We start from the raw sequence: 487000 nt of genomic DNA, 5'->3' as shown, positions 1-487000 counted from the left end.
AATGGCTATTTTGAGGTTGCCAGAGCATGGAGAGGGTATGAGGTTGGAGAGTGATTACTGATGTGCTGAAGATGTTTGGACCAGAATGAGGGTCTGGCAGGAGGAGCTAGGCCTCTCTTTTGTCAATGGATGTCTTGGGGGGGGGGGGTGTTTACGGGGGTTCTGGCAGGAGGGACTGGGGATCCTTCCTGCCGGTAGTCTCGGGTTCTCTGCTGTGGCAGGGAGATTCCCTTTCCGCGATCAGGACAGCGGCAACCTGATTGTCTAACTGGTGCCTGTGACATGGACGCCAATTAGAGATTCGTGGCATTAGGCGGGCTTAGGCATCTATCCATGAGGACAGATGCGATTCTATATAGGATGCCCATGTGTGATTCTCAAAAGCCGCTTAGGCAGCTTCTAAGACCAGGCATCCTATACAGAATCTGGCTCTATATGCCTCCCAAATGATTACAATTTTACTTCTACCGTAGGCAAGATAAAAATGCTTTCTTGGGGAGGGGGGGGGTTTAGTTTAGAAGATAAGTACCTTAATAACATAGCAATAATCACCTTGATGTTTGTGAATGAATGCTTACCAGTGGCAAGGAAGCACAACGGAATGAGCCTCCATAAGACCAGTGTTTATCACACTTTGTTGATCATACCTCTCTTCTTCTTTGTAATAATATTGTAATGTTCCACTCACATCCCCCCCCCCCCATCACTAAGGGGGTCTGGCTGACAACTTTCCTCACTAAAACTCTGAATCTTAGTACGTTTGCACACAGTAAGCGCAGTGCATTAATTTGCCAGACCCTTTCCACTCCCACATTCCACTCATGCCACACCGTGACACAAAAAGAACATAATATGCAGTTTATTGCATAGTAACTGCTAAATTCTAGCAGTTACTATATGGTAAACTGCATTTAAATGCTTAACATGGTTTAGTAAAAGGGTCATTTCATGTTATAGCAAATGAAATATCTTGTACATGCACCATCCATCCCAAACTCTGTGCCTTCCACCCTGTTTCAGATCATTCACCATTATAAGCAGTTGGCTAGCGCCGGCGCTTCTCCTCCTCGCTGGCATCTTGGGGCACATCTGGAATCTGCCAGGGCACACAGATTGCGTTACACTGGTATAGTGGATGAACAGGAAAATAAGTATCTACTAAATGTTGGAAATGTTCTTTGATGCCAGCAATGATGGATGAATCAGTTGTAGTAACAGTAAAGATGCCTTAGCAGCTGGCACATGATGGAAAGATCTTGCAGATGGTAGGAGTCTGATCAGAAGACAAAATTCTTGTTGCCACATCAAAGGCAGATAAGACATAAATTATGTAATTTAAACAGTAATTCATTTAAATCCAAAAGCAGCTTCTACAATTTTTTTGGGTTTTGTTTTTGTTTTTTTAAATCATTGAATTCAGTTGCCAATTGTCTAAGATGTAAGTTTTTACATATTGGCACTAGTCTCAAGTTTAGAGAACATTTGTCCCTGAACCCCACTGGCTCTGGCTCTGTCCCCCTACCTGCCCCCAGGCCCATCCCCACCCTGTGGGCTCTGTCACTGATCCCACCCTGTGGTTAATCGCAGATACCCGTAACCATGTCATTCTCTTATTTCCTGATCTCCCAGAAGTAAAGAACTGTGTTCACAAGCCCAGTTGAAGTACAGAAGAGATATGTAAGCTGGAGACTGGTTCAGTGTCTCTTTTATATACTGTATTGTATGACCACACTTGGTCCTTGGTCCATACACTTGATCCTTAAGGAATGCAAGCCTTTCAGGTTTTCAGATCTTCCACAATGAATGATCTTCCACAATGAATGATCTTCCACAATGAATATGTATGAGATCTACAGTCTTTGCAGGAGAGGCAGTGAATGCAAATAGATCTCTTACATATTCATTGTGGAAATCCTGAAAACTAGACTGGGTGGTGGGCCCCAAGCCTTGGGGATTCCTGTTCTAGGCTGCTGATAGTTTATGCATTATTATGTGTATGACTATCATGTTTCTGTAATATAAATTAAGTTAATAAAATTATTTTGTCTATAAAATGTAATTCTTTGGAATGATTTATTCTTGCTTGGCAATACTCCACTGCTTTTTTTTTTTTTTACTTTAAATATTCTCCGTTTAAATAGTTAAAACAGAGCCTCAAGATAAATAGAGGGAAATCTCTGGATAGACTCTGCTATGGTGATTAACCTTTCTAACAGAAAGTTATCAATGAATGTTTGCTTCCGCTTTGCCCTCCCCCGCTCTCCTGTTTTTGTGCACAGAACTGCAGCTTTCCAGTGAACTGTTAAACATTAAAGTGTTCTGTTTGGAAAGAAGGTGGGCAGAAGAGGTCAAGTATTCAGACATACAAATTCAGGCACAAAAGTTAATTAAGGGGGACTTAAGATTTGCTATAATAAATTATTTCATCACTGAATGGGTGTTTTTCTGAAAGATTAGGGGGTCTTAAAACAGCAATATATTTCTGAATCCTGGAGGCACTTTAGTCGAGAGTCCTTGTTTCCAGAGAGGAAATTTTTGTTCATACTGGTGGAAAACTGACAATTGAATGCAGAGCTTAGGAAAGTGCATGAATTGGTATACACTGCAGTCTGCAGGGTATAGCATAAACAATAACGTCTTTCAGTTCATTCACTGTTTCATCAATCATATTTAACAAAATGGCAAAGAGAATAATGTTTTTTGTAATTAAAATGTTTAATTATGTAACCTACAAAATTAATGTTCTCTAGATTGGAGGAGCTAACCAAGACAGGTTCATTTGTAATAATTCTATGCTTTATTGTTTAATTTTATGTCACATAAATTTTGTTTTAACATCTAAAGTTATTTTTTTCATTTTATTTCTGCAATTTTAGCAAGTTTCAAACAAAGAAAAACCACTCCTTTTCCAGGAATATGAATTAGTTATTAGTTATATGAATTAATTAATATGAAAGAAAAACATCCCTTCCCCCCTCCCCCCCCCCCCCCCCCAATGAATCAGGAGGAACAACTGGGTAGATCTGACTGGTATATTCTGCAGGCACTAGACTGGGCACCTGGATCACTGGTGATATCAAAGAGAGACCCCCTTTTTACCATCTATTTGAGGGTGCCCCTACCATGGAAACCTCTGAAGAACAGCTGGGAGGAGATGACTGGTTGGTGCCTCTTTATTTTTATAGACATGTTGAAATTACACTTCTCCCCCTTCCTTATTTGCAGTTTCAGTGATCGTGGTTTCGACTACAGTATCAATCCATGTATCCATATGTACAGGAAAATTAAAGTATACAAAGAAGAAAAAACAAAGACCAGAAGGTCTAATTAAAACAGAAAGAAAAAAATATACAATACTCTAGTCCTCAATAAGCGGGAGGTTCTTACATGTTCCTCCATTACCCCTTTGGTAGTTATAAAGGAAGACAATTGTGTAACATAAAAAAATACACATTTAAATGATCAATATTTATACTTTACTACACATTTACATGGAAACTTTAAGAATAGAGTCCTCATCTGCAAAACAGCAGGCGCAAAAGGAACTGTTTCCTCTTCTTTTGAGTCTCTCAGGGCTCCTTTTACTAAGCAGCGGTAGCGTTTTTATAGCGCGCTAACCCCTGCGCTACACCAAAAAACTAACGCCAGCTCAATGGAGGTGTTAGCGTCTAGCGCGCGTGGCAATTTAGTGCATGCTAAGCGGGCGCTAAAACCGCTAGCGCAGCTTAGTAAAAGGAGCCCTTAGAGACATCCAGATAAATACATATTTTCATATTCAAAAAGAGTTTATCTCAATAGTTAAAGTAAAGATGCAATAACCATTCTTTATCGTAAGACAAGGCAAATGTAACCAACAAAGTAGCAGATTGAGCTACTTCTGATTCAGATGTATTCAACAAATTAGGCACATCTAAATGTGCCATTTCTCGAGTAGTACAGCATCTAATTGCTGATCCATAGCAATTCTTCTTGAAGAAGTCAGGTAGTAAATCCTCACCAAGGGTAGGATTGAGTCCTGTGGCACATTCAAAATTTCTTTTAACAGTGAAAAAAAAGTTATTTAGCAGAGATAGCTGTTAATTACAGAAAATTTAAAATTCATAAATTGCAACTTCTATAACGATTCCAACTTTAACTTTAAGCAGATATTGTAAAGATAAGGTAAAGGTCTTTAATTAAAGCACTTGTCATTGTTTTTGCCGCAGTAACCTTTTCATGAAACTTCTCCAACTGACTAAAAAGTTGAATAATATCAGTTTGATTTTTATCTACTTTCTTCTCAAGCTCTTGAGTAGTACTAATATAATATTAGTATATTGAGCAGTCACAGTCTTACCCAGATCCAAAATAGCTTTCCAAAGTGATTCCAAAGTACCTCAGGGCAAGAGAGTTCAGAAGTTTGAGGCATAATAGTAGAAAATAATTTCTGTGAAGCAGGAGGGCCTTGCTCCATATTCAAACCATAGATAACAGAGAGTGTACCTCAGAACCTGATACCATTGTTTGTGGGCTCACCCCAATAGCAAACAAACTTTGCTTCGATGTTCCTTGCAGAGACACTGGCCCTTCCAATGGACCAATGCTCAAACCCCTTCAGGATGCATCAGATGCTTCCCCTCCAAGAGATGTTGATATGTCCTGTAGGCATAGTACCTCAGGGCACAGATACTGTGGAGGATCCCTCTGTTCATACTGAGAGAGTGTTCTACCCCAGAGTTTCAAGCTGGTCCAGCTATCTCTCATGTAAACCTGCACCAGAATTCTCTCCTGGACCAAGACATTGAAAAACCCAGTAAACAGGCTGTTCTTGGCCTGCCCACTAGGGCTTTCCTCTGCCGCGTCATCAGTGACGCAGCAGAGGGAAGGCCCTGGCAGGCAGGCCAGGAGCAGCCTGTTCACCACTGCTGCTGCTTTAGGAGAGGAGATTCAGGACACACTGAATTGGTGAGTCAGATTTTTGTAAGGAAATGAATGGGGAGTCCCCTTCCCATCGCCTATGAGCTGCTTCTCCATGGGCAACCAACCCGAGCCTTCCAGCCCATTGTTATACTCACCTATCGAGACCAGCTCTCGGATTCTTTTTTTTAGTGGTCTCAAATTGCAGCCTGCTATACTTGTGCCACTGCAATTCAGAATGCACAATATTCACAGCTGCGGTGATGGAAAAATAATTTACCATAAGATTCACTAATGTGAGGCAGATTAGTAAATCTTGTGGTAAATCTTCCCAAGATAAAATAATATACAAATACACTATTTTACCATACGTAAGTAAATACATGCCTTTAAATCTATATTTTATGCATGCTAATTTTATAGAAAGGAAATTGAATCTTTGAAGCTGAAAATAAAAGCTGGGCAAACAGGAAATGGAGGCATTACAGTATCCATGTGTGTATCCATTCAGTGGCTAAGCAGATTGAAGTATTTGACTCCAAGTGCCATATTTAGAAAGAAATGGATCATATCACCTGAATTAAACTTTGACATTCAGCTGCAGGGTTGTGGGGTTTTTTTTTGGTTTTTTTTAAATAAATGTTGCTTGATATGAAACACACAGCCTTAAAGCTGATACCTTGGATCTAGAAGATGAGCTGTGAACCATGCACACAGTCTCAGTCCTGCTGACTAGATACATTTTGACAGCTTTTATTTTTTTAATTAGCTGGAAGACTCTCATATCTAAAAATATCTGTACTCTTCAAAGGAGCCTGAACCTTTTGACTTCTTCTATTTTAAACTCATTAGAAAAGATGTACTGAATGATTTGGATAGCGTTTAAATAACCAGCAAGTCAAGGAATGCAGGCCTAGGATTAAACACGAATATCTTTTATTATAATAGAACTGTTATTATTTATGTAAATAATTGAAAACATCAAATTAATTCCATTAATTATTTTACCTGAAGGAATGGGAGTTAGGCTCTAAAGCTTCCCTGGGGCTGTTCAGAGCCTGGCTTTGACACCAGCTTGAGGAGAGCAGCAGCAGTCTCGACGCAAGAGGCTGCCACAGAGACGTTTGAAGCCATGCTGCTGCACACATAACTATTCCCTCCCTTTTATAAAACCATAGCGCAGACTTTATCACCGGCCGCAGCGGTAACAGCTGAAACGCTCATAGAATTCCAAAAATGGCGTCAAAAAGTGAAACTCCACGCCGCACTATAGCGTCAGTGAGGCTTCAATACTTATGATTTTCATGCAGTTCGAGAGAATATGACGAGTGGTTGTTCTGTACGTTTTTGCTTTGAATGTGTTTTGGTGTTTTGTTTTTAAATTCTTTATTGATTTTCTTTTCAAAACTACAAATGTGCCATACATGAATCACATATATGTACATTGTATAATAAGCACAGCAAACTTTCAAATATTACTGCAACAAAGAAATTTTCCCCTCCCTCCCAGCTAATAAACAAACAAATAAATCAAACCTTCATGAAACCATTCATAAAATCATAAAATTCCCCTTCCCTACCCCACCCTCCCAGGATGTGTACATTTACTTGCTTATAAAATAAATAAATTATTCCTCTTTACAGTATTTAGTCAATGGCTCCCACACCTCTATAAAATTCTTCAATCTTCCCTGTTGTATAGCCATACAACACTCCATTTTATTTGTATAACACAGGGATTCCCACCAGAATGTATAGTTCATCCTATCCCAGTTTTCCAATTTCTTAAAATAAGCTGCATGGCAACCCTTGTCATCACTAATAGAAGCTTGTTATTATTCATTGATAGTTGACTTTTGGCTCTCATAAGAGTACCAAATAAAATGGTATCATAAGATAAAGCCACTGGATTCTCTAACATGTTATTTACTTGATCCCAAATAGACCTCTAAAACTGCAGAATTGTTTTTTTTGGAGGTTCAAAAAGATAGATGCACTGAGGACAAGCACTTCCAAGAAATGGCCATTTTTGAAACAAAAAGCAAAACATTTTTCTGTTTCAAAAATGGTCATGCTTGCTACTGGATTTTTGTGTGTCTTCCGCAAAACGTCAAAACTCGGATTTGGACGTCATATTGAAAATGCCCCTCCATACCTTCGAAAATATATAAATTAGAGCGAGTCAGGCCAGGACAACTACTGAAATGCATGTAATGCATATACCCTGAAGGAGAGGCTGGAAAGGAGAAGCATGATAGACTTTCAAATACAGTATCTTCTTTTTTTTTTTTTTTTTTTAATCTTTATTTTCATTTTATAGTATTGACATAATATTAGTCAAAACAAGAAAATAATACAAGTCAGTTCAAAGATTAAAATGAGACAATAGGTAATAATGAACATTTACAATTGAAATAGAGGAATCAAGGCAAAATTTTCCCTTTCTCATACGGCATAACATTAAACACAAAATAAATTTTTTACTGGTTTGTATCGTTAGACCTCAATCCATGGGGGAGAGAGCTTTAAAATTGCTGAAATCTTAATCAAATAGTACAAAGAAAAATGAAAATGGTAGCGGGAGAGAACATAACCAAAAACCTTATACTTGAGCAGGTTCAGACTGAACTTCTCTCAAGAATTTAAGTTTGCTCTTTAGCAGAAATAAATTTTATCAACTGCTGAGGTTCAAAGAAAATAAATCTATTCCCTTGATAGGTCATTACACATTTACAGAGGAATCTGAGTACAAACGTCGCACCTAGCTGCAGAACCCTTGGTCTCAAAATAAGAAATTGTTTTCTTCTCTTTTGGGTCATTCGTGACACGTCTGGATACATTCTCACTATTTTAGTCATAAATGGAACATCTTTAAACTTAAAAAACAATTTAAGTATCCATTCCCTGTCAGCATCTATAGCAAATTGTACAAGTAGCGTAGCAGTTGCCGGTATCTCTTCACCTGACCTCTCCAGGAAATTTGTCAAATCCAAACTATCAGCAGACAAATTCTGCTGGTTTGGTTTTTGAACAGATGCTCTGGTTGGTAAATAATAAATTTTAGTGAGAGGCGGATAGGAGGTTTCGGAAACTTTCAAAACTTCTTTCAAATATTTTTTAAATGTATCCTGCGCTGAAATAAGTGGTAATTTTGGGAAGTTAATAATCCGAAGATTACTTCTTCTAGTCATATTTTCCAACATTTCCACCTTAAAGTTAAGGTTTCCACTGTCTTTTACCCAGACCGAAGCCTGGGACTCCACTGTTTTTAATCTAGTTTCATGTCCATCCACTTTATTTTCAACGCTGGATATCCTATTTTTCATTTCCAAATTTTCAGACACAACAGAGGTATAACGTGTAGTAAGTTGCTGCATTTGAGTTCCCAAAGAGATTTGCAAACTAGATATTGCTTCCCAAATTGTCTCCATATTGAAAACCTTGGGCCTCTGCATTGGTGTCAGTTCAGCACCCAGAACCTCTGGTGAAAAAGTACCTGGAACTTCAGCAGGTGATGAAGTTAGTGTCAGGAAATCCTGAGGAAGTTTCTGTCCCAGCTCCTCCGAATGCACAGATAATAGTTTTGGCTTCACTCCTCCTCCTACTGAGCCGACTTCCGAACTCAGCATGTCTGGAGAGCAAACACCCTGGTGCATTTCCTCCACCGTCGACTGGCCAAACGCCCCCGAGCAACTCGGAGGACTTTGCTCTTCCGTCGATCGGACAAACGCCCCCGGGCGACTCGGAGGACTCCGCTCTTCCGGGGTCAGAGATGTTGCCTCGAAGGAGAGCTGCGACGATTCAGCCAGCATGTCTCTCCCAGCCAAGAAAGCCTCCGGCTGTGTTGGCGTCCCTCGCTGAAGGAAGGCGTCCATCGGGCCCGTTACTGTTGGTAAGGATTCGTCGTGAAAAATCCGAAGCTTGGATTTTCGTTTCACCATTTCTCCAATTTAGAAAAAAACAACAGTCAGGGAACATCCGTGGCGTCTAGCTCCAGACTCCCGCAGCCATCTTCCTTAGGCCACTCCCCAGGCCAAATATAGTATCTTCAATGTATAAATTCAGGGGCGATTAAACCTCTTTCACTGGAAAGCAGACTAAGGAATGAGGGGTGAAAGGGAGTAGACTCAGGAATAATCTAAGCAAACATTTCATTACAGAAAGGGTGGTGGATGCATGGAATAGAGGTGAAGGTGGTAGAGACGAGGATGGAATCTGAATTGAAGAAAACATGACAAGCACTGAGGGTCTCTGAAAGAGAGGTAGGGATTATAGAAAGTAGACTGTTGGTTTGGATGTGCAAACTGGATAAACCATATGGTCCCACATGCAAGGCTTATGAAGAAATTACTAAGCCACGGAATAGGGGGAGAAGTGCATAGATGGATCGGTAAATGGTTAGAGAACAGAATGCAGAGGGTTAACATAAAAGGGAAATTCTCGGACTGGGTGAAAGTGACTAGTGGAGTGCCCCAGGGCTCAGTTCTTGGGCCTATTTTGTTCAATATTTTTATAAACGATCTTGAGGAGGAAACAACAAGTAATATAATAAAGTTCGCCAATGATACAAAATTATGTCGGGCAGTTGGCTCTCAAAGGGACTGCGAGGAGCTTCAGAAGGATCTGAGACAGCTGGAAACATGGGCGACAAAATGGCAGATGAATTTTAACATTAATAAATGCAAGGTGATGCATCTAGGAAAAAAAAATAAAGAACACGAGTACAGAATGTTTGGGGTAACATTAGCAAAATGCGAACACAAAAGGGATTTGGGGGTACTGATTGACAGAACCTTGAAGCCATCGGCACAATGTGCGGCGGCAGCAAAGAGAGCAAACAGGATGTTGGGCATAATTAGGAACGGGATCACGAGTAGATCGGAAGAAGTCATAATGCCGCATTATAGAGCAATGGTCAGACCACACTTGGAATACTGTGTCCAACACTGGTCTCCTTATCTTAAGAAGGACATAACTCTGTTGGAGAAGGTGCAAAGGCGAGCCACGAAACTAGTCAAAGGAATGAAAAATTTGAGCTATGAAGAACGCCTCAGGAAACTGGGACTGTTCACACTCGAGAGGAGAAGACTGAGAGGCGATTTGATAGAGACTTTTAAAATATTAAAAGGATTTAATGAAATAGACCAAGAAGCAGAATTACTAAGATTTTCAGATGTGACACGGACAAGAGGTCATAGCCTGAAACTGGGTGGCAGCAGGTTCAGGACGAATGCCAGGAAGTTCTGTTTCTCACAACGAGTGTTGGGCGCTTGGAATTCTCTTTCTGAGGGTGTTGTGGCAGAGACTACTCTTCGGGGTTTCAAGCACAAGTTGGATATACACCTTCTTGCAAATCATATTGAGGGATACGGTAATTTCAGGTTTTCATAATAGAGAACCTAAATGGGCCGCCGCGTGAGCGGATTGCCGGACTTGATGGACCTCGGTCTGATCCGGTGAAGGCATTTCTTATGTTCTTATGTTTTGTTCTGCTCTCCCAAGAACAGGCATACTAGGACAGACCAATGGTTCATCTAGCTCAGTTTCCTGTTTCCAACAGTAGCCAATCCAGGTTATCAGTACTTGGCAGAATCCCAAATAGTAGCAACAATCCATGCTACTGATCCAGGGCAAGCAGCAACTTCCCCCATGTTTGTCTCAATAGCAGACTCTGGATTTTTCCTCCAAGAACTTGTCCAAACCTTTCTTAAATCCAGCTACACTAACCATTGTAACTTCATCCTCTAGCAACAAGTTCCAGAGCTTAACTATTCTTTGAGTTAAAAAAAAAAGTTCTCCCATTTATTTGTAAAGTATTCCCATTTAATTTCCTTGAGTGTCCCCTGATTTTGTACTCTTTGATTCACTCTTATCTGTTCTACATTACTAAGGATTTTGTGGACCTTAATCATATCTCCTCTCAACCATCTCTTTTCCACGCTCTTTTGTTTTTGCCGCATTGAGCTTCATTTGAACAGATGTAGCAAATGCTTGTGATCTGTAAATACAAGAGTTAATATTTGATTCAAAGTTGATCAGCATTGGGTTTACTTCTAATAAGATGAAGATGTCCTAGAAATAGGGCATATATCAAAATATTCACAACATTTACTGTCACACTTATAAGGAACTCAGAGAACCATTACAAGGTAAAAACACCTTGTCAGTGAACTAGAAAGCCCACCTTTGAAAATGGCTCAAGTTCTCAATCATTGCACAACAGTGAGTGTATAAAGTACTTTTTATCAAATTATTTTATACTAGTTTTTTAGCCCATTACATTAACGGGTGCTAGCAGCCCTTCTCCCTTCCTTTTACCTCCCCCGTCCATCAGCACCCCTTCCCTGCTCCCTCTATCCAGCAGTAGGCCTTCTCCTTTCCTTTTACCTCCCCCCTGTCCAGTAGCACCCCTTCCCTGCTCCCTCTATCCAGCAGTAGGCCTTCTCCTTTCATTTTACCTCCCCCCTGTCCAGTAGCACCCCTTCCCTGTTCCCCCTGTCCAGCAGTAGCCCTTCTCCCATACTTTTACCCCCCCCCCATCTAGCAGCACCACTTCCCTGCTTCTCCTGTCCAGCAGTAACCCTTCTCCCTTACTTTTATCTCCCCCCTGTCCAGTAGTACCCCTTCTCCCTTACCTGCTCCCTCTGTGTAGCATCCATTAGACCGGGCAACCTCGAGGCTTTTGCTAGGCCGGCCCGCCTTGCATTATCAAAGTAGGCTGGCCTAGCAAATGCCCCGCGGCTGCTTGATGAAACCATGGTTGCTGCCGTTGCTGGTTACACTTCGGGCTAGGGAAACCCCGCTAGTCCCTGTCTGTGCTCCTGGCAATGGTGCCTTGACCCCCAGAGGCCTGGGCATTTTCTGTTCGTCGAGGCACAGGCTGGCAGGGGTGTGGGAGGGGGGAAGTGATTGCCATGTATGCGCATGAGAATGGAGGTCGATAGAGAAACCGCCGCAGGGTCCTACTGCGCATGCGGGAGCATGGCACCACAGAGGAACAGAACACGGAGGTTGAAGTTCACATGCACACTAAGGGTTTTATTATAGCGGATATTTAAATGGAAAGACAAAAAGTCAATTCACCAAATCTAAAAGTAAAAAATTCCAAACTTAGCTGCATATAAACATGTGAGTAAGTACAAATGGGTCTCAGGTCCTGACACGTTTCGCAATCAGCTGCTTCAGAAGACCCTGATTAATGCAGAAAGAGAAGTGGGAGAACAGAAACAGAAAGAAACATGAGCTATTTTGCCTGCATTAATCAGGGTCTTCTGAAGCAGCTGATTGCAAAACGCGTCAGGACCTGAGACCCATTTGAGGTGATTACTAAGACAAAAAATGTAGAAGATAAAAAGTGAGGTACAAAGGAAAACTCCACAAGGTATAGTGCCCTCACTCTTCAGGATTAGGTCACCAGTTCAACATAAATTCTAGTCTGTGAATGACTATCTTCCTACTTTAGAAGCAATAAAGGCAACAAACAATAATTATATAATTTTTTACTTATCCTTTATTGTAAAGTGCTTGCCCCAGTGTTTGAATGCCCGACGGGACCTAATCCTGAAGAGTGAGGGCACTATACCTTGTGGAGTTTACCCATTTGAGGTGCCCACTCACCCCACCCGAAGAAAAAGGAAGGAGGATGCCCACTCCCTCCTGCCAAGTAGGTGCCCACTCCCTCCTGCCATGAAGGTGCCTACTCCCCCCTCCAGCACCCCCTGCCCCATATTTTAAAGTTGGGAGCAGGAGGTACTGAAAACATCTCCTGCTCCTCCTCCTTCAACGACAACACTGGGCTTCCAGCCCCTCCCCGGTGCATTATGTGATACACGGGGAGAGGCCTAAGGCCCTGATTGGCTCAGACTCCTCAGGCCCGTCCCTTATGAAGGAGTCTACGGAAGTCCCTGATTTTCTCAGGGGCCTGAGGCATCTGAGTCAATCAGGGCCTTAGGCCCCTCCCCGTGCATTACATGTCACCATGAGTATATTCAAAGTATATTCAAAAGTTCCAGTTAGCACTAACTCAATGCCTTTCTCCTCTCTGCTTTTCAGTGAGTATATTCTTTTTTTTATTATCACAGGTTTGTTACTCCTTAAATAAAAGAAACCCCTCTTCCCTTCTATGACTGTTTCTCAGTCAACTCCTTTAGAAAGGGTTAACTGCTCCCTACAGGAAGATAGAGCTTTACTTTCCAACTGCACAGTAGTAACCATCAAAATAAGACCTGGCTTAAGTCCATTTGTTCAGACAGATTCTCCTCTTCTGGGCCTTGCTGGGGACCTTGCTGCTAGTCCATGCTTCATCTGAAGTAGTCATTCCATTGGGGATGTGACAATATCATATGTGGTCCCAGAAAACCTCAGTTTTCCTCCCTTTTTTCAGGCTCAGGCAAAAGCTAATGGTCTTTCCTTAGCTTCTATTAGGGATAAGCTTCTCCCCTCCTTCAACCTGGGAAAGAATGTTTGACTTTAAAACTTGTTTCATGGACTTCTGCTTTGCACTGACAGGGTCTCTGAGTATTTCTCCTGGGCAGATCTGGAATGGCAGAGGGAGCCTAATGTGTGTGCTTCTTTTCCTGTTAAAATATGTATGTATAATTTTTCCTTGGTTCTGTTTTTCCTTACTTGTTGGCAATACATTCAAAGCTTTTCTTTTTCTCTTAGTATTTGTAATAATAAAAAAATCATGCTATTTTTAGAGTTTTATGACATCATTTCACTTACACTATCCATGTTGTTCACGTAATGAAAGAACATGCTGGGGATAGTGAATAGCTGCCTGAATGTAGAATGAATGTTGTCTTGTTCATTTCCATTATTTCAAATTTGTTTGAACCTGTCTAATGAGATGCACTCCTGCAAATGGAATGTATGAAACTTCCTTTACTCTGACTTGTGGTCTTTCTTTCTTTGAAATGAAATAGAGGCTACACAGCTCAGAGCCAGATCTAGGATACATAAAAACTCATTGAACTAGAGTTACTGAGAACCTTTACTTTTGATGCACAATAGGAAGTATAGTTGTTGGGTTTTTTTGAGGGGGGTGTCATTTATTTTCATTTACCCTCCCCCTCCTTTTATGAAGCCGCATTAGGGTTTTTAACACAGACCATGGCGGTAAAAGCTCTGATGCTCTTAGGAATTCTAGGACTATTGGAGCTTTTACTGCTGTGGCCTGCAATAAAAAAAATTCTAACGTGGCTTCATAAAAGGGTGGGGGTGGGGTTAATTTGTTTCATTTCTTTTAAAATAACAATTGAACCCACTCCTAAAAACTATGATAGAAAAAAAAAAGATCTGGACTCTTATCACCAAGCACTGTTCCCTCTCAGCACTCTGAGGTTGTGGGTTCAAATCCTAAGCTGTTCCTTGTGGAAGTTACTTAATCCTCCACTGCCCCAAATAACATAGTAGATGACGGCAGATAAAGACCCAAATGGTCCATCCAGTCTGCCCAACCTAATTCAATTTAATTTATTTTTTTTTTTCTAAGCTATTTCTGGGCAAGAATCCAAAGCTCTGCCCGGTACTGTGCTTAGGTTCCAACTACTGAAGTCTCCATCAAAGCTCACTCCAGCCCATCTACACCCTTCCAGCCATTGAAGCCCTCCCCAGCCCATCCTCAACCAAATGGCCATATACAGACCCTGCAAGTCTGCCCGGTACTGGTTTTAGTGCTTCAATATTTACTATTATTTTCTGATTCTAGATCCTCTGTGTTCATCCCATGCTTTTTTGAACTCATCACCGTTTTCCTCTCTACCATTCCAAGCATCCACCACCCTCTCCGTAAAGAAGAATTTCCATACATTGCTCTTGAGTCTCCTACTCCTCAGCCTCAAATTATGCCCTCTGGTTTTACCATTTTCCTTTCTCTTGAAAAGATTTTGTTCTACGTTAACACCTTTCAAGTACTTAAATGTCTGAATCATACATTACATTAGATATACTGTGGAGACCGCCAGAACAGACAGGGAAAAATGCTTGAGTATCTGATTGTAAACCGCTTAATACATGTTGACCAAGTGGTATATAAAAATACTGACCCTCCCTCAATAAAAGAGAATAGGAGATTGTGTTATTATGGCATATAAAAACCCCATTCCATTCCTTTCCCTAAGCTGGATAGGAGTACTCCATTTACCTACAGTCCCACCAGTGGGGGTGGTGTTTTACTATCACATTTTCAATAGCAAGAGATGGCCAGGTTCTGCAAGATTCATCACCATTTTCGTCTCCACGGATAACCATGGGAAACAATACCTTGTCATTCTGTAGTGTCTATCTCAACCTCAGTCCTTCTACACCAGCATTCTTCAATGCAAGGTTTGAGGGTCAGTGGTTGTGTCCATTCATACTCTGATTCTTCCCTTTCTCCTACAATACAATACATATTCATGAGTTAGATTTGCATACAATGGAAGCAGCGCATGCAAGTATAAGTCATGAATATTCATTGGAGATATCCTGAAAACTAGACTGGCTGGGGTTCCCCTAGAACAGGTCTAAGATATGACTTATGTTGACTCAAGGGGGCCTGAGGGAAGGGGAGAGGAAGGGGTACCACTAGACACTAGAGCCAGATTCTATAAGCTCCAACACCATGGTAAAAAATAAATAAATAAAAATGCTTTGGTGGGAGCAATTTTTGTTTTACTGGAAATTTTTGTTTTACTGCCAATCAAAGTCTTAGGCCCCTCCCTCCTAATGCATCCCAGGGTGCACTGGGAAGGGGCCTAAGGCCCTGACTGACCCAGGCCTAGGCCAATCAGATCCTTAGGCCCCTCCCCAGTGCATCCAAGGATGCTTAGGGAAGGGGAAGGCCTGCCATTTTGAAGAGGCGGACCTGCCAGCAGGAGAGAGTGTGCATCCCTCCTGTCGGTATTCTACAAAAGATACGAGGAGGGGGTTGGAGGGGGAATGGCCCACTAGACCACCAGGCTTATGTGGTGGTGGCTATCAGGGGGGTAAGCTTGCTGTTGGGGTGTGGGGGCTTATTTTTAATAGGTGCAGCTTTTGTGAGTGTGCTGTGCACACACAACAGCTGCACCCATTAAAAATAGCCTGCAGCAGGAGGGAGTGGGCATCCCTCCTGATGATGTTTCACAAGGAGTGGGGGGTGGCAATGGAAGTGGTGGGGGGCACTAGACCTCCAGGCTTTTTTTTGGGCTACATTTATAAGGAATTGGGGCAGGTGGTGGGTCTGAGAACTGCTTTATTTTCCTGTGTCAATTGGAAAATACCATGATGAGCCATTTTAATAATTGGGCAGTAAAATACATGCATTTAATGATGGTTTAGTGCCATCATTAAATGCATGGTGACTTTAGAATCCGGCTTTTAATCTTTCCCCATAATACGAGAGGATGCTCATCCAAGAAGAGAATGATGTGGATATGGTTCAATCAATGATCTGAAACAATGGGAGAATTCTGTTTCTGCAAATTGGCACTTAATGAAAAAAGATAACACTCTTCAGCTACAGTGGCAAAATAACACACAGAATTTAGGAGGTTGGTTGGTTGGGCTGAGAACTTTTCAGCATCCCCTCGTATGACATTCATGTATCTGTTCTTGAAGATATTCAGAGTTTGCCATCAGTTGAAAAATTATTAGAACAACAACAGACAATGATTCCAACTTTGTGAAAAAGTCTTCTATATAATTGAACAGCATGATGATGATAACGAAGATGCAAGTGATTAATTAGACCGCACTACTTTTAATGCAGATGATAATGACAATAATGATGGTAAAGTACTCTTTGCTATATGGAAGTTAAACGTTTCAGAGATTCCCTTGATTATAAACTGCAGACCTAGACAGAAGACATCAATAACATTGTAACCTAGCCTTTTTTTTTTTTTTAATCAGACTGAACAATCCACTTTTTTCTAGTGCAGGTATTTGAACCTTTTTAGCTGGATTAACGACTCACAATCAAGTGACATTCAAGTTTCAAGTTTATTTAAAAATTTTATATACCGCCCAATCGGCCTGCTAGGCAGTGAGCATTGTCATTTTCAAAAATTTATGTTTAAATCTTTTTTATTAAAAATAAAGAACCATCAAAAATTTAGTTTAAATGCAAATTGGATTGAATTGTAGAGCAATAAAGTTGTTGGGCTAAAAACATTAATAACACAAGCCAACACTCATTTTGGTGCCTCAAATGTTAGACCTGTTTCTGGGTATATTTGACCTACTGATTGCAAAAATGGCACCAGTTTTCTCCTATCAGCTCTAGTTTTTGAGATACAGAACATGTGCCATATACCACTCTACACTCTGCTTGCTCATTAAAAAATCAGGATATTTTAATGTAGTGTTTAAATGAATATCTTTTAAGCATGAAGGAAACATATTAAAAATTAAAAGAAAAGTGTATAACAGGCCTGCACAACTCAAAAATGATCCAGGGCCACAATGAAAGTCGAAAAGGTAGTGTGGGCCGCAGGTCGCATTAAATTTACAAAATAAAATGAAGGTGGCAAACCTCAATATTTTCAAGAGAGTACCAATTAAAAATGTTAAGAAAGTATTAGATAACTAAATTTAATAATGTTAACTTACCAAAAGCATGACAAACTTTTATTTTTCAAAGAGGTCAAAGCAGATGACTTTAAAATATGCAATGTCACCTCAGTAACAACCAGGGTCTTCCTTCTTCTGTTTAGTGAATCGTGACCATGCCTACTTTGCATGCATTTCCCCTAATTTGCATACAGGGATTGGAAGCGGATCACAGGAGAGGTTAGTGAATCAGGCTGGAGGGAAATATGGTTGTAAAGGGGTCGCAAACCGATCGGTTTGCTTTGTGAATCTAGCCCTAAGTGACTGTGCAGATAATGGACTTTAACACTCATGTTACAGCCAAGCCTGTTGAAACAAAAGAGCATATCCTCTACTAATTGTGTATAGTTATCTGCCTTCTTGTTGCCAAGAAAGTTTTTCACAACAAGAACAAATGAAGACCAGGCACATGATTCGCTTTCATTCATTGATACTATTCATGAGTCATTTATAAGTTGTCTGATCTGTGGACCATCGAAAATTCCTGTCTTCGTTTTTTTCCATGGTAAGTCCATGTAACATATGTGCAGTGGCATAGCGAGGGTGAGAGGCGCCTGGGGCGGTAGCACCCCTCCCCTGCCCTCTTCTACGCCCCCCACCTCCACACGCTCATTCCCCACCCACCCCCGCCACGCATGTGCGCGCCACTTCCTTTCACTCCTCCTGTACCTCTGTAATGTTCCTGGCAAGAGCAGCAATCCCAACCTACTGTGGCGCCAGCGTCAGCTCTTCCTCTGACATCACTTCCTAGATGCAGGTCCAGGAAGTGACTCAAAATTGAATTGGTTAATGTTGCCCCTGTTGCAGGCGTCATGGTGCCAAAACATGTTGGGCAGTTTATGAATTCAGTCTGGACAAACGTACCTGGGAAAATTTTTGTTTGACCCTTTTATCAAGCTGTGTAAGGGATTTTTTATCACAGACTCCTGTGGTAAAAGCTCCAATGCTCATAGAGTTCCTATGAACACTGGAGCATTTACTGCAGAGGTCTGCGATAAAACACCCATATGCAGCTTGATAAAAGGGGGGAGGGGATTGTTTGGAGCCTATATATTTTCTGTTACTTTTGTTCTGCATCTCTGTGTTCCATCGTCCTGCAAATTGCCATAATCCCCTAAATCTACCCCACACAACTGCCCTACCATCCCACAAAGTGCCCCAACTACGAAAACTACCTCCCCAACAATTGTTCCTACTCCTAGAAACTATTTCCCTGCAACTGTCCTATCACCCTGTAAACTGCTCCTCAAAACTAACCCCTCCCATACACACATTGCGCGCATACACACACAATTATTCAGAAATACATTTCCTTTGTTATGTCTACTGGGAAGCCTACCGATTAAGGGCTCCTTTTACGAAGGTGCACTAGCATTTTTAGCACATGCACTGGATTAGCAAGCGCTATAGCGCACGCTAGCCAAAAAACTACCACCTGCTCAAGAGGAGGCAGTAGCGGCTAGCGTGCGCAGCATTTTAGCGCACGCTATTCCGCGCGTTAAGGCCCTAAAGCGCCTTCATAAAAGGAGCCATACATTTTACAGCTTTCTTATTTGCTGATATATGTACTGCCAACTAATATCTATTGCCACTGGCAGGGTCAGATTAAGGCATTTGTAAAGTAGGTACATATTTGGGGCTCAAATGTTTGGGGAGACCCTCTCAGATATGCTCAGGACTCAAGAAGTTAAGCTCGATAACTATGTGGTATTTTTTATCAGGATTCAACAGATTTTTGCTTCAGTGTCCAGAAGCTAGAAAGGTAGCTAATGTGTCTGGTCATTAAAGCTTTCCATCTGCATATCTCTAATTATTCCTCCCTCCATCAGTGAAAAACAGAAATTTAAAGTTTACTTTATATTAATGGTGCATTTTCAATTGTAAGCTTCTCTGCATAATTTAAAAGGGTGGGTGCCCAGATAGAACAAAAGGTCAATTTTAAGTAGGAAAGAAAGATGTTCCATCTCTACAATGCATTTTAATTTGGAATGCCACATCCTTGGATAAAAAGGCTGATGCATTTCAATTTGGAAACTTTTATGAATACAGCAGCTGAAATTTGAAATTAAAAAACTATGTTTATTTAATACCTTAGGCCTGAAACAACAGCCCAGAACAGGGAATAGTGATACTGTAATCCATTGAAAGGGTAAAATCCAGTGTGATACAGCACCTCTTTTTTTTTTTTTTTAATTCTTTATTCATTTTCAAATTTACAATAAGTGTAACAATATATCCAAACAAATTAACAATAAATATAACACTTAATAATCATCAATGGTACAAATAATACGCTCTTATCTCCCACCCTTCCCACCCTTTCTTATCATATAATCAATACCTTATACAATATGTAACAATAAATTTACCCTCCCCCTCCCCCCTCACAATCAAACTTGTAAATTTAAGGGGGAAAAAAAATGTCATCTAATCGGTACAATACTTTGTAAATGGCTCCCACACATCCTGAAATTTCCTGAAAAAACCACGCTGTATTGCACCTCTTTACTTTCTCTGTAATCTCTTAGATTCCCACAGTGTTAAGTTGCTCAGACAAGCTCAGTCTGTGTTTTTCCTGGAAAGATCCAGAACAATAATCTCTCCTGGGCCCTATTACTACCAAAAACCGAATATTCCATCTTATCTAATGCACATGAAGTCCTCAGTTTTACTACGGTACTGTTGCAATCAATTTGGCTGGCTGATGACAGAGATGTTACAAAGGTAATGGGCCCTCTACGTGAACCTTCAGCTTTACTCTCCCATTAACTTTCACCACCACCCTCCCAAAAAGATTTTGATAATTAAACTTAACCATCATGATCATCACACTAAAATCCTATACAGTTGTCGTTATTCATGGTAGTATTGTTCCCGAAAATGTTTGTGAACCATGAAATCATGAATAACGAAATACTGAGGGCTCCTTTTACTAAGCCACTTTAGGGCATGAATGCGCGGAATAGCGTGCGCTAAATTGCTACACACGCTAGATGCTAACGCCAGCATTGAGCTGGCATTAATAAAAGGAGCCCTTAGTCTATGGGAAAATAGAAGTTAGGTTCCAGTAGTACATATTATGCCTCAAAACCATGGAAAGTGAACAATGGATCTTATTGGGAAAACAGGGTTAGTTTCCTGCATGGGACGGCACATGGAATACCTGTAATTCACTCTCCAGACACTTGGGAGCCATATCTGAAAGCAAACGCCTGACTGCAAGGTGAAAGTGAAAGCAAAGAAAGCTGTTTTTTTTTTAAAGAGCCTGTCCACGAATATGTAAACACAGCAGTGCAAATGGGGAATATTGATACCAATTGATGCAACCGCAGATACACTAAATCATGCATCAGAAATGCGTGAATGAGAACGGACTGTATAATTTTTGATGGAGTGAAACATCGATCCACTTGTACCCATTCTACTCCACTCAGGATTTTGTAGACTTCAATCATATCTCCCCTCAGTTGTCTCTTTTCCAAGTTGTACGGCAACTCCTCCAGCCCCTTAACCATATTAGTCGCTCTTCTCTGGACCCTTTAGAGTAGTACCGTGTCATTCTTCATGTACAGCGACCAGTGCTGGATGCAGTATTCCAGGTGAGGGCGTACAGCAGCATGATAACCTTCTCTGATCTGTTCGTGATCCCCTTCTTAATCATTCCTAGCATTCTGTTTGCCCTTTTTGCCGCCGCCGCCACCATGCATTGCGTGGGCAGCTTCATCGACTGTTCCTTGTATTCAAATGATTAAGCTGGAAAGATATCATTCAATTATTTTTTATGCTTCTGGACTAAAATTATGGAATGCACACCCTTTAGAATTGCAGAAAATGCAGTCTGTGAAAATTTTAAAAAGGGTTTGGAAACTTATTTGTTTCAACAATATTTTGGAGTTGGCAAACCTCCATGGCATAAATTCACAGGAGGAGAGCCTCCTTTAATTGAAAGGAAGCTCTGAAATAAGGAGGGCATAGGATAAAGGTGTTAGGGGACAGAATCAGAAGTAACCAGAGAAAATACTTATTTATTTATTTCAAATATTTCTATTCCACTATATCATAAAATTAAAAGCGGAGTATAAACACACATTCATAATTACACAATGGGTAACTATACACTTACAAACATTACAAAAACACAAACTATAAGACCAATTTTCAATTCCAAAACAAAAACAAAACCCTATGTGGCAGAGTCCAGTCTGGGTTTTCCTGGATTTTGTGCCCACTCACACAAACAGCCTGGACACTCTAATATTTTTTTTTTTAAATTAAGTACAGACCTGAGCCCGTTACCTCACAGGCTCTGGTAAGGCAAAACCCTTTCTCAGCTTAAGGTTAAACAGTTTTTCTTAAGCAAGGTTCAAGGGCTGGTCCCATCCAGACCCACACATAGTCCATAATCCTCAGTATAACAAGGTTGACTTACCTTAGCCAGATATGTACCAGATATGTACTGTAAGCTTTTCTAACAGTCCTTGCCAGATTTCTTGACTTCCCAGGGATTTTCCTCAGACCATGGCTAGGGAAGGGTTCTCTCTCTCTCTTTCTCTCTCAGTCTCATAAGAATCCGTTTGCTTCCCAGGGCTCTCTTTAACCTGCAGCTAGGGAAGGGTTCTCTAGTAGAAGTCTCTTTCTCAGGAGCCTCTCTGAATGATTTCATTTGGGGCACATATACTCCTCCCTGCCTGAGTCCCACTGCTCTGACTCAGCAGGGTTGTATTCTTCAATGTTTCTCAGCACTGAGCTGCAAAAGCTCAATGTATTTTGGGACTGGTAGTTTCCCCACATTCTTCTAGTGCCTCCTGATGCCCAGTGGCACAACTGTAGCATTGGTGAGGGAAAATACCTTAATACTTCACACCCTGTTAACATTAAAACTCTCCATATAAAATTAGTTATTGCTAGCTCCAAACTATTAGTGAAACAAATAAGTCTTCAAACCCTTTTAAAAACATTTCACAGATTGAATTTTCTACAATTCTAAAGGTAGTGCATTCCATAATTTTGGTCCAGCAGCATACAAAAAAAAGAAGTAATTGAACAATATCTTTCCAGTCTAATCATTGAATGGAAGGAACAGTCAACAAATAATCCTGGGCAAATCTCAAAGCTAAAGTTAGTTGATAAATCTTCATATTTGTGGCTAGTGTTCCTGAGACTTCACCTAACAGGATTTTAAAAATCAACAGCAAAATTTTTAAACTTATCCTGCTCTCAACAGGCAACTGATGCAGCATCATAATAACTGGGATTACATGAGAATAGTGTGACTTTCCAGTAATTACCCTGCCCTGAAAGGATGGTGAATTCATAGAATGGCCTACCAATGGAGGTGGTGGAAATGAAAGCTGTAACTGAATTCAAGAAAACTTGGGACATATACATAGGATCTCTAAGAGACAGGAAGGAATAGTAGATGGATAGATTGGATATTTCTCTGCATATTATCTTTATCTGCCTTCAATTTTCTATTCCTATATTTCTACAATGGAAGTTGGTATCCCAGTGAATATTGTTTTGTAAGGCTGGTGTTCCTGTCAGATCTTTCACTGGAGAAGCTTCACACTGATGAAATGTACCTAAAAAGCAATTACATTTTCTAAATTACTCAGACAACAATAAATGGAAAATTGTACCGCTAGACACGTTTAAAAATAGAATGGGCTAATTTTCTTTTAAAATAAAGCTTGCTGAGAGTGCTTGGAACAGGTGTTCTGTACTAACGGCTGCTTCTGTGTATGATGAAATAAATCAGTGTTAAAGCAGCACACGGGTTAGACTCATAGAAGCAGAAGATGCTGCAAGAATGTGGAATGACCACTGAGGAAACAGGATACTGGGCTAGAAGGACCATTGGTCTCGCCCAATATGGCTATTCTTATGTGGAATATGTTAGCTTTGGGAAATGTGCAAAGCAGTTATCTTTGTACTGTGCTTAGTAGAAAATAAAATTAATTTCTGTTGTCCTGTCTCTGGTGTTTTAGCACATGCCAAGTTTAACTTCTTGGGGTTCCCAGTTCTAGAGACAGGTATGTACCATTTCATTCATATTTTAGGGGGTTGGGAAGTGGTTAGTGCCACTGGGAGAGTGTGAGGGATCACTTAAACCCTCCAGTGGTCATCTGGTCAGTTTGGGTACCTTTTTGGCACTTAGATGCTTTTAAAACTGATCTAGCTTAGAACGTCTAAGTTCCGTCCAGGACATCTTGGGGAAAGGTTCAATTTTAGGTGCAGGATATCCAAGTCTAAGCAAGCCCAAAACCCGCCCACAACATTCCCCCCTAGATCTTTGGATGCTCAGCGGCTAGAACACCTCACAAGACATCCAGAAAGATGATTTTAAAAATCGGCACTTGGACGTCGCGGCAATTAGAACATCCAAGTAATAATAATAATAATAATAACTTTATTTTTATATACCGCCAGTAATCTTGCGACTTCTAGGCGGTTTACAATAAAGGGTAACTGTAAATACAATAAAGAGAGGCTGTACATACGACGAATTAAAGAGTATAGCAGTGTACATCTGAGAATACCGGCATTAATAATAGTAACAACAGTTTGTATGCTGCAAGACCAAGAAGTGCCGTGCTGCTTACAAAGAATTAGAAATGTTCCATGAATTGAATGGAGTATTCATAGTTAGTGATTAGGAGTTAGGTTAACAGTTTACAAGTTCGGGTATGTGATGGAGTTACAGGAGGGGCTGATGTCCTGGTTCGTTTCCTAGGTATTTCGAGAACAGGTAAGTTTTTAGGTGTTTCCTAAATTCTTCATAATTGTTTGTGTGTGCAATTAGTTTTTCTAAGTCTTTACCCCATAAGGCTGCTTGATTCGATAGCAGTTGTTGGTGGTATCTCTTGTATTTGCACCCTCTAGTCGGTGGGGAGACAAATTTCAGGTGTGTTTTTCTTTCATGTCTGTTGGTTGGGAATGAGAAGAGGTCTGTAATGTATTTAGGGGCTAGACCATTTAATACCTTGAAGCAGAGACATCCTAGCTTGAATTTTGTGCGCGCCCCCATCGGCAGCCAGTGTAGGAGTCGGTAGGAAGGGGTTATGTGGTCGGACTTCTTCAGCCCGAAGATCATCCTGACTGCTGCGTTTTGTATCAGTTGTAGTCTTTGCATTTGCTTCTGGGGGATTGTCAGGTGGGCGATGTTGCAATAAGTACCGACGTATGATGGTTTTTGGATATCTTAATTTTTTTATTATGAGCCCCCTTAGATTAAAAAAAACTAAAACCTTTATTTTTAAGTGAACCCTCTTTACACCTGTCTTAATATTAAACCACAAAAGCAATAATGAAAAATTCCACAATCAAAAATAATAACATTCGATACAAAAATGGAATTCAAACTTCAGTTCAAATATAAAATGTATCCTCGATCTTTAGCATGTTCAAAAGTGATATTCAAAAATAATACTGAATCAAAAAATCAATAAAGGATTGAGTCATCTGTGGAGAGGAGGCAAGACCTCAGACCATGTCTTCGTATCACATACCAGCCAATGGTCGTTCAGCCGATAAAGACGGTGGTTTTAATCATTGGTTCTCCTCCACCACTTCCACTATGGGCTCCTTTTACTAAGCTGAGATAGCATTTTTAGTGCGCGCAGAATTGCCACGCATGCTAAACCCACGCTATGTGGCTAGAAGTAACGCCAGCTCAATGCTGGCATTAGCGTCTAGCACGTGCTAAAACCGCTATCGCAGCTTAGTAAAAGGAGCCCTATGTGTGCAAATCAGCAATACATTTAAATATTATACAAAAATCACAATCTATCAATAATTTAATTGTTTAAATTATGTGCAAAAACCACTTATGTTAGTGGTTGCCAGATCATTGCAGGAACTATTTATATTTTAATTTTTAATGTACAACGCTTTGTATTCCAGGAGAAGCGTTTTACCAAATTTTAATAAACTATGAACTATGAAACTATGAACTGATTCTAGATCATTGCAGGAACTGATTCTGATGGGCCCGTTTCGTCATGTCTTCTTCAAAGAATCAGATCAAAGTGCTTAGTACCTACAATAATGCACATATATCACAATATTATCATCATAATCATGCCCCGACCCTATCCTTCATTAATTCTCATGATTATATTTAGGACAACCTCATACATAACAGTTTATATTTATTTTGTTGTATGCTGAGAAGCTGGAGCCTTTTTAGTGTTATGTCCCGAACAGTTGAATGGCAGGAGCCTGCTTTCAGAGCTTTCCTCTGCCTCTCAGCTGTTTGGGTATCACATGTCGGCTCTGCGTATGTGTGAGTCGCTCTCACAGTGATTATTATCAGACAGCAGAGTCAGGGATTACGACGAACATCCGCATGAATCATTTGCATGCAAACATTTTAGTGCATCAATAGCTCTTTCTGAATCTGCCCAAAAATTGGATCGGTGCAGACCCATACGGTTTTACTGATCCTCTTAGTGCATCTAGGCCTAGCTGTCTTATATTTGTTTTCCTGCTATCATCAGAACTTGTAAAGGCTTGAACAGTAAAATCAGTAGTAATTAGTAGCATACAGTTTTTGAATGAATCAAATACCTTAAGGCCAAACCAATGTTTGTATTTTACTCACTGAATAATTACCTTGCTAATAGGAATGTGTATGGGAAAATTTTTGTTTGCTTTGTTTTCAGATCAGTTGGCCTTGTGGCTCATTTTCATTTCATTTGGGCCCATTAAAGTGAATCTCACACTTTAACGGTGGGGTTTTATATCCATTTTTAATGAGACTTGCTTAAACTTTGCTATTGGGCAAGATATTAAGAGAGACACAAAGATCTGATGGCATATCACGAAAGACTCTGAGCTGCCAGAAAAAAAGCAAAGCAACACCAATGATGTATGGTAAGGTAGCTAGCCTTCAAAAGTAGGATACTATAGAGCCCACCTTCTTACAGTAGGGTAGGGTGGCCTGGCAGTACTTAAACCCTTCTTATGCCAGAGGCTCTACTTCTGTGGAGATGATGCGGTATACAAACTTAAGGTTTAGTTTAGTTTAGGCTTCCAAGGAAAGAGCTCAGAAACACATACACTGTTAGTTTGAGTCGGCAGTAATCTTAATTCTCAGTACACTTCAAGCTTGGGGTGCGTTCCCATGAATACTCGTTCTCCTGACTCGGTTTTCAGCTACATTATAACTGCAGGTCTCAACTTAACATAAATACAAAGCATGGGTACGCATCTCCGTAGATACGCTAGAGAGGCCTTCAATGTAGGCGTCCTGCCTCGGACACTTTTTTTAAAATCATGTATCCCGATTGGCTGCCAGATGGCGGTAGAATGCCTACAGGTGGTGGTGGAAAGGCTCACATGTTAGTTTTTGTTAATGGCTGTGCACTAATGGCATCATTAGCACATGACCATTAATTAAAAAAAAAAAAAAATGGAAAACTGCTAATTTCCTAGCAGTGCTAGAAATAGCCTTAGCGTTAGGGAAAGACCTGTGTAAGGATGCACTAAGGCCATTTTCTATTGCATCTTTGTAAAAGGACTCAAAGAGAATCAGTGGGAAAGGCAAGATTTGAAACCTAGTTTCCCCATGTTATATCCCATTTCTCTAACCATCACACTACTTCTCCACTCTGATTCTGATTTCATGTATTCTAATGGGAGCAATAACATTTATAAAATGTCAACAAATGAACAATTTCTCTGAGTTGGAAAAGTAGATGTCATGAGTATTTACAATATAGTGAAAATAAAGTGTTCTTTTTCATCTGTGAACTCATTAAAAAAAAAAAAAGATCTGGCTCTGAACTGTTTTGATTTGGCAGGCATAATGTAGTAGCAATTAATTAAAAATGGCAAATATTTTTAAGCCCTTACACTGTTTTGCTTTCCCTTCAGAAAACATCTTGAAAACCTTTCTGGTTTGGGTGGATCCACCAAACCAGATTAAGCAATACAGTTAATATCATTTCAGACAATATGAGTTCTTAAAATTTAGAACCATTTTGAAACAAATGAGCCTATAACAGGGTGCTCATTGCTCACACAATTTCAAAAGTGGGTATACAAGAAAGAAAAGTGGAACACAGCTGGTCCCTTCAATGGATACTTGTTCTAATTACCCAATATTGGTGAATTAATATTAAGGCTTTTGGATGCTAAATATTTTTCATCACAATCTGATGATTTAAAAAATTAACCTTTTGTTAACTGCATCTTATGCTGTACATTCTATTTTCCCCCTATTCCTTCCTCTTCCCCCTCCAGTTGTCTGATATCTCTCTCTCTCTTTCTCTCCCTCCCTCCTTCTTTGCTAGCCATTTTCAAAATTTGACTGGGTCATGGGCCACATTGGCAAAGCAAGTAGGTTTTAGCCCTAAGAGACTCCCTGCAGCTGCATACTGCCCTCACTGAAACAGAAAATTACATCAGAGGAGGTGGGACGTGGCTGCAGGAAGGCTCTCATAGCAAGTTTAGAAAAGTCGGAGGGGGGAAAGGAAAATAAGATTAACTGTGATTACAATTTTTAATCACACAAAATTAATGCATTAATTGCATTAGTTAACACGATTAATCCACAGCTTGATTAATATTGCTTTAATAATAAATGTGGATTTTCTTTACCCTAGATGCTATTTTTTAAAAATGTAACTCTAGAAACACATGTGCAAAAACTCTGTATAAGTCACTCCCTAATTGGAAAATTGCCTGGGAATAGATTTGTGTAGATTATATATGTGTGCTACCATTCCCAAAGGCAATTTACAGTTCTGAAAATTACTTAATACATATTTGTTTCAACAGGCCTTTTAAATTGCTGCTGTTATAATTTTGGTTTACAGGCTGATTTTTGATTTTTATTTCCTTTTATTATTTTTATTGACTTTGTTTTATTTTATGTTTATGTGATGTCTCTATATTAAGGATGTTAATATGCAACTTGCCTATTACTGCAGATACTGTAGTATAGAAACTGTGTAATTACTAATTAAAGAAAAAAAAGAGAATCTTGCATAAGGAAAGTACTGTAATCAGTCATTTTGCAACCTTAAAAGAAGTCTGATTAGATCCCATTCTGCAATACTGTTTCAGACCTTAAATGTTATCTTAAGACATCTTGAATAAGAGCCTTGGGGAGGCTAAATCTCCCCAATCCCAACTGCTTCTCCTTCTTGCCCAAATCCACAACAAATAAGAACCGCCAGCTTTATTCCCCTGCCGCCACTGTCTGCCTGACTCGGTGAGCACAAATGAAATGAAATTATCTGTGGTGCCAGAACCCTGTGCACACTGCTGCTAGTCTTCCCACTTTCCTGTGGCACCAATCTGCAGCTTGAGCACTCTAGCAAAGTTCTGGGAATCATCATTGACTCTACACTGTCCTTTAACGACCACATCAACTCCCTAGTAAAAAAATGCTTTTTCAATCTCCATATGCTAAGAAAAGTTAGATCCTGCTTCCACCAACAACATTTCGCCGTCCTTGTCCAATCCATCATTCTATCCCGACTCGATTACTGCAACTCCATCTTTCTAAGCCTAACAAAGAAAAATCTTCTCAGACTTCAGCGGATTCAGAACACCGCAGCTAAATTAATCTTCGCAAAAGGCAAATTTGACCACGTCTCCCCGCTTCTGTCTAAGCTTCACTGGCTCCCAGTCTTCCTCAGGGTTCGCTACAAATGCGCTTGTCTTACCTTCAAATCTCTTCACGGCATCCTCCCTCCCCTCTTCCCACTATCTTGGCTCTCAAGCACTCACTCCTCCAGATCCACTCAGAAATTCAAACTATCCTTCCCTTCTCTAATTGGCATCTCCCATACAGGAAAACACGGTACATCCCTCCTCTTCAGGATCACTGAGCTGTGGAACAGCTTTACGGCCCATCTTCGGAGTTCGACCTCCCTCCAACATTTCAGAAAACATCTGAAAACCTGGCTTTTCACCAAAATGTAACCACTCCCTCCCTCTCCACTATTCTATGTACCTCCTCCGTCCTTGTTCACTTTACCTCTCCCTCCTTCCATTGTAGTTCCTCTTCTTTATTTTTAATCCCTGTAAACCGTGTCGAGCTCCACTTCCGTGGAGATGACGCGGTATATAAACTTAAGGTTTAGTTTAGTTTAGTTAGTTTAGTTCCTTCTCCTTCTCCCTCCCTGTAATGTAACTTCCTGTTTCAAGAAGAGAAAAGGAGAAGGAAGAATGGTACTTATTTGTTGCGCCCTCCCATGGACTTGGGCAGGCAGCAACCTGGAGGAGGTGTTAATGTGTGAACAGTGAGAGAGAGAGGGAGAGAAAAGACCCAATTCACTAACCTGCCCGATCGTGACCAATCTGTGTCCAATCCGGGCAGGGACGATCAATTCTGCAAACAAGAATATTCTAATGGGGGCGATCGGAGGCACGCCCCCACCAACCGCACAGATCACTGGAGAGCAATCCTTGAGCATGTGCAGACCATCTTCCTTGACTGTAGATGGTCTGCGCATGTGCTGGTGCTCTGTGCCTGTCAGTGTTTATTTTATTTTTTATTTTTTTACTTTTAACTTTACTGTTTTTTTAACTTGGCGAGCCCGTAGTTTTAACCCGCTGTAAACCCGCGGGTTAAAACCACAGGCTCGCACTGCAGGGAAGGGCAGGCGAGTTGGGGCTGAGCAGGGAAAAGGGTGGCCAGAGCAGGAGAATCGGGGCAGAGAAGAGAGCAGGGCGGCTAGAGTAGGAGAATATGGGGAAGAGAAGAGAGCAGAGAGTAGGGTGGCCAGAGCAGGAGAATCGGGGCAAAGAGCAGGGTTTTAGCACAAGCAACTGGTCCTTACCAGTCGCTAGTTTTTTGATCGGTCAGCCAGTTGGTATGCCAGAAGAAGTTTAGTGAATTGCATCCTTCCTGCTTTGCATGCCAATTCCCCTCATTTGCATGCACGGATCGGTACACAGGTTAGTGAATCGGGTTGGAGGGAAATCAGGTCGCAAAGGGCTCGCAAACCAATCGATACACATTTGGTTTGCTTAGTGAATCTGGCCCAAAGAGATGCAGTGATTGTGAGGTCAATGCTGCATGGTGGGGATAGGAGGAAAGAGAGAGACAGGACTATTGGGAGGGGACAGACAGGCAATACTGGATGGAGGGGGCAGAAAGAGAGATGGGACCATGGTGAATGCTGGGTGATGAAAGACAGAAGGGTGATGTTATATGGGAAGAAAGAGAGAGAAGTATGGGGGTTAAGAGAGACGGGCAATTTTGAATGGGAAGAAGAAAGAGAGCTCCCTGAGTCGCAGCTGAAATTTACATAAGTTGATACTGATTTTTGCTCTAATGGATTATGAAAGAAGATTGTGAATATATGTATGAAAAAGTAAATAGCAAATAAATCAAAGGGCATTTTTGAGGAGGTTTTTCTGATTGGAGTTGGGGTTCTAAAATTCCCATGGAGAGTTACATAGATAACCCGTGTGGGTACCCTCTGAAATCTTTTCCTCCGTTATGGATAGTAAATCTGACACTGTTGACCATATCTTATTCCAATATGATGCAACATATGGACATTTTAAATAACATATGTTCTAAAGTTCCAGTTCCTACTTTAGAAGACCAACAAATATTTCCTTTAGGTTTATCTAATTTAGCTAGTTTAACTGGAGTCCAAAATGCCTTGTGCAATAAAAAGAAGGAAGATTACATACGATTTGCTGAATGTAATGATGATATAGCTGATTGCCAAACTACTTTCCACTGATTTTCATCCAATTTACTATTTAATTCAGACTCCCATAAACCTCTGAATCCCTCTAGGCACTCCACATATATTTAACTTAAACCATTTGTACCACTTAGCCACTGCACCTTTACAGTTCACGAAAAAGGAGCTAATTGATATAAGCTCTGATTGCGCATCTTGAACTTTATTTTGCAGATGAGCAGCTTTAATACAATGCAACAGCTGAATCCATCTATAATGCTGTTGGATAGGTAGTTTATATTCCTTAACCCCACCTGGACCCCCCTCTAACCTGGCCAGACAGACAGCTCCTGCCTGCATCCTAAGAGCCTGATTGACCTGATTAATCTGTTTAAGGGGATCTGGCCAATCAGAATCTTAGGCTACTCCCAGTGCATCCCAGAATGCACTGGGAGATGGGCCTAACATTCCAGATGGCCCAGGTGCCTAAGGCCCTTCCTACAGGAGGGGCCTTAAGCACCTGGGTCAATCAGGCCCTTAGGCCCTTCCCCGGTGCATCCAAAGATGCACCGGGAAGGGGCAGGCCCGCCATTCCTTTGAAGGTAGGCCTGCTGGCTGGATGCAAGCAGGAGCCGTCTGTCTGGCCGATGAAACCAGGTTAGAGGGAGGTCCAAGTGGGGTCCTGGTGGGGGTGTGTGGAGGGGTCCAGTTGGGTTAAGGAGGATCCTGTTGGGGTAGGGTGAACTTTTGGGGAGTGGGGGTGTCAGCAGGAAGGAATGGGCATCCCTCCTGCTGCAGATCATTGGGGAGGGGGGGGGGTTCGCAGGATTATGGCAGGAGGGATTGGGCATTCCTTCTGTCAGGGAACATTGCAGGAGGGTTAGGTGAGACGCGGCAGGAGAGACTGGGCATCTCTCCTGCTGGCGATCATTCAGGGGGGGGAAGTCATGGTGGCTTCGAGCAGGAGGGACTGGGCATCCTTCCAGCCGCGATCATTATGGGGGCAGGGGGATGGGTTACCTGTGTCACTGAGCTGATCGCTGCAGCCGCAATCAGCTCAGTGGCCCGATCCTGAACTTATATGTATTTTGACTTGGTCTAAGTCAAAACATAACATAACATAAGTTCTGTCCAGGCAACCTGTCAAACTTTTCAATTATGGCTGTCGGACGACTAAGTGTAGGTTGGCCCACCCACCACCCGCCTTATCCACTCCTCCAAAAATGCCTATTTTCGCTCTGGGCGCACAGAGGCAGGGAAAAGCCCTAAGCTGGTTTTATATACGTCTAAAACCCTGTTCGATTGGTACTTGGATGACCTGTCTTTATGATTGTCCAAGTACTGATTTAAGCGGGGTTTTTAATGTATTTATTTTTTGATTGTGAACCCCTTAACATTCAATAGATGGTCCCTGCTCAAAAGAATGAATTTATGGTAGAATGAATTTATTTATGTAAGTATTTATATACCACTTATAGCCTGCCCTAAGTGGTCTTACATTCAGGTACTCAAGCATTTTTCTCTATCTGTCCCAGTGGGCTTACACTCTTTTGAATGTACCTGGGATAATGGGAGATTAAGGGCTCCTTTTACAAAGGCGCGCTAGCAGTTTTAGCGTGTGCTTAGCATGCGCTAAAATGCCCCGTGCGTTAGCTGCTACCGCCTCCTTTTAAGCAGGCGGTAATTTTTCAGCTAGCACGCACTATAACGCAAGCTAATCTTGTGCGTGCGCTAAAAACGCTAACGCATCTTAGTAAAAGGAGCCCTAATTGACTTGCTCAAATCTATATGCAGGTATGAGTGAACAAAATCCAAATCCACAAAATATCTCTCTCTCTTGCTTGTTCTATAGCTAAAAAAAAATTTTAATCATTATTTCCTGTCTTTATAAATGTCTTGCATCAGTTCTCTTAAATGATTTTCTTTATAACAAGGTTTAATAGAATTACTAAGGGGCCCTTTTATCAAGCTGCGGTAGGGGTTTAACGCGTGGAATACCGCACATTAAACCGCCTGCCGCGCTAGCTGCCAACGCCTGCATTGAGCAGGTGTTAGTTTTTTTAGCAGGCTGCGGGGGTTAGCGCGTGATGAAATGTCCGACACGCTAACCCCACTAGCGTGGCTTGATAAAAGGAGCCCCAAATGTTTAATTTGATGGATATTGATTGTTTCTATAATTTGTTTCAATTGTAATTCTATTTCTTTGTCAAGAATATGTTCGTAAACATTGAAAATTTTGAATAAATAAATAAAAAATTTTAAAAAAATGTTTAAATCACATCCGGTGTGTTTGGCAATGCTTAACTCTGTTCTGTTATTAATTTTTATATTATTTTCTTAAAACTCACTTTATCAAAGACCACAATTCAAGGAAGAAAAAGCCTCAGATCCCCATATGCTGCTAGTACGACTGAAGGAAGCATACTAGAAAGGGAAGGAACCTCATCGGCTTAAAAACCTCCTGTTTAAGCAGATATTTTTCTCAACAGCTATTATAGACAGTAATGCTTTTAGCGTCTTTGGAAAAATCAATAAATCCAGACCAATCAGAAGACCCGGTGCTGATTTAAGCAGAGATAGGTGGTTGTTTTGAATCAAATTTTCACAGCACTGATTTATTGATTTTTCCAGAGACGCTAAAAGCATTACTGTCTATAATAGCTGTTGAAAAAAATATCTGCTTAAACAGGAGCTTTTTAAGCCGATGAGGTTCCTTCCCTTTCTAGTATGCTTCCTTCAGTCATGTACTAGCAGCATACGGGGATCTGAGGCTTTTTCCTCCTTGAATTGTGGTCTTTGATAAAGTTACTTTTAAGAAAATAATATAAAAATTAATAACAGAACAACAGAGTTGAGCATTGCCAAACACATCTGGATGTGATTAAAAAATTTTTTGAGCTATAGAACAAACAAGAGAGAGAGAGATTTTTGTGGATTAAGTGACTTGCCCAGTGCCACAAGGAGCAATGTGGGATTTGAACCCACAGCCTCAAGGTGCTGAGGCTGTAGCTCTAACCACCGCATCACACACTGATACAATGGACTTAGGTATCTGACAGTGAGTGGGAGTTAAGAGTTGAAAGCAGTTTAAAAAAAGTGGACTTTTAGCTTGGATCTGAATACTGATGGAGACGGTGCATGACGTATTGATTCAGGCAGCCTATTCCAGGCATATGGCGTAGCGAGAGAGAAGGGATAGAGTCTGGAGCTGGCAGTGGAGAAGAAAGGTACAGATAAGAGAGACTTATCCGATGAATGGAGTTCATGGGGGTGGGGGGAGCATAGTGGGAGATAAGGGAGGAGAGATATTGAGGAGGTACAGAGTTGTATTATTATTTTGATATATACTCCCTGGAGTATATTTAGTTTGTATAGTACCATCAGTAACAAAGCCACTAGATAGGGGGAGGTAGCTATGTTCAAGAGTGCCCTGACTCTCCCTTTACTGCTAATGCAGGACTGAATGTGTTGCCACCCCAAGGATTTTAATTTAGCCTACATTAGCCTCCCCAAATACCTGAGTCACTGACTGCCTTTTAATGTTATTTAAATTAATCCACCAATTTGGAATTTTGCAGAATAAGATTAAATATGATAAATTGCACATGTGCACTATGTTAAAATCCTAAGGTAATAAAACACAGCTATCGTTCTATATATGTCACAACCTCCCAAAAATAAAATAATTGAAATTAAAAGTGCTAATTATTTGAATGGGTTAGCAGTCCTGTACACATCTATGGTATCTAACCCCAGTGTATGATTGTGTACTTTTAAATATTTTTGTACACTTATTTATTTCTAGTATAAAATGGAAAATTTGGCTAAACATAACTGAAAAATAACTGCATTGTCCTGAATTTCAAAATTTAAGTACTTGCCAATCAAAACAAAGAGAAGAACCTATTGGCTTAAAAACAAACAGAATGGGGCTCTCAAAATTTAAATACATCTAAAAACCAGCCCAAGTCAGCACTTGGATGATCTAAAAGACAGGTCGTCCAAGTGCCAATAATCAAAATGGCTTTATGGACAAATCCAGGGACATTTTAGGCCGCTGAAGCCTGCTGTACGCCCAGAGCAGAAAGGGGCGTTTCTGGAGGAGTGGTTAGGGTGGGAAGTGGGCTGTCCTAGACTTAGTCATCCTGCAGGGATAATCAAATGTTTTACTAGACATCCTGGACAAAACTTACACGCTGTGAGTTAGACTAGTGTTTCCCAACCCTGTCCTGCAGGACCACCAGCCAGTCGAGTTTTTGGGATAACCCTAATGAATATGCATGACAGAGATTTCAATATAATGGAGGTGGCAGGCATGCAAATCTGCCCCATGCATATTCATTAGGGCTATCCTGAAAACCTGACTGGTTGGTGGTCCTCCAGGACAGGGTTGGGAACCACTGAGTTAGATGATGTAAAAACAAGTTTAAGTGCCAAAAAGGTATCCAAAGTGAGCAGATAACCACTTCAGAGACAAAGTAAAGACCCTCACACACTCCCCCAGTGCTCACTGACCCCCATCACATCCCCACAAAGATCAGAATAAAAAAGTACATACCTGTCTCCAGAACATCAGCACCTGGTATAGGAAAGTCTAGTAGAGCTGCACACAGGTGTCTTAAATAGCCTGAGGAGTGGGCTAGTGCACCACAGAGAGAAGGACTGAGGCCCATAAGCCACTCTAAACACGACATTTATGGTAGAACATGTGCACCCCCCAAACCCCCCCCCAACCCTACTCTACTGCCATATAGGTGCTACCTGCAGCCATAAGGGCTATTTGGGGTATAGACAGGTGGGTATGGTGGGTTTTGGGGGCTCACCATAACCTATAAGGGAGTTATGGTGAGAGATATATGTGGCACCCTTTTTGTGAAGTTCACAGCAGTGCCCTGTAAGGTGCCCCACTGCTCTGTTGCCATGTCTGGGTGGCCAGTCCATTACAAGATTGGCCCCTCCCATGTCCAAATGGCCTTGTTCAGGGCATTTGGAACTTGGACAAAATTTTGGTCAAAAATGTGGTATAAAGAGAGATGTCTTTGTGATCTGGATGAACAATAGCCTGGACGTATTTTTCAAAAATGTGTCTAGCACCATATGCCCGACTCAGACATATGTGTTGATTATGCCCCTCCACATGTAGCTTATCTGTGGTTCACAATATAAAGGAGCCTGGTAGATTCTCTGTTTGTTTGAATATTTGTAGTAGTGCCAATTCATATGCAGGATTTTTACTGTTTGAATAAGAATTAGTGCTACTGTTATATGGCAGGTTTGTGGGTGTATATTGAGTTAGGATTTTTTTTTCTGGTTTTATTTTATTTGATATTAGTGGATAAATTTATATTCCTATTGCTCAGATGACATGAGAATCAGATTTATGTTTTGTTTTGTATGGTAACTTACATAAGGAAATGACCTAATTCTTAACTGCAGCTGTTGGGGTAAAGTAGGGTTTTGTGGCTGCAGAGCATGTTTACATTTAACTCATAAAAAATGCTTTACTGTGTCATTCCAAAGGTCTGTGAGAATCATGTATGCAGAATGCAGAGTGCCCACATACAAAGGGGTGCTGAAAAGTTCTCAGCCCAACCAAGAAGAGAATGAGGTAGACATGGTTCAATCAATGATGTGAAACAATGTTAAAAAAACATAGAATTTTATTTCTGCAAATTAACGAAATAAGATAACACTCATTTTAGTTACAGTGGCAAAATAACCCTCAGAATTTAGGAAGTTGTTTAGTTGGGTTGAAAACTTTTCAACACCCCCTCTATGAAAGCATCATCCTTCAGGTGTGGAACCCCCCAGCCTCAGAGAATGATCGGATTCTAGCTGATGCAAGTCGAATTTCGGGGCAAGAAATCAAGAGACCCACCCATCAAACTACTGGCCCAGCCAGCCCCCAGGACGATTATTAGGACGTTGTGGGTTCCCCAGTTCCGCCCACCGCACATCAGCTACATCGGCCGGGAGAGCCCCAGAGCAGCCGCAAAGCCCGTGACGTCAGAGGCCAGCGTTCCAAGCCATATACAGTATGGGTTGACAGCTGGATCACGTGGCTCTGGATCCCTAGAGGGAGAGCGTGGACGCAAGAAGGGAGAGTGGAAAGGGGAGGGGGAAGCGAGAAACACTGTGGAGGAGGAGCGAAGAAAGCTCTCGCTCGAGCCGGCGAGTTGTCAAACCCGTGAGAGCGCGGGAGCCGCGGCGGCACAGCCCTGTGACCAGCGCAAGCAGCATCGCTTAAGGCTTGCGGAGCAGAGCGAGCTCCGGGGATGATGGACCATGTGTACCCCTCGTACAGCGCCCGAAGCCCGGTCTGGGAGGAACTGGTGGGTGCCACTTCGCGGCCAGCTCTCTGATTGCGCTGTCCGCTCCTGGTTCAGTGTTGCTTGAACGAGTGAATGCTTGACTGTGAGTTTTGTCTCCCTAAAAAAAAAAGTCACATCCTTCTTCCTACCTTTACACTCTTCGCACAAATCCACATCTTATGAAGGAGACTTCTCTCCGATTTTCCTGTTTGTAGACAGTCCTTAACTCTCATAACCACAACTAGGTATTGTAGTTTGTGGTGACAGATTGCATGCTCTGCCTACTTTCTTACAATAAAATCAAATAATCGGGTCGATGCTTTAGTGGGAAAGACTAGAGCGTTAAAAGAGGAATGAATGAGAGGAAAGTCCGAATCTTGCATGTAGGTTTTTGGGAGGGGGGTAAACATGGCTCAGGTAATTGTTAAAAAGAGCTCGGTTTCAGAAAGACCCTCAGCCCTTTTTTTTCCTGTTTGAACTTTACACCGGGTGGAAGCTATAGCGATAGTATCAAGGGGAGGAAAAATAAACGTACATTTTTTGTGAAAGAGGAAAGCAGTTCCTTTTCTGAAATGAACCAAAGTTTGGGACTGTGGGACAGGTCGGATTTTGCGCAGATGAACTGGTCACATTTGTTTACTGTTGGACCTTCTCTCTGTGCGTCAGCGTCGCCTGTTTGGGGGTAGAGGAATTAATTATCTGCAAATAGTCAAATCTTCTTGGGCCAACGGATCCGGGTAAAAGTCGGATCCTGTGGATTTGCGATTCGCAGGATCCTTTTCTAAACTTCTCCCCGGCCCGAGCCGAGAAATAACCAGCATCATTCTCGTCTGGTTGAGGTTGGGGGGGGGGGTCGGCGGGGGAGGGGAGGAGTTTTCATGATCACGGATCAACATTTTGTCATTTTTGGCATATCTTCCCGATACTATTTTTGCCAAGGTGATTATTTCTCTAGGAGTGGGTGCCTGCAGGCCTTGGTTGCTTGCCCGGTATTTTTCCAGTCCGTGCATGCAGTTTGGAAGATTTGTCCGACCTAGACGGTTCGTTTTATCACCTGGGGGGGCGGGAGGGACGCTCCCACGTGCTTCCACTTGCATGATAGATGTAACATATTTTACAGCGGAAGATAAAATAATTTTGGGTTGGTGGCGAAGAGGGAGGAATAGAAATTAATGGCGCGCTTGTGTCTGGAGTTTACTTTTCCAACTGACAAACAGAAATGAAATTAGATATACTATTAAATGTTACGGGAAGGCTTGTCAGTTTTAAGCTCATCAGCCAAAACCCCTGAGGGAAGCAGAATGAACAATGAAGTCAAATCAAAGCCGTCCAAAAAGCTCTGTCTGATGCGTGTGTAGAAAAGGCGCCTTTCTTTTGATGTGTGCGAAGTCGATCAGATGGATTTCACGTTTCCGGATAAAATAATAAAAACCACAATATACGTCATCATAACAGGCCTTTCAGCTAACGCTTGCAAATATGTAAGGGGCAGATTCATATTTGCCTGATCATATACTGTAGCTTTTGTCTGGTGAGAAAAAAAAGATCCCCCCCCCCCACCTGAAAAAACCCCTTCTGAATTCTACCAGCTGCTAATACTAAAGTTATGGCCAAGTATTGTTTTATTTTCCTACTAACATAAATCTAGCAATGCCATTTCAAGCAGTGGCTGAGGCGGGAGAACAGCCAGATGCCTCAGGCTCTGCAAGGTGTATTTTCCCTATGGGCAAGGGAATTCTAAATGTCCATATCCTGTCAACATTAATCAGATATGTCGAAAAAGAAAAAAAAGGATACCAATTTTCCATCTCCCCAATGCACCAAAAAAGTCTCGTAAGCTGTTCTCACTTTTTTTTTTTTTTTTTTTGCTGTAAGTCAAGACTATGGGCTCCTTTTACAAAGCCATGCTAGCGGGTTTAATGTGCATGACTTTTCATCACGGGCTAACCCCTGTGCTGGCTGAAAACTACCGCCTGCTCAAGAGGAGGCGGTAGCGGCTAGTGCGTCTGGCGGTTTAGCGCACTCTATTATGCGTAAAAGGAGCCCTATGTGAAAAGTTCAGTACTTACTGGCAATATTGCAATGCCACAACGTCGTTCCTCCTTAGTGACAGATAAATTTGAACGTACAGAAAACATTCACTACTACTAAAAATGTCAAAAAAAAATTCCAATAAATACATGCAAACGTAAGAAAGAAAGTAGCTGGGTAGGCAAACTGGGTACTCCAAGATCACATCCTAATTGGATTTTCAGTTTCCCCAACGAATATGAATGAGATCTATGTATGTATGTATGTATACAGATCTTATGCATAGAGCATTCATATTGGAAATCCTGAAAACTGAACAGGGTGGTGGCTGTTGAGGACCAAACTTAGGGTAATTTTCATAATGGACCTCCTAACTTGTATGGTTGGTATGATCACACATCTCTATACATATGTACAGTATATACTGTACTTGCTATTTAGCATTTCACAGTTTATTTTATGCACATAAGTCATTTTATGAAGAATGCATAAAAATAACTCCTTTGAATCCCATTCCAGAGGATGCCTCTGCTTGAGTCATGCAAATTTTATGTGCATAGAGCAGGGGTAGATAACCACCGTCCTCAAGGACCACAACCTAGTTTTCAAGATTTCCACAATGAATATGAATGAGATGGACTTGCATGTCCTGCTTCCATTGTGTGCATGTGCATTCATTATGAAAATCTTGAAAACTCAACTGGGCTGTGGCTCTCAAAGACAACAGTTGCCGATCCTTGGCACAGAGATTATATATGCATAAGTTTGCATACTGCACATATTAGTAGTCATGGTTTTAGAAAGCTTGGCCTGCTAAATTTAAAAATAGAAAAGAGGTACACAGTGTAGTTTTTTATAGATAGAAAATAAAAGAACTGCACCAAGGGGCTAATAGTTACAAAATCTAATAGGTGTAAGACTCAACATAGGCCCTTTTATTTTCTATTTAAGAAAAACTACACTGCGTACCTCTTTTGTGTTTTTAAATTTAGAAGGCCAAAGGTCCACCCCTACTTTGGTTCCCCCCTTCTTTTTTATGTCTTAGAAGGTTTATATGGGATTTGCACATGTAAGTAGCATATTCACATATGTAAAATAATCCCATGTGTGTAAGTAAAGCACACAGTCTTAAAGGAAGACATGTTCTAGAAATGGTTTGGGCAGGTCTGTAAGGTATGCATATATTTACTATTTTGAAATGGCAATGCATATATACAGTGGTGCCTCACACAACGAACTTAATTGGTTCCAGGAGCAAGTTTGTTATGTGAAACGTTCGTTATGTGAAACGCGTTTTCCCATAGGAATACATGTAAAAAAAAATAATTCGTTCTGCAGCATAAAATATGCTAAGATGACATAAAAAAGATAAATTTTTTGTTATTATTTTTATTTAGATACATCTAAAAACATACATCTCCCTGTCCTTTTACTTCCACTATCTTCCTATCCCATCTCTATTCCCTTTTGTCCCTCTCCCCATGATCAATCATCTCACCACCTCTCTCTGCCCTCACCCTCAGGGTTCAAGATTGCTTCCACTCTTTTTCCTGTTGTTCTCTCTGCCTGTCACCCTATGATTTAGCATCCCTTCTGCCCTTGTCCAATATTTCCCCTTCTCTCCCTCCCTCTCATCCCCTGCTCCAACATGTGCTTTCAGCGGCCTTCTCCCCCCTTAAGCGTCTTTTCTTCTCCACTCCACCTTTCCTCCCTCCCTGCCTCCACCTTTGTGGCGCTTTTGCACCCGACCGACAACAGAACAGGCCCAGTCGGACAAATCTCCCTGTCCTGTAGCCGCGAATCTAAATTACCTTCTTACAGCAGCTGGATTATTGAAGCTGCTGTAAGAGGTAATTTAGATTCGCGGCTACAGGGCAGGGAGGTTTGTCGGCCGGGCCTGTTGTCGGTCGATCGGGGGACCTGACCAGCTGTGCACATTCTTCGGGGCGGACCGCCCCCTCCCCCTTCTTTCGTTCGCCATTGCCTTCTTCCTACCTGCCCTGCCGCAGCCGCACACAGCCGAACGGAAGTCTTCCTGATGTCAGCGCTGACGTCGGAGGAAGGGAGGGCTTTGCTTAAGCCCTCCCTCCGACGTCAGCGCTGACATCGGGAAGATTTCCGTTCGGCTGTGTGCTGCGACAGGGCAGGTAAGGAGAAGGAGACTACCCTCGCGGCTCGACCAACCCCGCTGCGATCCAACCCCGCAGGAACCCCGGACTTCGTTGTGTGAAACGAAGTCCGTTGTACGAATCAAGACATAAAGTTCGTTGTGCGCAGCGTTCGCTGTGCGAGGCACCACTGTACTTCAAAAAAATTTGCCTGTAGGCATTTACACATTCTCCAGGTCACATGTGAGTATCAGCTAACTGTTCATTTAGGGCAAGGGTAGGGAACTGCGGTCCTCGAGAGCCGTATTCCAGTCGGGTTTTCAGGATTTCCCCAATGAATGTGCATGAGATCTATTTGCATGCACTGCTTTCAATGCATATTCATTGGGGAAATCCTGAAAACACAACTGGAATACGGCTTTTGAAGACCGGAGTTCCCTACCCCTGATTTAGGGCTCCTTTTACTAAGCTGCGATAGCGTTTTTAGCGCACGCAGGATTTTAGCATGTGGCTAGAACTAACGCCAGCTCAATGCTGGCGTTAAGGTCTAGCACGTGCTAAAACCTCTATCACAGCTTAGTAAAAGGAGCCCTTACACTTAGGCTTTGGAGAAGTGATTGAGAAAGTGATGTTGGTTACTTCTCTGGTGTTTAAACCATCTCCAAAAGCCAAAAACTAAAGTTTTGGAACTTGGCTCTTTAATTGGTTCACATTGGACATTCAGGAGCTGTGTCTAAATGCCACTATTACACATTCAAAGCCCTTGGTGATGCTACTGTTCTTTGAAATGTGTGAATTTCTAAAATAGCTATTCCTGCTATGTTTGCTGTCAGAATATATCTTTTTGCAGGAATATAGGTGGAAATCAAGTATTTTAGAATCCAGGCAAATGGTTGCAAACAGGTATTACAAAAATCTGCTGGCAGTATGTGTGAGGGGGCCGCTGAAAAGTTCTCAGCCCAACCCAGAAAAAAATGATGTAGAGCCATAAAATCTACAAGTTATTCCACACTTTTCATTTCATATCATTGAAATGAAAAGTGTCAAGAAAAGTGTGGAATAACCTGTAGATTTCATGGCTCCACATCATTTTCTTCTTGGTTGGGCTGAGAACTTTTCAGCAGCCCTTTGTATACTGCTGTTATGATATCCTGTTCTGACCTCAGAAAGGAGGTTTTAATGTTTGAAAGTTAGTGAAAAAGATACTAAAATTAGTCCAATAAAAAAATAACACATAATTCCCATTTTCTATTTTTATTAACATTTATTAACACAGCTACTTTAGCTTAAACGGAAAGTACAATTCTTTTTTCTACCTTTGCTTTTTTTCATTTGTGTTGGTCCCAGTCTCTGGTTTCTGCTTTCCTCATTTTCTCTTAACTCTCTTGCAAGGATTTCTTGTCCATTTGTTGCTTTTCTGTCCTCCTTTTCAGGTTTCTTCAATTTATTTTCTGCTTCCTTCTAGATTAAATTCTCTCTTACCATCCAGTCCTCAATTTCCCTCGTTGCACTGTGTCCACCTACAGCATGCCACCTCTTTCATTCACCCCAGCTGTTTTATTTCTCTGCCTCTTATCCCCCTATATCTTACTATCTTCTTTCCTCCATCCTGTCATTTTTCTCTCTCCTCCCCACTTCCATCAGCACCGGCCCCCCTCTTGACCCCCACACCACTTCCATCAGCACTGCCCCTCTCTTGACCCCTACCCCATTTCCATCAACATCTACCCCCTGGCATTCTCACTACTGCTGCTGCTTTTCTGAACCAGCAGCAGCAGTGGCAAACCAAAATAGAATGATTGCGTGACCTCCTTGTACACACCCCAGATATCAGCTCTGCCCCAGAACAAGAAGTGACATCAGAAAGGGCAGGCTGGCGGCCCCAGGTATTTATAAGAAAGTCTAGCGAGCATTGTATTCAGTCTGCTGCTTCTGGTTCAGAAAGCAGAAGCAGTGATGGAGGGTGGCAGAATGATGTGGGAGGTAGGTGGTGGTCCTGGTGTTCCAGCTGCAGGGTGGACTGAACAGCTGTACCGCCTCCTACCAAAAGGTGCGTGGTCATGCAGTCACGTAGCTTAGAGGGAAAAGTGCACATCACTTAGGAATTTGTGCTGGTATAAATATCTTTTATGTAAGAGAGAAAGCTGCTCTATATAGATGCCTCATTTGCTAAAAAAAAAAAATAAAAAATATATATATATATATTGAGCAGAAGATTAAGGCATTACATTGGCTAGGATGGTCCATTCAAACTTGAATGGCGTAATCATATGTAATTTCAGCTAGTAATATTTAAGGTAATCATTTTGCATTATTAAGTAAACCTAATAAATCAATTTGAATTACTAATCTGTGGGGGTAATTTTTACATTCATTCTGAAATATTTATAGTTGTGAGCTGGCTCTGTGATTTGTCTACAAGACTTTATGGTGGGAAGCAGCATTCAAAGCTCCTCTCCAGAGCATGCTGAACTCATGCTAGTTCTAGAAACGTGGTTGGGGGGGGGGGGGGGGCAAAGGGGTGGCTTAGTAGTGCTGTACATTGCCTTGTAGGGGGGACCTGGGCTCAGTTCCTGGGCCTGGCAAAAAACAAGGGAAAACGGGCAGGTCGCAAAGAAAATATTTGGGAGGATGATGGTGGTGAGCCCTTCTGCTTCAAGAAACACATTGGTGGAGACTTGCTTGGGCTGTCTTGAAAAAAGGCAAGGAAAGTAAAGAGTTGAGAGAGACCAAAAAAAAGTTGCTGGGTATAGGTGCAAGAACAAAGTGTGTATTTTTGTGCTATGCCTATTTCATTTGATTTATAGCATATGAAATGCCACGTTTACAGCAACAAATGCATTAAAGTGATTTACATAGAAAATTGAGATAAAAATAAAATTCAAGATGAAGCTTATAGGAAAATTCAGTTTTGTCTAAAAAAAAAAAAAAAAAAATCTACCCACAAATGAATCCCAAAACAACTTTTAAACCCATACAAACATTTCAAACATTTGCTAAAATGAAGTTACTTCATCTATTTCTACAGTTCAGAAGATGAATTATTCCATAGTTTTGGGCCTTTTTTTTGAGGGGAGAAGAGAGGGAAAGCAGTATGCTACTGTAGGGCTTTTAGGTCTATTGGAATTTGAGCTGATAGTATATCCCCTTCTACCTCACCTAACACAGGCATTGTGGTAACAGACCTTGACTGGATTCTAAACACCTAGAAGTCCTGAATCCAGCCCATGGGTCTTGCTCTTGTATTATGACTATCTCTGCTGCATCTGTATCATCCACAGATCTGGCCAACCTAAGGAGCAGAAGACCTGACCTGGGAATTGAACCCTGGTCCCTTTGCATGATAGTGCCACTGTGCCAATTATATCTTTAAAATGGAACTGGGCAATATAGTTCCTGCTGAGCAATCTTACCTTTGAAATCATTTATGATAGCGAGAGCTGAATGAGTGCTGGTCTTTCAACTGCTTGAGGAACCTGGTATAACTGCAACTATCTAATAAACAGTGTAAAGAGAGCACACAACACTCTACAGAGGGGCACAGTCTCCATCAAATAACAATCTGAGAAATGTCTTGAGTACATGCTTCCATTTGGCCAGTGGCGTACCTAGCATATGTGACACTCGGGGCCCATCATTTTTTGATACCCCCCCCCCCATCTATATGAAAAATATGATTTTTAGTAACAATTTACATATCGCACAACAAGAGTGTACCTAGGAAAAGGCAGCATCTTAAACACTGCAGTGAGCACTAGAACACCAACACATACATTGTAAAACTAAACAAACCAGATCCTGCACAGTCAATTGATCCTGTACAGTCGATGCTATCAGAAAGCCATGTCCCTTTCATACACACAGACAGATACACCCTCGCCCAATATGGAATAATCACAAACTAAAAATAGAAATATGTAGACAAAAGTTAAACTGAACTGCCAAGAAACCAGACTCTGCATACAATGCGACACCACAACACCACAAAAACAGTAATACATGTGCAAAATATAAAGATAGTAGATGTAAATTTGAAAAAACTGATACATAACAATCACCACTTTACAAATTAACAAATAAAAATAAAACAAATAATGAGAAATAAGAAAATACCATTTTATTGGACTAATCCCCGTAAGCTCGGTCCTCATCCCCACAAAACACCTGATTCCATCCACACAAGCCTTGAATTGTTTTATATTGAACTTATTATATTAAAGTATAAAAAAGAAACAATATTCTGAACAATTGTCAATTTATAAATAATAATAATAATAATAACTTTATTCTTCTATACCGCCATAGTTGTGAGACTTCTAGGTGGTTTACATTGAAGAGGGCTGGACAGTCAGCGAATTACAATATGCAGAGATAAAAGAAATGCAGTATCTTAAAAATGAGGCAATAAATACAATAGTTTACAATGAAGAGAGCTGGACAATCAGCGAGTAACAATATGCAGAGATAAGGGACAGACAGCATGCAGAATAAATTATTGTCTTATACGCAGGAGTGGACATGTTTGAAATATTAGGAATTAATTTAGGGATTGTGTAGATACTTTTTAGGTAATATTTTTGTCGAATAAGGCAGTTTTTATGGCTTTTCTAAAGGCATCATAGGTCAAGCTTGCTCCATTGATGTAGTTGTCAAACCAGAGTTGTTTGTTTGCCTGGTACATAAAAGTTCTATCCAGAAAGGTTTTGTATTTGCAGCTGGTAATGCTTGGGTATGCAAATAGATTGCTGTTTCTGGTTTGTCTTGTAGGGCTGTATAAATCAGCGTCTTCTCCCCACTCTCTCTTCCCCATTTCCCTTCAGAGTCCTCAGCCCACTCTCTCTCCACTTTCCTTCAGCGCACGCACATAAAAACAAGCAAGTAATTTTATAGCATTTTCATTCTATTCATTCATAGAAATTAAAGTCTAAATAATGCCAGTCACATAACAAAACATGATTTTACAAAAATAATTCCCTGCACAGTCAAGCCTGCAAGGATTACTAGATGTCTTTCAGCAGCTCCCCTCCCTCCCTCCCCCTTACCTTCGTGGCCAAGTCAAAATGATCTACCAACAATAAAATTTTAAAAACACAAAGCACACTGTACACAGAGAAAATGTTAATTATCATTTATGTTCCACGGGTTTTCAAAGAGGTCAAGGCAGATGACTTTATGCAATGTCATCTCAGTAACAACTATAAAAAATAGACAAATATACCCCTTCCCTTTTTACTAAACCGCGATAGCGTTTTTTTAGCGCAGGGAGCTGCGCTGAATGCCCCACGCTGCTCTCGACGCTCAGAGGCTCCCTGCATTAAAAATTGCTATTGCGGTTTAGTAAAAAGGGCCCATAGTGCAAAATATAGACAGCATTTATAAATTCTCAAAACGGACACATTTTGATCACTAAATTGAAAATAAAATCATTTTTCCTACCTTTGTTTGGTAATTTCATCAGTCTCTGGTTGCACTTTATTCTTCTGACTGTGCATCCAATATTTCTTCCCTTCTTTCAGCCTCCTGTATGCTTCCTCTCCTCCAGACCTCATTCCCTCCCCCAACTTTTTCTTTCTTTCACCCTACCCCCTTCTTTCTCTCTCCATGCCCCCTTTCTTTCTGTATGTCTGTCTTTCTCTCTCTCTCCGTGCCCCATTTCTTTCTTTCTTTCACTGTGCCCCCTTCTTTCTTTCTCTCTCCCCATGCCCCCTTTCTTTCTCTGTTTGTCTTTCTCTCTCTCTCTCCGTGCCCCATTTCTTTCTTTCTTTCACCCTGCCCCCTTGTTTCTCTCTCCATGCCCCATTTCTTTATTTCTTTCACCATGCCCCCTTCTTTCTCTCTCCATGCCCCCTTTCTTTCTCTATGTCTGTCTTTCTCTCTCTCTCCCCCATGCCCCATTTTTTTCTTTCTTTCACTCTGCCCCCTTTATTTTTTTCTGGCTCCCTGTCCCCCCCTTTCTTTCTTTCTCCCTGCCCTCCCCCATGCCACCGCCATTGGGAAACATACTGCTGCCACTACCGCCGAGGAAAGGCTGCCACTGGCCATCGCAAACAGGCCGGCGCCAAGTTCACCCTGCTTCTTTTCCCACGGGCCGACCAACTCTTGCTGCCCGACGTCAATTCTAACGTCAGAGAGGACGTTCCGGGCCAGTAAGGCAGCGATTGGCTGGCCCAGAACGTCCTCTCCGACGTCAGAATTGACATCGGACAGCTAGAGTTGGTCGGCTCGCGGGGAAGAGAAGCAGGGAGGGAGAATTCAGCGCCGGCTTCTTTCTGATGAAGGCAATGGCAGCCTTTCCCCGGCGGCAACCTATTCCCCGGTGAGTGGCCAGTTGTGCACCCCCTTGGGCCATGCACCCGGGGCAGACCGCCCTCCCCTTGGTACACCACTGCAATTGGCTATGATGGATCCATATGACTGATGACCCAAGTAATGTGTTGTGTTCTTTTATTTTATTGATTTTGCAGATTTTTAGCCCACACTATTAACTAGACTAGAGCCTGACATTTAACCTGCGGTGCTCAGTGTTTTGCTGACCACTGCAGATATTAAATTTGGAAATTCATTGTCAAGGCTGTCTAGGCTCCGGCAGTAAATTTCTGGATTTGCAGAGCTGGCTAACATATAGCCAGTTAAGGACCCCTTTTATCAAGCTGCACTAGAGGTTGTTAGCACAAGCACTTATCTATTAGCGTTGGAGCACTTACCTCTCTGGCCCATGCTAAACATCTCTAGCACAGCTTGATAAAAGGGGTGGTAAGTGTCATATTCTGTGATTCTCTATAGGACGCCCGTGTGCGATTCTCAAAAGCCACTTAGGCAGCTTCTGAAACTGGGTGTCCTATTCAGAATCCAGGCTTAAATGTATAGATAGGTGTCTGAATATTGTCACAACTCAGATATGTTTTGTGCTTTGCATCCACTGTACCTTTGCTCTACCCACTGATTGTATATCAGGCTGGTTTTTGGCATTTTTGGTCCAGATCTTTCACATAGTGAAGCTATATGTTTACCAACAGCTAGTGAAAGTATGACTTCCTTCAAATTGCAGCTTAAATGTGTTTATAAGTGTCAGGCCCTTCTTGAGGGCTGAGCTAACAATGTAACCACAAAGGACACAAGGGAGGGGGGGAGGGTGCAAAATCGTTCCTTGTCCATTGTCTCCTCTGCTTGGCCATGGTTCACTGGGTAGGGTGGGGCTGTTGCACAAGGTGCAATTCCAGCTCAGGATGTTCCAACCACCTAACATCGTTAACTAGAAGGATATCAGGAGGATGAGGGATTCCATTGGATTTTTATTTTGTTTTTGACTGTGGATACATTGTACATTAAAACACTTAGGGCTCCTTTTACGAAGGTGCGCTAGTGTTTTTAACGCACGCACCAGATTAGCACACACTAGCTGAAAAACTAGCGCCTGCTCAAGAGGAGACGGTAGCGGCTAGCACGTGTGGCATTTTAGCGCATGCTATTTTGCGCATTAAGACCCTAACGCGCCTTCGTAAAAGGAGCCCTTAAAGACTGTTTCACTTTGTTACATTTATATGGTGGGATGGAAGTGACTAAAAATAGTGCTAAAGCCAAATACAGAACCTAATGAGGTCTACAGCAGTGTTTCTCAACTTCTTCAAGCCAAGTACCCCCTACGTCTAACAAATATCAACCAAGTACCCCAACTCAAACTCCGCCTGTGACCCGATAATAATAGTATTAATTGTAATGCAATTTCTTCCATTCATTTTTCATATAAACATAATATAATCTTATTAATACATAATGGTAACCACAAAATTTTTTTTAAAAAAACCCACAAAGTACACTGTACACAGAGAAAATGTTAATTATCATTTATATTTGGGGGGGGGGGGGTCAATGAGGTCAAGGCAGATGATTTTAAAATATGTAACAACTACAGAAAAATAGACAAATATAGTGCAAAATAAAGAAAGCAGATATAAATTTTCAAAACTGACACATTTTGATCACTACATTGAAAATAAAATCATTTTTCCTACCTTTGTTATCTGGTGATTTCATGAGTCTCTGGTTGCACTTCCTTCTGACTGTGCATCCAATCATTTTTTTCTTTCCGTCTCCTGCATGCTTCCTCTCCTCTGAACCACATTCCCTTCCCCAACCAACATTTCTCTTTGTCCCTCCATGAGTCCAACTTTTCTTCCTCTCTCCTCCACCCCTATTGGCAACATGTCTCTCTCTCTCACTGTTCAACTTTTTCTCTCATTTTCTCCCTTGCTGCAAAGGGAATGGAGAAAGAGAGAGATTGATGCATGGTGCATCTCTTCCACCCCCTCTACTACCACATCCAACATTTCTCCCTCTCTTATCCCCTGGATCATGTGCAGCATTTTTCACCACTGCTCACCAGCCCCATGCCCATTTCTCCTTCTATCACCCCTCTCCACACCATGTCACATCTCTCCCTCCATCACTATGTCCAACATTCTTCCCCTTTGCATCCCCTTCAATCTGTCCCTCTGTTCTCTGTCCACCACCATATCCAACATTTCTCCCTCTCATCCTTCTCTTCCCCATGCATCTATACCTCCCTCCCTCCCTGCCCAATTTTCCTCTTTCTTTCTTTCCCCATGTGCACCATCTCTTTCCCTCTCACTCATACACTCAAGCCCAATTTTCCCTTTCTATTCCCTCCATCCTATGTCCCAAGTTAGTGCCCTGTTCCTCCCTCCCTTCTGTGTCCCATGTTCATGCCTCCTCCCTTCCTTCTGTGTCCTGAATTTGTGCCCCCTCCTTGCCTTCTAGCCTTTGTCCCAAAATCGTGCCCCTCCCATGTCCAATGCACTCCTCCCCCTCTTTTCTCCCTTTGTCTCAGATCATGTCCCCTATCTCCCTTACTTGCTTGCTCCAGGGCCAAACTCACTTCCTTCAGAGCTGTCCAGCTGGGCTGCTGCTTCTGCCTTCAGCAGCACTTATTGCAGGGATGCAAGGGCAATGGCTCTTACATGCAGCATGTGGCTGACCTGCAAGCCTTCCCTCTGATGACAGCTCTGATGTCGGAGAGAAGGATTCTGGGTCAGCCACATGCAGTGTGAAAGAGTCGCTGACATATTCCCATAGCAAGTGCCACTGAAGGCAGGAAGGAACAACCCACCTGGAAGGAGGTAACTGGAATCCCCCCTTGAGCCAGAAGGCTTCCCTCTGACGTCAGCTCTGAGATCGGAGGGAAACCTCCTGGGTTGGCTTCAGTGGAGGAAGATGGGCAGAAAGGAGGGCATGGGATTCCCCAGAGGCAGCAGCGGCTTTGGTGGAGGGGGATGGGATCATCTGCAGTGGTGGCGACCATTAAGGAGGAAGGGTATGTGTACCATGTGTTGTAAAACACTGGTCTACAGGAACAAACTGGATTGTACAGAAAATTGATAAAGCACTGAATGAAATTCATCTTCCATGAGAGAGTTTGTACACACTGATCCTATGTAATAAATAAATAAATGAAAGGAAATAGGTGCTAGACAACTGTTCAATGGTCAGCTTAATATCAGTTCCAGGGAAATACTAGAGACAAATAGGAAAGAAGAGCTGGTTGCTCAAATGTCAGGGAAAGGAATGATTAGAAGTTATTTGAATTCAGGTATAAGAAGTCTTTCCATACCAACCTGGTTGAATTTTTCAGGACTGTTAGTAACAAACTTCTTATGGAACACAAAATTGTCATGGCTCATCTAGATTTTGCTAAAACTGTAGATATGGTATCCCATGAAAGGCTGATTTTCAAATGATGGAAAATAGGATTGGGAGATATTGTTTGTAAGTGGTGAAGGGGAAGGAGATGCTCTAAAAATCAGCAATGGTGCAATTTGTGCAACTGACACTAACCCCCCCTCCCCACCTTTGACAAAACTGTTTTTTAGTGCAGGACGGTATGCTGAATTCTCTGCGTTGCTCCCGGCATTCATAGGAACTCTGAGGGGGGTGGAGGAGAGGAAGAAATGGGTTGGGGAGTGGGAAGGAAGGATGTCACTCAAGGGAAGAGGCAAGGAGAGAGAAAGTGTGGAAGAGGCAGAAAGGATTGAACTCATGGAGAGGGCGAGATGGATGGGGAGGACAGAAAGGAGGGAAGAAGAAATGTCACACTCTGGGGGAAAGAGGGAGAGGGCATAGAGTGAAAAGTTGGACTTATGGAGGGAGAGAGAGATATTGGTTAGGGGAGGGAAGGAGGACCAGAGGAGAAGCATGCAGGAGGAATAGAGAAAAAAAAAGTTAGACTGGTGGAAAGGAGGGAGAAATGTTGGACTGTGAGGGAGGGGGGGCAGAAAGGAGGAAGGGAAGGGAGATGTACTGCAGGGGGCAGAAAGAAGGAAGGGAAATAGAAATGTTACACTGGGGGGGAAAGGGGGAGAGAAAGATGAATAAAGGAAGGGAGAGATATCAGACCAGGGAATGAAAGGGAAGGAGGGGAGTCTGGTAGTGCTATTGAAATAATAATATTAGTAGTAGTAGAGAGAGATGCCAGATTATGGGAAGGACAGGAGAGAGATGCCAGACTGGGAAGGGGGGAAAGGAAGGAGAGAGATGACGGACCACTGGGGGGGGGGAAGGAGAGAGATGTCAGACCATGGAAATAGGGAGGGAAGGAGAGAGAGATAATAAAGGAAGGGAAAACATGGAAAAGTAGATTTTGAGAAGAAAGCAGACAAATTGAATGTTAACTTAATGCCAAAGATGGATGCAAGGCAGAAAGTGAAAATGGAGAGAAAAACAGTCAGTAGATAAGAAGGCACTGGAAACATAGTTAAAAGCACAGAAAAATAAAGTCACCAGCCAACAACGATAGGGAAAATGATTTTATTTTCAATTGAAATGTATCAGTTTTGAGAATTTATATCTGCTGTGTATATTGTGTGTGTATATGTAAAATGAAAGGAAAAATTTTCATTACAATTAGTAAAGGTGGGGGATCTGGGGAAGAGCTTGGGAGGTCTGTGGTTGGGGGCACTCTTCAGTTTGCTGTCAGTTTCTGCGTGTAGATCACACTAAAGGACATGGTTCTGGTCTGTGTACTCCCTGCGCTCACCGGAAACTCGCACGTGTACCTCACCGATGTCATCACGCAGCCTGCTCAGACATCAAAATCTAAAGGGGGGCAACTCTACTTCCTCTCCCCTGCCATTTCCCACTAGTGGAAATGGGTGCTATTTTTGACTCAGTCTCTTTCCGCCTGAATTCTGGACTACTGGTACTCACAGTTTTAGGCGGGAGTTCTCACCTCAGAGGCAAGTCACCATCTCATATACCTTCTCTTCCTCGGTCTCTAGTTCTTGGTGTCTCCGGAATTTGCAGTCCTTATACCCCGTGTTGGGCACCATTTTTGTAGCTCTGGCTCCACCTGCATACGGCTCATGGGCTCTGGCCAGCTCTTCAGAGTTGAGCGCCCTGCAATCAGGGCTCAAAAAAAGATGAAGTCAGGCCGTACAGTTCACGAACTTACAGTCTCTCGAGTTTGGACTGGATCAATCTGGTAGGCTGGAGGATTTCAAATTCTGGGGTCTCAGTTACAGCACTCAGCCTTGCCCAAAACCATTTTGAAACAAAGCAAGCAGGGATCAATGTGTAACTGAAACAAACTGGAACGTTTTATTTAACTTTATTGCAGATGTCCAATTCAACTATTTACAATTCCCTTTAGTGTTGGCAGTCATCAGGTTCAAAAGAGAGAACAGTCATTCCTTCTCTCTTGCCCTATTATTCAAATCCTATACTTCTCTGTCCTCTCTCCATAACCTGGAAGCAGTGGTGTAGCGAGGGAGGTTGGCGCCTGGGGCAGTGGCCCCACTCTTCCCTGCTGCTTGAATGCCCTCGCCCATGCATACCTCTTGACATGTTCCCTGGCGCAAGCAGCATTTTCCACTTGCTGCCTGCTGGACCCACAACCAGGAAGTGATGCCAGAAGAGGCCGGCACAAGCTGCAACTGGAAGATGCTGCTTGCGCCGGAGAACATTTAAAGAGGTACACGGGGGAACGGAGATGATAAGAGGCACTGGTGCCCCCTGCAAAGACGGCGCCCAGGACGGTCTCCTCCCCTTACTTAGGGTTGCCAGATTTTACTATTGTAAAATCCAGACAACCTAGACCCACCCCAGGCCTGCCCATCTCCACCTTAGTCCCACTCTAGCTCTGCCCCCCGCTGCCTGCTTTGGTCAGGCAGGAGGTAATCCATGAACATAAGAATTGCCGCTGCTGGGTCAGACCAGTGATCCATCATGCCCAGCAGTCTGCTCACGTGGCGGCCCTCTGGTCAAAGACCAGCACCCTAACCGAGACTAGCCCTACCAGCGCACATTCTTGTTCAGCAGGAACTTGTGTAACTTTGTCTTGAATACCCCCTTTCTTTGTGCCTCCCTGCCCTCCCCCAAGCCATCGCCGCCACCAAACCACCGCTGCCAAATTCTTAGCTTTCCATACTTCCCGACGCCGTAAAGAGGACGCAGAAGCGCCGGGCCTCCCAGCCTCCCCCCCCCTCCCCCAGATCAACACTAATGTCAGAGAGGAAGTCCTGGGCCATCCGGGCAGCAATTGGCTGGCCCAGAACTTCCTCTCCAACGTCAGAACCGACGATGGGTGGGGAAGGCCGGTTGGCCCGGCGCCTCTGCACCCTCCCTATAGCGTCGGGAAGGGCTCCATGATCGATTCGCGTTGCCTTCGCAATCTACTGGTCGATCGCGATAGACCTTTTGAGCACCCCTGATGTAATGTAATGTAAGTATTTAAAATGGACTGTTGTGATTTTAGTGCTGAGTACAGGAGCAGGCTCTAGGCTAGTCCCAAAATCAGCTCTATAGTCAAAAGGGCCCATGTAATCTTCTTAGCACTCTATACCCCACCCTCCAAGAGCTCAAACATCACTCTTTGCTTGATGATAAAGACACTGCAGAACTTGCAGAGTCCACTTCACATTTGTGCCAGTACTCTGTGGGATCTATTTCTCGTGTGCATCTAGTGTAAACAGGACTGGGGGTTTGCAGCACAAGCAAGGGGCAGGAGCTTGAATCTGCTCCACTTCGGAACATACCCTCAATCAACCACTGGGTTGTCTTTTTTTTTTTAAGTGGCAGTACAATTTAGATAACTCTGGTGGTATTTTCATCTCATTACTCTATATATGTTCAGATTGCCTCCTGCCCAACGCGATTGAGAGGAGGCCTTTCAAAACTCAAAGTGCCAGGTTTTGAAAAGCTGTCAAGGGAAATCCGGACATCTTGTAACCCTACTCTTAGTACACCACTGCCAGTAAGGAGTCTCCCATGGTGCTACAGCTTTGGCGGGGAGAAACAGAATAAACCAAAACCTGTATTTTCTGTCAAACTCTCTTGATTTTTTTATTCTCTGTCCTCTCCCAGGAACCATTTAGGAGTCTTTCTCTGTGTTAGGGCCTCGGTGAGAGAAACAGGACAGCCAAAAGCCTAGAGTTTAGCTCACACTTTCCTTGGGAAAAGGGACCTCCTTCTCCTCCCACTATTTCTCTTCTAACCACACACAGAACTCTCAGTAGCCTCCTGGAAAATCCAACATCACTGCCTTTATGACAGAGGCATTTTTAAGGGTAGGGTGGGGCACACATCTATAGCAAGACCATTAGCTCAGATCATAGGTGATGTAATTCAGTCAATATGTATCAGAGTGGGCATCAGCCAATGTATGTGGAGGGGTCTGAATCCTGCCCTGGCCAACCATTTCTCAGATTCTGCTGCTTCTCTCACTCTCTTTCTGTGTTTCCTCTTGCTTTGTCAGCATTGAGCTTATAAATGCTAATCTTTCATTTTAGGGTTGAGAAGAATGGTTGGGCTGGAGAGGAGGTGCTACTTTTTCATAATTCATGTGCAGTTGGAGGGGTTGGGCCTTAATTTCTATGGAAACCCAAGCCAATTTCTGAGATGGGGAACAATGGAAGGGAGAGGCAGGGAATGTAATGTTCTTTAAAGGGTGCCCTTAGGGAGGAGACCCTGTGCCTATGAGGAGAGAATAGGCCAAGGATTTGATTAGAAAATGAGTCTTGACAGGTTAATGATGGTATGATTAGTATAATAATAATTGTTATACAATGAGATGTTATTAAGTTTGAAACTCGTTATAATGAGCAGTTTTTAGAATTGTAAACCACTATAGCACTGTGGCTTTTAGCGGTATAGCAAATATTAAAATCAAATCAACCTTGGGTATGTATTGCACTAATATTTTGCACAGGAGTGTCCAACCTCAGTCCTTGAGAGCCTCAGTCCAGTTGGATTTTTAAATTTCTCCAATGAATATACATTAGATTATTTGCATGCACTGCCTCCATTGTATGCAAATAGATTTCATGCATATTCATTGTGGAAATACTGTGCAAACCTGACTTGGCGAGGGCTGAGGTTGGTCCCTCTGGTTTAGCTCATTTACTGAATCCCTTGCTATAAATGTCACTGCACACCACTGTTTGTTTTCCCCGAGATAGGGACTGCATTCTGGGCCCAATTCCTGCAGTCAGGAAAGCTGGTTTCAGTAGGATGCCTGTTGGAGAGAAATAATGGGGTAAGGAAAACTTGCTTCTTAGGGAAGGAGCTTGGCCTTAAAGGGATAATCACCTGCTTCCTGTCGAGCTTACGTGTGCCCCTAGCACAGGATGCAACTCTATAAAGAGTGCTAAAATTTAAGCACCACAAACCTGAGTGCTAAGCTAGTATCCTACGTATAATGGCAAATTTGCACACAAATCCATTGCAGAATACTAGCGTAAGTTGGCAGTTTTTCACCACCATTTAGATAAACACACTTAATGCCAAATTAATAGCAGGTGTAAATGTGTACATCTAAATGTAGTATCCTGCATGCGCAGCTGACCAAATTATAGAAGTTGCATGCATTAAATGGCAACACATCCATGGCCCACTTGTGCTCCTTCCACAGGAACCCTTACCCCTGCACTAGAACATTTAGGCACCAAGTTGCAGAATAACACCTAAGGGCACTTATGCACGTACTTCTTATTTCATCCCCATTAAAGTGTATAAATGTCAAAGTAGTGTGGAATTCTTGGCACACTATATAGAATGAGAGGGATTCTGTATTCTGAAAGGGTAGAGGAAGGGCAAAGGGGGAATAATAGCCAATATGTATATTCATTGCCAAATATACATATTAAAATTAAGCTGCTCATTGCTACCACTGTAAATACTAAGCATTAAGACCTGGGTCTCCTCTGAAGCTGCTTAGGGGTGCTAAAGCAGTGGTTCTCAACCCAGCAGCCTATGGCCTGGCTACCTGCTCTTACTATCAGAAGCTAAGCAGGGTCAGGCCTCGCTAGCACCTGCATGGGAAACCACCTGGGAATACCAGGTGCTGTAGGCTGAGGGACCCCATGTTGGGCAGCAGCAACAGTGGAAGCCACCACATTGTGCAGGAGAAAACAATGGCCAACCACTGTTGTACTCTGCTGTGAAACATCACAGGTTGGATCCCTCACTGTGCATGTTGCCATGAGTTGGACAACTCAGTGGTATAATCCATCCCTTTCAACCCAGTCCTTGGAGCAAACCCAAGGATATCCAGCCAGTTGGGTTTGCAGAATATCCACCTAACTATGCATGAGCTAAATTTGCATTGCAGATCTTTCTCATGCATATTCTTTGTAGATATCCTGAAAATCCAACTGACTGGGTTGAGAACCAGTGCTTTAAACAATTGCTTAGCCCATTTATGTCTAGTGCTGGCTCTGTCAAAAAGGACCCAAAGGCTGGAAAAAGGGCTAACATGGGTAGGGAACACAGACACTTATTTCTATGGTTATTCCATCTCCCTGTAAAAATTAACTTGCTGCCTGTCTAAAGAGAGCAGAGGGGAAAAATGCCCAGGACTTTCTAAGATCACCACATAAATTATCTGATTAGCTCCTAGCAGTTTTTAAAAGAGGACCCAAACTAATCTATGTACCGGTGGGTCTGCTTACCCAGTTGTTTCTCCAATTCAGTGAAAGGATGTCTGGAAAGCTGCCGCTCAGCTTTGCCAAGTTCTGTTTTCACTATTTTCCCCGTATGCTCATTTCAGCTCCTACTGGCTGCAAATGCAATTTTTGCCATGAGTAGGTGGCCCTGCTGCTTTTAACATATGTTGGAGAATTGTACAGAGATGGGGCAGTGTTCCATAGGAAAGAGATGATTAGTGGGGCAGGTTTATCAGAGTGGACAGCTATGCTAGCTCACCCTTCAGCGATCCTATATTTACTGATCTTCTTACCTCCAAAACAACAAAATGTGAGTATTCCCTCAAGCAAAAGGAAATTAGATTGCAACACCCTGAAAGAAAGAAAGAAACTGGTCCCTCAGCTTTCTGAAAAGATAGAATCTTTTGCCAAGCCAACACAACTCGAATATGCTCAAAGCGAGATTAACTTCTTCTTGGAAAAAAATAAGAAATTCACATAATTTATTTTTAATTAACATACATGTTTTGTTTGACCATCAACTCAAGGTAAACTACAATCTGTTATACATCATAAAATCACTTGGGGAAGAGCTGGAATGGGTCTCAGCGACGAAGGTGGGAATTCAAAGGGAGGAGTCGTGAGGCATAAGATGTCAATCACTCAGCATGGGTTAATCCAAAACAAGCTTTAGTGAGGAACAGCATGAGTCCATTTGATGATATCGTGCTGTTCCTCACTAAAGCTTGCTATGGATTAACCCATCGCTGAGTGATTGACATCTTATGGATACATCATACAATACCAGTTCTCTCTATACAACATAAAATTAACCAGTTAAAAAACTTTTTAAACAGCCAGTTTTTTGGCACCCAAACAAACTAATGTCATTTACCTCTAGGAGGGAAAGACTGCTTGTCGTGATTTCCATCTATGGGGCAAGGAAGTATAATGTCTCACTGCTCTGTTGAGTTGGCTATAGATGCACAATAACTTTTCAGCTTCTTTTTGACTACAAAATCCTGAGCTGTGTAGAACAGGTTACAAGTAAATCAACTTTTACTCCATCAAAAATTGCAAATACTAAGGAACACTCAATGAAGTTACGAGGAAATACTTTTTTCACTCAAAGAATAGTTCAGCTCTGTAACTCATTGCCAGAAGATGTAGAGTTACCATATGGCTCCAGAAAAAAGAGGTTGTATTGAGATATTCAGGTTTTACTTCCATTTGGGGTTTACATCCTCCTTTTTCTGGAGCCATAGCATACATATGGTAACCCTAAGACAGGGGTGTCCAATGTCGGTCCTCGAGGGCCACAATCCAGTCGGGTTTTCAGGATTTCCCCAATGAATATGCATGAGATCTATGTGCATGCACTGCTTTCAATGCATATTTATTGGGGAAATCCTGAAAACCCGACTGGATTGCGGCCCTCGAGGACCGACATTGGACACCCCTGCCCTAAGAGGATGTGGTAACAGCAGTTAATGTACTGTAGAAGGGTTTGAAAAAGGTTTGGATAAGTTCCTGGAAGAAATGTCCATAGTTTGCTATTGAGACAGACATGAGGGAAGCCAGTGCTTGCCTGGGGTCAGCAGCATGGAATGTTGTTACAATCTGGGTCTCTGCCAGGTACTTGTGACTTGGATTGGCCACTGTTGAAACAGGATACTGGGCTAGATGGACCATTGGTCTGACCCAGTATGGCTATTCTTATGTTTTTCTAGGTTTCCACATAATGATCCTATGTACTGACTAGCTCCTCAGAGATATAAAGGGGCAATTTGTAGTGCACCAAAGGTTAGGCAACAAAGTGCTGGGTTCTAAGCATGAATTCTATAATGGGGGGTCTGTGTGCTCAGATTCCATTATAGAATACTAGTGTAAGGTGGTCAACGTTTAGGTGCATCCATATAAGCAAGTGTAAGTGAATGCCTAAATTCGGCACTTTGGCACATAATGCACAAAAATCAAAGGTAATGAGAACCTGCAGTCCAGAAATGTAGAAACAACAGCAGATCACCAGGAGAGGTTAAGAATGTCACTTTGTAAAAATCACATGAAAGACCCGACATGGCCGCATTTCATCTTATGTTTATATATGTACAGTATATTCAGTGGCGCACCAGGGGCAGTGGGAGTGGTCTGCCCTAGGTGCAGGCAGCAAGGGGGTGCAGCAAGCACAACCGTATGCCTTTATACTGTGACTCCACAACTTCTTGCTGCACTCCAGTACTGCTTATGGGTGGGATGATATGCCTGGAGGAGGGGGGCTAGGTATACCACTGTGTACATTATATTTTAGTTGACCCCTGATGTAGCCCATCAGTAGGACGAAACATGATCACATTGATTATTTTTATGTGATTATAAGAAAGCTACATTCTTATCCACTCCTGATGATCTGCTATTTTTTTCCCACATTTTGGCATGTAATGATACTATTGTGGGAGATATACCACCCATGTGAATGTCCCCTTGTGATTACACATGGCGCAGGTTGGGCACCAAGATATAGAATACTGCTTAGCACAAATCAATAACATTCATGTGAATACAAGTAAGTGCTAGTATTCTATAATCTGAATGTGCAAATGGTGCATACATTTAGGTGCTTAAGTTATAGAATGAGGAGGAAAATGGCTGCAGATTTTTGCTACATCAGATCAGGGAGAGCTGCAAGGCAACTGGAAAAGAGAATGGACTTCCCTTTGATGGACACCTGAGTCCTCTCCCCACTTATTGGACTTTTGATGTTAGAGGATGTTAAGTTTGACATGCTCAGAGCTGACTAGAAATGGCTGGTTATAGGGCAGGATTAAGGCTTAGGCAAACTAGGCACTTGCCTAGGGCCTAATTGTTTAGGAGAGGCCCTTTCTGAAATTAGTCACTGGCAGAAAAAAAAAGTGTGTGTGGTAGAGAGGGGAAAGAAGAAGGGAGAAGTGGAGAAAGCCACACAGCCTCTGTCTGTTCTTCCCACCCTTATGCATTGTTCTCCAGTCAACAGGAAGTTGGCAAGCAGTTTTCCTCTGTAGTCAGATTCTGAAAGACTGGAAAGTGGCGAATGTAATGCCAATCTTTAAGGGAGATCTGGGAAACTACAGACCAGTGAGTCTGTCTTTGGTACCGGGAAAGATGGTAGAGGCGCTGATAAAGGACTGCATCATCGATCACCTTGACGGACACAAACTGATGAGGACCAGCCAGCATGGCTTCAGCAAAAGAAGATCTTGCTTGATAAACTTACTGCACTTCTTTGAAGGAGTAAATGAGTGGACAGACAAGGGTGATACAGTCAACATCGTATATCTAGATTTCTAGAAGGCGTTCGACAAGGTTCCGCAAAAACATCTACTTTGAAAAATTGTGAGCCATGGAATCGAGGGTGATATACTCACGTGGATTAAAAACTGGTTGGCGGATAGGAAACAAAGAATGGGGGTGAATGGACAATACTTGGACTGGAAAGGCATCACGAGTGGAGTGCCGCAGGGTTCGGTGCTCTTCAACATATTTATAAATGACCAAGAAATTGGCATGACAAGTGAAATGATTAAATTTGCGGATGATGCAAAGTTACTCAGAGTAGTGAGGACACAGGATTGTGAAGACCTTCAAAGAGACATAAATACGCTTGAGGAATGGGCCACGAAATGGCAAATGAGGTTCAACGTGGATAAATGCAAGGTGATGCATGTTGGTAACAAAAATCATATGCACGAATACAGGATGTCCGATGCTATACTCGGCGAGAGCCCCCAGGAAAGAGACTTGGGTACTTATAGACAAGTCAATGAAACCATCCGTGCAATGCGCGGCAGTGGTGAAAAGGGCAAACAGAATGCTAGGAATGATTAAGAAGGGGATCACAAACAGATCTGAAAAGGTTATCATGCTGTTATACCGAGCCATGGTACGCCCCCACCTGGAATACTGCGTCCAACACTGGTCGCTGTCCATGAAAAAGGACATAGTACTACTCAAAAGGATCCAGAGAAGAGCAACAAAAATGGTTAAAGGACTGGAGGAGTTGCTGTACAATGAGAGGCTAGAGAAACTGGGCCTCTTCTCCCTTGAAAAAAAGGAGACAGAGGGGATATGATCGAAACATTCAAGATATTGAAGGGAATAGACTTAATAAAGAGAGATTATTCACCCTCTCCGAGGTGGAGGGAACGAGAGGGCACTCTCTAAAGTTAAAAGGGGATAGATTCCGTACAAACGTAAGGAAGTTCTTCTTCACCCAGAGAGTGGTAGAAGTCTCTGGAGCGCTTCCAGAGGCTGTTATAGGGGAAAGCACCCTTCAGGGATTCAAGACAAAAGTTTCTACTGGAACAGAACATACACAAGTATGGCTAGACTTAAGTAGGGCACTGGTCTTTGACCTAAGAGCTGCCACGTGAACAGACTGCTGGGCATGATGGACCACTGATCTGACCCAGCAGCAGCAAATCTTATGTTCGTTTATGAAAGTTTTGACACACAAAGACTCATTACATATAATTTTTCAAGAAACTCCTTTACTTTTACACCTTGTTTAGAGAAAAAATCAGAGCTGAAGACTTTAGGAATTTGCCCCCCCCCCCCCCCCCTTTTGTATGAAACTGCATTAGGGATTTTTTTTGTTGCTGGCTGTGGCAGTAAAAGCTCCAGTGCTCATAGAATTCCTTTGAGTGTCAGAGCTTTTACCACATCAGCTGTCGATAAAAAAATACCCTAATGCGGCTTCATAAAAGGGGGTGGGGGTGTTAGATAAGGATTTAACATTTTCTAAACAGATTTCATGAGTGGTTCAATCCACTGTTGCATTGAGTATGTCCATTTCTTGCTGAAAAATATATTTCTATCTTAATATGTGAATATTTATTTATTTATTTTTACAGCCTGTCCTCCCCAGGAGCCCAGAACGGGTTACAAGGATGCATATTTATATAAGGGCCTGGGATCTCTTGGAGAGAGAAAGAGATAATGGTTATTGCAGATGGGCAGACTAGATGGGCCATTTGGCCTTTATCTGCCATCATGTTCCTATGTTTCTAAGTTTTCAGGAACAGAGATATACATTACAGCGTCAATAACATGCTACAGGATCAAAACACAAAGCTATAGAATCAATAAGTTACAACTTATAGAGAATGTGACTAAGAACACATGCTTTGCAGAATCTAAGAAAATAAATCATAGAGTCAAGAATGGGTATTAACATATCTGCAGTGAACGGTAGAACTGGTTAGTAGGCACACGCGTTCTGAGGTAAGGTATGTTGAAGCAAGGTCTGTCAAAGTTCGAAACCAGAATTGATCCGGTCCATGAAAAAAGTGTCTTTACTGCTTTCCGGCAGGTCAGTAGGTTATCAATTGCCCTAATGGCAGGAGGGAATTGATTCCATGATTTAGGTATGCTATAGGAATATGATCGCTTTCGGGTTGTCTCCTGGTAGAGGCTGTTTGCTGGAGGGTTGGAAAATCTAAGTTCCCATTGCGAACGGAGGGACCGCTGAGAGTGGTATATTGGGAGTTTCTTCATTACATAGTCAGGTGTCATGTCGTGGAAGAGTTTAAATGCTACTACTAGTTGTTTGAACCTCAAGGGTTATATGTGACCTCAGGGATTGATTATTGTAATTTATACTGTGGTCTGCCAAAATATCAACTAAGAAGACTTCAATTGGTACAAAACATGGCAGCTCACCTATTGAAATGTAGAAATAAATCTACTCTTGGCAGAATTGCGCTGGCTATAGTGCCGTGTATTTTTTTTGATACTATGCTTGACTTTTAAAAGATTTTTAAAGTTGTAGCTTTTAAAGAAATTTTTTATTGATCTGGATAATGATTTACATGTGATATTATTTTACTTGGTACTTCGCTTCAAGCTCTAGTTGAAGCAAAACATCAAATGTTTTAAAGATGAATCTTATGATTGGTGAAAACTGCTTACACTCCCTGCTGGCAAAAATACATTCTGTTTCACAAAGTCTGTGTGTGGTTATCAGGGAATAATGTCTCACATTACTGCAGGTGCTCTTTGATGTCCCCTCCCCCCCAAAAAAAACTACTACCTTAGGCCAGGGGTAGGTAATTCCGGTCCTCGAGAGCTGGAGCCAGGTCAGGTTTTCAGGATATCCACAATGGATATGTATGAGATGGATTTGCATGCACTGCCTCCTTGAGATGCAAATCTATCTAATGCATATTTATTGTGGATATCCTAAAAACCTGACCTGGCTCCGGCTCTCAAGGACCGGAATTGCCTACCCCAGTCTTAGGCAATTTGCCTAATGATTAGGCTAACCCAGGGGTGTCAAAGTCCCTCCTCGAGAGCCACAATCCGGTCAGGTTTTCAGGATTTCCCTAATGAATATGCATGAGATCTATTTGCATGCACTGCTTTCATTGTATGCTAATAGATCTCATGCATATTCATTGGGGAAATCCTGAAAACCCGACTGGATTGCGGCCCTCGAGGAGGGACTTTGACACCCCTGGGCTAACCCATCAAATTCCTTCTCTCCTATGCAGTTACTGAAATAAAGATTTCCTAAACCTCAAAGCCCAAAGTGAGTATGTTGGATTAGGAGGGAGAGTAGTTGGAAAAGGGGGAGGAGGAATATGGACTGTGGGACAGGAAAAGAGAATGTTTATTGGGGGAAGAAAAGACAGTATAGCGGAGTAAACATTTATTTATTTGGATTTATATCCCGTCCTGAGCTCAGAATGGATAACAAGTTTACATACATATTAAAGGTTTTTTTATTCAAGGTTTTGGCAAACATGGCAAAACAGTCAACAAAGCATAGCAAACCACAACATAACATAACATGATATAGTGAGAAATAGCATGATGAGCATTGTATGACAAAACAGCATGGCAAACATTGTATTACAAGTATGGTTAACATAGCTTGGCAAACCTAGTATTATATATACAAGCATAGCATGGCATATATGGCATGGCATTATATATACAAAACATGGCATGGTAGATATAATATACAAGTGTGGCTAATCTAGTATGACGACAAGGTAAAATCTAGCATGGTAGACATGGGATGGGAAGCATTGTGTAGGCATAGCATGAGAATGTGGCACAGGAGACATAGTGTGGTAATCATAGCACGAAAGATACAATGTATAGTAGAGTGAGAGAGAAAAGTGTCAGTATGACAAAATGTGGCAAAGCATGGTGTGGTTGGACATAATATACAATAGATAATTTTCCCAATTTTTATAGGTATCATTAAGCCTATATAATGCATCAAGGTATGTATTGGGTCCTCCCTGAGCTTTTAGAACATTACCCAGACTGGCTATATCTTGAGTGGAAAATCATGTCCCCGATGAGATTGTCTCATATATTAAACATTAAAATACCCAGTTATGCTAAGGACAATGTGATTTTATTGGACACATGGAAAACAATTAAATTTATTGATAAATTAACAGATGTTCCCATAATGAAGTCTACTTTGCAGTCCTTATGGTTAAACTCCAAGATTCAAATAGGCAGTGCTGGGATCGCTTAGATGAACTGGATGCAGGCAGATATTCGGACATTAGATGACGTTATGCCTAATGGAAATCTGCTTGATTTTTCACAACTTAAATTTGCTGTAAGATTCAGGGATAATAATTACAGACCTGAGGTCAGAAATAGGCTATGATATCAAATCATTCAACTGACCCACATTGGTAACAAAATTCATGGAGAGTGATCAAAATAAAGTTTATAAAAATACTCAGAGATATGGAACTCTATAAGGAAGGCTTGAATACCTCCCTTGGGTGAAGAGTTCACCTTCCAGTCATTGTTTTTTTTATAAAAACTTTGATCACTAACTCCACAGAATATTGCTTGGTTCAGTCTCAAAATACTTTCATAATAAATATTTTTAACGTATTTGAGAGTCACTGTGAGTTGTAATATGTGCTGAAATAACACTTAGCTTAAGCAGGACTTGGGGGTCCCAATGTGGCCCCGTTTCGTTCCCTGCGTCAGGGGACCCGAGTAGTATAATTCAGACAGGTTCCTGATGAGATGCTGTTGAAAAATTGCTCTCGTGACTATCAAAATGATTCTCTGCTGGAAAACAGTTGTTTAATTCAAAAACCGCTTAAGCTAAGTGTTATTTCAGCACATATTACAACACACAGTGACTCTCAAATATGTTAAAAATCTTTATTATGAAAGTTTTTTGAGACTGAACCAAGCAATATTCTGTGGAGTTAGTGATCAAAGTTTTTATAAAACAACAATGACTGGAAGGTGAACTCTTCACTAGAGAATGACACGGTGGCGGTTTACCCGCGGCCACCACATTTTAGCCGCGGGTCACCCGCCGAAAACGGGGAAGAAAACTAGCAGTCGCTGCGGCGATGGGGACAAGGCCATTCACCGCCCGCGGGGCGGTGAATGGTTTTGTCCCCGCAGTGAGGCATGAAGGATTGCGCGGTCCCCGCAGCTCACACCCGCCTGCCCAATCGATTCTAGTGTTTAGCCAGCTCTCTCCCTTCTCCTCACCTTAGTTTGTAGATTTTCTTTTTCGGCGACCCGCACGCTATCAGAGAGCCGCGCACCCGCTGCTGCTCAGTTTCATCTTCTGCTCTGACGCAACCGGAAACAGGAAGTTGCAGCAGAGCAGAAGATTGAACACTGAGCAGCCGCGCGTGCGCGGCTCTTTGGGAAAGCATGCAGGTCGCCGAAAAAGAAAACCTATAAACTAAGGTGAGGAGAAAGGAGAGAGCTGGCTAAACACTAGGATCGATTGGGCAGGCAGGTAGTGGCTGCGGGGACCATGCGATCGCTAGTGTTCCCGGCTCAAATTGGAAGGAGGGAGTGAAAGGGAAAAGGATTCTGGGCCAAGGGATGAAGTCGGAAAGAAAAACCCACAGCAGGAAAGAAAGGGAAGGACTGGCAGGTGAGCCAGATGCTAGAAGCAGGGGGGGGAAGAAAGAGGGAAAAAAGCTAGATGGGGTTGAAAAGAAGAGACACACTGGTATGGAAGAGGAAGATAGGGGAAATCTGGACACAGGAAGGTAACAGAAAGAGGGGAAATTATGTGCATGGGGCATAGGGACAGAGACATAAAGGGGACATGCCATGGGGATGGTATATGGACACAGGGGGGGCAATGACAGATACATAGGGGAGATATTAGAAATGGAGAAAATAGGAGCACAGAAGCGAGATGGTTTGTGGGGATGGGACAGGGACCGAGCTTGCAGGCTCCAGTGGCTTGCACAAATTACATTGTAACGTGCCATGAAAATAAGAGGAAGGAAGGTAGATAGGCCACGCGAGAGGAGCTGAAGGGTATTAGAAAGGAACAGATGGTAAAGGAGGGAGGGAAGGGTGGTGGTGGAAAGGAATAGAACAGACATTGAAGGAGGGTGGAGAGGAACAGACCCCCAAGGGAAATGTGGAAGACAGAGTGGGAAGAAGACAGATGCCAGACTATGCGGGAGCGGAGGGAAGAAGATGGGTGCTAGACCAATTGGGGGGGGGGGGGGTTAAGGGAGAGGCACAGTAACAGCAAATGGAAGACGCAGAGAGAAGACACACAGTGGATGGAAGGAATTCAATGAGAAGATGTGGAAAGCAGAAACCAGACAACAAAGGTAGAAAAAAAAATTATATTTATTTATTTATTTTTTGCTTTAGGATAAAATAGTATATTAGTTGTGTTGATAAAAATTTATAAACAAAGCCCTGCCAGCTGAACATCTCTTTCTCTAGTTCAGCAGCAGGAACTTTGATTTATAAGAAAGGAATAAGCTAAATATTACAGTACTAAGGCTTATATGGATGCAGCGGGGACGGTGACGGGGCGGTGAATGGGATGGCAGTGGCGGTGACGGGGCGGTGAAAGGGATGGTGGTGACGGTGATGGGGCGGTGAAGGGAACGGCGGTGACGGGGCGGTGCAGAGGATGGTGGGCCGGTGACGGGGACAGATTTTTTCCCCGTGTCATTCTCTACTCTTCACCCAAGGAGGTATTCAAGCCTTCCTTATAGAGTTCCATATCTCTGAGTATTTTTATAAACTTTATTTTGATCACTCTCCGTGAATTTTGTTACCAATGTGGATCAGTTGAATGATTTGATTTTTCACAACTGCAACAGTCATTTGGAATTTTAAAATCTCAACAATATAGGTGGTTGCAGATGAAGCAGGCTATTCAGAGTGGGTTCCCTGAATGGCAAAATGTAAAAACATATTTTAGCCTGCAAATCCTTTGCTACCAAACTGATTTAGTAGGACATCAGACTGCTCAATGGTACAAATTGATTTCTGGATTTTTGAATAAAAAGCCAAAAAATAGTCTTGGAGACATTTGGAGCATCGAGATAAAACAGATTTCTGTGTCTCGTTGGCCACGAATTTGGACTTGGAGATTGAAATGTATAGCGTCAGCATCTATGAGACAAACATGGTTATTTTTGTTACATAGGATTTTCTGGACCCCAGTTCGATTAAATAAAATAGATAGTTCTAAGTCTAATAGATGCTGGCATTGTCATATTGGTATAGGGCAGGGGTCTGCAACCTTTAAGACATAAAGAGCCACTTGGACCCGTTTTCGAAAAGAAAAAAAAACTTGGAGCCGCAAAACCATTATAAAACAAATCTAACACTGCATATATTGTTTCTTATCTTAATGCTATATACAGGATCACTAAATTGAAAATAAAATCATTTTTCCTACCTTTGCTGTTTGGTGATTTCATGAGTCTCTGGTTGCACTTTCTTCTTCTGACTGTGCATCCAATCTTTCTTCCTTTCTTTCAGCCTCCTGTATGTTTCCTCTCCTCCAGACCTCATTCTCTCCCCCAACTTTTTCTTTCTGTCTCCCTGTTCCCCCTTCTTTCTGTCTCTGTCTGCCCCCTTTCTTTCTTTCTTTCTCCGTGCCCTCCCCCAAGCCACTTGGTTTGCTGCCACCGCCATCGGGGAATAGCCCCCAAGCCACCGCCATCCCAAGCTTTCCCTGCAGAAGCGTCGCGCTGACCAGCATTCCGCTCCCTGACGTCAATTCTGACGTAGGAGAGGAAGTTCTGGGCCAACAAGGCATTTCTCCTCATTCCATCCAGCCTGAGCCCCATCTCTCCTTGATCCAGCATTTCCCTTCTGTGTTTGTCAGAATTACCATTCCACCTATTTTCCAGCATCACCCTTCTTTGTGTCCATCTCACTATATCTTCCTTTCTTTCAGCCTCCTGTATGTTTCCTCTCCTCCAGACCTCATTCTCTCCCCCAACTTTTTCTTTCTGTCTCCCTGTTCCCCCTGGCCCACGGGACTCCCACGGGGATGCCCCCCTGACCCACGGGACTCCCACGGGGACGCCCCCTGGCCAACAGGACTCCCACGGGGATGAAAACAGCCTACCTAAATTCTGGCGATGCAGGCATGCAGCTTACAAGTCCGGCATCGCGGCGGGAAATAGCCATGCTGAGCAGTGAGCTCAGCACGTACACAGATGAAAGCCTTGCTTGCTGATTGGTCCGGCGGCACGGAGTAAATATTGATAGTGATATTTGGGTAACTTTATTTTTCATTTGTATTATATATTAGGTTATATTGTGCTATTATTATATGCAAGAAAATGAAATTATTGAATGATATTTATGTTACCTGTACAGATATTAGTGTAATGTTTGTAATACCTACTGTTCTTTCATTAGTATGACACTGTTTTTGATTAAAAATCAATAAAGAATGAAAAAAAAAAATATATATATATATACAGTAGATAAAACAGTGGTGTCTTGCACAATGGAAGCTGCATATTATACCGCAGGAGGTGACTTGGTAGGGTAGAGCATTACATGATGGGTAAAATAAAGTACAACAGTTCACGGTGTGTTGGACGAAGCGCATCAACATTTGAGACTGGTGACAGGGAAGGGCTGCTCTTCTTTGTAAGGTTTGGGAATCTACATAGGTGTATTCTCAAGGGAAGAGGTGGGATTTTATTGCCTTCCTGAAGTTCAGTAGACCTAATGATCTAATTTGGGTAGGAAGCTTGTTCCAGAGGCGCGGTAGGTAGTGCATGTAAGATCTTCTGGGGGGCAGTCTCAAGATGAAGGGCGCATCCCGAGGGTGTGCGTAATCATTTTTCTTCTTGTGATTGGAGTGGTTGATTCGGAGTCTAGGGTAGTAGTTTGTTTGCCAAATAGGCTGGTACCATGTCATGGAAGAGTTTGAGGCCGTTACTAGGCCTTTGAATATACATAGTTTGTTGATTGGTAGCCAGGGGGCAGCGTGCAGCTGACAATAAAAAAAACAAAAACCAAACCTATATACATCTGAGCAGCTGGGCTGACTGTGTCAAGTTCAAGTTCAATTTATTTTGATATGCCAGTATCTCAAATCAAAACAAAATGTCTAAGTGGTTTACAAAGTCAAGATAATTTAAGGGGAGGTTCAGACAAAACAAACAAATTAAAGACGAAACAACAAATACAAGAAAAACAAAGAAACATAGAACAGTTGCAATTTTATGGCAAATAAATGGGCAAGGGAGGAGATTAAAAAACACAAAGGTATCGTTCTGTTGCCAAGAAGGGAGTGCAAGAGTGGCAGATTAAACTTGAGGAAAGGCCAGCGTAAAGAAATAGGTTCCAAAGGTGATTTTCAATTTCTTAGAGACAAGTTCAGCCCTGATGGAAAGTGGGAGACTGTTCCAAAGTGTTGGGTAAGTGACAAGAAACAAGAGTGTTGAGCAAGATATGGTGATAGGAAGCAGGGCCATCCCAAGGGTATGTAATGCTCTAGGCCAGGGATATCCACAATAAATATGCATGAGATAGATTTGCATCTCAAGGAAGCAGTGCATGCAAATCCATCTCATACATATTCATTGTGGATATCCTGAAAACCTGACCTGGCTCCAGCTCTCGCGGACCGGAATTGTCTACCCCTGCGAGTCTAGGCAAACTTTCAACCATTTGCTTACCTACTCATTCTCCCCACCCACCAAAACATCCCCTTCAAACCTCACTAGCAGAAAAAAAAAGTGTGTGTGGTAGAGAGGGGAAAGAAGAAGGGAGAGGTGGAGAAAGACCAAAGCCACACAGCCTCTGTCTGTTCTTCCCACCCTTATGCATTGTCCTCCAGTCAATGGAGAGGGTGGGAGTTCAAGGCCCCACTCTGGCCATTATACATTTTCTATAGCTACTGAGTACTATGTCCCAACCCTGGAGGAAGGGAGACAAGGCCTGAACACCTTGGGTGGAGGGAGGGAAGGAAGGAAGGAGAGAGAAGCTGGTATACTGTGGGGCATGCTGAGGCATCCTGTGGTAATTTTAGGATGGGCGTGCAATGCCCACATGCTACAAAATAATTTCAATTTTTTCACTACATTGCTGCACACTAACCCATTAGAGGATCACAGACTAATCCAGTGGTCTGAAACACGCGGCCCGGGGGCCACATGCGGCCCGCCAGGTCCTATTTTGAGGCCCTCGGTATGTTTATCATCATCACAAAAGTAAAGTAAAACCGTTTCTTGATCATTTTTCTCTTTAGCTATAAATGACAATATTATTATTAAGACTTAGCCAAAAGGAAAGATTTAGAAACTATAAAGAGTTTTACCTCATGCAAAATTGTCATTTCTTTAATAAGACATTAACTATTTATTTCTGAGGCCCTCCAAGTACCTACAAATCCAAAATGTGGCCCTGCAAAGGGTTTGAGTTTGAGACCACTGGACTAATCTATTTTAATGCCATGCACTAATGACAAAATTAGCACATGACTGTTAATGCAAAAAATAAAAAAATTCTGCCATTTTACTCAGATGGTAAAAATGGCTTTGGTGCATGAAAAAGAACCATGTAAGGGTGCACTAAGGCCACTTTTCAGTGACATACCAAGGGCAGGGCAGGCGGGGGAAGGCCCAGATGGTTTTACAGGAGAAAGGGAAAAACAAAACAAAGCAGATACAGGCAGTGGAAGCTAAACCAAGAAGGTATGAAAGATTCTGAAGAGCCCCCTCTGAAGATCAATGAGCAATAAAAGGGGGTCCACATTCATCTCTAAAAGATCAGAAGATGAGAGGATCCCCCACCAACAAGCTCACACACAACTGGATGCCTCAACGCATACTTAATTTTGTGGTGCATTTTGACTGGACCCCAGAAGGTTATTCATAACTGAAACACGGACTGTGTCAGGTCCACTCTACTATTTTTTTTCCTGTGAATCATATGGATTGACTTTATATTGATTGCATCACTTTTATTTGTGAAAAACATTTGCCATTAAATATTTTTAAATCAAGAACATCACTCCCACAGTTCTTTTTGGAAAATATTGAGCTGATAATGGAACACTGATGGCCACTGTTTCAAGTGTATTAGGTTTTTATATACTGCCTATCAAGGTTTATCTAAGTGGTTTTACAATCAGATACTCAAGAATTCTCCCTATCTATCCCGGTGGGCTCATAATCTATCTAATGCACCTGGGGCTATGGAGGACTGAGTGACTTGCCCAGGGTCACAAGGAGCAGTGTGGGGTTTGAACCAGGGCTGTGGAGTCGGTAGATAAATGTTCCGACTCCGACTCCTCAGTTTTTTGTACTTCAGACTCCAACTCCAGGTACCCGAAATTTCCTCCGACTCCGACTCCACAGCACTGGTTAATTTTCAGATCGTTAAAATGGAATGTCAAGTTGAGAGAAATGAGCATTTTCGACACCACCTTCTTTTTGCTTTTAATCAAGGTTCTAAGGCCGCAGAAGCTGCTCGCAACATTTGTGCTGTGTATATAGTGGGTGCTATAGCTGAAAGAATCGCTCGTGATTGGTATGCCAAGTTCAAAAATGGAGTCGGTAGATAAATGTTCCGACTCCTCAGTTTTTTGTACTTCTGACTCCGACTCCAGGTACCCGAAATTTCCTCCGACTCCTCGACTCCGACTTCACAGCCCTGGTTTGAACCCATGACCCCAGGGTGCTGAGGCTGTAGATACAACCACTGTGCCACACACTCCTCCCCATAATTATGCCCAGCTATTCAATGCCGGGTCATGTCCAGGTACCGGCATTAAATATTTGAGTATGTGTGAACAGTCTGCATTTAACCAGTTAGGAGCCAATATTCTGCCCTTTCCCAGTTAAGTTAAAGTGGTCAAAGATAAGACTGGTATTTAGTTGCTTATTTTGTTTGATGCTTAATATGTTTTCCATAACGTCTCATACAAACACCATGAGAAGAGCCAAATAACCACAGCAACAAAACCCTTACCTCCCACCCCTTTACAAGAAATATCAACCAATTCAGCATCTGGCTCACAGCTTATGAACCAGGGCATAGTCAGATACCCAGTTTTGGGTGGGCCTGAGTCCACAATGGGTGGGATGAGATTGTGGACTGGGATGGGAGGGGGGAAGATTGTGAACTGTACTTGTAGCGGTGGAAGACGCCACAGAGAAGTGAAAGTTTTTATCTTTTTGGACTTGCTTTTGGATGCGGTCTTATTTATTTAAGCTGGCTATTCGATCTGTTACTTTCTGTGAAATTGCCTCCCGCTAAATGTGGATTTCTCACAGCTTTTTGTGACTACCTGCTTGGGTTGAGTCTGGTGGGTCACATTGGTTTGTGGAAATTTTTTTTCTGACTGATGACGACAGTGGGTTTACTTTGACACAGCTTTATGCCGTTTGTATGTCCCCTGTACTATTTTTAGGTCTTTTTCTCCACTTAAGATTGTAAAGGTGTCTCACCAGCCTCTTCCCTGAGTAGAAGAGAGTTGCTTTTTGAACAGGGACCGCCTATTGAATGTTAAATGTACAGCGCTACGTATACCTCTCAGTGATAAATAGTAGTACTAGTGCAGTCTAGGTCTGACTATCAGAAAGAAATTGAGAAACAGCTATCTAATCCTGGTGATTATATGGATAAGGATCCCTCTGAAGATTGCAACAGTTGATTACCATTCCAGAATTTAAGTTTTTGCATTCTAATTCTCCACATAGTCCTATTATCTTGGGCAAGGGATCATAACTGGAGTCTTTATCTAAATTTGTGGACCAATTTTTATGATTTTTGAGAACTTTGGGCACCATAACATTTACCCTTCATCAGGAGATCTGATTGGTCACGCTTGATGTGAAATCTTTGTAATCCTTAGTAAGAGGCTCTAGATATTCCTTATTATCTGAACCAAAGGGGTGATTCACCTAGGATTCCTTACTCTTTTTTTTAGAACATAAGAATTGCCGCTGCTGGGTCAGACCAGTGGTCCATTGTGCCTAGCAGTCCGCTCATGCGGTGGCCCCCGGGTCAAAGACCAGTGCTCTAAAATGAGTCCAGCCTCACCTGTGCACGTCCCAGTTTAGCAGGAACTTGTCCAGCTTAGTCTTGAAACCCTGGAGGGTGTTTTCCCCTACAACAGACTCCAGAAGAGCGTTCCAGCTCTCCACCACTCTCTGTGTGAAGAAGAACTTCCTTACATTTCCTTAAGTTAGCTGATATAGCAATTAGCAGCAAACATCTGGAGTTGCCATGGAGGCCACTATGGCCCAGTCAGTGGCAAATTTATTCATGTCATACTTTGAAGATTGATAGATTAGTTCTCCATTTTCCCAGCAGATGCTAGATTGGTTACTATACATTGGTGATGTTTTCTTTTTTTTGGATGAATGTGTTGAGTGGCTAAATGGATGCTATTCTAAAGTAATATTTGAAATGACTTCCAGTAAAACAGCTGTTTATCTGTTTTGGATGTAGAGGTGTTACGTGTTGGTAATGGGCTGGAAACTACAGTATTCAAGAAAGAGGCTGACAGGACTACATTTCTTCATTATAGCAGTTTTCATCTCACGCATTTAAAAAGTTTACCTGTTTCTCAGTTCCTACGTTATCGGAGGATTTGCTCATCAGTAGTGGTGTTCATGGGGGTAGGATAGGGGCAGATAAGTGAGGAGAGATATTGAGGGGCTACAGAATGAATTCACTTGAAGCCAGTAAGAGGGGTTTGAACTGTATTCGGAAATGGATGGGGAGCCAATGAAGTGACTTGAGAGGGGTAATGTGAGCATAGCAGCTTTTATGAAAGATGAGTCATGCAGCAGCATTTTGAATGGATTGAAGGGGAGAGAGATGGATGAGCGGAAGATCTGAGAGAAGTACATTGCAGTAGTCTTGATGAGAGCATGGATAAAGGTTTTTGTTAGGGTGCTCAGAGAGGAGAGGTTGGATTTTGGCAATATTATAGAGGAGGAAGAGTCAGGTTTTAGCAGTATATTGGATCTGAGTGGAGAAGGAGAGAGAGGAGTCACAGATGACCCCCCCCCCCCCCCGGTTGTGAACTGACAAGACAGTCACAAGGAGCAGCATGGGATTTGACCCCATAACCTCAAGGTGTTGAAATTGTAGCTCTAACCACTGTGCCACACGAATAGATGGCCACCATTGGGAGGATTTTTTGATTATTCAAACAAGCAAAAAATAGGTACTAATGTTATTTTTCATTTATTTTCTTCACTATTGTGCTGCTTATAACAAATTATTTTTTATAAAGGAAGGCTTTTTTTTTTTTTGCCTGTGAGGGATGGTTTGGAGAAGAGCAGAAGTTATTTTAGTTTCTACGAGGGGGTGCTGAAAAGTTCTCAGCCTAACCAACCAATCAAAATCCTAAATTCTGACCATTAGCCGAAAAGAGTGTTACCTTATTTTGTTAAGTGCCAATTTGCAGAAAAGAAAATCCAAGTTTTGACACTGTTTCAGATCATTGATTGAATCATATCCACGCCATTCTCTTCTTGGATGGCCTGATAACTTTACAGGGTTCATAGACAACCCCGCGAAAGACAAAGGCGCGCGCCGACAACTGAGCGCAAGACGGAGGCGCGCGCCGAAGAAAATTACAGTTTTTAGGGGCTCCGATGGGGTTTTTTGTTGGGGAGCCCCCCCAGTTTACTTAATAGAGATCGCGCCGGCGTTATGGGGGGTTGTAACCCTCCACATTTCACTGTAAACTTAACTTTTTCCCTAAAAACAGGGAAAAAGTGAAGTTTTCAGTAAAATGTGGGGGGTTAGAATCCCCCAAACCCCCCACAACGCGGCGCAATCTCTATTAAGTAAAGTGGAGGGGTTCCCCCCACACACACCCCCCCCGTCGGAGCCCTAAAAACAGTAATTTTCTGCGGCGCGCGCCTCCGTGCTGCGCTCAATTGTCTGCGCGCGCCTTTGTCCCGGCACGCTTTTGACCTGACACCCTTTACAGTGCCCCCTTGTATTATGCACTTGGATTTGTTCCATGGGCCCAGTCCTTCGTGGTTTTGCAATTTTGATAGTCACTGTTACAAATTCTTTATAGAATGGTCACTTTTAGTCCAGGATTTGAAAGATTGATTAACTGCTTATTTAAAGATGAAAGATATGCTTTAATTTAAGACAACTTCATTCAGACAGTTGCCATCTTTATTGATGATATACAGTATCATAGACCATAGTAAATTATTAGAGAGAAATAATAAACATGCCTGGAAGTTTGGGAGTTTTGCCCAAGAATTGTGGTTACTGTGTTAGTCCTCTGGGATATGTGGAAATAAGGGATCAAGTTGAAGGTGGTACTTTTTATTGGACTAACTTAATACATCTGAGACAACAAACTTTCATAGCTGCAGCAGAAACAATGCGGTTACAATGAGATTAAATAGTGCAGATTTATCTAGGTTTTGAGCTGTCTATATATATACTAGTCATTAAGCCCGTTACATTAACGGGTGCTAGAATACTGTTCACCCTCTATGTTGCCCCTTCCATTCACTGCCCTCTCTTCTCTTTCCATCCAGTGTCCGCCCCTTCTCTCTCTGTCCCATATGGCCTCTCTCCATCTCCTCTTTCCTTTTCCCTTGGTCTGGCATACCTTCCTCCTTCCCTCCATGCCCTGCCATCTGTTCTTCCCTCCAAGCCATTCTCTCCCCCTCTGCTCACTTTCCTCCTTCAACTACTTCATCGGGCAACAGCAGCATTCACAATTCATTGCTGTTGCTGGCTTCAGGTATTTTTCTCTGGCGGGTCCTGTGTTCATGAAAACTGGAAGTAGGCAGGACCGGCCAGAGAGGAAGGCCTGAAGCCGCAACAGCAGCGAATTGTAAATGCTGCTGCTGCTGCTGCCTGAAGCACCCGAGGCAGACGCTTCTCTCCCCTCCCAGCCCAACCCCCGCTGACTCTGCGACCCTCCCGGTGAGATGACTTTAATAACAAACCTCCCTCCAGCGTTGGCAGCCGCAGCACGCTAAACAGGCTGGTTCGCGGCTTTCTTCTGCCGTTGAGTCTCTCTGTCGCGTCATTGATGACATCATTAGTAACGCGGCAGAGGGACTCAACTGCAGGAGAAAGTCGCGAAGCAGCCTGTTTAATGTGCTGCGGCTGCCAACGCTGGAGGGAAGTTTGTACCGGTATGTGCAGAAGCAATATGTCTCTCCCCCTTCAGTACCTGTGCAGCACTTTGCTGCGGCGCATCCTCCCATCCTGAGGCGGCCAAAGCGCTCGAGTCTGTTTCTCCTGCTTTGTCTAGCCGCCGCATACGCACTCTGGCCACGGACCTACAGATCAGGGATTACAGATCACGCAGGTCTGAGTGCGCATGCGCGGCTAGAGTTTTATTATATAAGATTATTAAATGAAAAGGACTGGGTGGGGGGGTGTTTCACAGAGATGATGAGCCAGTAACACTTTAATGTAGACAGTCTATATCTGATAACGGGTGTGAAAGCAAATGTCCCTATTAACTCCTTTTCCATTTATTTCAGAGTATTTATGTTTTCCATTTCTTTAGTCCTCTTTGCACGTACGAGGTCCTTAGGGGAGTAGTCTTGCTTTGAGAAGTGCTTATCTCCTGAGACGTCCCCCTGCATTTTTGCTGTGATATATTATGTTTATGAAGACTGATTCTCACCCTTGAGTTTTTGGCTTATTTCTCAGATCCTTTTTTATCCTTGTCTGCGCTGGATCAGGCACATTACATTCATAAGAGAAGCATGAATGTGAACCTTTTACAGTATTTGGAATGCCTTTCCCACGTGGGCAGCTGCGATATACATTGGCACAACTTGCAGGGTTTTGTGCCAGAAACTGTAACAAAGCAATTTAGTGCCAGAGCAAGCAAGCAGCTTTACACATCCCTCTGTGCTCACCCTGATCCTTGCTCCCCTCTTCTACTCCTTCCATGCTGATCTCCCCTCTTCCTCCTCATCTGGATGGATGGCAGAGGACACCATAGTTCAAACTCCTCTTATTGACTTACACCTGCATTCACTCTGCAGCTCATTATCTCTCCTTACACTCCTCCCCAGGAACTCCATTCATCAGGTAAGTCTGAACCCTTCTTATCTACTGCCAACTCCACCTTGGGTGAATCTCTTCATAAAGGTGGTTAATAAATCCCAATAAATACAGTTCATTCTCATTATTCACTGTAGTATGGTTCCCGGGAAAATCCACAAAACGCAAAATTGCAAATAACAAAATGCTGCATCTATGGGAAAATAGAAAGTAGGTTTTGTGCCTCAAAACTGCATAAAGTGAATAATGGATCCTACAGGAAAAATAGGGTTAGGTAACTGCATGGGACAGCATTCAACAAAGACCATAGTAGAACATTTAGAATGTTGCAAACCTATTTTTTTATTTGCAGTATTAATTATAGAAGTACTGTAACATTCTTAAACAAAATAATTGCACAGAACAGTGCTAGAAAATAAATATATGCACAGTATTGCACAACCATAATAAGCAATTAATCTGCTCATTAACTAATGCAATGCTTTAGCTGCACTGGGACATGCTATTGGGCTTTCTAAAAGGGGCCCTTAGGGCTAGATTCACTAAGCAAACTGATCGTGTACCAATCGGTTTGCGACCCGATTTTACTCCGGCCCAATTCACTTAGCTCTCTGCCGATCTGCGCATGCAAATGAGGGGAATGGCATGCAAAGTAGGCAGGGACGCAATTCATAAAACAAATTTCCCGATCCGACTGGGCTGGCCGATCAACCCAAGAAGCGACTGCTGGGGACCAGTCGCAAACGTCTTTCCGACTCTCCAGCTCCACTGAAGCCCTGCTCTCTGCTGCCCCGAATCTCTCCTGCCTGCCACCCCAATGCTCTTCCCCGATTTCTCCTACCTGCTCTGCCCCGAATTGCCGCCCTGCTTTCTCCCGAATCACCGCCCTGCTCATCCCCAGATCTCTCCTGCTTGTCGCCCCAAATCTCTCCTGCCCTTCCCCGCACTGTGAGCCCGTGGTTTTAACCTGTGGGTTAAAACCAAGGGCTCGCTGGGCTAAAAAGTAAAAAAAGTCGTGGCTCATACGGGTCTTAGATGCATGCACAGACTATCTATAGATGGTCTGAACATGCGTCGGGATCGTACACCAGCGATCCTTGCTGGCAGATGGGGACGTTCCTCCGATCGCCTCATTTGCATATTAGAGGTTGAAGAATTCATCGGACCTGCCCAGATTGGTCCCGATCGGGCAGGTTAGTGAATCTAGCCCTTAGTGTGCTCACCATTAGGACAAAATGGTTCAAAGGTACTGTAGAATGTTACAGCGCAGACTCTTATGCTTCTAACTCACTCTCTTGATGCTTGGTGGCCATTTCTGGAAGCAAAGCCAAAACTGGAAGTGAATGTAGAAGGAAATAAAGCTTTTTTTTTTCTAAGGTTGGAAGTCTGCGAATATGTAAACACACGGCACGAATAGCAGTCACAATGCATGCAACCGCAGATAAGCAATATCGTGACTCAGGAACATGTGAATAATGAGAATGGACTGTAAATAAATAATAAATTGTAAAAGTGTGATTAAGTTTAAAGAAGTGAAAATTAATTTTTTGAGTCTTCTTCCTTTCCGATATGTTTCTACTCCATGCTAGCTGTTACCTTGAACCTGTGAGTTTCTCTGCCCTGTGTGAAGAATAGTCAGGTGAATAAATACCTTAAATCAGGGGTCTCCAAAGTCCCTCCTCGAGAGCCGAATCCAGTCAGGTTTTCCCCAATGAATATGCATGAAATCTCTGTGCATGTACTGCTTTCAATGCATATTCATTGGGGAAATCCCGAAAAACTGACTGGATTCGGCCCTCGAGGAGGGACTTTGGAGACCCCTGCCTTAAATAGTCTATTCATAGACCTCAGCAGTGTTACTGTGTGTATAGTAATCTCCACACACAGGTTAACAACACCAACCTCTTCATCGGTCTAATATTCTTTTTTTAAGTATTTCAAACTATTTCATTCTTCTTTTAAAGTGCTTAATAGTGCATTAAGAGTTTTAATAAATACTCATCTTATAAACACAGCTAGGGGTACATATTCCGACATAGGACTATGTTTCGCCACAGGCTGTTTCAAGGAAATCCCCCTAAAGATCAAGAAATATACAATCAATACCTTAAGAACCTTATTTTCTATTTATATTCCTCTAAGCATTTCAATTAGAGAGCATCTTAAAAGCACACAGAAAAAGTATTATACCTCTAGATTGCCGGTTCCGTTACCCATATCGTTATAGTCTATCTGGACACATGGTCGTGGCTTTTTTTCTTTATATATTTAATTCAAGAAAATCGACGTCATAGTGTCATTCAGTGTGTAAATAAATATATAAAGAAAAAAAAGCCGCGGCCATGTTTTTATTTTTTAATTGCTCTTAAGTGATGCGATCAATTATCGTGTCAGTTAAAGGCAATTAAACCAATTTTAAAAATTGCTGTTAGGGCACTTAATGGTGCCTAACTAGCGGTACCGTTTATAGAATTTGGACCAAAGTGTTTTCATTGGTTTTAAGTAGCGTGATAATTGGTTGTGTCATTAAAAACTAATTTAAAAATCATTAAAAAAAAAATTAGGCACTGGTGCCATAGTACCTAGTGGTGCCTAGTGATGCTGACATCTGGAAGTGGGCGTTTTTAGGGGGCAGCACTGGACTTTGGCGTCACTAGGCGCCACTGGCTGTGATTCTGCAAAGACCCTAGGCGCTGGCAATGTAGGCCTGACTTAAATTTCTGGAGCCTAGGGTCCTTGCAAGCCACAATTCTGTAAATGGTGCCTGCTTGTGATTGACATGTGGCAGTGGCCGACAATGGTATAGTAGGGGTGGCTGGTGCCCCTCCCCCGCCCTCTTCCCCACCCCCCCTGCTGCATGCACATCCCCCTTCCCTTTTTAAGTTCTCTGGCATTAGCAGCATGCCCACGATGGTGTCGGCTTGCCCTTTGACGTCACTTCCTAGATGTGGGTCCCGGAAGTGACATCAGAGAGAGCGCCGATGCCGACAACAACCTCGCGCCAGGGAAAAAAAGGTATGGGGAAGGCGAGGGGCGCACGTGTGCGGCAATGAGAGGAGCAGAGGGAGGGGAAAAAAGGAAGGATGCAGCGCCTGGGGCAGACCGCCCCTCCTTACTATGCCATGGTGCGCCGCTTACAGAATCAATCCCAAAGGGCCCGATTCTATAAACTGCACCTAACTATGCCTAACTTGTAGGTGATCAACAGCTAGGTGCCACTTATAGAATCACGCATAGCGGTGCCTAGGCGTAATTGGGCGTTGCTAGGCATCTTTGTGATAGGCATCGGTATATTAGGCCAGGGTTTTCAATTACCCAGTCTTGATGTTATCAAGTTATCATAAATCAGGACATGGGCTTATTCATATGCTGAACCTATTTTATGGAATTCTTGGTTGGAAAGTTTTCATGGTTTCTTCTTATGCTTTTTGGAATCTTAAGACATCACTGTTTCACAGTAAGGGGGGGAAGGGGGCAGATCATTCCAGGTGCCATCTTGGTGGGGGCACCAGCAACTCTCCGCCCCCCTCCATTCCCCTGTACCTCTTTAAATCTTCACCAGCTGTTTGTACCGGCCTGGCTCCCCTCTGAAATCACTTCCTGGTTACAGTGCCAGGAAGTGACCTTAGAAAAAAAGCAAATGCCGGTGTGAGCAGCAGGCTGGGGAAGCTGCTTGCGCCGGCAAAGATTTAATGAGGTACCGGGGAAGGGCGGGCACGAGTGTGACTTGGGGAGCGGGGAAGGAGTGGGAGGGCAGAGAGGAGGGTGCTACTGCTCCGGGTTCTTCCTACCCTTACTATGCGACTGCTGTTTCAGCAATATTATAAGGAATGAAGGGATTATATGATGGATGAATTATATACTGTATAAGAAAAAGAAATGCATTGCATACTGTTTTATCATTGTAAACCACTTAGTCAACTGATGTAAATCACAGTATATCAAATTAATAAATCCAATCCAATCGAAGAAATCCTTTTCCATGAATCATCACCAGTTCATTCTCTGTCCACCTACCTTGAAGAAGTCTTTGTGATAGGTTCTGATGTACAATCACAGAACAGCAACCTCATGTCCTCAGAGGTCTAGGAGTTATAGGTTTTCTCCCATTTGGGGGACGATTCTATAAGAAGGGTGCCAAGAGTGTGCATAAATGACCAGAATACTGCCTCGTATGTGTTATTCTATAAAACAGCACCAAAATGCAAAGGCACCTAGTTTGAAGGTGGGTGTACACGTGGGTGGAGTTTGGGCGGAGCCTGGTGGGGTGCACAATTACACACATAAAAGATAAGAGTACAGTACGAGTCCAGAAATCTGGACTGCTCAGGGATTGGGTCAATGCAGATTTTCCAGATTCTCAGGCGTACTTTTCAAATTCAGATTTAAGGAAAAAGAGATGAATTTTGTTGACGTATTCACTAGCAAATGAAGACTACTTCATTGATCAAAATGGATATATTTATAGGCCGACACACAAAGAAACAAATATTCCCCTCCTTTACCAAAACCGCGCAAGAGATTTTTAGCACCGGCTGGTGCACTGTTCTGTGCTGCTCCGAAGCTCAAAGGAACTCTATGACCGTCGGAGCAGTGCATTCGGTGCGCCAGCCGGTACTAAAAACCTCTTGCGCGGTTTTGTATAAGGGGAGGATTATGTCTTATTAGGAATTAGGATAATCCAAGCAAAATGTGGAAAATAACAATTTGTTCAAAACAACAAAGATCCAAATGAACAGAGAACAAACTCATAAACTAAATGGCTGGGTAGCCGTTGGGCTTAAGTTAAGTGCTCTTTAATGTTTTTTTAATATACAATACACCAACTGTTGATCTTGATATTGTGTATAAATAACTTCAGCCTAGATAAGACCGATGATGAACACATCACCCCGGTAAGGACACGAATGAAATCTTAGTAGTGTCTTGGATGTTTGAGGTTTCGCAGAGAATACATGCTGTATCAGTTTGTTCTCTGTTCATTTGGATCTTTATTAGGAACTAGTTTTTTAGCCCGTTACATTAACGGGTGCTAGAATAGATGTGTAGACTTAGGCATTTCTTTCTTACTCTCTCCCTGCCCGCTGTCTTTCTTTCTTTCTGTCTCTCCCCCCTGTCCAGAAGCACCCCCTTTACCTCCCCCTGTCCAGCAGCACCCCTTTTCTGCTCCCCCCTATCCAGCAGTAGCCCTTCTCCCTTCCTTTTATCTCCCCCCTATCCAGTAGCACCCCTTCTCTGCTCCCTCTGTCCAGCAGTAGCCCTTCTCCCTTCCTTTTACCTCCCCCCTGTCCAGCAGCATCCCTTCCATGCTCTTATCTGGTAAGTCTTCTGTGTTTTCTGAAGCAGCTCTGCCAGGACCTTCTGCAGGCTCCTTATTCAGGTGGCTCCTTTTTTAGCTGGGGAAACCGCTGCATGCGTCGCAAACCACCACCGCCGCTGGGTAAACCGCCGCATGCATTGCAAATTGCCACAGGCTCCTTCTACTGTGCATGTGGCGGCATGGCCCCATGGATCATGGATATTGAAGTGCGCACGTGCGCTAAGGGTTTTATTATAGCGGATTAGACCATATTAGGAGAGTCATATAAAACAGGTATTTTTACTGTAAAATTTGGTTTTGAATGTTAATTTTTTCTTCTTTGTAACATTTACTGTAATAGTGCCGGCATCACCGTCAATCTCTCTCTCTATTTCCCCAATTTTAAAGGGTCTGGATTTCTTGGCAATCTAATTTTCAGCATTTACACCAGCTCAATGGCTGAAGAAAATAGGTGTGCCTAAAATATATGCAGATATTTGCTCTGCTAAACTAGTGTTCTATAAGGGCATATGAGGAGCCTACTATTTGTTATAGAGTAGGTTCCAAATAGGAATCTAAAGGCAGAGGCTTCTCTATAGAATTACTCTTTATGGCAGTGGTGTGCAGTCATGGGCTCAGGTCCACCCAAAATTTCAGCAACCTTGCTAGGCTGGCAGAGATCCCCAAGCTCTGCCTGCTGAAGAGGCTGGTAGCCAGAACACTCCACTGCACATGCTGTTTTCACCCATGTGCAAAAACCTGAGAGGGTGGGAGATGGCAGTGGCCCATGGATAGACCGCTGACTGCTGAGTACAAGTGTTCTGGCCACCAGAAGAGGACCGTGGAACCTGGGGCTCCTTGCTAGCTCAGGTATTTATATTTTGAGTTGAGGGTTGCTGGGGGCAGGGGGGTGAGGGTGGAGGGCAGGGGTGGGGCCAAAGGAAAGGTTTTCTGGGCTCTGGCCCACCCAAAACTACATATCTGGCTATGCCACTACTTTTTATATATGGCACAATGCTTGGCAAAGTACTCACATGAGGACTGTGAAAGCAAGCATTCACAGCTCTCAAGTCTAAGATGTCATCTGAATGAATTAAAGATGGGAATTAAAGGGGAGGTGAAAGTTAAAATTGCCATAATTTCTAAGACTTGTTTCCTTTCAATACTATGACTGTAATTTTTTCCCCCCCTAAAGCTAAATGCCCATAAAAGGTTGGCACCAACTATATGAAATAATTGAGAATAATTGAAATGGGGTGGTCTATTTTGAAACAGTGCATAGCTCCTTTATTTGTTGATATTTCCACATGTAGATTTAGAGAGTGTCCTTAAAGACCAGCTGCTGTGTAGTCTAAAAAGCTACCTGAATGCTGACAAATTATATCAGCAAGTGCATCCTCGTCCCACTTTCACCGTTGCCTTTCTCCAGTACTGTCAGGGCAACGTTTTCTGTCGAAAAAAAAAACCCATTAAAAAAAGAGAGACACAAGTAAACAACAGGATATTTCGCAAAACCAAGAAAAATTAAAGACTGTTCATAGGGCTTCGAATGCAAAAGTCTGGGAGTGAGTCTCGCCCGTCCCCGGTTGATCCGGGTCCCGATATCACCTCCCGAGGGTTTGGGAAGAGGCTGAATCTACCCCCCACCCGCCTCCCAGATCCTCCCCACCCCCCCGATTTCCCGGAGCCGCCACCAACGGGGAAAGGGAGGGGGCGGGGAGGGGCGGAAGATGGCGGCCAGGAGAGCCGCCCCGGGCTCCGCTGCTTTGCCGCCGCCCGCCCGGAAGGGGCCGGCAGCGGCTACCCCGGCTGACCCAAGCTGCTGTGCTTTCTCTCGGCAGGAGGCGCAGAAGATGTCAGGAGCGGAGGCGGCGATCCAGCACCACCCGGCTGCGGTGGGGGCGACGGCGGCCGGAGGAGGAGCGGCGGCGGGAGACGAGTCTTCGGATAGCGAAGGGGAGCACGAGGGACCCCAGAAACTCATCCGGAAAGTGTCCACCTCCGGACAGATCCGGAGCAAGGTAAGATCTCCACTGAGGGAAGGGAGGGGGGGAGGCGGGCTGGGATCCACCTTCATTTGGGGGAGGGGATTTGTTCCCACTTGCTTGTCGGCACCAGTTTTTGAAATGTGCCCAGAGGAGGGCGTAAAACTCTTCTTCCGGGCGGCGGGAGCCTCAGATGTCGCCGGGCCCCGGCTCTTTGTCCCGAGCTGAACAAGGTCCTTTCCCGCCCACTCAGTTGTTGCATCCTCTCTTCAGTTTTGTAGGCAGAAACCAAACGAATGGCAGATTCGATTCGAAATTGGTCGATTGGGCAATCTGTGTGGGAGTGATTTGCAGGGAAGCAGCTGGTGACAGCGGGGAGGGCGCACATGCTATTTTGGTTTCTGCTTTTTAAAAGCGCGCGTAGATTTTAGGAACTTAACAGCAGAGATGTTATTTCCCCTTTTAAGCGCGCTTTTGTTTTCCCTCAGTCTGACCACATCAGGTTACTAATTAGGGAAAACAGTGTGTGAACTGCCAAGTGAGTTTTACTTGCAAGCTTCTTCAGCTTGTGAAAGGCTTCTGGTTGTAAAAACAGGGGAGGAGGAGGGGGGGGGGGATAATACAGAACGAGCAGATGGTGTTTCAGTCTAGCTCTAACCGGCGAAGTAAAAAAAAAAAAGTGTTACCTTACAATAGATTTGTTACAGCAATGCTTCTTAACCCGTTCCATGCCAGCCCCCCCCCCCCCCCAAGAAAGAGGACGCACAGCTTTCGTGCACATGGTAAAATGTAACATTTTCCTAATACCTTTGCGATTGCTCATTCTTGCTTTTCTATATATCGTTTTTGCTAATGTTATTACAAAAAAGGATTTCGGCTATGTAGTTTGCTGTTTTCAGGAAGATCAGCTTTGCATCTTTGCAGTTGGGACTGTGGTGTGTATGGGTAGAATTGAAATTGAAAATTATTACTACACCCAGATATTTACTGGGATTTTACCACATTTCTGTGCTTCTGGTAAAACTGTTTGAGTCAGATTTAAAAAGTCTTGTTCCAAATACACAGCTGAAAATATACTTTCCTAAAAAAGGGCCCCTTCTGGTTATTCATTAATCATATGAAAGGGATTATTTTTATTACTCGTCATTGATTTATTTTCCACCTTGACATAAATCAATCACTCAATCAATTGCTTTTAAATTTTGTTTATATATGTTGGTTCAGATTTAAACTAACTAAACTAAACTAAACCTTAGGTTTGTATACCGCGCCATCTCCGCAAGCGCAGAGCTCGGCACGGTTTACAGAGTTAAGAGGAAAGGAACTACAATAAGGGATAAAGGAGAGGGACTAAGAGGAAAGAGAGGGACAGAATACTGGAGAATGGGAGGAGATTAGATTTACCATATGTTTTGGCATTGTTACTTTTTCACCTGTGTGCTCACAATTTGCCCAAGGTAAATGCCTTCCCCCCTCCCCCACCATGATGTGGAGACCATTTGTGACCTATGTGGAAACTTGGCTTCCCTCTTTATGCTGATAATTTCACAAATATGGTAATTCAGGTTGGACTGCTAAAAGTGAATCTTGGATGAGGTAGTTAAATGTAAAGCCTAAGTGCACATGTATGGTACATATATGTATGTGAGTGTATATGTATACATACAGTAAAACCTTGGTTTACAAGCATAATTCATTCCAGAAGCATGCTTGTAATCCAAAGCACTCGTATATCAAAGCGAATTTCTCCACAGGAAATAATGAAAACTCAGATGATTCATTCCACAACCCAAAAACTTTAATACAAAATACTATACGTACTTATATTGCAAGAGCTCGCTCATTTAGAACAGTCACTACACTCCTGCAGCGTCAGAGAGAGAAGAACCATCGGCTCAGTTGTGATGTGTGTATACTTTATGTACTTGTATTGCAAGCCATGGCTTGTATATCAAGTTAAAATTTAATAAAATATTTTGCTTGTCTTGCAAAAGGCTTGCAAACCAAGTTACTTGCAATCCAAGGTTTTACTGTATATATTGAAACTTTCCTACTATGAACTCCAAATAAAATATAGTACTGTACACCTGTCTATATATCTATCTACTGTATCTATCGGTCCTTTACTCAGCCTGTATATCATTCACATAGCTCTCAACTAGTGGGTGCATCTCTCTAGCTGCAAATGATATCCCTTGGTTTGAGGTAACCACTATGATAAATAATTTACTAACACTTTATAACTCCTCAGTACTTTATTGAAAAGTAGCTATATTTAGACAGCCAGTTCCCATTTAAGGGTGTTGTATATATATGTTGGCTTTTGTACTGTGCTCAGTTGATACATGAAACCGCTAGAGCAAAGAGCATCCAAAGAACTGCTTGTCCCTTTCATTCAAATTGGATTTGTCAGGCTTCGCTTACTCACTGAATATGTTTGTAGACTGAGGTTTAATTAAATAGATTACATTTGCTTGATGGCTAAGGGTAGTATTCATGTGATCTTTTTCAAATAGTCTACCGTAGACTATTTGAAAAAGATCATAACATGAATACTAGCCATGGAATCCTGCTGTACAATACTCTTTTCCCTACCTTTGTTTCTGTTGGAGCTTTCAGCATTTGTGCATTTTGTTCTAATTTCTTACCTTAGAATGAAATGAACTCGCACATGCCAATGGTTTCCAGGAACTTGGTTCATCAAGGTCTGATTTGAGGCAACATGCTTTCCTGTGTTGGTTGTGTAGAACGTGGGGAATTGAAATCTGTGCAGATAATTGATGCACTGGGCAATAGCATAAAGCAGGGCTGGTGGCCTTTTGATATCTTATCCACCTTAACCTTTTCCTATCGTAATAAATTTTACGTTACGCTGGTTCCAATCGCAATTATTTTAGCAAAGTTTTATATTATTCGCCGTCATCATTTACGGCTATTGTAAACATAATGTAAATAAGTCATAAGTTTGTAAATTCAAATATTTTGTGTTCCTGGCTCTTTATTAGTCCATACAGACTGTTTATCCACTGTCTATGTCATTTTTGGAATGTCCCGTCATCCGGAACACAAGATAGGAAAAGGTTAAAGATATTTTCTCTCAATTATTCAGAAGCCAGGATGGATCATAATATCTTACCTGTAAGCAATGTGAGGCTGGTTTTCAAAAGGGTTTTGCTTCTAACTTTGAGTGTTTGGGTTCTATGTTCAAACAATTTTTATTGATGACCATCAACAGGTACAAAGGAATAAACAACAGAACAGGAAACAGAGCTACAGTCTCAGCTCGTCAATAGGACCCACAGTCCAGAAACCAATGTCATCAAATACATTGAAAGAACACAGAAATGAAAAACCACCACCCCTGGTACCCTCACCTCAACCCCCCCTAAAGGATCCCCCCATAATAATACCACCCCCCACCCCCCAAAGAAACTGTCTGTGGCCAAAGCCTATAAAGTCCATCAGTTCAGAGAGGGCAGAGGAAGAGGATGAAGTGGGGAGAGAGTACCTGCCGACCAAATACTCATCCCCCATATACATACACCTCAAGTACCAAGATATGTACAAGAACTTGTCCCTACAGGAGGTAAACCACTCTTACTAACCCCCCTACCACTACGTACTGAGGCTATTGAATAACCTACCCACCCCCCTGCCCTTCCTACAACCCCCCCCCCCCGATTTGGAGCTCCCCCTAAAATACTCCCAGCTGTGGTGAATCAAGGACAGCCCACCCGCTACAGGTTCTAAATTGACCTCTTTGAAAATTTCCTAGGGCTGAGGCCCTGATGCTGAAAAGTTTTTTTGTTTTTTTTTTTTGCTGGTAAGACTTGTTAAACCAGCGTTACATGGCACGGAAGCTCTGCCCCGATGCTCAAAAGGGTTCTTTGGGGCTGTTGCTGATCCCCATAGCAACCACTGAGAAACCCCCATGCAAATGCATTATAAGGAGCTTATTAGTATTTAAATGAACTGTTGTCCCTTTTTACGGGACAAAATTTTCTGGCAGGTCTGAACCTGCTGGTAGCTGTTATGCGGGTGTTGTGTGAATGTACTGTGCCTATGCGCGGGACACACATGCACAACAGCTGTACCCATTTTTTAGCTTTTTTTTTTAACCTCCCAAACTGCTTTGTCCCTGCCCATGATCAGTTGAGCCGGCACCAGAGCTGCGATCAGCTAAGTAGGCAAGGGAGAAGAGAAGAGCTGTGATCAGCTGATTGCAGCTCCAGTGCCGGCTCAGCTGATCATGGGCAGGGGAGAAGAGGTTGTTTTTATTTTTTGCAATGGGCTTGACAGGAGGGGAAAGAACTGTGCCTACCAATTTGCTCTTCTGAGCAGGCGCTAGGCACAGTTCCTTCCCCTTTTACTGGGGCTACTCTGCACAAGTAGCATGCATATAATTAGCATGTATTTATTACCATATTATTGGAGCTTTGTACACCCTGCGCTGAATGACTAACTTGGTGTTCAAAATTTCACTAAACTCACAAATCCCCTCTTTTACGAATGCATAGCTGGGGTTTTAGCGCCTGCAGCAGCGGTAACTGCTTTGATGCTCTTAGGAATTCTATGAGCATCGGAGCAGTTACTGCTGATGCTGGCGCTAAAACCCATGCTATGCATTTGTAAAAGAGGGGGAAATTTAGGAGCCTAAAAGTAAATGGCAATAGGGGCAATTCTAGGTCTGAAAAAAAAGTTGGGAGATTAGCACTAAGCACTTATTTGGAGCCTGTTCTATACAGAAAAGTATGAGCCCACTTTTTTTTTATAAATAGAATACTGGACTAATAGATCAAAAAAGTGCCTATATTTTAGACATGATTACTTCATGCAGCATTAGAGCGTATGTAACTACATGCTCTTATGAGTAGATTGTTAATGAATGTAATGTAATGTAATGTAATTTATTTCTTATATACCGCTACATCCGTTAGGTACATGTAAAGGCCCTTTTACTAAAGCTTAATATGTGCTAACAGAATTAGTGCACCCTAATTCTAATAAGCCTATAGGTATATGATGGGTTTCTTAGCACTTAGGCTCTGATTCTATAAATAGCGCCTAAAACATAGGCAAAGTGGATTGCAGCGCATAGCATGTCTGTCTTAAGCTAGGTGATATTTATAGAATCATGCCTACATTGAACTTAGGCGCTCCCTATCTAGGCCAGGGTTTTCTTGGCCTAAATACCAGTGCCCAAGTCCAGCTAAGGTGCCTACAATGCCAAACACACCTATGATCCGCCCCAACCATGCCCACTTTCTGGTAGGCACCTACCGAGTTAGGTGCCTACCATCCAATTAATTTTAATTTAAGCCAATTATGAGGTTCTAATTGCTCATTATTGGCATCGATTAAGCTTTATAAATAATTAAGTTAGGCACCTAGATTGGCTAACTGTAGGTATCCATTGGCTTGCATTAAGCTTTCATATAAAGGCCCCGAAGTAATTTATAATGTCCATTTGTAAATGTGTGCTTCAGTCATGCTTTACCCAAACTCTGCCCATGTGCATGCTTACCCACAAAATATGCACCATCAGATATTGGCACATATTTACAGCATCACATGTAGCTGGAAAATGTTTATTTTCCCCTGTATATGTCTACATATGGTGGCAGATTAGATTAGATTTATTATTTCTAACCCGCCATTATTCAGGGAGGAGAACAATAAAACATATAATAAATATAACTTGAATATCAGCATGTATGTGCATTCTTGCCATCTAAATTTACACAGCTCCTTATAGAATTACTCTCTAACCCCCAGATTCTATACACGGCACCTATATTTGTGCACCAAAATTTGGGCATGCTCCTGAGTTGCACACACAATTTAACTGGCTAACAAGCCAATTCACATAAGTAATTGGGTATAACAACCAATTATTGATGTTAATTGGTACTCATTAACATTTGCGCACACATCTGGCTGCATGCTATTCTATAAGGCAATATCCCGCAAACTTTTTGACGACGCAGCACATTAAACCCGGTGCCACGGCTGGAAGGCATCCAGAAGTGTGCGGACGTCGATGCGATAACATCACGTGCATGTGTGACATCATCACATCGACGTCCGTGCATGCGTGGAGGGCTTCCGGCCAGGACCCTGAACCTGTCACTTCACCTGTGGGGGATCCTGGATGAGGGGAAGTATAGAGAGAGGAGGAGAGAGGCCAGCAAGGAGGAGAGTCATCGACGCTGGCTGACTGCCTACAGGACGTGCCTTTTGCCGCAAGAGGCATGACCTATAAGCAGTAAGCCGATGTCAGCACCTCTCCTTCTTGCTGGTGTCTTGCTTCGACACAGTTTGCAGTACACTGCTATAAGGCATGGTGCTTAACTCTAATAGCATGAAACTCAATGGGGCCTGGCCATGCATAGTTACAGAATACTGCCTCAATGCACCTAACTTGGGTGCCAGCGTTTGCATCAGGTTTCAGCAGGTGTACATGTGGTGCCCAGACTTGGGTGCGGGATTCAGTGTATGCCTTTCATAAACTGGCAGTAAGCACGATTACTTAAATTAGAAGCCAGGATTTAGATGCTCAGCTTTTTATGATATTGTATTATGAAGGAGGAGGATGAAATTACAGACAATCCCTCCCCCTAAGGAAGAACTATATTACAAACAGCCCCCCACCCCCCAAAACAAACCAACCAACCAAAGTAAATGTAAAATTTAAGAACCTCTGAGGAAGGGACTCGAGTAGATCTGAAAATAGAAAAAAAAATATTTTTTTTTGTTTGACAGTTTGCTTTTGTATCTTTTGGCTTTAGCTGAATTGGAATCGGCTTCTAGTTGGCTATAGCGCCATGAATCCTCTTCACAGGTACCCAGGGTTTCTTTTCCTGTTTTATAACTGCTGGCCCAAGCCAGACCTTGCAGTGATGTTCTTGGCCTAGACTCTAGGCCCTAGAGCACAGACTGCAGCTCCATCTACAGCTCAGTACATGCATATTCTAAGTCCAACTTATAGGTGTTGCCATTGAGTGTGGCTGAGATGCCCATTTCCTCCTCTTCCCCTGGAATTTCTGAATGCCACCTACAGCATCCCCAACTCCATTCAATCTGGGGAACATAAGTTGGGCCTGGGAATTAAACCAGGCCCCTCTGCATGGCAGTGCAATGTTGCCACTGGGCCTACTTTTTTCTTACTGGCAAAAAGAATAAAACTACCCTTAATTTGTTTTCTTCCTCCACAACATCATCCCAGTGTTGTGTTTGGGTTTGATTAGTGTTGTATTTGAGCTTTAATATCTTCTGTTCAGGAGATAGCAAGTCACAGCGAGTCTATATTTTGGTTGCCCTTCCAACAAAACTGTGTTGTGAAAATCCAGTGATTGCTCTTGTAGGCTATGAAGTGCTGATGTGCCTGTGCATGGCTGCAGGGCGCAAAGGATGCCACACCTGCAGCCATCATTTCGCTGTTCAGTGACTTTCTCCGTCTCCCTGGTTACAAAGGGCTGACACTTCATTTTACTATGAAGTTGCTCAGAGAGACTCTGAAGGGGCAAAGACATCTCTGATAATTGGTTGTTCAGGTACATTTATAGCTATTACTAAGGAAATGGGTAAACAAATCTCATCTTTTTCTTTTACTGCCTCAGTCTTCCAGATGATAATGCTTTTCCCCTGTCGCGTGATGAGTTGAGTGACTCTGTTGTGTTGTACATAGGGTACCCCTCTCCTTGAGTACTTCTTGCTGTAAATAATGGGAAGTAAGTACACAGGCATAAATAGAAAAGCTGTTCTTTCAAGCAGGGATAAAATGAACAGAGAAGTTGTAACTCAGAAAAGAGACATTTAGAGTTTTGGAAGTCATATTGGATACAAATTTTATCTATGACATTTCAAATTGAGGGCTAGGGACTTGTATAACACCTTTTTGTAGTTACACAACCACAATCAAAGTGGTTTACATACAGGTACTTAAGCATTAAGGGGCCCTTTTATGAAGGTATGCTAACGTTTTTAGTGCACGCACCGGATTAGCACGTGCTATAGCGTGCGCTAGCCGAAAAACTACCGCCTGCTCAAGAGGAAGCGGTAGCGGCTAGCGCGCAGGGCATTTTAGCGCGCGTTAAGGCCCTAACCCCCCTTCGTAAAAGGAGCCCTAAGTGTCTATAAGAACTAATGCATTCTTACTGCCATAAAAAAAAGCGCTAGTGGCATGTGCTCAGGAATCAGGCGCTAACATGTTTAGGACACATGTTTAGGATGGAGAGTAGGCGTGTCCATTGGTTAGCGTATGGGCATTAGTGTTTGCTGATTGATTTGCACAGGAGCCCTTAATGTCTTATAAATAGGTGGCATTGAGGGCTTACGTGCCAATGGCCACTCGCTAATTATGCAGTTTGCATGTGGCCATTAATAAAATGGCACCGTTGGTCACCCTGGTTCCACGCTAAAAAGAGGCCTTAGCATTGTAATCTGGCTTAGTACAAGGATCCCTAAATATTTAGCACTAAATTGGTTTAAAAAATATGACAATATCGACGTATTAGAAAATGTTTTATGCAGGGCATATGCAACCTGTTATTCAGGCTGGAATATCGTCATGATTGGACTATTGTAATCTGCTTTATTTAGGTTGTAAGGATACTTCAACAAAGTGGTTGCGATTGTTGCAAAATGGGGCATCTAAGATGATTTTTGGGCTGTGTAGGTATGACAGTTACTGCTTTGTTGGTTAGAATACACTGGCTTCCTGTTCAAGCACTGTAGTATTTAAAATGTTTACTATGGGGCTCAATCAAAACTTTAAAACGTCTAAAATCCTACCTAAGTCAGCACTTGGACGTCCTAATAGACAGGACGTCCAAGTGCCGATAATCGAAATTGATTTTCTGGTCGTCTAGCAGGACTTCTAACTTACTGTGCATCCAAAGTAGAAATGGGTGTGTTGGGAGGCGGAGAATTGGCTGGATTTGGGCGGGCTTTGACTTTGACATCCAGCAGCTATAATTAAACCTTTCCCTGACTAACTTTAGACGTTTTCACCTAGACCTGTTTGAGAAGCGTCTAAGTACCAAAAGGGTACCCAAACTGACCAGATGACCACTAGAGGGATTAAGTAATGACCCCCCATGTACTCCCCCAGTGGTCATTGACCCCCCTCCCACACGAAAAAGGTTTGAATAAAACAGTACATTCTTGGCTCTAGAACAGCAGCACTTGGTATGGGAAAGCCTAGTAGAGTATCTTAAGTAGTCAAGTGGGTGGGCTAGGAGCTAGACCTACAATCCACTCTAGCTAGTACATTTATGATGGACGGTGTGAGCCCACCAAAAGTCTACAATACTGCTATACAGGTGCTTACCTACAGCCATAAGGGCTATTGGGATGGTGGACAGGTGGGTATAGTAGGTTTTAGGGGAGTTTTGCAAGACTCACCAAACATTAGAAGTGGGTTATGGTGAAATGTACTTCTGGCACTATTTACGTGAAGTTCACAGTAGTGCCTTCTAGTGTGGCCCAATGTTCTGTTGGTATGTCTGTGTGGCCAGTCCATTAGAAGGCTGGCCCCTCCCACATCCAAATGGGCTTCATTTGGACGTTTTCAACTTAGACGGTTTTGTGGTCGAAAATGGGGTATAAGATGTCCTGGTGGACAAGGAGTCCAACTAGATGATTTTCCCCACAAAAATAATTTGGACATCCAGCATTTTTGGAAATGGACACTTCTGGAAGTCCAATTTTGGATGTCTAGTGGGAAACGTACAGTCAGACTTAGGCACACTATTGAAAATGTCCCTCTATGGTTTTTAGAACCTTACAGAGACAAGCACCAGGGTATTTAACTCAGTTGAGTTGCCCTCATTAACCCCTTCTTTTACAAAGCTGCGCTAGCGGCTGCCATGCAGCAAAAGGTCTGAAGCCCTTTATATCCCAACTAGTCTTTAAGCCCGTTACATTAACGGGTGTTAGAATATGTATGTGTGTGTGTATTTCTTTCTTTCTCTCTCTCTCTCCTTAGCCTGTTTCTGTATTTCTTTCTTTCTGTCTTTCTTTTTCCTCGGCGGTCCACCACCACCCCTTGCCTGCTCCCCCTGTCCATTCTCCCTTCCTTTTTCTTCCCCTGTGTCCACCACTACCCCTTCACTGGTCCCCTTATCCAGCAGCAGCCCTTCTCCCTTTGATTTAACTCCCCCCCTGTCCAGCAACACCTCTTTCTTGCTCCCCCTGTCCAGCAGTAGGCCTCCCTTCCTTTTTTTGCCCCCCCCGTCCATCAGCACCTCTTCCCCTGTCCAGCAGTACCTCTTTTCTGTTCCCCCTGTCCAGCAGTAGGCCTCCCTTCCTTTCCCCCCGTCCATCAGCACCTCTTCCCATGTCCAGCAGCAACCCTTACCTCCACCGACATCTGCCTAAAGCCGCTGCGGCCTGAAGACACCGACAGCCTCTGCAGCCTGCTCCCACTCCTTCCTTCGTCTGTCCGTTCCCCCCCCCCCCCAGGAAGCTTCGTTTCTGGCTTCGGCAGCCTCCTGTCTGTGGGCCGGCCGCCCGCACCGCAGCTCCTCTCTCGATCCCCGCCTGGTGCGGTTCGAGAGAGGAGCCGCGGCGGGTGGGTGAGGAGGGTGAGAAGATCCTGGCAGGTGCGCCTGTGCCCCCCCTTCCCCTCCGAATCAGCGGCAGACTGCAAACCGCCAAATGCTCCACAGTCGCGCGCGCCTTCAGCCCCCGCATGCGCCCTGAGGTTTAGAACGTTGCCACAGAAGCACACCTCAGGGTGCCAGCACTCACGAATTTTCAAGAGCGCATGCGCCTCTAGCATTTTATTATTATTGATGGGCTTCAGGGCAGTTACTGCAGAGGCAACTGTTAACGTGACTTGGCAAAAGGGGGGTAAATAAATCTTTCATTTGAAGTATTTTTTGAGTCTTTATTACTCATTAGTTAAGATGATAAAATTTAAGAGATTTTATACTGTCACATTTTTTTTATCAAGCAGCAAAGTGCTGGAATGCCCTTTCTGTATATACATGCTATCTGATCATCCGGCATTGCCCGGATATCCCAATCTCAGCAGCAAGAATGGCCCTCTCTATGTCTCAGCGAGCCTGAAAACTTTGGATTAGACACTTATCTTTCATATCCTGTAGTCGGGCCTCACGCTGTTGTTCTATATATGAAGTTCTAGATGTAGCAGCTCTCTTTTTCATATCCTGTAGTCAGGCCTTATGATGCTGGAGTGTCTCTGAAGCTCTAGATATAGCTTTGAAAACTTGACCAATTACATTACGTTTCCTTGGAGGCATTGTTACAGCATTGACAACACAGCACATTGTGACATCATTCCTCAAGCTTCACACAATTGGTTGATGATTCTTTACATGACACCCCCTTCCCACCCCCACAGTGTTTGTTCCCAGATAGTAATTGATATGTATACCAAGTTTGGTTGAAATCTGTCCAGGCGTTTCAGAGTTATGCTGGAACATACATACATACATCCAATTTTATATATAGATATATAGATATATATCTCTGAAGTTTGTATTTAAAGGTTAGGAAAATTAGTGAAATCTTTCTTGTTTCAGAAGTTTTTAATGTAATTTTCTGATGTTATTAATTGTGGAATCCTTTTACTAAAGCTTAGTGCACTAAGGTTTAGTAAAAAGGCTTTTTTATTTGTTCTATAATTCACTAGAGATAGCCTTTTGTTTTGTCATCTGCGCCAAGCTATTTTGGTTTACAATATAACTATTTTATATATATATTTTTTTTTTTTTTGTGTGTGTGTGTGTGTGTCTGTGTGTGTATTGAGATAAGCCCAAAAGTTTATTGTGGCGTCCTTCTGTCTCTCTTTTTGAGTGAGGGTTTTGTCTCATTTTAACTTGCTATAACTAGCTTTCACTGACTGTAACCACAGGTGTGACTTCTTTCCATGGTGAAGAGGTTTGGAGAATTCTGTGTGGGTAGACATTTGACTTAAATTGATTTGTTATTTCTGCAGATGTTATGGCTAAAGCAAGCTCTCTCAACTTTCCCTACTTTTTTCTGAAGGGATGGACCCAAGGCCAGCTCAGAGGGTTGTGGTTTCCTAAGTCAACTTTTGCTTTGATAGCTCTCCACCTTTCCATCCGCATGTATCCAGCCCCTTATCATATCCTTTAAACAGCGGTGAGAGTGTGTTGCTTTGTCTTACTGCTGCCTGCAGGTTAAAACATGAGAAGAGATACTTCTCATTTCTCTTGAAAACAGTAAGTACCTGTAATTGTGCTGGCGGCAGCAAAGTGAAGGAAGGAGTGGCCTGGTGGTTAAAGCCCACTACAAAAAGTCAAGTATAAAATTTCACAAACACGAAATCTAAGATTGAAGACAGAGGTGGAATTAAAAAACTACTGATTATTACTTCATATCTTGGTTAATATCCCCAGACAAAACACAGATAAATTTTGTAGTTGTGGTATCGTGCTTGTATAAATCTTCACCACAAAGCCATACCTGGAGTGTTAGGTCAAGAGGGAAGAAGACCTTAGAGGTGTTGCTGCCCTTTTTGAAGGAATTTTATTTTTCATTGAATATTTTGTGAGATTTAGGGGCCCTTTTTACTAAGGCGTTCTAGCCGTTTTAGCACACGCTAAACGCTAACGCATCCATTATAGTCTATGGACATGTTATCGTTTAACACGCGCTAATATTTAACGCAATCTGAAATGGCTAGAGCACCTTAGTAAAAGGACCCCTTAATTAGTAAGTTGTAAAGCTGGTGGCCTTTTGGCTTAATGCCTTTAGAACGAGAGCGTTCAATCAGCCCAGAATGTAGTGTGGATAAGCAAAATTTTTTGATATTTCATGTGAATGTGTTTGTATAGATGAGAATTGGGATATGCATGGTTACTGTTAAAGGTGTTTTTCCATATATTAATTGTAGGAACTTATGGTTTGGGTTGCAGTACACGATCGGTTTGCTTAGTGAATCTAGCCTTATGTGTTTCCAGTCCGCTACCTCTCTCACTTTGTTATTGTGAAGACTGTCTGGGGAGTGAAGTGGGGAGTAGAGAGTTGTGAGGGGACAGAAATCCCACCCATCCCCGCCCGTCCCCGCAAGGATCCTCTCCGTTCCCACCCGTCCCCATCAGAATCCTTTCCATCCCCGCAAGGAATTACCTTCATCCCCGCCCGTCCCTATAAAAAGCAGCAATTACTTCTGACAGGATCATCAATTCCACAATTTCTTTTGTGTTTGTGCTGCTATTTTCCTAGTGGAATCTCTTTGGTGGAACCCTTTTTTTGTTTTCTGTTCATGTAATTAACTTATAAACCCCCTCTTTTACTAAGGATGACGTGTCCATTATATTATATGGACGAACCCTGCTTCCAAAGCCTTCCATCCCCGTGGGAGTCCCGTTGGCTAGAGGGGGGTCCCAATGGGAGTCCCGTGGGTTAGGGGGGATTCCCACGGGACCCCCGTGGGACCTGCGGGATTCCCGCGATGCCCGTTCCCGTGCAGACCTCTAGTGGGGAGGTGAGAATGCTACCACTGGTATCTGTTGCTGGATGGAGAACTTTCCAAGACTGATGGAAAGTTTCCCTACTGTAGATATCGTTCAATCAGAAAACCAAATATGTTGGAAAAAAAATGTTCAAAAAAGATTATTTTACAAATAAGTAAAAATCAGCAATGAAACTGTCCCTTTAAAATGCCTTTGTGATACTTTTATTTTAAAACTGTATATATCGCCTTCTTGGATTAACTGCTCAGAGTGGTTTACAGAAAAATTTTAATCCACATAACATAAAAACACTAAAACAAGCTAAAATAAAAAAAAAGAAAGGAGACAGAGAACATAACCCTCCCAAACAAACAGAAAATCTAAAATTATGGAATATAGAAAATAATACTAAATAAACGGGGAGAGGATATTTGTTGATGTGGTTTAGTTCAGAAAATTTTGCTTGGGCATACTTCTTACAGCATAAATTACTTTATTGTACTAAAATACAAGAAATAATCCATTTGTGCTTCCAAAGGTGAAAATGGTTCTGGTTTGAAGCTTCGACTTTTTGAATTATACTACTTTGCTGTATTTATCTAACTTTAGACTTGCTGGACATTCTGACTTTCGGCCTCTTTTACAAAGCCGCGCTAGTGGCTGCCGCGCGGCAACAGCCCTGAAGCCCTTTAAGTCTCTATGGGCTTCGGGGCCATTAGCGCAACGCAGCTGCTAGTGTGGCTTTGTAAAAGAGGCCGTTTGTAGCCTTATGTGAGCTGCACCTAAAGGAATATCATTCAGTACCTTATGTCTTAATTAGTATATTATTAAATTTGTATTTTGTATTCTGCTTGTTTGGCACAAATGTCTTCTAAGACTGGTCGAAACTGTTGCCGGAATCTTTCTAGAATCTTCCATTCAGACAGTTTTGGCATGACATCACTCTTAAGTTTTCTTTTAACAACAAAGAACTTTGTGTGGGGAGGATCTATCTACAGTACAACAGTGTGGCTACACTTATTTAAAATTATTTGTAAACGTTTCTTGCTCAAGTAACATTTTCTTAGTGAATTTGTATTTGTTTTGATTTGTGTTTGAGCATGATATCAGATATTGTTTTCCTTATTATATTAACAGACTTGACGGGTATTGACAAAACAGCAAATAACATTTAAAAGAGTTTAGCATCCTTTATTGAATTGTTTATTCAAGAGAAAAATGTTAATGGTCATTTTTGAAATGCTTTTTAAAAATTTATATTGGTATAAAATACTATTTACAGGGCAGTTTTCAGAACTGTGTATTTTGATTCATGGTCATAGGTACGCAATTTTAAGCGTCACTTATAGAATTTGACAGTTTATTTGCTCAGGTGACACAAATGTAGGAATCTTATTATAGAACTGCTCTTACTGTGTGTGTTTTTAAAACTCAAAGCTACATGTTGTTTCTTGTCCCAGCCTCTGAGCCTGCCTCCATTTCCCTGAAGTGAAAGCACGCGTGCTGTTGATCGTCACATATAATTACACTCGTGCACAGGTTGAGCAGTGTTCCTGAGCAAATGTCTTTTGAAAATTACCTTCTGAACTCTTTCACTAGGGATGCAGAGCCTTGATTCTTGAGTGCTGCTTAACTGTTTGTTTTCTTTTGATGTCTAAAATACGAGGGCAAATCAAAAAAGAAAGGCAATTGTTAAATTATTCGATAACTGGAACAGAGCTAGCGAAATACCACATATATACTCTAATGTTGCCTGTTGGATAGTTCATCCATGCACCTTGTAACACTCGGTCTTTAGTTGTGTGGCAGCCATGAGGTCAGAAACATGGACGCTCCATTGCAAGATCGCGCCATTGAAGAACAATGTGCAGTAGTGAGCTTGCTTTGAACAAATGGAGTGAAACCTGTGGAAATTCACCGTTGGGTATTGACTCACTATGAACATAGCACCATTACATTACATTAGTGATTTCTATTCCGCCATTACCTTGCGGTTCAAGGCGGATTACATAAGATTTATCAGGAGTTACAAGAATTATAACTTTTCATAAGAATTGTCATAGGAATTACATAGGAGTTATATAAGAATTGTCGGGAACTTGAGGTGATACATGTTGGGTAATTTGAAACATTTTAGATTTGAAAGGGGTAGTGAGTGTGGTGGGTGGAGATTGGGAAGGAACTGGTTGTGTTAAATAGGTTTTATGTATTTTTTGAAGAGAAGGGTTTTAGTTTCTTTTTTGAAGGTTTTGTAGTCTGTGGTTGAAGACAGCAGATTGGTGATTTGTCTGTCTAATTTTGCTGCTTTGGAGGCCATTAGATTGTCATATAGGTTTATGAGTGGGTAAAAAGGTTTAAAGTGGGAAGAACAGGTGTAACTGATGAAGGTCGTTCTGGTGGTCCATTAACATTGCATACACAAGAGCACATTGACAGGGTGGTTACCTTGATTAGAGAAGACTGACGTATAATGGTGTCTCAATTGGCTGCAGATTTGGATATTAGCCATGGATCTGCATTTGCCATAATGCAAGATGACTTGGGATACAGGAAAGTCTGTGCATGATGGGTTTCTAAACAGTTTACTGTTCTGCACAAGCAACAGCATGTGGAGGTTGCGACCCAGTTCCTGAGACAGTATGAAGAAGATCCAAGTATCCTGTAGAGCAGTGGTTCCCAACCCTGTCCTGGAGGACACCCAGGCCAGTCGGGTTTTCAGGATAGCCCTAATGAATGCCTGGCACCTCCATTATATGCAGATCTCTCTCATGCATATTCATTAGGGCTATCCTGAAAACCCGACTGGCTTGGGGGTTCTCCAGGACAGGGTTGGGAACCACTGCTTTAGAGAATTATCACCGGTGCCAAGACATGGGTGCATCACTGTGACCCGGAGAGCAAAAGACAAAGCATGATGTGAAGTAAAGGAAGCGGTGCCCACCTGGCTTCGGGAGAAGCCAAAAAACTTCTTCTCTGCAGGAATACAGAAGCTAGTTGAACAATGCAACAAATGCATCATCTTGCATGGGGACTATTTGGAAAAGTGATATGCTCAATTGCTCACAGTTACTTCTATTAAAGCCGTTAAATGTATTTTGCCTTTACTTTTTGATTTGTACCAGAAACTTAGATACTGTAGTAGCTGCAAAGACTTTGTTACCTGTTCTCCATGTAATATGCTTATACCTATAACGTCTATAAATGGCACCCATATTTAGGCGCACAACTGGGCACGCAGTTTGGATAAGATGTGCATGTAAACTTATTGGCTGAGTTGGTGATCAGTAATTGATTTTAACAAGTTCTAATTGGCACAAATTAACAGTTGTGCGCAAAACTCATCTATTCCCTGTTCCTTAAACTGGCCCCCAAATTCCACAAAGTCCACCTAAAGTTAGGCACCTATATCAGCACACCTAGCTGCTGTAGGCGCCTAACTTAATTGATTAATAGGCTTATTTAATGCCAAAAATTGGCACTTAACAACTCATAATAAGAAAGTACAATATGAATAAATATATGATATATTTTATATAGGTATGTACAAGTAGGTATGTATAAGCAGGTAGACTGATTATATATTATAGGAGAAAATAAGAAAAAGGATTGATTATGGTTTAAGAGGGCTGTATTGAGAACCAACTCAGAAAACACTAACTCTGTATTGTAACGCCTTTACAAAAGCTCATTTAAACTGCTCTAACTCCCCCAGTCATTAGCAGCGGTATAGAAGCTTTCAAAAAGTAATGAACAATAATTGCCATTAATTGGACATAATTTATTAAAATTAGATTAGACGCTTAACATAAAATTCAAAGCGTTGTACAATAAAATTGTTTAAAATGTTAATTAGGGAACAAACTGCAAACAATATACATAATCATACATGACAGCCAAGTTTGGAGGGGAAGAGGACAAGGAAACAAAAGGGAAAAAAGGGAAGAACTACAATTTATGAGAAAAGATAACATAAATGGATAGAAACAGTAGGATATGACAAGGTAGGGATTGCAAAAAATAAAAATAAAATAAAATGAAAATAAAATAAAATAAAGATAAAGTTAATTTAAAAAGGATAAATCAGTTGTAGGCATCTTTAAAAAGAAAGGGTGGATGGATGGGAGGTTGGGGGGGGTTGAGGTGGTAGGGCATTGTTGGGGAAGGGGGGGGGGGTTGGCACTGGGACCTGTATTTCCGGTGCGTGGGAATTCTAAGAGTCCAGATTTCCTGTTTCTTGAGTTTTGTAGGTCATGTGGGTCCGGGGCTCCCCTTTCCTGATTGTTGTTGTGGGGAGATGGGTTGGGGGGGGATTTGGGGATAATGTTAGTGTTGTTCCTTTCTTCTGTATTGGTTTGTGCTTAGTGATTTTTAATAAAAATTGTTTCAACACTAAAAAGAAAGGGTGGTTTGGGGAGTGGTTCAGGGGAGGCCGGGGGGCATCCAGTGGCAGGAGGGAGTGACGCCCTAACTTGAAAAATGAAATTCTGTAAAAAGTACACTTTCCCCTCCCCATTCGCGGTGTCCGCACTCGCGATTTCACATAATCATGATTTTTTTGGGGGGGAGGGGATAAAAAATAACCCATATTTTTGCCTTCCCCCCGGCATCCCCGGCCTTACCTGGTGGTCTAGGCGGGTTTTCGGGGCAGGAGCGATCTTCCTATGCTCCTGCCCCGTGCAGATCGCCAATAGGAAATGGCTGTGGGTAGTTCCCGTCGTAATCTCGAGAGACTATGGGAACTCCCCACAGCCATTTCCTATTGGCGATCTGCACGGGGCAAGAGCGTAGGAAGATCGCTCCTGTCTCGAAAACCCGCTAGACTACCAGGTAAGGCCAGGATGCCGGGGGGAGGCGGGGATGGGTCAGTGCCGGATATTCACGGTTTTTCGCCATTTGCGGTCCGGCTCTGCCCCTATCCCCCGCGAATAACGAGGGAGAAGTGTTGGTGCTAAGTCCAAAGTGCCTTCCTAAAAGTGGTCATGGTTAGGGGCGGATTGCAGATGTGCTTTCAAGTTAGGCGCCTGTTTTTGACTTAGGCGCACGCTTTTAGGCCAAGAAAGCTCTGGTATAAATATGGTGCGCCAAAAGTTAGGACACCTAGCGATGCCTAACACCACCACTTAGCCAGCTCCGTGATTCTGGGTTTATGCTTTAAATTTTAAGTTTGTATATATGTTTACTTTCAGTACCATTGCCTGTGACATGGCCATATTTTGCCATTATCTGGCTGCATCGGGAGAACCTCTGTAATCCCAAAGTCAGTACATTGTACCAAATGTGTTTTGCATTGGTTTAGGAAAACCACTTACATGCTTAGCTGGTGTTTGCTTAATTCACCTGAAATCAGGACTCAAGAAAAATTTCCAAACACTAGATAGCTGTCAAATTTGATAAATACAAACAATAACTGCCTAGGCTAACTGTCCTCTGAAAAGCCAGAAGGCACATGACGCAGCGGTCCTGCATATCATGGAGAGAAAAAAAAGACAAATGTTCTTTTATCCCAGGACAAGCAGGCATGATATTCTCACATGTGGGTGATGTCATCTACGGAGCCCCAGCGCGGACAGCTTTTCAAGCAAACTTGATTGAAGTTTCAAGTTTGCTACGCTGCACCACGCATGTGCATGCCTTCTTGCCCACTAGAGGGCGCATCCCCACCTCGTGGTCCTCAGTTCAGTTTTTTCCGCGGAGCCAGAAGCCCTGTGGAAATTGTGCTCTCTCTTTTTTTGCCTTCTGACACCGCGTTTGAGTCGTTTTTCTCGGTCGCTGTGCTTGCTTTCTTTTTTTATTCGTTCATGTGTTTGTTAATCGTCGAAAAAAAAAAAAAAAGATTTTTCGTTCGGCTCCGGGGGCTCCTGGTAGCCGCGGCCGCGGGACCTCGTTCCGTTCCCGGCCGTTTTCGATTTCATGTCCCGTCCTTTGACGGGCTTTAAAAAGTGCACCCGGTGCGATCGGCTACTTTCTCTCACCGATCCCCACCGGTGGTGCTTACTTTGCCTGGGTCTCGAGCACCCCACCGATTCCTGTCCTAGGTGCTTGACTTTTCAGCCAAGAGCTCTCCGCCGCCGTCGTGCCAGAATGGCGGAGCTCTTTGCTGTTGACCCCGCGGAGCAGGCCTCGACGTCGGCCCCGGTTTCGGCCCCGGCCTTGACCTCGGCCTCGACTCCCTCGGCCTCGCCGAGACATCCTGCTTCCTCGAAGCCGACCTCGACTTCGAAGTCGACGGGGGGTAAGTCCTCTCTTCCTTCCTCAGCTCCAACTTCGAAGAAGCCATCCTCGGGATCCTCGACGGGGGCGGGTGGGTCGTCCTTGGCCCTGCCCCGAGCGTCGAAGTCGGGTGCCCCGCGGGAATACTCGAGACCGAGGTCACCCTCGAGGGAGCACCCGCCGGCCCCGGATTTACCAGCCATGATGGCGGTGCCGGCTTTTCAGGACTTGCTCCGTGCCCTCATTACCTTGGAGCTGTCCGGCGCCTTAGCGCACCTGCAGCCGGCTTCGGCCCCGAGTGCCCCGGCTTCGGCGGCCTCGGTCTCGGTGCCCTCGACTTCGGCCCCCGGGGTGGTTCCGACCTCGACCCCGACCTTGCCCTCGACCTCAGTCGACCAGCCAGAACGGAGTGTGCGGCCTCGGGACAAGGTGCGGAGAGTTCGGAGGATCTCTTTCACTTCTTCCTCGTCGAGGTCCTCCTGGGGCTCCTCGCCCTCGGGTCGGCCTCGGGTGAAGCGCCGGCCGAGGAAGCCCAAGCGTTTTCACCGGTCTGCTCGGAGGTGCAATCGCTCTTCGCCGACCGGGGCTGAGACGCTACATGTCTCGGAGCTCCGCCTCGATAATCCGAGGTTGTTCCGTTCCTCCGAGGGAGGGTTGTCGAGAGACTCCTCGCCGAAACGGAAGGGGCAGACCTCGGTGCCTCGTACCCCGGGGACTTCACACAGGGGTTCCTCGGGGCATAGGCGGTCCCCGACCCCGTCGAGATCGCTCCGGCGGCCTCTTGGGGCTCGGGGTCTGGTAGGGAACCTCATTATTCCCGTGAGGCTTCCCCTTCCTTTTTGGAACCGCGGACCTCTCGATCGCCCTCCCCTCCGTCCAAACCCTCCTCTTTTTCCAGATTTGTGCTTGATATGGGGAGGGCCTTGGACCTGGATCTGGTGTCTGGTTCACAATACACCAAGGAGTTTTTGGAGGAGCAGGATTTACCTTCTCCCCCGAGGGAGACCCCTCGTCTGCCTCTTAATAAAGTCCTCCATCAGACCTTCCTGAGGAACTTGGACTCCCCTCTTACAGTCACAGCGGTTCCATCTAAAATGGAGTCGAAGTACCGTACCATCCCATGTAAGGGCTTCGAGAAGGCGCAACTGTCTCACCAGTCGTTGCTGGTGGAGTCGGCGTTAAAGAAGTCCCAGCCTTCTAGGGTCTCTGCTGCGGTCCCTCCCGGTCGGGAAGGGCGGACTTTGGACAAGTTTGGTCGCCGCCTCTATTCCAATTCCATGATGGCGGCCAGGGTCCTTAATTATGCTTTCACTTTTTCATCTTATCTGAGGCAGATGGTGAAGGCATTACCCCGTTATCATGGGGTCATGCCGGATTCCCATAAGGGGGACTTTGGTAAATTTATGGCCAACTTGTCACAGCTGCGCCTCTACCTTTTTCATGCGGTTTACGACGCATTTGAGTTGGCCTCCAGAGTCTCCGCCTTTGCAGTAGCGATGCGCCGTCTCGCATGGCTCCGAACGGTTGATATGGACCCGAACTTGCAGGAGCGCCTAGCCAATCTGCCATGTGTCGGATCGGAATTGTTCGATGAGTCCTTGGAGGCGGCGACCAAACGCCTGTCCGAACACGAGCGCTCCATCGCCTCCTTGGTCCGTCCTAAACCACGGGTAACGCCGCAGAAGCCATTTAGACCTCCGCCGCGGCGATACCCTCAAAAGTCTACACCAGCATTCTCGAGGCCTCCGCCCAGGCGCCCATCGCAGCAGGACAGAGGGGCCCAGCCGAAACCTCAGACGCAAGGGGCGTCTAAGCCGGCGCCGTCTTTTTGACGTGATGGGCGGATGGGGGCGGGCCCCCTCCGCACTCTCTCCGGACCCCCTGCCCATCGGGGGCCGGCTGCGGGCCTTTCATTCGGCCTGGACTATGATCACGTCAGACGCGTGCTCCGTCTCGTCTCCGAGGGTTACTCGCTAAACTTCTCGGCCACGCCGCCGGAACAACCGCCGGGGGCATCTCTTTGCAACTGAACCCAGCTTCCTCTTCTACTCTCGGAAGCCAGGGCCTTGTTGAGCCTTCGGGCGGTGGAGCCGGTCCCCCAAACCAACGGGGGCGGGGGTTCTACTCCCGTTACTTTTTGGTCCCAAAGAAGACCGGGGACTTACGCCCCATTTTGGACCTCCGGAAGCTCAACAAGTTCCTGGTCCTGGAGAAGTTCCGTATGTTGTCGCTTCCAGTTCTGTACCCTCTGTTGGAGGAGGGGCACTGGATGTGCTCCCTAGACTTGAATGAAGCGTATACTCATGTTCTGGTGCATCCCGCCTTCCGCAAGTTCTTACGGTTCCAGGTGGGGGAGTTGCACCTTCAGTATCGTGTCCTCCCCTTCGGGCTGGCCTCGTCTCCTCGAGTCTTCACGAAGTGTATGGTGGTAGTCGCGGCTGCCCTGAGATCTCAGGGGTTACAGGTCTTCCCCTACCTGGACGATTGGCTGATCAAGGCATCATCCCGGGAGGGGGTTATCTCAGCGACCCGATAGACTATCATCTTCCTTCAACGTCTGGGGTTCGAGGTGAATTTTCCCAAATCGCAGCTGTGCCCTGCTCAATCCCTTCAGTTTATCGGGGCATTGCTGGATACGGTTCGCCTTCGTGCGTTCCTTCCCTCTTCGAGGCTGGAGGCTCTGCTTCGACTGTGCCGTCAGATTTCGCTGCAGCGCTCCGTCTCAGCACACCGGCTGATGATTCTACTCGGCCACATGGCATCGACGGTTCATGTCACACCGTTTGCCCGATTGCATCTGAGACTCCCTCAGTGGACCTTGGCCTCCCAGTGGTGTCAGGATCGAGACCCGCTCTCCCTTCCTGTAACAGTGACTCCTTCCTTGAGACGCTCGCTCCGTTGGTGGACCAACTCTTCCAATCTTTCCGGGGGTTTGCTCTTTCTCGTCCCTCCACATCGCAAGGTCCTGACCACGGACTCTTCGGAGTACGCGTGGGGGGCTCACCTCGACGGTCTGCGAACTCAAGGTCTATGGTCTGCGGAGGACCGTCTTTGTCACATCAATGTGTTGGAGCTTCGTGCCATTTTTCTGGCAGCTCGAGCGTTCTGCCATCTGCTGTGCAATCAGGTAGTCCTGGTATGGACAGACAACCAAGTGGCAATGTATTATGTAAACAAGCAAGGGGGGACGGGCTCTTGGTCCCTGTGCCGGGAAGCCTTGCGCCTTTGGGAATGGGCGGTCTCCCAGAACATCTTCCTGCGGGCGGTTTACATTCAGGGAGAGAAGAATTGTCTGGCCGACAAACTCAGTCGTCTTCTCCAGCCGCACGAGTGGTCGCTCAACTCCCGAGTTCTGCGAGAGGTCTTCGACCGCTGGGGGACTCCTCAGGTGGATCTGTTCGCCTCCCCGGAGACTCACAAACTGCCCCTCTATTGTTCTCGGATTTACTCCCAGGACCGTCTCGAGGCCGATGCCTTCCTTCTCGACTGGGGAGGGAGGTTCCTTAATGCGTTTCCTCCTTTTCCTCTGATCTTGAGGACGTTGGTTCATCTCAAGTCATCCAGAGCCACTATGATTCTCATTGCTTTAAATTTTAAGTTTGTATATATGTTTACTTTCAGTACCATTGCCTGTGACATGGCCATATTTTGCCATTATTTGGCTGCATCGGGAGAACCTCTGTAATCCCAAAGTCAGTACATTGTACCAAATGTGTTTTGCATTGGTTTAGGAAAACCACTTACATGCTTAGCTGGTGTTTGCTTAATTCACCTGAAATCAGGACTCAAGAAAAATTTCCAAACACTAGATAGCTGTCAAATTTGATAAATACAAACAATAACTGCCTAGGCTAACTGTCCTCTGAAAAGCCAGAAGGCACATGACGCAGCGGTCCTGCATATCATGGAGAGAAAAAAAAGACAAATGTTCTTTTATGTGAGTTATTTTGACTGGCTCCTACTTGTAATTGTAGATTCCTTATTATCTATTTTTCCATTATACAGAGTTGCTCCTCTGATGTCACCAACATCTGGAACTGGGCAGAGGAAACAAAATGAACATACACTAACTGATGTCAACTGTGTGTGTGTGGGGGGGAGGGGGAGTTATGATATGTTTTTGGCTTGCCTTAACCCATTTGGAGCTGGCCTTGCTTGGATAACCCTCCATTGCCCTAGATACAAACTTAGATTGTGAGCCCTCCAGGGACAGGGGAATACCTAGTGTACCTGAATGTAAATCAGCTTAAGGTATAACTGAAAAAAAATGGGAGCTGAATACAAAATAATAAATAAATAAACCAATAACTGTGCTATTAGCCTTCATGTACAATTGCTCGGGGGTTCTTCTTGTATTCCATTTGGTGCCAGTAGTTTGTTCTCGGTCCTTGGGTTAGGAGCTGGTGCTAATATCTGTCTTATGCAAATACTTGGGAATTATTTTCTCCTTTTTTTTGTATGTCTTCAATTTAATAGACTTCAAGTGTTAAAGATAAGTGGATGTAAAATTTGCAAGAAACTAAAAATAACTAACCCCTCCCTCGTTTATGAAGCCGCATTAGCATTTTTTTATCGCCTGCCACGGCGGTAGAAGCTCCAATGCTCATAGAATTCCTATGAGCGTTGGAACTTTTACCGCTGTGGCTGGCAATAAAAAATGCTAATGCGGCTCCATAAAAGGGGAGAGTAAAATAATTATTTGAATTACAATGAAGATAAGATTAAGTAAAATCTGACCTAATGTAGAAGTTGGAAAAGCCCTTCTTGTTTAGTGATATCTATAAAATCATTAAGGCTCAGAAGATCATTCTCCTATATTTTTCAAAAAAATCTTTCTAAAGGTATAAATGTATATGGCATTATATCATTTTATACCCAAGGGGCTTGGTTTCTCACCATGATACCTGGTTGATTTTATATATGAGCACTTTCTTGCGTTTTGCTCTTTGGCTGCCGAATCACCGAACAAAGGGCCTCCTATCTACAATTTCAGATAAGTTACTATTCTACGTTGTTACAGATGGTTGACGAATGGTAACCAAGGGAGGAAGGGACTGTAAAGATTGCGATGATGGTCCCTCCGGCAACCATAGTTTAGTGATTACACTGAATAAAATTGGTTGTAAGGTTTGAGCACTTTACACAGCTATAAATGATTATTTATTTATTCATCTGTTTATCTCTTTATTGAGTAATTCAAAGTATTCAGAACTGTGATAGTGGATTGTGATTATATCATTTTAAAACATTTACACATGTACCACCAGGGTGCTAGCAATTGGGCACTAATTTGTAGTTACATGTGTAAATGACTCACACGCCTATTCCGTAAGTTTATCATAGTGGGGCATAGGTAGGTCAAGGGTGTTTCAAGCAGCTAGATTCTAAACTATAAAATACTGTCAGCTGCACGCATAAATGCCGGTATTTGGTTGTGAACCTTTACAACAGCTCCTTGACATGGTGTAGGTCAGGGGTCCCCAAAGTCCCTCCTTGAGGGCTGAATCCAGTCGGGTTTTCAGGATTTCCCCAATGAATATGCATGAGATCTATGTGCATGCACTGCTTTCAATGCATATTCATTGGGGAAATCCTGAAAACCTGACTGGATTCGGCCCTCAAGGAGGGACTTTGGGGACTCCTGGTGTAGGTGCTTGCGCCTAGAGTTAAGCACCTAAATGTGGACTTCCAGTAGCATTCTGTGATAGTAACTATGCAAAATATTACTGATGTATAATTGGCACTTAACTCCCAAATTTCTGGTGCCTAAGTTTTCACATCCTTTACTGAACTGGGCCTCTAATGGGTGCAGTACAGGAAAACAGTGGAGATGCCCAACCAACTGGTACTCTTTATTAAGTCAATGACTCAACTTGGATGTGTTTCGGCCAATTCAGCCTGCTTCAGGGTTCTTACAAAATCCCTCACCAGATCACAGAGTATGCAACATCTCTGGATGCAAATACAGTATATATAGAAAAATGTGCTCAATTTGTCACCAGTTCTTATAATATACAGAGTCTTTGGATAATATCGCAGTAAGTATAAACAAACTGTAATATATCCTGAGTAAAAAAGTGAATACAAACACTCACAGAAGCATGCTGTTTTGGTGACTGACCCCCGTCTAATGGGTGTGTCAGTGAGAGCACCTCTGTTTTCCTGAATGGAATAGAATGGGTACAAGTGGATCGATTTTTCACTCCGTCAAAAATTACAAAGACTAAGGGACACTCGATGAAGTTACAGGAAAATACTTTTAAAACCAATAGGAGGAAATTTTTTTTCACTCAGAGAATAGTTAAGCTCTAGAATGCGTTGCCAGAGGTTGTGGTAAGAGCAGATAGTGTAGCTGGTTTTAAGAAAGGCTTGGACAATTTCCTGGAGGAATAGTCCATAGTCTGTTATTGAGAAAGACATGGGGGAAGCCACTGCTTGCCCTGTATCGGTAGCATGGAATAATGCTACTCCTTGGGTTTTGGCCAGATATTGCTGACCTGGATTTTATTTTTTTACTAGTGACCTGGATTGGCCACCGTGAGAACGGGCTACTGGGCTTGATAGACCTTTGGTCTGACCCAGTAAGGCTATTCTTATGTTCTTAGAATTGCCCCCATATCACTCATTTGTTACAGTTCTTGGGACCTCTCATGATCTGCTTAATGGGGCTCAGCTAGTAGTGCTCTGTTTGTCTTGGCTTTGCAGAGAAGTTAGAAGTTTGTTTGGATTTTGCAGAGAAGTGCTTTGTGATAAGTATGGCTAGTGGGATTACATTCAAGATTCTTGCCTTGGTTTAAGGATACACAGATTTTTCTCGGGCACACTTGCAGGGGATCAGCTCTGAGGCACAGATAGCGTTATGCCTTACTAACTGCCTCTTCCAAACGAGTTGGCACCCAGATTTATCTGCAGGGAAGCAGTGACTTTTTTCTCTCTCCATGGCAACAGCTTGAAGTTGGGGAAAATGCAAATTGTTAGAACTGATAATGTATGGAAGAATGCTTCCTGCAGATTTATTTTTTAAATTAGGACACACTGTAATGTACTGTATATGTTCTACTACTGCCTTGGGTCATGTTGAACGAACCTTCTACTTATGACACGATTTAGATCAGTGATGTGCTGGAAGAGGCCCCTCCCTTTAGAATGCACAAATATAAGTCTTTGGCAAATATAGTAACATTCGGTGCTTCTTCTATTTTAAGCCTTTCTTATACGGCTACACAGGACAACAATCAAAATTATTGCATCCTGGCACTTACTCAGTTTGTAGTAGGGATGGGCAGTTGTTTAAAACAAGTACTGTTAATGTGCACTATAAGCCCGTAGACCCAGATTCTATCAGTGATATCTTAAATTAGGGTCCTACATCAGCACGCCTTGCCGATCTAGGTATCAAACTTAAAAGGCTTAATTGGCACCAATAATTAACTATTAGTACCTTGTAATTAGTGTAAATTGCACTTAATTGGATGGTAGGTGCCTAATTTGGTAGGCATGGTTCTACAATAGGCGCCTAGTTAAAAGTATTTATTTATTCAATTTTTATACTGTTCTCCCAAGGGAGCTCAGAATGGTTTACATGAATTTATTCAGGTGCTCAACATTTTTCCCTAACTGTCCTGTGGATTCACAGTCTATTTAATGTACCTGGTGCAATGGGGAGGGGGGGATTAAGTGACTTGCCCAGGGTCACAAGGAGCACAATGGGTTTGAACCCACAACCTCAGGGTGCTGAGGCTGTAGCTTTAACCACTGTGCCACACACTGTGATTAGGGCTGGATCATGGGCATGTTTTTAAGTTAGGCACTTGTTTTTGAGTTAGGAGCCATTGGATGCCTAACTTAGGCTCAGGCATTTAGGCCAAGAAAAACCTGGCTTAAATAGGGTGCACTTAAATGGTAGAATGCTTTGCACCACCTAAGGGAACGGGAATGGGGGCTTGTATACTGCCTTTTTGTGACTTTGGCATTTCAAAGCTGACATTCAAAGCGGTGGGCACTGGAGGATTAAGTGACTTGCCTAGGGTCACATGATGCAGCACTAGGATTTGATCTCACAACCTCTGGGTGCAGGGTAGCAAATCTACCAGTGAGCCACACCTTCCCCTAAGCATGATTCTATAATGGGCACCTAACTTTTATAGAATCTCACTTAGGGCGACGATTTTTTTATGCAACATATATAAAATCAGACCCATAGGGCTAGTTTCACTAAGCAAACCGATCATGTACTGATCAGTTTGCGCTCACTTTCCGACTCGGGGTTGATTTACTAACCTTCCTCCAGACCCCATCCGCACCCGATTCATTCTGCGCATGCAAATGAGTAAAAAGGCATGTAAATTTCTTAACGCATCGATTCATGAAACCATTTCGTCCAAACCGACTGGCCTTTCCGTTCCAAAAAGTTACGACTGCTGATGACCAGTCATCTACATCCTCACCGACTATTTCTGCCTAGCAACTGACGCGTTCATGTTAAGAACCCCATTAAAAATAGATATCTATCCCTCAAAAAATCCAAAATATATCTAAACTTTTAAATATATGTAAACTTTCTTGTACATAAGCGTTAGAAATATATTTTTTATTTTTTTGGAATGCGCTTAACGAGCGTGGGAGTAAATCTCAGATTTGTAATGCGCATGGCAAGAAAATCGCAGATTAACCCCGTGCACTCCTTGCACATTGTACATTTCAAATATCAATGCCAAATAACAAAAAAAAAATCAAAAATAACTTTTAAGGGCCAGCTATCCCTCCCCCCTTCCTTCCAGCTAGATTGTCACGTGCATGTGACGTCATGGTGTCGCTAGTGGTTGCTTCGTGCTTCACGGCAGATAGAGCTGCACAGCCTCCTGGGATTCGTAGGCTTTATATAACAGCGCGTGATCCCAGCGCATTCAACAGCTGTTAACTGTTGTGCCTTCTAGCAACTTAACAGTACTTTTCCAGAGAGAAATGGACGGCGCTCGTTGGCTACACTATCTGCTTCTTTTGGAACACGAGTATGCCGAGGAAGATGAGGCTACACCTAGAGACAACAATGCTTTGCGGTAGGTGCATTTAGAGCCCGCTAATGATGTCTGCATTAAACCACGCCCCATTTCTACGCAGTGAAGCCCAAAGAGCTAGTGCATACATTATGTGCTTCAAAACCAACAAGGATACAGTGCGCACATGCGTCGATCGATGTTTCAACGCTAATAGTGGCGTGTTTACGATTGGATCATTTGCATGGACAAGCTTTACTGAATCGATTGGCTACAATGACTCGGAAACGGATAGGACACGAATCGGATAGATTTCGGGACTTTAGTGAATCCTGCCCTTAGGGCCTGATTCTATATAGGTCACGTACATTAGGCACCCTAATTGTGGCCGCATAATGACACCTAAGTTCAGGATCTGCGCAGAACCCAAAAAAACCCAAAACAATTAAACAATATGATGCCGAACTCATAGGATGCCTAGTGATACCTAAGAGGAGGCTCCCTCCCATGTCTAAGGACACCTACTGATGCCATGAAAAAGTAAGTATGGTTAGGGGACAGAATAGGTGTGGTTGAGTTAGGTGTCATTAGGCATCCAATGTAGGCACTGGTAAATTAAGCCAGTGAAAACCTAGGCACCTACCTTTAGGATGCATAGTGATACCCAGATCCATTTAGGTGCTACTAGGCATGATTCTATAAATTGCATCCAGCGGTTGATTCTATCAGTGTGGTTGTCAATTAGGCCCATAGTGCACATCTTTCTTAAAGAGAGTAAACTATTTGCACATAGTGTACACCAGGGGTGCCCACACTTTTTTGGCTTGCGAGCTACTTTTAAAATTACCAAGTCAATGATCTACCAACAATAAAATTTTAAAAAACACAAAGCACACTGTACGCAGAGAAAATGTTAATTATCATTTGTTTTCAATTTATTTTTTTTCAGAGGTCAGGGCAGAAGATGACTTTAAAATATGCAATGTCACCTCAGTAACAACTATAGAAAAATAGACAAATTTGGTGCAGGTATTTAGACCTGGTTTTCCTTGGCTTAAATGGATGTTCCTAAAAGTTATGCCGCGTAATGGCACTTCTATAAGGTGCGTAATGGCAATTCTATAAGGCGCACGTGTCTTTTATAGAATGGCACAGATTTTTGGGGATGCCTGTGGCAGACTAAGGGATTTTTCCTCACCCATGTGAATATTAGAGAATGACATGGGGAAAAAAATTTGTCCCCGTCCCTGCGACCACCGTCTTCCCCGTGACCACTGTCCCCACCCCTTCCCCATCCTCGCAGCCACTGTCCTTGCCCCGTCCCCGCGACTATTGTCCCTACCCCTTCCCCACGACTACTATCCCTGCAGCATCCATACAATCCTCAGTACTGCAATATTTAGCTTATTCCTTCCTTATAAATCAAAGTTCTGGTTGCTGAACTAGAGAAAGAGATATTCAGCTGGCAGGGCTTTGTTTATAAATTTTTATCAACAGAACTAATATACTACTTTATCCTAATGCAAAAGAAACAATAACAAGAAAAAAAGGAAATAAATAAATAGAATTTTTTTTCTACCTTTGTTGTCTGGTTTCTGCTTTCCTCATCTTCTCATTCAATTCCTTCCATCTACTGTCTGTCTTCTCTCAGTGTCTTCCATTTGCTCTGTTACTGTGCCTCTCCCTTCACCCCCCCCAGTTGGTCTGGCACCTATCTTCTTCACTCCGCTCCCCCCATAGTCTGGCATCTCTGTCTTCTTCCCTTCCAGCGTCTTCTCCCCACTCTCTGTTCCCCATTTCCCTTCAGTGTCTTCTCCCCACTCTGTCTTCTCCATTTCCCTTCAGCGTCTTCTCCCCACTCTGTCTTCCCCAATCCCCATTTCCCTTCAGCGTCTTCTCCTTACTCTGTCTTCCCCATTTCCCTTCAGCGTCTTCTGCCCACTCTGCCTTCCCCATTTTTTCCCTTCACCTCTTCAAAATGTGCCTTCCCCTCCCCTGTGCATCCTGATTGGCCCAGGTTGTTTAAGGCCCCTTCTATGGGGCGTCCTATAAGAGAAGCCTTAAATAACCTGGGCCTTGGAAGGGAAGGTCCATTTTGAAGAGGCGGGCCAGCTGGCTGGAGGGAGTAGGCATCCCTCTGGTCAGCCATCTAATTTAAGGTATGGGGGAGAGGGGTCAGAGGCAGGGGGTGTGTTGTGTGGCATCAGGAGAGAATGGGCATCTCTCCTGCTGCTGGGGGGTGTCGCTTGGCAGCGGGAGAGAGTGGGCATCTATCACACTGAGTGGGGGGGTTGTTTATGTGGTAGCAGGAGAGAATGAGCATCTCTCATGCTGATGGGGGGGGGGTAGTCACTTGGCAGCAAGAGAGAGTGGGCATCTCTCATGCTGCAGGAGGGGTGGAGTGTTGTATGGCAGTGGGATAGAGTAGGCTTCTCTCCTGCTGTTGAGGTTTAAAACAGTGCTGCCGGGGTTTTAAACAGTGCTGTCACTGTACCGGCAGCCCTGGACCAGTCCCTGATTTTTGTCACCAAAAGCTGACGCTGCTCTTAGAAAATGTTTCGACAATTTTAAAGAATCCACCAGAGTGGTCATTTTAATGTTGAAGAGCCCATTTGCATGGTAGTGTTGGAGACTGCTAGAAAGCTCACTAAAGAAAGAGATAAGCTGTTTTGATAATCCACCGCAAAAATGCGTGCAGGCTTTTAAACTGTTGGAAACCAGTTTAGTGACCACGTTAAAGTTTTGAGAATCTGGGCCTCTGTTGGGCTCTTCTACCCTTATCTTCTCTTGTAGTTAATTATAATCCCATTTTATTTTTTGACAAGCATGCCACTAATTTGTTTGCTAAAGCAATATGTCTTGGTTAAAATTCAAATAAAAGGCAAGAAAATCAATTAAAAACATCTTTCTTTCCCTCACAACTCTTGCCCCCACTCAAAATAAAGAGCCCAGATAATGTGTTAAATATCTCAAGGAGGGTAATTGGCAAACAATGAGGAAAAAGGTGTTGCCATAAAAATAGGAAAATTGTTACCTTAAAACTGAGAGCAAATGTTTGACTTTAGCAGTTAGGATATCATTCATTGGTACGCCTTCTGCATATCTGAGGTTTGTTTTCCTTTAATGTGGGGATCTTAATTTATGTTTAACTAATTCGAACTTAATGAGCATGGAAGAAATTATCTCACCTGACTGTAAGTGTGCAGCTTTTGCATATTTTCTTTGTAATTTTTCACACAAAATGCCTTCCTGCTGTCAGTTGATCATCTGTGTGATTGTCTCCTTTAAAAAGAGATTCTCTTATCCCACTCATTTCCTCTTCAGCTTCCCCTCCTCCCCCAAACTCCTAGTTATTTATTTTATATACTTAAATGCCTATCTTGGAAATTCAAGAGCTCAGCCAGAGGGCAGGAAAAACCTCAGATTTTTCACGGATATCAGAGAGCTTTCTGGGTCAGATAGGTGCAGCATGTGAACGCTGCCTGTGCGTCCCTGCAACGATAGCCGCTGAAGGCAGATGGAGTGAGTGCGGCTTGAACAAGGAGGTAACTGAGAACACCCCCTTCCCTGCTGACCCGGAAGGCTTTCCTCTGACGTCAGCTCTGACATCGGAGGGAAACCCTGTGGGTTGGCCTCGGGGTGGGGGGGCAGGGATCCCCAACAGCGGCTTCAGTGGGAGGGAGGTGGGTAGGAAGGAGGGAGGTAGGCAGGATGGAGGGATCCCCAGTGGTGGCTTTGAAGGATGAGCGGGCAGGAAATATCCTCTGCTGGCGGCCAGGCCGTGTACCCCCAACAAGCGGCCTGTGTACCCCTAAGGGTACATGTACCGCGTGTTGAGAAACACTGCTCTAGCCCCAAGTAAATGAAACTTCAACTACTTACTGTTGACATCTTCCACCTATAAATATTCTGTCTCCATTCATAGGCTTCACCTCCTCGAACCTTTTTGTTCAAAGATCCATTTGATACTTAATTGCCCTTAAATGAGCTACACAGACGCCGACAGCAGAAGGCATCATCTTTCTCTTCCCAGTCGTTCCCTCCCTAATTTTCTCTTTTCTTAAAATATTGTAGTTCATACCCTTCTTTCCATTTGTTCCCGTTTGTCTTTTTCTGAGTATGTTATGTATATTTTAACTGCAAACCCTATTTTTATTGTACACTGCTCAGAAGTCTGATTGAGCGGTATAATTTTTTAAATAAATTTGAAACTTGGACTGCCCATCTTGATGTCATCATTAAGTCACTTCGCCCTCCGTTACTTCGGGTACAGCTTATGCAATCAGCACTCTTTCTCAGGAAGTAATACTACAAATGTAGCTCTCCTTGAGCTCAGATTTAGAATGCTGACTAGTTAAGAATAAAAATTAAGTTCATGAACTGTATGTTTAAAAATAAAAACCCATTTTATTGAGCTCACATCTGCAATAAAGCCTGCACCTTTTTGGTTTATTGTGTGGTGGTGTGATTACATGATTTTTTTAAAAAATTTATATTACGGTAAGAGGTGTTTTAAGCCCGAAGGAGCTGAAATATGTGTCTAGTTACCAGTCATTTTATCATCAGTTAGGGCTCTTTTCATTAAGATGTGGTTAGCATTAGCAAGTGCTTCTTCAGCTTAAAAGGGCTTACTGCGAGATATACTGAGGCGAACCACAGTAAGTTCCGAATGTGCACAAGCAAACCATGTGCTAAACAAAACATTTAAATTTTGGGGGGAGATGACATGTCTGAGGGCAGAGAGAGCCGAATTCTGTAAATGGCGTCATTTATAGAATCCCGTCTGGAGTCCTGGAGGTAGGTGCCGGTATATTAGTCTAGGTTTTACCTGGCCTAATTTACTGGCACCTGAGTCAACCACGCCTATTCTCTGTCCTTAACCACACCTACAGATAGGTGTCGTTAGGCATTGGAGGGTGCCTCAAGTTAGGCGCTGCTCAGTGTCCTAAGAGTTTGGTATCGTACTCTTTAATTGTTAATTTAAATCCCCTTTTACAGAACCATAGCGCAGTTTTTAGCACCAGCCACGGCGGTAACAGCTGTGATGCTCATAGGAATTCTATGAGCGTCGGAGCTCTTACCGCCGTGGCTGGCGCTAAAAACCTCACTATGGTTTTGTAAAAAAAAGGAGAGGGTGGTAATTTTTTTTGTTTGACATTTAGATTACTTGTTCAGTCATTGATACTTAGTACTTTGGATGGCTGCAATTCAGTTCACATTGCTGGACACCATACAAATACACTTAAATTACAAAGAATGCAGAATATCGCAGTGTGTTTGATTTTTGATCTGAAAAAGTCGGATCATGTCACGTTTTATTACAGGGAGCTTCATTGGCTCCCATTTGAGGCCCGTGTGAAGTTCAAACTGGGAACACTGTTATAAAACCTTACATGGTCAAGCGTCTGAGTACCTGTTAGAGTTTACTTTATTTACATCAAACCATCCACTGCGTAATACTGCTTTATTTGTTTTCCCTCCGTTCGAGGTTGTGTGTACAAGCAACGTCTAATTGCTTTACAGGCAGCCAGCTGGGATAGGGAGTTACGTTCTTTATTTGTCAGGTGCTGTTCTTATGTACACTGCAGAAAGTTATTGAAATCAGTCTTGTTTGTAAAATATTTAGAGAATTGAATTGATAACATAACATATAACATAACTTTATTCTTCTGTACCGCCACAATCAGATGATTTCAGGGCGGTTTACACTGAAGAGAGCTGCTGGACAATCAGTGAAGTACAAAATACAAATAGCAAGAATACAACAATTTCCTAAGAGTAGTTGGAGTAGAATTATTGTTATTAATATAACTTCTATTTAGGAAATGAATTTATCAAACAGTACAGTTTTAATTTCTTTCCGAAATGTGCTGTAAGACAGCCTGGCTCCACTGATGTAATTACCTAACCAGGACTGCTGCTTACTTGCTTGAAACGAAAAAGTCCTATCCAAAAAAGATCTGGATCTACAACCAATAATTTTTGGATAGGCAAATAAATTACGATTTCTGGTTATCCTCGTAGGGTTGTATTGCACGAAATGAGACAAAAGATAGGTAGGGGCCAATCCCCAAACCAGCTTAAAGCAAATACAAGAGAACTTAAATATTACTCATGCCTCCACCGGCAACCAGTGCAACAGTCTATAGTAGGGACTAACATGATCACTTTTCTTCAGCCCAAATATCAGATTGATGTCCACTTTGTAGTTCACTGGGAATGTCCAGTTGTCTATCTTTGTGAACTGCATTGATCTCCGAGTTTTTGCGGTCTTGAAATGAGGAGGAGTGTGTGGTGCAGTGGTTGGATCTACAGCCTCAGCACCCTGGGGTTGTGGGTTCAAACCCCGCACTGCTCCTTGTGATCCCAGGCAAGTCACTCAGTCCTCCATAGCCCCAGGTACGTTAGATAGATTGTGAGCCCACCAGGACAGATAGAGAAAATGCTTGAGTACCTGATTGTAAAAACCGCTTAGATAACCTTGATAGGCGGTGTATAAAATCTTAATAAACTTGAAACTTGATGTAAAACTGGAGTGATCAATTACCACTCCAATTTAAACAAAGTTTGTGGGCGGATTCCGAAGTTAGGCTTCGCTAGGCATCCTTGATTAGGACTCTTAGCGATGCCTAAAGTAGATGTCCTATACAGAATCTGGCCCAGAGTAGGCATTTATGAGTTAATCAGGTAGCACATCTACATTGTTATGCATTAACTGATCAACGCAGGATTAGTGTGTGAGCCCTTACCACCTACAAAATAGGTGACGTTCTTGCACAATAAATTTTGGTAATGACCTCATGCTAATGGCAACATTAACATGTGACCATTAATTTTGAAAATAGAAAATTGCCTTTTTTCTGAAAGCAGTAAAATAGTCTCAGGGTGTGAGAAAGAACCATATAAGGGTGCGTTAAGGTCATTTCCTACTGCAGCTTTGAAAATAGGACCCTTTAAAACATTTAAGTCCTCGGACAGTTCACGGGAGGTTCGATTTGGAGCTATGCTGGGATTCTAAGAAAGCTACTTCTCATGTTTTTGAGTTTGTTTATTGAGTTTTGTTTATATCCTATCTGTTATATGTGTTAATTTGTTTTTGTTTTATTTAATAATTGTGGAATAATTAGGTATTTATGAAATGTTTATTTTCCACAATCCACCCTGTCTGTTGTAGTGGAAAAGAAAGGGTGAAACAGAAATGATTAAAATTACCGTAAATTGATCAAATATCCCTCAAGTAGTTCCCTCACCTAGCTCATGCAAATTTTGTGATATTTGTATTATAGTGCTAGAGTTTTATCTTCATTATTCAACTCTCCCTAACCAGACAGAATATTCTCACTGACGTGAAAAGCTGGAAGAGTGTCTGCTTTAAAACTATTCCCCTCTTCTACTAAACTGCGCTAGCGGTTTTAGCGCGGGGAGCCATGCTGAATGGCCCGCGCTGCTCCCGACGCTCATAGAGTTCTTATGAGCGTCGGGAGCAGCGCGGGTCATTTAGTTCGGCTCCCGGCGCTAAAACCACTAGCGCGGTTTAGTAGAAGAGGCCTTATGCCTTGGGCCTACACTATGGTTGAGGGCCATCTTTCTTTCCCGGGCCCGAGAACATCTAGCGTGGCTGATCTTGTTTGTGGCTCAAGGGGAGCACAACAGTACAGCAAGGTTGTCCTTTTGATATCGGAATTTGACCCTGAACTGACCTTTATACAGAACACCAGAGAAAAGGAGAGTTCTATGAAATAAGCAATGAGAACACTAATTGGGGGATTGAGATGATATTGGGTATTTGTGTTATAGTATCTCATGGTTAAGAAATGCAGCAAAAACGTTCAGTGACATGGTATTAGCATCTCTAGTTGTTTATCCCACAGATGGAAAAGTAAAAATTGTAAAACAAATATTTCTGGTTATATTGGTATTGATTACCCTTACAAAATACTTGGAAGACGATCATAGATTTGGTATTCTGTGGCACTCATGGGAATAAAAAAAAGTTTAGAGTGCTGTTGAAGTTTCAGTTGACGCAATTAAACTCTGTAAAGCTTTTTGCTATTTTTGCAATGAAGAGTGGCCACTTAGATATTATCCAGGCTTGCGTCAATAGCCAGATGCAGACTTTTAAAAAAAAAAAGTTTAAAAATAATCTACAGGAAATGGCAGTTTATTTATTGGTCTGAAACAAATGACCAACAAAGCTGCGTTTGCTTTTTCCTGTTTCTTTTTCATTCATTGCCTGGTTGTTAAGCTGTTTTATTTATTTATTTTGAGGTACTCTTCCATAATGGCCCATTTACTTTACCTAGCTATAATTTTCCTTAATTATGGGTCTGCAGGAGGGATATGAGCAAATTTTCCTGAAGATGGGTGTGTAGCTATCATATCACTCTTTGTCCTAACTAAATCATTCTCTCTTTCTGCCATTTGTGATCTGTTTGAATAAGAGTTGGTTTGTTTATCAGTTAAAACAGACCATCTCGATAGATGCATCTAAAAGGGGCTAATTAACTCCATGACTGAGTCTGTCTTTCTGTCTTTTGTCTGTCATTGACACTGAACACACTGTAATGAAATTGGTACAACTGTGCTTGGGCTATTACCCTTCATGGCCCCTCCTAGGTTTTGTTACATAATCTGTGCAGTATATTCAACATCAAAAGCTGTGCTTCATTTCCAGAGCTGCTAATTGTTAATATGTAATTCCAATTACCTGTCTCCTAATGACAGTTTGCAAGTTTAGTACTGAGTTTGGGCAGGTGCGAGGGCAGCCTGGTATTTGAAATGCACGGGGCTGCTGTTTCTCTGTTTTTATGATAGCTTCTACAAGGAAGCATGCCCAGCTGTTGCTATTAAGACAAGTGTTTTATTTTATTTTTTTCTTTTCAGAGCCCAAATCTATTTTCTAATATCCCTTATCACATTACTGTAAATCAGCCAGCTAATTGTTACACCAGTGTAACATTTCTAGAAGGTCTGGTGCTTAATTGGTGTGATGAATATTTTATTTCCAGGGATTAAAGCCTAGAGGTAACCGGATTAGTCACTTAGACTGGTTATTAGTAAATTCCGTGCTCCTGCTGAGTGATTTTAGAAAAACTGAATTGATTAAGTGATGGACTGAAATGATTATAAAAGTGTCTTTGGAAGTTGGTGATGGGCACATCCAGCTTCAACCTTTCCAAGAGGCTTCATAGAGGACAGCAAGATGAGATGCTGAATTGAATGGGGGAGATTCAGCTTAACACTGATGTTGCCTTATGTGCTCTGTGTGATCTATAGGCTTTTTCACTGAGAGTCCAGTGAAGACAGGAAAGCCTGAAAAGCATTTATTTGATCATCTGCTGGTGAAAACTGGTAGCCAGGTCAGTTGTTGTGAATATTGTTGGCCAAATGGCCACTTGATGTCTGTCAGACCGATGGGGAAGGAGGGGGGGGAGTAATTTTATCAGGACTATATTTAAGATTTTGGGAAAGGCAGAGATTTGCCATTGAACCCCCAGAGACTTGAAAACAGGGGTGAAGGTGTGGGTTCAAGTTCCTTGGTGGAGCTTCTTTGAAGTGGCATCAGAGGATACCCCTAAGGCAGGGGTAGGGAACTCCGGTCCTCGAGAGCCGTATTCCAATCGGGTTTTCAGGATTTCCCCAATGAATATGCATTGAAAGCAGTGCATGCAAATAGATCTCATGCATATTCATTGGGGAAATCCTGAAAACCTGACTGGAATACGGCTCTCGAGGACCGGAGTTCCCTACCCCTGCCCTAAGGTATGTGAAAGAAGCCTTCTTTTTGGCCTGGTTACATTGTCCTTTCAACATTGGGCACCCAAAGTAGTTGCCTGTGTGGTCTATTCTTTAATCTGTGGCTGAATTTTATAAAGTGTTTTTTCAAGTTTGAAGTGTGTTTTACCTGCTGAACCATAATTCCACGAGTGACCATATGCTTATATTTAATTCATCCTCATATAGATTCTTGGAACAGGTCTGGTGCAGAGTTGTGACATATGTGTGCACTTTATGAATTATGTGTATGCGGGGATAATTCTGGGTACCTGCTCTGTCAAGGTACAGAGGCACCTGTGGTGCCTTTATAAGACATCAACACATTGTTCTCATACCACCATGAGATAAGGAAATTTTCTTATATATACAGTATGTCAGACCATTAGAAGTACAGCTTACAGCTATACAGCAAGGAAATTATAATACAGTAATTTTAAAAAGATTTGGGGGCCATTGATTACATAGTCTAATGATCAGACACCTTAACCACCCCTTTTTTAAAAATTATGTATGATTATAAGTAGGGTGGGATTGGGATATATGATATTTGTTTTAACTGGTTTATTATTAATGGGTGGGATGGGTGGGGAGGGATTCTTTTATGCTTTGATGATTATAAGTAAGAATGTCAAATGATTTGTAAAATTTATTTTTGATTGAATATTACACACTTGTTGTAAGATATGAAAACGAGTAAAGATTTAAAAAAAAAAAAAAGAAGTACAGCTTAACTTTTTCAACTGAGCTTTCAGCACTATTGTTGTCGTCAGTCCAAGTTATTTTTACAGAAATCATTTTATAACTCTAAATCCTTTACTATGAAATTTAACAGTTACACTCATCTTCAAATTATAAGAGATCAGGACAGTCTCAATGCTTGCTCTGAATGAGATTGATCTTTTATAATTTGCAGATGAGTATTACTGTTTAAATTTCATATTAAAGTATTAGACAAGTTACAAAATGATTTTTGTAGAAAGCTTGGACTGATGACATTTAAAATATTGAAAAAGTTTCTTTATCTTGAGCTATACTTCTGATGGTCCAGCATTTTATATTTATATATGCAATTTCATCGTCTCCTGGTGGATGAGAACATTGTGTTGATATATATATATGAGTTCTCCCAGCTTTTACTGAATATTTTGGTGTCAACTTGAGACCTATATAAAATAGGAATGTTGTGGCGAATTTTCACAGACACTTGTTATATAATTACCTACATTTTGTCTGTCATTGAATAACTGTTTTGTTGAAATAGCTGTAGAAGAGGCTACTGATGGCAGAACCTGAAGACCTGACTGGGGTGTTTTATCATCAACGCTGTTTGCCATTTTGGTAACAGTGTTTGCTCTCTGTCACAAAGAAAGATTAACCCCCTCCTTTACTAATGCATAGTGCGGGTTTTAGCGCTGGCAGCGGCGGTAACTGCTCCGACGCTCATAGAATTCCTATGAGCGTCGGAGCAGTTACCTCCGCTGCCGGCGCTAAAACCCGTGCTATGCTTTAGTAAAGGGGGTGGGGGCTTAGTTTGCCGGAGCCACAATGGTAAAACAGAAGTTCAGATGAGCTAGACTTTCCCTGATTTCGGCAGCTCTTCATTCCAGTCAGGGGGTGTCTTGAATGTCCACGGTGACAGTCAGCGTTGGAAACCACACCACATGGCAGCATGTGAGGAGATGTTAATGCTTTAGATACACATAACAATTGATATTTGGAAGAATCTAGATCACATTACTGCTATAATGTATCCTACATCTATTTATTTGTTCGGATTTATTAACATTTATGAAGAAGTTCACTTAAGGTGGTGTATAACAGTGTAACATGGCATAAATAATTTCTAGATAGATATTGATATAAATAGGTATAGTGGTTGGATAGTGGTTGTCATCTGTCTTGTTTAACAGTGTAATTTAAGCAAATGTGGCTAATTTGTACCAAAATAAGCATCAAACAACAATTTTTAATAAACTTGAAACTTGGACTGCCCATCCTGATGTCATCATTAAGGGCTACTTTAACAAAGCTGCGTGACTTTTAATCACGCGCTAACCCCCGCGCTGGCCGAAAAACTACTGCCTGCTCAAGAGGAGACGGTAGCGGCTAGCGCGGCCGGCGGTTTAGCGTGCGTTAAACTGCTAGTGCGGCTTTGTAAAAGGAGCCCTAAGTCACTTTCGCCCTCCGTTACGTCGGGTACAGCTTATCCAATCATCTCTCTTTCTCAGGAAGTAATACTACAAATCAAGTTTCAAGTTTATTATAAAATTTGATTAATCGGTTATTCAAAATTCTAAGCGATGAACAAATCAATAAAATTACAAAATAGGATAAACAAAAGTAACAAAAAAACTGAACCTTACAAAACATGTTGAAGACTAACTTAATAAACATAATAAAACGTGAGGGAAGGATGGGGACAGAAATACAATTTGGTTGATAGAAGAAAAGACACTTATGGTTGAAAACAATAGGAAGGGAAAGAATCTCAAAGATGTTATGAAAATCAAATGAAGCTCCTAGACAGTCCTTTTAGTCATTAAATACGTCTATAAAAAGGCTCTTCGCTATAATTTTACTAGCGGCAAAAAAGGATTGATGGGCCATGTTTCTCTTTCTGTACATTTTCTTTCCCTTTTCCCTTTCCCTTATAATTTGCTTGTTCTTGATCTTCGGATGTAATGGAGTACAATAAGTATCTACAACTGTATTATGCATCCCTTGATCTTGTTGTATGCTTTTTATTTTCTTAAAAAAACCAATAAAGCTTTTGAACTAAAAAAAAAAAAAAAAAAAGAAAGCGTTTAAGTTTGCTCTTAAATTTATCCAAATTTTTTTCCTCTCTTAAGTAAATAGGGAGGGAATTCCATGTTTGAGGAGCTGTAACGGAAAAGATAAAGTGCCGTTGTGTATTAATAATTTTAAGTGAGGGGATGACTAATAAGTATTGGTCATTGGACCTCAGTAATCTGGATGAGGTATAAGGAATCAATAATTTGTAAATGAAAGCCGGAGTTTTGTATAGCAGGGTTTTCAATGTAGCTCTCCTTGAGTTCAGATTTAGAATGCTGACTAGGTAAGAATAAAAATTAAGTTCACGAACTGTATGTTTAAAAATGAAAACCCATTTTATTGAACTCACATCTGCAATAAAGCCTGCGCGTTTTTGGTTTATTTTGTGGTGGTATGATTAGATGATTTTTAAAAAATTTTATATTACGGTAAGAGGTGTTTTAAGCTGAACAAAGGGAAAAAGAACCCGTTGTTCAGCTACAAATTAGGGGGGGTATTGTTGGGAGACAGCAGACTCGAGAGAGACTTGGGTGTGCTGGTGGATGCATCACTGAAGCCATCTGCACAATGCGCAGCAGCCTCGAAAAAAGCCAACAGGATGCTGGGCATCATAAAGAAGGGCATAGCAACCAGAACACGGGAAGTCATCATGCCATTGTATCGAGCGATGGTGCGTCCACATCTGGAATACTGCGTTCAGTATTGGTCGCCGCACCTCAAGAAGGACATGGCGGTACTTGAGAGAGTCCAAAGGAGAGCAACGAAATTGGTAAGAGGGCTGGAACACTGCTCATACGCCGAGAGGCTGGATAGGCTGGGGCTCTTCTCTCTGGAGAAAAGGAGGCTCAGGGGAGATATGATAGAGACCTTCAAGATCATGAGGGGCATAGAGAAGGTGGATAGGGACAGATTCTTTAGACTGAAGGGGACAGCAAATACGAGGGGACATTCTGAGAAACTGAAGGGAGACAGGTTCAAAACAAATGCAAGGAAGTTTTTTTTCACCCAAAGGGTCGTGGACACTTGGAATGCGCTACCGGAGGAAGTGATCAGGCAGAATACGGTACAAGGATTCAAACAGGGATTGGATGGATTCCTGAGGGATAAAGGGATCGTGGGATACTGAGGGAGGAGCTGGGAGGTAACACAAGTATAGGAAGTAAATCAGGTAATGAGTATAAACTAACCTGGTCGTGCATGTTCAAGACCGGAGGGCTAGGACTTCGATAGGAAGGCAGGACTTAAATGGGAAACCAAGGTGGCAAGGGAGCCCCTTCTGATGATTCAGACAGGTCTTGACCTGTTTTGGGCCGCCGCGGGAGCGGACTGCTGGGCGGGATGGACCTGTGGTCTGACCCGGCGGAGGCACTGCTTATGTTCTTATGTTCTTAAGCCCGAAGGAGCTGAAATATGTGTCTAGTTACCAGTCATTTTATCATCAGTTAAGGGCTCTTTTCGTTAAGATGTGGTTAGCATCCAAAACCCACGGCTTACAAAAGTGACATTCAGCCTTGCAAAAGTGACATCAGTTTGATGTCACTATTTACACTATTTGTAAAAATGATATTTACTGAGGAAGAGAGTTTTCAAGTGTTGCAACAAACTAAACATTGCAGTGCAAAATGACTTATTGCTGAGTTTACAACAAGCTTCTGAGAAAGATTGATGAAACTGGTACAACAAAACGTTGGAAGGGTACGTGACTACATGGGAAGAATTTGATCAGGATATGATAGATGCTACAATAACACAGTGGCGTACATGCCACTATGCTTGTATGTCTGCTCAGGGAGGACATTTTGAACAAACTCGGCGACTGAAATTAACCTTATCATTTACTTTGCAGGAGTAGCTTCATGTTTGTTGCTATTTAAAAAGGTTACATAAGGATTTGCTAAATGTACATTGGACGACTGTTTTTGTTCAAATTTTGGAGTCTTCTGTTTTATAATGTATGTGATAGCAGCATTAGGGTGTGGGATGCGCATTGTCATTGCCTTGTTTTCAATACATTTCTGTAGTTTTACTGAAAATTTGATTTAACTAGGTGCACAGTAACTTATTCTATAAGGTAAAATGTATGGGTTCTATTTTTGCTCACTGTGTATGTATACAGTATGGGCCGGATTCTGTATAGGACACCTGGTCTCGGCAGCCGCCTAAGTGACTTTTGAGAATCGCACATGGGCGTCCTATAGAGAATCGTGTCTGTCCTAATGGACAGATGCCTAACCCTGCCCAGTTCTCTAAGTGATGTCCATGTCACAGGTGCCGGTTAGAGAATCATGTTGCTGCTGAGCTGAAAACTGCAAGGGTATCTCCCTGTGGTGATCAGTTTAGTGGCTACAGCAGGGAACCCATTCCCCCCTACCTGCCTCAGAGTATTAAAAAAAAAAAAAAAAGGTGTATCCCGATTGGCTGGTTAGATAGCAGTAGGACACCTACAATCGGGACGCTGTTTATAGAATTTGTCCTTATATGTCTGTATCTGGGTTTTGGGGAGATATATTTTGAAATGGGTTGATATTTTCATTATGAAAAAGAAATCACAAACTCAAATGAAGATGCAAAATCTATTTATCTGAAAATTGAATGAACTGATTTTAAAAAAGTGTGCATTAACTTAAGAGAACTGCACATTTTTATAAAGGCTGCATATCCTATATATATATTTTTTTTTTTAGTTTACCCTTTATTTTTATGGTTTTCCCCTTATTTCATGTGTTAAACTTCAAAACAGATTTTCAGTTCATCTCAAAATACTATAAAAAGTATGCTCTTCCACAGTGAAAATTCTTTGCACTGAAAATCACATATGGTTTGAATGGTTTGACTTGTGGCATGACACCATTGGGCTTTCAGAGCTCTACAAAGTCTGACTGCAAGAAGTAAAAGCACCTAGAATTAAATTCTTCTCTGCTAGTAGCTGAGGAAGTGAACAAATGTCCTTTCTTGTTCCTAGCTCTAGTCTCTCTGTATGTCCTCCTAGAAATGGAATCAGGATGTTATTCTAGAAACAGGAAATAGTTCTCCGAAGCTGTAGTGCGTCTCATTCTCTTTTTCTTTATTTGTCTTAGACTTCATTTTATAATCAAAACTTTTGGGACTTCTCACAAGAAGCAGTACTTCATGGACATTATGCTATTCTGGGGGTTAGAACATAAGCAATACAAAAATAATATAGAAAATATCAACCAGCAGTACACATCTCCCTCGTTATTCGCAGAGGATAGGGGCAGAGCGGGACCGTGAATAGGGAAATACTGCGAATATCCGGCTCTGACTCACCCTTGCCTCCCTCCCGCCTTCCCTCGGCATCCTGGCCTTATCTGGTGGTCTAGCGGGCTTTCGGGGCAGGAGCGATCTTCCTACGCTCCTGCCCCGTGCAGATCGCCAATAGGAAATGGCTGCTGTGAGTTCCCGTAGTTTCTCGAGACTATGACGGGAACTCCCCAAAGCCATTTCCTATTGGCGATCTACACAGGGCAGGAGTGTAGGAAGATCACTCCTGCCCCGAAAGCCCGCTAGACCACCAGGTAAGGCCGGGATGCCGGGGGGAAGGCAAAAATATGGGTTTGTTTTTTTCCCCCCTCCCCTCCCAAAAAATCACAATGATGTGAAATCGCGAGTGCAGAAACCGCGAATGGGGAGGGGGAAGTTTAAAGAAAGGCCAGCCGCTCCTGAAATCTCACATTTTCAAAGAAAAAAAGTGGAGGAAACGAGACCTTGGAGTACTTTGGGCTCCTTTTACTAAGCTGCGGTAGCGTTTTAGCGCGCGCTAACCCCAGCGCTATGTGGAAATGCTGATGCCAGCGTCTAGCACGCGTGGAATTGTAGCGCGTGCTAAGCTCGCACTAAAACCGCTAGCGCAGCTTAGTAAAAGGAGCTCTTTGTCCCAACAATCAGTCCAACAGTCCTGCATTAACACACGCCGGATTTGCAGAACAAGGACACTACTAGCCACGCTCTGTAAATGCAAATTAAGGGCCGATGTGCGGTGTGATGAAGAACTCTTGTGAATGAAGTGTCACGGCCCCTGAGGAAACTAATGTGAAACGGTTGAATAACCGTCGGGCTTAAATTAAGTGCTTCTTCATATTTCCACTTTTTAAATGCACATGTTTATGTCAATGCACAGCAGGCCAATGATGAATGTATCACCCCGGTAATGGGCATGAAAGTGATGCGAAGTTAAAAAGGGATCAATTCCATACAAACGTAAGGAAGTTCTTCATCACCCAGAGAGTGGTGGAAAACTGGAATGCTCTTCGGATGCTGTTATAGGGGAAAATACCCTCCAGGGATTCAAGACAAAGTTAGACAAGTTCCTAGACAAAGTTCCACCAATGCCTCATTCCACCAATAAGAGCCAACCTCATCAGTGATGTCACAATGGCTGGATTGTCCTATACTTGGCCCACTTTTACTACATTTTGATTTCTAGAGTGGTGCAGTGGTTAAAGCTACAGCCTCAGCACCCTGAGGTTGTAGGTTCAAACCCACGCTGCTCCTTGTGACCCTGGGCAAGTCACTTAATCCCCAAAGTTCCAAGACAAAGTTAGACAAGGTAAAGCTAGTCTCAGTTAGGACACTGGTCTTTGACCAAAGGGCCGCTGCGTGAGCGGACTGCTGGGCATGATGGACCACTGGTCTGACCCAGCAGAGGCAATTCTTATGTTCTTATGTCTAGGATGTATGAGGCCTGAGCAATTAGCATATGGTATATTGTAACAGTTTGCTTACAATATAGTTGTGACATTTATGATTTTTTGAGTAAGTGTGATATTTTCACCTTGAATCCTTTAGATTATCCTAGAAATGTATTATGTCACTTATTGTATGTTCAAATACATGCCCCTTCTCCAGCGACCCAATGTTGTCACTTTAAAGGACTTGATTGCGCAGCGTGCAGTGTAAGGGGTATGGAGTTCCACAGCGAGGGTGCTGCAAAAAAGAACGCGCTATGCTGAGCCCTCTCTAACTGTGCCTTCCGCAAACCCAGATGCAGCAAAGTGAGGAGCTTATTCTATAATGGCATCTGGGTGCCCAGATTCCATTATAAAATGCTAGCATAACCCAGTATCAGTGCACCTTGCATTTTTTTCACCTATAATTTCATCAGCCAAAGACCTGGCACATAACTTGTGTTAGTACAATCTGTGCTCTGAAAATGGCAAGGACAAATCAAGATCAAGTATGACTTTGTAGTGTCTAATCCAGGGGTGGGCAGCTCCAGTCCTCGAGAGCTGGAATCCAGTCGGGTTTTCAGGATTTCCCCAATGAATATGCATTGAAAGCAGTGCATGCAAATAGATCTCATGCATATTCATTGGGGAAATCCTGAAAACCTGACTGGATTCCGGCCCTCGAGGACCAGAGTTGCCCACCCCTGGTCTAATCGTATCTTATGCTATGGGTTTATCTTTTTGGGCAGACTGGATGGACCATGCAGGTCTTTATCTGCCGTCATTTATGATGTTACTATGTTAATGGGAGCCCCATCTATATCAATAAAGTAATAAAAGCATCGTTCGTGACCATGAGAAATCTAAGACAAATCTGAAAATTCTTCGACAGGAAATAATTCCTACTTTTGGTACAATCTCTTATCCTTGGACTAATAGACTACTGCAACATACTATACTTCCCATGCCCAGCGACCATGATAAAACAATTACAAACAATACAAAATACAGCCCTGAGACTCGTACTCTCTAAAAAAATATGACCATATTACAGAGGCTTACCATGACTCACACTGGCTTCCAATACAAGCAAGGGTACACTTTAAATTCTACTGCCTACTTTTCAAGGCTATTAACAGAGAAAGTAAAACCTACTGGAATAACTGACTAATTCAATCCTCAGCAACCAGGCACAGGAGAACCCACTCACTATTCATACACCCATCATCCAAAAATGTCAAACGAAAAAAAAACTATGTGACAACCTAATAGCCTCCAAAGCAGCTAAACTGGACAGACAAATCACCATTCTGCTATCATCAACCACAGACTACAAAACCTTCAAGAAATATATTAAAACCATACTCTTCAAAAAATACATAAAACCCATCTAGCACGACCAATCCCTACCCAATCCCCTCCAACCCTCTCTATACCCTTAATACACCCCAATGCACTTCTAACGACCCAACAAAGTCTAAAATGTTTCTAATTTACCCAACACTTAACAGCTTAAGATCTCAACTTCTCTTTGGTAATTCTTATTACCCAACATCTATCACCTAAGATCTCGACAACTCCTTGATACTTCTTAAGTAAATATTATGACATCGCTTATGCTATTCCTATTAGGTACTTCTTAATGTAAATATCTGACTTCACTTATGCTATTCCTTCAAACTTTTAATGTAATTCTTGGTAACTTTGATGTAATCCGCCTTGAATCGCAAGGCATTGGCGGAATAGAAATCACTAATGTAATGTAATCCTACCCACACTGCATCCCAGTGTGTGCCCCTATAATTTACAGTACAGTACACTTAATTGCACCATTACTTAATAGCGTTTAGGCTCCTTGCTGGCACTTCGCAAGCAATTGTGTAAATTTACATGCAAGGGATGAATAAATGTGAGCATCCAGTTATAGAATTGCCCTTCACCTGAACAGCTTGGAAAGTCATGTCCCTCAATAAGGGCAGTACTTGATGGTAGGATGTAGAACCTATCCCATAAGAAGCCCTGGCGAATGGCTTCTGTTGCTTCAGTGCTGCTGCTGCAGTGGCTAGTCTAGAAACATTAGGGGGAGGGAAGTTTTTATTAAAAGAGGACAATTCCCCGTTAATTGCAGACAAACAAAGTTTCTGGCACCAGTTTCGTTTGGGCACTGTAGTGGAAAGGAGAGGGTGAAACTACTGGCCCTTCCTCCATCCAAATAATGACAATGCAAAGTGAAGAGCCAGTCAGTTCATAGTAATCATATAATTAGGGTTTTATATGTAAAACGAAGCAGGAGAGTGGTTTGGAGGTAGCTTGGCATGTACAGTGCATTTCAGGGGGAAGTAAGTACACATGTGAGCCTATGGTTTGGCTGCCCTGGGTAGGCTTGCTCTTACCATCAGAAGTCAAGCAGCATCAGGCCTGGCTAGTACCTGGATGGGGGACTACATGGGAATACCAGGTGCTGTAGGTTGTGGGGCCCCATGTTGGGCAGCAGTAACAGTGGAGGCACACACTGTGCAAGAGAGGGCAATGGCAAACCACACTTATACTCTGCTGTGAAACATCAAAGGGTGAATTTCTCACTGTGCATGTGGCCAACTCAGTGGCATAATCCATCCATCCAAATTATGACTTTTTTTGCTTTCCCACCTCAGAACTACTGTAGAACAGGGGATGTGGTGCCATGAGTTTATTGGGAACTTATTCCCCTATGTTATATCCCCTTCTCACTGAGTCCTTGCAGTAATAATGCTCCTTGACAGAGTACCGAGCCCTGGTTCTTCTTTTGGAACCCTACAATTATGGGTCCTAAATTTGGTCACCAGGTGTCACCATTGTGCAATGACTAGAGCTCCTTTCTCCATGGAGTTGAGAGTGCTGCTTCCAGAGCATCTCCATTCTCAATCGACTTGGATACCAGGCACAGGAATGAAAACTGGGTTTTCTGCATAGCACCGCCAGTCCAGTCCTTAACTCATATAACCTTGAGTTCCTCATCTGCTCTTTGTTTTTTTATTCCTCCTTTCCATCCTCCAATTCATTCAGCTGGTCATCAGCCAGATCTTTAATTATTTATTTTTGAAGTCATTGTTTTGTTTCCTTTGCTCTATTATTGACCTTTCCTCTTTCTGACCATTCTTCCTGTTTGTCAGATTTTTTTTTTCTGTTTACACCTGTGTCATGCTTTCTGCAACCTGGATAAGTCCAAATTTATGCATGCTGTTCTTTGTTGCCTCCCTCCATTTTCTGAATTTTAGTTTGTAGCATGGTGAGCCGCGCTAAATGGCCTGCGCTGCTCCCGACGTTCATAGAAACTCTAAGAGCGCCGGGAGCAGCACGGGCCATTCGGCACAGCTCTCTACGCTAAAAACTACTAGCAGTTTTATAGAAGAGGCCCTTAGTCTCTTTGCAGGTTTGCTGTAGTTTCACAGTTACCGTATTTTTCGCTCTATAAGACACACTTTTTCCCCCCAAAAGTGGGTGGAAATAAGGGTGCATCGTAAGGAGTGAAACCCGTACCTTTTTTTTCATCCTGACGGTCCAGTGTGCTTTCCGCGCTCCTGCCTCGCTGGAAGGCTGCCTCCTGATTGGTTCTCCTGCTCTCTTCCGGAAGCGGCAGAGCGATACACGAGGCAGGTGCACACTTTTTGCATGTGTGCCTGCCTGGTCCGGCTCCGTATTCCAAATGGCTGCCGCCAGTTCTCGCAGGTGGGTGCATCTTATGGTCAAGTGCGTCTTATAGAGCGAACAATGTGGTAATTAATGGAATTTGATTCTTTTACCTTGCTGTGTCCCATCATCTCACCTTGATCCCATATTTCCTTCCTTCAACTTTGGCTCTCAAATTAATTTCACATAAAATATTGCTGCCTTTGCAAAGCCGCATCCTGCTGGAGGAAGTTAAGGGACCTTCTGAATTTGTTTGTGCTTTGACACTAACTGAATATTGTTACTGTTGTATTTTTATCTCATGCTTGTTTGGTTTTCAGAGAAACACAGAACGTCATGATGAAGTCCATATGGCTTGTCCAATCTGTCCATCTGCTCAGCTCTATAATCTTTTCCCTTTTTTTTTTTTTTTTGAGATCTTCTGTGCTTGTTCTGTGCTTTGTTGAATTCAGATACGGAGCTGGATTCTCAAAACTTACCATGACTTTAACGATGGATGCAAAACCGGTTCCAGCTGGTTTAGCGTGCCAGTATTTTACCACCCAGTTATCAGAACGGCTTACTGTGGTCTTTTCTGAGCTTCCTAGCAGCCTACGAGTCTGCCATGCAAATGTAGTACAATGAAGTCATTACTATTAAAATGATAGTAAAATGGGCTTATTTAAATGAGCACTCTGGGCGATTCTCTATCATCGCTGGTTGACTCTCCAAACAAAGTGCTGGCTTTTAGTGCCCCAAAATTACTGGCCGGTTCGGGGGTGCTGGTACTGTGATAAGCACTTCTCAGGCACGTGTTTCTGGCTGTGGCTCATGATAAAAATGTAAAAAAAAACACCCCACACTCTTCATTTAAATTTTAGTAATATAATGATGGGAAAAAATATCAAAAGCTTGCGCCTCGAGAGTGTGTTTTAAAGGTGTATATTAAAGGTGTGTCTTATACATGCTTGTTGAAAGCTGACATTTGCATCTCCCTTCCCTTCCCCTCCATCTACTAGCGCTGGCATGCCTATGATTGACACAATGACGTAGCGTTTGTTGGTAGTTCTCTGTCCCTCCTATCCACCCATGCCTCTTTCCATTCTTTCCATATTCTGCGCATATGCCGATCGCTAACACTGGTGACTGATCTTATATAAATTTAGCAACCCTCTGTGAAACTCATTTGCATGCACAGTTCTATGAGAATGGCTCGTCTTTTTTGAATCATTAGATTTATGGCTGCTACAGCGACCCATCAGATTTTACTGGCGATAATAGAGAATCTGGCCCCCAATCCTGGTGTCTACCATTTCCATTGAGATACTGTTTTCTGAATCCACTGCCCTTTCTGTAAAGCAGGGATTCTCAACCTAGTTCTTGAGAAACACCCAGCAAGTCTAGTTTAGGCTACCCACAATGAGTAAACACGCGATACATTTACTACCTCTACTGTATGTAAATTTACCTCATGCATATTCATTGTGGGTATCCTGAAAACCTGACTGGCTGGATGTACTGTATACTGAGAACTTATTTGAGAGCCAATGTTGTAAAGAGATATTTCCTTAGATTACTCCTGAATCTATCTCCTTTCACCTTTTTTCTATGTCTTCTCATTCTAGAACCTTCTTTCTATTGAAAGAGGGCTATCTCTTGTTCATATATGGTATATTGCGACAGGTACAGGTAGTGCTCTGTCATGGAGTTGCCAAAAGAGGGAGCACTTACTCCCTGGTTTTGTATCTGTTGGGAATAGAAATCATTGCCCCTTTAAGAAAGCAAAGGGAATGAGAACTACAACTCCCAAGAAGCCTTGCTAGAACAAAAGCTTCCAGAGCCAAGAAAGGAGGAGGGCAGTTTAGAAAGTTCTGGCCCATGCTAGAAGAGAGCTAGAAGGAGGGTCTTAGAAGTGTGGAGGAAGGAGACTATCTCACTGATAGGTGGGGGCGGTAAAAAGATAAGGAGGGGTTTTGAGACTGGAGCCCCATAAAAGAGCCTTTCGGACAGAATGCAGGTAGAAGAAGAATGAGAGAAGAAGCATTTTTTCCCTCCATCACTATGTCCAATATTCCCCCAATATTCTCCCTCCATCAGTATGTCCAGTATTCCCCATAAAAGGGTTCCATCCTCTTTATCATCTTGGCCAGTCTTCTTTGAACCTTTTCTAGTGCTACTATATTTTTCTTGAGATAAGGAGACCAGAATTGAATGCAATATTCCAGATGAGGTCACACCATGGAGCGATACAGAGGCATTATAACATCCTTAGTCTTGTTAACCATCCCTTTTAAAATAATTCTTAGCATCCTGTTTGCTTTTTTGGCTGCCGCCACACATTGGGCAGAAAGTTTCATCGTATTGTCTACAATGACACCCAAATCTTTTTCTTGGGCGCTAACCCCCAAGGTGGACCCTAGCATCTGGTAACTGTGATTTGTGTTATTCTTCTTAACGTGTATCACTTTGCATTTCTCAACATTAAATTTCATGAACTCATGGAATAAGCTTTCACCAGGCATACAGGATGTTCGATTTCTGTCAGTTTTAAAATTAAACTAAGCGCTCCTTTTACTAAGCGATAGCGGTTTTAGCGCACGCTAAATTGCCGTGCGTGCTAGATGCTAATGCCAGTATTGAGTTGGCGTTAGTTCTAGCCGCGTAGCGTGAGTTTAGCGCGTGCTAAAATTTTGCACATGCTAAAAACATGATTGCAGCTTAGTAAAAGGAGCCCTAAGTCTTATTTGTTCAGCATAGCTTTTTAGAAAGTCCTTTTACAGCTATCTTCACTTTTGTGTGTATTGTACCCTACAGCTGTCTATCATTCTTTAAAGCGTGATGGTTAAAGATGTCAAACACCCCCCTCCTTCCTCCTTCGTACCTGATTGTGGCTAGAGAATCTGATTCCATTGTTTTCCATTCTCATCCACTTCCCTTCCCACATACATATATATGTAAGTCGAGCCCTATAGTGATCCTTTGTGGTCAAGAGAGCAGCTTGCAACTTGTTTGCCAAATGCTCCCTTCCTGCATTGGGCTTAGGTGTGCCCTTAATGAAAGCACAGTAAACCTTCTTTCTTTAGGGTTGTTAGTGGTAATTTAATGTAGACCCTGATATTTCCAAAAGAGCTGAGCGCCTCATTAGAGACTTCTAAATCAGGCACTAAGTTAAGTTGTCTGTATTAAGAAAGTAAAGGTTCCTAAAAGACTTCTAAAAGAACGATTCAATTCAACCTACTGAATTGATTTTTCGATTTGATTTGATTTTCCTGCCCAATTGGGTATTTTTTTTTTTTTTCAAACATCCTGGTGGGTTTATTTTATAGCCTCTTCACCCCCTTTGCCCTCTCCTACCCACACTGGCGCTGTGGTGTAAACGAAGCAAACAAAAAAGACTTTTCCTCTCTGTTAAATCCTAGCTCATGTTCGCGGTCTAACACTAGCTCTGGCAGGATACACATTTCAAATCTGACATATTGTAATCACAAAACAGAAAATAAAATTATTTTTCTACCTTTTGTTGTCTGGTCATTATTCAAATTATGTTGGTCCCAGGCTCTGGTTGTCTTCTGATAACTCGCTTGCCAGGGTTTCCTTTCTCCGTGCTAACCATCCATCTTCCATCTCTGTCCTCCCCTTCCGTTTCCATTCCCTCCCCCGGAGGTCTGGCATCTTTCCTTTTTTTCATCTCTATCCCCGCAGTGGACCCCACCATCCCCAGATCCACCATCTCTCCTTTTCTCTCCAGCCCCCCTCCCAGATTCTCAGCTTCCCCAGGCCTAGAGCATCCCCAAAGAAAGAAGCCCAATATTCCCCCTCCCAAACCCTCCCCAATTCTCAGCTTCCCCCTCCCCCCAATTCCTATATGGCCTCAGGAAAAGAAGAGAGCAGCACTGCAGCAGAGATCCTTTACTTACACTGACAGATGCGGGGAGGAGAGGAAAAATGCTTCCGGGAACAAGCCAGCCAAACCAACAAATATGAAAATCAACGTACTTGCTGCCGCCACCACCACCGATCAGCACACTTGCACAGGCGCTCACAGAGGTCCGCTCGGCGTTCCCTTTGCCACAGTCCTTTCTTCTGATGTAACTTCCGGTTTTGCAAAACCAGAAGTTACTTTAGATGAAGGACTCCGGCGGCAGAGGGAAAGCCTGAACAGGTCTCTGAATCGGTGAGTTAGGTTTTTTCTTCAAACAAATCGATTCACCCGAAGTGAATTGGTGAATCGATTCGAATTGTGAATCGGGCAGCACTAATGTGCAGTATTTTTGTCATGGGCATGGAAGCATTAGCTAGCTAGCATATTATACTTGCTACGTGCATACTGGCTAACGTTGAGTTAATGTGGGAGCATTTACCTAAATGAGAAAGAGAAGATAAGTGGCTCTGTGTTAAGTGTCCTGCAGGTACTCCGTGCTAATGGTTACATTAGGGCATGACTTGCAATAATAAATAGTATCCAGGGAGGGATAATTTCCTTTGGGTTTAACACCCTGAAACATTTTGAAAAGTTGACTTCTAGGATCTGGAACGAATATGCATGAGAGAAATTTTGCATTCAGAGAAGGCAGTGCAGGCAAATAGATCTCCTGAATATTCATTGTGAATATCTCGAAAGCCTGACTGGTAAGGGATCTTCCGGGGCAGGTTTAGGAACCCCTCATTAAACGACCATATTGTGTGACTGACAACTGGGATGAATCCTTGGCAGTCTTGGTTTCGCACAAATGTCAAAGCAACGCTCCGAAATAAAAGTCAATCTTACCTATGTAGATTACCATATTTTCACGCATATAACGCGCACATGTGTATAACGTGCACACGGGTATAGCGCGTGGGAACAAGGAATTTATGTAAGAAAATTTTGGTATAGCGCGTCCACGCGTATACCGCGCATGCTCCTCATTGAACTTTCATAATCCATGCCAGCGTTTAAGTCCTATTTATCTAACTGTTGCTTCGTATGCAAAATGACTTCACAAGAAATATTAGCTGAGCTATTTTAACTATCAGCAAATGCCGCCAGCAGGGAAATTACCAATGAAATAATTTTATTTTCCAGGTTTTCTATTGTAATGTCTATTCTATTGTGATACGGTGTTTTCTGTCTTGCTGGCGCCCTCCTCCATCTTCTTGCATCGTTCGCTGAAAGCCGCGGGCAGCGGGTCCTATGTGCCTCTAGCGGCTGACCCAGAAGTGTTCCTCTGACGTCACGACGTCAGAGGGAATGCTTCCCAGCCGCAGGAGGCGCATGGAAGCCGCTGCCGCGGCTTTCAGCAAACGCTGCAGGAAGATGGAGGCGGGCGCCAGCAAGACAGAAAACAATTGTATAACATGCATGGTTATGCTCGGTTTGTAAAATTGTGTATAACGCGCGCGTTATATGCGTGAAAATACGGTAGTAAGAGGAACTAGATACACAGGCACTGACCTTTTAAAGATGGGATATTGAAATAACAGTTTGATTGTAGAGGGATGAGAGTAAAGTTTTAGGTAAGTACCCTTTTTTTGCTTAATGTAATTCTCCCCTATTTATTTATTTATTCATCTCTCTCCTTCCTCTTCCTCCGAGTGAGAGTTAAATAAGGGCTGGGCTGTTTATACGATTATTTTCCACTTTTGGTGCCTCTTTTAATAACAGCAGCAGTATTTGCAAGCATGGATGAAACTTTTCAAAGGTTAAAATCTCGTACTTGTATCGATGGATTATTTTAGTCATATTAGGTTCAGGAGGTGACAGGAACAGCAATTATAAGCTGCATGCCAGGCGCTCCTCCCCCAACCCTCAAAATTTCATGCGCTTCTGTTAACATGTTTGGCTAGGAATTTACTGCACAGACAGTTCCAGGTGATTTGATATCCACTGTAATCCTGGGTTTTTTTTAAAGCAGCTGTTGCACGTAATCCCATGTGACTCATTTTGTGCAGGGATCCTAATTAGTAAAATAAGCAGATTGCCTTTTCCTGTAGATTTGCCTTCCCTGTAGTACCAGCAATAGATTCCACTGAAGTCTAAGAAGCAGACCCTCTACCCTAAAAAAAAAAATAAATAAACCAACAACCCACCCCAAACAATGTGCAGCCATTTGTGTTTAGGTTCAAACTGGTATCCCAAGCAAACTGCAGGGTGTGCTACGGTTGTTCTATCTGTGACCATCTCAGATTTTTAGCTGGGGCAGATAAGCATCCCAATTTCTATTTAAGGAAGTAACTGGTAAAGTAATGGAAAACAACTAAAAATAGGAATGAGAAGCGGTTAATACGTATTCATCTACATGATGTCGAAGCAGGAAACTTCCTTCTGCATGCACTGAAGTCTTCAGTCTTGCTGCATGCGAAGGTATTGTTTCAGCGACTTAATTGCAGAATAAGTGCATCCTCTCTGCAGAGTTTGGAAAAATTAGTGTTTTGTAATGCGTCGCTTATCTTGTGGCCTGCTGGCATTTCAGGGCAAGAAGAATACCTGCTTTTTTTTTTTTTTAAAGGCATCCCAAACAAGAAAGAATTAGAACTTTATTGTTCTAGTTCAATCTTTTTATTGAAAGTTTTCAGAAAACATAATAAAAACAGAACATAAACAACTTGTACAACAGCAGCAAAGGTACAATCTACATCCATCGGAGTAAAAGCTAGCAGTTACCATGAAAAGAGGAACTAAGGCATATATATAAAAATACCTAGCAGGTGCAGTAGGTCAAAATTGAAATAAGTGTGTTAAAGGTTATATATATCTCAAGCTTTAGTGTAAAAGGATAGATAGACATATAATTAATATAAACAATAGTCCATTACAGGAGACCATACTTTCAGAAAGGTCGAAAGAGAGTTAGTTTTCTCTGCCGCTATTTTCTCAAACTTAGAGTATAAGCAAACTGAGTTCCACCAGTGGCTATGAGAAAGAACCGAGAAATCTTTCCATGAGGACAGAATTGACTTAAAAGCAATTAAAATTAAACATGCAAGTAGTCTAGACTCAAATTTATCCAAATTTGTTTTAAGCGCAGAAGCCCCATAAATAATGGTCGAATAAGAAATGGGTTCATCAAGGTGAAGTATCTTACAAATGGTAACCCAAATCTCATTCCAGAAATGTTGTAAAAAGGAACAGTGGTATATCATATGGTTAAAAGTACCAACTTGTATTGAGCAGGACCAGCATTTATCTGATATGGAAGAGTCAATTTTATGTAATTTGCCTGGAGTATTGTTTATTTTTGAGAGCTTCTATGCTGCTACTAATGACTGGGGAGTTAATTCAGAGTGGTCTACCTAAGCCTCTACAAAGGCGCTACAATACATGAGTTTCTGTAAAGATGTTACCATAAGGCAGGGGTGCCCACACTTTTTTAACTCGCGAGCTACTTTTAAAATGACCACATCAAAATGATCTACCAACAATAAAATTTTAAAAAAACACAACGCACACTGTACGCACACTTTACGGAGAGGGTAGTGGATCCCTGGAATACGCTCTCGAGAGAGGTGGTGGAGAGTAAAACTGTGACTGAGTTCAAAGAAGCGTGGGATGAACACAGAAGATTTAGAATCAGAAAATAATATTAAATATTGAACTAGGCCAGTTACTGGGCAGACTTGCATGGTCTGTGTCAGTGTATGGCCGTTTGGTGAAGGATGGGCAGGGGAGGGCTTCAATGGCTGGGAGGGTGTAGATGGGCTGGAGTAAGTCTTAACAGAGATTTTGGCAGTTGGAACCCAAGCACAGTACCGGGTAAAGCTTTGGATTCTTGCCCAGAAATAGCTAAGAAGAAAAATTAAAAAAAATAAAATAAAATAAAAATTTTAAATTGAATCAGGTTGGGCAGACTGGATGGACCATTCGGGTCTTTATCTGCCGTCATCTACTATGTTACTATGTTACGCATAGAAAATGTTAATTATCATTCCTATTCCGGGTTTTTTTCAAAGAGGTCAAAGCAGATGACTCTATGCACTGTCACCTCAGTAACAACCATACAAAAATAGACAAATACCCACCCCCCTTCCTTTTTACTAAACCACAATAGCAGTTTTTAGCGCAGGGAGCTGCGCTGAATGCTCAGCGCTGCTCTCGACGCTCATAGACTCCCTGCGCTAAAAAACACTATTGCGGTTTAGTAAAAGAGGACCATATTGTAAAATATAGACAGCAGATATAAATTCAGACACAATTTGATCACTAAATTTAAAATAAAATCATTTTTCCTACCTTGTCTGGTGATTTCATGAGTCTCTGGTTGCACTTTCTTCTTCTGACTGTGCATCCAATCTTTCTTCCCTTCTTTCAGCCTGTATGCTTCCTCTCCTCCACATCTCATTCCCTCCCCCAACTTTTTCTTCCTCTCTCCCTGACCTTTCTTTCTTTCTCTCTTCATGCCCCCTTTCTTTTTTTCTGTTTCTCTTCTTTCCTTCTGTCTCCCTGCCTGCCCCCTTTCTTTCTCCCTGCCCTTCCCCAAGCCACTGCTAGTGCCGCTGCCATCGGGGAACAGGACCCAAACCGCCACCAATGGATAACAGACCCCAAAGCCGACGCGACGAGGATGCTGCCCCAAGCTCTCCCTGCTTCGGGCCGACCAGCATTCCTCTCCCCGACGTCAATTCTGCCGTCGGAGAGGAAATTCTGCCCAGCCAGGCAGCGATTAGCTGGCCAGAACTTCCTCTCTGACGGCAGAATTGACGTCGGGGAGAGGAAGACTGATCGGCCCGATAGATCGCCAAGGCAAAGTGAGTCCTGGGTGATCGACTCACTTTTCCTTGGCGAGCTACCGGTCGATCGCGATTGACCTATTGGGCACCCCTGCCATAAGGAGTTGTGAGGAGTTCCAATACATGAACTCTATACTGAAAAACACGGAGCTCTGTGGTGGTGTTACAGAGTTATAAGCACATGTTTATACCAAATCAATTGTCCTATGTATACACTTCCCCCTCCGCATTTGCAGAGATAGGGGATCAGCATGGCTGCGAATACAGAAAAAACGTGAATAACTTTACATATGTTATTCGCGGTTTTTCTGTAAAAAGACCTAAAAAACACAAAACCGTGAATAACCTTACTTGTTCCTTTGAAGAAAATGCCGTGATTTTCTCTACAACGCTGAGAGGATCGATTCTCTCTGTGCATCGCTGGGAGCAGCGACTTCCTGTGATGTAAATTTGGGGGCGGAGCCTGCACACAAAAACCGCAGACAACAAAACTGCGAATACGGAGGGGGGAAGTGTATACACATTCAATGCTAGATTTACTTTTGCAGCTACATACTCTAATATATACACTATTTTTTTTTTTTTACATACCTCTTAAGGAAGTTGGCCATTTCAACTAAATATAATCTAGTTCCAGTTTCCTCTCTCTGTCAACTTCATAATTTCTGTTGAAGTAGTTTAAGAAAAGGATAGTCTTTATCCCTTGAATTTTCTGGTGTTCTTTTCTAGCTTTAATTCCTTTGGTAGGACATTCCATCATGTTGGGGCCATTACCATAAGAGCATAACATAAGAATTGCTGCTGCTGGGTCAGACCAGTGGTTCATCGTGCCCAGCAGTCCGCTCATGTGGCGGCCCCCAGGTCAAAGACCACTGCTCTAAAATGAGTCCAACTTCACCTGTGTACGTTCCAGTTTAGCAGGAATTTGTCCAACTTTGTCTTGAAACCCTGGAGGGTGTTTTCCCCTACAACAGACTCTGGAAGAGCGTTCCAGCTCTCCACCACTCTCTGGGTGAAGAAGAACTTTCTTATGTTTGTACGGAATCTATCCCCTTTCAATTTTAGAGAGTGCCCTCTCGTTCTCCCTACCTTGGAGAGTATGAACAGTCTGTCTTTATCTACTAAGTCTATTCCCTTCAGTATTTTGAATGTTTCGATCATGTCCCCTCTCAATCTCCTTTTTTCAAGGATGAAGAGGCCCAGTTTCTCCAATCTCTCACTGTACGGCAACTCCTCCAGCCCCTTAACCATTTTAGTCGCTCTTCTCTGGACTCTTTTGAGTATTAACGAGAACATTCTTGCCCTGGTGCTTTTGTATTTGATGTCTTTGAAGGAAGGTATTTGTTGTAAGGACTCTTGGCTCCAGCGCAGAGCATGCGGGCCGTTAGGTATTCCTTTGATTCCTTATTATTTATTCACATTCTTAGATTGCAAAATCGCATCGTAGTCAGTGCCATGAACAGCATACAGTAAACTCATTTTGAACACTGACAATTGGATATTCTATTAAGTGTGACACTGTATATTTTCCCTTTCAAGAGCGATCCATAGTAAAAGAAACAGTGATGCTAATTCTTAAGTAAGTGAGTTTTTTCATTTCATCTTTTTAAAAAATTTTGTCTTTCAAATACTATAGGCTTTTACTAAGCTGCGCTAAAGGTTTTAGCGCGCGCTGCCCCCCACGCTACGCGCCAAGAATTAATGCCAGCTCAATGTTGGCGTCTAGCGCACGCTAAAATCGCTAGCGCAGCTTAGTAAAAGGAGCCCTATGCAGTTCAGTTACAAGAAAAGGATTTTTATTTATTTATTTATTAAATTCTAGAACAGTGTTTCTCAAACTTTTTTTTTAGCTCTGGCGCACTAAAAGGAAGAAATGTATTTTGTGGCACATTACAATTGAAATTATAAAATTGCAAAACCAACAAAAAATTTAATTTGAGAGTTATTTATTTAAAGCTATGTACGGGTAATTGTAACAATGGTAAAACTACTAAAGTAGATAGAATAGAATTGCTAATCAATGCGATGGATGAGCTTATTTTTGAGTGCAAATTAACTCAAAACACAGCACGATAGTCAACAAGCAAACTCACATTTCATCATCCACCATCTGCAGTTGTTCTTTTTTTTTTTTTTTTTCAATTTAATTTCTGTCGGAACTGAAAATCCAAGTTTGCGAAGATAAGAAAATCCAAACGGTAACAAAAACCTTGATTGCTTTGTTGCTCAAGTTAGGATAACTATTAAAACTAAAATTACTTGCCATTAGTTTTCAAAGACTAATCCTGTCAAAGAATGATGCTCGTCTGAGCGGTTGTATCCTTATGCACGCAGACGCTTATAACATTGACAGACTCTTGTGTACGCGATGTACATGTCTTCTATTTTAGTGTACAGGAAAACAAGCAAAAGATTGACCCTTAATCCCACAGAAAATGCAAATCCAGCGAAAATGAAAACTCTGTGGAGATGGTGATGTTCAAGATGCAGGCTTTATTTAAAAATATACAGATTTTTCCGCTTTTGAGGATTTCTCATCTGCGCAGAGTTCCGACTCACTATTGTTTTCAGTTTTTAATCCACATGTTTTTATATCAGGACTTTTAGGGACCCCTGAGGAAGACAGCATTGTCGAAACACGGACGTTGGGTCCATAGTTCCCAACGGTTTGGGTCCTAGATATATTTTATGTGGATTATGAATTTGTATATTTTTAAATAAAGCCTGCATCTTGAACATCACCATCTCCACAGAGTTTTCGTTTTCGTTCTATTTTAGTGTATACTTACGAAGGGAATTTTTACAAATAAAGTAAACTTCTGGAATCTCTTGTGGCACACCCGGAATCCCTTCAGGACACACCACTGTGCTGCGGCACACAGTTTGAGCGACACTGTTCTCGAACCATGCCTGCAAGTTTGTTTCTTTCTGCTTCCCCCTTTTTGACCTTGTCTGGCTGCGATTTGGTATCTGCAATGATGCTCTATGGACAACATGCTTTTAGGCTGTCGTACGAGTAACATGCCTCCTAAAACCCTCTGCACCAAACTGTTCCTTGAGGTGGCTGTCGTGGTTAAAGTAGTTAGTTAATAGTGCAATAAAAGAGAAACTTTTGTTTTCAAAGCCACAGTTTCATAATAGCTGATGTGTTGTTTCATGGCTAGAGCAGTGGTTTCTGATGATTGTGTCTGGCTTTTCCTGACCAAGATGTACTGTCTTTGCATTGTGTTTTGCCTGAGCTGGATAAGTTGTGCTTGTAAAATATTTGAAGGCCCTTTTACTAAACAGTGGAAAGCATGTCTTTGGGCAGGTCATTCCCACGTGCTAAAGCCATTTTCACTCAAGGGTAAAGTAGCTCATGTTTCTGTTTCCAGCATTGCTAGTACTATCATATACAGTAAACTCTTGCAAATTTGCATTTCCGAATTCGCGGACGCAGTAATTCGTGGTTTGGGTTTTTTTTCTCCCATCCTTCATGGTCCCCGCATTTAGATTCCGGGGTTTGCTTTTGCAGCTGTTTCCCTGCTCGTGCACGGCACCGCCGACTAAGGCAACCGCGACCAGGTAAGAAGTGGAGCTCGGGCCGGGGCGAAGGCAGGGGGTGAGAGATCAATGTTGCACTTGTCCTTCCTCCTCTGGAGGACCTTGCCTGGCTCGGCTCTTGTGGCATCATTGAGACGGGCTCTTGTTGCTAACCAACACTTTCACAGCAACTACAGTAAACCCTCGCGGTTCCGGCTACAGTGCAGCTCCTGGACTCTGTAGTAACAGCTGTCTCCCTGCTCGTGTGCGGTGCTGTCGACTAAGGCAACCGCGACCAGGTAAGTGGCGTAGCTTGGGCCAGGGGCGAAGGCAGGGGGTGCTGAGCTCCAGAAACCCCCCAACAAAGTGGGTGGGGCCAGAGCAAGAGAGGAGGAGGAGGAGGAGGAGGAGGAGGGAGAGTGCCGATTACAGTACTCTTCTGATATTTGCAGTTTTTCAACATTCATGGTCACCCCGAGAACATAACCCCCGTGAATATCGGGGGCATACTGTATACTTGAATATAAACCGAGATGGGGGGTCTCAATTTATATTTGAGCTACTACCAGACTACATGGCACGGCTGTCCTTCATTCAACTCCCAATGACCACCAGGGCTGTAATCTTCAATAGGACAATGCCCCCCCCACACTGAACGCTGGTATGGTTATCCTCCATACATGGCTCCCCCCTTGATGAACCTTGGCGCCGCTATTCTCCGTGCACACAAACTCCACTGCTACCACCCTCCTATATGCATGCCCCCCTCCCCAACATTGCACTTACCATTAATACTCGAAACCTGCTGCCGCATTCAATGCTATATTCTGATCTGGTGCAGGGCCTTGGGGCTGTATTCTTGGAACTGTATTCTGATCCGGTGCAGGGCCTTGGTGCATGCTCAAGGCCTACCTGCTCCCACCTTCTCTGAGAATCTCAGAGGGGGCAGAAGCTGACAGGCTTTGAGCATACACAGATGCTCAAGGCCCTGCACCAGATCAGAATACAGCATTGACGGCAGCAGCAGGTTTCCAGTATTAATGGTAAGCTTGATGTCTGAGAGGGACATGCATGGAGGAGGGTGGCATGAGGGTTTGTGTGTACGGAGGATAGTGGCATCGAGGTTCATCATGGGGGTGTGTGCATGGAGGTTAGTGGTGCCGATGTATTTCACGGGTGGGGGGAGGGGAGGCTTATTGATAGGGAAAAGATGAGGCAGGTCTGTAAGGGAGGGTTTGGAAAGGAGAAATGCAGAGCTGTGGAGGAGAGGAAAGATGCAGGGTTGTGGGGAAGAAGGAGGCAAGAGTATCTGCAGGTCTGTGGGGGAGGGGGTGTAAAAGAGAGATGTTGGACTGTGGGAGAAGGGAGGGAAGAACAGATGCTGGACGATTGGGGAGGGTGGTAGAAAAGGGGCAGATGGTAAGGGGGAGGTGTATGGCTGAAAGCTTACCTAAGGCAGCAGATACCCTTGGTATCCTCTGTACGGATAATAGCGCTGACCCTTCTGGCAACAGGGAAATACCAAATATACCTGATTGTAACTCATCCAGAGCTCAGATTTGGAAATGTGAATAATTAAAGCAAATCTAGCCAAATGCACATAAGTATCTTTGAAAAGAAATTCACTAGCTTCAGAAGTAATGTGCTAAAATAACTTTTCTTTATATAGCACTTTGCTTTTTTTTATATATATCAAAAGCACTAGATAAATGTAAAGTACAGGCTGCTTGTTGAACAGGTTAAAAGCTGGACTTCCCTGGAGAATGGTTAACATTTAGCAGCATTGATTCTTTTCATCCAGCCTGCTATCTGTTGCTAAGCGATGCAGTTTCTCCCCCTAAAGCAGTGGCAGCAGCCAGAAAGCAAGAACTGAAGGGAGTGGAGTCAGATTAGTTCACTTGTACTCCACTAAATTAATCAGAAAGCATTATATATTGGAGCAAAAAACATCAGCACACTTGATGGAGCCAGGCTCCGTACAGTAATCCTTTGGTGACACTTCAGCTCACAAATAGCAGATCTCCAGGGATAAAGAAACCCTAGTGCCAAGCAAATATATATATTTTTTCATGGAAGTTGTGCATTTTCCATTCTTTTTTTAGACACCACATGGCCAAGCTGTGCAGGCAAGATTTTGCAATTGCCAGTTGAACAGAGTTCATCATGGCTTCATCAGGTAGGCAGATCTGGTTTTATTGGTGATTGCAAATGGCTGTCCCCTTTTCTGCAGAAAAGTTTATTAATAAGATACTCCTGGCAGAATTCTGTGCAACTGCGCAATACAGAATTTCTGCAGAATTCCCCATTCCTACAGAATTTACCTTTATTGTGCAAAATCTCCTTCCTCCATGATATTCAGCATTCAGAGCCAGACAATCTCCCTTCCTAAGGCATTGCTTCAGTGAGTCCTGGCAGTGGCAGCGATTCCCACATGCTGCCTGCCACTAACCTGGAAGCCTCTCCTCTGTCAGAGAGTTTCCTTCCAAACCTATTTTTATGTTATTTTAGGACAGTGGAAACACCTTTCAAAATTGTCTTCTCTGGGAGAGCTGTGGAGCTAGAGGTAGTAAAAATGTATTGACTTCGACTCCAGCTTCAAAATAAAACTTATAAAATTATAATATACGGTAACTTTATTATTTCATACTTATACAGTATATATATCACTAATAATAAAATCCTAAGCGCACAGGTGCACTTCAAACTTGGTGTTCCCTGCACCCGTGATCTGTAACTCCGCTACAGCATGTGGAGTTCGGCGACCACAGACGCGGAGAACACGTGGGCGACTCCCCCCTCTCGCCCTCACTCACTCACTCACGCCCGCGAGACAACAAACCTTTGCCGCTGCTGCTGCTCTTTGTTGCGTCTGCCCTCCTCTTCAAAGCAGCCTGCTGAGGATCGCTGGCCGGCTATAGCGAACCTCGCAGGCTGCTCTCCACCTCGGTAGCACGTTCCCTCTGACACGATCCCATACGTCAGAGGAGGGGCGGGATCGCTTCAGAGGGAACGTGCTACCAAGGTGGAGAGCGACCTGCGAGGTTCGCTACAGCTGGCAGGCGATCCCCAGCAGGCTGCTTTGAAGAGGAGGGCAGACGCAATGAAGAGCAGCGGCAGTGGTTCGTGCCAGTGGGCCAGAAGAGACCAGGAAGCCGGGATGGAGGGTGGGTAAGAATGGTGGTTTGGGAGCAGTACAGGCAGACAGGGGGCCAGGGGAAGAGGGAAAGGGGGCTGCTTTGGGGGGAGGGGTGTGCTGGGAGCAGACAGCAATCATGCTTTGCTCTGGGAGGGGGGGAACAGAAGGGGCCATGGAGCAGGCAGGCATGGCACAACAGAGAAATACAGGCAGGCAGGAGGCCAAGGAGAGACACAGACAGAAAGAATGACAGAGAGACAGACAGAGAGACAGCCAGCGTCCAAGGAGAGAGAGACAAAGAAAAAAAGACAGACAGACAGACAATGGCCAAGGAGAGAGAGAGAGAAAGAAAGACAGACAGACACACACATCTATTCTAACACCCGTTAATGTAACGGGCTTAAAGACTAGTATATATACAGTATATTTGTCCTGGATCTAAAGTACTGGCAAATATAACTTATATTTACCAGTACTTTAGATCTAGAACAAAAAATTTAAAGTCTAATATCAGTAAGAGTTGGAGTCAAGACATTAGAAAAATAGAGGAGCTGGAGTTGAAGGTTTGCTGTACTGACTCCACAACCTTGCTCCCTGGGTCTTCTGGTTTATAATCTGGTTTTCTGTGCTAGATTAACTATAATCTTCTGTGACCTTTATAGAGCATTTTCCCTGCTCATCCTTTTTCCACGTCCTGGGCATTGGTTTCACGAGACACTGTGCTCTTTCTGGGGCTGTCTTCTCTTATTTGTCACAGAGTGGTGGTTGTATGACTTTAAACAGAAAAGCTCTCCCGACTAGGAGCTAAATAGTATCAAATAAGAGAATTGGAACTTGTAAAGAGAGGGGGAGAAAATGGTGGTATGAACACTTCAGATGGAAAAGTAGTTTTGCAAAACAAGTCAAATCGTATTGAAAGGTAGGGGGACTCCTTAAAGGTCAACCGCAAGTATGCTTCCAAATGAAAACAACCCACTTTAAGGCCATCGTTACTCAAGATTTTTTCTGAAGCTTACTGTCTGAGATTGCTGGAAAACATCTGCAATAATAATTATGTGTTTCCTTAAAAGGATGTTGGCTTTAGGCTGTGGGAGGAAACACCCTTCGAAAGGAAGAACCACACTGGTTACTGTATGTATAGATTCTACAGAAGGCATCTGAAAGACACAGGCTTCAGAAAGACAGGGTCCACAGAAGTCGCTTCATCTTCTTGCAAATTTGATTTTATCCTGCTGCAGCCAAATACCTAGTGACTTGTGGCAGGCATTGGAAATGCCAAGTACTATTTTAGATTGTAGGATGTGTTTCTTTTTTGGTGTGTCTGAGTTCTTGTACAGGCAGTCCCCGGTTTAAGAACACCCGACTTGTGTCAAACTCGTACTTACGAATTGGGGTCCTGCCTCTCCTTTCCTGTGACAATGTGCCCATTTTTCAACCTTTCCTGTCCAAACGCGATTGTCCTCCTCCCTTCCATGTCCCAGTGTGCCCCTTGTTGTCTTTCCCTTGATCTGCGTCCCAAATTCATTCTTTCCACGGGTGTTTACCTCCTATGGCCGGCTGAGGCTCCTTCCACCCAGTCGCACTTCTCTTTGCATAACTGCGAGCAGCGGCTCCTGTATGCGACCCACTGACCTGGAAGCCTTCCCTCTAACGTCAGAGGGAAGGCTTCTGGGTCAGCCGCAAGCCACATGCAGGAGCCATGGCTTGCGGCTTTGCAAAGAGAAGTGCGATTAGGAGGAGGGAGCCTCAGCCGGCCAGAGGACGTAAACACACGCAGGAGGGAGGCATGAATTTGGGATGCAGAGTGGAGGGAAAGACAACGCATTTGGACATAGGGTCCGAGTTACATACAAATTCAACTTAAGAACGGTTTATAAAATGGAACTCGTTCTTAACCTGAGGACTGCCTGTATAGGTGTATTATGTTGTTTCATTTTGTGCAAGATATATTTTATTGTTTTATCCTAGATTTGTGTATGTGAATATTGTAAGCTGCTTAGGTTATAAGCGGTATAGAAAATTAAATAAATAAATAAATAATCCTCCCCAATCTTCCAGTTTTTCTCTTTATCACTCATCAGTTGTGTGTGGAAAATAAACTCCCATGTTGGATGGCTACTTAGAGAGGCGGGTATGGTGGACTTTGACCCTGGAGTACCAGCAGCAGGTCTGGTTTTCCCAACAACGATAAATTAGCAGGAATCAGAGCTAAATTCTCTTGCACAAATTTATATCTGTTTTCAAGAAGGTGTAAAAGTGTGTGTGTACACTAACAAGGAATTCTCTAAAGAACATTCTATGTAATTACCTGTTCGGTTACATTAGATCAGAATTTTTTTTTTCAAAATTAGAATCACTTTAGAAAACATTGAGCTTTTTTTACGAAGGTGCGTAGGGTTTTTAGCGCACGCACAAAATTACCATGCACGGTAGCCGAAAATCTACCGCCTCCTAAAAAGGAAGCGGTAGTGGCTAGCGCGCTCGGGAATTTAACACTACTGCGCGCGTTAAGGCCCTAGCGCACTTTTGTAAAAGGAGCCCATTATTTTGAACTGGTTTACGGACCTATGAATCCCTGACATTTTATTAATGCAATTAAAATATATACGGGCGTTTGAACCTATGACCTCTGGAAGATGGGAACAGGGCTTTTACCCATTGAGCCACAGCAACTTCCTCTAATGTCTTTCTTCCTCACATCTGATATAAGGACATAAGAATTGCGTGAGGTTACAGCAGTGAGGCGGGCAATGTTCCAGAACGTAAGGTAACCATTGGAGGCAGTGCAGCTTGTGCATGTGTCTGGTGCTGGAGGAAGTGAGAGCTGAAGGCGGTTGCGGATGTAGCCACTGAACACTGAAGGCACAAGTTTTCCATAAAGAATCATCAATAATAATAAAATGCTAGAGGCGCATGCGCTCTTGAAAATTCGTGAGCGGTGGCGCCGTGAAGTGTGCTTCTGTGCCAGTCCTCACGGCGCCTGTGTGTGACTGTGCAGAAGACACCAGCGATTCCTCCCTCCCGCTCCTCTTCAAAGCGGCCTGCTGAGGTTCGCCAGCCGCTGTAGCGAACCTCACAAGCCTCTCTCCACCTCCGTGCAGAAGAAGGAGTCGCCGTGTCACCTCCCGCCCTCACTCGCCGCTGATCCTCCTCTTCAGAGCAGCCTGCGATCATGGCCAGCTTTAAAGAACCTCGCAGGCCGCTCTCCAGCTTCAGTAGCACGCTCCCTCTCCCTCAGAGGGAACGTGCTACCAAGTTGGAGAGCAGCCTGCGAGGTTCGCTAAAGCCGGCCACCACGATCGCAGGCTGCTTTGGTGAAGAGGAGCAGGCCAGAAGATGCCTGGATGTTGGGAGGGTAAGAAGGGAATCAATACCGGGAGCCAAGGGAAAGGGAAAGGGGGCTGCTTTGGGGGGAGGGGTGTGCTGGGGGGAGACAGAAGAGGCCATGGATAGGGAGAGGGAAAGGGGGCTGCTTTGGGGGGAGGTATGCTGGGGACAGACAGCTTTGCTCGGGGGGTTGGGGGGGAGACAGAAGAGGGCCATGGAGAGACAGTTAGGGAGAGGGAAAGGGCCTGCTTTGGGGGGGAGATGTGTCCTGGGGGCAGACATCTTTGCTCAGGGGGGGGAGACAGAAGGCTACAGACAGCGGCCAAGGAGAGAGAGAGAGAAAGAAACACAGACAGACAGACACATCTATTCTAGCACCCGTTAATGTAACGGGCTTAAAGACTAGTTCTTTATAATACCGAGGGCCTTAAAATAGTTGGTCCAAAATCTTGTCTCTTGCAGTTGATACTTTGATAGTTTTTCACCTTCTGCATGTTGCACTGCTTTCAGCTGTGTATAGCTGAAATGATCAGAAGCAATTAAGAAACGATTTATAAACTATAGTTAATTGCTTCTGATAATTTCAGATTTCAGATAATCCACATTTTGGATTTGTAGGTACTTACTTCATGCAAAGTTGTCATTTCTTTAATATGACATGAACTATTTTTTCTGCGGCCCTCCGAGTGCTTACAAATCCAAAATGTGGTCCTGCAAAGGGTTTGAGTTTGAGAACACTGGTCTACAATGTAGGCATGAGATGGATGCCCTAGGTCACTCAGTGTTATTCAAATGAATCGAAAGATGCCCATATTGAAGCCTCGCTCAGACCATGTCCATTCCACGCCCACGCCTATTCTGTTAGGCGTGAGTTTTCCCAGAGAGTGTCCATGAAATTGGACACGCCTACAAAGTGACATCCACAGCCTTTGGACGTCTGTGTGCCAATTATCACTTGTTAATACCCTTAAATGGCTCATTAACCACTTAGTTTGGACGCCTAAGTCCCGCTCAGTGTTAAGTGGGATTTAGACGCCCTTTATAGAATTGTGGCCTTTATGTGCATGTTTCTTTGCTACACTAATAGGAAATGAACTGTTTTGCATAAATATGCATCTCATTACTTAAATAGCACAGATTTTGTATTAACATAAGCTAGAGCACATACATTAACAGTACTGTTACTAAGAATACACTTCAGTACATCGGTCCCCTGTGTTTCCAGCCTCCTTTTTAGCTTTGTGCAGTAATAATAAATTGCCATTTTTCAATTGTGGTTTGTGGAAGTGGGGGACTTTGGCAGTCTTGCTAAGGAAATGAATGTATAATGGAAAGGAAGTAGATTGCTGAGGTTTACTTCGGTTAGACCGGGATTTCTGGGGAAGTAATTTCACCCGGGTCCGTATGTGGTGTTCAGTTTGCAGTAGTATACATGATCAAATAATCACCATCCGCCCGTGTTGAAATCTCTTTTATTGAAACCAGGTACAGCACACTCAGTAAACCTGCAAATTAGCACTGCATCATCTCTATGTCTTACAGCATTGACATAAACTGAGATTTTTTTGTCATTTTCTCCCTTCCCACTTCCCCACAGAGTAAGGCTGGGCTAACAATTACAGGAAGGTCTGGCCTTGGGTTCTAAGACCCCCACCATCCAGCCTCACCTAGTCATCTAGTATGTTCATATCTCCTTATTAACAACAAAATAACACTGCCTGATGCCTAACTATGAGCCACAACTATAATTTTCCTTAATTTTTTTCCCCTGTTCCCTCCTCCCACTCTGATGAGATCACCAACCCCATACCCCAAGAGAAGAGTCTCATACCCCACTCTCAGATCCCTATCGGAGGGAATGTGTGGCACAATGGTTAGAACTATAGTCTCGGCACCCTGAGGTTATGGGTTCAAATCCTATGCTGCTCCTTGTGACCCTGGGCAAGTCACTCAATCCCCATTTGTCCCAGGTACATTAGATAGAGTATGAGCCCACTGGAACAGATAGGGAAAAATACTTGAGTACCTGAATGTAAATCACTTAGGCCAGGGGTGCCCACACTTTTTGGGCTTGCGAGCTACTTTTAAAATGACCAAGTCAAAATGATCTACCAACAATAAAATTTTAAAAAAACACAACGCACACTGTATGCATAGAAAATGTTAATTATCATTCCTATTCCAGGGTTTTTCAAAGAGGTCAAAGCAGATGACTCTATGCACTATCACCTCAGTAACAACCATACAAAAATAGACAAATATACCCCCCTCCCTTTTTACTAAACCATGATAGCAGTTTTTAGAGCGCAGGGAGCTGCGCTGAATGCCCAACGCTGCTCTCGACGCTCATAGGCTCCCTGCGCTAAAAAACTCTATTGCGGTTTAGTAAAAGGGGACCTTAGTGTAAAATATAGACAGCAGATATAAATTCAGACACATTTTGATCGCTAAATTTAAAATAAAATCATTTTTCCTACCTTGTCTGGTGATTTCATGAGTCTCTGGTTGCACTTTCTTCTTCTGACTGTGCATCCAATCTTTCTTCCCTTCTTTTAGCCTGTATGCTTCCTCTCCTCCAGACCTCGTTCCCTCCCCCAACTTTTCCTTCCTCTCTCCCTGCCCTTTCTTTCTCTCTGCCTCCCTTTCTTTTTTTTCTGTTTCTCTTCTTTCCTTCTGTCTCCCTGCCTGCCCTTTTCTTTCTTTCTCCCTGCCCTCCCCCAAGCCACTGCCATCGGGAATCAGGACCCAAACCGCCACCAATAACAGGCCCCAAACCGTCACCAATAACAGGCCCGAAAGCCGACGACGCCCCAAGCTCTCCCTGCTTCGGCCGACCAGCATTCCTCTCCCCGACGGCAATTCTGCCGTCGGGGAGAGGAAGGCTGATCGGCCCAAGATCGCGATCGACCTATTGGGGGAAATGCTGCCGGGTCCTGCCTTCGCGGAAACAGAAAGTAGGCAGGACCCGGCAGCAAGAAGAGCAAATGCTTCACTAACCTGTCTCCCGCCTTAGCCCATAGCGAACGCTTGCTTCAGGGCTCTCAACATGTGCGTGCCGGCTTCCCTTCTCCCCCCCCCCCGGACATAACTTCCGGTTTCGGAGGGAAGAGAAGGGAAGCCGGCACGCACACGTTAGAGCCACGGAGCATAAGTTCGCTACGGGCTGAAATCTCCAAGCCGGTTTTTTTTTAATGTTCAGCAGCGGCGTCAGCAGCAGATGACAGCTGGGCGGACCGCCCAGCTAAAAGGCCCTAGAGAGAACACTGGAGAGGAAGGCTGATCGGCCCGGTAGATCAGGACGGCAACACGAGTCTATCACGGAGCCCGGGATGGGCTCCGCGATCGACTCGCGTTGCCTTCCTGAGCTACTGGTCGATCGCGATCGACGTGTTGGGCACCCCTGACTTAGGCTATAAGTGGTATATAAATACTTAAATAAATAAATACACACCCTAGAGACATATTTCTCTCATCTTAGTAAAAGATCTAGCATTATTCCCAATATTCTTGGAGTTTTCTAAAAGAGATAACTGCATAGAACTTCACGGTCCTCTGGTATATAAACTGTTATTATTATTATTATTACTTTTCTTTGCAGAATAGGCTTAGAAATGGGCACCTGTGAACCCTCTTATCATAGGTACCTGTTAGAGAATTGCTCTTAATAATGCTTGAGTAATTTTATAAAAGCCATTTTATACGCTTAAAAAGGCTATCACATATGAACAATTCATATTAAATTCCCTCCTAAATGTGAGCATGCTGCTTTTAATTAAACTTTGACAAGGATGGAGTTTCTGCTAGGGGTCTGTGAGTCTGATGAAGTTTCTAGTTACCGATACATCCCACAATGAGGGGTTGTGTATAATTGTGTTAGCTTTTCATTTCTGCTCGATAAGATCTTAAGGAGTTGTAAGAATGGGCAATACCACTTCTACCCTTGCCACAGCAGACCTATGGTATGAAAAAATCTAGGGTGCTTTAAATAAGCGATAGTACACTTCTCCCTCTGTATTCGCAGTTTCAGCATTCGCAGTTTCAATTATTCACGGTTTTTAGCTTTTGGGCTCCTCCCCCCACAATTACATCAGCTTGCATAGAGAAATCGCTGATTCCAAGCGTTTACAGAGAAAATCGCTGATTCCCAGCATTTTCTTCACCGTGTTTTGCCTTTCTTTCAGGAACAGACCAGGTCTCCCACCATGTTATTTGCGGTTTCACTATATTCACAATGGTTTTTAATAGAAAACAGTGAATAACGTGAAAAAGTTATTTGCGATTTTTCTGTATTTGCAGTTCTGTTAATCCCCTATTGTAGCGAATATGGAGGGAGAAGTGTATATGCAATATGAATAATATAGAAAATGTTTGTTTAATGTACATTTGAGATGGCAGAAAGTAATGTCTTTTTATTTTCCTTTAAAGCCACGTCTAATGAAGAAATTATAGGTTTTTATTGTTGACTATCTTAGTAGACCTGTCATTTGGATAAAGATGCATGCAGTAACTCCCAGTTGTTAAACTGTGACATGCTTACTTTACATATGGTGATTATTTATTGCAGTAAGCATATTCAACAAAGTTGGTTAATCTTGGCACTGGATCATTTTGGACTTTGATTGTTGGCTACATCTGTCACTTTCTGTGTTCATTGACTCTAAACCTTTATAGTGAATTTTCTATATTTGTAACTGTAGCCTTCTATGTTATAACATGCTAAAGGCCATTGTTTTAATTTCTTTTCTTTAAAGGTTTTTTTTTTTAAATTTAATATTAGCAGTACAACGCTGCACAAATTTAGGGCTCACTGAATTATACTTCTGAATTTTATGATGCCATAGTAGCCCCAGACTTTTGTGACATTACAGTATTCACAGGTTAGCGTAGATGGGTTTAAAAAGGTTTGGACAAGTTCCTGGAGGAAAAATCTGTAGTCTTTTATTGAGACAGACACTGGAGAAGACAATGCTTACCCTGGATTGGTATCATTGAATGTTGCTACTATTTGGGTTTTTGTCAGGTATTGTGACCTTGATTGACCACTGTGGAAACAGGATACTGGGATGTATGGACCATTGACCTGTCCCAGTATGGCTATTATTATGTTTGCTATTCAGTGCAAAGCTTAATTTTATTTATTTATTCATTCAGTTTCTATACTGTTCTCCCAGGGGAGTTCAGAATGGTTTACATGAATTTATTTAGGTACTCAAGCATTTTTCCTTCCCTGTCCCAGTGGGCTCACAATCTATCTAATGTACCTGGGGCAATGGGGGGATTAGGTGACTTGCCCAGGGTCACAGGGAACAGCATGGGTTTGAACCCACAACCTTAGGGGGCTGAGCCTGTAGCTTTAACCATTGTGCCACACTCTCCCCACATGGAGTTCCCTAGGGCTCTGTGAAAGTATTTGCTATTTGTATATATGCTTCAATAATTATCTTTCTAGACATGGGCATATTTTAACTTAGTCACACAGCTGCCTCTAGCATTAGTTTAGACTTGGTTTCATCGGGTAGCCTTGTGGCTTTTGCTAGGCCGGCCTGCTTTGCATCATCGAAGTGGGCCAGCCTAGCAAAGGTCCTGCGGCTGCCTGAAGAAACCGAGTCTGAACTAATGTTAGTGGCAACTGTGTGACTAAGTTAAAATCACACTGAGCTGCCGCTGCTGGTCAGGGGTGGGAAGAGAAGCTGCCAGGACTCCTGTTTCCTCTTCGTCTCCTGATTTTGAGTGTGCTGCGGCATACAGTGGCAGGAAGAGAGGCGCCGGCATCAGCTAATTTGAATCTTCCTGCCTTCTGCTGCCGATACTTCTGCTTTCCTCTTCATATCGGAAGCAGAAGACAGGAAGTTGCAAGTTAGCTGACTCCGGCACCTCTCTTCCTGCTTAGTGTACCGCGGCACACTTAAAATCTCAGAAGGCACAGTTGTGTGGCGCGGCACACAGTTTGCGATACACTGCTCTAGACACAGCCCCAAGCTTGGGGGTCTTCCAAAACACAGACAAACTGCTGACAAAATATCTTCCTACTTGGAGCCATAACACCAATAACGCATCACGACTTTCATTCCTACCGGAACACTTGACTTTAGTCACATGTGCAGAACACATGGCACCGAAGCATTTGATGGATTGCATTCTGTCATATGAACCACAACGCATGTTGCGCTCGGTGTCTCACGATGACCTACATATTCCGACAGTGAAATAGCTGCAGCTGGAGCTAGCATGTTTTCGTGTGTGGGTCCTCTGGAGTGGAATAAGCTTCCTCGATATTTATGACAGCAAACAAGCTTGAGTAGTTTTATGAAAATGTTGAAGAAACATCTCTTCAGTAAGATGAAATATGGGACTTGATCTATGGTTTTTTTGATGCGAGGCACTGGTAGCCTCTTTGCAATTTTAGGAGGCTTTACATTATTATTATTATGTTATATTGATGTTTGATTTCTTGTATTGTATGTGTTTCTGTTTGTGAATGTACTCTATTGTGACCCGCCATGGGAAAGACGGGGATATAAATAAATAAATACAAATACAAACACAGATAAACCATATGGGGTTCATAATAAAAAAAAAACAACGTCTAAAAAGTGTCCTAAATGGCTACTTGGACGATCAAAAAGCCTGATCGTCCAAGTACCCATAACCAAAGCTGGTTTTTAGATGTATCTAAAAACAACTTAGGCCTTTCTCCTGCCTCTAAACGCACAGAGAGAAAAGAGGCGTGTTTAGAGGAGGTGAAAGGGCGGGCAGTGGGTGGGAGGTGGGCCGACCTACACTTAGGCGTACAACAGGTATAACCAAAACCGTAGGCAGGTTGCCTAGTCAGCACTTAGACCTTTTTGACTTAGATGAAGTCAAACCAGGACTAAGTGCCGAAAAAGGGGCTGCTGAGCTGATTGTGGCTGCTGCGATCAGCTCAGCGGCCCCAGCAACCTGCATACCCCTCCACCGCAAACATCGCGGCAGGAAAGATGCCTCATCTCCCCTACCACAATGCCATCACTCCTCTACCCAAACTGCCACGACCCGTGGCAGGAGAGATGCCCTATCTCTCCTGCCGCGGGTCGTGGGTCTCGGCAGTTCCCCCCTACCCCGTACTTTTTAGTTGGCCAAATGGACGGGTGCCAAGCCCGCCCGTCTGGCAGGCCAGCCAGGTCCAGAATGGGGCCGATTGGCCCAAGCGACAGAAACCCCGCCCACAGGTGGGGCCTAAGGCTCCCGGGCCTATTCTGATTGGCCCAGGCGCCTCAGATCCCACCTGTGGGCGGGGTTTCTGCCGCCTGGGCCAATCAGGCCCCATTCTGAACCCAGGTGGCCTGCCGGATGGGCGAGCTTGGCACCCGTTCGTCTGGCCAACTAAAAGGTACGGGGAAGAGGGCGAGGGGTTGCGGGTCAGCGGGGGTGGGCCGATTGGGGGTTCTGGGGGGGCAGTCGTTGGGGGGAGGGGGGTTGTGCTGAGGGCAGGAGGGCCTGGGATCCCTCCTGCCCATATTGTAGTGGGGAATGGGGGGTAGGGGGTCACCGGGGCCAGGAGGGCTTGGACTCCCTCCTGGCCCAATCCAGTCGGGGGGGTCGCCGGGGCCAGGAGGACTTGGGCTCCCTCCTGGCCCAATCCAGTCGGGGGGGGGGTCGCCAGGGACAGGAGAGCTTGGGCTCTCTCCTGGCCCGTTGTGTCGGGAGGGGGGTCGCCGGGGCCAGGAGAGCTTGGGCTCTCTCCTGGCCCATTGTGTCGGGGGGGGGGGGGGTCGCCGGGGCATTGGGCTTGGGCTCCCTCCTGGCAATATCGAGTCGGGGGGGGGCATGATCGCCGGGCAAGAGGGCTTGAGCTCCCTCTTGCCCAGATATCGTTGGGGGTGCCGCGGCTCGACGGGGCAAGAGGGCTTGGGCTCCCTTTTGCCCTGATGCCATCGGGGGGGCGTCGTGGTTCGACGGGGCAAGAGGCCTTGGGCTCCCTCTTGCCCCGATGTTGTCGGGGGGGGGTCACAGTTCGACATAGCAGGAGGGCTTGGGCACCCTCCTACCTGGATCGTTGGGGGGGGGGATTCTGTAACCGGTGTTGTTTTTGACAGACATCGGTTACAGAATCCAGCTTTTAGGCGAAGATCTGGCTCCTCCTTCGCCTAAAAGCCCTTCTGTTGGACGTTTGGGGCTTAGGCGTTTTTTTGGTTCATTATGGCCAAAAAGTGTAGACGTCGTGGGGGTGTACTTGTAGACGTAGTGGTGATCTGGGCGTTTAGTAGAGGCAGGCCATAATCAAAACAAGGACGTTTGTTTTGGTTATGGACACTTTCCCTGCTTCTGCTTTGAACGTTTAAGGACTTAGGCCAAAAAGGGACTTAGACGGTTTTTTTGATTATGCCCCTCCACGCAAATACAGGTCCACAAACTAACAGTCCTAATATACACAAATGAAACCATAAGATGCCAGACTCTGCATGTGGTACAACACCAGAGAAATAGGAAGAAATGCATTTCTTCCTGAACAGTGAAAATAAAATCACTTTTCGTAACTTTGTTGTTTGGTGATTTTATTTTCTACTCATCTTTTCCCAGTCTCTGTCTATGCTCTTAACTCTGTTTCGAGGGCCTTCTTAATCATTTGTTGTTTTTCTTTCCTTCACTTTCTGTCCATTAACTTTTAACATTCAGCTTTTTCTCAAATCTATCTACTTTTCCATGTCTTCCCATCTCTCCTCCCTCTCTCTGCCCTTCCCCTCCATGTGTGCCATATCCTCCCTCTTTCTTCTCCCCTGCTCCCATCTATTCATAAACAGCATATCTTCCATCTTTCTTCCCTTCACTTCCCCATCCCTCCCATCCCTATGCACCATGTTCTCCCTCTCTCTCTTCCCTTCCCCTCCATCCCTGTGTACCATCTCCTCCCTCTCCTATGGTCTGACATCTTGTCTTTCCCCTCCTATGATCTGAGATCTTTATCCTCTCCTTCTCACCCCACAGTCTGGCATCTCTCTCGCCTCCTTATTTTCTCTCCTCCCCATTTTGTGGTCTTCCATCTCTCTGTCTTTCTTTTTCCCTGCCTTAGTCTGAAATCCATCCCTTCACCTTCCTTTCCCTGGTCTAGCATTTCTCTTTTTTCCCCTCCTTTCCCATCCCTGGTCTACCATCTCTTTCCTTCCCTCCCCCCTCCCATGGTCTGGCATGTCTACCTGCCTTTCCCTTTCTTCCTCTGAATGTCTGGCATCTTCCCTTCCCTTTTCTCCCCATTCCCGTGGTCCAGCATGTCTCTTACCCTTCCCATGCTATTCCCCCCCCCGAGATCTGGTGCTTGCTCACTGTTCTTTCCAGTGTGTCGCTATAACTCTTCAGGCCAATGGCAGCCTCTGCTACTGTTTCCTGTCCCGCATAGGTGGGAAGCAGTAGTAGAGGAAAAGCTTCCGGATCGCCGAAGGCAGCGCGTTTATTTCATACATACTTCTGTCAGCTTGAAGAGTTACAGTGACACCACTGGAAAGAATGACGAGCAAGCACTGGATCTCACGGAGGGAGGGGGAGGGGAAGGAGAGGGGATAGTTGCTGATGCTGTAGGGTTATTAGATGTCAGGTTTCCCCAGATAAAAGTAGCAAAACAAAAAAGCCGCTTGGACTCCCGACAGAGTCCTCCAAAAGAGGAAATCCGGATATCTGGTAACCCTATCTATGAGCCCTCTAGGAAGTGGAGGGTGCACCTGGCTAGAATACGTTACTTTCTGTTGATGTTGTGAGTTATAATAAATCAAGTAGCTGAAACTGTTTATCTAGCTGAGAGTGTCAGTATCAATTACAGTTACTTCTCATTAGTGGTAGGGATTTCTTCCTTTGGATGCCCCCCTATTTCTGTTCTTGCTGTCAAGCAGGCTGTAGCTCAGCTTTGTCTCCAGAGAAGCTTCTGTCTGTAGTGCAGGGAAATACCCCTTTTATTCCCCTTTCTACTGAAATTCTGTAGCAGTCACAACTCCTGTTTCCTTTTTAAAAAGCCTTCTGTCCAAATGTTGCCATGTAATTTCTGCAGGATTATGATGGCGTCCCATAGCAAGCACTACTTAGTCTGCTTTTGGTTTCACTACACCCAAGAGAACAAAACTCAAGAACCTGGAAAGATTAAGGCTCAGTTCTTTATAAGCTTCTTTTAGTGAGGCCCTCACAGCGACGGCGTAGTCATAATGTTGACCTGGACTGGTCTGAGCCCCCTCTACTTTTGCCTCAGATGCACTAAGTAGCTGGTGTATCATTTACAGGAGCAGACAGGGATCCCCCAGACCCTACCAGGTGAAGATATGTGGAATCTGCCATCCACATTCTGCAAAGTATAGCACTAGTCAGCATCAGTACCACTGATGTTGATGCTGTGGGTATGCTCAATTCTTGCGCATTCTCAGTTTAGGCATGGGATCTGAGCATGCCCATGGCGCTGTCATCGGTGGCATAAAGTGCTGCCGCTGACTGACCTGCTTTGTTGAGTGGGCAGCTGATTCTGGATATCTGCAGCTGGGAGGGTGGGGGGCAGCTAGGGGATTCCTGCTGGCTAAAGTAGGTTCATTAAGTTTGGTGGGGAGGGAAGAGGAAATGGGTCCCCACCCAAAATGTCTTTTTGGCTATGCAACTGTTTCACAATTGATAATTATCACAGCCACAAAAACAACTTTAAAGTCGTGTTTTTAATTCATTCAGGCTGAGCATTTCTAATTGTCATAAACATATTTGAAGTACTGCAGAGTAAACACATCTTTTTCTTGCTGCAGTATTATCATTTGTTTCCAATACACAAAAGATATAGAACAAAAATAGGTCTTTATTGTACTCTTTTATGACAGTGCACTTCAAGTTTCCTGTAAACTTAAATCTTAAAGACAGAAAGTTTAAACAAGTTCCTTTGCTTGGTACATTGAGAAGGAAGAGAAAGGAATGTACCTTATACAGGATACAGGGAGATAAATTATTGTGAAAAGATCAGAAATCAATTTCCAGAGGAGGAAGTACTTAAGCTACTTGTACAAATGAGAATAGATAAGGCGATTAGTGTTAATGGGATAGGGAGGGTTTTAGAAAGTGTTGACTGTAACCTTCTGCTCAGCTTGTCTTCAGAGAGGATCAAGGTGAGCAAATGCATTCCTAGGCCAACAGAAGTGGGCAAGCAGTCTAATCTTGGCAGTAGATCAAGTTATGGAAACTCTACAAAAGGAAAAATATAGTACAGGTGCAACTATTATTACTGGAGATTTTATTTGGTAATTTGGATTTTGTTCACACCTTTTTTTTTTTTTTTTTTAGTAGTAGCTCAAGATAAGTTAATTTAAGGGAACACTGGCTCCCAATCTAATTTTATACCTGAGGTAATGGAGGGTTAGATCATAAGGAATAGCAGTGGAATTTGAATCAGGCACCCCTGGATGTTGAGCCTGGTGCTCTAACAACTAGGCTACTCTTCCAATTGATAGAGTGTTGATATAAGTAGTAGATCATTTTGCTGTGAACGTGACCTACCTGGACTTTGATAAGACCTTTTGCACTGTTCTACATAAAAGACTAATAAATATACTAGCCAGTAGGGGTAAGGACAGAAGCAGCAGAACTGAGAGTGTCAATCCATGGGATTTTCTTTGTTTAAAGTAGAGAAACCAGCGGGGGTGCATCAAAGTACGCTCAAAAGACTGATAATATTACTTTGGTGCAAACCAGTTGTAAAATCATACATCTGGAATATAAAATGGAATAAGAAAACAAACAGCCTAGTGCAATATGGTGAAAGTCATTTTATTCCAGAAGAGCCCGATGCATCCATATTTCAGCTTGCGTCTTCATTAGGGGAAAACGCAGACATCCTGTAGTCTTATCCATGTAATCTATAAGAGGCAAAATTATCTGGGTCACAAAACTGCATTAGCTACTCATCAATTAGGAAAGCAATTATTGGCAATTACCAAACAGGAAAGGAACCTGGAAGGACCATCTTAGATGAATGTAAGGCTGTTAGCAAGCATAATAAATCAGCTGGGAAAACGAAAGTGTGCTCGATTGTGAAGACGTAGGTCTACTGTATTCAATTCAATGGAGTAACTACCACTAAGTAAGCCCTTGAAAGAGCCAGGGATTGCCCACTAGTGAGGGCAGCCTGGTATCAGTCTGACTTAGAAATAAAGTTAGGGGGTAATGATAGAAGTAACGGTGGTGCTTGGCGGAGTTGAGCACGGCAAATACTGCATTTATCTCCAGCAGTGGTGCTGCATTGCCTCCTGTTCTTTAATGCTCCATCTGACCAGGCAGCAGGATGAGCTTAAGAACTTCATCTTCTGTTGCATGAGTCCAAGTCTCATGGACAAGCTGTGAGATCTTCAGTTCTGGAAGGACATTGAAAACAGAAGCAGCTCATAGAAAGTCTACCAACATGGTGTAGGGTCTGGAACCCAAACTATACACAGATAGGATTAAGCAACCTGAAATGTATTCCTTGGAGGAAAGAAGGGAAAGGGGCTATATGCTAGAAACAGTCAAATATCTTCAATAAAGAACAACAAAGCAGCATTTTTATGGAATAAGAAATTCAAAGATGGGTTTCATGATGTGAAGTAGGAAGAGGCAAGCTGAGAGGAAGTATGAAAAGCTATTTTTCAAGGGATAATATAGAATGTGATGATGGTAGAAAAAGACCAATTAGTCCATCCAGTTTGCCCTTTATATACAGTATTTCAGTTGCTCATACCTTCCATTGATTTGATCCTATGTATAGGATATCACTCCTTATCTAACTAAAAATGACAGTCAATGTCCATCTGCTCCAATTAAGTTATTTGACTCTCTGAGTTTAAGTGACTGTACTGGTTTTATTAAATGATTTTTAGACCTGTAATTTTGTATCAAGGTCAGGCTCACTTCTGAGGAAAGGGATGTTACCAATGGTGTGCCTCAAAGTTCAGTTTGTGGGTCTGTTATTTTTAACATTTTTGTAAGCAATATTGCTGAAGGGCTCTTGCCTTGCATAGAGTAGACACCCCTGATGGTGTGAAAAACATGAGAAAGGATCTAGTGAAGCTTGAGGAATGGTCTGAAATTTGGCAGCTAAGATTTAATGCCAAGAAATGCAAGGTCGTGCATCTGGGCTGCAGAAACCTGAGAGACCAATATAGTTTAGGGGTGAAGATCTTTTGGGCACAAAAGAGGAGCGGGTTGAAAAGGTGATGGTGAAAGTTAGAAGGATGCTTGGGTACATAAGGAGAGGAATGGCCAGTAGGAAAAAGGAGGTATTGATGCCCCTGTATAAGATACTGGTGAGACCTCATTTAGAATATTGTGTACAATTCTGGAGACTGCACTTTCAAATAGATTTAAACAGGATGGAGTTGGTCCAGATAAAGGCAACTAAGGGACCGTGAAGCACAATATTTGAGATGTTAACTTTTACATTTTTGGTTTGAACATCACTTTATTCATTGGAACTTCACGTATTAATATATGCGATGATTGGCAGGTGAGACACATTTTGGGACTACGTCTCATTTGGTCTCCAGCTCTCTGAGCATATATGGTTTGATTAATCATTTGACATAATAGAAGTCAGGAATTACGAATTCTGCAGAAGGGTTGTTTGATATAACTTGTGTCACATATTCTTTTCTGTATCTTGGCAAATTAGGGTTTCCCTTTTGTTTAATTTTTGATCCATAGCTAAAAAGGTTGGCAGATTCATATTATATTTAGCTCTTAGGATATTTGGTGAGTAGTACTTTTGACTGAATATCCTTTAGCATACAATTTTTAGTTTTTGTTATTTTTCATTTATTATTTCATTATTTTTTTATATTCTTTATAGTTGTAGTGTATAAACTAGGGTAGGTACTTGTATTTTATGTCTTTGTTACATTTCTTGATGTTCCTGGCCATGTCCAAAGTGTCTAGATTGCTGGATACTTTTTGGACTCAAAATTAGACATTTGTCTTGGCCTACCTTTCCCAGACACCAAGTTTAAAATGAAATGATTACTAAAACCCACTGCTAAACCTTTCCATTTGCAATGTAGGTATTGTCTTGGGAGTCCCCTTTTAATAAAGAGCAATAAGTTGGAACCCAAGCACAGTACAGGGTAAAGCTTTGGATTCTTGCCCAGAAATAGCTAAGAAGAAAAATTTAAAAATTTAAATTGAATCAGGTTGGGCAGACTGGATGGACCATTCGGGTCTTTATCTGCTGTCATCTGCTATGTTATTATGTAAGTAGTCAGCATATGAATTAGAACATGCTGTTAGCACATGTCCACGGTAATAGTTAAACAAAACCAAAGAGAAACTGCAGAAAGAAATGTACAAGGTACAGGAACTTTTATTAAAAATCACTAAAGAGTTGTATTCCAAGGAATGGCTCTCATATACACGGAGATCGGACCCAACACGGTAATAGTTAATACAGCAGCTTGACTCTTAGGGCTAGATTCACTAAGCCCACCAATTGTGTCCAACTAGTTTGCGACCAGTTTGCGATCCCGACCCGATTCACTAACCTTCCTCCTGATCTGCACCCGATCCGCTCATGCAGAAGAGGGGAAACGGCATGCAAAGTAGGAAGGGCCTCGATTCACTAAACAAATTCAGGAACACCGACTGGGCTGGCCGATCAAAAAAGAAGCAACTGCTGAGGACCAGTAGCTCACATCCTTTCCTGCTCTCTGCCGCCCTGAAATCCTAGCCCCAAAACCCTGCTCTCTGCCGCCCTGCCTCTTTGCTCTCTGTCCCGACTCTCCTACTCTTGCTGCCCCGATTCTCTTGCTCTTGCCGCCTCGATTCTCCTGCTCTGCCGCCCTTCCCTGCAGTGCGAACCCATGGGTTTAAAGCGGGGCTGCACTACGGCGTGTTCTGTTCTGTTCCAGTTCAGCCCCGCTTTAAACCTACATGTTAAAACCACGGGCTCGCAAAAAAAGTCAAAAAGCAAAAGTCAAAAAGTTCTGGATAATAAATCTTTTTAGGATGTTGAATTTATCTTGCTGAGTGACAGTGAGAACTGGGCATTTCCAGGCCAGCCTCATGTAGCAGTTACGCTTTAAAAATAAAATAAAAAGGAAGAAGAAATCAGACATACTCAAACAAGGCCATGTTTTGTCTCAAAATTATGTACACGACTTTACAAAAGTTCTTCAATAAAGGATAAATGGAGGACCTTTGTGCTCCCAGCTGGATGGGAATCGCATTTCAGAGAGGGAAGGCGGCGGCAGGCTCCGGGAAACTGTGGGATGGGGCTTGGTCCCTGGAGCTGGCGAGAGGGAAGTCAGGAGAGCAAGCACATGCGTAGACCCATCTAGAGGCAAAGAAGATGGTCTGCGCATGTGTCTGGATCGCTCTACAGCAATCCGTGCAGTCACTGTGGGGCATGTCTCTGATCACCCCCTTTTGTATGAGGATTGGATCGGATCACCCATGGATTTGTAAGGTTAGTGAATCTAGACCTTAATGCACACCTATTCCCGTGTTAACGAACAAACACAGAATGGGGCAGGGAATAGATGAGGGCAAGGCAGAGAAGACACACCTTCAGTAGTTAAAAAAGAGACTTTTTAGTTACTATGTGTTAATTTTGATATAGATTTAGCTTTAATTTTTGGACCCCACAGTTCGTTTACAAAAGTTGGATAACTCAAAGTCTAATAGATGCTTGGCACTGTCATCTTGATGTAAGGACACTGCTCTTCTATTGTCCGTTGATACTCAACTTTTGGAAATCTATTTGGGGGTAAAATTAACGGGATATTGGAAGCTTCGATTCCATTATCTTATGATGTAGTGTTATTTGGGACTTTATTAAAACCTAGGAGTCCAATTGATGTGAATAAGAACAGACTTCTGCTTATTATGACAGGGATAGCTATGCAGTTAATAACAAAAATTTGGAAGAGCTGGGATAGCTTGAACTTTACCTTTTGGTGGGAAACTTTGGTGAGTGTCAATGTTATAGATATGAAAAAATGAACTCTGAACAATTGGGATATAATAAAAATTTTAAAACAACATGGGGTCCATTGACCAAATTTGTTAAAAATGATTAATTGCATAAGCTTTTATTCATAATTGATTTTCACACACATCCAGGGAGGGTGGGAGGGAGAGGGGGGAAATTTACTTTGTATTATTATTTGTGGAATATAAGTGCTGTTTAATGTATTCATTGCTTGTATTTTTGTTGTACTTTGTATTGATTTGAAAATTAATAAAGAATAAAAAAAAAAAATCCTACAGCTGGTAATGATCCAGAGGTTACACACTTACCGTTTTTCCATGACTTGAAGCCCTTTGGTTCTAGTGACCAAATTAGTGAAATAATTCCATGTAGTAAAAAGCATGTCAGATGACGTCAAGATGATTTTTAGTCATTTGCTAAGGCAATCTTCCTTAGAGAAAATTGATCAAAACTAAAAACATCTCTCTGACTCATGACTGTGAGATAAAGGAACTTGAAGAGGAAGATGTACAGTATATAAATATCTAAGACTGGAGTGACGATCAAGCATAAATCAGTTAGAGAAAACGTAAGTAAAGAATATTACAGGAAACTAAAATTGATATTGAAGCGTGCATTAGCATAACAGAATAAGATAGAAGCCATTAACTCAAGTGACGATTCCTGCACTTCATACAGCCAAGGAATTGTAGATTGGTCTCTTACACCCCCCCTCCCTTTTACAAAACCATAGCACGGTTTTTAGCGCCAACTACAGCGGTAACAGCTTCAACGCCCATAGGAATCCTATGAGCATTGGAGCTGTTACCACTGCAGCTGATGCTAAAAACCGCACTACAGTTGTATAAAAGGGGGATGGGGGTTAAAGATGTTGAAAAGCTGAAGATGTGAACAAGAAAACTCCTCCATGCCCACAAAGTCGTTTATAAGAACCAGTTTATGCCAAGATTGTACATTCTATGAGCTGAAGAAGGAATGCGCCTCATAGAAATAGATTATACCTATAGAGCTACTATTATAGGCCTACTTAGCAGCATCCTCAGATCTAAATACGCAAAAGGAATTGAAATAAGAAAGTAAATGTCCAGAATCCATCTCCATCATGAAACTTGGACAAGTGTTTCCTGTCCTTGGAGGGGTTACACTCAATGCCAGCTTATGTTGATATTCTTCTGTAACAGAATCTTGGTGCCAAGTTCCTGTTGTCGAATTGGCACTCAGTATGCAGCATTGAGGCACCTAACCTGAAGCAAAACAAAGAAAATCACCAAGTTGTTTCAGAGAGAAAAGGGAAAAAACAAACAAAACCCCCAAACTGTGGAACCGATGGTCTTGATGTAAAAGTTATGAGTATACAGCGTCTTGGTGCATGAGATACTGGTAATGCTTTGATTCCCAACTCACAGTTTGTTTGGACGCTTTTTAGCATATCTACATCTTGTGGTATAATCGGATCGGACTCCTCATAACCGAAACACAGACCGTGTTAGGTCCATACCACAAAAGTTTCTTACTGTGTGTTACATGGATTTACCAATTGATCTGCACCACTTTTTGTTGCGAAGACTTTTATTAAAACTTTTACATCAAGATCATCAGTACCTAACTTGAGGCATTATGCTATAGAAATTCCCCCATTGTCTCCAAGAGCAGTATGTGCATGGGGAAAGGCTAGAAACATGATTCAGGCAGACAAATAATTTGGAGGTGGAAATAATATATAGGAAAAATGCCCTAGAAAGAAAGTTCTTGAATAGACAGAAGTGTGAGTAAAAGAGGTTAGACTGGTTTTATGTGACACGTTGATTACTTTATAGCCACAGTGTTTGATGATTTTGTCTGTTTTCAGCAACAGCTTGTGATACCAAACAGTATTATAGACAGCAGAGAGAAGGTCAATCTTTGCCAAACCGGTTTTTTATTTACACTGAAAATCATCTTTTCTGAAGGTGCTTAGGCCAATAATTTGCACAAGCTGCAGTAAATTTGAAATCCAGCTTGCGTGGGAGGCAATTGAGAGGCAATGATAGGAGGGAGTCTGACAAATACAGTTCATTCCATCAGTTTGAAAGACAAGAGGATTATTGGCCTGTAACTGAAGGGTAAATTTTATTTACTGTTCACAAGCACAGTCTCAACTTCGTCACTTCTTCCACTTCTCCAAGGTCCTTAGAACCCACAAGGGAGTTCAGGCGGGAATTCCCAATATTTTTCTGTACTTCCCTAGTTCACTGAGCCACTTTGGGATTGATGGGGAACAGACTCCAAAAGCACCCAGGTGCCTTTCCCTCTTCTGTCTATCATCTGTCTTGGCCCTCAGAACTTGCTCCTGTGAGGATAAATGGTATCTTTGTAGCACTCAAATACCAATGCCATCAGATACTGAGCCAATAAGGCCATAATCTGAGGAAGTTAGGCATTAGTAGGAGATTTGCTTTACTCTCCCTTAAAATTCAGTCACTGGTTCCTTTGTTTACCTTGCTGGTGGCTTCTAGGAACCCATTAGAAACTGAATTTCTTCAGGGAACTCTGACCAATACCATGGACTCTTATCATTTTGATCACTCCTAGGTTCCATGCCTATCAACCAGTATTTGACCAGCCTGGCTGATTTTCTTAAAGGGAGGCTGGTAGCTGACAAAACCCAGAAAACTAGCTAGTGTAAGTGCCAGTTTCTCAAGGGCCACTAGTTTCCAGACTTTTATGAATTCCCCACTTCATCTCCCAGTCATTACAAAGAGCACATGTATAAAAGTAAGCTAACTTTTACTGGAACAGTTTTCAAAGCAAAAGTGTGCATGTATTTTCACTCTTAAAATTTTGCAAAGTGTGCACAGAGGAAAGTATGTGTGTTCTTTGTGTATATGTGTGCTCTGTCTGTATAGGCTAAGTAAAAAAAAAAAAAAAAAAAGCCAAAAACCCCAACCCTTATTTGTAACGGGTTCTTTCCCCTAATGGATTTCTTTATAGACACAAGAAAGAGACAAAGAGTCAGATTCTGAGAAAAGTCACTAAAAGGTAACTTCAGATGCCTAGATCGCCCTTACTGGCATCTAACTTAAATGTTTTAATTGGTTTTAAGTGACGTGATAATTGGTCATGCTATTAAAAACCAGAAAAATTAATTTTAAAAAATAAATAAATTGGGGGCCGTTAGGTGGCCTCTGGGACTGGTGCCTGGGTCCATGGCGCCTAGTGACGCCGAAGCCTGGAAGCGGGCTTGTTCAGGAGTAGTGCCGGACTTCGGCTTCACTTAGCATTGCTGGCTGCGATTCTGCAAGGACCCTAGATGCCAGAAATATAGGTCTGTAAAACCCTGGCCTATATTTCTGGCGCCTAGGTTCCTTTGCTAGCCGTGATTCTGTAAGTGGCACCTGTATATGATTGACATGTGGCAGACGTCCATTTTGGAGGCTGGTGCGGCAAGTGTCGCTTACAGAATCAGCCCCAAAATGTCTAACTAATCATTTCAAATTTTTTTGAATTAAAGGATGCAGTATATGTCTTTTCATTATATCTCATTGAATTTTTCAACTGGAAATAACGTGCATAGAATACTTTGGTACTCAAAACTTTTATGCAGTCTTGCCACGGAAGCTCATATCAGCGGCAGAGCAAGGGAAGGAGGCTCCCAGCATCGCTATGCCATGCACCCCCTGCGCTCCCTCCACCCCCTGCATATCTCTTCAAATCTTCGCCGGCAGTGAGCAGCATCTCCTACCTGCTGCTTGTGCCGACCTTTGCTATCCTTATGACGTCACTTCCTGTCGATTTCTGTGTCTATTAGGGAAACAGATATGAAACTAGCTAAATGTCAAAGGTAAAGTCTTAGGGCCCTTTTTACTAAAATGCAGTATATGAAGAGTCTGTATGGTAACTGCTGGGGGTGTTCCTTCAGCTTTCCATACTGTTGCTGCACAGAAAGATGCATTGCAGCACAGTAAGTATACTGTCACTTACCATGTCCTAAATAGGTGTGCACCCATGTTATCTGCAATGGTGACAAGAGGATAATTTTATGTGAGGAGGGGGATTCCCATGTTCATTGCATCTTTCAAACTGCAGTGAGGAGGGGGATTCCTGTGTTCCCTGGCCTAAATCTGTCTCTGTGCTTACTGAATCTGTCTTAAGTGCAGAAATTCAGCAAACAGGCCTCTGATGTCATAGCAACAGGGAGGCTATCATGCACACAGTGTGGACTCCTTTTACCTGATAGTATCCTTCTGGCTTGTCTCTGCATATAACCAGCCAGAGGCTACATAATCAGGTAAAAGGAGAGTAAATAGGACAAATAGAAATTCAGTATATTCAGGGTTCTGGGACACTGATCCTCAGAGCTAATGTATAGAACAAGGCTGCCCAAGTCCGGTCCTCGAGATCTACTGGCAGGCCAGGTTTTCAGGATATCCACAATGAACATGCATGAGAGAGATTCGCAGACCAAGAAGGCAGTACAGGCAAATCTCTCTCATGCCTATTCATTGTGGATATCCTGAAAACCCGGCCTGCCAGTAGATCTCGAGGACCGGACTTGGGCAGCTCTGGTATAGAAGTACCAGCTGCTTAGAGAAATTCTCTGCCAGCTCCTAAAAAACTAGAGACAAGCTGCCTCGCTCTCTACTCCAAAACTGCTTCCTTCCCCTCCTCCCGCCAACTGCTTTCTGTACTTCTCTCTACACTGTTTATCAGGTTAAAAAAAACTCTTGACTCTTTCATAGGGTTATCAGATTTTCTGTAATGAAAATTTGGACCCATGGTCCCCACCCCAGTCCCTCCTAGTTCCGCCCGGCCCCATTCTGCCCCCTCAACCTGTTTGCTTATTGGGAGGGTATCTGTGCATATGCTGGTGTGATGCAATGACATCACACGCATGCATGCATGTGCGTGACATCAACGCATTGCATCTGCGCATGCACAGAAGCCATCTCGGCTTCGCTGCTAGCTGGAAGCTTTTCAAAACTCTGACAAAGTGCTGTGTTTTGAAAAGTCATCCAAACCCCTGGACATGTCCTCGAAAAGGAGGACATGTTCAGGGAAATCCGGATGTCTAGTAACCCTATTCTTTCAAAAGAGCCAATATTAGCTCTCTCTGCTCTTGACACTGGGAGGACTCCACACTACATGATAGCCTCCCTGTTGCTATGACATCAGAGGCCTGTTTGCTGAATTTCTGCACTTAGATTCAGTGAACACAGAGACAGATTTAGGGAACACAGGATTCCCCCTCCTCACTGCACTTTGAAAGATGCAATGGACATGGGAATCCCCCTCCTCACACTTATAACAGACCACCTATTTCTCTTTATAAAATAGTAGCAGATTTCTGCAGAGATAATGCCTAGATTATAAGCTCTGATATTTATGATTGCTTGGAAGCAGATCTAAATATAAGTTACCATGTATTTTATAAACTATGCATGTAAATCATGGTGTCGCTCATGTCCATGCAAACTCCTCCCTTACCTATGTGCTGGCGTATATTTTATAAAGTATGCATGCAAATCACAGTGTCACCTGTGTCCATGCAAACCCCTTCCCTACTTATGTGCTGGTATGTATTTTATAAACTATGCATGTAAATCATGATTCCACCCATTCCCATGCAAACTATAGAAAGTGATGGCAGCTAAAGACATCCAGGCTTCCTTGGTTCTTAGCTCATTGCTCTAACCATTAAGGAAGACCCCTGGCTTCTGGATATGAAGGCCTTGAAGTGCGAAGGGAGACACCCCTGCCACAAGAGTAATAAAACAGGCCCAACCTTTGTGAATCTGCATAATTCAGTGGGGTCTGCTGTGGAAAAAGGACCCAGATGTTCTTTTATTGCTATATAACATCTTGACAACTGATCCACTTATCTCTTTCCTCTCAATAGCTACCTACTGTCCTTTTGATCACTTTTCTCCTCAACAATGAATTTCCTGTCTAATTACTTCTCTTTCTTCTTCCCCTCTTGAAGTCAGTCAATTTGTACCTTTGCTTAATCTTTTGTAAACCGCATAGAACTTCACGGTATTGCGGTATATAAGCTGTTATTATTATTATTATTATTATCATTATAGTATAAAAGATACATTATTCTGCCTGCTATATCCCTGAAAAATATTTTAAACATTTTTAGAAGTAGTTCTGTTTGGGATATATTGGAGGAAGAGGAAGAGGGAGATAGATGGATGTTGCTGGGCCCATATTACCCCTCTCCTCAAGTCACCTCATTGGCTCCATATCAGTTTCCGCATACAGTTCAAACTCCTCTTAATGACCTACAAGTGTATTTGCTTTGCAGCTTCTCAGTATCTCCCCTGAAACATCCCCAGGCTCTGCTCATTGGGTAAGTCTCTCTATACCCTTCTCTACGGCCAACTCAAGACTCTGTCCCTTCTCCTTTGCTGCCTGGAACAAACTGCCTGACTCAGTACATCAAGCTCCGTCTCTGGTAGAATTCAAATCTAGACTCAAAGCCTACTTCTTTGAAGTTGCTTTCAATTCCAAACTCCAACCCACCCGCTAAGCACCAATATCTGTCTTATCTGGTTTATGTTTATGTTCCCATCAGTAAAAATAATAATAATAATAATAATAACTTTATTTTTGTATACCGCAATACCACAAAACAGTTCAGAGCGGTTTACAGGTTAAGAGACTGTACATTTACAGCGAAGTTACAGTATATCAGAAAACAGTTCAGATCAAATTATGCAATGCAGGTGCAGAGAATAATTAACAATTATATGGTATAAACCAGTGAACAATTACAAAATGATCCAATAATTGTTGCATGGGGGGTGCAACCGGGGAGGGGAAGGGTGGGGAGGGAGGCGAGGTTGGGATTATTAGTTTGGTAGGGGGGCGGGGGTTAGAGGAATTTATCAAAGAGGTATGTTTTGAGAGATTTCCTGAAGGATTGATAAGTTGAGGCAAGAGAGATGAGAGTGGACAAGCAGTCATTCCATTTGCCAGCTTGGAAAGAGAGGGTCTTGTCGAAGAATCTTTTGTAGATGCATCCTTTTGGGGAGGGGTAGGCAAACAGGTGGGTATTGCGTGTGCGATTAGAGCCTGGGAAGGCGAAGTGGCGTGACAGATATATCGGGGCTGAGCCAGTTAGGGTTTTGAAGCAGAGGCAGGCGAATTTGAAGATGATCCTTGCTTCGAACGGTAGCCAGTGAAGTTTTCTATAGAAAGGGCTGATATGGTCTGACTTTTTGAGCCCGTAGATGAGGCGGACGGCGGTGTTCTGGATAAGTCGTAGTCGTTTAATGGTTTTCTTGTAGGAGCCCAGATATATGATGTTGCAGTAATCCAGGGAGTTTAGGATTAGGGATTGGACCAGCAAACTGAAGGTGGGGAAATCAAAGTAATGTTTGATGGAACGGAGTTTCCAAAGGGTGGAAAAGCATTTTTTGACCTGGGTATTAGTGTGATCTTCTAAAGTGAGGCATCGGTCCAAGATGACTCCGAGGATTTTTATAGTGGAGTTGATTGGATACGTTAAACCAGTTGCAGGGTGGTGGACGATAGTTTGTGGTTGGGACTTGCAAGGAAGAACTTAGTTTTTTCTGGGTTAAGTTTCAGTTTGAAGCGTGTGGTCCAGTTTTCTACCATGGTGAGGACAGTTGAGATGTATTGTTCTGTCTCATGTGACAGTGAGGTGATGGGTATGATGATTGTAATGTCATCTGCGTAAATATAGGATTTCAGGTTACGGTTCGATAACATGTGTCCCAGTGATGCCATGTAGATATTGAATAGTGACGGAGATAGGGGGGAGCCTTGGGGGACTCCGCAGGGGTTGCTCCATGTATGGGAGAAGGTTCCGTCATTATGGACTTGGTAGGTTCGGTTTTTTAGGAAGCCTGTGAGCCAGGTTAGTACTTGTCCGGAAATGCCAATGGAGTCGAGGCAACTAATCAGAATGTCATGGTCTACTAGGTCAAAGGCACTGCTGAGGTCAAACTGGAGTAACAGTGCGCTGTTTCCCAGTGAGAATAGTTGGAGGAGGTGATTGGTTATTGAGGCTAGAACGGTTTCCGTACTGTAATTAGTGCGGAATCCAGACTGGGAGTCGTGCAGGATGTTAAATTTCTCTAGGTATGACGTGAGATTGTAATTGACAAGTCCTTCCATGATTTTTAGGAAGAGAGGAATATTGGCGATGGGTCTGTAGTTGGAGGTTACAGAGGGAGATTCTTTGGGGTTTTTGATTATTGGAGATACGAGGATGTGTCCAAGTTCCAGTGGGAAGTGGCCGGTTGACATGCACAGGGTGATCCAATTGAAGAGTTCCGCTTTGAAGGGGAGGGGGGCAGTTTTCATGATGGATGGAGGGCAGTTATCTAGTAGACAGTTATCTAGTAGACAGTTGGATTTGTCATAATAAAGAAATTCTTAGGAAAAAACCTTGGCATTTCAGGCTAGTGTAATGAATTCATGTTGGAATGTTCTTATTCCCCAAACTAAATCTTATTATCCATTCCAAAATACTTAAGACTTATTTATTAGAGAAATATTTGACTTAATTGCAATTTGTATTTTTTAAAGAAACATCTTATATTTATGATTGCTATTTATTGTTTGTCCAGCCTTTTCTTACTGTGAATCGCATTTGAGAAATATTTGCAATTTGTATTTTTCTGAGAAACATTTGATATTTGTATTGTAATTTGCTGTTTGTCCAGCCTTTTCTTATTGTAAACCGCCTTGAATTGATGGTTTGACGGTATATAAGAATAAATTTTTATTATTATTATCATTTCCTCTAATTCCCCCACCTGAGCACTGTGTATAAATGCACCCTTTTGTCCAGTATGTCTGTCTTGACTAGATTGTAAGCTTTTTTGAGCGGTGACTGTCTACTCTGTATTTTAATCTACAGCGCTACGTATGTGTAGTAGCGCTAAAGAAATGATAAGTAGTAGTAATAGAAATAAAACGTACACGTTTTTCATCCACTAGCCTGTGCCATGCAGAGTCCTGTTTTCATTTTTAGATAGGCCAGCGAACTTAGCGCGGGTGGAGGTGAAATGGTCAGGTTTGATTGCACTGTAAATATGTTCTACAGTTTTATTAACCCATATAAAGAGTACAATTCTAGTTTTATTGTCTTCTGAAATAGACTTGGTTAATGTGAACTGTTTTAAGTTCATTGTGCTGCTGGAGTGATAATAAATGGAGGCCTGTGGTCGCTATTTTCCTTCGCAGTTTCCAGCGGCATTGTCTGTGGGATGAAGGAAATTGTAAAACAGCTTCAGGGCCAAAGTTCAGGGGCATAATCTACCTGCAGTTTTTGCACCAGTTCTTGAATGGGAGGTACACACATACCATCACTTTGAAATCTGTGCAAAGTACACAGCATCCACGGACATTTGCTTCTGTAGTTTGTGCAGGTACTTTATTCAAATATATTTATTGAGCTCAACAATAGTAAGTAACAAGCAAAACAAGCAAGCTCAGTATTTTAAATAACAAAATCTATACCTATGAATAACCCAACACAACCCACTCCCCAAAATAAATAACCCCCCTCCCTCCCAGAGTCCTCCTTCCAAGTACACTTCAACCCAGAAAAATTTAACCAGGTAACCACATGAAATAAAGGAAAACAAAATAAAGAAATTCAACAGTTTAGCAAGCGGCTTCGGTCCAGCGGAGTCATTGTTGTCCAGAAGGGTTCCCAAGTCCGTTGAAAAATCCGGCCTGGAAGAGAAGAAAAATCCAACACATCTCTCCTTTCCCACATCAAAAGGGTAATCATCCGACATCACCAAAAAGAATAATCAGGAGCTGTATCTTCAAGCCAATGAATCAAAATACATTTCAGGGCCACCAAGACAGTCCATTTCAGAAAAGCAGTAGCGCCCCTCAGTCGAGGAAAAAAATGAGGAACAGTCCCAAATAATAGCAAAGGAGAACGACGAATGGATATTTTCCAAATGCGCTCCACAAAGACAAAAACAGCATTCCAAAAAACTTGAATAGCAGGGCAAGTCCAAAACATATGTCCCAAACTCGCTTCAGAAGCCTGGCATCTCAAACAGGCTGCATTTTCACGAAGGCGAGATAGATATGCCCTCTTCGGAGAAATATACAAGCGGAAAACTAACTTATAGTGTTGTTCCCAAAAAGTATTATATTTCCGAAAGGCTGACAATCGACGAACAGCTTGTGAGAGTACATCTTCCAGCAAATTTACAGCAAGATCACAAACCCAGGCTTCCCGTAAATGGGAATGGTCAAACAAGGGGGACTCATCCCTCAAATGGCGATGATGAAATTTAAGGGGAACTGGAAGTTGAGAACCAATGATAAAAGCTGTAGAAAGCAGTTCTTGACAGGAGGCAGTCAAAGAACTAGAGGGCAAAGAAAAAACATAGTGACGAATTTGCATCTCTCAGGCTGTGTTCCATGGCACAGTGGTGTGCCCTGAAGAGATTCCAGGTGTGCCAGAGATTCCAGAAATTTACTTTGCTTAAAAACTCCCTTCATAAGTATACAGCAGAAGAGATGACATGTATGTCACGTAAGCAAGAGTCTGTCAATATTATGAGCATCTGTGTGCGTAAGGATACAACTGCTCAGACAAGCATCATCCTTTGATGTGATTGGTCCTTGAAAGCTAACGGCAAGTCATTTTGTTTTTATTTTTTACTCAGTAGTTATCCTAACTTGAGCAGCAAAGCAGTCAGGGCTTTGCTACCGTCTGGATCTTCTTATCTTTGCAAACTTGGATTTTCAGCTCGGACAGAGAACAACTGCAAATGGTCGACGATGAAATGCGCATTTGATTGTTGAGTTAATTTGCAAAAAACAAGCACATCCATCGCATTGATTAGCAATTCTATTCTATCTACGTTGGTGCTCCTTTTACAAAGGTGTGCAAGCGTTTTTAGCGCACGCACCGGATTACAGTAGCGGCTAGCGTGCAGGGCATTTTAGCGCACACTATTCCACGAGCTAAGGCCCTAACGCATCTTTTTAAAAGGAGCCCTTAGTTTCAGCGTTGTTACAGTTACCCATGCATAGCTTAAAGAACTTTAAATAAATAACTCTCAAATTTAAATTTTTTGTTGGTTTTGCAATTTTAGAATTTCAATTATAGTGTGCTGTGGAAGAACATTTGCTCTGTTTAGTGTGCCAGAGCTAAAAAAGTTTGAGGGACACTGATATAAAATATCATGCATGGAGGGAACATCTATAAAGGGCTGCCAAAATTAGGCGTAGTTGGGGGGGGAGGGGGGTGCCATCTGCCCCGGTTGCTGTTTTGCTGAGGATGCGGCACCTCCTCTCTGCCCATTCCCCCCCCCGTTTCTCTCCTTGCCGTGTGTGTGCGCCCCTTGCCTTCTGTTGTACCTTTTTTCCTTCTCTAGCACGAGGTTGCTGCCCGCGTCAGCATCTGCGCTTTCCGATGTCACTTCTGAGACCCGCGACTAGGAAGTGACGTCAAAGGGTGAACCAACACCGACGTGGGCGTGCTGTTCATGCCAGAGAAGTTAAAAATGGAAGGGGGCGTGCACGTGGCGGGGAGGGGCGCTGCTCACCCATACTATATCACTGGGGACGTGGTCAGAATACTGGTATATGTGCACCTAAATGCCAATATTCATGGGCATAGCTGGGATCCGAGCCAGGGGGTGCAAATGATTTTAGACTGAGAGAACTACACTCGAGCTTGAATACAGTATATGGGTGTAAGCTAAGTAAACAGGCTTTTGTTCACCTCTGCTTTTTTTTCTTTTCTTCCTCTTCATCGCTGAATTATGAGGGATCTTCAGAAAGTTTCCACATTTTTATAAACTACTAAATATCTCAAAAGCAAAATTACATCACTACCTGTGAGGTGAGCCAGCTTGCCTGACTGACTAGTCACATGACATTCTACAACATACCCTCTTATCACCTCCCACCCCAATCATTTCCCGTGAAGATATGAACATGTGGAAACTTTTTGAAGAACCCTCATATAAAATAACAAAATTAATTTTCCATTTGAGTCCAGTCAACTGACAGAAACTCACTTCATTTCAATTAGGCCTAAACAAAATCTGTTTCAAAGCTATCTAAAAATGATGTTACAGTCACAAGTTTAAAAACTTACCTCCAAAAAGTTTCCTTATATCCATCATTTCACTTATAACACCAAAAACCAAGTAATTACACTAAACTGCTGTGTCAGTTCACAAAGTTGGTTTTAGACCAGTGGTCTCAAACTCAAACCCTTTGCAGGGCCACATTTTAAATTTGTAGGTATTTGGAGGGCCTCAGAAAAAAAAATAGTTAATGTCTTATTAAAGAAATTACAATTTTTCATGAGGTAAAACTCTTCATAGTTTATAAATCTTTCCTTTTTATTAAGTCTTAATAATAATATTGTAATTTATAGCTAAAGAGACATATGATCAAGAAACTGTTTTATTTTACTTTTGTGATTATGATAAACATACCGAGGGCCTCAAAATAGTACCTGGCGGGCCGCGAGTTTGAGACTGCTATTTTAGACCGACTGACTGAAATTGAATAACAGAAGCAGAGAGCACTAATTTTATATGTTTCCAGAATGTAGAAGCATCCTTGTCCTGTCACCCCACCCTATCACCTCTCTCATGCCCCCTTCTGCCCTCTCTCTCTGACAAACCCCCTGTGATATTTTCTTGCCGTTCTACTCCTGACCCGATAACCCTCTCCCTCCCCCGTGTGGGTCTGGCTTCCAAATGACACCCTTCCCATGTAGAGCCAGTATTTCTTATCCGTGGGCCCTCCCAAAGCAGCAGCGGTGGCCGGCTAGCAGAGGAAATGCTGTAACAGGCTGCTTGTGGCCAGCCCTGCCAAGGCCTTTCCTCTACCACGTTGGAAGTGGCACAGCAGAGGAAAGGCCCCGGCGGGGCTGCTTGCAAGTTTTTAGCATTGCATTCAGTTTCAGTTGGTTAGGGGTGGGTGCAGCTCTATCTCATTGGCTATGCCTTTGCCAGCATTCCAGTTATACGCTATTCTGTATCACGGTACCTAAATATGATGGTGCAAAGTTTTAGGGTGGACACACACCTGGATGGAATCTGGGCAGAGCGTGGGCAAGGTGCACAATTGTTTGTGTAAATTTACACTCATATTTGGTATAAATGGTTGTGCCTAAGAACAGTTTATGATTTACCAGTTACACTAGTATCCTTTAAAGGAGAGTAGATATTTGCTTTTATAAGTGCTCTCTCGTATGGCCTGGATTCAGTATATGGTGCTAAAAATTTGGCTCCGAAAAAATTGGTGCTGAATAGTTTATAGTTTATAATCTGCCTTTAACAAGCCAGATTACAGCATCACATACATAATAAATATAACAAAACAGTATTTCTTTTTCTATACTGTTCTCTCCATGGAGCTCAGAACGTTTTACATTAATTTACTCACATGATTAAAAGATGCTGGCCAGCGGCTTATTTCTGCCCCCTGCTTCTCTGCCCCCCTGGTCTATCATCTCTCCTTCTCTTCTCCCCACTTCCCTCTTTGAGCACCCTCCTTCCTTTATTCCATCTCCTATAAAAAAAAGTCTCGTATACATGCAATGTGCAACAGTATCTGCCCTCCCGTTCTCTGTCCTTTAAAAATGTCTTCCTTTCTCTCCCATCGCGCATCCTTCGCCATCCCTTTATTGTCTTCTTCCCCCCATGACTCTCCCCATCCCCCATGACTCCCCCATCACCACTGCTCCTATCCCTCCTTCCTTCTTGAAGGGGGGTTAATGCGTTAATCGAGTTATTTATGAATTAAATGTGTGGCCCTAATTTTTTGTCCATATGGCCATTATATTCATCATTGTTCCAGTTTTACTATCCATTTTTATAACATAATTTTCTTCCTTAATTTTTTCTTTGTTTTGATATTCAGTTCCAAAAGGCAGTCACTTAATATTGTATTATCTGAAGCAACTGGACCATTACAAGTGCATATTCTTTTGGAAAGGGTGTGCCATATTGGAAAATAGTGTGCATTCTGTTGGACGAGGGCACCATATTTATGATGTAGAAAAAAAAAATCTGAAAGTTTAGATATTTTCCTGTCATTTTGGGCAAAAACAACACAAAATGACTTGGGAAATGATACATTTCCCAAGCTATTTCTAACAAATGCACGTCTTTAGTATTTCCTGTTTTTGAATTGGCAGTATATATATCCTTCAGATAATTTGCTGGTCAGCATTTACACATACTCCTATTTGCACATTTAAGCTAACTGCTTGTTCGAATCTAGGGTTTGGAGAAGTTATTGAGAGAGCACTTGTGCTTAGATTCTAAGTCTTCCAGGGATATAGCAATAACCTAGTGTACCTGAATGCAACTACTGAAAAAGGTATGATCTAAAACCAGATAAATAAATTCAGTTTATCATTTAAAGCCACCTTAAAAATACATAAAATTGAGTTTTGTAGCATGGTCCTCAGTTAGCGCCCCTTGAACACGCATTTTGTAAAAGTCACCACTTACACATTTAAGCAAATTGTAAATAGGAATGACAAACATTGTTTGAAATGTCTGTATGCAAATGCAAGAAGCCTAAGAAACAAGATGGGAGAATTAGAATATTTTCAAAAGTTGGCTCCTATTAATCTTGCTATAAGCACCACATGAATTACCAAGCTTCTGAGGGTCAGAGAAAAAGCACACGGAGGTCGGGATAAGCATGCCCTATGCCTCCCGTATGTAAATGCCAGAAGCCTAAGAAAACTAGATGGAAGCACTAAATGAAAAGATAGATATAGGCATCTCTGTGGCCTTGTAGCCAATGGGACACTTATACCAGGGTACAAATTGTATTGCAGTGATACAGTGAATCAAATTGGTGGAGGCATTAATATTATTAAGAAGGGTCTTGAATCAAATGGACTGAAAATTCTACAAGAGCCAAAACATACCTTGGAATCCCTAAGGGTAGAAATTCCATGTATAAAGGGGAAAAGGCTAGTGATTAGAGTGTACTACCATATGCCTGACTAGGATGAACAGACATTATAAAATGTTATCAGAAATTAGGGAGGCTAGCAAACTGGGTAACACAATAATAATGGGTGATTTCAACTACCCCGATATTGACTGGATAAATGTAAACTCAGGGCAAGCTAGGGAGATAAAGTCCCTTGATGAAACCAAGGACTGCTTTATGGAGTAGCTGGTTCAGGAACCAACAAGAGGTGAAGCAATTCTAGACCTAGTTTTTAGTGGAGTGTATGAATTGGTGCGGGAGGTATTGGTGCTGGGGCCACTTGATAACAGTAATCATAACATGATCAGATTTGATATAAGTTCACTCAGGAAATCTAATGCAATAAAGGAGACTATGATAACATGAGGAGAATGCTAAAAAAAAACCTTAAAGGAGCAGCTGCAAAAGCATAAAAAATTTACATTAGATGTGTGAATGTTATTCAAAAATACCATCCTTGAAGCCCAAGCTAGATATATTCCATGTATTAAAAAAGAAGGAAGAAAGACCAAACAGCAGCTGGCGTGGTTGACAAGTGTGGTGAAAGAAACTATTAGAACTAGAAGAGAATTCTTCAGAAAGTGGAAGAAGGATCTGACTGAAAATAATAAGAAACCGTACAAGGAATGGAAAATCAAGTGCAAGACACTGTTGAGGGAGATCTTGAAAAAAAGATTGTGCTGGAAACAAAACCACATAATAAAAATTTTTTTTAGGTATATTAAAATCAAGAAGCCAGGAAAGGAATCAGTTGGACTGCTAGATGAATGAGGAGTAAAAGAGGTACTCATGAAAGACAAGGTCATAGCAGAGAGATTATGAATTCTTTGCATTGATCTTCACCGAGGAAGATGTGGGGGGACATACCTGTGCCAGAAATGGTATTTAATTCAATGCTGATGAGCAAGAAAAGCTGAAACATTTGACAAATTGAAGTGTAGCAAATCTCCTGGATCTGATGGTATACATTCCAGAGTACTGATAGAATTGAAAAATAAACTTGCAGAATTATTGTTAGTGATATGAAATTTATCTTTAAAATCCAACATAGTACCAGAAGACTGGAGGGTGGCCAACGTAATGCTAATTTTTTAAAAGGGTACCAGAGGTGATATGGGAAATTATAGACCAGTGAGTTTGACATTGGTGCCGGGCAAAATGGTAGAGACTATTATAAAGAAGAAAATGACAGAGCATATACTGGGTTAATGGGTTAATGAGCAGAGCCAACATGGATTTAATCAAGGGAAATCTTGCCTCACCAATCTACTACATTTCATCTGCATATTTAAGTTTGCAGAAGCCAAAACAACTGCCACTGCTGATCCATCAACACGTTCTGCAACTTGAATTCCCAAACTTTTAAGTACTCAGACAGACCTTTCTGATTTTGGAATGTGACAGTGGATTTTGCAACTGTGGGTAGAAATGATTATCAGGAACTCCTGATTCTGCCTCCCCCTGCCCCCAGGAAGGTTTTAAAATAATAATAATAAACAACTTTATTTTTGTATACTGCCATACCATGAGTTCTAGGTGGTTTACATCAAGAAAAGCTGGGCAATCAGCGAATCACATTATACATCACATAAAAGATTTCATAAATGCAATGTTAAAATAATTAAGGCATAAATTTATTAAACAGATAGGTTTTTAATGCTTTTCTAAAAAGAAGATAAGATTGAGCTTGAGGAATTAGGGTACTCCACCAGGTGTTCATTTTACTAGCCTGGAATGCTAAAGACTGATCAAAAAATCTTTTGTAGCGGCAAGCTTTAGGTGATGGAAATGCAAACCAAAGTCTTATATTTCCCATCCTGCACCAGCTGCCATACAAACCACATCTGTCTCTTATTTATATATTTATTTAAGATTTCTTTACTGCCCTTCTGAAGTGTTATTCAGCAAGTGATATTGGACATAGGTAATTTAGGATCAGAGTGACGGCCTGACCACCATAAAATAATAAAGAATCATCAGCATAATATGCAATTAGAACAACAAGGAAAAGGCAAATTAAATAATACTAATAACAATAATAAGATATACTGTCAACATTATAACACACTGAATCAATACAGTATAGTAAAACGTTCAAATGACAACATAAAACTGTAAAATGTTCATATAATTAGGAGCCTGATACCATGTCAACACAATACAGAGGAAAATATCTTAATAGATAGCAATAAAGGATACGTGGAGGTGCTATATATAGAGATGATAAAGTATAATAAAGGAGTTGGGGAAAATGAAAGTCGATAATTAACTTGAAGGAACAATTGTGTTGCATGCTTGCAGGGCATCCTGTAGTTTACCTGTGTATTTGAAGTATAGGTGTAGCCTAGTGAACCAGTAAAGTCAGGGTTCAAATTCTAGTGCAGTTCCTTATGACCTTGGGCAGATCAGTTACCTCTCCTTTGCTTCAGGTACAAAGTTAGTTTGTGAGCCTTATTCAGATCCAGATGTGCCTTTGTGCTGGATCTTACAGCTTGTGATTGTCTGTGGGAAGCAGCCTGTTTAGAGTACTGCCGGCCCAACACTGCTCTCGAGGGAGGTATATAGGGCTTGCGATCAGTGGGGTTCAGATGGTTGGCAGGCTGGATTAAAAAACTAAACAGGCCAGATATGGCCCATGGGCCATAGTTTGCCCATGTCTGGGTTAGCATTTTAAACTCCCCCCCCACACACACACACTGACTATCTATCGCCAGCTGAATATTGGGAGGGTAAGTTATTTATTTCTGCAATTTCTGTACTGTAGTATCCAGAGTACTGGGGCTTCAGATATTAACATACATAAATATATTTTTTTGAACTTTATTTAGTTTTTAATGCCAACAAAAAGTGCAATACAATTTATATACAAATAATGATAATCAACCAAGCACTTATAATCAATCAGTAACGATACAAAAGACAAAAATTCCCCTCCCCCATCCATCCTTACCATCAGGAATAATACCAAAACAAAAGATATACACCCCTCCTGCTCCCACCCCCCCTGGATGTGTGGGTGAAAAAAACAACATATTTAAAACTTATTTAAAATCTGCAAGGTGCAATCCATGCCCATCCTGTGCTATCCAGTTAATGCCAGAATTAGCACATGCTTAATTGTCAAGCCAGCATTATCGTGGCAAAGTGCTAACCGCACATGCCGATCCCTGCATTAAAAGGCCCCCTGAATTTCACAAAAGCTTAGATCTCACTGCAATTTAGATTTTTTTTTTTTTTGAGGGGGGGGGGAATTCTTTGTTTTAGGGTTTTCATGAAAGTGAGTTTAAAAATTGCTATCAATATACCATATTAGTATAATTTTTGACATGCCTATGATGGTGGGATAGGCACATGAGATCTCTTAGGAAGAAGAGATAGTGGATGCTGCGAATGGGCAGACTGGATGGGTCATTTGGCCTTTTAACTGCCAATCCAGGTCACTAATACCTGGCCAAAACCCAAAGAGTAGCAATATTCCATGCTACCAATCCAGGGCAAACAGTGACTTCCCCCAAGTCTTTCTCAGTAACAAACTATGGACTTTTCCTCCAGGAAATTGTCCAAACCTTTCTTAAAACCAGCTACACTACTCATATACATTTGTGGATGCATGGGAACACAGGGTTTAGCCTATAAAATGCTGGGAAAGTAAAAGATGAGTAAAAGAGGCCACATTTCTGCATAAAAATATGTGCCTGCACATCTTAATGGAGACTGGCACAGATACCTGTCTGTATTAAAAATACATTTGGGAGCAAATTTGGGGTCTTGATCAATAAAAATAAGTTTAGGGTAGTGAATGATGGTGGCTGATGGTGGTTTATTTGTGTAAATGGTGGAAAAATGTTTGTGATCAGTTTGGGGAAAATTTGGACTCTTAAAATTTGGAGTTATATTGTACATAATTCAGCTGAGGACCTCCTCATGACATGATGTGAGGAACTTTGATTGAAAACGAGGATTGTTTTATGTGAATTGTGCAGAAGTTCCTGCATGCAAACTACAGTCGTAAAATTCCAGTGCATAAATCTGATTATCCCAGGACAAGCAGGCAGCATATTCTTGACTGATGGGTGACGGCACCGACGGAGCCCCGGTACGGACAATTTTAGAGTGATTGCACTCTAAGAACTTTAGAAAGTTCTAGCTCGGCCGCACCGCGCACGCGCGAGTGCCTTCCCGCCCGACAGAGGCGCGCGGTCCCTCAGTTTCTTAGTTTCCGCGGAGCTAAGAAGACGCGTTTTCAACGACTGTTGAAACTTTTTTCTCTTTGCCTTCCCGCTCGCGTAAACTTTTGATTATTTAATCTTATTTCTTTTCTTTTTCTATTTTGTAAAAAAAAAAAAAAAACAAAAACCCTTCATTTTTTCTTTAATTTAATCTTTCCCCGGCGGGGCCTTCTGCCACCATCGAAGCCTCGGCCTTCGATTTGGCTGAAGCCGTTTTTCCTTTCATGCCCCCTCAACCGGGTTTTAAAAAGTGCCAGCGGTGTGCTCGGCCTATATCTCTCACGGACCCACACAACTGGTGTTTACAGTGTTTGGGTCCTGAGCATCAGGCCTCTACTTGCACCCGCTGTGCCACTCTAAAAAAACGGACATTAAAAAATCGCCAAATCCAGCAGCGATTATTGTTCGGTGCCGAGATGTCCGACCCCGTTCCATCGACTCCAGCTTCGGCACCGATTCAGTCGGCACCCTCTTCTTCGACGCCGCGTGATTCCGCACCGGCGTCTCACCAGTCAGGTAAGCCGGCTAAGAAGCCTTCCCCGCTGGAGCGTCCTCCGGTCTCGAGTGCAGTGAGTCCAATCCTGCCGACTGGGAGACGCCAGCGGAAGCGTTCCGCCCCTATAGAGGTGAGTCCCTCGACATCGGGCTCCTCATCTCCGGGGCGTCGAACGGCACCGCAGGTACCGCAGCAGAAAAAGGCGGTACCGGTGCCATCCCTTGATGACCGCATCACGGCCATCCTTCAAGTGCAGCTTAAGGACCAATTGAAACAGCTCCTTCCTGCTATCCTGGCTCCGAACCTTCCGGTGCCGGTCCGCACCGAGCTACCGGTACCGATTGTGGAACAACCTGTGTTACCTGCTTCCACTACTTCGGTACCGCTTCAACTAACCTCATCGGTATCGATGCCAGTTCTTGCACCGGAGCCGAGAGCTCACCATCAATCGGTGCAGACTTCGGCACCGGTGCGACCGATAACATCTCCTGACTCGATATCGATGAGGTCGGGTAAGTCGTTACACAAAACCCGACACTTACAATCATCGACACCTGAGTCTCGGGACCATACTCCCCATGTCAGGGATCCTGATCTGTGGGGAGACTCAGAGGAACCCTTTCTTTCTGAAGGCGAATGTTCCTCAGAGGAAGAGGATTCAACTGTCCCTGACCCATCCTCCAAACAAGTCACTTCCTCTTTCTCCTGCTTTTTAAAAGAGATGTGTGACTCCTTATCCATTCCTTTGGAGGCTGAATCCAAAAAGTCCAAAGCTTTTTTGGATGCCCTTGATTTTGACCAGCCTCCAAAGGAATTTTTGAAACTCCCTCTTCATGACATCTTGAGGGAGACTTTCTATAAGAATTTAGAGACTCCTTTAACTGTTCCAGGGGCCCCACGTAAACTGGATTCTCTATATAAGGTAATTCCCATTCCTGGGTTCGACAAACCTCAACTTCCACACGAATCCTTAACTGTCGAATCCACCCTTAAAAAATCTTCAGGAGCCAGTGTATATGCATCGGTACCTCCTGGCAGAGAAGGTAGAGCCATGGATAAATTTGGTAAGAGGCTCTACCAAAATGCTATGTTAGCAAATAGAGCTAGCAATTATGCTTTTCATTTTTCTTTTTATTTGAAGCATCTCCTTACCACCATGGCTTCCTTCGAAAAGTACCTTCCTTCACGAAAACATCACTCCTTTCATACCTGCTTGTCATCTCTTTTTCAATTACGTAAGTTCATGGTTTGATCCATATATGACACCTTTGAACTTACATCCAGAGCGACAGCAATGTCGGTAGCTATGCGTCGCCTGGCCTGGCTTCGGGTATCCGACCTTGATGTTAATCATCAGGATCGGTTAGCCAACACCCCTTGCCTAGGGGATGAGCTCTTTGGGGAATCCATGGACTCAACCACACAAAAGCTCTCTGCTCATGAGACACGCTGGGATACCCTGCTTAAAAATAAAAAGAAGCCTCCTCCGCCAAAACCATATAGGCAGCAGTCGGCCTATCAACGCCGCTTCACAGCTCGGCCATTACCTACCACTGCTCAGCAACCCAGGCGTCAAAGGCAGCAACAACGTCAGCCTCCCAGACAGCAGCCACAGCAGCAACCTGTGAAACCACCTCCTCAGCAGAAGTCACAGCCCTTTTGACTTCATTCTCCACAGTATAGCCAGTATTCCTATTCCTGCTCTCCTGCCTCAACCTATAGGAGGTCGACTTTCTCTGTTCCTCAGCCGATGGGAAGTTATCACTTCGGACCAATGGGTCCTCAACATCATCCACCACGGCTACTCTCTCAACTTTCAGACTCTTCCATCCCAAAACCTGCCAAAAGAGTCTGCTTTGAACAGTCCTCAATCTGCCCTCCTCATTCAGGAAGTTCAATCCCTCCTTCTTCTAAACGCTATAGAAGAAGTTCCTCAAGATCAAAAAGGGCAGGGATTCTACTCCCGTTATTTTCTAGTCCCCCAAAAAACAGGAGATCTCAGACCGATTTTGGATCTTCGCGATCTCAACAAACACCTGGTAAAAGAAAAATTCAAGATGCTTTCTTTAGCCATCCTTTATCCTCTTCTCAATCAAAACGACTGGCTATGCTCCCTCGATCTCAAAGAGGCATACACTCACATACCGATCCATGTAACCTCAAGACAGTATCTCCGTTTCATGATCAATCATTGTCATTACCAATACAAGGTGCTGCCCTTCGGCCTTGCCTCCTCTCCAAGGGTCTTCACCAAGTGTCTCATTGTGGTAGCGGCATTTCTACGCTCTCACCACCTCCAGGTCTTCCCTTACCTGGACGACTGGTTAATCAAGGCCACATCCGCTCAAGCAGTTCTACTGGCCACCAACCAAACCATCTTGTTTCTACGAATTCTGGGGTTCGAGATCAATCTACCCAAATCTCATCTCATCCCCACTCAGAGACTTCAATTCATTGGAGCGATCCTGGACACACTCCTCATGAGAGCTTTCCTACCATCCAATCGTCTTCAGACCCTTCAGTCTCTATGTCAGCAGGTGCTTTCACTACCTTCCATCTCAGCCAGGCAAATGATGGTACTCTTGGGGCACATGGCATCTACAGTTCATGTCACGCCCCTCGCACGTCTTCACCTGCGCACTCCTCAATGGACCCTTGCTACTCAGTGGTCCCAAGCGACGGATCCTTGCTCACGACACATATCTGTGACATCATCTCTTCGTCAGTCTCTTCAATGGTGGTTGGTATCCTCGAATCTATCCAGAGGTCTTCTGTTCCATCAGCCTCCTCATCAACTAGTCATCACCACCGACGCCTCTCTTTATGCATGGGGAGCTCACTTGAACGAGTTCCAGACTCAAGGTCTTTGGACAGCCCAGGAAAAGAAGCATCAAATCAATTTCCTGGAACTCAGAGCGATGTTTTATGCCCTCAAGGCCTTCCAACATCTTCTCTTTCCTCAGGTCCTTCTGTTGTGCACAGACAATCAGGTTGCGATGTACTACATCAACAAACAGGGTGGGACAGGCTCTCGCCTTTTATGCCAAGAAGCCCAAAAGATCTGGAATTGGGCCATAGATCACCATCTCTTCCTGAAAGCTATCTACATTCAGGGAGCACAGAATTCTTTAGCGGACAAACTCAGCAGAATTCTCCAGCCTCACGAGTGGACACTCGATCCTGTAACTCTGCAGTCTATCTTCACTCAATGGGGCACTCCTCAGATAGACCTCTTTGCAGCTCCTCACAATCACCAGCTGCCCCTATTCTGCTCCAGACTTTACTCTCCTCACCGTCTGGCAGCGGATGCTTTTCTCCTAGACTGGTCGAATCTGTTCCTGTACGCCTTCCCTCCTCTGCCTCTAATGTTGAGAACCTTATTCAAGCTCAAGAGGGAACGAGCCGCAATGATTCTGATTGCTCCGAGGTGGCCCAGGCAACATTGGTTCTCCCTTCTACTTCAACTCAGTTCCAGGGAACCTTTTCTTCTTCCTCTGTTTCCTTCTCTGCTTACGCAACAGCAGGAAACCCTTCTACATCCCAACCTCCAGTCTCTGCACCTGACAGCTTGGTATCTCTCGGGCTGACATCTCATGATACTCTTTTATCTCAGCCTGTTCGTTCCATTCTGAATGCCTCCAGGAAACCAACCACTCTGCAATGTTACCATCAGAAGTGGACGAGATTTTCCTCCTGGTGTCTTCTTTATCATCTTGATCCAACTTCTCTGGCAGTGGAGACATTGTTGGATTATTTGCTTTCTTTGTCTGACTCTGGCCTTAAGTCCTCTTCCATCAGAGTCCACCTCAGTGCCATTGCAGCTTTTCATGAGCCAGTCCATGGAAAACTTCTCTCAGCTCATCCCCTGGTATCCAGGTTCATGCGAGGGCTTTTCAATGTGAAACCACCTCTTAAAGCCCCTCCTGTTATCTGGGATCTCAATGTGGTTCTTTCCGCCTTAATGAAGCCTCCATTTGAACCTTTGGCTACCTCTCCTTTCAAGTTTCTCACTTGGAAAGTGCTTTTCCTTATTGCTCTTACCTCTGCCAGGAGGGTCAGTGAGCTTCATGCACTGGTCGCAGATCCACCTTTTACGGTTTTTCACCATGACAAGGTGGTTTTGCGTACACATCCAAAGTTTCTCCCTAAGGTTGTCTCTGAATTCCATCTCAACCAATCCATTGTTCTACCTGTTTTCTTTCCAAAACCTCATTCTCATTCTGGAGAACAAGCTTTACATACTTTGGATTGTAAAAGGGCTCTGGCTTACTATCTAGAGCGTACGAAACCCCACAGATCAGTTCCCCAACTTTTTCTGTCCTTTGATCCAAATAAATTGGGACGTCCCGTTTCTAAACGTACGTTGTCTAATTGGCTGGCAGCGTGCATTTCATTCTGTTATGCTCAGACCGGACTGACACTGGAAGGTTCTGTCACGGCCCATAGAGTCAGAGCAATGGCAGCTTCTGTAGCTTTCCTCCGTTCCACTCCTATTGAGGAAATCTGCAAGGCTGCTACTTGGTCCTCAGTTCACACTTTTACATCTCATTATTGTCTGGATGCTTTCTCCAGACGGGATGGACACTTCGGCCAAGCTGTTTTGCAAAATTTGTTTTCCTAATGGCCAACCTTCCCTCCATCCCTCTTTTTGTTAGCTTGGAGGTCACCCATCAGTCAAGAATATGCTGCCTGCTTGTCCTGGGATAAAGCACAGTTACTTACCGTAACAGGTGTTATCCAGGGACAGCAGGCAGATATTCTTGCGTCCCACCCACCTCCCCGGGTTGGCTTCTTAGCTGGCTTATACTAACTGAGGGACCGCGCGCCTCTGTCGGGCGGGAAGGCACTCGCGCGTGCGCGGTGCGGCCGAGCTAGAACTTTCTAAAGTTCTTAGAGTGCAATCACTCTAAAATTGTCCGTACCGGGGCTCCGTTGGTGCCGTCACCCATCAGTCAAGAATATCTGCCTGCTGTCCCTGGATAACACCTGTTACGGTAAGTAACTGTGCTTTTGCTGCACAACTGTTTCTGGCGACCATTGGGAAGATGACGGTTGGGCTGTAAAAAAGTAGGATCTGAGTGATTGGTGTCTCTGAGAGTTTACAACTAAGGAGTGTGGGAAAAAAATATGTGAAAAACAATCATGGTAAAAAAAATGAGAGAAAAACAGTGGCTATATTTTAAGAAATCTGGTCACTTGTCATTGATTGGTGTATTAAAAAAATTACTATTTAAATACTTTTGTAAAGAGTTTTGTGAAGATAATTTTAAATTTATTCAGTTAAACTGAAATTTACCTCTCCTTTACAAATCTGCGCTAGCGTTTTTAGCGCTGGCTGCCGGGGTAACAACTCAGATACTCATAGGAATTCTATATGCGTCAGAGCTGTTACTACTGAAACCAGGGCTAAAAACACTAGAGCAGCTTTGTAAAAGATTGGGTTAGTCAAAGATAATTCATTTAAGAATAGTCATAATTTTTGAGAGGATTTTAGTAGCTAAAACAAAAGTTAGGAACTGTAGAAGTGGAAAATAAAATTTATTTCAAGATTGTGAGTTTGTTAAAAAGCATCTAATGCAGGGATGCCCACATTTTTTGGGCTTGTGAGCTATTTTTAAAATGACCAAGTCAAAATGATTTACCAACAATAAAATTTTAAAAACCCTCAAAGCACACTGAAAGGCAGCGAAAATGTTAATTATCATTCATATTCCGGGATTTTTTTCAGAGGTCAAGGCAGATGACTCTATGCAACGTCACCTCAGTAACAACTATACAAAAATAGACAAATATACCCCCTCCCTTTTTACTAAACCGCGATAGCAGTTTTTAGCACAAGGAGCTGCGCTGAATGCCCCACGCTGCTTTTGACGCTCATAGGCTCCCTGCGCTAAAAACCGCTATTGCGGTTTAGTAAAAGGGAGCCATAGTGCAAAATATAGACAGCAGATATAAATTCTTGAAACGGACCCATTTTGATCACTAAATTGAAAATAAAATCATTTTCCTACCTTTGTTGTCTGGTAATTTCATCAGTCTCTGGTTGCATTTTATTCTTCTGACTGTGCATCCAATGTTTCTTCCCTTCTTTCAGCCTCCTGTATGCTTCCTCTCCTCCAGTCCTCATTCCCTCCCCCAACTTTTTCTTTCTTTCTCCCTGCTTCTTTCTTTCTGTCTTCCTGCCTCCCTTTCTTTCTTTCTCTCTCTCTCTCCATGCCCCCTTTCTTTCTGTCTCCCTGTTCCCCCTTTCTTTCTGTTTCCCTTCTTTCTTTGTCTCCCTGCCTGCCCCCATTCTTTCTTTCTCCCTACCCTCCTCCAGGCCACTAAGTTTGCTGCTGCCATCGGGGAACATGCCCCCAAGCCACTGCTGCCCCAAGCTCTCCCTGCAGAGGCATCACGCTGACCAGCATTCCGATCCCTGACGTTAATTCTGACGTCGGAGAGGAAGTTCCAGGCCAGCCAGGCAGCGATTGGCTGGCCCAGAACTTCCTCTCCGATGTCAGAATTGACTTCGGGGAGGGGAATGCTGGTTGGTCCGATGCTTCTGCAGAGAGAGCTTGGGGCGGCGGTGGGGGACATCGGGGAGAGGAAGGCTGATTGGCTCGGTCGATTGGGCCGGCAAGACGAGTCTATCACTGAGTCCGGGAAGGGCTCCGTCATCGATTTGTGTTGCCTTCCCGATCTACTGGTCGATTGCGATCTAATGATAATGGAATTTAAAATTTGCAGAATCTGATTCTAACAGAAGTTTATATTCAGATGATTCATAATTTTATTTGGATCATTTAAGTTATACTGATCAGTTAGCTTACAGTATTAAAAATTGTAACAACTATCTGAAATAAAGGAATAAGTTTTGACACTCATATGAAAGGGGAAATATATCTAAACCCTCTGTTGTTGCCATATTCTGGATTTGAAGGGCTGTTATAGAGTCAAGATTCTGTAAGGAATTTTGTGATAGTCTGTGAGGAAGCTTGAATTTTTCATAAGTTTTAATAGTCTAAAAGTGTCTCTCTCTAAAGCAGTGTCCAGCAAACTTTCTTGAACCACAGCACACTAATGGCTCCTTTTACTAAGCTGCGATAGCGCTTTTAGTGTGCGCTGAATTGCCGCGTACGCTAAACCCACGCTACATGGCTAGAACTAACGCCAGCTTAATGCTGGCGTTAGTATCTAGCGCGCGGGGCAATTCAATGCGTGCTAAGCCTGCTATCGCAGCTTAGTAAAGGAGCCCTAAATGTACCGGCCACAGATTGAGGCATCTGGAAGTGCATGGACATCGCTATGATGACATCACATGCATGAGTGATGTCATAACGTTGACACCCCCGCATGTGCGAAGACCCTCCAGATGGGCCTGAAATGCCAGTGGGGGGGGGGGGGGCAGCAGGGAAGAGGGCCGGCGCAAAGGAGAGGCACTGGTGCCAGCTGATTGCCTAAAGGACATGCCTTTTGCTGCGAGAGGCACTTCCTGTAGCAGTCAGCTGGTGCTTCTCCTCCTCCCCAGTATGGCGCAGCATACCTGAAATCTGAGGAGGCGCACTAGTGTGCCACGGCACACAGTTTGCGATACATTGCTCTAAAGGATAAACACTGGAGCATAAAGAAATTACAAAAAGAAAAACAAATTAATTTACCAAAACCTGACCATACGTCCAAAAACCTAATCCTTTGATATTAGAAATACCAAGCCTCTTAGATTCCAAAAAGAACTGTAGTTGCAATGGTTCATAAAACATCTAAATCTTGTTCTCAAAAAGATTACATATTTACAGCGAAAGTGCAGTTTGTGATTTAGTTTTATTCTTTCTTTAGAGCTTCTCTAGTAGCATATGTTAACCTCACCTTGAGTATTACATTCATCCGACTCAAATCCCAAAATGGTTGCTGCGGCCTCCAGTGGCAATAAAGTGAAATTACTTCTGGAAGTTGCAGCAGCCATTTTAACTGTGGAGACGATATGGGCAGGAGCAACTGGGGAATCATTTCTGCCCCTACAAGCCACTAGACCTCCAGAGTGATGTAGTAGGCTCAGGGATAGCTATGGGTAGCTCCAGGAGGGGGTGGGAGAGAGAGGAAGATGAGCTTCTTTATTTCAGGGGGGAGGTGGTAAAGGAAGGAGGGAGAAGATGGTTTGGTTTTGACCGAAACCAAGCAGCAAATTTTGGCTAAAGGTTAGTTTTATGTTCCCTAATACTCTTTTCTTAGTAATTCATATTTTCCTCCCCTCCCTCCACACCCACCTTGTCCAGAGGTATTCTTGTTGGCACTGTCTCCAGAACAAATGCCCCATTTTCCTTATGGAATGTGCAGCTCTCAGTGGATTTGAGCTGTACAGCATACAGACTCCCATGCTATTATTGGAAGACTGTGTGACCAGAGAAGAATTTAGGACACCATGTGGATCAAGCTTACCAAGAACCCACATGATGCTGGAAGAAAAAGGAAAAACTATCCCAGAGGCAGTGTCTGCAGCAAGACTCTGGGAAAGGTCAGGGGAGCATTAACCAACCAGGGAGCGATATAGCTCGGAGGGATTGGGGACAGTGGCTGCCCAAGAGAAGATCAAAACTAATAACATACTAGCAGGACAAGTTTGCACACAATCTTTAATAAATATATATGAGGATCATCAGTCAACTTCAGTAATGGAAAGGCAGTCAATTACATGACCATTTATCCAACTTCCAGCCCTCTGGGGACATCATTGATATGAGAGTGTGGGAATTTGGCATCTGAAGATCATTGTAGTAGTGTTAAGCAATCAGCGCTGCAGTCAAGCCATTGCGTACAATTTTGAAGAAGATAAGTACTTTGTTTATTATAAGACTTTAGTATATGGCATTAGAGATTATTGGTAACACCATACTTTTTAATTTTTGCACTTTTAGGGGAATGATGGATCAAATGATATACTCGGTGAATTCGAGGTTGGATAAACAGAAGTATAATTGACTGTCTTTCTATTATTGAAATTAACTAATGAACTTCATGTATATTTATGAAAGACTGTGTGTAAGATTTTCTTGCCAGCACTTTATTTTTGATTTGATCATATGCTACTGGATTGGACTAATCCGTTATTGTTACTGACTAGGACAGTGTCTCTCCAGCACACTAAACGGAGCAAATGTTTTTCATGACACGTTATTACTGAAATTATAAAATTGCAGAACCAACAAAAAATTAAATTATCTATTTAAAATTCTTTAAGCTATGTATGGTCAATTGTAGCTGAATAATAGAAAAACCCCAAAAGAGGAGTACTGAAAGTATGTCAAAAGACTGAGACTGAGGGCTTCCCACTCACATTTAATAATTTGTGGTAGGTTGTTTTGGTTGGACTGCCTCTGCCCTTCACCGTGTTTTCGGGTCAGGGGAGACTTGTTCTTTTGGTCAATTGTAGCAACAGTGAAACTAAAGCAGATAGAATAGAATTGCTAATCAATGCGATGGATGCGCTTGTTTTTGAGTGCAAATTAACTCAAAGTACAGTTCGATTGTCAACAAGCAAACACATTTCATCATCCATCATCTTCAGTCGTTCTCTTTTTTTCAATTTAATTTCTGTCAGAGCTGAAAATCCAAGTTTGCATAGATAAGAAGATCCAAACAGTAACAAAGCCTTGATTGCTTTGTTATTCAAGTTAGGATAACTACTGCATAAAAAATAAAAATACTTGTCGTTAGTTTTCAAGGAACAATCACATAAAAAAATTATGCTTGTCTGGGCGGTCGTATCCTTACCCACACAGACACTCATAACATTGACAGATTCTTGCGTATGTGACATACATGTCATCATAAGTATATACTGTACTAGAATAGATGAATTTTTGAAAGTAAAGTAAAATTCTGGAAACTCGTAGCACACTCAGAATCTCTTTGGGGCCGTGGTGCACAGTTTGAGAGACACTGGACTAGGAGGAGAGGCAGGGATGGATTTAGTGTTGCTGGCACCTCCCCCTTCTCCCCTCCCAGGCTGGCTGCCGACACCACCATTACTGCTTCTGCTGTCACCTTCCTCCCCTTTCCCCATTCCCCACATGGTCCAGCCACTGCCAGCACCCCGATGAAAAGCCTTTCTCTACAGACCTGCACTAAAACCCGCTGTGTCCTGTCCCCCCTCTGATAACTTGCCATTGGAAGGGGCAGGGTGCATAACACTGGATTACAGGCTTGACATTGCAGCAAACTAGCTAAGTATTGTTACTCCCTCTATTGTCAGCAACCTGCTGCAACTCAACTTCAATGCCAAAAAATGCAAAGTTATGCACCTGGGCAGCCAGAATCCATGCAAGTCTTATACCCTTAATGGCGAGATCCTAGCAAAAACGGTAGCAGAACGAGACTTGGGGGTAATCGTCAGTGAGGACATGAAGTCTGCCAATCAAGTGGAGCAGGCTTCGTCCAAGGCAAGACAAATCATGGGCTGCATACGAAGGGGTTTCGTCAGTCGTAAGGCGGAAGTTATTATGCCATTGTATAGATCCATGGTGAGGCCCCACCTGGAATACTGTGTGCAATTCTGGAGGCCGCATTATCGCAAGGATGTGCTGAGACTGGAGTCGGTGCAAAGAATGGCCACCCGGATGGTCTCGGGACTCAAGGATCTACCATACGAAAAACGGCTTGACAAATTACAGCTATACTCGCTCGAGGAGCGCAGAGAGAGGGGGGACATGATCGAGACGTTCAAGTATCTTACGGGCCGCATCGAGGCGGAGGAAGATATCTTCTTTTTCAAGGGTCCCACGACAACAAGAGGGCATCCGTTGAAAATCAGGGGCGGGAAACTACGAGGTGACACCAGGAAATTCTTTTTCACCGAAAGAGTGGTTGATCGCTGGAATAGTCTTCCACTACAGGTGATTGAGGCCAGCAGCGTGCCTGATTTTAAGGCCAAATGGGATCGGCACATGGGATCTATTCACAGGGCAAAGGTAGGGGAGGGACATTAAGGTGGGCAGACTAGATGGGCCGTGGGCCCTTATCTGCCGTCTATTTCTATGTTTCTATGTTTCTATGTACCTGGTTTACCATGGTTCACTGGCCATGAAGCTGGTGGGAGTTGAGACTGATTGCTACAGGACTGAGAGGAGACATTGCTGGGGAAGTCTAAGTTTGGAGAGACAACATGGGCTTGAGGGATGGAGAGAGTCTGGAGAATAAAAGTTAATTATATTTACTTGCATGCCTCCTCATTCTGTAATAGGTCGGATTGGATAATATCCTCAGCACCATAATATTCAATAGGGATATTGTGAAAGCCACAGGGTCCATATAATGTCAGGGTGCCATGTGAATGCAGCTGGGTATGGAAATGCCAAGAGTGCGGATGCCTGTGTAAGGGTTGCCCCTGACCTTAAGCTTGTTCCCACCAATAAGAGGCTCCTGCTTCAAACCCATGGAAATCCGGAGCCTGGGAAGATGGGTTAAGGGGTTGATAATTGTTCTTGCATGTGTAGTGCAATTTTACAGCAGAACGTCTAGGCTAACAGCACATATGTTGTACCTATTTTACAAGGTTACGTATGCACCTCTGTGCCAGCGTCATATTATCCCAGGGAAAGCAGGTGCACATAAGGATCAAAAATGCCCCTGCAGCTAGGGTTACCAGATGCCCTAGAAAACCTGGACATGTCCTCTTCTTAGAGGACTATCCGGGTGCCCAAATGGACTTTCCAAAACTCAGCAGTTTGTCCGAGTTTTGGAGAGCTCTGGCCACGTTTGGAGGGCCTTTGAGGATGTGCGGATGATGTCACACACGTCTGCACATGCTCGGAGGCCTCAGATGCAGCGCAGAGGTCAGGAAGAGAAAGATGAAGCTTTTGGGGGCGGATCTGGGGCAGAATGGGCGGGGCCAGAGAGGGAATGGCTGGAGGCAGAACAAGATGGGGCTTGGGGGCAGAACGGGGCATGGCCATGGGTCTAAGAGTTTTCGATGCAAAATATGGTAACCCCACCTGCAACAAAAATTCTGCATCCTTGGAAATGCCTATATGTTGCATAATAGTTAATGCTTTAGGGTTATTCTGTAACTCTGTACCTATATTTAGGGGCTACTTTTCTGTATGAACTTGGAGTACTAGCCTAACAGGTAACATGCATGCCTATAATCTAGGCACAATCACTCACATCGGCCATAAAGCGTGTGGTGCAGTGGTTAAAGCTACAGCCTCACCACCCTCAGGTTGTGAGTTCAAACTCACGCTGCTCCTTGCGACCCTGGGCAACTCAATGCCCCCCCCACTTCCCCAGGTACATTAGATAGATTGTGAGCCCTCCAAGACAGCCAGGGAAAAATGCTTGAGTACCTGAATAAATTCATGTTCTGAGCTCCCCTGGGAGAACGGTATAGAAAATTGAATGAGTGAATGAATAAATAAAGTTAGGCGCCAGTTGTGCACATATTTATAGAATGCTAGCGCTTACACATGTGACTGTTAGGCGCATTAACGCTAGCTGCACGCTGAGCAGTGCTCTATAACTTCAATGCACAACTGCCTTAGTGTGTGTTTAAAAGGGGACATTCACAGGGGGGAGGAACATGGGCACAGAAGTGTCCAATATTTGCACATGTAATTTATAGAATTTTCCTGTAAATTACTTACTAAAGTGTTGCATTAAGTGCACCCATTTAAGCCTGTTATTGACATGGCATAAATGGGCGCACCTAAAAGCTTGGATGCTGGCCTAGGCTAGTATTAAGTGAGGAGAGTGTGGCACAGTGGTTAGAGCCACAGCCTCAGCACCCTGAAGTTGTGGGTTCAAACCCCATGCTGCTCCCTGTGACCCTGGGCAAGTCACTTAATCCTCCACTGCCCCAGGTATGTCGGATAGATTGTGAGTCCATCAGGACAAAGAGGGAAAAATGCTTGAAGTACCTGAATGTAAACCATTTTGACTGTGGTTGTAAAACTACAAACCCCCCCAAAATTCACAGGGGTTCCTTTCCAGGATACCCCCCCCCCCCGTGAATTTTGAAAAACAGTGAATGCGGGTTTTAGGCAGGGGAGGCAGGAGAGGGCAGCTGGAACACCGGCAGGTAAAGAAAATCACTTGCGGTCTGCTCCGACCGCCTTTTCCTGTACTAAAATCGGGCTACACCAATCAGGAGCTGCTTTGACACGCAGCCCCTGATTGGTGTAGCCCGCCTTTACTACAGGAAGAGGCAGTCGGTGCAGACCACGAATGACCGGCTCCGCGATTCGCGAACCGCAAATTTGCGGGGGAACACTGCATACAAGTCCCATTCCCCTATTTTATAAGAACAATTATGTGCATAATTTGGAAGCCTAACATGCAGAGAAAGTTATAGAATTGCCCGAGTGGCTGGTCTAGCTATATGATTGGAGAAAGACCTTATCGGCCTGGCCTCTGGGTACTATCCACTTCATCCTGCACCGGTCCTTGCTCTCACATTAAAGGTCTTTTTGCCGGTGTCTTCCTTGCTTTAAAAATAGTGAAGATCACTGGCTTGAGAAGTTGTTACATTTCAACATAAAGAGGAAAATTCTACAATACTGTGCTTATATATAGGTGCTCAAAGGGCACCTGATAGTCACATTTATAACCTACATGCATACTCTGTGGGCAATTTTATAACTTGATGCCTATAATTACATGTGACAGAGGTGCCAAAACTGACAACATGTGTAGGTGCACTAGGGTGCTACTCATATATAACATTGCATCTAAGTGCTGTAGTGTGTAAAGAGGTGTATGATTGGGCGGAACCTAGGCGTGTCTCCAGCTTAATGCTTGTAACTTATTGCGTACTATAAGTTGCGTGCTTTGCATGGCCATTTGGTGCACAGTTGCCATTGTAGAATTGGCACTCAGAATGTTGAATTGGTGCCAAGTTATAGAATGGCCTCCTTTGTGATTCCATCTACACTCCGCCTCTGCCCAGACTACATTCTGAAATATACCTACACCCAGATCATGTAAAACAATGTATTGTAAACTGTGTGCCTTGGCACAGTAGTGACTAGCTGGAAAGTGCAAGGAAGGAGGGGAGAGACATTAAAGCACCTTGATCACCCTTTGCCAACAGAGTGTGATCAAGAAAATGAGGATTTTTTGAATAAGAAACCTAAAACTAGTCTAAAAGACATTTGGAGCATTGAGATAAAGCAGCAGATTTCTGTTACTCAGTGGCCACGGATTTGGACTTGGAGGATGAGCGTCAGCAACTATGAGACAAACCTGTTTTTTTTTGTTACACAGAACTTTCTGGACCCCAGTTCGTTTGCAGAAGTTAGATAGTTCTAAATCTAATAGATGTTGGCACTGTCATCTTGAAATAGGGACACTGGATCATCTGTTGTTCTATTGTCCTTTGATACTCAATTTTTGGAGGTCAATATGGGGACATATTAATAACATACTGGAATCATCGAATCCATTAACTTATGATGTAGTCATCTGTGGGACAATATTGCATATTAAACCACCATTACACTGGTATAAATGCCAACTTTTCCTTATTATGACCGGGATTGTCATGCAAATGGTTACCCACAATTGGAAAAATTGGGATCGGCTTAGTTTTACCTTTTGATGGGCGAATTTATGTTTGTGTTATAAGTATGAGAAAATGAATGCTGACCTGGGGCATAATAATTTATTCAGATTAGTTTGGGGCCCATTAACGACTTTTGTTACTTCGGTATAGTTGTCTTTTACCTTTAATTTCCTTTAGATTTATACACGCATCCTTGATTGAATGTACTGGAAGGGGGGGGGGGGGGTAATTCATTTTGTATTGTTACTGATGGATTGTAAGTGCTGATTATGATTATTAATGTATGTATAATTTTATGCACTTTGTATTAGCTTTGAAAATTTAATAAAGATTAAAAAAAAAAAGAAAGAAAATGAGGATGAAAAGGGAGGGCAAAAGTGGAATTTAAGTGAAACAACGAGAGGAACAAGGGAAAATAAGGGGGTGGAGATCTGAGGTAGAGAATGACACGGGGACAAATTTGTTCCCGTCCCGTCCCCATGAGTTTTGGCGCTGCCCCTGTCCCTGCCCCATTCCTGTAAGCTCTGCCTTAACCATATAAGCTTCAAACACTTATGATTTTAAAGTGTTTCAGGCTTGTGCAGATGAGGACAGAGCTTGCAGGAATGGGGCAAGGATGGGAAAATGAGTTCCCACGGGGACGTGAAAAAATTTGACTCCTGTGTCATTCTCTAATCTGAGGTCTCAGTTCTGTATCAACTTCTTGTGTATTTCTTGGGTTGAATTATGAGTTGGCAAAGTAAATTGCCTGCCCGTATCACACTAACTACAGGGGAAGAACAGTACACTGGGCTGGTTTATGTTTAGTTTTGGTTATGATCCAAACTTGCTATATACTGTTTTATCTGGCACGCGGATCAAGGTGGGTCGCAAACAAATAATATGGCAGAAGAGAATGTCATTGAAAAAATAGGACAGAAAACCAATCAAACAGAGAGAGGAGAACAGGATTAAACGTACTGTGTGCAGGTGTTGCAAGTAAACACTGAAAGCCGACAGCAGGTGCCCAAAAAGCCAATTTAAAGGAATACGTTTTGAGAGGGTTCTTGAATGTAGAGAACGATTGTTCAGAGCAAAAGTGGGGTGGCAGATCATTTCACAATTTAGGGACTAAGAAAAAAAAAAGTAGAATGGCTAGTAGATTCATAACATGCTCCCACAAAGGGTGGAAGATCAAGGCAGTGAGTATCCAGAGGTCTGAGGGAACAAATAGAAGTATAGGGAACTGCAAAAGAAGAAAAAAGCGAGTTATCTGTGTTGTAAGCTTTTTGAACTAAACATAAAGGGCTCCTTTTACGAAGCCACGTTAGCGGTTTAACACGCGTAATAGCGTGTGCTAAACTGCTAGCCGCTACTGCCTCCTCTTGAGCAGGCGGTAGTTTTTCGGCTAGCGCGGGGATTAGCGCGTGATAGAAAGTCGCAGTGTGATAAAGCCGCTAACGCAGCTTTGTAAAAGGAGCCCAAAGTCTTAAAAGCAAATTCAATAATTGACAGGTAGCCAGTACAACTTAAACAGGAGAAGAACAATCATGTCTATGAGCACCATACAAAAACCATACTGCCAAATTCTATAATATTTGATGACATCTAAATTATGCTGATGATATAACTATGGTAATTCCTATTCCAACTACGCTGTCACAAATATCTCGGTTAATATCTGCAGTATTGATGGTAATAGAACGTTGGATGCAGGAATTCAAATTAAAATTCAATAAGGATAAGACAAAATTTTTCTATGCAACCCCTTGTACGAAGACCTCTATTCAGAATGTATTAGTAGACGGAATTTCCTATCCATTCAACTTGACGATCAAGATTTTAGGAATTAGATAAAGATTTATCTACGAAAGAACACACTAACCAGCTAGTTCGGAAATGTTTTTATATACTTTGGAAGTTACGTTCCATACGTTCGCTCCTACTTTGACCATACTGCTTTCAGACTATTGGTACAATCTTTGCTCCTTAGTTCCCTTGACTATTGTAACATCGTCTATTACGCTGCTCTTAAGAGTAACCTTTGTAGATTGCGATTGATTCAGAATACAGCTGTCAGGTTAATTTTTAACCTGAAAAAATCGGATCATGTTACTGCACTGGCTTCCGATAGAAGCCAGGGTTGCTTTCAAATTTGGATCATTATGTTACAAGGTGGTGTTTGGTTTTACAGCAACTTATCTGAAGGATAACTTTGAACTGGCTATATCAAGACGGTCTCGATGCCTTTTATCATATTTTACTTTCTTTTCTGTTAAAGTATGTTGTTACAAAAAATACTTTGATAGGTTATTTTCGTTTCAGGCAGCAATCGGAGCCAAGGAGCTTAGTTGGTTAATAGTTACCGCAGTATTGTATAAACATTTCAGAAAACTTTTGAAAACTTATATTTGACAAATTTTTGTAATATAAGATATGTTACTTTGTGTAATTCCTGAGATTGTCTCAGATTCTTAGCTGTAAACCGCATGGAACTAAATAAGGTTATGTGGTATATAAATGATAATGTAATGTAAGATAATTATTTGGCAATGTCAGTACAGATGGGATTGTAATAGTTGAGCTGAGAGATCAAAATGCATGAACTAGAGTGTGTAAAGTGGAAGTCTCGAGAAGATTATGGAATAAGCGGAGAATGTATGCTAGCATTCTACAATTTACACATACAATTGGGCCCGGATTCTGTATAGGATGTCCAGTCTCAGAAGCCGCCTAAGTGGCTTTTAAGAATCACACATGGGCATCCTATAGAGAATCATGCCTAAGCCTGCCTAAGAACCCAATTCTCTAACCAATATCCATGTTACAGGCGCCGGTTAGAGAATCGGGTTGCTGCTGAGCTTATCGCGGCAAAGGATCTCCCTGCCACAATATGTTTCGCGGCAAACCACCCCCACCCCCCGTGAAGACTCCCAGCAGGAGGGATGCCCAATGTTCCCCGGTAGGAGAGATGCCCAATCTCTCCTGCCGGACCCCCCCCCACACCCCCTCAAATGATCACACCAGGAGGGATGCCCAGTCCTTCCTGCCCAGCACTCCTGAACCCACCCCAATGTTTCCCGGCAGAAGAGATGCCCAATCTCTCCTGCTGACACCCTGCGAACCACCCCCCAATGATTGGAGGCAGGAGGGATGCCCCGTCCCTCCTGCCGACCCCTCCCCTGAAAGTTTGCCCCATCCCCGGATCTCCCTCCCAAAAGGTTGCCCTCACTTGAACCCCCCACCCCCACCAGGACCCCCAACAGGAACTCCCCCTTAATCTGTTTTCGTTGGCTGGCTGGATGCTCCTGCCTGCGTTTGGCTGACAGGCCCGCCTTTAAAGGAATGACGGGCCTGCCCCTTCCCAGTGCATCTTGGGATGCACCAGGGAGGGGCCTAATGGCCTGATTGACCCAGACGCTTAAGGCCCCTCCAGTAGTAATGTGGCAGAGGGAAGGCCCCAGCAGGGAAGGCTGCAAAGTAGCCTGTTCAGAGTGCTTCCACTGCTGCTGTTTTTGGAGGCCTCGGAGTGAAGGTATGGCAGTCATGATGGGAGGGTTGATGGGGTTCTGCTACACAGTGGGATAGGAGGGAGGGATAGAATGATGCTGCACAAGATCTCAATCTGTATACTTTGGAGAAAAGGTGGGAGAGAGGAGATATGATAGAGGCGTTTAAATACCTACATAATATAAATGTGCATGAGTCGAGTGTCTTTCATTTGAAAGGAAACTCTGCAATGAGATGGCATAGGATGAGGTTAAGAGGTGATAGGCTCCGGAGTAATCTGAGGAAATACTTTTTTACGGAAAGGGTGGTAAATGCATGGAACAGTCTCCCAGAAGAGGTGGTGAAGACAGACACTGTGTCTGGATTCAAGAGGGTCTGGGATAGGCACGTGGGATCTCTTAGAGAGAGAAAAAGATAATAGTTACTGTGGATGGGCAGACTACATGGGCCATTTGGCCTTTATCTGCTGTCATGCTTCTATGTTTCTAAGGGGATGGGTAAGAAGGGAGGAAAGATGCTGCACATGGGGGGGAAGGGAGAGAAAAAGAAGAGGAAGAATTGAGGTGGAGGAGAGAAAGGGAGAGATGATTGCTGTACATGAAAAAAATAAAACATCACCAAAAATAAGCCCTAGTGCGTTTTTTGGACCCAAAATTAATATAAGACACTTTCTTATTTTCGGGGAAACACAAACACAGTACTACAATCTACTCTCCACCTCCCAGTAACATCTCCTCCTTTGTATAAATAAAAATAATTTTTTAGTGCATAGTGTGATAGCGCTAACCTGGAACTTACCACAGGATGCCTGAGCCTGCGCCACAGCAAGCTCTACATAGAGACACCCATACCAATGGTCTATTTAGCCCAGTTTCCTGTCTCCAACAGTGGCCAGTCCAAGACAAAGTACTTGACAGAAACCCAAATAGTAGCAACATTCAGTGCTACTTATCCATGGAAAGCAGCAGCTTCCCCATGTCTGTCTCAATAGCATGCTATGGACTTATCTTCCAGGAACATGTCCAAACTTTTCTTGAGCCCTGCTATGCTAACTGCTGTAACCACATCCTCTAGCAACAAGTTCCAGAGCTTAACTATTCTTACTCATAATTGGCGTCCGGTGTACTATTTTGTGAGGTTTAAAATCTTAATGATGGTATATAAATTGATTTATACAGATACCCCTGCCTTTTTATGTGCACTTACAACATCTTATGTCCTGGAATGCACTCTGTGGTCCATTTCTAGTTTATATCTTTAGGTGCCAGTAATTAGATGTGTGTAGATAGAGACAATGTGTAGGATGGCGCTTTCTTATTATCCAATATATATATAATACCACTTCTTTTAAACAGTACACATCAGTGTTACCAGCCCTAATAGTTACAGGCTTTATATTACCAGCCTCAGAATTGGAGCCTACGCACAGTTGTTAGATCACAAACAAGAATGATCAGCGTAGTATTCAAGCTCCTGCTCCAATCATCGGCCAAATTATTTATCTACTAGTCTTTAAGCCCGTTACATTAACGGGTGCTAGAATAGATGTGTCTGTCTGTCTGTGTTTCTTTATCTCTCTCTCCTTGGCCGCTGTCTGTATCCTTCTGTCTATCTGGCCCCAGCACCCACCTCCCCCCCAAATGTCTCTCCATGGCCCTCTTCTGTCTTCCCCCCCAGAGCAAAGCTGTCTGTCCCCAGCACACCTCCCCCCAAAGCAGCCCCCTTTCCCTATCTCTCCATGGCCCCTTCTGTCTCCCTCCAGCACACCCCTCACCCCCAAAGCAGTTCCCTTTCCCTCTCCCTGTCTCTCCATGGCCCCTTCTGTCTTCCCCCCAGAGCAAAGCTGTTTGCCCCAAGCACACCCCTCCCCCCAAAGCAGCCCCCTTTCCCTCTCCCGCTGACTCTCTCTCTGGCACCCTTTCTCTGTCTGTCTTTCTGTCCCTCTCCCTACCCCTGTGTCTTTCTTTCTTTCTGTCTCCCTCCCTCCCGCTGTCTGTCTGTCATTTTTCTCCATTTCCCTGTGCAGCAGCATTTCCATCCCACTTCCCTATGCAGCAGCAACAGCATTTCCCTCCTATCCCCCCTTTCCTGTGTAGAAGCAGTAGCAGCATTTTCCCCCACTTCCCCTTTCCCTTCTCTTCCCTGCTCCGTTCGGCCCCTCCCCCTTCTTTTACTGCCATTGTCGATCCGGCCTGCTCTCGCGGCCTTCTACTGGCGATTTCCTCTGCCGCGTCTGTCCCCGATGATGTCATCAGAGACGCGGCAGAGGAAATCGGCAGAGAAGGGCGCGAAGCAGTGTGTTTATAGTGCTGCCTATGCCGCTGGAGCCGGGAGGCGACGGAGAGGGCAGGGGGTGCTAGCGGCCGGCAGCTGCTGCTCCTCAGGTGGAGAGCAGGGAAGGGCGCGCATGCGCACTTGTTTTGCCTCGCGTGAGGCCAGACCGTAAGCCACGCATGCGCACTTCCTATGGGTCGCTACAGCTCACGGAAAACCGGCGCACGCATAGGATGTGCGTATGTGCGGCTTACCGTTTTATTATATTAGATTTACTTTTTTTGAAATTGTTTTTTTTTAACCTTCACCAAATAATTTAAATATACATTTAGAAATATGTCTTTTCAACTGTATATACTCAAGTTTCCAGCGTGCACTTGTTCATTAAATTTGAAAAAATTGACCAAAGATTTGTAACTTATCTCTAGCAGTCTTCACTGTTGAAATACTGATTTGGACAATAAATGTCACATCAAATGCCTGTCTGCCAACGCGGCCAGCATTTCGCGGGAACTATATTCATCCGCTACGTCAGGGCCACCAAGGCATCATCACTCCATAGCTTCTGCTGGTGTAAACTGCTAGAGATAAGTTACAAATCTTTGGTCAATTTTTTCAAATTTAATGAACAAGTGCACGCTGGAAACTTGAGTATTTACAGTTGAAAAGACATATATGTATATTTAAATTATTTGGTGAAGGTTAAAAAAGCAATTTCAAAAAAAGTAAATAGATAAATAATTTGGCCGATGATTGGAGCAGGAGCTTGAATACTACGCTGATCATTCTCGTTTGTGATCTAACAACTGTGCGTAGGCTCCAATTCTGAGGCTGGTAATATCTTTGCTTCTCTATCCTCTCTATTTCTTTTCTTAGCAGTTTCAAATACTCTGAATTCTTCTCACTAATCTATTATATGCAAATGACTGCAATTATGATTTCTTTTGTTCTACATCACTATTTCTTATTCAATTTTTATGTATTTGAACTGCTTTCTGTATATTACTTATAATATTCAATAAAATTATTGAACTCAAAAAAATAAAAATAAAAATTTAAAGCCTGTAACCATTAGGTCTGGTAACACTGATGTGTACTGTTTAAAAGAAGTGGTATTATATATATATATTGTATGATTTGGCATATCTAAACCACTTGGGTTAGCTTTCTTATTATTACCAACTTTATGAATGCCCTCCCTCATGAATTGTGCAAGGAGAATATTTAAGAGGCTGCTGAAGGCATTATTTTCAACAGCCCTTCTCGGTCTCTTTCCTGGATGTCTAGTGTTGAGTATATATTGAAGTGATAGAAACCCATTAAAAATAGGATGGCTCCCCCCCCCCAAAAAAAAGTAAATAACACACAGCTTAATAACAATAAACAAATTAACAAGGGAAGAAAACATATATGCAATCTGTTTCTCCTTGGTATTGGATGAGAATGTGGTGCAGTGGTTAGAGCTACGGCTTCAGCAACCAGAGGTTGTGGATTCAAACCCTGCACTGCTCCCTATGACCCTGAGCAAGTCACTTAATCCTCCTCTGCCCCAGGTAAATTAGATCAGTAGTCTCAAACCCAAACCCTATGCTGGGCTACATTTTGGATTTGGAGGTACTTGGAGGGCCTCAGAAAAAATAATTAATGTCTTATTAAAGAAATGACAATTCTGCATGAGGTAAAACTCTTTATACTTTTTGGCTAAGTCTTAATAATAATATTGTCATTTATAGCTAAAGAGACATATGATCAAGAAACTGTTTTATTTTACTTTTGTGATTATGATAAACATACCGAGGGCCTCAAAATAGTACCTGGCGGGCCGCATGTGGTCCCTGGGCCGCGAGTTTGAGACCACTACATTTGATAGATTGTCACCACACTGGGACAGATAGGGAAAATGCTTAAAGTACCTGCATGTAAACCGCTTTTGTGTGTGGTTGTATAACTACAAAAAGGCGGTTTGCAAGTCTCAATCCTTTTCCCTTTTTATTTGATTTTATTGTACACCGTTTGGTTACTATGGTAGTTACCAGTATATTAAATAATAATAATAAAAATTCTTTATTCATAGACTGATAAAGCCGTGAAGTTCTAAGCAGTTTACAATAAGAGAACCAGTACATTAACTGGGATATTTGTTTCTGCAAAAAAGTTTCCGCACTTCCATATTTTCCAGGGAAATGGCTGGGACGGAAGAAGTGGTAAGAGGGCGTGTCTTAGAATGTCATGTGACTAGTTAGTCAAAACAGGATGATTATGTGGAAAAGTGATGTAATTTGCTTTTGAGATAATTAGGCCCGCTTTTATCAAGCTGCGTAATGTTTAATTTTACCGCAGACTGCTGCGGTAAAAGCTATGATGCTTATAGAATTCCTATGAACGTCAAGAGCTTTTACCACAGCAGTTTTTGATTAAAAAAAAAAAAAACCCCTTATGCAGCTTGATAAAAGGGGGCCTTAATAAATAGTGTTTAAAAAAATAAAAGTGCGGAAACTTTTTGAAGACCTCTCGTAAATAAAAATAAACTGTATTCTTTGGAAAAAAAAAAAATTCCCATGTACCTAATTTCATTGAGGGCTCCTTTTATCAAGGCGCGCTACGGGGGTTAGCGCGTCGGACATTTCATCATGCGCTAACCTCCGCGGCAGCCTAAAATCCTAACGCCTCATCAATGGAGGCGTTAGGCGGTTTAACACGCAGTATTCCGCACGTTAAACCGCTACCGCGCCTTTGTAAAAGGACCCCTGAGTGTCCCCTGGTTTCTCTGCTTTTAGAATGGGTGAAAAATCAATTTACTTTTACCCGTTCTATACCACAGCTTAGTGGAGAGACATTTTGACCCAATGGGAGACAGAATATGTAGTTGTACCCAATTAGTCGCCTTGTTTTGCCAGTGTTTTTCTTAACTGTAGTCATTTCTCAATAAGCTGTGTTGTTTGAGCTGAAAAAGACAGCTAAGGGGGGGGATTCATCAAGGCGCTAACGGATTTAGCACATGCTAGCAATTAGCACACACTAAACGCTGACATCCATTATATTCCTATGGGCATCTTAGCATTTAGCATGTGCTAATCGTTAGCGTGTGCTAAATCTGTTAATGCTTACTAAAGGAGCTAGCACCTCTTCCCTACCCCAAGTGATTTGTTTCTGCTCTTAATAACTGTATTATTGTTAGCTTAAATTTATTGTATACTGATTTTTTCAGAATTCAGTCAAGTTTCAACAGTCCTCTGCTTTCCCTGATGCAGCGGTGTTTAGTACATTGAAACGCTGGCCAAATAAAAATGGGGCTGTTATGACTAATAAGATTTTTTTTTTTTTTTTTTTTATACAGAAAGAGGCTGATTCTCGTCAGGCAGTCGAATTTTGGCGGCGGTAGCTGTCCTACTGCCACCTAACTTAATCATTATTGGTGATAAACAATGTGGTACATGACTGTGTTGTTTAAAACCAATTAAAAGGTGATTTATTACAAAAAATTAGCCACCATTAAGCAACCTCCCTGACTGGCGCCCATCTCCCTGGCGGCTAGTGATACATAGTGAAGTCGAAGCCTGGAAGGGGACATGGTTAGGGGCAGTGGCGGACTTCGGCATCACTATGTGTCGCCGGCCGCAATTCTGACGTGACCCTAGACGCCGAAAATGTAGGCCTGTGAAACCCTGGCCTATATTTTCAGCGACCAGGGTCCCGTCAAGCTGCAATTCTGGAAGTGACGCCTGTCGGTGACTGATATATGGCATGCGCCCGTTTTGAAAGTGCCTGCTATGGCAGGCACTGCTTCCAGAATCAGCCCCAAAATGAATTTAAAAAACATTGAATATAAAATGAAATAAAAAGTAATGTTCAGCAATATTAAAGTTTGTTAAAATAAAGGGAGGTTTTTTTTAAGCTGGCGATTGAACAAATGACATCCCGATAAGACAGGAGTTGTCTATTGCGCTGATGTTTTTTTCCTACCCCCAGTTTTTTTTCTTCGCTTAAATTCAGCAGCCACCTATTTTGGGCACAATCACAGTAGATCTAATGTTTTGGAGATGGTTTTAATTCCACTGATCTCTTAATTCTGTAGTGTTGCAAAGATTTGACATAACTAATCCTACTGCAATAATTTCTACATCTTTTTCAAGTGGGTCAATTAGAAGCCACGCTCACACCAAAAATAGACTGTTGTGTAAGCTATAGATTGCTTTTTTTTTTTTTTTGCATTATATTCCACTAAAATATGACGTCTTATAATAGTTACTGCACATTTCAGAAGAATTTGTTCCAGTGCAAGCAGAAGGTTAACTATCTCATCCCACAATAGGTCACAGTTTAACCTTGGCCCCTGGTTTCCTGTGTCCATGTTGCTTTGAGACATTACGTTGGGACATTCTATCATTCTGTCATAGTCGTGCCTAGTTGGCTGTTCACCAGGAATTTTTAAGAAGCAGAACTTTTTTCTAAAAATAACCAGCTTTTGAAGTAGTTTTCCATAGCGAAGTGCATACAGCCCAGGTTGAATCAAGCTGTCAGCCTGCTGAAATACAATGAATTCATATTGCCTTAATTACAATAATACAGTGGAAATTACAAGTGCAACACTACAGGCTAATGACAGTGTGCCATCGTGTGTCTTTATAAAGTTCTCATATGAATTTCATACTAGCAGTCCTGTGCTGATATTCAAGCTTTTCATGCCTGTAAAAATACATGGTTATTTTTAATCAGGAACAGAAAATGATTGTTAACTATTTTGAACATAATACTCTCAGCAGCCTTTGGAAACAATAGATCCTGAAGGTCCGTGATTTCTTGTGGCTTGACCTTGCTGGCTTAACATAGTTTCTCTCTTGTTGTAAGTCATAGACTCTGGAGTCTGCCCTTTCAAAATCTTCTGGGGAAAACACTGGGATCGAGATGGGCTTGCTTTTTTTGTAAGCATACAGGGACTCGTTCTAAAAATAAATGTGATTCAAAACATCTGTTTTCCCGTTGTGGTTCGTGCTGCCATTTCATACGGTTTCATTAATTTCTGGTGTAGAGTATTGTAAACCTACAATTTTAGACATGCCTTCTCGATTAGGAACTTCTATGAGAATGTGGAAACCTCATATGAGAATTCTATTGCATTTAATTTTGCTGGTGGACGATTTCCTAGTTTGAAATTTGAGAGAGAATTAAATTTCATACTCAAGGAATAGTGAAGGAATATTTGGTGGAGCCATAAAATATAATGGCAGAGAGCTGACTCCAAAGAGACCTAGGCTCAATTTTTATTTCATGCCTTCTGCTCCTCCTTCCTGGAAATGCTCACAGCCCATAGGGGTGTAAATGATATTTGTCTGCAACAAGACACACCTCCTCTAATTCTATAAACTTGTGTGCACATTTGACACTTAGCAAGCAAAGTTGTTCTCTCAGGTTATAGAATAGTGGGTTAACATACATACCCCTGACCCACTCATGCCCTTCCTAGGTTCACACCCTCTTGCAGTTGTGCATTTCAGATCTTGTGTACTTAATTTGTAGAATACCAGTAAAGAATGACACGGGGACAAATTTTTCCCCATCCCCGCAGGAACTCAATTTCCCCATCCCATCTCCGTAGGTTTTGTCGCTGTCCCTGTCCCATTCCTGTGAGCTCAGCCTTTACTGCACAAGCTTTGAACACTTATGATTTTAAAGTGTTTGAGGCTTGTGCGGATGAGGACAGAGCTTGCAGGAATAAGGCAGGGACAGGAAAAGAACTTGCCGGGATGGGATGAGAAAATGAGTTCCCGTGGGAACGGGGAAAAATTTGTCCCTGTATCATTCTCTACTGGTATTCTACAAATTAAGTACACAAGATCTGTAATGCACAACTGCAAGAGGGTGTGAACCTAGGAAGGGCATGAGTGGGTCAGGGGTATGTATAGCACTTATGTACATAGGTCATAGAATACTGTCAGTTACAAACCTAGCTGATAGCTGTTAGGCGCAAGTATGTATATCAGCCATTGAGCTAACTGTAGACTTATGCTTTAAAAAATACTAGCATAGGTTAACTTCAGTGCACCTGCATTTAGGCATGTCCACTTCCTCCAGGTCTATAACTGTAAATGCATGTACCTAAATTTGGAACTTTAGCATTCTTAGTATTCTGTAAGTTATGTGTGTAAATGGGAGCCCTGTCCATGCTCTTCCCTGTGCATTTATGTGCTAAGAAATTTGTGTACATCCTTTTGAGAATAGCACTGAATGCTGTGTTAGAATGTACATACATAAGAGTACATTTACACTTGTGTTAGTATTCTATAAGTTTAAGTTTGTATATCGGTCTGGATTCTATAAATGGTGCTCAAAAACGGGTGCTGGAAGAGATCAGTTCTAAGCGTGATTCTATAAAAGGCACATGATCTTTCTAGAGTCACACTTAGTGTCAATTCCTATGCCCTAACTTTCAGCACTAGACTCTTGTTTGCTGAAACCTGGTGTATATGTTGGCACCCAAATTGGTCACATTGATCTATTGTTCTGTAACATGTGCAAACCTTTTGGAACATCCTTGATATGCCCATGCCTCTCCCATGGCCACACCCCTGTATGGACTCATCAATATGGGATTTGGGCACCAAGCATTATAGCACATGGCTAGATGTGCACGCGAAATCTAATTGATGTCAATTAAAATTAATAATTTCTTGTTAGTGGTCATCTATTGCTCATTAATAGCTCGTTAGCCATTAAGTTGGATCTGAAGTTGGGCCCAAATTTAGGCCCCTAAATCTGGTCACCATATATAGATTCTGGTGGAAGATGCTTAAATTTAGGCACCCTGATACAGAATGAGAAAACAATGTCTCCAATTAAGCGTTTGGACGGTATGTAGTAGGAGCCTATTCTATAATGGAAGCTAGGTACCTAAGTTCCATGATAGCTGCTTATGATAATATTCTATTGATGGCAATAATAGTATTAATAGGATATAAAGGGGGAGGGATGCCATTACCCAATATGTCTGGGAAAACTGAAGACACCAAAATATAGATAATAAAAGATGAAATTGAAGGATATAGAAATGTTTCAGAGCTACAGTAAAAAGAATATTGCATGGTTAGATGTTTGACCCAGCTACATTCTGTTCCATTAATAGAAAAGAGGAAGTGCCTAAGGATCAGGTCAGTGTGCCCTAAATGAATGTTGTTATAAGATGTGCAATACACTGAAATAGAATACCCCCTCTATTGCTGACAGGGACAAAATTGAGTAACATGTCATATCTAGGTCATTATTACTGCTAGAGAAAATTACTAGTGAAAAAAAATCATTTGATCAAAACTAACCAAAAGAACATTTCTAGAGTATGCAGTTTATCATTGGATCTTAATGAAGCAATTATAATTCAATTGGAAGATGTACCAACTACATATGTTTAATTATTTCCTTAAGTGATGTCATAAACCCAATAAAATGGCAAGTCACTTGTAATTCAGGGAGATTCTTGGTTGGTATTCTACCAGTTAGTAGAACCTCAAGAACTCCCAAGGCCTTAAATGTTTAAACTACAAATTGTGTCCAGTTTTTTCCTTGGTCTCCTTTAGAAATGGAAGAAAGAGCTGAAGGTTATGAAACTTGCTCATGTAGCAACTAGTCAAGGAACCGACGCGAGGGGATGCTACTCTTGACCTCATCCTTAACGGATTAGGGGGGCCTGCAAGAGGGGTAGAAGTGGGAGGAACACTAGGCAACAGTGATCACAACGTGATCAGATTCACATTAGAAAGGGGGTCACCCATAGTGGGGAGGACCGCAACGACTGCGCTCAACTTCAGGAAAGGGAACTATGTTGCTATGAGGAAAATGGTGGGGAGGAAGCTCAGGAACGGCTTTAGGATGGAGACTGTAGGGAGCGCCTGGACCCTTCTCAGGGACACACTGCAGGAAGCGCAAAAACTGTACATCCCCAGTTTCAGGAAAGGCCGCAAGAACAAGCGGTCAAAAGTCCCGGTTTGGATGACACATGAAGTAAAGAAGGTAATCAGTGACAAGAAAGTGTCCTTCCGGAAATGGAAAAGGGATCCAACGGAGGAAAATCACCAGGAGCACAGGAAATGCCAAAAGGAATGCCACCGAGAGATTAGAAAAGCAAAAGGGAAATATGAGGAGGGGCTGGCCAGGGAGGCGAAAAACTTCAAGGCATTCTTCAGTTACATAAAGGGGAAGCAACCAGTGAGAGAGGAGGTGGGGCCATTGGACGATGGGGATAGGAAGGGAGTGATTAAGGAGAATAAAGAGGTAGCTGAGAGGTTGAACACATTCTTCTCGTCTGTCTTCACGAGCGAGGACACGTCCAATATACCGGACTCAGAGGAGCTCATGAGTGGGGAGCAGGCCAAAAGATTGGGGCATATAGAGGTAAGTCGGGAGGATGTCCTCAAGCAGATTGACAGACTGAAAAGCGGCAAATCACCGGGACCGGACGGGATCCACCCAAGGGTTCTAAAGGAACTAAGTCAGGAAATAGCGGGCGCAATCCAGCATGTTTGCAACCTATCCTTGAAAACTGGAGAGGTACCAGAGGACTGGAAACTGGCGAATGTCACACCTATCTTTAAGAAGGGATCGAGAGGTGACCCCGGGAACTACAGGCCGGTGAGCCTGACTTCAGTTATAGGGAAGATGGTGGAAGCAATGATCAAGGACAGCATTTGCGAGCACATCGAGAAAAATGGCCTACTGCGGACAAGCCAGCACGGATTCTGTAAGGGAAGGTTGTGCCTGACAAACCTTCTGTACTTCTTTGAGGGAATAAGCATCAGGTAGACAAAGGGGAACCCATAGACATCATTTACCTCGATTTTCAAAAGGCCTTTGACAAGGTGCCACATGAAAGGCTGCTTAGGAAGCTGTGGAACCACGGGGTGGGCGGGGATGTACACAGATGGATCAAGCACTGGCTGTCAGGTAGACTACAGAGGGTCGGAGTAAAGGGCCAATATTCTGACTGGCGGGGAGTCACGAGCGGTGTGCCGCAGGGATCGGTGCTGGGGCCGCTACTCTTCAACATATTTATCAATGACCTGGAAACGGAGGCAAAGTGTGAGGTTATAAAATTTGCAGACGATACCAAGCTCTGCGCCAGAGTTAGGACCAGGGAGGAGTGTGAGGAACTGCAAAGGGACCTCGATAAGCTGGAGGACTGGGCAAACAAATGGCAAATGCGCTTTAACGTAGATAAATGCAAGGTCATGCACATAGGGAAAAAGAACCTGTTGTTCGAGTATAAAATGGGGGGGGGGGAGATTGCTGGAAGACACCGGACTTGAGAGAGACTTGGGTGTGCTAGTGAATCCATCCATGAAACCATCCGCACAGTGTGCAGCAGCCTCGAAGAAAGCCAACAGGATGCTGGGCATCATCAAGAGGGGCATATCAACCAGGACGCGGGAAGTCATCATGCTGCTGTATCGAGCGATGGTGCGCCCACATCTGGAATACTGCATTCAATATTGGTCGCCGCACCTCAAGAAGGACATGGCAGTTCTTGAGAGAGTCCAAAGGAGGGCAACGAAACTGGTAAGAGGGCTGGAAAACTGCCCATATGCTGAGAGGCTGGATAAACTGGGGCTCTTCTCTCTGGAAAAGAGGAGGCTCAGGGGGCATATGATAGAGACCTTCAAAATACTTAGGGGCATAGAGAGGGTGGACAGGGACAGGTTCTTCAGACTAAAAGGGACGACAGGTACGAGGGGGCACTCAGAGAAACTGAAGGGAGATAGGTTCAAATCAAATGCAAGGAAGTTTTTCTTCACCCAAAGGGTCGTGGACAAATGGAATGCGCTCCCGGAGGAAGTGATCCGGCAGAGTACAGTACAGGGATTCAAACAGGGATTGGACAGATTCCTGAGGGAAAAGGGGATCGTGGGGTACTGAGGGAGGTGCTGGGGTGTTGCATAAGTATAGACAGCTCACCAGGTCATGCAGGTGCAAGGCCGGAGGGTTAGGACATTGATGGGAAGATAGGACTTCGATGAGAAACCTAGGGGGCAAGGGGGCCCCTTCTGGTGATTAAGGCAGGTCATGACCTGTTGGGCCGCCGCGGGGGCGGACTGCTGGGCGGGATGGACCTCTGGTCTGACCCGGCAGAGGCACTGCTTATGTTCTTATGTTCTTATGTAGTTATTCAGAGCAAATACTATTAGTAGGCTTAAAGCGACATTCTGTAATTGAGTGCCTAAAAAGATAGGTGCCTACAGTTAGGCATCTATGAAGTGCTACCCAAAAGTTCAGGGAATTCAATTGTAAAAAAAAAATTGCTTACCGAAACTCCTAGTTTCCACCATCTCCTTCGAAGTAGTTTCCTTGAGAATGTATACAGCGATCCCAGCGTTTTTCCCATGAGTCCATGCATCTATGGAAATCATCTTGGGTGAGTGCCTTGAGGACCTCCTGTGAGTCTGCCTGGATCTTTCAATCATGTTAAAATGGTGCCCTTTCAGTCATAATTTCATTTTGGGGAATAGGAAAAAATCACAGGGGACAAGGGAGGTTGCGTAATCACTGTAATGTTTCTGGAAGTCAGGAATTATTGAACAATGAGTGATGTGTGAGTGGGAACGTTGTCATGGTCAAGCAACCAATTTTTGTTTTTCCACTTATCTGGGCATTTGTGCCGAATGCTCTCGCTCAACCACTTCAAAGCCTCACAGTATGACTGTCCTACTATCTCACAAACATCGTGGATAGTTTGCCTACGATCTGCAAGGATAGTCTCATGAACTTTAGCTATGGTTTCCAGTGTTGTGCTTGTTGATGGTCATCATTGTGGACAGATGTTCATCCTTCCTTGAAGCATTTGTACCAAAGAAAGGTTTTGCTTTGCCACATGGCATTATCTCCAAAGGCTTCCTGGAGCATACGATGGATTTCTGTAGCAGTTTTTTAAAGTTTGAAACAATTTGGATCTTGGAGTTAACCCATATAGACTGTTTTGTAGATTTATGAATTGGAATAGATGTTAAATTGCTTACATATTGCAATGTTTTCCATGTGTCTACTAGTATGATATTATCTTTACTGTAACTAGGCATTTTGATACTGAGTACCTGGCATAAACGCAACGGAGACATGAGTTGCCATTCTACCCATAACCAATCAGGGAGTGTTTCCATGAGTTCTGGGAGGACCCAATACATACCATGGCGCAAAATATAGGCTTGATGATACCTATAAAAATTTGGAAAATTTACCCCTCCCTCTGAAATTGGTCTTTGTAAGGATACCAGAGCCACTCTAGGAGTTTTACCCAGCCAAATACATTTTAAAAGAATACTATTTAATTTTTTATAAAAGGACCCTTGAAAATAAACCGGCAACATTCCCATCTGATAGCAAATCACAGGTAAAATCATCATTTTAATAGTTTGGATTCTCCCCCACCATGAAAGATGTAAAGGATTCCATTGCTCACACATCTCCGTAACCTTCTGTAATAAAGATTTTTCATTTATTTTCATTGTTTCATCTAATGTATTTTTAATCCAAATTGGCGGGGAGAGACTAGTCTGGAAGCATTGGATGATAGCAGGAATACGAATATTGGATGACGTTATTTCTAATGGTACCATGCTTGAATTTTCACAGTTGCAAAACAAATTTGGTCTTAATAAATCAGAAAATTTTAGATGGATGCAACTGAAGCATGCCATTCAGGCAGGGATCCCTGATTGGAAAAACCTTAATAAACATCACAGTTTGGAATTTCTGTGTTTTCAGACAGACTTCTTGGGTCACCAGGCCGCCTAGTGGTATAAAGTGTTAGGCGGATTTAATAAAAAGAAATAAAAAAATGGTTTAAGAGATATTTGGAGCATTGAGATTAAGCATGAAATTACTGCATCTCAATAGCCATGAATTTGGTCTTGGAGGATGAAATGTATGGTGTCAGCATCTATGAGACTAACTTGGTTCTTTCTGTTACATTGAGCGTTATGGACCCCCGTTAGGTTACAAAAATTAGATAGTTTGTTTAATAGATGTTGGCATTGTAATTTGGAAGCAGGAACTTTAGATCATTTATTGTTTCATTGCCCATTTATGAATTTTTGGAAATCAATTTGGGACCAAATTAATGATTTATTAGATAACCCAGTGGCATTATCCTATGATACTGTGATATTTGGTATGGAAATGAGAGCAAAAAGTCAAATTTCTGCAAATAATAATAAATTACTGCTAATAATGACTGGTGTTGCCATTCAGCAAATTACATACAATTGGAAGGATTGGAGGAGATTGAATTACACCTTTTGGTGGAATTCTTTATGTCACATTTATAAAATGGAAAGATTCATTGCATTGCAAAGAGGATATTTTAAGAAGTTTCCCTTAAATATATCAGTTTAAAAGAGTAGGGTGGGGATTGTGGTATTGATGTGTATTTATATGATTATTAGTTATGTGGTAGGGAGGGATGGGAGGGGGTGGGGTAAGAAGTTATGTAATTAACCAAAGATAGAATGTAAGTGAAATTTGCATTATCTGATTGAATATGTACTTACACTTTATGTAATTTTGAAAATGAATAAAAATTTGGAAAAAAAAAAAAAGTTTGAAACAAAATTTGATGCAGATTCTTTGCTCAGTAAGATCCATCATATCAAAATCCGCCAAGTCACTAAAACACTACCTTACAAAATTGCACAGAACAAAACAATGTGACCACTCAGCTGCATGCCCATTGGCACACTGATTCACAAAGCATACTGCTAGACACCTTTAGCGGCAGAAGGCATACTATATCCAGTTTGCGCGCACTGTTCACATTCTCCAAATTTTTGGGTAGCACCTCATATTTCACTTAGGTGCTCAATACAGAATTATACCTAAGTAAAACAGGCACCAGTTAGGCCCCCACAATGTTCGCCAGGGTTTTAAAAGCCTACATTATAGAAGCCTAAGTACTGTAGAGAATCATGACTAATGGCACCTAAGTCCTTCTCTGCTCCTAAATATGCCTACTTTATAGTTAGATGCCATCAGGCGCCATAAGATAGGGGCCTATCTTATATAGAATTGTGTCTAAGACGATAAGTGCCTATCACCCAATTAATTTTTATGTTTTTCAATTATGAGCTTATTAAACTAATTAAGTTAGGTGCCTAACATAGGCATCTATTTGGCACCTATTTTTAGGCGCCTTTTATAGAATTTCCTTCAAAATGTTGGTGCTTGCACTTATGCCAGCCATAGAGCTGGTGTGAGTGTGCGCACCTAAGTGTGTCAGAATGTGCAAAACAGTATTCTATGAGTTACGCAAGTAATGAGATCCACGCCTATGTTCAGCCCACGCTGAGCCCTTGTATATGATCTCTTGCAAATATACCCTATGTAAGTTAAGCAATTATGTGCAGAATGGCGCTTAGGTGCCCTGCTCATGAGTGTTATTCTAAACATTGCATGCGTAATGTGCATGTAAATGGGAGCATCTAGGTCAGGGGTGCCCAAAAGGTCGATCGCAATTGACCAGTAGATCGCAACGGCAACATGAGCCGTGATAGACTCACGTTGCCTTCGCTTTCTGTTCTTCTTGCTTCCCTGACGCCAGGCCAGGCATGTACAAGCACCGGGCCCACAAGCCTTCCCCCCCAACGCCAATTCTGACATCAGAGAGGAAGTTCCAGGCCAGCCAATCACTGCCTGGCTGGCCCAGAACTTCCTCTCTGACGTCAGAATTGATGTCGGGGGGGGGGGGGGGGGAAGGCTTGTGGGCCCGGCACTAGTATGCGCCTGGCCTGGCGTCAGTGTGCTTTGTGGTTTTTTTTAATTTTATTGTTGGTATATCATTTTGACTTGATCAATTTAAAAGTAGCTCGCAAGCCAAAAAAGTGTGGGCACCCCTGATCTAGGTAAACGAATTGCTCTTATGTGGGTAATTCTAAAAGGAACTACCTAGATTTAGGCAGCAAGAACATGTATAAATGCCACTATTCTAGTCCACTGCGCAAGATTCTACCTTTCTGTCTACTATATACTATGTCCAACCACACCATGCTATGTCAGATAATGCTTTGCCACATTTTGTCAGTCACCTTTCTCTCTCACTCTACTCTACTATACATCATATCTTTCATGCTATAATTACCACACTATGTCTACTGTGCTACATTCTCATGCTATGCCCACTACATAATGTTTGCCATCCCATATCTACCATGCTAGGTTCTGCCTTGTAACATACCATACTGTCATGTCATACTAGGTTAGCCATACTTGTATATTATATCTACCATGCTATATTTCCCATTCTATGTTTTATATTTATAATGCCATGCCATGTATGCCATGCTATGCATGTATATTTAATACTAGGTTTGCCAAGCTATGTTTGCCATGCTGTTTTGTCATATAATGCTCATCATGCTTTGTCTCATCATACCATGTTATGTTAAGTTGTATTTTGCCATGCTTTGTTGACTGTTTTGCCATCCTAGTCATCCTGCCATGCCATGTTTGCCAACACCTTGTATAAAAACACTTTAATATGTATGTAAACTTGTAACCCATTTTGAGCTCCCCTGGGAGGGTGGGATATAAAACCAAATAAATTAATTAATTTGACATGTACATCTGGATTCTCACTATTCTGTAAACACAAACCACTGTTCGATGGCTCATACATTGCCGGTGGGTAGACACATGGGAGGGGGCCTTAGGCTCCTCCTTCTGTATCCCATGTGATGCACAGGGAGGGGCCTAAGGTGTGACATCTGAGCAAATCAGGACCTTAGGCCCCTTCCCATGCATCACATGGGATACAGAGGAAGGAGCCTAATGAGCCAATAAAGGCCTTAGGCTCCTCCCTGTGCATCACATGGTGCACCAGGGAGGGGAAGGCCTGCCATTTCTTACGGGTGAGCCTCAGACCTGGAGGGACCATGCTTTCTTCCAGCTCCCATTTGCCTACCAAAGGTATGGAGGGGGGGGTTCGGGATGGGTAGGAGGGAATGGGCATCCCTCCTGCCTTTTTTTTTCAGGAGGAAGGGGGAGGGTAGGAGATGGTTGGGGGGGGGGTCAGTGGCATGGGGGGTTCAGGACTGGGTGGGTGGGGGCATAGTACGAGGGCATTCAGCCAGGCAGGAAGGAGTAGCCATCCTTCCTGCCATTTTTGCTGCCATGGTGGAGGGTCATGATGCCTGTTCATGGGGGATCATTGGGGAGGGTCATCAGCATATTGGGCTTTTTTCTTTTTTTTTAATGGGGCAGATTGTGCATGTATAACACATGTACATCTGTGCCATTAAAAAAAAGAAGCCCTAACAGCAGTGACAGGAGGCTGCTTCCCCTGTCTCTGTCGTTAGGGCTCTGCACATGTATCAATTGTTCACTGAGAGATTGATCCGTTGGGTTTACATGCAAATGATTTGCACCTCACCAACACAGTGGTTAAATATTGTATTTATTGTTGCAAATTAAAAAAAAAACAATAACAATTGAGAGTAAAAGAAAACTAAATATGTCCAACAACTGTTGCTATCAGATATTTAAACAAGGTAAATTAAATTTAAATTTAAATGAATAGCAAAGTTAATTTAACATTTATGTGTAATCAAGTTTACATTGATGACACCATTATAGTTAGTGATAATATTCAAACCTCAAACAAGCATGTCATGCTTTTCAACTTAATACCAATTGTGTTCCAGGATATCCAGAACCTTAGGTAAGTATTTGACTAGGTGACTCTTTTAAAACCAGAGAGTGTTTCTCAGTCCCAAAGTTCAATAAAATGCGAAAAGTATATATATGTGTGTGTGTGTGCAATCAAAAATAAAGAATTAAACCCCCTACGTGTTCACTGGTATTGCCACTTATTTGTATTGGGTACCATTGAGTTGTTATCCTGAAACCTGTCTGGAACCAGCAGCTCCTCTGAATGTCCGGAATCAGATATTTGCTTCTATCACATCTGTAAACAAATGAAAGGAAGCAAAACCCTAACCTCCCTGGATGAATGCAGGCTAAAGTCAGTGTTTTTTTAGGCTAAGGCCATGTATTTCTAACAAAATTTGCAAAAGATTCTTTAATCCCTGAGTTGGCTCTGCCATGAAAACAACCCCCCCTATGTTTCTGATATGAAATCAACTCACAGAGTTTCATCACACACATTCACACAATATCTGAGCAATCTCAGCTTTATCTGTATATCTAAGTATCTTTGATTCAGAAATAATGAAACTCTTCAATTATTATCTCACAGTCACACTGAGCCTGCCATTATATCAGGAATACTAACTGGAAACAGCTCTGCACCACAGAGCCTCTCAGAATTCCAAGACAAGAGACCACTCTTAAAGTTTCAGACCTTCAGTCCTCAGAACATTTAGCTTTCAAAAAAATTAGTTTCAGTTTCTTCAAACTTCACACAATGGTGCATATTGATTAAGGCAGGGGTGTCAAAGTCCCTCCTCGAGGGCCAGAATCCAGTCGGGTTTTCTGGATTTCCCCAATGAATATGCATTGAAAGCAGTGCATGCAAATAGATCTCATGCAGATTCATTGGGGAAATCCTGAAAACCCGACTGGATTCTGGCCCTCGAGGACCGACTTTGACACCTGTGGGTTAAGGGCTCAACAGATTAGTAATCAGTAAAGACTGCAGGAATGCACTCCAGCAGAAAACTAGCTGAATACAAAATTGCATACAAAATATTTGCTTTAAACACCAATAATATTAGGCAATCTGAGTTGAATCACTGGTTTTACATAGTGAAGGATTAAAATTCTCTATTTCCCAGAACTTAACACTTGTTTTTAGCAATAGGAGTCACAAAAATCCAGTTTAAATTCTGAAACACACTTTAAAAGTTATCCTTTGAAATATAACTGCTTACAAAATTTAGAAATTTCAATAAATCATGAAAACCTGCAAGTATCAGATAAGTTCTTGACCCACATCTCACACAAACTCAGCTGTATCCTGCTTTACAGCCTTCTCAGTACACACCTTAGCTCAACAGTCTAGTCCAGGAGTAAATGTTGAACTATGAGATTGGGAGACCAAGATTTGCATATTTCTTCCACCATTTCTTGGGTTATCCTCAACAGATGGTTTAACCCACAACTCACACAAACTCAGCTGTATCCTGCTTTACAACCTCAGTACACACCTTAGCTCAACAGTCTAGTCCAAGAGTAAATGCTGAACTATGAGATTGGGAGACCAAGATTTGCATATTTCTTCCACCATTTCTTGGGTTATCCTCAACAGATGGTTTAACCCTATTGTGTTGAACAGAGGACTGTTCTAACCATTACTTCCCAAGTTATAGAATAAGGGGAGTTGTGCATTTAATTAGCTAACAATCTGCTAATTGCTATTAGTGACTAACTATTGGCTATAATTAGTGTAAGTTTGAGCTAATTGGCAGTAATTAACAGTTACGTGTACAATTGCCCCTAGGTGTTAATAAATTGTGTACAAATTCCAGGGTGCGCAACTGCATCGGGGGTGCAAACCTGGGAAGAGTATGGGCAAGTTAGGGGTGTATTTGGCTGTTGTACTTGTGGTTGTAGACTACCTGCAGTTATGCATCTGTCTACAGTTAGGTGTGAGCATTTAAACCAGACATTTGGTTGGGATATGAGTTCACACCTAAAGTTGGGCACATAAATATGAACTTACGACAGAATTGAATAATAGCAATTGTGCATGCAGATACCATTATAGAGTCCATGCTTAACATACATCAACCTGGTGCCTAACTTTAGGCAATCTGTAGAGAAATACTCCATATGTGCATTATTATAACTTCTTTCCTCTGAACAGAATTTCATTACACTTGCATAGTTCAGACAAGTAGCATAGTTCAAAACCTATAATCTGCTTTCAGGATGAAAAGTCTTGCATGTAGATTTGTTGCTTGGTTTGTATAACAGAGTGTAGAAGGAACAATATTTATTATCATCATCAATGACTGTTAAAATAATTACCATTGAGTAGGTTGAGGCATAAGAATATGGTCATTTGTCTATGTGAGCATGATTTAAACTAGTAATTCATGGATATTCCTTCATAGTTTAGGTATTCTTGTCGGTCAAAATTTAGATGCTCTTTTCTCCCAAAATTAATTTGCTCTCCTCGTTCAAAGTTCAAGCATTCTCCTCGCTTGAACGTCAGGGGTTCTCCTCTGTCAAAGTGACGCTGCTCTTGCTCATAGTGACGCTGCTCTTGCTCATACTTCTGGTACATATCATGCTCATAGTGCTGGTGCTTTTTTCGCTCATATTTTTGTTGTGCTCCTAGATCAAGTGTTTTCCTTGATCGGTAGTCACATGTTTTCCTTGTCTCTAGATCAGGCGTTCTTCTAAATTGTAGTTCATGTGCTGCCTTCACCCTTTGCTCAAGTGCTTTCCTCACACATTGCTCAAGTGCTTTCTTCACACTTATCTCAAATGCTGTTCTCACACTTTGTTCAAACGCTGTCCTCAAGCTTTGCTCCCATTGGGCCCTTAGTCTTTGCTCAAGTACTTTTCTGTGGAATTGCTCAAATGTGTTTCTGTGGAATTGCTCAAACTCTTTTCTCGGGACCTGCTCAAACTCTTTTCTCGGGACCTGCTGAAGCGCTTTTCTCGGGACTTGCTCAAGTGCTTTTTTCGGGACTTGCTCAAGCGCTTTTCTTGGATATTGCTCAAGTGCTTTTCTTGGAAATTGCTCAAGTGCTTTCTTGTGGTCTTTTTCTTCTGTCTCTGATGCACTTTTCACTCTTGGTTTGAGGATTTTTCTAGGTTCTAGGGCTTTTCTTCCTCCTGATTCTAGCAATTTTCTTATTTCTAATTCAGGTGTCTTTCTTGTTTCTGGCTTGTGTGCCTTCTTTGCTCCTGGCTCTGAAACTCTCTTCACTCCTAGCTCAAGTGTCTTCCTCACTCCTTGCTTAGGCACTCCCTGCACTCCTAGTTCCACCGCTTTGTCCAGTAGCCCATAAATATGACCTATGATGTAGAGATTCAGTAAATGATCATTTAGAGCCCACTTTACACTTACAATTCTATATACAGTATCTACAGTCATGCAGCTTCTTTTCTTTTTTTGCTGTTATTTGTTTGGACACACTCATAGCACTCTATGAGTTTTGCTCTAATACAAGGCAACTCTATGCTATAATCCCAAGAAATGGGAAAAAAGGGCATCGTTTGGATACTACCTATCATATAGGAAATTTAAATTTCATTTCTAGAGGCAGTAATGGTAGAGGTTGACTTGGATATAGTGGTGGTCATGGAGGTATGATGGAAATATAGTTATATTGGGCTATAATCTATTCAGCAATGATAGGGAAGGAATGCATTGTATGTAGAAATGAACATTAAAGCCACAGAACTGCATGACTTACAAGATGAGGAGGCATTGTAGGGAATGTAATGTGATGTGCAGCCTCCTTTACAGGAAGAAGAAAGGGAGATGCATTTGAAGACAGTCACAATAGGGATATAAAAGGGAAAGTGTCATTGACGAGTAATTTCATCTTTCCAGATGTTGATTGGGACATCCCAACTATGGTATCTCTAAGTAGGGTGATCCTGGATTCTCTATATGGAGAACTATTCTGGCTACTGGTAATAGAACCCACCTGGGAGTAGGCAATAGTGGATCTCTGCGTATGAATGGGGAGAGTGTTTCTGATGTTATAGTTGGTGATCATCTGACATCTGGTGATCACTGAATGGTGTGAGTCATTATTAGGTCACAGATGGTTATACTTTATTCAAACATTAGACTCCTAGATTTCAGGAAAACTAGGGTTATCATATTTCTGCCCACAAAAACCTGGACACATGACCCTACCCTGTTCTGCCTCCAGCCCTGCCCCCTTCCTTCTCTGCAAAGCCTCCTCTTCTTCCCCAGTGAGCTCTAGCCATGTCTGGAGGGCCTGGAGCATGTGCGTGACATAATCCGCGCATATTCAGAAGCCTTCCAGATGCGGCCGGAGCTCATCGGAGCTTTCCAAAATCCGGACAATATGCTGGGTTTTGGAAAGTCCGTTCGGGATCCCGGAAAGTCCTCTAAAAAGAGGACATGTCCGGGTTTTCCCAGACATCTGGTAACCCTAAGGAAAACTAAAAATCAAGACGGGAGAATGCCTCAAGGAGGTAGTTTGCAGAAAATCATATTTGTGAAGAGCTGACTAAACCAAAAGTAGAATAAATGATGATCTACACCAGGGGTCTCAAAGTCACTCCTTGAGGGCCACAATCCAGTCGGGTTTTCAGGATTTCCCCAATGAATATACATGAGATCTATATGCATGCACTGCTTTCAATGCATATTCATTGGGGAAATCCTGAAAACCCAACTGGATTCCGGCCCTTAAGGAGGGACTTTGAGATCCCTGATATACACCAAGGGTATTTGAAGGAACAAGGAATGATATTCAAAATGATTAAAGTGGGCAGAAGAGGCCCTGCCACTTAAATTGTATTCAGCAGGCAAGTTGCCAATATTCAGTGGCACTTCACTGACACTCCTCCAAGCATGTCCAGGTTTCCACAGACATGTCCTCCTTTTAAGGACATGTCCAGGGATCTGGATGGCTTTTCAAAACCCGGCAATTTGTCCCGGTTTTGAAAAGCTTCTGGCAACGAGTGATGTCGGGATGGCATTTGTGCATGCGTGGGTGCAGTGCAGTGACATCATGCACATACGCATGATGTCATTGCATCACACCAGCGCATGCACAAATGCCATCCAACGTCGCTCATTGCTTGTGCAGGTCGATGGCCAACCGGATTGGGGTGGGCCTGAGGGCGGGGCCATGGGTCTGGATTTTCTATTTGGAAAATCTGGTAACCCTATCCAAGCATTCTCTGAACCCCCCTCTTGTACCCCCCCAAGCATTTTCTCAACTAGAGCTGGATTAAGGCATAGGCAAACTTGGCACATGCCTTGGGCCCAAAATTTTAGGGAACCCTGCTAGATGTGCTCAGTATTCAGGAGGCTAGGATTGCCAATTGTCTGGATTTTTTTCAGGATTCTAGACATTTGAAAAGTATCTATCTCCAAGCCAGAAGGATGGCTAAGTGTGTGGATATATTTTAGAGATTAGCCCATTACAGCTCCCCATGCGTCCCCCTTATACTGCAGAGGCTGTGGTAGGCTCCAGCTAATGGGAAGGCTGCTCTAGTCACAGCATGGAGGTGCTGAGCTGTAAGTGCTAGGTGGGTGGTGATGGTGGGAATCTATACAGGGGCTTTGGAGAGAATAAGTGGATCTAGTGCAGGGGTGGGCAACTCTGGTCCTCGAGGACCATAATCCAGTCAGGTTTTCAGGATTTCCCCAATGAATGTACATGAGTTCTGTTTGCATGCACTGCTTTCAAGTTTATTGGTTTTTAATATACCGAGCATCAGCAAGTATCTGGCCGGTGTACAATAAAAATAATATGGAAAAATTGAATAAATAGGTAATTTAAGAACATTCTGAGTGCACATTGAGGACATTAACTAGACAAACTTGAAAGTGAGGCAAAATGGGGAGGATGGGGGGAAAGTTACATGTTAAAAGAAGAAGGGAGAAAGAGGGAAGAGGGAAAAACAAATGGGATGGGATCGCTTTATGAAAGCGGTTGGTGAGATATAAAAGAAGAAAAAAAAAAAGGTAAAGAGAGAAGGAAAAGAAAAATTATATGTGTTTAAGGTAAAATCTAAAAACAAGAATAAGCATCACTAAATAGGAAGGTCTTCAAGTTTATTTTAAATTTGTCAAGTTGATTTTCAAATCGGAGTAGCTGTGGTAGAGCATTCCACAAAGTGGGAGCTATGACTGCAAAGTTTGTTTTCCTGGTGTAGAAGCAATCTTTTAAAGAAGGGATTGATAAGAGTTTCTGATCTGCTGACCGAAGGAGGCGTACTGAGCGTTGTGGAATGAGGAGATTGTCTAGGTATGAGGGCAGGTGAGAAAGTCTGATTTTGAATGTGAGCGGAATAGTTTTATAAGTGATTCGGTGTGTAATTGGGAGCCAGTGTGCTTCTTTCAGTAGAGGGGTAACGTGATCAAATTTTCTGGCTTTGTAGATGAGTTTTATTGCAGTGTTTTGAATTAGTTGTAGACGTCGAATTTCTTTTTGAGGAAGTCCGTTATAAAGAGATGCTTTCAATGCATATTCATTGGGGAAATCCTGAAAACCTGACTAGATTCCGGCCCTTGAAGACTTTGGAGAGAATAAGTGAATCTAGTGCAGGGGTGGCAACTCTGGTCCTCGAAGACCATAATCCATTCGGGTTTTCAGGATTTCCCCAATGAATATACATGAGTTCTGTTTGCATGCACTGCTTTCAATGCATATTCATTGGGGAAATCCTGAAAACCTGACTGGATTCCGGCCCTTGAGGACTTTGGAGAGAATAAGTGGATCTAGTGCAGGGGTGGCAACTCTGGTCCTCGAAGACCATAATCCAGTCGGGTTTTCAGGATTTCCCCAATGAATATACATGAGTTCTGTTTGCATGCACTGCTTTCAATGCATATTCATTGGGGAAATCCTGAAAACCTGACTGGATTCCGGCCCTTGAGGACTTTGGAGAGAATAAGTGGATCTAGTGCAGGGGTGGCAACTCTGGTCCTCGAAGACCATAATCCAGTCGGGTTTTCAGGATTTCCCCAATGAATATACATGAGTTTTGTTTGCATGCACTGCTTTCAATGCATATTCATTGGGGAAATCCTGAAAACCTGACTGGATTCCGGCCCTTGAGGACTTTGGAGAGAATAAGTGGATCTAGTGCAGGGGTAGGCAACTCTGGTCCTCGAGGACCATAACCAGTCGGGTTTTCAGGATTTCCCCAATGAATATACATGAGTTCTGTTTGCATGCACTGCTTTCAATGCATATTCATTGGGGAAATCCTGAAAACCTGACTGGATTCCGGCCCTCGAGGACTTTGGAGAGAATAAGTGGATCTAGTGCAGGGGTAGGCAACTCTGGTCCTCGAGGACCATAATCCAGTCGGGTTTTCAGGATTTCCCCAATGAATATACATGAGTTCTGTTTGCATGCACTGCTTTCAATGCATATTCATTGGGGAAATCCTGAAAACCTGACTGGATTCCGGCCCTCGAGGACCGGAGTTACCCACCCCTGATCTAGTGAGTGGTCTGGGAGCGGTTGTTGAAAAGAATTAGGACTGAAAAATAAGAGAAAATGTGAACAGTTTGCTGTTAGCTGAGGAAAAGAATTTGCAGCAATTACTTGATGGCGTGGGGGGTGGGAGCACTGCCTGACTAAGCATATGAGCAAGGAACCATATTAGAAAAGAGAGCTAGAGAGTGCATGCGCTTGTTTAAGTTAAGTCTCATATAAAGCTTCCCTTTGAAAATCTGGGCTGGAATGGAGAGGTTCATTGGTACCTGTGCACATATAAAGTGGAAGGACGTTTTCAGTCTAAGGAATTTACCCTGGTAACTATTAAATTCCTTGAACAAATTCCTTGAACATTGCCTCCACTCTGTCTCTATCCTTTCAGAAGCATGAAAACTAAATACTACAAATTTTATTTTGCTTTTCCCATTTGTAAAACTTTGTAAATTTATATCTACCCTTAGAATCACTGGTCCAGAGGCAATGGAGAGTGAAAATGACTTGTCCAGCTTATCCGATTCTCAGTACACTATTGCAGAGCAGTCAAGCTCCCTAGCTCCAGAAGGGAGACTTTTTGGCCAGTTCTGTTTCTGGCACTTAGACACGGACAGGATTAGAGGGTTTTGGTGAGGGGAGGGGGTGGTGCGGCCTCTTCGGGGCTCATAAGAGTCCAGGGCCTTGGAGTGCCTTTCCGCTATCCTCATTCTCGCTTGCCCTAAGTAGTGTATGCTGGGGGAGGAGGGGGGGAGTTTGGTTGATATTACTCTTCTTTTGTCCATGCTTGTTGTCATATTATATATGATGCATCTTTGTTTGTACTGAGCACCTTTGGGGTGCCTTGGCATTATATTTGTTGTTGTTTGCATCAATAAAAATTGTTTGAACCTAAACTTATTTCTCAAGTCAGTGTTCTATTTGTAGTCTCCGACACCACTAATTGAAATCAGCACATTGCATCAGAAGGGGCAGGTTGGGTCAGATGGTACAGGCCGCAGACAATGAATGAATATCCCTTCTGGGGATGGCTTGATTTAAGGTACACCTGGAGGGAAGGGAGAGAACCAGGAGAGGAAAGCGAGAGAGATAATGGACCTGGGATGAAGGGGGAGGAAATTGAGAGAGGTCTGTGAACCACAGGCATGGTGGGAAGGGAGAAACACTGGACTGTGTATGAGGGGCAGGAGAAAAACACTGTGCAGCACAGTTGTTAGCTGTGAATAATATATATATATTTTTTTAACGCGACAAATATTGCCTAAAGAACATTTTTGTATTTATTTTCTGTCCCTCACCTGTGAATGGAAGAGGACCCCTACCTGATACTTAAATTGTATTTTCCTTTACCTGCACCCCTGTGACTTCAGTTTGTCCTGACTCCAGGCCCACCTTTGCTCATTTTACTATAAGTATTAGGATGAGAATGGAAAGTGTGATGAAAACCTGTTCAGATCAGCTGGTTAGTAACAAACCAGAGCTTTATTTATTTATTTAATTAAGGGTATAGCAACTTCAGTGTGCATGGGGATCAGTATTATACATATCTGTACTCTGGTTGCAGGTAAGCAATCTCAGGAAATGTATTTAGGTGAGTGTAGGCAATTATTATGCATAGATTATTAGGTTTCTATTTAAATGGACTTTTGTGCCTGGCAGTGAGTATTAACAGCCTAAATCTTTTAAATTGAATTTTCCTGTACTATAGTGTAAGATAATATACTCTTCCTCCTAAATGGGGTAGGATTAGAGGTGCTCTAGGGATGAGGCTTAGTTCCATGGAGAGTGGTAACATTTAGCCACTCTCAGGGCAGGATTAACCAATAGGCCAAGCAGGCATGTGCCTAGGGCCCAAAATGGTCAGGGGGGCCCGATGAAGGAGGGCATCAACATTGTTTTTTCCAAATGGCAATAGGCCCCTCCAGCATTGATCGGCAACGCGGCCCTCCCCCATCAACGGAAAGTAAAAAAGGCAACGGGAATTTTAATTGTGCAAGCGGTGCTGCTTGCCCAAAGCTTCCCTCTGATGCAGCTTCCTGTTTCCGCCTGGGCACATGGTGGGGTGGGGCGGGGCAGGGGGCCCAGTGTACTTGTGTGCCTAGGGGCCCTCGATGAATTAATCCTGCCCTGGCCACTCTCCATATGCAAATCTGCACATATAAGTTAAAAGGGTAGAGAGCAAGTATAATTCTGTATAGGTAAGTGACCTGTTTAAAGCTTTCCTGTGCATTAAGACCACTTGTGTCATGACTGGAAAAGGGCTCCTCTGCTACTCCATGTTAAACAATGCCCCCTAAGTGTGCAGTGTGTGCATGCAAAAAAGCTAATTTACTGTGAGATGCTAGAACATGACCCGTGGTAAGTGTGCACTAGTGCATACCACAGTATAGTAAAAGGACCCTTAGTTTTGAAAACTACCTTCCCCTAAATTTTACCAAAACTGAAAATTTTCTTTGAAATCACCGTGCTTATTTGTATTGGTTGGTTTTCCCTTTGAAAGTCCCTCAAACAGCTCTGTTTTTTTACTGTGAGGCATTTGTGGCCAGTCCTTCTCCTGATATACTCCTTATCTTTAGGAGAAATAAAGCATAAATTATATAAAATGCCTTCTTTGAGACTCTTATTTTAAAGTACCTTTTACAAAACTGCACAAGGTTTTTAGCGCCAAACAACGCGCTGAATGCTCTGTGCTGCTCAGACATAAGAACATAAGAATTGCCAACTCCGGATCAGACTTAGGTCCATCAAGTCCAGCGATCCGCACACGCGGAGGCCCCGCCAGGTGTACCCTGGCATAGATTTAGTCCTCATATCACTCTAAGCCACTCATAAGGAGATGTGCATCTAGTTTACCCTTAAATCCTAGAATGGTGGATTCCGCAATTACCTCCTCCGGGAGAGCATTCCAGGCGTCCACCACTTGTAGCGTGAAACAGAATTTTCTGATATTTGCCCTGGACTTGTCAGACGGTCATAGAGTTCCTATGAGCGTTGAAGCAGTGCAGAGCTGGCGCTAAAAATCTCTTGTGCAGTTTTGTGCGGTGTGATATTACCTTTTTTCTTCTCTAAATTGGGTCAAGCCTTCTAATAAGTTAATTACCTCTTGAGTTGTTAGAGTAGAACATTAGTTGATTCACTTCTAACTAGACTTATTAGAAGTACTTCTGTAGTATAGCTGTAAATCAGTCTTGGTAGTCCTTAACTAAGACGTGTTGTTTAGATATACTTATTCTGTAAATCTGTGAAATTAGACTTGATTGTAGTTCTTCTGCTGAACAGTTAAAAAGGGTCTTTAAGAAGAGGGATTTTCATGCTGAAAGTCTGCTTAACATTTCAGTTCCTCTTTAAATGACAAGGCCAAGTCAGCCTGATCCATTGTGAGAAAACAGAATGTTTGGCTCATCCAATCAGATTCAACCTCCAGCAAACAAAAGTTTTGCATAGGAGATGACCAGAAATTAGCAGTTTTGGGAGAGGTAGAGTCATAAATGTATGTGATCTACTGGGGTTGTGTGTTTGAGGGGAGCAGGCGTGAATGGGAGTACTGAAAAATGAGTCACAAATCATTTTTTTTTTCTGGAGCAATGAGGCAGGAAGGGAAATGTAGTAACAGCTCTGTCTCACTTCTCTAGTGTATTACCAATAGTACCCTTGCTTAGGGGTTTTATCCTGATATGATCATACTTTTCCTGTTGTTAAATGCTCTTGCTTTCCAACTGGGAGCATCTTACTATCAACTTGGTCAATTGTACTGAAGCTTGCTACAGTGGTCATTATATCTTCTGCAATTTATAGACTTGGATATTATTTGCATGATGGGGCCATTGTTCAGTCTAGAAAATGAGGCCCAATAAATTGTGATATTTGAAAAGCACATCAAACTATTAATTTTTGAACTCAGTTGATATAGTTGGTTTATATTGGATCATACGTGAAAGTTTTGATTAGCATTAATAGAAGAGTGCTTTCTGCAAGTCTATTTTTTCATTTTCACTTGCTGTTCAATTTAGATTGGTATATGATAATGCAGTTATATTTAACAATACTTGGACCATAAATTGATGGATGGCATGAAAATGTGATGAATCAGAGCTCAGTTATTGGGTTCAGCTGGAAGAGGATAATGTCTATCTCTATTCTTATTTATAACATAATGTGACATAACATAAAATAACATGACATAACATAGCTATCTTATATTCTGCATTTACCTTGTACTTTTATACAGGTGGAGGGGCATAACCCTTGATGATGTATTAGCAAATAGGACTGAAAATGAGGTGTAAACTTACATAAGAACATAAGAATAGCCTTACTGGGTCAGACCAATGCTCCATCAAGCCCAGTAGCCCATTCTCACGGTGGCTAATCCAGGTCACTAGTACCTGGCCAAAACTCAAGGTGTAGCAATATTCCATGCTACCAATACAGGGCAAGCAGTGGCTTCCCCCTTGTCTTTCTCAATAACAGACTATGGACTTTTCCTCCAGGAACTTGTCCAAACCTTTCTTAAAACCAGCTACGCTATCCGGTCTTACCACATCCTCCGGCAACGCGTGCCAGAGCTTAACTATTCTCTCCGTGAAAAAAAATTTCCTGGTGGTACTATCATAACTATTACAATCTTCATATTTACCTAGTCTTCGTAAAGAATTAAGGGGGCCCTTTTACTAAGGTGTGCTAGCTGTTTTAGCGTGCTAAACGCTAACGCGTCCATAGGATATAATGGGCGTGCTAGTGTTTAGCGTGTGCTAAAACGGCTAAGTGATAAATGGACTAAAGTTGTTTTCTTGATCAGTTTAGTGAACCAGGCCCTAGATCGTTTAGGTTTTGAATGTTTACAAATAATTATTCTAAAAAAAAAAAAAAAAAGCCATTTACTCTCTCTTACTGACTAAAGAACAGTTAGTTTCTGTTAAATGAAAAACTTTAAACTTTGTTTTTGGTGGGCTCCTAATAAATGTAATCTAACAAACAATATACCCTACTGTAGTAACCTTAAGAACCTGTGTGAGGTTAATTATCCAGAAATGATAGTGGATGTTGCCTGAGAGAGAAGGTGTCCATTTCAGAGAATGGCAGATAGGGTTGCCTGTTTCTGAAATGTCTGATCTCAACCATCGTTGAGTTTTAATAGCCTCGGTGAAACTCATGGCTTGTGTGCACTCGCTGTTAATTTTGTTCTTAGAAACATAGAAACAGACGACAGATAAGGGCCACGGCCCATCTAGTCTGCCCACCTCAATGACCCACCCTCTACCTTTCTCTGTGAATAGATCCCACGTGTCTATCCCATTTGGCCTTAAAATCAGGCACGCTGCTGGCCTCAATAACCTCTAGTGGAAGACTATTCCAGCGATCAACCACCCTTTCAGTGAAAAAGAACTTCCTGATGTCCCCGTGCAGTTTCACGCCCCTGATTTTCCACAGATGCCCCCTTGTTGCCACGGGACCCTTGAAAAAGAAGATTTCTTCTTCCACCTCGATGCGGCCCGTGAGATACTTGAATGTCTCGATCATGTCACCCCTCTCTCTGCATTCCTCGAGTGAGTACAGCTGCAATTTATCCAGCCGTTCCTCGTACGGGAGTTCCTTGAGTCCCAAGACCATCCGGGTGGCCATTCTCTGGACCGACTCAAGTCTCAGCACATCCTTACGGTAATGCGGCCTCCAGAATTGCACACAGTACTCCAGGTGGAGTCTCACCATGGATCTATACAATGGCATAATGACTTCAGGCTTACGGCTGACGAAACTCCTGCGTATGCAACCTATGATTTGCCTTGCCTTGGATGAAGCTTGCTCCACTTGATTGGCAGTCTTCATGTTGGAAAACTCAGAGTTGATTGTGGATATTAAAAATAGTTTAGAGCGCTTGGTTATCACTTCTCAGGGATGAGCAGGATAGCAAACTAAAAGACGAACCTTTTGTCTGGGTTTTTGCTATTTCTTCTTAGCCTTTGCCTCTTCTATTTAAAATTTTTCAACAGTCTGTCAGTTTCCAAAGGCCCATATTTTCCAATCCAACCCCCCCTACCCCAGTCCGAACAAAAATATCTCCGATCAGGGTAGACTGGCAGTACCAGATTGATTGATGGCATACTTGGCAATATTTCTAAGAGCAGTCAGTGATTGGCATGAACTGATTAAACAGAAGTTAGAAATGTAATATGTATTCCTTAGTGATATGGATTACTGTATTTGACTGTCAAGGGCAATAATGGGCTGAGAAGGATTAAGCCCCTCAAGAGCCACAAAAGAGTGGACATTCCTTCAAGAGTAAAAGAAAACTTAAAAGAGTGATTGAGTGCCTGGAAGTTAAGATTCAGTGCAAATAAAGTAGAGAGAATCATACATTTGGGGCACAGAAATCTGGGGGAGATGTATTTGGGTTTCTGCCAGGTACTGGTGACCTGGATTGGCCACTGTTGGAAACCAGATACTGGCTAGATGGACTATTGGTCTGACCCAGTATGGCTATTCTTATGTTCTTATGGCGGGATGATTGTAAATAGAGAATGACATGGAGATAAATTTTTCCTTGTCCCCGCAGAAACTCAATTGCCCTGTTCTGTCCCCGTGAGTTTTGTTGCAGTCCCTGTCCCATTCCTGTAAGTTCTGTTTTAACTGCACAAGCCTCAAACACTTATGATTTTAAAGTTTTTGAGGCTTATGCAGATGAGGACAGAGTTTGCAGGGATAGGGCAGGGACAGGAAAAGAACTCGCCGGGACGGGAAAATGAGTTCCCACGGGGACAGGGAAAAATTTGTTCCCGTGTCATTCTCTAATTCTAAACCTGGTATGAAACCTGACGTTGTTGAACAGAGTCAGCAGGGCTCAGGCTTTTCCTTTCTTAGCATAACGTAGTAACTGACAACAGATAAAGACCAGCATGGTCCATTCAAGCTGCCCTAGAGTGTTGGGGTAACAACAGAAAATAGGTGGTATCAAAGATTGCTCCCAGAAAATGCATAATTGTAGTAGCAGTGGAGAAGGTCAGGCTAACACTGTCAACAAAGGGAAGGTGGAGAGTAGGCAAAACACTATACAGAGGATACCAGTAAAACGTTACTGGAAAGAAATAAGTACAAATGCTCGTAGTTCAGCTAATAAAGTTCAAGATCCGCAAGCCCTGATGTTAGAAGTTGACTTGGATATTGTTGCTATCACATTCATGGTTCAGTGATTCCTTTGGGTGGGATGTAACCATACTGGGCTATAACCTTTTCAGAAAGGATAGAGATGGCTGAAAAGGTGGAGGTATGGCACTATATGTGAAAAGTGATATTAAAGCAGCAGAAATACAGGGGTCTTGGGGAATGGAGGAAGCGTTATGAATCCGCTTGAAGAAAGAGGATGAAACCCCTGTACACACAGGAGTCATCTGTAGGCCTCCGGTGCAAACGGAGAAGCTGGACAAAGAGCTGGTGGTAGATTTCCCAAAAACTGAGTCTGAAAGGGGAGGTGCTCCTACTTGGAGATTTCGACCTTCCTGATGCGGACTGGAACAATCCAACTGCAGAATCAGAAAGAAGCAAAGAGATTGTGGATGCCCTTCAGAGCGCTCTGCTCAGACAGCTAGTGATGGAACCCACAAGGGAAGGGACGGCGCTGGATCTGGTGCTCATGAATGAAGAAAGTGTGTCTAATGGCTAAGTGGGTGCCTACCTTTGTAAATGTGATCATGATACGATATGGCTTGATATAACAGCGAAAGTGGATCGTGGACACAAAACTCAACGTCCTGGATTTTCTGTTATCAAACAGATGTGGTTCATGCGTGGTGGTGATGTTTCTTGCCACTTAATAAATCAAGAACAAAAGTTTAAATAAGGAAATTGAATGGCCATTGCTATAAAGTTGGAAATGCATTCAATTAAAGAACTGTGGTTTTTCTTAAGCATAAGTTATCACGCACAATGTTCCTAATGTAATATACCACTGAAAACATTTCTCTCTAGGGTTTGGATTGTTCTGCACTTTATTCTGCCCAGTAGGGAACCACTTCAACTATGTAAATTTATCATGTGAAAGATTGCTATTAAGATGTACGTTTACTTGGAATAAGGGGTTATGATGTCTTTATATCTCCTCTTCAGAATTGATTCTTCCTCCTGATGAAGCGACTGGTGAAACATGAACTCGTATTGAGGAAGACGTCTTGCTGTATTCACTTTGATGTGATATGGGTTATATGACTTGAGTTATATTTTTTGGGAACTTTGGAATATATTTTTTTCGATTTTTGAATTTTTGTGGAGCGACACTATTACACATATCTTTTCACATTTGGGGATTTAAACATAGTAACAGATCTTCTTTTTAGTATATAACGTTATATAATGGCCATATGCCAATGGAAAAATTAGCACATGGCCATTAATTTGGAAAATGGAAAGATGTGCTATTTTAAAGCTGGGGCACAGGTGGCTTTAGCACGTGGGAAAGACATGCATAAGCGGCATGCTAAGGACACTTTTGCTGTGGCTTTTGTAAAAGGCTAACTAAGAGAAGAGATTTTGGATTTAGCTCATGTCTGTCTTCACCTATAGCTTTAGGTGAGTTACATTCAGATATACTAGGAGTTTCCCTGTCCCTGGAGGGCTCATAATCTAACCCCCTCTTCTACAAAGCCACGCTAGCGGCTGCCGCGTGGCAACAGCCCCAAAGCCCTTAAAATCTCTATGTAGAAAAGGCAATGAAGGGTTAAGTGATATGCCAGAGATCATGAGGAATGGGATTTGAATCTGACTTCCTTGGTTTTTAGCCTGCTGCTTTAATCATTAGGCTACTTCTCCATTCTATATTGATCTTTATTTACATAGTAAGGGTAAATGGTATGTCATTTTGATACATTGTGTGAGTCCTTTGGTTTTCCAATAAAATAATAAATTAGAAATGATATACAGCTGCTTTCAAAACACAAACTATCCTAGGTGAAGGCTGCTTTTGTTCATCAACCTCTGAATCTCATGTTCTTAAGAATGGTGTTTGGTAAAATATGAGCTAATTGATTTTGCATTTATTAACTTGACATAAAATAAATGACTCCTGGGGAATGATGTACATGATTGACGCTTTAAATATTTATTTTCGCGTACTGTGCTCATAAATTAGATTAGCAAAAAATGGAAGAACATGGAATGAGCAAGAATACATGGATTATTTACTAGCAGTTAACATAGAAATATGCTGTTGATGTGTATTATTTTCTGCAGGGCCCGATTTTATACATTGGATTCTGTGCTAAATAACACATTTTAAAGCTTTTTTTTTAAAAGAAGCGTCCCCATGTTTAAATGGCAGCATTTAAGAGTTTTGAGAGTCCCATAAATTTAAATGCCATTTAAAACCAGGGGCCATTCACGTATGAGGAAGCTGAGTATGTTTAGATATTAAGGGGGCGTGGGTAGGGTAGAGAGAGGGAGTGGTGTGTGTGGGTCAAAAATAGAGATGTGGCTTTCTCATTTCACATGGTAATCCAAGTCTCTATAGAAAATAATTCAAATTTACAGTGGCCCCAGTATTCAGGGTGTGGCTGCACCATAAAACGATATAAAGGCATGATAACATTTTCATCTTTCCACTCCTTGTCTGATAATTCCTAACTTTCTATTTGCTTTCTTAGATGCCGCTGCACTGAGCAGAGGTTTTCAGTCTTATCATCAATAATGACACCTAGATCTTTTTCTTGGGCAGTGGCTCCTAATGTGGAACCTTGCATCAAGTAGTTATAGTTCGGGCTCTTCTTTCCCACATTCATCACTTTGCACGTGCTCACATTAAACGCCATCTGCCATTTTGATGCCCAATCTCCCAGGCTGGCAAGGTCCTCTTGCAATTTTTCACAATCCTCTTGCAATTTAACAACTCTGGCATCAGTAAAATTGGCAATAACTATCAATAATTGGCCTTAAGTGCTAATAAGCTCAGTTTGCAGGGCGGGGACGGGGACGGGGACTGACACTTGCAGGGCAGGGATGGGGACTGAGCTCGCGGGGACGGGGCAGGGATGGGGACTGAGCTCACGGGGACGGGTTGGGAATGGTTATAAATTTTTCCCCCGTGTCATTCTCTAGCTAGGCTGATGGCAGCAGGCTCACCTCATTGCTGCCTCTGGCTTCCCAAAGATTGAATTACAACAGATGGGGATGACTAATGACATGTATGAACTTCATCAAGCTATATTCTTTGTTAAAGTTATAGCAGTGAATTGTGTCTTGTGTCCTTTTAGTTATAAAACTCTTACATTCAAAACAACAGTTTTTCATCCTTTATTTCAGAGTTATTGAAAGTTCGTTCAACATAAAAGTGCTCAACCTAGTATCAGGGTTGCAATCTGCATGACACGTTGCATTTCTACTCTAGCAGGAAACCTCAAAAGTAAACAGGTTGCTTTTCTTCTTCGTACAATGTTTATCATTCTCTAAGTTTAGCAAGAAGTAATAAAACACAAATAGAAAGAGCCTTTTAACGTACAGTAGGGTTAAGGGATCAGCCACTTTGCTAATCTCCTTATCGATAACAGAAGCCTCTGTCCAGGCCTAGAGAAATAAAAATGCCTTCTACTTGGAGGGCAAATTGGGTCATGGATATGATACAGGCAGTCCCCGAGTTACAGACGCCTGACTCGCACTTAAGAACGCGGTTGTGGCTTCATGTGATTTGATTGAGCAGTATTTTCAGAGGCATAGACTCTCTTACATTTCTCCTGCAGCAGATTCAGGAATGATGCATGGCCACATTAAGAACAGCGTGCGATTGTACATGCTGTACCTTAGAGGGAACACTGTAAAGGACAGTTGGTTCTTTTGTCAGCTAGGAGCAGAGGTAAGCAGCAAGAATCTTAAAATCTACAAGTTCTGAGTTACATACAAATTCAGCTTAAGAAGAGCTTTAAAACTGTAACTCGTTCTTAAATCAGGGACTGTCTGTAGTGCCTTTCTGTGGTACAAAGTGGTTTGCACATTCTTTTAAATAGTTTCTCTGGCCCTAGTGGGCTCATAATCTGTCTTTGGGAGATGGGACTTGTATACCACTTTTTCTGTGTGTGTGGTTACAGTATCAAATCAGTTTACGTATTTTAGATAGGTATTTATTTTGTACCCGGTGCAATGAAGTATTAAGTGGCTTACCCAGAGTCACAGGGTGCTTCAGTGGCAATCGAGTTCACAGCCTCAAGGTACTGAGGCAGCTGCTCTAACCACTAGGGCACGCTCCTCCACTTCACTAACCCCCATTTTACTAAACTGCGACAGCGGTTATTAGCATAGGGGGCAGCACCGGCCTGTGCTAAAAACCGCTTCCACGGTTTGTAAAAGGCGGGGCTAGTCCCTTAATTAGGAATTGAGGACAGCTAAGGCATTATAACGAGGAGGTATAGATTGCCCTTTTTTCATTTTGATGAAATAATTGATCTTCTAGTCCATTGATAGAACACCAAGCTGCCTTTCCCAGGAACTGATTTTCATGTGAATAATAATATACACCTCCCTGAGGCTACTTAGAGTTTATGGCTGTATCACTGCAGTAGCACCATCAATTCTAAGTCTCCTCCTGCGGGGTATATTCACTCTGTCATAATCTGTGGAACACCACCACATAGAAATAATGTAAAGTCTGCTAGGGTAAATTGGTTGGCACCTGCAAACCCTTATTTAATTTATTTCAAAGTGTAATCAGAGGAAGAAACATAACATTTAGAGCCATTAAAAGAGAGTATGTTTTGGCATTATCACAGGTTTTATTGTGACTTTTTGGCAGACTTGGTTTGAGATAAAAACACTGTGCTTATTGCATAGTTCATTAATACTGTGATAGACAGACTCAATTGCTTTTTCTTGTCTAATAAATTTTCTTTAGGCTCCGTATTTTGCTTTGAATATCTTCTTTGACCTGACTGAGTTTATTTTATTAATGTGCAGTTATGGAATTAGACTAGATTATTAGAGAGGGTCAACGTGATTAACACAATCCAAAAGCAAACTCTAAATGACAAAGAAACAAGTCAATATTTAGGGCTCCTTTTACAAAGGAGCGCTAAGGCCCTGACATGCGGAATAGCTCTCGCGCTAGCCGCTACTGCCTCCTTTTAAGCAGGCGGTAATTTTTCCACTAGCGCGCGCTAATCCGGTGCGTGCGCTAAAAACGCTAGCGCACCTTTGTAAAAGGAGCCCTTAGTCATATTAAAATTGTCGTTATATACATATGGGGGATGGGGGGTGGATTGTATTAGAGAGTCAATTATCCATCAACAAACTGGGTGTTTCAATAACTGAACACAAAAGACAACACTGAATGATTGACAGTACACCAACATGGGTGTTCTGCAAGGTAGCCATTAGGGCCAATTAGTTCAGGTTAATTGTATGGACACTGACCGGAAGTCAGGGAGGAATCAATGGTCAGCCCACGTACCCCCAATAGGTGGCCCGTATACCCCCTAGGGTACGTGTACCGCAGGTTGAGAAACACTGCTATAAAGTGGCATGCTATAAAGAACAGTCAGTAGCACTAACTATTCCCATAATACACCTACATGAGTGTGTAATTCTAAAACAAGAGCGGTGCAATTAATCTAAACTAAACTAAACTAAACTAAACCTTAGGTTTATATACCGCGCCATCTCCGCAAGCGTAGAGCTCGGCAGGGTTTACAGAGTTAGGAAGAAAGGAACTCCAATGAAGGGTTATAGGAAAGGAACAAGAAGAAAGAGAGGGACAATGGTCCCAGAAAGCAGGAGGTGTTAGATTTTTGAAAAGAGCCAAGTTTTCAGGTGTTTGCGGAAGAATTGGAGGGAGTTTGAATTTCTGAGTGGGGATGTGAGGTTGTTCCAGAGTTCTGTGGTTCTAAAGGAGAGGGATGTTCCTAGTTTTCCTGCGCGGGATATACCTTTTGTAGAAGGGAATGATAGTTTCAGTTTTTGGGAAGATCTGGTGGAGTTAGTTAATCTATATAGTCACTCTGAAACCTATCCAACAGATCAAAGCATATTTTATGATGCAATATTACATACAGCTTCTGCGCGCGTAAGTGTACAATTACCTATGTATGTGTTCAAGTTATTGGACGCAGAATGGTACAGAGGGCTTGAGCACGTGAGTTAACTCATGTGGAAGACATGGACACCCACTCTGTTAAAATGCATGGTATTGAACTTTCTGTGCAAGGCAGAGAGTATTCTCAGTGTTCAGATCATTTGACGTGTGTACAGCGACAGAATTTTCCTGCCGAGTTTGGGGCAGTTTGGAAGGTTTTGAGGAGAAGATGTCTTGTTAATGTTTAACTGCTGCTTTTGTCTTTTTTAACAAGCAGAAGTAAGCATCTGAGAGTTTTAAAGGCAGACAGGAAGAAACAAACGTGTGCGTGTCCAAACAAAACTGATATTAAAAACACACATGTTTGCCTGTTCTTCTGTGCCTAATATGAGCCTTGCACAAATTCCATATGCAAGAAATTTTTGTGAGGCTCATAATTTAGGCATAGAAGAACAAACACTGATGCATGTTGATTCTTCAGATTTTTTCTGGGCATGCATACAAGAGCCAGGCTTGCTGCAAAACCTGTGTGCGTATGTTTTGGTCATGTTCCTTCCCCCCCATTAGCTACAAGTTTACTGCACATATAATCTGCATATAATTTGCTTTGTGCCTTGCAGGGTATTACATTAGCAGTAGAAGTAATGCACTCAGGCATCTGCGCATGGCTCTACCTTGAGCCTTTGCTCATTGGACTTGCAGTGAGTACATGTTGCTGATCTCCACAATTATCTCTCTTTTGGGAGGAAGAAGAATAACTGTATCTATGCCACTTCAAACTTGTTTACGGGGAAACAAATAATACTCCTTCAATTTGATATTTCAGCCATATTTGATGTGATAGATCAGTGTTCTTCAACCACCGGTCCATGGACCAGTGCCGGTCCACAGAAATTTCCTGCCGGTACACAGGGCCAGCACATGCATCAGGCCCAAAACAGTGTTCTTCAACTGCCGGTCCACGGTGCGATCGATGCGGTGTTATCTTCGAGCCAGCTCCCTCTTCCTAACTGATTCAGTGCACAAAGCCACGGGCAGTGGCTCCGACGGGCATCCTGCGCCTGAACCGGAAGCCTTCTCTCTGACGTTGCAACGTCAGAGGGAAGGCTTCCAGATGAGGCATGGGACGTGCAATTAGTACTATTATGGGGGTGGGGTCTGGGGTGGTGATTGGGTAGAGATGGGCGGGGTCTGGCCCATGACTTAGCCCAGTGTTCTTCAACTGCCGGTTCACGGACCGATGCCGGTCCACAGCATAATTCTTTTATTTCTGCCGGCCATAGGTGTAAAAAAGTTGAAAACCACTGTGATAGATCATTCCATGTTGTTATTTACCCCCTCTTCTATTAAACTGCACTAGCAGTTTCTAGTGCGGGGAGCCGTGCTCACTGGCCCGCGCTGCTCCCAACGCTCATAGGAACTCTATGAGCGTTGGAGCAGCGCGGGTCATTCAGCACGACTCCCCATGCTAGAAACTGCTAGCGCAGTTTAATAGACGAAGGGGTTAGTGAATTAGGAATTACTGGCATAAGTTTTTAAATGGTTTGGGGGCTTTTAAGGAAAAGATCTGATAAATCTGCAAAAAAAAAAAAATGGTCTTAGTTCATCTTCCTGGCACACTTTATGTGATTCCTCAAGATTTGCCATTATCCTTTTTACTATTTAACATTTATATGAAATTTCTAGGTGATGCTTTGACTAACCCCCTCCTTTACAATGCTGCGCTAGAGTTTTTAGCACTGGCTGTGGCGGTAACAACTCAGGCGCTCATAGGAATTCTATGAGCATTGGCGCTGTTACCACGGTGGCCAGTGCCAAAAATGCTAGCGCAGCTTTGTAAAGGAGGGGGTAAACTAGAAATATTTATACTGACATATGCAGGTAATATCTTTCTTTTATCTCCTGCACAAGAAGGTTTTGATAGAATCTGAACACTATTAAATGATAATTTTTTGGGATTGCCTCTGTGTAAGCAATTTTTATTTTTCAATTGAATAAATAGAAGACCAAAGTTGTTTATTTTAGTGACTATAATTCAATTACACATGAGTTTTAAACTGTCTACATTTGAGACCTTGCAAATTGAAAATAAATCGAATGTTTTGGGAATGATACTTGGGATTAACATATGAGACTCAAATTAATTCTTTAATTTAAAAAAATGATTTTTCAGGTTACGGCAATTAAGAGCAATATGATCCTCTTTAACCCCCCTCTTTTACAAAACCATGGAAGTGGTTTTTAGCGCAGGCCGGCACGCTGAATGCTCTGCGCTGCTCCTGATGCTCATAGGAACTTTATGAGTGTCAGGAGCAGCACAGAGAATTCAGCGCGCCAGCCTGCACTAAAAACCGTTTTCACGGAAGTAAATTCTTTAAGTTTTCGAATTATTGCTCAAGTGATTTTATTACTTTATCTAGACCAGTGGTTCCCAACCCTGTCCTGGAGGAACACCAGGCCAATTGGGTTTTCAGGCTAGCCCTAATGAATATGCATGAAGCAAATTTGCATGCCTATCACTTCCATCATATGCAAATCTCTCTCATGCATATTCATTAGGGCTAGCCTGAAAACCCGATTGGCCTGGTGTTCCTCCAGGACAGGGTTGGGAATCACTGATCTAGACTATGGGGCTCATTTTCAAAAAAGATAGACGTCCAGAAGACAGCATAAACTGGCACGTGGATGTCTTACTAGTCAAAACGTCCAAGCGGGCATTTTCAAAACTGACTTTCTAGATGTCTTTCTGGTCATTTTGTTCCAGTGCATTTGAATCTTAAAGGGGCATGTTAGAATCATATTTTGGACGGGATTAGGGCGGGCTTAGCACTTGGACATTTTACAGCGATAAACATTTTACCATATGTCCAGGACATAATTTGGATGCTTTGGGCTAGACCTGTTTTGACCACTGGAAAAATGAAAATATGGCCACAGCAACTAAAATCCTCACTGTTTGGATTCAACAATAGGATGGCAATAGGGCTTTCAAAGTCATCAATGTCAATACATCAAGCAAATGTATATCTGACTTTGGCTCATCTCATTGCCTCCTTATGTAATGTAGCTCATCTATTTACTTTTGTATCATTCATGCAGAAATAACAACTAGTTGACAGCATATGTTCTTTTTACTTATGGATTTAATGCAGTGTCTCTAGCATGCCCTGACGGGACCCGTTTCGCCTAAAAGGCTTTCTCAAGGTTCATGGAGGAGCTGCAGTCTTACTCTAGCCCTAAACGAGAAAGGATGCCGCATTCGAGCACCTCCATGAACCCTTGAGAAAGCCTTTTAGGCGAAATGGGTCCCGTCGGGGCATGCTAGAGACACTGCATTAAAACCATAAGTAAAAAGAGCATATGCTGTCAACTAGTTGTTATTTCTGCATGAATGATACAGAAGTAAATAGACGAGCTACATTACATAAGGAGGCAACGAGATGAGCTGAAGTCAGATATATGTTTGCTTGATGAAAATATGCCCTCCACACATTCCCCCAGTGGTCATTGACCCCCCTCTCAACTCCAGATATCTGCACAAAACAGAACATATCTGTCTCTCCCTGACAGCTGCAGATACTATGACCAGTCCTAGTAGAGCTGCAAGCAGGTCTCTGGAGTAGCCTGGTGGGCAGTGCAGTGGACTGCAGTGAAGGGGTCCCAGGTCCATATGCCACCCTAACTAGTACACTTCTGGTGGAAAGTGTGAGCCCACCAAAAACCCACTGTACTTCCATAAAAATGCCACCTGCAGGCATAAGGGCTATTAGGGTGGTGGACAAGTGGGTACAGGAGGTTTTGGGGGCGTTTTAGAGGGTTCACCATATAATGTACGGGGGTAATGGTGACACCCTTAATGTGAAGTTCACAGCAGTGCGCCCTAGGGTGCCCCACTGCTATTTTGGCTTGCGTGTGCGGCCAGTCCATTAAAAATGCTGGCCCCTCCTACATGCAAATAGCTTGTTTTGGATGTTTTCATTTGGATGGCTTTTTAATTTTTTTTTTGATCATGGCAAAAAAAAAAAAAATTCCTCACAGGGATGTCATCCCATCCCCTTTACCATTTTCTGTATCTTTTTCTAATTTCACTATATAATTTTTGGGAATGCGGTGCCCAGAACTATATACAGTATTCAAAGTTCACTTGCATCATGGAATGATACAAAGTCATTATAATAATATCAGTACTAGTTGTACCAAGATGAGGCAAAGACATTGGTTATATTATGATATCTACATCCTCATCTATTTTCTCTTTAAATAAGTAGTCGCTAAAGCATGGGGCATCTCTGAGTTTGGTGGGAACGTGCTCACAGGCATAAGGTACATAGCTGCGGAAGAAGCTAAGACTCTGGAAAATGAATGTATACCGTTCATATATGATGAGTTCTACACTCATGAGCTTCTGCTAAGTTGCTAGCAAGTAGAGAATGACAAGGGGATACATTTTTCCCCGTCCCCGCGGGAACTAATTTTTCCATCCCCATGAGTTCTTTCCCTGTTCCTTCCCCATTCCTGCAAGCTCCATTCTCATCTGCATAAGCCTCAAACACTTTAAAATCATAAGTGAGGCCTGTGCGGTTAAGGCAGAGCTTACAAGAATGGGGCAGGGATTGGGACAGCAACAAAACTCATGGGGACGGGATGGAGAAATTGAGTTCCTGTGGGGACGGGGACAAATTTGTCCCCATGTCATTCTCTAATAGCAAGTTGTAGTTGTGCTTCAGGTGATAAATTAGAGGAGAAGGCTGGCACCTTTTAGCAGCTAGTGTGCATATTGTAATGTATACTATACCAGTGTTCTTCAACTTTTTGACACCTATGGACTGGCGGAAATAAAATAATTATTTTGTGGACTGGCACCGGTCCGCAGATAGGCAGTTGAAGAACACTGGGCTCAGTTGTGCCCATCTCCACCCAATCTCTGCCCCATACCCCAACCCCATAATAGTACTAATTGTAACACCATTTTTTCCATCCATTTTTCATATATACACACATACAATATAATCGTATTAACACATAATGGTTAACCACAAAATTAGAATACACAAAGCACACTGTATGCTTTTCAACATTCATTCCTACCAGAAAACAGATAACCCCATGCAAATGCAGGCCCAAAAACTAAAAGTACTAATATTCACAAACAAACCCTAAGATACAAGACTCTGCAAGCAGTACAACCCTCAGAGAAAAATATACAAATGCATTTCTTCCTGAACAGACAGTTAGGACAGACAATTAGGGCAGATGCAAAATCACTAAATAAAAAAAAATAAAAGCATTTCCCCTACCGTTGTTGTTTCTCTCACTCCATGTGCCTTGCCTTCTGGCCTGCCCCCCGGTGTTAGCTTCAGGCCGGTCCATGGTGCGATCAACGCAGGGTCTTCAGGCTGGCTCCCTGAGTGCTGCATTGCACAAAGCTGTGGGAAGCGGCTCCTCGTGCGCGTCCTGTACCTCATCTGGAAGCCTTTCCTCTGACGTTGTGACGTCAGAGAGAAGGCTTCCAGGTCAGGCACAGGCCGCGGGTAGGAGCCACTTCCCACGGCTTTGTGCACTGCAGTACTAAGGGAGCCAGCCTGAAGACGCCACATTGATCGTACCGAGGACCGGCGGCTACAGAACAATCTATTGGGCCCGATGGAGGTTAAAGAACACTGTACTATACTACATAAAGCTGATGAGAAGCAGTACAGTTTGGAAAAACCACTTCATGGAAGATGTTCTTTTCCAAATGGTCCAAGATTTGTGGCTATTTATCAGGAGGATAAAGAGAACTTTCTCATGGAAGAGAGAGAGAAAATTGGACCTTATATTTGGCATCTGTCTCTTTAGAAGCTAGTTACGTGATAGGTGAAGTTTGCTACATCTAAAAGTGGTTAATCTTGGAGAAGGCCATGGATAGGGAATGCAAACATGTTCTTTTAGGCCTCTATAAACTATACTGGTTGAGATTGGAATATCGAATTTGCTATAAATTGTTGGTGATGGTGTACCTTTGCATACTCAATCAGGCACCGAAGTACCTAGTCTATAGCATTTTGCCATATGTGCCACAGCGCATTCTGTGATTCAGGCTGATCTATGCATCCCGACAGTGAAGCAGCTGAGATTGAAAGTGCCCAGACTTGGTATGTTTCATGTGTAGGTCCCCAAGAGTGGAATAATCTTACTCGATATATACGTCAACAGACAAAATTAAGTAGTATTTTTAAAAATTGTAAGATGAAATATGGGAGCTGAATAATATTTATTGTGTAAGCGCTGGACTCCATCTGAAATTTTTATGATTATTGGTTCTGTTATTATGTACCGTATGTGTTTTGATTGCTGATACTGTTGTGATGTATGCATCACTGTGTATGTTTTTTGACTGTGTATGTTTTTTGTTGTGACCTGCTTTGGGAAATATGGGATACAAATAAATGAAACAGACAAAACAAGAGCTTAGTTCTGTTTCTTGTTGTAAGCAAAATGGGACTTTTTAGCTATGCACGGCATAAATCCTGCTTAGGAAATTGCTCATATGGCAACTCATTCCTTGCAGGGTGAAGAAGAGATAAAATACCTATAGGTGACTAGACGCTGTACAATGAACACAAAGTTAAAACGACATCTAGGCATCAAGTTTTTGTTAGTAGTTGGCATCTACTGTTTGAGGAAAGACTAAAGAGGTTATAGGTCTCTTCAGCTTGGAATAGAGGTGTGTGGGGGGGGGGGGGGAGGGGGGAGAGATACAATTGACGTCTACAAAATCCTGAGTGGTATAGAACAGATACAAATGGATCGATTTTTTTTTTTTTACTGCATCAAGATTTACAAACACTGGGGCACACTTGATGAAGTTACAGAGTAATATTTTGAAAACCAATAAGAGGGAATATTTTTTCACCCAGAGAGTAGTTAAGCTCTGGAACGCATTGCTAGAGGGTGTGGTAAGAGCGGTTAATGTAACTAGTTTTTAAAAAGGTTTGGACAAGTTTCTAGAGGAAAAGTCCATAGTCTGCTTACCCTGAATCGGTGGCATGGAATGCTGCTACTATTTTGGTTTTTGCCTGGTACTTGTGACTTGGATTGGCCTCTGTGGAGACGAGATACTGGGCTAGATGGACGAATAGTCTGACCCAGTAAGGTGTGCCCACTTAACACCGGTTGCAGGCATAAATGTGCAAGCCTAAATGTAGCACTACAGCATGTAATTTACAGTAGATGCATACAGTAAGGGCTCCTTTTACAAAGGTGCGCTAGTGTTTTGAGCACACGCACCGGATTAGTGCGTGCTAGCCGAACAATTACCGCCTGCTTAAAAGGAGGCGGTAGCGGCTAGTGCGCGTGGCAATTTAGCGCGCGCTATTCTGTGCGTTAAGGCACTAACGCACCTTTGTAAAAGGAGCCCTAAATGTTGGTCTAAGCTAAGGGATCCTTTTACTATGGACGTGGTTTTTTTTTAGTTCAAACATTTTTATTGATTTTATCAATAAGTGCAAAAGTACCCAAATGTTAACAAGACACTATGGATGTGTTAGCATTTAGCACGCACTAATATTTAGCGTGCATTAAATTGGCTAGTGCGCCATAGTAAAAGAGGGGGTAAGTGCATTGCATATGTCATTTATTGAATAACGCTGAGTGCACACATCACACTTACATACCTACCTGTAAAAGTGCTAATATTCTAATATTTTAGCATGCAAGTAGCACTTCATTGTAGGTGGTTAGAGGTGGTTAAAGTTTGTATTGGAAAAATAAATAGTACCTTAATAAATGACCAGAAAACTGCATCTTTTATTCAAAATTTTTTAAAAAAAGAAATCAATAAATCCCACCATCTTCAGTTAAATGTTGGACACTTGTTCAATGTTCTCATAAAACATAAATGCTGGCTGATAAGAATGCAAGCTACCAATAAGTTATCCAGACATTATTTGACAAATAAATACATTTTCACATTAAATCACCAGATTCCGTGCGTAATTCTTTTTTTTAACTAAAAGGGTTCACTGATAACCAGGCATTATCTAATAAACATCTATTAAATCAGGATGATTTAGTAATGAATATCTGTAGAACTGTGCTAGGCTGCCGAGGAAAATGAATCCATTTCTTCTTTGTTATTTCTTCCTGGGCCTCTTCATAATACCACCACCACCACCTTGTGGTAATTCTTGTAGTTCAAAATAGAAGAAAAAGGCACCCCCCAACCAAACCCTTTCCCTCCAGTTTATATATGTTTCTGTTATATAGACTGATATAAAGAGATAATATATGTGCAAGGGGTTTATTTCTTACATGTCACGATTGCCAGTTGCTAATGTGCAGTGAAACTAGTGCTTGTGTTTGTTTTTAGCATATGTTCACTAAGGCAGAATAAAAAAGATGTAGAAAATGAAGGCAATGGAAATACAGGTTTATATAGATTACTACTACTACTACTACTACTGTATATTATTTCTGTAGCGCTACCAGATGCATGCAGCACTGCTCAAAAGATCTTACAATCTACTTTTGACAGTCAAAAAGGGAAATCACACCTCTTTCAGGATTTACAGTCTATCCAGCCAAGTAATTAAGAAGGAAAAAAAAAGGCCTGGAAGCATATGGATTTTACCTTTTCTTGATTTTAGAAATGTATAGGGGTTTCATTTACTGGTTGCCAATCGAAGCAAGAATACTTTTCAAATTTGCTTGTATCTGCTATAAATTGTTATTTGGATTAGCTCCATCCTATTTTTTCTCTCACTTTGAATTGTATAGGCCTACTAACCCCCTCTTTTACTAAAGTACGCTAACCGATTAGTGCACGCTAATCGAATTAGTGCACGTGAAACACTAACGCATCTATAGACTAACATGCACGCGTTAGCATTTAGCGTGTGCTAAATCGATTAGCATGCTCTAATCGGTTACTGCACCTTAGTAAAAGAGGGCCTATGTCTACTTGGCGTACTAGTTTATTCACTTTCCCTAATCCCAAAAATTGTTGTTATAAAAAATTTTTTGACCGATTTTTAGCCCATCAAGCAGGTGAAGTTCAAGTATGGTTAGATGATCTGATTCGACAGACTGCACCTTATTGCACTTTTAGAAAATCAGTTAAGACCCATTTGTTCAAAAAATTTGTTACTTGATTGAAGACTATGGGCTCCTTTTACGAAGCCGCGTTAGCGGTTTAACGCACGTAATAGCGCGCACTAATTTGCCGGCTGCGCTAGCTGCTACCGCCTCCTCATGAGCAGGCGGTAGTTTTTCGGCTAGCACGGGGGTTAGCGCGCGCTAAAAATGTTCGTGCGATAAAGCCGCTAACGCGGCTTCGTAAAAGGAGCCCTATGTCATAGTTTTTATATTGTAGTTTTATAAATGGAATATTGTATTGTGCCTTCTTGAATGTTTTGTATTATCACTGAAATGTTCAGTCCTCTTACTGTGTGAACTGCCTAGAACTTTTTGGGTGTTGGCGGTATCGAAAAGTAAATTTATTATTTTCTCACATGCACTGTAGCACCTAAAAAAGATAATGCACAAAATACCACTGGATAGAGAGACTTATTGAGGGAGGCTTATAAGAATATGAAAGGCTTATCAATTTGCTGTTTTGGGAATTAAATTATACATTTTTGCTACATCTTTACATTTCGCCATATCGAGCAAAGAAGATATTGCTACAAACGCCTGATGCTCACCTAAAATGTAAAAATGTAGTAGCTGGATTGAGCTACATGTTTTAGTTCTGTAGAAAAGTGATGCTATTCTGGACAGAGTTACTTAGGGCTTACGAAGGTGCGCTAGCGTTTTTAGCATGCGCTTAGCGAGCGCTACAATGCCGCGCACACTAGACACTAACACCTCCATAGAGCTGGCGTAAAAGGAGCCCTTAATTTTGGTTTACTATTAGAAAAAGTGGAGGCTCAGCCTTCCCATCTGTTTGGCATTTATAAAATTCTATATCCTGTTCCATAAGGATTTTTTGGATTTTGGAACAGACTTGATGGCAAAAAAAAATTAAAAAGGCAATTTTGCTGCAATGTCTCAGTACTGAGGCCCCAATGCGGCAACTATGGCATGTACAAATGATTCATTTGCTAACAATGGAAGGTTTTGGTAGGAGGTATTAGGAATATCACATATGTGCAGAGAGAAAAGATTCACTTGACAAGGGTGACTTTTCGGAGTGGGATTCTTAATTTCCCGTAAAATGGTGGTGCACTACATAACTCAGTGTTGGGGACATTATTAGATGGTCTCAGTAATGGGGTGGGTGTTGAGGTTTTGATTAGGTGGGTTTGAAAATTGTGTTAAGAACAATGGGAAATTGTTTCAGCTGTATGACAGTTTTATGACTGGTCTGCCATATTTCTGAAGTGTTTGTACTATTCTGTATTGAGTTTCCTTATAAACAGATTTAAACATAAGTCATCTAGTTGTGTATTCATGGATCTTAGAATTAAGGGAGATTTGAGTAGACAAATAGATATCTTTAGTCAATTATGAGGGAGTTCACAAAAATGTCTGCTTAGCTTATTTTAATTATCATCTCGCCCTTCTGTGGAATTAAACATTTATTTGCAAATAGCACTTTTTTAAAACTACGCCAATTCCTCAGCCCCTTCTCCTCAATATCCACACAGTCCAACTTGCAGTGCTAGTGCCAAATGAACAAAGACATCTCTTCCTCCCTTTTCTCCATCCTTGGGTCTACCATTTCTTTCTCTTTCTTCCCTCCCCTAGGCCTACCATTTCTCCTTCTTTCCTCCCTCCCTTCCATTCGCTCTTCTTCCCTACCTTCTACCCACGAGATCAATCATTCCTCTCTTTCATCCCTCCCCTCTACTCCCAGGGGGCTATCTTTCTTCTTCCCTCATCTCCCTAGTCTATTATTTTACTTTCATGTCTCCCTCTTCACTCCCTGCATAAAACCTCTCTCTTTCTTTTTTTTTCCCCAATAAGTTTTTATTAACATTTTAGAACAAAGAATACACAATCGGTAAACACTCCAAAATATAACAGAAAATATATCACCAAAATTTAAAAAAAAACCCTCTTTTTAATACACATAATACCCTCACTAAACCATGGTGTACAAAAATGTAACAAACCCCTAATATGTTAATCTTACCGCTATATAAATACCTTAGAACCCATAAAACCTCTCGCTTTCTTAACCCCCATCATCTTTCCCTCTTTCTGTTCCTCCACCCTCTGCCCCCAGTCTAACTGAAATGGTGTTTTTTATGGGGTTCCTATCAGCAGCAGAATTCAGAGATGCTGCCAATGGCTGCTTGGTGCCTCTCTTCTGATGCAAACCACAACTTTGACACAACTTCTGGTTTACATGAGGGCAATTTGCATCAGAAGAGAGGTTCCAAGCAGGCCTCCAGCAGCATTTCTGATTTGCTGCTGCATGGGACTTCATGGAAAGACAACTTTAAGGGAGATTTTAAGTCCTGGATGCTGGATTGTGGAAAAGGGCAGTAGAGAGTGGGAAGCACTGGGTCCCCTGCTTCAGTCCACCCCTGAAAGCGGCTGTACTATAAAGTAAAAAACCTGGCTTTTCAATTGCTGGTTTGAGGTGTCTGCCAGCAGCCAGCCTAGGCTTTCATAAACTGGTCAGGCCAGCTGAATACCAGCCAGTTGGTATTCCCAGTTGGCACATGGTTTCCACTCGATGCTGATAATTGTGGAATTTTGCAATAATGACATCTTTGCAGTGGCCCAGGCGGTGTTCATGTTCTAGGTGTGCTGGGCTCAGGACATCCCACAATGGCAATAGTCTTCAGTCACTACTCCAGTGTGTACAGTATCTGAAACTCCAGTACTGTCTCAGGATCCCCCAAAACCAGAGGCTTTTACATCTTGAACAATTTTCTAACTCTTCGATCCTGTTGTGATGTTGTTGAGCCTGAATCTTCAAGGCCAAAGCATCAGTCTTCAGGGCCTGTGCTTCATCTTCTGTCTCAACAATCAAGATTCCATTTCTGTTGTATGGCAGGCTGTGTCAGAAAGAAGTGATTCAAGATGAGTCATCTGAAATGAAATTTGATCTAGCTGGGGCTCTAATGCTTTCGCCCCTGTGGCTGAAATTTTTCTTAATGCTGATGCTGTAAACTGAGACACCGCCATACTGGAGGTCTCCGCCATCATGTCTTCAGGTGCTTTCACATGATTCTTCTCTTTTCTAGTCAATTTGCCAGCCACAGCCTCTCCAGGTTTACTTAAAAATTTGTCCATATGACTACGACCAATAATGTCAGAAAATGTGCATAAAATCCAGACTTTAATTTTAAAGGATGAATGTGGAGAGAGCGGGGACCCCTGCAGTAGGCATGGAAAGCACCTCACCCACTCACTGCATCACATGCTCTCCTGACTACATGATTATAAAAATGATTGAAAAAGATTTTCCAACCAATTTCTCTAAATTTAGAACTGATATTTAAGGAAACATGTTTTAAAAGCATTTGTAGCTTGTTCTTGAAAATTGGTACCTTGGAACTGATAATTAAACTATTCTCCTGGCAGATTTTCTCTCTCCAAGCAATCCCTGCAGGATTCTCCACTTTGACTTGTTTCAGGTTAAATTGATTTCTACCGCAACTAATTTCATAACTGCAATTTGGATGAGAGCAAAACTGCATTATGAGCAAAACTAGTTATGACATCACACTTTTATTGATAAAGCTCTCATCTATTAGAGAGCCTGAGAGAATGAAACATTTATCTCCTTATCTAATCTCTCTCTTTCTGCTACAGCTATTACAGTTACACTATGCAATGCTATATACTGTAAATGCTTATGCAGCACTTTATAAGACACTTCTCAGTGGAGTTTACAGTCTGGTTAATAAATGGGCGCTTAAGATAGATGGGGACTGGAAATGAGTTGTAAGTGGAACCAGAAGAAAACAATGGAATATAAATATTTAAAATGAAAAAAATTAATTATATGTGTGCTTACTTTGCTTTATAGAATACTAGAGCATGAGCCCTTAACACCAGCCATAGAGCTGGTGCAAATGTTTTGGCCTAAATTGAAAAAGACTGCATGTAAATGATAGGATTTTTCAGTCTATGCACCCTGCACACACAGGCCCTGATTCTGCAAAACACATCTAAAGTTAGGCGCCGTATAGGTGTCTAAGTTAGGTGCCTTTTGTAGAATCACGCTCAGCGGCGTTCAGCACTGTTTAGACGTCTAATGTTTTAGGCGTCCTTTAAAGAATAAGGTTTTAGGTGAGATTTAGACGTCCAAACAATATCCTTAATGTTATAATATTTTATTATTATGTTATTAGAATGGTGTTTTTATGCTATTTTTCATTATAATTGTAATTATAGTTGGATCTGTTTATTGCTTTTATTTATTTCTCTTCCATAGAACTCAGATCTATTTGAAGCCCAAACTAAGCTCAAAAGTAAACCTGGTTTTCATTCACCTACAATATAGGCATGATATGGACACCCTAGGTCGCTCAGTGTTATGTAAATGAATTGAAGGACGCCCAAATTGAATCATTGCCCAAACCACGCCCATTCCACGCCCACGCCTATTGAGATAGACGCGAGTTTTAAACATGGGCAGCCATGAAATTGTGGCTGCATCTACAAAATGACATCTATGTCCTTTGGACACCTAAGTACCAATTATTGCTTGTTAAGACCCTTAATTGACTCATTAGCCACTTAGATTAGATGCCTAAAGCACACCTAACTGTAAGCATGACTTAGGCGCCCTTTAAAGAATCAGGGCCACAGTGCTTAAACTTCATTTATGTGATAACCCATTTGTGAAGTATGTGGTAGTGTATCTAGGCACATGCTTACAGAATACCATTTGGCCAAAAATAACTCATTTATTTGTATGTGACTATGTTGTTTTATACTCGTGAAAATGGCTAGAATACCAGCTCCTTATAGAATTACCTGCTAAGTGGGGCATATTTTGGACCATTTTTGGGTATCAAAGGATTTGGAAATGGTAGATGTGAGTAAGATGGAGGAATTCTTATGAACTGATCTCTAGTGTACCATGGGTGGGGTGGGCCGCCCCAGGTGCAGGCAGTGGAAAGGTGTATGGAGCAGTTGTGGTGTGCATGCATGCGGCCATCATCTCCACCAGTCTCTGCCCTCTCTCATGTCAATTTCCTGATGTGGGGCAGGGAATTGGGCGGAGCTGACGTCCATGCACATGCAAACTGTGGCCCTGCAACCACTCCACTCACCACCCAAATTGCTTGCAGAAGGGGGTACTCTGTCTTGGGTTCCCGCCAAGCCAGATACACCACTGGAACTGATAACTTTCTGATGAGGTGGAAAGTAGGTACGATTGGGAGAGGGAAAAGGGACCATAAAATGGAAGTGTTTATTTGCAGGAAGAACTGGCTTCTGTATCTAAAGAAATCTGTTAGTCGATGGAATGAAATGGTGTGATCTTTAATTAATTGCATAGGGTCAGAGAAAACTATGGTATCAGTGTAGATCAGACATGGGAAACTCCGGTCCTCGAGATCCGGAATCCAATCAGTTTTTCAGGATTTCCCCAGTGAATATGCATGAGATCTATTTGCATGCACTGCTTTCAATGTATATTCAGTGGGGAAATCCTGAAAACCCAATTGCATTGTGGCCCTCGAGGACCAGAGTTGCCCATGTCTGGTCCTCGAGGGCCACAATGCAATCCTAAATTTAGGCACCAAATTTCTGTGGACTGCAAGTTTATTCTATAAAAACACTTACATTCATAACTGTTCTTATAGAATACTAGCATAAACTGGTATTGGTGTGCCTAAATGTTGATGCAAAACTTATGCCAGACCTGGCTGATGTAAATGGATGAATTATAATATTCTGTAAGTTAAGCATGTAAACGTAGACCATTCCAATGGCACACCTCAGAGGGAAGGCTTCCAGGTCAGTGGACTATGTGCAAGAGCCACTGCGGGTTCGCAAGGACCAGGCCAGGGGAGGTAAACACCCGTGGGAGGCACAGATTTGGAATGTGGAACAGAGGGGGATGACGAGGGGTGCGGTGTGACATGGAAAGGAGGAGGAGGGTCGCGTTGGGGCAGGAAGGGAGGAAGAGGGACTGCGTTGGCATAGGAAGGGAGAAGCAGGGCCGTGTTGTGACACAGAAGGAAAGGAGGGAGCGCAAACTTTGGTCAAAGGATGGAAGGGAGGAAGATGGGAGGGAGCATGAACATGGGACACAGAATGGAGTGAGGGAGGGGAGCATGAACTTGGGACATAGGATGGAAGAATAGAGGAAGTGAGGGAAAGAGATACTGAGGTAGGGAGGCAATAGAAAGGAAAAATTGAGTGTCTGAGAGGGAAAGAGAGATGGTGCACATAGGGAAATGAAGAAAGCAGTTGAATTGTTGGGCAAGGGAGGGAGAAAGAAATATTGGACATGGTGGTGGGAGAGGCATAAGGGACAGATGCATGGGGAATTGAGAGATGAGAGGGAGAAATGTTGGATGTGGTGGTGGAGAGGGAACAATGGGACTGATGAAAAACAAAAATAAGTGTAAACCTCCTATCTTATCTTTCTATTTAAACTGGAGTACTTTATTTTGAGGACTGTTTCTGTAATGTTTAATATTTTTATAGACTGTGTATTGTACAGGATCCGAGTTAACATACAAATTCAACTTAAGAACGGTTTGAAAAACAGAACCTGTTCTTAACCTGGGGACTGCCTGTACATATAAGGAAGTAAAAGCAAACATGGATAAAGAAGAAGTGACATAGGTGCTCTCAGGAAGCACACAAAGGAGTACAGCATGCCTCTGTTGCATGCCTTTGGCATGTGCCCTACAGAATAAAAAAAAACTTTTAAAAGCAAAACCAGTGATGTCACCTCCAGAGTGGTTTGAAGGCAGAGCTTGCCACAGAGTTTTCAGTTCTTTTGCGCAACAGAGAGGATCTGGAGGAATAGAGGAGTCTGGGCACCAGAGAGCACATAAAGACACAGCCGTGAATATATTAAATCAATATTGCTTGGATTTATTTTTCTTTCAAGTTGGTTACAAGTCTATAGAAGTGGAAATTTCTAAACTGAATGATGGTGCCAAGCTCAGTCAAACATTGATTTGTTGTAATTTTGCATTTATCCTTTAGAGAGTGTTTTGCCTTTGACCTACAGTAACATTAAGACACTTCCATTATATGGTATTTTTTGTCACATTATTCAGTAATGGATGATAAAATGTTATTTTGCATTTTTAATGTGCTAGAGCATTAGCCTATCACCACAGGAACTTTGTACCATTCTCTGTGGAAACTTAATGGAGCCTCTGATCATAGCTGGTGGAAAGCTTTTCTTCTCATGATTTTAATCTACTATCACTGCATTTGGAGAACATCAAATGTGTTGCATAGCTTTATGGGATTAATGACTCTAATCCTTTCCCTTATGTTATTAAAGATTGGCCAGCCAGCTGGTGCCCAAATTCTCAGTATGTTTCTGACAGCATAAATGTTGAGCCGTTGGAGAAACAAGGGTAAAGCTTGAATGTATAATGACACTGTTGCAAGACTGCTGAAAAATTGGCATCAAACCTTTTTCTGCAACCAAGAGGAGAAGTAAGGCAAAGCCGATATGTTTGAGTGACTACGATTGTGATCTGCTTACAGTAACTCAAAGGCAATGATGTTATGAAATTTGAATTCCTGAATGGAAATCCTCTTGCAGCTCTCTTTGTGGAAGAAGCCATAACTTGCTCAACCAACCTTGCTCAGAAAGCATTTTTGTAAACGGAAATTGTCCTACTATGGTTAAGAGTTTTGCCCACATCGTTGAACGTGCCTTTCCAATCATATTGTTGCTGTAATTAAATCCCAACACATATTTTTTATTTTTCATGTTATGTATAGAAATTGTCTCTCTACTATATGTGCCACATCATTAAAGTGCCTTACCGATTGTCTTATTGCTGTAATAAGTCCCAACACATATACAGTAAAACCTTGGATTGCAAATAACTTGGTTTGCAAGTGTTTGCAAGACAAGCAAAACATTTTATTAAATTTTAACTTGATATACAAGCAAAGTCTTGCAATATGAGTACATACAGTATATATGCATCACATCCATCACAACTGAGCCGATGGTTCTTCTCTCTCAGACGCTGCAGGAGTGTAGTGACTGTTCTAAATGAGCGAGGTCTTCCAATACAAGTACATATAGACTATAGTATTTTGCATTAATGTTTTTGGGTTGTGGAACGAATCGTCTGAGTTTCCATTATTTCCTATGGGGAAATCCGCTTTAATATACAAGTGCTTTGGATTATGAGCATGCTTCCGGAACGAATTATGCTTGCAAACCAAGGTTTTACTGTATTTGATTTTTCATGCCATGTATAGAAATTCTCACTATTAGATAAAGAATGTACCCATCTAATCGCTAACCTGGCAGGTTTACTGCTTACCTAGCACCTAACCACTACCAAAGCCTATCTTGTCACTAACTTTGATTATGTATGTAAACTTGTAACCCGTTCTGGGTTCTTTGGGGAGGACAGGCTAGAAAATTGAATAAATAAATAACAGATATGCTAGAACAGATATCAGAAATCAAGTGTTTCAAAATTCAGTCAAACTGGTTGTTTGCTGATTTAGGCAAAACAAGTACTATTGACCTTTTCCAACTTATCCCATACAGTGGTATAATAAAGTTTTTTGTCTCTTCAACTGATTTCCCTTATTGAATCTTTGTCACACTACTTGAGTTCAGATCTGTAAATAAAATCTAATATTACATAAAAGGAACCTGAGCAAACACAGTTTTTACATTATTACTTCATTTATTTAAGGAGCAAAGTTATATAACAACCGTATCACCCATATGAAAAAGTAACTTTCCTCTGAAGTTAATAACAGGTTGCTTTACCTTTAGCTGCAATAATTACATCCAAATACTTTCTTTAATTTGATATCAGTCTTTCACATCATACTGAGCAATCTTAGTCCACTCTTCTATGCAGAACTGTTTTAATTCAGACATATTACCTGGGAGTAAATCCTTAACAGGGAGTAAAAACCTGGAACGACCTTCCAGAAGCAATCAGAAAGGAGTCACACCACACCTTATTCAGAAAAAACCTGAAGACTCACCTCTTTGACAACTTAGTTGTATCAGCTTCTGCCTGTCACCACCCTCTTCCTCTTAGGCCCCTCTCCTTGTCTCTCTTCTCCCCCCCCCTTTCCTCCCCTCTTCTTCTCCCTCCTGATCTCTGTTCAGTCGCTTTGAGCTTGTTGAGGTTTGTGCGACTCACAAATGGAAGATTAGATTAGATTAGATATTTCTGGGTTTTTGTGCCTGAACTGCTCATTTCAAGTGCTACCACAGCATCTCTGTTGGTTTCAGGTCAGGACTTTGATGACAGCAGTTCAAAACTTCAATTTTGTTTCTCTTCAGCCACTCAAATATATTTACTTTTGTATTTTAGATCACTGTCTTCCTGCATAACCCAGTTATGCTTTATCGTCAACTCCTTAGGAATTTTCGGATACTTGTGCAGAATTAATTGTTTCTTTAATAATAATTATTCAGTAATGGATTATAAAATGTTATTTAGCATTTTTAATGTGCTGGAGCATTAGCCTATCACCCCAAGAACTTTGTACCATTCTCTGTGGTTCATAAGGCAGCAATGCATCCCTATGTTTTCACACTACTACCGCAACCAAAAACCCAACAAGATGAAAACCCACAGGTACCAAGAAGCAAAGAAGACAGTGGGAACGGACAATGAGCACTCCTCAAGAGCCAGCAATGTTTTATTTATTGCAATCTGGGACATACAGTAACATGGACCTGACACAGTACTGTGTTTCGGCGAACATATAACATAACCTACATTTTTAAAATATATCGCAGAAGCCTTTCGCTTCTATGCGGTTTACAAAAGAGGTTAAAAACTGGCCATTTATTATGCCTGCATCAGGGATAACTGTAATATGGGACCCGCAGATCAAAACAATTCCTTTGTTAATACATGAATCTGAGCCAACATAGTACAATGTTGAGTACGTCGGGAAACAGCTTTTGTTATGGTATGCTTATTGTCGAATGCTGTATTTGCTATGTACCAGCACACTGCCAGACGTACGCAGTGCTGTACAGTTCCTGCTCAGATGAGCTCACAATCTAATCAATCAAGGACAGATAAACATAATGCCAGACTACAGGTTACAATTAGCGGGGATGGTTAAACTAATGGCCAGGGTGGTGAGCAGAGGGCAGTTGGGAGTAGGGTTATGAAAGGTTGGTTTTGAGTGAAATGATGTGGTGGCCATGTTAATCCACTATTCAAGGTAATATATAGAAATGAGACAAAAATCAAAGGAAATAAGGTACTGTAATACCTTTTCTATTGGACTAACTCATTGCATTTTATGGAAACAGGATACTGAGCTTGATAGACCGTCAGTCTATTCCAATATGGCAATTCTTATGTTCTTAACCCTTCTTCAGATCAGCCGACTTTTGAACAAGGTATGGGACAAAGTCTGGACCTGACAGTGGAGGAGAAGGGTACAGATAAAAGCAACTTATCTGAGGAACAAAGTTCTCGGGGAGGCATAGAAGGAGAGACAAGAAAGAAGAGATACTGAGGGGCTGCAGCATGAACACACTTGTAGGCTAGTAATAGAAGTTTGAACTGTTTGTGAAGGCAGATAGGGAGCCAGTGAAGTGATTTGAGGAGAGAGGTAAGGTGAGTATAGTGAAGTTGGCAGAAGATAAGTTGTGCAGTAGAGTTTTGCACAGATTGAAGGGGGAAGAGGCAGCTCAGTGGGAGACCTATTAGAAGTATATTGCAGTAGTCTAAGCATGAAGTTATGAGGGCATGGACAAAGGTCCGGATAGTGTATTCAGAGAGGAAGGGGCGAATTGTGGTGATGTAGAAGTGACAGGCTTTAGCAGTCTGTTGAATGTGCATGGAACATGAGAGGTCGAAGTTGAGGACGACTCCAAGGTTATGAGCAGAGGATATAGGAACGATAACAGTATTATTTACAGTGAAGGACATCGGAGGGAGCAGAACTGAGGGTTTAGGAGGAAATAGGAGCAGCTCTGTCTTGGACATATTTAGTTTAAGGTGGCAGTGGGACATCCAGGCAGCAATGTCTGCCAAACAGGCTCAGATTTTTTCTGTGTTGAAAGAGCACTGATATTATTCTTGGATAGCAACAGTTTCCACCATGCTACTCTCCCATGAAACCCATTTATGCCCTCTCTTTTTATTGTGGAATCATGAAAGCTAGAAAGTCTTGCAGTTCTTGACCCTTTTGTATTTATTATACCCAAACCCCCAATTTCTTGTGACAAATTAGAGGTAGATTCCATGGCAGTCTCATCTTCTCAGTTTTTGCCGATGGACATGAAAATAAAGGCCTCCTGATTGCTCACCATTTGCTCCACATTGCATTTTGTCTTTTCTTTAATACTTTATTTCTTAAAAATCTTTTTAACTTGTACTCAAGTGGTAGAATGTATTCAGTACTCCCCCAAACTTCACGGGGGTTCCTTTCCAGGAATCCCCGTGAATCTTGAAAAACTGCGAATACAGTTTCTTGTAGGGGAGACTGGAGAGGGCAGCGGGAGAGGCAGGAGAGAGCAGCCAGAGTGCCGGCGAGTGAAAGAAATCACTCGCTGTATGATCTGACTGCCTCTTCCTGCATTAAAGTCGGGCCTTACCAATCAGGAGTTGCGTGTCAAAACAACTCCTGATTGGTAAGGCCTGACTTTAGTGCAGGAAGAGGCGGTTGGAGTATACAGCGAGTGATTTCCTTCACTCGCCGGCACTCCAGCTGCTCTCTTCTGCCTCTCCAGCTGTCCTCTCCTGATCGGCGGTCGCAGTTGGAAAATACTGTGAATGACTGGGACCGCGAACTGCCAACCGCGAATGACCGGGGGAACACTGTATTTGTATATGCCAGAAGGGACAGCGTCAGCCATCTTTAAAGTCATAATTATGTAGAGAAGTGACTTCTTTTATTGAAAAGTAAGGATAAGAGATCCTTTTCCAAACAGAGATCTGTTGATTTTGCACACTGTATGAGATTTTTAGCAGAACTATGAAACACCTTCCAGCCACGATGCCTGGAAAGACACTAAAGACAACTGACAGGTATCTCTTAAATTGGCTTCTAAATGTTTGCACAGACCTGACGTATGCAGTTGTTTCAATCGCTCCTCATTTTTCCATATCCTCTGGGCAGTTAAACTTTATTGCTGATCTTTGTGTTCTGCATAAAGAACATAGATTTACTTCTCATCCCACTGCAATGTACTGTAGCTCAGAAAGATATTGAACAGACTCAGGATCCAGAGATGATGACTATGGCAGTCCACTTATCACCATTTTCTGTTTGGGAAATTTCTTCTACCACCTTTTATTAACTATCATTCAGTTGGCTTCAAACCCTAGAATCCAGGTCTTTGCTGCCTAGATTTTTAAAAATGAATTTCTGGCATGGAGTGCTATCAAAGCCATGGAATACTTGTGTTCTTCCTTGATGCCAACTGACCCCGTTCGCTCAGTGTTTCTCAACCCAGTCCTTAAGGAGCATCAAGCTAGTCAAATTTTCAGGATAACCACAATGTATATGGAAGCGAGAGATTTGTATACTGGAGAGATGGTACATGCAAATCTATATTGTGAATATTAATTGTGGATATCCTGAAAACCAACTGGATTGAGAAGCACTGCTGGTAACAATTCACTACTCCACTTTCCAACTCATAAACACCTTATCAGAAGGATATCTCCTGTATATTTTATATGTAAAATTATGGAATTTGTGGGCTTGGATAATCTTGATCTCTTTTGTAAATTACTATTATAAAACTGTATAGATGTAACTCCCCCACTAATAATGAATTTACCGCCAAAACTTAACATTTCTCCTTCAGTGAACTGGACTGTGTTCACTTTAGACCAGACTTGTCCAAGTTCAGTCGTTGAGGTCTGCAAAGAAGCTAGGTTTTCTGGATATCCCTAATTAATAATGAATTAAAGAGATTTGCATGCCCAGAATACCCATTGTATGCAGATCTCTCCCATGCATATTCAGTAGGGATATCTTGAAAACCCAGTCTGCTTGTATCATCAAGGAAGAACTTGACCCTTAAACAAGTAAGCATGGGGATAATGGAAATCTGATCCAGGAGGGTCATTTATAACTCATTATCTTGAATTGCTTTCTCCATCTTTCTGTGTGCATTCCATAGAAACATCAATAAATAAAATAGATTTGAGTTTATGTTGCATTTCAGGTGTTCTGTTATCTGTTTCTCTTTCAGAAAAGTATCAAGGAAGGATTATTACTGAAACAAACCAGCTCATTTCAAAGATGGAGAAAACGTTATTTCAAACTCCGAGGACGCACACTTTACTATGCCAAGGATTCTAAAGTAAGAATGCTAATTGTCTTCTGTTAATTTCTGGATCGGTGATACTAAAGAAAATAAAACCAGCATATTGACTGTGAGCCACTGAAAAGTGAAATACTATTAATAGGATTATTTTTTAAAAAGGTCAGTTTTAAATTGTTACTACCGTATTTCCCCAACGATAGTAACATAGTAGATGACGGCAGATAAAGACACGAATGGTCCATCCAGTCTGCCCAACCTGATTCAATTTACATTTTTTTAATTGTTTCTTCTTAGCTATTTCTGGGCAAGAATCCAGAGCTCTACCTGGTACTGTGCTTGGGTTCCAACTGCCGAAATCTCTGTCAAAACCTACTCCAGCCCATCTACACCCTCCCAGCCATTTTACAAACATGAGTATTGGGTGCGGATTGCTTAAATGGGGTGGCCTATCTAAAGACATGAAAACTCATTCACTTTTTAAATCATCCCCCCCCCTGTACCTTTTTAAATTATCCTCATTGGACGGCTGCCAACTGCCTCCTCCAATCTCACGGCCAGGGATGCAGGGCAAGAGCGAGCTTTTCATGCTCCAGCCTGGCCCTGCACCGCTTCCTGAATGGCTGCTGTCAGTTCTCGTGAGTCCTGCCATTCAGGAAGCAGCGTGGGGCCAGGCTGGAGTGCAAAAAGCTCATTCCTGCCCTGCACCGCTGGCTGTGAGATTGGAGGAGGCAGCCGGCAGCCTTCCAGCGAGGATGATTTAAAAAGGTACCAGTACATTTGCTGTTAGCTAACTTGGTGGCAGAAACTTTTAAACTAAGCAGTGTACCGTATTTTATTTCATTAACGCTGCGGCTAATAACATGGTGTGACTTATCTTACAGGTTTAAAACATAAATTAGCATTTTCTGAGGCTTATAGGATGGGGCGGCCTATCATGTGGGGCAGCCTATTCTTGGGGAAATACGGTAGACAGAAATCTTTAGGACTTTACACATAGGGCTCCTTTGGCGGCTATCATGCGGGGCAATTTAACGCACGCTATTCCGCGCGTTAAGACGCTAGCATGCCTTTGTAAAAGGAGCCCATAGTTCTAAATTTTTATACATAGTTATATATTTGGCAATCTATCCTATATTAGTGAAACATTTGTTGGATGTCTGTTAGTTCAAACAAAGAAACCCATTAAAATGTGTTTAAATTGAAATCTGTGTTTATTTTCATTTTCTTTATAAAATTTCCTAAATTTTGTAGGTTGTCAGAACGTACCCCCTCTTTTACCAATGCATAGTGCTCATAGGAATTCTAGGAGTGTCGGAAGAGTTACCGTAAAAGAGGGTGTTAATTTCACTGAATCATGAATGATACAAATATAAGATAAATTGCTGTAAAGTAGACCTAGGGAAGGATAATTTATTTTAAAAACAGCCAGTGCTGTGATTGTAGTGAAAAGTGCCCACTTTTTATTGTTAAATGACATGAAATTATAAACTGGCTACTCAAGAGTTGATCCCCCTAATCAAACTCATACAATCAATCAACTCACAAAAGTTTCTCTTAAATACGCTTTGATTTTCTTCAGGGATCTCAGTGATGCCATCCCCTTTGCGATTTAGACTTTTATGTTCACTAGGGATTTACACATCCTTTCTTTACCGATCCTACCAATATTTGAATAGACTTCTGTGCAAAAACTTTGAAATGGCAAATATCTCTTTTTTTTATAATTTGAATTTTTATTAGTTTTATCATTTGAGAATTTTACAATTTCAAATAAAAGAAAAAAATACAATGTAATCACCATCAAACATAGGATCAAAATTTAGGAATTTAAACAAAATATTACAAAGTATAGTTAGTCCACCATTTAAATGAAGGCGAAGCTGGTGATAAGCTGAAAATTTTTAGAAATAATATGCAAATGGTAAAAAGGAAAATAAAGATGCAGTCTGATTGCTCTTAAACTATTCTTTCTTTCTGAGCTATCTAAGAGCCTGCTTTACTCATAATTAATCAAGAATTACTTTTATTAGATATAAATTTAGATAACTGCTGTGAAATGGCAAATATCTCATAAATTTCAGTTTTAAAAAAGGTAACACCCCCCATCTCCCCTCCCCCTTTTTGATATGCTCTAGGTGAGGGGTTGTGGGCTCCTCTTTCTTTTTGTTTTTTTGTCTTTTGATTGCGCATATTATGGTCTTTATATCATTACTGGGTTCTCTGATGACGATGGTGATTGTATTGTTTTGCAATGTTCATAGCTGCTTTTGTTTGCATCTGTATTTCTTGTATGCCCTTTGTTACTCTGGTTGACCTCAATAAACAAGATTAAAAAAAAAAAAAAAAGGTAACATGTAGAAATTAGAGGTCTGCAAGGGAACGGCGATCGCGGTAATCCCCCTTAACCCATGGGACTCCCACGGGGACCCCCTCTGGCCCACAGGACTCCCATGGGGACCCTCCTCTAGCCAATGGGACTCCCACGGGGATGGAAAGCTTTGGAAGCAGGGCTCGTCCATATAATATAATGGACACGTCAGCCTTAGTAAAAGAGGGGGTTTATAAGTTAATTACCTGAACAGAAAACAATAAAAGGGTTCCACCAAAGAGATTCCACAAGGAAAACAGCAGCGCAAACACAAAAGAAACTTGGAATTGATGAACCTGTCAGAAGTAATTGCTGCTTTTTATGGGGACGGGTGAGGATGGAGAGGATCCTGGCGGGGACGGGCGGGGATGGAGAGGATCCTGGTGGGGACGGGCGGGGATGGGTGGGATTTCTGTCCCCGCGCAACTCTCTAGTAGAAATAAAACAAAATAAGAAAAATCTAAGTGATACAGCATGGTTAGATTAGCTTTGGAAGGTAACCCTTCTTCAGATCAAAGATAAGCAGATTAAGGGGTCCTTTTACTAAGGTGCGCTAACTGTTTTAGCATGCACTAAACACTAACGCATCCATTATATTCTATGGATTTTTTGCATTATTAGTATGCGCTAAAATGGTTAGCGCACCTTAGTAAAAGAGGGGGGTAAGTGGTTTTATACCTTTTTGAGTCCCTGTCTCCCACCCTCCCCTCCCTGTAAGACTGGCATTTGAATACTTTGATGTTTTATTTTTTTATACTGATAGCTATCTTTCCCCCTCTTTTACTAAGGTGCGCTAATTAGACTAACATGCACGCGTTAGCATTCGATTAGCATGTTCTAATCGGTTAGCGCACTTTAGTAAAAGAGAGCCTAAGTTTACTTAGCTTTGCTGTGTAAGGGACTGTTCTACCAACATGACTCATGTTTCACATTTTAGCAGTATCAAGGTTTGTCCCCTCTGTTGTCCTTCTGCATTCTTTGCAGCTATTGAAGAATGCAGAGGGATAACAGAAGGGACAAACCTTCATACAGCTGGATTGTGAAACATGAATCACATCGATAGAACAGTCTCTTATGCGGCAAAAGGTTTTTTTTTTTTTTTTTACCTTTTTGAGTTAATTGAAATTTATGAGATATTTGCCATGTTTACGTTTTTGTATGGAAGTGTATTCAAATATTGGTGGGATTGGTGAAGAAAGGATATGTAAATCCCTAGTGAACACGAAAGTTTAAATCGCGAAGGGGTGGCATCGCTGAGATCCTTGAAGAAAATTAAAGAGTATTCAAGAGAAATTTTTGTGAGTTGATTGATTGTATGAGTTTGATTGGATGATCAACACTTGATTAATGTATTATTAAGTGGTCATTTTATCTGGATAACATATTTTATGTCATTAACAATATAAAGTGTGCACTTTTCAATACAGTTACAGCACTTTTCCCAAGTCTGAATGCCTGTAGATAAGATATTCCAATAGAGTTTTTTTCTTCCCTCTCCAAAATTCCCTTCTTTTCTAAACTTCTAGAAATTGGATCATACAAACTCTTCTTGGATAAATCTTTCATCTTATATCCTTACCAAGCAGGTTTTGGAAAAGACCTCGTAAATCCTTGTAACTTCATTTTATAATGCTGATAGTAACATAGTAACATAGTAACATAGTAGATGATGGCAGATAAAGACCCGAATGGTCCATCCAGTCTGCCCAACCTGATTCAATTTAAATTTTTTTTTTTTTTTTCTTCTTAGCTATTTCTGGGCGAGAATCCAAAGCTTTACCCGGTACTGTGCTTGGGTTCCAACTGCCGAAATCTCTGTTAAGACTTACTCCAGCCCATCTACACCCTCCCAGCCATTGAAGCCCTCCCCTGCCCATCCTCCTCCAAACGGCCATACACAGACGCAGACCGTACAAGTCTGCCCAGTAACTGGCCTAGTTCAATCTTTAATATTATTTTCTGATTCTAAATCTTCTGTGTTCATCCCACGCTTCTTTGAACTCAGTCACAGTTTTACTCTCCACCACTTCTCTCGGGAGCGCATTCCAGGCATCCACCACCCTCTCCGTAAAGTAGAATTTCCTAACATTGCCCCTGAATCTACCACCCCTCAACCTCAAATTATGTCCTCTGGTTTTACCATTTTCCTTTCTCTGGAAAAGATTTTGTTCTACGTTAATACCCTTTAAGTATTTGAACGTCTGAATCATATCTCCCCTGTCTCTCCTTTCCTCTAGGGTATACATATTCAGGGCTTCCAGTCTCTCCTCATACGTCTTCTGGCGCAAGCCTCCTATCATTTTCGTCGCCCTCCTCTGGACCGCCTCAAGTCTTCTTACGTCTTTCGCCAGATACGGTCTCCAAAACTGAACACAATACTCCAAGTGGGGCCTCACCAATGACCTGTACAGGGGCATCAACACCTTCTTCCTTCTACTGACTACGCCTCTCTTTATACAGCCCAGAATCCTTCTGGCAGCAGCCACTGCCTTGTCACACTGTTTTTTCGCCTTTAGATCTTCGGACACTATCACCCCAAGGTCCCTCTCCCCGTCCGTGCATATCAGCTTCTCTCCTCCCAGCATATACGGTTCCTTCCTATTATTAATCCCCAAATGCATTACTCTGCATTTCTTTGCATTGAATTTTAGTTGCCAGGCATTAGACCATTCCTCTAACTTTTGCAGATCCTTTTTCATATTTTCCACTCCCTCTTCGGTGTCTACTCTGTTACAAATCTTGGTATCATAGTTCTTCTCTAGACTAGTACTCTTCAGTTGCAGGTATTCTCATTGATCCCTCCCTATCGAGAGTAAAGGCCAAGGCAGAGAAGCTCGCATCCTGGAGATGAATGTGTGGCTGCATGTATGATGTCGTTAAGAGCATTACGGCTTTCTGGACCATGGAATGATTTTCACAGGGCTGCTGAGTAAGGATGGTGTGCATCTATCAAAGAAGTTTCTTCAGCAGCAGACTGGCTAACCTACTGGAGGGTTTTAAACTAGCATCATTGAGGCAGGGTGATCAAATCCCCCAATTGAGTATAAGCCCTCAGGTAACCAAATCACTAAGGGCTCCTTTTACTAAGCTGCAATAGCAGTTTTAGCGTGCGCTAAATTGCTGCGCAGGCTAGATGCTAACGCCAGCATTGAGCAGGCGTTAGTTCTAGCCGCGTAGCGCTGGTTTAGCGTGCGCGGCAATTCTGAGCGCTAAAAACGCTATCGCAGCTTAGTAAAAGGAGCCCTAAATACCTCTGCACAAATAGGACAAAGGGACAGTATCTGGAAAGCAGTATATACTAATGCTCAAAGTATGTAAAACAAGGTTCTGGATCTAGATGCTGTGTTGGTAGAGGCTGAGCTGGATTTAGTGGCTATCACAGAGACGTAGTTCACAGAGAACCATGTCTAGGATATAGTTATACTGGGCTATAATATGTTCAGGAAAGACAGGGTAGGAAGAAAGGAGGGGAAGTTACGTTATATGTTAAGGATCATATTAAAGCCAAACAATTGCAGGATCTACAGGGTAAGAGGCACCATGGATCAAGCTATGACCCTATTGTCTAGAACAGTGTTCTTCAACCTTTTTACACCTATGGACCGGCAGAAATAAGAGTTATTTTGTGGACCGGCATCAGTCCGTGGATCGGCGGTTGAAGAACACTGGGCTAAGTCGTGGGCAAGACCCCGCCCATCTCTATCCAATATCCACCCCAGGCCCCGCCCCTATAATAGTACTAATTATAGCACTATTTTTCCCATTCATTTTTCACAGATACACAATATAATCTTATTAACAACACATAATAGTTAACCACAAAATTAAACTACACAAAGCACAGTGACAGCAGATGTAAATTCTCAAAATTGACATAATTCAATCACTAAATTCAAAAATAAAATCATTCCCCCCTACCTTTGTTGTCTCCCTCCCTCTGTCCTCATCTGCACAAGCCTCAAACACTTTAATAAGTGTTTGATGCTTGTGCAGTTAAGGCAGAACTTACAGGAATGGGGCAGGGACGGGATGGGAAAATGAGTTCCCACGGGGATGGGGAAAAATTTGTCCCCGTGTCATTCTCTACATAGAAGTTAACCAAGCAGCAGCTGATATTCAGACTGGTGCCAGGTTAGCTTGGTAAAATAGCCTTTTTGGTGTCCTAATTTTATGTGCTTGCTTAATTGGTCAGTGGACCGAACAATGCTGCTAACCAGTTAAGTTCCAGCTCCACACTGGCTCTGCCAATGGACTGTGCCAGCACTAACTAGACTGTGCTGTGGCAGTCAGAGCTGGTATGCACTGGCAGTGGCTGGTTGCGCTGCAGAATAAGGCCAGTCAGCCCACTCAGCATGGTACAAGCATGCAGGAACCTCTTCTATCTAAACCACACTGAATATTGACCCCTTAGATTGCAAGCCTTCTGGAGACAGGAAAATACTGATTGCATCTGAAAATAACTCTCCTTGAGCTAGTATTGAAAAGACATAAGCTAAATCCAAAGCCCCTGCATGCATTTACAATGTACCCTGTTATTGCTGCCTCATTGCTGCTGTCTTTCAAACTGATGCCGTCTAAAATGGTTGGCACTAAGAATCTGCTGTACAAGAAAATGGTTATGCCTTTGGTTAGGAAAATAGCAACTGGGCTGGAATGATAAACTTCTCCTATCTATGGAAAAGTCTCCTTCTTATCGCTCACTCTGCTGGCTTCTAACTACTTCCAAGTGAGTTTGGAGTCTCCACGCTCCCTATTCTTAAGGGCTCCATTCCAAGAGTCATTTTGAACAGTGCTATCCTTCAGTGTTCTCAGAGTCATACATGTTTCATTATATGTGCCTGCTCTGGTGTTTCCGTCGTTATTCAGATTATTCAGTGTCTCTTTCTCGGGTTCTCATTGTTAAAGGCTTCATTAAAAGGATGGGTATTTACTCTGTCGTATTAGATATTGAAAGTGATTTGGATAGAACTACTTAATTATTTGCAAGTAATGTAATCATACCTTATAGGATCGCATTTAAATATTATACTAGGGCAAATAGACCTTTTAAATGCAAAACTTCAAGAAGCCTAGCGTGTCTTCGTTTTTCCTTGTTCAAATCAGTTCAGTTCACTTAGTAATCAAGTGGCATGCAGAATGTTAATTAGGGCTTACTTTATTTATTTCCATTGCACTTTCATGTGCTTCCTAGCAACTATTTAGGCCCACCAGTGCTTTTAGTCACTCGTTCTTTTATAGAAAATAAAGGAATTTTGCCTCTAAGATGATTAGAAGTAGCTTGCTTATTCATGTTCAAACTCGCCTAAGGCAGTCTCCAAGAATGCTGAACTGGTTTCAGCAGAAAAAAAAAATCTTTTGTTTGAATTATTTCAGTCGTCATCTTTTTATGTTACATTTTTACTAAAAATAAGTATTGCATTTTATAATATAGTTGTTTCCTTTAATACAGAACCAAAGAAAATGGCGCGGGTGAAGACTGTATGTCCAGTCAGTCAATTCATACCAACTGATCAGATCTCAGATATTGTCTGTTTGTCCTATGCTTTTTTGAAATCAGGCACCATCATTGTTTCTACCTTCTCCACTATGAGATTGTTCCATATATCTACTATACTGCCCTTTCTGTTAAAATATATTTTCTTAGTTAAGAGCATAAGAACAGCCATACTAGGTCAGACCTACGGTCCATTTAGCCTAGTATCCTGTTTACAACAGGGGCCAATCCAGATTACAGTACCTGGCAGAAACCCAAACAAAAGCAACATTCCATGTTACTGAACTAAGGCAAACAGTGGCTCCCCAACCCCCCATGTCTGTCTCAATAGCAAACAATGGACTTTTCCTCCAATGAGAGGCTAGAGAAACTGGGCCTCTTCTTCCTTGAGAAGAGAAGACTGAGAGGGGACATGATCAAAATATTCAAGATATTGAAGGGAATTGACTTAGTAGAGAAAGAGAGACTATTTACCCTCTCCAAGGAGAAGAGAACGAGAGGGCACTTGCTGAAGTTAGAAGGGAAAAGATTCCGTACAAACGTAAGGAAGTTTTTCTTCACCCAGAGAGTGGCAGAAACCTGGAATGCTCTTCTGGAGGCTGTTATGGGGGAAAACACCCTTCAGGGATTCAAGACAAGGGTTGGATAAGTTCCTACTGCAACAGAACATATGCAGGTAAGTCTAGACTCTAATAGGGCACTGGTCTTTGACCTAAAGGCCACCGCATGAGTGAACTGCTGGGCACGATGGACCACTGGTCTGACCCAGCAGTGGCAATTCTTATGTTCTTAACTTGTCCAAACCTTTCTTAAACCCAGCTACGCTAACCACTGTAACCGCATCCTCTGGCAATGAGTTTTAGAGCTTAATTATTCTTTGAAAAAACAAAAAATTCCTCCTATTTTTTTTTTTTTAAGTATTTCCATCTAATTTCATCGAGTAGCTTCTGGTTTTTGTACTTTTTGAAAGGATGAAAAATCGATTCACTCTTACTTGTTCTATACTACTCAGGATTTTATAGACCTTGATTATACCTCCCCCCTCAACTATCCTGAGTTAGTTATTTTACCAAGAAGCAGGACTGACACAGGTAGGTAGACAAGTGGGTAATGTTATCCAGCCACACCAAGAGGGAGCCAACATCCCAAAATTCAGAACTAGGTATAAAAATCTGCTCAGTCCTTTACTTTTTTTAAATTCTGTTTTGCTGAATGGATATGAAAACAAAGCTTTCCCATTAGTGAGGAGCTCTACTTTGCAGTTGTCTTTGGACATTTTGTCATCTTTTTTTAACATTTGTAATTTAAAACCTGTAGAAAGTAACATGCATATCTGCACAGGAAGGTACAAATTGCTCAGGATAGCATAACCTTCCCTTTTTTTATCATTTTTAAAAAAATCTTTATTAATTTTCAAAACTAATACAAAGTGCCAAGAATTATACAGACATTAATAATCAACGTAAGCACTTAAACTCCATCAATAACAATGCAAAAGAAAAATATCCCTCCCTTTTTTTATCATTTTCAATTATTACTGTATTTGGTTTTCTTTTTTTTAAACTATGTCACAGATGGCATTCTTATCCTGCTCCTACCGCTGCAGAAAGATTCAGATCTATGACACATATTCCAGATGCCTTATTTGTCTTGGTGTAGTCCATAAGCAGGCTGAATGTAAACCTGCATGGTGCTATCTGTAAGCTTTTTCCCCTAGAGGAGAAATTGCTGTGCCTTTGTTGTGAATCCCAGCACTGTGAAAAGATGTTCCTATGAATCTGAAAATATTGTCTTAGTAGGTTACATAAGAACATAAGAATAACCTTACTGGGTCAGACCAAAGGTCCATCAAGCCCAGTAGCCTGTTCTCACGGTGGCCAATCCAGGCCCCTAGTATCTGGCCAAAACCCAAGGAGTAGCAACATTCCATGCTACTCCTTGGGTTTTGACTAGGTACTATGGACCTGGATTGGCCACCGTGAGAATGGGCTACTGGGTTTGATGGACCTTTGGTTTGACCTAGTAAGGCTAGTCTTATGTCTGGAGTCATTATGAAGCATTGAAAAGACAAAGCTCAATATTGAAAAGTGTGATGTTCATCTGTGCAGTTGTTCAGGATTGTTCTTGGATGTTCAGGGGAAGCCTATGGGTATGAAAGATAATAGGGGGGAGGAGTCACAAGTTTAAAAGCTCACCTAGATGATTGGATATCTCACACTATCAACCTTATCACAAGTATTACAGATTTGTACTTAAGAGACACAGCCTTTGAGCACAAGTATAAATATATTTTGTGCTATCTGCACCTTGTAAAAGACTATTTGCCAAGATCACAGAAGTTGCCTAAGTTTAGTACTCTCCACACAGGCCACCTTGGCATCCTTCTAGCACAATTTGTGACAGCTTTGTTCAAGAGCAAATTATGCTGAGACCTGTGCAGAGCCAACATTACCATCATCTTGTTCTACAATCATAGCAAAGCCATCCAAACTGTCATATCCTGTGCAGTGATGTTCAGAATTCAGATCAACCTTCAGTGGAGTCTACTTTAGTTTTGGCCACAGTAGCTGATGAGTCTTCTTCATCAATTTTGCTTTCTCTATCAGAGAAGAAGCACATTTTTGCAAAAGATATTTAATGATTTTGTCAAGGGCTACTATATGGATTTTTCACCAATTCCTTATCACAAGAAAGGCTTAGCACAAGCATCTTGATCTGTAGGCATTATTCCTGCACAGTTTAGCTGTCAACCCACCAGTGGCTTGTGGCGACATTTCTAACAGGGGATTCAGTAGATGAGCTAAACCAGGGGTGATCAATCTTAGCCCTCGTCAAGTCAGGTTTTTAGTATTTCCATAATGAATATGCTCAAAATCTATTTACTTACAATGGAGGCAGTGCATGAAAATAATCTAATGTATATTCATTGGAGAAATCTGAAAACCCGACTAGAATGAGGCTCTCGAGGACTGAGTGTTGGACACTCCTGTGCTAAATATTAGTGCAGTACGAATCCAAAGTTAATGTGCTTGCTATTTGTGCTGAACAATGTCATGCCTTGGTCTCTTTCTGAGAGTCACCTACAGTATAACATTTGCTACTTCTCCTTTTGACTTCTGTATTGATGTGAAGAAACTTATTGTAAGTTCTGTATCATGTAGAGGACATGGGATCTGCCCCCTCGGAGCCCAAGCGCGCAGCACCATTAAAATACAAAGTGGCCATATCATTTCAGAGACCATTCAAAGCTCACCAGCATAAACTGAACCACTGCTCCCATCTTGATGTACTCTCTTGCTCCAATGAATGGATAAAGTTGCTTTTCTCCGTGAGTCCAAACAGCTATTGGCACCTTTAGCTGTGTTCCAATTAGGGAGAAATTAATCAACTGGCAAACCACTTAAAGCAGCTTACAAACTTTGCTCTGGAGACGTACTTTGATGTTGTATTAATGTTGGTTGAAGGGGGGGAGGGATAGTTAAGGAAACTTTTGAAGTTTGGTGTCCAATGGTTGCAATCATCTAATGGCTGTAGACAGGGCATGCAGGAGCTTTAAAGAATCCAAGCCCTACAGCAGTGCTTTTTTTTTTTTTTTGCTGTTCAACCAATCAAACTGCAGCAAGCAAAAAGAAGAAGAAGAAAAAATGCCACAACTATAGGGCTGGGATTCTCTAAAGCCCCTGAATCCCTCCTCCTCATCTCATCCAACTTGGTGGCTGATCGCCGTGGTGGGCATAAGTCAGTCTTCAGGTCATGTTCCTCCTGATCATGATTTTCCATCAGGAACTGGGTAGTGTTGTATGAGGCCATCGGCTAGCCCTTGGCGAACATCTTGGCCTGCACTTGGGCAGCCCACAGGTTCTTCTTTTTGTCTAGCTGCTGCTTTTCCTCCCAAGTCAGCTTGAAGTAGGGCTTACAGTCTTCTTGGGTGGACACTGCCAGTGCTTCTTTTTGCCTACCTGCTTCTGTCCTTGCAAACAAGGGGCACACACCTCTGCTTGGCCTGACACCCCAATCCAGGTAGCGCCCCTACTGATGGTGTCCTTTCTATTCCTCTCTTCGCACATCTGGTAGGTCTGGGTTCTAGCTTAGGAGGGGTTGAGAGGACAGTGCTCAGTGGCTCTTCACACATCTCTTTGTCCCATTTCAGCACTTTTGCCCCCTACCATCTTTCTCCCACAGTACTGCTGCTGTCTTGTCATTGGCCAGGGGACAGTCCATAAAAGGCTTTCTATCTGCACCCGAGGGTCCGTTTCTACCTGCACCGGAGGGTCCATTTCCCTGTTGCCCTTCCTGTTGCACAGCTCCTCCAAAGTCGCTGGACAAGCACCATGTAAAGTCTGGGATTCAGTGCCTTGAGGGAATCTCTTAGGAATGTGTGTTTTTGTTTTGTTTTTTTTGTCTTAATTTGATTGGTTGGGCATGCTCAGAAGTTCTGCTAGCCCAACCAATGAAATTAAAACAAAACAAAAACAATACACTTATGGGATTCACTTAAGGTACTAAATTCCTGATGGCATGACGTGCTCCACTACAGCAGAAGCTATGGAAGGGGAGCCTATGCTGTGCTGGCCTGGGATTGATTTGACTGCGCGATGCTGAGGACTGCTTAGGCAGGCATGGAGGAGGAGCCAGGAGTGAACATCCTGTAACCAGGTTAGGAGGAGGAGCTGGGAATGGGCAGCGTACAGTGGTAAGGAAGAACTGGGAGCGAGCAGCTGGCGGTCAGGGCCTTCACTGAATACCCTGAAGGCCCTGACTGCATGTCCCTGCAATCCACTCTTGCAGGCCCATTGGGCTGTTTTTGCTTGGCTTTGGATTCATTCTTTCCTGTTTCTACAGACTCTCCCTGTCATGTCTTCCATATCTAAGCATCAGTAACTGCTCTCCATTGGAGCTGATACTGATATTATCATACTGCATCAAACTCAATAGTATGGATTTTTCTTCTGGAGTATTAGGAAGGAAGAGCTCTCTGGGCGCATACACCATGACACTGTTCAGAGCCACATCTAGTACAGTCTCAGCCTCAATTTGAAAAACCATGTGGAGAAAGCCAGTGAGATTCAGCCTTTGGCACTAATGGTAGTGTTCATGTTCTAAAGCATGAGGATCTTCATCAGCTCCTGTATATCTCCTAGGATCATTCCAGAAGATTGTCCTGCAGAAAACCCACAAATCCAATGATCCTTCCAATGCAACCAGAGCCACTGTGGGATAAAATTCGAGTTTCTTGTTGAATTTAGGAATATCAGAAGAAAAAGGGAAAAAAAAGTTATAGGAAACAGCAAGTCATTAGGTTACCACAGCAACAATACCAAACAGCCACTATCTTAGCTCCTTACTCTGGATTTCAGAATAGCTGTGCTACTTTAGAGTCTGCTTATTGTAACCTGAATAGTTTTCTGTTTTATATGCAAAATTTGATAAGAATGAAAGAAGCACCTGCTATGAGTGAACCCATTAAGGAGAACACTGCCATTCCCAGAGTCATTTTCCTGTACAGAGTTAGTCTCATATTTTTTGAACTCCAGCCACTGTTAAGCTTTTCCAGCAAGCCAATGCTTAGGTAAACACCATCTCTGTTGAAGAAACAGGAAGTGACAGCTGTCATCAAAAAAGAACCAATGCATCTTCATTGCAGCTACATGAATGGTAACCACTGACTAAACTCAACGAATTCCGTCCTTCAGATCTTTCAGTTATGGATAACGTGGCCATTTATTTTTTTCCTCAAAACGGGACATCTACTAAATTTTAGGTAATAGTGTGTATATTCAAGAAAACACATATTTCTTTTTTATTTATTTATCAACTTAACTTTAAATTTACAATTCACATGGATTAAAGAAAAGGAATCATTGCTTACTCCAATTTCTATTAAAGGCACTCCACTACAGATATATCAAAACATTAGGATCTTAGGTATAACATTTGACAATAGATTATCATACCATGACCACATAAGTAATGTGGTCAAATCTACTTTTTTCAGACTACGTCAAATTCGTTCTGTTGCTAAATTCTTATGCGCAAAATCTCTCAATATTCTAATACATTCTTTAGTCATTTCCAAACTTGATTACTGCAATGCCTTATTCAAAGGCTTGTCACAAAAGGAAATCCGACGTCTTCAAATAATTCAGAATGCCGCTATTAAAATTATTCACAAAGCAAAAAAATTTGACCACGTCACACCTTTGCTTAAGGAATCACACTGGCTCCCTATTGTACACCGCATTTTATATAAAATTTGCTTATTAACTTTTAAAACTCTAATATTTCAAACTCCCGCTTTTATTTTTAGAGTTTTAATTCCATATACTACTTCAAGAACACTGAGATCTCAGGACCAACATTTATTGGCCATTCCCTCATTAAGAGTCATCAATACGAGACGCCTCACTATTTTCTCAGTGACTGCTCCCCAGTCTTGGAATGATCTCCCACTTTACTTAAGAGAAGAAAAGAATCTAGACAAATTCAAGACTCAACTTAAAAGTTTCCTTTTTATCGATGCTTTTAACGAATAAATGATCCCTTTTTACTTTTTTGTGCCTTGTTTTTAAGTTCCTTTTCCCACCTAATGTTTTTTCCTTTGTATTTTAAATTTGATATAGATTGTACCCTTTAAAGAACTCCCCTATTGTTTCCATATCGTACTTAGAAATTAATATTTTATTTTGCTTGTGGTTCGTTTTTAAACTATTGTTTGTATATGTAATTCTCTATGTTTTTAAACATTTGTACTATTTTGTACATCGCCTAGAATGTAGAGTAGGCGTTTAATCAAACTATGTAATAAACTTGGAAACTTGGAAACTTGGAATCATACATATTATAAAGAACAAGAATAGCAAATGAAACATTTCCCATCATAAAATAAGGCATTCCTTTCTAGCATACACAAAAGTCCTTAAAGTGTAAGCACTTACTTTTTGCTTTTGAGGTGAAACGCCCTCCCAACACCACAAAATGGTAACAGCCTTTGGCTAAATTCAGCTGAGGAGCGAGTGAGCTAGCAGGCTTCTGACCGACTTGCATGTGTGTGCCGTCTTCGCCGCGCTATCGTCAGATTTTTTTTATTTTTCGCTTCTTTTTTTGAAATTGTTACAGTGGGTTGCTCTCTTTCTGAAAATGTCCCGAAGCTGTGCTTAGTGACAACAGGATAGGCTACCTAAAAGCGGGATGGTCCCGTTCAAAATGGGACGTATGGTCACGTTACTTATGGATCTTCACATTGGTAGGCCACCCCCCTTAAAAACTACATGGTGTAGGGAAATTATGAAAGAGAAAAGAGAAAAATAGCAATCCATCATCAAAACTCTGTATGTTGTTTTAATAGGAACGTGAAGTTCTTTGTGAACTATTTCCTGTAAATCCCTTTAGAGTCATTTTGTACAACATCCGCCAATCTTTTATTAGTAGTTTATTGGTCTGAGGGCTTCTGGCATGTCTTCTTCACTTGCTCTTTTAAATCAGTCTCAAGGCCATACTTCCTGCAGCTTCTTGGATGTTACAGTAGTTCCTACTTGGCCTAGAAAAAGCTATTATAGCTTTTTGACACCATCCCTTCATTTGCAATTTTGATATTACAAATGTTGAAATATTAATAAAACTGCTCCATCTAACTCAGTTTCTTTCATTAGGATCAAACTGTTGCATAGCTGACTGCGTCATGGTTTGCTTTTAATATAGAAAAGTATCAGAAAAATAAACAATTTGTACAACCCTTTGTTCCATGATGCCAGTGCAGTAGTTAAGCTTCTTTGAGTTGTGAGGCAGCCTGCCATAGTTGAGTAAATTGTCTTAATTTATGGCTATAGAAAGATGCTCTGTACTCCAGTCAGCATCATAGCTTATAAAATGCCTGTAGTGTTGTTTGTCCTGCCTGCTGTGGCAGGATGACAAACCTTGCATAGTACTTTTTTTAAGATATTAAAATAAAAATAGAATCTAGTTCAAACTCCCCCTTCCCTTTTACTAAACTACAATAACGGTTATTAGTTCAGGGAGCCACGCTGAATGCTCCATGCTGCTCTCGACCCTCATAGGAACTCTATGAGCGCCAAGAGCTGCGCAGAGCATTCAGCGCAGCTCCCTGCGCTAATAACCGCTATTGCAGTTTAGTAAAAGGGGGGGAGGTGGATTGTTTGCTAAAAGTCAGAATCTTACTTTTTTATTTGCATATTAGATTTGTATATCTGTTAAATTTTTAGTATGCACAGATCTCCACAGTTCTCACACACCTAGTCATAGTTGTTTTCCTTACAATTGCATGTTAAAATAATGCAATAACCATGCTGGATTAATTTAATTCCTTTTTTTTTCATTAGTTAAGGGTAGGAATTTGTAGAAGTTGATGAGGATAAAGTGGAGTTGCGTAATAAATATTTTTGTCCTATGTTCACAGATGAAGGACTGGGAGCAGGATCACAGAGAAACATAGGAATGACAATTAGGCAAACTTCAAACAATTTTCAGACTATTGCCTTCATGAGAAGCTAGCTAAAGAAAAGTAGTCAATGTGATCAGGTCAGATGGGATACAGCTGAAGGTACTGAGGGAACATAGGAAAGTTCTGGTGGCTCCATTGTCTTAGGGTTGCCAGATTTTCCAATCGGAAAATCCAGACCCCCCTAGACCTGCTCCCAGGCCCAATCCAGTTCCACCCATCCCCGCCCTGTAATGCATCCAACATTTTATATCCTTTGATCCTAAGAGATGTGTATCTGCAGTAGGGAGAAAAGCTTTATCAAACTGGCTAGTGGAATGCATATTATACCCTTCCATCTCACTTTTGTGCAACGTCATGAAGAGACCATGCTTTTGGAGAAACAGTTCTGAAGCCCCCCTCTCCCTATTTTATCTGCCTGGATTGCCATAGAAGTCCAAAGACTTACGGCCTCTTTTACAAAGCCGTGCTAGCAGCTGCCGAGTGGCAACAGCCCCGAAGCCCTTTAAATCTCTATAGGTTTCGGGGCCGTTAGCGCAGTGCAGCCGCTAGTGCGGCTTTGTAAAAGAGGCCGTTAATGGAATTCCAGACAACTATCAGCTTTATGATTCTCTATTTGTATGATTGATTTGTCTTGATTGCTGATAGAGTAAAGTTACTTACCTGTAATAGGGGTTCTCCACAGACAGCAGGATATAGTAAATACACAGGTCCACCCTTCATCCTGGGGAATTAACTTTTGAGCTCTACAATAGATTAAGTTGACTCATAAGGTTCAGGAAATCCTGCATATACTCTGAAGTAGAGAATGACTCGGGGACAAATTTGTCCCCATCCCCGCAGGAACTCAAGTTTCCCCATTCCGTCTCCATGAGTTTTGTCGCTGTCTCTGTCCCTACCCCATTCCCATAAGCCAGGGGTGTCAAAGTCCCTCCTCGAGGGCCGCAATCCAGTCAGGTTTTCAGGATTTCCCCAATGAATATACATGAAATCTATTAGCATACCATGAAAGCAGTGCATGCAAATAGATCTCATGCATATTCATTGGGGAAATGTTGAAAACCCGACTGGACTGTGGCCCTCAAGGAGGGACTTTGACACCCCTGCCGTAAGCTGTACCTTAACCGCACAGACCTAGGACACTTATGATTGTAAAGTGTTTGAGGCTTGTGCAGATGAGGACGGAGCTTGCAGGAACGGGGCAGGGACAGGAAAAGAACTCGACGGGACAGGAAAATGAGTTCCTGCGAGGACGGGGAAAAATTTGTCCCTGGGTCATTCTCTACTCTGAAGGTGCCCTTTTGAGCTCCGAGAGAGCTCATGTGGGTGCTTTCAAATGATGTTGACTACTCATCTTGTTTCATACAGAGAAATGCTAATGCTGTCTACCTTATGCTTCTGGTTGTTTACTCTGGCCAGCAACATCTATCAATGACATTCTAGAGTCAACTGGGTAATTCACTTTTTGACTTGGATTTGTTTTTTTAACTTAATTATAGCATTCATATTCTGCTATATTCTATTTTAAGGTTCAAAGCGGATTATTGGTTCATTCAAAATATTTTTTTATCCTGCTTTTGTCTTTGTATTTATGGGCTTGTTTATACAGGTCTTTCTACAGCAGAAATTAGAAGGGATTATCTGTGTCCCAGTTTTCCATCCAGGCCCATTGCTAATCCGTTGAACAACAATGTGAAATTGATAACAATGTGTAAGTATATTTGACAATGAAATGACTTGTGCTGGTTGCTAATGTGTTTGTGTTCTTTTCCGTTCACAGTCTCTAATATTTGATGAAGTTGATCTGTCAGATGCCAGCGTAGCTGAGTCAAGCACAAAAAATGTCAACAACAGCTTCACGGTATGATAAGATTTTCATAAATATACCTCAAAAGCTGCAGAAAGACCGTTACTAAGACAATATAGAAAGCCTTTGAGAGACTTGCTAATTAGTCTTCTGCAGTTTCTTGGCACCCTTTTACTGCGCTGTTTGATGTTATAAAATGAGGCATCGTTCTTCTATCATTGATAGATCCATTCTATTGCGTATGAAATTAGCACAATTATCACTGTTTAGGTTCTCAGTTATGCTTTTTAAATATTTTAATTTTTTTTTCTTTCAAAATTGTTCCCAAATACTTTAGCCTTAATTTTTCAAAAGCTCTTGTTTCACCACTGTATAGTTTTGAGGTGATATTTCAGTTGTCAAAGGCCTGTGTTGGTTAGCATCTCCTTTGTAGTTAAAGCATTTACAGCAGGAGCAGGAAGAAGGTGATAATTGGAAAATTCAGTTTGTCTGTCATAATATGAAAAGTCTGCAGAGAAGTGTTCCTCATGTATCATTACAGTAGATAATGGTTCCCACCCTTCAAATGGCAGGAAATGGCTTATCACTGAACCTAGGTCTCTTCAAATAAACCCTCCTTTTACAAAGCCGTGAGAAATATCCAAACTCCTAAATAAGCATCCCCCTTAGGTATCCATTTAACCTTCTCCTAAAAAAGCATCTCCCTTAGGTATCCACTTAACTGATTCCTTCAAAGTTAGGTATCTTTCTTCAGTTGCCTATATTGTTTTCCCCACTGAACCTTGTAACTACTTGAACCCTGTCAAGTTATTCTATCGATAAATCCAGATATCTTATACTTGTATTTCTATACCACAACATGTAATTTACTTAAATCGTTGTAATGTAATTCTCTCGGTAATGTCCTGATCTCTTTTAACTGTAATCAGCTTAGAACCGCAAGGCACAGGCGGAATAGAAATCACAAATGTAATGTAATTGTGGAAAATACATGTTCAAACAACCTTTGATACTTTTTAGCCAGCATCCAGGGGTATATTGGTAATGGGCAAAGGAGGGCCTACTACTTTCAAAAGCTTAGGTATCCTCATCCTCTCATCCATCCTAGAATTCCCAGGGTTCTCATTCCCTCCAGAGGCAGCAGAGGACTAGAATTCCCAACCAAGAGGGTGGGAGGTCGCCTTCCGTCAGGAGGGGTTGGGCTCCCTCCTGCCGTTTTGTCTAGGTTGGTGGGGGGTCACTTGGGCAGGAGGAGTTGGGCTCCCTCCTGCCGGTATTGTTTTTTGGAGGGGGGGTGTTGCCTCAGCAGGAGGGTTTGAGTTCCCTCCTGCTGGTATTTGAGGGAGTCGAGGGGGTTTTGGGGCTCACGCCTCGGCAGGGGTTGGGCTTCCTCCTGCCGGTATTGTCGGGGGGTGGATTGCGATCTCTCCTGCCGCTATCGTGATCCTCCCCAAACTGCCGCGAATCGCGGCAGGAGAGATGACCAATCTCTCCTACCACGGTTCGTAGCAGTTTGGGGGGATCATGACAAACGGCAGGAGAAATTAGGCATGTCTTCTGCTGCAGTCATTGCGGGGGAGGGAGGGGGGAGATTTAATGTGGAGCTTTAATGTGGAGAAATGTAAAGTTATGCACATAGGGAAAGGGAACCTGATGTTCAACTACACGAAGGGGGGGATGACATTGGGAAAAGGCAACCTAGAAAAGGACTTGGGGGTTTTGGTGGATAAAACAATGAAACCGGCAGCACAATGCGTAGCGGCCTCAAAAAAGGTGAACAGAATGTTGGGCATTATCAAAAAAGGTATCACTACCAGAACCAAGGAAGTTATCCTCCCGCTGTACAGGGCAATGGTGCGACCGCATCAGGAGTACTGCGTCCAGTACTGGTCACCGTACCTAAAGAAAGATATGGCGATACTCGAGAGGGTCCAGAGAAGAGCAACAAAAATGATAAAGGGCATGGAAAACCTCTCGTATGCTGAGAGGCTGGAGAAGCTGGGTCTCTTTTCCCTGGAAAAGCGGAGACTTAGAGGGAATATGATAGAAACTTTTAAGATCATGAAGGGTATAGTGAAGGTAGAGAGAGACAGATTCTTCAGACTGGCGGGGGCAACAAAAACTAGAGGGCACTCAAAAAAATTGAAGGGAGATAGGTTCAGAACAAATGCTAGGAAGTTCTTCTTCACCCAGAGGGTGGTGGACACCTGGAATGCGCTTCCAGAGGGGGTGGTTGAGCAGAGTACAGTTTTGGGTTTCAAAAAGGGATTGGATGAGTTCCTGAAGGGTAAGGGAATCCAGGGGTACAATTAGAGGGTTACTATACAAGACAAAATGCTCTTGAGTAATAGATCACTACAGGTCATTGACCTGGGGGGCCTCCGTGGGAGCGGACTGCTGGGCATGATGGACCTATGGTCTGACTCGGCAGAGGCAATGCTTATGTGCTTATGTGCATTGTTGTTTTTGACAGATGCCGGTTACAGAATCCAGCTTTTAGGTGAAGGACTGGCTCCTCCCTCGCCTAAAAGGTCTTGTTTTGGGCGTTTGCGATTTGGCCAATTTTTGGGTTAATAATGTGTTCTAAGGTTAGATGTAGTGGTGGTCTGGGCGATTAAATTGCTGAACGTAGAGGTAGGCCATTCTTAAAAATACCTCAATTTGAACGTTTTTTTTTTGAGAATGGACATTTTCCCTGCTGCTACTTTCAAAGTTTAGGGCCTTAGGCCAAAAGGGAACTTAGATGGGTTTTTTGATTATGCCCCTCATAGTATCTATATTTAATTTCTGTTCATCAGAATGCATCATCAGCTGTTAATGTTGTGCTTGATATGCCACAGAGCAACATATGTTAGGGTGAAATGAAAGATACTGAATTATTTTCCATGCCCATGTTGGAATGAAAAATGCAAGTTTAATAGCCACATAGACCTTGATATGTGTTGTAATGTCAATTACGGATTTTTGTTTCTGATTTTTGAATTATTTTGTGGCTGTTGTAACACGCCTAAAAATAGGCGGGATTTAAATATTTACATAACATTTTTGACTGAGATCAGATACCATTGCTCTGTAGAGTGCATTATCCCCCTCTTTTGGCGTGCTAGCCAATTTAGCGCATGCGAAACGCTAACCCGTCCATTATATTTTATGGACGCGTTAGCATTTACTGTGCCTTAGTATAAGGACCCCCTATATGTTGCTATACATTTAAGCACAATACTCAGGATGGGAATAAGCTCTCACTGCTATTTCTCAGTGATCAAGTAGATTCTGCAATAGTTTTCATCCACTTCCATTGCTTACAGGAAGTACTTATGCAGTTTAATAGAACTGAGAAGAAATCTGGTTGGAGACAAGACGGTGGTGTAGTGTCGATGCTGTGTTAATTGCTCCTGCTGCTGATAATATATATCTTACCCGTTTTGGCGGGTTTAACTTGGATTCAATATGCCTAAAAGGAGAGGAAGAATTGCTGCTTCAGCCCAGCAGCGTGAACCTATCTTGATGCGGCTGGAGGTTATCATGGGCTTCTTCACTTCCTCACCAAGGGGTGAACTGGCTGCACTGGAACAGAGAGAGTGTTCGGTGCTCGGGAGCGAACTCTCGCTTAGTCCCGCGGGTCCAGCGCCTCCCCTGCAGCCGCGAGATTGGGAAATGTCGGGAGCTGAGCAGGGACAGAACTCAGTGTTGCCTGCAATGCTTGAGGGCTTGACAATGCCTCAATCAGAATCGGCTGGGACATCGAGGGCAAAGAAGGCAGAAGAATTAACAGTACGAGAAGGGCAGATTCCTACGGTCCCTTCTCTGGTATGACCAGCAGTGATTACTTTGGAGTCAATATGGACGGCATTGAATTTCCTCCATAAACTCTGTGTTGGAACCCTTCCCCTGGTCAACAATCAGGCTCAGAGAATTGATAAATTAGAAGGGGAAGTAAAAACTCAGGGTGAAAAAGTTGTTCACTTGGACCAGCAGGTCCAAGGATTATAATCATCTCAACAATCTATAATTCAGGATAGATTGCTCTTTGCTAGGAAAGTGGAAAATTTTGAGAATTATACTAAGTCTCTGAATCTTACGATACTGACCTTTCCTAGAATGTTGACAATTTCTTCAAAAAATTTGTTCTATAAATTTTTGAAGGAAGTATTCAAGTACCCTGAGAATGGACTTCCTCTGCTTCATAAAATATATATTTTTGCCAGTATAAAAAAACAATCCTCTACTCCAGGGGTTCTACCTGAGGCTTCAGATGCTATTAATATTACAGATATCCTGGAAACCTCAGAGAATGAGGTCATTAGTCGAGTGACTCTTCTGGTGACATTCGTTTTCCATCAGGATAAGGAGGCCAAGACTATTTTTTAGACTTAGAGAGGTGTCCTTTTTGAAGCAAGATTTCCATGTTTCCAGATATCTCGAAAACAACCCAGACCAGGAGAAAGAAGTTCCTTGAATTAAAAGAACATGTGATTTCATTGGGAGCAAAATTTCAAATTAGATATCCCTGTAAATGTATGATCCATTTGGATCAGAATTCCTATGTATTCTTTGAACCCTCCCAGTTGTAATTTTTTCTTGAAGGGAAAGGGATACCAATGCATAGTGCTTCGGTGTGAGGCAATCCTAAATGACTCCAAGTAGAAAGGTCCAGTTAATAATTTGAGGAAGTATCACTACCAGTGTGGGTTTGTTGTTTTTTGTTTTTTTTTTTCATTTTATTGTTATAATTCTCTCTAAGATGTGAATTGTCTCCCTCCTCTATGTGGGCTATTATAAGAGTTTCGAGTATGTTAATTCTCTAGGGTCTAATGGCCTGTGATGTGTTTTCATTTGTATAATTTGAGGGTAAAACTATTTCTGTTACAAAATGTTTCATTTGTGTATACAAATCATTAAATAAATAAATAAGAACTGAGAAGAGAGTGGGATGCAGACGTGAAAAACTAAACATTGGAAATTGGTTACATAGATAAGTAATTTTCATAGTGCGTAGCTCCAGGTCTTGGATGTTGCCAGGAGTTAAGATATTCATAGTAGCTGGCATATGGTCTACATAAAGTCATATGAATTATAAGGTTTGAAGGCAAGCTAGTATTTATTTATTTATTTTTAAAATTTTTATTCCAAAACGGTTTGCAAAAATGTTACATACATAAAATATTAAAACGGGTCAGAACAAATAAAAGCAAAGGCAGAAAGGTTCAATCCTTACAATAGGTCAGATGCTCAAAGAAATCCATCAACCAATAATTGCGTTTTCAACAGTTTCCTGAATGAACTCCTATCACCACATTTCCGAATTTGGCCAACAAGCAGTGTTCCCTCTAAGCGGGCGGGTGTTGTGAGCGAACTTTTTTCACTGTGAGCTAAAAATATCGGGCGCCAGCAAGTTATGAGCCAAATAAATATGTTGTCAAAGTTGCTGATACATGAGGACGAGGTATTCAAAGGAATTTTAGGCCTACACGCTAAATTAAATAACGTTAAATAATATTTTTAAGAACCCAAAACAACGCATTAATTCTTGAAAGTACAAAATTCTTTATTTTTTTTTTTTTTTTTACCAGAAAAACTCAAATTTATTTTAAAACAGTCTACAGAAATTGTAGGGATGAAATGATATCTTAATAAATGTTTTACAACAAATGTAGTTATGTCTGTTACATCCATATGTGTAAACTGTAAATTAAAAACAGTCCAGAAGACAATACGTTTGATGCTTTCAATTTCTAGACAATCTATCAATTCCAGCTTCTACACAAAAGTATAAATACATTAAAACAAAATATTGAAAACCATTTTATTGGGCACAAAGTTTGCCTTCAGTGAGAAGAGTTCACTCAATATGTTGTAGAATAATTGTTGTGAAACTGGAATGGAATCAATTCTTCACTCATGTCAAAGCAGCTCCTGATTGAATAAGACCCGGCTTCTTGCAAGAAGAGGCGGTCGGAGCGTACGCGAGTCCGGCTGCCTCTCCTTGTTGGCGAGCTGAGCGGACCGTCGGGATCGACCCCCCGCACCCCCTAGGTACGCCTCTGCAAGTCTTGCCTTGCCCGGATTTGCCGCTCTCTTCCGGTGTTACTCCCCCCCCCACCCGACTCTCCTCTCGCCGCCCTGCCATCTGCCGTACGCCTCTTCCGATCGCCCCCCTCCCTGCTCGCACCCCCACCCCGACGTCCGATTCCTCCCCCAGCCTCCCCTTACCTTTGCGACGCGTTACATGGACTGCCAGCTCGCCTGCCTGCAAGCACGTGTGTGCGCTGTGACGAGAAACTTGTGCGCTGCGATGTAATATTTTGTGCGCCAGCGCACGCCAGCGCAGCTTAGCGGGAACACTGCCAACAAGGCCATTCCACAGTTTTACTCTTGCGCATGAAAAGGTCATAGCATTGTATGCAATGTAAGTTGTATATATCGAAAATGTTACCAGCTGGTGAATCTCAGGCAGTAGAAAAGAATACAGGCCACCTACAAGTCAGATGTTGTAGTCTTTCCCGGTGCCTAAAGCATTGCATCCCATCTGAGTTCAATTTTAAACTTGATTAAAATTGTGTAATTTTATAAATATGGGCTATTTATTCTTAAAATGCTGCTTCTTAGTTTCCAGGAAATGGTAAAAATATGAAAAGAAGTGCAAGCTCTTATTTTTTTTCCAAACTTTGTACACAATCTGAATATTCTTTCTTTGATGGATTTATGGCCAATCACACCTGGCACTTAATTGCACAAAATGTAATGTAATAACTTTTACTTTTATCTTGGCATGTGGCAATGGCAGAGACAGGGTCATGCGTATTGCTCTCTGCCTTTAGTTTGAAATCGGTTTCCTAGTTAACCGAGCACTTTTTAATTCATTAAGGTGAATTTTACATGGTTGCACAGCAGGGGAGGTTCTCTTTTATTATCCTTTACTACTCTGTATTTATGGTTGTGACTGTTTTAAAGGTTTTTCAACCTCTTTGTCTTTTAATCGTTCGGGATTCATTTATTAGCAGCTGAGTCCATCATCTCTACAAGAACTCTGCTTGGCATGGTGCATGTGAAAGCATTTTTTCTACAAGAAAGGATCACCACTTTGGTATTGTATGTAAAAGAAAAACAAAGAGCCAGCAAATACCAGCATGGGACATGTTGTGATTGATAATCCTTATGGTTTCAACAGTACATCCAACGTCCTTGTCACATATCAACATGAGACAAGGCCAATAATGGATCCTATATTCTATGGCTTTGGACCATTCTGAGCTTGGGAGATGCCGTCCATGTCATCTGGCAGCTTAGGAACTCTCTGTCTTTGTGGCTAATGCAGTCAAATTTAGCCAGGGTCATCTCCTTTCAGATTCTTCAGAGCCAAATTGTCTTAACAAAACTGAGCTGGGGTGTTCATATAGAAAGACTCTGCAACTGGGACCCGTGGTCTGCAAAGTAAAATCTTCGCTAGATAAACCTTTTAGAGTTAAGGACAATCTGGAATGCTTGAAATGCTTTCAGAAATCAGTTGTCAAACCAAATCATGTAAATTCAGACAAGCAATCAGATAGCTGTGTTCTGTGTGAACAAGAATGGAGGAACAGGAATGGGAAACTGTTGGGATGTGAAACTGTGGCGTCTTATGTGGAATGACTCTCAGAGCAATTTATCTGCCAGGAAAAGGATGACATCCTTGGCAGAGGGGTAGCCAGTAAGATGCTTCACGAAAGAGAACACCTGTAATAGATATGCTTATTGCATCTCCTTTAAACAGAAAGGCCCAGATTCTCAAAACTTTAACGCAGTCACTAAACTGGTTTCCAATGGTTTAGCCTGCATGCATTTTAGGTGGCAAATTATCAAAATGGCTTATCTCTGTCTTTAGCGAATTTCCTATCAGTCTCTAACACTGCCATGCAACTGGGCTCTTTAACATTAAAATGAGCACTCTGGTGGATTCTTTAAAATTGTCAAACCATTTTCTAAGAGCTGCATCGGCTTTTGGTGACAAAAGTCAACAACTGGTCCGGGGGGTGCAGGTACAGTGACAGCACTGTTTAAAACCCCAGCAGCGAGAGAGAAGCCCACTCTCTCCCACTGCCATACAACACCCCCTCCTGCAGTGGGAGAAATGCCCACTGTCGCCCGCTGACAAGTGAACCCATTCTCTCCCACTGCCACACAACACCCCCCCTGCAGTGGGAGAGATGCCCACTCTCTCCCTCTGCCAATCAAACCCCCCGTCCCTCCTGCAGCAGGAGAGATGCCCACTCTCTCCTGCTGCCAAGGGAACCCCTCCCAGCTGCAGGAGAGATGCCAATTCTCTCCCACTGCCACACAACACCTCCCCTTGCCTCCGACCCTTCTCCCCCGTACCTTGAATTAGATGGATGACCGGAGAGACTCCTCTGATTTGGCCCCTCCTCTGATTGGCCCCTCCTCTGATTGTTTGGCCTACTCCTCTGATTGGCCCTGGTTGTTTAAGGCCCCTCCTGCCACTCTCTCCTTCCCCTCTCAGCGTGTCAGCATCATACTCTCCCTCCCTCCATTCAAACCATTTATAGCACTTTTCTCCAACCAATCCCTCTTTTCCCTCAACCCATCTACACCATACTTTATTCCTTAATTCCATCTTCCACCTCCCTCCTCCTTGTCCACCCCCACCAGACTCCCTCTGCACTTTTTTCTCCTTCTGTGTAGGCATAATTTGATGCTTTATATTTGAGGGCAGGGAATTTAATTGCTCTTTGCCTGCTCTACTTCTTAAATATTTTTAACCTGTTTACTGCTCTTTTTTCCTTTTCCCAGCCTTCTGTTTCCCTCCACTCCCAACAAGTTCCAATGCGCTTTTTCCTAGCTAGTTGCCAATCCATGCAGGATTAGCTTACCCATCCCTTTTACTGATTCCCACTTTTTACTCTCCTCTACAAATGAGACTTCCTTTTGTTTATAGATTTAACTCATCTTCAATTTGTGGCTTCCCATTGACCACAGGCTTGGATCACTTCCTTGCTCTGCTCTTCCTGGCTCCAGGCCCATTCCTGTTTTCTAGGACTGGTTACTCATCCCCTTTTGCACTGTAGCACTTACCTTGGCATTCACAGATTCCAGACCAATGACCACCTTTCTGCCTGCAGAATCCACATCAGATTCTTAGCCCCATGCTCACCTTGAACTTTGGAAGCCCAGCAAGGATTATAGTTTGAAACCTCAAAGATTACACGCTGAGTGGGAGAACATGTTCTAGCAACCCAAGGCATAGAAGTATGCACTCATACCAAGCCACTGTGTTCTGGGCTGCCTGCAGGATATTGCTTCAGTAGCCAAGGAAAAAGCATCTAGCTTAGGGAGATGAGTTGAGACCTGGGAGGTGGTTGTAGAGTTTTACCTTGAGCAAAGAAGGGCGCAAGGATTCAGCAGTTAAGCAAGAAGAAGGCCAGGGAACCAAACCAGGAAACACAGGCCCATATGCTCAAAACTCACCTTGCATTTAATGGCCAATGCTAAACCAGTTTAGCGGCAAATCGTGGTCTTTTCTGTGTTTTGGAGCAGCCTCTGATAATTGCATGTAAATAAATCACAGCGAGCTAATCAATATTAAAATGAGCACTCTGATTGATGCCCAGATGATGCACAAAATGAAGCGTTGGTTTTTAACACTCCAAAATCTCTAACAGGTCTGGAGTTGCCAATAGCGTTAGATGTACATGTGCATACACACACACAATATCTGTCCCCATGAAAAATAATAATAATAAAAAAAAGTTGTGCCAGGATTCCCTCCCCTCACAACGGTCCACATCCTTAGAACTTAAAAAAAAAACCCAGTAGAAGGGAAGCCCACTCCCTCCTGTCTCGGCCACCCAGACCCACCACACTCGACCCCCCCTTTTAAATTAAAGAGCGATAGAAGGGAAGCCCACTCCCTCCTGCTGTCAGAGCCCCCTGTGCGAACCCCCCACCTTTAAATTGAAGATCGGCAGGAAAAACCTGCACAAGGATACACCAAGGTCACTTTTTGTCGCAGCTTAGTAAAAAGGGCCTTAACTTCTTTAGTTCTTAGTACACAAATTTGCTTCTCCAACTAGTGCTGCCCGATTCATGATTCGAATCGATTCACCGATTCGAATCAGGTGAATCTATTTGAATCGATTCAATTTTTTAAACAATCGGCCTCCCGATTCAATGGCCGACCCTTCCCCCATGCCTTCCTAAAGCAGGAGCTGCAGCACTGCCTCTTGCTGGCCATCCGCTGCTGCTCCTGCTTGAGGGGAGAGGGTCGCTCAGAAAGGCCGCCCCCAGCTTGCCCGCTCTTGCCTCACCCAGTTTCCCCACTCTTACCTCCTTTATGCTAATAGGGCAGCTTGCAGGCTCACTGGTGTTATAGCGATCCCTGTAGCTGCCCGTGGTCCTCAGCGGCACATTCTTTCTGTACGTCCTGCCCCTGCTCTGACATCAGGGGCAGGATCGCGGCAGAGAGAACGTGCCGCTGAGGACCACGGGCAGTTGCAGGGATCGCTATAACACCAGTGAGCCTGCAAGCTGCCCTAATAGCATTAAGGAGGTAAGAGTGGAGAAGGTGCAGGCTGCAGGGGGAGCAGGCATTCGTTCATGGTGGGGGGAGGAGAAAATGTGCCTTCGCGGAGGGGGGGGGAAACAGGCGTTTGTTTGCGGGGGTGGGAGCAGGCCTTCGTGGGGGAACAGGCCTTCAGGGCATGGAGGCAGGCCTGTGCAGAGGGAGGAAAAGGAAGGAGTAAGAGAGGGGAGGGGAGATGTCAGACCTGGGGTGAAGTGAAGGGAAGAGAGAGACCAAAAAGAGGGGGAGGAAAGCAGAGGAGAGATGCTGGACTAATGGAGAGAGGGAGAGGGAGAGAGAAATGCAAGACCACAAGGGGAAGGATACAAGAGGGACAGATACTGCTCCAAAGTAGGTGGGTAAAGTGCAGAATGGCAGGAGCGATAGTAGGAGAAAGCCAGTACCTGGGGAAGGGGATACAGGAGGTAAGGAAGAGAGAAAGAAGATGCTGGATATGGGAAGAGATAAGATGCTGGGCCTGGAGGGAGCATAGGAACAGGGACACAGAAGAGAGATACTGGATGAAAGGGTAGATGAGAAAAGGAGAGATGGTGGATCTGTGGATGGTGGGGTCCATCGCTGCAGCTGCGGGGGGATGGAAATGAAAAAAATTAAAGATGCCAGACCTCCGGGGGAGGAAAGGGAAACAGAAGGGGAGGACAGAGATGGAAGATGGATGGTTAGCACGGAGAAAGGAGAAAGAAGGAGAGCCTGATCAGAAGACAACCAGACCAACATGGGACCAACAAGATTTGAAAAATGACCAGACAACAAAAGGTAGGAAAAATAATTTTATTTTCTGTTTTGTGATTACAATATGTCAGATTTGAAATGTGTATTCTTCCAAACGTGAGCTAGGATTTAATAGAGAGAGGAAAAGTATTTTTTGTTTGTTTATTTTGTTTACACCACAGGACCAGTGTGGGTAGGAGAGGGTGAAGAGGCTATAAAATAAACCCACCAGGATGTTTGGAAAAAACCACCCAATTGAATCGAATCAAAAAAATCGATTCACTAGGCTGAATCGAATCAAATTGAATTTTTTTTTCCTGAATTGGGTAGCACTATCTCCAACAAAGTTGCATATTTAAATATAGATCAAAACTGAGAATTTTCCAATTGAAGCTGATATGCTTGCATGCAGGTAACTAATGCAGGGGAAATAACTATAATCTGAACCTTTAGCAAAATACATTAGCAAATATATCACAGGGTTTCTGAGAATTACAGCAATATATAAGAACAGTGTAGAAAATTACATCAACAGTACTTAAAATCTGATAAAACATTCATGGTGGGAAAATGTATGCATTAAATTCTCTTTATGAGCTCATCATCTTCAATGTTTATAGGAAATGTTACTCTGTATTTGATAGATTTTGACCATGTTTTTAATAACATTACTGTATATACTTGTCTGTAAGTTGAGAAATTTCTGTTCTAAAATGCATTAGAAAAACCATGGTTGTCTTATTTTTGGGTAACTCTCTGTAGCGCTAAGAAACTTAACCCCCTCACCCCTGTCCGTGACATGATCTGGAATCTCTTCTTCCACTTTTCCCTCTGTCAGCCTGTGATTTAGCATCCTGATCCCCCTTCCCTCTTCTTATGGTATCTTTGCATTATCCCTCCCCTGCAGCACTTTTTCTTCTCTGTCTTCTTTTTTATCCTTCTCTGCCTTCTCACACAGCTAACAATTTTTTTGTTGGTACACCCCCCTCCTAGTCATCTGTTTACCTTCAAACTTCTATAGAGCAGCAGCACTGCACAGTTCACCTCTGCTGCCTATAGTCTGCTTTGGTGTGCTCCCTTTGACCTGTCCCATCCATGCGAAAACAGGAAGTTGAATCGGAGGAAGCACTCCAAAGCAGACCACAGGAGGCCTTTGTGTACCGCTGCACTACTGCTCTATGGAAGAGAAATTTGAAGGTAAGCAGCTGACTGGGGTTTGCAGGGGTGCCAACTAAAAAAGTGTTTGTTGTGTGAGAAGCCAGAGAAGGAAAGCCCTACAGGGGGAGGGGTGATACAGAGGTACATGTGCAGGCTTTATTGTGCATGGGGGTTAGAGAGAGAGGAAAATGCTGTGTATAAGTTGGCAGTGGGAAAAAAATATTCTTGGGTTATATGAGGGGGAGCAGAGAGACGGATATAGTGTCTGTATATGGGGGGAGGGGTCAGCAGAGAGTTATACTGGGTGTATGCAGAGAGCATACTGGTTATATGTGCTGAAAAAAGATATGAAGGACGCAGAGGAACAGCGCTTCTAATAGTTTATCTGCCATGTTAATGTGGTGTTGCCCAGAAGAAGTAGCGTTTGTGGCTATGAAACAATCATAGGCTTTTCACACATAGCAAGATTGCACACAGATTAAATTTATGCACAAAAGATTGTGCCTGAGTTTTCACGTTTTTCTATATATTAAACATAATTACATTGCAGCGAAAAAATTTTTAAGCCCCATGATGTGTGGTTGGTGGAGTGGCTCTTTCCCTCACCGTTGTTACTGAGGCTTTTTCTTTCCCTTGTGAGCTGTGATTGTGCTGAAGTTTTCTTTGGTATTATTATTATTTTTTTAAATAAATCTTTATTCATTTTTAAAACTTTCAACAAGTGTCCTTGTTCGTCCTTGTTCACTTCACCTCTCCCTCCTTCCATTGTAGTTCCTCTTCTTTATTTTTAATCCCTGTAAACCGTGTCGAGCTCCACTTCCGTGGAGATGACGCGGTATATAAACTTAAGGTTTAGTTTAGTTAGTTTAGTTTAGTTTAGTAACATAAGATACAATCATTATATCCTTTAACATCACTTCATTTACCATCAAATTCTAACTCACATCAAATATCATCCTCCTTTATATCCAACAATTGTTCTTAAGCATCAGAAATCATAAATTATTCCCTCCTCCCTCCCCACCATGGACATGTATGAACAAAGGAAGAAAATAATATTCATTCTGTACAATATTTTGTTAATGGCTCCCAAACATCCTTAAATTTCTTAAAATGCCCCTGCTGAATAGCTATTACCCGTTCCATTTTAAAGATTTTACATATCGAATTTCACCAAAAATTATAATTAAGCCGATCCCAATTTTTCATAATTTGCTGTATGGCAACTCCTGTCATGATGAGCAAAAGTTTATTATTATTAGAAGATATTTGACTCTTGGCTCTCTTGACATACCAAACAATACAGTGTCATATGATAATGCCACCGGATTTTCCAGTAGAGTATTCACTTGGCTCCAAATGGATTTCCAAAAACTAAGTATTAATGGACAATAGAATAGTAAATGATCTAATGTCCCAGCTTCTAAATGACAGTGCCAGCATCTATTAGACTGCTCTATGTAACAAAAAACCCCAAGTTTGTCTCATAGATGCCGATGCCGTACATCTCATCCTCCAAGTCCAAATTCATGGCCATTGAGACGCAGTAATTTTGATCCTTTATCTTTTTCTTTGGTATTATTAATGGGACTAGTAAATTTGTGGACTGAAGAAAAGTAGGACATGCTGCCCGTGTTTGGGGAGTCAGAGGGGTGCAGCAAAGGGACATTCTGTTTGTATATGTCTAGCTCAGTGTCTCTCAAACTTTCTCGAGCCGGGGCACATTAGAGGTAGTGGCCACGGCTTGAGGCACACAGAAGTGTGTGGATGTCACCGTGATGATGTCATGCATAAGCATGACATCATCACGTCGACGTCCACGTGTGCAGAGGCCCTCCAGATGGGCCCTGAGATGCCAGTAGGGGGTGCCAGCAGGGAAGAGGGCTGAAGAGAAGGAGAGGCACTGGTACCAGATGATTGCCTACAGCAGTGTTTCTCAACTACTTCAAGCTAAGTACCTCCTAAGTCTAACAAATATCAACTGAGTACCCCAACCACAGACCTCCCTAGGCCCACCCAAGCTCTGCCCCAGATCCCACCACCTTTACTAATTGTAATGCCATTTTTTCCATTCATTTTTCATATACACACAATATACACAGCAGATATAAATTCTCAAAACTGACACATTTCAATCACTATATTGAAAATAAAATCATTTTACCTATTGGCAGTCCTCTGCAGGCTGCTGTAATTAGCTTTAAAGGTGAGACCGGGAGGCCAGGATGGAAGCCAAAGGATGCTAGAGAGAAGGGGGAAACATGCAGGCCTTTGGCGAATCAGGCAGTGCTGGCGCTGTTATGCGTAGGGAAGTCAGCTAGCAGGCATTTCTCTTCTTCCTCAGTGTGCCGCGGCACATTTGGTATCTCAGGGCACACAGTTTGAGATACACTGGTCTAGCTGGACAAAAACAGAGACACACTGGGTCTATGAGTGTATGCATGTGAGTGTATATTGGGGGACAGGGAGTAGCAGAGAGAGCATGTTGATTCTGTGTGGTTGGGGAGGCAGAGAGAAAGACATTCTGGCTGGGGAGGAGTGTAAGTGATACAGGAAGAAGGAACATGCTGGCTCTGTGTGTGTATGCGAGTGAATGAGGCATGGAGAAAGACTATTGGCAGGGGTAGAGTTAACATATGGCTCCAGAAAAAGGAGAGTGGATTGAGACATCCAGGCTTTACTTCCATTGCTTTCAATTGAAGTAAAACCCAGATGTCTCTATCTGTCCTCCTTACTTTCATTGCTTTCAGATGTCTCGGTCTGTCCTCCTTTTTCTGGGGAGGGGGAGTACAGGGGAGGTGAGTGGACCTGAAAGAAGGACCTGCTGGCTGGGGGGGTGGGAGTCAAATTTGGTTTGGTGCACCACAAGGATCTAGCAAACCTGAAAATGTGCCCTGAAATAACAATAAATACAAAAAAGTTGAGAAGCACTGCAATAGAAGACTAGATGACAAGTTTAAAGGTACACAGCAGGGGGGGGGGGGGAAGGGATTGGGATGTTGGAGAGAAGGGGAAAGATGTTGGACATGGGGGAGGGAGAGAAAAAAAAAGGGAAGAAATATTGAACCTGGGAGGGAAGAGAAGAGAGAGGAACAAGTTACTGATATAATAGTAATATTTAATAATTTTCTTGAGATGCAAGAAAATGATTCATTTAAGGGTTGAAACACTGATGTGGTCATCTTACACTGCCGCATTCAAAATTAATTATAGAACAAGCAGAGGCCACCAATAATTCAGCTGCCAGCAGAATATTTGTCATCAGTGAAAAACTAGCTAGAGACTGGAGAATGAATAAGGTGGCACTGGAAGTAATGTCAAAATCAAAGAAGGTGTCATATTTCAACATTGTGCTGGAGAAGGAGTTGAATGACTGGATTATGGAATGCAGACAAAATGGCTGCACAGTCACATGATCAACATTTGGGCATGTGCCCTTCAAATGACAAGCATGGAAGGGATAGGATAGCATCATTTACAGCATCAGCTGGTTGGTATATGCCTTCATCAGTTCACTAAAATTTCACAAAAGACAAAATATATTAATAAATACTGTATATCATAGGTGTTCTGAGAATTCCTGCAACATTTTTTGGTACTAGATAAGAAACTTACTGTACTTCCTTTCATAAATTTATTATTAAACAGTATAAGCACAATTTTGATTTGTGTAATATTGGCAATATGGATGAGACACCGATGACATTTGACATACCTGGTAACTGTACTGTTGCAAGTGTGGGGAATAAGACCAGTGATGTACTAAGGGGGAGGTGGATTGTTCCGGGCGCTGTCTTCAAGGGGGTGCTGGCACAGCGCTTCTCCTCTTCTCCCCCCTCCCCGGTGTACCTCTTTAAATGTTCACTGGTAGAAGTCTTCCACTTGCTGCTGCTGGTGTCGGCTCCCTCCTGATGTCACTTCCTGGCCATGGGACCAGGACATGTCATCAGAAGGGTGCCAAGGTGGGTCTGAGCAGCGGGTGTAAGGTGCTGCTCATACTGGTGAACATTTCAAGAGGTACATGAGGGGCGAGGGAGTGTTCAAGTGGTGGGGAAGAGTGGAGGGGGTGCATAGTGTGGCAGTGCCAGGTGCTAATGTCCCAGCATATCAACTTCCCTCACTACGCCACTGAATAAGACCATGATGATAAAAACAACTGGGCATGAGACAACATTTTACAGTTGTCATGTCTTGCCTGGTTGATGGAACAAAGCTATGATCTGGCATCATTTTAAAATGCAAAACGATGCCCAAGAACCTAAAACTGCCACCAGGTGTAATTGTCCATGCACATCCAAAGGTCTGGATGGATATAAAAGGAACAAAAACATGGTTGCATGGCATTTCGAATATATGAATGACAAGTGCACCACTTTTTTTTTTACTGAAAAGTCACTTCTAACGGAAGAAAAAGCCTCAGGTTTGTGATAGAGCATAAGCTCAAACCACCTCCGCCCACATCATCGGCTCAAAAAACTTCTTCTTTAGAGTGACTATAGCGGAAGTTTTTTGAGCCGATGATGTGGGCGGAGGTGGTTGGAGTTTATGCTCTTCCAAACACCTGAGACTTTTTCTTCCATTAGAAGTGACTTTTCAGTAAAAAAAAAAAAAAGTGGTGCACTTGTTATTTATTTATTTATTTAAACTCCACTTTCACCTATACTATATTTATTAGTTTCATTTGGAATATATGTAAATAAACCAAAAAACTGGAGCAAAGACACCCAAACTTCAATAGTAATTACAGGCAAAAATAGAAGTGTCTAACCTCAGTATAGGGGGCTCCCAGGGAAGCTATAATCAAATTAACAAACGGATCTCAAAATCCAAAGGATTGCCTCCCAAAGTACTAAGACTTGAAACAAAGGAGATGTAGACAAGAGAGCCCGAGAGAAAAAAACTCCCTTAGCAGGGAGAAAAACTCTTCTATGCTCAAAAAACCGGGCATAAATATCAAAGCTTGATTATTAAAGGGAACTCCCAACAGTTCAAGAGGTAAGTCACTAGACCAGGAAAGCAAACTTTCAAGCGGCCTTCAGTATTGAAAAACCGGCGGACGTTGAAACATCAAACTTAGCTTTTTGCTGTATGTTCAAATCACTATCCCTGTTGCTGTCCATGCAGTGCAGTTTATCTGCCTCTTCGCCACAGTCCAAGCACAGTGTAGGCATCCAAGTACTGCCGTAAACTGCCAACTCCCGGATGTTATCGCAACCCACGGGCTCCTGATCACCACAGCGAGCCAGGTTCACCGCGACCATTACTGCTCCCAGCGTGTTCCCTCCACCTAGGGAATCCATCAGGCCCCCTAGGCAACAGCCTAGGGTAAAACAGCAGGTAAAATGTCCACAGTGCAAGCAAGCAAGGAATCCACACACACTCAAAGAGGTTTAAAAATAAAGTTAAACTTTTATTCCTGACCCTGAGTCAGGTTGCTCTGAGGTTCTTAGCAGGCTATAATTTTTTTCCAATACATTGGTGCAAAAAGTCAAAACATACAATGCTAGGCCAACCTGGCCACGCTGGTTTCACCACCGTCAGAATGACCCTTATTTCCAAAATCAAAAAGGGAAAAAGAAACACATAAACCAAAATTATGGCTGGACTTCAATTTCTTCCTCTTCACCAGCCTAAATAGGTAAAGGTAAGTTCAGCAATAAGGAAACATACACACAGTTCTTGTTGCATGACAATAAACTTTTCATAAGCCAAAAGTAAACTGTTAAAGCTGGAGGGCTCTGAAACTGGCTGACTGCAGTCAAGGAACTTATTCAAATGGAGTTCCTCCGTGGCTGACGTTCCCTGCAGTAGCTTATCAGCAGCAATTAGTCTCCGGCTATGTGGAGAAGAGGTAAGCAAAAAGCTCCGTAGTGAATTGTTCAAGCAGTTTAAAGTTATAAACATTGTAACAGCATTCTTCACAACCTAGCTCTGAAAAGTGAGACAATTCTGCTGTACACCAAAAATAACTCAGTCTCAGGATTTCACAAAAGAAACAGGTAAGAAAAAGTATCAAACACTTCCCACCTTTTCAGCTTGTGTCCATGACTTCTAGCCTCTCACTAGGCTCACTAGACAAATCAATATCCATAGGTTCACAGCTTTCAAACTGCTTCTCAACGGTGGGTTCAAACTCTTCAGAAAGGTCCACCATCTCCCACTCTTCCCCCAGCTAATCAGCATTCAGCTGGGCAGAGAAATCATGCTGCCTCTCTGATCACGTTCCCAGTTCCTCTGCTCCTCCCCCTCTCTGGGTCTCCGCTGCCTCATTTTAACATGCTCCAAATCACCCCTCCCTGCTCTAAAGAGGGGGAAGGGAGAAAGCTCACTCTGCAGCTGTGACTGGTCACATGACAGCTTCCTACTAGGTCTCTGCCTTTCTGGGAGATGTAGTTTCCTGTTCCCTGAGGTCTTATGAGCTCTTAACAGCCGGCTTGGAAGAGTAACCTGCAACTGGTCTGTACTCTCCCTTGCAGTCACTCACCAATCTCGGTGCAAGGGAGGTCAGCGCTCCTGCATAGGGGCTTCCTGCTCTTCCTAGTTAGACCTGAGACAAAGCTAGGAGGAGAGCCAAATTTTCCATTTTATACTAGAAGTAAATAACTACAAAAATCTTTAAAAGTACACAATCATGCACTGGGGTTAGATACCATAGACAGTGATATGGATTGAAAAGAACTCAGGTTATGTATTGGGCATGGTGTGCAGTTTTGTTTCCTTGAAATCCCTAAGCACCAGCACAGTAAAACATCAGCATTGTTTGACCCTATACTGTATATATTATCCAGAGAATAATTATTGGCAAAGGGTTTTAGCTCATATTGTAAAGTGAATAGGTAAGGAAGGATTTTGGGAAACATTTAACTTCTCTATAGTCTGTGCTTTTGTTTTTTTTAGTCTGTGAGAAAAGTGAACCAAGTACAGGCAAAATTGGCATTTAGTTGAAGGATTGGTCTCTGGGTCCCCAGAGCAACATTTGTCCAATGTCTAATGACATCATTTAGCCTCTCTCATGTTGGAATATAGTAATGCACACAGTAAAAATGACATGGTACTTTCCTGGTCTCTGTAATATTTGTATATTTGTAATATTTGTATATTTGTATATTAATATAGCCTAGTAGGTATACAAAACGTATTATAGGTATACCAACAATGTGAGCACCTCTGAATACCAATCTATAAATCTGTTTAAATAAACCTGAAATTGTTGAAAAGTTGCTTTCCGTACCCAGTGATTTTTAATTCAGATTTGGAGTCTGGAACATGGCACAAAGGAAAGTATATATGATCTCCAGCATGATTTTCTGCTTCTGCCTCAGTTAGTTTTGTTACCTTGATTTTTACACAATTCAAGATTTGGGGCTCCTCCTGAGCCCTCAAAATATATCCATAGACCTGAAATGTACAGTCCTAGTCAAGAGATGTAAACAAACCTGACTGTTTAAGCACCCGGAACAAACAGGTTTGGGCATTGTCCTCAATTCCTGTCTTCAAGAGCCACCAGTTGGCCAGATTTTCAGGATATCCCTAATGGATATACCATATTTTTCGCTCCGTTAGACGCACCTGACCATAAGATGTACCCTAGATTTAGAGGAGAAAAACAAGAAAAAAAATTCTGAACCAAATTCTCCCTGCCAGGCTCTGCACCCAACCCCACATTCCTTACCAAGCTCTAGACCTTGTCCCCCCTCTGGTTGTCTAGTGGTAGGCCAGGACAGGGCAGGCAGTCCTAGGGCTGGCAGGCAGGTAGGGATGGGACAGGGCAGGCAGGAAGGAAAGCCCTGGCTCTCCCTCCTCCCTCTCTATTTTTAATTTGGCAGGGCGGGCAGGCAGGAAGGCCCCGACCTCTCCCTCCCTCCCCCTGAGGCAGGCAGCAGGCAGGCCCTGGCCTCTCCCTCCTCCCTCCCTATCCCCAGGCAGGCGACAGGCAGGCCCTGGCCCTTTTCCTCCTCCCCGCCGCCGCCCCCACGTGTACCTTTTTTTTTAACTTCTGTTCGCGGCCAAGGCTGGCTGGCTGCCTGGTTTCTGCTGCTTCCTCCGAGAACTTTAAACATAACAAAAACTAAGGCATTACTCTTCCCAATGAAACAGGGGTTAAAACTATCGGCTCCATTTCTAATTGATAACACAATCATAAGTTTAGTATCATCATTGAAGATACTCGGGGTTATTATCGATGACAAATTTTCTTATCAAGATCACATCAGTAATGTAGTTAAATGTTGCTTCTATCGTTTGCGTTTGATTCGCTCCATGTCCAAGTTTCTAGAATCCAAATCCTTAAATATTTTAATACATTCTCTTGTCATCGCTAAACTAGACTATTGCAATTCGCTATTGTTAAACATCACTCAAAAGGAAAAAAAAACGTCTACAAATAATCCAAAATACGGCAGTTAAAATTATTCACAATGGAAAAAAATATGACCATGTAACTCCCTTTTTAATAGACTCGCACTGGCTTCCCATTAATCAACATATAACATATAAAATATTGCTCCTAGTATTTAAAACACTATCTACCAACGAACCTCAATTTATAGACCGGTTACTAATTCCACACAACACGATTCGTTCTCTTCGATCCACTACTCAAGGGTTGCTTATGGTTCCTTCCTTGAAAATTATTGGAACCAGACGTCACAACATATTTTCAGTAATGGCCCCTCTTACCTGGAATGCCCTGCCTTTATACATAAGAGAAGTTAAAGACCTCAATATATTTAAAACCAATTAAAAAACTTTTCTTTTTAAAGCTTCTTTTAATCTTTAAACAACCCATTTTAACAATTTTATCCCAATCCTTATGTTTTCTCCCTATTTGGCTTTTTCTATTTTCTCATCTGAATAGTAGTAATTTTGTAACTTTTTCCCTATCTTTTCCCTTTCCTTATGTATCTGATTCTGTCTGTTTTGTCAGTTTGTTTTTATTCCCTTTTAAAGCTGTATAACTTATATTTTATTGTTACTCGCTTAGTATGTAATAAGCGATTTATCAAATCTGATTAAACTTGAAACTTGAACTGCCGGCTGATGTGGCTACCTCCTCTTCCGTTCTCTCATGGCATATCAACACACCAGGTTGCCTGCCTGGTCCCTCACCACTTCCTGCGAGAAAGTTCTCATGGGAAGTGGCGCGGGACCAGGCAGGCAATCTGGTGTGCCGTTATGCCGCGAGAGAACAGAAGAGGAGGCAGCCCTGTCAGCCGGCAGTTCTCAGAGGAAGCAGCGGGAACCAGACAGCCAGTCAGCCTTGTGCGCTGCTCTCAGGGAAGGAGGGCACCGTATCCAGCGAGGAAGGGCAGCCGGATTAAAAATAGGTAACATGGGGGGAGAGGGGGCGCTTTGGGCATTCGCTCCATAAGATGCACCCTAATTTCCACCCACTTTTGGGGGGGAAAAAGTGCATATAATGGAGCGAAAAATACAGTACATAAAAGACAGTGGAGTTGATAGGCATGCAGACCTCCTTCATGCAAATTCCTTAAGAATATCTTGAAAAATCTGATCCTTTGGTAGCCCTCAGGGACTGGAAGTGAAGACAGATGGGTTAGGACATTAAGGTCATTTGCATATGTCAAAGTCTGAACCAGGCTAATTTGCGTAGCTTGTTTACCTGAGAAGCCAGACTTGTCAAAGCCATCATAGAGAGGTTGTGGCCCTCTGCCATTAAGCTTTCTAGCAGACCATGTCAAACACTGTGCTCCTGTTGTTTAATTGATCCAGGTTACAGACACCATTATGTCTACTGCTATCACTATTCATCTAATAGGCTGAAAAATGTGTCTGTCTGAAGACAAGCTTCCTAAGATGCATATATGAGATGCCAGTTTTTAAAAAAGTTTGCCTAACAGTTTTCCAATGGCTTCTCAGAACAAGTATTAATGGAGATAAGAGAAAATTTGGCTTAGGCTTAGTCAGTTTAGTTTACATAATATTGACAAATGATTTCACTTTAGATAAAATTGAATCCATCTTCCATTTGTGAAGTGGGTGCTTTTCCACCTACTGGAAAAACAAACTTGGAAGCAGATGACATTATTTTGTTGACTTAGAGAATCTCCCTCCTTCTACAGAAATAATCAGTTTAAATTTTGAGCAGTAATTGGCTGAAGACGCTTAGGCCTCCTTTTACTAAGGTGATTAGCACGGGCTAGCGTGATAACTATAGCAAAGCCATTTAAATGCAAATGGGCTTCAATGCAGCATTCGCTAAAACTGCTTAGTAATAGAGCGCCTTAGTGTTGAAAATTCGGATAGATTTTGATTGGGACCTAGTTTGAGACTCAGTATGAAATGTTCAGATTTCTGTTTCTGTCTCTATGTTCACAGGGCACCTTGTGCTTTGTGACAGTGTTCTATTATCGTTGGACTGTGAATGTAGAAACAGAGAAAAATAAAGGCAGATAAAGACCAGATGGTCTATTTCAGGGCTGCCCAAGTCCGGTCCTCGAGATCTACTGGCAGGATATCCATAATGAATATGAATGAGAGAGATTTGCCTGCACTGCCTTCTTGGTATGCAAATCTCTCTCATGCATGTTCATTGTGGATATCCAGAAAACATGGCCTGCCAGTAGATCTCGAGGACCGGACTTGGGCAGCTCTGCCTATCTATGCCAGCTAATATGTGGTCTTCATCATAAGGCATATAGTGACATACTTAAAGATCTCAATCTGTATACAGTGGTGCCTCGCATAACGAACGCCTCGCACAACGAACGCTGCACACAACGAACTTCATGTCTTGATTCACACAACGAACTTCGTTTCACACAACGAACTTCACACAACGAACTTCGTTTCACACAACGAACTTCGTTTCACACAACGAACTTCGTTTCACACAACGAAGTCGCCCGAGCTGCCGATGTATTGCATCCTTCCGCGCAGGCACTGCAGGCAGTCGTTAGTCACTGCGCTTAACTGCCCTCTCTCACTGTATACAGTCGTCCTTTTAAGATAAACTCAATATTTTTTATATATCATGGCTTCTAAAAAAAGCAGGAAGGTGATTTCTGTTGAAATGAAACGGGAAATAATTAGAAGGAGTGAATGTGGGGTAAAACAGTGTGACCTCGTCAAAGAGTTTGGCCTCAGCAAGACCACCATTTTCACCATTTTGACAAATTTATCTTTTTTTATGTCATCTTAGCATATTTTATGCTGCAGAACGAATTATTTTTTTTAACATGTATTGTTATGGGAAAACGCGTTTCACATAACGAACTTTTCGCATAACAAACTTGCTCCTGGAACGAATTAAGTTCGTTGTGTGAGGCACCACTGTACTTTGGAGGAAACGCGGGAGAGGGGAGATATGATAGAGACGTTTAAATACCTACGTAAAATGTAAATGCGCATGAGTCGAGTCTCTTTCATTTGAAAGGAAACTCTGTAATGAGAGGATATAGGATGAAGTTAAGAGGTGATTCTAAGGAAATACTTTTTTACAGAAAGGGTGGTAGATGTGTGGAACAGTCTCCCGCAAGAGGTGATAGAGACAGAGACTGTGTCTGAATTCAAAAGAGCCTGGGATAGGCATGTGGGATCTCTCAGAGAGAGAAAGAGATAATGGTTATCACGGATGGGTAGACTAGATGTGCCATTTGGTCTTTATCTGCCATCATGTTTCTTTGTTTCCTCTCCCTTAGATTCAGTGTTCTGAATGCTCATGACTTCCATTTATACTTTGTAGGAAAAGCATTTTTTTGTTCTTTATTTTGGAAAGAACTCTCTGAGCTCTATTCTGTTCCCTGAAGTATGTATAAGACTAAGTATTTTATGTCCTGTAATGGTTAGAGCTACAGCTTTTGTACCCAGAGATTGTGGTAAAACTATAATAAGGTGGTACAGTGCTCCCCCAAATTCACGGTTCGCGGTCCCGGTCATTCGCAGTATTTTCTGACCATGAATGACCGGGCAGGAGAGGGCAGCTGGAGAGGCAGGAGAGGGCAGCCGGAGCGCCAACGAGTGAAAGAAATCACTCGCAGTATGCTCCGACCACCTCTTCCTGTACTAAAGTCGGGCCTTACCAATCAGGAGCTGCGTGTCAAAGCAGCTCCTGATTGGTAAGGCCCGATTTTAGTACATGAATGAAAGCGCTTCCAGAGGGCGTGATAGGACAGAGTACGGTTTTGGGGTTCAAGAAGGGATTGGATGATTTCCTGAAGGAAAAGGGAATAGAAGCGTATAGATAGAGTATTACTATACAGGTCCTGGACCTGATGGGCCGCTGCGAGAGCGGACTGCTGGGCGTGATAGACCTCTGGTCTGACCCAGCAGAGGCATTACTTATGTTCTTATGTTCTAAGAGGCGGTCGGAGCATTCAGTGAGTGATTTCCTTCACTCGTCGGCGCTCCGGCTGCCCTCTCCTGCCTCTCCAGCTGCCCTCTCCTGTCTCCCCTGCCTAAAAACCATATTTGCGTTTTTTTGAAATTCACAGGGGTTTCTGGAACGGAACCCCCGCGAATTTCGGGAGAGTACTGTATAGAAGTCCCAATCCCCTTTCCCTTTCCCATGTGTCCTTTAGGAGAGGTAGTGTGGCAGCTTGAAGTACCTGGAAGATTAGGCTGGGCAATGTTTTCAAATCATCCTTGGTAGTACTTCTAATTTGATCAATGGTGTTCCTATGTGATAGTGGTTTTCAACTCCAAGCAGATCTGGTTTCCTCAACATATTCGAAATATACAACATGACCTTTTATTCATAGTAAGATAGTTATTTTGGAATTCATAGTAAGGTAGTTATTTGCAATTTGTATGTGCATATAAAATTAATGTGGAAAGCCAAGGCTTTACATGTGCAAATCACAAATAAATGCGTGTGGCAACAGGGGTTGGAATCAGGGCGGGGCTGCGGTGGGGCCCAAAATGTACATGTGAGTTCCTGGGCTAAACATTGGGATTTACAGCTGCTCCAGGGCAGTGGTCTCAAACACGCGGCTCGGGGGCCACATGCGGCCCGCCAGGTACTATTTTGAGGCCCTCAGTATGTCTATCATAAAAGTAAAGTAAAATAAAACAGTTTCTTGATCATATGTCTCTTTAGTTATAAATGACAATATTATTATTAAGACTTAGCCAAAAGGAAAGATTTATAAATTATAAAGAGTTTTACCTCATGCAAAATTGTCAATTCTTTAACACATGAACTATTTTTTCAGAGGCCCTCCAAGTACCTACAAATCCAAAATGTGGCCCTACAAAGGGTTTGAGTTTGAGACCACTGCTCCAGGGGATGTCTAGGTTTATGGTTTACATACATAATTAAAATGACTTCACATACAATACCAACAAATCAAAACAATCAAAACCTTTCAGCGACCAGCACTCACAGTTGTCATAAAGACATAATCCCCATATTTCATTTTACAAAATAAAAACTTCTTCAATAATTTCTTTAAATTGTACAAATTTCCCTGCTCACGTATAGATTGAGGGATCTCATTCCATGCCTGTGGGCTTCTACAGAAGAACATGCTTGCTTTAGACGGTTTCAAGCGCAATTGTTTAACAGGTAGAACAAACAAATCAGCCCATTCTACAGAACAGAGTTTCGGGAGCGGAACATATGGCAGAATACTATTGACCAGACACCTTGGTGCTAGCCCACATACATACAAGTATACCATAACCAGTTTGTAACGTATCCAGTAATCTAATTTCAACCAGTACAATTTGATGTAGTATTCTGACACATGTTCCCGCCTCCCCAATTTATGTTTAAATATATTTATTAAATTGCAAAGTACAAGTAAACAGGTTAAACAAGTATAACAGTTTTCTTTTATATTAGCACATTATGATCCCCTCCCCCTCCCTTGTCCCATAAAAATAAACCAGTCCAGGAGCACACAAGGCATAAAACAAGCAATGTCACAAATTCAGTAATCGACTCCGAGCTTGAGGAGTGAGATCCATCCAAGTGTTCCCAAATCAAACAAAAGCGACGGCCCTCGCCTTCCCAATTTAAAGAGCGTCCTAACAACCAAATTCTGTGCCACCTGCAGAGCACATAGAGTCGAGTCTGGTATTCCTAAGAGCACAAGGTTACAATAGTCAAAGCAGGACAAAGCAACAGTTTGCAATATAGTCTTAAACATACTGCCTGAGAGATACGACCTAAGGACCCTCATCAATCTTTTGGAACATCCTGGTTTTGTGCAGTGCCCTCTAAGAGAGATTAGAGAAGGTTGCCCGCCTTTAATCCCCCACCCCCTCCACAATTTGTTCTGCTGAATGATTGAAGGCTCTATTCTTAATTGAGCTCATATAGCTGTATAGGTTTCTAAATTGACACACATACATGTCCATATGTTGGCATTGACATACATGTGTAACTGCTGACTTTTAGGCATGTATGTTGACATGTTGGCCTCCATTAGGGTTACCAGATGTCTGTATTTTCCCGGACATGATCTCCTTTTGAGGTCATGTCCAGGGGTCCGGATGGCTTTTCAAGCCCCGGCACTTTGTCTGGGTTTTGAAAAGTTTTTCTTTGTGCAGGAGGGTATCTGCCCATATGTGGATAAAACGCGATGATGTCACACATGTGTGCGTGACATCATTGCATCTCATCTGCACATGCGTGAGTGTGCTGCCCAATGAGAACAGGCAGCGGGGGGGGGGGGGGGGGGGGTTGGGGGCAGGGCTAGAGATCCAGATTTTCCAGATGGAAAATCTGGTACCCTAGCCCCCATCAACATTTTAAATGTTGACACTTGTGAAATGGATGTTCCTGATGCATATAGCCAATGTACACACTTCCATTTCTGTATGTATTTTAGAAAAGGTTTTATGTCAGCTGATCCTTTTATAAAATACTAGTGGAAATTGGCACACACCGACCTGAATGTCTCAATTCCTATTTCTTTGTTTAGGTGCAAAGGGCATATGAGTCCTGACCATAGGTGATATTCCCATACTAGCAAGTTGATTACAGGAGGATGAAATTTACATTCTTCAGCTTTGCCGCCTCTTCCTGTGCTGTAGAGCCCTTTCCCTTTTTTTTCCTTCTGCAAGAGAGATGAGAAGGTGTGATTCTGATCTGCTCTGATAATCTTTTATTATTTTTCAGGTATTTTTATCTGAGTTTGTGGCTTTTAAAGTGCCTGAGAGTTCCCTGGTGATCCTGGGGCAGCTCTACCAGGGAGAGGACGCAAACTCTGTAACAGAGGTCTGCAGCTGGCAGGGCAACCCTACGAGTTCCTGCCCAGCCGGCCTGTATTGGAACTTGTGGAGATTGGGGTCCATTCCCCTCAAAGCTAGCTCGCAACCTGATTTATTAGGTGCCTGAGTGCAGGCTGTTAGGTCCTGGTGTTGGTGTTGGTTCTGAGGTGCTTAACTGGTGCTTCTAACTAGTGGTATATCAAGTGTTCTCTTAGGATTCTGTAGCTGGCATCATGATTGTTGCAGTTGTCTGGGTCTCACTGTGAGACCTGGACAACTGCAACAGTCACAGAATATCAAGTCCCATTCATTTTTCCTTTCCCTTTCTCCTTTATTCCCTAATGAGGAAGCTAAGATCAGAACCTGCAATCTGATTATCTTTGAGTAATGTGACGGGAACATATTGTATGGAGACTAGATCTGCAGCTTTTTCGGTAGTAGAACTCTAATGTAGAATACTTTGCCTGGTCAGCTGTGTTTATATACAAACACCATGGGAAGATTCTCAAATGTTTGTGGTAAAATCCAATGGGTCGCTGTCAGTAAACGGCAGAGAAATAACAAACCCCAATGGTTCTCTGCGGAGATTTCGGAACTCATAAAACAGAAGAAAAGAGCATTTGCATCTTATAAACGATCACAATGACCAGAAGACAAAGAAGCTTATCTAGTGAAATCTAGAACTGTCAAAGCAGCGGTCAGATACGCCAAACTCAGGATGGAAGAAGATTTAGCTAGGAATATTAAAAAAGGGGATAAATCCTTCTTCAGGTATGTTAGTGATAGAAAGAGGAATACAGATGTGATAGAAAGAGGAATACAGATGTGATAGTGCGCCTAAGGAAACCCGATGGCAGCTTTGCAGAATCGGACTCCGATAAAGCCGAACTACTGAACAAATACTTCTGCTCAGTATTTACCTGTGAGGCACCAGGATCTGGTCCACAGCTGCAAACAAGAGAGAGCCCAGAAGACCTGTTCAGGAATTTTGAATTTTCCACCAGCAGCATCTACCAAGAATTGTCAAGGCTCAAAGGCCCTGATTCTCTAAAGTGCATCCCGATTTTAGGCGTCCTCCAGCTGTCTAATCAGCCAATCGGGATGCACGTTTTTTTAAAAAAAATGCTCCCCAGGCAAGCCTGAAGGCACCTCCGGGAGCCTAGGGAGACCCGCAAGATGCCTAAGCTTGTCTAAGGGCCTTAGGCGGGCCTTAGGCTGAACCTAGGCGGCCCTACGCGTCTCCCTAGTAGAGGAGAAGCTTAAAATGTAGGCCAGCAAAATGCTGGCCTACATTGTAAGTAGATGCGGCCGCTATACTTATCGCAGCAAGGGATCTCTCTGCCGCTGTAAGTATAGTGGGCCGCGGCCCCCTGACCAGGAGGGTGCCCAAACCCTCTGCCCGAAGACGCACCTCCCCCCGACACTACCGACCGCCCCCCCGACACTACCGATCCCCCCTCCCCCGACAATATCGATAGCTGGCAGGAGGGTGCCCAATCCCTCCTGCCCGAAGACGCACCCCCCCCGGCACTAACCCCCCCCAAACCTCCACTCCACCAAACCTGTTCTTAGAAGGGTCTTTCACGTCTTGAGCCGGCAGGCACGCCTCGTCTCGTCGAAATGAAGCGGGCCCGCCCCTTCCCGGCCCATCCCGCCGAAGCCTAAGGCCTGATTGGCCCAGGCTCTAGAAGCCTGGACCAATCAGGCCTTAGGCATAGCGGGTCCGCCCATCCCCACTTAATCTAAGGCCTGATTGGCAAGAAGTGTAAAGTTATGCACCTTGGTAGCAGAAACCCATGCAGAAACTACACTCTGAATGGTGAGACCTTAAGCAGAACTGTGGCAGAACGGGACCTGGGAGTAATCATTAGTGAAAATATGAAGGCAGCCAATCAAGTAGAGAAAGCCTCATCCAAGGCTAGACAAATGCTGGGTTGCATCCGGAGAAGCTTTGCCAGCCGAAAGCCCGAGGTGGTAATGCCGCTGTATAGGTCCATGGTGAGACCACATCTGGAATACTGTGTACAATTTTGGAGGCCACACTATCAGAAGGATGTGCTAAGAATGGAATCAGTTCAACGATTGGCCACCAAGATGGTCTCAGGGCTCAAGGATATCCCATATGAAGAACGTCTCGGTAAGTTGCACCTTTATTCTCTCGAGGAACGCAGATAGAGGGGTGACGCAGATAGAGACGTTCAAATACGTTACTGGCCGTATTGAGGTGGAAGAAGACATTTTCTTCCTTACAGGCCCTACGGCGACAAGAGGGCATCCGCTAAAAATCAGGGGCGGGAAATTCCATAGTGACACTAGGAAGTACTTCTTCACCGAAAGGGTGGTTGACCGTTGGAATGATCTTCCACTTCAGGTAGTTGAGGCCAGTAACATGACTGACTTTAAGAACAAATGGGATCAACACGTGGGCTCACTTCAAAGAAGAACTTAGCGGGGAGGGTTATTTGAGTGGGCAGACTTGTTGGGCCGAAGGCCCTTTTCTGCCGTCATATTCTATGTTTCTATGTCACGGACGATATTGTAATGATTTAAAAAAGGCGAGTCATTCTTTAAAAACATGCATGCAAATGAGGTTCTCTGAGAGTCACGGAGGATCGCTAAATATGCATGTGCCAATCACTGGTGAGAGCAATCGGCACATGCGCAGAATGTACCCACAAATTAAAAAAGATGACCCCAAATCGAAGATCGGCAGGAGGGATACCACTCCCTCCCACGCTGACATCAAGCAACACACTCGACACACACCTCATGGTTGTGGGAGGGATGCCCACTCCCTCCCGCCACCACCGTCAAACAACCTACCCCGGCAGCAGGAGGGATGCCTAATCTCTCCTACTGCCACCATCAAGCAACCCTCGACACCCCCCCCCCACCCGGCAGCAGGAGGGATGCCCACTTCCATCATTGCCGTCGTGCCTCTGATGATCCCCCACCCCCCACCTTGTTCATAAAGGCCAGCCGGAGGGATGCCTGCTCCCTTCGGCCAGCAGGCCTGCCTCTTCAAAATGGTGGATGTGCTGGGTTGGGGCCTAAGGCTCTGATTGGCCCAGGTTGCTTAAGGTCCCTCTCCTGGTGCATCCAGGAGGGGTGTGTGTGTCAGGGGGGGGTTGCTTGGTAGCAGGGAGAGAGAGTGGGCATCCCTCCTGCTACAGGGGGGGGGAGTCAGGGGGATTGCTTGACAGTGGTGGTGAAATGGAGTTTGCATCCATCCTGCTGTTGGGGGGAGTGTTGAGGGGTTGCTTGATGGGGGGAGAGGGAGTGCGCATTCCTCTCGCTGCCCGGGGGGGGGGGAGGGGGATGTTGGGTGGGGTGTTGCTTGATGGTGGTGATGAAAGGGAGAATACATCCCTCCTGCTGCCGGGGAGAGTGTCAGGGGATTGCTTGATTCTGGTAAATCCATGCCTAAATGCTAAGATGCTCACAGGAATATAATGGATGTCTTAGCATTTAGCATGCATTAATCTTTAGTGTGTGCTAAATCGGTAATCCACTTTGCATCCTTAAGATTAAAGGTAGAATATAAGATGCATTATTCAATAGAATATAATAAAATTATTATTATTATGTTATAATCTAATTTTTGGGTCGCAGGAAGAATTACAAGTTCAATAATAAAAAAAATGTTTTCATGTGAATATTCTCCTATTTTATACATATTAAAAAAAAAATCCAACCTTCACTAAATCTTATTATAATAACATTGATCAATATTTGTATGTTTGACTGCATGCCTGTGGTCAGCAGATATAATTAAAAATAGTAGAAAATGTTCCAACAGTTCTTGGTTTAATATTTTATATACATATATAATTTTAACTTTATAGCTCTAGCTTGAATAAACAACATGTGTGAAGGAACTAAACATTGTGCTGTGACTGTGTTGTCTCAGCCATGGAATTTTTTTTTCATTAGAACATACTTGTACTCCCTGAATTTGATTTTGAGCTCCTTTTTATTATTAGTGATTAATTACAGTGTCACTAAGCTTGCTTAATAGCAGAGAACAGTTATATTACAAGTTCTAAGAAAATCAGGACTTGCTTAAGGGAAAAAGAAATTGCCCTGTCTAGATAAGAAGCAAAAGATTAGCTGCCTGGGCGAAGCTTTTTCATTTTTGAAACACTGTGCAGAGTGGTGCTACCAGAGAAGATTCTACAATTACAGAATAATTACACTGGTCAATAAAAAAAAAAAAGTTTTTCTTTACTACTGAGAACTTAAGAAGTGTTCTTAGTTAATTTAATTGGCGACTGCTGTGGTAATAGGACATAAGAAAATATCGTTTTGCTAGAACATAGTGAAGCAAGGGTCACCTCACATTTCACTCAAAAAGAAGGAAAAAAGCCTCAGAAAAGGCCCTCCCACCGCCACAAAAGTGGTGTGCCGATCAGTTGAAGATAAGTGGCTTTATTCCTCTATCTACAATTACATACATGTGAAGCATAAGTTTCTTTGCTCGTATTAACTCATTTTTGAAGGTTTTGCCTGTGAGGTTACCGTCTAACCACCTTGATATCCACTTTTGTGGCGGTGGGAGGGCCTTTTCTGAGGCTTTTTTCCTTCTTTTTGAGTGAAATGTGAGGTGACACTTGCTTCACTATGTTCTAGCAAAACGATATTTTCTTATGTCCTATTACCACAGCAGTCGCCAATTGAAAGTGTTGGTTTATATACATTGGTTTTTCAATACATCTGTGTTTTCAAAGCTATTACTTAGTTAATTTAATGACACTGATTTCAGATCTATAATTGAAATTCAGCTACCACGTCAGGTTTAAGTTACGTTTGATCCGATCAATTGCTAAATTTCTGAGTCCAAATTCAATCAAAATACTAATCCACTCTCTAATTATAGCAAAACTTGACTATTGCAATGCACTTCTCCTCAATATTTCCCAAAAAGAAAAAAGGAGACTTCAGATAATACAAAACACTGCAATCAAACTTATATACAATGCTAGGAAATATGACCATGTCTCGCCGTTGTTGATAGATGCCCATTGGCTTCCAATTGGCCATCGGATCATTTTTAAAATGATGTTGCTTATATTTAAAACTCTAGCATTTTACGAACCCCAATTTATATCAAGATTGTTAATACCACATAATACTCAACGCCCACTTCGTTCATCAAGCCAAAATCTCCTTTCTGTTCCTTCTTTGAAAATTGTAGGAACAAGAAGATCGGACATATTCTCTGTGATGGGCCCTCAATGGCGGAACTCTTTGCCACAATATATTAGAAACGAAAAAAATCTTACATTGTTCAAAAATTTTTTAAAATCTTATCTCTTTAAAGATGCTTTTAATATTTAAACTTTTTAATAAAGGTTTCAAAATGTGCTAAAGTTTAACTACCCCCCTCCCTCTTGTTTTTTTCCTCTTTGTTTTTTTTCTACCAATATGAAAATTGTAACTTTTCCACTTTCCCTCCCGACTCCTGTTTGTATTTTATGAAAGAATATTGTTAATATGTTAGTCTCTTTGTATTATACTCTATTTTTAATTTTGTTCATCGCTTAGTAATTCTAATAAGCGATTCATCAAATATACTAATAAACTTGAAACTTGTTTCTGAGATACACGTTACTGATTTTTTTGACAGTTTGTCATATCGGCACAATATTGCAAGTAAGAATTGTGTCCCACCAAATTTGTGTTAAGGAGTTTACTCTGAAAACAAACAAACACGAAGACAATAAGGAGACATGTTACAGCATATATTTACGCCTCTCTTAACTCACACAAAAGTGATGTCAGCATGTTCAGAAATATTTGAGACACTTGTTTTTACGCTTGTACTGTACATTTGTCTCTCTTTGCAAGAACCAACAATAGTTTTCCATCATACTGGGATTGAACTTTCCCTGATATCTGCTTTCCATCACCTTGATATCTTGATGAAATCTTTCCCCATGCTCATCACTGACATCACCAAGATTGGGTGGGAAGAAGTCGAAGTGAGAATGTAAGAAGTGACATTCTGGTACCCATTGGCTGATATGCTGTCAGCATGTTCTCCGATCTGTGATTACCAAGAAAATTCTGAACAACCTGCATGAATGCTGTTAATCCGGAATAGCAAACAGTGCAGCACACATGAGGTGCCCACGCTTTATCTTGGTTGCCAACTTTACAACCCAAATAATGCTTGTATGCACTTTGAAGTCTGCTGGACAGATTCTATTGCTGATCTTGTGCAGTAAATTGTCCACAGACATAACAGAAATTATCAGGATGGTTAATACAACCTCGTCTGTTCATAATAATTATAATATCTTAGACAAAAACCAAACAAAATATAAAAATTCACAGGTGGAAAAAGCAGCACAATCACTTTTTAGTATAAACTTTCAAATTACTGATATATGTGATCGATGAGCTGTCCTAAAATGCAATAGCGTGTTACAAAACAGTAAAATACCGATGCTTCATGATAGTGTTATTGACGAAAATGATATAAACACAAACTGACGCCTAACTTAAAAACAGGATGTGATAGATGAAAACTGTTTTCAGATTTAGAGTCAGCATGTGGCCCTTGTTAAGGTACAGGTGACAGAACTCCAGTAGCAAAATGCTTGTTGACCAGTGTTATTTTCTTTACTGTAGGACATCATTTTGACAATATTTGTATTGTTAGGCCCTCACATAGGGTTGGCTCAAGGCATGCAGCAAGTGAGCCCTGTTTCAGGGTACTAAGCCCCAAGGGCGCTGAAAGCCTGCCTCAGCAACTCCTCTGCAGTGGCCAACTCCTTGCTCCTCTTGCTAGCAGCAGTGTCTCCCACCTCTCCAGCATATCTCATTTCTCTTCTTTTTCTCTGTCCCCAAGTCTGGCAAACCCCTCTCACTGCTATGAATTTCATATAAAGGGTGCTAGGTGCATATTTCACTAGAACCCCCTTTTAGTGTATGATGAATCCTCCAAAACTCCCCCAAAACCTACTGTACTCACTTGTCTTCCACCCCAATAGCCCTTATGGCTGCACGTGTCACTTAATGACAGTACAATAGCTTTTGGGTGGGTTTTGGTGGGCTCACACTTTTCACCATAAATGTATTGGGTAGAGTGGCTTATGGACCTGGGTCATCCTCTCTGATTCACTAGCCCACCCAGCTGTTATGGTTTAAAATGAAAAGATCTAGACTTAAAAAAAAAAACTTACTTTGTTTGGATGGGGGATTACGTCAAGGAATTGTTCTCTGGATGAGAACATCTGGAAGGAGTAGAAATGAAGTGAAAAACTGAAAGGAGAATTGTAAGAGTGAAAAACCTTTTTAAGAGGAAAAAAAGGCTGCTTTGGTTCTCAAAAGAGGTAGCTGAGTAGGTAAGGAATAAGAGGTTAGCTTTCTTAAACTACAAAAGATCGCAGAAATATCTGGCAAAAATATATGGAAAAGTTAAGAGAGGCTGGTCATGTAGTCAGGAAAGCAAAGATGCAAATGGAAGGAAAAAATAGCTGACACGCTAAAACAGGGAGACAAGACATTTGTTAGATATATTAGTGACAGGAAGAAGCGCAAAAGTGGCATTGCGAGACTCAAAGACTAGAAGCTGCTAAAGAAAAAGCTGAATTGCTTAACAAATATTTCTGTTCTGTGTTCACGGCTGAAGAATCAGGAGCAGAACTGCAGAAGACAAACGTGAATAGGGATGGAGGATTGGTAGACCCTGATCGATTTTCAGAGGTTTGTGTTTGTGAGGGGCTAGCTACAGTAATGGTAGACAAAGTGATGAGGCCAGATGGTGTACATCTGAGGGTGCTGAAGGAACTTAGGGAAGTTCTGGTGGCTCCGCTGACTGACCTTTTCAATGAGTCTCCAGAGTCAGGAGTAGTACCAGAGGACTTGAGAAGGGCAGATGTGGTCCCTTTCCACAAAAGTGGAAGTAAGGAAGAAGTAAGGAATTACAAATCGGTAAGTCTGACTTCTGTGATAAGCAAATTAATGGAAATGCTTTTAAAACAGAGAATAGTGAACTTTCTGGAATCCTGTGGATTACAGAACCGGAGGCAACATGGATTCACTAGAGGCAGGTCTTGTCAGATAAATCTGATCAATTTCTTTAACTGGGTGACCAGAGAATTAGATAGAGGGAATACGCTAGATGTGGTGTATTTAGATTTTAGAAAAGCCTTTGACAGTGTACCACACAGACTTCTAATAAATAAACTGAGTGTCCTCGGGATGGATCCTAAAGTGACTGGTGTGGTCATGAACTGATTGAGTGGAAGGCGACAAAGGGTAGTGATCAATGGAGATCGCTCTGAAGAACGGGATGTTACTAGTGGTGTGCCTCAAGGTTCTATTCTTGGGCCTGTTCTTTTTAAAATTTTTATAAGGGATATTGCTGCAGGGCTGTCGGGTAAGATTTGCCTCTTTGTGGATACCAAAATCTGCAATAGAGTAGACATCCAGGATAGTTTGAATAACAGGAAGAAAGACCTGGAGAAGCTTGAAGAATGATCTAAAATTTGGCAACTAAAATTTAATGCTAAAAAATACAAGGTCATGTGTTTGGGTTGCAAAAACCAAGGGAATGGTACAGTTTAGGGAGTGAAGTACTTATGTGCACGACAGAAGAACAGGACTTGGGTGTGATTGTATGTGATGATCTTAAGGTGGCCAAACAGGTTGAAAAGTTGATGGCAAAAGCTAGAAGGATGCTAGGGTGCATAGGGAGAGTCTAGTTCTGGAGGCCGTATCTTCAAAAAGATATAAAAAGGATGGAGTCAGTCCAGAGGAAGGCTACTAAAATGGTGCGTGGTCTTCATCATAAGGTGTATGGGGACAGACTTATAGATCTCAATATGTATACTGTAGAGGAAAGGCAGGGGAGATATGATAGAGTAGTTTAAATAGCTACATGATGTAAAAGTGCATGAGTCGAATCTCTTTCATTTGAAAGGAAGCTCTGGAATGTAGGGCATAGGATGAAGTTAAGAGGTGATAGATTACTCCTGAGCCTAAGGAAATACTTTTTACAGAAAGGGTGGTAGATGCGTGGAACAGTCTCCCAGAAGAGGTGATGGAGACAGAGACTGTGTCTGAACTCAAAAAAGTGTGGGATAGGCATGTGGGATTTCTTAAAGAGAGGAAGAGATAATGGTTATTGCAGATGGGCAGACTGGATGGGCCATTTGACCTTTATCTGCCATCATGTTTCTATATCTAGAGAATGACACGGGGAAAGAATTTGTCCTCATCTACTCGGATAATCGTGGGACACCATCCCTTGTTATTCTTTAGTGTCTAACTCAACCTCAGTCCTTCTACACCAACATCCTTTAATGCAAGGTTTGAGGGTCAGTGGTTGTGCCCATTCATACTCTGATCTTTCCTCTCTCCTTAAAGATTTCTCACGGTTAACCGCAGGGATCGAGACGGGAACAAATATGGCAGGAAAGTAAGGCTACGACAGCTCAGACCTTGTTGTTAAAAATTTGCACAGGAAACTATGCATTCCCCTGCTGTGCATTACAGAGTGCTCATTAGAATATTAATGAGCTCCTTTTAGTGCATTATCATAGGATTCTTGGTGGCTGCTTCGATGATCGGTTGCAACCACGGAAAATTCTTTTGTGCTTCGGCAGGAGAGTTTTCTTGCAAGTAAGACTGGTTAAAACCATTATCCCAGGACAAGCAGGCAGCATATTCTTAACGTATGGGTGACGTCACCGACGGAGCCCCGGTACGGACACTTTTAACTAGAAAGTTCTAGTTGGCCGCACCGCGCATGCGCGGGTGCCTTCCCGCTCGACGGAGGAGAGCGTGGTCCCCAGTTTCTTCGTTTCCGCGGAGCGAAGAAGACGCATGTGCTTTCAACGGCTGTTGAAATCTCTGTTTTTGCCTTCCCGCTCGCGCTATTTTCTTCCTTTTTTTTGTTCTTTTTCCTTCGGATTTCGTTTTTTGTTCTATCTTGCAAAAAAAAAACTTTGTTTTTTCTTTATTTTTCGGGCCGGCCCCAGCGGGGCCTGTTGCCAACATACAGGCCTCCGGTTTTGATTTTGCGGAGGCCGTGTTCCCCTTCATGCCCCCTCAGCCGGGCTTTAAGAAGTGCCAGCAGTGTGCACGCCCGATATCTCTCACTGACCCACACAATTGGTGCCTACAGTGCCTGGATCCAGAGCATCGGGCTGACACCTGCACCCGCTGTGCTACTCTTAAAAAACGTACTTTGAAAAATAGACAGATCCAACAGAATATCCTTTTCGGTACCAGATCTGCCATGGAATCGGCCGCGCCGTCAACGGCGCCGCAAAAGTTGGCACCGACTACTTCGATGACGCCTGATCCTTCCTCGGGGTCGCTGGCACCAGGTAAGCCGGCTAAGAAGCCTTCCACTTCCCTTGAGCGCCCTCCTGCCACACCGGCGACGCCGGTCCTCCCGGCATCACGCCGACCCCGCAAACGCTCCGCCCCGATTTCGGTGAGTGCCTCATCATCGGCATCCTCATCGCCGGGGCATGGAGCGGCACCTATGGTACCGACAAAGAAAAAAGCGGTACTGGTGCCCCCTCTGGACGACCGCATTGCGGCCATACTCCAAAGCCAATTGCAAGAGCAACTGCAACAGCAACTCCAGCACTTGTTGCCCGCAATTTTGGCCCCACTCCTTCCGGTACCAGACCGGCTCGAGCCTCGCACCATACCGCCGGTGTCGACACCATCGGTACCGTTGAACACCTCCATGCCGGTACTCGCGGCTGAACCACTTAATCCTCCAGTACAAACACGCTCTGATGCCGACCCTTCCCGACATCGAGACTGACACCAGTCCCCCCGAGACCAGGACCGGCATCGATCTTCCTCCCCCGGTACCGTCTCGATGCGCTCTGGCAAATCTCTCTCTAAGACTCGCCACACTGAGCCGTCCGCACCACCGTCCCGTCCTGCGCACACCGACGTCAGGGACCCGGATTTATGGGAAGAATCCCCACCCGGTACTGATAATGAGGCTTCCTCAACGGACGAGGAACCATCGATGGTCGATACCAGTTCCAAACCTGAACAGTCCTCATTCACAAAATTTCTCAGGGAAATGTTGGCTCCGTCGATCCCTTTGGAATCCGACTCTAAGAAGTCCCAGGCTTTCCTGGAAGCCATGGACTTCGAACAACCTCCCAAAGAATTTTTAAAGTTACCCGTCCATGACATCTTGCGGGAAACTTTTTACAAAAACTGGGAAAATCCTCTCACGGTACCGGGTGCCCCTCGAAAACTGGATAGTTTATACAGGGTCATTCCTATCCCGGGGTTCGACAAACCTCAACTACCCCATGAATCCCTTCTAGTGGAGTCCACCTTGAAGAAAACCCAGGGCTCCAGTGTTTATGCCTCCACCCCTCCTGGCAGAGAGGGCAGAACAATGGAGAAATTTGGCAAGCGCCTTTATCAGAATTCCATGCTTGCCAACAGGGCTAATAATTACACCTTCCACTTCTCCTTCTATATGAAGCATTTGGTGCAACAACTCTCCTCCTTACAAAAGTACATCCCTGAGCGTAAGATCCCGGTTTTCCAACAACAAATCTCCAGTTTGCTCCAACTCCGGAAATTTATGGTGCGATCCATTTATGACTCTTTCGAGCTGACCTCTTGAGCATCTGCCATGGCTGTTGCCATGAGGCGCTTGGCCTGGCTGAGAGTTTCTGACCTCGACATTAATCACCAAGACCGCCTGGCTAACGCACCTTGTCTTGGTGATGAACTATTCGGGGAGTCCCTGGACTCAACTACCCAGAAACTATCAGCACACAAGACCAGGTGGGATACCCTAATCAAACCTAAAAAGAAGACTCCACCTGCTCGCTCCTACAAACAGCAGTCTTCCTACCAACGCAGGTTCTCGGCCAGACCTCTCAACCCGCCTCTGCAACAACAGCCTCGCCGGCCTCGTCAGCAGCACCAAACTCAGGCACGTTTACAGTCTCACCAACCTGCCAAGCCTCTCCCACAGTCGAAACCATCTCAGCCCTTTTGACTCTTTTCTCCAGGGCATAGCCAGTCTCCCGCCATCATTGCCTCTTCCTCAGCCGATAGGAGGCCGTCTTCAACTCTTCCTCAACCGTTGGGAGGTCATTACATCAGACCTGTGGGTCCTCAACATCATTCGCCACGGCTACTCTCTCAACTTCCAGTCTCTTCCACCAGACAATCCTCCCATAGAGTCTGTTTCTCACTCCTCTCAATCCCCCCTCCTCCTGAGGGAGGTCCAATCCCTTCTTCTTCTCAATGCCATCGAAGAGGTACCCCCAGACCAAAGGGGTCAGGGATTCTACTCCCGCTACTTCCTGGTTCCCAAGAAGACAGGAGACCTCCGTCCCATCCTCGATCTTCGGAACCTCAACAAGTGTCTGGTCAAGGAAAAATTCAGGATGCTCTCCCTTGCCACGCTTTACCCTCTTCTCTCTCATCACGACTGGCTATGTTCCCTAGACCTCAAAGAGGCCTACACTCACATTCCAATCCATCTGACTTCACGTCGCTACCTCCGATTTCAGGTACAGCACCACTATCAGTACAAAGTGCTACCCTTTGGCCTCGCATCATCGCCCAGGGTGTTCACCAAGTGCCTTATTGTGGTGGCGGCCTTCCTCAGGTCTCACAACCTCCAGGTGTTCCCATACTTGGACGATTGGTTGGTGAAAGCTCCTACGTCTCCGCTTGTGCTACAAGCCACTCAACACACCATCTCTTTCCTCCATCTCCTGGGGTTCGAGATCAACTACCCCAAGTCACATCTCCTCCCCACACAGCGACTTCAGTTCATTGGTGCCATCCTCGACACCACTCTGATGAGGGCGTTTCTCCCCTCAGACCGCCAACGAACCCTGCTCCATCTCTGCCGTCAGGTGCTCCTTTGTCGTTCTATTCCGGCTCGGCAAATGATGGTCCTCCTGGGCCACTTGGCCTCGACAGTCCATGTGCTTCCTCTGGCACGACTCCACCTCAGGACACCTCAATGGACTCTAGCCAACCAATGGTCACAGCCCACGGATCCTCTCTCTCATCCCATCTCTGTGACATCGTCTCTTCAGCAATCTCTTCAATGGTGGTTGAACTCCTCAAATCTTTCCAGGGGTCTACTCTTTCATCTACCCCCTCACTCCATGATCATAACCACAGATGCCTCCCCCTATGCATGGGGAGCTCACATGGGAGATCTTCGCACCCAGGGACTCTGGATCCCTCAGGAGCGTCAACATCACATCAATTTCCTGGAACTCAGGGCCATGTTCTATGCTCTCAAGGCCTTCCAGCACCTTCTCTATCCTCAGGTTCTTCTCCTGTGCACAGACAACCAAGTCGCCATGTACTACATAAACAAGCAAGGCGGCACTGGATCTCCCCTCCTTTGTCAGGAGGCCATCCGCATCTGGACCTGGGCCACGGCCCGCAGTCTCTTCCTCAAGGCCGTCTATATCCAGGGCGAACAGAACTCCCTGGCCGACAACCTCAGCCGCATCCTTCAACCTCACAAGTGGACCTTGGATCCTCCCACACTCCACTCCATCTTTGCTCTCTGGGGCACTCCTCAGGTGGACCTCTTTGCAGCTCCTCACAACCATCAGCTGCCCCAGTTCTGCTCCAGACTCTACTCTCCTCATCGTCTGACCCCGGATGCATTCCTGCTCGACTGGATGGATCGGTTCCTCTATGCCTTTCCTCCACTGCCTCTAATGTTGCGGACGCTATTCAAACTCCGCAGAGACAGAGCCACCATGATTCTCATCGCTCCTCGGTGGCCTCGCCAACACTGGTTCTCCCTCCTGCTCCAGCTCAGCTCCAGGGAGCCCATTCCTCTTCCTGTATTTCCTACTCTACTTACACAACAGCATCAGTCTCTACTACATCCCAATCTGTCCTCGCTCCACCTGACAGCTTGGTTTCTCTCGGGCTGACCTCTCCAGAGAATCTGTCTCAGCCTGTCCGTCCTATTTTGGATGCCTCCAGGAAACCGGCCACCCTCCAATGTTACCATCAGAAGTGGACCCGGTTCTCCTCTTGGTGTCTACTTCATCATCACAATCCCACCTCATTGGCGGTGGAAACTGTACTGGACTATTTGCTTTCTCTCTCCGACGCTGGCCTCAAGTCTACCTCAATCAGAGTCCACCTCAGTGCCATCACTGCGTTTCATGAGTCTGTCCTCGGAAAACCTCTCACGGCTCATCCCCTGGTTTCCCGGTTCATGAGAGGCCTCTTCAATGTCAAACCACCGCTGAAGCCTCCTCCAGTCGTCTGGGACCTGAATGTGGTCCTCTCAGCCCTCATGAAACCTCCATTTGAGCCTCTTGCCACAACTTCACTCAAATTTCTGACATGGAAGGTGCTTTTCCTCATTGCCATCACCTCTGCCAGGAGGGTTAGTGAGCTGCATGCACTGGTTGCTGACCCACCTTTCACGGTTTTTCACCATGACAAGGTGGTTCTGCGTACCCATCCTAAATTTCTTCCCAAGGTGGTCTCGGACTTCCACCTCAACCAGTCCATTGTATTGCCTGTCTTTTTCCCTAAACCCCACTCTCATCCTGGGGAACAGGCGTTACACACGTTGGACTGTAAACGTGCCCTGGCATACTACCTTGTCCGTACCAGAGCTCACCGCACGTCACCTCAGCTCTTTCTGTCCTTCGACCCTAACCGTTTAGGTCGTCCTGTCTCTAAACGAACGCTTTCCAACTGGCTTGCTGCCTGCATTGCGTTCTGTTATGCTCGGGCCGGTTTCTCACTGGAAGGTGCTGTCACGGCCCACAGGGTCAGAGCTATGGCTGCTTCTGTGGCTTTCCTCCACTCCACGCCCATCGAGGAGATCTGCAAAGCTGCCACTTGGTCCTCAGTTCACACATTCACTACTCACTACTGTCTGGATGCCTTCTCCAGACGGGATGGGCACTTCGGCCAATCTGTGTTACAAAATCTATTTTCCTAATGGCCAACCATCCCTCCTCCCTCTCTGTTAGCTTGGAGGTCACCCATACGTTAAGAATATGCTGCCTGCTTGTCCTGGGATAAAGCACAGTTACTTACCGTAACAGGTGTTATCCAGGGACAGCAGGCAGATATTCTTACGACCCACCCACCTCCCCGGGTTGGCTTCTTAGCTGGCTTATCTTAACTGGGGACCACGCTCTCCTCCGTCGAGCGGGAAGGCACCCGCGCATGCGCGGTGCGGCCAACTAGAACTTTCTAGTTAAAAGTGTCCGTACCGGGGCTCCGTCGGTGACGTCACCCATACGCTAAGAATATCTGCCTGCTGTCCCTGGATAACACCTGTTACGGTAAGTAACTGTGCTGTCTTACTTGCAAGGAAACCTTTTGTGCTTTAGGGTCTAGTAGCCCCGATACTGGTTAAAACCAGTTTTACTTGCAAGGAAACCTTTTGTTCTTTAGGGCCTGGTAGCCCTGATACAGTGTTGGCGCCTGAGACACCCATTATATAACAAATCCCTTATCCTATGCTAAAAGAAAATATAAAATTGTGATACCAAAATAAAAACAAAACCTCCCAAAATCTCTAACCAGGCTTAGCTGAAAACATGGGCCTGTTCCCTATGGCAGCAAAAGTGACAAAGAAGCTGGGGCACTGTTCCTGGTCTGCAAATTCTGCTTCTTCCCACGTTCTTGGCACATCAAGGTAATGTTTGATATGATGTCCAGATTCCCAGAACTTTTTATAGATAAGTGAGTGGGCACCACTGTTTTCTAGTGTTTTTAATACTGCCAGGTGCATGGCACATTCAATTCAAGGGAGAAACTTTTTATGTTTTAGAATAGATTAATTTGGTGCAGCCAATAATAATCAGTTCTTTTAGTCAGCCTTAAGTATAGGTTTCACAGTAATTTCTAATTAATTGCATTTCACTTCTTGTGATGTCCTTGAATGAAATGAGTCCCACAAGCAAGGAACAAATGTTAGCGTTGGTGATGTCCTGTTGTTACTTGATTATTGCTAACTGAATGCTATATCACAGCAATATATTGTAACCCTGTAATAATGTCACACAGTTTACTAGCAGATAAAAGGAACGGAGATGGCAACCTTGAGGTCAGTGAAGCCTGGAATTTCTGGAGCAAGTCTGCTTGTTAGTGCTGCCAGGATTAGGTTATGATTTATGGTTCTCCATCTGATTAGCTCTACTAGAAAAACAGTTTGAAGTAATAAAGAATCCATTTGGCTCCTGGCTAATGAACGGAGAATTGCTCTTTGCATTAACTATTTATTCAGGAAGAAAATGTGATCAGCTGTTATTGAGCTTTACCAAAGAGGCATTGAGGAGATTTAAATGAAAGGCCAAGAGAAGCTGAGAGATTCCTGAATCTTATGCAGCCTGGTCATTTAGAATTAAAAGGGCCTAGAGGTCTGTGCTGCCACGTGACTTGTTGGCTGCTATACTTCTGACAAGCTGCCTGTCAGACTGCAGATTCAACCACAGCTCAGTTTAATGAAATCTGTAGAGCAGAAACAGGGAGCAGAGCAAATCGGGGAGCGGGATTAGGTGAGTACAGTAACAAGATGGATTTGCCTGTATTGACTTGGAAAAAGTACAAAACAGTAACTTTTGAATGCAAGTCCTTTATTCCGTGGTTCATTTGTTCTGTAGAGAGGAAAATCTCCATTTTACTGTATATCCAGTGATTAGTAGAATAAAAGAATGATAGATGCTTCTTAGTTTGAAATTAGATATCAATGACTTTTCTGCTATTGCTACCTTGATAAGAAAACATAATTGTTTAGCACTGAGATTTCTGGAAAGCCTTCATTGAGAGACTAACAGCAGGTTATCTCAATTTTCTGATGTTTTAATTTGCTCTGTTTGAAATATTAAAATAAGTTTTGCTCTGAGAGCTGTCAAGTTTCAGAGTCCAGGCTGAAAGTTTGTCCAAGCAATTTTGTTCCAAATGATTTCATTTCTGATCATATTTTATGAATTTGCAACAGTGCAGCGAGTGGCTGTGCAGACACCATATTTTAGAGCTGCAGTAGTTTAGACTGTCAAATGTCAAAATGTGGATTTTCTCTGTGTTCCCCCGGTAAATTAACATGTCAGAATGTGGCACTGATGGTCAGAAGTGCCCTTCAAAAAAGCTTTTTCCGCCATCCGTGTGTTGAGTAAATAGCTCTGATTAGAGCAGGTCAGAGTGGATGAGTGGATTTTATTCTTGCAATGGCATTTCTGGGTTTTGCTAAACTAATGTGAATAGTGAGCATCTACTGTACCTTTGTGGCATGCATATTGACTGTGATGTATTTGATCAATTTTAGTATTCCACGTCCTCCAAAACAGATGAAGCAGATAACACTAAATATTGCTAAATAAAATACAGTGCACATAACCAAAGAAAAGTTCTCTCTCCTGTTTGCCTTATTGCAGCCATATTATTCTGTTATCCTGCCTGCAAGAAAACTTAAAAAGCACAAATCTTTTCCAGATAATTACCCCATTCAGAAGGCTAATCTTGTGTGCTGAGAACAGAAAAGAGATGGAGGACTGGATCAGTTCCCTGAAGTCTGTACAGTCTAGAGAGCATTACGAGGTATGCAGAATCCCAGACAGTGCAGCCTGACTAAATAGGTAAAATTATAATGTAGTCAAAGATGTGTAATCCAGTGACGCTTTTTTATTTTGGGGGTTAAAGTTAAACCACATCTGTATTTTATTACCTTTGTGATATTCCAGAGGGGTAGCTATATATGTAGCAACAAAAGCAACCATGGGGCTGGGCAATGTAGAAACTGCTTCTGGTCTGCAAATTCTGCTCTTTCCTGTGCTATTTGCCAGTCCTTAGATAGGGTTATGGAAGTGGAGGCTGTCCCATAGCATATTTTAACTCCCTCTGCTAATTCTCCCACCCTTCATTGACCCAGAGGCAGGAGGAGGAGTCAAACAATAGCACATCTGCTCATGTCATAGTCATTTGTCAGAGGTCTAAGACTCCTTTGAATGCATGGGTGCATGGTGTCTTGTGCAGTTCGAACACTAGTTAGACCTTGAGTGTTATAAGAAGAGGACACAGCCCAATACAATACCACTCTTCTCATCATCCTACCACCCCATCCGTGGGGGAATGTCTGGAAGGAGTTTTGAGATGGTAAGGGTGGAATTGATGAAAGGGAGGACAGAGAATTGTTCGAATAGATTTTTTTCTTTAATTGGAGACAGGGGGAGGGTGTAGAATGAGTAAGAGAGAATCGATTTTTCACTCTTTCAAAAAGTACAAAAAAAACTCAGGAGGTTAGGGTAGCAAGTGGTAACCCTACAGTGGTTAGGGTAGCAAGGTTTAAGAAAGGTTTGGACAAGTTCCTGGAGGAAAAGCCCATAGTCTGCTATTGAGGCAGACATGGGGTGGGGGGAAGCCACTGCTTGCCCAGGATTGGTAGCAAGGAATGTTGCTACTATTAGATTTTTACCAGATACTTGTGTCCTGGATTGGCCACTATTTGAAACAGGAGATTGAGCTATATAGACCACTGGTCTGACCCAATATGGCTGTTATAAGGGCCTGTGGGGATTGGATGTCTATATGGGGGTGTGGTTTAGAGGATTAGGATGTATATTAAAGGATTCTGAGGCTCAGGGTATTTGTATATACTTTGTAGCACTATATAAATGTTTAGTAGTAGCAACAGTAGTGTATGAAAGGATAACTAGGAGCATCATAATGTAAATGAAAGAGAAGCTGGATGAGGGTGAATGAATATGTATGTGGTACTTTGGATAAGACAATAAGAAAGTGAAAGACTGGGTTAGAAGGGGTAAGGTTGGGAATAAGAAAAAGAGATAGGGATAGAGAGCGAGTGGAAGTGAGGATATAAAGACTATCAGAGCTAGACACAGTCTATGGATCATCCCAAAAAACTAGAACCACCTCCTGCCTCATCTGTATCACCCTTAGATTACAAAATTATATTCTCCCTGCCGCCATATTACTCCCTCCCAGGTTCTAGAACTTTCCTCACCTCTCTTTCTCCACTCCATCCTAGTTATCTTTCCTCCTCCTCCACTCATCATTAATCTTTCTGCTTCATAACCAATCTTACCTCCATTTTTTTTCCATTTCTGATTCTCACTACATCTTTTTTCCCTTATTCTTAAGGTCTTTCCTACCCATAAACCTTCCGAGAAAAAAAATTTACTCAGAAAGCAAAGTGGAAAAGAAATAATATATTATAATAATAAAGATTATTAGTATAATTATTATATTGTTTTCTACTTAATTATTAAAGAAAGCGAGTCAAAGGGAAATATGCATAATATTATCACATATGGGGAAATTATGTACATTACACGTTGCAGTTAGCTGACAGTAGGCACCCTACCGCCACCTAACTGACCAATCAGGGGGCAGGTTTCTAAAAAAATAAATAAATGAATGAATGGGCCAGTCTAAGGTGCCAGTCTCATGCCTATGTAGGCGCATAGGGACGCTTACAGACACCCAAGGCCAGCGGGGGTGTGGTTTGTGCTGGAAGTGGCTTTAGATGTTCCTATGTGCCTCCATAGGTGTAAGACCGGCATCTTAAATGTAAGCCTTGAAAATGCTAGCCTACATTTAAGGCGCCTGTGTTAAAAACAGCCGTGATTTTACAAACGGCGCCAGTGCATGATTAACAAGCGATCGGCGGCTGTTTCGTAGGTGGCCGATACCGGCACCGTTTATAGAATCCAACAAATAATGAATATATAGTATAAATAACATAACTTAAAGAATACAAAATACAGAGCAGCTTCTATGGGGTAATTCTATAAGGAGAAGCCTAATTGTAGGCGGTATTCTGTGGCCATTTATATAATACCAACTAGCAGAAAAGTCCGCACTATAATTTTATAGCATATATTTTGTTGATGGGCATGCATATGGGCAGAGCCTGCAAATACCTCAGTACAGGAAAAAAAATACTCCTCATACAACTAGATCTAACCGCAGTATTTGACCTGGTAGACCATAACATTCTTCTACAAATTCTGGATACAATTGGTATCACAGACAAAGTACATGCATGGTTCCAAGGATTCTTAAAGACCAGATCCTACAGAGTAAAATCAAGCAATGAAAAGTCAGAACCCTGGTCTAACCCCTGTGGAGTACCTCAGGGATCCCCTTTATCCCCCACACTCTTCAACCTCTACATCGCATCCTTTGGCACCTGTCCTCTTTTTCTTTGACATTTGTTCTTCTGTCTCCCACTTGCCCATTTCTTAAACTCCTTCTTCCCTCAGCTTCCTACTGTCTGCCACTGCCATCTCCTTGTAGCCCATAATGGGCTAGATTTACTAAGGCCACGGATTGGATCCGATCCGTGGCAGGGGGGCTATGTTTCTATGTTTCTATATTTATGAAGCGCCCTCATGCAATAGTATGCAAACTCATGGAAACATTAATCAAAACGTAAATTAGACGCAATCTTGGATGAGGAGAATCTACAGGATCCCAGTCAACACGGATTCACCAAGGGTAGGTCCTGCCAATCCAATCTCATCAGCTTCTGTGACTAGGTAACAAAACAGCTAGACTTGGGAGAATCTGTGGACGTCGTATACCTAGACTTCAGCAAAGCTTCAAAAGTGTCCCGCATCGCAGGCTGTTGAGCAAGATGAAATCAATGGGACTGGGAGAAACACTATCTACATGGGTCAATGACTGGCTGAGTGGCAGACTTCAGAGGGTGGTAGTTAACGGTATCCTATCTAAAACATCGGAGGTGACCAGTGGAGTACCGCAGGGCTCAGTCTTGGGTCCGCTCCTTTTCAACATATTCATAGGGGACCTAACTCAGGGGCTTCAAGGTAAGATAACGTTATTCGCTGATGACGCCAAACTATGAAATATAGTGAGAGACAGCAATTCACCCGATAGTATGACACAGGACCTACATTTGTTGGAGCTTTGGTCCTCGACCTGGCAGCTGGGCTTCAACGCTAAGAAATGCAAGATCATGCACCTCGGCAGCAGAAATCCGTGCAGAACTTACACCTTGAATGGTGAGACCTTAGCTAGAACTTCAACAGAACGAGACTTGGGAGTGATCATCAGCGCAGACATGAAAACTGCTGATCATGTGGAGAAGGCTTCATTTAAGGCAAGACAGTTGTTAGGTTGCATCCGCAGGAGTTTCGTCAGCTGGAAGCCTGAAGTCATAATGCCATTATACAGAACCATGGTGAGGCCTCATTTGGAATACTGTGTGCAATTCTGGAGGCCACACTACCGAAAAGATGTGTTGAGAGTAGAGTCGGTGCAATGGATGGCCACCAGGATGGTCTCGGAGCTCAAAGATCTATCGTACGAGGAAAGGCTGAAAAATTTGCGGCTGTACTCACTCGAGGAACGTAGGGAGGGAGGAGACATGATTGAGACGTTTAAGTATATTACCGGTCGTATCGAGATGGAAGAAGAGATTCTCTTTCTCAAAGGACCCACAGCCACAAGAGGGCATCCGCTCAAACTCGGGGGCAGGAAATTTCATGGCGACACCAGGAAATATTTCTTCACCGAGAGAGTGGTTGATCCTTGGAACGAGCTCCCGGTGCAGGTGACCGAGGCAAACAGCGTGCAAGAATTTAAGAGCAAATGGGATGCCCATGTGTGATCCCTTAGAGGGTTAAGCCAAGGGAACCTGTCACCAAGAGTGGGATCCCTAGGATAGTAGACCTGGGGGTGGGTCAGTAGAGTGGGCAGACCTGATGGGCTATGGCCCTTATCTGCCGTCATCTTCTATGTTTCTATGTCTAGATAAATCAAACGTAATCTCCTACAACTATGCAGACGACATCACCATTCTTCTCCCTTTTGACCAACCAAAACCCTCCATGACTGACACTATACACAAAACATTAGAAACAATAACAACTTGGATGAAAGACCACAAACTGAAACTAAACCCAGACAAAACAAAATTCATTCTCCTAGAAAATGATAAGACCCCCATCCATAACAAACCTAGTAATGAACTCAACCACATTCCCCATGCAACCCACCCTAAAACTACTAGGAATAACGATGACAGGAGCTGTACCATGCAACCACAAATCAATAAAATAATACAGAAATCCTTCGCAATCATGAGAAACTTAAGACAAGTGTGAAAATTCTTCGACAAAACACAATTCCGGATCCTAGTCCAGGCCCTAATGCTGGGTCTCCTAGACTACTGCAACATTCTCTATCTTCCCTGCCCCGCAACCATGATTAAACAACTCCAAACAGTCCAGAACACAGCCCTGAGACTCATCTACTCACTGAGGAAACATGACCACATCTGAGGCGTTCCTCCACTCACACTGGCTACCAATTCAAGCAAGAATACAATTCAAGTTCTACTGTCTTCTATTTAACACCATGAACGGCATCAGCCCAACATACCTAAATAACCGCCTATTCCGAACCACCTCAACCAAACAGAGAAGAACCCACGCTCCATTCACATACCTCCCAATCAGAGAGGTCAAACGGAAAAAACTGTATGGTGGCCTCCTGGCCACACAGGCAGCGAGATTAGACCACCAACTCTCTACTTTGCTGATAACGACCCAAGACTACAGAACATTTAGAAAAGAAATAAAAACCATACTATTTTTAAAAAACCCTGATACCCAATAATCGAAACCAACCTAAAGCATCTCTACTTTCTAAAACAACCTAACGCCACAAGAACTACCTCATCTCTACGAATCAATCTATTTATTCTATAATTCCTCTGGAAATGGCCAGATAGATCCTTTATGTAATCCGCAAGGTAACGGCAGAATAGAAATCACTAATGTAATGTAAATACTCAACTGTATAGCACTGACTATCAGCTGGATCTATAGTTTAGGCATGATATGGCTGTCATCTAAGTGTAGGCATTTACACCAGCCAAAGGATCTAACTGCCAGCTAACGGGCCTGACATGTAAGCATTTTTGCTTGCATTAGTAGTCTGTAAAGAAAAGAAGGATTGAAATAGGCATCCTGTTATAGAATTACCCTCATAATATGCAAAATAATTTGGGCTTAATGTTGGAAAAAAATTATCTTTATTGAAAATCAAAAATAATGTAACACAGGCATCTTTAAAAGCGCTTTTGTGGTCAGTGATTATACTACGTACATAAGTGCTTTAAAAAAACATGAGCCACATATACAGATAACTCTGGCTGCTTATTTTTATATACTTGTTTATTAGAATTTTTTTTAAACTATGGGCTCCTTTTATCAAGCCCCGCTAGCGGGGTTAGCGCGTCGGCCATTTCATCACACGCTAACCCCTGCGGCCGGCTAAAAAACTAACGCCTGCTCAATGCGGCTAGCGCGGCAGACGGTTTAATGCACGGTATTCTGTAAGTTAAACCCCCTACCGCAGCTTGATAAAAGGACCCCTATGTTTATAGAGAGATTCAACCAAGTCATGTACAACAAGTATAGCTTGACATAGACAACTTACTTTGACTTATGACCAGTAGCAAAATGACCAAATTTTTAATTGCTAAAGAGTCAAAGCTGGTTTTTTTAAATGAAAACAACATTGCTAAGGATATTCTGGGGATGACTAAAAAGTTGCCTATTTAAGCACTGATATTCTGCTTCTAAGGGTGGGCAATTCTGTAACTAGGCACCTTCATTTAGATGTCCAAAAGGCGTCTAGATTCTATTACTGAATACTAGTGTAAGCCGATATTTGCGCACCTAGCCAGTCAGTGTGAGCACCTAAGGGCTCCTTTTACAAAGCCGCGCTAGGGCCTTAACGCGCGGAATAGCGTGCGCTAAATTGCCGCGCTATTCCGCCTTTTGAGCAGGCGGTAGATTTCCGGCTAGCGCGCGCTAATCCGGTGCGTGCGATAAAACCGCTAGCGAAACTTTGTAAAAGGAGCCCTAAGTGTGATAGGTATGCTCATAAATTAGTGTATTCTGTAAGTCAGTGGTTCCCAAACCTGTCCTGGGGGACCCCCAGCCAGTCAGGTTTTCAAGATATCCCTAATGAATATGCTTGAGAGAGATTTGCATATAATGGAAGTGACAGGTATGCAAATCTCTCTCATGCATATTCATTAGGGATATCTTGAAAACTTGACTGGCTGGGGGTCCCCCAGGACAGGTTTGGGAACCACTGCTGTAAGTTATATGCTTAGGTGGGAGCCCCTTGTATGTCCTGCCCATGGTCTACACCTGTTTTTGCTCCATGGTATGTAAGCTAAGTAGGCACGAGGGCAAATCAAAAATTAACGGCAATTGTTAAATAATGCAATAACCGGAACAGAGCTAACAAAATGCAACATATGTACTTGTACTTTGCCTGTTGGATACTTCGTCCACACACAATGCAGCGCACAGCCTTTAGTCGTGTGGCAGCCATGAGGTCAGAAAGATGGACTTTCCATTTCAAGATTGCACCATCGAAGAACAATGTGCAGTAGTGCGATTTCTTTGGGTAGAGGGAGTAAAACCTGTGGAAATTCACCTTCAGATATTGACTCAGTGTGGACAAAGCACTATGAATCGACAAAAGGTTTATGAGTGGGTAAAAAGATTTAAAGCAGGAAGAACAGGTGTAACTGACGAAGGTCGTTCTGGTCGCCCATCAACATCGTGCACATAAGAGCACATTGACAGGACGGATGCCTTGATTAGAGAAGACCGATGGATAGTGAATATCAGCTATGGATCTGCACTTGCCATAATAATAATAATAATAATTTATTTTTATATACCACCTAACCTGCAATTCATACAATTAGGTACTCAGCATACAACATAGTAACATCATACATAATAAAATCAGAGTAACTAATACAAGCATTAAAACTAATGAATAAGAATAACAATATCAACTAAAATAAGTGCAGCTAAAAAATACATTATAACTACATGATAATATGAAGATCAATAATGTATATTATATTGTTTAAATGGGTTTTAAGATCTTTTCGAAATTGATAATAAGTAAGAAATGGAAAAACAAGAAGATTCAAACATGAATTCATTAATCCTGCTTGGAATGCTAAGGTCCTATCCAAAATTTTTTTGTAACGACATGCATTTGCTGAAGGAAAATAAAACCAACAAGATCTATGGATATTTTGCTTAAAAATAAAAAAACTAAAATGAGAAACAAGGTAAGCCGGTGCTAAGCCAAATAAAACTTTAAAACAAATGCATCCAAATTTAAATAACACTCTAGCCTCAAACGGAAGCCAATGGTACTCACCTGGCTTCGGAAGCAGCTGAAAAACTTATTCTCTGTAGGAATGCAGAAGCTAGTTGAACGATACAACAAATATTATCTTGCATGGGGGTCTGTTACTTCCATTAAAGACATTAAATGTATTTTGCCTTTACGTTTTGATTTACCCTTGCATTTGCAAAATAGTGCGTAAGTTCCATGTTAGCATATATGCATGTAAGCGTGCACATACACACGTATACCATATGCTAGTATTCTAAACACTTACCCATATAATACGCAATCTTAAATGTTAGTGCCTAGTTTATAGAATTGTCCCTTAAAAGATATCTAGCAGATGTAAAGGTAAATGAATAGTGGTGATGAAAATTCAAGTTAAGTGCATTGTATGGTTTGCCTGTTTACTTTGGAGGACCAAAGGGTAAGGAGGTCATATTGGCCATTATTGGGGGGTGAGAGTAGAACAGTTCAGCATTAGCACCCATAACATATGGGGGGCAGGGGACACCCCCATGACTACCTCAAACTGTGCCTATGGTTAAATGGATAATTCATCTGTTTAATTTTATGCCTGCTGCTGAAAATTGACCTCCTCAGATTTAGGTAAATACGTTTTATAATTTCAGCAGAATTTTTAAATCCATGCTACAAAATTTAGCCCAAAGCTGCCTCAGGAAACTGGGGGCTCTGCTTATAGGCTAACGGATTTATTGGGACATGAACTTGGAGAAAAAGAGTTCATTTTATGAGATGCACACGATGAAATGGATTCTTCCCCTCAGAATTCATGTATCAATAGACGTCTTTGAAAGCACTTGCTCTGCGCAGTGAGATTTCTAGCGGTAAATGTGGCTCTACATACATTTAGCTGCAGTTGGATCTTGTTCTTCCAAATGTGTTTTAACTTCTCCTTTGCTAGACTGCACAGTTTAATGTGGAACATTTCTCAGGGATGCACAACTGGTACGCCTGCTCCCATGCCCGCCCTACTTTCTGTAACGTGTGCAGAGAAAGCCTGTCTGGAGTCACTTCTCATGGCCTGTCTTGTGAAGGTAATGCAGCAACTTAACATGTCATTTAAGATATTGCCTTGTTTTAAGCTGCACTGGGAGAATGAAGAAAGAAGGGCTTTTAAAAAGAATTGCATTACAGAACTGTTCACAATGTACTAAAACAAAAATCATTTGCTAAAGAACTGTTTTACTAAGCAAATCCATTCAAGATCATGTTGCCCATAACCTCTGAAAGCCTTTCTCTTTTATTAAAGCATGTCTTATTTATTTGGAAAATGTGAAGATTTAGATCAAAATTTGTAAAAAAAAAAAATTCAGTTTTCTTAATATGTATTGTGAAATGATCTGTGAACATAAACCATAACCTTTACATTGTTCAGAAGATAATTCCTGAAATATATTTTAGTGGGAAAACTCCCCAAACAGGTGAAAAGTAAAGAAAAATATGTATGTGTTTAGTCTGGCTTGTTTAATTTTTATTTCACATTTCCTGATTGGCATGCTGATGTTATAAAGACCTAAATCAAACTTTTTGTCAAAGCAGCAGGTTGTCCATACACTACCTGAAGGTTGGCATTGGAACCAAGGCTTCTAAGGGTCTTGGAGTTAAGGTCCAGTGCACTAATGCCAATCTCCAGCCTACCAGGGGAGAAAGCTTCATCATTGCATCAGCTCAAGGCCATTGTTTGCCTCTGATGTCAGGCTGAAACAGGTAGAGACCCAGAATTCTCCTCTGAAGTATTTTTCTGGGTCAGATACTGAGTGCTGTTGGTAATGGCTTAGTAAGGGTGCGGGGGTACAGACTGCTGGGAGTGATGGTGCCTCTCCTCCTCTCTACATTTCCCCCCCAACATACCTCTTGAAATGTTCCCTAGTGCAAGCAGCATTTTCCACCTCTTGTTCATGCTGGCTTCGGCTCCATTCTGGTTGCAAAACCAAGACATGACATCAGAAGGGAGCCGAGGCTTGCATTAGCAGGAGGTGGAAGATACTGCTGGCAAACATTTCAAGAGGTAAGCAGGGGGGCGGTGCTTAAGTAGCAGGGAAGAGTAGGGGGCACATGGCACGGTAATGCTGGGCACCTCCACCCCAGGTGACCCCCCCCCCCTCGCTATACCATTGGCTTTTGGGATTGATTATGAGCCAGAGGTATTCTCTTGCTTGTTATCTAATCCCTCTCCATGAAAATCCCCACCAGATCACTGATTTTAAGAGAGAAATGGCATATACCATTCCATGTAACTTAGCGACGGAGGTGCCCAGGGCAGAAATATTGGATATCCTCCAATTCCTTGACCACCCCCATTCTGTTCATAGAATCATGAACAACATTGAAATGAAAATATGACCTCTCTGTAGCACTATGAACAAGAAGGTTGAATAGATAAGGTTCACAGATTCAAAAAGCAGTAAATTCCTCACAGTTTTGTAGTGGTTTGATCCACTTTAAAAGAGCCAAAAGTTCCAGGACTCATTCAAGTTCCTAGATGTTGGGGAGAAAAGCTCAGACACTGGAGACTTTTGAGAGAAAGAATTTTCAGAATACTATGTTCACCTCCTGCATGGCTTCTAAGATTGTAAGCTCTTCTGAGCAGGGACTGTTTATTAAATGTCAAAATGTACAGCTCTGTATACGCCTTTCAGCGCTATATAAATGATAAATAGTAGTAGTAGTTATCAGATCTTCATGGGCATGAACTTGTAAGAGATGTGCAAAGTGTGGCAGAAATTTGCTGAAACTGTCCTTTGGGAAGCCAACAAACTTCACTAGTAACATAGTAAATGACAGCAGATAATAGAAACATAGAAGCATGATGGGAAATAAAGGCCAAATAGCCCATTCAGTCTGCCCATCCGCAGTAACCATTATCTTTTTCTCTCTCTTAAAAGATCCCATGTGCCTATCCCAGGTTTTCTTGAAATCAGACACAGTCTCTGTCTCCATCACCTCTACCAGGAGACTGTTTCACGTATCTACCACCCTTTCTGTAAAAAAAGTATTTCCTTAGATTACTCCTGAGCCTATCACCTCTTAACTTCATCCTATGCTCTCTCATTCCAGAGCTTCCTTTCAAATGAAAGAAACTCGACTCATGCACATTTACATCATGTAGGTATTTAAACACTTCTATATCTCCCCTCTCCTGCATTCCCTCTAAAGTATACATATTGAGTTCTTTATCATGAAGACCTTGCACCATTTTAGTAGCCTTCCTCTGGACCGACTCCATCCTTTTTATTTCTTTTTGAAGGTGTAGCCTCCAGAATTGTACACAATATTCTAAATGAGGTCTTACCAGAGTCTTATACAAGGGCTTCAATACCTCCTTTTTCCTACTGGCCATACCTCTCCCTATGCACCCTAGCATCCTTCTAGCTTTCGCCATCACCTTTTCAACCTGTTGGCCACCTTAAGATCATCACATACAATCATATCCAAGTCCCGCTCATCTGTCATGCACTTAAGTTCTTCACCCCCTAAACTGTATCGTTCCGTTGGGATTTGCAACCCAAATTCATCACCTTGCATTTCTTAGCATTCAATTTTAGCTGCTAAATTTCAGACCATTCTTCAAGCTTCGCCAGGTCCTTCTTCATGTTATTCACACAATACGGTGTGTCTACTCTATTGCATATTTTGGTATCATCTGCAAAGAGGCAAATCTTACCTGACAGCCCTTCAACAATATCATTTATAAAAATGTTAAAAAGAACAGGCCCAAGAACAGGACCTTGAGGCATACCACTGGTAACATCCCTTTCCTCAGAGTGATCTCCATTGATCACTACCCTCTGTCGCCTTCCACTCAACCAGGTCTTGACCCAGCCCATCACTTTGGGGCCCATCCCTAGGGCACTCAGTTTATTTAAATACACCGCATCTAGCGCATTCCCTCTATCCAGTTCTCTGGTCACCCAGTCAAAGAAATTGATCAGATTTGTCTAACAAGACCTACCTCTAGTAATGCTAATTTTATTTTTATTTATTCAATTTTCTATACCATTCTCCCAAGAGAGCTCAGAATGGTTTACATGAATTTATTCAGGTACTTAAGCATTTTTCCCTGTCTGTCCCGCTGAGCTCAAAATCTATCTAATATACCTGGGGCAATGGGGGGATTAAGTGACTTGCCCAGGGTCACAAGGAGCAGCATGGGTTTGAATCTACAACCCCAGGGTGCTGAGGCTGTAGCTTTAACCACTGCTCCACACAGTCCCAACTGGATTTAAAGCGGTGTACAAAAATTACTTAAAGCTTACAAAGAGTAAATTAAGAACAAAGAGTGAATAAGGACAAAAAAACTAGATCTTAAAAACAGCATTATAAGGCATCATGTGTTTCTCAAAGAAGTAGGTTTTCAACAATTTGCGAAGAGAGCAGTAAGTAGATATAGATCTAATTTCACCTGGTAGGTCATTCCAGATCTTAATTCCCAGATAATCAAAGCTACGCTCATGGTGTCTTATATATTTGCCATTTTTTTAAAGCTGGATATAATAAGACCTTGCTCTTATTCAGTCTCATGGAGCCTGTGCTGAGAAGTAGATGACAGTGCTCACTTATTGATGATGGACATTGGCCAGCCAGTGCCTTGAAAATAATGCAAGCAAATTTGAATCTGGTCTTGTATTGAACTGGTAGCCAAATCAGAGCACGCAGTGTGGGAGGAGTTCTATCAAATTATTTTACATAAGAACATAAGAATTGCTGCTGTTGCTGGGTCAGACCAGTAATCCATCCTGCCCAGCAGTCCGCTCACGCGGCGGCCCCTCAGGTCAAAGACCAGTGCTCTAAATGAGTCCAGCCTCACCTGCGTACGTTCCAGTTTAGCAAGAGCTTGTCCAACTTTGTCTTGAAACACTGGAGGGTGTTTTCCTCTATAACAGCCTCTGGAAGAGCATTCCAGTTTTCCACCACTCTCTGGGTGAAGAAGAACTTCCTTACGTTTGTACAGAATCTATACCCTTTCAACTTTCGAGAGTGCCCTCTCATTCTCCCTCCCTCCCTGTCTAGCTGCCATATTTTGCAAGAGCTAATTCGATTCTGAAGTTTCTCTGTGATAACCCTCATAAAGGGGTCCTTTTACTAAGGCGTGCTAGCCGTTTTAGTGCGTGCTAAATGCTAATGTGTCCATTATATTCTATGGACTTGTTAGCGTTGAGTGCACACTAAAATGGCTAAGCACGCCTTAGTATAAGAGGGGGAAGTGAGTTGCAGTAATCAGTTTGAGGTAACAATGTATCCTGAGCTATGGTACGAAAGCTATTGCAGTCTAAAGATGATTTCATACTGCGTAGCTGTGGAATACCTTCCTAACAATAAAATTTACTTGATTCTTCATAGTTAATCTCGAGTCTAGTATAATACCTAAAATTTTGGATTTATTTTCAGTTTGGAGAGTTTCTCAAGTTAAAAGTTGGAAACATTTACAAGGGTGTTTACAAGGGTTGTTATCATAATCACCAAACCAGATGATTTTAGTTTTTTGCTTATTTAGTCTGAGGAAATTATCTGTAGTCCAGGTATCTCTCTCACCAATGGCCTTTAATAGAGAATCAATGGTATTGGCATAAGAGTCTAATGCTGGACAGAGTAAAAAGATGTCATCAGTATAAGACAATACATATTGACCTAAGGCAGGGATCTCAAAGTCCTTCCTTGAGGGCCGCAATCCAGTCAGGTTTTAAGGATTTCCCCAATGAATATGCATGAGATCTATGTGCATGTACTGCTTTCAATGCATATTCATTGGGGAAATCCTGAAAACCCAACTGGATTGCGGCCCTCAAGGAGAGACTTTGAGATCCCTGACCTAAGGTAGTTAAGTAAACTCCTAATGATATTAGGTAAATATTAAATAATAAAGGAGAGAGCGGTGAGCCCTGCAGAACTCCACATGCAGGTCCCCAATGATCAGAGAATTTACCCTTCTTCTGTACTCTGTATGATCATTTGCATAAAATTTCAGTCAAACATTCCAAGGTAGAACCTGGAATGTTGCTACTATTTGTGTTTTTGTCAGGTATTTGTGTCCTGGAATGGCCATCGTGAAGATGAGATACTGGGCTCATTTAGACTGAAAACCAGGACTCGATGGTCTATAGCAGGGATAGGCAATTCTGGTCCTCGAGAGCTGGAGCCAGGTCAGGTTTTCAGGATATCCACAATGAATATGTATGAGATGGATTTGCATGCACTGCCTTCTTGAGATGCAAATCTATCTCATGCGTATTTTTTTGTGGATATCCTGAAAACCTGACCTGGCTCCGGCTCTCGAGGACCGGAATTGCCTACCCCTGGCCTATAGTATCAAAAGCAGTGGAAATGTCAAACTGTAAAAGAATCATATCTTTTCCTTTCCTGAGGTAGGATCTAATCTCTGCTACCAAAGTTAACAATAAAGTTTCAGTGCTATGAAGAGCACAAAAGCCACGCTGACTAGAATGCAGAAGATTGAAATTAATTACATAGTTCGATAGTTGTTTGAATACTTCAAACTCTAATAGTTTAGAAAACCAATGGATACCAGCAATTGGCCGATGATTATCATCCAGTCTGCCCAATGGGTGCCCACATTATAAATTCATGATTAAATTAAACTGTCTTTTTTCTTTGATATTTCTGGCCCGTCAACCATAGAAGTCTGCCTGGTACTGTCCTTAGGTTCCAACTACCGGAGTTGCCATTGCCAGCCTATCTAAACCTTCTCAAATTACTGGAGTTCCTGTCGAAGCCCTCCTCAACCCATCCCAAACTGAATAGCCATATACAGGACACAGACCATTCAAGTCTGCCCTGTTCCAGCCCTAGTTCTTCAATTTATACCCTTCATTTTTTGATTAGAGATCTTTGTGTTCGTCCTACGCTAATTTGAATTCCGTAACCGTTTTACTCTCCACCACCTTTCTCGAGAGGGCATTCCAGGCATCCACCACCCTCTCTATGAAAAAGAATTTCCTAACATTACTGTTCAGTCTACTACTCCACAGCCTCAATTTATGAACTCTTGTTTTACAATTTTCCCTTTTCTGGAAAATATTTGGTTCTGTATTAATACCTTTTAAGTATTTAAACATCTGTATCATATCTTCCCTGTTTCTCCTGTCCTCTAAAGCAGTGTTTTTCAACCTTTTTTGGGCAAAGGCACACTTGTTTCATGAAAAAAATCACGAGGCACACCACCATTAGAAAATGTTAAAAAATTTAACTCTGTGCCTATATTGACTATATATAAAGTAATTCTCTTGAATAGGAATCAAATAAACACAAAGAAAGTATTTTATAATGCTGCCACCGCCAACAACACCGTTGGCGGCGGTGGCACTCAAGTGGCTAAAGAGCCGCAGTTTGCCGGCCTAGGGACAACACTGGAGGGTGGCCAGCTGTGCACCCCCTTGGGACGTAAACCCGGGGTGGGGCAGACCGCCCCCCCCACCCTGGTATGCCACTATCTGTACCTCACTCCCTCCCTATGACCAAAAATTCTCCTTTCTTCTATTCCCCGTGTACACAATCATCTCTTTCCCTCCCTTCCTCTCTCCAAAGTCCATGCCTTCTGTGTCCAAACACTCATTCCCTCCCCCACCTCAGCATCTCTTTCCCTCCCTTCCTCTCTCCCAAGTCCATTTCTTCTGTGTCCAAAAACGCATTCCCTCCCCCACCTCAGCATCTCTTTCCCTCCCTTCCTCTCTCCCAAGTCCATTTCTTCTGTGTCCAAAAACGCATTCCCTCCCCCACCTCAGCATCTCTTTCCCTCCCTTCCTCTCTCCCAAGTCCATGCCTTCTGTGTCCAAAAACCCATTCCCTCCCCCACCTCAGCATCTCTTTCCCTCCCTTCCTCTCTCCCAAGTTCATGCCTTGTGTCCAAAACGCACTCCCTCCCCCCTTTTGTGTTCCGTGTTTGCCTCCCAGTCCATCTTTGCAACTTTCTCAGCAAAACGAAGCTCAAGCCGCGAGGCTTGTCTTCTGCTTCCTGTCTGCCCTGCCGCACACAAATAGCCGAACGGAAGTATTCTCCGACGTCAGCGCTGACGTCGGAGGGCAGGCTTTGCTTAAGCCCTCCCTCCGACGTCAGCGCTGACATCGGGGAACGCTTGCGATCGGCTATATGTTAGCTGCAGGGCAGGCAGGAACAGAAGACGAGCCTCGCGGCTCGAGATGTATTGAACTCCGCGGGTCCCCCGTCCAGCTCTCTCCTGTCCACGTGGGGCGGACCGCCCCTCTCCCTAGACTGGTGGTACTGCCCTGATGGCGGCCCTGACCGTAAGGCACACCAGGCAACATCTCGCGGCACACTAGTGTGCCGCGGAACAGCGGTTGAAAAACACTGCTCTAAAGTATACATATTCTGCTCTTCCAGTCTTTTGCTCAAACCCCCAACCATTTTTGTTGCCTTTCTCTGGACTGCTTCAAGTCATCTTATATCATTTGCCATATATGGTTTCAAAAATTGAACACAATACTCCAAGTAAGGCCTAACCAATGACCTGCAAAAGCCAAAAACAACTGCAGACTATGTACAAGATGCAGGCACTGTTTATTTCAAACTCTAATGGTATATACAACCTTATTACCAACCGAGGGACCCGACACGGTCCGTGTTTCGGACAACACACCTTCCTCAGGGGTCCGTGGTAGATAAGGTTTTGCAACAAACAGCATTAAAGGGAAAAAAACAAGTGCCCGAACGAGTGTAGTGCTGGATTGTAAGAAGCATAGCAATCTCAGTGGATGCTTGGAATGCTATGTACAGGGGGGTCACACTAAGGGGGGGCTGCACTATCTATAGGTGGGGGTCAGGCTATCTATGGGGGTTCTGACAGGAGGGATTGGACACCCTCTGCCGTTGATCTACAGGGGAGGTGGGGGGTTTCTGGCAGGAGGGACTGGGCACCCTCCTGCTGTCGATCTACAGGTTTTTTTTTCTGGCAGGAGGGATTGGGCACCCTCCTGCCGGCGATCTACAAGGGGGGTGCCAGGTTTCTGGCAGGAAGGATTGGGCACCCTCCTGCCGGTGATCTACAGGTTTTTTTTTCTGGCAGGAGGGATTGGGCACCCTCCTGCCGGCGATCTACAAGGAGGGGAGGAAGGGCCTTGGGTGTCTGGGCAAACCGGAGTCTTAGGCCTCCTTCCCAGTGTATTCTGGGCTGCACTGGGAGTGACCTAAGATTCCGATTGGTCAGATACCTAAGACCACTCCCATGGGTATCAGTGGTTGGGGCAGGTCATGGGTTTAGGGGGCCTGCAGGCAGGAGGGAATGAGCATCATTTTTTGCCATTTCTGATGGCGTTTTTCATTTAGGCATTGGCAGGGTGCCTACCAACACCTAAGTTTAGGCGTTGGTTATAGAATTTCACTGTAAATAACACTGTAAGCACCCTGGACTTCCAAAAACATGTAGCCTAAAACCTTAACAGGGCTTTTTATATTTTCATCCAAAGTAATGCAGGAGATATCTCCTAGATACTGATGATCAGTTGGGCCCAATCTCCTTTACTTCACACTACAGGTAGTGGCAGATTAAGAGCAGGGACTCTAAAATCTTCCTGTTTAGAAAAACGGAGGCAAATTTGGGTGTCTTGCTACAATTGCTGATTGTATTAAATGATGTCCTTCAAATATGGACTGTTGGGTATAGTGAGCCATAAGCATGACCCATGTTCAGAATAAGACTATCTGTCTTGAGTCCTGTTGTCCTTAGTGATCATATTTTACTCAAAAGTTACATAAGAACATAAGAATAGCCTTACTGGGTCAGACCAATGGTCCATCAAGCCCAGTAGCCCATTCTCACGGTGGCCAATCCAGGTCACTAGTACCTGGCCAAAACCCAAGGTGTAGCAATATTCCATGCTACCAATACAGAGCAAGCAGTGGCTTCCCCCTTATCTTTCTCAATAACAGACTATGGACTTTTTGTCCCGGTATTTGTCCAACCCTTTCTTAAAACCAACTACGCTATCTACTCTTAGTGCTCTCTATCCGCTCTTAAAACATCTATCTAATTTATTCACTTGGCTGGACCAAAAAAAAATAAATTACTCACTCTTCTTTTTCCTTTCCAGTCCTCTTTCTAATCATGTTATAAACTTTAACAGTGACAAGAGGAAGAAAGAAGGCAAGAGTTTTAGGCAGCCTAGGCCTCCCCTCAGTTAACTCTCAGGCCCCTAGCACCCTGCCCCTGAAATCTGATAACTACGTAATTTCACCAATCTCAACCAGTCCAAGACCACTTGGTAAAACTCCATTATGCTATTACAAATTAAACTTTGTTTCATATCTCTGTTTATCTTTCTATTTATACAGTATACCGGTGGGTGTAATTTTGTAAAGCACATTTTCCTGTGTAAAGTATGTTTTACTTGTGGAAAATGGAGATTCTAAAATTGTATGGCTAAATATTTGCAATCAAAAATTATTCATGTAAGACGTTCTCTTTGCTTCTTTATCTAGTCTGTAAGTTCAAGGCTCATAAACGTTGTGCAGTAAGGGCAATAAACAACTGCAAATGGACTACTCTAGCCTCTATTGGAAAAGATATTATTGAAGATGAGGATGGGGTACGTATATTGTTTTATGTATTATGATTCATTACAGTAGTATATTTTAGATTGGGAGCCCACTGTGTATAATAAATGTGAACTGCTTTGATTGTATTACAAAAAGGCAGTATATCAGATCCTAGGAGGAGATTGTGGCATTGTGGTTAGCACTTCAGCCTCAGCATCCCGAGGTTGTGGATTCAAACCCCGTGCTGCTCCTTGTAACCCTGGGCAAGTCACTTAATCCTTCACTGCCCCAGGTATATTAGATAGATTGTGAGCCCACCAGGACACATAGGGAAAATGCTTAAAGTACCTGTTTGTGAACCGCTTGAGTGTGGTTGTAAAACTACAAAAAGGCGATATACAAGTCCCAAACCCTATTATCCTTTTACTGTTTCTCACTTTATGAGGATAATTCTTTAGCAGATTGCCTTTGAGAAGAAGGTAAGTAGGAATCTTTTTCAAGCCTATTCTATAAAGAAACATAGGCACACACTTTTCCTCATAGAATGTTTGTGCAAGTGACAGAAAACACATTTACATGAAAAGTGTGTTCACTTACACCAGACCTAGAGCTGGTGTAATTGGTGTAATTACTTACAACTAGATGTTAACCAGAATGCATGTAAATGATAGTATTCTACAATTTGTCCACATTATTTGCACGGTTTGCCCATGCTTTGTACAAACTCTGCCCATGCATGTGCCCACTGGAAAAGTCTAGAGAATGACAAGTGACAGAATTTGTCACCATCCCTGTCCCTGCGGTTAACCGTGGAAAAACATCTTCATGCCATTCTTTAAGGAGAGAGGGAAGAATCAAAGTATGAATAGGCACAACCACTGACCCTCAATGTTGGTGTAGAAGGACCGAGGTTGAGATAAGACACTAAAGAGTGACATAGGATGGTTAGAACATAAGACCATAAGCGTTGCCATACTGGGACAGACCAAAGGTCCATCAAGTCCAGTATCCTGTTTCCAGTAGTGGCTAACCCAGTTTACAAGTACCTGGCAGAAACCAAAGAGTAGCAACATTCCAGAGCTGATATTGTGATGTCATAATGCCTCATTCCACCAATGCCTAAAAGCCAACCTCATCAATGATGTCACAATGGCTTCATTATCCTATACTTGGCTCACATAAGAATCAGAGTATGAATGGTCACAACCACTGACCCTCAAGCCTTGCATTGAAGAATGCTGGTGTAGAAGGACCGAGGTTGAGATAGACACTAAAGAATGACATGAGATAGTTTCCATGGTTATCCGTTGGGACGGGGACAGTGACAAATTTTGTCATTCATACTTTTGTGCTAGTCTGTATTCTGTGAGGTCACATATGTAAATGACTAGAATACCCCCATGTTTGGCTCCATATATTATTCCTCAGGTGTGTAGAATATTACTTTTGGAATATATAGAAGAATCAATAGCTGTGACAATACATGTTTGTCCATTTAAAAAGCCTCATCCATTCCTTTTTCATGTTTTAGGAATTGAGGCATAGTTACTAAGGTTCATTATGGCTCTAATGCACATTAGTTGCCCCTTAATACATTTTAAATGTCAGGAATGCACATTATATTACTGAAATGCATGTCAATAAGCGATACCATGGATTATATAATAATAAAAGGCAAATGCATGCAGTATTACTCACTACTATGCAAATTGAATAACATGGCTTGCAGAGAATACCACCGACTGCATTATTCCAGAAAAAATACCAAGTATCAGGCCACAAAGCAGTGGCCCATTGTGCCTGGGCCCTTCTTAAAGAAGATGCCCCTTCCCCTTCCCCCTGCAATGACATATCCTCATCCCTGCCTGGAAGCCTCTCCCAATAACATCCCCCTGCCCTGAAGACCCTCTCCCAATCACCCAATTTCACTTAGCCCCTCAATCTACTTGAGAACTCCCTATTGTCTACTGAGTTTAGAGCAGGAGCAAACCCCAGTTATGCCTACCACTTTCAGCACCAGGTTCAAAATGACTCTGGTGACCCCTATGTGTTCTCTTGCAGTACTACTGTTAGGTATCAAGATGCTATATAAGGGCCTGATGATTGCTCCTGCCATGAACCCATTAGACTCCAGGAAGTTGCAAGGTAGGGCCAAAATAGCCTAATGAAGGTTGGGGGTGGTGTTTCAATTGATTGGGGATCTCTTCAGAGAGGGGGAGATTTTATAAACAGCAACCATGCGAGGAGGGGGGAGGAGCTTTGCTAGGGTACCAGATTTTATGAATGTAAAATCCGAACCTATAGACCCGCCCCCCCAGGCCCGCCCACTTCCACCCATCTGCCACTAGCCCCATCCCCATCAGCCTGCTCATTGGTTGGGAGCATGGATGCTCCTACCGACGTGATCTGCTTTACAAAACCCGGACAAAATGCCAGATTTCTACAATATGAGAAGACTCATCAGGCCCTTTTTTCAAAAGCACCACTTTGCCATACTAACGCAAATACTCATACTATCCCAGTTGGACTATTGCAACTCCCTCTATTAGGGTCTAAACTGTACTCTTCTGAACAAACTACACATTATTCAAAACACGGCGGTCAGACTGATATTCAAACTAAAAAAATTTGACTCCATTTCACCCAACTATAAGAATTTACACTGGCTGCCTGTCAAAATTCGCATCACTTTCAAACTACCAGAAGGATGCTGCCAGTAGAAGGAAGAAGGTGTTGATGCCCCTGCACAGGTCATTGGTGAGGCCCCACTTGGAGTATTGTGTTCAGTTTTGGAGACCGTACCTAGCGAAGGATGTAAGAAGACTTGAAGTGATCCAGAGGAGGGCGACGAAAATGATAGGAGGCTTGCGCCAGAAGACGTATGAGGAGAGACTGGAAGCCCTGAATATGTATACCCTAGATGAAAGGAGGGACAGGGAGATATGATTCAGACGTTCAAATACTTGAAGGGTATTAACTTAGAACAAAATGGTAAAACTAGATGACATAATTTGAGGTTGAGGGGTGGTAGATTCAAGAGCAATGTTAGGAAGTTCTACTTTACGGAGAGGGTGGTGGATGCCTGGAATGCGCTCCCAAGAGAGGTGGTGGAGAGGAAAATGGTGACTGAGTTCAAAGAAGTGTGGGATGAACACAGGATCTAGAATCAGAGAATAATATTAAATATTGAACTAAGGCCAGTACTGGGTAGACTTGCACGGTCTGTGTCTGTATATGGCCGTTTGGGGGAGGATAGGCTGGAGAGGGCTTCAGTGGCTGGGAGGGTGTAGATGGGTAGGAATAGGTTTTGATGGAGATTTCAGCAGTTGGAACCCAAACACAGTACCGAGTAGAGCTTTGGATTCTTGCCCAGAAATAGCTAAGAAGAAAAAAAAATTAAATTGAATCAGGTTGGGCAGACTGGATGGATCATTCGGGCCATTATCTGCCTTCATCTATTATGTTAACTATCATGCATAATGTTTCAAATCCTATATGCAAAAACTGCTGAACTGTTCATAAACTTATTTGTCAACTCCTGGTCTACATCAACCAGAAAACTAAAATCGCTTCGCTACTCCCATCTCCCAAAGGGCTTAAATACAAATGTGTATTTGACTCACTTTTCACATATCTTGGCACCAAGACCTGGAACAACCAATCAAGATGGAAACATTCTATAACAAATTCTGAAAAAAATTAACACTCTTCTCTGAAAGCATGCACACTGTAGACAACTAAAAATAATCAATATCACTGAAACAAGAGAAACTGGACAGTCAGCGAGAGTACAATCACACAGTAAATATACTAGTTACAATCAGTGCTCCCTCTAAGCGGGCGGGTGTTGTGAGCAAACTTTTTTTCGCTGTGAGCTAAAAATATCGGGCGCCAGCAAGTTATGAGCCAACTCGCCTGATTCTCCTCTCGCCGCCCTGCCTTCTGCCGTACGCCGTGCGCTGTGACGATAAACTTGTGCGCTGCGATGTAATATTTTGTGCGCCAGCGCACGCCAGCGCAGCTTAGCGGGAACACTGGTTACAATCTTAAAAACTCCTAAATTAGGTAATGAATTTGACAAACAAAGTGGCCTTAACTAATTTTCAAAAAGAACAATAAGACAAAGCTTGATGGATACATTCACCTAACCAAGATTGCAGTTGGCCTGCTTGAAAAGCCAATGTCCTGTCTAAAAAAATCTTTTATCGGCAAGCTTTTACCTTGGGATAGGTAAACAAATGAAATCTTCTAGTTTCCCTCAAAGGTCTGTATAATTCAAAGTGTGTGTGAGGGGGGACGAGGGGGGAAGATAAATTGGAGACAATCCCGATACCAATTTAAAACAAGTGCAGGCGAATTTGAATAATACTCTTGCTTCTACAGGTAACCAATGCAATAGTTGATAGTATGGGATGACATGATTGTTCATTTTTAAGCCAAAGATCGATCGGACAGATGTATTTTGGATTATCCTCAGTCATTTTAAGATTTTCTTATAAGGTCCTAAGTAGATGATATTACAATAATCCAAGATGGTCAAAATTAATGACTGTACCAGTAATCTAAATGAAACTGGATCAAAATACAGAGGAACCTTGGTTTATGAGCATAATTTGTTCCAGAAGCATACTCGTAAACCAACGTGCTCGACCTGAGTTTTCCCATAGGAAGTAAGGGAAACTCGCTTGATTCATTCCCTTCCCCCCCCCCCCCCGAGGCACCAGCACTGATCCACCTCACCCCCACCCCTGAGGCCACTGGCACGCTTCCCCACCCCCGAGAACAGGCATCGCCCCCACCCGCCCCCCCTGAGAACCGGCATTGCCCCACCCCCGGTTGTGAACCTGCAACCCCCGCCCAAACACAAGCCCTTACCTCGATCTGGTACTGGCATGCAGCACCAATCCACAGGATGAGCTGGTGCCGGTGCCTGAGGATCCTGTCTCTTGCCTAGGCTGTGCCTTGAGCATCTGCGCATGCTCAAGGCCTTCTGGCTCCCGCTCTCTCCAAGAATCTCCAAGAGAGAGCGGGAGCCAGAAGGCCTTGAGCATGCGCAGATGCTCAAGGCCCAGCCCAGGCAAGAGGCAGGATCTTCGGGTACCGGCACGCCCTATGGGTTGGTGCTGCGTGCCGGTGCCAGATCGGGGTAAGGGCTTGTGTTTGGGCGGGCAGGGGATGCCGTTTCGCATGGAGGGGAGGGGGCATTTGCAAGCGGGGGAGGGGCGATGCCGGTTCTCAGGGGGGTGCTCACAAATCGAGTCAACGCTTGGTTTGTGAGGCACGATTTACTTGAGGGTTTTGCTCATCTTGCATAACACTCGCAAACCGTGTTACTTGCAAACCGAGGTTTGACTGTACTTTTTGATGGTCCTCAATTTCCACAAAACAAAACAGCATTTTTTTTTACCAGTAAGTCAGTATGCACAACCAGGGTTAGATGATGATCTAACGTGACTCCCAAAATTTTGATGGAAGTTGCTATTGGATAATCCTGTCCATTGAGATTAAGTAACGTATCAAACACTATACCAGTACAATCAAAGAAGCTCCATTCTCTTCTCTATTACCCTATCCATAATTCTAATCTCCTCAAACTACTATAAAGTAGTATATTCATTCTGTATCTCAAAACATTATAGGTGTGATTCTGTAATCAGCACCAGTGACATGGGCTAACGCTGCGATCTTACCAAGTTTATGCTGATGGTAATTCATCTTTTCTGTGGAGATCATTATGTGATGTGCCACAGGGTTTTCATCTATCTCCTCTCCTTTTTAATATCTATATGACTACACTAAAGGGATTCAAGTTATCAAATTTTGAATCAATTTTCACTTACGTTGATGATATTTTCATTTTATTGGAAGTAGACCTGACACTGATTAATTTGTCAATGAATATAAACTCTTGTATTTCCAGACTTCAAACTTGGGCTACCTCTGTTAGGATGAAACTCAATACTACAAAAAACAAACTATTATGGTTTGGCACCAAATTAGATCTTTTACCTTCTTCGGTGAATTTGATTACTGGAGATTTCTTAAATATTGAGTTCTCCTCCAGGATATTGGGGTTTTTGTTAGATTCCTCACTTTCATTACAGTGTCAGGTAAATAACCTTTATAGGAATTAGCCTAAGTTGACATCAACATACTCATAGTCACCAACAATTATACATATATAGCTGATGGGCCACTTCTTGCCCCGGATCGGTAGCATGGAATGCTGTACTATTTGGGTTTTTGCCAGGTAATTGTGACTTGGCTTGACCTCCGTGAAGATAGGATACTGAGACTAGATAGACCACTGGTCTGACCCAATATGGCTATTCTTATATTCTTATGATGTAAATATTAGAGCTTAAATGTGAAATTTATGTGTGTGGTTTATGGTACTTTATAAGATAAGCATGTGTCTACCCCAACAATTCCTTGCCCATGCCTTTCACCTTTGAACTTCCCCTTGTATTTAACTGCTAAGGCATTAAAATTGCATTGCATTACATTAGTTTCTTTTATTCCTCTAATAACTTGTGGTTCTTGGCGGATTACAAAAGGAAGAGATTCTGGTCATTTCCAGAAGATTGCAGGGAAGCTATTGGTTGGAACATTTGGAATCTGATGATGGAGTGAGGATATTGGTTGTACAAGGAGTTTGTCTTGACATATTTCTTGAACAACCTGGTTTTTATTTCCCTCCTGAAGGTTCTGTAGTTTGATGCTGAAATCAGTAAATTGACGATGTGGCTGTCTAGTTTCGCTTCTTGCATGGCGAGTAGTCTGTTGTGTATTTTTTTTTTACGCTGAATGCCTTTGATTGAGGGGCGGGTGAAGAGTGTCTGAGTTCTCCTTGGTCTGGAAGAGTTGTTCCGAGTTAGGCGAGTGTTCAGGTAGGATGGTCCATTGCCATGTAGGGTTTTGAAGAGCATGCAGTAGAATTTTAGGTGAAATCTGTTTTTTATTAAGCAACAAACCACAACAGGTACAAACAGCAAGCAAAGTCATACGTAAAAAACAGGGCTCCCCTCCCCAAGAGGACTGGACTCTTATGTCCTCTCAGGTTACAAAACACCCCACCCCCCTATGCCCCCCCAAAAGCAGTCCCCTCCCAACACCCCCCCCCCAGCCCCCCAAACCCCCTCACCCCCCAGCTCAGACAGGTAAAAGGGAATACAACTGCAGTCTATTCAAGATACGACTACGAACCCGGGGAGACAAACTGTCCAAATAAGGAGTCCAAACATGAACAAAGTCTCTGCTCCGTCGGCGGGAGGAAGAAGCCAGCGCGGCCTCCCATTCCAGAAGAGCATGTAATTTATTTCTCCAGTACCAGAAGGAGGGAGGGACTTCCACCAGCCAGAAATTCAATATACACTTTTTCCCCAAAATATAGCATTTGCTCAGCATGCAGTAGAATTTTAAAAGTATTGCTTGTACGGGTAGCCAGTGTGTGTCTTGGTATGCGGCGGTGATGTGGTCGAACTTATTCAGTAAGTAGATCAGTCTGAGGGCTGTGTTTTGCACTGTTTGTAGTTGTTTTATCATGGTGGCGGGGCAGGATAGGTATATGATATTACATTAGTCTATTAGGCTTAGAAATTAGTGCCTGGACCAGGAGTCTGAATTATGTTCTATATCGAAGAATTTTTTGATTTGTCTTAGGTTGCGCATGACTGCGAAAGCTTTCTGGACTGTTTTGTTGATATATAGAAAGCATAAATACAGGTATACTACTGTCATTTATGTGTGTAAGTGTACATTTATGCATAGGGATGGCAGTGTACTATAAATTTTAATGTGCAAATGATGCTTAAATTTAGGTGAAGGTGATAGAGTTTAAGTATTTCTTATTGATCACAATTTTAAGACTGCCATGAAAATATATTTTATTTTAGCTCTGCCTATTTGTTGCGCCCTGAGAGTTGGAGACCAATATTAAGAGCATGGTATGTTTGATAGGTGGAACTGGAGTTTTCTGTGTTGTACAAGACAAAAGTTTCTAGTGTTTGTGAGTGATTTATGTTTTTACAAAGGAAAAAGAAATGCAAGTTTAACTTTTGAAAATATCATTTTTGCTGACTTTTAATGTCAGATGCTAATTCCTTTCCTGATACCTTTTTCCCTTACAGATAGCAATGCCTCACCAGTGGCTAGAGGGCAATTTGCCTGTTAGTGCCAAATGTGCAGTGTGTGACAAGACATGTGGCAGTGTACTACGCTTACAAGATTGGCGGTGCCTTTGGTGTAAAGCTATGGTAAGATTACTTTCACTTTTAACACATGCATTGCATGCATCACACTTATGAGGGTACTTTTATAACCAGCTGCTTGTATCTAAAGGCCAACTTTGTGTTTGTTTATTATGAAGTCTTGATATACTACCTTATCTGGCAAGCATGTCAAGGCGGTTTATAAACAAAAGTATATAAAAAAAAGGGGGGGGAAAAGCAGGAAAGGAATGCCAATGACTCAGACAGGAAAGGGGACAAACAATCATTCCAGAGAACAGAACAAATAGGAATCGGCAATTCTCAAAAATTGGCAACTAGGACTGCAGCCGACGTGTAGATGTTCAAAGCATGCACCCAAAAGCCACCTAAAAAATGTTTTTTAAAGATACTTTAAATTCTGGTAAACATTGCTCTGCACAAAGTAAAGGAGATAGTCATTCCACAGTTTGGGAGCAAGAAAAAAGGAACACTGTATATGTGGTGGTTTCAAAGTGTGCAAATTGGGGGGATGGTAAAAACAAGACAATGAGAATCTAGTGAGCAAACAGACCAGGTATGTGGTATAATGAGCAAAGAGAGGTAGTCGTCTATATCCCACTAAATATTGTCACCACCTGTACTCTGGCCGAGCGGTTTTTAGTAGCCAGGTAGTGGCTCACAACTGACACTCTGGCGTGAGCCCCTTTGAAGTAGGGCCACCTTTCAAGCAGGATACCCCTAGGTCAGCCGGTGCGTGCTTGGTTTACAGACAACTCAGTAGTCAGAATGGCTTCAGCAAAAAGTTGTGAACTTTATTAGGCCACCGGCCTCAGCAACACCAAAATAATTCCAGTTCTACCGGGCATGAATTTTGCACATGAAAAAAGAATCATTCAAAATCAAAATATAATTCACACTGCTCTGGACTTTACCCAAATGCAACGCAGTCCAAGCACTTCTCTTCACCAGAGTCTATTCATTAGGCAGACAGACTGCCCTCAAAGTCCAAGGTTTTTTCAACCTAAGCAGTCCTGCTGAACCTGGTTATATGAAAACTATTTTCCTACATTTGTACTGCAGGAGATAATGCAGGTCAAACAGAACAGTCCTTTTAGTTGGAGCTTTATCCAGTTCAAAAAGCACAGGGGGTTAAATTACCTCCCACAGTTTGCTAATGTAATTAGCTACCAGCTGTGAGCCTGCATGGAGGTTTGGTCCTAAGACCCAGAGACATTCAGGCTGTTTCCCTGCACAGCGTTTGCTTAGGTAAACTATGGTTTAAACACAACATATCAGCTCTTGTGCTTTACTCAAATCATACATTCAGGAACAAAACTTGGCAGTTTGCAAAAACTTTAACAACCTGATAGCATTACTCAGCTAGCAGTGAGACAGTTAGAGGAACAGCAAGGTGAAAACAACTTTCTCTCTGCCCTCACAGTTCTTATGCAATTTCCATCTGCTCAGGCTGGGTTTCACCTGGGGTATAACTTTCTCCTATCACCATGGGTTCAGGCATACATGATTCCAAAGGAGAGTTTCTAACCTGTTCCTCTTTCATGTCCCAATCAGTCAGAGCAAGGGGCACTGGCTGTTTCCCGGTCAGCACAGCCTTCCACGGGGCTCCTTGCCTCTGCACTGTTCCTGTCTCCCAGGCTTCACTGGTTCCTTCCTCTGTCCACCCCCTTAGCTCTCTACAGAGCCTAGGTTTAACCTGTGGGAAGAAACCACTCCCCTGTAGCTGCAGGGGGGAGAGTTTCCTTCCCTCTGCTTGAATTGTTCTCAGGGCACCCTGCTGATCTGCTCTCTGTATCCTAGGCACTGGATAGTAGCAAGGCAGACCTTTCCTGCCTGACTTTAAGACAGCATCAGGGAAGCCACAGCTTTTCTTGTCCGACTCCCTTTCTTCATCATAGTCCACAAGATAGTCAGCTGACTTGCTCCCCTGGACCCTGACTTGGTCAGCCCTTCTGCATCGGGGTTTGTAAATCCTCCTATATCTCTCTGTGACAAGCCTTGGGGATGCAGGATTGTCACAATATCCAGTTCACTGTATTGGCTGGTGACTCTCTATGTCCCATGACATAGCTGGTTACAGCCATATTAAGTGGCTGGCTGGCTAAAGCTAGGATGCATTTTAGAGCATAAAATAACATCAGTTTAGAGCACAGATAATAGATGAGGAAAGCCTCTGTTTAGTGTCTAATTCTACCCATCCACCCAAGGCTGATCTTTTGATTTATAGGCTCTTCAGCCAATTAAAAAGAGGACATTACTTTGGTAGGGCTTTTTCTCTCTTTTTTTTTTTCTTCTCTTTTCTTTCATCAGATGCGAGTACTTCTGCAACCACAGTATAGCTTGGAAACATTGTGTCACCAAAGCTGTTGCCCAGGTTACAGCTTCTGCCTCTGTGTAGACAGAAAATGTTACCCAAGGAGAGGAGGCAGTTCCATGTGCAAGATGTCTTCATCTTAAATCTCTCATGAAGAAAGTGAAGGAAGTGATAAAGGAGGTGGCTTCCACGGGAACAAGAGGTACATCAATGAAATGTGTCATGAAGCATCAAAGATTTCCAGAAGTAGGGAAGAAGAGGCCATGCTGAGGGAGGACAGCTGGCTCAGATTATAAAACCCTGTAGGATTGATACTGTGACTCCACCTGCCCTTGAACAGAAGAACCAGTATGCAGTCATGGACATGGAGGAGATAAGAGCCAGATAAGAGATAAGAGGAGAAGAAGAACCAAAGCTTAAAATCTCCAAAGTTGCTGGATCCATGACCACTAAGAGATGAAAGGTAGTGGTGGTTGGTGATTCCCTTCTAAGGGGTACAGATAAGTCACTCTGCAGACCAAATATGATGTCCCAGGTTTATGTGCTTCCTATCTGGTACCAAAATTCAAGATGGTATGGAGGCCCAATTCTGACTTGGACATATTTTTTCATAAATACCCCTATGTGTCTTTATAACTTGCCTAAAACTTTTTTAAACCCAGTTATACTAATTGCTGTTATCTCATCCTCTGGCAATGAGTTCCAGAGCTTAAGCATTCATTGAGTAAAAAAATATTTCCTTCTATTTGTTTTAAAGGTATTTCCATGTAACTTCATTGAGTGAGTACCCCCTAGTTTTTAAAAGAGAAAAAAATTTATTCACTTTTACCTGTTCTGCACCACTCGGGAATTTGTAGACCTCAATCAATCATATCCCCCTTCAGCCGTCTCTGCAGAAGAACTCCTTCCCCTATTCCTTCTTTTCTGTGACTGCCCTTATTTTCTCCTATGGGGATGCAGTCTTTCCAGTTTCTCCTACAAAAGGAGATTTATCTCCTTGGCTTAAAAGAAGAATGGGGTGTAGCCTTAATCAAACCCTATTCTTCTTGACTTCATTCTTCCTACATCCCTATGAACTTAAACAATGATTCTTAATATGAAACATTCTTAGATATTTCTTTCTTTTGGTTTGTCCATTAATTCCACAAATCCCAGACAAGCTACTCAACAATCTTCTGCTGTTGCTTCTGTGCATTTTTGTAGGCAGCCACCAAGCCTGCCATAATGAGTTTCCATGTCTCTTTCTCCAATCCCTTTGGTAAAAGGCCTAACTCAAAATGTTTTGGAACTAGCTCTAATTTGGTCTTTGCAGACTCCCATATCCTCCTCCTCCCCCATTAAAAAAATTTTTTTTTACCTTTCACCAGTACTTTAAAAATTCTCTACATTCCCACCAAAAAACTTCTTTCTCAAGGAGCACCCTTCAGATTTAGACTAGAGCAATTTTCTCTATTTTCCTAATACTTCTGGTTTGCAAATTAACCCCTGCATTACTTATGGATACTGGGGCCTAAAACCCCATTTACAGCACATATCTCCAATTGCTCGCTCCCAGTACTTATTGTTCTACAAAGAAAATAATTGGTACCACACAAAAAAAGTACTACATCTGCATTATTGTTCAACCAGAAAAGTGCAACTTGATCAACCACAGGTCTAATCCTTCGGCTTGACTCTGCTGATTATGATATACTGCCATGTGTGACAACAATTCTAATCAGTAATATTAAATATAAAAAATACCAAGATACTGTTCCAGTTGCAGTCATGGGTGGAATTGAAATGTATGTACTTAAATTATAATAGATGTCCTTGAATAATCCAGGTGTGAATATTGATACCTGCTAAGAAGTAGTTGTTATCTGCCCATACCTTTAAGGAAGGCACAATTTCTGCCGCCTTTGTAGCTTTATAAAATAAGGTCGTGATTCTATAAATGATGCCTAGGAATGTGGTGCTTAGCTCATGTCAATCTTAAGCTGGGCACCGTTTATAGAATTGTGTCTAGTGGCACCTAAAGTGGACTTAGGCATTGGTAGGTAAGAAATAAGAGGTGCCATACTGGGACAGACCGAAGGTCCATCAAGCCCAGTATTCTGTTTCCAATGGTGGCCAACCCAAGTCCCAAGTACCTAGCTAGATCACAAATAGTAAAAGAGATTTTATGCTGCTTATCCCAGGAATGTGTCTTAATCTTAGGCACACTGTATTTATGGCGGGGTTTTCTTGCCTAAATACAGGCACCTACAAGTCCACGAAGTGTCCCAACCATGCCTACTTTCTGGTAGTCACCTTGCAATAGGCACCTATCTGAAAGTGGTAGGCGCCTAAATCCAATTAATTTTAATTTAAGCCAATTATGAGATGCTAATTGCTTGCTACTGGTGCCAATTAAGCTCTTTAAATCTAATCTAATCTAATCCTTAGTCTTATATACCGGGCCATTCCCTTAAGGGACTCAAACCGATTAACAAAACACAATCTAAAAGATTGATAAACAGTAATAAAAAAAGATTCAGTAGATATCAGTATACAGTTATCAGCTAAAGAATTCTATCAGTTGTCTGTAAGATATTTTGTAAACAGATACGTTTTCAAGGTTTTTCTAAGACGAGTCAATAAAGAGAGAGTTCTAATGTCTGAAGGAAGATCATTCCAGATTTTCACCATAGTAAATGCCAAAGAATGTGAATGTCTACCTGAAGTTTGAATCCTTTTAATAGATGGAAGTAATAATTTAAACTTATATATATATATCTAGCAAACTGAATACGATATGAATTAAATGAAAGAGGAAATAATGGGGAAAAGATCCCATATAAACTCTTAAAAATAACATTTACGCACTTAAACTAAACTCTCTAATATATCGGAAGCCAATGTAAAGCCCTCAACAATGGAGTAACATGATCGTATTTATTTTTACCAAAAATTATTTTAGCCGCCATGTTCTGAATAAGTTGTAATCTCTTCAAATTACCTTTACTTAAACCAATGTAAAGGGAGTTGGCATAGTCCAGACAAGCTAGTATTATAGCCTAGACCAGTATAGTAAAGTGATGTTGATGAAAAAAACAGTGAACTCTCCTTAACATCCGTAAACTAAAATAACATTTTTTAGATATGTTATTGATTTGGTTTGTCATAGAAAAGGTGGAATCCAGAACAAATCCCAGGATTTTAGATGAATATTCAATCTTTAGAGAGTCACCCGAGCTTAGTCTTATAGTAGAGGTAAAATTATGTGTAATAGTACCAAACCTTAATAGTTTGGTTCTAGTGGCATTTAGCTTCATACGCACAGAATAAGCCCAGTCTTGAAGTCTTAAAATACAAGAGTTAATATCTACTGTTAGATTCAACAACGAAGGATCAACTTCTAGTAGGATGAAAATATCATCAGCATACATAAAAATTGATTCTGAAATAGATAATTTCAAATATTTCAAAGTCGTCATATATACTGTATATTAAATAATTTAGGAGACCTTGAGGTACTCCGCAGACAGGAGACCATGGTGAAGAAAATTTATTCTCAGCGTGCACTTGATATTTACTAGGCGCCTAGATTGGCTAGGCACACCGATCTAGGTGCATAACTTTGACATCTTTTATAGCATCTGCCAGTGTCTAACTAGCCTAATTGATCTATTAAATATGGCACTCTGTTATAAAATTATTTTCTATGCATTTTAAATATTTTTTATATTTTTAATATTTTGGTAGGTGCATACTGCCTGTAAGGATCTGTATCCTCAAAAATGCCCCCTTGGCCAGTGCAAAGTGTCCATTATACCTCCCACAGCACTCAACAGCATTGATTCTGATGGTATGTGATAATGGAATAATTTTTTTTTTAAATAATGTGTGAGTATATACATGCACCGACTATCTTAAGCATTTGGTTAAAGAAGTGAAATTGTGATAATGCATTCATTATTCATGCTAGCACAGATACTTTTATTTTAAGTGCAATTCAATTTGCTTAGCAGGAACAAACATTTTAAATTATGCATTAATGGAAAAGCAGATTACAGTAATAATATTGACTTTCTAGAGAATAAGAAACTATTAAGAGTCTGGAGGTGCAGTATTCCTTGATCCTGATCATTTTCATTTCTTCATTTTTTATCCAAATTTGCTCATGTATACAGCTATAATGTTCAAGAAACATGTGAGCAGCAATCAGCATTTCACATGAGTGCTGAGCTGATTTGCAGTGCTTTTCATGATATGGTATTGCTCCTTGCCAAAGTAGATGGACATCTTAAAATGCCTTAAAAAACATCCATTTGTTAAAAGCATTCAAATCTTTATTTTGGAAAGACAGAATATGGACGTTTCACATTGCATTTTTTTTCCAAATAGCAAGGGAGCATGTCATGGATGTGTTTTGGGCGGGACTAGGGAGGGACAAATTATCGGAAATTTATTTTCTTTAAAAAATCTTTATTCATTTTTACATCTTACAACAAGTGTATATTATTCAATCAAAAAAAAAAAACTTTTACAAATCACTTGACAATCTTACTTATAATCATTAAAATAGAAAAAGAATCCCTCCCCACCCCCATCCACTAATAATAAATCAATTAACAAACATCATATATCCCAATCACATCCTACCTATATTTTCTAAATTTCTAAATTTATTTTCTGTTAAATTCTTATGACTGTGATTTGCTACATTGTTAGTAACTTTTGACCTGTAAACTGCACAGAAGAGTGAGGTCTCTGTGGTATATAAGAACTAATGTAATGCAATGCAATGTAAAGGGTCCAAAAGTAGGATGTCCAGCAAGTATTTTTTAATGGGAAGAAACATCCATATTTAAAAAGAAGGATGTTTTTATCGAAACCTGTTTCAGTCATATCCAAGTTACAAATTTGCTCTAATTGAGCAGCTGACCACTGGAGGGATTAAGGCATGACTAACGTGACCATTTATTTTTTTCCTCAAAATGGGACATCTACTAATTTTCAGTCCCACCCTAGCTTCGCCCCCAATTTCTTCCATTCATTTTCCATGTACACACAATATCTTATTAATTAATAATGATAACCAAAAAAAACACAAAGCGGAGAAAATGTTAATTATTATTTTTTTTCAAACAGGTCAAGAGGACTTTAAAATATGCAATGTCATCCCAATAACAACTATAGAAAAATAGACAAATATAGAACAAAATATAGACAGCAGATATAAATTCTCAAAACTGACACATTTTGATCACTAATTTGAAAATAAAATCATTTTTCCTACCTTTGTTGACTGGTGAGTCACTGGTTGCTCTTCCTTCTGACTGCATCATTTCTTTCTTTCATTTCTTTCTTTCTCTTTCTTTCTTTCTCTGTCCCTGCCCCCCTTTATTCTTTCTGTCTTTTTTTCTCTCTCCCTGCCCTCTTTCTTTCTGTCTTTCTTTCTCTCTTCCTGCCGCCGCCACAAATTTCTCCAAGCCACTGCTGCAGCAACAGGCCAAGTGTGTGCAACGACTGCACAAGCCCCCCACCCCCAAAGTCAATTCTGATGTCGGAGAGGAAGTTCCGGGCCAGCCAGGCAGCGATTGGCTGGCCCAGAACTTCCTCTACGATGTCAGAGTATCTAAATGTAGATTTAAAATGTCTCTACGTCAAATAGGTAGGCAAAACAGCAGGTAAGCAAATAAACACTTATTGTTATCTCAAAGGTTCCTGCCAGAACGTGTCCTCACTTGCTGTCCCCGCAATTTCAATGCTTTCCATAAATCCAAATGTATCTGCATAAAGAAAAAGCACCTGCTTTTTCTGTGGGTATTTTTCCAACCAAAAGAATGCAAAAGAACTATGGGGTCCTTTTATTAAGGTGCGCTAGCGTGCCTTAATAAAAAAGGGAGTATGTGCACTGTTTTCCAGATCCTAATCGTACCCCTGAAATGCCTCTGTGAAACTTCAGGCCCAAGTACAACCACTGTGAAACAATGTGCATACGTTTATCCACATATAAATGCTGCCTCTAAAGTAGTCTGATGTTTTATAGGCTCCCTTAGCGGTCATGCCGTAGCTTGTGCGAGAACCATCTCTTCCCATTTCTTTGTTTCTGAATGCTTTGACAGGATTCTGGAAAGCAACTTGCCCTCCGTCCTGTGCCAGTCCTCTTTTAGTCTTTGTTAATTCAAAAAGCGGAGACAATCAGGGAGTGAAGTTTCTTCGACGATTCAAGCAGTTGCTGAATCCAGCTCAGGTGTTTGATTTAATGAATGGAGGACCTCACTTAGGGTAAGGAAATGGAATTCCGGTTTTCTCTGCTGTTTTCCTACTAGTCACAGTATAAATTCTGATTCTATGTAACTTCTGCACTAGGATAAGTTATCAACTGTCACAGAACATTCAGTTTTCAGTATCAGTGTGCAAGTATTGTCACATGTTATATGATTTTGGGAAGACTGCATATGGGAGATTGAGGGAACACGGGATCTTTTTTTCCATTGAGACACAAAATATAAACCCCACCTCTTTTACGAAACCGCGATAGCAGTTTCTAGTGCTGGGGGCCGCGCTGAATGGCCCGCGCTGCTCCCGAGGCTCATAGGGACTCATTGAGCGTCCATTCAGCATGGCTCCCCGCGCTAGAAACTGCTATCGCAGTTTTGTAAAAGGAGGCCAAAATAGCTAAAATATAATTCTGTGATTGTGAAACAAAAATGATAAATCTGTAAAAATACAAGAGTCGCCAGACCAAGGATCCATCTAGCCCAGTACCCTGTTTCCAACAGTTACCAGTCCAAGTTACAAGTACATACTCGTATACCAGAATTTGTTGATTTACGAGGGTGGCTTGAAAAGTTTGGCTTTTAAGGCAGCCATCAATAGCGATGCCAGTTACAGACTCTGAGCCTTAGGGCTCCTTTTACTATGCTGTGATAGCGGTTTTAGCTAAATTGCCCCACACGCTAGACGATAACACCAGCATTGAGCTGGAGTTAGTTTTAGCCGCGTAGCACGGGTTTAGTGCGCGCTAAAATTCTGCACGTGCTAGAAACGCTAGCGCAGCTTAGTAAAAGGAGCCCTTCGTGTATAGCTCTCGTTTAACTTTGCTAAGGGGCAATGTTAATCTGAAATATGTAGAAACTTGTGCAATGACCTTTTGTTGTGCTGGGGGTAAAGCTGTGGAATTCGCCGGTAGGACAGTTAAGGAAATGTGCCGACAGAAGAACTATTAGAAAATTCTTAAAAGCACAATTGTTTGTTACTGCTTTTTTGTAGGGTCTGACTCATCTTGAGCAAAGATTTATTGTGGATTTAAATCCTGAAGTTTTGTCTGTCTCTTTGCATTGTTTTAAGCATTATGTATGTTTGATTTTATGTAAATCACCTAAGATTAGATGGTATAGAAAACTTTAATTAAATAAATAACTTGCCTTTTTAAACCACCCTTGTATTTTGGTAAAAATGTTTTAACGAAATTGCGAGAGTTGCATTGTAATCACATAGTTTTAACTTGCTAAATTTTAACTGATGTTGTATATAGTACTGTGCATATTAGTCTCAAAGAATATTTATATTCATTAAAGCTACTTTGTAGATGGTGTCAGGTCAAAAGCACGCCGGGACAAAGGTGCGCCCAGACAATTGAGCGCAGCGCGGAGGCGCGCGCCACTCTAAATTACTGTTTTTAGGGCTCCGACGGGGGTGGGGGGGGAACCCCCCCACTTTACTTAATATACATCGCGCCGTGTTGTGGGGACGTTGTGGGGGGTTTGGGGGGTTGTAACCCCCCACATTTTACTGAAAACTTCACTTTTTCCCTGTTTTTAGGGAAAAAGTTAAGTTTACAGTAAAATGTGGAGGGTTACAACCCCCCAAAACCCCCATAACGCCGGCGCGATGTCTATTAAGTAAAGTGGGGGGGTTCCCCCCCGCCCCCGTCGGATCCCTAAAAACAGTAATTTAGAGCGGCGCGCACCACCGCGCTGCGCTCAATTGTCCGGGCGCGCCTTTGTCTTTCACGCCGTTGTCTATGAACCTTATAGATAGATCAGATCTTTGTAGATAGATCATAACATTTTGCTGAGTGTGATCTGTCAGTAAAATCAAAATGTCTTTGTGAGTAGGGTTACCAGACGTCCAAGAAAACCCAGACATGTCTTCTTTTTCAAGGACTGTGCAGGTGCCTATACGATTTTTCAAAAATGGGGGAATCTGTCCGTGTTTAGCCGGTTCTCCCGACTCCTCCACCTATCTCCACCTCTGGCCTGGCCGCTGTAATTAATCTTTGGGCAGCCAGCAGTAGCAATGAGGAGGGCCTGCTGCCGCCAGCCTGTCCCAGAAGTTCCTCTCTACAGTAGCTTCATGTTCCCACGTAGTTGGGAATTGCAGAGAGGCGGCTTCTGGGGCAGGCCAGCAATAGCAGGTTTACCTTGTTGCTGCTGCTGGCTGCCTGAAGATTCAATTATAGCAGCCAGGCTCACAGAGGAGGTAAGTGGGGGAGTCGGGAGAGCTGGCTAAACCCAGACAAACTCTCCCATTTAAAAAAAAAAAAACCAACCTCTTATGGGCACCCAGACAGTCCTCGAAAAGACCACATGTCCAGATTTTCCCAGATGTCTGGTAACCCTACTGTTGCCTGATTGAGGAAAACTGTTGAAAGATTGTGTTTAGGGCATGGCAGTCATAAGTAACTTGACCATTTATTTTTTTCCTCAAAACAAGACATCCCCCGCCCCTCCCCCGTGCACCACCCCTACCCATCCCGCGCACCGCCCTCCCCGCTGCGCCCCCCTTGCAACCTCCCCCCCCCGCTGACCCATCCATCTCTCCCCCGCCAACTGCGAGACCAAAATACCTTGTAACAAACAGCAATGTTTTTGTTTACTGGCCCAGACCCATCCTCCATTCATGCTGTTACAGGTAAGGCTAGACTCAGTTAGGGCACTGGTCTTTGACCAAAGGGCCACCATGGGAGTAGAATGCTGGGTACGATGGACCATTGGTCTGACCCAGTAGCGGAATTCTTATGTTCTTATAGTAATTTTAGGTGGAAATGCAATTTTCAGGAAATCAGTAAGTCGCATGGCATCCCTTAAACATAATGAGTAAAATAAAAGTAAATTTTAATAGCCAGCTCCAGCTGTAGAGCTGTTTATTGTCTGGGACTGGTTGTGACAGGGTGTGCTCTAGAAGTCCTGTGCTCAAGGTCAAGGAAAGCCAAAACATGGGCAGGACTACTATGGTGACCTATGCTGGCCATTGAGTGGCACTGAATCCTTTCAAGGCGAAGCTGATCTAATTCTCAGGCTAACAAGGGTTACCTAATGCCACTTAATCATGCTATCTGGAGAGAGGGATCAAAGATAAAGGGAGGAATGAAGAGACAAAAAAGATAAATTTTGTAAATTATATCACATATTTTAACTACTAATGTAGTAGAATGGATGCATGCAAATTTTTATTGAATTCTCTAGGATACGATATATGTTTGTTTCATTACATATTATATTTTACTAGTCTTTAAACCTGTTACATTAACGGGTGCTAGAATAGATGTCTGTCTGTCTGTGTTTCTTTATCTCTCTCTCCTTGGCCGCTGTCTGTATCCTTCTGTCTCCCCCTCCCCCTCGAGCAAAGCTGTCTGCCCCCAGCACCCACCTCCCCCCCAAATGTCTCTCCATGGCCCTCTTCTGTCTTCCCCCCCAGAGCAAAGCTGTCTGTCCCCAGCACACCTCCCCCAAAGCAGCCCCCTTTCCCTATCTCTCCATGGCCCCTTCTGTCTCCCCCCAGCACACCCCCTCCCCCCAAAGCAACCCCCTTTCCCTCTCCCTGTCTCTCCATGGCCCCTTCTGTCTTCCCCCCAGAGCAAAGCTGTTTGCCCCAAGCACACCCCTCCCCCCAAAGCAGCCCCCTTTCCCTCTCCCGCTGACTCTCTCTTTGGCCCCCTTTCTCTGTCTGTCTTTCTGTCCCTCTCCCTGCCCCTGTGTCTTTCTTTCTTTCTGTCTCCCTCCCTCCCGCTGTCTGTCTGTCATTTTTCCCCATTTCCCTGTGCAGCAGCATTTCCCTCCTTTCCTGTGCAGAAGCAGTAGCAGCATTTTCCCCCACCCCCCTTTCCCTTCTCTTCCCTGCTCCGTTCGGCTCCTCCCCCTTCTTTTACTGCCGTTGTCCTGCTCGATCTGACCTGCTCCTGACCCTCCCACCGCCGACAAACCTCGGGGCTCCAGCCGCGTAGGCAGCACTTTAAACACGCTGCTTTGCGGCCTTCTACTGCCGATTTCCTCTGCCGCGTCTGTCTCCGATGATGTCATCAGAGATGTGGCAGAGGAAATCAGCAGTAGAAGGGCGCGAAGCAGCGTGTTTATAGTGCTTCCTACGCCGCTGAAGCTGGGAAGTTTGTTGAGGGTCAACGGCCGGAGCGGGGCTGCTGTCCACCACTTGGTTGCTGCCACTGGTGTTGCCTACGCCGCTGGAGCCGGGAGGTTTGGAGAGAGAGAGAGCACAGTCGCGCGCATGCGCCTCCTGTCCCTGCAAGCGCCGTGAGGTGTCAATTAGAATGTTGCCACAGAAGCACACCTCACGGCGCCAGGACTCACGAATTTTTGAGAGCGCATGCGCGCTCTAGCTTTTTATTATTATTGATTGAATATATTTATGCTTTGAGCCAGATTGGAAAGGTAGGCAAATGTCATTATTGAGATGGCTTGGGGAAATCCACTGCTTATTCCTAGGATAAGCAGTATAAAATGTATTTTACTCCTTGGGATCTAGCTAGGTACTTGGGACCAGTGTTGGCCACTATTGGAAACAGGACCCTGGGCTTGATGCACCTTTGGTCTGTCCCAGTATGGCAATTCTGATGTTCTTATATCATTAAGTAAATAAGTATCAAAACATTCACTATTCCTACAGAAATGCCAGTTTATTAAGGTATATTTTTTGATTAAAACAATACAATATTACAGCCAAGTAAAATGTAAGTGTTGTAATCTATCCTATTTTTCCTGTCCTCCAGTTTACGGTTATTTCAAAAGTTTGACAATTTTCGTATTCTTGTATGTGGAGGAGATGGTAGCGTTGGTTGGGTATTGTCAGAGATTGATAAGCTGAGTTTGCACAAACAGGTAAGTCTGCCTGATGGATTTCATTGACTGTACCAATGTCCTTTAAAATACAAATCTAGAAAAACCGAGGGCAAAATACAAAGCCAAATATGTGCCATGTTTGCTAAACATGAATTGAATACTGAGGCATTTAATTGGACCAGGAGCTCATACGTTATGCCATGCATGTATTAGGCAACATATATTGAATTTACCTAATAACACATTGTATAATTTTATAAGAGGTCCTTTATGCATGTAAAACAAGGTGTGCAAATAAAAAATCCTGTATAAAATTAACCTCAACTGTAAAGCCTTAGCATACTTTGGTAAATAGGGACCTAAATGTTTTTGTGATAACTTGATACCTGAACATTACAAAGGGCTCCTTTTACAAAGGCATGCTAGGGCCTTAATGCGCAGAATAGCACACACTAAAATGCCGCGTACGTGGCCGCTACCACCTCCTTTTGAGCAGGCGGTAGATTTTTGGCTAGCGTGCGCTAATCCGGTGCATGCGGTAAAACCCGTAGGGCACCTTCATAAAAGGAGCCCAAAGTATCACTTTCATTTAGCGGAGAACTGCGTATTTTAAGATTAATTTTATAGACCATGTTTTGAAGGGAATTTCTCTCAGACCAGAGCTGCTTACCTACAATATTTTCACGCATGTAAATTCTCAAGGCTTGAGAGCTGTGAGAGTAGTTTATTTGGAATATGTTAGCTAACAGTAGAGACCAATGCAGTGATGTGGTAAAAGCCAAAAAGATGCAAACAAAATAATAGCTCATATTTTGCTAGAAGCAGTTGTTCTTAAACCAAATGATGTACAAGAGTAATTTTGTAAAAGCACAGATTAATGAGCTGGCCAAGCTTCATGTTATGTTTCAAAGAAAGAGAAAAGGCAGGACTTCTCTAAAAGCTGTGGAAGGGATTGGCTAGGTAAAGTTTTTCTGTGTTAAATAATCATTTTTTTGTAATTGCTAATTGGTGTTAACTGCCCTGAATAGAGATTCCAGAAATTGTACACACTAAATCAATGATGTGCAAGTGGAAGGGGCTATGGATCTGGGAAGGGCATGGGTGGGTTAGAGGTGTACCTAGCCCAATTCCTAAAGCGCTCCTTTAAACTGACGTATGGGCCAGCTAGGCATGTGCCTAGGAGGGTCTCAAAAATGTAATTCAGTAGTTCCTAATAGAGAATGACAAGGGGACAAATTTTTCCTTATCCCCGCGAGAACTCTTTTTTCCCTTCCCATCCACGCAAGTTTTTTTCCTGTCCCTTCCCCATTCCTGCAAGCTCTGTCCTCAACTGTTCTGGCCATACAGCAGGGACATTTAAAGAAATATAGGAAGGTTTGGGAACCATTTGAAAAATACTGTAAAGATTGATAATATTTTTTTTTCTTTTCCTTTGCTGATTGTACACATCCAGGGAGGGGGAAAGGGGAGGGTGAGATACTTAGAGTCTATTGAGTGGGAAACTGATGGGAGGGGAGGGAGGTATTTGTTTTGAAGGAGTAATGTAAGAGCTCTAAGTGATGTTAAATGTAAATTGATTGTATACTGTATCACACTTATTGAAAGTTTTAAAATGAATAAAGATAAAAAAATAATAATAATAATTTGGCGTATAAGGTTTGTGTTTTATAGCTCTGTGCCATAATATAAATGAATATTTGTCCCTGCGTTCTGTTTTGTAAATGGCCATTTATTGGTTTCATACTTACCAGAAGTATTTTAAAATAATTTAATGTTTTTTCATGGCTTTTACTCTTCTACTTGCTGCTGCATTGTAGTGTCAGCTGGGAGTGCTTCCCCTCGGTACTGGAAATGATCTGGCCCGTGTCCTTGGCTGGGGTGGGTCATGTGATGATGACACGCAGCTTCCTCAAATTTTGGAAAAGCTAGAACGAGCTAGCACAAAAATGCTAGACAGGTAAGGATAATACTGATGATCTAGCAACGTTTGGGGTTTTTTTTGGGGGGAGGGGGTGCAGTTATTTTTTTAACAGTCCATCTGGGTGCAAAATCAAGGAGAAAGTCTTTGTGTATCTTCCCTTTGAATATTGCCCATGGGTACAAATGGGCAAGAAACTTTGAATCTGCTTTTTGTGTAGACAAAATTTGTCTGGGAAATAGTTCTTCATTTGAAAATTTAGTACATGTGTGCTATTTCCTAATCCTGTCCAAAACACATCCTCAGGGATGCTTTCCCTAATCTGTCTCAAAGTTCATACATTATAGAATTCCATGTATACTTTGAGCTGGGTTTGACTGGTCAAGTTTCAGAAATCCTTTTGCACGGGCAAATTGGTATTTACTTGGGTAACTGGCTTTTACAAAATTATAGCTTAAATAATTTAGATAATTTACTTATCTTATAATGCTTCTCATGGTTTGACCAGGGAAGGTCCAACCCTCCCGGGTCGAGCCATGAGAAGCATTATAAGACAAGTTAGTTATCTAAACTATTTAAGCTATTTAAAAGTTTATAATAAGAAAAAATAATATATAATACATGTTTGGAAGTTTACACATGGAAGGTGGGCCATTGACGACAGGACACATAAAGCTCACCGCTATGAGCTATTGTTGAGTGGTGGAGTTGTGTTGCTGAGGCCCGGAAGAAAAAGTATAAATCAGATCTGAGAAACTTTGGCCCTCTTTTACTAAAGGTGCGCTAACTGATTAGCGCACGTTAATCGATTTAGTGCGCGCTAAACGCTAACGCGTGCATGTTAGTCTAAGGACGCGTTAGCAGTTAGCGCAGCTTAGTAAAAGAGGGGGGGGGTTTGTTCTATAATAACTTGGGGTATACGTATATACTTATATTGGATTGACTCCGAGTATATTATATAGATAGAGCTATATTTACCATCTAAGTAGGAACGTGCCTTATTCTTTACAGCATAGGATCTTCTATCTATATATCTGTGCTGCAAATTACTGTATTGTCTTTGCCTGGGACCTTGGCCATAGGAGCTAGCATTGTGGGTTCTGTAGTTCCTCCAATATTGAGCAAATGTCTTCACTCTGTCCACAGATGGATAAATATGATGGTTTCAGCACCCTCAATCATTGCGAACTGTTGGCTGCTGTCAATGTTCCTTTTAATTTTTGCTGGTACATGTGTCCAAGAAAAATTTTTGGGCCCAGATTGTCTATACAGTGCCAATATTGGCGGCTGCCTAAAAAGTGTCTGCCGATCACATGTCAATCACTCGACGGCACCGTATAGTGAATTGCACCTCCAGGAAAGATAGGCACCGGGAAGGTAGGCCAGGGTTTTCCAAACCTACATTTCTAACGCCTATCTTTGTCATGAATCACACCTACACAGAAGCTTTACGGCGCCTAAAGCCACTTCCAACGTTAGCCAAGCCCATAGTGGCGTTAAGTGCCATAAAGCGCCTACGTAGGTGCGATTCTGGCACCGGTAGGTGCTTTAACTCTTGTTTTTTGCCATTTTAAATGGCATTTCTCAATTAACTTAGGTACCTTTTCTAGAATTTCCCCCTTTGTGCGCAAGTTGCTCAACATGTTAGGCATAGCCTATTTTCACAATAAAAAAGAAATCATGCAAACATGTGCACTTCCTTTCTGACTTGTGTGCGTGTATTCACATGCATGGCTTAATGGGAACACTAGCTCCTTTGACCTCTGCTGTGTTTCATACAAGAATCATTTGTATGTTTCCTGCTATTATGTGGGTATTATGTCTGATTTTTAGCTGTGGGTTAGACTGTCAGGGCCTGTTTGCAAGTTCAGGCCTTTGGATAACTAACCTCTAGTTTCCTCATGCCATGTTGGTAGTTGTAATGCTCACAGACAGTGTCTGGTGGGCTATGACAGTGTTCTTATACATTCATCTAGGTTTTGTGCCACCTTCCTTAGTGTACAGCGTTCATAACCTTTACCAGGTTGAATTCAGGGGATCAGCTGACTTCCCAGAAAATCCCAGTTTCTGGATGAACTGACTGTGTTACCAAAGCATTTTTCTTAAACTACACTTCTCCCTCCGTACTCGCGGTTTCAGCAATCGCAACTTCGATTATTCACGATTTTTAGCATGCTGGCTCCTCCCCCTAAATTACAGTATGCCATCCATGAGTACGGCACCTTTTAGAATACTAGGCATTTTGCAAGCGCAATCTGGCAGCTTCAGACTGTCACGTTTCTGGCCTCTTCCCCCAACTTAAATTTTCTCATGTTATTCACGGTTTTATCATATTCTTGATGGTTTTTAACAGAAAACTGCGAATAACATATGAGAAAGTTATTCGTGGTTTTTCTGTATTCGCGGGTCTGATCATTCCCAATCACCGTGAATACTGAGGGAGAAGTGTACATTATAAAGTTGTATTAAGACCATAGAATTCAGCACATAAGTTCCTTTTTGCCTCTGTTCTGTATTGCAGTTTGTCAAACAACCTGCTGGTTTGCAAATCAAGCTCATGGCTGCTCAGCCCTGTTATAGTCTTCTTCTTCTGGGGGCACATGGCATTGCTCTGTGACTCCTGCTTAGGTTGCCTGCACCCCAGTCTGTCTCTTCGATTATCTCTTGGAGATAGAGAGAACTTTCCTTTGAGGCTTGGTCATAGCTTGAGCTCTGGAATTTGGGTCCTCCTTCTCTGAGCATCAGGCATGGTCTCATCGCAGAGTGTGGCACTCTTTCCCATCTCTGATTCTCGAGTGTGGGTTAATCTCTGTTTACAGAGCACCATCTTTGGCTCTCGAGCTTCGTGCCTTCTCTGAGTGTAGTGCGCACTGGTGTTCTTGTAGCGTTTTTCCAATTTGGGCTGTAGAGTGGGCACACTGATGTCTCAGGCACTCAAGCACGCTGTCATCTTTGGATCTAGGGCATAGCTCCATTTCTGGAGGTGGAGCGAACACGTTACTATTTCTAGCCTTAGAGCAGGACTCTATCTCTAGTCGAAGAACGAGTGCACTGCCATTTTACAGCAGGCTTCATCTCTGGATGTAGAGTGAGCGTGCTGACATCTCTAGCCCTCGAGCATGGCTCCATCAGTGAATGTGGGGCATGCGTTCTGCCATTTCTGGCCTTTGAACATGGCTTCGTCACTGAATGTAGAGCAAGCACACTGGTATCTCTGGCCTTCAAGCATGGCTCCATTGCTAGCTGTGGAGCAAGCTCGCTGTACAGCATAGTTTTGCCCTTGGATGTAGGGTTCATCTTTTTCTGGTGGTGCAGTTCAGCTTCATTGCTGCAAGGAGAGTGACTCTGCCTGGCTGTACAGAATGTCCCCATCTCTATATGTGGAGTATGGCTGTGCCTGACTATTTTAGGCCTCCATCTTTGGATGTAGAGCTTATCTTCTCCTGGATGTACTGCAGGGTTACACATTTAGATGTGGTGCACAGCTCCACCTGGCAGTCCAGTTCGACCCCCATCACTAACTGTGGAGCACGGCTGCACCCAGCAGTATGGCTTCATTCTATCTTTGGATATAGAACATGGAGCCACCAGTCCATTCGGCATGGCTCCTGGTTGTTCAACGTGAATGCTTCTTTAAGGGTGGAACAAGGCTCTATTTGGCTGCACAGTATGATTCCTTCTCTATATGTACAGCACTGTTCCTCTTGCCTGTTTAGCATTGCTTCATCTCTTGAATGTAGAGCACAGCTCCACTTGCCTATTCAGTATGGTTCCATCTATGGATGTAGAGCATGTCTCTATCTGCCTGTTTGGCTCAGCTCCATCTCCGGATATAGAGCATGGTTTCAACTGCTTGACTGACATGGCTCCAGCTGCCTGTTTGATATGGCTCCATCTCTGGATGTAGAGCGTGGCTCCAGCTGCCTGTTTGACACGGTTCCATCTCTGGATATAGAGCGTTGCTCCATCTGCTTGTTTGGGCATGGCTCCATCTCTGGATATAGAGCATGGCTTCAGCTGACTGTTTGGGCATGACACCATCTCTGGATATTGAGCGTGGCTCTACTAGTAGATCCATTAGGTAGTGGCTCCACTGCTGCTTGCCATGTGTTGCTCCATTGGTATATGTCATTTGCGGCTCCATCATAGAGCATAGCTCGGTTGCTGGCTGTCAAGTGCAGCCCTGTTTCAGACTGCCTTCACAGCTCCATTTCCAGCATTAGGCACAACCCCTTGTCTAGCTGTTGGGTATAGCCCCTTCTCTCTGGTGCCCATTGTTCTCTGGCTGCCAAGCAAGAAACTTTCCTCAGTTGTTGAGTACGTGTCTTTGGCACATCTTTCTGGATATAAGCCTAGGATTTGGACACTGCTCGTCCTTTGCATCACAGAATGCACTCCCTTGTCTCCTCTGGGTGCTCTGGCGGCCCAGGTTCAATTTATTTAACACTGAACTGTGGCAGGCTTGTCCTAGTGATTTAATTCTTTGCATTTAGTGGAAAAGGTCATGCTTTTTAGAGGCCTGGTGTGCAGTTTCTGGTTATTCCTTCAATGAGGTAGATGGTTCCATACAAGGTAGAGCTCCTTTGGTTGGGTAGTCCTGGTATTGTTTCATGGAGACATCAGTCCTACTTTGGCCTATCCTTCAATTTCTTGGAGGATGGCGATCCACTTCGCTTGGTATCTCCTTTCTATGTTCTGTTCACTGTCCCGCCCTATTGAGGACTGCTTTGCTACATTCCACTCGTCTCTGGATTCATCTACTGTGACTAAAGGAAAGAAAATTAACAAGTAAGGCATATTTTTTTCCTTAAAAGGGAATAAGGCTGGTGTGGAGTAATGATGTTAGGTGCCCAGCACTATTTTTTCAGTGACAGGTCAAAAGCGCACGAGACAGATGTGCCGACAATGTCGCCCAGACAATCGCATACAGGACGTCTGTGCGCTAGATTAAAACACTATTTTAAAGCTCTTCCAGAGTGTATGTGTGTGGGGGGAACCCCCCACTTTATTTACAACTGTTGGCGTTCTCATTGGGGGGTGGGGTGGGGGAATTCCTCCCCCCATTACAGAGGAAAATGTCATTTTTTTCTAAGAAAGAGGGAAAAGGTCTGTTTCCTCTATAATAGGGTGTTCCCCCCCCAACGCCCCCCAGAACGGGAGCGCCAACAGTTCTAAGTAAAGTGAGGGGTTCCTGCGCACAGACATCCTGCACGCAGTTGTCTGGGCGGCATTGTCGGCGCGTCTTTGTCTCGCACGCTTTCATCTATGTACCGTTTTTTCAGTGCTGGATGCCTAATTTAGGAACCATAACTTAGAAAAGTATTTTAGTGATCTATATAGTTACTGAATTTAGTGTCATAACTCAGGTTTCTCAGTTGAGTTGCCCAGATATCTTTGGATATTAAGCTCAGTATTTCTTTGCATTTTTTAAATTTTCTTCAGGTGGAGCATTATGTCATATGAACTCAAATTACCATCAAAGCCTTCCAGTCTTCCAGTGACTCCTGAAGAAGAATCTGAGGAATGCCAAGTATGGATTTGGTTAGAAAGAAAATTTTATTTGGGGACTTGATGGTTCAGTAGTAGTCATATGGACAGCTAAGCAAAGGTTCTTGATTTTGTGCCCAAGTCTGGTCTTCCACTTTCTGTGTGGGATGGAGATCTATGTAGACAACATCAGTACCCTTGAGGTAGAAAGTCATGGTAACACCTAGAGCCTGGATTCAGGGCCTATGAATGCAGGTTTGTGAAAGAAATCTAGGTGCATAGCCCCTGGCCTAGGACCATGACCAGACTAGTTATATTGGGGGATATAAAAGATAAGAAAAGTCCCTATGTAGTTTCAAATGAAGGTTTGTAGTGCCATATTTCAGTTCTGGTTTCAGTTGAGCTGGAAATGCAAAAGAATATGAGAATTCTGCTGGGTTGTTTAAAATATTTAGAGAGCCCTTTTCTAAGCTGTGCTTGGAAATGGGCTTAGCACATTTTCATACAGGCCTTTCCTGCATGCAGAGCTCATTTCTAATGCAGCCATCATAAGTGGCTTTTATTCTATTTGTTTTATTTTGGGCCATGCGCTAAATTTATCATTAGTGCGCAACCATTTTAACTGTAGGAGCACTTACGCCTCCTACTTAGGAGGTGATAGAGGCTCCCACGTTATGAATGGGCTAACCAGTTAACATGGCGGTAATGTCAATGTGCATTCATGTCCATTCTCCACTGTGATGCTCTCTAAAAAATAAGAAGAAATAAATACTGCACGCTTAGTGAGTGCTTATAGCAAGACTAATGCAAGTTTATGAGCCACGAAAAAGGCAAGGTACAAAAATTACATGCTGGAAATGTGTCTCACAGGTCCAATGGAGTAAAATGAGGCTAATATTTAGAAGATCAATTTCCTTATGAAATCACTGGGGTAACACTAGTTTAGAACTAGAGGAAGTCAGAAAATGCTAGAATCCAAACAAAACAAACTGACCTCACATTTAGATAAGTAACCCGACCATAGGATTGTAACCAACAATTTCAGAGTCACTCAGAGATATGAAACTCTTCAAGGGGGGACCGCACCCCCCTAGTGGTGAACCAGAGTTTACTTTCCAGTCATTTTAACTGTTTCAATGCTGGTTATGCTCCAAGGTTGGTTACAATAAATAAATAAATAAAGCTTGTTACAATTTTTCAAACACTTGTGTAGAGTTTCTTTTTTTTCTTTTCTTTTTTTAACTTTTCAAGCAAACATCGCTCAAAAATGAGCAAACTGTAGCACAATGACTTAACTTTATGACAGGTTAGGGGTCTCTACGTGGCCCCGTTTTGGTTTCTTCTTCAGGAGACCCTATCATAAGCATACTGAAAATCCTTTTAAATGCTGGTAAGATATTTTAAATTCGCGATGCGGCAACATCTGAAAAACAAAATGTGTACAAGAGCCGAGTTTGTAAGGAAAGGTTTCACTGTCCTCACTACGGCAAATTTCTAAGTAAGTTTAAAGGCTGTTACATGAGGAGAAGCACTGCAAAGTATATACCGTCAAAGAATGCTGTCGATACAAAAAATTTTCAACTGCCAGAAGAACCACGACGGCAACTCTCCAGTTTAAATATAAAGAAGGGGAGGAGCTACCTACACGTCAGAATTATGACTGACGTCATTCATATTTAGAAGAGGCATTGGGAGTCCAAAATCAGGCTGTCATCCAGAAGGCTGTCACTTCCTTCCCCACCCCCACCCCTACCCCCATTCAGTGTTTTCAAAGGAGTTGTGGGACAATAGATACCAAAGGGGAATATTAACTAACTTCTGAAGGGGAATATTAACTAACCTCTCATTGGGACAGTCTTTCTCAGGGTCTGGGAATAGATCTCCACTTGAGGAACTTTATTTCAGTTGCTTTTCCCAAAAAAGGATGATGGGTGAAGCCTTCTAAAATAACTGGATGTGTCTAAAGGGGAAAGTGAAATGGTGTAGGGGGGTGAGGGAAAAGTTTCAGGTTTATTTAAAATTTGATAGTTATCGCCTATAAGAATTTCTAGGCGATGTACATATTAAAAATAAAGTCATTATTTAACAGCTTAAAAATTAAACCAACTTAAACATAGACTAACTTGATACAGAAGGAAAGCGGGGAAAGAACTACAATTAATTATAGGAAAGTGGACATGTAAGGGAAAGTACAAAAGGGAATAAGGGAAAATAAGCATAGCCTCTTTATATCCAAACTTAAGGCATTTATCCTTTAAGAAAACATAAGATAAATAAAAGAGGAGTCGCACAGTTTTACTCTTCGAAAGCATCTTTATATAGGAAAGTTTTTAAGGAACTTTTAAATTTGTCTAGAGATGGCACACTTCTGAGAGAAGAGGGCATAGAGTTCCATAACTGAGGGGGCATAAACTGTGAATATTTTGTTGCGTCTTGTATTAATTATTTTTAGAGAAGGCACTGTGAGTAGGTTTTGATCTGCGGATCGCAAAGTTCTAAGGAGGATATATGGAATTAGAGAGGATGGGGTTTGATGTGCTGCCTTTTTGTGGTTACAATCAAAATGGTTTACAAATTATATACAGGTAGTTATATTGTACCTGGGGCACTGGATGGTTAAGTGACATGTCAAGAGTCGCAAGGAGCTGCAGTGGGAATGGAACCCAGTTTCCCTGGTTCTTAGGCCGCTGTTTACCTTCTATTCCAGAATGTATAGTAGAGGATATAGAATCCCCCGTTGCATTCATTCATTCCTTTCTCTTCTCTTCCCTTCTCCTCAATTCCACATACAGTACACCATCTCCTTACTTTCCTTTCCCTTCCTATTCATCCATGTGCACCAACTTCTCTTCTTTTTTTGCTTACCTTGCATTCTGCATTACTCCTCTGTATCCATACCTGTCCCTCATGTCCAGCAATGCCCCTCTGTTTCCCTTTCCCCTATGCTCTCTCATGTCCAGTATCGCTTTCTCCTCCCCATGTCCAGGTCCAGTTCCTCTTAGTGTAAATCGCCTAGAACTTCTGGTAATGGTGGTATAAAAGAATAAATTTATTATTACTATCTCTTTTCTTCTGCATCCTATGGTAAGTACCTCCTCGCACCCCCACCACGGTCCAGTGTCACTCACTTTGGCCTGCCCACCTTCCTGCTGCTGACCTGTCTCACTGAGTTTGGCTTCTGCACAATTCGATCTGATCTTTCTGTTTTGCTGCCCTCTATTTCCTTCCCAGCATCCCTGCCTGCCTACTTGAAATTTGGCAGCTAAAATTTAATGCTAAGAAATCCAAGGTCATGCATTTGGGCTACAAAAACCTGAAGGAACGGTACAGTTTAGGGGTGAAGAACTTTTGTGCACAACAGAAGAGCGGGACTTGGATATGATTGTATGTGATGATCTTAGGGTGGGATTTGTGAAGCTAAGCTATGAAGCTAAGTACCCTATATCCATGAAGCTATGATCTTAAGGTGGCCAAACAGGTAGAAAAGGTTCGGCGAAAGCTAGAAGGATGCTAGGGTGCATAGGAAGAGGTATGGCCAGTAGAAAAAAGGAGGTATTGATTCCCCTGTATAAAACTCTGGTGAGACCTCATTTAGAATATTGTGTACAATTCTGGAACCACATCTTCAAAAAGATATAAAAAGGATGGAGTCAGTCCAGAGGAAGGCTATTAAAATGGTACATGGCCTTCATCATAAGGCTTATAGGGACAGACTTAAAGATCTCAATATGTATACTTTAGAGGAGAGGTTGGAGAGGGGAGATATGATAGAGACGTTTAAATACCTACGTGGCGTAAATGCACATGAGTCGAGTCTCTTTCAATTGAAAGGAAGCGCTGGAATGAGAGAGCATAGGATGAAGTTAAGAGGTGATATGCTCCGGAGTAATTAAAGGAAATACTATTACAGTATACAGAAAGGGTGGTAGATGCATGGAACAATCTCCTGGAATAAGTGGTGGAGACAGAGACTGTGTCTGAATTCAAGAAGGCGTGGGATAGGCATGTGGGATCTCTCAGAGACAGAAAAAGATCATAGTTACTGTTGATGGGCAGACTAGAAGGACCATTTGGCCTTTATCTGCCATCGTGTTTCTAATTTTATAATTTTGATCTTCTTCCTGGCAATGATTCAGCTTGGTTCTTTAACCCCAGGGACCTTACTCTGTAGCAATTTCCTATTGCTGTATGGGAGGGAAATGCAGATGGAAGGTTTCAGGGGCTGGCTGGAGAGGTGACTGAGTGAATCATTGCTGGAAAGAGGAACAAGTTTGCAAAACCACTGAGTGGGTAGGAAGTAGGCAATCAGGCAGGAGGGAGTTGATGGTGGACTCGGGGGGGGGGGGAGAGATCCAGATTGAGCAATGCTGGGACTGTGGGAGTGGGTGAGGAAGGAGAAAGACCAGATATGCCCAACATTTGACAGCAGATAAAATAAAAAATGACCGCATGGGTTGCCCAAGCAGGTCCCGAGGGTTGTCATTGGCTTGCATTGAAGAACACTGTTGTAGATAATTTTTATTGATTACTAGTTTGCAAATATGCATTCTTCTAAGGATGGATACAGGGTTGCACAGAATGAAAAACACCACCACAAATAAAGAATGGATTGTATTAAATGTCCAGAAGGCAGTTAAAAAAGATATTATGTAATCATGTAATCTGCACTGTTTGTGATTACCCATGTTAATCCTTGTAAAAATGCTGTTGTCTTTCCAGCTTATTGCCAAGGAAGAATGCCTGCCGCTTCATGGACAATCTAACTTAATAGCATAGTAGATGATGGTAGAAAAAAAAGACCAATTAGTCCATCCGTTCTGTGGCCTTATTCCTGTCATCTGCCAAGGATATATCCTGGCTTCCAATAATAGATCCTTACTAAATATAGATATGCTGCCTTAAATAAATACTATGATTAATTGCAATTAATCATATGATTAGTTTCTTTGTATCCCATGATTAATTTTGATTAAAATTTTTAATCATTGCCCAGCTCTATATAAAATGTTTCTGAAAATATTAGTGTGATGTGTAATCTATTTTTAATCCATTATGGTTTTAGATATCTGCATATGAGGATTCAGTAGCTGCTCATCTTGCAAAAATACTCAACTCTGATCAGCACTCAGTGGTCATATCATCTGCCAAGTAAGCGGAGAATGTTTTCGTTTTTTCTTTCTTCATATTGTTAATGATGTGCTTGGTGTTCAGAGACTCCATTTCCTCTCATATCTGTGGTCTTCTCTGAATTGCATTTACTGATGAGTATATTTACTTGAGTTCTTTTTTGAGGTATGGTGAGCTTGATCACTATTGCTGTGTGCACACTCTTATCAACGGAGTGAAGTGTTTCAGAGAACCTAGCAGGCCAGGAGCACTTTATTAGCATGGCTGCCTCTAAAAGTTAAACTGTAAAACAGTTTCCAAGCATGAGGAACAAAATCCAGATAGAGGTGGAACCTTGCTTTGCGAGCATAATTCATTCCAGAAGCATTCTCGTAGTCCAAAGTGCTCGTATATCAAAACAAAGTTCCCCATAGGCCATAATGGCAACTCGGATGATTCGTTCCACTGACTTAGGTACATCTCTCCGACCTGACCCAACCTGACCCAGCCTGACCCATATTGCTGCTTCTGTCTTCTCCCACTGCTGTCCTCCACTTTGACACCCCACCCCAGGAACCGGCTTTGCTGCTTCCCCGAGGCCACCGGTGCTACTCCCTCCCTCTGCGACCAAGATCGCCCCTTCCCCCCACTGACTGGCCCTGTCCTTACCCGTGCACCGGTGCTGAACGTGCCTGCTGCTGGTTCTCTGTTGGGCTGCTGCAGGGCCTTGAGCATCTGCGCATGCTCAAGGCCTTCTGGCTCTCACCCTCTCTGAGAACCAGCGGCAGGCACTTTCAGCACTGGCACACGGGTTAGGACAGGGCCGGTCAGTGGGAGGAGGAGGTGATCTCGGTTGTGAAGGGAGGGAGCAGCGCCGGTGGCCTCGGGGGAGCAGCAAAACTGGTTCCTGGGGTGGGGTGAGGTGGGGGGCTCGCAAATCAAGTCAATGCTCAGTATGCAAGTTACAGTTTTCTTGAGTGTTTTGCTCATCTTGCAAAACACGCGCAAACCACGTTACTCACAAACCGAGGTTTGACTGTATTTTTGTTTGTATTATTTAACAACTTCCCCCCCCTCCGCCCCCCGGCCCAGAGCACTAAATGCTTCAACGCTGCTCCGATGTTCATAGAAGTCCTATGAGCATCGGAGCATTTAGCGCCCCCATGCCGCAATGGAAACCTCTACCGTGGTTTAGTAAAAGAGGGCCTAAATTTGGAATCTAAAACCTGTGCATCTCATTGGAGCATTTCTTTGTGATACGCTTCAGCACACTTCTGGGATGTCAAAAAGCTTTGCAAACTGTGCTCCAATAAGTCTTTGGCATCAGCGTATTGTTTATCGTCCAGTAGGGTTACTGCCAAATGGATAGAAGACAGCACAAATAGTGTAGCAGTGCATATTCACTGAATGGGGGTTATTTTGCTCCAACAGTTTGACTAATGCCTTGTTTCACGGTATAGAAAGAGCAAACATAGTGCCAATAGACTCTGCAAGTACTCAGACAGCTGTGTTAGCCTACCTCTGTCCTAAGCTGTATTGCCTCTTCTGTGACAATCCTGGACCCTCTGCCGGCAGTGTCCAATTATATGATGGTTGGCGATAAGAGAAAAAATGTCCAGTGCGGCTTTAAAGAAAACGCCAACCTCTTTTCACATGTGTTCTACGATGTGCATTGAACCCATGTTGTCTTTGCTGAGAGGCTTTTGTGTTATCTCACTGTGCCCCGTAGCACCTACCCCCTCCACTGCTTCAAGATGCTGTCTTAACTTGTTATGTGTCCTTGCTTTCTTTTTTGTTTTTATATCAAAAAGGATATTATGTGAAACTGTAAAGGATTTTGTTGCCAAAGTAGGGAAGACGTATGAAAAACCTATGGAAAATGCAGAAGAAGCAGAAGCCATGGCTACTAAAGTAAGGATTAACATTGTAACAAATACTGGAATTGCATTACAGAAAGTTAAAATCTAGCTGGACATAAACATTTTATTCCCATTGTCTAATCAGACATCTAGCTAAATTTTATTATTCAAGAGAATAAAGTGCTCAAGTACTGGAATATTTTTTTTTTTAAATCTTTAAGTTTCTTTTTTGGATGAAACTTTTTTGCAGTTCTGTTTTTTTATTTTTTTTTTTTGGGGGGGGGGGTTGCATAGGATAATTTTTGCTGCCAATCTGTAGCTGAATAAAAAGTATCAGCACCAAAATAAATAAATATATATTGATAAGCCGCATAAGCCTTGTTTGATTCAGGTATAAAATGGTCTAGATCAGGAGTTGGCAACTCCGGTCCTTGAGGGCCGGAATCCAGTTGGGTTTTCAGGATTTCCCCAATGAATATGCATGAAATCTATTTGCATGCACTGCTTTCAATGTATATTCATTGGGGAAATCCTGAAAACCCGACTGGATTCCAGCCCTCGAGGACCGGAGTTGTCCATCCCTGGTCTAAATCTATGACTCAGTTTTTATGCTGCATGGGTGCTTGTTCCTTGTTCGTTTGCCCCTCCTTTTACAAAAGTGTAGCGTGGTTTTTAGCACCAGCAGCGGTGGTAACGGTTCGGATGCTCATAGGAATTCTGTGAGCATCGTAGCTGTTACCGCTGGGGCTGATGCTAAAAACCACACTAAGCTTTTGTAAAAAGGGGGGGGGGTTGGTTTGGTGAGGCTGGACATGGCATAGAATTGATTAGGTTGGTCACAGGAAAGAGAATTCATGCCAAGGTAGGGATTAACCCAATTGAAAAAAGCAGCATTGAAAGATTCAATGACGATCAAAACTTTCTTTCAAGTTAATGACCATTTCCTGGTATGAGATGGGAGAAAATTAAAAATTAAAATATTGCTATATATATATATTTTTTTTTTTTAAATAAAATTGATCTTTGAAATTATTTGGCCATAGGTATAATAGTACTGTTTGTTTGAAAGACTGAATTATTTCATGGTGGTGGTGATGGTAGAGGGTTGCAGGAGGACTTGGAGTGCAAAAAATATTTTGGTCCCTAACTGACTTATGTTTGTGGGTTTTCTGCTGCTTTTTCTTCCTCTTTTATGTATTTTTTTTCTTGCCTCTTCATCTATCTTTGGTTCTCTTTCATCCATGTCTTGCCCCTGTTTCCCTCCCAAATTCTTCATCCTCATCTTACTCTACCTAATTATGCATATATTGCCCTTTCCCCTTTAGCCTTTTATATGCCAGTATCATATAACAAATGGATGTGAACTTTTTCTAAAGAGACATTACTGGCGGGCATGTATGAAAAACATAACAGCAGCTATGGTGTGATGCATTATGGGAGGTTATTGACTGCAAGGAGTCCTGCTGATACCATAAACCACAAGATCAATAGTTGCATAGTTTTCTCTTTTCTAATGTTGGAACAATGATTACCTGGGTCCCAGGTCTTATTTTCATTTTGGACACTCACCCTCCAAATATACCCCCATACCCCTCAAGACTTATCTATTTATTTTAAAATTTAGCATGCCTGACTTTTGGAATGTTCTTTTTCAGTGTAGATACAAGGCCTTGGGAAGAAATTTGAAGATCCCATTGCAGTGTTATCTACTTTGCAACAATAGATGATTGTGATACATCAGCAGGTCTCTGACCTTGAAGAGGTGGTTTGGAATTTGTTATAATACATTGAAAATGAGAGGTTCTTGAGAGCTCATAGCATAAGAATCTACGATTTCTAAATTTTCCACATATTCTGAATGTGTCCCTAGTGTAAATGCTTAAAAGATATTTAACTTCTGTTCTGGAGAGTCCATTTGTCCCTGCATTGGCTAGGTATTTTATTTGCCTTGTACTAGAAGGAGGGAGACAGGAATTGGGTCCAGGGACACAACTCATAATGGATAGTTTGGAGCTGACTGAATTCTTGGAGGCTTCTGATTCTGGCACTTTGAGATTGTATTTTAGGATGCAAAACTCTGTTTATGGGCCATCAAAAGCAGATTTTTTCCAGATGTGTATAGAAATGATAAGTAGTAGTAGATATGGCTAAAAGAACCCAGAAGAGGAAGCAGTTTTTGCTGCTTTATTCAGGTGTTTGATACTGGGAAAGGGGGGAAGGACTTTTCATTTTGTTTCCTTCAGTATGTTTTTTATGAGCTCCAATAATTATCAATGAAAACTACTGGGTCAAACTTAAAACTATGTCTCCCAAAAGAGCAGAATCATACAACAAAACTAGAAAGGAAGAACTAAGAAAGTCAACTTCACTTAAATATATAAACTTTCAACCTGAGAGGTGCTCAGAACCTTGAAAAACAAGGTGGAATAAATGCTAATGGGGACAAGCCCCTATAGACATTTCAGTGTTCTATCATTGCATCTTCTCCCGTGTTAGAAAGAATATAGTGAACCAATTTTTCCAAAAATTGAATTAATGTCCCAAAACAATCATGTGAACAAAATAATAACTTCAGCGTTTTTTCAAAAATGTGAACTTAGCTTGCATGGGTGCTTTAGGAAGCTGTCTCACTCCAGCGGGCTCTAACGCGTTTCGCCGCAAGGCTTCTTCAGAGAGCCGCCAAACAAGCTGGAACTGAGTGAAAACTTCTTCCTGCCAATACAAGAGAGTGCATGCAATGATACATTGTTTTAAAAGAAAAATATACAGATAAACACTCACTGAACTTTACATCGCTGCCGGTGGTACCTTCCTTGTCACCCGTGATTACATCACTTCCTGATAGGGAAGCTTCCTCCTAAACTCCCACTATATATACAGATACACCTGTCAATCTTAGTGGAGGAACGCCCACCATTCCACTTCTTTGTTCAAACCTGCCGGGCTGACAGTCTGCCAATGGAAAATCCAGGTTTGTTCATGTTTCCATAGTAATGCTTGTTTGTTCCCGCCCCTATGGAGAGTAGGGGCTTCCAATACAACAAACTTTAAATCTTCAAGGGAGTGAGACAGCGCTTGCCAATGTTGTGTAAGGGGAGCTCCCAAATCCCCTCGTCAGATTTTACTGAGGTGTTCCGTGATTCGAACCCGGATAGTCCGGGTGGTATGTCCAATATACAACAATTGGCACGGGCATATGATCATATACACTATTCCCTCAGTACTGCAATTCGTGTGATGTTAGAGATCATATGACTTATGTAAGACTGGATGAGACACCCGCTGGGTTTCCATGGCATGTGGGCAAACACTGCACCTCCCACATTTAAAATGCCCCTTAGATGTAGCAGAAAATTGAGGATACATTTGTTGGTTCTCCTGTATAAACTGGGAAGATGTGATCCGGTCCCTTAAGTTCTTGCCTCTGGAGTATGCAAAAATAGGAAGATGTTCCAATGGCTCATGCACCTGTAAAATATGCCAGTGAGACTTGATGATTTTTTTGATATCAAATGCTCTATAAGAATATGGCAAGGTGCATACCATCCTAGGCTCATTGGAATCTCTAGAGGAAAGGAGTAGATGATCCCGTTGCGCATACAGAGCTCTTTTAAAGGCTTTTTTGATGACCCTAGAGGGGTATCCCCTCTCTTCAAACCACCGCTACATCTCCACTGAACGGGATTTATATTCTTCCACAGTGCTGCACAAACGTCTCAAACGTAAAAATTGACCCACCGGAAGGTTGACACGCAAGTGCCTAGGATGGTAGCTGTCAAACCTCAAAAGATTTCATTTTACAAACAAGTGGAAGAGTTGTTGTTTTTTTTTTCCTTATAACTAGAGATTATATTATACCAATTTTGTTTGTCTTGTGATATACAGGGTGAGGCAAAAAAAAAGTAACCCCCTACAGTTTTTTTTTCTGTTTTCTTAGCTATGTTGATATTACTGACATTTTATCATTATTACCTAGTGATTATTGCACGTTAAGAATGTTCGAGCTAAACCACAATAAAATGATGTCATTTAAACAATATGATTAACAATTTTGCAGTCACTGTGAATCCTGAAAGAGTCGTCCTCCCCCACAACTTTAAGTTTCAAGTTTAATAAAAATTTGATTAATCGCCTATTTTAAATTCTAGGCGATATATAATAATAATAAAAATGAGGCATTACAAACTTAAAATACTGAACAAAAAACTTATAACAAAAACAAAGACGGATGAACGAGGAAACAAAAGGGAGATGGATGAACTACAATAAAGTCAAGAAAAGAGAACAAAAAAAGGGAAAAACAGGGAGGGGTTTCATTCAAAGCTGCCTTTATAGATTTGAGGATGGGGAACTAACATCAGTGCTCTAAAGCGTCTATATAGGAAATATTTTAAACACAGTTCATCAGTCATCAGTTACTTTGGGAAGTTCTTAACAGCCCTTGTTGATCAGTCCCTGTTGCAGGCCGTCTCAGATCATCTTCACTGCTTTCTTGAGTTCGACAATTATTTGTGGCTTTGGGTAGAGCTTGTGATAGGCCTCCAATACTGCTTGGAATATGAACAGGAGAATCTGCCTTCACAACTGTGAATAGCAAAAAACAACAACAAAGGTGACCAATGGTGTTCAGTCTCTTTTTATTGTGATTGACTCGACATGATCGTGTTTCGGCCCACAAGGGGCCTGCCTCAGGAGTCTTGTACTTAAGTCGTGATAGACATAATCACAATGCTCTTTTTGGCACAGACAGCAGCCCGTGTTGGTTCTTCAAGCCAGCAGTTCAGCCGCATATGCAGGTTTTTTAGGGATACTTTCCATGATGAGTAAAAAAAAGAGCATTGTGATTTTGTCTATCACGACTTAACTACAAGGCTCCTGAGGCAGGCCCCTTGTGGGCCGAAACACAATCGTGTCGAGTCAATCACAATAAAAAGAGACTGAACACCATTGGTCACTTTTGTTGTTGCTTTCTCCAATATTGCTCCCAGACAAACATCTACCTCACTGTGAAGTCATTAACGGTAAGCTGGAACCCCTTTTTTTTTTTTTTTTTTCTTTTGAATAATGATAATTTTATAGTGCAAACATTTTTGAATGTGCAAAAATCGCTAGATGGTCATGCTAAAAAGCCTGTAACGTCACCATGTTTAAGATTATCCACATTCCACTCACCACATAAGCACAGGTAGGAACAACAAATACAGATGTAAAATTTCATGTTGAAATTCTAAGCAGTTGTTTGAAAAAAAAAAAACAGGGCCTTTTTTTTTGCTCACCCTGTACAGTAATAACAGAATTAAGGATGCCATGCAATACAAATTTGGGCAGATTTACCTTTCTGGTATATTAATTTCAATCATTTGTTAAGTGTTCCTGTAGAAGATAAGAGGAGAGCTATCTTTGTTCCTCTTTTCTTGCTTATGAAATATAACCTACTATTGGTAAAGTCAATTTGTAACTTGGTAAATATCTACTGACAATGGACAAATAATATGAAAGCAGAAAGCTTGTCATTATTGGTTTCTTTTTAAGACAAAATATGACATTGCTTGTGTCCTCATTGGCTATCTCTTTAAGCTTTCCTTATCTTCCTTATAGAAGTTAATGCTTTTGATCTAATTGTTGCAGAAATTATATGTCTGTCTGTTTTTGGAGCAGTGCTCGACTTTGAATGAGAAGCTTGACCTACTGCTTCAGGCTCTTCACGCTGAAGCCCAGGCTGCGCCAGGGCTTTCACGTGCCACTCCACCTATTGTAGAAGAAGAAGCCGAAGAGTTGTCAAGCGAGGACTCCTTTTCTGAGAGCAAGGAGCAGCTAACAGAAAGCATTTCCAAGTCTTCCACTCAGAAAATCTTCAAACCGCGAGAGCAGTTAATGCTGCGGGCAAACAGTTTAAAGAAGGCAGTAAGGCAGATCATTGAACAAGCAGAAAAAGGTATGTGTCAGTTGTATCCCGCTGCTTGTTAACTTAACCATCTGTTAGTTAAGTGGTTTTTCACCTCTTACAAGTTTCATTTATATTTTTGAAAAGTGTTAAATTTTTTTTTTATATCAACTACAAGCGTTATTTTGCAGTATAATTAAAAAATGGAGGATCATGCAATGATTGGGTGGTGAGGTGGTTGGGGGCTTGTCCCCCTTGTTAACCCCTCCATGTCTCTGAGCTATATCCTACCAATAAGTAAAAATTGTATTGTAAGTGATATTGCATTTAGATCTATTTTTGGGAGCTGCCTTAACTTTAGCCACTAAGCTAATTGGGCATTGGTCTGAATATTGACCGGTACCCAGACATACCCAATTATTCAATGTTGGAGGCCAGGGCATAATTCAGCCCACAGCTGTCAGCAGCTTTTTAGTTTTTTTTTAATCTGCTGGTTTATGCATTACTGGTTGTCTGTATCAGCCCATCTTATTAAAATCTAATCTTCTATTTCTGCATCGCTCATACCTAGGTAGGCTCAAGGCGATTTAAAGAGGGGAGTGAGGAAGGAGAAGGGGGAGGAGGAGTGGGAGAAGAGAAGAGGAGGGTAGGAGGGGGTTGGGAGAAGGGTGGAAGGGGGAGGAGAGGATACAGCTGATTAAGTGTCAAATAGATGAGTTTTCAGTTTCTTCTGAAATATGGAGTAGTTAGGTTTCGTACTGGTCATTTCAGTAAGGCCATTCCAAGTTTTTACGCCTAGAAAGGTGAGCATGGAGTGGAAAACACATTTTTATTGCAGATTTTTGTGGAAGGGAGATTTAGAAGTATTCTGTTGAGGGTTCAGCGTGAAGTTGACCATGCCTTGGAGAAGAGCTGGATAAGAGATGCTGCGGAGTTTCCGTAAAGTATACAGTGAATGATGCATGAAGTTTTGAAGGTTATTCGTGATGGAATAGGTAGCCAGTGCAGTTGCCTGATGAAGTCTTTAATCGAGTCATATTTTCTCAGGTTGAAGATTAGTCTGACAGCAGTGTTTTGGATAAGTTGCATTTTATGAATCAGAGTGGTGTTGATTCCCAAGTAGATCTCCTGTTCGGCTTTTAGATACTCTTAAAATATTAGATTGCTATAAACTGTAGACACTAAACTCAGTTTGGAACCCAGGTAGCTTCTTGCTAAGAGATTTTTTTTTCTTTATGTCAATTATGTTCTATTTAGTCATTTTTGTACATGTACTTACTCAAATATTAACAATACAATCACAGGGCTCTAAAGCATACCGGTTTCCAGAAGTAATTATAATGAGCCATTTTACATATTCATCTATCTTAGATCTAGCTGATCTTAAATCAGAATATTGATGTTTCTCAATGATTATATTTTCATATTTCTGATATAAAGACACTTTAGCTATGAATTTTTAAGGTTTGCTTGTATGTCTATTTTACTATGTTCTTCAAATTATGTATGTATATTCTGTTAACCGTTTAGTTGTAAATGGTATAGAAATTTTTAAATAAATAAATATTCCACTACATTTATACATCAATAATAACAGTGTTTCTCCAGTTATTTATCACAGCTGGTCAGTCATGTTTTAATAAGGAGGCATTAAGTATTTTCGTACACTCTTACTTGATCAGACTATGGAAACATTTTATTATGCTATGAAACCTACTGTGCTCTAACATCTCCAGAACATTCAAAAGTGTAGCCATTATTTTGCACAGCAGGGAAATAACCCCATGCCTTCCCTTTGCTGGCTTCAGAACTTTGACTTCCCGTGGTCTTCCAGGTCAGCTTTAAAGATTTGCTTTTTGTTCATAAAGCATTCTTTCATAGTCCTCCAGCTGATTTAGTCTTTCATAATCTTTCGTTATCTTCTCCTTCAAGGTTAGAAAATATCAATCTCTGTCATCTTCTTTCACCATTGCTTGCTAGATTGGAGTCTGTACATAAGTTGGCAGTATTTTATGTTGTGTCTCTGTTCTAAAAAGCTGTACCTACATATTTAGGAACCTGAAATATTTTATGACAAGTTTAAAAGGGCCTCAGTACTCTTATTTTGAATATGGCACATTTTGTAAACTTCAGTTGTATCCCCCTCAGCTGTCTCTTTTCCAAGCTGAAGAGCCCTAACCTCGGTTCTTGGGCCTGTCTTGTTCAATATTTTTATAAACGATCTGGAAGAGGAAACAACTTGCAATATAATAAAGTTTGCAGACGATACAAAACTATGTCGGGCGGTTGACTCTCAAAGGGACTGCGAGGAACTCCAGAAGGATCTGAACAAGCTAGAAGCATGGGCAACAAAGTGGCAGATGAATTTTAACATAAACAAATGCAAGGTGATGCATCTAGGAAAAAAATACAAAGAACACTAAACTAAACTAAACTAAACCTTAGGTTTGTATACCGCGCCATCTCCGCAAGCGCAGAGCTCGGCGCGGTTTACAGAATTAAGAGGAAAGGAACTACAATGAAGGATAAAGGAGAGGGACTAAGAGGATAGAGAGGGACAGAATACTGGAGAATGGGAGGTGATTAGATTTTTGCAAAGAGCCAAGTTTTCAAGTGTATACGATGTATAAGATGTTGGGGGCGACATTAGCAAAATGCGAACAAGGGATTTGGGGGTACTGATTGACAGAACCCTAAAGCCTTCGGCACAATGTGCGGCAGCGGCGAAGAAAGCATACAGGATGTTGGGCATGATTAAGAAGGGGATCACGAGTAGATCGGAAGATATAATAATGCCACTTTATAGAGCGATGGTCAGACCGCAATTGGAATACTGTGTCCAACACTGGTCTCCATACCTCAAGAAAGATATAACTCTGCTGGAGAGGGTACAGAGGCGAGCCACAAAACTTGTCAAGGGATTGGAGAATTTGAGCTACAAAGAGCACCTTAGTAAATTGGGACTGTTTACCCTCGAGCAGAGAAGACTGAGAGGGGATTTAATAGAGACTTTTACAATAATAAAGGGATTTGATAAAATCGACCAAGAAGAAGCAAAGCTTTAATTTTTTTTTATTTTTTTTATTTTTTTTTTCTTCTTAGCTATTTCTGGGCGAGAATCCAAAGCTTTACCCGGTACTGTGCTTGGGTTCCAACTGCCGAAATCTCTGTTAAGACTTACTCCAGCCCATCTACACCCTCCCAGCCATTGAAGCCCTCCCCTGCCCATCCTCCTCCAAACGGACACAGACACAGACCGTACAAGTCTGCCCAGTAACTGGCCTAGTTCAATCTTTAATATTATTTTCTGATTCTAAATCTTCTGTGTTCATCCCACGCTTCTTTGAACTCAGTCACAGTTTTACTCTCCACCACCTCTCTCGGGAGCGCATTCCAGGCATCCACCACCCTCTCCGTAAAGTAGAATTTCCTAACATTGCCCCTGAATCTACCACCCCTCAACCTCAAATTATGTCCTCTGGTTTTACCATTTTCCTTTCTCTGGAAAATATTTTGTTCTACGTTAATACCCTTTAAGTATTTGAACGTCTGAATCATATCTCCCCTGTCTCTCCTTTCCTCTCGGGTATACATATTCAGGGCTTCCAGTCTCTCCTCATACGTCTTCTGGCGCAAGCCTCCTATCATTTTCGTCGCCCTCCTCTGGACCGCCTCAAGTCTTCTTACGTCTTTCGCCAGATACGGTCTCCAAAACTGAACACAATACTCCAAGTGGGGCCTCACCAATGACCTGTACAGGGGCATCAACACCTTCTTCCTTCTACTGACTACGCCTCTCTTTATACAGCCCAGAATCCTTCTGGCAGCAGCCACTGCCTTGTCTCACTGTTATTTCGCCTTTAGATCTTCGGACACTATCACCCCAAGGTCCCTCTCCCCGTCCGTGCATATCAGCTTCTCTCCTCCCAGCATATACGGTTCCTTCCTATTATTAATCCCCAAATGCATTACTCTGCATTTCTTTGCATTGAATTTTAGTTGCCAGGCATTAGACCATTCCTCTAACTTTTGCAGATCCTTTTTTATATTCTCCACTCCCTCTTCGGTGTCTACTCTGTTACAAATCTTGGTATCATCTGCAAAAAGGCACACTTTTCCTTCTAACCCTTCAGCAATGTCACTCACATACATATTGAACAGGATTGGCCCCAGCACCGAACCCTGAGGGACTCCACTAGTCACCTTTCCTTCCTTCGAGCGACTTCCATTAACCACCACCCTCTGGCGTCTGTCCGACAGCCAGTTTCTGACCCAGTTCACCACTTTGGGTCCTAACTTCAGCCCTTCAAGTTTGTTCAACAGCCTCCTATGAGGAACTGTATCAAAGGCTTTGCTGAAATCCAAGTAAATTACATCTAGCATATGTCCTCGATCCAGCTCTCTGGTCACCCAATCAAAAAATTCAATCAGGTTCGTTTGGCACGATTTACCTTTTGTAAAGCCATGTTGCCTCGGATCCTGTAACCCATTAGATTCAAGGAAATACACTATCCTTTCTTTCAGCAACACTTCCATTATTTTTCCAACAACTGAAGTGAGGCTCACCGGCCTGTAGTTTCCTGCTTCATCCCTGTGACCACTTTTATGAATAGGGACCACATCCGCTCTCCTCCAATCCCCAGGAATCACTCCCGTCTCCAGAGATTTGTTGAACAAGTCTTTAATAGGACTCGCCAGAACCTCTCTGAGCTCCCTTAGTATCCTGGGATGGATCCCGTCTGGTCCCATCGCTTTGTCCACCTTCAGTTTTTCATTACTAACTTTTTCGGATGTGACACGGACAAGAGGTCACAGACTGAAACTGAGTGGCAGCAGGTTCAGGACGAATGTCAGGAAGTTCTTTTTCACACAGCGCGTGCTGGGAATTTGGAATGCTCTCCCGGAGGATGTTGTGACAGAGATTACTGTTCTGGGATTCAAGTGCAAGTTGGATGCACACCTTCTTGCAAATCATATTGAGGGCTACGGTATATCTGGGTCTCCAATCAGGAGTACCTAAATGGGCCGCCACGTGTGCGGATCACCGGACTGGATGGACCTCGGTCTGATCCGGTGAAGGCTTTTCTTATGTTCTTATTATTTTGGTCGCTTTTCTTTGAACTTTTCCTATTTCTACTGTATCTTTTTAAAGATACAGCAACCAGCACTGAGCACAATACTGAAGGTAAGGTTGCACTATGGAGTAATATAGACGCATTATAATATTCTCTGTCTTATTTACCATCCCTTTCCTAATAATTCCGTCCAGATGTGCATCACTTTCCATTTGTCTACATTAAATTTCACTCCTTAATTGTCTAGTAGTCCAACTGACTCCTTCACAAACATTTTGCTTTGAATGTTCTTGAAAAAGTTTTAATATTAGTTTTTGCCTCTACAGCAAGCTTCTTTTCAAAGTCTTTCTTGGCCTACCTTATTACTGTTTTACATCTAACTTGCCGGGACTTGTGCTTATCAGTATTTTCTTCATTAATGTCTGCTTTCCATTCTCCTAAATACATCCTTTCACTGCTTCTTCCATTTACCATTAAGCCACTTAAAAAAAAAATATTGTTTATATTTTATCTGTGCTTCCAAAATGATTTTCTTAAGTAATGTCCATACTAAATGCAAAATTTTAACCTAGGCAACTGCTCCTTTTAGGAGGAAATTATCAAATTGGGCTACCATTTAAAGATGTGCTATTTAACTGTTAACCCCAGGTAATAGTAATTAGGGGCTCCTTTTACGAAGGTGCGCTAAGCGTTTTAGCGCATGCACTGGATTAGCGCGTGCTATAGCGCACGCTAGCTGAAAATCTACCGCCTGCTCAAAAGGAGGCGGTAGCAGCTAGCGCGCGGGGCATTATAACGCGCACTGTTCCGCGCTTTAAGGCCCTAACGCGCCTTCATAAAAGGAGCCCTAGGTCTCATTGCATAAAATGGGATCTGTGCTAAAATAGCTTGAGTTAGTGATGAAATAACATGTCTTAATGGTAGCCCATGTTGATAACTAACTCATTCCTTCATCTTATCATAGTTTTGCTTTCTTAAAATTTAGTGCTACTGTAGCAGCCTATTTAGTCTCTTTCTTCCAGTAATGATAAATTGGATGTTGTTGTGATCATTATTGCTTTGCAGCCCTACTAATATTAACCCCTTGAACCAGATTCATCAGATATGATTTTTTTTTACTGGATCCCTACTGAATTTGAGAGAAGATTCTTATTTTTTTTTAATCCTCATGAGCATTGGAGCATTTACCTTGCCAGCCCAAAGTAGAAACCTCTACCGCAGCAGGTGTAAATGTGTGCATGAGGATCTTTGCGATTCTGGGCTTGGTTCTGAGTACTTAATTTTGTAACTGTATGCATATATTGTATTTATAAAATACAGCTCCTACAAATTCCATTAATGTTTTTAACTATGCTATTTTGCTTTGAAGTTGTGGATGAACAGAATGCCCATACTCAAGAACAAGTGATCCAGTCATCTATAGAGTATACTAAAGAAGAAGATGAATCTAAAGAAGATGAAAAAGAAGATGACACAAAGGAACCAGAGTCTTTATCAGGTGAATAACACTTTTGTTGTTTAATACTTCTTATAAATAAAGTATCTTTCCATCTTGCCATAGCTACATTTGAGGGTCTCTCAAGCTGTTGTCTCATCTGCACCAGAATGTTTCCTTAATCTTTGGGAAATCTACCAACCACCCCGTAAATTGAGATCTGAGGGTGGGATACAGTTGATTAATGTCAAGGAAGATAGAATTCTTTATGTGAAAATTTTTTCTATTGTTGAAGTAAAACTTTGAAATTCTCTTCCAGGGGCTTTGTGATTGTGTGGAAATTGCATGTGGTTCAAGATTCACACACAATTATTTGTAGATGTCTTCATGTGATGCTTAAAGGAGGCCATTGCTTTATCCGTTTTGTTATGTTCTTTAGAATTGAGAGATACTGAAGATGTCTAGAGTAATATGTTATTTTAGTATTTTTAGGATTAGTTATTGTTTATCCTTGTGAACTGCTTCTTTTAATATTATATATGTTCCTTGTGTCCACCACCTAGATTTTAAACGGTTTACTAATTTTTTTAAAATAAATAAATAGAAATACTATGGGCACCAGTTGCCTTACTTCCTTTACTGTGCTCAGAAGTTAGTCAAGCCTTGGAGTTTTGTCTCCTCAGCTCAGATCAAAGTTGCTAAATTGTGAATAATTGGGGGCTACTTTTTCTTGGGATTGTTTACAACAGATGAGTCTTACAAAATAGTTGAATCGTATATTGATATTTTTCATAGTAAAATACTCTTAATATATCCAGAACTGCTCGCAGTACGCAGTTCATCCATTTGCTTGTTTTTTAAAATTTCAAGGTGGTGTTACATAGTGGTAGAGAGCAGTAGCGTATCAAGGGGGGTGGGTGGGAGGGTCCGCACCGGGTACACGCTCCAAGGGGGTGCACAGCCGGCCGGATCCGGAATCTCCCGCGCTGCTTCAATCGGTACTTCAGCGCGGCTGCCGTACTTAGAGCAAAGTCGGCAGCTGCGCTGAAGTGAAGAAGGTCCCGCGATGACTGGGAAGAGGTAAGTGACGTCGGGGGGGGGGGGGGGGACCAACAGCCGCAGTCATCGCGGGATCTTGCCGCAACTAATTGCGTCTGCCGGCCCAGCCCCCTCCGACGTCACTTACCTCTTCCATCCGAGCAGAGGCAGTCATCGCGGGACCTTTGGGATGCAGAAAGAAAGGAGATCAGGGTGGTAGGGAATCATGCTAAAGGGTGACAAAGGGGGGTCAGGGTGGTAGGGAATCATGCTGAAAGGTGACAAAGGGGGGTCAGGGTGGTAGGGAATCATGCTAAAGGGTGACAAAGGGGGGTCAGGATGGTAGGGAATCATGCTAAAGGGTGACAAAGGGGGGTCAGGGTGGTAGGGAATCATGCTAAAGGGTGACAAAGGGGGGTCAGGGTGGTAGGGAATCATGCTAAAGGGTGACAAAGGGGGGTCAGGGTGGTAGGGAATCATGCTAAAGGGTGACAAAGGGGGGTCAGGGTGGTAGGGAATCATGCTAAAGGGTGACAAAGGGGGGTTAGGGTGGTATGGATGCGTGGTGGAGGGAGAGAAAGGGGCAGATGCTGATGGAATTGCAGGGAAAGAGACATAAGGGGAAATGATACTGCATGGAATTGGGTTGTAGGGAGCGAAAGGGGGCAGATGATGGAAGTGGGCAGAAGGGACAGATGATGGAAGTGGGCAGAAGGGGCAGATGATGGAAGTGGGGAAAGAGGAGGGCAGATGATGGAAGGAGGGGGGAAAGAGAGAGAAGGGGCAGATGATGGAAGTGGGGAGAGAGAAGAGGGCAGATGATAGAAGGAGGGGATAAATAAAAGGAGGGCACATGATGGGGAAAAAGGATTGAGTTAGGGAAATACTGGAGGGGCTGAGGGAAAGAGGTGGCGAGCTGTAGGTAGACAGTAAAAAAGGAAATTGATGAGCGTGCAGTAAGAACGTAATCTAGATGGATGCAGAAAATAAATTGAAAAGGAAAATGAGGGAAGAAAGGGATTGCAGAAGAGAGGTGTGGGAGAGGTAAGGAGAGGAGAGAGATGCCAGACCAATGGGGGTGAAAGGAGAGATGGAAGGGGGAGGCATACAGTTTCTGGAAGGGACATCGAAGGAGAGAAGATGCCATATAGGAGGCAGAGAGATGGCAGACAGTGGATGGAAGGAAGAGAGTAACAAGAAGATGAGGAAAGCAGAAATCAGAGAAGACAAAGGTAGAAAAAAAAATTCTATTTATTTATTGCTTTAGGAGACGTGTCACTGTTTCTGTGGTGTTGCATTGTATGCAGAGTCCAGCTTCTTGCTGGTTCAATTTAACCTTTGTCTATGTATTTCTATTTTATCCCCACTTTTACAAAACTGTGGATCATTTTTTAGCACCAGCCGTGGTGGTAGCAGCTCTGATGCTCAGAATTCTATGAGCATCAGAGCTGTTACCACCATGGCTAAAATCCACACTACAGTTTTGTAAAAGGGGGAGGGGTTAGTTTGTGATGACATATTCCATACTAGGCGAAGGTGTTTTCTGTGTGTTCGAAAGACATGGTTTTCTGTTAGGATTGACGGTGTAGGATTGATCTGTACTGGTCTGGCTTGTTTAGTTTTACAATGGGTGTATTGATGTACTGCTCACTGCAATATGTAAGATGCTACCTTTTCCTAGGTACTCATGTGTGACATGTGGATAGTTACTAAAAATCATGTTTTTCGTACAGATGGGGGGAGGGGGTGCCAAAAAGTGATGGGCCCCGGGTGTCACATATGCTAGGTACACCACTGGTAGAGAGGAGGGGTGAAACAGCATTGGAGAAAATGCTGGGGTCGATGGCCTGAAGATTCCTAACTGTACAGGTGGAGATCAGCTGGGGCTGGGGGGGAAGATGAAGGATTATGAAAGTTATCAGATGATGGTCAGAGAGGGGAAGGACTGCCACGGAGAAATTTGTGATAGAGCAGTTGTAGAAGAAGACAAGATCAAGGCAGTGTTCATTCTGGTATGTAGGCGTGGTAGAGCACAGCTGAAGATCAAATGAGGATGTTAGGGCTAGGAACCTAGAAGCATAAGAGTCAGAGGGGTTGTTAGCATTAATGTTGAAATTACCAAGAATGAGGAAGGGAGATGAATGTTCAAGAAAGAGGGACAACCAGGAGTCAAAGTCAGTGAGGAATGGAGAAGGATTTATCAGGGGGTCAGTAAATGGACTTCTACATGGAGGGATAGAGGAGCAAAAAGATGGTTAGAGTGGCCTTCAAAGGAAGAGAAGTGGTGGGACTGAGATAGAAGAAGGGGTTGAAATCTGCAAGAGGGTAAGAGCAGTAGCCTACATCACCTCCATGACCAGCTGGGTGAGGCATATGAGAGAGCAGGTAGCCTCTATGAAACAGGGTGGCAGCTGAAGTAGAGTCATCCAGGCAGATCCAGGTTCTCATCAGTGTGAGCAAATGGAAAGATTGAGAGATGAAAAGGTCATGGACATAGACAAGCTTATTGGAGACAGAGTGGGCATTCCAGCTCGTCCTGGTCATTGAATCACTGCACATTTAAATTTTGGATGATTTGTCCTTCTTTTGTATTGTTTTAGCTATTATGTATGTGGATACATTATAAACCGCCTAGGAATTTTATAGGAATTTTAAAAATAAATAAATAAATATCAGCAAAGGTGGAAAGATGAGGAAACGAGAGCCGGCATGATTAGAAGGTGAAGTGAAAGAGGCTATTAGAGCCAAAATATTCTGTAAACAAGGAAAAAGGATCCAAAGGAAGAAAATAAGAACATAATAGCCTTACTGGGTCCATCAAGCCCAGTAGCCCGTTCTCATGGTGGCCAATCCAGGTCACTAGTACCTGGCCAAAGCCCAAGGTGTAGCAAGAAGAGACAAAAACACTGACAAGTTAGATGCAAAGCATTGATAAAGAAAGCTAAAAAAGAATATGAAAAGAAACTTGCAAAAGAGGCAAAAACTCAAAACAATTTTTTTTAGGTACATCAGAAAACCTTTGAGGAAATCCGTGGGACCGTTGGATGATCAAGGAACAAAAGGCCATAGTGGAAAGACTGAATGAATTCTTTGCTTCTGTCTTTGTGGAACATAAGCAATGCCTCCGCTGGGTCAGACCTGAGGTCCATCGTGCCCAGCAGCCCGCTCACGTGGCGACCCAACAGGTCCAGGACCTGCACAGTAATCTTCTATCTATACCCTTCTATCCCCTTTTCCAGCAGGAAATTGTCCAATCCTTTCTTGAACCCCAGTACCGTACTCTGCCCTATTACGTTCTCTGGAAGCGCATTCCAGATGTCCACCACACAAGAAGATGTAAGAGATCTACCTGAACTGGAAATGATTTTCAAGGGTGATGATGCAGAGGAACTGAAAAATCTTGGTGAATCTGGATGATGTACTAAGCCAAATTGACAAGTTAAAAAGTGATAAATCACCTGGACTGGATGGTATACTTCCCATGGTACTAAAATAACTCAAACATGAAATTGCTGACCTGCTGTTAGTGATCTGTAACCTGTCACTAAAATAGTCTGTAGTATCTGAAGATTGGAGGGTGGTCAATGTTACGCCTATTTTTTAAAAGGTTCCAGGGGAGATGCGGGAAATTATAGACTTGTAAGCCTGACTTCAATGCTGAGCAAAATGGTGGAAACAATTATAAAAAATAAAATTGTGGAACACAGACAAACATGATTTAATGAGACAGAGTTAACATAGTTAACATAGGTTTAGCAGAGGGAGATCTTGCCTCACCAATTTGCTTGACTTCTTTGAAGCTGTGAATTAACATGTGGATAAAGGTGAGCCAGTTGATGTAGTGTATCTAGATTTTCAAAAAGCTTTTGACAAATTTCCTCATGGGTTGCTCCTGAGAAAATTAAAAAGTTATGGGATAGGTCGCAAAGTTCAGTTGTGGATTAGGAATTGGTTTTCAGATACAAAATAGAGGGTAGGGATAAATGAGCCATTTTGCTCAATGGAAGAGAGTAAACAGTGCCGCAGGAATCTGTACTGGGACCATTGCTATTTAACTTATTTAAAAATGGCCTGGAAATTGGGGAACAATGATTGAGGTGATTAAATTTACAGATGACACTAAACTGTTCAAAGTTGTTAAAGCGCATGTGGATTACGAAAAATTGCAGGCAGGCCTTAGGAAATTGGAAGACTGGGCGTCCAAGTGGCAGATGAAATTTAATGTGGACAAATGCAAAGTGATGCACATTGGAAAGAATAACCCAAATCACAGTTACCGGATGCTAATAATAATAATAATAATAATAACTTTATTTTTCTATACCGCCATAGTCAGGCGACTTCTAGGCGGTTTACATTATAAGAAGGCTGGACATTCAGCAAATAGCAAAAATCTTAATACAATACGATATCATAGATCCACTTACAATACAATACAGTGAGTCTAAATACAATAACATATAATACAGTCTAAATACAATAGAATATAATACAGTGAGTCTAAATACAATAACATATAATAAGTCTAAATATAATACCGTACAAGGAGTCTTAATGCAGTACGATAGTCTAAATGGGAAACTTACGTGTTAAATTGGAGATCTATGGGCAAAGAATATCTGAGAGATTTAGGACATCCATAAGTTGGAGTTCTAAGGGTAGAGGATACCAGAAAAGAGGGGCTTCTTGAGAGAGAGAAAGGCGTTTGTTGGGGAGGGGAGTCCTAGTGGGGCAGGGACTGTTTTAGTCAATGAATTTTGCGAATAGGGCGGTTTTGATCGATTTGCGGAATGCATTATAAGTCGTATTGGGTTCGTTTATGTGGTTTTTCAGCCAGATTTGCTGTCTGTTCGCTTGGAACTTAAAGGTTCTGTCCAAGAAGGATTTGTATCTGCAGCCTGTAGTCTTTGGGTAAGCAAAGATGTTTTTGTTTCTGGTCGTTCTAGTGGGGTTGTGTAGGCTGAAGTGAGTTTGTAGGTATGATGGTGCTAGTCCCCAGGCTTGCTTGAAACAGGTGCAAGCAAATTTGAAAAGAATTCTCGCTTCTATTGGAAGCCAATGCAGCTTTTTATAGTAGGGGCTGATTTGGTCATTTTTTCTTAGTCCGAAAATTAGGCGGACGGCGGTGTTTTGTATTAATCTCAGTTTTTTTATTGTCTTTTGTGGGATGCCCAGGTAGATGATATTGCAGTAGTCAAGGAGGGATAGGGTCAGTGCCTGTACCAGCAACCTGAATGATGTAAGGTCGAAGTATTTTTTTATGGTTCTTAGTTTCCATAGTGTGTAAAAGCATTTTTTCACTAGTGAATTTGTGTGGTCAGTCATAGTTAGGTGAGTGTCAAGAGTGATACCCAGTATTTTTATGTTTTTGGAAATTGGGTATTCGTGGTTGTTTATTTTTAGCGATGTTCTCGTAATAGTGTCATTAGGACTAGCCAGGAAGACTTTTGTTTTTTCTGCGTTTAGTTTTAGTTTGAAATTAGTGGTCCATTTATCAATTTCGGTCATTGTGTTTGAGAGGTTATCTACAATGTCTTTTGTGATGTCGTTTAAGGGTATAAGGATGGATATGTCGTCCGCGTAAATGTAGTGTATTAAATTTAGTTTTTGTAGTAGGTGACCCAGGGAGGCGATATAGATATTAAAAAGAGTGGGTGATAGGGGGGAGCCTTGAGGCACGCCTGATGGGTTTGGAGAAGTTTCCATTGCTGATTACCCGGTCCACCTTGGGGGGTTAGCGCCCAAGAAAAGGATCTGGGTGACATTGTAGACAATATGATGAAACCTTCCGCCCAATGTATGGTGGCGGCCAAAAAAGCAAACAAGATGCTAGAAATTATTTTTAAAAGGTTTGTTAAACCAATAGGAGGAAATATTTTTTTACTCAGAGAATAGTTATGCTCTGGAATGCATTGCCAGAGGTTGTGGTAAGAGTGAATAGCATAGCTGGTTTTGAGAAGGGTTTGGACAATTTCCTGGAGGAAAAGTCCATAGTCTGTTGTTGAGACAGACATGGGGGAAGCCACTTCTTGCCCTGGATCGGTAGCATGGAATGTTACTACTCCTTGGGTTTTGGCCAGATACTTAGAACCTGGATTGGCCACTGTAAGAACGGGCTACTGGGCTAGATGGACCATTGGTCTGACCCAGTAAGGCTATTTTTATGTTCACATGAGAAGGGCAGGGAAGAGGGGGGAAGGAAGGGGACAGAAATAAGATTAGTGGCATTGCAGTATGATCCACATGAATAGGGTAGGAGTTGGTTAGGAGGGCCAGGGTTGGGGTTGATTCCACAACAGAGAGCAAAAGAAGGAGCAAGAAGATATGATAGAATGTGAAGGGTGACAGAATGTGAAGCAAGGGAGGGCTTGCTGCATTGCAGGCGAAATGCTTGCAGGTAGAATGGGGATGGCTGATTGAGAGGGAGGAAGTGTTGAAGTTTTAGGGCAGAGAAGAGGGTGGTAGACAAAAGGGAGGGCAAAGTAGTGGGTTCACAGAGTGAGTGATGTGGTGTTACAGAGTTCATTGATTTGGGGTGATGGGGGAGATTGGGGAAAGTCAGTATCAGGAGGGAGAAAAGTGCAGAAGCCATTGTGTTGGAAGGGGAAATGGGATGAAAAAGACTATGTTCAAGTTCAAGTTCAATTTATTTAATATACCGCAAATATAAAACCAAAGTTAAAATCTAAGCAGTTTACAACCAGCCAGTTTAGTTTAACGTCTGATTATCAGAATGACTCACCGTTATCTTTTCCGAGCTTTCTAGTAGACTCCGACTTTGCCATGTAAATGTGGTATGACGAGGTCATTACTATTAAAATAGTAGTAATATGGGCTCATTAATATTTAAATGAGCACTCCAGGCAATTCTCTTTCATCGCTGGGTGATTCTCTAACCTCATTGTGCATCCCTCCTGCCAAGGCACAGGGGGTGGTGGTGGGGGTCCGGGACAGGCAGTGGCAACCGAGGCAGGAGTGAGGGGGTAACTGTTTCCGTAAGCTGAATTTGTAACATTTTCTGTCTCTGAAAGTAAAGTTTTATAATATTAGTAATTTGATAAGTAATACAAATTCTCTTATTTTAATAAGATTATTTAAGTACAATATTGTTCACTTCTAGGATGTTGACACATGTAAGATTTATGACACCATGAATTAAAATGCAGGCTTTTATAACATTATGATTATGCTTTCGTGCTTCTTTTCAAATAGTTAAAGCTGCACCAAGATCCCCAGATAGACGTGCAAGTCGGGGCACTTATTCTCAAACCAGCTCGTTTTCTGCCCCATCCGCACTTGCCAGCAAGGAAAACCTCCCGGTACTGAACACCAGAATAATCTGCCCAGGTAGGAAAAGTGTTTTTCTCCTAAGACAAACAGGATGGCAAAGGTATGTGAGTAAAATCATCTCATGCCACCATCATACAGCATTTTTCAGTGTTCTGAAACATCTGGGAAAAGCTTTTTTTCAAGGACAAGCAGGACGGATAGATAACCACAAATGGGTGATGTCAGCAATGGAGGCCAGTGTGGACACTACCCAGCATTCCTCATAAAAGAAGCATTTGGCAGTGCTGTACAGCACATGTGTGGTTGCCTTCTGCCTGACTAACTAGTTTGTGACCCTCAGTTCTTTAGTTTCCTTGGAGCTGATTGGATGTGTCTGTTTCCGTCTTGCTGTGTGATTTTCTGAAGGGACTTTTTTCTCTTGCCTTTGTGCTTTACAGATTAGTGTTTTGCATGGGACCCTTCTATTATTTATTTTTTCCTCTTCCCTCTTAGTATTTTAGATTTTGTGACTCTTCTTAAGTTTAATTTCTTCTAAGCAGCTCACAACCTACTGAAGCCTGAGCTCTTGATCATGCCAAAAACAACAAAAAGAAAGAGAAGGGCTGTTTAATTGCACCTTTTTCCAATGTCAATTGGAAATTGACATTGCAATTTTTCCAATGTCACAGAAACCTTCCAGTGGTTTCAAAAAGTGTGTCAGGTGCAGGAAGACAATGCTTATGACTGATGCTCACAATTGATGCTTCCTGTGCCTTGTTCCTGATCAAAAGCTCTCTCACAGTAAACTGTTTATAAATGTGGAAAAGAATCAAGGAGATCTCCACTACCCTCAACATTGGACATGCAATAGAACAAAGAAGGTGCAGACTCAGATTCCAGGAATATTTTGCAGAGGCAGACCACTCTTGGGGCTCTGAGATTGAGCCAGAAGACTTCTCAGAGGAGAGATCCCTTAACCCACCTTTAAACCACTCTCCACCACTAGAAAGAAGGAAATTTCCCCCAGAGGAATTCTCTTTTGTTAGGTTTTTGAGTGAAAAGGTGGAAGCTGTTCCATTTAAGTTGGAGGTTAAGGACAAGACCAGGGCTGAAATGTTGGATGTCCTTGATTATGACTCCCCTCCTAAGGAAGCTATAACAGTATCCATTTGGGATGGAGCTTGAATGCACTGTAGAAAAGACGTGTGATCGCTGGCTCTCTCCCTCACAGCACTTTAAAAGTATTTATCAGCATTGTTTTTAGAAGTTTTCTCTTTCAACTAGCTAACTAGCTAAAGGAGCATATTTAAAACTTAAAGATGACAACTACCAGACAAACAAGACTGGATTCAGTGTTTGCAGCTGCAGGAGGGGCAAAACGATCTAAGCCTGATCTTCTATCTCTAACAGCTGCTTGAATTTAAGGGAAAGCAGTTTAGGTAGAAATTCCTCCAGAAAGTTTACTGGATTAGATCCCTCAACTCCTTCTGGCAGTCCCAGAAGGCAGATATTGTTCCTCCTACTCCTGTTATTTGCATCTTCTAACTCTTTAGCGAGTCTAATTACAGTTGTGTGGCTAGAACTAACGCTCAATGCTGGCTTTAGGGTCTAGTGTGCATGGCAATTCAACATGCGCTAAGCCCGCTATCGCAGCTTAGTAAAAGGTGCCCTAAATGTTAACGGTTTAAAAGACCCTATAAAAAGGGAAAAAAATACTTAATTTCTTAAAGAGGCAGAACACATATATATATATATATTTTTTACAAGAGGCACATTTATCTGCTATTGAACCAGCCAAGCTGCAAGGGGATTCGATTAGACATTGTTTTTTTGTGCCAGCAGTGTAGAAAAAAGCTGGTGTGGCAATTCTTATTAATAAAACATTATCTTATTAATAAAACATTAAATTTGATACTTTCTATTCGGACCCATTAGGAAGATGGTTATATATCAACATGACTTCTGGAGATGTTACTCTGATGCTTTTTAATCTTTATGCGCCTAATACTAATCAGGCTAGTTTTTAAAAAAATTTGCAACAAATTATTGTTTCGAAGGCTTTAACTAATTTAATTATTGCAGGAGACTTTAATGCAGTAATAGACCCATGGCTAGACAAACAAAAAAAATTAAGTCTTTAGGTGTGGATCATTTCATGAAAATTTGCGTTTTAAAAGATATATGGCGGATTCTTAATCCTAGTGCCAGAGAGTTTACTTTTTGCTCCTAAATACATCATTTATTTTCAAGAATCAATTATTTTCTAATATCTAACCAGTTAATCCAACAGACTATAAAGACAGGCATTGATCTGATTATTCTAACGGATCATTCTAACGGATCATGTGGTTGGATATCCGAATAGATACAGAACCTTCCCAAAAGTATATTTTGAAATTTAATAATAAGCTGCTTGCTGACTCAAATTTTCTTGAAGAAATAAGACAACAAACATCTGAATTTTTTCAGTACAATTCCTCAGAAAAAGCCTCTTCGGAGACTTTATGGGATGCCTTCAAGGCAATTTTACAAGGTAATATCATAGGTTATTCTGCTCATGTACATAAATTGTTAAGAATGGAGTTTTCTAAATTAGAGGATAATATTCCTGCTTTGGAGTCTCAATTGATCACTCAATGGCATCAAGGAACCTTGAATGCTCTGATGGTAGTTAAATACAAATATAGTGCCATTAGTAGTCAACTGGCCCAGAAAAATCTTTTCATTCCACAAGCGGTTTATTATGGTTGTTCTAACAAAGCAGGAAGATTGCTGGTTAATTATCTTAAAGTTAAAAAATGCAGAGATAAGATATCTGCAATCAAAGATGAATTTGGCAATGTTTATATTCAATAACCTGATATCCTTGCCCAATTTCTAAAATATTACAATAATTTATATTCTTCTGATATGAATTCAAAGGAGACAACTAATGTAAGAAAATTCTTGCATTCCAGTAATGGTCCTAAATTACCAGATCATATTAAAAAATCTCTTGATATGCCAATTTCAATATCTGAACTCCAGTCAGCATTGAAATCTCTTAAAGCAGGTTCATCTCCAGGTAACGATGGATATACTGTAGAGTTCTTTAAAACATTTCTGTCAATAATATTTCCTTATCTTTTTCAGTTGTTCCAATCACAGTTGGCAAAAGGTCAGATGACTGGTAAAAATGGCAGAGGCCCTCACAATAGTGCTTCCAAAACCAAACTTCAGACCAATTTCCTTAATTAATGTTGATGGGAAAATATTAACTAATCTTTTGGCTTTGAGACTAGCAAAAGCTCTCCCTCGCATCATAGGAATGCATCAAACGGGTTTTATTGCTCATAGACAGTTTACTAACAACACAAGGTTAGCATTCCATTTGATTAATTTGGCAAAATCCTTAAATATTCCAGCCTTCTCGGTATCATTGGATGCTGAGAAGGCCTTTGATCGAATAGAATGGTCACACCCATGGCTGCCTCCATTTATGAGGTGCCCAGTGGACACTTGCTTCCCAGTGGTGTCAGGCCATAGGGAATCTGAAGGATGTCATCTTGGTCACCCTCAGAGTTATGGTAGTCCCTTCTTTGGTGGACAATTTGACTTGGAGATTGTCATTTCAAATTCCTCCTCCACAGAATATTCTGACCACAAATGCATCCAACCTGTTTAATGTACTGTAGATGAGGTTCACAAACAAGGTTACTAGTCTGCTTAGGCAACTCAGCTGTGCATCAGTCTCGGAAAGTTCTAAGGGTTTTCAGAAATTGGCCGTTGAATCATATTATTCTCATTCAAACAGTCAATCAGGTTGCACTGTACTATCTCAACAAGTATTTGGGGTAGGTACAGAATTGTACCCCTTATTTCAGAAAGCAGTCAGGTTGTGACAATGGGCCACTAGCCATGGCATGATACTCATAGCCACATACTTGGTGGACAGACTGAGCAGAATGATGCAACCGCATGAGTAGTTATCAGTATAGACATGGCCCATGAGATCTTCCAAGAGAGGGGAATTGCCTCAATAGATCTCTTTGCAATTCATTTCAACAACAAAGTCTTTCAGTATTGCTCCAGACTCAGATTGCACACAAGCTAGTATTAGATGCCTTCTTCCTAGATTGTGGAAGGGCCTTTTGTATGTGTATCCCTCTGATAGGGAAGACGGTGTGAAACTCAAACAGGACCAGGGAACCGTGATCTTGTTGCATTTTATTGGCTGAGACAGAGTCATAGAAGAAGTTAGTATTATGGTTCTCGTTGGCTTTGCCCTTGCAAATCACTATTCATTGAGCTTTTGTTGTTTTCAATGAGCATGGTAGATTGGGCTTCCTATTCATGGTAATGTATTTGCCCTGCTTGTCCTTGGAGTCAGAGAAATTATTCACCTATAGCAGATGTTCCTTGAGGACAGCAGGACATAGATTATCACATCCTTCCCACCTCCCCTAGGAGTTGTATCCTCTATGTGTTTTTATCCAACTGAGAATCCCACACGAGTTGATTGGGTGGTCAGCATATGTGTGGTATGTCACTTTCAAAAGTTTCTTTTTTGAGAAACACTGGATAGCATCAATGCTGCGGTTCCAGTTAGTGATGTCACCCATTTGTGGTAATCTCTGTCCTCGGAGAATGCCTGCTACCAGTGAGTAACCTCGCTCTATAGGCATATGTGGAATTTTTCACACTTCTACTGCCTCACAGAGCCCCTCCAATTGTTTTTTAATCTGGCATGCGTGACTTGACAATATGTAGTTAATGTAGTCTCTTTCTTTCCCCATTAGGTCTTAGAGCAGGACTGGCTGCCTCAATAGCAGGGAGTTCTATTATCAGCAAAATGTTGCTGGCAAACATTGATCCCTTTGGTGCTACACCATTCATCGATCCAGATCCAGATGCACTGTAAGAGGACTCTTTCACATCTTTCCAAATACATTCTGTCTCATTAACATTTTAGATGTCGACAGATAAAAGAACTGTATGTCCCATCCAGTTAGTCCAACAACATAAACTCATCAAGTGTGATGTGATACTATATATGTATATTTGATTTGTTCTTGCCATTTTCAGGGCACATACTATAGAAATCTGCTCGGCATTGGCCCATCTGTTCATCCATGATCAATGCACAGACTGTAGATAGAAGTCTGCCCGACAATGGCTTTACTTCTCAATTGTTTGAGTTAAGAAGGGCCAAAATACAGTATATATTTCACATACTTGTACTAATGGAAATATTTAAATCGGACATATGCTGTTGTCTTTAAAGTAATATTGTGCTTTTGAACTTTTGTCTTCAAACAGAGAAGGTTATTCAGAAAAATGTGTCATGAATAACTACTTTGGAATAGGATTAGATGCAAAGATTTCTTTGGAGTTCAATAATAAACGTGAGGAACATCCTGAGAAATGCAGGTATAAACCACATATTCAGGGAAAATACTGAGAAATTTATATTTTATTCATTCAATTCTTATTACACTACCTTTCTGTGGATCAAGCAAAGCAGTTTACATATTATACTTAGGTACCTTCTCTGTCCATAGTGAGCTCACTATCTAAATTTTGTACTTGGGGCAATGAAGGGTTAAGTGACTTACCCAGCATTTACTCCTGGTGGAATTCTGTGCAAAAAAAATATTTGCTAGTTTATTTGTCAAACTTTAAAAATATTTTTGCTAATTATTATCCATATTCCATTTAAAACATTTAAAGTGTGTGGTGCAGTGTTAGAGCTACAGCCTCGGTACCCTGAGGTTGTGGGTTCAAATTCTGCACTGCTCCTTGTGACCCTGGGCAAAAGTCATGTAATCCCCATTACGTTAGATAGAGTGGGAGCTCACCTTGACAGTTAGGGAAAAATGCTTGAGTACCTGAATAATTTGTAATCCACATAGAATTGTAGGATGTGCAGAATATAAATTATATATATTAAAAAAAAGCAAAGTAGGCATCTAACAGTACTCTGTTATAGAATTTTTCTCTATGTACTTTACCCACATGTTGAGTATGCATTTTGGTCAAAGCCCATTTCTGTGGCTAGTGAATTGTGTGTTTTTTTTTTCCTGTGTAAATATTCATTCATTTATTTTCAGAAGCCGAACCAAGAATATGATGTGGTATGGAGTGCTTGGTACCAAAGAATTGCTACAAAGAACCTACAAAAACTTAGAACAAAAAGTTCAGCTTGAGGTAATATTAAGTTTTGCTTATGCATCTACAGAATGGACTGACCAGGAACAAAAGTTGACTGCCTTTTATGGTTGAGAACACAAAAAAAGTTGTTAATAACTGGAAGGAGAGTTTTCCCTGTCCACCTATCATAATTATCTTTCTTCAGGCAGGTGAATTCTGTACCTGAATTCTGACAGCTACTTCAGGCATGCTTCCCTCTACAACCTACAAGCTTTCAACCTCTCTCTCTTGATTACCTCATGGCATTGGCGACAGTATCTAAAACAGGAATTAAGTTCAGGTCTAAGCCAGCATAAACTCACATGCCCCACCCCCAGAGCCAATGCGCATGCAGTGTCTTAAGTGTACCTCAATTCACGTCTTGTTTCAAGATACTGCCATTGCCATCAGTTGGATGGGAGACAAAATGAGAGATCCATATGGACAACAGAGAGAATAATGCCTGCACTACACCTCTGGTATGTTGTGTGGTGCCATAAATATCAGGAATTGCTAGTCTCTGGATTGCAACATTCCACCAAAAAAAAACCTCATAATAAAAATGTACTTTTATGAATTTGGAACTGTGTAGGTTTTCAGTCTATGGGGCTCATAATCAAAGAAAAAAACACATCTAAAAAGTGGCCTAAATGGGTACTTGGACGATCAAAAAACCTGATCGTCCAAGTACCCATAACCAAAGCAGGTTTTAGATGTTTCTAAAACCAGCTTAGGCCTTTCCCCTACCTCTAAATGCACAGAGCGAAAAGAGGCGTTTTTAGAGGAGGGGAAAGGGCGGGAGGTGGGCGGGAAGTGGGCCGACCTAGACATAGGCATACAGCAGGTAAAACCAAAAGTTTAGGCAGGTTGCCTAGTCGGCACTTATATGTTTTGACTTAGACCAAGTCACAACAGGTATAAGTGCCGAAAAAGGGCAGCTGAGCTAATTGTGGCTGCTGTGATCAGCTCAGCGGCCCAGCAACCTACCCACCCCCCACCGTAACCATTGCTGCAGGAGAGATAGCCAATCTCTTCTGCCATGATCCATCATCCCCCCTCCCCCCTGACTCAATCGGGGCAGGTGGGAACCCAAGCCCTCCTGCCCCGGAGACCTCCCCGACTCAATCGGGGCAAGAGGGAGCCCAAGCCCTCCTGCCAACTATAGTTCCCTACTTTTACATCCAATCAAGGAATCAAACAAAAGAGATATCCCCCCTCTCACCCACCCCACTTCCCTGGATGTGTGAGTGAAACATCAGGAAATTAAAGGTAAGAGACAACTATACCAAAGTAACAAAAGTCGTTAATGGACCCCAAATTAATCTGAATAAATTATTATGTCCCAACATATCTGAGTTCATTTTCTCATATTTATAACATAAGCATAAATTCACCCACCAAAAGGAAAAATTAAGCCGATCACAGCTTTTCCAATTCTGAGTAGCCATTTGCATGGCAATCCTGGTCATAATAATGAAAAGCCTGCTTTTATACCAATCCAGTGGGGGTTTAGTATGCAACAATGTCCCCCAGATTACTACATCATAGGTTAATGGAATTGATGATTCCAGTATGTTATTAATATGTCCCCATAGCTATTTCCAAAAATTGAGTATCAAAGGAGAATAGAACAACAAATGACCCAGTGTCCCTATTTCAAGAAAGCAGTGCCAGCATCTATTAGATTTAGAACTATCTAACGTCTGCAAACGAACTGGTCTGATTGTGCATACTGGTGGCCTGAAAGCATAGGGCCTGTTTTACAAAGCCGCACTAGCGGCTGTAATGCGGTAATGACCCCGAAGCCCATAGAGATTTAAAGGGCTTCAGGGTTGTTGCCTTGCGACAGCTGTTAGCGCTGCTTTGTAAAAAGGCCCATAGTTGTTCAGGTGGTATGCATATTTATCTTTAATAGGTTGGTTTTTTTTAATGTTCTAATTTTCTCTCTGTCTCAGTTATCTATATTTTTGACGTTCCCTTTCATTTATATGGGTTACAGTGTGATGGGCAGTACATTCCTCTCCCCAGTCTTCAAGGCATAGCTGTCTTAAACATTCCAAGCTACGCAGGAGGCACCAATTTCTGGGGTGGAACCAAAGAAGATGATGTGAGTATGGCTGTAAGGAAATAGGAATTTTTCTAACAAAAAAAATAAAAGGTGACTTTTACCTTCCAACTGTTCTTATTTCTATTAGTTTTTACAACCACCTGAGCATATATACCTGATGACTGCCAGCTCGCCATTGTCGGCAATTCTATTTTCAGTTAGTCTCTATATTTCTCAATAGTTCAGTTTTTTAACCTATGTACTGAAAGGAAGCCAGTTGCATAGTAAGGGGGGTGGTCCGCCCTGGGTGCCATGTTGGTGTGTGGGGGGGTGCGGCACCCTTCCTCTCTGCCCCTGCCTCTTCCCACTCCTCCCCTCGCCATGTACATGCCCCCCCCTTCCCTTCCCTGTACCTCAAGTTGTTCACCATTATGAGCAGCAACTTCAACGTGCTCCTCACAACAGTGTTGTATCTCTCGCTGACGTCACTTCTGGATGCCACGCATAGGAAGTGATGTCAGAGGGAGAGCCGACAGGGTCGTGAGGAGCACATTGAAGTTCTTGTTGCTCATGGTGGTGAACAACTAGAGATACGGGGAAGGGAAGGGGGTGCGTGCGCATGGCAGGGGGGAATCAGGGAAGGAGCGGGGAGAGGGTTTAGATGAGAGCGAGGAAGGGGTGTCTCTCACCCTTGCTACGAAGGAAGCTAGCCTCTTTTGTACAGATGTGATGCTTGGGAACTTCTATTGACTTGTTGGCATATTTGAGATCTGTCTTGTAAAATAACAGACAAGTTGTACTGAATAATTACCATTGATTAAAAACTTTAAATAAGTTTAAAATAAAGAAGTATTTACATAAGAACAGCCTTACTGGGTCAGATCAATGGTCCATCAAGCCCAGTACCTGGCCAAAACCCAAGGAGTAGCAACTAGAAGCTGCTAGGCATTTGACATACACAGGTTCCAGAACAGCCATTACCAGGCCTAAATTTACACACAAACCTACTGTACGTAGATCTAGAGCAGTAAACATCTAAGGTGAGCAAAATTTCTGTCCCTCCAGACCTCTTTATCACATTATATTCACCCCTTTCTGTGGATCTTTGCTTTCAGATTTCCTGCATACACCCCTAATTTCTCCTGTTGCTGTCACTCTTTTTTTGTACACATATTTTTTATCCTTTTACCTCCTCAGCTCAGACTTCCAATTCTTTTCTACTCCTCAGTGTAAACCTTTAATTTCTCCCTCACCTCCAGGTGTAGAGTTTTGATTTTCCATCTGTCAAGCTGCCCTGCTCCAACTACAGGAGCAATTAAAAAAAAAAAAAAAAGAAAAACTGAGGGAATTTGGAGAACATAAGTATTGCCGCTGCTGGGTCAGACCAGTGGTCCATTGTGCTCAGCAGTCCGCTCATGCGGCGGCCCCAAGTCAAAGACCAGTGCTCTAAATGAGTCCAGCCTCACCTGCGTACGTTCCAGTTTAGCAGGAACTTGTCCAACTTTGTCTTGAATCCCTGGAGGGTGTTTTCCCCTATAACAGATTCCGGAAGAGCGTTCCAGTTTTCTACCACTCTCTGGGTGAAGAAGAACTTCCTTACGTTTGTACGGAATCTATCCCCTTTCAATTTTAGAGAGTGCCTTCTCGTTCTCCCTATCTTGGAGGGGGTGAACAATCTGTCTTTATCTACTAAGTGTATTCCCTTCAGTATTTTGAATGTTTTGATCATGTCCCCTCTCAGTCTCCTCTTCAAGGGAGAAGAGGTCCAGTTTATCCAATCTCTCACTGTACAGCAACTCCTCAAGCCCCTTAACCATTTTAGTCACTGTTCTCTGGACCCTTTCGAGTAGTACCGTGTCCTTCTTCATGTACGGCGACCAGTGCTGGACACAGTACTCTAGGTGAGGGCGCACCATGGCCCGGTACAGCGAGATTGAACCAGCCTGTACTTGCAGGCCTTGCCTTTCACAGGGACGCACGGAGAAGGATGGGCACAGATGATGTAAGCTCAGATTGATTGCATGACATTGCTTAGTCCAGTGGTTCCCAAACCTGGTCTTGGAGGCACCCCAGCCATTTGGGTTTTCCAGATATCCAAATGAATATTCATGAGAGAGATTTGCATATAGAGTTAGAAGATCCATTCTAGGCCTTGAACAATCTGCCAATTGCACCAAAAGTAGCAAAACCAACTATACTGGCAGGAGTAACCAAAACCAGGTTCAGCTTGAGGGATGCCCTCCTAAAAAACCTAATACTGACTAGAGAATTCCCTGTACATATCATTGGCTAGAGCCATAAGATCTGACATGGGCCTTGAGGATCCTCTGCCCATGGTATTATCAAAATGTATTTATATACCACTTATATCATAAGTGGTTATACATTCAGATACTTTATCATATTTCCCTATCTGTCCCGGTGGGCTCAAACTCTATCTAGTGTACCTGGGGCAAAGGGGGGGATTAAGTGACTTGCCCAGGGTCACAAAGAGCAGCGAGGGATTTGAATCCACAATCTCAGGGTGCTGAGGCTGTAACTCTAACCACTGCATCATCACACACTCCAATGTGAAATCATCTATCCATGGTACCAGAAAAGCCATGAAAACAAGGGCATCCCCAATTGCTTGTGGCCAGAGGATTAAGACTAGACAAGGACCAAGAAATTATCATGTCATAAATTTCCATGGGTTTCCACTTTTTATATGTAATTAGGAACAGATGTACCATAGAGAACAATGTAATTTTTCTCGCTTTATTGGCAGTAAGATCTAATTGACGGCAGCTCGAGGAATTTTGCATACATTCAATGACAATACAGAATTCTCCCTTTGACTTATTATTCTTTAGCTCATTATATGGCAGTGCATGTTTTACTATTTCGAGGTCATCAAGGACACAGTGTTAACATTTCTCTGCCATACAGATCATTTATCACAGTAATCCACAGCGTTCTTTCTATCAACATATTAGTTTTTCCATCAACCTAATTTTATTTGCAAAGCAAGATTATGCTTTCAGTGCATTTGTTTGGCATTTTATTAAATATTTCACTTTTATAGCTAGCAATAAAATACTAGATAACAAAATGAAACCTTAATCATATGTTTTATTGCCTCTTCATTCTGTTTGTCTGTTTTTTCTAATTCTAGTGTCAGAGTTTTCCAGGAATTTGTAAATGTTATTGACTTTTTCGGTTGGTCCTGCAGTCAGTTTTTTGAAGTAGCTATAGCATCTCTTTAATGTATTACCTACTGTGCAGAATTTGAGAGACAGCTCAGTTTCTCCCTATGGGCACAACTAAGATTCTTTGCTGATGGGTGCTGTTAATGAACAGATGGCTGGGGAGAAGAGGAACCCAGAAGAAAATCAACAATATCACATTCTTGGATTCTTATTAATTTGCTTATTTAAAGCAAGAGTTAACTTCAGCCAGTCAGCTTGCAGAATTATTTTTTTATATATATATTTAAGAACATAAGAACTGCCATCTCCGGATCAGACCTTCGGTCCATCAAGTCCGGCGATCCGCACACGCGGAGGCCCCGCCAGGTGTACACCTGGCGTAATTTATAGTCCACCATATCTTTATATGCCTCTCTTAAGGAGATATGCATCTAGTTTGCTCTTGAAGCCTAGGACGGTCGATTCCGCAATAATCTCCTCTGGGAGGGCATTCCAGGTGTCAACCACTCTCTGAGTGAAGCAGAACTTCCTGACATTAGTCCTGAACCTGTCCCCCCTTAGCTTCATTCCATGTCCTCTAGTCCGTGTCAAATTGGACAGTGTAAATAATCTTCTCTGCTCTATTTTGTCTATTCCTTTCAGTATTTTGAAGGTCTCGATCATATCCCCACGCATTCTCCTTTTCTCAAGGGAGAACAATCCTAGTGTTATAAGTCTATCCTCATATTCCAGTCTCTCCATACCCTTCACCAGTTTTGTTGCTCGTCTCTGCACCCTCTCCAGCAGTTTTATATCCTTCTTTAGGTAGGGAGACCAATGTTGGACGCAGTATTCCAAGTGTGGTCTGACCATTGCCCTATAAAGCGGCATTATAACTTTCTCCGATCTACTCGAGATTCCTTTCTTTATCATGCCCAACATTCTATTTGCCTTCTTTGCCGCTGCCGCGCATTGTGCCGACGGCTTCAGGGTCCTATCTATCAGTACACCCAGGTCCCTTTCTTGTTCACTCTTCCCCAGAGTTGCACCTGACATTGTATACTCGTATTCCTTATTTTTATTGCCTAAATGCATTACCTTGCATTTCTCCACATTGAACTTCATCTGCCATTTCTCCGCCCATGTTTCTAACCGACACAAGTCGCTCTGGAGTTTCTCTCTATCCTCCTGCGATCTGATTGCCCGGCATAGTTTTGTATCGTCTGCAAACTTGATGATCTCACTGGATGTTCCTTCCTCCAGGTCATTGATATAAATATTAAAAAGGATCGGCCCAAGTACCGAGCCCTGGGGTACACCACTAGTCACTTTCTCCCAGTCGGAGAACTTCCCATTTATGCCCACTCTCTGCTTTCGGTTTTCCAGCCATTTGCCTATCCATCTTTGTATATCTCCCTCTATGCCATGGCTTTGTAGTTTCCTAAGAAGTCTTTCGTGTGGAACTTTGTCGAACGCTTTCTGGAAGTCCAAGTATATTATGTCCACAGGCTTCCCACTATCAATTTGCTCGTTTACGGTCTCAAAAAATTGGAGTAAATTCGTCAAACATGATTTCCCTTTCCTGAATCCATGTTGACTGGGTTTCATCAAGTCGTGTGCGTCCAAGTGCCGGACTATGCTATCCTTGATCAGTGCTTCAACCAACTTGCCGGGAACCGACGTAAGACTCACAGGCCTATAGTTGCCCGGTTCCCCTCTCGATCCTTTTTTGAAAATTGGCGTGACGTTCGCTATCCTCCAGTCGTCCGGTATCTGTCCAGTTCTGATTGTCAGGTTTGCAAGTTTGTGCAATAACTCTCCGATTTCAACCTTCAATTCCTTTAAGACTCTCGGGTGAATTCCATCCGGTCCAGGGGATTTGTCACTTTTAAGTTTGTCGATCTGATAGTATATCTGGTCTAAGTCCACTTCAACTGTGGTGAGGCTGTCCTCTATTTCTCCTGGAAACACTTTCTCCGCTTCAGGTATTGTTGAGGTGTCTTCCTTCGTAAAGACAGATGCAAAGAAGGAATTTAGTTTGTCTGCGATTTGTTTATCTTCCTTGATGTACCTTTTTCTTCCCTGGTCGTCCAGGGGTCCCACTGCCTCTTTTGCAGGTTTTTTCCCTTTCACGTATCTAAAGAAGGGCTTGAAGTTTTTGGCCTCCTACTTTATCACTTCATCTTTCTCTTTAATTCTGCTTTTCCTGGTGGATTCGGTTCCTTCTTTTGGCCCAAAGCCAGGGGGGGGTAGAAGGGGGGAATTGCTTTTGCGACTAAACTCCTTACTTGCTACCAGCAAGAATGCACACAGTAGAATCAGAAATATTCCTCTCCATCCAGAGCTAGAGTACATTATCTCTACCATGAACCCAACCTCCTTTAACACCTATGCTAAGAGACTCAAACTTGAATCTCCTGCACCTCAGTATACAATCAAGGCATGGTTAAAAATATTTTCCAAGGGGGAAAAAACCCAATGCAATTCAACAGATTAAAAAATGTTTTCATTTGCTGGTTAAATTTTCATTGCAGTGTCAGGAAAATAACAAGTGGTCTCAAATTCTAATGCTGGACTCAAATCTGTATTTCAGTGAAAAACAAGCTAATTATTTTGACTCCTTTATCCCCACCACTGGAATTGATTTTTAGATTATATACCATTAGAAGGTAATGAAGGTGTAGCTTAGTGGTTAGAACACTAGGCTGACAATCAGGGAAGCCTGATTCAAATCCCACCACTGCCCCTTGTGATCTTGGACAAGTCACTTAACCCTCCATTGCTTCAAGTACAAATGTAGATTGTAAGCCTTCTAGGGTCTTCTACTGGAAAAATGTGTGAGCTTAATCCAAGTAAATAAAGGGGTCAATATTCAATGCAATTTAACTTGCCAGAAATGGCTCCTGGCTGGTTCAGCAGTGAGGAGTGGCCTAGTGGTAGAACTGTTGCCTCAGCACCCTGAGGTTGTAGGATTAATCCCAGCATTTAATCCTCAATTGCCCCAGGTACAAAAATAAGCTTCAAATATGTTATGTTTATGTTTATTGGTATTTAATATACTGCCCTATCTTGGAGAAGTTCAGGGCGGTATACAATATGAGGTACTCTACACATTTTCCCTATCTGTCCTGGTGAGCTCTCAATCTAACTATGGTACACCACAACCTCACTTAGAGTGTTAGCAAGTGTCAAATTTTCCTCATGAACATGTATGGAACAACTTCTCATTTTCAAAAGAAATATACGCATTTTTCTGTCTTATACACATGAGGTTACATTCATGTTCTCTTTCTCCCACACATATGCAAACAACATCCAGGCAAAACCTTGCTAATTGATCTCTTTCATTTTTCCTTCTTCCTTCTCCATCTTCATGCTTCAGATACCTCTCAGTTTCTCCCCTGAGACTCCTTTTCTGAGGATGGCACATCCTATCCTTTCACTCCCTGCTCCTTCCTCCCCCCTCCCCTGTCAGAGCTTTAGAACACTGCTAGTTCAAGGACTTGATCAGAACACTCACTTCCAGTCCCCACAACTGAATCTCCTGGTTTCTACACACGCTTCCTTTCTAAACAAGTATCGGGGCGTACACTCCCCTTTGCCATGCACTTCTTACTGCTTTGACTGTAGCTATGGCTCAAGGTGGAAGTATGGAACATATCCCTGGATAGTTTAAATCAGGGATAGGCTGTTCCAGTCCATGAATGCCACAGGTAGGTCAGGTTTTCAGGATGTTCACAATGGAGATAATTGTGCATGCAAATCTATCCTTTTAGATATTCTGAAAGCCTGATCTGCCTGTAGTACTCAAGAATCAGAATTGCCTATCCCTGTTTTAAACATCTTCAGAGAGGATGGTTCTTTGGGCTGCAGCCATACCTCCTTCCACTCTATATCCATCTTTACTCCTCATACTCTTACTCCTCCTTTTCTGTCCCACTATTCAGGAATCCCTATCATGGTTGACATGCACAATCCCCACATTAGATGGTCATTATTGAAATAAACAATTCCCCTTTTGTAATTCATGAAAGATTTGGGTTTCTGCCAGTACAAAATATATATCACTCATTCAAAGCTTGTATTATTTATGTTGCTGTTGCTTGCTTGCTTCTCAGATCTTTGGTGCACCTTCATTTGATGACAAGATTTTGGAAGTGGTGGCAGTGTTTGGCAGCATGCAGATGGCTGTTTCAAGAGTTATCAAGCTTCAGCATCATAGGATAGCTCAGGTATAGCCTTCTATTAAGGAGGAAAATTAGCATACTGCATTTCTTGATGTATGGTATTATTCGACCAATAACCTGCTGCATTAGAAAACAACTCTTTTAAAGGTATACATTAGTTCATAAAAGGTTGACTTTGTTTATCTTTTCAGCTGCCAAGAAGCTGTAATAAATATTAAATGAAATAGTCCAGTTTCATACCTTATATAAATTTGACTATAATAAACAGTTCTTAATTGCCAGCACCTCTATACACAGAGATGGACAGCTTCAAGAATATATAAAACTATGAATGACATGTTTATTATGCCAATATATTTTTCAGTGTCGGTCAGTAAAGATCACCATACTTGGAGATGAAGGGGTTCCAGTACAAGTGGATGGAGAGGCTTGGATTCAACCCCCAGGGGTTATTAAAATTGTACATAAAAACAGAGCTCAAATGCTAACGCGGGACAGGGTAAGTAATTTTGATTTCTTTCTCATTTAACAAACAGTTGTGTAGATATGAAGGAGTGGGAAACCATCCCCAAGTCATTCTTTAAGGAGAGAGGAAAGAGTCAGAGTATGATTGGGCACAACCACTGACCCTCAAGCCTTGCATTGAAGAATGCTGATGTAGAAGGACTGAGGTTGAGATGGACACTAAAGAATGACATGGAATGGTTTCCCTTGGTTATCCACAGGGATGGGGACAAATTCTGTCACTGTGTCATTCTAGGAGACACACAAGAATTATGTAGCTTCATCTTATACCAGCACAGAGAAACACTCTGAAGCTTTTTCAGAGAACTTTCAAGCCATGTATCTTTGACATTTTGAGTGGATTTCAGGGGAAGCAGGCCTCTTCTTAGAAGTGATTCTTTCATGGGCAGACTTCTAAATTTTTAGGTCAAGACTTGAGAACTTATGAGCCGCTTATGCTGTAAAGGACACGTTGCCACTCAGCCAAAATCAGGGTTGAGATTTTGACTGAGTCTGGAGGAGATAGCTAATCTACCAGTCTATATGCTACAGAGAAGAGGTTAACTCTGTCATTTCAGAAAATTGGAATTATCAAGGATAGTTTCAAGTTATGTCTTTCTGAAATCCTCCCTCACAAATTGCCTACCAGAAAGGGACATCATGCCATCCCTTTACCAGGACTTGCTCAGGCTGGAAACCTTCCTCTAGCTAGCCCATGCTAGATCCTGTCCCACCTCGAGAGAGAAGGTAAGCACAACACATTCCTGTGCTCTGAAGATGGCAGGATGCTAAAGGGCCTGAATGCCATTCTTCATCAGATTGGTCAGCATTCAAGGGATTCATCATCTGGTAGTGAATCCCCTGACAGCAGGATACTGAAAACAGAGATAATGAGGAGCCTGACTGCATGCCACTGGCGAGCCTGAACACAATATACAGGAGAAATAGAAGATCAATATGGGAGCTGAGGATTAAAAAAACAACTCTCAAATACAGGAGTTCCTGGGAAATATAGGAAAGTTGGTCACTCTAGCAAATACTTCCTAAAAGATATTTTGAAGTCAGGTATGAATTTCCCCTAAAATCACAAGTCAGGAATCTTGCGATGCTGCTAGACTCATCACTCACTCTGATCCTGCAAATTCAAACAACCTTTAAAAGATGTCTCTTTCATCTTCGACAGCTGTGAAATCTGTTTCCATATATGGAAAAGACAAGTCTGACCACAGTGGTCTATGCCATTATAACATCACGACTAGACTACTGCAATGCCCTGTACACCAGTCTAACAAAAGAAAGTTTGCATTAGCTGCAACTACCGTATTTTCACATAGATAACGCTCACCCGTGTAAAACGCGCACACGGGTATAGCGCGCGGAAAACACAAATTTATATACAGAAATTTTTATATACCGCACACACCCGTATACCACGCATGCTGCCCGACTCTCCTTTCGCCCGCCCCGACTCTCCTCTCCCCCTTGAAGTCCTGTCCCCACCCTGAAAGCCTGATGCCCCCCCCGACGTCGGATTCACCCCCCCCCCGCAGGACCGCTCGCACCCCCACCCCGAAACACCGCTCGCACGCACCCGCACCCCCACCCTGAAGGACCGTTCGCACCCCCACAGCCTCCCGACCCCCCCCATCATGTAGAAGCTCCTACCGGTGTCCTGCTGCTTCCTCTTGGCGGTCCCGCCCTTTCTCTGATGTCAAGCCCTCTTGCCCCGCCGACTCCCCGACTCCCTAACACGATCGGGACAAGAGGGAGCTCAAGCCCTCTTGCCCCAGCCAACAGCGGCACCCCCGACACGATCGGGGCAAGAGGGAGCTCAAGCCCTCTTGCCCCCCCGACTTCCCGACACGATCGGGGCAAAAGGGAGCCCAAGCCCTCTTGCCCCGCCAACTCCCCCAATTCCCCGACAATATCGGGCCAGGAGGGAGCTCAAGCCCTCCTGGCTCTGGCGACACCCCCCCCCCGCTAGTTGTTCGGGCCAGGAGGGAGCCCAAACCCTCCTGGCCACGGCGACTCCCTACCCCCACCCCGCACTACATTACGGGCAGGAGGGATCCCAGGCCCTCCTGCCCTCGACGCATACCCCCCTCCCCCAATGACCGCCCCCCCAAGAACCTCCGACCGCCCCCTCAGCCGACCCGCGACCCCCCTGGATGACCCCCCACGACCCCCCCACCCCCCTTCCCCGTACCTTTGTGTAGTTGGCCGGACAGACGGGAGCCAAACCCGCCTGTCCGGCAGGCAGCCAACGACGGAATGAGGCCGGATTGGCCCATCTGTCCCAAAGCTCCGCCTACTGGTGGGGCCTAAGGCGCCTGGGCCAATCAGAATAGGCCCGGGAGCTTTAGGTCCCTCCTGGGGGCGGGGCCTGAGGCACAGGGGGGTGTCTGGAGGCTGTGGAGGTGTGAGCGGTCCTTCAGGCTGGGGGTGCGGCTGGGAGTGCGTGCGAGCGGTCCTTCGGGGTGCGGGTGCGTGCGAGTGGTCCTTCGGGGTGGGGTGCGAGCGGTCCTGCGGGGGGGTGAATCGGACGTCGGGGGGGGGAACTATGTAAAAAAAATTTTGTACAACGCGCTCACGCGTATAACGTGCAAGGGTATGCGCGGTATGTAAAAACCACGTATAACGTGCGCGTTATATGCGAGAAAATACGGTAATTCAGAATGCTGCTGCATGACTGATAGAAGGCTGCAAGAGGTTTGAGCACATCACACCCTTCCTGCACAAACCACACTGGCTACTGAGTACCTTATAGGCTAAATTTAGATCTCTATGTTTGATTTTCAAGGTCTTCAGACAAAATGGGCCAGAATACTTAAGGAACAAGCTAGCCCTTTATACACCATTGAGACCTCTAAGGCCCTCTCAAGAAGCACCACTGTCTGTACCTTCATCAAAAGAAATTGTATGATGTGATACCCACTAGCGAGCCTTCTCAGGAGCAGCCCCCATAATCTGGAATCTACTACCAGAGGGGCTACGTTTAACTCTAGAGTACAGGTGAAAACCTGGCTCTTCATCCACATAATACATCTTTAGGGTGATTGACGATATACTCATTCTGCACCAAGACTAGCTTGCCACACATACTAACTAAATTAGGAGAAAATTCTCAAAACTCACTGTGCCTTTAATGATGTTCGCTAAACTGGTTCCAGCTGATTTAGCATGGAAGTATTCTACCGGCCAATTCTTAAAAGGGCTCATTGTAGTGTTTTCTGAGCTTCCTGGCACATTCCGACTCTGCCAAGCAAATAAGAACAGCCTTACTGAGTCAAACCAAAGGTCCATCAAGCCCAGTAGCCCGTTCTCATGGTGGCCAATCCAGGTCACTAATACCTGGCCAAAACCCAAGGTGTAGCAATATTCCATGCTACCGATACAAGGCAAGCAGTAGCTTCCCCCGTGTCTTTCTCAATAACAGACTATGGACTTTTCCTCCAGGAACTTGTCCAAACCTTTCATAAAACCAGCTAAGCTATCTCTCCCGCCACTGTTAAGCAATCCACCTAACACCCCCCCCCAGCAGTGGGAGGGCTGCTGACACACACACATCCCCCAGTGGGATACCCACTCCCTTCTGCCACAGCTGTCAAGCAACTCCCCCCCCCCCCCCGACACACACACACACACTCCACACCCCAGCAGCAGGAGGGATGCCCACTCTCCCTGCCGCTGTCATACCTCTGATTAACCCCCCCCAACTTGTTCATGAAGGCTGGCTGGAAGGATGCCTACTCCCTCTGGCTAACAGGCCTGCCTCTATAAAATGTCAGGCCTTCGCCTCTCCAGAGCATCCTGGGATGCCAGAGGTGTGTGTGTGTTGGAGGGTTGCTTGACGGTGGCAATGGGAGGCAGTTAACATCCCTCCTGCTGACCTTAAATTTGTATTTTTTATTTGTGGGGGTTTTCTGCACATGTGCCGATCGCTAGTACCAGCAATCGGCACATTGCAAATTTAGCAACCCTCTGCGAACCTCATTTACATGCGCATTTTTTAAAGAATGATTTGTCTTTTGAAACTCGTTACGATAACGGCCACAATAGCGGCTTGTCGGATTTTACCATGAACATTAGAGAATCTTCCTCTCAGCAGTGGCGTACCTAGGGTATGTGGCACCCGGGGCCCATCATTTTTTGACACCCCCCCCCCATGTAAAATTTTTTTTTTGCAATAACCATGAAATGGAATAAATGGTCAGAATAGAAACAGGCAGTGAAAATTTTCTTTTATTGAACCTCATTTATGTAACCATTATTCCAAACATAACATAACATAAATTATGTCTGAATTGTCATGACATCAGAAGTACATATGGAGTAGTTGCAGGTGATGCTTGGGACAGTTCTGATTATGTTAGTTTGGTTTTATGTGTTTTTTGAATAGAAGGGTTTTTATTTCTTTTTTTAAGGTTTTGTAGTTTGTGGTCGAGGTCAATAGGTTGTAGAGTTGGGGGTCAAGTGTTGCAGCTCGAATGGCTAGGAGGTTGTCGAACAGTTTTTTTCTTTTGACGTTTTTGGTTGGAGGGTGTGTGAATGGTGCGTGAGTTCTCCTATGTCTGTTTGAAGTGGATTGAATTATTTAGCTGAAGAAATTAGTTACCCCCCCCATTCCACACACATTAATTCTCTTCCATTTTTGTTCCCATTATAAAAAAACACTGATAAGTTCCCAGGAAAAAAATACATTAAAATAAGAAGTGAAAACAAAGGCCCCTACAGATGAGAACATAACATAAGAATAGCCTAACTGGGTCACACCAATGGTCCATCATGCCCAGTAGCCCATTCTCATGGTAGCCAATAGTGCTGCCCGATTCAGAGAAAAAATATTTCATTCGATTCGATTCACCCTGTTGAATCGATTTTTCGATTAGATTCACTGTTAATGACACCGCTTTTTAAGTTTAAACAAAGTATAACAATAAATTTCACAACAACAATAAATTTCACAAAGTACTAAAAAAAAAAAAATCACATTTTTCCATTAAAGCAGTTCTGGAGACATTTGCTTGAACAGTCTTTTTTCCCAGTCCATAAGCAAGCAATATGAAAAAGATTTCCTTAATTATCTACTCAAACATTTTTGCTATTTACTTTCATTGTACCTAGACTATTATTCAGTAGAAAAAATTTAGTTTGTTCAATCAAGCAGAACATTCACTCATAGAAGTCCAATGTCCACACAGGATTTGATTGAACAAACCAAATTTTTTCTACTGAATAATAGTTTAGGTATACTGAATAGCAAAAATGTTAAAGCCACACAGAAAAGCAGTAAAAGTCAATAGGTTCTCCAAGTGGGAACAACCTGATGTCTCAGCACTTGAGGAAAAGACCACGTAATAATGTTTATAAGATAAATCATATAAATGATTATACTGAAGCAGGGTGTCCTCAGCGTGAGAGGTAAGCGAGAGGAGAGAATTCTCCAGTGCTTTACACAATAAGGCTCCTCTGCCTGCAGTGCACACCATCATAGGACACCTCAGGTGTGCTCAAATTAATCAATGTGATAAATTAAACAGTGATAAACAATTGGTCAATCACAAGAGTGCAAGATCAAACAGGTTGTTCCCACTCAGAGAACCTATTGACTTTACTGCTTTTCTGTGTGAGTAGATAATTAAGCAAATTTCTGATAGCCTACAGAACTGATTCTCACCTTCCATCCCCAGCCCCCAAGACTTACCAGACCCCCCCTGCCGATGCATTTACTTACTGCCTGAACTGGATATTAAATCGTGGGGAAGAGAGGAGAAATGCGGGGAAAGAGCCAGCCAAAACTAGTATTTGTTGCTGCTGAGTGCACCAATCCAGGGCAAGCAGACGCTTCCCCCATGTCTTAATAACAGACAATGGACTTTTCCTCCAGGAATTTGTCCAAACCTTTCTTAAAACCAGCTACGCTATCTACTTTTAACATAACTTCTGGCCACTTCATTTTTAAGCTTAGATCTTTCCTTCCAAACAGAGACCTTGCTAGATGTCAAATACAGCACAAGGTAACTTCACATGGACTTAACTGTGCAGGAAATGAATCTCCTCATACACCCACCATATAGTGCAAAAATGTGCAAAGGTCTGTTTTTTTCTTTCGATCACTACATAGCCTAATGCCACACAAGCAGCGCTGTTACAAACATATTCTGAAGGTCAATGCTAAGGTTGACAAAGTTTCCTTCCTTGGACCAGAAGGAGATACTGACAAACCACTGGAAGAGATTCTAAAACAACTACCCAGAAATAACACCCAAAGACCCACTCAGTGTGTGAACCAGTTGAGTGGAGTGGACTAACTGGGGGTGGAAATGGGCCCAGAGTTTGCTCAGCAGAATTTCCCAGACTACCTCTTCCTCTCAACACACTGACATGCTACCACCACCACCAACACTAGGAACACCTCACCGAGTATGCCAGCAATGCTTATAAACTTTATAAAACACATTATTATATTTTCTTATAAAGCATATATTTTAACTGAACTCAGCCTTGCCATTCACAAAAATAGAAAAGTTCCCATTTCAAGCTGTCTCATGTACACTTTTCAAATCTAACATATTGTAATCACAAAACAGAAAATAAAATTATTTTTTCTACCTTTTGTTCTCTGATCAATATTCAAATCTTGTTGGTCCCAGGCTCTTGTTGTCTTGCTTGCCAGGGTCTCTAGTGGACTAACTGGGGGTGGAAATGGGCCCAGAGTTTGCTCAGCAGAATTTCCCAGACTACCTCTTCCTCTCAACACACTGACATGCTACCACCACCACCAACACTAGGAACACCTCACCGAGTATGCCAGCAATGCTTATAAACTTTATAAAACACATTATTATATTTTCTTATAAAGCATATATTTTAACTGAACTCAGCCTTGCCATTCACAAAAATAGAAAAGTTCCCATTTCAAGCTGTCTCATGTACACTTTTCAAATCTAACATATTGTAATCACAAAACAGAAAATAAAATTATTTTTTCTACCTTTTGTTCTCTGATCAATATTCAAATCTTGTTGGTCCCAGGCTCTTGTTGTCTTGCTTGCCAGGGTCTCCTTTCTCCGTGCTAACCATCCGTCTGCCATCTCTGTTCTCCCCTTCCGTTTCCCTTCCCTCTCCCGGAGATCTGGCATCTTTCCTTTTTTTTGTCTCCATCCACAGATTCACCTTTTCTCAACTCCCCACCACCCCGGGATCCACCATCTCTCCCTTTCTGTTCCCAACTATCCTCCTATCCAGTATCTCTATCCCCCCTCCACACCATCCCCTGTTTCCAAGTTCTCTCCCTTTCTGTTCCTTCCCTCCCTAAATCCCATTATGCACCATCTCTCTCCCACTCCTCTGTTTTTAGACCCATTATTTCTAACCCCCAAAGTCTGGCATATGCACGTATCTTTGAACCCCCCCTTCCCTCTCTCCCTCTGTGTACTTTTACACCAGGACCCCCCTCCCCCGAAGGTCTGTCCCCCCTCCGAAGGGCTACACCCCACCCCTGAAGACCTGCACCCCCCCGAAGGACTTTACCTCCCACCCGAAGGTCTGTCCCCCTCTGAAGGCCTAAACCCCACCCCTGAAGGCCTGCACCCTCCCCGAAGGATTGTACCCCCCACCCGAAGGTCTGTCCCCCCCTGAAGGCCTGCACCCATCCCGAAGGCCTGCACCCACCCCGAATGCCTGCACCCACCCCGAATGCCTGCACCCACCCCGAAGGCCTGCACCCCCGAAGGCCTGTCCCCCCCCCTTGAAGGCCTGCCTGCTTGTCCCCCCTTGAAGGCCTATCCCCCCTTAAAGGTCTGCCTGTCCCACCCCCTTGTAGGCCTGTCCCCCCTTAAAGGTCTGCCTGTCCCACCCCCTTGTAGGCCTGTCCCCCCCTTGAAGGCCTGTCCCCCCCCTTGAAGGCCTGCACCCCCCCAAAGGCCTGCACCCCCTTGAAGGCCTGTCCCACCCCCTTGTAGGCCTGTCCCCCCCTTGAAGGCCTGCCTGCCTGTCCCCCCCCCTTGAAGGCCTGTCCCCTCCCTTGAAGGCCTGCACCCCCTTGAAGGTCTGCACCCCCCCCGAAGGCCTGCACCCCCCCGAAGGCCTGTCCCCCCACTTGAAGGCCTGCCTGCCTGTCCCCCCCCTTGAAGGCCTGCACCCCCTTGAAGGTCGGCACCCCCCCTGAAGGCATGCACCCCCCTTGAAGGCCTGTCCCCCCTTGAAGGCCTGTCCCCCCCCTTGTAGGCCTGCACCCCCTTGTAGGCCTGTCCCCCCCCCCTTGTAGGCCTGTCCCCCCCTTGAAGGCCTGCACCCCCTTGAAGGTCTGCACCCCCCCCGAAGACCTGAACCCCCCCTTGAAGGCCTGCCTGCCTGCCTGTCACCCCCCTCCCCCTTGAAAGTCTGCCTGCCCGCCCGCCCGCCCCACCCTGAAGGCCTGATGCCCCGACCCACCCCGAAGGACCATTCGCCCCCCTGGCCTCCCCGCACTACCTATGAAGCAGCCGCAGCAGGATCGCGACGTCAGCTATCTTTGCGCTGCTTAGGAGCTGCTTCCTGCGCCGCGGTCCCGCCCCCTCCTCTGACGTCAGAGGAGGGACGGGACATCGGCGCAGGAAGCAGCGCCCAAGCAGCTGAGGGATTGCTGACGTCGCGATCCTGCTGCGGGCTGCTTCATAGGTGTGCTGGAAGGTCAGTGGGGCGAGCGGTCCTTCGGGCGTGGGGGGGGACTGAGCGGCAAGGCCGGGAACACCCCCTCAGGGCTGGTACCCGGGGCGGCCCGCCCCCCCCGTCCCCCCCTAGGTACGCCACTGCCTCTCAGTTCCTTATACCCTGTTTAACTATATAAACGACATGCCTTAAGTTTAGCTTTCCATCTGTTTATCCCAAAGCTCTCTGTACCACCCATCTTGTCCTCATCTAATATCTGCATTTGACCCCTGGGCTATAGGATAAGCTGTATTACAGAAAAGCATTAGCATCATATCTATATTATTTGAAAGTTCTGATTTGCACTTATTAGATGCTTCATAAGTTTAATGTCTCCATTTTAGTATGTATTATATCTCATTTGAATTTCAATACTGTTAATAAGTATATTTTTAAAACTGTTTCATGGTAGTCCTATTATTAAGTTTCAATTTACTGATTTTAAATCTACCTCATTCGTTGTATTTATGTTTATATTTGGTATTTTTACTACTTGTGGAAGGGTCCAGTCTGGGCTTTTCTGGAACCCTGCGCACACTCACCCAAACAGCACACAAACACGAGCACTTTAAAAGGTGCAACAAAACTCTTTATTCTTTTACATGCCCTGAGCCTGTTTCCTCACAGGCTTAGGGATTGTAACATAAAGACTCTCCAACTGTTTTTGTGGTCAGTCCTTGCTATACTTCACATACTATTCAGCAAAAAGGAGTTTAGCTTGCCTTAGCCAAGCTACCAGTAACCTTCTTCTATGAACAGCCTCTCTCTCACAATTCCACATCTTCCTAGGGCTTTGATCCAACCCATGGCTAGGAAAGCTTCTCTTGTCTGGGACTTCCTTTCCTCTGGACCTCCTCTCTCAGGGATCTCTTTCAACTGATCTCAGGCTAAAATATGTATTTTCCTTCCTGCCTAAGGTCCGTCCCTGTGACTTGGCATAATTGCCCTAGCTCCTCTAAGGTGGCTCAGCTCTGAGCATCTGAGCCCAGTACATCCTGGGACCTGTATTAATTCCCTTTCTGGCTAGCACCCCCTGCTGCCCGGTGGTATAACTGTCACATTCATACTACTGTTATGCTGTTAACAAAATTGTAAGTTTTTTTTTTTTAATCTTTATTCCTTTTTATTTCTTTCAACAAGTGTACAGTATTATTACAATTAATTTACATAACACACTTGGCATTCTTAAACAATATTATTATCCATGTTTTTATTTCCCCCCCACCTCCCACCCTTTTCCATATCAATAAAATATTCCTTCCAAATTTATATAATTATACATCCCTTTTTGATAATACAATTAATCTGACATGAAATCTGTCCCTCCCCCATCCTTCTTCCTCAAACACTTTAAACATTTTATTATACCCAGTAATGCACAACAATAAATATCCCATCCTATTACATATATCTCCTTATTTTTCATAACAACATCTTTCCAATATTTTTCCCTCCCTATACCTATACCTGCTGTACACCACCTTGGGTGAACCTCTCCATGAAGGCGGTTGATAAATCTCAATAAATAAATATTCAAAATGAATAACAAATATTTATCCCTAAATAAGGTATCAAAGCAACAAACGATATCGAGACTTATTTCAAGGACCCATTATATGATTCTGTCTCTTACGTTAGAAGCATCTCCATGTGTATATAGCTGCATTTACACATGTAGATTGCATATTCATGTAGTGGTTATTTCAGAAAACTGCAGCTTACATGTTGAAATCCATGCCACAAAGATTTCAAAGGGCCGTAGTTTGAATTGGGCAAAAATCTACATATATGTTCTGTATTTCACAAAGGGAATATATGTCCGTGGAGAAAAATATTCCTGTTGAGTTTTATAGCAATTCAGAGCCATACACGGGTTTTAACAACAGTATTTGTTTTAGCTAGGGATGAAGAAAGTAATTCAGGTTAATCCCTCATTGTCTATTTATGCCTCCAAAATGAAGCCAAATTTAAAATTGCAGTCTTACTATTTAAACTGGCAGACATGTAGGTTTGTAAAATGGGATAGCTATATGTGGAAGCTGACTGCTCATTTCACTCATTTTTTCCAGCTATATATTTCTAAAATGATTATTCCGCTTTGCATGCCAGCAGGTAAACATGGACTCCATGAGATATTTTAGAAAAAGTTTTGCATCCCTATCTGGACGTCTCAAGTTTGATCTTTATATTTTAGGCAAAATGGGCCTTCATGTCTAATATGTTAATTAGAAGGATCATTGACAATCATTATATCATTAAGGATATGTCTTTCTGCCACCTCTTATCAAAGGATAGTTGTTTCAATAGAAGATAGGACTCCTTTTTGCTCACATCAAAGTACAGTTTTGACAAAAGAAGAAATTATTCCTCAGGTTCCTATCAAAGGACACATTATGACAAAAGGGATATGAAACAAACTGCCTGACTCGGTACATCAAGCTCCATCTCTGGCAGGATTCAAATTCAGACTCAAAGCACACTTCTTTGAAGATGCTTTCAGTTCCAAACTCCAACCCACCTTCTAAGCACCAATATCTGTCGTATCATTCCCTCTGTAATTCCCCCACCTGAGCACTGTGTATAGATGCACCTTCTTGTCCAGTTTGTCTGTCTTGACTAGATTGTAAGCTCTTTTGAGCAGGGACTGTTTCTTCTATATTTTGATATACAGCTCTGCATATGTCAAGTATCACTTTAGAAATGATTAGTAGTAGTAGATTTGCTGCTAACACATATTCAATAAACTTTCTCAAAATAAAGGTTATGGCCATTTATGATTTCATATTTAAAAAAATAATAATAATTGCAGGGGAGTTAATAATTATCACGATCTTAAAATTATAATCCATTGAATCACAGTGTACCAGCTTTCAGCTCTATTACCTAAAGAAAGGTGTGAGATGACCCAAATCCCTTTTAAATCAAAAGAGGGCAAAATAGAAAGCATTACCTCTTAGGAAATTTTGTTTTATTTTCTTATATTTGACCTTCAAAACAGCCATTGAACATGCCACTGGTTTCATCCCTCTCAGTAATCACTGGCAAACTTCTCAAACAGAAATACCATTATTCTTCAAATTGATTGCTGCAAACTAGGCACACACAGAGAGAAAACTTGTGCGTGTGTCCATTTAAAAAAAGAAAAAAAAAAAAAAAAAGGTTTCCTTCCCCGAACAGCTGAGTGGCAGGAGGCTACTTTGGGGATTCCCCTGCCCCTCAGCTGTTTGGGCTTCCCCTGCCGGCTCTGCGCATGTGTGAGAGTCGCTTTCACAGTGATCAATCGGATGGGCGAGTCGGGAATTACAACAAGCCTTCATGTGAATCATTTGCATGCAAAATTTTTAGTGCATTAATAGCTCTTTTAAAATCGGCCAAAAATCGGATTGGAGTGGACCCAGGCTGTCTTACCTATCCTGTTTAGTGCATCTAGCTCCAGGCCATTGAGTACAAAATAAGTGTGAATTTTGCACCTAAGCAGACAGTTTGAAAATTGATCCCTTTTGTTTGTTTTTCTTTTTAACTTGGCATTTTTCTTCCTGTTTAACTGGAACCAGAACTGGAATTTACAACTACTTTGGGATTTTTTGCCCTGTTTTGTGTTCCCTGGTAACTTATGTTTAGTATAGTGGTTGTAATGATGGTCCTGGATCAGGGTTCTTTCTGGAGCACTGCATTATGGGCCGTGAATCTGGTCACCATGTGCCACAGATAATCAAGGATGATGACTCCACCCTTTCTACCCGCCCACAACCCCAAGAGGCTGTGCATGTTGTCTGTATGTAATTTATAGCTCTAGTGCAGGGATCTCAAAGTCCCTCCTTGAGGGCCGCAATCCAGTCGGGTTTTCAGGATTTCCCCAATGAATATGCATGAGATCTATGTGCATGCACTGCTTTCAATGCATATTCATTGGGGAAATCCTGAAAACCCGACTGGATTGCGGCCCTCAAGGAGGGACTTTGAGATCCCTGCTCTAGTGCAACCTGGGGAACTGATGATCCAGCTAGAGAATCAAACAGGAGACTTCTGCATGTCAGTGCACAGTGCTTACCCCTTGAGACACCAAGTCAACTCAAACCCCTTTATTTTACAGTAAAAATATACATCTTTTGGTATGGCCCTACTATTATTTTTAAAAATTGTGCCCCCTCATGTTACTCTAAAGTGGTTTTGCTATATTTATTCTGTATATATTAAATAAATGTCATCTAATGTAGTACTACTAAAAATCAGTAAGCAGTGTCTTCATTTACTTGAATTCTTATTTATGCTGTAATCAAGTGTACAGAAATATCCAGATCATTAGTGAATACTAATCTCTCCTTAGGAATTATATACATTTTGATAATTTACCCCTCCTTTTACAAATCTGTAGCGCAGTTTTTAACGCTGGTCATGGCGGTAACAGCTCTGATGCCTATAGGAATTCTATGAGTGTCGGAGCTGTTACCGCCACGGCCGGCGCTAAAAACTGCTACGGCTTTGTAAATGTGGGGTTAGTGGTTTTCATTTAACTTTCAATCAAATGATTTGAAATCTAGTTTTACTGGCACTGCAAACTCAAGTCTCCTTAATGTTTTAAATAGGCTTTTGAGAACACACTAAAGTCATGGGAGGACAAACAGAAGTATGATTCTTGTAAAGCAGTACTTCGGTCTCACCTGTACCCACAACAGGCTGTTGATCTGGCCACAGAAGAAGAGGTAGCACAAGTGCAGCTGTGTTCACAAGCTGCGGAAGAACTCATTACCAGGTAGCAGAAATATTCCTATGCCACATTTTCTCATTGTCCCAAAGTTGTTTCTAAAGGAGTCAGGAATTATAATCATTCCAAGAGAATTTTCCCCAGTTTGTAGACACCCAGTGAGAAGTGTTGTTAAAGGAAGCTTGCTAACAATCTTGTTATGTTACCATAGATTATAATTCTAGACATAGACTTCAGTGATTAATGAACTGAATGAAAAGGAAGGTAAAGAGGAGAAAACTGTGAGGGTAAATAATTGGCCTGTAGTGATGACTATTTTGCTGATTGCTGCTGGTGTTATACCCAGATATTCAGTGCTGGGCCATGGCCTTGAATATACGTAATATGCTGTTCTGGCTAACACATGGCCGCTTAAGTCATTATATTCAGAACTTAAGTGGCTATGGGTTGCTGCTTAAACATAGAAACATAGAAAAATGAAGGCAGATAAAGAACATATGACCTATCTAGTCTGCCTAACCATGCCATCTCCCTTAGAGATCCTGTGTACATGTCCTAAGCTTTCTTGAATTCAGATACACATTTTAGCTCCTCAACCGGGAGGTCATTCCATCCATTCACCACCCTTTCTATGAAAAAGTATTTTCTGAGGGTACTTCTGAGTCTGTCCCTTTTTACTTTCATCCTATGCCCCCTCATCCTAGAGTTTCCGTTCAATCTAAAGAGACTTGCCTCATGCACATTTTTTTCCACCTAGATATTTTTTATGCAGTCCCATTTATGCAGTTACCCTGGCCATCGGAGGGCTGAATATCGGCACTTAACTGTCCTAGGACCAGATTCTGTTAACGATGCCTACATTTGTAGGTGCCTACAATGTGGATGCCTAGGCATCTATGAAGTAGGGAAGGGTTTACATCATCTATATTGAGGCATCTGGCAGCTCCTAAGTTTTTTTAAAAAATGCCCCCGATCCACCCCTAACCACACCTACATGGTGTTAGGCGTCTGGGTGTAGGCACCTACCACCCAATTTTTTTTTTTGTCATTATAAGTTTGTTAAAGCTCATTAACGATGTCATTTCACTTAGGGCTCCTTTTACTAAGGTGCGCTAGCGTTTTTAGCGCGCGCTAACCACGCGCTACACGAAGAATACTAACGCAAGCTCTATGGAGGCGTTAGCGTTTAGTGCGTGCGGTATTGTCGCGCGCGCTAAAACCGCTAGCGTACCTTAGTAAAAGAAGCCCTGAGTCTCTAACTCAGGGGTAGGGAACTCCGGTCCTCGAGAGCCGTATTCCAGTCGGGTTTTCAGGATTTCCCCAATGAATATGCATGAGATCTATTTGCATGCACTGCTTTCAATGCATATTCATTGGGGAAATCCTGAAAACCCGACTGGAATACGGCTCTCGAGGACCGGAGTTCCCTACCCCTGCTGAGTCTAACTGCTAAGTGGTTATTGCTGCTGAAAATTAAGTGCCAGTGAAAGTTAGTGACTAGATGGCCCTAAAGAAGCAATTTAACCAGTCAGTGGTCATTTGTAGCCAGTTAAATCATTTTGAATACTGATCAGAACATGTCAAAAATGCTGGATTTATTTTGTGGTCTCTCATATGTCATTCTGCATGCATTTCTAATAGATGGCTATTGGAAGAATTGAGGCAGTCCTGGTAACTGAAATACATCTTTAATAATACCTTAGAAATGTTGTTTTGTCCTGTATTCTATTTTATAGATGACACAGTACAGCAACATTGCTTTTATAAGCCCTGGATATGTTAGGCTTGGTTAGTACCCTAGATCACTGGGCTATCACTTAGGATTAGAATATGCAAATTTGGGAGACTATTATTGTAATATACTGCAGCAAATGTAGACGTTTAGGAAGATACAATACATTTTTTATTTGGATATTGCCAATACCTCTTCGAAGTTAAGAACTAGGAGCCAAATGAGTGCTGTAGTTGTCTTGAGTCTTGACACTTCTGAGTTCATGGAACTGAAGTTTCAGCCATTGTGCTGTGGCTTTCTTCAGGGTATGAGGAAAGCCACAGCACGTATGCAGATTTTGTCAGGTCCTAGACAACTGCCATGACGCCAGCCATGGAAATCTAAAACAACATATATGCAAAATATTCAAATGCAAATATCTTTATAGCAACAGCCAAAATACAGATAAAGTTCCCTATCCACCAGTATTCAGCAGCACAATCAAGATAATGCCAAGGCAGAGCAAAAATGCAGCATGGGCATTCCACCTAACTCTACAGATAGTTAATGATATTCACCTGCTATCTGCATAGCTAGACAGATACATTTAGGCCAGCAAAAAGGCTATATGTTTTCATAGGCTTCTGTGGCTGGCACCTAAGCAGACAGTTTGAAAATTGATCCCTTTTTTTTGTTTGTTTTCTTTTTTACTTGGCATTTTTCTTCCTGTTTAACTGTAACCAGAACTGGAATTTGCAACTACCTTGGGATTTTTTTACGCTATTTTGTGTTCCCTGGTGACTTATGTTTAGTCCAGTGGTTGAAGTGATGGTCCTGGATCAGGGTTATTTCTGGAGTACTGCATCATGGGCCTAGCTTTATATTAACAGCGGGATCTGGAGAGGCCCTGCTGTCTGCCTATATATCAAACCCACCACTTTCCCTCTTAACCCTACCAAAAAACACTCTAGAGTCTTCTGGTTGGTACAATTAGCCGCAGTTCAGTTTATTAACCATAAACATAATGTATCTTAACTTCATTAACATAATTAACATTGTATAAAGAGCTCCTCCAGAGCTACCAGATGAATTAGTTTTATTCCCTCGACCCCGCTACCATAGCAAGAGTCATAGGGGTGGCATGTCCCTTTTCCGGGTCACCTGACCCACCGGGCATGGCTCCCTGCCGTCCCAATGCTCATCACCTGATGAGCCTCATGACCGAGTAGCTCGGGAATCCGCCACCCCTGAGCTACCTACATCTACCCTCGACAAAGGGCGGGCGGGTGGGAAAAGCCACCCTGGAGGACCTCAGAAGGAGCCGAGTCCTCCAGGGTCCCGGCTTTAAAACCCCACCCCCGCGCCCCTCTACCAATCATTTTGAATTCCTTACCCTGACAGGCCCTCCGCCCAATCCAATGGCTAACCTTCTACCATCCCCCTACCTACTATAATCCCCACCTACCCCCAGCCGATGGGCGACACGAGGGCTCTACCAGCCCCATGTTACATTACGCTCATCGACACTGGGGTCTCGGGCTCCCATGTAGTGGTGGCAGTATGATTCTTTCTCGTGCTACCAAATGTTCATTTGTCCTCCAACCACCATATATTTCCTTGGAGGCCAATCTTTTTTTGACCAATGTTCATGTTTGGTTCTACTATCCCAAAGGCATCAAAAGCAAGGATACTTTGTGTAGCTACTTTGTTGACCAAGAAGAAAATTAACCATTTTCAAGCCTACACATTGATGCTCTTGGTAGTTTATCTTTTCTAATACTAAAGAGATGGCCTTGTACTCTTCTTTTATACTGGTGGAGAGACCGATTGGAATAGAACCATATTTGTTGCCGTTATTTAAAAGAACACATTTCAAACTATGTTTTGAACTGTTGATGAAAAGCCGCCACTCACTTGGGTTATATTTTGAAAGACCTATTTTCTTCAGAAGGTTTCTGATGTCATTACACAATACTAAGTTGTCTTCAATAAAGAATGGCTGCAAGTTCTTTTCTCTCCTTTGATAAAATGTAATTTTCATTCCAGGATGAAGTACATTCTTTCCTTTAGTCTGGAGGCAAGAAATTCAGAAGACTCCTTGGAAAGATTTAAGTCCTTGATCAGACCACTCAATTCATTCTGGTCAAAATGTTCACTATGTGAAGTTGTTTGGGAATCACTATAACTGCCCTCACTTTCTTTACCTTGTGCGATATCAGACATGCAGGACACATCCGCTGAGAAATGTAGTTTTTGTTTGGTTTTTGTTTTATTTTATTTATAACCTGCTTTTCCCAAAGCGGCTCACAATGTAAACATAAATAATAAAAAATACATAAAATACATGTAAAAACTCTCACAAAATAAGCGACCAGTGCTTACACCAAAACAGATGCCTTAATGCCCATATTTCATATTGCAAAATAAATGTCTCTTCAATAACTTCTTAAACCCATCAAAATTACATTGTTTTCTGATATACAAGGGTAGAAGATTCCATTCCTGGGGTCCCCTAAAGGGAAACATAGTCACACGTGTAGAATTTAGTCTCAATTCTCTTACAAATGGCACAGTAGTAGTTCATGGAAAGGTGGAATGGGTACAAGATCCGCGTGCAGAACAGGTCTCCTAGCTGAAGGTAGATCAGAATAAGACCACTTAGAAACATAGAAACATGATGGCAGATAAAGGCCAATTGGCCCATCTAGTCTGCCCAACCCCAGTAACTATTATCTCGTTCTCTCTCCGAGAGATCCCATGTGCCTATCCCAGACCCTTATAGAAACATAGAAACATGATGGCAGATAAAGGCCAATTGGCCCATCTAGTCTGCCCATCCCCAGTAACTATTATCTCGTTCTCTCTCCGAGAGATCCCATGTGCCTATCCCAGACCCTTATAGAAACATAGAAACATGATGGCAGATAAAGGCCAATTGGCCCATCTAGTCTGCCCAACCCCAGTAACTATTATCTCGTTCTCTCTCCGAGAGATCCCATGTGCCTATCCCAGACCCTTATAGAAACATAGAAACATGATGGCAGATAAAGGCCAATTGGCCCATCTAGTCTGCCCATCCTCAGTAACCTTTATCTCTTTCTCTTTCACGATTATTTTGATTGATGCCTTTGTATTAATAATACAAAAATTACAGTCATCGAAGTGTTTTTTTGGTTCCCTCCAAACCACTGGCACTCCAAATTTCAGGTAGCTTCTCTTTCCATTTGTCCACTGGCGCCAATCTAAAAACTTTTCTTTTTAAAGCCTCTTTTAATCTCTAGAATAACTCTTTTTACATTTTTTTCCCCAATTTCCAATCTCTAAAATAATTCTTTTTACCAATCTTACCCCAATCCCAATATTTTTCCCCCCCTCTAGACATTTCCTATTTTTCCTCCTAGGAAAACAACATTTTGTAACTTTTGCCTTCCTTTGTCCTTCCCTAATGTATCCTAGTTCGTCTGTAATGTCAGTCTGTTGCTTACCCCCCTTTTTTAATGTAGTACAATATATATTTTAATGTTGTATGCCATATATTTTCAATGTTACTCGCTTAGAATGTAATAAGCGATTCATCAAATTTAATTAAACTTGAAACTTGAAACTTGAATGCTTCGTACAGGTTTTGCATACAATATGAGGAGCCTGTGGCTTATCTTGATTAGAGAATGACACGGGGAAAAAATCTGTCCCCGTCACTGCACCGTCCCCGGCCCACTATCCTCTGCACTGCCCCATCACCGCCGTTCCCTTCACCGCCCCGTCACCGTCACCACCACCGCCATCCCTTTCACCGCCCCGTCACCGCCACTGCCATCCCATTCACCGCCCCGTCACCGTCCCCGCAGCACCCATGCCCTTGTCCCCGTCCCGCAGAGGCCACTATTTTTTCTTCCCCGTTTTGGCGGGCTACCTGTGGCTAAACGCAGCTAGCCGCGGGTAACCCACCACCGTATCATTCTCTAATCTTGATCTCCAAGCTTAGTACCAAAATAACCTATATATGCTCTTTTTGCCAGCTTAGAAATAGGTTTCCCACTTGCTTTCAGTATGTACTCCCCTCAAATATAGCAAAATACGTCAGAATGATTCAAGCAGCTCCGTTTTGACGTAGTCATAACCTCTACGGTGTTCGATCAATTCAGCAACAATGAAATGATATGAGTGGGAATTTACAAACACCACCTATACGGTCTTAAATATTATACAGTTAAGTTACTTACCTTTTACAATCCAATGTTTTGGATGTAAAACTACAGTTGGAAATATATAAACACTCACTATATCTGCTAGCTTGTATGCAAAAACACAAACTAGATAACAGAAGCCAAAGTTGAAAAACCTGCTAGAATTTAAATCTATGTGCAACTGTTTTTTTTTTTTTTTTTTTTTTTAATTCTTTATCATTTTAAATTTTTAACAAAATCAAACATTTTATACAGAAAGATTGTCTGATCATACACAAAGTAAGAAGAAAAATAATTTCCATAATACTAATATGTGCAACTGTTTTAAACAGATCGGGTTGAAAAACCTTTGAAATACAAATATGTATGAAGTCTAAGGAAACCTTATTTACCATCTAAATTTTTTTGCACATAATTATGAAGAAGGACACGGTACTACTCGAAAGGGTCCAGAGAAGAGCGACTAAGATGGTTAAGGGGCTGGAGGAGTTGCCGTACAGCGAAAGATTAGAGAAACTGGGCCTCTTCTCTATCGAACAGAGGAGAATGAGAGGGGGTCATGATCTAAACATTCAGGGTACTGAAGGGAATAGACTTAGTAGATAAGGACAGGTTGTTCACCCTCTCCAAGGTAGGGAGAACGAGAGGGCACCCTCTAAAATTGAAAGGGGATAGATTCCGTACGAACATAAGGAAGTTCTTCTTCACCCAGAGAGTGGTGGAAAACACGTTCAAGACTCCCCCCCTCTATCTTACCGCTGCTACCTGAAAGGCTTCTCTGCTGCCGCTGTGCGGCGGCACGTTCAAGACTCCGCCCCCTATCTTACCGGTACATGTTATATAAATTGGAGCACTTTGCGGCACACGCTGAACACCTTTGAAGCTCACTGCACTGTACAGCATAGCGTTTTATTTCACTGTTGTTTCTATCATTTTATTGTTATTTTATAATTAGTTTCAAGTTAATTTTACTGTTTTACTTATGCTGTTGTTGTTTGTTCCAGCTGCTACCTGAAAGGCTTCTCTGCCGCCGCATAGCGGCGGCACGTTCAAGACTCCACCCCCTATCTTACCGGTACATGTTATATAAATTGGAGCACTTTGCGGCGCACGCCACATAGGCGCGCGCCTAAGGAGCAGGTTCTGCTCCTTATTGCGCTCCTTTGTGCGCTACTGCTGTGCGCCTTAAAAAATTCAAAAAATTCTACAATAATAATACCGAAGTTAGAAATATTTACATTATTCAAAAGACGATCCCAGCGTCCATTCCTTACATTATATCCGCTTTTTTTACTTTTATTATTTGTCTTAAACAATTGTCTAATTTCCTTCCCACAAGAGTCTACTAAGATTCTTCAGATACCATACACTAATAACTCTATGGATAATTTTTCTTCTTCTTATCAGGACCCTTCTTCTGTTTCTATTCCAGTAATATGGGGACATTGGCCAATAAAATTAAAAAACAAAATAAATACTACTCGTTACCCTGAACGTCGAGAAATTCCCTTAGATTTTCAACAAATATCTACATCTACATTAAATTCATCTTTAATCTCTCATCGATTATATTCTACTACAATAAATTCATCATCTTCAGACTTGAAAATCAGTCAACTTAAAATAGGTATAATAAATATACGTTCCATTAAATCAAAATACCATATTCTTAAAGACCTCATTACTCAATATTCTTTTGATATCCTATGTCTAATTGAAACATGGCTTTCAGAAGGAGAGGAAGCATACCTTGAGTATGCTTGCCCCCCCTGGTTTTTCATTTATTTTCAATCACCGTTGCAATAAAAATGGCGGAGGTTTAGCAACTATCTATAATGATTCCCTTTCAATAAATAAACTTGATTCCTCTTCAAATACACACATTGAATATCTACAATTTTCCATTTAAACTAGGCCAAAAACAGATATTCTTTTACTATATATACCACCCCCAATTAATACTGATACTCTTAACCACCTACAATCTCTTCTTTTTGACTTTGGTTCTTCTACACTAAATCCATTAATTTTAGGAGATTTCAACATTCATTTCGATGATCTTACTAACAATCACACTAAAACCATACTCTCTCATATTAACTATTTAGACTTACATCCTTTATTGACTCAACCAACTCATCAAGCTGGTCATATATTAGATATGGCTATAATTCCTAGATCCACAACTTCAAACTACATTGTAAACTCATTATCTCCAGTTCCATGGTCCGGCCATTTTTTAATTTCTATATCATACTCCATTTCACATAGCATGCCTCATTCTGAAAATCGGACACTTAATATTAGAAATTTCAATAATCTTACCCCAGAATTAATTCGATCATCACTTCAGCTTGATTTCTCCAATGCAAATAATACTGACATAGAAACTTTATTAAAACAATGGACTTCCTCCATAAATACATTACTAGATGAGCATGCTCCACTACAAACTAAAATAACGTCAGCACGAAGAACTCAAAATCCATGGTACACAGCTAATCTTGCACTCATGAAAAAACAACTTAGATCTATTGAACGTAAATGGAGAAAAAATAAAACACATGAAAATGCTCAACTATTTAAAGAGCACTCAAAATTATATAAATCAAAAATTAATCAAACAAAAGCAAAATTCTACTCAGAAAAAATACTAAAAGCCAAGAATCCATCAGCACTATACGCATTACTAAATTCATTAACAAGCACAAAAAAACAGCAAACACAAACTTACAATTCATTACCAACAGCTCAAGACCTTGCAGATCATTTTATTGAAAAAATTAAAACCATTAGGAATTCTTTTACAAAACAACAGTCCAATATTGAAAACGATCATCCCATCACAAATTTATCATACTCAACATGTTCCCACTTCACCCTGCCCAGTCTTAATGAATTAGAATCTATATTAAAATCTATTAATATTAAGAGTTCAATAGTAGACTTAATTCCTCCATTCATCCTAAAAAAATATTTTGAAATCTTCGGTCCTTTCATCCTAAAATTAATAAATGAAAATCTAACACAAAGTACTATGCCCAAATGCTGGAAATCTTCTGTTATCCGTCCCATTGTTAAAGATCATAAGATCAGTTCGGAAAAAATCTCAAATTATAGGCCAATAGCTAATCTTCCATTCATGGCAAAGTTGACGGAAAAGATTGTTTTCAATCAAATTTCAGAATTTACTGAAAAAACCAACGTTCTTCATCCGAACCAAACAGGATTCCGACAGCATCATAGTACTGAGCATTCGTTAATAGGAATGACCACTTCATTACATTATTACTTGGATCATCACCAATCGGCTTTATTAATATCCATCGACCTTTCTGCTGCCTTTGACACCATAGATCACCATCTTCTATTAGACAGACTTCATTCAATTGGCATTACCGATCAAGTATTATCTTGGTTCAAATCTTATTTTACTGATCGTACATCCACAGTTACATTTAATAATTCAAACTCTAAAAGCTCTTTAACTTCTCATGGTATTCCCCAAGGATCTATTCTGTCCCCCCTACTTTTTAATATCTTTCTTGCACCCTTGATGACTGTCTGCCAATCTATTGGTTTTCATGTATTCGCATACGCTGATGATATTCAACTTCTGCACCCTTTGGATCCCAATAACTCTTTGGATATCACAGCAATTAATAATAAACTTGAACAAATCCATCAATGGCTAGATATAAATAGGTTGGCCCTTAATATTGAAAAGACAAAAACGATGCTTTTTCCATGGAAAGAAACTCCTAAACTTATCGTCCCTATCACTATAAAAAATATCCCTTTGCAATTAGTTGATACGATTAAAATCCTAGGAGTCATATTTGACAGTAAATTAACTTTTCATGAACATATAGGTAGTATCGTGAAATCATCATTCTATAGACTTCGTCAAATTAGCTCCCTTTCACAATATCTTTGTTCTAAATCACTAAATATCCTTATCCACTCCTTAGTAATCTCTAAAATCGGCTACTGCAATGCCCTTTTTAAAGGAATTGCAAAGAATGAAATAAGACGGCTTCAAATAATACAAAATACTTCCATTAAATTAATAACAAAGACAAAAAAATTTGATCATGTAACACCACTTCTCAAGAACGCTCACTGGCTTCTGGTATCCCATAGAATAACATACAAACTATGTCTACTCACTTTTAAAGCAATGCTTTTTAAAACACCTGCATTTATTTTTAAAACACTAATCCCTTACTCCACAAATAGAATATTGCGATCTAACGAACAGCATTTATTAACAATTCCATCTCTCAAGATCATTAATACTAGAAGACAATTTATTTTCTCTGTTACTGCTCCACAAATTTGGAATTCCCTGCCAATTTACTTAAGAAAAGAACATGATATTGATAAATTCAAGATTAATTTAAAAACATTCCTTTTTAAAGACGCTTTTGATTAATAAGTTTCTCTCTTGAATTCAATAATGCTGTATTTGACAATTCATTTGAATTCCCATCCTTATGTTTTTCCCTGACCTTCTTTTCTATTATACTTTGTAGTTCATATCCCCTTTTCCTCTTTACTCATGTTTTGTTAAGTTTGTATATAGTTTATTTTATTTTAATGGTTATATATGAATTAATGTTTTATTTTTAATTTTAAAATTGTAATTTTAATTATTTCCTATTATGTATGTTCATCGCTTTGAAGCAAGATTAAGCGATTAATCAAAAATTTTAATAAACTTGAAACTTGGAACGCTCTGCCGGAGTCTGTCATAGGGGTAAACACCCTCCAGGGATTCAAGACAAAGTTAGACAAGTTCCTGCTGAACCAGAACGTACGCAGGTAAGGCTAGTCTCAGGGCGCTGGTCTTTGACCTAAGGGCCACCACATGAGCGGACTGCTGGGCACGATGGATCCCCGGTCTGACCCAGCAGTGGCAATTCTTATGTTCTTAACAGAACAAAGATGATTTTGTCATTTGAGCTTTACATTTTTATGCCAGTGTGCATTATAAGAAAGGAAGTAGACGAATAGTTGTGAAAGAAAGGTCATTATACACAAAAATAAATGTAGGACATTCAAATACATAAATTTCTAATTTGAAAAAGTAAGCTTGTTATGACATCCTGATTTTGAAGAAGAGATCTTTTAAATAAGAACATAAGAACATAAGAAGCGCCATCTCCGGATCAGACCTTCGGTCCATCAAGTCCGGCGATCCGCACACGCGGAGGCCCTGCTAGGTATTCACCTGGCTTATTTTATAGCCAACCATATCTTTATATGCCTCTCTCAAGGAGATATGCATCTAGTTTGCTTTTGAAGCCTAGGACTGTCGATTCCGCAATAATCTCCCCTGGGAGAGTATTCCAGATGTCAACCACTCTCTGTGTGAAGCAGAACTTCCTGACATTAGTCCTGAACTTGCCCCCCCTTAGCTTCATTTCATGTCCTCTTGTCCGTGTCAAATTGGACATTGTAAATAATCTTCTCTGCTCTATTTTGTCAATTCCTTTCAGTATTTTGAAGGTCTCGATCATATCCCCACGCAGTCTCCTTTTCTCAAGGGAGAACAATCCCAGTGTTTTAAGTCGATCCTCATATTCCAGTTTCTCCATACCCTTCACTAGTTTAGTTGCTCGTCTCTGCACCCTCTCCAGCAGTTTTATATCCTTCTTTAGGTAGGGAGACCAATGTTGGACGCAGTATTCCAAGTGGGGTCTGACCATTGCCCTATAAAGCGGCATTATAACTTTCTCCGATCTACTCGAGATTCCTTTCTTTATCATGCCCAACATTCTATTTGCCTTATTTGCCGCTGCCGCGTATTGTGCCGACGGCTTCAGGGTCCTATCTATCAGTACACCCAGATCTCTTTCTTGTTCACTTTTCCCCAGAGTTGCACCTGACATTCTGTACTCGTATTCCTTATTTTTACTGCCTAAATGCATTACCTTGCATTTCTCCACGTTGAACTTCATCTGCCATTTCTCCGCCCATTTTTCTAACCGACACAAATCGCTCTGGAGTTCCTCACTGTCCTCCTGCGATCTGATTGCCCGGCAGAGTTTTGTGTCGTCTGCAAACTTGATGATCTCATTGGATGTTCCGTTTTCCAGGTCATTGATATAAATATTAAAAAGGATCGGCCCAAGTACCGAGCCCTGGGGCACACCACTAGTCACTCTCTCCCAGTTGGAGAACTTCCCATTTATGCCCACTCTCTGCTTTCGGTTTTCCAGCCATTTGCCTATCCATCTTTGTATATCTCCCTCTATGCCATGGCTTTGTAGCTTCCTGAGAAGTCTTTCGTGTGGAACTTTGTCAAATGCTTTCTGGAAGTCCAAGTATATTATGTCCACCGGCTTTCCACTATCAATTTGCTTGTTCACGGTCTCAAAGAATTGGAGTAAATTCGTCAGACACGATTTCCCTTTCCTGAATCCATGTTGACTGGGTTTCATCAAGTCGTGTGTGTCCAAGTGCTGAACTATGCTATCCTTGATCAGTGATTCAATCATCTTGCCGGGGACAGACGTAAGACTCACAGGTCTATAGTTGCCCGGTTCTCCTCTCGATCCTTTTTTGAAAATTGGCGTGACGTTCGCTTTCCTCCAGTCGTCTGGTATCTGACCAGTTCTGATTGACAGGTTTGCAAGTTTTTGCAATAACTCTCCAAATAGCGGTAGAAAAAAATTAATAAATTCAACCATATCTAAGAAAATAGAACTGATGCGGTCTATCTAATGCAATTTTCTGAATCAGTGCCCCAATTATTTATGGAATTTATATGTATATTAATGTCATAGATGTGAATATTTGCTGTGGTAATTCATCTAGTGCCTGTAGGTGATCTGGCAAGTAAGAAATTTAATAAAAGAACGGGTGAATAAATTAAATAGAAAGTCGAGATTATTTTTATTGTGCTGCCAGCTACCAGTCTGTCACTTTGCAAGCAGCGGTCGCCATCTAGTGAGTAGTCAAGATATTTAATACGATACTTTGTTTATTGCCATGCCTCTGGAAAACTAAAGTCAAAGGAACACTGGGGGCATGGGGAAATTTACTTTTCAAATGTAAATTAATCTGGTTAATTAGCTGCCTGTGATGTTAGTGTGGTTATTTGTTTATGTAAAAAAAAAAAAAAATGGGAACTGGACTTCAAAGGCGGTTATGTTTATTTCTGATCACTCTGACGCTCCATAATGTTTGCTGTCTTCTGCTAATGTCATGGCAAATTCTGGTCAGAGGCTCCCTTATTCAGCTTCCTGCTGTTGGAGATCAGAGGCCTGGGTGGAGTTTGTTATGTTTTGCTGAAAGAAAGGGGAAAAAGCATAATAAGGAACTTCAAATTTTATTAACTTGTGTAAGTTTTATAAAGATAAAAAAAAAGAACTACCACAGAAATAGATATTGCTTCTTTAAACTAGAATGACAGTCTTCCCCCCCCCCCCCCCCATCTTTTTACTAAGCCACGGTAGAGGTTTCTACTGCGGCTTGGAATGCTAAATGTTACGCCGTTGCTCTGATGCTCATAGGAAGTCTATGAGCGTCAGCGCATTTAGCGTCCCAGGCCGCGGTAGAAACCTCTACCGTGGCTTAGTAGAAGAGGAACACCAACAACCTTAGATATTTGCGGTTGAATCCTGCTTTAAGACCTCAGCGGAGCAGCCTGCATGTAGATTTCATTCACAGTTTCACCAGGGTCTTCATCGGTCTATTTTTTATATACTTTTAATCTTTTATCTATAACTCTATATTTATTTATTTTTTATTTTTTAATACTCATCTCTTTCATGAAGCATAGCAGGGGTTCTTCGTTCCAACATAGGCTATGTTTTGCCCAAAGGGCTTTATCAAGGTATTTCCCCTTAATTATGCCAGTTTCATGAGTGCTGTATGGTCAAGATTTAGTGTTTAATGCCTAAATTATCTTAGTAGAAGAGGGCCAGTGTTAATTGAGGACTTATTTGTCTTATCATCAGAGGAATTACAGAAAATAAAGCTCTTGAATGGGTTGTGATGTGTGTGTGGTTGTGTGGGTGAGGGGGAAGGTGTTATCAGTGCTTACTATCACCTGAGCTTTTAAATTAATGGACTAATTTTATAAAGCATTATCCATGTGTAAAGTGTGTTCAACACAAAGAAAGTGACTCTACTACTACTATTTATCATTTCTATAGCGCTGAAAGGCGTACGCAACGCTGTACATTTAACATTCATTGGGCGGTCCCTGATCAAAAGAGCTTAAAATTTAATTTGGACAAACAGACGGGACATCTCAGGGTTGGGGAGATTCTGGTAGAAGGAATGATTCAATGGGTAATGGTATCTGACAGTGTTAAAATTTGAAAGTGCACTTCTCCCTCCGTATTCGCGGTTTCAGGACTCGTGGTTTCACTTATTCGCGATTTTTCATCTTGTATGTGCACATTTAATTGCCCTATAGGACAGATAATTTCTCCATCTCAATGGCAAAAATTTTGGTCCTGGAGAATACATACTACAAGATCAGCATCTATGAGTCAAACATGGTTGTTTTTATTACATAGAGTTTTATGGACCCCTACGAGATTACAAAAATTAGATAGTAATAGATCTAATAGATGCTGGCATTGTAGGATAGAAGTGGGGACATTGGACCATTTACTATTCTTTTGTCCCTGCATTAATTCCTTTTGGAAATTAATTTGGCCCCAAATTAATAATTTATTAGAAAATCATGTTGGACTATCATATGATACAATATTATTTGGAACAGCAATGAGAACACAAAGTCCGATTTCAGCTAACAATAATAAACTTTTATTAATTTTAACAGGGGTCGCTATACAGCAAATTACTCAGAACTGGAAGGATTACACTAAATTGAATTACACTTTTTGGTGGAATTCAATTTGTCATATATATAAAATGGAAAAAGTATTGGCATTACAACAAGGTTATATTAAAAAATTTAATAAAATATGGGGACCATTGACAAATTATTCTATTGATCAGATATAATAACACATGTATAGAACATATAGAAGGGGTAGGGAGGGAAAACTATTGTAATATTAATATGATATAAAATTCTGATAAAGGGTTTATTTAATTCACATTGTAAGAACATTTAATAATAATTTCAAGTGTTTTTTCATAATTGAATGTATTACATGTATTTCACTTGATGTAAGAATTTAAAAAAAGAATAAAAAATATTAAAAAAAAAAAATAATTGCCCTTCCACCTCCCCTTTTGTTTGACAAGACAGATTAGCACAAGGAAATTGACTAAACTGGAAATTACAAAAGAAGCACGCCGAAGCCGCTCTTCTGGTTTCGCCTGCTCCACAGTTCTAGCAGCGACCTAGGATTGACGGGCAGGGTGGGATTTGTAGCTCATGGGTCATGGGGAAATGGCCTGGCGGCGCAGGGCTGTGCCTGTGGGCGGGACTGGAAATGCAGGGCGGAGACTACGGGCGAGCTAGGAGAGCTCTCGGAACAGAAAAGGTGCTCGTCAGTGTTTGTAGGCGGGGCTTAGAAGCACAAGGCGGTCTCTGGGGTGGACTCCCCTTGGCCCTGGCTGTAGGCCGATGAGTGCCAGTGCAGAAGCCAGGGCCAGGATGAGATGCACTGAGCTCCTGATCCTGCGCTGCCTCCTTTTCTATGGGAACCAGAGGTTCGGGGAGCTCGGAGTTTCAGTGCTTGCTTTCCTGGACAAGCTGGGGCAGTTTGCAAGGTGAGTGATTCCTGATAGGGATGGTTTGGCTTCTCTACCAGCCCTTCAGATGTAGTTATTTGCGGTTTGAATAGTAAAAACGTTGGCTGTTACAAAAAAACGCGAATAACATAAAAAGTTATTCGCGGTTTTTCCATATTCGTGGCTATGTTCCGCCCGCATCCACCACGAATATGGAGGGAGAAGTGTAGCTTAAAAAAAAGTGGACTTTTAGCTTGGATTTGAATACTGCTAGAGACAGAGCACGACGTATTGATTCAGGCAGCCTGTTCCAGGCATAACATTATGCTAGTGTATACCCAATCCATACTAAAACACGTAATATCAAGACTACAATACCAGATATAGCCAATCTTCTTTCCAAACCAGACTCCTACACAAGCATGAACCCTAATGAAATATTGCAATCCCTGGATATGGCCAGGCTCTTCTAAACTGTAAATTGCATTGAACTCCTTCTGGGGCATATTAACGATTCTTAAATACTAATGTAATATATATGTGCATATAGGTATATGTGCTGTCAAGAGCATGCATACTTGTACAGACTACACAGAGGTATGCTGAGACTATAACTAATCAAGAAGTGGAAGGATGAGAATTGCTTTTTTAAAATGTACATATAAAAAAACTAAAAATTTTGAGATATTTCTGAGACTTACAACACTAAGGGCTCCTTTTACTAAGCTGCGATAGCGTTTTTAGCACGTGCAGAATTGCCGCGTGCGCTAATCCCGCGCTATGCGGCTAGAACTAACGCCAGCTCAATGCTGGCGTTAGCGTCTAGCGTTCATGGCAATTTAGTGCGCGCTAAAACCGCTATCGCAGCTTAGTAAAAGGAGCCCTAAAGGGGATAACAGTAATAGTTTAAATGATAATAAAATGATGACCGATGACGAAGGTGGGGCGTAAATCTCAATAGCTATGATATCTTGAACACAAAGTCACAGCCCCTCTGAAGAAGGTATGAAATCTGTGTATGTCCATGCTTATTTTATAAAATACATAGAGAGAGCACATGCAAAGATTTTATACCTTCTTAAGAGTAGGTAGGACTGTGCATTATTTGGGATTCTTCCTGGAGCTATTTCTTAAAGTTTCTCGTTTCAAGTTTATTCAAATTTGATGAAATGCAAATCATAAATTCTAAGCGTTTTACAATAAAAAAGGGAAACACCAATGTTGGCTGGGTTTTGTTTTTTTGTTTTTTTTAATCACTTTTATAAGGTGACCCATAACGTTCTTTTCTAAACATTTTAGTTTAGTCAGTACATAGCTTTCTGTAGAAAGAATACATTGTGGGATCACTCAGATGCAAAAACAATATCACTCCTTAGAAAAGGAGTTTATATTTCACTCTGTATTTGTGTGAAAAATAAAGTAAGAATGATTATAATCAACTGAAAGTAAAAACCCTCAACCAAGTAACTAAGAAATAACAAAATATGTTGAATATTGCTTCTACATTTCTTTCTAGAACCTGACACTCAGTCAGCAATCTTCCTCTGCTCTATCAGGGCAGAATCTTAAGTAAAGTCCTCAGTTCCAAAAACAACACATACCTTCACTTCTGATTGGAAACATTGTCAAACCTGGAAAAGTTATTCCTTTTGATTATGTAGAACACATTAACTACCGTAGTTTGTGGCAAAAGTGTTAGCACTACAGATCTAAAGATGTCCCTGGATGGAGACAGTTTTGTTGCATTGATGTATGTGGAATACAAAATTGGTACTAGGTGAAATGTGAACATCAGTTCAGTTTTAAGAGGTAGTTTAGGAAGAGAAAAAGAATAGTGATAGTCAAATGGCAAACATAAGTTTTAGCATGTGCTGACAAATAAATCTGGTGCATTAAGCATGATTAATTAATTATTTTTTAAATTTGGCTACTGTTGCCAGACGTACGGGTGATTTTTAGCTCTTTTTTCCCCCTGTTTTAACCAATAACTTATCCCTAGCATTGTAAACTGTTTCTCATCATGTCATATCTTTTAAGGAAAGAATGATATTAAAATTGTAATATTCTTAAATTTTTTTGTACCTATACAGAATCTGTGAAGCTGCAAAAATACATAGCCTGTTGGAGCAGGAACTAGCTCATGCTGTCAATGCATGTTCACATGCATTAAATAAAGCCAATCCAAGATTCCCTGAGGTAAACGCACAGCAGCCAACACCCACAGACAGCCTATACTACAGCCTTACTTTCAGATCTGCTGTTTTATCTTTAGAAAAATTAAACTGTGCTCTGGAATATTGCAATTAATGTAATCAGACTTTTGAGAGTGTAAAGAATGTAAACTAGAAGTTCACAGTCCTATTCTTTTCAACCTGATTGGTAGAATTTGAGCCGTTGAGGCCTAGTTAAACACTGTAAGACTGAAAGCGAGAAGACTTTTCTGTGGCTTTCAAAGAAAAAAAATCTGACACACTCATTACAAAAGTCTCTTCTGATGTCCTACATTTGTAGATGGCCTTTGCAGTCACAACAAGGGAACTTGCAAGTGGTCCCTGGGTTGTGGATAGATTTAGGAGAGTATTTTGACAATTGAAGCAGAGGCCTTGCCAGACCTCAAATTTTGGGTGGGCCATTGGGCAAACTGGGTGGGCACATGTAGTCTTCATGACTTCACCTCCCCCCCACACATACACAACAACAACTTAAAACATTAAATACCTGAGCTGGTGGGGATCCCTAAGCTCCACCAGCTGTAGGGATCCTCTAGCTGCAAGAACAACTTCCTTTCCTACTTTCTCCAGCCGGTAGCACTGTCTGTGAGTACAAGTGATAGTCATGCCACCATTTAATTTTGTTTTTTTAAGGAATTTTGTTATTTAGGGAATTCTATAAGTGGACACCTCCTTTTAGGTGCCCCAGTGCCACATGGTAAGAGCCTATACTATAATGGCATCTGGGCCTATTCTATAATGGCATCTGGGCAACCTGGCATCAATGCACCTTACATTTAAGTGCTTTTAATTATACTAGCCATAGGCCTGGTGTAACTGTGGGCACCCAAATGCAGCAAGGGTAAATGTAACTCGTGCTCCATTGCAGCTAAAGCATGTACATGCACCCTTATAAAATAGTGATTAGGGTGCTTACACGCATAAGTGCTACTTTTCACCTTGTTTGCATGTGCGAAAGGGGTGCATGACCATGCGTGCCTAGTTATATAGTTGCCTTCATATGTTGCATTGTTTTCATAGCTCTACTTTTATATATTTTGTGCACCTGGGAAGGGTCCAATAAATTGATGTTTTTATTCTATCAAAAACAGTGGAGACAACCGAAGCAAAAGGACCATGTGTAATGCAAAATGCACTTTATTGAAAACAATGTAGTTAAGTTGTGCTGAAGGATGACCCAAATCGAGCATCAACTCAAAAACTTACAGCAGAAGTCCACCAACAATATATTCAAACTGTTAGTGTATCACAGTTATGCGATGGAAATGCTAACGGTCTGGGTCCACAATTATGAGATCACAAACAGTTTTCAGCAAGCTATCGTTGGTGCTAAAAACCTGATTTGTGTCCAGTCTTTCAGTGCAACTACATTGCATATTTATGTATTTATTCAATTCTCTATACTGTTCTCCCCAGGGAGCTCAGAACCGTTTACATGCATTTATTCAGGTGCTCAAGCATTTTTCCCTGTCTGTCTTAGTGGGCTCACAATCTATCTAATGTATCTGGGGCAATGGGAGGATTAAGCGACTTACCCAGGGTCACAAGGAGCAGCATGGGTTTGAACCCACAACCTCAGGGTGCTGAGGCTGTAGCTTTAACCACTGTGCCACACACTCCTCCACACTCTCCCATAGTCCTTTTACTTTGGTTGTTTCCATTGTTCGCTGTTAGGTGTAGAGATTAGTTCTTTCCCTTCGTGTGTGGCTCTATTCTTATTCTAAACTTTATCAGCCTCAATGTCAGTATTGTGTACCTTTCCAGACCCTATCCAAAGATTATACAGCCAGTACATAGGGACCCTTTATACCTGTTTTGTATGCGTGAGAGGAAGATTTTTTTAAAAAAAATATTTTGTTTTTATGGCCACAGACACAAAAAAATAATTCACGTACCTTCCTCTGGGGTCACCCTCAGCCCTAACGCATTGGGGGGTTTGTTATGTATTAAAAATATGGTAGAAGGGCCAACCAGCTTTCTTTGATCTGATTTCTGTGATTCATGGAAGCTGTGCAGAGTAGAATGTATTTATTAGTCCTTTTTATAGTTTTATTATACAGTTATGTACCATTATTAATAGGTGAATACTAAAACAAGACAAAATGCCATATTAACTTAGGCCCCCCCCCTTTTATCACGCCGCGTCAAAGTTATTTTTATCGCCAGCCGCTGCGGTAAAAGCTCTGACACTCATAGAATTCCTGTGAGCGTCGGAGCTTTTAGGGCAGCGGCCGGCAATAAAAAACCCTAACACGGCTTGATAAAAGGGGGCCTTACTTTTCTATTGGAGAAGTTATTGACAATCTGGACTCACCAGTTCTATCAATCAATGTTCTGACATGCGTGATTTGTTCTGACAGTACTTTGACCTCCATCCTTTTTTCCTTTTAGAGCCTTACCAGAAACACAGCCATTGAAATTGCTGTCAATGTGAAGGCACTACATAATGAAACAGAATCATTACTAGTTGGTAAAGTTCCATTGGTAAGACCTGCTAGTATTGTATATACTCTACATCTAATCATAAGTCCAGGATCCCTTTTTTTTTTTAAGGAGTTTACACCCTTTTTTTTAAATTCAAATTTCTTTATTTTAATACAGTAATATCAAGTATGACAACAAACAGAATGTGCTTCATGTAACCTTTTAGGCCCTGATTCTGCAAAGCACATGTAAAGTTAGGTGCCGTTTGGACATCCAAGGTAGGCGTCCTTTGCAGAATCGTGCTCGGCGGCGCTTAGCACTGTTTAGATGTCTACATTTTTAGGCATCCTTAGAGAATCAAGTTTTTGGTGAGAGTTAGACGTCCAAACAATGTCCTTAATGTTATAATATTTTATTATTATATTATTAGGATGGTGATTTTATGGTGTTTTTCATTATAATTGTGATACTGGGAGTTGGATCTGTTTAATGCTTTTATTTATGTCTCTTCCATCAGAGTGACTGGGATTTGAACCAGCAACAGTAGGGTAGAAGGCTAGCAAGTTGCAAAGCAATTGTAAAACTAGGTCCTATAGGCATTGTAAAGGAGGTTTACTTTGCAGCATAGTTGGGGCTTCAGATAACTTAGGCACAGTTTGGATGTCCTTAATGCGATCTGCTAAATAGCTCTCTGGGATTTATTTTTACTTTATTAAGCTCAAAATACATTTAATAAGGCACCACATAAACAGGGCATATCAAAACAGATATATTGCATACAAAACCTTCTATTTTTGTGGACAAATAGCAATGCTATTTGCTAATTAGTTAGGCGCGAGTTTTAAACATGGGCGTCCATGAAATTGTGGACTCATCTACAAAGTGATGTCCACGTCCTTTGGATGCCTAAGTGCCAATTATCACTCGTTAAGGCTCTTAAATGGTTCATTATCTACTTAGTTTGGATGCCTAAGTCACGCTCAGTGTTAGGCATGATTTAGGCGCCTTTTATAGAATCTGGGCCTTAATGTCTTTAATCCTCCTCACATATTAGGGAGAGAGGACAGCATTTCAATTTCACTCACCTCCCTTCCAGGTACAATTGCTTTGTATGTTCCTAGTGTAAGTCTTTTGCCTAAAGAGAGGATGAATTCCGCTCCTACACCAACAGTGTTGCTCCATAGCTTGTGGCTGTGTATTCTTTAGGGGACAAATACTCATCTCTATTTCTTTCTTCAGTTTACTATTAATATATAGATTCTAACCTAACAGAAGATTTGCCATACTGCATTTGAACAAAGGTTCGTCTAGCCATGGTGGCCAATCTAGGTGACAAGTACCTGGCGGGATCCCAAAATGTAGCAAACTTCTATGCTAGCTTTCCCTAGGGATAAGAAGTAGTTTCCCCATTTCGAGCTTAATTTAATTTAATTTATTTTTATTTTAAACATTTCTATACCGTTTTATATCAAAACGATTTACAAAATGGTTACATTCATAAAATGTTAAAACAAATTAGGACAAGTAGATTCTAACAACAGTCAATACTCAGAAAAACGCATCAATAAATAATTGTGTTTTTAACAGTTTTCTAAATGAACTCCTGTCACTGCATTTCCGAATTTGGCTAACAAGGGTATTCCATGTTTTACCCCTACACATGAAAAGGCCATTGCATTGCTTTCCGCATATTTTGAGTTGACATTTGTTTTCAACAATGCGGACCTTTCTGAATGCAGTGATCTTGTTGGTTGATAACTAGATAAAGAATTTTGGAATCATGCCTTATAGAAATTGGTGACAGATCATAATTGCTTTGTATTGGATTTTAAATACAACTGGCAACCAGTAAAGTTGATGAAGATATGGCTTAATGTACTCATATCTTGATGTTCCTGATGGGTTATGGGCTTTTCTTCCAGGAATTTGCACAAATTACTAAGCTTTAAAAAAAGGGCCCACTAGCTCCACCCTGGCAATATCTTGATAGCACCAAGACACTTAGATGAAGAAGACTGTTGTGTTGACCCTTTTAGTAGCTGCTATCTAAACTAACTCCATCGTAGACACAAGAAACAACCACCAAAGTGCTGTGTTTAACAGCACAAACATTTGTTTTTGGGGGGGTTTTTGTGGCTGATAATAAAACTCATGAGGCAATGAATGATTGGATAGACTGGTAACTGCGTTGAGCTAAACTGAAAAAGCAGTACTCAGCAAATACCGCCATTTAACACTACACATAATAATCTAGTACAATTGTACTATCAGATCAATAAGCGAGCTCAGCAAAATGCCCAAGACCATCCACTGGTAGGGGCTGCCTGCAGCTAAATCCTGTTTTCCATGCTCCAAGGTCTGACATCTCTCTCTCTCCACCACTATCTTCCCTCTGTACCCAGCTGCTTACCCGACTGCCGAATCCTCCAGATGCTACAGAGGCAGAGCCAGCGCTAAAAGTTACCTCTCTTTTGCTGCTTCTCACTGCTCTGATGCAACTTCCTGTGAGTGGGATGTGGCAGAGGAAAGACCCCGCCAGTCAAAGAGGCATCCTTTAACATTGTCTCTGCCACTGTAGCGTCTGGAGGACCTGGCAGGCAGGTAATCAGCAGGGGTGAGTGGGGAAAGGTGCCAGACCCAGTCAAGTGGAGGTGAGATAATGGAGCTGGGTAAAAGCTGAGTAAAAGCCCATCTTGGTCCTCCCTCCCAGGGTCCACTGACTCCCAGCTGCACCACTGTGCAGCATATAAGGGTAATAACTGTGATGTCTTTTGCAAGTATTGGAATCTTGTTGAGGATAATTTTATAACAGTGTGTCTGGCTTAAAAGGTTATGTATTGTAGACCACTACTTAGGCTCTATTTTATAAAGACACATAGGTGTTTATGTATCTTTGAAAAATACCAGCATAAGTGGTAGAAGTCATGCCTACCTTGCAGGCATTACATTAGTTTATTTATAATCTGAGTGTGTACTTGCAAACTCTGCTCATGCCCCACCCAGATGTTGCCCCTGTACCTACCTGGCAAAATATGTACCATCTTGTCATTTCACATTTATGATGGCTGGTATTTTATATATATACAATGATGTAATACCACAATAGCGCTGTAATTACAAGCTATGGTTCTTAAGAAATTACATTGCTGCCGTTGAGCTATTGCATTGTTGTAGTTAATGAGATGTAACACACGTTTTAAGGATCATCAGAACGCCACCCAAGTCATAATACTCAGTGTGGCAGCACTCCTCATAGATCCATATCTCTACGTGTGTCCATAAGCACTTTTAATTCTTTAATTCTTTTTGTGCTTTGTTAATTTATAGATTCATATTTTCTTTAATAATGTACACTTAGCTTTGAATAATATTGCGCCACCCCACACCGATGCGTTTCATTCCTTCATCAGGGTCGGGGATGGAACCGGAGCTGCAACACAACACAAGCTAGAATTACTTTATATCCCCAAAACTCTTTTCTATTTTACCTTTTAAACTTACAACGATACCTCATAAATCTAAATGCATAACCTTACCAACAACACAAGCTCATACGCCTATCCCTCCAAAGCAATGCTGAAGTTCAAAAATGGCCACGGCGTTTATTTTACAGCGTTTATTTGGTAATACATCATTGTATATGCTATTGGGTACTGGTTCCAATTATTTTGGTATTTTATACATACATTTACACTCTTATGTGGGTACATACATACGAAAATGACTTTATAAAGTTATCCCCATGAAGTGTTCATATTTAAAGTTGAGCCATTAAAGCTGATGACAGATTCTTTGTGTTTAGCAATTAGAAACTCATCATGAAGAATTGCTGTCAAATGCTTTACACAACGTGGAGATGGAGCTGACCAAACTTGCTGAAATCCCTTGGCTTTACTATGTTTTGCAGTCAGATGAGGAAGAGGTATGTCAGTTTCATTTGTGTGCTGGCCAACACTTATTTTATTTCCCTGAAGTAAGAACAAATTAATGTCCGTCCCTCCATTCCTTTGGGGCATAGTTGTGGTTGGGGAGTCAAGTTTGATCTAGGGTCTAGAAGACTTTCCTTTGTCTTTGCTTTTGGTTGCTTCTTGTTCTCATTCCTGGATCTATGTTTGTGTCATCATTTTGGGGATTTACCAGTTTACTGTATAAAGAACTGTTGCAGAGAATATTTACTTACCCTGACTTTCTAAATACGTCTCATAGTTGTTGCTTCACTCCAACTCCATGCATGCTTGTTGCTGAACATGAAATAAAATATTGAATGCACTTTATGACAGAAAGGAAATTGTGAATCAGTACAAAAAATTACTATAGCTGAACATTTTGTTGCATTTTATATAATGAGAAAGAATGTATTTTGTTTGTTCTTTCTTATTTAGGGCCTCTTCTACTAAACCGTGCTAGCGGTTTTAGTGCGGGGAGCCGCACTGAATGGCCTGCGCTGCTCCCGACGCTCATAGAGTTCTTATGAGCGTCGGGAGCAGCAAGGGCCATTCAGCACGGCTCTCTGTGATCGCTAGCACGGTTTAGTAGAAGAGGAGGTTAGTTGCCAAGTAGAAAAAAGCAAATCAAATGATTTGGTACTGCTATTGCAGTCATGGACTGATGAGGCCTTTATATTCTTTCCAACTCATTGGAATATTGGAACAAAATTATACAGGGTTAAAAAAAAGTTTGCTGTCTGTCTTTCTCTGTTTAGGGGCAAAATCGTTCTCTGAAACTTTAACAGAATAGAACCATATTTACACAGAAACAATGCTCTCTCAAAATGGCACAATTCCAGCAGCTACAGCATACAGGCATACATCCTTTATAATAGTGTATCTCAAACTGTGTGCCAAGACACACTAGTGCGCCTCCTGAGATTTCAGGTGTGCCACGGTACACTGGGGAGGAAGAGAGACGCTGGCGCCAGCTGACTGACTACAAGATGTGCCTCTCGTGGCGAGAGGCATGTCCTGTAGGTGAGAGGCACGTCCTGTAGGCAATTAGTGGGCACCAGCACCTATCCTTCTCTCTGGCCCTCATCCCTCCTGGCACCCTCCACTGGCATCTCAAGGCCTGCCTGGAAGGCCTTCACACACATGCAGACATCGACTTGATGATGTCGCACATGTGTGTGATGTCATCATGGCGATATCCGCACTCTTCCAGGTGCCTCGAGTCACAGCCACTACCTTTAGTGTGCCACGGCTCGAGAAAGTTTGCGGGATACTGCTTTATAATATAGCAATTAGGGAATTGTGCCTTTTAAACTGCCCTCTCGTTTCCTGGGCACAAATACATAGGGGGACCATTTAATAATCAGTGCATATTATCTGTCATGTGGCCCCTGCTGCAGATAACACTCACTAATCCTTAGTAAAAACCCCTTACAAGAAGCCAATAATAAAACAGATATGCATAATATGTGCATGCTCTCACATACATGCAAGCATACACATACAAAACACAGGACAACAAAAATCCACAAATAGATACAAAACACAGAGACAGACACACAAAAAGGCATACAAAAATATATACACACTTATTTATGTATTATGATTTATTCCTTCAATAACATTAAAAGCAAGGTTCGATAAAAAGCAAGTTCAAATTTACATTTCATTGTAAGACTCCTTGGTATTTGACATAAGTGATGAGCTTATATCATCCAAATAGATCCTTGAGATCAGAAGGAACTTTACAGTTGATAACAGATGGATTGCTACATGTATATTATGCAAGTACCAGAGCATCTGCGATATCAATGGCAGGTGTATCATTGTGGAATAACTTGACAGGACTATTATGAATGCTCCCTGATATCCAGAAATTTAAAAAAGGTTTTGAAAACTGCTTTGTTTATGGAAGTTTACTTGATTGGGATGAATTATTGCCTGAGGTATATGACTGATTGCCTGAGGTAAATGTCAAATAAGCTATGTTTTATTATTTTAATATTTGTATGTTAGATTATAATTGTGTTTGTATTTTTGCAAACCATTTAGGTTTAAGTGGGTTAGAATTTTTTAAAATAAATAAATGAATGAATAAAATAGTATGAACAATAAAATTGTGCCCCCCTCCCCACACCAGCATATACATGTAACTAATATGGTCTAGTCTCACATTATATCCAGGCTCACACACGAACAAAACATCAGCAAAATAGAGAGACACATGCGCAGAAGGGTTGGAAATAATTTCATGAGGTATTCTCTTCATCCTTCTTCTGTCCTGTCTGCTCTGGCTGTAATATCCCTATCATGGCTGGCAAAGTGATTCAAAAGCGCAGTTCATGTTCTTTCTTCACTCTCCCCACAATAAAAGGCATACAGCAAAAGAAAATGCACGACGGGCTACTCGCCACGCAAGCAGCGAAACTAGACAACCACCTCGCCAATTTGCTGACCGCAGCACCAAACTACAAAACCTTCAGAAGAGAAATCAAAACCGTGTTATTTAAGAAATATATCAAGACAAGCTCTTGTTATATCCGGTTACCTCAGTCTATCTTCAGATCCTAAACGTTCCAACTAAATAGCTATCTTGTAAACTTCTGGATATGACCAGAATCTCCTCTTATTGTAATCCGCCTAGAACTGTAAGATATTGGCGGAATAAAAGACACCAGTGCAATGCAATGTAATTTTACAGTGAACTCTATAGCTTTTTCAGCGGTCCCCTCTTTTACTAAGATGCCCTAACCGATTAGCATGCGCTAATCGAATTAGTGCGCGCTAAACGCTAATGTGGCCATAGACTAACATGCACGCATTAGCGTTTAGCGCACGCTAAATCGATTAGCGCACCTTAGTAAAAGAGGGGGATAGTGATATCGGGGGGGTAATTCTTTAAAGTGGGTGTCAACATTTAGACATCAAATATGCATGTAAATTGCTTGAATAATGGCATACATGCACATGTGTACACATACAAGCGATTAGCTCATCTACATGCTGGTCTATAAAAAGGTGCGTAAATGAGATGGTATGTAATTCGAAGGGGGGCATACATAGGAGTGGAGGGGGTACACAATTATGCACATGAATTCTAGAATGCTATCATTTACACGTGTGTGTTAGCAATTTAGCCACAAGCATTTATACTAGATTTATGGCTGGTATAAGTGCTCATGCCTAAATTATAGACATTCTCTAAAGGAAAGTGGGTATCACCTAAGTGCCCCTGCAGAGTACCTACAATTAAAACACCCAGAAGGTTTGCAGTAGGAGCCTGCTATAAAAGAATGTAGGTGCCTATTTTCCTTTATAAAATGCTAGCATAATTGAGCATATTAGTGATTAACATTTAGACATGCACTTAGGCTAGCCATAGAGTTGTTATAAATGTGAATGCCTAAGTGCAACGGATGCATACTTACAGTTCGCACTTAAGTGGGAAACCCACCCATGTGCTGTTGTACTTTGCCACTCTATATGCCCGCCTTAGAAATATGCATTATGGCAGGGCTGCCCAAGTCCGGTCCTCGAGATCTACTGGCAGGCCAGGTTTTCAGGATATCCACAATGAACATGCATGAGAGAGATTTGCATACCAAGAAGGCAGTGCAGGCAAATCTCTCTCATGCATATTCATTGTGAGGTTCATGCATCTTATGGAGTTGCGCTAAGTGCCAGTGCCTGGCATAATTTTAGGTGCACCCATTTAGGCCAAGGAAGACGAGGCCTGTACACCTCCACCTGACTTGTACACAAACTAGGGGCTCCTTTTATGAAGGCGCGTTAGTGGTTTAATGCGCGTAATAGCGTGCGCTAAACCGCCAGACGCGCTAGACGCTACCGCCTCCTCTTGAGCAGGCGGTAGTTTTTCGGCCAGCGCGGGGGTTAGCGCGTGATGAAAAGTCACGCACGTTAAACCCGCTAGCGCGGCTTTGTAAAAGGAGCCCTAAGGTGTATTCTATAACAGTGTGTTAAATTTTAGGAATGCTCATGATCCGTCCTTGCTCCTCCCCTGGCCATGCCCTTTTTTAAGATTTGCACACTAGAGCTGGTACATAGCACTTTACAGAATGCACCTACCAAGTTGTGTGCGTAACTTCTAATTATTACCAATTAGCGTCAATTCTGAGGTCAATTAGGCTTGTTAAACAATTAAGTTGTACATGCAAATGTGCTGTGCACACTGATTTGCTGGACACACTGATTTGCATGCACAGCGTAAGGCACCATATACAGAATGTGTGGGTAAGGGGGTAATATTTTAAAAGTCTGTATTGGTGAAGATGACCTATGCACTTTTCATTCCACAAACTTTGCAGCATTGTCAAACTAAAAATACTTTCAGTTTGAAAATTATCCCAGGAAAAGTACCCACACCTACTAATTTTTGCAAGTTCATTTTTCTGAGTAAAAATGTATGCATGCTAGAATATTCTAAAATACGCACATAGTTCCAAATCCTTCAACTTCTTCCTCACACAACTCCCGAAGGAAAAAATGCATGCAAAATTGCACTACATAAAATATTTTTAACCCTGTACTGTATAGGCCAGATAACTTTATGGAGACACATGTCCATATGTAGCATACCATTTGAGTCATGAAAATGGATTTGAAAGTTATCCTCTAAAAAAGTTTGACCAAAGCTGGGATCCTAGAACCGATTACTAATGATCTTTTATGCACAGCATTATATTCTATTTTTTGTCATATCTGTTAGGTTTTGTATTACTTTATGAAGATACGATTCTCTCTTCACTGTTTCAAACAGGATCCTCCTCTGGAATATGCTAAAAGAAACAGCAGAAGCACAGTATTTCGCATAGTGCCAATGTTTAAAAGGGAAAAGGTCCAAAAGCATAAGACCAGCTCCCAGCCCGGTATGTGTTTGGTAATGCAAGAAACATTACAGCTTGCAGAGAAAATGTATGGCTTCATATCGTTTTTCCTGATACTGGATATTACATACCTCAGATCTCTAAAGGATGTGTGACAGCAAATCCAAATCAAACCGTGAGAAAAATAGACCAGGCATAAAATAAATATTTACAGTAGTGTTTAAGGATGTTTTTCCAGATGGTGGAGATCTATGTCAAGTTCTTCCCCCATATACATCTTCACTTCAGCTCAAGCTTTTTAAAAGTCTTTCTCCTTCACAAATACTTGAATCTAGGATTTGCATCTTTTAGAGGGATATACTTACCCTGTGATTCCAGCTCCATCTATTACCTTTACCCTACCCTTTCAAACCTCCCACATCCCATTCCTCCTCCATCTTATACCGTGGCACCTCTCATATATTAGAAGAAAACAGCCAGTTCCCTCGGGATCAAAGCGTAACCCCACCTGTCGTTATTTGAAATAGCAGAGGCTGAGGCTGAGCCATTTCCTTTCAGGCAATATAAGGCCCCTGCAGACAATCTGGGTATGTCATGGTGGTACTCACACCAGCTTCAATATGTGTCTGTTGTCCCTTCCTATAGAGAGACCTCTCACTATTTAATGCAAAATGACTTAATCATTCCAGCAGGATATTTGAAGATTAAAAAGGAACTATGATGTAGGACAAGATATTTTAAAGTCTTAAGTGTTGATACAGCTTTTTTTTAGAAATCCGGCACAGTAAAAATTAAATGCAGAAACTCTTCTTTCTTTGAATATGCTCATTATCTTGCTGCATATTAGCATCATTATGTAGCTCCCAGCAGTGATCTCTTTTGACATGGATCTTTTTTTTTTTGAATGGCCTAAGCAATTGATTTATTTAGGAGCAAGAGTTGCTGCTTGGATGACAAGGGTTACATGCAAGTGTAAGCATTTATATATGTTATGGGTGAAAAGACATAGCATAAAAAGACAAAAATGGAAGCTGATTTTAGAGTTCAAGGGGTTTTTATTTTTGTCTAGAATTTAAATAACAACTAGACATTAGCAAACAGCACAAAATATAGGCCTTGCACCACTGATCCTAATGGGTAAAAGTGAATCTGTTTGACCTATGTGAGTTTTGTTACCTTAAGAGGAAATTGAATGAACGCTGAAAGCACGGCTGCAAAACAATGAACCCTCTCCTTGTATAGATTTCTTCTTTATGATTAATGCTGATCTATAACCTGCATGGGGAAATGCAATAAAACTTGAAGTCTTGTGGAGTTGACACCTTTAACCTTTCCCCTTTGCTAGCACTGCAGTTCTACTCTGTTTTCCACTCTTTTTGGCCTAACCTTTGCTTGTAATGCATTTGAGCATGTACAAATTAAGGGGGTTTTGCTCTTAACTTTGGTAGTTCAAAAATGGGGAACAGATGAAGTTGCTGCTTGGCTGGATCTGCTCAGTTTGGGAGAGTACAAAGAAATCTTCATCCGCCATGACATCAGAGGCTCTGAGCTTTTGCACCTGGAAAGGCGAGATCTTAAGGTATTTCCTTTGTGCTACTTTTTCTGCTTTTGGGAATTTTTTTTAATCCTCTTTTTTCCTGTTCCCTTTCTATAACATGCTTAAAGCTTGGCTTATAGTGTTAGATTGCAGAAGAATAATGCGCACTGTTCTGTGGCCTATACTCCTTGTATGTTTGACTTGCAGCCTAGGATATCAGCAAAATTAGCGATTTCCTTCTACATACAGAATGAGCATTCACCTCGGCTAGCTCAATAAAAGCCATTTATCATGTCTCATGCAGCTTTAACTCCACTGTATTGTTTTAGTAACCACAACAAATTAATAAATCTCACATTTACTTCCTTTACTAAACAGGATCAGTGTGGAAGGTGGCATATTTGTAAAAATGGGTTTCTACATGTGTAATGTCAGACCACAGAAGGATAGTTGAAATTATTTTAAATGCCATAAGTGGAGGAATATCCTAGTGCAGTGGGTTGAGAAGCTGGAGGAATGGGTTTGATTCCCATTGTAATAGAGTTACCAGACCCCCCAGGCCCGTCTAGTTCCACCCAGCTCTGTCCCATTCCACCCAAGTCATGCCCTGTTCTGCCCCAGCCTCGCCCTCCCCCCAACCTGTTCTCGTGCTCGGAGCTGCGTTGGGAGGGCATCTGCACATGCACAAGTGTGATGAGATGATGTCATACACATGCACGCGTGCGTATGTGCAGATGCCCTCCCAACATGGTGGAAGCTTTTCAAAACCCAGACAAAGTGCCGGGTTTTGAAAAGCCATCCAGGTAAATCCGGACATCTGGTAACCCTACATTGTAACTCCTTGTGACTCCTATGCAAGCCACTTAACCCTCAGTTGCCACAGGTACAAAACCTTAGCCCACTAAGGCTAAAATGCCTACATATAATAAATGTAAACCACTTTGGTTGTACCACAGAAAGGCAGTATATCAAATCTATATCCTATACTACAAAAAGAGTAATAATTATATGTTTGTTGGAAATTTTATCTTGAAAATGGCTCTAAGGATTTTGATGAAATAGGGAGAGGTTACATTTTAGGGTACCATAAAGCAATTTAGCTAGGTGCCAAGTTTGGGAACATTGATTGGGGGGGGGGGTCTTTTGGGGGTTTGAAGAGATGTTTAGAGCAGCATCAGAATAAGACTTGGAACACACTGAGAAAGACTTGGAGCATCAGAGTAAGGTTTGGAATGCACTGAGAAAGTGTATTGGAACACCAGAATGAGGCTTGGAATGCACAAGACTGCTTGGAGCACCAGAGTGGGGTTTAAAGGCTATTGGAGCACCAAAATGAGGCTTAGAACACACAGACGATTTTTTTTTTTTTTTTAATATATAATGTTTTTTATTGAAAACGTTTTATATTACAAACAAAAATACCAAACAACAGCAGACAACACAAGACCTCCATGTTGATCCTTCACGGAGGCCTAAAAGACCCAACCCCTCCATCCAAAGGACCCGGCCAACCCAAACCCCCCACCTCCCCCCATCCCAGTACTCCGGTGTCAAAAGTTCAGGAGAGAACTTCTGGCTCAATGAGACAGACCGTCCCATACAGGGGCCCAGATTCTCCAAAATTTCTGCCAGGGACCAGGGCCACCCTTACGCACATCCAAGTATTCAAATTTTAATAGAGTGAACAGTTCATTTCTCCACATCGTTACCGTAGATACCTCAGGCTGTCGCCACAACACAAGGATATATTTTCTGGCCAATAAGGATGCCATGTAGAACAGCAAGTTACCCCCTAGACAAACCCAATGTAGTAACTTAGGAAAAAACCAAAATATCTGCCTGCAAAGGAATCGGCTTACTCAATTTTGTTTGTAAATACAAAGCAAGAAAAGACCAAAAGGTCTGAAGTTGGTCACAGGACCAAAACATATGAAGCAGGCCCGCCAGGGTAGACTGGCACTTAGGACACCGAGCATGGGATGCAAACCCAGAAACATAGGCCCGGTATGGAAACACATACAGCCGCAGAAGAAACTTGTATTGCTGTTCCTGCAAAACTATAGAACGAGTCAGCCAAGGTAAATGTTTCATGAGAAGATGGAGGCCCTCCCCTGTGACTTGCTCAGAGGGAGACAAATCACTTAACCTGAGGAAAAAGTCAGGAGAGAAGTTTGGTAAATAAAACCATTAGGTTGGGTTGGGCACTTGGAAAAAAAGCACACAGTTCACAAACACAACTCCACAGTCTGAGGAAAATTAAACAGATAATGAATGAGGTTGGGCACTTCACAAACACACAGGAAGGAAGTTAGGCTCATGTGCAGATGCCCTCCCAGCATGATTTTAAGACACAACCTCGGCACTTCACAAACGCAGAGGAGGGAAGATAGGCTGATAAGACCATGAATCAAGGACACAACCTGAGGAAAATTAAACGGATTGCCACTTTATAAACACACAGAAGGAAAGTTATGCTGATAAAACCATGATTTCAACAAACAACCTGGGCATTTCACAAACACAGAGGAGTGAGTTAGGCCAATAAAACCATGATTTCAACATACAACCTGAGGAAAATTAGACAGATAGTAACACAGCACCACCGTATAGCACATATTTGCCCACACCACAGTTCTACAGGAACCAACAACTACATCCTTTTTTTCAGTTTAAAAACCCTCAAAAACACAACATAATCATTGCTGTATCATACAAACTGTTGCCTACCATCCATGTAAATGTAATACAACACACTGAGAGAGAAGCTCTCTGCCTCTGTTTTTATACATAGGCACACCCTACACAGAAGCAATGTTTTATTTTTTTAACTTTATTATATTTAACTTTCCACAGTTATATGTTCTCTGTGACTGCTTACCACCACTGCTCATGTCAACAACCCTAACAACCTCAGACAGTACAAAAGCTTTTGCACCAAGACAACATAAAACTTGTACTGTACTTCTACTGTGTTTCACATAACAGAACATCCACCTTCCAACATGCTTCTAGCGTGCCTACAGGGACCTACATATCATTCTTAAAACATTTAAAATCCCTACATCTTAGCTAAATCTATTACACACCTGTATATTGTTCTGTGGAACATTTATTGCGTCTATCTACTATTCACAAACTAAACAAAAAAGAATCACCTATCATACTCAACTATAAACAAACATTTAGGGCTCCTTTTACGAAGGCGCTTTAGGGCCTTAACGCGCTATCCGCTACTGCCTCCTCTTGAGCAGGCGGTAGTTTTTCAGCTAGCGCGCACTAATCCGGTACGTCCGCTAAAAACGCTAGCGCGCCTTCGTAAAAGGAGCCCTTAGTTCTCACTCAGAAAACAATGAAAACTTAAACACTTCAGTGCAATAGCAACAATATAGAACTAAAACAAGAACATTAAAGTCATCATTAACATTACTTGCCCGAGCAAAGCTCGGTCTTCCAGATACTCCTCTTTAAAACCAAAAGTAGTAGTAAAAATGAAAAGAAAATTGAGGAGACATGAAACTGGATAGCACATGTAGCATTTCTACTTAGCAGGAATGAAATGGCATGCTAGCGGTGTTAGTGCACTTTTTAAGGTAATATATAGAAATAATTAGAAATAAAACAAAAGGAATAAAAGTGATACCTTTTTTATTGGACTAACTTTGTGGACTGTTTGATTAGCTCTCAAAGGTAACCCTTCCTCAGATCAGAAATTTACAAATGTTGACAAATACCAGTGTATATATACACTTGAAACATAAAAGCATTCCAATGATAAGTCTCACAAGAGGAGGGGCGAGTGAGAGACAGAGAGATATAGATAGGTGATAAGAAGCTGACAAGTAATAAAATTTCATGATTTGTTGTGTGATAGAAAACCAAAGTCTTTGTTGAGTCCTATCTGGTGGGTGTCAAAATATTTTATCATTTTGATAAAAAAAAAAAGATTTCCAGTGCAAAAACACATGAGTTCTGATCCCGTGGGTACTGCATCTCGCAAGAAATGCAGAAGGCATCATCTGCTCTTTCAAATCCGCCTCACTGCATCACCGGGCATTGCCCTCTTTCCTCAGTTTTTTCTTTCTGCAAGCAAGTTGAGAAGTTGACTTTTCATCTGCTCTATTTAAATTTCTTATTTGGGGGGTTTTATCCAAAATTTTATTTTGAGGCTTTAAGTGCTATAGAAGTTCCTAGTATTCCTGGGACAACTGTGCCTGGGAGAAGCTGCAGACTTAGTATTCTGAGGTTTTTAGCAGGGTGTGCCACCCTTGGCTGTAGGGCACCTGTCTGACCAGTCTGCCCTAATGCATGGATTGGCTTGGGGCTCGGTCCCTGGGAGTCTGTTTGCCCCGGATTGATTGAGCACAGGCTATATTTGGCTCTGTGCTGGTAGGGAGACCTGCGGTTGCCAGCTTGCTTTTCAGCCTGTATAAAAGGCAGCCTGAAGAGAAAAGCCCCTGGACATCCTTCTCTGAGGCAGAAAAACTTCCCTCTTCTCTAGCTACAGTGAGAGCTGAGGCAAGCTCAACATCCTGATCGGACACAACAGTACCATACGTCCTCTTCATCCACCAACTACTGCAGATTCTATCATCAGTTGTTCTTCCAACAATACTGCCCTTGAAGACGCTTCACCCCCTACATTAGGTACAATCCTCAGCATCTGCAGAACCCATCATGTTCTCAGGAGCAGCAACCAAGGGACCATAAGCAGGTTTCACAATTATCTGCTTTGAAATCCACCCCCAGCTTTTGACATGCTGCCTGTAGATGGGTGGCTAAGCTATTTCCTCCCTGCTTGACAGACTATATCAGTGAAATGGGTCCTGGATATCATCTCCATGGGCTATCGTCTCAACTTCATTCCTGGGTCCTTGATCTTTTGTGCAGCTCAGCCAAATATTTGGTTCAGTCCTAGTTTAAATACTATCCCAGCAGCACTGTGGCCTATGGGATTTTCAAAGTGAAACTCCATACTGAATTTCCCTTTCAAACTCATCATCATACATTTAAGGCTGGACAAAAGATTCTCTTTTTCAGCAACCTTTTGAGGAGATGGAATAGGGCTGTGGTGGGTGAATTTCTGCCAAAATACTCCGTGCTGGTTTTTGTTGGCTGTCTCCTATCTCCTGTAAACTGCTTAGATGGGCTTGCTTGTCTGAAAGCTGGTGTAGCAAGTTTTTGTAAGTAAATTTTAAAACATACCATTATTTTCTGCTTTAATTAATTAGTCAATTACTCACATGATGGAATATTCACTGACAACTTCTTAACTAAATGAAAAAATTCACAAAAGCAATTACTTGTCTGGGCCTAGTAGCTCTCTTCACCATCTAACTAATATCCTGGTTTTCTTCTCTGGAGACAGGAAAAAGAGACTGGAAAAACTGGAATTCATGAATTCCCCAAGAAGAAGAAATCCAGTTCTTTCCAGGCTATCAGTTAGTTGGGGTAGACTGTTTGCATGAGAAGGAAGAGTTAAATTCTTACAAGGAACCAGCAGTATACCCTTGGACCAACTGTGAATAATATGTTTTATTACATTACATTACATTACATTAGTGATTTCTATTCCGCTTGTGCCTTGCGGTTCTAAGTGTATGAGATTCTTTCTGTAGTACAACCAAAGCAGTTTACATATTACATATAGGTATGGTAAATACTGTCCTTGTCCCTAGTGGATTCACAGTCTGTTTTGTACCTGGAGCAATAAAGAATTAGGTGATCTGCCCAAGATAACAAGGACACAAACCAAAAGGCAGTACAAGTCAAGAGTTCTGAGAGTGGTTATCTGATGATTGACAGACCTGTGTGAAACAACACAAAACGTGGATTTAGTGAAGTAATATTCGAGATAATTAGTGTAGTGGGATATCCTCAGCGTGAGAGGTCAGCGAAGGGAGAATTTCTCCAGCGCTTTATACAATAAGACAAAGGTAAGAAAACCTCTGCCTGCACACCATCATAGGATACCTCACGTGTGCTAAACCAAAATAGTGAATAATAACCACAGTGAACACTAATAATCACACAGGTGAAGTCAATCATCAACTCTGAGAACTCAATCATCAACTCTGAGAAGTCAATCATCAACTCTGAGAACCCCCCAGCCAACTCCCCAAGTAACTCTGCACTTAGCTTAGAAAAAGTGTCCATAAATCCTGCTGGAAAGTAGGGGGTGACACGATAATCCAAACACCCCTGGAAGTGGGTTAAACCAAGCCCAGTTTCGGAATTTCAGCGTCCCTTCATCAGGAACCCATAGCTGCTTGATAGCTGTCTGTAACACAAAGGTCCAAGCCGGCTGGGAGGAGGGAGGCATAGGAATCGAATCCAGATCTCCTGGTTCTCAGTTCAGTACCCTAACCATTGGGCTACTCTTCCACTCCACTCAGTAATTAGTGAACTGCGAACAAAGCACTCAAGCACCTAACAATAGAAACCTATACGAACAGTCCAACAGTACCAAGTGAGTGCACTGTCAGCCCAGATTAGCTGGTTAGCTGTCTCAGCAACATACTGCATCTTCTGTAGGCCTAGGGCAGCCTCCTTACCTTTCATTCAGTGGAGAGAAGCAGGCTGTGTATATATGCAGGAAGTGTTACAATTCACAATGACAATTGCGTACCAACTTTATTTTTGGAACTCTAAGTTCTGAATTTGAAACAGGAGGATGAGCAACATCTCCAAAATTCCTAATCTGGGAGGAAGAGGAATCTGTTTAGGTGCTTCTGCCCTGAGACAAACTAGAGCCATCTGCTTGCACTGTGCTTTGCTACATTTGGCCTGCACGCCAGCTGATTCAACTTAGGGCCACTTGCTCTAGTGGTCTTCAAAAAGTTTTAAAGAAGGGATTCAAAGGGGGTAGAAGAGAGCCAACAGAAATCATCCTGAGCACATGCCAATGGCACCATAATTTCAGCTATCTCTCTCTCAGTTCCTCCATCAAGTCTTCAGCGTTCTTTTTCTGTCTTTCCATTTCTTTCATTGCCCCTACCTATCTTATCTATGTCTTCTCCTTTCTTAAACCCTAGCAGAGATCAGGAGCCTTTTAAGTTCCTTCTCCCCCAGAAATAGTCCCCCCAGTAACATCTGCCTTCAAGCTCCCTACCCCTGAATATAGCAGCCTCTCACTTTGAGTGAATCCCAGCCATATATCTGTTTTCTTAGGAGTCACATGGCCTTTGACGGTGGCTGTTCATTGGCAACAGATGGCAGCAAAAGAATGTCTTGTGCTTCTCTCTCCCCTCCTTTCCACTGACCTGCTACTGCTCTTATTCAGTCAATATAGGACTGAAGACTATATGGCCTGGATTCTATAAACTGCCGTGATTGGCAGCCACATACAACAGTGGCACCGATCACGTGTCAGTCATGCGGCCATGTCACAGATAGATGCTGGAAATGTAGGCCAGGGTTTTCAAGGCCTAAATTTCCAGCACCTTATCTGTGACAAGAATCATGACTATGGAAGCGCCTACTGATGCCTAAGTGTGCTTCCAGCATTAACCACGTGTATTTTATTCTTAGGCGCCTGTAGTCACCTCCATAGTCACGATTCCAGGGCTATTTGTGGAGGTGCCATCCTTTTTTTAATGACAGTTTAATTGCTTTTAAACAACACAATCAATTAGCATGCCGATTAAAGGCAATTAAACCAATTAAGTTAGGTGGCGTTAGGGCGGCTGCCTCCACCTAACGTTCGGTAGCTGTTGTAGAATCTGGCCCTATGTGTTTTCCTTCATTGATTCAATTCAGCTGAAATGCCTCCTACCCATACCAGCTGATACACATCCTTCTTACCTCTTTCTTTCATTGTCATCACTTGCTGACACACCTCCTTCCTGCCTAATTCCTTCTCTTCAGCTATGTAGGCAAATAACGATTCTACCCATCACACAAAAAAAATCACAGAAAATCAATGGGGACTGTACCAGAGATCCATAGGGGCTGCCACTGGCTCACAGACCTTTCAATAAAGAATACCGCTGTAGTGTTTCTACCTTCTGCCACCGGTACAGATTGGTACTGAAGAGTGATTAGAAAGAGAAATGGACTCCTAGCTGAGTGAAGAGGAACTTTAGCATGGACTTGGGTCATCTTTTGTACTTGGGTAGAATAAAAATAACCTGGAGAGTGGAGTTCAGGAGAAAAGGAAACTGAATTGCAAGAAAGATGTTGAAAGGTGTAACTGTAAACACGTAGAATAAGAGAGTCCTGAAGATTTAGGTTCCTATCACCTTCTAAAGCAGTTGATTGAAGAGGTATAGTAAATTACCTGCCTTCTTTAACATCATACCAACTGCCACTTCTATGGGGAGGTATATAACATGAATTTTTCCTCTCCTGTTCCTAGCTACTTGTTGAACCTGTAACCTCATCCATATACTACTAATCTCTGAATTGATCCAATAGAGTTCAACAGTGGATGTGAGCCCTTCCAAAAGTAAAGGCATTTGGAATGTAGTTCAAAATCACAGAGGACTTAAGTTATTTGAGCCTTATTTCATTACACATCATTTTTTGGGTAACTCTAAACTCAGTTTAACTATTATTTTTTGTTTCTTGCATTGAGAAAGTTTTTTTTAACATATGTATACGTAAATAGCAGTATTTGCACATATAGATCACATAATGACAATATCAGAAAACCACTGTTTAACACATGGAGATCCACACCATGCAAAGCTGCTGCTTTCCTTGAGAGAACTTAACCATGATGGTGAAACCACTATCTCACACCACTTGATTATTTTTGAGCCCCTGATGCAGCCCATGCATGAGTGAAACACTTCCTGTGTTAGGCTTTTCTGTTTGTATTTTATCTGCTATAGTGAATATAAAGATTTTCTATCTGACCTGCTTTTTCTTTTTACCTGGATAACTTCCAGGCACAGATATTCAGTGCCAATACCTGTTCAGGTGCCCAAAATGAATATGTGGGTCTAATTCTGCACATGGTGGTCATTGCTGTAAAGAATGCTGACTGCTCTGGGCTGAATGTTAGCTAAATAGGTTTGTAAAATAAACTGGTTATACATGAAAGCAGTACAACAGATGCATGAAAGTTATGAAATTGCCAGTTCCTCAGGAATCCGCCACTCGTCTTTTTTTCCAAGTATATATTTGTAAAAATGATTACATACTGCCAAATGTACATGCACTCCTGCATACCCTTTGTATATATTTAACAAAAAGCTTCACATTCAGTTGAGCCGTTTGTAAAATACCACCATAATTGAGCACATTCCAACCTGAGCGTCTCAATTCTCAACATTCTATTTAAAATATGCCTTCATATCTTTCTATATTGAGGATCCACAAGTTAACTAAAAATTTAGGTGTGGCATTCTATTACTTTCATTGTAGAGTATGTAATTGGCCTCTGAGGTTTTATCTTGTAAATGCACGTAATGGAAACTTAGAAAATTTCTGCAGACTCTAAGGAACATCTTTTGTTAGTCTTCTATGTAAAATTTGAAATACTAGGTTGGAAAAATACAGATGTTGATTAAAAATGACAGTTTTGTAAATGAAACAGACCTGACATACAATCCTGAATTAGTAATTGTACGCTCTTTAATCAGGGTCACTTAAAAGAGTTGCGACATCTTGAGTGAACTTTTATTGTTGTGCTCCTATCTGTGCCGATGTTATTGCTCATACAATGAGAACATTTACAATCCAGAGTATGAAGGGCCTTCATTCAGGCATTTGAATGGGTAGTCAGACAGTTAATCCCGCAACACCTAGGCCCAGATTCACTAAAGATAACAACTCAATTGATGTTGGCTGATTCTTTGGCTGATTTTCAAACAGCGATTGATTCACTATCAAGTGAATCGGGGCATGCAAACTCACCGACTCAATTGCTCAGTGAGTGATTGAGTCGGTGTAGAGCCCTGACAGTAGTGACAGGATAAGCAGCCTCCTGTCACTGCTGTCAGGGCTTCTGGTTTTTTTTTTAATGGGACAGATGTTCTGCGTGACTTAAATCCGCACTATCTGTCCCATTAAAAAAGCCTTTCCCCCGGCGCTAGCACCCATGATACACAGTCCCTTCAAAAATGGCAGAAGGGATGCCCACTCTCTCCTGCCACCCGACGCTCCCCTCATTGCGCTGAAAAATATGGCAGGAAGGTTGCCCACTCCCTCCTACCGCTGGCCCCTCCCCCCACCCACCTGCCTGCCGGCCAAATACCTCCCCTCGTGCCGCAAACCCCCTAATGCCAAAATGGTAGGAGGGATGTCCACTCCCTCCTGCCACCACAATGCTCACTCCCGTCCCCTCATACCTTTGTCATTGGGAACAGGAGGAACCGCGAGCACCTCTTGCTCCTCCACCCGGCCTGCTATGCCACTGAGCCTTAGGCCCAGCCCTAGTGCATCATGTGATGCATGGTGAGGGGCCTAAGGCCCTGATTGGCTCAGACACCTCATGCTCCTCCCTTGGAGCCTAAGGAAGTCCCTGATTGGCCATTGTTTTGAAATTCATAGTAGAACATTTAAATATTTTCTAAAGCCTTCGCATGTTTTATAAGAGTAATTTATCTTAATTATCATATGTTCATGTATTTGCTTAGAGGAGCCTATGGTTATTGAAAGTAACAAAACAACAGTCTCAACCTAAGAGGTTAGAAGGATCAGAGTATTTATTCATTGGTGGAGTTGTTTTCTCCTACTGAAGACCTAACAAATCGATAAACTTTCTGGGCCTTATTTAGTACTTAGAATATATAAATTATTAACAACATAGAAACATGTAAACTTGTTATATAGGTTTACATTTTATCTTTGTAATTTCATTGATTTTTGATTGATATAATTTAACTAATGTTTTAGATTATTGATTATATCTACCTTGCCCTGGCATATGTCTGAAAAATGCAGAATATAAATATTAAAATCTTTGAAAAGATTGGTATGGAAGGATGGAATTTATTAATCAGTTAACCTTTGCATGCTGTTTTGCATCTGATGAACATGTCTGTGAATCCCATTCAGACTTAGTTGACTTCTCAGATCCTAGTAGAATTATTTCTCATATGTACCATTCTCCCCAAATTATGTGGGTTTTGTGAAGAAGTGATAGATTCAAGGAAAAGTAATTTTAATGTGTTTGTTTTAATTGAACTTTTCTGTCTCTTTTCTATGTACAAGGGCAACATGCTCATTCTTCTATAGATTTGGGGGGAAGAAATAACTCAGAAATCTTGTCTGCATTTTCTTCTTCTTACCTGTACCTTGTATCTTGGTTCTGTACATCAAAGTGAAAAAATAACTCTCCTTGCTCCCAAATTAACATTGGTAACCAGCTTCCAGCGCAATATGCTCATCGATAGCCTTCATGATAGTATTATCTTCCCTACTGATTTTTCTCAGACAGAATTTCCAAATGCTTCTTGTGGTAGTGTCCATTGTAGTCTCCCCAAGGCGGAGTCTCCGCAAGAAGAATTTCCAAATGCTTCTTGTGGTAGTGTCCATTGTAGTCTCCCCAATGCCTTTTACTGCCTGGCATTGAATAAGAAAATCTTGACTACTTCATCACTTGATGTTTGTTCTTTAAACTCTAACAATATTATAATTACTAGCATTTTAGATTTTTCTTTCTTTAGCATGACCATCCTTACTTTGGGAAGAAGTAGAAAATATTGTCCCGATCCTATACTTTTAGTTTAAAAAAAAAGAAGAAAGTTTTACACAACAGTAGCACAAATTTGATGTCATCTCCTTTCTGCTTTTAGAATTAAAATTTGTTTTGTAGGGAGGGGGGCTCTGTTTAACATTACTCACCAAGGTTGGAGTTGGTCAGATTGAAAGAGTAGCTTTTTATCCTACTGTCTTTATCATCAGGAGTTTACACTGTCACTCTCTGCTCTACTAAACACTATCTCTGTCCATTGAGTCCCATTTGTGATTACGCACTCTTTGCTAGGGAATTTCTATTCTTCTGTTCCTTAGCACAACATCTAGGTCCTCTTATACTAAGGTGCACTAACCGATTAGCGCACGCTAATCGGTTACCACACCTTAGTAAAAGAAGGGGCAAGTCCAAGAATGGTATTCCACCACTTCGTTGCACCGTTCCATCCATTTGCCATTTCTCTCTTTCTTCTCCAGGACACTGATGAGGTGCATTCTGGTAAGCACCTTTCCAGAGATCTCTCACCTAACTAAATCCACAGATTTGCCAATTTCATTTTATTTTGATCATTTACTTGGAGGGTCATTTTTGAAAAAGACATCTAAGTTGGACTTGGACGTTTCCCACTAAATGTCCAAATTTGGAAGCACAGAAGCATCCATTTTCGAATGGGAAGTCCAAATTTTTTTTTTTTCAGAAATCACCTACTTGAACATCTTGGCCGCCAAAATGTCTAGACCAACAGGACATCTAACTTTATTCATCATTTTTGACCACAAAAATGTCCAAGTTAGAAATGTCCAAATCAGTACCATTTAGACATGGGAGGCCCACCATTCTAACGTACTAGCCACATAGACATATCAACAGAGCAGTAGTACACCTTGGAGGACACTGCTGTGAACTTCACACAAAGGTGCCAGATAAATATCTCACCATATACCCCTTATAATTTATGGTGAACCCTCCATAACTCCTCCAAAATCTACTATACCCATCTGTCTACCACCCCAATAGCCACACATAGCTGTAGATGGCACTTATATGGCAGTATAGTAGTGTTTTGATGGGCTCATACTTAGCACTATAGATGTGGTTAGAAAGTCTTAAGGGTCTGGCTCCTCCTCTTTATGGTTCACTAGCCCACCCACCTGGCTACTTAAGACACCTGTGTGATGCTCTAGTAGGATTTCCCATACCTGCTGCTGTTGATCCTGACACAGGTATGTACTGTTTTATTCAGATTTCTTTTGGGTAGGTGGGGGTCAGTGACCACTGGGAAAAATGTAAGGGGGGGTCATTACTTAATCCATGCAGTTGTCATCTGGTCAGTTTGGGTACCTTTTTGGCTTAGATCAGGGGTGTCCAACCTGTGGCCCAAGGGCCGCATGTGGCCCCGTGAAGTATTTTGTGCAGCCCCGGTCGAGAGCGATGCAATGTTTTCCTCTGCTGCCCCTGGGTGTTTACCGTGTTGCCCGCTCCCTCATCTGTCTTGCTGCAGCGTTTGTGTGGCCCCAGAAACATTTTTTTGGGCCAATGTAGCCCAGGGAAGCCAAAAGGTTGGACACCCCTGGCTTAGATGCTTTCAAAAGAGGTCTAGCCCAAAACAACTAAATTCTATCTAGAACGTCTTGGGAAAGGTTTGATTATCACCATAAGATGTCCAAGTCTAGCATGCCTAAAGGCTGCCCAAAGCACACCCATAACACATCTCTTACATGCCCCCTCGAACTCTGAATGTACAGCAGCTGAAATGTCTCACTAGACGTCAAGGAATACGGTTTCAATTATTGGCACTTGGACATCCCAGTGATTAGGATGTCCAAGTGCCAACTTAGGTGATTTTTGGGATGTTTTAGTTTTCTGATTATGCCTCTAATAGTGCTACAAAATATACATAGTACATTATAGTCTGTGCTCCTTGGAGGATCGATCTAATGAAGACAGACAAAGACCTACAACAAGAAACAAATAGGAAACTCTGAGTTAAAATGGCAAGACCATGATAGGGAAGAATGAATAAAGCATATGAGTTAAGAAGAGTAAGCCAGTGGTATGGGTATGGGATTTTATGGTGGACATCTCCCTTACTGTCTACCTGATCTTCTAGGAATAAAAAAAATCACAGCAAAAGGAGCACTATATAATTGATACTTTTTATTGTTTCATTTATATTTGTACATCTAGATTATGTCCCTTCCTTTGTCAGCTAATCTTTTGTCTCCTCATTTATGTACACTCCATAAAGTTAGCACTTTTGAAATCTATGACAATTAAAGCAATGCAGCAATTCATTCTGCAGTGTTGCAGATCCTACGGGGATCTTCAGCTTCACCCCCTTTACTCCTTGCTAAGTATCATCGTGCTTGTTCTGCACCTTCTTGTGATTTAGGGCTCCTTTTACAAAGGCGCAGAATAGCGCACGCTAGCCACCACCGCCTCCTTATGAGCAGGTGGTAGATTTTTGGCTAGCGCGCACTATAGCGAGCGCTAATCCAGTGTGTGCGGTAAAACCTGTAGCGCACTTTCGTAAAAGGAGCCCTTAGTGACTGTCTGTACTTTGTTTTTCAATGTCTGTGTTTAGTACCCATATTCATATATATTTTTACATTTCTCCATTTTTTAGGGGTAGTCAACACATATCCATCTATCCTCTAGTCTTCATTAACACTAAAGGGGGACAATTCACCAAATTCCCCTAACAAAAATTATTCTTCTGATATAAAAGATTGATTCCAAGCAATATGACTGACTGGGATACACGGTTCCATATTTCTTGATTTATTTGCTTAACTGTTCTTGTTAGAATATACCCCCCTCCTTTTTACTAAACCGCAGTAGAGGTTTCTACCACGGCTTGGATCCCTAAATGCTCCGACGCTGCTTTGATGCTCATAGACTTCCTATGAACATCAGAGCATTTAGCGCTCTGGGCCGTGGTAGAAACCTCTATTGTGGCTTAGTAAAAGGGGAGGGGAGGGTAGATGAATAAATCTCTAAAAGTATTCATATCTTATCTTAAACTGAAATACATTTTTATTTTGGTTATTTTCATTCTATTTTTAGCATGCCCTATATTTTGTTAGTAATATGAAAAAGAGTTGGATTAAAAAAAAACAACCAATAACAGTCCAGTGCAGTATGGTGAAAGTCACTTTTATTCCAGAAGAACCGCTTGCATAGGGACATGAGCAGATATCCTGTAGTCTTATCCACCCGATCTACAAGAAGCCAAATTATATCAGACGGACAAGTTCCAATAATCTGCTTGATAGAAAGCAATTCACAGGTTAATTAAATGCTGTGTAACTGAAGACTCCTTTTCATATTGCTGTGGGTTTTTTTTGTTGGATTTGCCTCTGTTTTTTGTTAGGACGTGTCAAAACAAGATAGAGCTGACTGAAATAAAATGAAAATAAAACACTCCTGTACACCACTAATCCTAGACAATCTATTTATGATCAGTAGTTTCCAGTTTTAGTAAATGAAACTTAGCCATGCCTCAAGATTTTAATAGTTACTTATTATTGTGTCGATGGTGAGAGAGGAAGAAAACAGGCCAAACAGAGAATTTTGCTTTTAATGACACTATGACTTAAGTACATTGAGTCGAAGTTTACCATCCTTCCATACACTATAACGCCTAATTTTTTATCAGTATTCATAAAGACAATCAAAATGTGCATTAATGAGAAACTAAATCGAAAAAAAATTTCTACTAAAACTAAATGTTCTCTCTCTCTCTCTCTTTTCTCCTCAGGATCTGGGGATAATGAAAGTGGGTCATATGAAGCGAATTCTCCAGGGAATTAAAGAACTTGGCAAAACCACTCCCATGTCTGAGGTGTAATCACACAGGTGCTTTCTCTGGAAAGAGAGGGAACTGCCAGTTATGCAAAGCCGTTGGAGGCACGTTGCTGTTTTTGTGGTTTACTGCGTTAATGATAAGCTGTGTGTGCAGCTGTAGGTTGACTTAGCTGCACCACCCTGAGTTGAAGAGCTTGGATCATGGACTGAGATTTTACAAGGTGTTGTGCCAAAAGAAGCCGATTCCATGAAGCCATTTCTTGATTGTGCAAACTTGAGAAGGTCAAAGTTGCACCAGTCAATAACATGGTAGGATTAAGATGACCTGTGAGGTCGACAGGAGTAAATGATGATGTCCTAGTAGCAGACATGCCTCCTTTTGCATCAACATATCATTGTGTGGTGAAGCCCTGTCTGGTTAATTTACAGACACGTGCTTACTTGGAATCTGGAGCTTAAAGGACAGGTGAGATGGATCACTCGTGTGGTTTTACACGTGAGTTTTGGCATTGCCTCAGGTACCTATTATTCACCGGCCAAGGACTATGGTTTAAAGAAAAAAAATTATTTGTATACTTTGTATACCATGAATGCAAATCTATATGCATGGTGTGCCTGCCTAGGTCGTTTTCTGTTGCATGACACATCTGATACTTAAAGAAAAAACACTTGAACAACTTTTATATCAGTTTTAATAAGATTTAATTTATTACTACTGAAGTGTCTTTTTATTGATTATGGGCACTTTTCTATTCTTTTATGTTGTACTTTGCATGAATATGTTTTGTGACAAAGGACTTGTGGATATGTACATGTAGCATCTGTGCCATATTCATCAAAGTATGTGCATTATGTAATTGAATCTTATTTATTATAAGTAGTAAGCATCTTTCAATAAGTCATATACACATAAATAATGGTAACTACTCATAAGTGTTCTGAAAGACAGTTACCACACAAAATTATTTGTAGTCTGCTTCAGTATAATGGTTGCAGATGAAAACTTATCACCAATTTGGCAGATTATTTAGAATGCATTAGTTCATGTTTGGTCTTTGAGAGGGCAGTTTTATAACTGGGTGCCATCTTCTTAGATACCTTTATGAAAACTATCATTCAAATTGACATTACTGTGAGGCAGGGCTAATTTTGTACATGTATGTTCTGGTAGAAATTGACACAGATACATATATTTTATTAAAAACTCTCATTAAGTGCTGACCTCCCCTTCTCCCACTCATATATCGGATAAAAATAGGCGCTGTATTTTCTGAGTGCCAGTTTTTATGTGTGTGTAAGCTGGGGCAGTTTTAGAAATGCTTGCTGAATAACTAATTAGTTATCAGACTAGACTGCACTGGGTGATAAACTGGCCCCCTTTAGAATCACTAAAATATCCATGGAGTTTCACAACATACTGCTTTTAGTTAGATCAGGGGTGTCCAACCTGCGGCCCCTTGAAGTATTTTGTGCAGCCCCGGTCGAGGGCAATGCAGTGTTTTCCTCTGCTGCCCCCGGGTGTTTACCGCCTTGCCGGGTCCCTCCTCTGTCTTGCTGCAGCATTTGTGCGGCCCCAGAAACATTTTTTTTGGCCAATGCGGCCCAGGGAAGACAAAAAGTTGGACACCCCTGAGTTAGATTAAAAGAAGCACTACAAAGTGGTATTTAGGTCTGAGGTAAACTATGCACACAGAATTGCATTTTGAATTTACTTATTCCACCACCCACACAATTATTTTCTGTTTTTATTTTTTAATTTGCTCGCACCTTTTCAGTACTAGCTTGAAGTGATTTGCATTCAGGTAAACTAGTAGCACTTCAGTACCCACATACCTTCTAGGAATAACCGTGTCATTTCCCTTTGAAGAAATGGCTAAAAGGTATGCAGGTGTTAAAGATCTCCCATACTTTGTAACAGCATGAAATACTGAACATTGTTCGCCAGTGTATTTTAAGTGTTTTTGGAAATGTCTTTTCAGCCTCAGAGCAAGGATAACATCATAACAGGATGACCGAAAGGTCACCAATTACCTTAAGAGAACATCGGTCATGTCCGTTGACTTTACTCTCTTCTGTATCAGAAGAGAACAATTGAAAATGGTAGGAAATGTACCCCGTGCTTGTTCAGAAGACTGAGTAGTGTACGTCATCAGATGTTTTTAAGCACTGTAATCTCCATCTTTTTGTTGAGTCTTCTTTCTACTATACATTTGGATCAAAGGAAGCCCAAGAGACGTGTACCCTACTTAAAAAACCACTATTTCCATATTTTTTTAATTCATTTATGTTTTTGATTTAGCATAGATCAGTAGTTGAAAATGTAATATCTGATTTTGTGGGATAACATGTTGCATATCCTATTGCAGTGTCCCGCAAACTTTCTCAAGCCATAGCACACTAAACGTAGTGGCCACAGCTCGAGGTATTCGGAAGTGTGCGGATGTTGCTGTGATGATATCGCACGCATGCGTGATATCATCATGTCAACGTCTGTGCAAGCGCAAAGGCCAGTGGGGGATGCCAGCAGGGAAGAGGGCTGGAGAGAAGGAGAGGCACCGGCGCTGTCTGATTGCCTACAGGACGTGCCTCTCGCCACGAGAGGCATGTCCTGTAGGCAATCAGCCAGCGCCAGTGCCTCTCCTCCTCCCCAGTGTGTCCCGGCACACCTGAAATCTCAGGAGGCACACTAGTGTGCCGCGGTACATAGTTTGAGATACACTGTCCTATTGTAATAGGATAGTCAGTTGCACTACCTCTTTCTCATGAGAGTGCTTATGGCTTGAACAAGTCCATATTTCTCCTAACACAGCTGCATTGATGGGGGATGCAAGTTATACCCACCACACATATTATTTACATTTGGGGGGTAATTTTCTAAAGGGTTTTGGTTTTTTTTGGGTGGGAAGTGTGTGCCTTCTTTACACAGTCTAAGTGTAAGTGTCCCCAGAGGTGTAGTTTGAGCATAAAAAAGGGAGAACAGCAAAGTGTGCATGTATTTTATAAAATACGCACGTGCACACTTACAGTGCAGAGCGTGCATATGTATTAACTTTGGAACAGCTGCAAATGTGTGCATCAGCAGTTTCCCACTGTAAGGACTAGCTCTAGGAGTCTGTTTTAGAAGTAGATGCCTTTCTGGACTTCTCACATAGGTATCCTGTTATATAATAAGGTCCTTTATTGCTATTGAAAGGTTATGTGCAAAACAGTATCAAAGAAGAAATAAGTGGGAAAATAGAGATGTTTCCAAACACAAACTTTTAATAAAAGCAGGGATTCAGTTCTATCAATATAAACAAAGGACTTAACACTGCAGGCATTTTGATAGAGAAACCTGTATCTTCTTCAGGAGTCTGTGACTATTCTGTAGGAAATTTTTCCAGTCAACCAATGTAGTCAGTTTTCTTAGAAACATAGAAACATGATGGCAGATAAAGGCCAAATGGCCTATCTAGTCTGCCCATCCACAGTAACCATGATCTCTTCCTCTTTCTAGGAGATCCCACGTGCCTGTCCCACGCCTTCATGAATTCAGACACAATCTCTGTCTCCAGCACTTCTTCCAGGAGACTGTTCCATGCATCTACCACCCTTTCTGTAAAAATGTATTTCCTTAGATTACTCCTGAACCTATCACCTCTTAACTTCATCCTATGCCCTCTCATTTCAGAGCTTCCTTTCAAATGAAAGAGACTTGTCTTATGCGCATTTATGCCACGTAGGTATTTAAACATCTGTATCATATCTCCCCTCTTCTGCCTTTCTTCTAAAGTATACATATTGAGATTTTTAAATCTGTCCCTATACACCTTATGATGAAGCCCACACACCATTTTAGTAGCCTTCCTCTGGACTGACTCCATCCTTTTTATATCTTTTGAAGGTGCGGTCTCCAGAATTGTACACAATATTCTAAATGAGGTCTCACTAGAATCTTATACAGGGGCATCAATACCTCCTTTTTCCTACTGGTCATACGTCTTCATATATACCCTAGCATCCTTCTAGCTTTCACCATCTCCTTTTCAGCCTGTTTGGCCACCTTAAGATCACATATAATCATACCCAAGTCCCGCTCTTCTGTCGTGCACATAGGTTTTTCACCCCCTAAACTATACTGTTCCTTCTGGGTTTTGCAGCCCAAATGCATGGCCTTGCATTTCTTAGCATTAAATTTTAGCTGCTAAATTTCAGGCCATTCTTCAAGCTTCACTAGGTCTTTCTTCATGTTATTCACACCATCCAGGGTGTCTACTCTATTGTAGATTTTGGTATCATCCTCAAAGAGGCAAATCTTACCTGACAGTCCTTCAGCAATATTGCTTATAAAAATGTTAAAAAGAACAGGCCCAGGAACAGAACCTTGAGGCACACCACTGGTAACATCCCTTTCCTCAGAGCGATCTCCATTAACCACTACCCTCTGTCATTTTCCACTCAACCAGTTCTTGACCCAGCCCATCACTTTGGGGCCCATCCCAAGGGCACTCAGTTTATTAATCAGACGTCTGTGTGGAATACTGTCAAAGGCTTTACTAAAATCTAAATACATCACATCTAGTGCACTCCCTCTACCCAATTCTCTGGTCACCCAGTCAAAGAAATTGATCAGATTGCCTCTGGTCTTTAAATCCACCAGATTCCAGAAACTTCACCAATCTCTGTTGTAAAAGTGTTTCCATTAATTTGCTTACCAGAGAATTCAGACTTACTGTTCTGTAATTCCCTACCTCTTCCTTGCTTCCACTTTTGTGTAGAGGGACCACATCCGCCCTTCTCCAGTCCTCTGGTACCACTCCCTACTCTAGAGAAGCATTGAAAAGGTCAGTCAGCAGAACTATCAGAACTTCCCTAAGTTTCTTCAGCACCCTTGGATGTACACCTCTTGAGAATACGATTTTTTTCAAAATGGACTTAAGAAACCCGACTAGATTGGTTTACTGGAAAAATCTCCTGCAGAGTAGTCACAGACTCCTGAAGAAAATACAGGTTTTTGTAGCGAAACGCCTGCAGCATTGAGTCCTTCATTTATATTGATAACACTGAATCCCCTTTTTCCACTCTCACCTATGTTGGGCTGGGAGGCTTTTATCTGAATGTGATTCGTTCCTTGTACTCTAATCCGCGGGCCTCTCTGCTAGTTAATGGAATGTGTATGGACTCCTTTTCTATTCTTCGGGGCACTCGACAGGGGTGCCCTCTCTCACCTTTGCTCTTCCTTCTTTCTTTGGAATCTCTGCTTTCAACTCTCCGGGAGTTTGGAGAGGTGCAAGGCCTTAATGTTGAGGGGAAGGAACTGAAGACTTTGGCCTTTGCTGACGATATGTTTTTGATTCTTACTCGACCTGCGGATTCCTTGCTGGCGGCGTTAGAACTTATCTCTGAATTTGGATTTTATTCTGGATTATCTCTTAATATGGAGAAGTCGCTTGCCTTGCCTTCCTTTCAGGAGGTCCGTATGACATGGGTGGATATATTTCCTTTGCGTTGGGCAGATTCTTTGTTGAAGTATTTAGGGGTGTTAATTCCGCTTGATTTATCACGCTTATACTCTATGAATGTAGAGCCGCTGCTTCAGGCCCTTCAGAATAAGTTACAGCTTTGGAGTAGTCTTCCATTCTTGCTTTTAGCATGGGTAC

At 42.3% G+C, this 487000-nt stretch overlaps 1 protein-coding gene and 1 long non-coding RNA gene across 5 annotated transcripts; one reads left to right on the top strand and one right to left on the bottom strand.

Moving 5' to 3' along the window:
* Positions 1–37327: 37327 nt before the first annotated feature.
* Positions 37328–482869, top strand: DGKH (diacylglycerol kinase eta). 4 transcript variants are annotated; one of them, XM_033948015.1, is made up of 31 exons: positions 37328–37456; positions 84948–85127; positions 267706–267816; positions 285878–285958; positions 330984–331088; positions 339634–339766; positions 349183–349289; positions 357369–357494; positions 363508–363610; positions 365874–366036; positions 370760–370868; positions 372647–372786; positions 378190–378277; positions 383297–383382; positions 385152–385251; positions 390858–391134; positions 397528–397656; positions 405844–405978; positions 410679–410796; positions 411199–411309; positions 411990–412086; positions 414068–414175; positions 421401–421514; positions 421834–421968; positions 435251–435417; positions 453024–453129; positions 455556–455648; positions 459391–459510; positions 464310–464418; positions 465825–465955; positions 481315–482869. In XM_033948015.1, exons 1-31 carry the CDS (start codon positions 37400–37402, stop codon positions 481402–481404), a joined length of 3729 nt encoding a protein of 1242 aa, XP_033803906.1. In that variant the 5' UTR covers positions 37328–37399; the 3' UTR covers positions 481405–482869. The 4 variants fall into 4 exon arrangements, with proteins under 4 accessions (XP_033803906.1, XP_033803907.1, XP_033803909.1 ...); XM_033948016.1 differs by lacking the exons at positions 37328–37456; positions 84948–85127; positions 267706–267816; positions 285878–285958 and adding an exon at positions 329844–330049 and having other exon boundaries at positions 390855–391134; XM_033948018.1 differs by lacking the exons at positions 37328–37456; positions 84948–85127; positions 267706–267816; positions 285878–285958 and adding an exon at positions 330038–330049 and having other exon boundaries at positions 339665–339766; positions 390855–391134.
* LOC117362143 lies at positions 79724–85345 on the bottom strand. Its single transcript, XR_004539812.1, has 4 exons — positions 85178–85345; positions 84470–84555; positions 81825–81930; positions 79724–79884 (listed from the first exon to the last, which is right to left on the bottom strand). It is a non-coding gene; the product is annotated as an uncharacterized LOC117362143 (long non-coding RNA).
* Positions 482870–487000: the final 4131 nt, after the last annotated feature.

Source organism: Geotrypetes seraphini, chromosome 6 (genome assembly GCF_902459505.1).
Source record: "Geotrypetes seraphini chromosome 6, aGeoSer1.1, whole genome shotgun sequence".
NCBI classification, from domain to species: domain Eukaryota; kingdom Metazoa; phylum Chordata; class Amphibia; order Gymnophiona; family Dermophiidae; genus Geotrypetes; species Geotrypetes seraphini.
The sequence above is the reverse complement of the archived record's forward strand: the minus strand, read 5'-3'. Positions and strand labels throughout refer to the sequence as shown.

What these genes read in the sequence shown, in the direction of transcription:
- DGKH (XM_033948015.1), top strand. Translation starts at nt 37,400, where the DNA reads ATGATGGACCATGTGTACCCCTCGTACAGCGCCCGAAGCCCGGTCTGG. An exon ending in AGCACAAAAATGCTAGACAG is followed by an intron (nt 372,787 to 378,189) that starts GTAAGGATAATA and finishes AATTTTCTTCAG; the next exon opens with GTGGAGCATTATGTCATATG. An exon ending in TAAGACCAGCTCCCAGCCCG is followed by an intron (nt 464,419 to 465,824) that starts GTATGTGTTTGG and finishes TAACTTTGGTAG; the next exon opens with TTCAAAAATGGGGAACAGAT.